The sequence below is a fragment of the Lineus longissimus genome, chromosome 9 (genome assembly GCF_910592395.1).
Source record: "Lineus longissimus chromosome 9, tnLinLong1.2, whole genome shotgun sequence".
NCBI lineage: Eukaryota > Metazoa > Nemertea > Pilidiophora > Heteronemertea > Lineidae > Lineus > Lineus longissimus.
The window spans coordinates 156,571-564,812 of NC_088316.1; the positions used below are offsets into that span (position 1 = coordinate 156,571).

At 42.4% G+C, this 408,242-nt stretch overlaps 30 protein-coding genes and 1 long non-coding RNA gene across 69 annotated transcripts; 16 read left to right on the plus strand and 15 right to left on the minus strand.

The window, feature by feature from the left end:
- Window positions 1–14,297: 14,297 nt before the first annotated feature.
- On the plus strand, window positions 14,298–38,735 carry LOC135493189 (cyclic nucleotide-binding domain-containing protein 2-like). Of its 3 annotated transcripts, none has more exons than XM_064780249.1 (11): window positions 14,298–15,657; window positions 23,336–23,453; window positions 32,582–32,779; window positions 33,142–33,308; window positions 33,802–33,964; window positions 34,999–35,228; window positions 35,483–35,625; window positions 35,939–36,120; window positions 36,507–36,599; window positions 37,192–37,335; window positions 37,725–38,735. In XM_064780249.1, exons 1-11 carry the CDS (start codon window positions 14,837–14,839, stop codon window positions 37,857–37,859), a joined length of 2,394 nt encoding a protein of 797 aa, XP_064636319.1. In that variant the 5' UTR covers window positions 14,298–14,836; the 3' UTR covers window positions 37,860–38,735. The 3 variants fall into 3 exon arrangements, with proteins under 3 accessions (XP_064636319.1, XP_064636321.1, XP_064636320.1); XM_064780251.1 differs by lacking the exon at window positions 14,298–15,657 and adding an exon at window positions 22,384–22,968; XM_064780250.1 differs by lacking the exons at window positions 14,298–15,657; window positions 23,336–23,453 and adding an exon at window positions 28,134–29,549.
- Window positions 38,736–42,386: 3,651 nt separating this feature from the next.
- LOC135493932 (exosome complex component RRP45-like) lies at window positions 42,387–47,081 on the minus strand. Of its 3 annotated transcripts, XM_064781605.1 has the most exons (12): window positions 46,857–47,081; window positions 46,293–46,387; window positions 45,869–46,091; window positions 45,371–45,508; window positions 45,151–45,233; window positions 44,764–44,896; window positions 44,451–44,539; window positions 44,052–44,289; window positions 43,770–43,899; window positions 42,863–42,941; window positions 42,549–42,568; window positions 42,387–42,496 (listed from the first exon to the last, which is right to left on the minus strand). In XM_064781605.1, the coding sequence occupies exons 1-12, from the start codon at window positions 46,920–46,922 to the stop codon at window positions 42,486–42,488; spliced, it is 1,305 nt and encodes a 434-aa protein (XP_064637675.1). In that variant the 5' UTR covers window positions 46,923–47,081; the 3' UTR covers window positions 42,387–42,485. The 3 variants fall into 3 exon arrangements, with proteins under 3 accessions (XP_064637675.1, XP_064637672.1, XP_064637673.1); XM_064781602.1 differs by having other exon boundaries at window positions 42,387–42,568; window positions 46,857–47,072; XM_064781603.1 differs by lacking the exon at window positions 46,857–47,081 and adding an exon at window positions 46,565–46,611 and having other exon boundaries at window positions 42,387–42,568.
- Window positions 47,082–47,911: 830 nt separating this feature from the next.
- On the plus strand, window positions 47,912–107,252 carry LOC135493930 (probable phospholipid-transporting ATPase IA). Of its 12 annotated transcripts, none has more exons than XR_010448323.1 (30): window positions 54,781–54,936; window positions 55,255–55,390; window positions 64,195–65,348; window positions 75,225–75,448; window positions 75,829–75,927; window positions 76,582–76,742; window positions 77,139–77,336; window positions 77,555–77,723; window positions 79,143–79,251; window positions 81,565–81,770; window positions 81,910–82,177; window positions 82,630–82,832; window positions 83,173–83,397; window positions 83,667–83,805; window positions 84,541–84,605; window positions 84,879–84,968; window positions 85,557–85,639; window positions 86,540–86,723; window positions 87,189–87,374; window positions 87,573–87,774; window positions 88,396–88,457; window positions 88,898–88,954; window positions 89,556–89,663; window positions 90,192–90,280; window positions 90,976–91,077; window positions 94,389–94,437; window positions 98,177–98,262; window positions 98,821–98,853; window positions 102,661–102,704; window positions 103,946–103,971. XR_010448323.1 is itself a non-coding variant. In XM_064781593.1 (30 exons), the coding sequence occupies exons 3-30, from the start codon at window positions 65,213–65,215 to the stop codon at window positions 103,997–103,999; spliced, it is 3,612 nt and encodes a 1,203-aa protein (XP_064637663.1). In that variant the 5' UTR covers window positions 54,781–54,936; window positions 55,255–55,390; window positions 64,195–65,212; the 3' UTR covers window positions 104,000–107,252. The 12 variants fall into 12 exon arrangements, 11 of the variants coding, with proteins under 11 accessions (XP_064637668.1, XP_064637663.1, XP_064637661.1 ...); XM_064781593.1 differs by lacking the exon at window positions 94,389–94,437 and adding an exon at window positions 91,554–91,583 and having other exon boundaries at window positions 103,946–107,252; XM_064781591.1 differs by lacking the exons at window positions 94,389–94,437; window positions 98,821–98,853 and adding exons at window positions 91,554–91,583; window positions 99,455–99,517 and having other exon boundaries at window positions 103,946–107,252.
- Window positions 107,253–109,936: 2,684 nt separating this feature from the next.
- On the minus strand, window positions 109,937–129,440 carry LOC135493992 (tetraspanin-18-like). Of its 7 annotated transcripts, none has more exons than XM_064781714.1 (9): window positions 129,310–129,440; window positions 122,752–122,849; window positions 122,091–122,294; window positions 121,399–121,578; window positions 120,832–120,916; window positions 119,654–119,820; window positions 119,294–119,377; window positions 116,808–116,873; window positions 109,937–113,246 (listed from the first exon to the last, which is right to left on the minus strand). In XM_064781714.1, exons 2-8 carry the CDS (start codon window positions 122,815–122,817, stop codon window positions 116,811–116,813), a joined length of 849 nt encoding a protein of 282 aa, XP_064637784.1. In that variant the 5' UTR covers window positions 122,818–122,849; window positions 129,310–129,440; the 3' UTR covers window positions 109,937–113,246; window positions 116,808–116,810. The 7 variants fall into 7 exon arrangements, with proteins under 7 accessions (XP_064637784.1, XP_064637778.1, XP_064637779.1 ...); XM_064781708.1 differs by lacking the exon at window positions 116,808–116,873 and adding an exon at window positions 117,792–117,881; XM_064781709.1 differs by lacking the exons at window positions 116,808–116,873; window positions 129,310–129,440 and adding exons at window positions 117,792–117,881; window positions 128,222–128,386.
- A 731-nt stretch (window positions 129,441–130,171) lies between these two features.
- Window positions 130,172–136,804, plus strand: LOC135493994 (tetraspanin-18B-like). Its single transcript, XM_064781716.1, has 9 exons — window positions 130,172–130,253; window positions 131,412–131,504; window positions 131,657–131,860; window positions 132,007–132,186; window positions 132,478–132,562; window positions 133,072–133,232; window positions 133,586–133,669; window positions 135,022–135,095; window positions 136,032–136,804. Exons 2-9 carry the CDS (start codon window positions 131,439–131,441, stop codon window positions 136,042–136,044), a joined length of 867 nt encoding a protein of 288 aa, XP_064637786.1. The 5' UTR covers window positions 130,172–130,253; window positions 131,412–131,438; the 3' UTR covers window positions 136,045–136,804.
- Window positions 136,805–137,456: 652 nt separating this feature from the next.
- Window positions 137,457–142,497, minus strand: LOC135493374 (G2/mitotic-specific cyclin-A-like). The gene is made up of 8 exons (XM_064780686.1): window positions 142,136–142,497; window positions 141,351–141,618; window positions 141,004–141,137; window positions 140,562–140,785; window positions 140,248–140,452; window positions 139,923–140,036; window positions 139,533–139,666; window positions 137,457–139,309 (listed from the first exon to the last, which is right to left on the minus strand). Exons 1-8 carry the CDS (start codon window positions 142,340–142,342, stop codon window positions 139,252–139,254), a joined length of 1,344 nt encoding a protein of 447 aa, XP_064636756.1. The 5' UTR covers window positions 142,343–142,497; the 3' UTR covers window positions 137,457–139,251.
- A 2,462-nt stretch (window positions 142,498–144,959) lies between these two features.
- On the minus strand, window positions 144,960–169,453 carry LOC135493856 (DNA repair protein RAD50-like). Of its 2 annotated transcripts, XM_064781476.1 has the most exons (32): window positions 169,363–169,453; window positions 168,386–168,519; window positions 168,042–168,125; window positions 167,641–167,850; window positions 167,044–167,223; window positions 166,615–166,773; window positions 166,291–166,506; window positions 165,881–166,052; window positions 165,491–165,690; window positions 165,087–165,188; window positions 164,840–164,952; window positions 164,546–164,644; window positions 163,785–163,871; window positions 163,242–163,334; window positions 162,919–163,044; window positions 162,612–162,747; window positions 162,245–162,358; window positions 161,920–162,015; window positions 161,590–161,737; window positions 159,861–159,918; window positions 159,414–159,645; window positions 155,818–155,898; window positions 155,383–155,441; window positions 154,911–155,058; window positions 154,314–154,487; window positions 152,873–152,995; window positions 152,443–152,495; window positions 151,340–151,425; window positions 151,041–151,180; window positions 146,962–147,095; window positions 146,601–146,729; window positions 144,960–145,335 (listed from the first exon to the last, which is right to left on the minus strand). In XM_064781476.1, exons 2-32 carry the CDS (start codon window positions 168,509–168,511, stop codon window positions 145,287–145,289), a joined length of 3,927 nt encoding a protein of 1,308 aa, XP_064637546.1. In that variant the 5' UTR covers window positions 168,512–168,519; window positions 169,363–169,453; the 3' UTR covers window positions 144,960–145,286. The 2 variants fall into 2 exon arrangements, with proteins under 2 accessions (XP_064637546.1, XP_064637547.1); XM_064781477.1 differs by lacking the exons at window positions 168,386–168,519; window positions 169,363–169,453 and having other exon boundaries at window positions 167,641–167,864; window positions 168,042–168,078.
- A 1,687-nt stretch (window positions 169,454–171,140) lies between these two features.
- On the plus strand, window positions 171,141–176,434 carry LOC135493695 (sialin-like). Of its 3 annotated transcripts, none has more exons than XM_064781219.1 (10): window positions 171,141–171,288; window positions 172,184–172,389; window positions 172,990–173,223; window positions 173,425–173,608; window positions 173,745–174,040; window positions 174,298–174,450; window positions 174,647–174,779; window positions 175,382–175,537; window positions 175,625–175,710; window positions 175,888–176,434. In XM_064781219.1, the coding sequence occupies exons 1-10, from the start codon at window positions 171,177–171,179 to the stop codon at window positions 176,086–176,088; spliced, it is 1,761 nt and encodes a 586-aa protein (XP_064637289.1). In that variant the 5' UTR covers window positions 171,141–171,176; the 3' UTR covers window positions 176,089–176,434. The 3 variants fall into 3 exon arrangements, with proteins under 3 accessions (XP_064637289.1, XP_064637290.1, XP_064637291.1); XM_064781220.1 differs by having other exon boundaries at window positions 173,913–174,040; XM_064781221.1 differs by having other exon boundaries at window positions 173,425–173,489; window positions 173,962–174,040.
- Window positions 176,435–179,080: 2,646 nt separating this feature from the next.
- Window positions 179,081–185,860, minus strand: LOC135493256 (mitochondrial disaggregase-like). Of its 2 annotated transcripts, XM_064780396.1 has the most exons (11): window positions 185,507–185,860; window positions 185,201–185,252; window positions 184,683–184,769; window positions 184,367–184,470; window positions 183,748–183,876; window positions 183,174–183,386; window positions 182,599–182,945; window positions 181,489–181,645; window positions 181,022–181,215; window positions 180,518–180,622; window positions 179,081–180,377 (listed from the first exon to the last, which is right to left on the minus strand). In XM_064780396.1, the coding sequence occupies exons 2-11, from the start codon at window positions 185,239–185,241 to the stop codon at window positions 180,126–180,128; spliced, it is 1,629 nt and encodes a 542-aa protein (XP_064636466.1). In that variant the 5' UTR covers window positions 185,242–185,252; window positions 185,507–185,860; the 3' UTR covers window positions 179,081–180,125. The 2 variants fall into 2 exon arrangements, with proteins under 2 accessions (XP_064636466.1, XP_064636467.1); XM_064780397.1 differs by lacking the exons at window positions 185,201–185,252; window positions 185,507–185,860 and adding an exon at window positions 185,084–185,190.
- A 1,121-nt stretch (window positions 185,861–186,981) lies between these two features.
- LOC135493255 (exocyst complex component 1-like) lies at window positions 186,982–198,425 on the plus strand. 2 transcript variants are annotated; one of them, XM_064780395.1, is made up of 21 exons: window positions 186,982–187,066; window positions 187,843–187,976; window positions 188,202–188,332; window positions 188,435–188,594; window positions 188,729–188,925; window positions 189,303–189,428; window positions 189,580–189,681; window positions 190,043–190,175; window positions 190,676–190,785; window positions 191,129–191,278; window positions 191,626–191,731; window positions 192,127–192,380; window positions 192,809–192,885; window positions 193,485–193,589; window positions 193,906–194,032; window positions 194,464–194,547; window positions 194,763–194,916; window positions 195,192–195,212; window positions 195,422–195,546; window positions 196,005–196,199; window positions 197,494–198,425. In XM_064780395.1, the coding sequence occupies exons 2-21, from the start codon at window positions 187,853–187,855 to the stop codon at window positions 197,644–197,646; spliced, it is 2,634 nt and encodes an 877-aa protein (XP_064636465.1). In that variant the 5' UTR covers window positions 186,982–187,066; window positions 187,843–187,852; the 3' UTR covers window positions 197,647–198,425. The 2 variants fall into 2 exon arrangements, with proteins under 2 accessions (XP_064636465.1, XP_064636464.1); XM_064780394.1 differs by lacking the exon at window positions 186,982–187,066 and adding an exon at window positions 187,067–187,134.
- A 686-nt stretch (window positions 198,426–199,111) lies between these two features.
- Window positions 199,112–224,425, minus strand: LOC135493939 (ATP-binding cassette sub-family C member 4-like). Of its 3 annotated transcripts, none has more exons than XM_064781617.1 (26): window positions 224,306–224,425; window positions 222,404–222,626; window positions 215,112–215,222; window positions 214,355–214,472; window positions 213,732–213,944; window positions 212,960–213,049; window positions 212,536–212,705; window positions 211,031–211,406; window positions 210,674–210,787; window positions 210,258–210,353; window positions 209,677–209,963; window positions 209,085–209,268; window positions 208,693–208,890; window positions 207,419–207,451; window positions 206,623–206,766; window positions 206,299–206,336; window positions 205,342–205,583; window positions 203,668–203,747; window positions 203,180–203,330; window positions 202,664–202,894; window positions 202,201–202,301; window positions 201,770–201,961; window positions 201,235–201,480; window positions 200,939–201,111; window positions 200,282–200,387; window positions 199,112–199,937 (listed from the first exon to the last, which is right to left on the minus strand). In XM_064781617.1, the coding sequence occupies exons 2-26, from the start codon at window positions 222,469–222,471 to the stop codon at window positions 199,641–199,643; spliced, it is 4,059 nt and encodes a 1,352-aa protein (XP_064637687.1). In that variant the 5' UTR covers window positions 222,472–222,626; window positions 224,306–224,425; the 3' UTR covers window positions 199,112–199,640. The 3 variants fall into 3 exon arrangements, with proteins under 3 accessions (XP_064637687.1, XP_064637686.1, XP_064637688.1); XM_064781616.1 differs by lacking the exon at window positions 207,419–207,451 and adding an exon at window positions 208,223–208,255; XM_064781618.1 differs by lacking the exon at window positions 207,419–207,451.
- A 1,285-nt stretch (window positions 224,426–225,710) lies between these two features.
- LOC135493601 (uncharacterized) lies at window positions 225,711–232,537 on the plus strand. The gene is made up of 4 exons (XR_010448265.1): window positions 225,711–225,759; window positions 225,866–225,945; window positions 229,704–231,706; window positions 232,015–232,537. It is a non-coding gene; the product is annotated as an uncharacterized LOC135493601 (long non-coding RNA).
- Window positions 232,538–239,586: 7,049 nt separating this feature from the next.
- LOC135493377 (uncharacterized) lies at window positions 239,587–244,651 on the plus strand. Its single transcript, XM_064780690.1, has 5 exons — window positions 239,587–240,074; window positions 240,526–240,605; window positions 242,451–242,612; window positions 242,836–242,946; window positions 243,159–244,651. The coding sequence occupies exons 1-5, from the start codon at window positions 239,800–239,802 to the stop codon at window positions 243,350–243,352; spliced, it is 822 nt and encodes a 273-aa protein (XP_064636760.1). The 5' UTR covers window positions 239,587–239,799; the 3' UTR covers window positions 243,353–244,651.
- A 3,103-nt stretch (window positions 244,652–247,754) lies between these two features.
- LOC135493355 (ATP-dependent DNA helicase DDX11-like) lies at window positions 247,755–260,187 on the minus strand. The gene is made up of 21 exons (XM_064780657.1): window positions 260,075–260,187; window positions 259,743–259,866; window positions 259,371–259,435; window positions 259,129–259,212; window positions 258,510–258,719; window positions 258,204–258,311; window positions 257,902–257,989; window positions 257,548–257,651; window positions 257,054–257,302; window positions 256,504–256,630; window positions 256,222–256,266; window positions 255,870–255,976; window positions 255,351–255,516; window positions 254,974–255,090; window positions 254,573–254,758; window positions 254,198–254,301; window positions 249,651–249,869; window positions 249,184–249,290; window positions 248,794–248,878; window positions 248,367–248,600; window positions 247,755–248,181 (listed from the first exon to the last, which is right to left on the minus strand). The coding sequence occupies exons 1-21, from the start codon at window positions 260,138–260,140 to the stop codon at window positions 248,161–248,163; spliced, it is 2,616 nt and encodes an 871-aa protein (XP_064636727.1). The 5' UTR covers window positions 260,141–260,187; the 3' UTR covers window positions 247,755–248,160.
- Window positions 260,188–261,746: 1,559 nt separating this feature from the next.
- On the plus strand, window positions 261,747–264,301 carry LOC135493272 (glyoxylate reductase/hydroxypyruvate reductase-like). Its single transcript, XM_064780425.1, has 4 exons — window positions 261,747–262,083; window positions 262,342–262,512; window positions 262,745–262,852; window positions 263,265–264,301. Exons 1-4 carry the CDS (start codon window positions 261,768–261,770, stop codon window positions 263,747–263,749), a joined length of 1,080 nt encoding a protein of 359 aa, XP_064636495.1. The 5' UTR covers window positions 261,747–261,767; the 3' UTR covers window positions 263,750–264,301.
- Window positions 264,302–264,771: 470 nt separating this feature from the next.
- LOC135493271 (ribonucleoside-diphosphate reductase large subunit-like) lies at window positions 264,772–272,560 on the minus strand. The gene is made up of 16 exons (XM_064780423.1): window positions 272,451–272,560; window positions 271,715–271,803; window positions 271,300–271,477; window positions 270,918–271,018; window positions 270,572–270,671; window positions 270,241–270,317; window positions 269,943–270,028; window positions 269,623–269,764; window positions 269,303–269,386; window positions 268,811–269,052; window positions 268,324–268,525; window positions 267,709–268,083; window positions 267,282–267,358; window positions 267,010–267,145; window positions 266,364–266,648; window positions 264,772–265,968 (listed from the first exon to the last, which is right to left on the minus strand). Exons 1-16 carry the CDS (start codon window positions 272,467–272,469, stop codon window positions 265,786–265,788), a joined length of 2,376 nt encoding a protein of 791 aa, XP_064636493.1. The 5' UTR covers window positions 272,470–272,560; the 3' UTR covers window positions 264,772–265,785.
- A 114-nt stretch (window positions 272,561–272,674) lies between these two features.
- Window positions 272,675–274,384, plus strand: LOC135493681 (anaphase-promoting complex subunit 10-like). Its single transcript, XM_064781189.1, has 4 exons — window positions 272,675–272,856; window positions 272,992–273,116; window positions 273,333–273,495; window positions 273,893–274,384. The coding sequence occupies exons 2-4, from the start codon at window positions 273,002–273,004 to the stop codon at window positions 274,170–274,172; spliced, it is 558 nt and encodes a 185-aa protein (XP_064637259.1). The 5' UTR covers window positions 272,675–272,856; window positions 272,992–273,001; the 3' UTR covers window positions 274,173–274,384.
- Window positions 274,385–276,624: 2,240 nt separating this feature from the next.
- On the minus strand, window positions 276,625–278,503 carry LOC135493531 (large ribosomal subunit protein eL31-like). Its single transcript, XM_064780929.1, has 4 exons — window positions 278,448–278,503; window positions 277,615–277,712; window positions 276,980–277,221; window positions 276,625–276,707 (listed from the first exon to the last, which is right to left on the minus strand). The coding sequence occupies exons 2-4, from the start codon at window positions 277,710–277,712 to the stop codon at window positions 276,676–276,678; spliced, it is 372 nt and encodes a 123-aa protein (XP_064636999.1). The 5' UTR covers window positions 278,448–278,503; the 3' UTR covers window positions 276,625–276,675.
- An 83-nt stretch (window positions 278,504–278,586) lies between these two features.
- Window positions 278,587–289,735, plus strand: LOC135493735 (uncharacterized). Of its 3 annotated transcripts, none has more exons than XM_064781277.1 (7): window positions 278,587–278,681; window positions 279,101–279,222; window positions 279,356–279,511; window positions 279,758–279,964; window positions 280,283–280,426; window positions 288,080–288,279; window positions 288,556–289,735. In XM_064781277.1, the coding sequence occupies exons 2-7, from the start codon at window positions 279,147–279,149 to the stop codon at window positions 288,616–288,618; spliced, it is 846 nt and encodes a 281-aa protein (XP_064637347.1). In that variant the 5' UTR covers window positions 278,587–278,681; window positions 279,101–279,146; the 3' UTR covers window positions 288,619–289,735. The 3 variants fall into 3 exon arrangements, with proteins under 3 accessions (XP_064637347.1, XP_064637345.1, XP_064637346.1); XM_064781275.1 differs by having other exon boundaries at window positions 278,589–278,782; window positions 288,556–289,734; XM_064781276.1 differs by having other exon boundaries at window positions 278,594–278,673; window positions 288,556–289,734.
- A 9-nt stretch (window positions 289,736–289,744) lies between these two features.
- LOC135493734 (proton channel OtopLc-like) lies at window positions 289,745–308,877 on the minus strand. Its single transcript, XM_064781273.1, has 9 exons — window positions 308,433–308,877; window positions 305,650–305,864; window positions 299,011–299,161; window positions 294,036–294,150; window positions 293,591–293,816; window positions 293,189–293,349; window positions 292,700–292,940; window positions 292,312–292,413; window positions 289,745–292,131 (listed from the first exon to the last, which is right to left on the minus strand). The coding sequence occupies exons 1-9, from the start codon at window positions 308,810–308,812 to the stop codon at window positions 291,350–291,352; spliced, it is 2,373 nt and encodes a 790-aa protein (XP_064637343.1). The 5' UTR covers window positions 308,813–308,877; the 3' UTR covers window positions 289,745–291,349.
- Window positions 308,878–309,829: 952 nt separating this feature from the next.
- LOC135493552 (aminoacyl tRNA synthase complex-interacting multifunctional protein 1-like) lies at window positions 309,830–312,965 on the minus strand. Of its 2 annotated transcripts, none has more exons than XM_064780956.1 (7): window positions 312,867–312,965; window positions 312,105–312,222; window positions 311,644–311,757; window positions 311,391–311,546; window positions 310,826–311,022; window positions 310,412–310,580; window positions 309,830–310,067 (listed from the first exon to the last, which is right to left on the minus strand). In XM_064780956.1, exons 2-7 carry the CDS (start codon window positions 312,211–312,213, stop codon window positions 309,901–309,903), a joined length of 912 nt encoding a protein of 303 aa, XP_064637026.1. In that variant the 5' UTR covers window positions 312,214–312,222; window positions 312,867–312,965; the 3' UTR covers window positions 309,830–309,900. The 2 variants fall into 2 exon arrangements, with proteins under 2 accessions (XP_064637026.1, XP_064637025.1); XM_064780955.1 differs by having other exon boundaries at window positions 312,884–312,962.
- Window positions 312,966–313,929: 964 nt separating this feature from the next.
- On the plus strand, window positions 313,930–320,567 carry LOC135493923 (uncharacterized). 2 transcript variants are annotated; one of them, XM_064781587.1, is made up of 11 exons: window positions 313,930–314,084; window positions 314,803–314,885; window positions 314,967–315,032; window positions 315,662–316,205; window positions 316,347–316,464; window positions 317,319–317,433; window positions 317,723–317,926; window positions 318,196–318,298; window positions 318,577–318,751; window positions 319,095–319,228; window positions 319,363–320,567. In XM_064781587.1, exons 1-10 carry the CDS (start codon window positions 314,012–314,014, stop codon window positions 319,225–319,227), a joined length of 1,614 nt encoding a protein of 537 aa, XP_064637657.1. In that variant the 5' UTR covers window positions 313,930–314,011; the 3' UTR covers window position 319,228; window positions 319,363–320,567. The 2 variants fall into 2 exon arrangements, with proteins under 2 accessions (XP_064637657.1, XP_064637656.1); XM_064781586.1 differs by lacking the exon at window positions 314,967–315,032 and having other exon boundaries at window positions 314,803–314,957.
- Window positions 320,568–321,326: 759 nt separating this feature from the next.
- On the minus strand, window positions 321,327–344,345 carry LOC135494145 (mucin-5AC-like). Of its 2 annotated transcripts, none has more exons than XM_064781954.1 (3): window positions 344,213–344,345; window positions 333,940–334,025; window positions 321,327–333,144 (listed from the first exon to the last, which is right to left on the minus strand). In XM_064781954.1, exons 2-3 carry the CDS (start codon window positions 333,995–333,997, stop codon window positions 324,569–324,571), a joined length of 8,634 nt encoding a protein of 2,877 aa, XP_064638024.1. In that variant the 5' UTR covers window positions 333,998–334,025; window positions 344,213–344,345; the 3' UTR covers window positions 321,327–324,568. The 2 variants fall into 2 exon arrangements, with proteins under 2 accessions (XP_064638024.1, XP_064638023.1); XM_064781953.1 differs by lacking the exon at window positions 344,213–344,345 and adding an exon at window positions 339,112–339,588.
- A 1,405-nt stretch (window positions 344,346–345,750) lies between these two features.
- LOC135493729 (uncharacterized) lies at window positions 345,751–348,402 on the plus strand. 2 transcript variants are annotated; one of them, XM_064781262.1, is made up of 4 exons: window positions 345,751–345,893; window positions 346,394–346,481; window positions 346,953–347,135; window positions 347,556–348,402. In XM_064781262.1, exons 2-4 carry the CDS (start codon window positions 346,457–346,459, stop codon window positions 347,693–347,695), a joined length of 348 nt encoding a protein of 115 aa, XP_064637332.1. In that variant the 5' UTR covers window positions 345,751–345,893; window positions 346,394–346,456; the 3' UTR covers window positions 347,696–348,402. The 2 variants fall into 2 exon arrangements, with proteins under 2 accessions (XP_064637332.1, XP_064637333.1); XM_064781263.1 differs by having other exon boundaries at window positions 346,415–346,481.
- A 1,136-nt stretch (window positions 348,403–349,538) lies between these two features.
- LOC135493952 (histone H1A, sperm-like) lies at window positions 349,539–350,343 on the plus strand. The gene has a single exon (XM_064781639.1). The coding sequence runs from the start codon at window positions 349,539–349,541 to the stop codon at window positions 350,094–350,096; it is 558 nt and encodes a 185-aa protein (XP_064637709.1). The 3' UTR covers window positions 350,097–350,343.
- A 1,958-nt stretch (window positions 350,344–352,301) lies between these two features.
- On the minus strand, window positions 352,302–357,684 carry LOC135493535 (thyrotropin-releasing hormone receptor-like). 2 transcript variants are annotated; one of them, XM_064780934.1, is made up of 2 exons: window positions 356,381–357,684; window positions 352,302–355,082 (listed from the first exon to the last, which is right to left on the minus strand). In XM_064780934.1, the coding sequence occupies exons 1-2, from the start codon at window positions 357,197–357,199 to the stop codon at window positions 354,795–354,797; spliced, it is 1,107 nt and encodes a 368-aa protein (XP_064637004.1). In that variant the 5' UTR covers window positions 357,200–357,684; the 3' UTR covers window positions 352,302–354,794. The 2 variants fall into 2 exon arrangements, with proteins under 2 accessions (XP_064637004.1, XP_064637005.1); XM_064780935.1 differs by having other exon boundaries at window positions 356,387–357,678.
- Window positions 357,685–359,574: 1,890 nt separating this feature from the next.
- On the minus strand, window positions 359,575–360,250 carry LOC135493890 (histone H1A, sperm-like). Its single transcript, XM_064781532.1, has one exon. The coding sequence runs from the start codon at window positions 360,234–360,236 to the stop codon at window positions 359,706–359,708; it is 531 nt and encodes a 176-aa protein (XP_064637602.1). The 5' UTR covers window positions 360,237–360,250; the 3' UTR covers window positions 359,575–359,705.
- Window positions 360,251–364,757: 4,507 nt separating this feature from the next.
- Window positions 364,758–379,890, plus strand: LOC135493228 (START domain-containing protein 10-like). Its single transcript, XM_064780351.1, has 6 exons — window positions 364,758–365,032; window positions 372,116–372,263; window positions 373,105–373,217; window positions 374,204–374,333; window positions 374,603–374,655; window positions 374,952–379,890. The coding sequence occupies exons 1-6, from the start codon at window positions 364,817–364,819 to the stop codon at window positions 375,180–375,182; spliced, it is 891 nt and encodes a 296-aa protein (XP_064636421.1). The 5' UTR covers window positions 364,758–364,816; the 3' UTR covers window positions 375,183–379,890.
- A 1,659-nt stretch (window positions 379,891–381,549) lies between these two features.
- On the plus strand, window positions 381,550–384,790 carry LOC135493537 (folate receptor gamma-like). Its single transcript, XM_064780937.1, has 5 exons — window positions 381,550–381,570; window positions 381,973–382,150; window positions 382,569–382,760; window positions 383,066–383,201; window positions 383,519–384,790. Exons 2-5 carry the CDS (start codon window positions 381,974–381,976, stop codon window positions 383,815–383,817), a joined length of 804 nt encoding a protein of 267 aa, XP_064637007.1. The 5' UTR covers window positions 381,550–381,570; window position 381,973; the 3' UTR covers window positions 383,818–384,790.
- A 656-nt stretch (window positions 384,791–385,446) lies between these two features.
- On the minus strand, window positions 385,447–387,822 carry LOC135493207 (NADH dehydrogenase [ubiquinone] 1 alpha subcomplex subunit 2-like). Its single transcript, XM_064780293.1, has 3 exons — window positions 387,572–387,822; window positions 386,048–386,154; window positions 385,447–385,882 (listed from the first exon to the last, which is right to left on the minus strand). The coding sequence occupies exons 1-3, from the start codon at window positions 387,658–387,660 to the stop codon at window positions 385,794–385,796; spliced, it is 285 nt and encodes a 94-aa protein (XP_064636363.1). The 5' UTR covers window positions 387,661–387,822; the 3' UTR covers window positions 385,447–385,793.
- A 376-nt stretch (window positions 387,823–388,198) lies between these two features.
- On the plus strand, window positions 388,199–407,035 carry LOC135493205 (serine/threonine-protein kinase Nek1-like). Of its 4 annotated transcripts, none has more exons than XM_064780289.1 (31): window positions 388,199–388,376; window positions 388,672–388,981; window positions 389,379–389,475; window positions 390,936–391,117; window positions 391,408–391,617; window positions 391,959–392,083; window positions 392,430–392,505; window positions 392,795–392,882; window positions 393,270–393,484; window positions 394,134–394,196; window positions 394,366–394,413; window positions 394,862–394,936; window positions 395,173–395,247; window positions 395,497–395,626; window positions 395,989–396,254; window positions 396,524–396,622; window positions 396,867–397,010; window positions 397,392–397,444; window positions 397,705–397,788; window positions 398,116–398,199; window positions 398,728–398,861; window positions 399,230–399,460; window positions 399,602–399,700; window positions 400,167–401,021; window positions 402,246–402,459; window positions 402,669–402,738; window positions 402,993–403,213; window positions 403,432–403,652; window positions 403,940–404,076; window positions 404,419–404,548; window positions 404,831–407,035. In XM_064780289.1, exons 2-31 carry the CDS (start codon window positions 388,865–388,867, stop codon window positions 404,839–404,841), a joined length of 4,554 nt encoding a protein of 1,517 aa, XP_064636359.1. In that variant the 5' UTR covers window positions 388,199–388,376; window positions 388,672–388,864; the 3' UTR covers window positions 404,842–407,035. The 4 variants fall into 4 exon arrangements, with proteins under 4 accessions (XP_064636359.1, XP_064636360.1, XP_064636361.1 ...); XM_064780290.1 differs by having other exon boundaries at window positions 388,844–388,981; XM_064780291.1 differs by lacking the exon at window positions 394,862–394,936.
- Window positions 407,036–408,242: the final 1,207 nt, after the last annotated feature.

Here is a 408,242-nt window from a genome sequence, read left to right on the forward strand (position 1 = left end):
AAAGAATGTTGGATTTGTGTTTGGCGGTAATACTCATTTACCATGGTCTATATTAAGCACATTTTATCCTCCAGGAAATGTTTCTGAGTGACAAACTGTGATGTTAACTTACATTTGCTTTGATGAGAGTTAGGACAGCCTCGTCTGCGTGGCGAATAAAGAACTTCCGGTTGATTTGTAGCACTTCGCAGCCAGAACTCACCTGAAAGAACAGATTTCATATTTCATATTTTCTCTTATCATTGATCGTTCAAGTTTCGGATGATCGATGGTGACAATGACACGCCAACGTTTCTAGGCCTCGTTCTGTGCCGATCTCGGGATGGCGCAGGGGGTCACCAGAAGTGGGCCACTCCGGAGATGGTTTTAATCGGGGGCAGGTATTTTGAGGCTACAAAGTTTATACGATTGGAATCTTGTCACACTTCAATCTCCAAGCCTCGCAATTGGTGACGGTTGCTTAGTGTTACTTGCACCATGTACTAGTGTATTTTTATTCAGCAGCAAATGCTAGGTAGCCTCTTGTTGGGAGATTGGTCTCACTTACCAAACTAGCACTGGGCCCTTGTTCTTCATCCTCCAGACATGCTCGAAGACCCTGAAGCGAAAAGAAAACTTCGGTAGAAAATAGAGTCAAACTGATCGAGAGAAGATGTTCATCAACACCAATCACCAGGCAACGCTTCTCAACGGAAGGTTTACTTGCACTCACTGCTGCAAAACAGTCAAACGACGAGGCTTGGGGGCGTCATCCGAGGTTTGCTGGTGAGAAACACAATTCTTGACATCCTATTACTTACAAACACACTGCCAGCATGCAAAGTCTCGATCTGTAAGAATGGCGGCACTGCGACCTTCTCTCCCCTGCCCGAGTCTGGTGTCGACTTCCAACGTTGTTTAGACCAATGTTCGTCGTCAACGTTCAAGTCCAAGTTCAGCCGTAACTGTTTCGCATTCGAGTCACGCCTCCCAATGGTGCCGTCGTTTTTCAATATGCTTGGCCTCCGGGAAAGCCGTCGCCTTGTCTCTGGTCCAATTGGGGATCTATCGGTTTCTTCACCGTCGGTTTGAGGCTGGATCGTTGTTTCTGATGTCTGTTCTTTGTCCGCCGTTAGAGGATGTATCGGTGTTGTTAGTTTTTCATCTGTAAGAGGGTGTGTCGCTGTTACCGTCGTTGTTTCGAAGCCCTCCTCTGCGATGTCCTCCTCCTCCTCGATTGTGATGTCTGGTACGTTTTTGTTGGGCGTCTTCTTGCTTGAGTCCGCCGACTTCGTATCACTGAAGCGGGCACTGGAGACAGGCTCGGCCGCGAATGTCGGGATGGTTGGAGTAGAAAGGGTGGAAAACACCGAGGGAAGGGTCACGGAGCGGCTGACAAAGGTCGGTGTATTTGCGCCTGCCCTTGGTGAGGGCGTGAGCGCGTAAGCATCCCTTCTATAACGAGAGATCTCTGGAATGATAGGTTTATTTGAGGATTGGTAAGACCGTTGATGCATGTGGTGGACACGGAAGCATGTGGGTCTACGGTATGCATGTCATGATGTAAATATAGCACTGAGCCACTATGAAACTACCAAGGTTAGCACGGCAGGGTAAATCAGCAGTTAGACGTTTTGTGAAATTGTTCGTTCTTTGAAACGTAACTGAAACTCTACTTAATGGTCTTCATGTGACTACTATGCACAGTTAGCTAGAGGACTTAACTTAGCTGATCAGCGATGATTTGTTCCTCATACTATAAACGTGAATAGCTTCGATGTACTGTGAGATATGGGCGACCCCTATCAGTAACTTAATCTCTGTCCACACTCTCTCCCTTTATATCACTTACGTGTTTTTTGATCTGATACAAATTTGAGCATGAGCTTCTGTTTATGATAAGGACTTTCTGCCTCGAATTCATCCTGCAGGCGCTTCCGCCGGCCTTTGATGTCGATCATTATATTGTTCATGTGCTTCAAGACCCTGGCTTCACCCTGAAAATGATAACAACCAATGGCGTTTTTATTGCTGAGTTGAAAGGGTTGACACTTTAATTTCACTCAGTGCCAACAAAATCGAGAAATCCACCTTTTGTTAGACAAGCATCAATATGATAATACAGTGGGACCGAGGTTGAATGGTCGCATTACCGGGCTGGTCGCGTTAGTGAAGCTGAAAATCCGGGGACAAAATGCATGATTAAGTTTTAGCTCAAGAACCTACCGATTTGATGATGTATATCCACTCTATATCATTACTGTTCCTCACCATAAGCTGACCGAACCTGAAACACGCCAGAGAAACAGTCTATACAAGTCCTACTCATCCTAAATCTGCATATCACGAGCACAGAGAAACAGTCTATACAAGTCCTACTCATCCTGAATCTGCATATCACGAGCACAGAGAAACAGTATATACAAGTCCTACTCATTCTAAATCTGCATATCACGAGCACAGAGAAACAGTCTATACAAGTCCTACTCATTCTAAATCTGCATATCACGAGCACAGAGAAACAGTCTATACAAGTCCTACTCATCCTAAATCTGCATATCACGAGCACAGAGAAACAGTCTATACAAGTCCTACTCATCCTAAATCTGCATATCACGAGCACAGAGAAACAGTCTATACAAGTCCTATTCATCCTGAATCTGCATATCACGAGCACAGAGAAACAGTCTATACAAGTCCTACTCATCCTAAATCTGCATATCACGAGCACAGAGAAACAGTCTATACAAGTCCTACTCATCCTGAATCTGCATATCACGAGCACAGAGAAACAGTCTATACAAGTCCTACTCATCCTGAATCTGCATATCACGAGCACGGAGAAACAGTCTATACAAGTCCTACTCATCCTGAATCTGCATATCACGAGCACAGAGAAACAGTCTATACAAGTCCTACTCATCCTGAATCTGCATATCACGAGCACAGAGAAACAGTCTATACAAGTCCTACTCATCCTGAATCTGCATATCACGAGCACGGAGAAACAGTCTATACAAGTCCTACTCATCCTGAATTTGCATATCCCGAGCACAGAGAAACAGTCTATACAAGTCCTACTCATCCTGAATCTGCATATCACGAGCACAGAGAAACAGTCTATACAAGTCCTACTCATCCTGAATCTGCATATCACGAGCACGGAGAAACAGTCTATACAAGTCCTACTCATCCTGAATTTGCATATCCCGAGCACAGAGAAACAGTCTATACAAGTCCTACTCATCCTGAATCTGCATATCACGAGCACAGAGAAACAGTCTATACAAGTCCTACTCATCCTGAATCTGCATATCACGAGCACGGAGAAACAGTCCATACAAGTCCTACTCATCCTGAATCTGCATATCACGAGCACAGAGAAACAGTCTATACAAGTCCTACTCATCCTGAATCTGCATATCACGAGCACGGAGAAACAGTCTATACAAGTCCTACTCATCCTGAATCTGCATATCACGAGCACAGAGAAACAGTTTATACAAGTCCTATTCATCCTGAATCACAGAGAAACAGTCTATACAAGTCATATTCATCCTGAATCTGAAAATCACGAGCACAGAGAAACAGTCTATACAAGTCCTACTCAACTTGGCGTGAAGCCTCCTGCTGATTGAACAGATAAAAGACACGCCAAGTTTGTGAATTCTATGATATAATGCTGATTTAAGTGAAACTTGTTGCTCTTCAAATGGTACTGTGAACTAAAAACTCAGTATATTTTTTTTCTACTCACTTGTATTTTAAAACACTCCACGTCCCGGGATTATCCACCAGGCGCTGCATCGGAAAGTGCCGGAAAATCAGGTTATTCCTGGGAAAAAAGGCGATTGAGAGACAAAGAAGTTGATGATTTAAGTATATTAAGCCAAGAGCTTGGTATCAACTAGAAATCATAAAGTTAGCTCTAACGCTATTGGGTTGTTACGTATGACAAAGGTATGACGGAACTCATGACCCATGAGGAAACGCACGCTCTCATCTAGCTCTCTTACTTGAGGGAGTGGACAGACCACGGATTGAACCTACGACTAAGAGGGGACAGGCACTGATGTTAATTTCAAAAATCTTGCCATGGCGCCGCTAGAACGTCATATATGAATCTATGTGACAAAGAGTTTCGTCTTTTCTATCACTTGAGCAGGTGGTGAATAGACCTGGATCGAACCTACACCGCGTATAGATGACAAGGATTGATAGACGTTCATATTCCCATCAGCCGTATTCAAACTGAAACTCCGAGAGCCTCTGAGTACATTTCTGACCAAGAATAATAAGGAAAACGATTAAACTGCTATTTCATAGTAATAAGCGCGTGTCACATTTACCTGCAGGTGTCTAACTGGGCCGGGTTGTTGCTGTCTACCGACATGTTAAAGATTTCTTGATAGTCCTGGAAATAGGCAACAATCTTATGCACGTACATTACTTACAGAGATTTGCTTCAAACTTCAAACCGCTCTTTATCCGTTAGTTTCCATCAAACTCACCTGAAATGGCCACGTGTAGGGCAATATCTGTCCTCCATGGATTCAACAGAAAGGTTTGTGAATTAGGTTGGGGAACAAAGGTAAAGCATTTTGAGACGGCTGCACAGTATAAAGCGCTATATGTTAGAAATTACGTAATTCTTTAAGTTTAAAATATTGAAATGAAATAGGAAGTCTGTAGACTTACAAATCTGTGTATGTAGATGAGATCAACCATTGTTGTTGTGACGACCGTGGTTCTTCTCGTACATCCACAAATCAGATCATACTCCTGAAACAATACAATCAAAGGAAAACTGTAAAAAAGGATTACGTGGAAAGTCACATCTTATTTCCTTGTTTTTCAGGTCGATCACTGGGAAGACAGATTGGGTGAACCGAGTACAAATCGTCCAAGGCACTTGTCAGTTATTGTCCGAAAACGAAATCCACGATGGCTGCCGTCACGGCCATGTTGAATACGTGACGGCGCTGAATATCGTAAGTAGCCTTTCTCCCACCACTGCAATGATACTTGTCGTTAGTTTATGAATACATTTCAGGTCTAATATTAATATGTCCATCTGGCTGAGGTGGTCTTTGTTTTGTTTGTACATGTTGTCACCAGACGTTATTTCATCAATAATGTTAGTGCCATCTTGAAAATGATTACACCTCAAACTCAAGAATGTCGCTTACCCCAAACCGTTCTCCCATGTTAATCTCGCGCGGTTTCTTCTTCTCTGGATCATGTTCAGCCACTGAAAATACCAGCAAACTGTCAATCAAAACCATATTAAAGTAATGAAACGGAGCAGCATGTTGTCAATCAAATGCCAATTAAATTACTACGAATTATGACTTCCCTTGGGAAATTCAACAACGACATGTTATTTTGTTGTTCCAATTCTTCTACATTTGATTGAAATATTGGGTGGGTACGTTGGAGGGTGTGCACAGTAGTCTCGAGCAAGATGTTGATGGGTGGGTACGTTGGAGGGTGTGCACAGTAGTCTCGAGCAAGATGTTGATGGGTGGGTACGTTGGAGGGTGTGCACAGTAGTCTCGAGCAAGATGTTGATGGGTGGGTACGTTGGAGGGTGTGCACAGTAGTCTCGAGCAAGATGTTGATAATCGAGCTTTAACTCATGAAGTGATGACCTATCAACAGTCTAACAGGCACATACAGTATATTGGACCACCATCAATGTGTAGGTCGAAACAGAAATTAAGGGCATTTTGTAACCAACAGACGTTCTACTGAACCTCAATGGGTGGGTACGTAGTATATTGGATTCCAAATAGAGGGTCAGTTGGACCACATTGGCTGGGTCCATTGGACCACCAATTGAGGGTATCTTGATCACCTTGGGGTTAGAACAGTTGTTCATGTCCATGAGTTTTCAAATGTTGTTGCTGTAGTTATGGAAATTCAGGTTATTGAAAATCATCATAGAACTTACACTGCCCTGTGAGCACTATGTACAGTCCGTCAGCAGGCAGCCCCTTCCTCAATATAACCCTATTCGGGGTGTACCTATCATAGAACGCGAGTTGGCAAATCCTCTTTTGTGTGTCAAGGCTGTAGGATTTGAAGGATTCTGACACAAGCTTCAGGCATTTTATCACCTGCAAAACACGTGGAAACGGTTTAGGCACCGAAAGTCAATTCGCCGTGTTCATCATATGAAGAATATAGAATGAAGGTTGGCTCAAATCCTAAGCTTGGTGGCTTTTTACTCATGCGACATTACAAAGGAAGATGCACGAACGCTTGGTTCCACTATTGATCAAGATTGGTTACTTCTAACTCACAACACTTGGTTCTTTTGTTCAGTTTGAATATAAGGAAGAAACACTGAGGACAGATGCTCCATCACTGACTGTGCCTTTTTCTATATATCAGCCCCAAGAAATGAATTCGAACTTTTAATCAGACAATCATGTTATTTGGAAAACCACCATCTGGTCACGTGGTATTTGTCCCATAGCAGAGAATTGCCAAATCGAAACCTAAAAATGATGAGACATCCTTTCACTGGTAACAGCTATCGCCCCAATGAAAGATGGTCTCGGGAATCGTCGTGCCCATTCATTTTTAGTCGAAACCATGGGGTCTTGTCAAAATATCCAACATGGCGTTATATCTGTTACAATGCGTTTAAAGAATTCCGCCCCGAATGCACGAACGTTTTTGGACCGAACAAGCTGAATGGCCCAGATAGGCTATGAATCGTTTCTCAGCACGCGAAACATGAAACAAGACGAGAAATGTCAATCAGAAGAAAGCGTCTATGATTGACCGATCCAATCGCAAAGCGTACAAATGTGGGTACAGAGTGAACTTACAGACGAGGAAATACAGATAATGAAGAAAGAAGGCTGTTTATTGGGTAAGTAGATTTCTTATTCATAGTCATTATTTTATCGAGACATCAATCAACGTACAATATAAATGCGAAATGAGATTTTCATTTTGTTATGTTTGACCGGAAAAGGCACTTATCACAGCAATAAGAGATGTATAATGTTCACCACGTGCATTGAGGGGGCCATCTTGAAATCCAATATGGCTGATAATTTACATCATTCATCGAGCATTTGATTGGCCACTCTTTATAACTAACAATGAACGTTGACCAGTTGACGTGATGAGTTTGGTTACCAAATGTTATGAATTGATTTGAAATTGATTGACATATACAATCAAAGGATTGAGGAATCCATACTGGCCTAGTAACGTGTACAATCAAAGAATGTGAAGGTAATCCGAACTCATGATAAATGTGTCCTTATTTGTGTAAAGAAACCGATGGTCATCTATCAAGACCAGTTGACGTATTTGATTAACCAAGATTGGACGCTGATTGGAAATTATTTTTTAGTCAATTCTGATAATTAATCGGTGAACGGCTTGCTTTATCAAGGCATCTGAAAGTAGTTGGCAAATGAAGTTGATTCAGCTTCTGTCGAGTGACGGATGTGGCTAATCACGATTGCCAGGCGACAGTCAAATGTGGTTGATGCAAGGATCCGTTTTCATAACCAATGAATTCGGAAGGTGGGGACCTTTAGAAAAATCGCTCTTTTGGCAGAGGTTGGCTGATTGCGGTAGTATGTTGAATCCGTTTGAATTGGTTGCTTAGTCAACGGAGTATCTGAATAAATCAAGGTTGTATTGATGTTTGGATTTAGTCTGAAGGAATATTCGCCATTTTTCTCAGTTGAATTCAGTCTGAAGGAATGATTGCCAATTTGTGTTATAAACTGATTTGAAGTGGACATATACGTGTCATTAAACGTGGAGCCTATGTTTCAATATTGTCACAGATTTACTAGGATTATACAAAGCTAATCTGAGGATTATAAGAACTTTTTGCAGGACTCGGGAATGATAGGTTATTAGACACGCGTAATGCCTTAACCTCAAATCGATCATGCAGGTCAACAATTCATCACGTTTTAGGTCAGAACTATGGGATTTTTATGGCACACCCTGCACAGTAGAGTAGACTCTGGCTGTAAGAGTATGAAGTTAATCCGTCTATGGATTATCCCAATCAAAATCAGCTGGAAAACTTTTTATCCCCAAATGATTTCCCTAAAGAAACGGATTAGGCCATTGACGTGCATAATTGCGAGACATGTAAAAAATGATATACTTTCCTTTATCAAAGTGTATCTAGCTGTTTTTCAATGTTCACGAAGGTAGGCCTATAACTCAATACAAGGGGAAGTTTAATAGTTTGCTTCTAAACTTCTTCTTAGTAAATGAAAATGAAATGTAATACTCTAACCTCGTTAATTTCCTCATGACACCTCGTCCCCGGCGGTTTTGACATAATTGTTTTGACTTCCTCAGAAACCATTCCCTGAAAAGGCAGCAGTATTTACTTCCGGTATCTCGATGATGTTTCTGGGATATATAGTTGGCCAATAAATGGACAACTTGGGCGTTCAATGTGGGTGGTAGTGAGGATGACACCCATGTTCGTCGCAATGAGTCACCACATGTAGAATTACACTAAAGCTGATCTCTATGAATAAATTCCGCAAGTGTTGCGTGGCTGTTGGCTCTTTGGTTGAGCCATGGGCCAGCTTGAAGCCATCTCTTTATGAAAAACCAACGCACCTCATTCCAAACATGTCACAGTTGTAGGCTTTCATATCACTCCGTCCAATCCATGTTTACTATTTCAGCTTTCTACCTCGACATGATGATTGAGTGACGTCAAATGGCCGAGGTGGCAGTGTACCGTCTCACAACCGTCGACATTACAAAGTAAGTCATTTTTAAACTACATTGAATCTCCGAAAAACGGTAAAGCGAAAGATTTTATTTTGTTGCGGAAACTACAGGGTGTACTCGGTAAACGAAACTCAAATGTTTGGAGGTCTGGATTCGATAAATAGAAATCTGTTGGCGGTAAATAAGTACCGTAGGTTTTCAATTTTCGAAACATTCGTTAACTAAATTGAATAAAAACATTAGAATGTTCGTTATATCAATCTATAATGACTTACTCCACTGCTATGCCCCCGACGAAATTCGTTCGCATCAAATGTGAGTTGTACGATCTTCTTGAGCTTTTCATCGGGAAAGAATGTGACGAATGGCCTGGGCCTTCCCTTCGACTGCGACACCTGGCCGGGGTCTATCGACAGGAGACTGTCAACCAAAGAGTACCACTTCTCCTGCATCACGCTGTATGCCAGTAACCTTGGAAGGGCAAACACTGTTTAGTATATTTGCCGTGATTGGTAGGGACTTGCCTTAATCAGGAGGGTCGTCTCAAAGTTAGTGAAGCCTGGCAAGACATTTAGACGATATGTCAAGGTTTGAGCCCCCTTAGGCTCTTGCTCTGGTCAGGGTCTGTAGAGAGGAGACTGTCTACCAAAGGGGACCACTTCTCCTGCATCACAAACGATTTTTCTCAATGGAAGGACAAGGACAATTTTTGGAAGTAGTAAACATGATTTCCCAACGCACGTGCCTCACATCTTTCGATACTTGTCATCGTTAAAAGAGGATAACGTGATGTTGCTATTAGAGTTCAATGGGCGTTCAGTCCATATCAATAACTGGGTGGTCTTATCTAGAGTGTCACTCAAAAGATGATGATAAAGTGTGACTTACTCTCTGCAGACGTTACAGACTTTAATGATCACAAAGACAGCGCGGGCTGCTCGCCGGAAGCGGACCAGAGGCTGAATAGATAAGAGGTGATTTAACAGCTAGCCGCATGGACCTTAATTCTCGCTTGGATTGTGAAGGCAGCTCCAGTGATCACATGAACCCCGAAGCTTACTCTGTATATGAGGTGATCTTCAATACAGTGGAACCCCGGTAACACGACCACTCATGGGACCGAGGTTGAATGGTCGCGTTACCAGGGTGGTCGCGTTAGCGAAGTTGAAAATCCGTGGACAAAATGCATGAGTAGGTTTTCCCGCCAAAATTGTTGAACTTATTCATAAGTTCAAAATTCTGAAAAAAATTTCAAAGCCGACATTTTTGGGCCTGATGATGTTTCTTCATTTTGAGCAGAAAAAAAGTGAAAAAAATAATTTGGTCTAAAGAATTTTTTTCATCTTTCTGGGTTGAATTTTTCATAAGTTCATAATTCTGAAAAATTTTCAAAGCAAAAGTTGTTTGTGACTGATGATGCTACTTCATTTTGAGCAGAAAGAAAAGTGAAAAAATTAGTTGGACTTGAAAAATATTTTTATCTGCAGCATGACAAATTTTCCGCAACCAATTTCTTAACAGAAATCATGGCAGCATTCGTCTTTTCAGTTCTCATCATGGTCTGGGTACTGGGGTGGTCGTCTTACCGGGGGCCATGTAATGGTAATTAGAGACCATTGGGTACCGGTGATTGTTTGTCGTCGTAGCGGGGTGGTCGCCGACCGGGGTTCCACTGTACGTGATAACAATCCGATCCTTTTGAACTACCGAGCTGGTAACTGGTATGAGGTATATACTGAAAAGGTGCACGCCTATATACAGCTGACAAAGTAAAGACATCTGCCTGAATCTCATTGCTTGGCAGTCGCTTCGACGGTCTAAGCGAGATTCAGTGGGCCAGGAATATCTCCGCGAAACGCTTCTCGTTTCTAATTAAAGAAGATTACTTCATCAACAATGAAACGGATTAACTTCATGATACCCTCACCTTGACTTGACTTTGCTTCCACTTCGACTCCTGCACGTCCTTCACCAAATGCTTCATCTTCTGAAGGTCAACCTGGATATTGATACTTTCCCTCGCCTCTTTTGTAACAGCAGTCATTGCCACCTTTTTCAACACATGTTTCTTGGTTGCTTTCGTCGATTGCCGCCTCCGTGCCTTGCTCTTATCTAGCAGCCCGCTGACAGCATCATCGGCTTGTGCGCGCGAGCAATGATACTCGCATCTCGCGCCCATTTTCAAGGCGCCACGGTTCAGACGGTCCAACTCCAACGCGTCCTTGACCATCGTCTGGAACTTGATCTTCTGCGAGCGCAGTTTCATATTTTGAAAGAATTCGTTGGCATTTGCTCTCACTCTCATTAGTTCATAGACGTCCTCAGGCATCATGGATCGCCGGACCCGCGGCCGGTGACCGCTAAGCATGTCGATATTCTTCCTGTCGTTCTCGCTAAGCAATGCTGCGGCCATCTTAAAAAGTTCGTGTTCGTGAAATAAAAGTATTACGACAGGTGACTATAGGTTATCCTCAAAGTTGCATCCACGTCAGATGTGGCAGTTTCAATACTGGCCATCTAATAGTTACTAGTCGCCGCCAAAGAAAAACGGGATTCTGCCCGTCTTGGAGAAGGTCCGGAATACTTTAGTAGTTAGTAGTGTTCGATACAAGATATCTTATAACTACATGTAAGTCCAACACGAACTCCGAAATAGCCAAACACACGAATTCATCCAACACTTAACTTGATAACATGAAACTTTTGAACCATAAGTTGAATAATATTCCTCCGTATTATAATGATTCTGTCCTTCCAGTATTCTTTATATGTTAACAATGAGAGTGAGGAAATATATGCTCGATCTCAATATTAAAGTTGATGAAATCGCAATCAGAACTATTAACGGCTACTCCAGTTGGTCTGATTTGTCCCTTCGTCAACACGAACTCAACTACAGAGCCTAAGAATCTACCCCTCTGTCCCTCTGGTTGTTCTAACGGTGCATGCTTCGTGTTATGTAATAGGCCTAGCCAGCTTTAAGCGATTAGGGAGCAATCCTTCATGGACTAGGCCTGAATTGGCTGTTGTCGTTAAACCTGTCAATAGTTTACATACATTGAATAATGTAAAATAAATGCCTGAAGTAACTTGCTATGGTGAATTTGGTAATTAAAATTAGGCCCATTCGTTTGCGACTGCCAAGGAGTTTGATCTCAAAACTAATCTGAGTTAGGCTATTTTCCTATGTAAATTTACAACGACTGTTTCACAATGGCTTAGGGAGCTTGGGTATGCCATGGGTCAACATATTTCTTTTCGACAAACACATTAATTTTAAGGCGGTATTTGTTCGATTAAATGAAATTAATGTTGACGGCAAAGCCCGGTTGTTCATACGCGATATCGCTCATGTATAACTATGTCATTTTGGTTGTCGTATTCGCCGTTAATGTGGGAAATACCTGCTGGTAGTCTATTATATCTGAGGACGTTTGAAACGAGGCTATAACTGGTCGTTCAAAACATGGCGGACGGGCGTTAGGGGCTTTATGTATGCATGTCAACTTTAAAGCAGAACTGGTCGTCATAAACACCTGAGTGCTAGTCGTTCCTACTCAGTAAACAGAACTTGGCCCCGATTGGCAGTAGTGTTGAAGGAAACCTCTAATCAAATCTGGGTGCTTGCCTCAAGAAACTCGAGACAGAAACTTACACATGTATAACGTACAAACATGATGCAAGTATAAGCATCCACCGCAGTTTAACTTTAATGGAAACCGAAGGGATCACTCAATGATTGTTCACCATTCAATATGTCAGGTTTCCTTTGAAGAGAAAGTAAAGCTTTATTGTTGATGTTAGACTTCAAGTATATTGAGCTTGTCGTTATCGGGTCAGAAGATCAGAACACTTGTAACTGTCAATGATAAGTTAAATCTTCATTAAAGCTTCGTTCCCAACACTGAGAAACAGCCCCCAATGATATCTGATCCAACTAAAATAATGCCACTAGATGTTAAAAGTAAGAATAGTCTATTTCTAGAGGCGAAATATTTCATTTTCTCAGCTGTAGTCACCGTTCCCAGACACAACATTATTCCATCAAGCGTCTAATCATGCTTGTCGTATTCACAGTTCATCAAGTAAATGGGAAGGGGTAACGGGTGATTGCATAAGCTGTCACCCCTTCTATTTACCTCAACAACACCAAAGGTAGTTAACGCGATTAGTTTTGCATGAGCAAAAACGTGAACAAAAGAAAAATTGAGCTTTGAATAGGCACCGTGGTGTACGTAATGACTTCATAAAACACACACATTACCAATTGATGTTGTTAACCTCTCGACAGTTTTACAAATTCATCCCAACGGTCAAGATAGACCAGGCTGCACGAAACATTTGAACCTCAACTGACGTTACAAATCCGAAAGTGCTACCGGCCTGGTTTGCTTTAAGGGTTCTATTCACCTAAATCACAGACTTTCACTCTCAGCCCCCCACCGCGCCTGGGGCTTCTCCCTATCGATCCAGCGCCATCGGGCCGACAAAACAACTTGTCAACATTCTTACAATCACTCACGTCAATCTCAAATCACTTCTGTCAAGACCGATAAACCAACACATATCTCCACAGACACGCTGGAGTGACTTTCAATGCTTCCCCACCAAGACAGTCTGCTCCATTTTATCGCTACTAAAATGACTCGTAGCGGTCTATTTATCTTACGTGCTTTTAAAGAAAAAGTAGCACTTTCTCGTTTTTGCTGAGTTGGTGGGGCTACCAACGCATCAGTGCGGCTATTCAGCTATATCCTTCAGGAACCTCTGTCTGTTTTTAACAGTTTAGAAATGCCAAATTCGCCCTTTTGCGATGTGATGTCCCCTGAATTCGAATCCCAGCTCACCCACGGAGTATACCATAACCACCTCACATGTTGTATGTGTTAATCAGCCCTCAACAGTTCTTCGTGGTTATCATTTGAAACACGAAGTGAAGTTTTTTTACATTTACTGTAAATTAGCGCTCATAATATAGGCCCTTGGAGCTCCAAAATGAAAGAAAGCGTTTGTAGTGGTGGCATCATTCCTCCTAGCCCGGACTAGAGGGAAATTCCCTTTAGCTCAGTCGGTAGAGTGATGGCCTTATATGCGAGAGGCCCCGGGTTCAATCCCCGGTTGGACCTTGATGTTTTTCCTCTGTTACACGTTAATGAAATTAAGATATTTTCTTTCAACCAAACTGATTGATCGCATTAATGGTAAACTTTGACTGATGTTATTTCATTTTACTGCGAGTTCCATTAACCATTATAACATCTCATGCCTCAGGCCATTCTCCAAACAGACATACTGCGAGGAGTATGTCTTCAGATGTACGGCGAATAGATTCATAGTGCCTGTTGCAGATGTAGTTTCCATTTTTGTTTGTGCGTCGTCAAAACGTAAACAAAGCAACCAATTCCCTCTGCGCCATCGACGCAAACTATCTTTAAAAGTGACCAAGCCATGTTATTCTAGCCGTGTCCCGTTTATCCCCTGAGGAACCACACGGTTTTATGTGTAACTATTTGACAAGGCAAACAAAAGTACCTTAACATGGATGATTGGCTGATGTCTTCAGTAACTGTGTAAATCATACACGCCGATATGCATTGAGAATATCATAAGCAGTGGCGTTTTTTCAATGTGAACTTGAGAAAGTGAATTCGGTTTCTATTTCTGCGATCTTATTCAAATAAAGGAATTTAGTTTGGCAATTACAAGGATTCACAATTTGGGAAGTTCAAGGATGTGAAAGTTTTAGATCATCGTATTAGGATACGGATGTTTAAAACATCAGAACTTATTTCAATGGAGTCGGATGTGGTTACTCTAAACGGAAAATACTTGTCTCTTGTTAAAACATGTTGATCTGAGATAATTGATAAGTTTGAATGTTTCCAAGGTCAGTTCAGGTTAGATATTCATCAACGGGGTTAGGGTAGAGGACTTGAAGGGAACTCAACGTATGTTACGGATAAGGTATTTCTAAACCTTGGCCACATTCTAAACCTGTATTGACGTAATTGGGATCTGACTATTTACAACGTTACTAATGTTGACTTTTAAAGTAATGGTCTAATTAAATGTGATTTCATGACAGTTTAACTGTAAGGTGCCGCATTGCTCGTCAAGCATGGCCACAACGAGTGAAGGAATAGACCTGTCGCCCCTACCGGAAGAAGGGTCCGACTTGTCATCCATATCCAGTGATGATGATTTTGGCCCCGGTGGCCTGACACCTATAGAAGAAGAAGGCACAGAGACTCCAAAGGAATATTTCCATGCGTTCGGCATCAACGATTTGAAAGCTGATACTTCGGGACAGCAAAGGAGAGTCGTGTCTCCTTTTCCGACGTATGAGGACCCTCCTGCAGAGGGGATCGACTTGGGCAGCCGTGAACCATCCACATATGTTGTGATCAGTAGACCCAGTTCTCCGCTCCCGAACGGTGTTCCTCAGGAGAGAGACTGGAGCACCCCAGCAGGCAGAGATTCTGACCCGGAGAGGACTCACAATGACAATATGATTTATCTAGACAATGGGCTTGCTCATGATACTGGTGGAACTGTAAATATCAAAACGGACCGTCCACATGCCAAAGACACTGTGTCAGTGAACGACAGTAAGAGTAGCCAAACAAGCAAGTTGGTTGAGCTCGGTGAGTCTGGGTCCACCGCAGCTCAAGCCGTGCCTTCCTCGGGACCCATCCACTTGGAGCTACGGACCCCGGATGACTCGACCCGGCTCGGGACCCCGGGCCCGGAGAGTTTCAGGAGCGCTTCAGGAGCAAGTGAAGATACTGAAAGGGTCCGGAACCCAATGATCATGGCCAACATTGGCGTGATGAATTTGGATGAGGACGTGGTGATTAATTTGAGTAATACTCTCACGTTGCCGGGATTGAAGCAAGGACCACACTTCATGGTCGGCTCTGGCCGTCCCACATCAACGGAGTAAGTATACGATCAGTCTTCGAGCCTACCCTCATCTTAAAGGGCAGTCTGTGCAACCTTTGATAGCACCTTATGGGGTGTTGTTAGTCTCGCACTCCAAGTTCAGCTTTGGTTCCCCCGCGGTTCAGCACATGGAAAGTATATCTAAAATGCTTCCATAGCTTCCACTCGATGTGTACTATACGCTGACTGCAGAGTCGCTTTCGGTTGTACACTCGGGGTGTGGGTCTGCAGATCACGAGCAATCCAGAGTGTTCTGCGTCGGCTTAACTCAGAAAGGTTTATTTGACCCGTCAGCTTTTAACTTGAGAAGCGTTGCATATGGATGGTCCATTAGTTTCAGTCGGTCGAAGATTTACTCAGTTTTATAAAATTTTCCAGGCAAGACCTGATCTTATCGCCAAAGATTGCTTTATTGTGCCAATTATTCCATTTGCACTCACCAATCATACGAGACGACTGTTTTGAGCCGTTATGACCATGTACATCGTATAAATATGACCAGCGTTACCTTAAAAGAGGTAATAGAGTGGTTTCACGAGACGTCATCACCTGCAATGGGTAGCTGAAGGCCAGCCCAAATGACCATGGTGGCATTTGATTGTTCTGCCCTCCAACATGATAGATTCCAAACAAAGAATGTAACAATTATCTTATAAATCTTGTTCGCACACAATACGATGTTAGCTAAGAATCTTATAGAAATCTTTATTCTACCTTGCTCTGTCTACTTTCTTATCTCGCCGTGTCTGGAAGATAGGAGAGCCATTTAGACTTTACACATCGCAAGTAAATCTTGCGTCAAATATTCACCATGCAACTTTCAAATGCAAGTTGAATCCTAATCATCTGTACCTCCCTCTGATCTAAACTAGAAAGTTGTACATGTCATGGTGGAATGAATAGCCCCGTAGGCCTTAACATCTGTACCTCCCTCTGATCTAAACTAGAAAGTTGTACATGTCGTGGTGGAATGAATAGCCCCGTAGGCCTCACATCTGTACCTCCCTCTGATCTAAACCAGAAAGTTGTACATGTCATGGTGGAATGAATAGCCCCGTAGGCCTTAACATCTGTACCTCCCTCTGATCTAAACTAGAAAGTTGTACATGTCATGGTGGAATGAATAGCCCCGTAGGCCTTAACATCTGTACCTCCCTCTGATCTAAACCACAAAGTTGTACATGTCATGGTGGAATGAATAGCCCCGTAGGCCTTAACATCTGTACCTCCCTCTGATCTAAACCAGAAAGTTGTACATGTCATGGTGGAATGAATAGCCCCGTAGGCCTTAACATCTGTACCTCCCTCTGATCTAAACCAGAAAGTTGTACATGTCATGGTGGAATGAATAGCCCCGTAGGCCTTAACATCTGTACCTCCCTCTGATCTAAACTAGAAAGTTGTACATGTCATGGTGGAATGAATAGCCCCGTAGGCCTTAACATCTGTACCTCCCTCTGATCTAAACTAGAAAGTTGTACATGTCATGGTGGAATGAATAGCCCCGTAGGCCTTTTAACATCTGTACCTCCCTCTGATCTAAACCAGAAAGTTGTACATGTCGTGGTGGAATGAATAGCCTCGTAGGCCTTAACATCTGTACCTCCATCTGATCTAAACCAGAAAGTTGTACATGTCATGGTGGAATGAATAGCCCCGTAGGCCTTAACATCTGTACCTCCCTCTGATCTAAACCAGAAAGTTGTACATGTCATGGTGGAATGAATAGCCCCGTAGGCCTTAACATCTGTACCTCCATCTGATCTAAACCAGAAAGTTGTACATGTCATGGTGGAATGAATAGCCCCGTAGGCCTTAACATCTGTACCTCCCTCTGATCTAAACCAGAAAGTTGTACATGTCATGGTGGAATGAATAGCCCCGTAGGCCTTAACATCTGTACCTCCCTCTGATCTAAACCAGAAAGTTGTACATGTAATGGTGGAATGAATAGCCCCGTAGGCCTTAACATCTGTACCTCCCTCTGATCTAAACCAGAAAGTTGTACATGTCATGGTGGAATGAATAGCCCCGTAGCCTTAACATCTGTACCTCCCTCTGATCTAAACCAGAAAGTTGTACATGTCATGGTGGAATGAATAGCCCCGTAGGCCTTAACATCTGTACCTCCCTCTGATCTAAACTAGAAAGTTGTACATGTCATGGTGGAATGAATAGCCCCGTAGGCCTTAACATCTGTACCTCCCTCTGATCTAAACCAGAAAGTTGTACATGTCATGGTGGAATGAATAGCCCCGTAGGCCTTTTAACATCTGTACCTCCATCTGATCTAAACCAGAAAGTTGTACATGTCATGGTGGAATGAATAGCCCCGTAGCCTTAACATCTGTACCTCCCTCTGATCTAAACTAGAAAGTTGTACATGTCATGGTGGAATGAATAGCCCCGTAGCCTTAACATCTGTACCTCCCTCTGATCTAAACCACAAAGTTGTACATGTCATGGTGGAATGAATAGCCCCGTAGGCCTTAACATCGGTACCTCCCTCTGATCTAAACCAGAAAGTTGTACATGTCATGGTGGAATGAATAGCCCCGTAGGCCTTTTAACATCTGTACCTCCCTCTGATCTAAACCAGAAAGTTGTACATGTCGTGGTGGAATGAATAGCCCCGTAGGCCTTAACATCTGTACCTCCCTCTGATCTAAACCACAAAGTTGTACATGTCATGGTGGAATGAATAGCCCCGTAGCCTTAACATCTGTACCTCCCTCTGATCTAAACCAGAAAGTTGTACATGTCATGGTGGAATGAATAGCCCCGTAGGCCTTAACATCTGTACCTCCCTCTGATCTAAACTAGAAAGTTGTACATGTCATGGTGGAATGAATAGCCCCGTAGGCCTTAACATCTGTACCTCCCTCTGATCTAAACTAGAAAGTTGTACATGTCATGGTGGAATGAATAGCCCCGTAGCCTTAACATCTGTACCTCCCTCTGATCTAAACCACAAAGTTGTACATGTCATGGTGGAATGAATAGGCCCGTAGGCCTTAACATCGGTACCTCCCTCTGATCTAAACCAGAAAGTTGTACATGTCATGGTGGAATGAATAGCCCCGTAGGCCTTTTAACATCTGTACCTCCCTCTGATCTAAACCAGAAAGTTGTACATGTCGTGGTGGAATGAATAGCCCCGTAGGCCTTAACATCTGTACCTCCCTCTGATCTAAACCACAAAGTTGTACATGTCATGGTGGAATGAATAGCCCCGTAGCCTTAACATCTGTACCTCCCTCTGATCTAAACCAGAAAGTTGTACATGTCATGGTGGAATGAATAGCCCCGTAGGCCTTAACATCTGTACCTCCCTCTGATCTAAACTAGAAAGTTGTACATGTCATGGTGGAATGAATAGCCCCGTAGGCCTTAACATCTGTACCTCCATCTGATCTAAACCAGAAAGTTGTACATGTCATGGTGGAATGAATAGCCCCGTAGGCCTTTTAACATCTGTACCTCCCTCTGATCTAAACCAGAAAGTTGTACATGTCATGGTGGAATGAATAGCCCCGTAGGCCTTAACATCTGTACCTCCCTCTGATCTAAACCAGAAAGTTGTACATGTCATGGTGGAATGAATAGCCCCGTAGCCTTAACATCTGTACCTCCCTCTGATCTAAACCAGAAAGTTGTACATGTCGTGGTAGAATGAATAGCCCCGTAGGCCTTAACATCTGTACCTCCCTCTGATCTAAACCAGAAAGTTGTACATGTCATGGTGGAATGAATAGCCCCGTAGGCCTTAACATCTGTACCTCCCTCTGATCTAAACTAGAAAGTTGTACATGTCATGGTGGAATGAATAGCCCCGTAGGCCTTAACATCTGTACCTCCCTCTGATCTAAACGAGAAAGTTGTACATGTCATGGTGGAATGAATAGCCCCGTAGGCCTTAACATCTGTACCTCCCTCTGATCTAAACTAGAAAGTTGTACATGTCATGGTGGAATGAATAGCCCCGTAGGCCTTAACATCTGTACCTCCCTCTGATCTAAACCAGAAAGTTGTACATGTCATGGTGGAATGAATAGCCCCGTAGGCCTTAACATCTGTGATACCATAGTGTGATTGCATGTACAACGAAAACAATCGGAATAAAGAATTACACAATCATTTTATTTATTTACCCTGCCACAGTACAATGCCATGCCGAACACATTTGATCGAATGATTACAACCCTATCAAACCGCTGACATACAATCATTAAAAGAAATCCTATTGTACATGTACAATGTGCGTGCGCAATGTATATCCAAAATCCATGACCTGGTTAGTAAAGCTTTTCATTTGATCAAAAGAACTCATGTATTCATTCACCTACACATACTCAATTTTATAGTAATTTCCCCACGCAAACTTCTTACAGCTTGCGAATAATCGATGAAGGCACCTTTCTGGCCAAATATCGAGAGCAATTCTGCTGAGCTCTTTGATATTTCTAATCAGACGCCTACTGTAAACCTTAATTGGTTAATCAATCTATCGGCACCTATGATTGATCAAAGTAGCGACGACTGACATCTCTCATAAGCCTGCATGTTTCATGTGTTTGAGTTTTGTATCATATATCATGAAATGAAAAGGAAATCTTGATGCATGTTATTTACAGACTGCTACTTACACAGCACTTCCCCAACATAGATTTATGTCTGCAAAACACAGATTTTATTATGGGCGCCCAACGTAAATATTACCAAATAATAGATTTTATGATGGGTGGGGGTCAAACATACCATTCACGTTGGGCACATGTAAATTATGTTGGGTAGCTCCAACATGAATTCTATGCTGGGTAATCTCAACATCAATTTGACAATCTTTTTTTCTTCAAAAAGTGATGAAAACCTAACAAAAATGTGTTTTGGGAAAACAAATTTTTGAAAATTTTTTTTGGGGATTATTTTGGAAAAAAATCATTTCTAAAATTCTTCGGAAAAAGCCGCCAACCAGTGTGTCATTCCTACTCGTAGTTTGCCCAGAATTCAATAGCAGGCAGCACAAACATACAAAGTGCTGTTAAAGAAATATTCTGGGCTAAATATACACCATGGTGTTACGATTGGTCGGGATCCTCAGCATACCACCAGGACAGGCGACCAGTGTAGCCATGGCCGACGAGATTCCCTGTTCGATAATTCACGACTTTTTTGATGTAAACCTCGTGCTCAGCCGAACATGGTTTCTCTTTTAATCCGTCTCCATAATAACCGTATCTCTGTTGTAATTTACACGAACGTTACAGTAACATACATCTGATTGCATACAGCATTATTAATTTCCGTGCGCTCGGCTATTTGTGGCGGCTTCTGCCGGAAGTTAAATCATTAGAGTGTGTTTGGATCATCAATTAAGTCAGCCATGTTTTCCATGTAATGGGGCTCGTGAAAGTAAAAACATACAAGAACCACTCAGCGAGAAGGAGCGGAAAGAAAAAACCATAAAACAGTTATTTATGCGTTATTGCGAAATATATCCAATACATTTGATGCACTGTTCATACAATGCATTCACAAGATATTTATGTTACGTCGTCGATGACCTTTGGGCGTAACGGAGTTTGATGGTGATGCGCATGCAATTACTGATACCATTGTGACGAACATGTTTCACTGTTGGCAATGGTGTTGTATGAGTCGTTAGGATTATCCACCTGTTCTTGGACGACTGCAACCTCCATAGCCTTCACGCTGGAACACTGAAAAGGAATGTCGGGATTTGAGGATGATATGAAATGAAGGGGAAAAAAGCGCAGATGACATCAAGATTTAGTGTGTGCGCCGCCATTAGAGGACCACGATGGTGCGCCGCCATTAGAGGACCACGATGGTGCGCCGCCATTAGAGGACCACGATGGTGCGCCTGAAGAGGATCACGATGAGAGCAGAAACCGATGAAGAAGGGGACCTCCCGACCTCAATCACCCATTGACAAGGCTTCGATATCTCGACGTATCCGAACTCTGGACTCACTGGTGCAGGGTGTACCTTCATGGGTGCTTGATGAGTCAAGACCCGGGCTTTCCTTGAGTGTCGGATATCAAAAGCCGTCAAGTAAATAAAACAGTTTGAGGTGTCTAATTCTGCCCCGAAGGAAGAACATAAACATTCGTGTCTGTTTCTGAAGAAAAAAAAGTGAATTTTTGTGGTGACTAGTTACAGAGATAAGGATTCAAAACATTGCCAATAATTGACTTATCAGATAAAGTGACATTATTCGTGGATTATTTTAACAGGATTACTCGCGTGTGCTTAATCAGGACAAATAGAACTTCAATTGGATTTGTGCGATAATTTAATCCCATATACGATGTTTGTTTAAGTAAGGCATTGGGTAAATAACCCGAAAGGAAAAAGCAAAAAATCCTAATCTTGTGTCATTTAAATCAATGTACCGTTGACATATCGAGTAAGACATTGGATTGGGATTCCTTCCTTTCATTGTTACTTATTTCGGGATCAAGGGAATTCAATGGAGGAGATGGACGGTGTATCTTTCGATGGATCACCTGTTGGTTTCAATCACTTTCGCAAATATCCAAACTAGTTTCGATCTCCCAAAAATCTGTTATCAGAAAGGAAGTTTCGATAACCAACCAACGGAGTATGGACTATTGGTCGATTGGTGATTGTGCGCCGTGCATCTTTTTGCCTGCAGTAGATTGAGATTCTACCAACGTGTTACTGTCACCAGCGCAAAGTTACAGCTTTAACATTCAGGAAGTTGTCAAAAAGTCAGCTGGCCATCCGAGATAGACTGAGATTGAGACGTGACCACATTTTTGTCCCTCTTGTGACTGGTCAAAACCATTTTTCTGCCTGCTCTTTGTGGGAGTTTTCTATTCGGTTGATTATTAGTATCACTGTCACAAAAATGGTTGACGTGGGCCGTTCAACCCAAACTCGTCTAACCGCCCGGCGCCTGCCACGCCAGTCAACCAAGGGAAGACTGATGGAGGACACGCCTCAAACTTTGTCAGGGGGTCGTCGGGCGAGTGCGACTGTCTCCGAGTGCCCCACATTACGCAGACGATCCTTCGGGGGATCGGCAAACGAGGGGACTGAACAGACACAGTCGTATGATGAGATACATTTCAAACAATTCGTCCGCAAAGCTGCGCATGATAGAACTGGTCAGCCAATGGAGTTACAAAGGAAAGTTGCGGGGCATAAAGTACCCCTTCTGACTCGGAAATCGTCTTTTTTACTGCAAAGAAGGCAATCTTTTATGGGCCTGGTGAATCGACAGGTCTCGAAGTGGGCTATTCTGCGGAGTGTTGCAGTTAGGTTAGTACGGTGTCCCTTGATTCGCTGTCTTGGAGCGATTGTGTTCCGTCCAAACAGAAACACCGAACATGATTTGGTTTAATCACACAGTTGTCGGTTTCAAATTAAAATGTCTCGGACTGATGCCATTACTCTACCCGAGATAACCTGCATATGTCATCCTTCAATTTAAAAGTTCTGCGGAAGATTTCTGACACGATTTCTGGATAATCCAATGCCGTCGAAGGAATTGACCATATATTATCAATGTGATGCCCTTGGAACAGGAGAAGGTATAATTCAAATAAGGTGTCAGTTGTGGCAGGTGTTTATTGAAATGATCCCAGTCAAATGTTTGCCTAATATTTCTATATTTTGTTGCTTTCAGATCCAAACGCCGAGACGACGTACGTCTCCCTCGTCTAAAGAAGCAGCGCTTTGGTGCTTTCGACGGCCGTGATGGAAGACCAGGGTACGAGTCACCCTTCAAGAACAGGAGTATGCAGGTAAGGTGACCATAACGTCCTATTTTCCTTTCCTCGCGAAGATATAGATGGTCCCGTTTGTACCATACACTGGTAACCAACGATTCAGGCTGAAGGTTTAGAAATTTCGCCATATGGGCCTACTACATAAGCAGTTGTTTGTCAAAGTGTAAATAATGAGGTACAGTGGAACCCCGGTAACACGATCACTCATGGGACCGAGGTTGAATGGTCACGTTACCGAGGTGGTCGCGTTAGTGAAGTTGAAAATCACGGGACAAAATTCATGATTAGGTTTTCCCGCCAAAATTGTTCAGAAGTCAAAAAAAAATTGGATTGACGATGTTTCTTCATTTTGAGAAGAAAAAAAAAATATTTGGACTTGAAAAAATTTTTCATCTGCAGCATGATAAATTTGCCGCAATCAATTTCTTAACAGAAATCATGGCGGTATAAAACCCCTCCATCCGAAGCACTGTTAGTGACGTACAATGTACATGAGATGTATATAGGCCAACTGGCAAAAAACTGAAATGTGGAGGGTATAGTCGAACATTGTATCCGTCTTGCAATCTTTGACGCACCCTGTAACCTGCGGCAAATCTAGATTATCTCTCTCTGATCAGTTTCTTATTGTTTCCTATAACAAAGTCTACTTATGTTGTATCGGTCATCATGATTAATATATCCAGTGTTTGCCTGCAACATTGATCAACACGCGAAGTCATCGTCGCTTTAAATGCGATCATCAGATTGCAGCTGAATATTTAATTTGTCAAGAATATGATAGCTGGGCACACCATCCGCCAGCACCACAGCATGCCATTGATTGACCTCATCGCTCACACAACAGTTGATCAACTCGGAATGATAGCCTACCTATTTTCTATTTGGGAGTTTACCATATCAAATAAATTCTTTGAAGTCCTATGAAGGGCTTGCTCGTAGCAAAAACGAACCTGGTTTGGGAATTTCCCGGGGAATTTATCAAGTTTTGCCAATCAAAACGGCCGATCCTTGACTGAAGACATCTATCTGAGTGATGAAGACTTTAGTAGTCGTTCTGGTGACAATGTTCAAAGTGGTGATTAAGGGCGATTATACAGCTTAACAAGGAGTACGCTAACTTGTGTAGCTAAGATTTCCATCCAGAAATCTTAAAGATAATCATACCTGCTTGGAAGGCTTTGGTTATTGTGTACCTTTCAAGGCGGCCCGCACAGTTTCGGCAGGACAGCTTATAGGCCTACAGTCAATGTACATGAGTTTCACGATGCAATTTCCAGGGACGTTGCCAAGCTTTGGATTGTCAAAACTTCACTTGATCTTGCGCATTGATAGCACTGCCCGAATTCTTTACTCCATAAAATGTTCAGCGAGTTCCATTAAGCCGATCTTGCCAATTTAGGATCCCAAAGCTTCTAGAAATGGCTTGCAAAAATATGTTTTCCAATGGAGGACGGCGCATGCTTGACGTTTTGACACCACAATGCGTAGCGCTGTACTGTTGAAATCTAACGTCGTACTCGACGTTACGTGTGAAGGTCATGGTGCGGAGTTTGGCCTCGAGTGTGGACATGAGAAGAGGCCATCCTGGAAAATGTCGGCCATCTAATGCCCGTAACCGAGAACAATCTCCCAACAGGGAAAAACTCGAGGCAACCCCTGTCGACACCCGCCGGAATCATATGCATCCGAAGCACGACAGACAGATACAATCACTATGGAGCTCAAGAAAGATCAAAAAGATTCGCAACACACTCAACATGCTCCCGGTGAGTCGGGCATACCACACTGGGGAGGAGCCGGGGACTCACAGACAGACTCAGATGAGTTTCGTGAAAGCTGCACGCCTCAGCGCTCCTCTGGCACACTTCAAGGACGTCGTGGATACCAAATATCGCGTTAGAACAGCACCACCAGGGAGATCCTCACTGCGGCGAATCCTGCAAGAGTCCCAGGAGGAGCCTGAGTATGCGCAGAAACCAGTTCTTAGTCTTCCGGTGAAGAAGGCGTGGAAGGCTTCAGTAGATGAAGAAGAGGCGGCGAGGAAACCGAGCAGCTCATGCTTGGTGAGGACGTGTGCAGATCTGTTGCGGGAGACTCATGTCTGCAGCCCGAACAAAGGTAGGATTCCCAAGGATGAGGTAAGAACAGTTCGACGTCGTTTGGAGATTTCGAGAAAACATTTCGTGGCAAGAGGGAGAAAGAGTTGCCAGATACGCCCTTCCGTTGCGATGTGATGTCGTATCATCGCTTTCCGAAATTTCGTGTCCAAACGAAATGAAATGGAAGCCATATTAAAGCTAGGCTAAGGGCGCCGTCTATAAAACACACTGCTTATTGGCGATGGTGGCCATTTTTTGTACCGAACGACCATTTTTCTTGATATCTTGAAAAAAGTACCCCCAGATAACCATCTGCGGCATAGCGACGCTTAACAAAGTGTCTATCATATATTTATTCATCTCGGGTATCAATGGAGCCAATCTGAGACCTCCAACAGTCATAACACATTAATAGGTCCAACTGAACCTTATCAAAAACTAGCCATTCATTGTGGTTTTGTTGGTGGATATCATGGTCCCATGCTTGACTTGGGACTCGATCTGATATTTAAATACTGCAAATGAGACTAATAAGCACTAAAGTCTCTTATATAGTGCATTAAAGGCCGGGTCCGTTCGCTAGGTTTGTTTGCATTTGTGCCGCTGAACTTATAACATGGATGTAGTGCAATGGATGCACAAGCCAAGGCAAACTTGTAAATGTATCGTTTGTCTTTAAATTTACACAACCTCATTTTCGAAATTGATATATATCAGCACTTCTTTACAATAATAGCCTAATTAAAAAATCAAATTTTTAACGAATGGAAAAAGACATTTTGATTTCCTCTCCCACAGAGGAAGGCATAAAGGACATTGAAACGCCTCACAAAGTGATCTGAATCGAATCTTCTATCGCAATCTCATTTGGTATGGTCTTTTCTATGGAACGCAAGGCGCTTTGAATTGATTACAGTGTATAAATACGATCAGATATTACATTTATATAGTTGAAAAACTTCTTAATGGCGACAAGAGTTCCTTTGTGTATCTCATGTAGCTATTTTAAGTAAAAGAGCACCGTCCCTTTCATTGCCTGGCGCATCATGTTCATGACCGCATTGGTCGCGCATGAGCGCAGCGAATACTTGATCCGCTCTCACCCCCACCAAAGACGGTAGGCCTATGAGATATCTTGGTGTGAAAGAAAATAATTATGTTATCCTGGGCCCAATTGCTCAATCGGCGTTTAAGACAAACGCCAGCATTATTGGCGTAACCACGCGTTATCTCAGTCTCTAAATTTGAAATTGAGCAAGAAATAACAATATGATCGATCATCAAGAAACGGAGGCCGACATATTTTTATTCATCCTGCTGTCAGAAATTGGTATATACCAGTTAACGTTTTTGTATCGTTGTTCTTTTGAAATATTGATTAAGTTCATTACCACTCATGCATTCATGCCTGCACTAGCGCACTAACAATACTAAAAGTCGTGTTGAATTGATAAATAAGCATTATCAAAGCGGAGTGGGGGTGGACCTGCCAGACGGCACGGCGTCAATCTTGTTCCCATCATAAGTAAAACGTCTGTTCATTCAGATGAATGCACTTCCCTCTCTGATAGTGTGTGTCAATACCCGGAGGTAGTTTGGAGGTTTATTTGTGAATCTTCAAGCTTGATTAGACTACAAAATGTATCTACTCGTATACAAATCAGGCCTACTTCAGTTTGGATAATATCATGATAGCACTCGGCGAACAAGGTCGAGAGTGGCGACTGGTGGCCTCTTCTTTGATTCATTGGACCGGATTGTGGAAGCTGTGTACATCGTCAGGGTCTGGAGGATAGTGTCATCATCATCATCATCATCATCATCATCATCACCATAACCTCGGAGGAGTAATCCTGTTGACTGCAATGAAATATCAGCGTGAAGTCCAGAGATAGATGTAAACATTTGGTAAAGTTTCTGCCCCTAAACGTCATTCTTGTCCGATAGATTTGGAGATATACTATCACGACTGAGCAAAGAGGAGATTTCATTCACTCCGAGGCTGCAAAGTGAAAAGGACCAATCAGAGTTGTTGAGGCTGAGAAAGGTCATTGAACGGCATATATGTAGTTACTAGCGTACTTTCTTGCACGGAGCAAATATAGTTTGTCCTCTCACTGGATTTTGTGGATGACGGGTGTGCGAGGTTCCCGTGGAGTCGTAATTCATATTCAAAGACTAGATTCGTGAAAACCCGTGCACCTAGGACATTTTTTTCTGCAGGAACTGTGCACGTTGCCAGCAGTTTTTTCGACAAGGGAAATTCTGTTCAATTGCATGACAGACTCTGGGCGAGTCGCATCAAACCATTTTTTAACAACTTTTGAATTGTTCTGACTGTACTAATGACTTTGTTCACAGAGTACAATCGTTAAATCAGTTTTAATGATGTACTTCAAGTGCGCTTCACAGATCAAAGTATTTTACCCTATCGGATAATCTTTAATACCGACCAATTCCTCAGAAGATACCATTTTTATAGCAAGCTTTCAACTTGTGGCGTGACTGAAGGTCGTCTCCGACATGGTGTCGCTGTCTTATCACAAGCTCGGCATTGCCAGAATTCGCGCGTTGCGGATCGCAGGCCAACTATATAACATGTGGTCTTGATGCTGCGAAAAACTGATTGAACATGCGTTCGACTTGAAAGGTGTTTAGGATGTATCGGATGTGTGCCATGTAATTGCAAATCGAACACTTGATGATCAGGAATAAACTCACAAATGTGTCATTTCCGGAAGTTATCAACACAGCGTATTGCTTTCTCTCCGAGTAAATACATTTGATGAAAGGGTCCGGATATAGCAAGCGCAATGAGATTTCTATCATTAAAAAAAAATTCAGATGGAAAGACGTCTCCTTTGATGAATTGGACACCAACCTAGTCACCAGTTGACAAGCAAAAACAAGAACATTTACAAGTTTTTGGTTCAGTTGAGTTTGGAGCCTCTATTGTGTGACACAAGCGCCACACGATACAGTGAATATTTCTATCCGGCACTGAGGAAAGCAAGTACGTTTCTGAGGAACAGTAATTACCAATGCGCCAATCAGAGAATTCTTCTTCTTCGTTTCTGAGGGACTACGATAACGAATGGACCTATCACTGGAAACTAATGTAAGAACGTTCGTATAATTAAAAGAAAGCAGCGTAACTGAACTGAAGATGGCAGCTGCATTCAAACCGATAAACAACATCAGCGGACGTCCAGTGACAGTCCATGGAGATCGTTTGATCGGGCGTCCAGTCCCTGCAGTCGCCAGGACAACCAGGAAGGAAGAACTGCTGGTACACGAGCCAGGCCAAACCAGACATCATGAGCAAGACCACCATCACAGAGATAATTATATCCATAAAGTTGGAACGGAGCGGTACATGGTGTTCGCGAGGACCAATGTACGGGGGTCACAGCCCGTGTCAACGCCGCTCATCAGCAGCAGAGGAGCTAAGGGGCCAACCAAGCGCCCGCACACCATTACCGGCCGCGGCCGCAACAGGGCTATGAGGTATAGGTTTTTGAAGTACCTCCTGGAAAATGAAGGTGAACAGGATGATTTGGAGTTTGAGCTAGAGGCGATAAAGGAAGGAGAGGTAAGCGCACGGCCCGGGTCCATCACGGGGTCCATCAGTAGAGCAGGTCGCAGGTTCACCCAAGGCCGGCTTTCCTCCCGGGTAATGACTACGGCCCGCGCTGAATCCCGGGCAGACTCTATGGCTGACTCGCAGGACACTGATGGAGCCAAAGAGCAGACCATGGGGAAAAGGACCAGGCGAAAAGGCCTGTGGAAGAAACTAAGCGTAAACAGTCTTAAGCAGTTAGAGAAATCGCCCGATGAGCTGCCAAGTGATCGGAGTATCTCTGCCTCTTCTGAGGGCAGAGGAGGCTTCAGTTCTTTAATCAGTCGGATACGCAAGAAAAGCAGGATAAGAAAAGGCCAGGCGGAGACCCCTGACCTTGACCTCTTAGCGGAGATGGCCGCCATTGACGCAATGCATCCCGGGGAAACGGTAGGTGTCTCTCGGCTCATGGTTGCAGGTTGTTTTCATAAACACGATTATCTCCACGTTACTTGTAGAGTCACCCGGCACTGTTCGGCATGAATAATTGCCACAATCTCGGTGTGCAATTATAGTGCACCCAACTGCGCCTGACAAAGATTACACGCAAATCATCATTTTGCCAGTGTATCACCAAAAACCATAACTTGAATGAAAGAATAAAAAGGCTTTTGGTATGACACATTACTTGACGAAATATTGTAGCGTGAAAGCACTGCATTTTTAAATACGCTGTCTGCTTTAGGGTTTCTGTTGAGGAATCGTCCGTCCCGGGTCGTTCGGAGGTATAGCAATGTTTGCTCTACATCCGTGTTCTTAGGATGAGCGCCCATGTGCGTGCGACGATAATAACTCAAGAAAGTGTTTGCTCATGTTTGTGGAAGGGATGTGTCCTAGCGTTAGGCCTATTCATAGGGAACTAAATTTGCAATACGCCATCCGCTACACGAAAGGTGTTATGGCAACAATGTGATTATTAACCGCCAGTGAATATATTAGCAATTCATTAAATGAGAAATTTTTATATCATAACCCCAAGAAAAAATAATAAAGCAGGCTTTAATTGAGATTGCCCGCGCTAAATTATTGCATAATGCGAAGAATAATCATACGTGCATGGTATTGGCAGCTCAGTTTCATTGGTCGTACGCATCTAACAGTTAGAAGAAACAACATCGATAAGATGAACATGTTTCTATCCTACGGTTATTTTGAAGTGTTTTCACCGGACTGCTTTGGCAACAATATTTGCCATGTGTTTTATGTATTTCATAAGCTGCCAACAGTCTCAAATGGATTTTGTTGCCTTTACTCCCTGACATACACAACGTGGGTTATTCCAGCCGCTACAGCAAACTGAAGTAGTTAGTGTCAAAGGAAGTTATGAAAACTGGATGCTTTTGGACGATATCGTAATGTGGAGTTGCAAGATTGTGACAATGGATACCACGCCAAGAAGTAACATCGGATGTGGGTGTTTGGTAACAATCGTCAGCCTCACGAATAGCTACCATCGACGAAGTACGAACCGTATAAATGCATCTTATCGACTGATTTCTTTCGCCGTTTCCTTCTAAATCTAGGAATTAACAACAATAGCTACAGAACGAGTAGAGTGATAGGATTACACATCCAGTGTTTATCAAAGTGATTATTTTTCTTCGAAATAAACTGCATACAAGCGAATGTGACAATTTATTTAATTCAATTTCGTTAACCCTACTTTCAGCCTTTTTTACCATTTCCACCAAACCAGTGATATTTAGCCTGCACTTGAAGATCGTCTGAAAGATAAGCCTGTACTATCGCAAAAATGGACACGAGATTAAATTTATCAAAATCAGATAAACTATTCGAAGAAATTGTCAATCTTGCAATATAGCCTATAGTTCAGAACCTGAGTTTTAAATTGTACTGTGAGATATAACCCTTTAACGGTCAAAGAGTTTCAAAGAAAGAAATAATGTTACTCAGTTGAGGTACTCAGTATAATGCTAACTCGTCGAATGGCCAAACACCTTATAATAGAAGGCAGTGAATAAACTTTCAAGAAGATTCATATCTATTCAATTCAAAATGATTGATGTAAGTGAATCGTCATTCAGCCATAGCAGTTATTAAGCATAACGGTTTGTTAACAATAGGCCTAGTTGGATGTTAAGAATGCTATGGTCATTCACTTGTCATACTTACAACACAAGCACAGGGTTGTTGCTCGAGTTGGTCTCAACGGACTTGTCGATATGTTGATATCGCCAGCCTACTGTAGTACGTGCATGGTTGATTCACGACAATTTCAAATTAGGATTAATTTCAAACAATACGGATTTGGATTACAATTACTTTGATCTTTAAAAATTCAGTCAACAGGATCAAACTTCTTTGTGCATTGGTGTCGACAACTTGGATCCTTGAAATTCCGACCCACCAATTATAGGATAGCAACAAGACTATCGTAGAAATTGTCTCCACGTTACCAGATTTGGGACAAGAACGTCGTGTAGCAGAAGGATTGACACTCGCCACTGGCTTGTCGCCGATTACAGAGGAATTGATGTTGAAACACGAGAAACTGTGAATAAGGATGACGATGATAATCAGACTTTAGACAACACATTTTTAATTACTGTAACAGAACCTTCCTCAGTTATCACATTTCAACCTGACCAAGATCCGTGGCATCGCTCATTTCAGCTTTGCTATTCGCGTTAAGTTTTCCTAAGTTGTCTTACTATCCTGCGTAATGGGTGAAGACTGAAAACACTGTAAACCTGCCATACACTGATATCAGAGATCAAACGAAAATCATGGGCGATTCACAAATAAGTGTGGGTCGGTCCACTTTGAATGACCGCCTAAGGACGTTCCAAAACTTTGACTTTGGTACGGCGGAGGGGATCACCCGGCCGGCCGAGATGTTGATTCGGCCAGCGCGGCAAAAAAGGCATAGCAAAGCTCGTCCATACAGACTCCCGCCACTTATGCTAACTAAGACCAAAAGCAGACGACTCATTGGATATGAACACTTGACCGTGGTAATTGCTTTTTCTGCTTCTCAAATGTATTGTTTGTATTGCTACGGTGATGGTTTCATGTTAAACCTAAGTCTGCTAGCTTTTCCGCTGCGGGAATACTACACCCGGCCCGAGGGGGTTTCGTTTAAAAATTACCCGCTGGTACAGTTGGTGTCTCTTTATGACACACTGCTTCCCACAAACCGGGAGAGCTACAAAATACCTACAGGGGCCGAGCTTAGTTTTCCGCGGCGGGGTGAGCAATTAAATTCTCGACAGAAAACTGGCGTATTTTTGATAGGGCGGCGATTCGTTAGACGGAAAACTTTGGATCATTCTATTCCAGTCGGTCCAGATCTTCAATCATCAGCAGGATCACCTTTTGCCAATATGATTCGAAAACCCTCTTTGACCACATTCTCTATACTTTCCCCTATTTATCCTGCTGTTACCAATCTAATTTTCCAGCCTATGGCGAGATTCCGGCGGGCAGCCCGCCTGGTCCAGCTCATCCTCACGGCAATCACCTCCACGCGGCGGGAGAACATTAGACGGGAGGCGAAGCTCATGTCCTTCTATCAACTCCAGGATGAACTTGGCACGACTAAAGGCAGATACGGCGACGGATTGGATTTTGATCCGAACTATTACAAGGCTTGCCGACAGGTGGGGCTATATGATTTGTAATGGGGATATGTAAAAAGGGTATATGTCAACAAAGATGGCTCTACTCTGGTTGAGGTTAAAGCTGTAGAATCCGTTCAATGTGAAACTTTCAGGGCAACTCTCTGCTATACACACTGTGGAGGAGGCATTTTGGTAGGGGAAAGTTAGAGTCCGATTAAAAATCAACTGAAAGACAAGTTCTGATGAACTTTGGCCGCACAACCTGCCTTGGATCGAACCCGGGCCACATGTGTGGTAAATGTTTCCTGTTGCGCCACCATTCAGTGGAGATTGATGAGTGTTCGGTCTAATAATATGTTAGTATGTCATATTGCTAGCAATTCGAATGTTTGCTTTTGCAGATTCAAATCAGTGACCAAGCCAAGCAGATCCTGATGATGGATCCAAAGGACCGGGTCGATGAGCAGCGACACATCGCCCTCGTCTCTCTCAATCAGGCGGTGGACGCGTTTGGGGAGTTCCCCATCAAGATGCAACAGTCCCTCGTCCGGAGGGGCTGGTATGAACAGTAAGTCATAACACAGTCATGATGTAGACCTATTAGCGACTACAGTGGAACCCCGGTCGGCCACCACAATGTTGGCTTTGAAAATTTTTCCGAATTTTGGAACTTATGAAAAAGTTCAAAAAATTTTGCCGGGAAAACTAAATCATGCATTTTGTCCTCGGATTTTCAACTTCACTAATGCGACCACAACGGTAACGCGACCATTTTGTCCTTGGTCCCATGAGTGGTCTTGATACCGGGGTTCCACTTTCGTTATCTAACTGTACACAGCGATACATTGCCCAGGTCTCAGGCGGTGGACGCATTCGTGGAGTCCTCATCAAGATGTCACCCAGTTAAGTTATCGCCAGTGTTCGTGACAAAACTTGTTTTAAACAACCAGGCCCATGATTTTAGTCGTCGTTGGTGGTGCGCTAAGATCACTGAAACCATGTCTTCCCCTTGGAAAATCCCCATCAAGGAACATGAAACCAACTGATTGCTTCTGTTCCAGTTTCGAGGCTAAGCGAGTGATCATCCGGCAAGGTCATTTCGCGGAGAACTTCTACTTCATCCTGTCGGGGACGGCAGTCGTCACCATCCTCTCCACCAACAAGAAGACGGGGGAGACATCTCATAATACCGTGGCGTTCTTGAAGAAAGGGAACAGCTTTGGGGTAAGTCATTGCGGAATTTAGAGAAGGGGACATCCCATCTTGCCACGAATCATTCCCGAAGATCTTTATGTTTCAAGCCGATGCTCTCATCATGGTACAGCAGGAAACATGTTAACCGAAACGAGACTCGCAGAGAAGCTCGAACCATCAGGATTGTAATCGTTTGCAGCCATTTTATTCATTTTCTCCCACGGAGTGATGAGATAGAAAGACAGTGGTCCACAAATATAAATCTAAGAGAGTTGAAATGAGTAGTTGTCTTGCAGGCCTGCTCGATTTCAGCTGCCTCAGAGTCAGAGTTATGTCTTGTGGAAAATACATGTACATATGTGTTGTTCTTGTACTGGTGCAGGTAAACCTCGTCCGTTCTTTATGTCATCTATGTACATATGTGTTGTTCTTGTACTGGTGCAGGTAAACCTCGTCCATTCTTTATGTCATCTATGTACATATGTGTTGTTCTTGTACTGGTGCAGGTAAACCTCGTCCATTCTTTATGTCATCTATGTACATATGTGTTGTTCTTGTACTGGTGCAGGTAAACCTCGTCCATTCTTTATGTCATCTATGTACATATGTGTTGTTCTTGTACTGGTGCAGGTAAACCTCGTCCATTCTTTATGTCATCTATGTACATATGTGTTGTTCTTGTACTGGTGCAGGTAAACCTCGTCCATTCTTTATGTCATCTATGTACATATGTGTTGTTCTTGTACTGGTGAAGGTAAACCTCGTCCGTTCTTTATGTCATCTATGTACATATGTGTTGTTCTTGTACTGGTGCAGGTAAACCTCGTCCGTTCTTTATGTCATCTATGTACATATGTGTTGTTCTTGTACTGGTGCAGGTAAACCTCGTCCGTTCTTTATGTCATCTATGTACATATGTGTTGTTCTTGTACTGGTGCAGGTAAACCTCGTCCGTTCTTTATGTCATCTATGTACATATGTGTTGTTCTTGTACTGGTGCAGGTAAACCTCGTCCATTCTTTATGTCATCTTAATTATTCCTCCCAATTACTCGCTCTTTCCAGGAGCTAGCTCTGATGTATGGAGGTACAAGAAATGCCACTGTGACGTGCAAGGATGACGTGGAGTTGCTGGCAGTGGGCCGGGATGACTTCGTGGACATATTCATGCATGTTGACAAAGATGTGGAGCCAGATCACATCCAGTTCCTAAGACTGATCGACATCTTTGACGGTTGGCCGATAGGGACCTTACCGTACGCTGATCCCAAAACCTGTCTCTTCACATACTTCAGGTAAGCTTCTTTTACAAAAATCGTAGAAAATGTATGAAATTTATCAGAATATCATGGGAATTATGACACATAACCAGCACGATCAGAAAGTATTCGCTGAGAGCGTTCCAACGAATGATCATGTCAATCAGTACTAACTCTGCTTGGATTTTGGTGATTTCTGTGTCATGCATTTCGTAACAGACGACTCAACCACACACCCGTATATGGGTACAAAATCATCGGACTATATGATGAAGACGATCTCTTTTCAGGCGAGGTGTTATAATGTGTCGTGACAGCATTAACAATGAATGGATATACGTGGTGAAGACAGGGTCGTGTCGGGTGCTAAAGGCGTTACAGCCCGTCAAGGCAGATATGCAGACCATACCTTTAGAGCTCAGAGGCAGTACAAGTATGTGACAACAGTTGAATAGCTTCTATAAAACAGACCACCAGCATTGCTGGATGAGGACGTATGTCCCGATGATTAAATAGAAGGGAATGTATATGGAGAAGGAGGTACCCGAATTCAAATCATCTCTGGCCGGGGCAATTTGGCCATATTGGGGATGAGAGTCGAGTCAGCGAATTATAGTTTTTTTCTCAAATGGCAGAAATCGGCTGTTTGGCCTCGACACTATAGTAAGCAGCCATGCAGGGCTACAGAATAGCTGTTGAAATTTTGTACCGGGAAAAGCAATTGATTTGTTTTCTTCGCCTTCCAGGCTCACTAGCTACGCCAACAAACTCGCCGAGGAAGAGTGAAACTCAGGAGAAACAACTGTTCAGCAGTAATCGCTATCTGCCTCCGTTAAAGGCAATAGACTATGAAGCGGCACGGGAATCTCGGTTACAACATCAAGCAAAAATAGAAAAGCTGTATGAAGAGCGACATAAAACTCAACAGGTAAGAGCAGAAAAAAGCTTGCTATCTCTTGTTTCTCCTGAAGTGCGGTGATCTCTTAAGAGTGGACCATTTTAAACGGTAGACAAGAAATATAGCATTTTCACTGAACATTCCTTGCAGTGTCGGCCCAATACGCTACTTTCATTGAACGTACTCACAACACCCATATCCATGAACATTCCTGGCATGGAAATCCATCCCCTTCCTATGCCAACTTACCGGCAGTAAATGTCCATCCTAAAGACTCCTATGGATATACGCACAACGACGCCATGCCCCTTCCAGACTGGTAACAGCATTTGAACAGCAGAGTGGAAATAGGTTTCATGTGGTTGGGTCTTTCGTGATCTCCTGTATCTTGTACGTTGCCACATTTTATTTTTCAGCGACGTGTCCAGTTCGAAAAGGCGAAAGTCAAGCCATTGCCGAATGCCAAAGTATACGTTCAGATACAGAAGCTAGGGCCAAAGGAGACCTTTGTAAGAAATTAGTCAGAGCACATTCATTGCCATGTCATATTTACAATTATCTAGGTAAAGATCAGGACAGATGGCCCGAGCGCCACCGTGGATAGAGAACCTACCATTGGAGAATTGATTCCGAATTGGGGAGAGGCTTTTACGTGACCCGGGGATAGTGACCAACTGCCGGTGATCAGTAGGGGAAATATCCGTAGCATAAGGCAGGCATAGTATGGAGTGTTCAATATGACCGATTGGATAAAGCCTATATAAAGATGCCCAGCGGTTTATGAAAATCTGGCCAGCGTAACACCAGTAACCATTAATGAGGAGTGTACGTTTCTGATTCCTTTACTAGATGAAACATTGGTAGCTTTCCATGTAACGTAATAACCACTGATGTCTGACGGTGGTGCAACAATCACCTCCATGCCCTCCCCTTCCCCTCAAGTCATGAATCTCCCGTGTATCATCAGCGTACATTGGTAGCTTTCCATGTAACGGAATAACCACTGATGTCTGACGGTGGTGCAACAAGCACCTCCGTGCCCTCCCCTTCCCCTCAAGTCATGAATCTCCCGTGTATCATCAGCGTACTTTGGTGTTCCAGGGTCTGACCTCGATAGCTTTCCAGATGATGGAGGAACCCCTCAGCCTCATCTTGGTGTCTGACGGCGCCGAGTGCGTGCTTATCAACAAGAAGTTCTTCTTACAACACTTGTCGGAAGGTCATCATAAATACCTCAGAACATCGGTAGGTTACAACTATAATAGCATTCACTACTTTGTTGAAGCAAGATTGGGCAATGTCGTAGGTGAATACGCCCTTGGGCTTTGTTCACTTCTGATGACTGCTCCTGAAATTGGCTTCCTGATTGGTCAACAAACGCCGGTGTAGAAGTAGAGGATAGTGGTGAAACGCGTGATTAGAGATTGCAAATGGTTGAGGTGTTTGGGAAGTTCCTCTCAGTTTCGACGTCAGACTTATGAGATGTTTCGACTCGCACTCAGACTTGAAACTCACCTGACAGGACGTGAGAATGTTGGGGTAGATTACCCTTCACTTGTTCATTTTCAATGTCACGTAAAGTGAACACTCTGTAAACCCGGCCCAAATTTACTAAAAAGTATATTTTTTCTCAGGTACAACCGTACCCGACGGAGGATCACCTCCAGCAGAAGCTACAAGACCAAGTGAATTGGGAGGCTTACAAAGCCGTCACATTCCAAAATGAGATTGTTTACAAGAAGAAGTTACACGACACGTTAGAGTTGTGATCCCAGGGTTGATAGAAAATGCTGTTGTTCCAGGGATTATAGGAAGAGTTGTCATTCTGGGGATCGAAGAAATTCCCTGGTCGTCTTCTGTATTCGAGGTGTCGTACTGTTCAAGACAGCTACATTTCTCTTGACCAATCTCCCGACGATCCTTTCTTCAGTGATGCTTTCTAGTGGCGTGTGGTCTGGTGAATTTAAAACCTGGGATATCAAAGCCTACATAGAGAGTATGAACAAGGTAGCAAGTGACTTCAATTCGTCGTTTTGGACAAACTGTCACTGATCTTGTCCCCAAGGTTTGTCATCACAACGCCCTCTATGCAATGTGCTTAATCCTTGTGCTGGTCAAGAATGTAGCCTGGAGTCGGGATGTCGGGCAGCACGAAAACGTTGAGAGCTTCAATCACGCTTCACCCACATCGCCGAACGCTTCACAGAGCGAGGACATTCACTCCAAGCTTCACTCTGCTGTTGCTTTGATTGGCGTACATTATGGTAGTATCAAAGCCTTCGAACATCATGCCTAAGAGACGTGTGGCGTAACGGAAGCTGCTACAGATGATGCCTGCGTCAGGGATGACCCTACATGCATCAAAAGTATAAAAAGGGTAAAATACCTTCATGATAAGGCTTCCCTGCTGCGGCCATAACCTAAACGGGGGTCAAGAAGGCATTGGTGTACGCCCACAAGGCACGGTATTGATACATTAGTAAGCTGTTTTGGTTATATGTCAAAACACTATTTGTTAAATTGTTGATTTTATTTTGGATCAGATCTTCTGTTCTCGGTTAATCAATTGTTTAGTTATGTAAACGTTCAGTTTATGTCTAAAAAGTAATTTAAGCAATTTGTACTGTCATTTCTGTGATATCAAATTACCAATATTTGCATTATCGGTTTTGTTCCTCATTTACCTTGCTAAAGGCAAATACCTCTGCAAAACATTCCCAAGGTAATGGGTGTTCTCCCGGCGTAGAAGTTTGAAATGTTCTCGGACACCATGTCCGGGGAACAAACATCCGTATTATGCGCTCCTCTAAGACTGTAATTGACACTCTTCGCCTCTATGGAACCATATGCCATATTCCGACAGAATACAATAGGAGTGGACATCTTTTTCCGGGGGAACATTTTCAACTTCTACACTGGCTTTTTGTGGTGAGACCAAGTCCACATGTGACATGAACAGACTGCTGTTCCAAAGCCTGGGCACATAGCTGTTAGAGGTCGCGTCGAAAGTCTAGGTATTCATCTCTTGCAGCAAGGTTGTGCTCGTGAGACAACCCATCACCTATGTTATGGTTCGATAGAATATTTTAACAGCACAAACTCGCACAAAGACGAAATTTAAAACTGCGTTGTAAGGAACGAACTCGGCGCCTCTAGTGTCAAGATAGCCAGGTATGAATACGTTTGCCTAACGTAGCCATTGGAGAAATGGCGAGGGAATCAGTACCATATATAAGAGATGTGTATTGAATGTCGGTCAAGATAAACCACAGTGGCTGGGGTATGACCCGTTGCGTGCGTACGTATCACTTTAGGGTGGTTCTGCTGTGGGGGCTGGTTTGGGGTTCCACCTTCGTCGTCCGGCACCTTCTTTAAAACACAATCCGATGGTAAAAGAACCGTAAAATTCTTCAGAAATAACTGTTGCTAAGTGACAGCCACATCGAATAGGCTTGTTACTCTATGACTCCTATGCAGGCCATTTTTTCATCCTGGTCGTCCTTCCTCGATGGACTGCGGTTAATAGCGTGGATAATATCAGTGTGTCGTGGTCCGACGTTGGTTACCAGGAACAATCTCACATACCGGTCATGACTGTACTCTTCTCTCAACTGGTTGTGAGTAGTAGGCGAACTCCTGCCCAAAATATGAATGTGTCTTGGTCCGATGTTGGGTAAAGGATTGACCATCATTACCATACACTGGTCGTGACTGCTCTTTTGTCACCGCTGGTTGTGCAAGTGACTGCAGGCTTACTACCATTTCAAATGCGTGTGTGTCTTGGTCCAATGTTGGGTGCAAGGATCACTCTATCGGTCTTCATTGTACTCTTGTCTCAACTGGTTCTGACGTTCTGACTGTAGACCAACTCCCGCCTCAAATACAAGTGTGGCTTGGTCCGATGCGAGGCGCAAGGACCGACCAAAATAACAATAATAAGTATATCGGTCGTGACTGTACTCTTATCTCAACTGATTGTGACAGTAGGCATACTATTGCATGTCTTAAATATGAATGTGTCTTGGTCCATTGTACAATTCCAGCATGCTGAGAAACAGACCATGAGAATACGCGCAGGAATACTAATGATGATCCTTTTGACACTGGCTAGGGACACCAACAGAGGGAGGTCACATTGTGTGCAAAAGCCCTTCTGAATGCAATCAAGACAGCAAGTCAACCCTTGCAAGCAGAACTCCGAGACAGAGAGGACGAGTCGATACCACAGCCACTCTTAACAGTGAACTCATGGGTATGTGAGGCACGCAGAAGGATCGAGATTGAGAACATCAGATGGGATGAGTGGTGCACCCCATGCAAACTGGCTCACATCTATCGAGGGGCAGGATTGCCAGGATTCTATGAGAGGGCACCAGCCATCATGATTGTAGCAGATGGACCAATCAGAAAATGAGATCACTGTCTGGGATTGGACAGTCTAGAAAGACGGCACAATCATAACTCACACAACGTAGTGAGTGTAATGGTTACGTATGTATATAAAGTGTAAACAAAATTCATATATCCATCATGTCCATCGAATCTGAAAAAAATTGTGCAGCCCCATGACAATTCTGGTTCCGGTACAGTTTGTCGCATTCCATACGGGCCGCGCTGGCCGATCCTGCTTTCACGACGCACCGCAACCACAGTTACCATGATTCCCATTGTTTCTTTCCTCCCAATGTACTGACTAAAACCTGTCACTTTCAGAGAACGGGGGAGGGGGTTTGGGGGACTCATCCCCCAATGTACTGGCTATATATGTCAGAAGGACGGGGGTTTGGGGGCTCCCCCATGTCAAACAGTTGTGTGAGTTCACTAGAGATTGCTCTTTACATATTATTTGAATGGTCAGCTGGCAGTCACGGAAGGTTGTCCATATACCGGGGTGAAGGAGAGGTGTTACAGGATGGTGAAGATTGTACTAGCCACCAGTCAACAAGACCACGCGCAGAGGTTCGTCAGCAGACTGAAGCACTTGAGACGAGGATTACGAACGCCTGGCTACTCTTTATAGCCCTTCACCCTTTTCAAATATAACTGCGTATTATGATCGACTACATCCTAATGCCAGTTCTGACTTTCCTTAAGTCATAACCTGTAGTGACTGTAGGCCTACCCGGTCCCTGTCTCAAATATGAGTTTGTCTCGGTCTGTTGTTGGGTACAATGATCGACTTCCATCAAAATACCAGTCCTGACTACTCTTGTCTCAACTGGTTGTGACCGTAGACCAAAGGCAGTCCCAAATATGAGTGTGCCAAGGGTCCTGACGTTGTCCCACGTACTGTACTCGAGACTGTCTAAACCATCAGGCTGTACCTGTCTTCAAGAGCACAGTGAGATAGAATCTATATCAAAGGCAGAACAGTCCTGATAGGGATGAGACATGTGACAGCCGGCTGGCGGAACGAGACATTGGGTGATATGAATAAAGACTAGTAAATGCTTTTATCTAAAACTCCATGTACATTTACACTAGGCCTTTCTGTACAAAAATGAAGTATAAGCATTTGCTAGTCTTTATTCATATCACCCAATATTCCCTTGGTGTTCAGCCTTATTGATTTGTATCCCATCTCTACTCTTACTTTGGTAGGAATCCCTCCCCGAGTAAACGTACTGATGGGATACAGCACCATCTCTTTAGGAGAAGACATGTCTCAGATGGTCCAATGGCACATTCTTGAGCAAGACAATATTCCCATGGCATTCAACCTTATTGAGGTGTATCCCATTGTTTTGTGGTTATAATTGTAGTCTTGTCTTCACTGGTTGTGACTGTAGCCTATTCCTCTCTCAAACAAGAGAGTGCCAAGGGTCCTCACTGTAGGTCACGCCTGTCTCATATGCGAGTTTGTCTTGGCCCAATGTTTACTGCATCACCATATCTGTCATGACTGTGCTCTTCTCTCAACTAGTAGTACCTGTAGGCCTACTCCCGTCTCAAATACGAGTATGTCCTGGCCTTTGTTTGGTGGAAGGAACATCCTGGTAGTGCCTGAACTCTCGTAATGCAAGACAAGCCTATTGTTACAGATGTGACTGTCGTAACAATCATCTGTCTTGGTCTCCCATTCAATGATTGCAAGTGACATGTCACAATTAATCATGATAGTTATGGGTCTTTACGACAGTTTAATGCGTGTTACTGTTAGAAGTCACTACCAGGTAGACAGAGTTGTCTCTTGGAGGCCTGCTGTGTGAGTAAATATGACAATTTACTGGTTTATTTCCCATGCGACACTTGTGTTTGAATTTCCTTCAAAAAGATAACACAAAAACAGATTGAAATTTGAAAGTAGATAAGTTTTATTTACATGAATTAGACAATATCAAAGACCGTGGATAACAGATCCAAGTTTGGCAAGCTTTCGCAACCTAACAGTTGTTCTATCGTCTCTCATCTCTTTCGATTCCTCCTCTTTTTACCTTTACTCGAACCTGTAATCTCAACATCCGCACACTTCACCACACTGAAAACAGTACAAGATAACGTCAATACATTTGGTTTACCATTTCATGCGACACTACCCCACAGATGGCAGCTGTGGCACTTCATATTACAGGCTAAGCCGGGGGGGGGGGGGGGGCAAATTGATGGTCTTCAGGTGACGGCACTGTTCAGGGCCTGGTTGGTGTTTGATTCAGTGATACATATATTCTTTGTATAAGTGTGAATCATTTCGATCTATTTTGAAACAGGAGAGGCCCCTATCTGGCCCTGCTGTTTACTCCCTTTAAGATAGAAATGGTGTTCTTATGGCTACCTTTTGATGGTCTCCACTTGATCTTGTTGTGTCAACACTACTACCTCCTCCTCCTCACTCCCGCTATCCAACGTTATCACTGAAATCAGAAACACACCACAGTTTTATTCAGGTAGTGGCTAACAACTCTGTAACGGGGGCGTTGTCACCCATGTATGCAGGGCTCATGAGGTTGGTGTTGTCACCCATGTATCCAGTGCTCATGAGGTTGGTGTTGTCACCCATGTATCCAGTGCTCATGAGGTTGGTGTTGTCACCCATGTATCCAGTGCTCATGAGGTTGGTGTTGTCACCCATGTATCTCATGTATGCAGGGCTCATGAGGTTGGTGTTGTCACCCATGTATCCAGTGCTCATGAGGTTGGCGTTGTCACCCATGTATCCAGGGCTCATGAGGTTGGTGTTGTCACCCATGTATCCAGTGCTCATGAGGTTGGCGTTGTCACCCATGTATCCAGTGCTCATGAGGTTGGCGTTGTCACCCATGTATCCAGGGCTCATGAGGTTGGTGTTGTCACCCATGTATCTCATGTATGCAGGGCTCATGAGGTTGGTGTTGTCACCCATGTATCCAGGGCTCATGAGGTTGGCGTTGTCACCCATGTATGCAGGGCTCATGAGATTGGTTTGTTTATATCAGGGAAAAACACCAAATGAGGTGAAGCAACCACACTGACACTAATCCCGCCTCGCCAGATCCAATGCACCATTGTCATATTCTGGCTGAGTGAGCTAGCTCTGTTAGCTTGTATCATCTGACGGCATAGGACGCTACTTTGTCATCAGCTGTTGGTGCTGCCTTATAATCGCATGGGTCTTGACAAGGTACACACCCGACTGTGCCATCAACGGCGATTTAGGCTCACCAAATTAAAGTGGTTTACAGTATTTGTAAACAATATCTCACCTTCTTTGTTTCCTTTGACCGATGTTTTCCCACCTTTTTTCACTTGAATGACCTGAACCTCTTCCATCTCATCATCACTGATCACCCACGTTGATGGACCACCAGCGCCGATCGAGGCAGTACCAGGTCCCTGCAATAACACGTGCACAGTACTATACACCTTTATTGACAAATTCGACATCGGTGTCCAGCACTTGGCAAAGAATGTTGGTTGTCATAACAATCAACAAGTTTCAATACCGCATATGATTCTGAAGCTAAAAATATGGAAGATTTTCTCACGATTATTTTCACTTGAGACTTCTCCTCGCCTTCTTCATCTTCTTCCTCCATGCCCTCGGCACCAGCAGCCATCTCTTCCTCCAGCTCAGCTTCACCAGCAGCCATCTCTTCCTCCAGCTCAGCTTCAGCTAATGCCTCCTTCAACATCTTTTCTGCTATCCGGTCCTCGCCACGATAATTGGCTGTGATCTTCTCTGTCTTTTCCGAGATGGCAAACCCACATTTCTCACCGGCCGCCCTGGAAGACAGAGTAACAGACAAATGAACGCCATGGATCCACACTGAACTTCTCTATTTGGTAGGATATTCCACTGAAATCCATTTTGGTTAAAGTCTTATTTTATCTGGAGTAGTAGGCCTACATTTAACTGAACTCATGGGTAATCATGCATAACTTACCTCGCCTTGGCATCATTCTCTAAGGCATTCTGAATCAACTTGGTCAGTTCAGTGACTTTGACAACAGCAATATTGGAACAGCGTAATACCTGGAAAGAAATGTTCAATATCAGTTCTTGTATAAAATGGGTGGAATGAACTTGTAAGTTTCATCAAAAAAGCGAAATTCAGTAAATTCAGTGCCTTACATGTATATATCGCTTGTGCCAGCACCACTAGGTGGGTGATTTTCAATCTCCTAGACAAGACGCTGTCTGATGTATATGATCATGACAATACTAGAAGTCAGCAGGATGTGTGTGTTATGTTTTACCTGGTCTTTGAGTAATAACATATCTCCCGTCATCTGGAGAGTGCAGATTTCTCGATGTTTGTTCATCCCGATCACCATCTTGCCTTCCATGCAGTGCTCCTCCCGGTCAGTCGGATCAACAAGAAGGAATTTACTGAAAAGACACAGAAGAGACAAACAATGACTGCGTTGTGAGCGGCGATAGACAAAGTTCTGGAAGTTCACATACTTCTGGGCCTATTGATCAACTACAAAATCTGCCCCCCAGCAGTCGGTAGATGTCAGGTTCCCAAGAATGATAGTTCGTGTATCAAATGGTACATGGATTTAAAGCGAAGGTGAATAGGGGAAATGGGCAGATCTTATGGATACCAGCTGATTCAGCCAAACTGTTTTATAACAACTTACCCATGATCATAGAAAGCAAAGGATGTACATATGGGCATGTGATGGACGCTAAGGGATACAGGGTCTTTCTCGGACTTTGGATGCTGGAAGAGAGGACAGCAGGTCAAACATTTGGGTGAGACAATTGAGCTCCTTCGGAGCTATTTCGAGAGATCTCCTGTAAATTTCACATTTCTTTTTCGCTTTCAAAACGTTCCATTAAAAGAGTAAAGCAACTTACAATAGTGACATCTTCTCCCGACACTGTGACATCCGGCCGACGAAAATGGGCCAATGCTGCGATGCCAGCAATACTGGCACAATCAATCAGATTACCTTCATGGTTGAGGACATGGATATCAAGCCGGATCTGCCACACCTAAAGGAAAGAATCAAGTCATTTTCTGTCCTTGAAAACATGACTTCAGGTGTGCAACCATAACGTCTTAGAATCAAAGGAAATCCACCCAAAGCAACTAATCAAAGCACGGAGGACCACCAGGATACAGTTGGTGCTACTACTTGTGTTTAAAAACATCATTCTCACTATATACCACTGTTCTCTTGGGGATGTAGATTCTTCATCAATTTACTGCAATACATTATTACTCTGAACACACTTTTCTGTCTCTCAACCAATGCAGCAATATAACCAATATGTTTTGCACCCTTTGGAGGCAGAACAATGTACTCCTGAACTATCATGATCAGTGAGCTCCAATTTTGTTTTGGTGCGCACCTTTTTTCTTGCCACTATGCACAAAGACTCCATATCAATACATCTTGATTCTTTGAGACATCTTTCCAGTAATCGATTCATCTCGACGCCCTGATCAGACAACCTGCCAACCTCGAAGCCAGGAGAGGCCATTGGTGACAGTTCCACATTGACGTAGAGAATGCCATCAGTAGGGCGGGTCAGCTTTGGCTCAACAACTTCACAGGAAACTTGCGCAAGAACTCTGAGAAAAGAAAAGAAACTATTAGATTCAAAATGATATCTTTTTTAGATGGTTTTGTCTTTTTTTGTTTCTTGACTTGAGGGCCAAACGAAACCATGTCAATTATTGATCAATAAACAGTATTTTGATGATCTGCAGTAACAATTCAAAGACCTCAGAGTAAAATAGACCTTCGCACTCATCAAGTTTTGCAGAAATTACCTGGTTTTCCCCAGCTGCACCTGACAACATCCTCTTTCAACGCCAAATGATACTTTTGTTGTTCTGTAGTCGAATGCCTGCCTTCCATCTAGTCTCTGGAATAACGAATGTGCAGATGTCATTAAAATGATAATTGGATGGAAGCGTAAAGCAAGAAAATATGCCAAAGTCAGCGCAAAGGGCCTGGATAGGTCTCGCTTGCCAGGGGCATTAAAAATTGTCAAAAGAAAAATCATAGTACAAAAAGCTGAAGGCGAGGCCTTAACCTTTACCTTAGGCTTCAATTGGCCCTCCTCCATACCGCGCCATACCATCCATCGGCATAGGCCTACTGATACTGTTACTAGTATTTGTGCTGTAATCAGCGCTCAAAGTATAAGATATTCAACATAATCTCCACGTTGTTCTCAATCTGACCACATTTGATATGATAAGTGATCTGTGCGAATGAACCAGACAACGATGGACTTAGTACTGCATTTTTCGGGGCCACCCTGTACATGACCTAAATGTACAGGCAATGTACACAAACTTGTACAGGGAAATTCTGCTTAATTTTTATACCTTTCTTTCTGCGATTGCACCCAGGATAAACTCCCGCTCACATGTTGACAATGGTGTCTCCCTCATGACTGATGTAGCCGCCGTTCAAAGAGCTTCTTTGAAATAAAATCTACCGAATAGGAGATAAGATATCAGCAGATCAAATCGAAAATCAGCAACACATGTGAGATTCTACCACCATATTGTTATTTTCTGACACTAAACAATCTGCGCAACGCCAGTATTTATTCTCGCGAGAGGCGAGGTCTCACTAGCCAGTGGTGATCAGGTGAACATTGGTCGCCCCTAAAAAAAGTTCTTCAATCTCAGGCGATTACCATTGATACAGATAAGCCTATCATATCGCTATTGCTGCATGTTCAAATGTCGGTGTCCTGGGTATTTTGTGAAGAGGTAGCTCTGACGATTATTTGAGGAAAATATCAGCTTCTTCTGTGCACGTCCGCAGTGACCAGGCCTCGCATGCTATTTATAGCTCAATCGGATGTTGACATGAACTGGTTCCTGTCAGAGTGCACATGTTCTCAAGGTGAGACTTCGCGGTCAAAATGCTCAAACTCTATTTTGGTATCAAAATTTAAAATTGTTATTATTTGGCTTTCTCAAGGTGATAAGTAGAAGTTTATAAAAATATTATTTCACCATCCATGTTAATTGTCAAGTTATAAGGCGGCAAGGTGAAATTTTCAAAATTTTCATCGATGTACAGGGTGTCTCATGTATTGTGCTGCCCCCATGTTCTCAGGACTGAATTACTTGATAACAATGAAAGCTAGCCAGATGTATTCTATAAGCGACAAGCTATTCAGAAATGTATAGGTTTATGTGTGAGAGTGATATACTGCAAGGTCGACAGCCACTTGAACAGGGGTATGCATGAAATGACGTCGCGCCATTTGTGGAGCCAGGTAGGCCCGGCCATTGCACTGGCTAGTGAGACCAGAGGTGCTGTACATTGAAGTCTCGCGGATTTTCAGTATAAACATTAGCAAGACATGACTTGATGCAATGACGTAGCCGGGGATTTCTTAGTGGGGGTATTCCCGCCGTTTTAAAGGTCTACGCTCAGTATACATATGCTCAGGGCCTAGCAATCAGGTTGGCAATGGAGAGTTTATCTACATAATTTGAACCATCTGATCATGTTGAAGCAGGACTACACAGATCTGGGGAAGAAGCAGGGTGAGTAAACTGACTTAGGCTATCACTGCACATTGAGTTATCTTTTGGAATCTTTACTTTTGTGTGAAACCATGCAGAGTAGGCCTAGGGTAGGCCACCTTAGGCTTTTCGAAGAAGGACAGCACAAAATAATTAACAGCTAAACTAAACAATAGGGCCCTGGCCTCAATCAGCAATCCCTGCATCACGAACCCAGCCATCATCATCGTCACCGTTGTCATCATGACACTGTCCGTCATCGTCTTCATTGTCATCAGATATTAATGTCAGATGATAAAATTTGTTGTCAGCTGTGTGTAATTGTAGCATCAGGCACAGGACTAGCCTATATCATGTATAGATGGCCTGAGCCTAGCCGAGGTAAAAGTAAGGCTTGCTTATATATATTTCTGCTTGCAAGTTATGGCTATAAGTCTGTATGAATACATAATAACAAACCGACTTTCTTTAACTTCATGGTTGAGTTTGTTGGACTCGGAACATTGTATTGAAGCATATGTTGTTTGGTCAAAAAGTGGATTTGGTTGGACAGTTTTATTTTTTTATCATTCCATGGCCACACAAAAGTTATTAAAACAAGGGCTGTTTGGTGTTGGCTTTTTAACACAAGGTAACCATGGTCACCAAAAAAGTAAGACACATCATTTAAAAGGACACAGCAGCCAAGAGATGAGGCTTTAGGCCTACAGAGTGCAGGTTCCAAAACAAATTTCTCAAGTTTAACTTCTTGACAATGAAATAAGTGAATCCTAGTATTCCATGTTGCTGCTAAGTTGTCTGGCCTAAACATCTAATGCATTGCCTATTTCACAGCTGTTCAATGAGCACTTTAGAAACCTAGAAATATTAACGGTTTAAAATAAAAACTATGCTTGACTTGACTTTCCAGTTTCACCACTTGAACAGATGGGCTTAATGATCAATTTTGGCCTTAGTTTTTCATGGAAAGGGGACCAAATTGATGAAAGGAACGAGTTAACAATCCCCGTTCACGGCCCAAAAAAGGTCATCAATTAACAAAAGAAGCACGACTGTTCAATGAATTTATCGTTGAATGCGACCAGACTACGTCATTTCCAATTTTAACCTGATATAAAGAAGCAAATATTGCAATGTAATCCGATGATTGTTGAACACATAAAGATTAGGAGGCAGATACCCACCTTGCAGCATTATTCTGTATGTAAGTCTACTTTATTTAGTTGCCAGAAGAACTGCACACCCTGCTTCCATGAATGTTCAGCTTGCACTGAGTTCAGGGTACAAAATGTGACAGGTAGTGGTTATTAACTACTTAGACCCAGTCTTCCTTTCAGGGTTCATTATGTCATTGTCTTCTGTTGCCCCAAACAGTAGTGTCACTGGCCAAGCTGGGTCATGGTGGGATTTTCCATAATTAAGAAATAAGTGATCTTTGTTATCAAGATTGGATCAGATTGATTTGTACTTTGTATACAATGAACATACTACATAACATAAGAGAACACTTCATGCATACTAACGTTGACTAAGTATAGTATGTTCTACCAGAAGGGGCATTGGTGTAGGGGGATTTTTCATTGTTTTCAATCTGACAGGACTTCATGACCATCAGAGGCTGTTTTGCCCTGACCTAAAAACCCACCAAATTAGAAATGTATAGGGTTTGGTTTCTGGTGTGAACTTCAATAGTCGGGTACACACTCTCAAATGACAGACCATCTTTGAAATAATGGGGATAGGAACTAGGTGATGGCCAGCACTTCTATTAACTTCAACATCAATGAGCGGTGCTTTCCACAGTGAGGTTGATTGATGCAACATCCATGAATCTGGTGGCACATATCAAAAACCTTGTACATAAAAAAACTGGAATAAAGACATTTTTGTATTTTTTTCCTAATTTTAGCAATGCATGTACACGAAGAGTCAAAAGCAATCGAAAACGCTGATGTTACTAACTATTGCATTTGAACGAGCGAAGTCACTTAGTTATCGATCTTCATACGAATCATTATTTTACTTCATCGAATGTTGTCAAGTTCTCTGCCGAGTATGTTCATGTTCTTGAACACATGTGGTGGCAATTTCATCGAAATTGGGAGTGCCCGGGCAAATAACAGAGCCACCCAACGCAACTCAACAACAAGAGCAAATAACAGAGCCACCCAACGCAACTCAACAACAAGAGCAAATAACAGAGCCACCCAACGCAACTCAACAACAAGAGCAAATAACAGAGCCACCCAACGCAACTCAACAACAAGAGCAAATAACAGAGCCACCCAACGCAACTCAACAACAAGAGCAAATAACAGAGCCACCCAACGCAACTCAACAACAAGAGCAAATAATAGAGCCACCCAACGCAACTCAACAACAAGAGCAAATAACAGAGCCACCCAACGCAACTCAACAACAAGAGCAAATAACAGAGCCACCCAACGCAACTCAACAACAAGAGCAAATAACAGAGCCACCCAATGCAACTCAACAACAAGAGCAAATAACAGAGCCACCCAATGCAACTCAACAACAAGAGCAAATAACAGAGCCACGCAACTCAACAACAAGAGCAAATAACAGAGCCACCCAACGCAACTCAACAACAAGAGCAAATAACAGAGCCACCCAATGCAACTCAACAACAAGAGCAAATAACAGAGCCACCCAATGCAACTCAACAGCAAGAGCAAATAACAGAGCCACGCAACTCAACAACAAGAGCAAATAACAGAGCCACCCAACGCAACTCAACAACAAGAGCAAATAACAGAGCCACCCAACGCAACTCAACAACAAGAGCAAATAACAGAGCCACCCAACACAACTCAACAACACAAGCAAATAACAGAGCCACCCAATGCAACTCAACAACAAGAGCAAATAACAGAGCCACCCAATGCAACTCAACAACAAGAGCAAATAACAGAGCCACCCAATGCAACTCAACACCAAGAGCAAATAACAGAGCCACCCAATGCAACTCAACAACAAAAACTGTTTTGTCATCAACTTGCTTGTTTGAGCTTGTTTAGGGGTGGGTGATAATATCACTTGGTTTTCTTTGCCCAGTACACAACCTGGCCATAACAACTATACTGGATTGGAGCTTGTTTGCCAAGAAGATCATTATTGTTCTATTTTGTAAAATGTAATCACCAAAAGTTGATGGCGAGAGAAGAATCCAGTGATAAATTTACAAATACATTGACACGCCATCTCCAAAGCGAGCCTTTGCTTTTTCAGGCCTGATGAGTACATGTCCATGCAGCAGGCATGCAACAACTGTAGAACATACTTCACCTATAAATCGTGTTGGTTGATTCAGCTGTGCTTTGTCAAGACTCCCGACTCCCCGCAGTCATCACCACAGCTGTGATATCATGACATGGTCTGATCAGGCAATCTCTAGTGATTTTCAATCTGTGAGGTTATATCATGATCTTCCCGTCCTCCCATATGTGTCTTATAGTGCACAACCACCAACTACCACCATGGTCCATGGCCATGGTTGTGTCTTATAGTGCATAACCACCAGCTACCACCATGGTCCATGGCCATGGTTGTGTCTTATAGTGCATAACCACCAACTACCACCATGGTCCATGACCACCAGCTACCACCATGGTCCATGGCCATGGTTGTGTCTTATAGTGCATAACCACCAGCTACCACCATGGTCCATGGCCATGGTTGTGTCTTATAGTGCATAACCACCAACTACCACCATGGTCCATGACCATGGTTGTGTCTTATAGTGCATAACCACCAGCTACCACCATGTTCCATGGCCATGGTTGTGTCTTATAGTGCATAACCACCAACTACCACCATGGTCCATGACCACCAGCTACCACCATGGTCCATGGCCATGGTTGTGTCTTATAGTGCATAACCACCAGCTACCACCATGGTCCATGGCCATGGTTGTGTCTTATAGTGCATAACCACCAACTACCACCATGGTCCATGGCCATGGTTGTGTCTTATAGTGCATAACCACCAGCTACCACCATGTTCCATTACCACCAACTACCACCATGGTCATGGCCATGGTTGTGTCTTATAGTGCATAACCACCAGCTACCACCATGTTCCATTACCACCAACTACCACCATGGTCCATGGCCATGGTTGTGTCTTATAGTGCATAACCACCAGCTACCACCATGTTCCATTACCACCAACTACCATGGTCATGGCCATGGTTTTGTCTGCAATAAATGGGACGTTTGTCAACATTTGTGAAAACGGTTCAGTTTCATGTTGTGAAAGATCAGAACATTTCAGTTCTGATAAGTAGCACACTGTGGCAGCACTGTACTGTTCCAGTGTGGTTGATGTGAACCCCATGCGATATGAATGTTTCACTGCCAGTCCCCTAGATCTTGGCGGTATTACCTTATTGATATCTTGCGTCCCATTGCACGATGTTTCCAGATAAGCAATGATTGGTTATCCCAATGCGCCTCTGGGCAGGCAATTATTGACACAGCTGAGTATGTAATGAGTCCTGTCAGTGCTGTCTTGTAATAGCTTTATGTCATCATTGTTCCTGCAACAGAAATGTGAAAACAGATGACGACCGTCGGACTTAGGAGACAGGACTGACCAAAAAAAACATCATTGGACTTGGCAACAAAATACATGTAGCAACAGTGGGACCTCTCTAAAAGGAAACCCTTGGTGCTGAGAATTGCTAGGTATCCTTGACAGAGAGGTGTCCTGATTACAGAGGTCAAATTGAATATTGAAAATGACCAGGGACGAAAGTCAGTGTCCTATGGTGTCCTGTTGAGAGTGGTGTCCGCTGGGAAGATGCCAGTATGAATTGATTGCTATGCTAGTGAATGCTATCTCCCTACCCTGATATTGCACACATGCAGAGAAAGGTTGATTGATGAAGCACAAAGTCTGGAAGGAGATCAGTTATTTATTCAAATTCATCCATAAATCAATGTGTTTTGTTTGCAATTACTCTCCAAAGAGTGATATTGTAGACATTACAGGGTGTGTCGTGAAATGGTATCCAATAAATGGGTTGATGATCTGCGTATGAGATCTTGATGAAGTTAACTTGTACATACTATTCAAAGAGTGATATTGTAGACATTACAGGGTGTCTCGTGAAATGGTATCCAATAAATGGGTTGATGATCTGCGTATGAGATCTTGATGAAGTTAACTCATACATACTATTCAAAGAGTGATATTGTAGACATTACAGGGTGTCTCGTGAAATGGTATCCAATAAATGGGTTGATGATCTGCGTATGAGATCTTGATGAAGTTAACTTGTACATACTATTCAAAGAGTGATATTGTAGACATTACAGGGTGTGTCGTGAAATGGTATCCAATAAATGGGTTGATGATCTGCGTATGAGATCTTGATGAAGTTAACTCGTACATACTATTCAAAGAGTGATATTGTAGACATTACAGGGTGTCTCGTGAAATGGTATTCAATATGATTGCCTGATGATCAGTGGATGAGATCAGAATGACAATGTTTGCACTCACTATTCAAGGTTGAGATGTAGCAGACATTACAGAAAATATTTTTTCAAATGATAAATATTTTATAAGCATTTTGTGACAGGTTTCTTTTAAAGACAGAGGCAGAAAATTGAGCTGGTCATCGAGGGGTTGCCCAGTAATTGTGTTTCTGTACAACAGGTTAGAATCTTATTAGTTTATTTTAATAGTTAAATAAGAAATAAGATTTCATTTATTCAAATACTCTATGTGTTGTATTGTACACTACATTTATTGAAGAAAAAACATGATTATGAATAACCTGAATGATGACCTATAACCCCAGCAGTTAAACTCCTGAATTAATCTTCAGCCTTTTGGTCATAACTGCCAATTGTTCTTGTTCCATGGCATGTTTTGTATCACTAAATGATGGTCTCGGCTCTGAGGATGTAAATGGATATAATTTGGTGTCAAATGTACCACTGTTTCCATCGTGTTCATTTTACAATTCCTCATTGGCCGTTTTACATCATTAATGTGCGGCTGTACCAGTAGAACTTACGAGTTGGAGGAGAATCATTTGTACGTCCAACTTCACATAGAGTTCTGCATCGTTTATCAAGTGAGAGTGAATATGGATTGTTGACTGCTAACAACCAGTAGAACTTACGAGTTGGAGGAGAATCATTTGTACGTCCAACTTCACATAGAGTTCTGCATCGTTTATCAAGTGAGAGTGAATATGGATTGTTGACTGCTAACAACTAGTAGAACTTACAGGTTGGAGGAGAATCATTTGTACGTCCAACTTCACATAGAGTTCTGCATCGTTTATCAAGTGAGAGTGAATATGGATTGTTGACTGCTAACAACCAGTAGAACTTACGAGTTGGAGGAGAATCATTTGTACGTCCAACTTCACCTAGAGTTCTGCATTGTTTATCAAGTGAGAGTGAATATGGATTGTTGACTGCTAACAACTAGTAGAACTTACAGGTTGGAGGAGAATCATTTGTACGTCCAACTTCACATAGAGTTCTGCATTGTTTATCAAGTGAGAGTGAATATGGATTGTTGACTGCTAACAACTAGTAGAACTTACAGGTTGGAGGAGAATCATTTGTACGTCCAACTTCACATAGAGTTCTCGACCGTTTATCAAGTGAGAGTGAATATGGATTGTTGACTGCTAACAACTAGTAGAACTTACAGGTTGGAGGAGAATCATTTGTACGTCCAACTTCACATAGAGTTCTGCATCGTTTATCAAGTGAGAGTGAATATGGATTGTTGACTGCTAACAAATTTGCAACGTAACAAAAGTTTATTGTGATTTGTACGCACTGTGGCTGCTGTTGTCGTTTGTTAGACAAAACTGGCATTTCCAGCCAGGGCATTGCTGAGAAAACACTCCTGATTGTCTCTGCCTTGAAAGGTAATCGGATAACCAAGACGTGCCTGCTCTGTATTCATCAACATGAGATGATTGCTCTGATTCATTCATGGTGCGGAGTGTAGTAGAGCTGGCTGCTGTCTTGAGAGAAGCACCTGGCGTGTGTGGACTGTTACCTATCCCGCTGACAGTGCAATGAGTTGCTGGGTGATAGCTGCCCCTTCAGCACTTCACTGTGTTGATCGATGCCATTATTTTAGGGCATCCGTTCTTATCAAAACATCCAGGTGTTCAAATAGACCTATTCGTATATGCAATTCTAATGCTGTCTATTAGAAATAAGTATTGATTGATTTTCAGGACAGTGTGTGGTGTGATGGATTACGCCAGGTCGCTGGGCAAACGTTTTGATACTTATCGTGTTGTTCATTTGTGATATTGTCCGAGGATGGAAACCCCCTGTGACATTGGACTGTGATCATTTACCTACGATATTGTGAGTTTGCTAGCCTGGCCTGGATCTATGGAACAGAAGGCCTTTGGGAATATGGATGTGTTGAGTGCAGACAAACAGAATGTGTACCAGTAGGCCTACTCAACTCTGGCAACACTTAGGATTGGACTTGGAATGCAATCCTTTTCCCAATGATTTTTTCTCTTTAGAGATTCTTGTCTCTGTGGCTGGAGCATGTAACCACATTCGATGTTCTTGAACAAAATTGGAATTCTAAGTTCATTGGACTCTTTTCCCCCTCTTCTGCCTGTGGTGGCACATTTCCATGTCTGAGTCCCTGGTCTCATGATCTACCACACTCAAGTTGATGGTCAACTCTGCTCCATTCACCATACTTGTCTGGCAAACCATATTCTATGTACTTTGTATATACTTGAGGCTATAGCTACAGAACCTGACAGCAGCTTCTACATCACAGCTGGTCATGATGTCTCCATTGACCAGGTCCATGGAATATTGATGTGAGAGCCACTTCAGTGAAACAGTTTGCAAGCTTAGCCTGGTATTTCAGGTTCTCACTGGCAAGTCTGGCATTGAGGGGGTTAATTTTGTTCAAACCTGCACCTCGCCTTTGTTGTCTCCTTCACACGGCTGAAGCAACAGCGGGATCCGTCTTGACCATAATGGGGGGGCTGTTACACCAACACAGAAGTGTTATCTCCTTCACAGGGCTGAAGCAACAGCGGCATCCGTCTTGACCATAATGGGGGGCTGTTACACCAACACAGAAGTGTTATCTCCTTCACAGGGCTGAAGCAACAGGGGGGGATCCGTCTTGACCATAATGGGGGCTGTTACACCAACACAGAAGTGTTGTCTCCTTCACAGGGCTGAAGCAACAAGGGGGATCCGTCTTGACCATAATGGGGGCTGTTACACCAACACAGAAGTGTTGTCTCCTTCACAGGGCTGAAGCAACTGGGGTGATCCGTCTTGACCATAATGGGGGCTGTTACACCAACACAGAAGTGTTATCTCCTTCACAGGGCTGAAGCAACAGGGGTGATCCGTCTTGACCATAATGGGGGCTGTTACACCAACACAGAAGTGTTGTCTCCTTCACAAGGCTGAAGCAACAGGGGGGATCCGTCTTGACCATAATGGGGGCTGTTACACCAACACAGAAGTGTTGTCTCCTTCACAGGGCTGAAGCAACAGCGGGATCCGTCTTGACCATAATGGGGGCTGTTACACCAACACAGAAGTGTTGTCTCATTCACAGGGCTGAAGCAATGGGAAGAGAGGCAAACAATAGATTGATCAGTCGTTATAATGTGTTGGTTCTCATCAGTGGTACGCTCCATGATGAAAGCGTGATGATATTGGAAATATGGATTACCACTAATCTTTCATCTCATCACAATCGACCCATCCCTGCCTCATGTTTTCATGGGCTTGTGGCCATTCTTATTATAGTCTGCCATAATCATGTGTCGTTCCCTGTCCGTCTGTTATAAGGAAAACATGGCGATTATTTGAAATGTGGATTACCATGCGTCTTTCATCTTATGACAATGGCTTCTTCTGTGTGAAGCTTTTAGTTCTATCTCTATATCAACATGTCAACACAGGGCAGCATGGAGTCACTGTGGTCTAGTACGTGTAGGTCAGGTTAACATGTCAACACAGGGCAGCATGGAGTCACTGTGGTCTAGTACGTGTAGGTCAGGTTAACATGTCAACACAGGGCAGCATGGAGTCACTGTGGTCTAGAATGTGTAGGTCAGGTCAACACAGGGCAGCATGGAGTCACTGTGGTCTAGTACGTGTAGGTCAGGTTAAGCAGGTCAAAAGGTCTCTGGTTCTAACCCAATAGTGTAAAGTGAGTCTTTGGGCAGGTCACTTGCACCTTTGTCACGCACTTGGGTGCCGATGCCACTCCTGAAATTTGATATTGACTATCACGTGGAAGATGAGAAGGGGTTAAGCTTGGTTCTTGTCTGTTTACCATGTGCCATCATAACCTTTAAAACCACACTTGTTTTTAATATCTGATATCTTCAATAACAGAAAGCTATTCTTGGGGGACCTCTCCCATCCTGATCATATCATTTGGATGAGCAAATCATTTCGTAATTTTTGGTTGCCAAGGCGATTGATGTTTGCTATTTATAAAAATGTTTCCCTGATAATAACATGTTTATTGTATAAACTTGTGCAAAAGTATAACATATTATAGGGAGGTTATCATGGGGTGAAAATATATAAGCCAGACCAGTGGGACAATGAAATGGACATCACAAACCAATGTTATCTCAAAAATATGTTCTCTTTTAGAAGCGCACAGAATTATACCAGTCTTTCAGTATTCAATGATAAGAAGCAAGTCAGTTCACAAATGTTGTTGATGCGATGACTGCACTTGGCTTTCCTTATCATGCCAGCCACTTTCATCAGAATAACCAAATGTGTGTCACTCCTCAATCCAATTGCTGCCATTTCTTAGTTGTTATTTCTGATTTAAAACAAAACTAATGGTCCTCTTGGGGACGCTCATCTCTCGAACCCATATGTCCTCTGGGAAGACATGAAATTTGAAAGGTTTGGGTGAATGTCTTGTCGCCTTGGAGACAGAATCCGGTCTGGCTATCGAAGGTGGCAACTATCGGGCATGTGGTCATCTCAGACAGAGCACTCGTGAAAAATTGCCTTTCCTTTATTGGATCCAGTTAGGTTACAACCTCATGATTGGGATTTTTCTCACTTGGGTCTGCCAATGTCGTTTACTAATAGGGCATCAGCTTTTTGATCTCCAGAGAATGGGACATAAAAGCATGGTATAATGTAGGGGTGTATACGGTAAGGCCACACCAGGGATATAAAAGCATGGTATAAGGTAGGGGTGTATACGGTAAGGCCACACCAGGGATATAAAAGCATGGTATAAGGTAGGGGTGTATACGGTAAGGCCACACCAGGGATATAAAAGCATGGTATAAGGTAGGGGTGTATACGGTAAGGCCACACCAGGGATAAATCTCTGTGGAATTATTCTATTTGACAGTATAGTCCAGATATTACACTCTTCCCTTAGCTACCAATGAAGGCATTGCCTGCTTCACAAACAAATGAGCCAGCTCATGTTTTCATTAATAATTGAACATGGAAATCCCATTGCCGGGAGTGCTTTTGCACTTCTGTAGAAAGCGGAGGTTTTTTTAGTTTCACTTGTTAAAACAAGAGAGCAGTTGGTAGAAAAGGTGATCTTTTATTAAGCTTAAGTTAAAGGAAGACTCTCCTGGCAAATATGTTATCAAAAATTCTCGTGGAGGGTGGGTCAGGTTTTTTTTAGCATTTTGGGTTAAAAGTGTCAACAGTCTCTTTTTTCATCCGTTTTTTTTTTCTGCTCAAAATGAACCAACATCATCAGTCGCAAAACTTTTTGGACTTTGAAATTTTTTTAAAATTTTGACTTTTTTTTCTGTTAAACCTTACCCTAACCCTGAAAAAATTTCTAAGTCCAATTATTTTTTCACTTGTTTTTTTCTGCTCAAAATGAAAAAACAACATCAGCCCCAAAAAAATGTTGGCTGGGAAAATTGTTCAGAATTTTGAATTTATGAAAAAGTTCAACAATTTTGGCGGGAAAACCTAATCATGCATTTTGTCTCCAGATTTTCAACTTCACTAAAGTGACCAACCCGGTAAGGCGACCATTCAACTTCGGTCCCATGAGTGGCTGTGTTACGGGGGTTCCACTGTATATCTCTTCCTGTAATGTGGATGAAAAAATACAGGAAATACCATTTGCGTTTTATCATGAGTGCTGTTACTGTGAGTGTGAGTCATGAGCAATCATGAGATGGATATCATGATGTTATGGCCAGCCAGGTTTATAGGTGAACAATTCGGTCAGTTGGTGATTTGCTAAGACTGGATATGTGTACATGTATACATGAAAACTATAGTCCATCTCTTGTAAAAGTTGTAGTGTATTTCATTCTTTGAAGGGATTATTTCTCTGTTGATCTGGTGATGGATGGAGTCACCCACACCCACAATGCCTTTTCATGTTGCTTTGTAGTTGGTATCAGGCTTCAAACGTTCAAGGTAGTTCCTTCACCATTCCTTCATTCACCTCATGCTTTGATCATGATATAATCAGACTTTGATAACCATGTATCCTCACCAATCACTTGTTGCCACCCCACCCTGACGTCCCCCCTTTATAAGCGATGTTACACATACTGATGTATGATATAGACAACCCTGACGTCCCCCCTTTATAAGTGATGTTACACATACTGATGTATGATATAGACAACCCTGACGTCCCCCCTTTATAAGTGATGTTACACATACTGATGTATGATATAGACAACCCTGACGTCCCCCCTTTATAAGCGATGTTACACATCCTGATGTATGATATAGACAACCCTGATGTCCCCCCTTTATGAGCGATGTTACACATCCTGATGTATGATATAGACAACCCTGATGTCCCCCCTTTATGAGCGATGTTACACATCCTGATGTATGATATAGACAACCCTGACGTCCCCCCTTTATAAGTGATGTTACACATACTGATGTATGATATAGACAACCCTGACGTCCCCCCTTTATAAGTGATGTTACACATACTGATATATGATATAGACAACCCTGATGTCCCCCCTTTATGAGCGATGTTACACATCCTGATGTATGATATAGACAACCCTGACGTCCCCCCTTTATAAGTGATGTTACACATACTGATGTATGATATAGACAACCCTGACGTCCCCCCTTTATAAGTGATGTTACACATACTGATGTATGATATAGACAACCCTGACGTCCCCCCTTTATAAGTGATGTTACACATACTGATGTATGATATAGACAACCCTGACGTCCCCCCTTTATAAGTGATGTTACACATACTGATGTATGATATAGACAACCCTGACGTCCCCCCTTTATAAGTGATGTTACACATACTGATGTATGATATAGACAACCCTGACGTCCCCCCTTTATAAGTGATGTTACACATACTGATGTATGATATAGACAACCCTGACGTCCCCCCTTTATAAGTGATGTTACACATACTGATGTATGATATAGACAAAGATGATGATAATCAATGGAATATCTCCATCACATAATAGGGCGTATAATCGCATGAGGTTGTGTGGCTTTGCAACACTTTTGATTTCACGACATTCGGTGGCATTTAGACGTGTTAGTGGCTGTGGCGGGAGTGTGTGATGTGTGGTAGTGGCCAGGATGTGTTGTTGTGGGTGTGATGTGTGGTAGTGGCTAGGATGTGTTGTTGTGGGTGTGATGTGTGGTAGTGGCTAGGATGTGTTGTTGTGAGTGTGATGTGTGGTAGTGGCTGGGATGTGTTATTGTGGGTGTGATGTGTGGTAGTGGCTGGGATGTGTTGTTGTGATGTGTGGTAGTGGCTAGGATGTGTTGTTGTGGGTGTGATGTGTGGTAGTGGCTGGGATGTGTTGTTGTGGGTGTGATGTGTGGTAGTGGCTGGGATGTGTTGTTGTGGGTGTGATGTCTGGTAGTGGCTAGGATGTGTTGTTGTGGGTGTGATGTGTGGTAGTGGCTAGGATGTGTTGTTGTGGGTGTGATGTGTGGTAGTGGCTGGGATGTGTTGTTGTGGGTGTGATGTGTGGTAGTGGCTAGGATGTGTTGTTGTGGGTGTGATGTGTGGTAGTGGCTGGGATGTGTTGTTGTGGGTGTGATGTGTGGTAGTGGCTAGGATGTGTTGTTGTGGGTGTGATGTGTGGTAGTGGCTGGGATGTGTTGTTGTGGGTGTGATGTGTGGTAGTGGCTAGGATGTGTTGTTGTGGGTGTGATGTGTGGTAGTGGCTAGGATGTGTTGTTGTGGGTGTGATGTGTGGTAGTGGCTGGGATGTGTTGTTGTGGGTGTGATGTGTGGTAGTGGCTAGGATGTGTTGTTGTGGGTGTGATGTGTGGTAGTAACTGGGATGTGTTGTTGTGTGAGTCAGTTTACTGTATTGGGTGTAATAAGCTAAGGTATGGCATGGTATTCTAACAGTGGAAGGGCTCCTTTTACATGTGTAGTTGATAACCATCAAAGGGTAGATGCTGCTTGTTAAACTGTACAGATGACTTCGGTCATCACGTTGTAGTCAATTGAATTCTGTCTGGCCACATCTAATAGACAGAGCACCATGGCAGATTCTATCCCTGTGAGGTTTACTTTAGCATCAAAACCGAGTACAAACCCCTGGCTATAAACTGATAACAAATGGAATATAGAGATAAAGTTAATGTTTCTACTGGGCTGTGGAAGTAAATTCAATCAAGCTGCTCTGCTTCATGTAATGGGTTGAGACCGGACTGTGGTGTGAATAGCATGGCATATTGCATGCTATCATGGCCTGGCATCATGTTATAATCTCCATGGTCTGGAGATCTTAATCATGCATCTATGATTCAAGTGGAAGTGTGGTGGAATGGCATCTGGGGGTTTCTTGTGATTTGATAGCTGCCTGTTCTGCCTGTGAAACAGCAGAAACTGAATTCAACAAGGATTTTCTCATTTATGTGTCTGTCAGTCATGGAGTATTCTGGGTTTAACTTCCGCTGATTCCTGTCTTTGGCTGATAAGATATAGGGGCCTAATGGAGTTCCTTATCATTGATTGGTTAATAGTTGAGGACAGCAGTACCATGCAGTGGCTGGCCCTCCGGACCACACAATATTCTCCATATAGCTTTCCAGCTTCAGTTCTCAACTACATTCTTCACTAATAGGCTGAAACTGCAGATTCCTCTCCCAATAACCGAACTTATTGCCTCCAGTCCAATTACAATCGCCCTTCAGCCTTGACTGTACAGCTTGACAATAGAAGTTATTGCCACTAGCAAGTGCTTGAGCAGAAGTCACCCCAAACCTCAAATCCACTTCTGAGAAGTTGTTCCTTTTAGTGATTGTGTTCCATAGATCTGATGTTGTGTCTCAATTGATGTGTCCTCTGGTATGCATTCTCACTTCGAACAGATAAGATGAGGCTGCAGGAATATACAGCTCATCTTACTCCATAACAGCAGTGGCTTCCACGGATCATGGTTTCATTGATGGCGAGTAGTATATCACGAGAGTGATATTATGAAATTAGTTATGATGTATGACTTCATGTTCGGGTGTAATCATGCATGTATGTGGATATGTGATGGAGTATATCCGACTCCTACTGTAGGAAGAGCTGGTGCTATGCTCATCAGTGTAGCTTCTCGTGGAGTAGATCAGGCTTGCTGCTCTTCTGTAGGAAGAGTTTGATGTGTTCATCAGTGAGTTCCTCATGAGCAGTATTCAATCAGGGAGCCATCTCCACATCAATGCGATTCCGTTATCCTGTACGCAAGGTGGGGGGAGCCTGTGGATTATCCCAATATCAGTGTTGATGGATACATTCAAGAAGTGTGTCCGCTATCCTAAAACCCACTCATCGTTATTGTTGCATTTCAAATATTCAATTTGACTGCCTTGGCACTCGCATCTGCGTATCGTGTGATCGATTTAAGACAATGCAATGATGGAATGTTCTTTAAAAATGGAAGAATTAGAACAATGGGTGGCTGCTTGATTTAGAGAACTATTGAGTTGAACACCACTTTCTTTGGATGAGAACTTTGCATTTATCTAGCTTTATTGCAGCGCAGGTTTCTAAGACTTATTGCATAATCTCACAGTTAGCAAGTATGGATTAAAGAATCTCTACTTACAGTTAGTGATATCAAAATGATGTGGGGTGCTACCACACTAAAATCATTGAAATAAACAGGGTATGCACTTATGAATTGACTTCATTGCTGTTCAATGGAATGTACAAGTATTTGTCCCAACGAATCATTATGGCTATTCTAAACATAGTTCCCTAGAAATAATGGTTCCAATTATTCATTCGATGGGGAATGGTTAGAAAGGTTTCCGATGGTGAACGGCAGTGCTTCGATAATTTGGGGACGGTAATTGGAAGTTCATTCATGTCGGGCAAAACATTTTGATGGAGTTATTCAGACTTTTCTGGAGGCCCTGCTCAAATGGATGGTTAGTGTCTGTCAGGTACTTTCAGTTTATGACCCAGTGTTGCGATCTTCATCAGGATGCAAAAGTTAGTGATTGTAAGATCCATCCATCGGTTTATGGCCCAGTGCTCCAATCTTCATCATTCAGTAGTGTTCAATGCTAGAAATCGTGTTTGAGGATTATCAGTTTGGCATGAAGACCTCATAAGGAGGTTTGGGGATGTTTCAGTAAGGAGATTGAGAACAGTGATTTATCATGGATCCTCGTACGTATATGGATAAAAGTCTGTAGAAAGAGGACGGATTACATGTATAAGGATCCGTGATAACTCCCTGATCTCAGACTTGCTGGTGAGGACTTAAAAGCCTATTTTGATAATCTTGATGGTATGGACCTTGCCAGTTCATCTCCCTCTCTCACTCAAGTTTTGTCAACTGGGTAATATTTCAGGAGAAGTTCAGGCTGAGAATAGCTTCATTACCGTTCAGTGGTCTATTAAGATAAACAGGCTTGTACCCAGTTGATTTGATTTTCTGGATTTACCGATGCTCTTTCCACATTTATTCATTGAAATCACCAAGGGGCTATAATAACACAATGAATGGTTCAGTAATGTCTCCACGCTTTGAGCCCAGGATTGCTTTTGATGTCTTCAGTAATGGTTCTGGTTTCCTGTAGTGAGTAAAGCCAGCGATAGACATGCTATTTCTGTCAAACTCTGACTTAAACAGCAGGTCTGCGAGATGCAGAAGAGTGCGAACCAATGATGTCTTCTGTTCCAGTATATAGCGCATCGATGTGGTGTAAATTGGACTGGAAGATTACGGGTACTAACATGGTGAAAATGCCAGGCGTAGGACAAACTCTTACCAAAAAGTGGATTCAGATGCTTGATCAATTCATCGTCCTGAGAGAACAAAGAGGACTATTCCATATTCAAGATAAAATGGCAGCTGTGAAAAAGGAAATGACACAATCGGAGCAACTTTGAAAGTGTTAAATTCATCCATTGTGTTCACAATCTAACATTTAGCGACACACTCAGGAGCAGAGTATCTCTGAGGATTATCCGTTGATTCATCTGTGACAACCATACGTCCTCACAACACGAGTGCCTTACAGTTACTTTAACTGAGGAACTTGGTCATATCTGATATTTTCAACTGAAAGAGTTTTGCTATTTTCATCTGGAGGAGGTATTTTCAATTGGAGTATAGTGATGATGTTTTTATTCTGAAGGGAACGAGATTTTGTCAATGATATAGGAGTTTGTAGATTTTCAACTGAAAAACTTTGAATTTTTTCAACCATAGGAAAGAAGTTTATGTATTGTGAGGAATTTTGGAGATTTTTAGAACTTTACAGACAATCAATTTGAGCTAAGAATGATTTCAAGAATATTAGACAATTGTAAACAGTTTCTCCTTGAAGAAGCCTATCTTCATATGACTGATAAAAACTCTATTGTTGTCCATGATGACTGGCAAGTCCATCTATTTTCATTCCCGACCTCATATTTTCAGTAGTCTTGCCGAACTATTTTCAGATGCAGTCTTCATACTTGATACTTGAGTGGACAATACGGGATTTAGTACACATTGTTTGTTAAATCACTCCGTCCACACCAAATCTCGTTCGTCCATCTATAAATAGATGCTTGGTATCGCTGATGCTTCGAATGTAACAAATATCACAAAAGCTGGCCATGAACTTGGAGAAAGCTTCTAACATGATTTGAATACCTTCTATTGACATTAATCTTACAAATATCACACAACTGCCCGTTGCTAGATATTCAAAATGGCTGACAACCCAAAAAAGCAAGATGTTGAAAATGGGAACGCAGATGTCACAGAAAAAGATGGGATAGAAATGAATGTGCTGAGTAACGCGAATGGTACCAAGAGGGTCGGCGTGGATGATGTCGATAATATCAGTAAGTTCAAATGTGTTTTCATTTGTAAAAGCTTTTCAATTTATTTCGAGGTATTTTTCTTGTTCTTTTAGTGTTTATGTGTGCCCCTATGTTTGGGTGCCCATTGGGGCATCTTGACCACCAAGGTTTTCACATATTTGAACATTTCTGATGGGGAAATAAATGATGACCTGTGGTCTGCCTTTCTACGTTGTCTGTGTGTTTTGACCAAGAAGATTTTTGATTTTTTGAAGAATTTTTTAAAAATCATCCTGGAAAAATTAATTTCTCTAATTTTCCTAAAAAATATTTTTATTTTGTCAAAATGGAAAAAAATGGAAAAAATGTATTTTTGGCCAAAAAGGAAAATTTCAGATTTTTTGGGAAAAATTTTTGGAGAATTATTTTGGAAAAAAACAATTTCTCAAATTCTCATGAAAAACAAAAAAAAACTCCAAAAAAGGTTTTTGACATTTTTTGGAATCTTTTTTTCTGGCAATTTTTGAGAGAAAAAATTCCAAAATAGAATCTGTTGCTCCAACATGAATTTGATGTCGTTGCCTCCAACGTTAATTTTAAGTCGAGCCTCCAACAAAGACTTAATATTGGAGCTCCCCAGACACCAATAGCGAACAGGTGTCACACTCGAGAATACTATAACTAAATAGTGATGGCTCCTGCCCCATCTCTCTGACCAAGTTCAAGACGGAAAAATGAATTACTTGTGTTCATCTGCAAGCCTTAGCTGATTTCATACATATACTCATCTTACCATTATAAGTGCAATGCCCACCTTGAGCTTGTGAAAGGGCCTGTGATCCCGTAGCCTAGTGTGTCAAGATGACATACACCACTCTCCCACCACAGTTAACCATACATCCATTTAGTTCCTGGCAAATACCAATTAGGGTAAGTGGCCATATAAATCATATCGGTTGCTTAGCAGCACAAATATCCTTTGGCATAAATGAAATTGTCCTCATATCCGAGAACATACTATTGGCCATGATGTTGTTGACATATTGCCAATACCAGGACATACACCCCACTGGTGCCATCTCTTCTGTACTCTACTCATGAAAGTAGACAAAGTTTTTCTATGAACAACAAAATGTCATGTCTATAGTTGAGACAGGTACTACACTTATTTGAACACAGACACACCAACTTCAGTTGAGGAATCTTAACAAACCCGAATATCACCAAAGCTGTTAGCCTATCACCCTAGCTGTTAACGTTGGTGTCGGACTAGGAGAACGTGCAACTCAAGAGAAGTTCTCAATATGAATGGACCCAGTGGGATTTTCAAAGTTTGCAATTTGTGTATCATTGATTAGGCTTTCAGAGAATACAGCCGTCGCCATTCTATCTCAGTCCTGTGAGGCTCATGCTCGTAGATAAATCAACGCACCAGATCAAAATTTGAAGTCATGGGGACCTTCTTGCACCAGTGACATTTTTTACTCCCTGTGAAATATAAAGATCACCATTTTCATCCCCTCAACAGTCATGTTCTAAAAGGAATATATCCACCAAAAGTCAAATTTGATCACAAATTATCAGTAGGATGAATGCGAGTCATGCTATGGGACTCCCCCTGTGCTTGAATTACAAGTAGGCCTATACTTGATGCACTCAATAAAATCGTGTCATCATTGATATAATCTTCCTGGTGTGTCAGGATATATAATAAGAGACCAACATCGAACTATTTGCTTGTCTGGTGATTCGGTACGCCTGTTCTGATTTGGACCTGTCTGCTTTTGACAAGTTTGGGGGCCGTCATGGACAGGGAAGATGAACCCCTGCTTGATTCCGATTCAACTTGTGAGGAGGGTACAGAGGGGCTACAGATAACAGAGTCCATGCAGGAACATGGTAGGTTTATAGGAAATGTTCAGTTCCTGTTCACGTGCCTGGAAAACCTATGTCTGTTGACGAGGAAGTATCGAATCCCCATTCATTCTGCTTCATAGTGTTATTGCATAAATGTATCATTGGTTACCACACCCAAAGTTAAGATAGTCAAAGCCTGCCCGAGCAGTCGGACAACTTGTCTGGTCGGAACTTGTCCTAGCTTCTGTAGCGTGTAGCAACTAGGAGTATCACTTGCCCTGGATGGGATTCTTATCTATCATCGATTCCCTGGCTAGAGAGGAGCATTCACAGGTGAAGCGTTGCTGTTCCTTTTGAAAGTCAAACCTATGACCTCCTGATTATGAGCCCAGTACTCTCGCCAGTGTGGCACTAATCTGCCTCTCCAAAGTGAGGTGAATTAGCAAGTGGCAGATGTCAATAATAAAGAGGTCCCATCAGATATCATATTTTATTATTATTTCCCTCGAACCCTACGTTACATGCCGATAACGTTGGCAGTTCAACCTCCTCCACGACACCAGACCTGTTAGATTGCCTAAGTGCTGCCATCTACCTTTGTATTTCATATTCTGATTAACTTTCTGTGCAGAGCGTGTTTCAACAGACTATCATCAGATGGCATTGTAATGCAGTCTCCCGATCGGCCTTCTGTGCCGTATCACGAGTTATCTGCAAGTTAACAATGGGTCAAGTCAAATTTCAGTTGTTGTAAGTTGCTGTGATGGATACATGTATATTAATGTATGTTGTCTTTGTTGACACTCCCGCCACAAATATTCCACTTATTTCCAATGGCCATATGCTGTGTATTGATCCCACCAAACTCCAGTTGATTCATAAAAACATGTTCATAGATATTGATCAGAGATCATTCATGGAATGTGTCGCATTCATGAAATATCGACTCTGACACCTTTTCCCTAAATATTTTCCGTCCTCTTCAAGTTGAAACAGAAAAATCGAAATGAGAAATTTTGGACATTGGAGCATTCTAAAATGTGGAATGATGAGAACTGAAAAGATGAATGCTGCCATGATTTCGGTTAAGAAATTGTTTGTGGCAAATTTGTCATGTTTTTTTTTCTGCTCAAAATGAAAAAACATCATCGGCCCCAAACATTTTTTGACTTTGAAAATTTTTCAGAATTTTGAGCTAATGAAAAAACTCAACTCAGAAGGATGAAAAAATTTCTGAGTCCAAATATTTTTTTCACTTTTTTTTCTACTCAAAATGAAGAAACATCAGCCCCAAAAAACTTTTGACTTTGAAAATTTTTCAGAATTTTGGACTTATGAAAAAGTTCAACAATTTTGGTGGGAAAACCTAATCATGCATTTTGTCCCCTGATTTTCAACTTCACTAAAGTGACCACCCTGGTAACGCGACTATTCAACCTCGGTCCCATGAGTGGTCGTGTTACAGGGGTTACACTGTATTTTCAAAAACATGTTACGTTGATTAAAAATTTCTCGATGAGCACTTCTGATGGTTCTGATGGTCCAGATTTGGTCGTTTATAATTTAGAAAGGGTTAAGTGGTTGAGTGGTGTAATGCTATCACTTATCATTGCTTGAGTGTGCATTATGGGTAATGCTACATGCAAACAGTTTTGGATGCTTCAAATATCTGATCAATATCTTGCTGATATCTATGTCACATGACAACATACACCTAATCATGTGGATGCATATCACGTCGCTGATCGCTGTACTCTCACATGGTACACACTGTTTAAGCTAAGCCATAATATTTCCATGCACACGTCAGCTCAACAGACAAGCTGTCTGTACGTCTGTACGTCAGCTCAACAGACAAGCTGTCTGTACGCAACGTGACTAATATATCGCTTCAAAGATGGATAATTAATGCAGAGAATAGGAATTGTGCGATTCAAAACCGATGGCGATTAAAGAAGACGGAGAACACATCATAAAACATTCACAAATGGTCATTTCCTACATTCTGGGCTAAAGTGATTAATATTCATGAGTCAGGATTACGGGTCATAATAGATTAATAATTAATGGTGAGCTGGTATCGAGAGTGTATGGTACCGGCAGGTCTTGTGGATCTATAGCTGTAGTGTGTAGAGCAGCCACAAGTCAGGATAGTCATGGTGTGCTACAAACACACAATGGATTTTAGGATTTTCTAGATCTTCTGGTATTTTACCGCAAGGATTTAGTCGCTGATTTGAGACAAGATGGAGGAGCCTCCGCACCATCAGCCGGGCAATATTTTCAGTGTGTGGAGCAACCGAGTGACTCGGCGTGCCCGTCATCTTCTCGCTGGTGAGTTCCATTATGAAGTTGACTTCCCCACCAATATGTGTTTCCCGCATATAAAACACCCGCATGATTTACACCGTTATTACATGTTGTTATGATGCTTCACGTGCAGCAATGACAGCTGCATACACGGGATAACATTCTGGGCATTCATATTATGTTTCACCAGAAAGGTTGTCTAATGGGTGAGCCTTGACAGCTGTCAGTGTCAACAATGTACTGTGGTGGCTGATGTAGGCTAACAGTGGGTGTGTCCCCATGGTAGCATATGGTAGCATGCTTAGGAGAGAGACATTTCGGTGCTATTTCATCTTAAAAGAGCCATTGCAGAAATCCCTCTCATACGATCAGGCTAATATTTAGTTCTTGACAAATTTAAGCATTTAGGTTGGTTCATGTGCGTTTAAAACCAACCACCAGTTATAGAGATGTTGCTTACCACAATATGGTGGCTTGTTCTGTCTTCAGAGGAGACTGAGCAAGTCGAGGTTCAACACACTTCAGAATGTAGGTGTTTTCTCTTGGAGGTGTTTACAGATGCCGTGCAACAAGGTGGCTAGTTTCTGAGGGAAGGCTAGACTCAACTACAGAGGCAGTTTAAGCACAATAGGCTGCATAACTTCTACATTCATGCCTCAAGTCAGGCTTGTACTTTCTACACCTTTGGGGTATACACACTTTTTGACCAAAGTTCATGAAAATATCACCCCTTGACTGCTGGATTTTAAAGAAGGAGAATGCATTAGAAGACCACTTTGAATGTTGGTGGAAGCCAACAGCAGTCTTGTGACGTTTCAGTATCAGACCTCTACATACATTCTGAGAGTAACATGACTTGGTGTGCATGCTGAATGCATTGGCCAATCAATAAACACAGTGGAACTAAACGCTGCCAAATATTGGAGTCGCCGCAATTATTCACGCAGATTGGACGTCCAATGAATTTCTTCTGAATACAGCAAACAAAATGAGTCTAGCAAATGATTGAGTATGTCTCGCGACTGGTGCCCTGGTATGGGACGATATAGTCAGTGGGCGGGTAATGGTTTGTACTGATGGGACGCCACTCTCAGCTTTGGGAAGATTCAATAGAAGGAGGTGGCAATCAGGTCCTGGTTGCCTGCTTCTAAAACCCCTGAGCTGTTAGCCCATATCCCTGGGAGCTCTGGCCCAGCAAGTGGTCGTGTATTGGAGGCAAGGATGCTCCTCTTTTCTGTTCAGTTCTCAACGACCCACTCTGTTTGGAGCATGATTTCTCATGACTAGCTGCCACAATCATTGCTTGCAAAACAGGTGGAGTGGATTGAAGTTTTTAACCATTTGTTTTGTCAGATATCGGAATTACTAGCTCCTATTACAGACTGAAGGCTATTCAGTTGCCATAGAAACCATCTGTTTATTACTCAACATCAGGAAGCCATATTTTCAAGCTACCACATTATCTAGTGGTCTTTTTATTGTTTGAAAGCGTTGTTGACGATATTGCTTTCTTTTGGAATCGTCTGCTCATGAGAAAGCTTTTGATCATAACTTCCTGCTGTTGCCATTTTGTCATGATCATTTAAGAAAATCAACCTGTCTTGAAATTGTGTCAGAATAGGCATATCCTCGAGTTAAATGGTACCTTATTGACATTTGCTGATAGATCATCAGGAATGTTGGTGAGTGGCTCTCCTTGAAAAAATATGAACTATTATGTTATATATTGGCTTGTTATATTCTGCCATCATATAACCTATTAGCTAATGATCGGTGCAGCCTTCATTATGGGATGGTCGACTGTATTGCATTTGATGCCTTTAGTGTTAGTTATTGTGCAGAAGGCATCATTCTGCCATCGTTGGAATGATTTTGCTGGCTGACATTGTGGATTAAGAATAGCAGGCCCTGTCTCATGACTTGATTGTGCCTTCACCTCCTATTTTGCTCTTGTACATTTTTATAATATCATATCATCCTATTTTAGTTTTTTGCCCACAACAGAGTGTATTGCTGCTGTATCTATTCTTCTAGTTGTCGCCAGTTATGGCCCAGTGAGCCTTTAACTTCTTGAGATGACACCAATTTAGGTAACAAGTAGCTATCATCTATACTTGGATGGTGATGATGACAAGGATAGCTGTCAATGGATTAAGTCTATTCGGAGTATTTTCACTTAGGATAATCTCATTCAGAAATGTCTGCGGTACCTGGTAGACTGGATAGGTGCGATATTCTGTGGATTTAATCCTGGATATTGAGAGATCTTATTGTGGTCTTGGTATGTGTGGAGAATATGGCTGGCCTCAGATTACATGCATCGGGTAAGGATAACAATAGCATCATTTGAATCTCCTTATATGCAGAATAAATTATCTCTATTTTGGATTATGTATTTTACAGAGCATTCATTGTTAGAGGAAGATGGAGGTATTATATCAAAGTGTGTCAGTTTCAACTTTCACATTTCAGTTGTTCAGTTTTGTAGTTTGAAGACATTTGATAAAGATAATTGGAGTTGTTTCTTGAATTTCTGTGTGATACCGCAGAAAGCTGTATTCTGTGAGATTTCGTTTATTTTTGTTGATTTCATTGAGTTCATTGATTATCAGAAAGTTTATATTTCATTGTACACCAGGCATGTGAATATCACTGTTATACAATCATGTACTGGTCACTTTCAGTGTGGGTTTTTAGATTACTTTGGTTTTGTTGAATTCACAGAGTGAAAAGTGCAGCTGGTATAGTCAATGAAAAATCTTTTGGAATGTCCGCCTTGAATTCCTTATGGAATCTGATCTGTTGGATCTCAACCTGAGGGTGATGAGCATTTCTCAAAGCAATATACAATATGTCCAATTGTTATCACCTAAAGTTCAACTGTATCATTGTAACTAATGAACATGTGTCCTAATGCCTGACAGAGCGTAAATGTTGATAAAACTGCCTTTAGAGTCTGGGCAAGTGAGGCATTCAGTTTAGGAATCGCAAATATTGGCCTGAAAGTCATCTGGGCCCGCTTACTCAGTCAGCATCTGCAGTGATATTGGCCTGAAAGTCATCTGGGCCCACTTACTCAGTCAGCATCTGCAGTGATGTTGGCCTGAAAGTCATCTGGGCCCACTTACTCAGTCAGCATCTGCAGTGATGTTGGCTTTGGCTACTATTGAAAATGAAAAGACTTCGTTCAGCTAATGCTGGCACTTGTATCTAAGACTGATTGAGCAGCCTGGACCAGCTGTGTTGGTATCCAGTGATGAGCAAGAGACTGCTTTATCCTGGTAACATCTCTGCGAGGCTGTATTGAATATTGAATGGCCAATTTGTGGTTATTTGCGGGAGATATTTACCGCTGGGGAAAATGTCCTCATACATAAATGATCATTGGTAACACTGGTATGTGGAGGAAAGACTGTCATAAAGAATTTGTAGGGATGACATTCGAGCAATTCAATTTGTATGTTTTAAAAAGATTTGTGGCTTCCCAATCCTAACTATGTTGGTCAGTATGGGGAAAAAATCCTAACGTAATAATCTAACGGTATCAATCCTAACAGTAAAAATCCTGACAGTGAAAATCCGAATGGTAACAACCAAAATTTTAGCATTTTTTTAGCAAATTTCTTAAAAAAATTACTTTAACAAAATTCCTTTCATTTTTTCCAAAAAAAAATTTTCTTGAAAAAATCAGATTTAATGCAAACGTGAAAAAAAAGAATTAACTCCCTTTTTGACAAGGGATGGAGATCTTGTGGTCATTTGCCTCTGGGAGGAACACCAACAGATGAAAACTCCACTAGGCCTTCAAATCATTCACAGTATCACACACACTATAATTATACTCCGCTATCTCGTTAAAAGGGTTAATGATCTCCTGTTACACTGTAGTAGTAAATTGATGCCATAATAGTTACAGAGAAATCAATACAAGAGTATAGCCCACACATCACAACAAAAGCATTATACGCTGCTAGTGCATGCATCAGGGCAACCACGCCAGTGACTGATTTCAGCAACATCGCATGCCAGGCAATCAAAACATTGCTAATAATTAAGGTGCACAGTTCTGGTAGCACTGAGGTTAGCTTACATTGTTAGCTAGTGATCATTGACTTTCACATGCGTGTGGTGGTACAAAGGTCAATGGCATGAGCAGTGTAGATGTTAGCCTACTCAGCTGAACCATTGCTAGCTGCAGCTCATCCGGCCATAGCTTACACCAGATTCTGTAACATTAACCACCGAGGAAGATCACTCCCCCTGGACAAGATACTGGTTAAGGTTCCCAGGCAAGCCTTCAACACGCTTATACACCTGATTGGAGAGAAGAAGGAATTTAAGTGTCTTGCTCACAAACACGAGCAGTGGTGATCCTTCTAAGAGTTGAACCGTTGACCTCCTGATTATGAGCCCAGTGATCTTACAACTACTCCTCTGATATCCCTGGCAGCAGGTCACTGTCTTTTGACAGAACTGAGAATTGTTTGGCTTGACAAAAATAGATGTGTCATATCTACAACCAGCTGTTTAAACATTTCTATCCTAGATTTAAAAATCACTGCTATCAGCCATCCTTTGATATACATGAGAAGAAACAGTCATCTTGTATGCTACATATAGTTACCATGGTATCATATATAACACTGCATCAAAACTGAAAACTGCTGGATGATGTTGGGAATGCCGAAGTATTTGATTTTTTAAATTGGGCGGACCTAAAAGAGTTCTCAGCATGAACTGAGATACCAGTGCTTGCTTTCTGAACAGTATTGGGCTGTGTGTAAATCAACGTTGGAGGAAACTAGAAAGCTGCCATGTCCCGCCTGAAAATGGCCCTTTCAGGCGTGCAAGGATTCATGCTGGCTGAGAATCAAACTGGACGACACAGGTCCCCCAGGTGACAGGTGCTTAGATTGCCCACCAACTACTTTGTCTTGTCTGATGGTCCAATGAGGCAGACTGTTACCCATTGCCCGACTCTGCTATCTCTATTGTCTTCCATCACAGACGAGCAATCTGCTAGCAATCTAAAAAGAGTGCATCAGACAAACCTTTGAACAAAAAAAATGCTTATGGATTGGAATAGACGCTCTAAGCTCTCTGATTGAGTGGAAATAATGGCGAAGACCTCATCTGTACACAGTGCATCAGGTTACTATGGTTTCCAGACTTAGTCATTGAAGAGTATCGGCCTCGGTGCTAATGGTGTGATGAGGCTAATATTAGTAATCGAGTTATGATGCTAACTGTTGTGGGAGCAGGCTAGAGAAAAGTCCTGGCTAAACATGATAAGTGGTCAAAGCAGGTCTGACAGTTCTAATGGTGTGACGAGGCTAATTCATGCTAACCATTGTGAGGTAGCCACGACTTGCAGCAGCCATAGGAGGCCACAGGACCTCATAATGAGGTGGCTCACTGATTGAAAGCCGCTAATGGTATGAAAAGGCCATTGGCTGATCTACTTGTGATCTGATAATTTTGAAGTAGGCTACCTAGCGGCCAGCAGAGGAGGCCGTTGAACCTTGGAGCACTCAAAGAATGCTCATTGATCAGTGATGCTGTTGGTCTCCAATGGTTTGACATGGCTGATAGTATTAGTTTTGATGCTCGTCATTGTGAGACAGTCTATGGGAAGGCAGGGAAACATGGTTGTTGGGATGCTCAGACTACAAAGTGGGCTCTTGAGGTGGTCTCAAAGTAGTGGTCTTTAATTTTCAAATTCTCATATATCCGTCCTTGCTTTCGTTGCAGAGTTCACCCAGATGGAAAATGTCGACCAGACATCAGAAGAAACCGAGGGAGGACAATCAGTGAACCAGCGCGTGATTTACCTCAACCGCGCCCAGCGACACAAGTTCTGTAATAACAAGATTAGCACTGCCAAATATAGCTTCATCTCGTTCTTGCCGAAATTCCTGTTTGAGCAGTTCCGCCGATACGCCAACATATTCTTCTTATTCATTGCTTTACTTCAGGTGAGAATCTTGTATGGTGACTTTTAAGTGGATCTTTCCAGATGAGCACCTCTTGTGGTGGAGTGGCCAAACTTTGATGAACTATGGGGTCAGCATCTCCTGATTTCACCGCCATGACTGATGTGATGTTGGGAAACATCAAAAGTGGACTCCATAAGTCAACCATTTGGTCTCCCCATAACAGAACCCCACCACAGGAGGTGCTTATCAGGAAAGAAGCAATGTCTTCAACAATTCTTGTGCATGATCCCCAACAGCATGTATCATAGTGTCTGCTAAGACCCTTTCTGTGCTTCAAACTGCTGAACGAGTCTGATAACCTTCAGCCAGCTTTATCATGAGGACATAGTATATTACTCACTTATTTCTCTTTTTTCCAGCAAATTCCCAATGTCTCCCCGACGGGACGCTACACAACAGCTGTGCCACTTCTACTTATCTTACTCGTCTCTGCCATCAAGGAAATTATTGAAGATTTTGTAAGTACCATCAGCGACAGGGCGTCTTCTTTGCTCTACACTTGGTAGAGTTATTCTCCAGTATCACTTCTCCAATGTGACAGTTGTGGTTATCACACGAGTGACAACAGTAGTTTTGGTTATTAGTTATGGTTGAAGGCACTAGCCCGTTGTCCTGTGCATATGGAAGAGTTGCTAACATGGCACTTGTTTACAGAGATACGAGTCATATGGAAGAGTTCCCAACATGGCACTTGTTTACAGAGATACGAGTCATATGGAAGAGTTCCTAACATGGCACTTGTTTACAGAGATACGAGTCATATGGAAGAGTTCCTAACATGGCACTTGTTTACAGAGATACGAGTCATATGGAAGAGTTCCTAACATGGCACTTGTTTACAGAGATACGAGTCATATGGAAGAGTTCCTAACATGGCACTTGTTTACAGAGATACGAGTCATATGGAAGAGTTCCCAACATGGCACTTGTTTACAGAGATACGAGTCATATGGAAGAGTTCCTAACATGGCACTTGTTTACAGAGATACGAGTCATATGGAAGAGTTCCTAACATGGCACTTGTTTACAGAGATACGAGTCATATGGAAGAGTTCCTAACATGGCACCCTTTCTTCACACTGATCTGTATTGATATTCTTTCTCCCCATCAGAAAAGACACAAGGCAGACACTGGTGTGAATAAGACGGAGGTGCAAGTGATACGTGATGGGTCGTGGGAGCCACTCAGATGGCAGGACGTGTGTGTAGGTGATATTGTCAAGGTGGTCAGTGGACAGTTCTTCCCCGCAGATCTGCTGTTGATATCATCTAGGTGAGTTAGGCAGCCTGTTGATCAGAGCTGCCAGAGAAGAGATGGAGGTTTGAAATAGACATCAGTCGCCTCCTTGGCCCTTTCTGCACAGGTACTTCGTGTAATAGTGAGGCCTCTTCATAGAGTTGGTTTCCTTGTGCATTGCATTACAAATCCTCAAATGTGAGTTGTGAGGAGTTGGCTGGTCGCAGGATATGCCCAAAGAAATCTAGTTGAACTTCTCTCCAAGTTTCCTATGAATAATGGTATGGTCGAGAAACCAGCTGCTATAGGAAAAGGCAAAGTCTGTGGAGCTAATTAAACTTCTGGTGTCAAATACGACATCCATTTTGGGAAAATGGCATCCTAGTGAATGGGGATGACGCACAATTCTATCTAATCTCGTTCTGATTCCAGTGAACCTCAGGCCATGTGTTACATCGAGACAGCCAACCTCGACGGAGAAACGAATCTTAAAATCCGCCAGGGAATAAAAGATACGGCCGGGTTGCTGACCCATGAGGATCTAACGCAGCTCGGTGGCACGGTGGAATGTGAACTTCCTCATAGACATCTGTACGACTTTGTCGGCAACATCAGGCCGTCTGGCAGAATGTAGGTGTTACATTATCACTTCACTTTTGTTATGCTTCTAACTGATTGATGAATGATCACTGCTGACATGCATTTAGATGGCACCAATAACTTAATATAGATCCTATGAGGTGATGTCCTTTAGTCATAGATGGATCATCATCTGTCATATCTAAAGACTTGCTTTGTAGCAAGGTCTGTGGATCATTTCTGTAAATTTGGTATTTCATCATTTTCAGGGCATTCCCGGTTGGTCCAGATCAGTTATTACTACGAGGAGCAATGTTACGAAACACTGGCTGGGTGTTCGGGGTGGTCATCTACACAGGTCACGAGACGAAACTCATGTTGAACTCAACAGCTGCTCCACTAAAAAGATCAACAGTTGAAAAAGAGACTAATACACAGGTTGGTACAAGATGCAGTCAAAGATGGTGCCACCATAGGCATCAGTATTTGTCAAGAGATCAAGTTGAGTTCTAGGTCGGTCTGAGGTAGAAAAAGTGATGAATTCACAGGTTCATGGAGCATGTGTACACCACCATGATATTGGAGTTTTCCATCACAAAGACACCGACCGAGGCTGAATGAGTCCTGGGTTGGGACCGACTGCCTCCCAAAGCTAATGTTCTCTCCTTCTTTTCATCTTTGCCCAAAGTCGTCAGAAAACCTCAGTGATGAAATCCTGAACTCCTTGGCCACACCTTGTGTACACTCCATTCCTGACAGAGAGATCATGACCCTGGCAAGAGTTCCCCTTCTCTCTCTCCTCCTGACGTGTCCTCTCAGCTTACTTCCCCTTCTCTCTCTCCTCCTGACGTGTCCTCTCAGCTTACTTCCCCTTCTCCCTCTCCTCCTGACGTGTCCTCTCAGCTTACTTCCCCTTCTCTCTCTCCTCCTGACGTGTCCTCTCAGCTTACTTCCCCTTCTCTCTCTCCTCCTGACGTGTCCTCTCAGCTTACTTCCCCTTCTCTCTCTCCTCCTGACGTGTCCTCTCAGCTTACTTCCCCTTCTCCCTCTCCTCCTGACGTGTCCTCTCAGCTTACTTCCCCTTCTCCCTCTCCTCCTGACGTGTCCTCTCAGCTTACTTCCCCTTCTCCCTCTCCTCCTGACGTGTCCTCTCAGCTTACTTCCCCTTCTCCCTCTCCTCCTGACGTGTCCTCTCAGCTTACTTCCCCTTCTCCCTCTCCTCCTGACGTGTCCTCTCAGCTTACTTCCCCTTCTCCCTCTCCTCCTGACGTGTCCTCTCAGCTTACTTCCCCTTCTCCCTCTCCTCCTGACGTGTCCTCTCAGCTTACTTTCCCTTCTCTCTCTCCTCCTGACGTGTCCTCTCAGCTTACTTTCCCTTCTCTCTCTCCTCCTGACGTGTCCTCTCAGCTTACTTCCCCTTCTCTCTCTCCTCCTGACGTGTCCTCTCAGCTTACTTCCCCTTCTCTCTCTCCTCCTGACGTGTCCTCTCAGCTTACTTCCCCTTCTCTCTCTCCTCCTGACGTGTCCTCTCAGCTTACTTTCCCTTCTCTCTCTCCTCCTGACGTGTCCTCTCAGCTTACTTCCCCTTCTCTCTCTCCTCCTGACGTGTCCTCTCAGCTTACTTTCCCTTCTCTCTCTCCTCCTGACGTGTCCTCTCAGCTTACTTCCCCTTCTCCCTCTCCTCCTGACGTGTCCTCTCAGCTTACTTCCCCTTCTCTCTCTCCTCCTGACGTGTCCTCTCAGCTTACTTCCCCTTCTCTCTCTCCTCCTGACGTGTCCTCTCAGCTTACTTTCAGCACCGCCAGCTGTATTGTTATTTTGTGTAAGTGATGATATCAAATGATGATTTATTTGCAGATTCTGCTTCTCTTCATGATATTGATTATCCTGTCGTTGATCTGTACGGTGGCGAGTGAGGTGTGGACGAGTAAACGTTGGAAGACAGACTGGTACCTAGCCTTTGATGGTGAGTAGGCCAAACATGTCAAGCATTTCGGTTTTGGCTAAAATGTTAAACTGTCCTCACCCGTTCTTTCACTAGGTTTTCCACAGTGCACATGCTATCTAAGGCTTACTCTGTTAGTTCAAAAATTTGAAAATTCAACTAGAATTTGAAACTTTCAAATGATGTGAATACATACTGACTATAAGAGACTGGCGTATGCCTTGCCTTGTTTCAACCTATGCTCTGTTTTACAGTTGAGGGTGTTAAAGGTAATATGACTCGGAGGTAGTGGGTTCAATTTTCAAAGTTTGGTTTATCAGCTGACTGAATTTCAATTTGGAATGGCATCTGACTAAATTTCATAGTTATGTCTGTTATCTGACGATATTGAACCATTCCTTTTGGCATCTGCAAATTGGTCATTTCCGTTTGCCCATAGAGATAACAGTCTCATATCTCCACATAATCATCCTTCAGTGGCAGGTAGGACATTCTGTTATACCTCTTTATGTTCGACTTGTCTGTTTGTTTCTTCCATTCTTACTTGTGTCTTCCTTGAAGCCAATAAAGCTTGTGCAGTGACATCACTTGGACTGGCAGTCCACCACATCAACCATAGGTGTATCATGGTTGACTTGGCTGCACCCCCTGTCACCGTGATGACTTAGTGGGCCACCATGATTAGTGATGTCTATTCCTTGAAGCCAATAAAGCTTGTGCAGTGACATCACTTGGACTGGCAGTCCACCACATCAACCATAGGTATATCATGGTTGACTTGGCTGCACCCCCTGTCACCGTGATGACTTAGTGGGCCACCATGATTAGTGATGTCTATTTGACTATCAAGGTGGCTAGTCTGTAATGATGTCATGTACGCAAGCTCTTTATAAGATATCAACCCTGTTTAGAACAAAGAGTGAATCTCGTTGAAGAGTTGAGTTTCTAACTTGCCATGACACATCTTGGGTGCTGTTGACTTTTGCTTCACTGGTTGATGGGAAAGCTTTGAAATATACCCTTTTGAGAAGAATTTGTTCATTGAACATCTTCCATTCCAACCGACAGAAAACCACCGGCCTCGCCTATCAGGTATCTCGACTATGTTTCTTATGTGTGACAATGCATGTTCATGCACAAGAGCTGTGCATGATACATGCACAATCTGTTTTACATTGACCAACATATCGGCCAAAGTTGATTGACCACGAACTTGGTGTTGCACTTCAATACATGCCCCTTCTTCAGATTCTTGTCTTAGTTTATGGAGTCGCCCATAGATGGCTGCTTTCAGCATGAATGTGGTGGGAATTGAGCATGGTCTTGGAGTTATTAAAAGTAGACTATAGGCAGGAGCCAAGCAGGTCACACAAAGTCACCAATAGAGGTCTCTCCTATCTGGCAGCACACCGAACTATTCACATTTGTATGAGGAATCTATTAATCGCTGAATCCAACACAACACATGCCCATAACTGTGCATATACTAGTCACCAGTTTGCCCACCTAGCCCCTGCCTATAGTCCCCCTTTAACATTAAATCAACACTTTTATTCGATCCTTGTTTGGTTTCCAGGAACGAATATGTCTTGTTTGTTTGACTTGAGAAGTTTGTCTCTTGATTTCAAAACTTATGTTTGGTCTTCATGAGATGATATGACTGTCTTGTAGATGTTGGCTGAGAATGAATTCCCAAATGGTTTTTCTCTCATCTCCGTGCAAGTTTTATTCTAAATCATGATCTTGTTTAGGACATCATTCACTGGTCATGTTTACACCCTACGGTATGAAGTATGCTTTGAGAATGCCTTGATTTTTTTGGACATTCTGCTGTTGTCAAGGTCGGTCCTACAAGGAAAATGCACCAATGCATACTTTTGCAGATCAACACTAGCCATGCAGTGTGGAGATGTCGCTTGCTTGTGCTTCGCTTTACTCTAATGTTGGCCAGGAATTGTTTTGACTTTCAAGGTTATAAAACTATAAAAGTTCAAGTCTGTAGGTTTCTTGCAGAGTTACCTGACAGCGAGTACCGGCCAGAGCTTATCCCTGTTGCTGTAGCCCATACAGCTGCTGGTCTATGGCAGGTCCCCAGGCAAGCTTGGTACCCATTTATACTCCTGGGTGGAGAGCGGCAGTGTACGACTTTGTGCCTTGCTCAAGGACATGCAGATAAAATGGTGGTCGTCATTCTGAGAGCCAGACACTTTCAAGGTGACTGCAGGTGCCAAGCTGTGAATTGAGTTCAGGAGTCTCGTAGAAAGTTGGAGGCCATAATATAACAAGAGTCTGGGTTGCATCAATACACATACATTTTATATTTGGTCTTTTCAGAATTAGAACCGAGTAACTTCGGCTACAACCTCCTGACGTTCATCATTCTCTTCAACAACCTCATCCCCATCTCTCTGCAAGTCACACTCGAGGTTGTTAAATTCATCCAAGCAATCTTCATCAACTGGGACAGTGATATGTATGATGAGGTGTCAGATACGCCCGCGATGGCTCGCACGTCTAATCTCAACGAGGAGTTAGGACAGGTGAGTCTTTACATTTCAGTCGGAGTTTCCTGGTTTGGTACTCTTGCATCTGAAAGGAGAGTTAGAGAAAGGTAGAGAGGGCAGAAATATAATGTGTATGCCTCAAGGAGTACATCTTGTTATTCATACTTCCTTTCAGGTCAAGTATATATTTTCCGACAAGACGGGAACTCTGACAAGAAACGTAATGGAGTTCAGGAAGTGCAGTGTAGCTGGCACCGTCTATGGGAACAATGAGGAAAGCATTGCTGACTTCAACGATGACTCACTCATCGCCAGCATGATGGAGAAGAAACCAGGCGCGTACGCCATCCGGGACTTCTTGACATTGATGGCAATATGTCATACGGTTGTACCAGAGAAAACGCCCGACTCAGATGAGATTATTTATCAAGCTTCATCACCAGGTAATATACTTACTTACTCATCATCCTTTATCAGCAGGTAATATACTTACTTACTCATCATCCTTCATCAGCAAGTAATATACTTACTTACTCATCATCCTTCATCACCAGGTAATATACTTACTTACTCATCATCCTTCATCAGCAGGTAATATACTTACTTACTCATCATCCTTCATCACCAGGTAATATACTTACTTACTCATCATCCTTCATCACCAGGTAATATACTTACTTACTCATCGTCCTTCATCACCAGGTAATATACTTACTTACTCATCATCCTTCATCACCAGGTAATATACTTACTTACTCATCATCCTTCATCAGCAAGTAATGAGTCCAGATCTGCATTGAGGTTTAATCACCTTGGTGGATGAAAGTACTGATTCTGTTAAGGGACAAGAAGCTTGAGGTATGCTTCCTTTAACTTTAAAATCTTCATCTTTCAGATGAAGGCGCTCTCGTCAAGGCTGCAAAAAAACTTGGCTTTAACTTCACGACGCGGACGCCGGATAACGTGACGATAGAAGTGATGGGTAAGCCGGAGACGTACCAGATTCTCAACGTGTTGGAGTTCACGAGTACGAGGAAGAGAATGGGTGTTGTCGTGCGGGTTCCCGCGGGAAACATCAAGCTATTCATCAAGGGAGCTGTAAGTTGTTCATTATATAGCAGCCTGAGTCTGTCTCGCACCACTTGGCAGCAACTGTCCATTCCTCCACCCTGCTAAACACTGAATCAGGCAACCAGGAGTTCAAATTGTAGTATCATGCAGAAGTATTGTGTGAATTATCTCACTCAATATTGTGACTTGATTGGTGTGGCATTTTCCCTTCCAACCTAGAGACATATCTATCGTTGAGTTTCATGTATGGATATGCTACTCTTGTTTCCAGGACACTGTCATATACGACCGTCTCCATTTTCCCTTCCAACCTAGAGACATATCTATCCTTGAGTTTCATGCATGGATATGCTACTCTTGTTTCCAGGACACTGTCATATATGACCGTCTCGCAGACAAACAACAAGTAGAAGAGACCACGTTACAACACTTGGAAGAGTTTGCCACGTCTGGCTTGCGAACGCTTTGCCTGGCATGCGCCGAGATATCAGAGGAGTTCTATGATGATTGGAGACACACGTATTACAAGGCCAGCACCTCGTTACAGGAGCGGGAGAGAAAACTGGAGGAGGCTGCTGAGCTCATTGAGAGAGTACGTATAGTGACATGGGGTGACATCATTGTGGCAAGTTCATGTGGGGGGATTGTCCTGCAGCAGTGGTAGTCAGAGACACAGCCGTGATCAGTCCTTCATAGTTTGGCCACCTGGCCTTGTCTTGAGGAGGTTGTCTGTGGTTGTAGATGTCGGGCTGTAAATGATGCCTAGCCAACTGAATGACATCTGTGAAGAACCTAAGCAAACTGGTTAAGAAGCGTCATGGCTTATCAACTGTAACATATGTGACTTTGTTTATCATTCAGAATCTGACATTGCTCGGTGCGACAGCTATAGAAGACCAGCTCCAAGAGGGTGTACCAGAGAGTATAGCGAACCTAGCCAAGGCCGATATCAAAATATGGGTACTTACCGGAGATAAACAGGAAACAGCCATAAATATAGGTAGGATGACCTTAATCGTGTTAAGAAGGCGAGATAAACAGGAAACAGCCATAAATATAGGTAGGATGACCTTAATCGTGTTAAGAAGGTGAGATAAACAGGAAACAGCCATAAATATAGGTAGGATGACCTTAATCGTGTTAAGAAGGTGAGATAAACAGGAAACAGCCATAAATATAGGTAGGATGACCTTAATCGTGTTAAGAAGGTGAGATAAACAGGAAACAGCCATAAATATAGGTAGGATGACCTTAATCGTGTTAAGGAGGTGAGATAAACAGGAAACAGCCATAAATATAGGTAGGATGACCTTAATCGTGTTAAGAAGGTGAGATAAACAGGAAACAGCCATAAATATAGGTAGGATGACCTTAATCGTGTTAAGAAGGTGAGATAAACAGGAAACAGCCATAAATATAGGTAGGATGACCTTAATCGTGTTAAGAAGGTGAGATAACCAATCCACAGAAGAGATCACCTACCTCATGGTGGTAGAAAAAAAAAAATTCCAAGTCCAGAAATTTTTTTCAGTGGTTTTTTTTTGCTCAAAATGAACCAACATCATCAGTCCCAAAACTTTTTTGACTTTGAAAATTTTTCATAATTTTGAACTTATGAAAAAATTCAATTCAGAACAAAATTTTGAGTCCGAATACAGAACCTGCTTTAAAACTGGTAAAGCCAATTGCTATTTGCTTGAGTTTCTAGTTCACTTGTTTCTTTGTTGTTCTTCAGGTTATTCATGTAAACTAATCACTCAATCCATGCCATTGCTGACCATCAATGAAACAAGCTTAGACGTAAGTTAACTAATGGCTAATTAGTGATGGTGTCTATGTATGATGACTTGAACGGTATAACAATAAATGGAGAGGCCCTTTAAAAATGATCATTTCAGATTATACCTGGTATTCAGTACTTCTCACAGCTTCAAGCCTGTCACTCTTCAAATTAGTGTTGGTACAGAAGCCATTTTGGTAACCTTCGTCATACAACCTTGGGATATACTGAACCCTTTGGTGAAATATCTGGCAGATGAGTCGTCATGTCACTTATTGCCATGTCCATTTCAGAGTACCAGAGAAACCTTACGAAGTCGTGTCAACGAGTTTGGAGATCAGTTGAAGAAAGAAAACGAGGTTGCTCTCATTATAGACGGCCATGTGAGTATTAGTTGATGTAAATATTGAATTGAGAGTTGACTGTCGACTGGGGCATTAACAATATTTGGCCATTTACTGGAGACGCCATAGGAAAGGAAAGCAATGCTGTCACCGTCTCAGATCAGGACATCATCTAACCCTGGGATGAGACCTCAACATCAGAGATAACAGCTGCTGAAGCTAACAACCATCTCAGATCAGGACATCATCTTACCCAGGGATGAGACCTCAACATCAGAGATAACAGCTGCTGAAGCTAACAACCATCTCAGATCAGGACATCATCTAACCCCAGGATGAGACCTCAACATCAGAGATAACAGCTGCTGAAGCTAACAACCATCTCTGATCAGGACATCATCTAACCCCAGGATGAGACCTCAACATCAGAGATAACAGCTGCTGAAGCTAACAACCATCTCAGATCAGGACATCATCTTACCCAGGGATGAGACCTCAACATCAGAGATAACAGCTGCTGAAGCTAACATCAAACTTTTTACCATCCATCTTATCACTGCTCAACTTTGTCATTTCTGAGAGATTGTCTGTCATCAACGACTCGTCTGATTTTATTCTTTTTTCCAGACGTTGAAATATGCGCTAGCCTGCGACTGCCGCCATGATTTCTTAGATATAGCCCTCTCATGTAAGGCAGTCATCTGTTGTAGGTAAGCAAGATATAGCCCTCTCATGTAAGGCAGTCATCTGTTGTAGGTAAGCAAGATATAGCCCTCTCATGTAAGGCAGTCATCTGTTGTAGGTAAGCAAGATATAGCCCTCTCGTGTAAGGCAGTCATCTGTTGTAGGTAAGCAAGATATAGCCCTCTCGTGTAAGGCAGTCATCTGTTGTAGGTAAGCAAGATATAGCCCTCTCATGTAAGGCAGTCATCTGTTGTAGGTAAGCAAGATATAGCCCTCTCATGTAAGGCAGTCATCTGTTGTAGGTAAGCAAGATATAGCCCTCTCATGTAAGGCAGTCATCTGTTGTAGGTAAGCAAGATATAGCCCTCTCATGTAAGGCAGTCATCTGTTGTAGGTAAGCAAGATATAGCCCTCTCATGTAAGGCAGTCATCTGTTGTAGGTAAGCAAGATATAGCCCTCTCATGTAAGGCAGTCATCTGTTGTAGGTAAGCATAAAGTGAAGAAAAAGATTAGGAAGACCAGACTGTCAATGACCAGGTGGGACAGAACAACTGCCTAGCTTCATCACTGGACTATCATGTCAGTGGGTGTTTAAGGCTCAGTCCCACATCATCGGATGAAGGCATCCAGTATTTGTTCAGATGTATCATGATTCCTTTCTTTTCTAAGTGCCCCAGTACCTTATCTTTCTTGGACCAAGGCCACAGTGCGATCTCTCTCATTGTCAGTGCAAGGCCAAGCTAAAGAATGGCATGTGTGCCTGATGTACAGTCAAAGCTTCAATAACTCGGCCATAACAACTAGTTCAATACTGGACACTCAGATGTCAAGTGGCAGACAGCGTGTGTGAGAAGATTGAATCCTAATGAAATGAGTTATTCTCTTTGTAGGAAAGCTTCCTCACATCTTCTCATCTTTGTTGCAGAGTTTCTCCGTTACAAAAAGCTGAGTTAGTCGAACTGGTCAAAAGCAAAGTGAAGGCAATAACGCTAGCCATTGGTGATGGAGCGAATGATGTGGGTATGATCCAGGCAGCCCATGTGGGGGTTGGTATCAGTGGCATGGAGGGGCTGCAAGCTGCGTGTGCCTCAGACTATGCCATTGCACAGGTGAGCATGATTTACCTCGTGTGACTACAGAACGATGTCAATATTCAGCTCTTGCTATCACTACTTGATAGTTGAGGATTAACCTTCCCCCAGTATTTCTATCTTCCTCAAGGCTCATAGCCTGGTAACATTGGTCTGATACATGCCTTTACTTTACCTTTGACTGTTAGCAAGATACTTGACTTCAAGTACTTTGCTACTTTGGATTAAGACATTAACACGAGCGTGGTTCTTATTCCAACAATGTAGCCTGTGCCATGGTAAGCAGGACCTGCTCAAAGTTAGAACTATAGCTAGTGATGGATTAAGACATTAACACAAGTGTGGTTCTTATTCCAACTATGTAGCCTGTGCCATGGTAAGCAGGACCTGCTCGAAGTTAGAACTATAGCTAGTGATGGACCGCTCCTTTTGGGCCGAAGACAGCAACAACAAACTATAACTTATCTTTTTCGTCTCTTCCAGTTCCGTTTCCTGAACAAACTCCTTCTAGTCCATGGTGCCTGGAGCTATATCCGACTCTGCAAGCTAATCCTTTATTCGTTCTACAAGAACATTTGTCTGTACGTCATCGAGTTGTGGTTCGCCATTCAGAGTGGTTTCTCTGGACAGATTCTCTTTGAGAGATGGACGATAGGTTTATATAATGTGGTGAGTAGTAGTATAAACCGGTGGTTATCTGGGAAGAAGTCATTGCCCAGTTTGGTTCTCAACAGGCATGGCATGAGACAATCTTTCACAGAAGTAAATGCAGGAGAACTCTTTCATTAAATCAATTCGATTTAACAGCTTTGCTTCCATCTTCCGAAATGTTCAATCCACGTCAAATTTTCTAAATTCACTTTTCAGATTTTTACTGCTACGCCGCCATTAGCGATCGGTCTCTTTGATAGATATTGCAGCTCAGAGAGTCGATTACGATTCCCGGCGCTATACAAAGCATCGCAGAACGCTGAGTTATTCAACGTGCGTGTGTTCTGGATGTGGATTATAAACTCTATATACCATTCCATATTATTGTACTGGTTGACCATGTTAGCTCTCAGGCAGGGTAAGCAGAGTTTCATCTTTCATCGAGCTGTTCTGTGAAGATAAACAGCAAAAAATCAGGTGACTTGCATTAAGTCAGGCAGCGTTTATCACCGAACACATTGGAACATTCTAAAATGTGGAATGATGAGAACTGAAAAGACGAATGCTGCCATGATTTCTGTTAAGAAATTGATTGCGGAAAATTTGTCATGCTACAGATGAAAAAAAATTTCAAATCCAAATTTTTTTTTCAATTTTTTTTCTGCTCAAAATGAAGAAACATTATCAGCCCCAAAAAATTTTTGACTTTAAACATTTTTTAGGATTTTGATATAAGTTCAACAATTTTTGTGTGAAAACCTAATCAGGCATTTTCAACTTCACTAACGCGACCACCCCGGTAACACGACCATTCAACCTGGGGTTCCACCGTAAATTCTTCTGATATTCTGGTTTCTGAAAAATCCGACGTTGGCCGGTTGGCTGCTGATTTGTTGCGGTTACCTGGTTAAAAACTTGCATTGAGATGAGTTGAGCTCTGTAATAGCCATGGAAGATGTGCGAGATAAAACTGTCGTGATTGACTTGACTGTCCCTGTTACTGCTGTAAGAGGAATTACTATTTCATTTCTTATTTCAGATATTGCCTTTGAAAATGGTAAAGTTGGAAGCTACCTTTTCTTTGGAAACTTTGTTTACACAGTGAGTATACATCTGAGTGACTTTTGTGTGCATTTATGATGGAATTGGTTTTATGAGAGTACAGAATGTAGTAGAATCACTTTACTAAGAAAAGGTCGGAGCGTAGACATCCTGATGGCTTGATGGTAGCAAACTTGTTGTCTTTATGTGTTCTTTCTTCTTCTTTGTATTCACACCATGCACAGTCAGCCCTGTTCATCTGATATACTCGTCCTCTCCATTTCTTCATTGTATCCTAAAGTTTGTTAGCCCTATGTCATATTTGTAGCTCCTGTGGTTGTTCAATATCTGTAGTAGAATGTCTTGGGCAAACCACAGTGTACATGTATGCACAACACTATTGGTACCTGTTAGTAAATCTGCCATATCATAAACTCCACTAATAGATTCCTTCATCTAAAGTATCCATTCCTTTTAACTTTTGTAATAATCTGTTTCAGTACGTCATCATTACTGTGTGCCTGAAGGCAGGTCTCGAGACTAATGCGTGGACCTGGGTAAGTTGGAATAAAAACTTTGGTATGATTAGTCAGTGCAGCCATTCGAGGAAACTCAATGGACTCAGCCAGGATGTTTCTGATAACACGTCAGTCTTGACTTCCGTGATCAGCCAGGATGTTTCTGATAACACGTCAGTCTTGACTTCCGTGATCAGCCAGGATGTTTCTGATAACACGTCAGTCTTGACTTCCGGGATCAGCCAGGATGTTTCTGATAACACGTCAGTCGTGACTTCCGTGATCAGCCAGGATGTTTCTGATAACACGTCAGTCGTGACTTCCGTGATCAGCCAGGATGTTTCTGATAACACGTCAGTCGTGACTTCCGTGATCAGCCAGGATGTTTCTGATAACACGTCAGTCGTGACTTCCGTGATCAGCCAGGATGTTTCTGATAACACGTCAGTCGTGACTTTGAAATCAACAGAGCCTGACCCCATTACTTGATACTGCCACTACATCACAGATGGCGCTCATCAGGAGGGAGGTGAATTGCACCCCTACCACACAATATACACTGACACCTATAGGCCCATAGAAGAACCAGAACTTGGCAACCTGTTGTTACCTGACAGCTTATTGCGTTTCTTTCTTTCAGTTGTCTCACCTGGCGATCTGGGGCAGTATCATAAGTTGGTTCATCTTCCTAGCTATTTACAGTCATGTCTATCCCACGTTTGATCTGGGGCCAGAGATGTTGGGAATGGTGAGTAATGATAACCAGCTGGAAGAGTGATATGGCTCGTGATAACAAGCCACTTCCTCTATTACAACTACTACTACTCTGAGGTAGTTGACCTGAGGTTGTAAGGGCCGCAATGGCAGCTAGGAGTAGTGATCCGTGCCCAAGTGGATCAGTCTTCAGCCTTGTTGTGAGGCCGACCCATCCTTTGGCATTGTCCATCCTGCTGGATGAGGGGGAAAATCCAGTGAAAGGATAACCAGCTGGAAGAGTGAAAATACTTCAGACTCAATAACCAAGTCAAAACACCTCATATATATTCTGAGTTTGATCTAACTTCAGGGATGTTAGGCTTGGTAGGTAAGAGATATCCAGCTGGAAGAGTTGGAGAGATGGCTGGGACAAGTGATAACCAGCTGGAAGAGTCACATAGAATCAACAGCAGGATAGCCTGAGACCATCAAGAAGTAAAAGTAAATGCCTTCTCAACAAAAATAACAGTTTCTGGAACCATTCTGTCGAATATCAAATACATATCTTTTCTGTTTCCAGGACATGTACGTGTTCAACTGCCCTATTTTCTGGATGGCGTTGGTGTTGATACCGATCGCGTGTTTAGTACGAGACTTAGCTTGGAAAGTGTGAGTAGTTTTGGATTCAGCCGAGAAATCTGTCCAGACTCTGATATTCGCCATCCCATAATATTCATGGCTTGTTTTCTTTCATTGCATCTTTTCATCTCAGTGTGGCCGACTGTGAATCCTTACAGACCACGTAGACTTCAAAGAAGTTTTGAACTTATTGCTATGTTTTCAGAGTTATCCAATCCATCTCCCATGAAAATATATCTTGATCATTGTTTGGACGGCTTTCAGAGATGTTTTATTGTTAGATATCTGTAGACACCACTGCTTCAAGCATGCACACTCACGTTTAAGTCATCGTTTTCAATTTCATCAAATTCTGTGTTTAACTTCTTGAAGTATTTAACATAGAGCTTTGTTCCTTAAAAATATCATGTGATAGCCCGCGATATTGTTACATATTTCTAGCCTCTAAACTTCGTCAGTGAAGCCACTCGGATGTGGGAACCAAATATTTCATAATTAGATATGCTCCTGATAGCGTCACATAATTGGTTTCCAAGTTTAGTGCATTACTGTTTTGAAAAATGTAAGAATTTTTTATTTTCTCCCTTTTCTGTTGATTGTAAGAGACGTGCGTACTTGATTCTAGTTTGCTATATGAACACTAACATCTTCTCCTATTAGTATTTCCAGTTGGTTAGGAGCATAACTGTCTCAAGTCATTCAAGGGAATAACGTTCAATTTTCAGAGTTCGACGAACACTTTTCAAAACGCTGCGAGAGGAAGTTCAGGAACTCGAGATAAAAAACCAGGATCCTTCCAAGGTGGTATTACAGGCAACAAAAAAGAGGTGAGCAACTTTATATATTTTGTAGAAGTGACAAGTTAAGCATGACATGTGTTGGTTTTTCATACAAGAATAGCTTCCAGTAAGACTCTGACTTCCTCACACAGGATGGGACCTTTTCTATTTTTCATCAGATTTAAACATTTATCAAAATGGACTTGGAAGTGTATGAAATTGGGAAACACCTCATATGCCATGGCAACTTTCAGTAAAAGGTTGCACTGTGTGCCTGCCTATAATTCCCGTGCTTCCTTCGGTGAAATCAGGTTCAGTGTTGGTTACTGAGATATTGGTACTCAAGTGTAGTGTTGTGAAGTTGGTAGACCTAACTGCCTGGCTCTGCAGTCAAAGAAGTGATTCCGCTCTCCCCAGGCCCGATCCCTGTGAACTGCCTGACTCTGCAGTCAAAGAAGTGATTCCGCTCTCCCAAGCCCCGATCCCTGTGTACTTCTACCTATTTCAGTATTTCATTCCTTCAGATTAAGAGTTTTAGTATATCGTGCATCTTCGTAAGTAAAAGGCCCTCATAGCATTGACCGAGTCTGACCCCTGTCTAGCGAGTAAAAAGTTAACCCCCTCTCTACTAACTATCTGTGCATGTATAATGAGGGTACAATTACTAAACTGGTGTGTGGACTATTTCTAATATCCGATGGTAACCAGGTATTCTTGCCTAAAGTAAATCTTTTATCCTCAGATCGTCTTTGACAAGTAGCAGTGCTCTCTTTTCTCCCTGAGTATTGAAATCCTATTCCAATAAATCCTAATAGACAGGTCCGCATTCCCCGGATGAAACTTTGAGATCCCTTTTACAGGTACAATTTATTTCTAAGAAGGCGCATCACATCATTTGGCAAAAGGTATTCTATTCTTGGAGACGTAAATCTATTTTCAGACGGTGACACCTTACTCCTCTCTTGTCCCATCCTAAAATCTGTCCACCATGTCAAAATTCCTCACCAACAGAGCGAGTCAAATCTGCCTGTCGTAACTCGATACAATGCATGGACATCAAGCTGATAATCCTGACAGCCACCGCCTCCCATTGACAGTGTCAATCCTGACTGCCCCATCTGTCTCCAAATCCTACACGAATATGTCTGAGTCTTAGTATCACTTGTCCCTGCTGTAGGTCTATGATTGTCTAGAGCAGGTCACATGGCCACATCAAGGTTAGGTATGCCATCTTCACACAGTCCCCCCCCCCCTCCAGATTCGCTGATATCCAGCTAAACATTTTGCTTGGCGTGGGTTCTAGATTTTTCTCCATACACAATCTTCTATCATATGAATTGTCGTGTGTGTAGTGGAGTCTAACTAACGAATGCTAAACAATAATCCTCATTCCTTTCAGCAATATTTTCATGAACTTTTTGTGAAGTGTTTTTCAGATCGATCTGGCCAAAGGTACCTGGCTGACCTCATGTCTCCTAACTGTAATAGTGTGATGACAAATAGTAATGTTACACAGTCCTGGGCAGCCGGCATCATAGTTGATCAGCTTTAGTTGACACAGCTAAAGAGCTACTGTTTCTTCAGCATTAGGCCAAGCCAAAGGATAATCGAGTGTTGTGTCACACCACTATGTTTTGATGTGATCTGGTCACATTCCTGAGCTCAACCAAGTACCTCACCAAAACGATATGAAAAACACGTTATTATGGTATGTTTGGCCAAATGTTTCGAATGAGTCTCAAGTTGCATGCGGCGATGTGTATTCATGGCACCTTTAAAGGTGAAGTAGAAGGAGATAATGTGTGTCAGCACACTGCCAGCCCCATATTATCCCTGAACTCCTCCTTTAAGAATGCTGCCCTCTATTGTTGATTCCTTGCACTGATTATTTCAATGCGTCGTGTGCTCATGGTTATGTTTTCTCATTCGTCACCTGTGACCCCAGGGGAAAGTAAGTGTTGTCGACCTTGACCTTTCACCTCCAACTTTACGTCTTCAAATCTCATTCAATTCTATCATTTGTTATTTTTACGTCTTAAAATGACTTCAAAAATCTTAAAAAGCTGTGAATGTTGACCTTGTGATTACCAAAACAAAGATTATGAAACGTGGAGGGGACTCTCTGCCTGATATTGACCTGATCAGCAGGAGGAATTGGTGAGGAAACTCTCCGCGAAACATTCATACTGTCATCTGAAATTGTCAAGACAACTTCAGACTTGTATTGATTCACAGCTTTTTAGACCAAACTTTGTCATTTCTGGCTGCATCACATCAGCAGTGTTCAACAATCCCAAGAGCATGTATGTAATTCAGTATTGCGGCCTGAAACAATGAGGTTCTGTCACTTTGTGTTGAGACATTGGCAGTCTGAGAGCAAGAAGAAGGCGCTTTGAGGTTGTGAAGGTTAATAGATGTCTCTAGCTAGCAGTTGAAATTGGGAGTGGGGTAGAACATAGGATGTCAGATTCCGATAACCAGGAGATTAGGGGTTAGAAATCATTGCAAACGTAGAGTTCGAACACGGTGAATGGATAGGTGCAGTATGGCTTCACAGCTGCTTCTCATCACAACCCAGAAGGTTTGCCTGCTCTGGGAAGGCGCTGTGAGACGTACTGAGCTTGGAGGGGAGGGCCACATGACAGTGATGAAGGTTTGCCTGCTCTGGGAAGGCGCTGTGAGACGTACTGAGCTTGGAGGGGAGGGCCACATGACAGTGATGAAGGTTTGCCTGCTCTGGGAAGGAGCTGTGAGACGTACTGAGCTTGGAGGGGAGGGCCGTATGACAGTGATGAAGGTTTGCCTGCTCTGGGAAGGCGCTGTGAGACGTACTGAGCTTGGAGGGGAGGGCCACATGACAGTGATGAAGGTTTGCCTGCTCTGGGAAGGCGCTGTGAGATGTACTGAGCTTGGAGGGGAGGGCCACATGACAGTGATGAAGGTTTGCCTGCTCTGGGAAGGCGCTGTGAGATGTACTGAGCTTGGAGGGGAGGGCCACATGACAGTGATGAAGGTTTGCCTGCTCTGGGAAGGCGCTGTGAGACGTACTGAGCTTGGAGGGGAGGGCCACATGACAGTGATGAAGGTTTGCCTGCTCTGGGAAGGCGCTGTGAGATGTACTGAGCTTGGAGGGGAGGGCCACATGACAGTGATGAAGGTTTGCCTGCTCTGGGAAGGCGCTGTGAGACGTACTGAGCTTGGAGGGGAGAGCTGCATGACAGTGATGAAGAATTGTCTATCTCGGTTCGGTCAATACAGAATATGAGGGTGACCGGGTCAGGATGACCATGCATGGGCCTGACCTACTACATGCCAGGATTTACACCACAAAGTTCATTTCTTCTCATATCATACTTTAGATGCTGCATGTGTCCACCTTTTAAGATCACAACACATATATCATGTCCGGTAAGAAACACCGTTTGGAAACAGTAGTTGCTTTGCTTTGGAAGATAACTGTACATACATGTATCACCTTAATACCCATCTTATTCAGTCGTAGTTTGTCGGACAAGATTTGAGGAAGAGTACAGAATGTCAAAAGCAAAAACCTTGGAGACATGTTTGTAGAAATCCAATTTCCTGCAAATGTAACACCTTTCGTATCTGACATTCTTCATCATTGTCATGCATGGCATTATGGGAGCTGCAGTTGGTCGCCACTGCCGACTGATATCACCAGTTGGTCGCCACTGCCGACTGATATCACCAGTTGGTCGCCACTGCCGACTGATATCACCAGTTGGTCGCCACTGCCGACTGATATCACCAGTTGGTCGCCACTGCCGACTGATATCACCAGTTGGTTCCCACTGCCGACTGATATCACCAGTTGGTCGCCACTGCCGACTGATATCACCAGTTGGTCGCCACTGCTGACTGATATCACCAGTTGGTTGCCACTGCCGACTGATATCACCAGTTGGTTGCCACTGCTGACTGATATCACCAGTTGGTCGCCACTGCCGACTGATATCACCAGTTGGTTCCCACTGCCGACTGATATCACCAGTTGGTCGCCACTGCCGACTGATATCACCAGTTGGTCGCCACTGCCGACTGATATCACCAGTTGGTCGCCACTGCCGACTGATATCACCAGTTGGTCGAATGCATAACAATACTAACCGTAGTGCATAACCAATGTAGTTGGACGTAGAAACTAACAATGTAGTAACTAAACATCTAACTCGAGTACAGAATATTTTGTTGATTCTTTCAATCAAAGTGGAGAAGCAAAACATTTTGAAACGTGTCCTGGGGTAGAGGGAGCCAAGTAGGGTTTCCTTGGTTGGTGCCATAACCTGACCACAACTTGAAACGTGTCCTGGGGTAGAGGGAGCCAAGTAGGCTGTCCTTGGTTGGTGCCATAACCTGACCACATCTTGAAACGTGTCCTGGGGTAGAGGGAGCCAAGTAGGCTGTCCTTGGTTGGTGCCATAACCTGACCACATCTTGAAACGTGTCCTGGGGTAGAGGGAGCCAAGTAGGCTGTCCTTGGTTGGTGCCATAACCTGACCACATCTTGAAACGTGTCCTGGGGTAGAGGGAGCCAAGTAGGCTGTCCTTGGTTGGTGCCATAACCTGACCACATCTTGAAACGTGTCCTGGGGTAGAGGGAGCCAAGTAGGCTGTCCTTGGTTGGTGCCATAACCTGACCACATCTTGAAACGTGTCCTGGGGTAGAGGGAGCCAAGTAGGGTGTCCTTGGTTGGTGCCATAACCTGACCACAACTTGAAACGTGTCCTGGGGTAGAGGGAGCCACGTAGGGTGTCCTTGGTTGGTGCCATAACCTGACCACATCTTGAAACGTGTCCTGGGGTAGAGGGAGCCAAGTAGGGTGTCCTTGGTTGGTGCCATAACCTGATCACATCTTGAAACGTGTCCTGGGGTAGAGGGAGCCACGTAGGGTGTCCTTGGTTGGTGCCATAACCTGACCACATCTTGAAACGTGTCCTGGGGTAGAGGGAGCCAAGTAGGGTGTCCTTGGTTGGTGCCATAACCTGACCACATCTTGAAACGTGTCCTGGGGTAGAGGGAGCCAAGTAGGGTGTCCTTGGTTGGTGCCATAACCTGACCACATCTTGAAACGTGTCCTGGGGTAGAGGGAGCCAAGTAGGGTGTCCTTGTTGGTGCCATAACCTGACCACATCTTGAAACGTGTCCTGGGGTAGAGGGAGCCAAGTAGGCTGTCCTTGGTTGGTGCCATAACCTGACAACATCTTGAAACGTGTCCTGGGGTAGAGGGAGCCAAGTAGGGTGTCCTTGGTTGGTGTCATAACCTGACCACATCTTGAAACGTGTCCTGGGGTAGAGGGAGCCAAGTAGGCTGTCCTTGGTTGGTGCCATAACCTGACCACATCTTGAAACGTGTCCTGGGGTAGAGGGAGCCAAGTAGGGTGTCCTTGGTTGGTGCCATAACCTGACCACATCTTGAAACGTGTCCTGGGGTAGAGGGAGCCAAGTAGGGTGTCCTTGGTTGGTGCCATAACCTGACCACATCTTGAAACGTGTCCTGGGGTAGAGGGAGCCAAGTAGGGTGTCCTTGGTTGGTGCCATAACCTGACCACATCTTGAAACGTGTCCTGGGGTAGAGGGAGCCAAGTAGGCTGTCCTTGGTTGGTGCCATAACCTGACCACATCTTGAAACGTGTCCTGGGGTAGAGGGAGCCAAGTAGGGTGTCCTTGGTTGGTGCCATAACCTGACCACATCTTGAAACGTGTCCTGGGGTAGAGGGAGCCAAGTAGGCTGTCCTTGGTTGGTGCCATAACCTGACCACATCTTGAAACGTGTCCTGGGGTAGAGGGAGCCAAGTAGGGTGTCCTTGGTTGGTGCCATAACCTGACCACATCTTGAAACGTGTCCTGGGGTAGAGGGAGCCAAGTAGGCTGTCCTTGGTTGGTGCCATAACCTGACCACATCTTCTTGTCGGGGCTTGCACTGAGTTTATCGTCAGAGTTCAAATGTGTTTGCTCTGCTCTCTATATTAGTTTTACACACATTTTGACATATTCTTCACAAATACAGATATTTTTTTCACTTGTTTTTTTTCTGCTCAAAATGATGAAACATCATCCCCCAAAATTTTTGGGCTTTCAAAATTTTCAGTAGTTTGAACTTATGAAAAAATTCAACTCTGACGGATGAAAAAATTTCTAAGTCCAAATATTTTTTTCACTTCTTTTTTTCTGCTCAAAATGAAGAAACATCATCAGCCCCAAAAAAATGTTGACTTCGAAAATTGTTCAGAATTTTGAACTTATGAATAAGTTGAACAATTTTGGCAGGAAAACCTAATCATGCATTTTGTCCCCGGATTTTCAACTTCACTAACGCGACCACCCGGTAACGCGACCATTCAACCTCGGTCCCATGAGTGATCATGTTACCGGGGTTCCACTGTAATCTGCCATCTCCGTGTTTGAAGTGTTTCAAATCTCACTGTCACAAATTTTATTCTATGCTTGATTTTGTCCTTCACTCATCTTGGCTTGCTCTTGTCTTAATCTCTGTGTCTTATTAAAAATTCACTGAAAATGTATTCTGACTGCTGAAGATACAAAACAAATGGTATGACTCGATGCTCTGGGTGACGTTCATTCTCCGTTATTAGCCAAGGATGTTGTTCTGCCATATTGGGTGGTTAACACTTGACCACTAATAACAAACCAGTGCAATACGTCTGACAAAGCTGATTATAAGACCCACTTGGTACATCATGTCAGAAGACACTAATGTTTTGCTGGCCATGGCCAACATTTGTTGTCATGTGTACAATATCAATAGCATGAAGTAGTGTTGATCAAATTGCCATAAGCATGGACCATCGTGCACAAAATTAATCGAGGTCAGTTCATCAATGTGCTTTACAAAGCTCACTTGCAAGGTAAAGCACAGCAGTAGCCATCTGAATGATGACCACCGACAGCCCTAAGAGGAGGCTCCCTTTGCCCTGGCTGTGTTTTGTAAATAGGCTGGAATCGATCCAAAACGACTCCCTCTTGATGTGTTGGTCTTGATTTGATAACGACCAATGACACGGTATTTCCTTTCAGCAGAAAACGGAAGAAAGCAAAGATGGGATTAGTCCTTGCCAAACAACAACAACAACAACAAAATCTCTCATTGTTCATGTTTCGTTGCAGATTGACGGAGACTGCACGTCTGCTGAAGAATGTATTCAGCAGGTCGTCATCAAGACTTCCCCAGGGCCAAACGGAACAGCAACCTCGTAAGTTTATCTGTGGCGCCCCTTAGTGTGCAGTTGTATAACTAATGCAGGGCTCGATATCTTAAAGCCAGATTGTTACCGGTGGCAATCAGTTTTCAGAATCTAGAGCTGCCTACCCTCGGCTATTTGTCAATGTTGAAGTTGGAGTCAACACGACCACCCCGGTAACACAACCACTCAACCTCGGTCCGACACCACTGTTGGAGATTTCAACTTTAGGCAGTTGGACAAACAACATTTTGTTTGACAAGTATTGGCAAAACTGCTCCCCTACTATCAAGACTTGCTCAATACCCTGACAAAATGATACTGAAGTATGCGACAATTTCTACCAAACTCTAAATGTTGTGCATGCTCTTTTTTTTTAACTTATGCACGAAGAGTTCCTATAATTTGATGATCATCTACAATTGGTTGAACTAACTGTGATGTTGTTATGATTTTTATGGCATTTTGTTTCGATAAACACGCATGCTTTTGAGCAGGATTGTATATTTCATTTCTAATAAGTGACTCCTAGTCGTGCCATCTTGTAACTCTTTGGTGTTGAATTCACAGGGTGTGACAGAGGCAGATCTTATCCTCATGATGGTAACATTATCAAAGTTGCAAAAACTTTATTTTGCCCAATAAGAGAGGCTTGTAGCTGGTGGTTGGAGTTATATAGGGTATTCCTGAAAGATCGTCAAGTTGAATTGCTGAATTACATAAGTGGCTATCTTTTGGCATGACGTATCCTCAAACTTGGGAAATTTGAGATATTTTTTGGTGACACCCTTTGGTAAGAAGTAAAGTGCATGCACCTATCCTGAAAGTTCCTTTCTACGTCCAGTGGTTTAATGAGCAAGTGGTGCAGGCCCAGTCTGTAGGGGAGTCAGCTCAGAGTAGGCCCATGCTACAGTTTCTTTACATAGAACAGAACTCTAAAGGCCTTCAGCATTTCATCCCTTGATAATGCAATACTTAATGATACTTCTTGGGCAACATGGCGTAAAATAACAAATAGCTTGTGTTTGATACACGGCATTAAACCAATGTGGATATAAGCCTCAAGCCACCGCTGAACTGAGACAGACCTAAATATCACACTTGGAATAATCGCCCATATATCTCTAAAATGATTCCTTGTTTGTGGTTCGGGCTAGTACTAGTAGTTTTGTTTCATTTTCTGATTGCGATTTTTGCCTTTTAGTTTTAGTGCGATATCAGAACAAGTCTGACTGCAGTATCTCTGTGATCTATTCCCAAGAACATTGTAAGTTCTTTGAGCAATCTCCAATAGGTACAAAGAGGGGACCTGGTTAGATGCATGGAAAACAACATCGTTTGTGCTATCTGGACAGCTCAATGCTGTGATGACTTGATGTGTCAAGAGGGAGATAGGAAACAGCCTGTTTGTACACAGGCCGTGCGGTTTCAACTCTTGGCGTGGGATGATATTCAAACAAGGAATAGACACTGTACTGGACAGAAGTGACTTTTGCTACATTCTGCAATACAAGACTTGTCATTCTCGGGCAAGGCTGACCCACAGCCCCACACAGTGTGGAAATATTGGGTCTTAGGGACGATTAGACTTCTGGCTCAGAAAGAGTCTATTGTTGTGTCATGTAACAACACGACCTTGAGATATGACGTGACCTAACAAGGATGGCAAATCCTATATTACGTCTGATGAGCATTTCAAACATGAAATATGTTTCAGACTTGTTGACTTGTATGTGGCATGAGTAGAGGGATGTTACTTCTGACTACTACAGCTGGCCAGCTTAGGGTTAGATAGCAGGGAACATATAAGAAAGCATGAAAGCCTTGTGGCCTGTATTTGATGAGTAAAAGAGGAACATGAAGTTGCTGTATGACTGCATGCCCATCCTGGTAGACAGGGAACTAGTCAGCAATGTGTGCATTCCTCAAACTGGATCAGCTACCAGGTTTGCGAGACCTCTCCTCAAACCAGAGATTTCTGTGGCTGCGACCTGCAAGGTTGCCTTGACGACATGATGATTGATTGTGATTGAACAGTCGACGGCCACTTGTCAATCACATCATCATATTGGCATGGCTTGACCAGAGACATTGGCCTGTAATGCCTTGAAAGTAAGTATAAGGAAGAAGTCATAGTAGTGTTGCAGGTCACAGTGGTAGAAATATGTTTTTTACGCAATATTCTGTTTATGCTGAATGCTTTAGCTGGCATGATTGAGGCGCTGCACTTCCAGAAATTCAGGTTTTGTATCCGGCCATTCTGGTGAATGTTGGGTAATCATAACCAATCCTGCATCTAACCTCGTTCCCACAAGCAATAATCATCACCGCTACCTCCACTCAACTGAACACTTTTACTCCCCCACTGAAATCAAAATATCAAACTTACAAATTTCTAAGTTTTCTGAATACTACACGACATGCTTTGAATGTACTCATTTGCTTCAGTCAGTAATCCAAGTGTGTTCCTTATTATGGTGGCCTTGGGTTCGTCACTTAGCTTCAATTGTTGGTTTATTCCAAGTGTGCTAGGGTGTCTGCATCTGTTACCATGGTTACCCGCCTCGAACGACTCAATCTTAATACTTGAAACATTACGCATACTCCACCAATAACAGTGGTACACAACATCCATTACACAACATCCATTACACAACATCCATTACACAACATACATTACACAACATCCATTGCACAACATCCAGTACACATTGCATTATGCAGAACATTTCTCAACCTGTTCCTCTACGACTGCAACAATATCCCAAACTGATTTTTGTTACGCGAAGCCATATTTTTGCAGTGTACAAAGGTGTTTCACGGCAATTCTTTTCCATGAACATATATCACATGGAGGTGAAATGTAGCTTTGTTGGAGCACTGGCCAAAGAGAATCAGGAATCAGGCCTCAACATATAAACACATGACATTACACTATATAGAGTGGTTTCAGTTGTCAGGCATAACAAATCATTGTTCTGCCCTCCAACATGGCTGACCCTCAACACATGAGATACCTTTATACATCACGGCATATTTTGTTCGTCATTTCCTTATTCATAATTAATTTTGTTTTGCATTTGTTATTAATTTCATTGTTGTAGCAATTCAAAAACGTAAGTTGTTCCTTAGTGCCTGTAGGTGGTGCCACCTATGTATAGATTGATGGACCATTGTTACCTTTAACTTCTCAATTGTAAATTTAAGCTTTGCATGAAGAGCGTGCTACTCCTGTGCCTGTGGCCACATCTCCTGTACCTGTGGTCACATCTCCTGTGCCTGTGGCACATCTCCTGTGCCTGTGGCACATCTCCTGTGCCTGTGGTCACATCGAATCATGATGATCATTCAGTTTTAACCCTTTACCGGACATTGCCACTACTTCATATTTACATGAGATGGCATATGACATAAGACAACATTCCATGAGTATTAAAGGCAGCATGGTACAAGAGTGGTCCTACTCGTGTTTTCTTTCCATTTGGTTGGTGTTGGGTTAGGAATTTGGAGATTTTTTATGTTGATATTTGTTGGGTCGGAACGTTTTGGTTGAAATTGTTTTTTTATTTGGTGTTGATGATTACAACTTTTGAAGAGAATGTGTTTGGTTTTTTATTGACACAAACACACTTCCTGTTTGATTTCACCTATTTCCCGATGAGCACCGCCTCTTGCAGTGGCAATAGGCCCATTCATGCTAGTTTCAGAAAATTCCCCCTTGTAGTTTTTGATAGCATCACAATCCAAGGGATTGTCTCTTAAGCACCGAGCCACTTTGCCAACTTCTATTTTTGAGTACACTTCACAGTAAAACAACCTATGCTGGGACATGGAATGCTTCCCAAGCACTCTGCATGTATTTGTATAGAGAATGTGGCTGATTTATTGGCTTTTGTTGTGGATATTTGACCATGGGGGATTTCCTGTTTATTAGGATACCTTCAAATCATAAAATATAGCTTGAATGTTTATCATTGTCAGTCATCTTGGAGACCTTTGTTAGATTCTTGTCATTTTCATATCTGTTCATATATTGGTAGCTGACTGAGGTCACCAGATGAGGTCAGCTGGCCTCTCGGGTAGTCAGCTGATCTGAGGATCTCATTCTAAGTGACAGTTTCAGATGGGACCCTGTCACGCATTAGTACTGACCAAATCCATTTTGTATGAAATATATACTCTACCTTATCTCTCTGAGGTAAAGACCATCTTGCTCATGTGACCGCTCACATCTTATCACTTATCAAGTTGATCAATCATTTTGGACTAAAAACCAAAACTATTTATTAGTTTTGTCTTTGATTCAAGTTATAAAATCAGTTTGAGCTGCCGATGTTGGCAGACTGTTATTTTAAGTATGAAAACTGTGATTTTTGCAGACAATTCACATGATTTCTTGTCTCTTTTCAGACGGGTACGCTTTCTCTCAGGAGGAACATGGAGTTGTTAGTCAGGTACGTTGTAGCCAGAAACAAATAGAGGAGTGTTGTCGATTCCAAGCTGTGAGAGTGGGACAGAGCAGCACCAGACACTTCCATTGTATATTAGACAATGAACATTACATGTCTGTTGGAAATTTGGGTTTTATTTGGAATTTATCTGCCATCTGCCATCTTGGTAGAAGCAGATGATATCTGCCATCTGCCATCTTGGTAGAAGCAGACGTTCGCACGTACGTACACAGTGTAGACATTGTTGTGTTTTCTGGCTGGTAACTGAGATGGTGGATTCAATGAAGAGCAACCTGAATCGCAATAGGCCCTTTGCAAGATACGCCGGTACTACCTAGGATCGGGAAAACAAAACTTATAACAGTAGGTTTTTACTGTTAATGACGCAAGACAAGGCCTCTCAAGCCATTGTTTGGCGTCTTTTACCGTGAAGACCTCGTGTAAAGGTTTATTGAGCCTCTGTACGTTATGTTCTGGATACATGAATTGTTTTACAGATTTATATATTCTATGTTGTGGTAGATAGTTGATTTTCTGGAATATTCCGATCCACAGCTTTTCTGCCAGTGTTCTACTTCACGTTACGATCACTCCTAGTCCTATCATCTGTCTATGAATTTTATCCATTTCCAATAGTTTCACAATATCTTTTAACTTATCTTTTAGAATTGGTTTTAAAACTTTTCTGCCGCCCTGTTTGAATGTGTGATGTTTGGGTAATGTGTCATGTCACAGTACACCTTGCTACAGTAGTGCCACCATCCCTGTTGCTACCACACCACAAGTACACGCATGATAGACTGGCACGGATCAGGAGGGGGGTCCATCGGTCACCCTAATTCAAGAAGATTCTTTGAAATAGACCGTGGAGACTCTAATTACATAGATGCTCAAAAAGCATCTGTGTGCCTCCATATTTGAGAAAATTCTTTGAAATTGACCTTGAATTTTTAATGATTTTGGAGAGAAAAAATTGACCTGGGTGTGGCCATTTTTCTGAGGCACCCCCCCCCCACACACTTTCGTGCCAGCTCTGATGAGTGTGCTGAACTGCTTTCCAAGTTAGTAAACTGTATTGTCCAAGCCCAGCATCGTTGTGGACAAATTCAACGTAGGAATATGATAAGCAAATCAAACTATTTATATCTGAACTTGTCCAAGTAGTGATGGTATATCTTATCTCCACTCCAATGCCATCTATGAACGGCAGTGCAACATTAAATATGATGTTACTTTCATTGCAGGCACAAGTTATACGAGCCTATGATAGTACAAAAGCGAAACCAGAGGGCCTATAGGACTCTGGACATGATTGAGATGGTACCGAGCCAATATACACTAGAACTAGAAGAGACGTTTTGGCTAATGAACGACAACCGATGCTGACACACGATTAGACACAGTTTCAAACTTTTGGAAACCTATAAGCGGGAAATAAACAAATTCTTTAGCAGTTCTGGAATGTGTTATCTTTAAAAGTGAAATGAACAAATTCGCTAACTTGTGTAAAATTGGACTATTTTGGTGGAAAATGAGAAATGCTCTGACCAAGTTTTGATAAAGCTGAGTTTAGAGATTCTGTTTTGATTTGTGGTGTCAGCTTTGAGGCGTTGGGTACTGTTGAACATCATTCCACCTTGGAAGGAGATTTCATCATCATTAAATATCGAGGAAGAAGAGAACATGGTCGTTCTGGAGAATTTTTTTAAACTTTACTGATCTTCCAAAATATGGGAACTATAGCTTGGACAAATCACCTCCTCTGGGTTGATTTTTCTAAGATTATAGATATTGTAAAGTAAACAAAATACATATTCTATAAATATACTGCATTCTCCATTTTCCCGTCGTGGAGCTTTCGCATTCTAGTTTGTGCCATGTTTGTCCTGGTGTTTCAAGGTCAATTTTAGTCAAAGTCATTTGTAGTCAAGGTCATGTGATTTGACTTTTGGAGTTTGAATTTGAATGTAACCTAAACAGCTGTGAAATGATACACAGTCTAAAGAGATGAATTGGCCCTTGGAAGGAAGGAATAGAGAGGCCTTACATTGTGGTGACTATCTGAAAATGAAAAAATAGCGAAGACAAGTTACACAAACATTTCCGGTTTAAAGTATATGGATGTTTGTGCTGTTCATTTTGGTTCACCCTGTATTACTAAATAGTCTAAGTCACATGACTGTTACCAGTCAGATTTATACTGGTTTTATTGTCTCAAATCTAGAAACAAGTCACACAGCTGATGATCTAATTATGTTAATGATATGTGCATATGTAATGAGCATTTTCATGGATGTGCAATATGTGAGCATTTGATTGGAAGGAGTTCTCTGCAAAGCATTTTATCAACACATTGAGTCCAAAGAACAGAAGTCACCCTTTGGTCATTATCTATCAGTTCCAATGTGGGTTGACTCTATTGTGAATTATTCAAGATTACCATGCATTGTAGTTAAGCTGTTTTAACTTCCAAATTTGGCAAGTTCGTAAACAAATTAGAAAAATTACCCAAGTTTCTGAAAATACATGTACACATATGAAATTATTTAACGTATGATACAAAACTTTATTTTTCATATTGCTATAATATGTATATCTATGTACGATATGTGTATAACAAGTTCTGTCACCACCCCTACGACTTCAAGTGGACTCTTCCTCCTTGTAGATTCTGTTCTGAGATGGACAAGTCCATTTGAATAACTTGGGTGTGTCAAGTACTAGGGTGTTGTGTTTGATGGTCGCACCATATAGTGGAGTGTGGGCCTAATTTTTTTTCAAAGTTTTAAGATTGCTATGTTAAACTTTGTATTTGAAAACTCGGTTTCTGAAAACCATTACTAGAAAGCACTCAGATTACATGAACTTGTGCTAGAAAAGCCTAGTAGTAATGCATTATCGAGGACACTTAGGCCCTTTTAGCTTAAGGTCAATAAGTAGCCTAGTCGCGTGTAAAAAGTTCCTTCATCTTTAGGTCCTATCTGATGTCTAGGCCCCGACCATTTCACCACCAAATGTTCAGAACTGTAGAAAGAGGATTTATACTAGCTTTTGCTGGCAGGGAAAAATCTACTGTCCATACCATATCATATTGTATGATGATAAGAACTGCCTACTTAGAAATGTCTTGAAGCAGAGGTTGGTCCGTAGGTTTTCCTCTTGCCTGTGTGTAGTTTATTGAGTGTCAATAATGTAGATACCGGTAGCTTGTAAAAAGTACAACGTTCTTGTTTGTTTGTCTGCTGTCTTTGACGGTTGTTATGACGATCTTCATCTTTTCGTATTGTCCTGTTTTGGTTTTGGTTTTCGTTGACGTTGCGACCTCGGTCGTTATCAGTGGAATTTCATGGAAACTAACTCTCTAAATGAAATCAATTAATGTTGAAAGCAATGATAATCAGTTTAAATGTAGCTAAAAAAGTTCTCAAGCATCACTCATGAATTTCCTGCAACTTGACATTGCTTTGTCAACTGTGCCACCAGAATATACAGGTACTTTTGCAGCAAATAGAAACTTTGAAATAACAAAAAGTGTTTAACGTTGTAAATTTTTTGATAATAACTAATGACAAGGTGATGAATTTGTGGCACATTCCTTAGGGAGAAGACTTTGAAAGCAGCATGTCGTGTGCTATTTTATAACCTAGTTGAGCAGGTATCTCTTCAGAGACAAAGCCATGGGGACCATATGTTGGCCAGTCAGTTGATGCCAGGGAGTTATGTAACAGACTTGTTTGAATCAGAGGTAAGGGCACTCTAAAGTGCATCATGTACCAGTATGTATACATTCCCCAACCAACCTGGAGGTTATAATCTCAAGCAAAGCTGAATATGTCCAATCTTTCCTAATGTATGGTACCAAGCATAGCCCTATACTGTATTGAATTGAACATGTCCTGTTCTGTCACAGTAACACATGTAACAGATAGCCCTATACTGTATTGAATTGAACATGTCCTGTTCTGTCACAGTAACACATGTAACAGATAGCCCTATACTGTATTGAATTGAACATGTCCTGTTCTGTCACAGTAACACATGTAACAGATAGCCCTATACTGTATTGAATTGAACATGTCCTGTTCTGTCACAGTAACACATGTAACAGATAGCCCTATACTGTATTGAATTGAACATGTCCTGTTCTGTCACAGTAACACATGTAACAGATAGCCCTATACTGTATTGAATTGAACATGTCCTGTTCTGTCACAGTAACACATGTAACAGATGAACCAACAGGAGAACGATGGTGTAGGAAGGCTAGAGTTGAGTTTAAGACAGTTTAGCTTTAAAGAAATGCTCTTCCAATAGAGTGACAGGTCTTTCTAAGTATTTTACTGTGAATCAGAACGTTCCTCTCTTAGTTGTAGAGCTGTTACACAAACAGTGGCATGAGCCGACTTCTCCTGTGCTATACCAGTGCATGTCTCTCCATTATAGTGTATATTATGAATGTAATGTATTCAACTATAAACACCACTCTTGGTGGTGTGAAACGAAGAACAAATTAACTGTGAATGTGATGGATAATAAACTATGGAAATTCTACATCAGATATTTCTTATTGCTTTAGTCTGATTCTAGTAATAATAATGTATGGTGTACATTGGCACCAGAGAGAGCTCTGTCCCTAACAGTCACATAATGTATGGTGTACATTGGCACCAGAGAATAGCTCTGTCCCTAACAGTCACATAATGTATGGTGTACATTGGCACCGAGAGAGCTCTGTCCCTAACAGTCACATAATGTATGGTGTACATTGGCACCAGAGAATAGCTCTGTCCCTAACAGTCACATAATGTATGGTGTACATTGGCACCGAGAGAGCTCTGTCCCTAACAGTCACATAATGTATGGTGTACATTGGCACCAGAGACTAGCTCTGTCCCTAACAGTCACATAATGTATGGTGTACATTGGCACCGAGAGAGCTCTGTCCCTAACAGTCACATAATGTATGGTGTACATTGGCACCAGAGACTAGCTCTGTCCCTAACAGTCACATAATGTATGGTGTACATTGGCACCAGAGAGAGCTCTGTCCCTAACAGTCACATAATGTATGGTGTACATTGGCACCGAAAGAGCTCTGTCCCTAACAGTCACATAATGTATGGTGTACATTGGCACCAGAGAGAGCTCTGTCCCTAACAGTCACATAATGTATGGTGTACATTGCCACCAGAGACTAGCTCTGTCCCTAACAGTCACATAATGTATGGTGTACATTGGCACCAGAGAGAGCTCTGTCCCTAACAGTCACATAATGTATGGTGTACATTGGCACCAGAGAGAGCTCTGTCCCTAACAGTCACATAATGTATGGTGTACATTGGCACCAGAGACTAGCTCTGTCCCTAACAGTCACATAATGTATGGTGTACATTGGCACCAGAGACTAGCTCTGTCCCTAACAGTCACATAATGTATGGTGTACATTGGCACCAGAGACTAGCTCTGTCCCTAACAGTCACATAATGTATGGTGTACATTGGCACCAGAGAGAGCTCTGTCCCTAACAGTCACATAATGTATGGTGTACATTGGCACCAGAGACTAGCTCTGTCCCTAACAGTCACATAATGTATGGTGTACATTGGCACCAGAGACTAGCTCTGTCCCTAACAGTCACATAATGTATGGTGTACATTGGCACCAGAGAGAGCTCTGTCCCTAACAGTCACATAATGTATGGTGTACATTGCCACCAGAGACTAGCTCTGTCCCTAACAGTCACATAATGTATGGTGTACATTGGCACCAGAGAGAGCTCTGTCCCTAACAGTCACATAATGTATGGTGTACATTGGCACCAGAGAGAGCTCTGTCCCTAACAGTCACATAATGTATGGTGTACATTGGCACCAGAGACTAGCTCTGTCCCTAACAGTCACATAATGTATGGTGTACATTGGCACCAGAGAGAGCTCTGTCCCTAACAGTCACATAATGTATGGTGTACATTGGCACCAGAGAGAGCTCTGTCCCTAACAGTCACATAATGTATGGTGTACATTGGCACCAGAGACTAGCTCTGTCCCTAACAGTCACATAATGTATGGTGTACATTGGCACCAGAGAGAGCTCTGTCCCTAACAGTCACATAATGTATGGTGTACATTGGCACCAGAGACTAGCTCTGTCCCTAACAGTCACATAATGTATGGTGTACATTGGCACCAGAGAGAGCTCTGTCCCTAACAGTCACATAATGTATGGTGTACATTGGCACCAGAGAGAGCTCTGTCCCTAACAGTCACATAATGTATGGTGTACATTGGCACCAGAGAGAGCTCTGTCCCTAACAGTCACATAATGTATGGTGTACATTGGCACCAGAGACTAGTTCCGTCAGTCCCATCCCACAAAGAGAACAAGGACAATGTGAAGTAGTGCTCAGACAGTACTACACAACCAGAACCCCTGAGACAGCAATGACCCTATCATACAATCCTTGAAGGGTCTGATCTCGGTTACCTTAGTTGAATCTCAAGCAAGCTCAAGTCTTCTAAGATGACTGTGGTCCCAAGTAGAACTCAAAAGTACTTAAAGAGTTGTCGGGTAGATATTGGGTACAACCAGTCTCGTGAGAGCAGATAACCAGCTGGCAGAGGTTGTTTGTTCCATTGTCCGTCCTTGTGAGATGATTACCACGGTACAACCAAATCAGTTGTCTTATATCACCCATGTAGAACGCAAGTGTAATGTTGTCTTGTACAGCTAAAGGACCCTTTGAAGTTGTGACAATGTCTTCCCAACCTGACCAGATAACCAGCTGACAGAGGGTGGTTGTCCCATTGTCCGTCCTGTTGTCAGAAAAACTTGGCATTCTAAGGTTGTTGATCCCAAAACATCCAAGTCCCCGGGCCATTTCTTCACTTCAGTTTTACAGCGTAGGCCTTACCTCCAGCAAGAGGTAGTGCTTCTGAATAAAGATCCCCTCACGGCACAAGTTTTCACCAGTAACCCCCGGGTGAGATGCAGGACATTCACATCTCCTCAGGGTGTAAGGGGTAAATATCTGGAGTAAGCCTTGCTGTCTTCATTGGCAAACCATCACTAGCCCATAACCTGGGGGAAATCGGCCTCTCAACCGCAAGAGGCGCTCATCTTGATAGGGCAGAATAGGGCACACACGGGTCATGTCTAACATTCCACTCATTAAAGTTTTGGTGAAACAGCAAGATTTTGCACCAGAAGATACAAGGAAATTGACCAAAGACGTTGCATTTGTTTTTTGAATTTATTATGATGTTTTTGTGTACAAAAGTGCTGCAGACGTCTACAGATAAATCAATGCCCTGCCATGCTCTAACAGATTGATCGCCACATTCATATCTCATTGAGTGAACACCTTGCTATTTGTTTCCATTGGTACTTATTTCAAAGCGACTGAGGAAGGCTTTCTGGTGGGACCAAATCATGCTCATTTGGCAGAATGTTTTTAGTTCCTTGGTTACATTCAAAGATATGGAGTGACTGAGGTGTACAAGTCATTGAGGCAAGCATTCCTCATCGCTACTCATCGTCCAAATTTTGCCTTCTGACAGAACTCGTAAATAAGATAAATTTTTAAGTAAGCTTATAATTGGTTGTCGTTCAAAATATGAAGGAATCTTATCACTTCAAATAATACGATTTAAGGGTAACGTAGGCTTCTTTAGTATTCCTATATAATGTGAGACTGCTTCTTTCATCTATGAAAATAGACTCTCATAACAACTATTAAACTTGACCACTACCAACCATTTATGTTTTCAATCAAGAAATATATTTACAGAGTTAAAAAAAAGTAAAGCTTGCAAGTCAAAGCCATGAAATGTTTTTAAATGATATTAAATTCGCAAATTTTGAAGTTGGGCAAGAATAGTTTTTAGATCATAGGTGGTAAACTGTCCCAAAATTCCTGAGAAGCTAAGTCATTGATGGGTTTTGTCAGATACTTTGGGTTTTTAATTTCATATCAATATGGCTGTCAATATCCAAGATGGCCGACAATAACCAAGATGGCTGACATTAAGCTTTACCTTCCTGCTACAGGGTGTCCTGAAAAAACACTGCAGTTATTCATTTGTTGAATAATTGATACTGCTTCCAAAAATAACCAACAAGGAGTTTTCTAGACCAACAGTTGTTTGTAAACAACATCTTAGCAACATGGGTTTTTAAGAACACCCTGTATCTCTGCATAAGACACAACAACCGTTATACCTGTAAACACATGTATTAACACACTATTTTGAAATAAATCATATTAAAGAGCAACAGATTTTACACATACAGTGAATATACACAATGTACCTCTCTAATCCTTCACCTGGTAGGTAAAATGAAATATTGGTCATTTTATCAACGAAGGAAGATTAGAAGCTCCACTTTTTGGATGCTGAAAACTTGAAAATGACACATTCTACCCTGATACTAATTTCCTATGTTAAAAACCTTTTCCATTAAAAATCAACAACAGGTTGTTTGGTACCGAACAGCCCTCAGTGCTGTGGGGGCAGCACTGCATGGAAGGTTGCTTCCTGGTTTAAATCTCAAACATGGCTGCTTTCTAATTCTAATTCAAAGTTACAAATATAGAAAGAATGTCTAAGGACGACAAGTTTCGAAGATAACAAAGATGACAAGACCCAGCAGAGTTAGACAACAAGAAATAACTGGCATTTTCAAAAATATTGAATTTTGGACAAATTTCGAAATTTGACAGTGGATCTTCTAACAGACACCTGAGCAGTCCACTGAATAAGGACGGACAGGGTTTGGAGTGACCTCGTACCCAGAGTAATACCACCACATACCTTTATAGAATGTATACAGTACACTAGGTAGCCTGGGGTGAGGTATGTCTATAATAATGTAGGAGTAAGTAATCAGAGGTGGACATCAATAGATGATTATATAGTTTTCAAGGGTAGGAAAATAACCTGTGTATATATCGTAATAATAATTTGCTACCAAAAACCTATTTTCATAACATCAATTTATAATTTCTTTGAGATGACAAGACTAAAATTCAACGCGCACAATGGATACAACATGATGATATAGCTCAACAAACATTTTTTAACACCGGACCCAGGATTAATATCCATACATCAAAATAAAGTCCATTTCAGATCAGTTTGTCGGAATTACCACTGTACAGTTTCCTATACAAATGTTTGCATAGTTTGATCTAATTTAGAAACGGACTGCTCCTGTTCAACCTATCCGTCGTCAATGATGTACGCCGGGAACAACACAATATACTACCATGAATGATGCAAAGTAGGGCGTTACATCATTGTAGTCGAGGATGCTGTAGTCAACCAAATGACGTCAAGACGCAGTTAAGTTCACCAAAATGTGACTTCTATCTAAAATGGTAGGTGGGGTGAATCCCAACAAACTCCGTTGAAATCGACTTTTCATCAACAGTTTCATATTATAATTTCAGTATTTCCTCTTTACAAATGCAACCTTTATGAAGCAGGTTAATCTCACAGTGCTTGTCTAGCCGTAACATACAGGGTGTCTCATAAAAAAGGTAATCCAGCGAAATGGGTTAGTATTTTTTAACCATTCAATATACAGCTTTAGACATTGCAGCACAGTAAAGTAGAAGCTATGAGCTTTGTGTTGATGCCATTGTGACATCCATGCAGTCACGCATGACTCAACACCATTAAATGTCTTGAAAATAACAGGCAGAAATGAACTTGTTCCACCGTTGGGTAATTCTATGCAGTTGTTGTTACATATGGTTCATTGATTTAAGAGTGTTATGTCATAACTGGGAGGGGTAAGGTGCGTATGGTGGGCAAAGAATGGTCCTCCAGCATTTAGCCATTTAGCTGGGATTACTTTTTGTATCAGACACCCTATATATCTGATAATATTATGATTGATCTGTCATTCAAGTTGCAGTAGGTCGGACAAAAACTTCAGACAAGACATTTGACGAATTACAAAACCTAGCAATAAGTGTTCACATTTGATAGCATTTTGCTTCAAGTTGACCAACATGCTGAAGAGTAGCACATGTGCTCCTTTCACAGAAACAATCCTGGATTAGGCTAGGGAATGAGTGCAAAGAGCTTTGTGACAGTTCAGTAAACTTGGCCAACTTAGGGCAAAATGAAAAGTCGTCATTTTAGACATGATGGATGGATACTGAAATGTGTAAGATTAACCCACTATGGCAAAGGATCAATTCATTTGTCCAAACACGAGTAAAACCAAAAAAATTCTTCAAAATATGTCAAAAACTTTTTAATAGATAATGCCAGACAGAGCGAATGCTGCTGTTTCCCGCATAGCTTGAGCGGGTACAAATGAACGTTCAAATTCAAATATTGTATCTAACGTCTTTTGTTATAATCAAAAATATCTTCCCATTATCTCTAATCTTTGGAAACATATCTTTTATAATTCGAATATCTAATTAGCAGCAATTTACCAGTTATGCTCTCCTAGGCAGCTGGTCTGTGATTGGTCGATCTAATCCTCATCGATGTTGCGGCAGAGGCAGATGGAGAAGATCATAGCCAGAAGCTGGAATCAAAGATAGAAATGTGATAATGAGATATTTCAACATGATCTGAGACGAACTTCTGTAAAAGTATTTTACTTCACAAAAAAAACACTTACGTTCATAAAAGCTACAATTTAAAAAAAACAACTTTCAAGTGATTCGTTCACTGACTCATTTGAACGGCGTCTGCTTTGAAGATGGTGCTGATATCTTTCAGCAAAAAACACTGGACTAGTAACAGGTGCTGCCACCTAGTGTAGTCAAAACAAGGCAGTGGTTTCCACATAATGCGCCATTATTTCTCTTTGACAAACCGCTCAAACTGATAACTATAGATAAAGCACTACTGTGTAAATGCCACACCCAACCGCATGCCTGAATCAGTGGTTTTGTATCAGTGTACGGCATGCCTGAATCAGTGGTTTTGTATCAGTGTGGGGAGATTTTAAAACTGATGACATGATATAAAAACATTGTCCTTATCATGAGTTGTCATAACAAACAAATGAATTTATTCATTGCTGACAGTTGTGAATGACAATATTTACAATGACACCATTTTTTTTGCTACAGTCTTAGTTACCATGGTTACCATTGCATCCCACATACCCAACAGTAAGGCAGAATCCATTCGTTAAAAAATTTGGAATTCAACCCCAATTTGAAAATATCTAGTTGTATAGATACCAAATCAATATTAATTTCAAGAGTGCCGATGTAAAGAAAGATGTTCAAATACTATGAATACCAAGTTTCAGAGAATTTGCCTGCATAATCACTTCACTGCAGCATTGTACTGTCATGAACAGTGTACACCTTCAACCAAAGTTCAGACAAACTTCCTGGGAAATTAGACCTCATCACAGACATTTAGAACAGTGACTGATAGTGAGAGACAAGCACAAATAGCTTTGTTTATTGTTAGTGTGGGTAGCTACATGCAAACAGTGAGGAATCAATTGGCAAAAACAAATGTCATTATTTTCTAGAGATCAATCAATCATTATAGTTCATGAGGTTTTGTATTTGGTTTGCACAGTTAAAAAGCCCAAATGACAAACAGAACAAGAGAAAAGTATCATTAGGAATCAAACTACGAGACAGAATTGAAGAATCCATGTGCAGAGCGACTTGTGCAGAGGTGGTAGTGATCGGCGGTAAAAACTCAAATGCGCCCTGAAAACGAGGTTGTTAAGCAAGCAGGAATATATTTCATGAGCTGTTCCATAACCTCAAGTGAGCCTATACCATGTCACCTGTTGTGTTTGAATGTCTTGTGCTTAAACATGCACAGGCGGAATCTTCTTATTTGGACCATTCTCAATCTCTTTCTTGTAGGAGAGCCCCTACCACTGGATGCTCTGCTTATAGGAGAGCCCCTACCACTGGATGCTCTGCTTATAGGAGAGCCCCTACCACTGGATGCTCTGCTTATAGGAGAGCCCCTACCACTGGATGCTCTGCTTATAAACTAGGAGGCAAGAGGTCTTGCAAACTGATGTGGTCATTTCAACAAGGTCTCACTGAACCAACCAAAAAATATGTACTTCAAGATGGAATCACTCGTGTGTTGATGTGGTGTGGTCCGTCTTCATTCAACTGCTGATTCTTGTCTCCATGGATACAGGATGCATCGCCCGCCAATGATCCCAGGATATTAATGATGTTGACAGCAATATTGGCAGAGTGATCAACTGATGATGATCACTCAGCTGGTTTTACGGGCAGCATGTTTTTGTTTACATTGTGGTCACGTCTGCTCAAAATATGTGAGCAGTGGTGAAATGCTTGAAAAGGATCAGGCACAAGATAAGTGGGAGTGGTTCCCAGCAACATCTGACGTCTGCATAGGCCATGTAACCTTGCATCTTTCCATCCATTTCAGCCATGTTGGCCAATGAGCTATCAATCTGCCAGGACGTTCTTGAATCTTAAAGTACCTCAAGCATTGAGACTCTTGGCATGAAATACTGACATCCCACATCAAGGCACTTTGCTCAAATGATAGTCACTCGACTAGTTTCAAGAGGATATATTTTTTGAAACAGCCCTGGGTAATAATAACCCCATGTGGGTAGCGTTATATGACATCATAACATGACATGATCAGGTCGAGGTCCCTGCCAACTTTTATGCAGACATTTGGGGCTGGCAGTAGTAGGATCATGCCAGTAACAAAAGGTCTTGAATACATTTGAGTGGTCTTGGATGGTCTTGAGTATGACCGGCCAAAAAACTGTTAGAATGTCCATAACAAGCTGTGTTAACAGTGTGTTTGTGGGTATGACTGATAATCATGTGCCAATGACCGCTTGGTCTAGCATAGGAAGGTCATGCATCAAATAGCACCTACCAAGCCTATAATAGAAACACCTATTAGTGGAGAATTGGATGATCCTTTAAGAGGACAAAAAGATCAGAGGGCCTCAACTAACAAAAGCAAACCTCCATTGTATTCAAAGATGTCCAAAAATACCTCACAGAAAACCCACACAACCATAACATGCAAAGTGACTGTATAGCTTTGAGGTTTTTTTAAGCGCTATATATTTTCTGTCAATAGTTTGTTTTGGTAACACAGACAATTAAAGCAAGCATGGCAAAAGCTGGAATACACTGCTTGGTGTAACAGTGTTATAACTGGTCACATGCTGAACACTTGTAGTGTTTTGCACTGGAAAGCAGTGTTCACTTCTTGACACTGAATCAAAGTCAGACCAGCTCATGCCTCAAAACCAATGCTGGAACAGACGAATTTTTCTTATTCAACTGCCGAGGTTTGAACCTATATATATTATTTGATATTCCAAAATGTTAATGCAAAACTTGGTCAAATTCGAGTAGTACTATTAGGAACCTCCATGAAGTAGCTTGAGTTAGTAGCATGTGTAGGTGAACAGATGTTGGAGAGTGAGTCAAACCTGTCAAATTCAGACAATGGGGACGAGGTTGAAGAATCTAGGTCAATTTCATCGAATGCAACATTGTCCCCAATGTTTTGTTCATGTGTGGTGTTAGCGTGGATAGCGCAAGTTACATTGACATTAGGCCAAGAATCAGCTACACGTCACAGGGTGATACAAAAAACAACATTCTCTGAGCTTTAGCTATTGTTTAGGGTCATAAAGATAAACTTTCAAAAAAGGTCACAAAAATGACCTGGCCCCTTTCATATGATGGCCTTGAGATGTCAAATATGAGGGCAAACTTTCAAGAGACTGTATTTCAAGTGTTCCGATGACTACAAAAGTGGTTGGGTAACGTTGTGGCCACACAAAGGTTTTGTGCAACAACAAGTTTACACAACCATTTTTGGAAATGAAATACCTTGAACTGTATAACTCACGAAAACCAATTTCTGTTTTTTAAACTTCGACACATTGTAAAAGACATTTCCCATAGATCACATGGCACCAAGCAAGCATGTGTTTCAGCTCATCAGCAAACTTGGCAGCAGTCCAAGAACCAAACAGCTCAACAAGCCAAATGACTAATCAGCAGCTAATTCCCCCAAATGCGTGTTGACCAGACCGCTCAGAGAACACCGTTTCCCGTCTCAACCATATGAGAAAGGCAAACACCTTTTATTCATGGTATTTGGTCTTTATCGACCGACACAGACAGCACGAGAGAATCATGGCCACCATCTAGAAATGGAAAGGAAATGAAAAGTGGTATTTAAGTATTATGAACAACATGGGGGGGGGGGGCACCCACTCAACTGAAATCTAGGTTTCAATTTCGAATTGCATATTTGGTAATTGGGTATAAGGTCTTTGAATTAAAGTAAAGAGGCCTCTCTTTTGAGGTGATGAAAATTAACCCTCTGTGAAGTAGTACAGCCAACCAGAGGATGAGGTCTGATTGTTAGAATAGCTCATAACATCATGTTGACATGTTGTTTCATGTCCATCAATACACATGTAACAACATGTCAGCAGGATGTTATGTACTGTAAGTCACAGCAAATCCACTAGTAGGGGGGGGGGGATTTGAATTAAATCCAATAGTTTAAAATGCAGAAAAAGGTCCAACATATCCATCGCATTATTTTAAAGATTAGACCAATGCTATTAACTTGAAACCAAATCCATCACCAGTTCAGAAAGGGTTAAATGATTTGAAGAGATGGTGTCAGAACACTTCATATCAGATCCTCCTACTCGCCAATGCAATTGATTGAAATATTCCGTCAGTTTCGTGCTTACCACACCCCAAATCACACCACACCCCAAACCACCAGAAAACAGTTTTTATGACAGTTTTTTATGAAGCTTCAGCAAGTGTCCACCCTACTGGATCGTTATTTTCAAAATTACTGAAATTTCATTCCTTTCAGAAATTTTCACAAATCACAAAAACAAAATGGCACAAACATTTTTCAGTTGACAGTCGATGCGTCCACAAAATGATGAGATTGATAGACGCTAAACCAGACCAAAGATGAATTGAAATGTGGAGTAGGAGGAGACTGACTGCTCTTCAAAGAGGAAAAGGCAATCGGTTACATATTCATTAGGAAGTTGGTTATGAATATTCATAAGGTCACATGACCCATTAATAACCTGTTTGGGGATTTAATGTTGCTGATACTGAGATTTGTCTGGTCCTCCCACAGCTCGGCAAAGTATGCAGGAGAAAAGCATCGCAAGAAACTAAAAACAAAATTTGGATAAATTCAGTACAAATAACAAACAAATGTTCAAGATGGGAAAATGAATAAAGAACAAAATAAATCATTAACTGAACACTGCAGACGCTATTTTTCAACTATTTCACTGGGATGGATTGTATTTTTGGCAGACGCACATTTTTTGGTCTGATGATGTCATGAAGCAATGCATGCAGATGGTGGACAAAATGCTTTGCTCGATTCCATCAGAGCGTTTAACGTTAATAACACGCACAAGAATGCTCTGGAGCTTTGAAAATTATCAAATTTGCCTGGAATTTGGGCAACACCCCCACATGAAACCGGTCCTTTCACACCGTTATTTCGATATCGTAAATATTTCACATTTAGGGCACCTTGAACAAAGAAGACAAATATTTTACGAGGCTATATTCAAACTATAAGGTTTACGGTCGATAGAGCATGCAGAATCATGCTGTCTTGTAAAAATACAGCCCAGGCCATTCTAATATCAAACTGACAACTCCTCAGCTTACAATAACAGGATTCAAACTGATAATAGATCACTCCAGGGAAAAAGAATTTGTATGACGCCGTCATGTCTGAAGAGCACAGCATGGAGCTGACACCATTCTGACTCCAGTCTGACAAGTCACTGGAGAATACTATAACCTGTCTAGCGCTGACTGTCACTAGGGTAGCGCTGACTGTCACTAGGGTAGCGCTGACTGTCACTAGGGTAGCGCCGACTGTCACTAGGGTAGCATTGACTGTCACTAGGGTAGCGCTGACTGTCACTAGGGTAGCGCTGACTGTCACTAGGGTAGCGCTGACTGTCACTAGGGTAGCGCTGACTGTCACTAGGGTAGCGCTGACTGTCACTAGGGTGATGTGACATCTATTTTGTCCGAGTTTCATCATTTTGATGCAAACCCTCGTGAAAATCAGCGCCTCTTATTGTGATGCCAATACCCTACTCTAAACACATGTCATCTGGAGCTCATTTTTGACCAAAATGTCAGTTGGAACCCTGTCATCCTAAGGTGGTGCCATGGATATCATAGCAACAAAAACAAAATCCAATCATTCCAAAATGCACAAGATCCAAACAACAAGATGAAAAAAATATATAAAATAGAACTGGAATTTGCAATCAGGAACTTGCAGCCGATCGAATACCTCGAGGACGATGCAAGCATTTGGACTTCTTGCTAGCTCTGGGACCGTTGAACGACACAGTCGTCATATTTCATTCAGCTTGCTTCTGACATGCAGGATATCCTACCCTTCATTGTTTTAATATGACGTTTTTGACACACAAAGATCAACTGCTGAGAAAAAGTTCAAATGCACACGTAGCCTCAATATGGATGAGAGCTGCACATTCATCACCAAGGTCAATTTTAAAATGAATATCGCATTGTGACAACTTACCATGACGACCAGGATGGCGATGGCGATGGCACCCAGGATGATGGCATTTGACATGACATTACTGTACGTGACGTCATAGCAACCCTGAAGGAAAACATTAGGGGGTCAGTAAGCGGTTCGAGTACAAGTTCAGCAGCATAGGTCATACGTAGGTCAACATTAAAAAGATCACTCCTTGATCTTTGTCCTTGAGTAAGACACTTTACCCTACTTCCTTTTCTGCCAGTTTGTTAAACTCGGCATGCGGTTAAGCTTCCACCAAAATGTACAAACCTTTTCAGAGGACTCATGTGCACTTATTGGTCAACAGATTGATCTCTTCACCCAAGCCATTGGCAGGCTGAATATGTCTCTACTTACGCTGCCATACATGTCTGGGTTCTCCTTCAAGCCCGCTGTTCCAGGTGGGGAGACTGGTGGCGAGTTGGCTACCGGAGTTGTCCCCTGGCACTTGGCTTGATCAGTGAAGACGTTCTTCTCCTTCTTACAGCATGAAGCTGGTACCATCACACGACTCGCGTTGTTTGCTGAAACATGCAGCGAGAGATATTTATCAAATACGCCAGATTTAAAGACGCAAATGTTCAGGCATTTTATTTTCCAACAATACCTTTGATTGGCAAGAAAAGACAGAAAAGTATTTTTATTGTTTGGGAGCTAATTTCGAATTGCGTGATTAAGCAAAAGTGGTCAACAGAAATTGTGTCGAAATGTTTGTAAATCTCCAAAATAAACACCAACCGTCTGTAAGCTGAACTCTTCCCAGGTTAACTGAGTAAACTTAAACACCAACCCTCAGTAAGCTGAACTCTTCCCAGGTTAACTGAGTAAACTTAAACACCAACCCTCTGTAAGCTGAACTCTTCCCAGGTTAACTGAGTAAACTTAAACACCAACCCTCAGTAAGCTGAACTCTTCCCAGGTTAACTGAGTAAACTTAAACACCAACCCTCTGTAAGCTGAACTCTTCCCAGGTTAACCGAGTAAACTTAAACACCAACCCTCAGTAAGCTGAACTCTTCCCAGGTTAACTGAGTAAACTTAAACACCAACCCTCAGTAAGCTGAACTCTTCCCAGGTTAACTGAGTAAACTTAAACACCAACCCTCTGTAAGCTGAACTCTTCCCAGGTTAACTGAGTAAACTTAAACACCAACCGTCTGTAAGCTGAACTCTTCCCAGGTTAACTGAGTAAACTTAAACACCAACCCTCTGTAAGCTGAACTCTTCCCAGGTTAACTGAGTAAACTTAAACACCAACCCTCAGTAAGCTGAACTCTTCCCAGGTTAACTGAGTAAACTTAAACACCAACCCTCAGTAAGCTGAACTCTTCCCAGGTTAACTGAGTAAACTTAAACACCAACCCTCTGTAAGCTGAACTCTTCCCAGGTTAACCGAGTAAACTTAAACACCAACCCTCAGTAAGCTGAACTCTTCCCAGGTTAACCGAGTAAACTTAAACACCAACCCTCAGTAAGCTGAACTCTTCCCAGGTTAACTGAGTAAACTAAACGGAGAAAACCGCACTGTGACTTACGTTGTCCCGCGTACCATGAGCTGTTCTGGTACAAGTACCATGAGGTCATTGATGTGAAGTTCCCACTCACACCACAGCATTTGAACTGAAAGAGGAAGCGAGATAATCTATATTGTTCAGGGTTCCACCACGAGGGGCGCCTCAGCATGGTCAGGGGACAATTCGCACCCAGACAATTCAGAATGGCGCTCAGTCTAAAAGTGCACGGACATGCTTCAAAAGGAAATACATTGGCCACTCCCCCAGAAAGGCAGGGCAACAGTGCCACCCCCCCCCCCCCCTATATCTCTTCAGCTCAAGCTAGGATCTGTGGTCACCACCAACCCTTACATCTAGTCCACACAAAGTTCTCATTACCCAGCGCACTTGTTCCTTTAACTTAACTACATTTTAACCCAAGTCAATGTGCATCTGTAGTTTGTTAAAGGATCAAACACAACATGTCAGAAAGTCACAAAAACGGCAAGCTTGGTGCATCATGAAGTACCAACAGCGATGTTGCAATATAATAGATTCAAGTATTCCATAACAGCCCTTGACATTCAAGTCATACAGATCATGACTTACAAGTTCCTGTGCCGAGTCCCATGCCTGAGTAATAGCTGTGTCGTCAGTTTTTCCGTATTTGTCTGCAAGAGATGACTCCATCTCAGACTTGAGGACGCTGGTCACTGTGTCCCTGAAGACGAAGGCGAGGATGGCTCCGACCAATAGGATGATGAAGATCAGTAACATCAAGGCAAAGAACTGGAAACAACAACAAGAATATTAGTCACTTGTTTCAATCATAGGTGGCACACATAACACAGCTCGTGCTATTCACGGGTTTGGGGCTAGGACCAAGAACATGCTAACTACTTGACCTCATGCATCGTTTGGGGCTAGGACCAAGAACATGCTAACTACTTGACCTCATGCATCGTTTGGGGCTAGGACCAAGAACATGCTAACTACTTGACCTCATGCATCGTTTGGGGCTAGGACCAAGAACATGCTAACTACTTGACCTCATGCATCGTTTGGGGCTAGGACCAAGAACATGCTAACTACTTGACCTCATGCATCGTTTGGGGCTAGGACCAAGAACATGCTAACTACTTGACCTCATGCATCGTTTGGGGCTAGGACCAAGAACATGCTAACTACTTGACCTCATGCATCGTTTGGGGCTAGGACCAAGAACATGCTAACTACTTGACCTCATGCATCGTTTGGGGGTCCAATTGAAGGTTACATTCACAACTTAACAAGATATTTACCGTTCCCAGCATGCACTTGCTCTCCTTAATGGCGCCACAGCAGCCGAGGAATCCGATGATCAGGATGATGGCGCCACACACGATTAAAATATATGCGGCCGACGAGTAGAGGGTACTTCCAAGGAATGCGGTTAATATGGCAGTCGCGCCAGTCGTGTCCACGGCAACCCAAATTCCAACGCCCAAAAGTGCAGCTCCCCCAATCTGAAAAAGAAATGAGTGAAATGTTAGGAGAGCAATAAAACAAATAATGACAAGAGCAACGCCCGCCGGATATATCTCCCCTCCCAACGGTTGAAAAGAATATTGGCCATTTTTTGGCAGATTTGCGATGTTCTCATGACAAACCTATCACACATTTTAAATTTACGTGCAGGAAATTTGATATACCAAATTACAATATACAAATTGTGATACAGAAATGAGTTCAAAGTTAAGAATTTCTAACTTGATATGGATTGGAACTGTTTTGACAACGTTAAACGTTTTTATCATAAAAGTGAACTGTTTGCCCAAATGTTCTGAAATCTTGCCGATATGTGGCGGTATGACTCATAATCAGAATGATCAGCTCCAAGTTGTTGGATGTTACACATCTCCCTTGACAACGAACCTCTTCCATTGTAGGAACAGTTTGTGAAAAGAATTTCTTTATACTTACAAAGATGAGGAAGTTGAACAAGAACATAGCATATTTGATAAACTTCGCACAACCCTCGACGCCCATTTTGGATTTTTCTCTCTTCTATTTACTCAAATCTAAAAGGAGAAAGACAAGAATGGTTTTAGAACAATAATGCAAGAAGCACTTTAGTCCTTGGACAAAACACCTCACCAATCAGATACATGTAACGGTTCTTGATTTTTTTCATTCGAGCAGCTCACATCATATACATTCTGCCAAACGCAATGAGCTTGCTTGTTATAGCGCTGGAAGTGAAAGGCATAGAAAGCTAAAAACATTTCCAACTTGATTTAATGTTGGCGGAAAACAGGTGATTTCAACATACCAACAGCTGGCACTATTAGCACATAATTATTCACCATGGTCTCGAGTCTCAATGTTCAGGGGCCGCATAGTGGCTGAGGTATTATTAACCTGAATGTATCCTGCAATGCAACTTGTTTGCATGATAGGCAATAGTCATGCAACATGTGGCTTTATCTCCATTGAAACACCTATTCCCAAGTTGAAAGGAAATTTCTGCAGTTCAAACACAAATAAACGAAGTAAAATGCAGCATGGATATATTTATTCTTGGTATACAAAGTCTCATGCATGACGTCATGGGTAGAAACGTTCATCACCTTCTCCAATACAATGATTTCAGAACCTACTTTTCATCTCAAAACAACCAACTCTTTTCTGCCCTTGGCCACAACCAATAAGACCCTGGAATGCTGGGGCTTGGTGAAGCAATGATGGCCGCATTAGAGTGAATACCATCTAAATGTTCCCCTCACAAGTACTACATTTCCCTCCAACAGTAATGAATGTCCCAGATTGTAATGACCAAGAATGGGTTATCTCACTCTCAGGCCGTGTGTCCATTCCCGGACTTTCTAATATGGGCTAAAACTAACAGGTATCGACTGAATATCAATAAACCTGTCGTGTATTTGCTCGAGGTGACATTCCGTTGCACAATCTGAATAATATATGAAGGAACCGACTAATAATAAGACAGGTGGTTGACCTCCCGCCCTCTGGTGATTGTTTTACTGGCCTGCACTATTTGTGGACTTATTACCATAGGTCTACACCAGACGCCCCATCTAGGCACATGTATTGATCAAGGAACATTAATCACTTGGGTGTATTCATTTAACACTAACATGACTTACAAAAGCTGAATAACATTTAGCAGCTTTAATTTCTTGACTATATAAACCTAAACCTTCAGTCACCGATCTCACTCGGTCAGTCACCGATCTCACTCGGTCAGTCACCGATCTCACTCGGTCAGTCACCGATCTCACTCGGTCAGTCACCGATCTCACTCGGTCAGTCACCGATCTCACTCGGTCAGTCACCGATCTCACTCGGTCAGTCACCGATCTCACTCGGTCAGTCACCGATCTCACTCGGTCAGTCACCGATCTCACTCGGTCAGTCACCGATCTCACTCGGTCAACTTTCACATCATTGTAGATATGCCAAAGGAACAGCGCAGTGATGTTAGAGACATGACAGATACAACATGTACAAGGTCTCACGGAGAACTCAGCTCCCTGCCAAATATAGGAGTCGGCATGACAGACCAGAGCAACTTCACGCTTTCAGGTAACGATGTTACATTACGTTAATGATGATGCATACAATGACTGCATGGAAGTGGAGCTGGTTAATGATTTTCCAGACGAGCCATGCATTTGGTGCGTGACCAGCACTCATGATTTGCACACCCTAAATGGGTTATCTCCACACAGAAGTCTCCCATTACTTTGAAATGAATGTCTCCCTTCTAATTCTTGAGAGAGACATAAAGTCTCCATATTCATGAAAAAGTCTCCTGTTTTTTTAAGGTAGGCGATTCAACTTCTCCCTCTCAGCAAATCCTGGGACAGTCCCTACAGAATGTTTCTCCCCCTAGGGTTGGTTATAGGTACCACCATGATTTTGGCTACTAGTTCAATGCCCATTTAAAACCTGGGAGGCTGAACTCTGAAAAACAAACACCCGACTCCCACCCTTGAAAGTGCCATTATCCGTGTTTTGAAAGAGATTTAATTGCTTTTGGATTTCAAGTTCTAGCCAAAATGGTGGTACCTATAACCAACCCTTAAATCACTACCAGACATGCCAGATGTATTTATGACATTGAATGTACATGTATGAGGAGAAGAGTCTCACCAATAACACAGGAGCGTATTCCACAGGTCGGCAACTAACACACTGGCACAGGTGGGAGTGGAAACCAGGCCGGCTCACACGTAACAAACATTACCATTTCAAGTATTACTAATTTAGCACAACTTTGACAGCATATGTCTGAAGTAAATGCCCACTTAGTTTTTGGAAACTGCTCAGTAGTGTGTGACTGAGAAAACGAAGTGAGGCCATGTGGTCTGCCACACTTTTCATCAGACATCCATACAAGCTTGAAGATTTCTACAAGTTCTTGAATGGTACCAAACATGAGAAATGCTGTCCCAAATAAAAGACTTTAACCTTGTTTCAACCCTCATGTTTGGCAGCAGTTATTGGTACCATTGTGTTAGTAAGGCTGCCCTCTATCGACTGAAATCAAAAGCACTGCCATATGTGGTAATAAAGACCTGAAAGTACATACATGTAGGTTTTCTTTGGTCACAGACTGCCTATTACAGTTCCATCACGTCTATTCCATGATTACACCATCCTCACAACAAGTGGGATTGGTCTAATTTGGTGAAAAAAACAGCACAGCCAGGTACTGACCTACATGTAATTCAGCATTCTGAATATACATGTTCAGGATTCCAATATGCTGATCAATCACATTTCCATAATGTTCATCCAAAGACTTGCACCAAACGGACCCATTTACACCAAACACAAACAAAAAATATTGTTTTCTGTAAAAACATTTTACTGCAGCTGAAGGCTATCTCAACAAATTATGCAAAATGTATGGATTATGCAAAATGTATGGATTTTGAAAAGCTGCATCTAAAACAAACATCTGTGTGGAATGGTAAAGGATGTGTATGTACACCAATAGAGCCATAGCCATCGTGAAATAGGTATCTGAAGTGGTGAAACAAGTGTGTAGACTGTAAAGCATTAGAAATCACTTGTACCTCCTTCACATCATGACGTTGTTGCTATGTTAGCCGACCAGGTAATGAGTGTGATCCATCAAGACGCAATTAAAACCACAGTACATCTCTCAGTGCACAACCAACGCACCATCCTTCCAAGCAAAGCTGACATTGACTTATAGGGTTTGTGTAGCGCTAATGGCTTTCCTGGTTGCTATGGTGACATCATTGTCGACCACGTCCTAGGTGTGCAGATCACCTCACACTATCAAAAGTGACAGTTCATGATACAACTTGTGTAACTCTTTTGGGGTGATACTGACATGTATAGCCGCAGGTGCTGAGCAGCCAAGGCTTGATATGCTCCGCTGCACATCGAGACCATGTGCAACCTCCAAAAAAGGCCCAGAATTCTAGCCCTAAGCCTACTGCTCAGCTCCTACAATAAAAGGGCTTCAGCAAACAAGCAATTTTACAAATTGCAACCTGACTGTGTTGATAAAGAGAAGGAATAAAAGTTATCACGAAATAACAAGTCTTTCTTCATTTGTTCAAAAAGACGGCACAATATTCTAAGTTTCAACATTCTTTGTAAGTGTCTACAACATACCCTCTTCAGACAAACCCAAAAGTACTTTTTATAAATGAATCCAGAACGTTTTGAAAAGGTATTTACATGAGAAAGGGAATTCATTCACTCTTTGGTTAGTGTGAAGTTTTTCTGTTTCTCAATAGGATGTGAAATGTTTGCTCAAGATGATAACCACAGGATTTCCACTCATGCAATGCTTTTCAGTTTGTCAATGGTTTGTAGTTCATTGATTAACTGTCAGATATGAAGCTGGGTTCTCAAACAAATCAAACTTTCAACAAGGCTTATTCAGACACACCCCTGGATGTAGTGGACTGTCTTGACAGCAAGCATCCACTGATGGCCTCTCGGTATTCACCGGAATGGAAGCGACGGTCTGCAAGCCGTCATCCAAGGTTGCTTCCACATGGCATGGGAGGAGCATGTGACTGACCCAGGGGTCTCCCCGACTGGGGCCGCACAGGTTCCCATCTTTCAGCTTCCCAAAGCCAATGCATGCCCCCTCTCCCATGACGATCTAAAATAAAAATGTCAACACCATACATCAAATAAACCAAGTATCACTCGAAAAAGCCAAGATTTGTCACACATCGATGGTATTCAGGCTGATCAAATATACCCACAAATGTCATGTTTTTCATTTATCATCTAGTTAGTTTGACCTGGACCTGGCCGGGATAACTATCAATGATCATGCCCACCCATTCACGAAACTAGAGCAGAATGATTTCTGAAAAGAGATGATTTCATAGGGAAATATTGCCACCGCTTCGGAGCCAACAAGAGAGGAGAGATCACAATATGTTTTTTGCATCCATGTTCTATTCTATTGAATTGCAAATTCACCATTATAAGTACATGAAGTAACCATGGTTATGAGGTAGGAGTTGAGGTATTGGTGATGAATAGCTAATGAGACAATTTTGAAAATAGCACACGATGCAGCTCAACAAGAAAACAGTATGCCAAAGGCATTGTAAAGCAATGAAAGAGATACTATTTTTAGTACGAGTATTGGGTGTATTGTAGTTATTGAAAGGATATCTAAAAACCAGACGCGTCCACGGACTAGATAGAGGATACTAGTACCGCGTGTGAAACATGCTCTGAACTGAAAATGTGGGTGTGGGCGTTTAGCCCATCAAAGAGAACATGCCCACCCTTCTTATATGTTCCTTCCTCAAAAAACCTAATTTTTTTTACATCACATTTCAAAGTACATTTGTAGGCCTCAATCAAGGTTTTATTTTCATATAAAATAAACATTAACAACATGAACATACCACAGGCCTAGACTTTCCGCCTACATTCCACATTTCAAAGGGATTCAATAATCTGACATAACAGTTTCACAACACTATGATTCACCCAGGTGTATATCTTTAGCCAAATACTAAAAGCCCAGCTAAATATGTCATGTGTGAACACAAGCATTGCAATACCGGGCGCTAATACATGTACTAAACAAGTGCCAAATAAAAGATATCTCCACCATACCAAATAGCTTGCAAATACAACTCATTTAAAGGAAGCCAAACTCCAAGATCAAAAATAATGACTTGAACACATCAATCACCCCAAATTGCACTCACACCCTTTAAATATTCTTTCCCAACTCAAATTGCAAAATGGGAAAAACTGAAACCGTTCAACTCACCACACCTTCTAGTGCTATGCAAACTGTACAGTCCCACGCCTAATAAATTCCCACCAACTCTACCATCTACACAACCATCTACACAACCATCTACACAACCATCTACACAACCATCTACACAACCCCTGTTGATCTTACCAAACTTGAACTATTCAACCAGGCAATCTCTCCTCAATGAATGTGCTAAAATTATTCTGGAGGCCGTTAGTCGTCTGTTGTATTATAATTTCTATCATCCAACAAGTGATTCTCCCGCAACACTTGAATTAGACCACAACGAGAAGAACACTATTTCAACAGAATTCATTGATCAATAAGAGCCATCTATGGGAGAGTGACATCATTAAAGTGTCCATCCTAATGACAGTGAAAATATTTCTTTGGTTGTTCGTCTGCAACCTGCAATGATAATTGCTGTTATGTGCAGCAAAAGATCGCTAGTCTGCGGGTAAAACCAGTTTACGTTGATGACAGGTTGTGACAATCACTGATTACTGACGCAGGCACCTCAGGTTACCATGACAACAGGACAAGTTTTGTCTCACATGCGATCATGTCAGTCATCATGGTCACCATTTAAATTGTTAATGTGGGGTGCTTAACTTCCTCAATCAGAATTTAAGATTTGTGGCCTTGCACGCCTGTTTATTGCTTGGTTTTACCGGCTCAGCGGCTGACCACCTTTACGAATGTGGTCTATTTTCATTATTTTTGGTTTAGGCCAACTTATCGGGCAGGCATTGATTGAGGGATAACCCCCCGCCCCATGCCGTATGGACTGCAAAGTTCACAGCCAAAAAAAGGTCATTCGACATTACATTGGTTGACTATAGTATTAGAAGCGCCATTGTTCAATGGACTTGCAGGCCTAGTTGAATGCGATCACAAACTACGTCTTTTCCAATCAGGGATTGTAAGTTTTAACCCAAACTGTAGCTACCAACTCACATGCTCATGCTAACCCCGACCCCCACCCACATGGACCACACCTACAACACAGTATAAAAAAATGTACAAGTGCATCACAATACATTGTATACCTGTAGCCTATCGTACATCATCAATGAACGAAAACTTTGCTTCAACCTCAAGGAAAAACAGCAATAAAAACCATGAAAAGAGAGATCAAATACGTTTGCGTACAGCCCAAACTTACCACAACAAACTCTATCGCCAACTTGCAGCTGAAAAAAAGTTAGTTACGACTAAAAGTGGTGTTTACTCACATAAATTGTTCCCTAAAATTTTGAACGGGTAGTCCAAAGATAAAGCACTACAAAGCACAGTGCATGCAGGGCGCGGTTTGCTTTGGTGATTGCGTAACATCACCGACCAATCAAAATTGACCTCTTATCCGGAAAACCTCATTCGCTCAACTAGTGCCATCTGGGGAATTAGTGTAGAACTATCCGTATTCGTCGTTTTGTCTCTTGTCACAACCACACTCCACAGACAGTGAAAACGAGATGTTTGATGATAATAGAGTCATCCAGCACCATCTATCAGGTCATAATCTTTCAGACAAGAGTAAGAGTTAAGATTCTCTTTTTGTCTATCAGTAATAACTGGTATCCTCTTCAGTTTTATGTTGTGTCATCTCATCTCATATGGGCATGTGTTTCCATATGTGCTATGCACCTGCCCATGTCAAATTAATTGTGATCTACCACTACCAGAGGTATTACGCCCTCAATAACCTCCGCATACTGGTTGGTGTAAGGAATTCTGAGGCGGTCTTGTGAGTCGAAAACATGAGGGTCAAGATGGCCAATGTCATGTGGACGGGGATCGTGGTAATGGAGAGAGGTGATCCATCGGCTTTTCCAACAGAAACTCCTCAATGGTGGATTAAGAACATTCTGAGCATCAAACAGATGACCTCCTGATTATAAATCTGACATTGCAACGATCCACTAGGTCCAAGAAGCTGTAACACAAAGCTGTTAACATCTCATCAGGGCCCTGGTGAGGTTTATTCAATTTTATTTCCATTACAGATAATCATTTGCACCAACGGACCAGACAATTACACTCAAATACATAATGGGTTACGTAGGGCCCTTAATTTAATTGACAGCTGTCCAACGTAAAAGGGCCTAATCCTTGCAAACCTGCGCTTTGGCTTTCAGTGGAGGAAGGACAGTCGACATACGTTTCGGGACAGTACAGCGTGAGTACCAAGATTAGCAAGCATTTACTTTCATTTGCAAGATTGGGAGTCATTTTTGAGCAAAAGATATTGGAGCCAATTCCTTACCTGATTGTTGTGGATACTTTTTTTGATATTAATATTTGTGTATCATTTATCCATGCTGGATTGTGAGTACATAACTTATAGGCGTGGCATTTGAGGACACTTCTTTCTGTTTTTGGTTCCTGGTGTCTTGACTGAACTCTCAGGCATGTCAGGAATGATCCATGGCTCTGGTCTCTGATAGCATCCACTTGTTTGAACCTCTGTCTCTGATAATGCAATATCCTGTCTTTCATTTGAATCTCCTGATTGTGGTGCTTCTCATATAAAGTAAACATGTCTCTGTGTTGTGCTATGTTGGTTCTGATGCCTTAAATTGTGATCCTGTGAAAGTTTCCCCTCCAAATCTTCTCATATTGTCAGTCTGTCGGACAAACACTTTGGCTGACTTTCTTTTTTGTTCAGTTTTTTGACAAACTAAGTAGTTTGCTGACTTGCAAAAGTAAAGAAGAACACTTCAAGAGGTTCTATAAATACCTTATCCCTGGATCAGTATAACCCTGAAGTTTTGTACATAACATTATTGCAAGTTGGTATTGAAGCTATAAAGGGCAAGTACAGGTCAAAAATGTAGAAAAATAACAAAATTGAAGAACATAATGACTAATGTAAAGATTATTTACTAACTATTGTGAACAGAAATATTCATTTTTAAGTTTTTAAGTTTCTTTGCACTTTTACTGTGTTGCAATTTTGCAATTTTTCATTGTTTGATTGTAATTTCCATCCAGCCCAAATATGTCTTATGAGGACAAAGTCACAACCAGATTGGTTGGCTAAAACCACTTCAGTAGGCCTATTCTGAGAATTGTGGATGTTAATGGGTTAATATATGACAATGGGATAATAAGGTGTGAGAAGATGGTGCATGTTTGGTGGACATGATTCTATACAACCATCCAAGGGTTTTCTTGTCTTTCTAATGGGTCATTTTCTGCCTCAGTGAGCCAGTAGGGGCTTCCTTCACTGCTTGTGTCTTTCAATCTAGGACAGTAATCTGCACGCTAGTCTTTGCATACAGCATAGAGCTATTGACTTGTACTTTTATGATAACTTTGATATTTGTCTTTGCAGATATAAAAGACTTATCTAAACAGAGCAATGGCAGTTGGTTGTTGTGCGAACTTCGTGAAGTACACACTGTTTGTGTTCAACTTGCTCATATTTGTGAGTATAATGATGTCGCTTTGTCTCTGGTTTCCTCCTACCTTGCTCGAAAAATTTATTCTTCAATTCTGTTCGATCACACAAAACTTGAAAGGTGCTTCAGGTGAACTCATGAAATTAGTCATGACCTTCACAGTCATCTTTAATTCCAGATCGGTGGAGTAGCCCTGCTTGCTGCTGGAGTCTGGGTTGCCGTTGACACTAGTGGTGCCACTGCCACCCTTGCCTCCTTCCTCGGTTCTTCATCCTACGCGACTGCCGCTTACGTCCTGATCGTGTGTGGTGCTGTCATCCTCATCCTTGGCTTCCTGGGATGCTGTGGAGCGATTAGGGAGAGTCGATGCTTGCTGGGAACTGTAAGTAGATTGCGTTTGTGTTAGGAAAACGCCATCTCTGTTTTCATGGTATCTTGGATGAAAGTGTCCATGATATGTTTTAAGTCAATGCAGTGTGATTACTATACCCTTTACAATAAAGTGATGGCTTCTTCCTGTTGTTCCAGTTCTTTGCTCTCGTCCTCCTCATCTTCCTTGTCCTCCTGGTCGGTGCCATCCTGGCCTTCGTCTTCAAGGACACCGTCACCTCATTCCTCAAAACATCCATGGAACAATCTCTCAAGGAAAAATATGGTGTCGCTGGGGAACAGGGAAGCACAGATGCATGGAATGCTGCTCAGGAAAATGCAAGTATCGCATCGCCTGCTATTTTGAGAAAATGTGAAAAAATATTTTTTGAGAAAGTAGGAATGAGTATATAAATAATCCAAAATGTCATGGTACCGGCCATCAAAACTTGATGATCAAAACCTTTCCAACAAATGGTCACGTTGGTAGGTTTTGATAATGAGACTGCTTATGACTACCACTAGGTTTGTTTTCTTGTTTCCCACTTGGACCTGTGAGCTACCCGGGAGATCAAGCACCAAGCTAAAGAAAGTATCATGCAAATATTCAACTCAATTACTTTTTTTCAGTTCCAATGTTGTGGTCTTGCTGGCGACTATAAATCAGGTGAATCCTGGTTGATGTGGAAGGACAGCACATGGGGAAAGATGCAAGGTATGTTGTTCATGATCTCCACAAATATGTCAAATAACTCAATGAATGTCAAATAACTCAGGCATCCAGTTAACCATCAATGAGGTAGTAGATTTTTGAAACATCTCTGCAGATGGCACAACGAGGTGTGTTCCTTTTCAAGACTTCCTCATGAGCCTGGAAAAGGTTCACAATGCCAGCAGCCCCTCGTGGATTTAATGAGCAACTACCTCATTGAAGTGAGTGAAAGGATCCTCCTTCTCCAAATAGGTGCCCTTCCTTTTACTCGCTCAGTTCTTGACTTGAATTGTTGAGTTTGCATGTAATAGGATGGGACCCCCCCCCCTTCCTCCTGACACCTGATTGCTAAGAATTATAACAGGGTTTTATTTCATTGAGATATTGCACCAGGAAACTGGAACCTAATTGGTCTTATTTTGTGGCCGCAGCCTGTCGAAATCCAACAGTATCATATTGATATGATTTTGCTCCATAAGTAATGGAACTAATAAGTTTTTCTTCCATTTCAGTTGCCAACAGTACAGGAGTCATGGTACCAGCCTCCTGCTGTATGAAGAGCAACACCACCACGTATACAGATGAGATGAAGTGCCAGGGGAAGACCGTTGTTGCCGGAGCGCCACCTACTGCCAACCCACCAACTGCTGACAACCCAGACATGTACACCCAGGTAAACTATATATGAATGTGAATCAAAGCAGAATAGGGGTGAGGGTGCTGGGCTTATCATCAGATGGTCATGGGTTCATCTCTCAAACTCACAAACATCTCATCTTGGTCTTCATGAGAGGACACCTAACCTTACATTACTTTCTCCTCTTAATGAGATGCAAAAACAGGCTCCTTGTACCCGTAACTAGCCTTTTATTTATGGGGGGAGGGCAAACCCCCTTTTGTCCTCCATCAGTCTGAGTGTCAACCAGAATCTCCTGGAAAAACTTGTTTCTGGTGACCCTGGAGGGATATTTGAATTTCTCTAATCTCAGATTTTCAAAACTACAGTAATCTCTTTCTGTTTTTCAGGGCTGCTACGATCGAGTTGGGGATATCATCTCAGGCAACAGTGTCCTTCTTGGTATCATCGCAATTATGATTCTAATAGTTTTGGTTAGTATGATATTTGAATATTTCCAGTATACACCCTTTGTAGGCCTATGGCAACCAGTCAGTTTGCCCTGTTCGTTAGCATTCAATATTGAGTTGAGAGCCGAGCTTTTAACTAGGGTGTAATGTTAGCTGTATAAACAATATTGGACGATTTGTAATGTAAGATAGCAGAAAGACCCAAGAGGAAGGTGGAGACTCTGGAGAACACCGACACACTCGTTGCCTTCTCTGTCACAGCCTGGGTATATCGGGAATCGAACCCGGGCACTCCGAGGTGATAAACGCTGATGTCTCCACTGACCATACCATGTGAAGCATGTCTCCACTGACCATACCATGTGAAGCATGTCTCCACTGACCATACCATGTGAAGCATGTCTCCACTGACCATACCATGTGAAGCATGTCTCCACTGACCATACCATGTGAAGCATGTCTCCACTGACCATACCATGTGAAGCATGTCTCCACTGACCATACCATGTGAAGCGTGTCTCCACTGACCATACCATGTGAAGCATGTCTCCACTGACCATACCATGTGAAGCATGTCTCCACTGACCATACCATGTGAAGCATGTCTCCACTGACCATACCATGTGAAGCGTGTCTCCACTGACCATACCATGTGAAGCGTGTCTCCACTGACCATACCATGTGAAGCGTGTCTCCACTGACCATACCATGTGAAGCATGTCTCCACTGACCATACCATGTGAAGCATGTCTCCACTGACCATACCATGTGAAGCATGTCTCCACTGACCATACCATGTGAAGCATGTCTCCACTGACCATACCATGTGAAGCGTGTCTCCACTGACCATACCATGTGAAGCATGTCTCCACTGACCATACCATGTGAAGCATGTCTCCACTGACCATACCATGTGAAGCATGTCTCCACTGACCATACCATGTGAAGCATGTCTCCACTGACCATACCATGTGAAGCGTGTCTCCACTGACCATACCATGTGAAGCATGTCTCCACTGACCATACCATGTGAAGCATGTCTCCACTGACCATACCATGTGAAGCATGTCTCCACTGACCATACCATGTGAAGCATGTCTCCACTGACCATACCATGTGAAGCATTGGCATATGATATCAAACGACTCCTCACAAGGCTATGCGGACATGGATAAATTACTGAGATGCATAATGAATAATGAATATAGAAAAAACAGGATAACAGAGCAGGTAACAGATTGTAACTGCAAGGTTGGAGGTGACCAAAACAGCTGTACAACAGTTTCGAACGACAAAGTAACATCCAGAGAGTGACATGTTCTATCATCTGACTGAATGTCTGTCATTCTGTTAATACATTATCCTACTATCTTCAGCTGATGGCCATGATTTTCTCCATGTGGCTGTGTCGCAGGGTCACATACGCCACCTATACCCAGACAAGTACAACGTAAGTATGAAGCATGCTGATGAAAACAGCGATATTAACGCCTGTGAAATCCGTACTAAGAACCCCTCTGATTTCGAACCAAACATGGAAGAAATACTTCTTGTAGTTCCCCAACAATGTGTACAAAATATTAACAAATGGACTACAATTTGAGTTTGGTCAACATAAAGAAAGCTTGTCAAAATCAGAATTGTGTCTCTTGCATAACATTACAAGACCCTTACCCACTCAAGGTGCCCTGTATGCCTATATTTATGTATGGTAAAAGGGGCCACCTCTTCTAAAACTAGTGCAGGGGTTGATCAGCCCACGTACAACTCCCTACATGAACTGTTTGGGAAGGTCTAATGCCTAATTAAACAAGAATGCCTGTTGTTGACAGTCCAAACTTGTTTAGAATTTATAACATGGTCAAATGATCTGTAAAGGGCCTATTGTTCTCAGGGCCTACTGTCTTACAAGACTTCTGGCCTGGATCACCCCTTGTTCATTGGCCAGTGCCTTATATGACTTTTGTTTTAATCTAAAACTAGAAGGCACTCCTCTCCTTTCCAAAATGCCATTCATCGATTCTCGATTCTCTTTGGGACAAATGAGTGACTGATTAACCTATTCATGTGAAATAGTTGTAGGCCCTTTACCACTTTGGCCTTGTACTCTCCTTCGAGTTAACATATTCTGGGGTGATCTGCCCTGGACTTGTGCCATGTTTGTTGAAAACCCTGGATATGCAGGTCTGAACCTAAAGTGAAATAGAAATACAAGCCAGGAAGGAAAAGATGTCTTGTGACATCTTGTGCCCTAAGATAGAACTCAGTGTCCTAATTTGAATGTTCTGGTCGAGAAAGAGGTGTTTTAATTTCCTAAACTCATGGTCAATTTCAAATATAATTTCTCCATACAAAAAGAATAAGAACATTCCTCTCTCCATTACAGAAGAAGTGCCTAAGCCCCCACTGCCCACCACTACTTGACACTGACCCAAAGGAAAACATGTATCATACTTTGAACATTTGGAAAGGAAAACAAATCAATGTCAGAACTGCAAATAACTTTTGCTCAAGTAAAAACCAGCACCTGCCTCTAAAGCATAAGATAATGGATTTGGATACTGTGTGAGATTGTGAATTGCACTTTCACTGATATGTAGCTGAATCTTGGATGGATGTCACAGTACAGAACATCTATTTTGGTATCTGTCTTCATAAGTGTGGCAGTGAACTGTGGCCAATTTGAATGATCTGCCATGATTACTGTAAGTACAGTCAGGAGCCACCATGACCTTCAAATTGAAGTGCCATTTGGTTTTTGACTGAGACAAACACATCAATGCAGGATGATTCGTCCCTGTCTTACAAACCTTAGATTTTTAGATTGTGATTGAGAAGGCAGACAGCTGATAATGGGACTAATATTGTGGTCTTTGTGCAATATGAATGTAAAATATCACGAGGCACTTTGCACATCTAACATGGTAGCAATAGACATCATTAGTTTGTTCTGGGATGACGACTTCAATACAATGTCACCTGTCTCGACCAAAGTGTATTGACATCGTGCATTAGCAGAATAAAATAGAGAGTAGCATTAGAGATTGTTAGTTTAGATGTTAGTTTTAATGCCGATGGGCACCAGCTGTCTTTTGGTCGATGAGACTGTAATGGATGTATATTTTTGCACTTTTGAAATAAATTAACGTTCTCTCGTAATTGATAGTCTTCAAGTCATTCCTACTCTTCCCAGCGTTTATTTTTATACATCAGTAATAAGGAGGAGAAACTGAGCGGGGAGTGATTTCATGCTTTAGTTCGTCTCTTGCACGCCAGAGTTAGATTCACAGCCCCTCGACTAACAGTGCGCTAAAGGAGGTCCCGACCACCTATAGTGAAACGGCTTACCGGCGTGTCTGTGACGTCATTGGCAACAAAATTCAATTCGGTCTTCATAACAACGCCGGTGGCTACCAGAGTTTCGATTCGGGGAAAGTGCCTATTGTCATTTGGCCTATACCTCCGATAGGCATTGATAACCCTATAGGAGTTACGATTCGGTCGGCCCAGGTGTCTGATGATGGTGTCCATAATTATAATATTCGAAACCACCAAGGCCCCTCTGCCTCAAAGGAGGTGCCAATGTCAGATCTGTGGTATAATACTTTTCACTTGGTTGTCAACATCTGCGTCTGATGGATCACAAAGGAAGAATATCCTTCCATCTGTGTGTGACAAAGTCACTCTTGGGAGCCTGAGCCATGCATTTTATAACTTGATTTGGAATTGGAATGTTCAGACAGCAGCTGAAGCACACATGTCGAACCGTTCAAGGAAAAAGCACAAAATTGAGAAAGAAGTGATTTTACAATATTCACAGGTTTATTACACATTCTGCTCAGGCATAAAAACATTAAGATGGGGATTAAAACTGCACGCAAATCAAAGAAAGCAGTAAAAGGACATGCAAAACTGAAAATTAGCATGTTGGATTCATATCAGTGGCTACTGAAACATTCTCAACTGATAAAATAAAAGCAATGTCGTGACAGTTCTGATCTGTTTTTATGACTTCCAATGAGAGACTTGCATGCAAATTAAAAGGCAACAGGCTGTTTGCTAAAAGCAAGATTGCATCGATTTTTTAAGATTACCATTTTTTTCTTCCCCAGATGCTCACATTGTGTTCATTGATTACATGATCAAGACAAGTGAGCCAGTGCAGTTCAGGATACATATCTATTTACACAAGACAGGCATATAGATTCACAATTAGTTCATGACTGGCAGGTCCACTACCAGACCAATTTCCAAGGTGAAAAATGTGGGCAAAATCAGACTGAAAACCAGGACAACCAACAGAGTTTATAGGGAGAGGCAAGGTGGCCATGAAAGATGTGACAGCATAGTGGAAGGAAACGAGGAGAAAGCTGTTATCAGTAACATTTGCAGTGGTGTAGAATGTGTGGGCCACACTAAACCATTAACAACCAACATACAGAGACCCTGGAACTTTGATTCACTAAAGACATTGTAACAAGGAGAACCCAAACAAATTGGAACCAGCACAGTTAACACTGTCAAGTTCATTGCAGTAAAATCAAGAAGTCACATGGGACTGATTTTATACCAAGCGCAATTTTCACAGGCACTGGACTTTGGCCATTGGTTTATCTCGTTAAGTTGTCGGAAAAAACAATGCCGGTGAAAATTGCTTAGTACGATGAAAAACGGTCACACAGACTACAGAACACTACGACTTTACTCTTGGGGCAAACGGCAGCTTTGACAGGAATGTCCATTGAAAACCAACTTGATTGTACTGCAATGAACTTGGCCAAAATTCAGTTTGCTGTGTCAACTGCATCGGCAGTATGTTAACAATGTGTAGAATCTTGGGCAGTTGGACTACGATCAACAAAAAGCTATATACAAAACATAGGGATTTGAAATTAAATTACGTCTACAATCCATATGCCGATAATATTAGAAACAAATATTTACAAAAATAGTCATTTTGAATTCTGCCTCTCGCAAGGAGACTTTAGTATCTACACAAAAAGAAGCGAGACAGAAAATCGTGACGGGTATAAAGGGCAGCCACAAGTAACAGGTTTACAATCACACCATAATAGAATAAGATAAAGCAAGCCACAGGCTCATAGACATGATTGCAACCTTGAGAATTGCACGATTGATTTTGAAATTGATGCAGACTGCCGCAACGACTTTGCAACTCGTAGGGTAAAGACCTAAAATATGTCAAATATGGCATCGCATCTTCGGCATATTGTCTGGAGTAAAAGACTGATCTGCGCACGACATGACGGTAAAAAGCATCGCCAAATGCAGGAACCACTGTGTGTCATTTTAAAAGTCAGCTGAACAGACGATGACAGACACAACAAGTGGTGTATAAAAGTGCTAAAAAGTCCTTATGCCATTAAATACAGGTCAGACACCAAAACGTGCCTGCGAGTCCAACATGAAACTTGCAACAACAAAACAGTCAACTATTCCAATGTTTCCTCATTTCACATATCGTTGATTCGATCCAGATTTATTTCCTCGATGAAATACACATGATCTGGCCTCCTTGGCAGGACGGAAGTGATTCTACAACCAATTTGAGACTACGTCATAACAATTTGACGGAGTAGATGAGCTCATTGCATCATCACAGGTAACTGTGTGGGTGGGGTGAGGGAGGAAACATTGTGGAATCTGAAAAAAGACGACGTATTTTATAATGATAATGAGGAGTGATTTGGGAAGTTGTCTGCACAACTGGCCTCATGTTGCTGTCATAACTGTCACTCCAAACAATGTGGACCAGACCAACACTCCAACTTTGAATGAGAAGCGACTCCCTACGACTTGGGCATTTTGCCCGAGAACTCAACAAAAATTTCACCCAGTGTGGTGGCCGAGCAGAGAGTCTACTTACTTGCTAGACTTGTACTTTTCGCGGATGGCCTGCTGGGGGTTGGAAGCTGATGCCTTGTAAGTCTTGAGTAAATCTTGTAGACATGGCTCAACTTCATGGTATTGGTACTTCGTGGCATGTTCCAATTCTGACGTCTGCAAATCAAAGAGTCAACTTAGTTCACACAGGCAGTGCTGGTAAGGACATGCGTTTCAATATCGTGAATGGCCGACACTGCCGATAATGGCTTGGAAAGGTTTGACCAATTCACTTTTAATCGATGCGCTTTGTCCCAATTTGGCAAAACGAGTGGTTCTCAAATAGCTCTAACTTTGTTGAACTGCCACATTCTCCATGCAAATCTCCAGAAATGTTCTATGACTAGTAAAAGTTACTTAGTTTCAACCTTACCCAGAATTCAGAATTGACGGTCAAGTTAGCGAGGCATGTAGCGGCCGCACTTATTACACTAGGATTATACTTGAGATACGTCTCTGTATCGACCAACGTCAGCTCAGCAAGGTACTGCAAATCAAAGAGGCAATTTAGGATTCAGGTCAAGACTGAGAAAATCTGTAACACTCTTTTCTTTGTGGCCTTTGTAGCAGGTTACAGGATCAATGGACTCAAAAAAGTTCAGCCAAATCCACATCAGGTCGTCGCTTAAGTTTTGCTTAGAAAAGTGGAAATTAAAACTGGGACTTATCAAGCGACAAACATTATATTAAAATCTTACCATTGCTAAACTCGACATCTCCTCATCAGCACCAATTCTCTTCAAATACCAATCACAGAAACAGTTGATCGTTGGCACGGCAACGTCAAAAGATAGCACCTTCAAAATCAAATGTTCCATGCGCAGCACCTGTTTCTTTGTATAAGTGTCGTCGGTGATGTAAACAAACTCACCAACCTCTGGCGGGTAGATCTCTTCATATTTACTGCAATAGAAACAAACTGGTCTTTTACCCATGCATGGCGTGCCACGTATTCGGCCAATAGACTCGTCGAACTGACAAATATATCGCTTATTTACGGTGGAATACTTACGCTGCTAAGAACATACTGGCAGCACCAACCAACTGCAGTTTACCACGAAGAACAGACATTGAGGAGAGGAAGCGGTCAATGTAGTTGATGGACAAACATAGCGTCTCTCGGTGAAGCTTGTATTCCTCGGCGACCTCCACTAACCAGTCGATCAGGATGCTTCTCATACTGTTGGTGATGTCAGGCTGTTTCTTCATGTAGTTGGCTCTTGGTCGATGTCGCGTCTGAAATTCAGGGCAACAAAAATCAGTTTTGTGAAGACAGTTTTGCAAGTTTAAAAAAAGTACATAGACAATCTTATGCTGAATTTGGGACCTAGAAAGAAGAAGAAAGACCTGAGAGATAAGAGCCTCTGGGTCAAAAACAAATTGTCCCAATATCTTGGTCATTCTTTACAGTGCTCCTCGTTATTCACAAGCAGGGGACGAAATGTTGGAAATACCTCTGCTTCTCTCAGATATTCATAGATGTCGTCTGTGTATTCGGGCACACACGTTATTATGTCTTTCCTTGTTTCATCTGCTGTTCGCTCGCTCATAGATTCATCCGAGGATAAGTCGAGAACCATGGGCGATTCTGAAAGAAAGAGTCCTTGTTAGGCAATCAGTTTGTTTGAGAATTCTAGTACGACAGTAAAAGATGATGTCACAGCATTCAACATTTTTTGTTAAGTGATTATCCATTTCTATTCAGTCTCTTGTCCCTTTACTTTTGAGTGTTTTTAGCTTTCGACTCATCAAGATTTTATTTAGAAGTTGACAAATGTCAAGATGAATTCGAGTAACAAACCTGCAGTTTCGCTTGGTTTTGAAGCAGCACATGGGAAGGCAGAAGACAATGGCACGCGTGGTAGGCCTAACTTGGTCACATCTGGTCGAAGCTCTAGTTGGTGTTCAGCTGGTTTGATGATCTGTGCTGATTTAGCTGGTTCATTGTCGATATGGATGGAGAAAGGTTGTGACGTTGGGATGCAGAACCCGCCAGTTTTGTTTGATTTTCCCGCAAATGCATTTTCATCGTTGCCGCTGGCAAATGGGTCTATCGTGTTTCTTGGGGCCTGAAAAATGATATTGAAAGATTATTTATGATTGAGCACAATTGAAAAGTTATTCTCTTATCATGATATAAATATCAGGCAGCTACTGAGCTAGGGCAAGACATCAAAATCATGTTTCACTTTCTCGATTAAGTGTTTACTCTGTGACCTTTATCTCCAGGAATTCCTTGGGTGTGGTAGGCTTACATTTTGTTGTCAAGGTAACAAAATCAGCTGATGGAATGCTGTGGATGGAATGATGGTAATGAACTTCAAAGACCAAGTCTCGCTTCCTTTTGAACTCAACTGGCTGCCATTCTGGCGCTTCGGCTAAAAAATGGTGGAAATGCGCCAAAATCAATCCAAGCTGTAGCCAGTGAAGACGATATTAAGGTGAAGAAAAGGCATCACATCACATGCATATGGTCTCCCAAAATAAGAGGAGGCTTGCAAAAAAGGGCAAGGCGCAAAACATGGCGACCTTCAGTTCAGGAAAAAATTCTGTAACCGCGCTTGCGGCTTGGTCTTCTAAACTCACCTGGCCTTTCGCGGCTCGAAACGGCTGCACCCTCGTTTGGTTCGTAATGGTTCCAAGAGCTGCTCGTTTACTTGCATTTGGAACATTAGCTCGGTTCAAAGCTGCATCATCGCGCTTTGTTTTCCTCATTGCATGTCGGTTTTCGCCGTTCAAGTCCTCGAGAACGGCCGTGTTGCCAAAATTCGAACTCCCAAATTGGAAACTCATTTTCGTCTAATAACTCGCTCAAAATGGAATTCCGTGCAAATATAAAACGTCTCGATATAGGTTATATGCTTATAAAGCACACTGTGTTAGAGCATTTGTGCAAAAATTTGTAAAATTCGAGATAATGTGGAATAAAACGGAGTGACTCTTCTCCGTCAAAAACACAGTGGAATGAATCGAGAGAATGGGAAACGTTAAATTCCCCGCGACCCATTGAATCGACCAATCAGCGCCTCGGACGTGTACCACGTGACACGCAAACAGCAACACACGCCTCGCACTGGCAGTGGGTCAGAGGTCACCAGGTGGTCGGCTCACAGCTGATTGCAGTGGTTTACGGGGGCATTTGTCGGCAATTATGTCATATTTTGACATAAGTACGCATTTGATTTTGACTTTTATAGTATTCTTTAATAGAGTTTGAAGTTTTCAAAACGTCTAAATACATTGATGAGATTGTGCTTGTAATTTCCATTCATGTTTTTCAAGCTGAAAGTTGAAACCTTCTGAAAACCACCGCGCGGCAAAAATACCTTTGTCAGCTTGTACGTGACTGGTTGAGATGGGCCAAATATCAAAGCGGGAAGACCACAAAGTTGTCAAACTGTCATATTTGTGTTTCTAGGGATATGTTGAACAACTTTAAAACTTTTTCTTTGAAGAAAATTACAATTGTACATCTTACATTCGTCATTGTATTTGTAATGTCAGATTGTGTTTGGTAGGCATAATCCTTTATTTATCTGACTAGAATATAATAAAGATGGTAACAAAGTCTCAATGGTCTAACCCTGTACATTTTCTTCAAAATCAGGCCTGCCTGTTTCATCAGCTGTCAACGACCACACTCTGGACACATTGGACCGGCCTCGTTCCTCACCCTAACCATAAAGAGACCCAATTTGGAAGAGGCAATGGACTACCCAGGTCAACCAACGAAAGGGTGACAAAATGTATTTCTTCTAAATGAACCCCCTCGGTAACCCCTTGCAGACGACTGGAGCCAACATGACTGACACCCTTGCCATCCAGACAATTTTACAATCTGGTCTTCCACAGCTTGGTATATGTTGGTCATTGTCTCTCTACATTGTCCAGTAACTTGATTCTCCGGTCAGAGTAACCAGACTTGAAGGGTCAACCAAGTCTATAAAGAGAAAAAAGGAATTTCTTACGCAATGCAAATGCTTTGTGCAGAATACACATCACGAAAAGGTCTGTTTCCAACCCAAGAGGGTATTGTAGAGCTCATTCCATATAATAGATTTTTTGCATTGTTGATAGCAGAGGTCATTATAAAGTGGATTATGTCAATAATCCATTTGGGTCATTAGGTACTGTTAATTAACAGTGAAAGGTATTTGCTCAGTTGGCCTAAGTGGGGAGATCCCACCAAGACATTGGTGTGCCCTTTCACTTGGTTATAAGAAAAGCTAAATTTCTTTCACACTTTCTCCACAGAATTTCTAAACTGATGATTACGTTGAGCTACATCATTCAGTAAACATAATAATTTCCATAATTTTAGTTTACTTTGCAATGTTAGTAGCAATGAAGTAATCAGTTTCTGAGTGGTGTGTTTTTTTGTCACCAAGCAAGCTTTAATTGAACCACGGACCATGATTTGACTGAAATCACATCTTGTCACAATACCATAAACAAGGACCTTTAATATCAAAACACTTCATTCCAATCAAAGTGTCCTCCAAGCTGTCATTGCCTCAAGCCAATGTGAGCTAAGAATGTCTCTTCTGCAGTCTTTAGATGGCACTGGCAATCTTATATTTCTTGAGGAAATAAAACTCACTAGCATGGACAGCGGTTTTGTGATTGAGTTGGTTATAGCTTTGACATAGGCCCAAAGGAACACCTATAGCATTACATGTCATGCGAGTTCTATGTCCCGTGGTTTTAGAAGATAGGCATCATATCTCAAAGGCATCCTTGCAGTTGATAATACGAAGTAAATACTGGTCATTTTATTCAGTGCAAAATGCAAATGTTGACCTTATTTGACACATTTTTATCTCTTCCTTTGATTGCAGTAGATAAGGCCAAGTTGTAGTAATTGTCTCAGCCCTGTCCACCTGCATGTCTTTATTGTTGACACACACACATGGACCTATTCTATGAACACAATACTAGTGTTCTGGATGGGTAGACTTTTTATCAGTTTATACCAGAAAATTCCATGCGAACAACACCTCGTGTAGCCCTTGTTTGTTCCATGTCATCAGAAAGTGCTGTTGGTCAGAGGTTCCAACTGGTGAACATGGTACTCGGAGAGTAAGAAGGACAGGTCAGAATAATATTAAGCAGAAATTTGACCTCTTCATGTGACTGTCTCCACATGAGATGCGACTGTCTCCACATGAGATGCGACTGTCTCCACATGAGATGCGACTGTCTCCACATGAGATGCGACTGTCTCCACATGAGATGCGACTGTCTCCACATGAGATATAACAGTCTACACATGAGATGTGACTGTCTCCACATGAGATGTGACTGTCTCCACATGAGATGTGACTGTCTCCACATGAGATGTGACTGTCTCCACATAAGATAAGAGAAGCCACCAACAGAGGAAACAAGACTGGATTCATAACTACAACATTTCATTTATTTTCATAAGCAGAACACAGTGGTATAAAGCACCTCAGAACAGGCCATTGAGAAAAAGCAGACTTGCAAAAAGGCAAATTAAAATTTTTTCATTTCAATTTCAAAGCCCAGAGAAAGGCAAATTATAGCCCCATGGGATTAAAGGGGTTAACAGTATACCCAAATGCTTCTGTGTGGATACACACACAAAAAGTACTTTCATTAGCAGCAATTGAAGCAATTAGAGTCGTTTGTTTTTTGGACATAAGACTCTTCAGCCATATACATGTAGTACCATTGCCAGATAATTCTGTGAGGATTGTGTCCTTGGGAAAGTTGTTTATGTTCTTAGGCCATTCACTGGTGTTCTGGTGATCATGGAATGTCCCCTGAAAAACATGAGAAAACTCAATATTAACCAAGAAAGAATGGAAATATTGGAGAAAAAAAGAGTTTTTCATGCAGATTTTGGATGAAAGGTTCTGCCCCCCAGAGAGCCTTTTGCCCACACCAGAACAAAGAGCAGAATACCAAGGTTATTACAACCAAAATGGGGTCTTTTTTGTTAGGTTCTTTGAAACAAATTTGCTGGACCTTGAGGGGCATTAGCCCTACCCTGACCACCCTGACTGAGGAAATGGGGCAGAACAACACAGTGCCAAGGGACCCAGGGTGCCACTGATTTGTTCTTGTAAACAATGAGTTAATAATCACCCCCAATCATGAACCACATACTGTTAAGAGTAGGTGTGAGTAGTTGTCGGCCCACAGAATTCCTAACCTTGGCATGGAAAAAGCCAGGCCCTTGATGACAATATGGTGTTCAGGCCAAATATTCAGATTGTAATTTCTGATAAACACTATAAGAAGAATTATAAAGGAATTCCTCTGGGATGACCAATTTTTTACTCCCAAGTATTTTGAATTTTCACCATCATAACGCGTTATAATCACTATCATCATCTGAAGTCAGGAGCTTTATTCATTTATTGTGTGGCCTTGAGGACAAAACACAGAGGCGTCCACAGTGAACCCCTGTCTACAGCAGCTTGTCCAGAGGTCTCACTGCCCATATAAACAAACAATTGCTTCCCCACACCTGAGTGACCCTGCTCATTAGGCCAGGCTAAATCATTGGTATCAATACTGGGATTATTTAGATCAATAATTGATGCAGTATTTAACAACATGACTGGGTGTATTATTTGGTTGTGAACTGCAATGTCAACATACAGAAACTGGTTAATGAATACAGATGTAGAGTAGTAGATGGGAGAATTCAGGGGACATAATGGTGTAATTGTTATGATGAAGGAAGCCATTTGTAACATTTCAGGGGTTTTCCAGTTATTTTGGTTTGGTACACAGATTGCCAAGCGGTGCTATCTGGTGCTAGTTTATAGTACTAAAACATGATATTGTTTGAATGAGGAATAACAACATTCAAATGGGTATGGATGGAAATGTCCAAGCACATGTGAAGGCAATATTTAACTGTCGTTCTAGGTGTTAAATGGAAACCGTTGGCAGCAGTTTTGCATTGCATAATTGCTACACTAGATAACCACCCATCTGATCTATAGAAATTTTTAAAAAAAACACTGTAAAATTAGGCGGTTTCCAGAAGTGACTGAAAGTGAAAATGATCACTTACTGAACATCGCGGCCGATCTTGAAGAAATATTCTACATAATCTGAACCTCCTAAAAGTTCCACAAAGTCTTCGTCGTGGGTGATCACAACCAATTGGAAGTTTCTATGCCCTGCTCGACTCTTGATTATTCTGCAAAATGAGAATGGAGAGATTATTGAAACGTTGAAATTTCTTTCTCAAAAATTCAGAGAATTTTTTCTTCTTCAAAAATGAATTTTTTCTTTATTTCTTGTTCTTTCATGAAATTTTTCCAAAATATTTTCCCAAATAATTTTTTTTAAATTTCAAAATTTTTCCAAAAATATTTAAAAAACCTTTTTTGGTCAAAAACACATTTTCTACATGAAAGGTTGTTACTTACTCTGTTAAAGCATATGCCAAACTGCAAATGTTTTCTCGGTCCAAGTTTGTGGTGGGTTCATCAAGAGCAAGGATGCCGCACTTAAGACAGAACGTCTCAGCCAGTGCAAGTCTAATAATCAAACAAGCAAGCACCTGTAAAAAGTGGGAAATAATTAGTTTGACTATTTAGTGCTTGTTGCTTCACCCGCTGCATAATGTCCAAGTGATATGCTGATAACGTGTAATATACCCAATGCAATCCTGAAATTTTCAACAAAAAGCTTTTCATACAGCACCATGCCAAATCAGTGTGGATGAGAACAATACTCACTGATTGCTCACTTCTGCCCACTAGTTACAAGGTCTGTCAAGTGAGGGAGCTGTGCTTGAAGCAATGTGCTTCAGCGTGTTAAGGTTACCGAATAGAGACATTTCATTAAAGGTGACAGTCTCTAGAAGCTAAAGTGTTATCAGAAATCAAGAAATACCCAAGCTTCAAGTGATCCTATCCCTATAACTATGAACCTTTTTGGAATATTTGCATGATGGGAAAAGGACACTTTGACTGAGAGGTAAGTTACCGACAATATTTTTTGCAATCATATTCATACGATGAGTGGAAAAAACCTGGCAGTCATGATGAAACTTGAAACAGCATTACTCGGCCACTGCTTAGCCTGGGGCACCTCGGCAGATAATGTTATTTATAACGTATAAACGAGAACATGATAAAGTGGTTTGTACATCAGTGATTAGAGAATCCAGCATTACAACCATCGGGACGAGGAGCAGGCAAAGTATCGTCGTCAAAGTCCCTACAGGAACAAGGCAGAGCCTTTTGAGTGAGCCACGCTAGACGAATCCTCATTAAGTTTACAGTCAGCTTGAATAGACAGAAGCAGGAAGACTTGTCTGTCGGCATTAACCATTTCAGTGACAGGTCATTTTACGGGAGGGGCTTGCTGAAAGGGTGCTCTAAAGCAGATCAAGCAATTCATCAAGAGACGGAGCACTCGACGAGGTTCTATGTCACAACGTCATTCAGATTTACCATACTACGCATCAATAATAGACCTACACTCTATCAGATGCTGGTCTAACTTCCCATGTAAGTTTTTTGACCTTGCCTTCTCATTCTTGTTTCAAATTTCTTCAAATTTGTAAAGGCGCCAGACATGAAGAGTTTGGCTTCTGAAGTCTCTCAGTCAACCACGACTGGAAGTGACAAGGAGAAGCCACTAGCGGGTGCAATAATATCTGAGCGCGAGCTCATCAATCACTTCTGGAATATCAATAAAATAATTCTTCAATATCCATGTGTGATTTTGATGTTTCTGGGCATCGTTTTCAATATGCTCACAATTCTTGTACTTGTCATTGGAAAAGTTGGAAAAGTGTCAACAAGAATATTACTAATAAACCTGGCCTTAATGGACACTGGAACCCTCCTGATGGAGCCGTTACGGTTATCGTTTTCTTACTTGGGGTGGGTCAGACCAAATAGCCTGAGAAATGGAAGTGACATTGCCTGTTCCATACACCACTTTTGCGCTCAGTTTTTCCTGCATTTCGCTCATTGGAATGTCATGCTTATTACCATAGAAAGGTGGGTTTGTGTCTCCTACCCTTTAAAGGCGAGGTTTATCTGTACAAAAGAGTGGACAACCATCGGCCTTCTTATCGTAGGGGCAGTTCTATTTGGAATCAACGCGCATCATTTCTATGGTTACCGTCGTTATGCTTACTATTGGGGCGCGAATGGAAATGTTGGTTATCAGTGTGCATATACAAATATAAAAAGTTACGAAACATTTATTACTGAAATAGCCAGTCATCTCAACATGGTTCTGTCAGTCGGGATTCCATTTCTTGGCATAACGGCATGCAACACTTCAATTTTGTACCACGTGGTCAAAAGTCGAAATAAGAGCCGTGATCTGAAGGCATCAGATCGTCCTGCGACTGGCATCAACAGCATGACCATCATGTTGGTTACCCTGAGTCTCACCTTCATTGTGTTACTAGGCCCACATGTCGTGTTTGGGATTGTTCTCACTGAAATCGGAAGAAGCCTCAGTCACGTTTCCTATCACCGGCTGAATGCCTATGTTGGGGCGATAACCTTCATTTTAAATGTCATCAATCACGGAAGCAATTTCATCCTCTACTGCATCGCAGGACGCCAATTCAGACAAGCATTTTCACAAATGTTCAAATGTCAGAAGAGAAGGGTAACTTAACAAGAAAACATATGAAATAAACACTCGGGCAGCAGGGAGCATTTCCCATCCCAGTCCAATAATGTATTTTTCTAATATCTAAGAGTTGAAACAGAATTGAGAAATGTCACAACACTTTCAGACTCCTGACCGAGAGGTTGTTGGTTAGAATTTGTTTCGAGGCACTTCGTTCAGACGTCAAGAGTTCAAAGGTTAAACGAGCGCTTAGAAACTGCTCCTAAACAGGAAGACTCTGCGATGACAAAGTGCTTTGAGCGAGGATCTGTCAACGAAGGTGCACTATACGAGAATTGAACTTGACATATTTTTTTTCAACTTCATTGAATGTTTCCCGGTGAATCGATCAGTTGAGTTTTGGAATGACTAGCATATACCCATGGAGCGGGCAAAGTTGAAATGTAATATACATTAGTTAAATGGGCACGATGATTGAACTACATTAAATTTCTAACGTTACTGAAGTTTTATTAAAGGTTAAACACGAAATGAACTGCATTTAGGGACTTATTGCTGCTATCTACATGCAACCCCCAAAAGATTGATTGGAGTACGCTATTTTACACAATGCATTGAGACCAGTGACAGCAGGTCCTGTTCCAAATAAGGCCCTCACATATTAGGCATATCACCTACCCACTCCCGTACCCAATGCCACTGTCGGACCAAAGCCAGGTGCATGGAGAGATGCAGAACGCAATTCAAACTGACAACATCAGTCAGTAAAGAATAAATCAAAGAGCAAGCGCTGGCCACTGTACATATTTTGTCCATCCTGGCATAACTGTTTATTGATACCCTGACTGCATGTTCCGGTAGGCCACTTCTGCAGAATTTGCCTTATCACTCAGGTCAGTGTTTCTCGAATAGAACTAAAATAGAATAGGCTAATCATTAATCTCCCTGCTAATACCCTGCACCATGGACCAGGTTGTATAGCACTACATACGTGCTGGAAGCTAATACTGATGTGGCAGGGAGAATATGCGTGAAGTTTGTGTATGCTTTTGAGAATGAGCGGAGCTCTCCAGTCGACGTGCTCTCTGAAAAGTTGTTATTTATTCTAAAACAACGAAGATATTCGACGTATGACACCCTCAGTGACACTCTTACGTATGATCCAGACCTACGAAGCCAAAGGTTGCAAGAATTCGACGCATTTCCAAGGCCCAATTTTGAAACAAAAATTATCTCCTAAATAGCGGCCACAACGCGCATTATAGTATAGATTGTAGCCTGACAGGCCTCCACTAACAAGGATTCTATGACGGCTGACAGGCCTCCGCTAACAAGGATTCTATGACGGCTGACAGGCCTCCACTAACAAGGATTCTATGACGGCTGACAGGCCTCCACTAACAAGGATTCTATGACGGCTGACAGGCCTCCGCTAACAAGGATTCTATGACGGCTGACAGGCCTCCGCTAACAAGGATTCTATGACGGCTGACAGGCCTCCGCTAACAAGGATTCTATGACGGCTGACAGGCCTCCACTAACAAGGATTCTATGACGGCTGACAGGCCTCCACTAACAAGGATTCTATGATGGCTGACAGGCCTCCGCTAACAAGGATTCTATGACGGCTGACAGGCCTCCGCTAACCAGGATTCTATGACGGCTGACAGGCCTCCGCTAACAAGGATTCTATGACGGCTGACAGACCTCCGCTAACAAAATTCTATGACGGCTGACAGGCCTCCGCTAACAAGGATTCTATGACGGCTGAATAAAGGTTGAGAGAACTATCCCAGCTTGCTTCGGCAGATCAGATAGATTTGTCACCTGCGATCATTATCTCTTGTTTGCAAGGCACTTAATGTCAACACCAGCACCAAAAGGGTTAAAAAGAGGGAATTACCTTTTGTCCCGCACTGCAGCGCCCCCTCATGTCCATGACTGTATCCATCTTCACCATGACAACTCGGTAATGATATGTCCGTCTACCTTTGCTAAGGCCAGCCTCATCTTCATCAGAACGTATCTCTATCGTGTCGATATCTGGAATCGATTGAAAACATCGTCTCAATTTGTGCAGTCTGCTAATCATATGTTAGCTGTCACCGAATTCCACAAACAGTCAGGAACACTGCCCCCCCCCCCCAGGGTCAAACCCCTACTGCAATACAATGGGATCAACATTATTTCATGTTTCCTTACCATTCCCTCTGTACGTGTTCCTCCAGATTTCTTTGATGATCTTGTTAATCTCCTCCATCTTATTCTTATGGTAACGCATCACAGCCCTGCAAGGATAACCAGACGTCATGCTCAGTAGATAGAGAGTCTTGGAGAAGGAATGAGAGGCCCATACGTCATGCTCAGTTGATAGAGAGTCTTGGAGAAGGAATGAGAGGCCCATACGTCATGCTCAGTTGATAGAGAGTCTTGGAGAAGGAATGAGAGGCCCATACGTCATGCTCAGTAGATAGAGAGTCTTGGAGAAGGAATGAGAGGCCCATACGTCATGCTCAGTTGATAGAGAGTCTTGGAGAAGGAATGAGAGGCCCATACGTCATGCTCAGTTGATAGAGAGTCTTGGAGAAGGAATGAGAGGCCCATACGTCATGCTCAGTAGATAGAGAGTCTTGGAGAAGGAATGAGAGGCCCATACGTCATGCTCAGTTGATAGAGAGTCTTGGAGAAGGAATGAGAGGCCCATACGTCATGCTCAGTTGATAGAGAGTCTTGGAGAAGGAATGAGAGGCCCATACGTCATGCTCAGTAGATAGAGAGTCTTGGAGAAGGAATGAGAGGCACATACGTCATGCTCAGTAGATAGAGAGTCTTGGAGAAGGAATGAGAGGCCCATACGTCATGCTCAGTTGATAGAGAGTCTTGGAGAAGGAATGAGAGGCCCATACGTCATGCTCAGTAGATAGAGAGTCTTGGAGAAGGAATGAGAGGCCCATACGTCATGCTCAGTTGATAGAGAGTCTTGGAGAAGGAATGAGAGGCCCATACGTCATGCTCAGTTGATAGAGAGTCTTGGAGAAGGAATGAGAGGCCCAAGGGCCTGGCGCTCAGCTGAAATACATGAACACAACATGGAAAGCACTGGTACCTGGTAGGTCTCTTTCAACCTATATTTTGTTGACTTGTCAACAGCGTCTAGTAGAAGGAAAACACCACCATAAAACCTGGGCAGTAAATGCCAGTAGAAGTCCACTGAACTCAGAAGGTCCAGCCCTTTTGATGTGTTTACAATTTGGGGCCTCAACCAACATTGATACACCCCAGTTGATCGTAAGAGAAGTGCTTACTTATCGAGAGCCTTGTAGTACTTGTCTAAATCCTTCATTGCTAGTTCTGTTGTCTGGAATGATGAAGGAATGTATGAAATGCATGGAGCTTTTACTTTGAAGCAGCCCAAACACAAGGATACAAAGACATTTTTGTCCTGGTGCAAGGCAAGGTTAGTTTCAGTTCCTTGTTCAAAGATGAAAGGCTGACAGATTTGGTTGTTTAATATCCCTCTACTCATGAGATGAACCTTGTTTGTGGTCAAACATCTCAGAACATCTCAAGAACTGCCAACCACAGAGACTTGGCAGAATGCCTGAAGCAGCCTGCAAACGACTCATTCAGAGGACCCATATCATTGCTAAGAGGGCTGTACATATGTGACATCCCTGAGTCAACCCCATCAAAGTCTTCAATGTTCGTCATCAATCAAGACCTTGTCTCACCTACCTTCAATGCGATCATTTTATCCCTGTATTTGACTTCAGCATCCTTATAATCCGTATTCAGCTCGCGAGTGATTCTCTTGATGTCATCCTTCAAGCTCCGTTGTCTCTCGACTACAGTGTGTTTCTGAAAACAGAGAAGTTTGTATTGAAATAAGAATGAGATGATTTGAGTACCTCATCACAAGGGAGGGGCGGGGACAACAACACCCTCTTAGACATGTACAGAACAGAGGTGAGCACCATCCATTGTCCAGGGAAAGGCTGCCAACTCTATGACACCGAGAGACTGGCCACATGGTGGAACAGTGCAGCTCTGGGATCAAGGAAGGAACACACATGGTGGAACAGTGCAGCTCTGGGATCAAGGAAGGAACACACATGGTGGAACAGTGCAGCTCTGGGATCAAGGAAGGAACACACATGGTGGAACAGTGCAGCTCTGGGATCAAGGAAGGAACACACATGGTGGAACAGTACAGCTCTGGGATCAAGGAAGGAACACACATGGTGGAACAGCGCAGCTCTGGGATCAAGGAAGGAACACACATGGTGGAACAGCGCAGCTCTGGGATCAAGGAAGGAACACACATGGTGGAACAGTACAGCTCTGGGATCAAGGAAGGAACACACATGGTGGAACAGTGCAGCTCTGGGATCAAGGAAGGAACACACATGGTGGAACAGTGCAGCTCTGGGATCAAGGAAGGAACACACATGGTGGAACAGTGCAGCTCTGGGATCAAGGAAGGAACACACATGGTGGAACAGTGCAGCTCTGGGATCAAGGAAGGAACACACATGGTGGAACAGTGCAGCTCTGGGATCAAGGAAGGAACACACATGGTGGAACAGTGCAGCTCTGGGATCAAGGAAGGAACACACATGGTGGAACAGTACAGCTCTGGGATCAAGGAAGGAACACACATGGTGGAACAGTACAGCTCTGGGATCAAGGAAGGAACACACATGGTGGAACAGTACAGCTCTGGGATCAAGGAAGGAACACACATGGTGGAACAGTGCAGCTCTGGGATCAAGGAAGGAACACACATGGTGGAACAGTGCAGCTCTGGGATCAAGGAAGGAACACACATGGTGGAACAGTGCAGCTCTGGGATCAAGGGAAGAACACACATGGTGGAACAGTGCAGCTCTGGGATCAAGGAAGGAACACACATGGTGGAACAGTACAGCTCTGGGATCAAGGAAGGAACACACATGGTGGAACAGTGCAGCTCTGGGATCAAGGAAGGAACACACATGGTGGAACAGTACAGCTCTGGGATCAAGGAAGGAACACACATGGTGGAACAGTGCAGCTCTGGGATCAAGGAAGGAACAAGAGACAACATAGCCCCAGTTCTGTAGTGTAGCCATAAAGATATTGAATGCTAAGAATAGTAGCTTATTGGAAAATCAGCAAGAGGCGCTGAGGAAGTTACCTCTGCGTTTAAGTCATCCTGCTCCTCCATCAGTTGTCGTCTTTGCCGCTCTAAGTTACTGACGTCAAAGTCACCAATCTTCTTCCCAAGATGATCTATTCTCTTATTGACTTCCTTGATTTCCTCTTCCTTTTCTCTCATCTCGAGGTTGTCGGAGAGTTCCCGCTCTTTAACCTACACCCAAATGGACATGGATATTGATGAAATCCTTTTAGCGACAAATGGACTTGATCAGTCTATCATAACATCAAGTTCAGATTACTGCATCAGAGACTGCAGAAACTCCCACTGTCACAAAACAACGACAGACCATATCACAGGAATACTTTAAACGCTTGATAGTTGTCTACTCAGGCACCAAGGAATTGATATCAACACTCTCCTCCTTGTCTACAAGGGCAAGGATGGTTTTGCTCTGAGCTACTTCAGCAATATTCTTATCTGTTGCTGTACGACCCCAGGCGATCCCCGAGGTCACATGACCTTGGTTGCTTCATGTACTCAGGTATCGTCTGCAGTCCTACGATGGCTGGAGCTCTGCTGGTTTGGCTGCACACGAAATAACTGTGGAGAATGTGGGAGCATTAAAACCTCTACCTGTTGATTGACGAGTTCCTCCTTTAACTGGTTGAGGTTGTCTGAGTACCGGCTCTGCTCTCTCCTCATATCATCCATCATAGCATCCAGCTCCTTCATCTGTTCCTGGCATTGGGCGAGTGCTGTGTCTCGACCCTCATTCATATACCTGCAGAGACAGCATCATAAGGATCAACATCAGATTTCTGCTTCTCCTGCAGCAGGTGTATCCAGCTGATGTCGGAATGAAATGAATTATAAAGGCCATGTAGATCAACACCGCCTTCAACCATATTACATGGATAGACTGTCACGACAACGACAGAACAAATGTTGTATTGTAAGCTGGAGCTGAACTCCAAATGATCAAAGCAACACTTATGACAACACCATGTTTGTATGTAGGCAATGACCTAGGTGACACCACATGATGTCTCGCTTCTCTTAATGAGTCAATCACACAATCGTACAGAGTCTAATGACATGGTCTTACTTGGTGATTTCCCGATGGATCTGCCGCACCTCATTGCCATGTTCCTTCATTCGTGACATCTGAAATAAACAAAATAACAGGATGGAGATAATCTCATCCTTAGCAAAAGCAATGGCACAGGACTTTGTTGTTGATGTCATAAAAGCTTACATAATCCAGCTTACTTATGGTGTATCGGTGTTTTCACTTCTAAAGCATCAGTAAACTGACTATGAAGAGCTAGGAGATGATCTAAACACCTATTGCATCAAGAGATTACCGGTACTCATCAAGTCCTCCCATATTCAACCAATTGTTGATCAAGGGACACTACCTGAGCCAATGAAGGTGTTCAACAAGTCCCTTTCTTCTCCTAGAGGAACCCCACAAGGAACATTGAATCTACATCTTCCTCAGCTCTGTGGAGGTCAAAGTGCCCTGATGAAGTGTACTTACATCTGCCTTGGTCTCATCTATCTTGGTATCTTTCTTGCTGACGATGTCCTCACGCTCCTTCCTCAACTGCAAGATCTTATCCTGGAATATGCGACGGAAAATGTTAGTCTGGTGCCACATAGGCTGGGCACAGACTACTGACTGGTGCCACATAGGCTGGGCACAGACTACTGACTGGTGCCACATAGGCTGGGCACAGACTACTGACTGGTGCCACATAGGCTGGCAACAGACTACTGACTGGTGCCACATAGGCTGGCAACAGACTACTGACTGGTGCCACATAGGCTGGCAACAGACTACTGACTGGTGCCACATAGGCTGGCAACAGACTACTGACTGGTGCCACATAGGCTGGCAACAGACTACTGACTGGTGGCACATAGGCTGGCCACAGACTACTGACTGGTGCCACATAGGCTGGGCACAGACTACTGACTGGTGCCACATAGGCTGGCCACAGACTACAGACATGTGCCACATAGGCTGGCCTCAGACTACTGACTGGTGCCACAGAGGCTGGGCACAGACTACTGACTGGTGCCACATAGGCTGGGCACAGACTACTGACTGGTGCCACATAGGCTGGGCACAGACTACCGACTGGTGCCACATAGGCTGGGCACAGACTACCGACTGGTGCCACATAGGCTGGGCACAGACTACTGACTGGTGCCACATAGGCTGGCCACAGACTACTGACTGGTGCCACATAGGCTGGGCACAGACTACTGACTGGTGCCACATAGGCTGGGGACAGACTACTGACTGGTGCCACATAGGCTGGGCACAGACTACTGACTGGTGCCACATAGGCTGGGCACAGACTACTGACTGGTGCCACATAGGGGCACAGACTACTGACTGGTGCCACATAGGCTGGGCACAGACTACTGACTGGTGCCACATAGGCTGGCCACAGACTACTGACCATGTCTTAGCCTATAATGTGCGAGGCCTTGTTTTATTCAGCATGTTTTCACCAGTTTCCTACGTCCTTTAGGTGAACAATACGTCAACAGTATTTAAATCAATTTTGTTTATTTAGTGGATAATTGGGTTACAGCAGCAAGGGTTACCAAACATGATCTATGAATAAATTAATCAATATCTTTACATTGTTTATGATAAAAACGAATAATGCTATAAACATGCATGTTATAACTTATTCAATAACATTAATTATTAATTATATCCCTAGTAAAAATGTAGGGTAGGAAGGGGCTAGTTATCTTGGCATTTAATCACCTCAATGTTTGTATGTAACTCAGTGATGGTAAAGGATACAGCATTTCATTTGCCTCATGTATGTTTAATAGCTGGGAGGTGTGTTATTAGGGACCTCTTTCTCGTATAGAGATACACCAACAGATGTACTGTTAGCTGAGGGTTGTGGGGGCTGTTTTCAGAGGACCAAGGAAAGTGAGTGACCAATACAGGTAAGTCTATTTTTGAATAATATGATGAAACCATGAACCATATCCTAACATTAAACAACTATAACTGCTTGGGTTGGTGCTTGGGTTGGTGCTTGGGTTGGTGCTTGGGTTGGTGCACAGAATTGGGAAGCAGTCAAAATCACATTTAACTATTTAGTTATAGGCGTTTCAAAATAGAAATTGATACCTCCAGGCCTCTCAATTGATACACAGTAAAAATCCTAACGGTAAAAATCTCAACAGTAAAAATCCAAATGCAAAATTTACCATTTTTTAGCTCCACCCTCACAGTTTTGGTGAGAAGATCAAAAGCTCCTGAGTTCAGTATTCAACCTTTAATCCTTTTTCAGGTTATACGATATGCTGTAAGTTCTTACTGATTTCTTTTCAGGTCATCCCAACTCTGATCAGACTGACAACGCCCACACAAGTGTCATGGCTGTATTCTGGAGGGATTTCACACGCTGTAACCTACTAGCAATGCTCCTTATTACTGTCCTGTTATTAAACCTGGTCATGATGTGGACATCAAGTCAATTTGACGTCAGACGATTCTTCAGGCGAATTCCGATTCGGAAAAGAGGAGTTTCGGGTCAAGCTACTCAACCAATCAATTCAAGATTTCATAATCAACTTTTGTTTCGTAATACTGTAATTACAGATCGTGTGTCCGGATCTGTGAACACTAGTGTTACAGCATATGTGAACACTAACATTTTAGAAAATAAGAACACGAGTGTTACTGGCCACTTGAGTTTTTCAAAACATGAGAACACTAGTGTTACAAACATTCCTGATAATTTGAAGTTGGAACAAAAGGATATCGCACTGTATTCTAAATATTTAACAAACAGGGATAAGGTTCTTACAAAAGTGAAAGGAGATTTCGAATTTGTGAATTTCATCGAACGACAGAAAAGACTGAGTTTGTTGTCATTGGATACTGTGAGCAATGCAACACAAATGACGCTGAAGTCTGAGTCTTGCTCGTTACAAGATTTAGTGTATCCTACCGCAAGAGACGTCCCCCCAAACCAGGCGGTACCAAAGATCGTCCATCTGACGTGGAAATCAACAGAATTGCCAGGAATTGCATTGAAGTGGATCACGAAATGGAAAGTGACCAACCCAGACTGGGATATATGGTTCTGGACCGACCAAGCTGCAGAAAACTTCATGCGGAAATATTTCCCAAGTTTCAAGGTTTTCTTTGAATATAAAGTAGGAATACAACGAGCTGATGCAATGCGGTATTTCATTTTGTACAAATATGGCGGTCTCTACGCTGACCTTGACATTGAGCCCCTTGTGACGTTGAACCCTCTGATTGCGCGATACACATGCGCACTTAGTCAGGAACCAGACGAACACGCCAAACTCCTCCGGCCACGAAAAGCAAACAAATTCAAATTCCTTGCGTGCAACGCACTCATGTTCTGTACACCAAACCATCCTTATTTCAAATTTGTGATAGATAACTTGGAACGCAACTCTAAACTATCCGGCACCATGTATAAAACTGGCCCGACAATGTTATCAAATATGCATATGGAATACACCGAGAAATTCACCAAAGATTTGTGCCGGAATACGTCACACCGGATCGGAATTGCACCAGCAGAGTTTTTTATTCCGCAATACGATCACCTCTGGACTGATGAGATTAAGAAAATGTGTCGCGAGGGCAAGGCTCTCGTCAATCGGCCCAGAAGGAAAAAGGCCTGGGTGAGTTTAAAAGAAGGGCAGCAGAAGGTTTGTCGGGCCCTTGTGGCGAGGGGTTTCAGAAATGATGTCCGAAATGTATCGTTCACGACACATCACTGGTTTCACACTTGGACTAACAAAGGAATAGAGACTTATTTCAAACAAGGACTGAGCTTCAACTCAACAGATATTCATAAGGTATTGCCGGGAGCCAGGGTCATAACGTAATCATATGGTATTCACTACGCACATATTTTTTTAATTTTGACTCAGGCATATAGGGTAAAACTTCTCTCGGACTGAAGGTGACAACTTGGCCTTAACCCGAATTAGTGCTGAAGGTCTCAGATGTTGAAATGATTCATGCTGCTCATGAATTTGCATCATGATTTCTTCCATTTTTTGCAATTGTTAACATTTTAAAACATTTCTCAAAATCTCCAAATGACTGACCTCAAGCGGTTGTATCTGTTCCCGTGCTTCCTCAATCTCCCGCTCGTACTGCTGGTTTGAACTGATCAGCTCCGCCTTTGTCTCTTTCAACTTGATACATTTCTGTAAATCATTTTCTATCTGGAGTTTCTCAGCCATGAAGCTGTTCACCTCGGATTTAAGGGTCTGGATCAGCTCCGTCTGCCGGCTGATTTTGTCGCGCTTCTGGTCAAGATTGTTGTTCACGGTATTGCTAAGCAAGGAGGGAACATTTTGGATTATGCTAGACACTTAACAGCAATTGGCATGGTCATCTTAGAGGAAGCAAAGAAATGGTATCAATTAAGTCTATTGGCCAAGTGACTCTGTCTCATGCTGCATATCTTCTGTCTGAAATGGCAAATAATTCCTATTATAATATTATCAAATAAATGTATTTATCAAAAATTCTGCGTACTACCAACTTACAGCTTCAAGGAGACCTCTTCTTTCTCATTTGCCACTTGCTGCATTGTGCGGTCATTGTCTGAAAAAAGATGGCAGTTATCAGAATTTCGATTCCAAAACTGTTACCAAAGGAAAGAGACTCTGCTGATGTCTCCACTGCACCACTCAGACAGCCAAAGGAAAGAGACTCTGCTGATGTCTCCACTGCACCACTCAGACAGCCAAAGGAAAGAGACTTTGCTGATGTCTCCACTGCACCACTCAGACAGCCAAAGGAAAGAGACTTTGCTGATGTCTCCACTGCACCACTCAGACAGCCAAAGGAAAGAGACTTTGCTGATGTCTCCACTGCACCACTCAGACAGCCAAAGGAAAGAGACTTTGCTGATGTCTCCACTGCACCACTCGGACAGCCAAAGGAAAGAGACTTTGCTGATGTCTCCACTGCACCACTCGGACAGCCAAAGGAAAGAGACTTTGCAGATGTCTCCACTGCACCACTCGGACAGCCAAAGGAAAGAGACTCTGCTGATGTCTCCACTGCACCACTCAGAGAGCCAAAGGAAAGAGACTCTGCTGATGTCTCCACTGCACCACTCAGACAGCCAAAGGAAAGAGACTTTGCTGATGTCTCCACTGCACCACTCAGACAGCCAAAGGAAAGAAACTTTGCTGATGTCTCCACTGCACCACTCAGACAGCCAAAGGAGAGAGACTTTGCTGATGTCTCCACTGCACCACTCAGAGAGCCAAAGGAAAGAGACTTTGCTGATGTCTCCACTGCACCACTCAGAGAGCCAAAGGAAAGAGACTTTGCTGATGTCTCCACTGCACCACTCAGACAGCCAAAGGAAAGAGACTTTGCTGATGTCTCCACTGCACCACTCAGACAGCCAAAGGAAAGAGACTTTGCTGATGTCTCCACTGCACCACTCAGAGAGCCAAAGGAAAGAGACTTTGCTGATGTCTCCACTGCACCACTCAGACAGCCAAAGGAAAGAGACTTTGCTGATGTCTCCACTGCACCACTCAGACAGCCAAAGGAAAGAGACTTTGCTGATGTCTCCACTGCACCACTCAGACAGCCAAAGGAAAGAGACTTTGCTGATGTCTCCACTGCATCACTCAGACAGCCAAAGGAAAGAGACTTTGCTGATGTCTCCACTGCACCACTCAGAGAGCCAAAGGAAAGAGACTTTGCTGATGTATCCACTGCACCACTCAGACAGCCAAAGGAAAGAGACTTTGCTGATGTCTCCACTGCATCACTCAGACAGCCAAAGGAAAGAGACTTTGCTGATGTCTCCACTGCACCACTCAGAGAGCCAAAGGAAAGAGACTTTGCTGATGTCTCCACTGCACCACTCAGAGAGCCAAAGGAAAGAGACTTTGCTGATGTCTCCACTGCACCACTCAGAGAGCCAAAGGAAAGAGACTTTGCTGATGTCTCCACTGCACCACTCAGACAGCCAAAGGAAAGAGACTTTGCTGATGTCTCCACTGCATCACTCAGACAGCCAAAGGAAAGAGACTTTGCTGATGTCTCCACTGCACCACTCAGAGAGCCCAGTAAAGGAGTTCTTGGCATGTTCACCAGGCATTCAAAAGCTGTTGGTCACATTTACCCAAAATCAATAACCTTCATCTTCAAGACATTCTTTCACCCAGAGTCCTGGTTTAGTGGTGTAGAACAGAAAAGATTGACAGGTGGTGAGAAACTTGGGCGTTTTGAACCCCTGCCTGTACTCACCCTCTCCTGAGAGTTTCGTCGACTGCTGAGCAATCTTGCGGTCCAAGTCGCGTAACTCGCCCTGAAATCTATCCATGGTCACAACATCAGGTTGTAACTCCTTTGCCATGGATTCATCATCTTGTTTCAGCTGGATGAAGTCGTCCATCTGTGAAATGAACACAATGTGAATGTCAGGAAGGTGACAAAGCTCAATGGGTCCGGGATCTGTTTGTCATGTTCCATGATGGTATTCTTATCAAGTTTGCCCGAGTCAACGGCAGGTTAAAACTGTTTCCAAGTTTGAACCTAAACGAGATGATAAGAGCATCTTTTTCTGGCGAGTCTTACCTCAGATGTGTCCTTCTTCAGCTTGTCGATCTCAGAACCAAGTTTCTTCAATGAATTCTTCAAATCTGGGATCTCCTTCTTACTCAATCTGTCCATCTGAATAAGAGATCAAAAGGTCGTTTGAAAACTGGGAAGAGAGCTCATAACCTCTTGATGACAAGGTCGTCTCTTAATCATTGTGGCTCAACTGTATTGACAGCCCATTGACAGATTGAGAGATCACAGTTCAAGCCTGCTGATCCATTGCCCCAGCCACCAAGCAGCTCAACAGAGTGATATTAAACAGCATGGGAATAAATCATTAAATCCTGTGACGTCTGCTCACCACTTCCAAGACCGGTTTCATCTGGATCATTTTCTCGTATTTCATGGTTGTGTCTCGTAACTCTTGCTCCTTCTTCTCGAGTTCACGTGGAGCCAATCTCAGACGGCCTTGAAGCTGAATGGAAGACAAATATGGCTGTCAAAAAGCTACTTTTTCTTCTCTTTTTGCAAATGTGTTTCTGGGGTCCAAACGCATTTGGGTTTTCATGTACGGAAATTTACATCAGCAGCCCAACGCTGTGTAATACTTTACTTTGCAGACTGGACATAAGATTGCTGTCTACCTAACTTAACTTTGATGTTGGAGACATTGATGGAAGATGAACATCACCAACGCCACAGTTGAGACATAGGAGTGACTGACCTACCGAATGAACCAACTCTTCCACCTCTGCATGCTCATCAAACCCTCTCTGACAAAGCGGGCACGTCGGGTCATCCTTCTGCAGCTGCTTCACATACTTGTCAAAGAAATGTTTGGCTCCTTGAACAGAGCCCTTGTCACTGCAATAGAATTAAAGGATCTTACAGCTCCCTCCTACCAGGATTACTGTTTGGATATCTCATCCACGGGGATGCGCAGGAGCAAACTACACTGGGTAGAAGCATTGTTGAATCGTTGAAAAACTGCTTAAACCAAATAATGACCGTCTGCCCCTGAATATTTCAACTTACTCCTGTATTTTCTTGAGTCTGTCTTGCAATCCTGCAACACCTTCATCGAAGTCCTGGCTCCCACACATCTCAAACATACTTTCCTCATGTTCCTTCAAGTCTTGCTCCTTTTTAGTCAGCTCCTCTCTGGAAGAAAGACCATGCGAATAACTCTAGCTGAGGAAAACAACAACATTCATCATGCTATCTTGTTCAAAAGCAAAAGCACTCCCTGTCAATTCAGATGCCTGTTTTGCTGTTATACTGCCTTAAAATCATAGCATTCGTTTTGATTAGAAATCAAAATGGATGCAGATATTTAGGAATCTGAAAAAGGTGCTCACTTGTATATCTTATACTGGCCCTCTTTACGTGATATTTGCTGCCGATCTTGTTGAAGCTTCGAGTTCTCCTTGTGGATCTCCTGATTCAACTTCCTTAAATAAAACAATGAACATGTCAATTTCTATTGACTGCCCCTCGTCTTTGGCCAACATATGAGTCATTTAGGCCCGTGCCCGTGCGAGAGGGTTGCCAGCGAAGGAGACACTCGGTCAGAAAAGCCGCGGCAAGATCAGTACATGGCCTGGAGTAAAAATGGTAGTGACAGTACAATACCAGCCGAGAAGAAGGCAGAAGATAACTTTCGGATACAGTGAAACTCTTTGGGAGTATCCCAGGCTCAGAGAAGAAATCTTCCTGCTGGTATCTACCCTTTGTCACAGTCAGTTATAAGTTTTGCACCTTATTTGGAAAGGACTAAGTATGGACATTTGACCTGTCAATTTTTCTTCTACCAGGTTCATCAGAGGATACTAGCTACAGACATTTACCAAATTCAAGATAAAGTTCAAAATGAATGACTTCTTCAAAGAAAAAGTGCTTACTGTATATAGTCTTCAAGTGTCCTGCGCACATTTGTCGATGGTACATGTCCAAACAAATGCTGGAATGTATCTTCATGGCGTCCTTTACTGAAGGTCAAATGTGTTCATCATTAGATGTGGTATATAGTGAGAAACAGACTGAACAAAAGTCAATAGCCAGCTTATAGGAGCGAAGCTTCCAAAGACTGATTGTCTGTGGGTAAACTGGTAATGGACTGATTGTCTGTGGGTAACCTGGTAATGGACTGATTGTCTGTGGGTAAACTGGTAATGGACTAATTGTCTGTGGGTAACCTGGTAATGGACTGATTGTCTGTGGGTAACCTGGTAATGGACTGATTGTCTGTGGGTAAACTGGTAATGGACTGATTGTCTGTGGGTAAACTGGTAATGGACTGATTGTCTGTGGGTAACCTGGTAATGGACTGATTGTCTGTGGGTAACCTGGTAATGGACTAATTGTCTGTGGGTAACCTGGTAATGGACTGATTGTCTGTGGGTAACCTGGTAATGGACTGATTGTCTGTGGGTAACCTGGTAATGGACTGATTGTCTGTGGGTAAACTGGTAAAGGACTGATTGTCTGTGGGTAAACTGGTAATGGCTGGGGTCGATATTTATCACAAGATGCAATGATGAGTGATTCTTGTTGCAGGTACCGCAATGACCTTGCAAAGAAGCCATTTTGTTGCGATAATTGCCGATCGCAGTAATAATAGTCGCCTGTCTGCAGGGTGTTTAGGTTTCAGAAATGAACTTGCATTTTTCTAATTTGATCCTCTTTGGATCCTTTCTCCTTCTTCAACATGTCCAGCTCTGTACGCAGGGTTGACTCCAGGTGCATACGGCTCATCTCAGAACTGCAAGGCAAATGGATAATCAGGAATGGAAAACTTCTCTATGGCAAAGTTAGTGTTGGTCTTAAAGTGTATTCAAATGACTCTTCTGGAGTGGAAAAGGTACTGCAATCATTTAAGTTTACTTTGCCAATATTGTTTTGAGTTGAATTCATACTGACGAAAGCAAGGTTGATGTCTCGGTAACAACAAACTTACTCTATTTCTTTTGCTTGCCTATCAAGCGTGACCCTCTCCTTCTGTAGCTGGCTGACCTCCGTCTTCAACACATCAATATCAACAGCTCTCTCAGCAGCAGTGAGGTCATGTTCCTGGCGATTGAGACAACATATTAATCTCATGGATTTACTGTGACAATCAAGCTGCACATTATTACAGTTCTTCAAAGATTTGTTGTGTTTACTTTTCCGTGGTCAGCACTAAAATCCTAACTAAAGCCACCCACCGTCCTGGATAAGTCCCGATTGAGAGAATCCAGTTTCCCAGCAGACGCATCAACACGATTTAACTCCTGCGTCAGCGATTTGACCTCGGCCTTATTCTTTTTCTGGAATGGAAAATCACGACAAGATCAACTCAACTTGAAACTGATTTGCGATGAACATATCTTGTCTGTTTTCCCTAGCTTTAAGAAGATCATCAAAAAGTAAGTCTGAGATAAGTTTTAACTGAAATAAGCTTGGGCAAACCCTGCTTTTTGGAGAACATTTTATTCACCCTCACAGCCTCAGTCTGTACAAGACCAGTACTTACCACCATATCCACCCTCAAAGCCTCAGTCTGTACAAGACCAGTACATAACACCATATTCACCCTCACAGCCTCAGTCTGTACAAGACCAGTACTTACCACCATATCCACCCTCATAGCTTCAGTCTGTACAAACTTGGTTTTCGTTTCACGGACGGAATCGATGCGACTTTGAACCTCGGCCTCCTTTTCTTCATACAGATCACGCAGTCTCTTCGCCTCCCTGAGACTCTCGTCAATTCGTCCTTTCAAAAGCTCCATGAACTTTGGCACGTGTTGGTCACTGACATCCGTAAAACCTGTAAGATTTGAGATGACTTTGAAGTTAATAGTTTTGCTGCTGACTAATCTTTCTCCTTGTACAACGACAAGGAAACTCGATTTCACATCTCATTCAAAGGTCAGGACAAAGCTGGTGTGTTGCTCAAGGACATGGAGACAAAACAATGGCATTAATCTTGATGAGAGTCGAACCCATGACTGCCTCACCTTCGAATTCATACTCCTGTGCATACTTGTTGATGGTCGCATTTCTCCGCTGACAGTTATCACCCTGAACCTTTGCCTCATGCTGCAGCTTGCCTTGCTCTGTCAAGAGCTGCGACCTCCTCTGATTGTGTTTGGACAGGTCGTGGCTGAAACCATCCAGCTTTGATTCAATCTGTATAAAGACAAAAAAACATTTAAAATGGTTACCAAGTTGTTTATAGCTTACTCACTTTTCTGCTGGACTTTGATTGACCCAATGTGATAATTCCAACAAGCACAACCAATAGATTAAGGTTGGCAAACCTCATTAAACAACGTAAGCTTGGTATCGTGCCATCGATCTGGTGCAACCCAAGCAACAGTGGTGCCACCATGGCCATATATCAAACTATAACACCAGCTCACCATACCTTTCTAAGCTGGCCTTGGCGCTCCTTAATCTTCTTCTTAAATTCCTGCAGCTCCTCTTTCAACTCATCCAAAGAACCGTCAAATTCCACCGTAATTTTCTCACGGAACATTGCCGTTGTGCGCTCCATTTCCTTCTTCTCACTGCTGAGTTTTTCAATTTGAGTTTTCAACTTGTGAATGTTGGCAGCATTCTTGTTAATCTCGTCTAACTTGCCCTGGAATGGATGAATAATGCTTATTGTTTGAAAAGTTTCATGTAAATGAAGGGAGGTTAGGACATGATTCGATACAATGAAATGCTGATTGAAATGTTGATGCCTAACCTCAACTGGTGCTAGTCTGTTCTTAATCTCCTGCAGTGAGTGATTGGCGGCTTGGAAGCGGGACTCCGCATCGTCAAGGTCGCGTTTCAACGTGGCTTCCTTCTCTTTATTCGCCTTCAAGTATTTGATCTCAGCCTGGAACTCACGAATGTTTCCGCCCTGAAAACAACAACAACATCTTAGAGATTCCAATGGCAAAATAATAGATCCGTTTGGAGCATTTCAAATCTGAACTATCCAGTTTAGGGGACAACATTTTGCGACTGACTGCTCACTTAGGTGTAGTTTGCTCAAGAACTAGTCATGAGTACACAGGGGACATGTGAACTATCACACTTTGAATACATTAAGGTCACTACATGATAAACAAAGCAGAGCAATGAATGGATCAACTGAGCCTTTATAGGACAAAACAGTCAAGTTTTGTACCTCTTCTTTCTTGATCTTGATAATATTCTCAAGAGCCTTGACGTATCTTGTCGATGCAAAGATGTCATCAAATCGCTGCTTGACAGCTTTCCCTTCGAGTAGCGGCCAGTTAGATTCCTCCTGGTGGCAAAATATCACGTTTTCAAGAACTGCCTTTGATACGCCAAGAGCTGCAACCATCTGAAAAGAAACAAAGCCTCTATGATTCACGGTAACCCAGGACACAGATATGACATGATGAGTTACGGATACTTAGTGATGTGACCATTACTTAGATAGGTCTTGGTTCGTGAGCAAAACGGTATTGTATTATTTGTATCAGGAACTGTTTTGGGGAAATCTTTAAAAAGGTTAAGGGAAGCGTGGAGAGGTCGTGGGTTCGATACCCGACTGAGCCGCCACTTAGAAACTTCCTACTGGTCACGTTCAATTGAGCGCTTAGTAGCTACTTGCTGAAACCCCGGATTGATTTCAGCGGAGAGTGGGATAATAAATGGTCCCAAAAAGCGCAGCAATGGAAATGCACTACGGTATATAAAGAATCCAACATTATTATTACAATTGAGGCATGTGACGCCAATTTTGGTTCCTTCTCACCTCGCGATTCATATCACCACAACGTGATGTCAGTGTCTTCATCTGCCCATCATCTCCCCGCCGAGCCAGTGAACTGTCCAACGTTTTCATCTTAAGGCGATTATTAGCCTCCTGGGTGACCATAAGTGACCGAACAACCATACACTTGTTGCCAGTGACATCACGGAAGATCAGGCGTGTTTGACCTTTGACCTCTCTTTCTGCAGCCATCTGAAGTGATAGAGCTTTTAGACGATTGTAAGGCATTGCGGTCGCACAAATATTACACTGTACAAATTCTCATGTATGTGACCTTGAGCAATTCTCTTTACTTAATCTTTTCCCTCTTGAAATAGCGACTGACTTAGAGCAACTGATCAGCAGTCTGCCATGCCAATCTAATTGTTTTGAAATGTGCCTACCTTAGGATCATGAACAAAAGTGCCTCCTTTTGAGCCAGGTGGCATTTCTCCTGTTGTCAGGTACTTCAGGCATTCAATGATCGTCTGAAAGCATAAGATAGGAATCATAAGATGAACAAAGATAATGAAGGAGGGAAATCAAGATGTGAGATACTGCTTCATTGTGGCACACGAGTCCAACAAAAGATATTGGTGATTTTGAGCTTGTCTACTGCCTTCAAAATTTGAACTGTAGACTTGGTTTCCAGCTTCTACAAAGCAAGTTATCCAAGCAGAGGTTTTCCTGGAGAAACCATCTCTCAGCCAGGGAGTGTATCAGCCAAGTCCCTTCTGGTTTAACTTACTGTTTTCCCAGTTCCATTTGGGCCCAGAATAAGCGTCAGAGGTGTATAGAACTGCATCGCCTGTTTATCATTTGGCCCAAAGCTGCGGATCCCCTGGATTTCCAAGGCATCTATCTTGGCTGTCATGTTAAAATCTGCCAAATCTCAGATCAGAAAGTCAAAGAAACAAACAAAGAATAATAGGCTAGCATTTCAAAATGTCTCACTTGCTCCAACTTGATACTGATATCGAGCAAGCCAGACAAACATCTCCCATAATACAATGCAAACCATGTTTGACAAACATGGGGAGCACATCACATCACAACTACAGTAGGCCTACTCGTGACAAATTTGAGAACACGCATGCTACACTGGAGCATCCAACCAGGCAACGGCAACAAAATGCTGACTGTGTTTTACAAGTTTAAGAGCAGGTTTCACGTCGTCAACATGGTCGAATGCTGTCCACGTCTCTGGTCCTGTATCATGTTGACTTGGAATCTATGATCACCATTGCATTGACGATGGTTAACGTGCGCTTGGAGAATCAGAATGGGATGGCACGGCCAACAAAAACGACACAACCTTGTACATCGAAAACGGGCTCCAGTTAACGATTTCTCAGCATAGGGATGATGCTCATTGCATAAACCCTCTTCAAATCCCGTGTTTTCTGGAACACCCTGTGATGACTGATGTCTGATATGGTAACCTCTGATATGACAATTGACATGAAGAGAGTCGGTGCCAGTGCACGAGAAAGTAGTCGAATGAACCATCGACGTATATTGGCTGAGACAATCGGATATTTACGCCATAAAAGAAAGCTTCTTTGAAGTATTTTTTTCTTTAATCGTCTTAAGTTTTAAGCGGCGTTTTTAGACGAACGGGAAAGTGAAAATGAAGGGGAAAAAGACATTATATTGTCGACTTGATTGAAATCTAATTGTATAAATCACATTCAGATGAACCGTTTACATCTTTTCTATTATTACCAAATGAACTTTTTGATTGACAGAAGTCACTTCAAGGGGAAAAATAACTTTTTATCGCTGCAGGAGTGTCATAATTGTGTTTAAGGTCTCGTTAGGGAGTTTTTCCCAAATGTCATGATGTACGCGATGATGACGTGCCCATTAACAGGACGTAACATCTATTTTAAATAAAAATGCGTTTCCAACGTGATTGCATGAGGATAACCCATTTGTGTCGTATATCACTGGAAACGCCCGATTCCCCCTGATTCTGCAGGATGTAAAATCGGGCATTTTATTTCTTTAAATAAATCATAAGCGTCGCATTTGCTCCTAGCTCTGTTCACCATTGGCAATAAATTGCCAATTGGGCCGGACAATCATGGAAAACCCCAAATATTTTAAATGTCTTCCTGAATAATTCTACAGTGACCATTCTCCCGTGAAAGACAGTTGCTTACGCTACACAAATATCAAAAAAAAATCGAGTGTCAACCATTGAACTTTTAAGATACTTAGGAGGCAACTCAAAGAACTAGAAACAATATTGTATATTGTGGTCCCTTAAAGCATCTCAGAAGGACTTATTGGAGGGGGGGGTTAAAATGCTCCAGCGTGATGCCTGAGCAGAAACCCCCCTACAAGCAGCTTTAGAGCAACTTCGGGGACCAGGGTTAGGCCTGGAAGTATAGCCCAGTGTAAAGAGTGGCAGAACCTTAAGATCAGCAACCCAATGACGAGCAGCTGTTTCGGGAAAATATGACCCAAATCCCTTCGAGCAGTGAGACACCACTTCTGGGAACGAGTGTATTGATGTGAGATTGTTGTCAGGATATATTTTTAAAAAGTTGTAAATTTCCCATGGTTTACATTTTGGACATTTTGATATTTTCTTGTAATGATACCACTTCTATGGTATGATATTTAGAAGTATATCAGAGAAGATGTCATAGTAGATATATCAAAGAAATTTCTCATGTATCTAGATTTGAAAAGTTACATTGTCTTAATAAATTAAATGATTCTTTTGATGTGATATTCCTGATATTTGTGCTTTAAACCTGGCCTGGTTGTGCCATTTTCTCGTGCATATAAGATGCTGATGAGTTCAAGCTGTTATTGACACAACTTCAAAGGGTCCTTTAGCTGTACAAGACAACATTACACTGGTGATACAAGACAACTGATTTGGTTGTACCGTGGTAATCATCTCACAAGGACGGACAATGGAACAACCAACCTCTGCCAGCTGGTTATCTGATCTCACGAGACTGGTTGTACCCAATATCTACCTGAAAACTATTTAAGTACAACTTGAGTACTACTTGGGACCACAGTCATCTTAGAAGACTGGTGAATCCTCCCAAAGTCCTTTCTCTCATGCAGAACGTGCCACCAAAAAGACATCAATATATATATAAAAATCAATCAATCTGTCTACAGTGTAATTTTGGAAAGAAGCCCTCAAAGCCCTGTCTTTCACGGGAGAATGGTTACTGTAAGATTTATTCAGGAAGAAATGCATAATATTTTGGGTTTTCCGTGATTGTCCGGCCCAATTGGCAATATTGCCATTTGGGATGGTGAACAGAGCTAGGAGCAAATGCAACGCTTATGATTTATTTAAAGAAATAAAATGCCCGATTTAACAACCTGCAGAATCAGGGAATCGGGCGTTTCCAGTGATATACGACACACATGGGTTGTCCTCATGGAATCACATTTGAAACGCATTTTAATATAGATGTTACGTCCTGTTAATGGGGCACGTCATCATCGCGTACATTTGGGAAAAACTCACAAACGAGACCTAAACTGTGTCACATGATCTCAAAATGGCAGCTGACGATACAGACGAAAATTTACTGGATTCTCAATCAAAGATGTCAAAATCCAAGCTTCCAGAAGGAAAAACACAAGATACATTGTCACACCTGAAGCCAAGTGGTGATAGATTATAATATGTTGTTGAGACAATACATTTTGTGTTAAATAAAGGCATTTTAATGTCGATTTGGTAACATCGCATGAGTGTCGGAGTGTGATCAATATAGGCCTAGGCTAACATACTCATTAGGCCTAATACAATACGGGGTGTCTCAAAATCTGATCAGGATGTGCCTTCTCAAAATGGGTTGTATATGGCTAGGTTTGCAGTTGGATTCCACCAATTGCCTGTAGGAAGTACTCCCTTTTAGATTATATTGCTGCATTGGCTCATGTGAACATGTTAGTCAAGATAGGGTCAGTCCTGGATTTCCCTCCTCAGTCCTCCTCAATTGAGTTGTGGTCCCTCTCAGACCCTCAAGGAGATCACCCTGGAGTCCAAGTCTAAAGAAGGAGTTGATTGTCTCCAGATGATAGGACATATGCCCAAATGGTGCCGTCTAACCCACAGTCACATTAGAGACAGAGCCACCTCGTGTCTACACAAGATGGATCACCGTTTCTAAAGTCGGGATGTTCCCGATTGAATACACCACTCACAATGAAGGAGATTGTCCTTATGCATTTTGAGACAGTGTTGAATCACTAGAAAGCCCTCTCATTTAGAGGTAACTGTCCCAAGATGATGATTAGATAAAGACAGATGTCTCAAGGTTGTGTTTACATTTAGGGTGATAAGTCTGGAGGAGATTGTCCCCTTGTCTTTATTGTAATGATTTGTCAATGGATGCCGGCTTGGCTGTCCATTGGAAGGATGCCTGCTTGATAGAGACTGGCCTGACCTCAGCTCTATCAGCTATCGGAACTGGAGGAGCTGGTATTCAAGTAGCCTACCAATTCAAACTATCATTTGTTAGCCATCCCAATTAATATCTACAAAATATTCTTCTGCCAGGTTTTGGCTGTCGTCATGTCATTGTATTGATGAGCATGTTGGCTCAGGTCAACCAGTATGCATTGCGAGTGAACCTAAGTGTTGCCCTTGTTGCTATGGTAAACCAAACAGCCGTCAGATCTCCAAACAAGAATTCATCCCAAGAATGCTTGGTGAATTCAAGCAATCATACAGCTGGGTCAAATTCATCTGCCGATATTTCAAAGGTGAGTGAAGAATTATAGAAATCTAACACATGACATGATTGATGTCCAGTAAGGAAAGGCCTGAAGGAAAGATCTTACCCCACATCTTGGGTGTAGTAGGTTGTGAAAACAGGCTTGAATGATGAAAAAATATCTGTCAGAAATGATAAATTGAGATGCATTGAAACCTGGCCAGAGACAGAGTCGCATACTCCCCCATTTAAAAACGCACTATGAAATGCTTATGACACACACGCCTGCCAGTCCTGATGATGGTGGATTGTGATTGTGACTTGGTGAATGGTTCCATCAGGTTAGAGTGAACTGCAGAAGAACAAGGAACATGATGAGGTGGTTGTGACTTGGTGAATGGTTCCATCAGGTAAGAGTGAACTGCAGAAGAACAAGGAACATGATGAGGTGGTTGTGACTTGGTGAATGGTTCCATCAGGTAAGAGTGAACTGCAGAAGAACAAGGAACATGATGAGGTGGTTGTGACTTTGTCCCTGAACTGTCTCGAGCAACCTTTTAAGTATTTCCCAGAGGTGTGACAAAGTTATATGTCAGAACAGGCGAAATGAAGTTGGTTTGACGCCTCATAATTTCATATTCTATTCCAGGACGGCGAGTTCAGTTGGGACGCAGAGACACAGGGCATCATCCTGGGAGCATTCTTCTATGGTTATTGTGTCACTCAAATACTCGGTGGTTGGCTGGCCGATCGATTCGGTGCTAAACACGTAATAGGCTCAGGACTTCTCATCACTGCGGTGCTCACCTTATTAACTCCAACAGCAGCTAGAATAGATAAGAATCTGTTGATTGCTGTGAGAGTGGCAGAAGGCTGTGCTGAGGTAGGTGATGACAGTTTTTGGCTGAGTCATTTCTTCCCCTTGTTGTTTGTGTAAATGACCTCGACTCAGTTTTAGCATAAAGAGCCTCACTAGTCCGTGAAGAAATTAATGCTAAATGGAAATTAGAATGCGACTAATTGGGCAAGTGTGTGGTATTTTCCATTCATCGAACCAAACAAATTCAACAGTATTACATTTCAGGGCTTGGCCTACCCAGCAGTTTTTTCCATCCTTGGAAAATGGCTGCCACCTTTAGAAGTCTCCAAGTATGCTAGTTTTGTCTCGGCTGGAAGCAATTTAGGGAGTGTGATTGCGATGGCTGCATCTGGTGCTTTGTGTCAGTCAAACTTCCTTGGAGGCTGGCCGTCGGTATTTTATTTGTTTGGTGAGTTTTCTGGGGCTTATTTTGATCATCTTCGCCTTCAATTATGATATTGAGACAAGAGTTGTGCTGATTACTGAGGTCGATTTAAAAGGTATTAAAAGGTAAAGAACCAACTTTGGATCAAAGTGGTTTTCAGGTGGTTTAGCTTGTGTGTGGTACATCTTTTGGCTTGTTTCAGGTGGTTTAGCTTGTGTGTGGTACATCTTTTGGCTTGTTTCAGGTGGTTTAGCTTGTGTGTGGTACATCTTTTGGCTTGTTTCAGGTGGTTTAGCTTGTGTGTGGTACATCTTTTGGCTTGTTTCAGGTGGTTTAGCTTGTGTGTGGTACATCTTTTGGCTGTTTCTTGTATTCAGTGAACCCAACACCCATCCCAGGATCTCTATTGAAGAGAAGACCTTCATCAATACAGCTTTACTCAGGACAGGGAAGGAGGTAGGTTTTAATGTGGTATGGCAAATTTGTAATTCAATTGGAAAATTTCAAATTGTATGAATACGTACTTAATATACGTTACAACATTGCTCTCATATCGACAGATATACACACACTATAAATACCAAGTTTCAGTAGATTTGCATGCATGACAGCTGCAATATGGCAATAGATGTAACTGTGTTTCTATTTTCCTGAGCCACCAGTAATTAAGCACAGCATATGCCTTTAAGTTCTATTTCTTATACCATTTTCAGACGAGGCGCTCATTACCATGGAAGGCTGTCATCAGAAGCATGCCCGTGTGGGCACTGATCGTGGGAACTTCCTTCGCCTACTTCCAGTTTTATACCTTATTCACTAGTTTACCAACATATTTTGAAGAAATTCTTCTATTTGATATCAATGAGGTGAGATATGCTTACAGGGATGCGCAGGCCGTGCTTTAATTGCTCCGAGTCAGTCGTTTTTAAAGACTAAAGTAGCCCTTTCATATGTTATTGGTGTTGCATGATCTGAGCACAGAGTAATTCACTTGGCAGAAAAACACCTAAGTGATTCTTGTTATTGTTTTGTCATTTACCAGCTAGTGGATTCTCCTTTCAGAATGGCTACCTCTCAGCACTGCCCTCTGTTGTATCTGGGATTGTTTCACTCTTTGCTGGCTATACGGCAGATCTTCTCCGGGAGCACCATGTCTTATCCACGGTGGCAGTCAGAAGAATTTACTCAGCAATCGGTAAGTTTGATTGAATGGCATTCAGTAGTAATCAAGGTTGATCTTGTTAGTGGCTTTGTCCAGCCCAGAGACGTTAGAGTGGCTGCTGTGAGCCAGGCTATGAGCTTCCTCTTGATACTCCAGTGTCTATGACCCTAAGGAAAAAGGTGTCTCAATTTTACCATGGTAAACTGACAGCCCTTCACCATGGTGAATTGTGACGGTGAAATATTTCACCATGGTAAACTCTGATTTCACCATGGTGAATGCTAAATTCACCATGGTGAAATGAAATTATCATGGTGAAATGAATTCACCATGGTGAATTCAGATGTTACCATGATGAATCTGAGATCTTTTCGGTAAGGGATATAGAGTAATAGCTGTCAGTTTGAAGGATTTTCCAGCAAGACTCAACTAGATCAAGCTGCACTGGCCAGCCATATGAGGTAGTTGCCCTGGCATACACACCAGATACAATGTCCAGCTTACTCTACCATGACAATGGACGCAACTCGGGACTTGAACCTGAGACCTGCCATTTCTTAGGCCAATGCGGTCATCTGGTCATCACAGCTCTCTCTGTTAGGCTTCTCAATAGTTGTAATCTGCTTCTGTTGCAGGTATGCTTGTCCCAAGTGGTTTTCTCCTCGCAGTGGGTTACGCTGGCTGCTACTCTACTGCTGCTGTTGTCCTCATGACAGCATCATATGCATTCGGTGGCTTCACAAACGGAGGCAGAGAAGTGAATGTCTTGGATTTTGCTCCGTATTTTGCAGGTTAGTATTGCTTATTCCAAATCAGATGGGCGTCAATAGCTGATGTTGGTATCTTTGTCATCATGCTCCTACTTCTCCTCATTTTAGGCTCCATCTATGGTATTATGAACACAGTCTCCACCATCCCTGGGTTCATCGGGCCGTACTTGGTTGGTTATTTTACAGAGGAAAAGGTGAGTGTTCACAGAAGCAGTGGCTTTCCATTTCTCTCGTCTGTCTTGTTTGTAATTAGGAGCCTGATGTATTGTCACTTATCACAGCAATGGGATACAGAAGGCGAGGCCAGTCTGTGATAGAGCAAAACTAATGAATGTTCTGTCCCTTAAACGCTTCTCTTTTTCCTCTTCCAGCAAACCATCGGTCAGTGGATGAAAGTTTTCTACATTGAAGTAGCGATCACCGTAGTTGGATGTCTCTTCTATGTGATATTTGCCAGCGGTGAGCGACAAACCTGGGATATCGGACAAGACAAGATCAAAACAAGTGACGAGACACGTGGCTTGTTACAAAAAGATGATTTGGAGCCGATTGTGAATTCAGTCAATGCTTAGATGGCTCTTGTAAGTTCCTGATGTGTTCCAGATATCAGAATATCTGGCCAGCCTGGACTTGTCTATGAAGAGTACGGGATGTTTATTGATTCTGACCGGGTATTTAATTTGTGTTGTGATTATTAAGTGATATTCATACTGCATAACATTTCATGGGACCTTTTTTATAAGAGGAAAAAGATAGATGATATATACAATGTATTTTACATGCATGTAAGTAAGTCGGAGCAAAGACAATTGCAGTGTCTTCCTGTCCACCTCGTGTCTTCCTGTCTACCTCGTGTCTTCCTGTCTACCTCGTGTCTTCCTGTCCACCTCGTGTCTTCCTGTCCACCTCGTGTCTTCCTGTCTACCTCGTGTCTTCCTGTCCACCTCGTGTCTTCCTGTCTACCTCGTGTCTTCCTGTCCACCTCGTGTCTTCCTGTCTACCTCGTGTCTTCCTGTCTACTTCGTGTCCGCGACACCTTGCCATAGTTTTTATTGGCTCGCCGTAGGGGAGTCTATACAATACCGCAGTGTCCGTCGTCCGTCGTCGTCTGTCGTCGTCCGTCGTCGTCGTCGTATCCTGTTTAAAAAACAGTGGCACGTTTCTTAACCGCTAAGCCTATGAACTTGTAACTTTGTACACAGGACTCCCTTGGTCAGATGACCTGTGACACTAAATTTCGGTCCGATCTGATTCTTAATTTGGCCACCAGGGGGCCGAATGTAGATATCTAAAAAGTGTGATATCTCGCTTATTAATGACTTGTTTGGAATGAAATTTTTGTGGTAGGTACTCATAGCAAGGATACATCATATATCGTACAGGTTTTTAATTTGACCTACTTTTCAAGGTCACAGAGGTCAAATGGCGTAAATTGGCTGTTTCAGTGTAACTATGGCACGTTTCTTAACCACTAAAGCTATGAACTTGAAACTTAGTACATATAACCCCCTATATCACATAGCCTCTGGTGCTGAATTTCAGTTTGATCTGATCCTCGACTTTGCCACCAGGGGGCCAAAAGTGGAAATCTAAAAAGTGTGATATCTCGCTTATAAGTGACTTGTTTTCGATAAAGTTTTTGTGGTAGGTACTCTTAGGAAGAATACATCACATGTCTTACGAGTTTTCAATTTGACGTACTTTTCAAGGTCACAGAGGTCAGATGGTGTAAATTGGCCGTTAGAGTGTAAACTATGGCACGTTTCTTATCCACTAAAGCTATGAACTTGAAACTTGGTACATATAACCCCCTATATCACATAGCCTCTGGTGCTGAATTTCAGTTCGATCTGATTCTCAACTTTGCCACCAGGGGGCCAAAAGTGTGATATCTCGCTTATAAGTGACTTGTTTTCGATAACATTTTTATGGTAGGTACTCTTAGGAAGAATACATCACATGTCTTACGAGTTTTCAATTTGACCTACTTTTCAAGGTCACAGACGTCAGATGGCGTAAATTGGCCGTTAGAGTGTAAACTATGGCACGTTTCTTAACCAGTAAAGCTATGAACTTGAAACTTGGTGCATATAACCCCCTACATCAGATAACCTTTGATGCCGAATTTTGGCCTGATCTGATTCTTTATTCGGCCACCAGGGGGCCATAATGGAAAAAGGAAGAAGTGCAATATCTTGCTCATTTGAGTGAATTGTTTTCGATAAAATTTTTATGGCAGGGACTTCTAGCAAGGATACACCACATGTCCTACGATTTTTGGATTTGACCTCCTTTTCTAGGTCACAGAGGTCAAATGGCATAAATTGGCCATTAGAGTGTAACTATGGCACGTTTCTTAACTGCTGAAGCTATGAACTTGAAAGTTGGTACATGTAACCCCCTACATCAGATAATCTCTGACACCGAATTTTGGCCTGATCTGATTCTTGATTTGGCCACCAGGGGGTCAAAACTGAAAAAGTAGGACGTGCAATATCTCGCTTATTAATGACTTTTTTTCGATGAATTTTTTATTGCAGGGACTCATAGCAATCACACGATATTGATCTTGTTGATGTCATAGACAATTATTGGTTGGATCATAAACTTATATATACTGCCCTGTCTTATTACTTGACATCAATACACATCTAAAAAAAGTCTTCATGCCTGATTGTGTTCACCATATTCACCTCTAAATTAAGCATGATCCTGCCTACTAAAAGATGTATACGGTGAGCACAATGGCCCCTGGCCGTTTCATTGAAAACTTTATTCAATATCATACATATGTATTTTATATTTTGCATGACTGTGATGTTAATGATGAATTATAAGAATATTATATGCATTTATATATTCGTTGTTTTTGGTTCTTGGACATTCAGACCTACAGGCATGACCTACCCAAGGTATTCAGGCTACTCCATGTAGGCGACTTGAGATACAATGTGGGTTACTTGGGCCTGTCATCAAGAGCCTAGTGAAATAGATGTTCTGCCAGGCATATGGTCCTGTCCTAATGTTGATGAGACATTGGGTGATATGAATAAAGACTAGCAAATGCTTTTACTCCGGTTTTGTACAGGAAGGCCTAGTGTAAATGTACCTGGAGATTTAGATAAAAGCATTTGCTAGTCTTTATTCATATCACCCAATGTCACAGGCAGCCCTATTGGATAGAACTTTGTCACAACCAGTCTTTGCAAATAGACCATTCTCACAACCTATCTTAGCGAATGGACCATTGTCACAACCAGTCCTAGCTAAGGGGCCATAGTTGCAGCCAATCCTAGCTGTTGGATATTGTCACAGCCTTCTTGGCTGGCTATCTGAATACATATCTAACAAGTCATTCAGCTTCTCATTCAGATGTGTTGTCTTCTTCAAGCTCCATTGTCTCCGCCAAGCCAGGTTTTGTCAATCCTCACAAATGTTTATGGAAAGAGGACAATGTTACCATATCCAGAGACAATGAACTTTCCATGAGACATTGACCTACAGCCAACCATCAGGTCGAGTTTATCTTACAAATCTATCGAAAAACATATGAACAAGTGTAAATAAAAAATACATCTTTTATTCAAAAATCCCTCACTAAGTACATTTACACATAAATGACATTTACCAGTAAAATCATAGCTCTATTTGTTTTATACCCAAAGAGAGAAGACTAGAAAAATTCATGCACCAAACAAAATTATTACAAAATGCATTGATATTACTCTTCAGCACTATTTTACAACACAATCGGACAATCACCAAGGATAGTAACAAAATCTGTTAAGAGACAAAGCTAAGAACAGACGGACATTAGCCTCCTGTAGTCGGAACAACATTCAGTATTACAGTCAGACACAGAGCTGAAACAGAAGCTGGCAGTTAACATAACTGACTAGAGATGCTGACTTCTTCCACGATACAATACTTCCATCTCTGTTACAAGGGGATTGTCATTATACATTATCTGCTCCCCATGATTCCTCCTTCTTCTATACTTTTTGTATGAAAATAAGGATGCTTTCATAAGAGAGTTCGACCTACTGTTCCAAATACTCCACCTACACAGAATGCTTCAACCCATTCTGCCATCCTTTCCAAGCTCCTACTGACTATGGAAAAAATAACCACAGCAATTTCACTAACAACGTTGATCAAATCTCACAACAAACAAATGATAGACAAAATGAATATGGCACAGTATCATGATATCTATAAGATATGCAGGAGGGTCAGAACAGACTTATTATAGATTGTCCGATGCCTCACCATTCACAACAGTATCATCATTTCAGCAGAGCAATTTCAAAATTTCAAAATTAATACATGCTTTGAGTGCCAAAACTCTAATGGCCAGACTAAACAGGGTTGTTGGAGTTGTGTCATGATGATGACATCCAATGGCTGCCACACACACATGGACACCTAGCCAGCAAAAGTGATCATTTTCTGGAGCGGTTGTGTACAAAATGAATTTCTAAATGGATTAAGGCTGCGGTCCAGTATGTGAAGATTGATTTGGGGAGATGTAATGAAACTCCAAGAGATACTTTAGAAATGACAATGAGGTGAAAATATTCCTATACCAAAACTATAATAGCTATTTGCCCTAACTGAACTCATTGAAAATATTTGAAGCATTGTTCAATGGTAAATCCTCATACTCATCCCTCCCTGCTTCTCCTTTCTTGACAATCTGTAACTTGAGCGACGGAGGCTGGTTGTTCTTATGTAACTGTTTCTCTTTAGAGGGCGCTATCTCATCGTTGGGATTCTCGACGGCAATGCGTAATCCACAGCCCTTGTTGATGAGCTGTCTCTCATGTGCCGTGGCTAGCTGGGTCACCACGCGTCGTTCAACCTGTAGGAGGGGACAAAGTATAGAACAGAGCATCTGCCAACATCATTTTCAAAAACTCCTTAATGTCGAGTCTCAACAGCAATTCTTCTTGTTTAGTATTTGTTCTCTTGAATATCTTTGTAGCATTCATAAGCACTTACCTCATGTTTGATAGATCTAGCACCATAATGAACATTATAACCTTCAGCCAGTACATCAATGACCTGCCGGTCCCATACGAGCTCGATGCTATTGCGTTCCTTGGCCTGAAAGAGTAAGACAGGATATCATGAATGAATGAGGTAGTGTGACCATTTGTAAGGACTGTCACCTGTCTATAGAAGTCAAGCATGCAGGAGTCAGCCACTTGTCTAGGAATTTGCCACAAGCATCACTGTTGGCTTGCTTCCTTGTTTTACAAAGCATATTCAGTAGAGCATGTACAGCAGAAGTGGAAGCCTTGCCTGCCATTTCAATGATGATAGTATGAAATACAATGAGCAATGTTTGAAAGCACTTGAAATCATAGTCCCTGGCTGAGACTGATTTCAGTTGAGTCTCTGACTGGTTTATCAATCCAAAATTTGATAGAAGTTTTCTTGCTATGAATCATCGGGCAATGAATTTGAAGCCAGGTATGCCAACCAGGCCAATAACAAACTCACCCTCTTTGCCCAGAACTCCAACTCTTTGACGACAAGCTTCGATAATTCAGCTCTTGAAAACGGCAGAAAATACACAATTTCATTGATTCTTCCCAGGAACTCATCGCGACGGAAATGACGCTTCAGGATTGGACGGACTATCTCATCCTTGAACTTCCTTGAGATGGTGATCCTCTCGGCTATTTCGTTACCATCTGAAAGGCAGAATCGCTAACAGTCTTCCATATTTCAAAACAATGGCATGAGGTCACAGATCCGTGTTAAATACAGAAATCTGAAGTCAAAATGTCTTTGAATATTGTCATGTACTTTAAATGATATACATTACCAAATTTCCATCTTGGTGTCAACAGCCAAACAGCCATTCGTTGGTCAGAATGATAAGCTCTTTTTGTGTTGTATTTTCTTTGCATTACAGAAGAGCTGACTTTACCAGTACACTTTACAGCTTATTCAGTCTAGCTTACCAGATATCTCATTGGACCTCTCGACAGTGAGAAGTGTTGTCTCCTCTCTCAAGTCGAGGGCATGCTGAGCAATCTCCTCACTCGCAAGGTTAGACGTCATGATGAAGATGGCATCTTTACACTCGATGGTCTTGCCTTTCCCATCCGTAAGTCGACCCTAAAGAAAGAGTGAAGCTGTGGTCAATTATTAGGTTTTTACTCAGAAGGACAGCTGTCTGGCTATACACACACTCGGTTACAATTAGTCACATGCCCCACAAAAGGTTTTAAATCAATACACTCGCACATCACACACCGTGACTTTAGCCAGACCAACCTGACCAGGCCACTCACACATCAGACATCCCGGCTCTAGTGAGACCAACCTGACCAGGCCACTCACACATCAGACATCCCGGCTCTAGTGAGACCAACCTGACCAGGCCACTCACACATCAGACATCCCGGCTCTAGTGAGACCAACCTGACCAGGCCACTCACACATCAGACATCCCGGCTCTAGTGAGACCAACCTGACCAGGCCACTCACACATCAGACATCCCGGCTCTAGTGAGACCAACCTGACCAGGCCACTCACACATCAGACATCCCGGCTCTAGTGAGACCAACCTGACCAGGCCACTCACACATCAGACATCCCGGCTCTAGTGAGACCAACCTGACCAGGCCACTCACACATCAGACACCCCGGCTCTAGTGAGACCAACCTGACCAGGCCACTCACACATCAGACATCCCGGCTCTAGTGAGGCCAACCTGACAGGCCACTCGCACATCAGACACCCCAGCTCTAGTGAGACCAACCTGACCAGGCCACTCACACATCAGACACCCCGGCTTAGAGAGACCAACCTGACCAGGCCACTCGCACATCAGACATCCCGGCTCTAGTGAGACCAACCTGACCAGGCCACTCACACATCAGACACCCCGGCTCTAGTGAGACCAACCTAACCAGGCCACTCACACATCAGACATCCCGGCTCTAGTGAGACCAACCTGACCAGTGTCAGCTGTCCTCCCTTCTGAAGGTCGGCAAAACCAGGGCTGATCCAATAAAGTTGGCAATGCACTTTACCAGAATAAATTAGATTCTAACCTAGACTCACCTCATCAAATAACTGTAACATAGTAGTCAAGACGTCCGGATGTGCCTTGTCGACTTCATCAAAGAGAACCACCGCATTTGGACATGCCCTTAGCTTCTTGGTCAGCTGTCCACCCTCCTCGTGGCCCACGTAACCAGGAGGTGATCCGATGAACTTGGCCACTTCATGCTTCTCCTGATACTCGGACATGTCCAATCTAATGAAGCCCTTCTTTTCCTTTTCAGCCTTATGGAGGTATTTGGCAACCTGCTTGGCGAGCTCTGTTTTGCCTATGCCAGAGGAGCCGAGGAAGAGAAACACCAGTGGGTGGTCTTCATCATACCAACCATTCTCCTTTCTTCTGATTGCTGGAAGACAAATGTTTGAACCTTTAACATGAGGCAATTGTCTTAGCTTTAGCTTTATGATCCACAATAAAGGGATATCATTTTACTCCTCAATATCAATGCTGGGTTTATACCTAGAACCTCGTTGTAAGCAGTAGGCATTTGAGTCAACCACTGGTCATAGTTCCTAAGACGCAAAAACTTTCTTTCATCATCCCCTGATTTGAGCTGCTAGATCTACCGACTCACCTGATGCAACCGTGGCAATCGCAGCCTCTTGTCCAATAAGATGTTCCTTAATCCTCTGCTCCAGTGGGAATTTGCACCTCTCCTCAGCCTCTCTCTCCTGTTTTTGGGTGATGTACTTGGATTCATTCTCAACGAGGAGATTCTTAATGCGATCATCCTTGGCGTAAGATGCTGGTCGGTGCCCGTTGTAATTTTCAGCTGTCGGATCTGCCCCTGAAGAATAAGGGCTGTGTGTCAAACTCGGTCTCAGATGACTTGAGGTTTTTAGATTCTTCTATGGTGGTAAATGCTTGGTTGTGATAAAGATCAGTATGAATTGTCCCTTCTATTGTACAGCAAGTCTATGCTTTGACTGATTCATATTCAAAAGCACTAACACTCGTGACAGGGCTAAAAGTGAATTGATGCTACAGCTGCCACGGAAGTCGGTGCCCTCCAAAATGGCATTCGTGCCCTCTCATTTCCCAGTACCTAAGGCTAAAATGGCTCTGAAGTGGCCCTGAAACATCTTTAAATTCAAGGCCTGGATTGAGTAATCAGTTGAAACGTTGACTGAAGGCAATCTTTGCCTTACCATAGTCCAAGAGTAACTTGACAATCTCACAGTTATCAGCCAGGACGGCATAATGTAATGCAGTACACCCTTTGAAAGAGGCACGATTGCTGAGAAGATCACTGAACTCATCTTCTCTTGTGATCATCACTGAAATATGAAGTGTAGATTGTAACAGATAAGCAGGGGGAAGTCTTTCTTCACAATGTTTCGGACAGTCTGCACTGTGAACTGTGTCTGAATGATCCACAGTCACAAGAACATAAGTGTTATGTAACATATACAAGTGTTTACAAAGAAGGGATTAGTAATTGAAAAACAAACAGACACAGGTGAACCGGAGAGCAAAGTCAGCAAAAGCCAATTGGAGCTCATTTGAAGTTATTATCATCGATTACTTTTTAACAGAAACACATCTCCTTCTGAGGCATTTTAAGTCAGATCAACCATGGAAACACCAAACTGTCTTGGACATACCAAGCAATGCTGTTAGGGGTCGATGAAACTGAATCAGGGAATCAGTTACAGCATAATTTATGCTACACCGGAACAGTGTCCATTGTTCTTTTTGACCAGAGCTACTTTTAATTCCATTCAACTCATACTGTACCATTATAACTAAGTCCTGTCATCCTCTTACCTTGCAAAGAATTCAGCCTATTTTCTCTGGCGATTTGATAAACATTGCTGAAGTCATCACCAAGATTTGGGTCAGCACCATTTTCCAAAAGAACTTTTATACACCTAAAAATGAAATTGAGTAAAATCATCCTTTATTGGTAAAACTGTCACTAAATATATTGGACTCTTGAGTGAAAATGTAAACGTGGGCTTATCGCGTCTATCTAGGACCAGTCAAACTAACTGTAGCACCAGCCAATGTGCCCTACTGGTAACACTGCTGAAAGCCTTCAAATCAATCTCTGATAACTCAGACTTCTGTGCAGATAACTTACTCATAATTCCTATTGATGACAGCAACATGGAGGGCTGTCCAACCCAGCTGGTGTCTCTGATTCACATCCACACCAAGTTTTATTAACCTGCAAGTCGAATATAAAAAAATTGATAGAAAAGTATAACAAAAAGAATCTCCAAAATATAGCTAATAAAAGTAGCCAATGACCCAGAATTTGTTTGTTTTGTATGTAGATACCCGAGAAAGATGCTTGGTTTAGGTAAGGTTGGTTTAGCATTATGCTGAGATATTGTAAGCACACTTGTAGCAGATGTTCTGATGACGTGAGTTCATGTTCCAGTTCATTCACTTCAAAAGGCATGTCAATCGAAACTCCAGAATTATTGCAATACCAAACTTTCTATCCAAAGCTCCATAGTCCAAATTTAGTATGCATACTTTGAGTGACACATGGCTGCACAGTATGGGATCAGGCGGCACTGCGTACAGTTCCTTAAAGCATAGATACTTTTAAATAGACCTCCATGGCTGCACAGTGAGTGACAATTTCCTCACCTCTTGATATTGTCTGGATTATTGAACTTTGCGTCTCTCATCAAATGGTCATCTGTAAAAAAATAGTAAAATAAGATACGCCACACGCGTAGTACCAAATCTTTTTAGATCCGAGACGAGAGGAGTTCACTCACAATCAACCCAGGGATTGTTTTAGCAAAGGGACGTTTCGACTGGATAGCAAACTATAGTGCAGAGACACATCACTCATCAGGGGTCAGGCATGTCATGAATGTAAACTCACAGCCTCAAAATCAATCATTGAATCAACTTTGGTGTGTACTGTATGGCCCCTATGATCCTTACTGTTTGCATTTCCTGCAGCACAGAGTGCCACCGTTCCAATACCAGCAATTCCGACAGATATTCCAGCACCAACAAGCTTTGTGTGTCTGAATCTTATGCAACATCTTCTGCCATTTTGCAAAGCATTGATATAGCAATGGTTTTCCGACAGGCGCAAGCCAGCAATCCAATTAGGGAATGATCGTTGGTTTGTAGCAGAACCATTGATATTGTGGGTATAATGGTTATATTTTCTTAGTGGAAAACTTTTATTTTTACATGTTAAATTTGGTTTCGAGAATGGGGATCTTATCAATATCTTGCAAAACGATGATTTTGTGGAGCAAAATTTTGAAAAAGTTCCAAAAGCCGCCATTGTTCATAATGGTATAAACAAGGTCTCGTTAGGGAGTTTTTCCCAAATGTACGCGATGATGACGTGCCCCATTAACAGGACGTAACATTTATTTTAAAATGCGTTTCCAAAGTGAATGCATGAAGACAACCCATTTGTGTCGTATATCACTGGAAACGCCCGATTCCCTTGATTCTGCAGGATGTTAAATCGGGCATTTTATTTCTTTAAATAAATCATTAGCGTCGCATTTGCTCCTAGCTCTGTTCACCATCGGCAATAAATTGCCAATTGGGCCAGACAATCACGAAAAACCCCAAATATTATACATTTCTTCCTGAATAATTCTTACAGAGACCATTCTCCCATGAAAGACAGTTGCTTACGCTATACAAAAATCAAAAAAAATCGAGGGTCAACCATTGAACTTTTAGATATGTTGAATTTTGCACAAATCAGCGAAAAACGCACCAACTGGCACTGGACGGCATTTCAACACGGGGCCGACGCACATCCCAAGTTCAGTGTACACATACGTCGGCAACAACAGTATAAATGCGTAGTTTCTTGTTAGTCGCCTATTGAGTTGCGCTCTAGGTTTCAGAAACTCCAAAAAAACATGTCTTTGCCAAAACAACTGCTGAATCAACGCTGACATACTGTAAGGACCGAGAAATCAGTGATTTTAGGAACTACGGTTACTACTGAACAACTGAATGATATTGTCATTGTCATTCAAATAAAAGTAGTTTTCGTGAAAGAATATTATTTGGACTAGTTAGAAATATCACAGTTTCAACAAATTCTTTGAAAATTAGTCCATATTTGGACACTAGACCTCGCATTTTCCCGTCCGCAAAGTCAAAGGCCACTTCGAAAACCTTCAAAAAAGGGGCAAAAAAGCATGTCCACTCATTGATCAAAATCACCCATCAAAATAATTTTTTTTCTTTTTTCTTTCGTTGACCCATTAAAAAGATTATAATGCATAATACACTGTAATTTCTTTTAAATATAATGAAAGACAAAGAAATGCTAGCCCACCAAACTTAGAGGGCCGCTGTCCACACTTTCGTCCACACTTTCGTCCACAGTTTACACCTACCCCGGATACCAGTTGATTGGAAAATAGGTGGCAGTCAAGTATTTCCGCTCTATAACAATGACGAAGTTTCTCTAAGTTTTCCTCATTTATTCCAAGTTTGACTGTATTATATTGCTCAAAGGTTCGTCCAGATATGGCAGACATGATGCATGGATGGAGAGCAAGTTATACCGTAGATTTATGCTCATAGTTGGTAGTTTCATTGATTCTTGAGCGAAAAAAAGTCCACTGAAAAATGCCAAATGTCAAATCTTCTCTGGGGACTCTGTTCTCACAAAAGACAACAGTTCAGATTTTTGTCTCCCAATTTGTGATTGAGATGTTTGTATTTCAGATTATTTAGCTTGCAAGATGACACTCTCGTTTGTCACTGTGAAACTTATCTAAAGTTTGTTGATAGGCCTTTGACATGGAGTCTGTTGACTTAGAACAGTATGCCGGCCCCGCGCGCTGGTACGTGGTAGGGCGTGGCGAAGTCAGCGTCTGGCCGGCAATGCCAATGGCAAGTGGGTGGTCACACACCCTTGCATACAAGGCATTTCAATTTCAATACACTTTCAAACCTCTGATATGTCTGGTGAAAACAGCACCCATCCCTTCAGATACACTGTACTGTATTATAATGGTGGTAGGCGTTGGAATCCAACCCACTAATCAGGCTGGTATTACGCCCTACAGTTACATTGTATCTCGTGTCTCCATTTCATGTGATATGATTATGAAATTCAAGGATTTGCGAACTAAAAGCTTCAGTACATGTAATTTGGGAACATTTCTGAACGTACTTCCAAACATCAGAAATCAGCCAATGGCAGGTCATTATCTTTGAGAGTCATTCGGGCAGAAATGGATGAATTAATAAACAATGATGATTGATATGAATTCTTATATTTGCAGTGATGTAAACATGACGAATGTGAAGCACACCCTGCAGAAGGAGATATTTCTCCCAACTGATGAGCGGCTGCTGAATGTTGTGAATGTCACCAAACCTGGCAAGAAGAAAAAGGCCAGCTTATTATGTATTGCGGGTAGGTAGGCCTACATTCTTCTAATGAAGTGCGATCCATTCCTCAACATTTTAATTTCAATTTTTTATAGATATCATAGATGATAAAAGGGCAAACTTCAGACCGAAATTAATGAAGAAAAAGTTCTTCTTCTAAAATACTCTCCGGCCACGACAAGTTAAGTTGCCTTGTGGAGGAAGAATAAACAAGTTTACACATGGTTTGCCTTTCTTCCCATATTCACAGTGACAACAGAGAGACCCGTCGTCACATCCATTTACCAGGTCAAGAAGTCCGACCGTGGCGACACCTATAAGAAGAAATTGAGTTGGTTCTTGAAGGATTTGAAGCAAGTCGATGGAAAAGACTCGGCTAAGGTAAGTTCACTGAAACAAATTGATTTTTTTTCGCAATCTTGATCCCAACATCCCAAAAAAGGCAATTCCCCACAATAACAATCTTTGATATCACTTCTTTAGGAAATTGCAGAATTCGACCTCCACTTTGAGAAGGTTTACAAATGGGTGGCAAGCAACCTCTCAGAGAAAGATGCTTTCATCGCCTGCCTATGGAAGTTATCACAGAGACATCTTTCAGAAAAGCCAGAGTTTGTCAACATTCCAATTCATTTACTCGAAGGTAAGTGGTCATCTATCTTTGACTTTCCATTTGTGGTAGATGTCCTGATCTAACAAATATGGAAGCTTTTTACCCATTGGTTCCTGAGAGGGGTTATCCATTTGAAACTTGGAAGCATTTATTTTGAATTTCAGAAATAGCCCCAGTGTCTGAGCTCGGGCGTCCGATCCACCAGGGTGATGATATCTCTGTGAATAGCGAGGACTACCAAGCCCTCTCTACCAAGGAGGAGGCTGACTTGGAGAGTCTCATGTCCCAGTGTGAATTTGCCATTAGCAATGCTGAGGCATTCTCGGAACAGTTGTCAAAGGATCTATCTTCGCTGGATGGGGTAAGAAATATCAATGAGCTTTGACTTTGAATACTGATCAATTTTGCTGATTTTGTGACCTGACAAGTTGGCTCCGGTTCGGGTCTAACTGAGATTTATATTTCCAGATTAACTGGTCTGGATTTTTAGAAGTCGAAATAAAATATTGAGTTGAGAGGTGAACTAGGACATTACAAGCTTTACAAGTAATATTTGGTGATGTGATGTAAGTAGGAGAAAGCTGGCAACCTCAGAGAAAATGTGCGTTGTCAAAAGAGAGTTCACCTCTCCATCACATGAGTGTACCGAGACCAAACAGGAATCGAACCCAAGACTTTAGAGGTGACAGGCACTGATGTCTCCATGTGTTGTGAAAATGCTTCTTTTTCCATCTGCAGGCAAATATCCATTCGATCATGGCGTCGGAAGGACAGGTGCTGAACCTGATGAGGCTCCTAGAAAACGGCATTCGCGAGGCATCTGTCATTGAAAATAAGCTGGAGTCTTATGACCAGCTGCTTCAGGTATGCTGTCATCTCCTCACCTGTTTGGATGACCTCATTCTTATCGTCATAGCAACTCTTGCTCTAAAAACAAACCTCAGTATCTCTTGACCTTCTGCTTCAGGAGTTGGCTTGGTGATTACGTGATGTATTGTTGACTTTTCTGCTTCAGGGTGTGAAGGACAGTATGGAGATCATGAAAGACAAGGATGCCCTCATTCACATCCAGAATAAAAATCACCAACGTCTGCTGGAAGAACTTGACAGTTTAGTGGTGAGTAGACGTGAGAATGGAGGACGGTGCTATGATGGCAGATTATGAAATATAGGAAGGCAATAAAGATGGGTCTTCACTGATACAACACCCAGTATCACTTGTGATACGACACTTTAGACAGGGGTGAGATTTATCTTGATGCCACTGTCAAAGCCAGGAATGAACTTCCTCAAGTCTCGGATGATTGATAAGTCAAAGAGTCGTCTAGTAACACCTGGTGTCACTTTTGTTGGCGATGTTTGTTGGTGATGCACATGATAAACTTTATTTCTAAGTTGCCTTTTTTCTTTTGAAAATGTGTTGTCTGTGTGAGAGAAAATTGATGAGGGATCACCATATTTCTTCTCTCTGTCCTCAGTGTCAGTTGGATCTTGAGCACTGCCATGTGAAGGCCCTCCTTGACGGTGATCTCACAAACCCCAATGGCATCTATGAGTGCACCGCCGCGGCTGAGGCACTGCAGACGTGTATGGCAGCAAATATTCACCCAGGTAAGGTTGAGAGAGTAGTGGCATCGTGACAGGCTCATAATCAGGAGGTTGTTGGTTCAACTCTCACAAGACTTTCCTTGTCTTTTCGAGCGAGACACGTAAGCTACTTCTAGTCACGTAGCTCTGGCCTGATGTGATACTTTGACTCCAGCTGTATCCCAGTAAAACATCTTGCAAGGATTATCAGCAAGTCATATTGAGTGTTGAGACTGTTTGTCAGTCTCCAAAGAGTCTGACCCTTCCTGTTTTTAACTTTCGATTGAAAGCAGATTTTTGGTCAGCGCATGAATTGATGGTGTATCAAGAGAGGGGTATGACATCAGTTGTGCTGGGACATCAGACCTTGATGCTGTGACCTTCGCACTAAAATCACTCAGAAACTTCCATATGTGCAAAGCTTTTGAACAAAAGAGGATTTCTGGTTGATACAATGGATCCGTTATGAAACTCCCCAACCTTCTGCGTTTTAAAACATAAGATGACAATCTTCTCTGTTTCAGCCTTGGTCAAGATGTCGGCCGTACAAGAACAACAAAAACTCTTCAACAAACTGAAGAGTACCTTTGTCCGCAATCTCTCTCATCATCTCAACTGTCTCTTCATACAACAGGTATCTCAAAGGCTCACGCTCTTCACTCAGAATGTGAAACTAAATTTAAGATTTAAGTAAATATGGAACAAAATGGTGTCTTCCGTAGTTTGCAAGAAATATCTATTTTGAAAGTCAACAAAGTTAATAGTGGACAGGAAATGTTGTGATTGTATCAGAAGTTTCTAAATATGACTGCTAAACGATATTTGCTCATTGTATGCATTACACAGTATTGAGGCCATGTTGCCTTGGAGATGCAACAGTGTGTGCATTACCATGTACATCTCTGTGTACATCTTTGTGTCGCCTTTACCAAGGGAACCAGGTTGGTGGATGGATATGTTTTATTGTTGTGTTTCAGGGTAATGAGATGGGTGAGACTTTGAATCGCTGTGCTTCCGAGTTGCGTCTGCCCCAGCATCATACGAGTCATCGCGATCTCACGCCGTATGCTGAGGTGATGTTGTGGTTGAAGAATGCTGACCCCTCCAGCTTCTCAAAGCTGGCAAAGGTAGGCACCTCTTGCTCACCATTCCATCCTTAGCTAAAGTGTTTGTCACTGCAGTGCACCGAGTGTGGATTCAGCCTGGCTCACTTTTGGTAGAGGCTTAATCCACACGCCCTCAATCACCATGTGCCGTATTTACAACACAGCAAAGTGCTCATTTTTGCCTACTTGAACACACGCTGTTGCCAGGGTCCTTGCATTAAATCAAGACCATTGGGTGGAGCTCCAGACCTTTGGCAGAAGTGCCTCAGGTTTGATCGTTGAGCTCCACCTTCCTGGTTTTGTACAGCGACCCACCAGTATGGGGTCAATTGTTTCACTTCATGCCATCTCTTTGTTTACTCTGACAGGTCTACACTGAAAATCTCAGTCGCATCTACGACCGGGAGGTGAAGGAGTTTGTTGAGGCAGCACGCCAGAGACTCATGGCATCTAAAGGCGAGAAGAAATCATTTGGTAAGTTAGGGAATTTAGGAAAACTCAACTTATCACAATACTAAGGTCACTGTGTTTTTGTACAGCACAAATACACCATTTTGCAGAGCTATTTTATTCCACAACTTTAGATCAAAATTATTCAGTCTTGATTTGTTGTAAAAAGATTTACTGGCAACATTGTGGTGGCCTCCTTATTTTCTTAATCATCCGAGCGCAATGGCAAGCCTGGTCTGCTTGTGGCTTTGTCCTTCCATGTTCCATAACGGGCATGAGCAGTTCCTTAAGACCACTGACACAGAGTGCCTCTATGGAGACTGAGGATTACGACAGTCGTTGTAAAGTGTCTTGAGACAGTGGTCAGTTGCGAGTGCTGTTTAAAAGCCATCATTTTGGATATGATGATTGTATTGCAGGACCTCGACTGACCGGCTCCTCGTCTAGCCTGAACAAGAGCAGTGACAACCGCGGCAGATCTGCCTCCATACAGCTCGGTGATTCAGATTCTTATCACGGCTCTGACGTTGACCTATCAAACCGCACAAAATTTGACCAAGTGTTCGACAAAGTTCTCAGCGAGTTGGAACCAGTGTGTCTGGCAGAGCAGGATTTCTGTGTCAAGTTTTTCCACTTGACGAGCGGAGAAGTGATGGACGTCACAGATATACTGGTTCGTTCAGTTTGGTTTTTTGGGATGGAAGTCATCTGGCAAGATTTCTAAGAATGCAAAATTTCTTCACAGGACTTGTTACAAAACATTCATGCCCATTCACCGGCGGTAAACATCAGTCCTAAACTCTCCTCCTTCTCCATTAAGGATGGATGATCTGTAAAACGCCACCAGATGAGCATGCCTGGCACTTGGCTTTATGCAAATTGCTTGTTAGGAGGATTTGAAATTCAGTTCCAAGATTATATCAGCCAGCTCTGTAGTTGCCGTCATTCCTAAATCTTTTTCTACTTTGCCTGCGTATCCTGGTGGGATAGACAACTTGGTATAAGCAGACACTCACAAAGACAGGAGATTTCTTGAAACAAGATGATGCTGCCATTTGATGAACTTGTTGTTGATGACTTGTTTATTTATTACCAATCCAGGATACGAGTGCAGGAAGTGGGTCGAGCTATGGCGATGAGGAGGATGCACAAGCCACCCGGAGGAAACATCAGAGCCAGTAAGTCTGCATTCAGAATCGGCTGAGGTTAGTCCTCTGCCGTGGTCAGCTTCTTCTTCTGCGTTCAGAAGTTTTAAGATGCCCGCTAGACAGTTAGTCCATTTTCAGTAACAAAGTCAGTCGTCCTAGAGAGCCCGAGAGCTTGTGGTCAGGGTGGTGTCCTTCTGCCAATATTCCTCTATATTCTTCGTAAGGCTGAGGTGATTCTCTTACCATGGTGAGGCTGGTTGTGGGGCTCTTCAAGCTAGGGAGCTATGTCATCTAGAATGGCAGGATCCATGAACTCCTGGAGTTTGAACCAAGCCTTATGGATGCATATCACACCCACTGGTACAGGCTAGATAAAACTTCATCTGGTAAAAATCCATCTGCCTTCAACGATACTGAACCAATGCACCATCAAAGCTCTCTAAGTGGAGGGTCATTTTGACTCTTCAATGTTCACAACAACAACATTTTGCCGGCTTTTTGTGATTCATGAGCATTTCTAAAAAAAATGTTCATGATTGTTAGTTTAGCGAATTACCAAGTTTCTGGTTTTTTCATCAAATGAAGAAAAAAACTTTTTCACGTCTAATCGCTTCCTTTCTCGCCACCAGGAGGCAAATGAACGAAGAGATCCGACGCATGATGGGCCAACTTTTCCCATGTTTAGAAACGGAACTGACGAGTTTCATTTCCTTTGGACACAAACAAGATGCTTTGTGAGTGTTTACTTCATTTGAAATCATATGATGTTTTTAATGTCGGGAGTTTGGAGCCTAATCTGAAACCATTGGGTCAGCCGTACCTTGGCATTGGTAATAATAGTTTTTCTGCCAAAACTCAACGCTAGTGGTTAGTTGATACGATTTTATGAATCAAAGAGAGTTTGCAGTAAGTGTTCTGTTGTAGCATATCCCTGCGATGAGGCGAAACATCACCAAAAACTTGTCATAAAGCATAATCAACGAGCATTTGATATGAGTGAATTCTGTAAGATTGCTGTCGACTGTTGATTGTTTGACTGGTTGGTTTCAGTAACTCCCTCTATATGCTGGTCAGGATGAGTCAACACGTGGTCAACGCGCAGGATACCGGCTCATTCCTTAGTATGACGTTTGCCAGCTGTCTTGTTCAGGTCAAGAGGAACTTCGATCGCTTTGTGGTGAGTTTGAATCCATCCATCACCTTGACAAGATTAACGTTGTCACATGTGTGTCAGGGTGTCTTGGTCACATGGCCTCATGACATCACCAGGTCTGTTGCCGTCAGTCATTATCATGACATCATGACATAAAAAACTGGGTCATAGCTCATGAATGAGATTTCCATCAAAGCGTGGCCAGTGAATAATGTTCCCATCAAAACATGTCCTTCTTATGAATTGAAGCGGTGATTATTGAAGTGTCAGAGCTTCCTTCTAAGGCCATCGCTGCTAAAAAATACATCACAAATCTGCCGCTGTCCGGCAAAACTGATGTCCATTTGTTGTGCTCTGTACGTTTAGTGCATGGTTAAAGATCATGCCGAGTTGAGCTAAAACCATCACAGCGCCATATCAAGTGGTCTTTACTAATGAACTCTTTCATTTTACAGCAACTTCAGATCCAGTCCGTTCTAGATTTCAAAATTTCTAAAAAGACAAGATGTGGTATTCTCCAATTTGTGAAGCACTTTGAGGTGAGTCATCTCACAAAAGCTCTTCATCAAGAGGAATAAACTTGCTCTGCCTTGGTAGCTCAAAAAGTAGACAACATAATTCCCGTTGTTCTCTAATCAAAAAATATCTTTTGTTATTTTGATTTTTGTGAATCGAGGTTGATTTGGAAAATGCCTGCAGAAATTCTGCAGTTTCCAGTATCACTCACTTCCTTCATTATTTCTACTTGTTACAGGACTTTGCCACCCAAGCTGAGAATATCTTCCAAGGCTCCGACCGGCGGGCCAACCTGGAAAAGGCCTATACGAGACTGGTGAGGACCATCTTTGAGCATATCACGAGGATATCGGCCGAACCACAGAAATCTCCTCAGGAAGTAGTCATGATGGGCAAGTATAAATTTGGAGTGATATCTCTTGCCTTTCTGATTCTGGTCGAGAACTCAAGTTTTTAATATTTCGTGTCCATGCAAATGTGTTGTCAACCAGATAACTTAGATAAACAAGAGTCTTTAACGAGCAAACAGGAACTGTGAACCGTGTTACGTCCACAAGGAGTAGAAGTTGGTGAATTTGCTCATTTTCAATTGGCGAGAGACTTAATATTGCATTTGCTGCCACAGTTTGATGGTTAATGGCTTACCTTCACTTATTTTGGTTTTCAGAGAACTTCCATAGGATGTATGGTAAGTGTGTTTGTAAAATTTGCGTGACTTACACTTTGGGGCTAGTATTAATGGCAATGATCTCAGGATAGACACAGCACATTTATTTGAAAGAAAGACACAAGATCTGTTGAAAGAGATTAAAATCTTCACTGTTCCACTCTCGATTTGACCACATTACAATAAACCGTTGAGAGTAATTGTTTTGTAACTGTGGCCATGTGTTTCAGCGGTGCTCTCCCAACTGAAGATCAGCTGTCTTGACCAGGAGAGAAAGGAGGCCAAACAAAAGTATGTCGACAACCAACAGGCCTACGTCACTGCGTATCTTGGCAGGCCTATGGAGAAACTCAATGTGAGTGATCTGACTTAGATTGTTGGATACAAAGCTTAAGGTTGTGTGATTCATGGGATAATATCAAAGTTGAGTGCTGTGACACCAGGTGGTGTCCATGAAGCAGCTCAAATCAAGACCTTATGCCCACCTTAGGCTTTTTGGAGGTTGTTCAAAACTCACCATTTTTAGAAGCGTGTTATGACAGATTTTCTCTTGTGTCATGATTTGCCCAGCATAATTTGAACAAATAATTGAACCTGTCATATTACCTGTGGTACAGGACGTCATGTGACACTGTCATGTCACATGATGTTGGCGAGATCTCTTGTCAAGTGTCAAGTAAGAAATGTTTCTGTGATTGTGATGGATATTGTCTTAAAAATGAAAATCTGACTTCTATCAGGCAAGCCTATTGAAGAAGATTATGGTTAGAAACCTCATTCCAGGTGTATGATTTGTGACTGTTGTTATTTCAGACGTTCTTTGAAGGTGTGGAAGCCCGTGTCGCCCAAGGGGTGAAGAGAGAGGAGGTTAGCTATCAGCTGGCGTTCAGTAAGACCGAGGTGAGGAAGGTCATCAAGGAATACCCCGGGAAAGAGGTGAAGAAAGGCTTGGAACATCTCAAGAAGAAAGTGGAGAAACATCTCTGTGATGAGGAGAATCTATTCCAGGTAAACATAAGTCTCTGTTTCAAGTTGACCGAGTGAAATAACAACAACAATAATAATCAATGGCGACTTCTCTCGTGTAATACATGTATAGCAAGCATCCCATTGGCCACTGTGGATTATATGACACTAACCCTCTCTCAACACAGACAATAGCCTTTTCATACCAATATCTTACGATCATACAATTAACTTTTAGCTTTGGGCTGTACTAATCCCTTCTTTGTGTGACGACACAACACCTGTATAAACTAATGTGTTCTTGGGACCATGTCTGTTGAAGGAGATTCAGCTAGTGTGTTCTTGGGACCATGTCTGTTGAGGGAGATTCAGCTAGTGTGTTCTTGGGACCATGTCTGTTGAGGGAGATTCAGCTAGTGTGTTCTTGGGACCATGTCTGTTGAGGGAGATTCAGCTAGTGTGTTCTTGGGACCATGTCTGTTGAGGGAGATTCAGCTAGTATGTTCTTGGGACCATGTCTGTTGAGGGAGATTCAGCTAGTGTGTTCTTGGGACCATGTCTGTTGAGGGAGATTCAGCTAGTATGTTCTTGGGACCATGTCTGTTGAGGGAGATTCAGCTAGTATGTTCTTGGGACCATGTCTGTTGAGGGAGATTCAGCTAGTATGTTCTTGGGACCATGTCTGTTGAGGGAGATTCAGCTAGTGTGTTCTTGGGACCATGTCTGTTGAAGGAGATTCAGCCAGTATGTTCTTGGGACCATGTCTGTTGAGGGAGATTCAGCTAGTGTGTTCTTGGGACCATGTCTGTTGAGGGAGATTCAGCTAGTGTGTTCTTGGGACCATGTCTGTTGAGGGAGATTCAGCTAGTATGTTCTTGGGACCATGTCTGTTGAGGGAGATTCAGCTAGTATGTTCTTGGGACCATGTCTGTTGAAGGAGATTCAGCTAGTGTGTTCTTGGGACCATGTCTGTTGAGGGAGATTCAGCTAGTATGTTCTTGGGACCATGTCTGTTGAGGGAGATTCAACAGTATTTCTCACTTACTTCAGCTGACATTGCTACAATGTATGTCAACTGTGCCACCACTGTTTTTCAAAGGGCTGGCATAAGGTTCAGTTAACATTTACAATCCCCGATGGACTTAGTTTAATCACATTCAACTATAAATCCATTGAATATTACTCTTCGTCAGTCAACCGATGATCTTTGGGCCGAGAACGGGGACTGTGAACTCGTTCCTAAGGTCCTTCAATAAGACAATTCCTTATATGAAAATATATTGACAAACTCCAATTTTAATGTCTAATTAATAATATGTTATGATTTGATTTCCAGGTCGTGTGGCATTCGATGCAGGATGAATTCATCAAACAATACAAATACTTCGAGCAGCTGATCAACCAGTGCTACCCAGGATCCAACATGACGCTGGAATTCAAGATCGATGACCTACTTAATTACTTCTCGGAGATCGCTCAATCGCATTGATTCTTACGGATAAAAGACAATCCCAATCTCAGCCACATCCAGGACTTTTGTCAACAACTAGAGCCAGGTTTGAATGTCTTGGGTGAAAAGACGTGGCATGAACAGATATCGACAGTGAAATGGAATTCTTTCAAAACAGGCTCTGGTTGGCGAAGATTTCAGATCGGTGCAGATTGTTGTAGAATCGATTTACGGTGTTCGATAGAAGGACAAAATAATCATATCAGATCAACTCAATATATCTGGGCAATTGCTCAGTTGCAACAGACATTAGAGGATCATTGTTGTCATTGAATTTGTATCTTTGAGGTTTTACATGGAGTAGGACATTCCTTGGGAATTGTCCCATGATTGTGGCAAGTCATGCTTATGCTGCTTAATGGTCATGACATGTCCAATCATGACTTGATGGTCGCCCTATTTGTGCATATGTCTCATATTTGAATCCTTTCTTTGGTGCTATATTGTAAATTTGTATAGCAATCTTATTGTTTAGCAGAATGTAGTTAAACTTCAGTAGTTTGTGGAAGATGTTTAAAATGACAGTTTGGCTAGCTTCATGTCATAAAGATGGTCACAGCTCTGTAGATAGACAAGTTCACGTCACTTCAACAGCTTGTCAGAAGTTTCCATGTATCAGTCCTCCAAGTGGTAAATGTATATTAATGAACAGACTTGTAATGTAATCTTGTTTTTGGACTTAGAGGCTATATTCTCTGTTAACACGAGATGGCACCGTGTATGTGGAAATCTTCTATGCGAACATATAGAGAAAATTAAAGCTCCACATGTAAAAGAATCTTGTATGAGCTGTTTGTTTGTTATGGTCAATATTGTCCTTGTGATCAGGGACATTTTAAATGGTGATGGAGAGCAAGAGCTGTCTTGATTGTCCTGGTGGTGAAGTGCTACCAATACTGGTTGTGACTACTCTCTTGTCTCCGCTGGTTGTGACTGAAGGCCTATTCCCATCATGAATAGGAGTGTGTCTAGGTCTGATATTGGTAACAAGAAACATCACGCTTTCCTGTATGAGACTGTACTCTTGTCTTAACTGGCTGTGAATGTAGACCAACGTCCACTCGAATAAGTGTGCCAATGATCCTGACGTTCCAAATACTGAACTCGAGACGAGCTACTTGGTGAACATGCACAACCGGAACACGAGACAACTATCACCCTGTCTGACCATTCCACAAGTATCAGATCTCATTTGTCTGTTTCCTGTCATCTGGCCACGCCCGCAGCCAACAACGTTTTAGCCATTTGGATCTCGCAATAGCTACATATTGTCTTTATACTGTGTTGATGTGTTCAAGCTGGTTGCAGTATGTCTGTTACGGTTCAAATCGCCTTTGTAAACAGACTTCATCATGTTGACACAGTATCTCCACACAACCAAGTCACATCTTCATGGTGAGACAAAGAGCCAAGTATACTTGCCTATTCACATCAGAAGTGTTTTTATTGTTAGTATGACACTTTTTCCCAGAAGTATAAAATGATAGCCATTACATACATTCGCTATGCACAATCAAATCAAACACATATAACATATAACATATAACATACTGTAAAATATCAATAACTTGAAATAAAACAAATATCAAGATGTGGTCACCATACATTTACAGTACAGTTTGTCTAATTCAAGGGTGACAACACAATTAAATAACTTTTCTTTGGAAACGTATCATGCATTTACAAAACATATCCTTTAGTGGCAATAGGAGCAGATTTTACCATTTTGACATCCAGAAAACATTTCAGGGGGTCAGAAACAAGTGATTTCGACCCACTTTTGGGCACAGTCACCATTAAACGGTGTTTTATAAGAGTAACTGAGAGGCCAGCCCATGTCAAGTTCTCCTGTTGACAACGTTGTACACTCACACCTCTCATTCATTCCATTTCAGGATAGAAAACACTTAAATAATCACAGAAAAACACATCAGCTCAGTGAAATGTTTCCTAAAATAACGTCTTGACACCACTCATATATTACTCGGCGTCAAATTACTGAGCACACTCGTCAAACGCGACGTTTGAAACGCAGGTAAGAAGTTCCTCGAAGGTCTTGAAAATGCTTTGTCGCTTTCTGGATGCAACGTCCGTTCGTCCATTGGCGGTGGAACGTAGGGTTTGTTTTCAAACTTATATTGAGCCATTTCTCGTAATAATATGGCGTCTTTCGCACTTAGTTCTGAGAACATTTGCTTGAATATTCCCAACGGGTTCTGCAGCAGAATATGTGGAGGGTCGTATTCCAGCACTCGGCCATTGTCCATGATCTGGAAAGGAGAGATGTGACTTATTTCATACCTAAAATGTGATCTGGACAATAGGACTGTTATGGTTCTAATGGTTAGAAATGTAAGTAAGACAGTTCTGCTATTTTCTGATATTATGGTCGAGACAAATGAGGCAGGCATTATGCATCTTGAAACTTAAGGTTAACACAAAGATTAGAACTCACTGGATGATGTTGCCAAGTTTCGCCACAGAAATTGGCCAAAACTTTCCAATTTGTTTCTGGTTGTGACTTAAGCCTTTCTTGCTATTCTTCAGGTTGTGACTATGTCTCTAGTTGATATGACTGTCTTGTGATTGCTTGCCCCACATATGGCTAACTTACCAGCACTCTGTCAAAGTCAACGACACTCTGTATTCGATGTGTTATAACTATCACTGTACATTGTTCAAATCTGCTCCGCAGGATGGACTGGATGGCGCTGTTAGCTCTGAAAATGAAATGGTCCAGGACCATGTGCTCACCTCGGGTAATGTAATGCATGTCATTTACAGTCGATATGGGGAGAACAGTTTCTGGCTAGTTTTGATTCCATTGAATGATATTATTCTTCTCGGCTCAATGGCACCAAAGAAAATTACTGGTACCCTCTAAGTATAGCATTTTGGTTATAAAGTTGACTGAATTTCAGGGTTATTGAAGAGTGTACATGTCACATGGAAATTGGTTGACATCTGTTCAACAGTTTAGAAGTAAGTACGACTTTGTTGGATTTCCAAGATGGCAGCCTGGTAGTCAGGCACAGCAAGTCATTTTTCTGCCCTCCAACATGGCTGACCGAGAAAACACACCTTTGAGGAGCACATGATATGATTCTAGAGAATACTGAATGTATATTCTCATGACACAGCCCATTTGGGAGATATGTCTTCTGCAGAGAAACTAGTGTTTGTTTGAGGACTGTTCGCACATGAGGCCAATTGAAGTTGTCATCCAGTGCCAATGTTTCAGAAGTGAACAGGTTCACCTGAGAGAACCTACCTAGCATCATAGCATGTCTGTATCTCCTCCAGGACTAGCACCGTGGTCCCCTTCAGCAGCGCGCGGGCCAGACATAACAGCTGTATCTGGGCTGAGCTGAATATGGGCTTATCTGTGGAAACTATTGTGTGAAGTTTATTTGGAAGACATTCAACTTTTGTTTTCATCTGGACCTGAAAGAAAAAGAACTTGATGCAATTTGAAATACAAGTCCGTTGTTGTAATATGGTCACCTCTCTAATAAGAACAATACCGGTACTAAGGACATCCTAATAAAGATAGTCTACAGTACTTACATCCTCTAAAACCTTCCACAGCATCACATCCGTCAGTTTACTCAACGGGTCCAGATTCTGTCGCAGGCTGCCAGAGATGAGTTTGGGGTCATCTGGGATGACACAGATCCTCTCTCGTAGGTCAGACAGCGCCACCTCTCGGAGATTGACAGCATCGATCCATATTGACCCCTTGTACGGCACAAGATGGAGGAGGGAGGAGATGAGAGCGTGCGGGTCGGCACCCTTCCGTCGCAGGACACCAACCTGGAGAAAGAGAATTGACAGAGTCAGTTCAACTCGTTATGTGAGGTGAATCAAATTGGGACTATTTCAATTGCTTTATCAGTTACCCACCCAAAATCACCATGAAGAGTATCACACACCTTTTGTGCGGTCATGACAGAACCCCTGCAATGAAATCAGACTAGATCACGGTGACAGACAAGGCTTAAAATAGAGGAACTAGTGAGTACACCAATATCCACAGTGGCTTCATGGAGTGCCGATGATGAGCCTTGGACGGCCTATTTCCAAAATGGGACATCTTACCAACCTTTTCATAAGCTCGGAAACAACACCAGAAGTTTCTCAACACCTTTGGACTTTTCTCTTTGTACTGTAGAGTTGTCCCCTCATATGTGATGATACCATATGGTGGCCAGTTTTGTGCGAGGTCGAGTGTTGTCCGTATTGGACCCTCGGCTTCGAGGTTCTTGTGGTGAAGAAGACGACTCACTGAGGTCATCTGGAGAAGATAAGGAAAAGGTTTTTTGAGAAAAAGTCAACAAATGTATAATCTACCAAAAACTTTTACATCTGAATGTAACTGGAGACAATGTCCATATTTTAAATTCTGGAGACAATGTCACAACCTGTTAACTGCGCTTGAGACAACTTACAACCACTTTTAATCCACAAACATTGGTTACAAAATGTGGAGAAGAATCGTTTCCCCGAAATCGATTCCTGACTGATTCCTCTTACCATGTGTGCCAACTGTGAGGATTGTCTCGTGGAGAGGTGGCACAACCAGTGAAGACGCACGCCGTACACCAAGGCCAGGCCTACAAGACTGCCACGCAAATCTGTGAATAGAACAGGTGATATACCTACTATAAGACAAAGAAGAGGAAAGTATTCACATAACACTGTAACAATGACCAGGTGATTGCAATACTGGAAACCAAACGTCATCCTACCAGGGGATGAGATGTCTGTCTTCTATCATGAGCTCCATCCAGCTCATGACCAGGCTCAACACTGCTCGACTCCCAGCTCTGGGGCCAACGGGCAAACCACTAGGCCATAAAGGAAATCCTCCATGGCCAGCAGGTTAACTATGCCACATAACTAGGGGTAAAGTACAAGTTTGAAATATCTACTTTCACAGTTTAGTGCTGGTATTATGTTTCCCAATGCCATAATAGAGTAAGAAGAAACAACATACCGCTCGCAGCGACAACAGAAATGAATGCCAGCATGGTGACCAGGATGATGAGGATGCAATCAAGTCTGACGGCCAGCCACTGATTGGCCTCAATCATCAGGTAGCTTGTTGCCGTCAGGTGGTCTTGTTTGTGATCAAAATGGCGGAGGTAACGCTCTTGTGAATCGAGCGATCTGATTGGACGGATGCCGTGCATTGTGTTGGAGACATGGGTGTACGCTTGTTCTTTAGCTGAAAAAATCCTTCACTTTTAGTTGGTTTGATATGGAGACAAAGTCACAACTTGTGTAACTTCACCACAGACAACATCACAACCAGAGACAACATCACAACCAGAGACAACATCACAACCACGATCGTCTGTCCACTGAAATGTTATGGGATATCTGGCCCTGCTACATATCTACTGCACTCAAAGGTTTAGATTGTTACTGTGGCCAGCTTCATGAACACGGGACAACTTCTGCTTGGTGATTAATCTGCTAGGTGTAATATTATTGCCCCTTTAACACTCACCATGACTCTCCAGTTGCCTGAGGTCACACGCGGCGGCAAGGTAATAGTAGCGTAAGAAGATGTAGATGATGGTCTGTGGGATGAGGAGGAGGAACATCCAGGGGTTGCAGCCACCGATCAGGACGACCGTACACAGACCGGAGAAGAAAAACTGAAAATAGAAAAGATACTCCATGATGGTGGGGTCATTTCAGCGCATGTCCTCGACTCTCCTACCCACACTACACATATCTACATGAGAGTCAACTGCTGTGGGCATCACCACACTGTCAATTTCTGTGCGATTCTGGGGGGAGGGGGGATTCCAGAGTCTCCTGCCTCCAACATTTTCAATTCATCTCTTTCAGATCTGCGCCTCACTCTAGTATGACTGAGAAAGACAGCATCCCAATCCTCTTTCAACTGAGAAGTGTCCCCTAACTTTCCATGAGTGGGGTTCGGGCCTTGGGATAGGGGCTAGGGGCTTGGAGGTTGGGGGGTAGACTCACCTGAAGAGTATCAAACATTTGAACGAGCATGGCATCATCGATGATAAACATATCGGTGGAAAACATCTTTGTCAGCTGACCTGAAAGACAGAAAGTTATCATTATTGCACGCGATGCCTCCCAACGAAGCCAACCTTTGCGGCAAAGAAGGCCCAACACCAACGCGAGAAGCTCCAACTTCTGAATCGGGTGTGTAGGATGGTTTGTCCCCGAGCCTGAGGGTCTTGGTCACAGGTTGTGGGCTGAATCGGGTGTGTAGGATGGTTTGTCCCCAAGCCTGAGGGTCTTGGTCACAGGTTGTGGGCTGAATCGGGTGTGTAGGATGATTTGTCCCCGAGCCTGAGGGTCTTGGTCACAGGTTGTGGGCTGAATCGGGTGTGTAGGATGGTTTGTCCCCAAGCCTGAGGGTCTTGGTCACAGGTTGTGGGCTGAATCGGGTGTGTAGGATGGTTTGTCCCCGAGCCTGAGGGTCTTGGTCACAGGTTGTGGGCTGAATCGGGTGTGTAGGATGGTTTGTCCCCAAGTCTGAGGGTCTTGGTCACAGGTTGTGGGCTGAATCGGGTGTGTAGGATGGTTTGTCCCCAAGCCTGAGGGTCTTGGTCACAGGTTGTGGGCTGAATCGGGTGTGTAGGATGGTTTGTCCCCAAGCCTGAGGGTCTTGGTCACAGGTTGTGGGCTGAATCGGGTGTGTAGGATGGTTTGTCCCCAAGCCTGAGGGTCTTGGTCACAGGTTGTGGGCTGAATCGGGTGTGTAGGATGGTTTGTCCCCAAGCCTGAGGGTCTTGGTCACAGGTTGTGGGCTGAATCGGGTGTGTAGGATGGTTTGTCCCCAAGCCTGAGGGTCTTGGTCACAGGTTGTGGGCTGAATCGGGTGTGTAGGATGGTTTGTCCCCAAGCCTGAGGGTCTTGGTCACAGGTTGTGGGCTGAATCGGGTGTGTAGGATGGTTTGTCCCCAAGCCTGAGGGTTTTGGTTACAGGTTGTGGGCTGAATCGGGTGTGTAGGATGGTTTGTCCCCAAGCCTGAGGGTCTTGGTTACAGGTTGTGGGCTGAATCGGGTGTGTAGGATGGTTTGTCCCCAAGCCTGAAGGTCTTGGTCACAGGTTGTGGGCTGAATCGGGTGTGTAGGATGGTTTGTCCCCAAGTCTGAGGGTCTTGGTCACAGGTTGTGGGCTGAATCGGGTGTGTAGGATGGTTTGTCCCCAAGCCTGAGGGTCTTGGTCACAGGTTGTGGGCTGAATCGGGTGTGTAGGATGGTTTGTCCCCAAGCCTGAGGGTCTTGGTCACAGGTTGTGGGCTGAATCGGGTGTGTAGGATGGTTTGTCCCCAAGCCTGAGGGTCTTGGTCACAGGTTGTGGGCTGAATCGGGTGTGTAGGATGGTTTGTCCCCAAGCCTGAGGGTCTTGGTCACAGGTTGTGGGCTGAATCGGGTGTGTAGGATGGTTTGTCCCCAAGTCTGAGGGTCTTGGTCACAGGTTGTGGGTTATTGCACAGACATTAGAACAGCTCATCACAGAACCATGAAAGCATGTGTTGAGACTAAGGGCTGGTACTGCAGTCATCATTAACAGCAAGCAGTGACTACAGAAACAAAAGGATCTGTTATACCGAGTCAACTCATAAATGTACCGGCAGTGATAGACGCTGGGATTGTCGCCCAAGTTTTTCAACTCACTTTCATTGGCCTGGACATACTGAAGCGGCGCTGACATCACGGCATTAACCACGCGCCGATGAAGAATACGTGCAATCTTTCCCATGAGGCCATAGTAGGTGACGGAGCGGCACAGCACCAGGATTAAAAGGCTGAGTCCAACGCCAAGGAGGATGAGAACTCCATTCATTTCAGAACGATTGAGAGAAATAGGATCGCTCACGGTGGCATTTGGCTGGTTGAGCTGTTCATTCTGGATCACCCTGTAATAAAGGTTGAGGAAAACATTGTGGATCGAGTAAGTCAGCCCAAAGTCCTCAGAAAGTCTTTTTGTCATCAAGGTCTAAAATCCATCAACTAGAGGTATTGGTGAGTGTCTCATCAAACAACCCTGGGTTAGAGGTTTGTTTTCTCCCACAACCTCGGTATCTCAGCTTCAGGCGGCATTTTAGTTCTGTATCACTGTATACGGTAAGAAAACAATACCAATCCATTTTGGTATCAATTACTTAAACACATTGTTAAACTGATGGGCGCAATTATAAATCATTTAGAAAAACACCTTGTTAATCAATGTACAATAATTCTGTTCACTGGAAGATATGATGAGCCCTGCTGAGGAGCCATCATTTGAATAAATTCAAGTGCTTTCATCTCCACATTACCTGAACCTCTTCAGGAGCTTTAGAACTTCAGCGGCATTGATTGCGGACAATAATGAAATATGCAGCGGACACACACAGACACAATAGAATAGAACACTTCACATTGAAAATTTAACAGCTTTTTTCAGGTTGGCGCCTGAAATGAACTTCAAGTCTGGTATCTTGACAGCTCTTGATAATATGCAACACACTTGATCCCAATCGTGACGTAAAATATCATGAAATTTTGAATATTCTGTTTTTAAAGGCCCTTCTGACAAATAACTGTGGTTCTAACGCCAAATATAGAAATGGAAGTGGAAATAAGACTCACCAATATGCCAGCCACCAGTCGAACATTACATAAGAAACCTGCAATGAGAATCAGGGGACAGTGACAAAAACTCAATGAGGGTAGTAAAACTCAACTAATATGTTAAGATGTTCTGATCACTGTGGTAGTGTCAATCATCTTTGCTGAAGAGAGAATTGTGTAACCAAGATCCTGTATGAAAATATGGGATCAGGCGGCACTGTGTACAGTTCCTTAAAGCATAGATACTTTTAAATAGACCTCCATCCAACTCAGGTCATTGTAGTGATGACAGGCAAACGGGTAGGAAAACATTCTAAGAACGTTGAGAAAGATCCAACTTGCCTGAGTTAGAAACAAAAGTAATCCTAACAACACGATGCCACACACGCCCCATCCAAGGTTGAAATAGCGCAGATACGTCCTCCAGGTCACCTCCATTAGCCCACTGTCTCTACTCCTGGGGACAAGTTTCTCTCCATCCTCAAACTGCAAAAAAGAATTATGGTAAGGGAAAGTGACTTAAGTTCATGCATCATGTCTCTGTGACACCAAGACCAGGATGCAACCAACTCCCATTTTACAGTTTTAACAAGATTGTGGGCCCGGCTGTCTGAAGCAAGTCAGGTCATCAACTCAGTGATGTCTAATGCTGCCTTACTGTTGTTGATTAATCTTTGTGCCATGCTATTGATATTATGAAAGAGACACACAGCGTGCAGGAAAGACAAGTCAGTTGCCACAACCCAAACCAGGGAATACCCGGCTACACTCAAAGCCATGCAGAAGACTCGTACAGGCAACGTACAGAACACTGATATTCTGTTACAGGAACAAGGACACAACACCCAGAAAGCATGCAGTCTAATTCAGTCCACCAAAAACTCAAAACCAAAATGGCAAATATAGGGCATTATCTTTCAAACCACACCTCGCAAATCAAACATAGAGAGTGAATACAGTGCACGGCTTAAATCAAGTTTATTAGTGAAAGGGTATCACATGATGCAAGTTCCCAACAGACGTCAAGCGCTAAAGGTCAAGGCCAAAAGGCCAAAAGGTCAAGGTTGTCAAGCAATGATGCAGCAAAATAGAACAATCCAAGATGTGGCACACAGTCAAAAGAGGGCGTTATATTTACCACCGACAACTCGTAGAAGTAGCGTTCCCACATCTGATGAAGAGTAGTACATTTCGTTACCATGGTGACCAGGCAGTACAAACATATGTAAATGGACGGATGTGAACAATTGAAATTGTGGCTTGAAAATGGATTGTGTAATATAGGTTATGTAATGATGTCACAGCACCAACCTCACTATGATTCTTTCTGGGGTTCTTGTCCTAACAGACTTCTGACAAGAAAGAATAAGTCTAAACCAACTTAAATCTTTCTTGGCCTCAGTGAGTTACCCAACAGAGAATGGCTGTACGCACTGTGATACAAACCACTCATTTAAGGGGACATCACAGAGTCTAATATCAATTATTCATCGGTGAAAATCTTGTGATGAAAGTCAAGGTTCAAATCCATTGAGACAGAAATTCTGTATGTATCAAATGTACAGGATAATTTTGTAGCCAATATGGAGGCCCGTGACACTGAAGGTCAGTGTGACGTAAACGTGACCGGTGTAAACCAGTCTTTATGTTAGTATTGTAGCATTTAGTCTGCTGTTGTGAGCTACAAGTGACAAACCCTTTCTGAAACCTGAGATAACACCGAAATGGACCCGCTAATCTAAATGTGGTCAAGTTGGGCTAACGGATGTCCAGGAATGACATGATTCCACTGTATTTAATTCAGATAAGCTAGAGACTGTGAATGAAGTTAAAATTGCCACAACCCATTTTAAGCCTTGTCGATGTTCGGTAAAACAAAAAACAGGGGACGAAAATTACAAAAAACGAAGAGACAACGACTTAGCTATTCTACACGGCTCACCAACTGTGCCCAGACAGGGACCTTGTCTTTAACCTAGACACAACAAAACATGCCAGATTTAGACATACCATCCCGAGACAGGACAATTACATGAGGTACACTGGGTTGACATTCCAACATTCTGCCTCCCCATAATGCCAAACAGACAAGAACATAACGTATTGAGTCCATTTATCCATAATGTGACCACTGCCGCTCATGACTTGTTTGTTAAGTGCATCTTGAAACTATAAAGTTCTCTATCCTTAACTAATACCAACAGAGATTCTCCCTCTGAAAGTGAAGGTTCCCCCAACTGACCCCAGTTCCTCAGCCTATATTGTATATGACATGCAAAATTGCCACAATTATCATTAATCATACTTAATCCTCAGCTCTGACACGTAAACCATAGCACAGTGTCCTTCCTACAGCCACGTGAAGTTCAGTGGATAACATTAGATTCATCTGGAAGTAAACAAATACCTAACCTCTAATTCGATTTCCACTTCGTCAATATCTGTCGTATGTAACTTCTTCAGTTTCTCAAGTTCCCCGATGACTTTCTCAGGAAGGTCGCCGTTTGCAATCTTCTTCGATATAAGTCCACGACAGTCACGCAAACTCTCATAACCATTTCCATCTGCCTTCAGATATTTATCATATTCAATAACAGATGTAACTCTGCCCTGAAATATGGAATATTTTGGGTTTAGAGTAGGCGGAGGTCAGCTGTTTACAGTTTTGACCCTACAATTTAAAGCAAATTGCTAAATCTAGGCCATCATGGCACGGATGGTAGAAAGCTAACAGTACTGTCAGGATCCAAAGTAACGACCCGGCTGATCATAATGGTCATCATCAGCTGACAGTAGGAACTTACCCCTTCAATTTCAATAACCTGTGTAGCTGCCTTATGCTGATGCGCATTGTTCGATATGAGGATGATGGTTTTATCGCGCAGGAGACCGTGGAGACACCTGGTGAGGATTCTGTTAGTTATACTGATCTCCATCAAACTGAATGGGTCGTCTAACAAGAAGATGTCTGCGTCATTATAAATTGCCCTGAAAATGGATACGAATATTATATACCCAGCCTTAGAGCCAGACTCGAGTTCATATATATACCCCTGTTTCCCAACGTGGTTGGATCCATGTTAATGTGTTGACTGTTGGTTTACCATAATGGGATAGTTAATGGGTTAACTGTTGAAGGAAAACCTAATCATGCATTTTGTCCCCGGATTTTCAACTTCACTAACGCGATCACCCCGGTAACACGACCACTCAACCTTGGTCCCATGAGTGGTCGTGTTACCGGGGTTCAACTGTTATTCATTTTACAGGTTTTGCTAATGGAAATATAATCAACACCAGATTATGTACTTGTGCCACCTGTTGGTGACTTGTCACAACCAGTCACGGACTACATCATGGTCAACCCTTAATGGCTGAAATAGAGTTCCCGCTCACCTAGCGAGGGCAAGTCGCACCCTGATGCCATCATCAGGTGTTATATCCTGGTCCCTGATCTCCGATAAATCCCCCGCCGAGTAGCGCTCAATGTCATGGACGAGTTCACACGCATCTATAATCCGCCGATATCTGTCACTGTCGAAATCGGCACTGAAGAGCACATTGTCACGTATCGAGCCAGCGAATATCCACGAATGTTTACTGATGTATCCCAGCTTGCCTTTCACCTGGATGCTGCCCGATGCTGTCTGGAGCTCACCCAGGATGGAGGAGAGAATGGAAGACTGAAAGGCAAAATGACTATCTGAGAAGGAATAACGTTTTTAAAAGTTTGCTGCGGAGTGATTTCGGGATGTAATGATGAGAAAAGATAGCTGCACAAAGAGTGTGGAAGACATACATAACTGTTACTATCACCCTCAGGATGTAGCCAACACTTCTTAAAACATGGAGAAAATCGGTTGGTAATACATCTGTCAGTTTCGAGTTGAACTAAAGCCAAATACAGATAATCGTTGAGGACATAGCTTTGCGTCAATAGTGATTAAAGAGTTCAAATGTTAATCTCAGCCCCTCACCTTTCCTGAACCTCTTGGACCCGTAATACAAACAAACTGTCCCCTCTTGATCTCCAAGTTGATATCGTCTAATACTGTCTTGGTACGATATGTATTCTGAAAGAAACGTATCACAGAGAAAAACTGCAGTATTGCCCTGACTTCCCAAGATATACATCGGGACTTCCCTTAATTAGTACACACCAATGTCAGAATGACACCCAAGGCCTTAACGCTGTGAGTCGGTAAGGGTTAATATCATCATCTAGTGAATGCACAATGAGTGTGTCGTAGTTGACTCAACTGATCATCTTTAGGTGGCAGGGAGGGAAGATCTCCATCGTGGAGTAGATCATACAGAAATTCAATTGGCCAAAACTCAGATACACATACGACACACAGAATGAGTTATTGTGGTGAGGAGAGATTGAACTTACAATATTCCAATTGGCAGAGTAGTCATTAAACTTAATGACCGTATCTTTGGCTAATGAGGGCTCGTCTTGGAGATTGTCATGTTCTAATGTCTTCTCTTCTAAAGTGAGGAAATCCTTGAATGAAAAGTCGACGAGATTAGATATATTTATGAACGGGGAGAGTGGACTCCTGATTGAGAGGCTTAAATCGGTCAACTCCTGGCCTAGGGATGTCTTACTCAACTGGTTGTGGCCTCCCTGCTTACTTTGTGTAGCTGTTTCAAATGAATTATTTGGCATTTGCTCTCGTTAGCGAATATTGAATGCCATGGCGCCCAAGGTCACAATCAAGGCATGATGTGAAAACCGTTTACTAACCTGAATTTTCTTGATTGAATTCAAAAGTTGTGCTCCATCTGCTGCACACCACGGCAGAAACAAACTAAAGTTAGTGTGCAGTATCTCCACCAGGGCAAGCATGACGATCACCTGCTTGGCGCTGAAGCTATGCCCAATCATAACGTAAACAAGAATAACGAGAAAAACAGCAATTTTACTAAACGCGACATGAATGGCAGCCGTCAAGCCACGAAGTTGTGACGCTCTTTCGTTGTAACGAGTTTCGTTTCTTCTTGTGATGGCAATATGCGACGTGAACGGTCGTTCCCAACAGTTTATTTTTAGAAACTTCATGGTTGCGATAAGTTCTTCCATGATGGTCGCTCTTGTGCTACGATAGATCTTGGCTCGTCCGCTGAAAAAAGATGGAACTATATTATGATTCTGCACGGCGATTTTGAAAGTAATTGAATAATAACTTGAACAATGGTAGCTTATCAATCCATGTTCAATAGCCGACTCTCTCATCAAAACGTCAACATCGTGATTTATGGGGCAATAATTCTGCGTCGTTTTAGATACGGAAAAAATACATAAACCAAAATCCTATTCTACTGTAACTTTAAAGGCCGTGTGTATTTGTCCAATTTTGAAATTGAATTTGAAATATTGCTATTATATAAATAAACTGTGATCATGGTGATGAAGAAGGTTTAACAAGGTAGTGTGTATGTAGTGATATAGAAGCACCTTACATGCCAATTTTCATCACACTGGCACATCTAGTCAGGCGCTACAGCTATTGTTTTTTCCTATTGTAAGTGGGACACATAAAAACAATCTACACAGACCAACTGTACCTTTAAGTTGAGATACTTGGTATGGTCTTAAGATATTGGGTAAATCAGCCAAGGAAACATTCTAATCAAGTCCAGTAATTAGCAATTAATCATGACCAATGGAGTGGAATAGTAATTATCACAAAATCAATATGATAAACAGACCGACCACATGTTTTAGACCAGTTGTCAGTAGAATGCTGTTCTAAGATTTTTCATGTTCTTACAAGATATGCTAAGGTTACAGGATTTTTCTCCGACAGGGGTGTACCTCGTTTCTTCATTCCTAAGGAGTAGACTCTGGAGAGTTTACAATGCCACTATTGCTGGGCGCTAATTGGGTTTATAAGCTTTGTGACTCCATCTGCGGCCAGGGAGAGAAGCGTATCTCATGATGTCCACCTGGTGGTGTCTTTTGTATGACATTAGGTACCAGGTACTCGGCACCAGGTACTCGGCACCAGGTACTCGGCACCAGGTACTCGGCACAAGGTACTCGGCACCTTGGTTCTCATTCAAGAGAGGACGCAATGTAAAGTTAGATAATTTGCTCAAGGACACACACACAGAAAAGCCCCAATGTTGAACCTACCGAGAGTTGAAGAGTGTGTCCTCTGGTATCTTTTAGGTCAAATTTCAGAAGGTTTTCTCAAGTATGGTAGACTCACAGCACAGACCATTCCTCCCTTCATCACTTATACTCACCCCTGTTTAGCGAACTGGTGTCCCATGATGAGTTGAAATGGAATGAGAAGAGTAAGCACAGCGACCGCGACAAGACAGACCGGGCCGAACCCAACATATAACCATAGCAACGGCACAATCGCACAGGCCTCGGCGATTCCTATCCAGACATGCTGCACCATTAGAATACTCTGAAAAGAAATTGACAACGTTTCATTACATTTGCTTCTGTCCAAGTAGCAACTAATTGGCTCCCCTGTCTGAGGGGTCACATGGTCAAATTCAAAGAACTTTCTCAAATGGATGGATGGAGTGCCACCCCTGGTTCAGCACCTATATCTCCATGGACAGGGGTGTTATTCAATGAGTCAACTCATGCAGATCGGGAAGAACAAGATTTTGATAAACTTCCCAAAATTCACTGCTAAAGTCATCGAGAACTTACTGTTTCTAGTCGTTTCGCATCACTAGCGATAAGATTCAGCGGACTTTCAGCAACTTCGCCAAGAATATTGTTGTAGCTCAATTTCAGAATCTGTAACATAATATGTATAAAATGTATCAAAAAAAGTTTTGGGACTGATGATGTTGGTTCATTTTGAGCAGAAAAAAAACCAGTGAAATTTTTTTTTTTACTTTCAGTCAGTTCATAATTAATTGGCTGACAACCAATTCATGTTGGACACAAAACTCAATGGGGTTCCCCAAAATATCAAAATGTCAAAAACCAAATATTTCCGTCACTGTCCAGGAATCAAGAGGTTCTTCCACACAAAACTACTTTCACCGATCAATGAAAAAACAACGTGTGTAATTCATTGATTATTTCATAAATAATGGCTCTATTATGTGCTTTACTTTACAACCACGCACTAGAGAATGAAATTTTAATGGAATTGGGTTTCTCAATCACTTCAACAGAGTTTAATGGAATAGAGAATGTTTTGATTTAGAGTGCCATGAATAAAGTATGGTAGGTATAGTCAGCGTGGCACTGTGGTAACATCAGGCCCTCTCACCTCGGAGGTCCCGGGTTCGATTCCCTGTCAGTCCCAGTATACTCATGTGATAGAAAGGGTGTCTTTCTTCGACTGCGTAGGTTTCCTCCTACACTACAAATCGCCCAAATACTGTCTAAGAGCCAACAATGAATGAGCCAAGTTTTTAGTTCACCTGCTCTTGACTCGAGATTCTAAAAGCCATCATAGTGAACATACCTTACGATAAATGAGCCCCGTAACTGCGGACTGAATCTTCAGCCCCTGGTGGTAGAAATGGAACCGCGTATGACTGACTATCGACATGAAGAGATAAGCAAGTGATATCCCAAGCGCTAGGAGATAGATATCTAACTGTGTGTACGAACTCGACGCTTCAAATGACCAGATTAATTCTCCAATGAGCACCACGAGACCAATTTTCAATGATTCCTGAAAGTAATAAAATAAACTTGTTTCATATTTTCAAGGAAGAGGGTGCTTTTCAAAGAAATGAACAAAGAATATATAATACACCCAAAGTGACATCAAATGACCATCAGAATAAATCTATCAACAGAATTGTTGTTTTATTGTATCAAATTAACCCTTGCACTGCTACCAAATATCGTTATCCAGGGAAAGGCTTAATTAGTGGACTAGTGGATCCATCATGTGTTGTGTCCCTTCATAAGAAGCCTTAATTAGTGGACTGGTGGATCCATCATGTGTTGTGTCCCTTCATAAGAAGCCTTAATTAGTGGACTGGTGGATCCATCATGTGTTGTGTCCCTTCATAAGAAGCCTTAATTAGTGGACTGGTGGATCCATCATGTGTTGTGTCCCTTCATAAGAAGCCTTACCTCTAGAAAGAGTGTGATCCCACAACCAATGAGCTGTGACCCATAGCACCGTAGTAACGCCCTCAAGAGGCTGCTCTGACCTGACGTCCTCCACTGGTAAAGCTCCTTCTCCCATTCCCTGGAATAGATGATGAGACAAGGTAAGGAAATCATACACAAGCAAACTCACGTTGACCTTATCTTAGTCCAATGGATGAGTCACTTTTCTCCACTGGAACTTTGGCTGCACCTTCATGCTCATACAGAGTGTTCAACTGGAACTCCACTGGAACTTTGGCTGCACCTTCATGCTCATACAGAGTGCTCAACTGGAACTCCACTGGAACTTTGGCTGCACCTTCATGCTCATACAGAGTGTTCAACTGGAACTCCACTGGAACTCCACTGGAACTTTGGCTGCACCTTCATGCTCATACAGAGTGCTCAACTGGAACTCCACTGGAACTCCACTGGAACTTTGGCTGCACCTTCATGCTCATACAGAGTGCTCAACTGGAACTCCACTGGAACTCCACTGGAACTTTGGCTGCACCTTCATGCTCATACAGAGTGTTCAACTGGAACTCCACTGGAACATTCCTGGAAACACAACTTCTGGGGTATAACCTGACTCTCATACTTTGTGTCATCACTATTGGGATCCATGAGTCAATCTCAAAACCTTGTCATGGGGTAAGGGAGAACGTTATAAATAATCATCAAACTAGACCTCACAATAATTGAACCTCCCTCCCAAACTGCTCTCCCTCCCACCTACCTGGCCAGGTCATTGACCAGAATGATGGAGGAGTCCTCCGGGAGCACCTCATAAACGTCACGGTCTTCTAGATGTCGGTGGTAACCTTTGCTCAGAATCTCATTTGCCCACCTGAAAAGACAACAAAGAAAATGCTATATTGCCCAAGAAAAAGGCCTATCTTTGGTGAAAGAGCAATGTGTCCCCACTGTTGGTGGCAGAATCAGGAACAACTTAAGAGCAGAAGTCACACCCTCTAGTGGCAAATAATCAAATCAATACCTTGAACAAAACGTATCAACAATTAATAAATATTGATTACATCAATGACTTTATTGACAAGACGTTTTAATAAGATATGGCACCTCAAGACATCAACACCAGACGTAACTTTTCTGTGAGTAATATTAGAAAAGAGACCATTCATCAATCTGGCTGGACTGATTAATAATAAACATGCAGTGAAACCCCCGTAACACGACCACTCATGGGACGGAGGTTGAATGGTTGTGTTACTGGGGTGGCTAACTGATATAACCTACAGGTGTTGTATCACAATCATCAGGGATCAAGCTGATTATAATCAAAGTCCTTCCACAAAGGAAGTGACATTGATTTGAAAGCAAGTAACTTCTTAGTATAGTGGTTCATCGAGAATAACTGAGGCAGGCTTTTAGAGTGAGCCTGGATGTTTTGTGTTAAGACAAGAGGCCCAAGGGCCTGGCGCTCAGCTGACATATGTGGTGATGATGCAACCAGACTTGAATGGACTTCATGAGACTGGACGACCAGACTGAACCAATCCTGTTCAGTGAGATCAATATACAGATAATAGCAGCTGTCTGAAATGGTATGGAATGTCAATTCTTATAGGGCTATATGCTGTACAACTCAGTGCACTGCCTTCAAGCATTCAGTCCTCAGTGGAATCAAGAAACCCAGGTGCTCACATACAGGGCTACACTTGAGACCAGTTGAATGTATTGAGAGGCTAAGCCTCAAACCTACAACATTCTCATCACTAGTTGGGATGCTTTGATCCACCGTGCCACCTCACTTCCTAAGTCAGCTGAACTAAAGCTCTTCTGGTAACAAGAGGGTTAACATCGCAAACAGAACATGATAAATCAACACCCCAGTCGACTCCCTCAGACCTTCAGGGTGAAATTACGCTTAAATGCACATTTGAATTGGAGAAAACATCAATAATTAACAACATGTTCAACAAAGTGCCAGGGAAAAGCTCCCTCTATTGATTAGCTGTCCGAATCTGTTGACTTTACTCTGTCGAAAAACAAACCGTCATCCACCAAATAATATATAACTGACTGGCTCTACATAACACTTAAGCAAGGAAAGTAATTTGATTAGTGCAAGGTAAATCAGCCAATTTATTTCACAATGTCATGAAATTTCGAAGGAATTCAGCAGATGTTAAAACAAGTGTTTTCTCTGAATCAATCAAGGGATATAATGCATACAGTCAGTGATAAATATATTTTTTGCAACAAACACAAATCATGAATACTTGTACGCTTGCAAAGCTGAACAATACCAACCAACTGCTAGCGATCCCACCTCATCTATCAACATACACATTCGCTTATGACAGTAGCCTTGAAATACCTTAAAGCACCCTCTATATTGATTATCCAAAACCTTCTCACCACGTCCACCTCTTGTGCATTGTTCGTAAGCTGTTTAACTTATAAATATGAAATGATGAGACGTACCAATGCCACATTTAACCCCCAAATGGGGGGTTTGTTTACCGTTCTGCAGTAGGCTGTACACCAAACTCCTTTTTAAAGGCCAACAGCCTTTGTTAAACAATTTGAAAATACAATTCGAATTTGAAAATGTTCAATTGTGTAAATATGTACTCAGTATAAATGTCAACAAGTATGGATTGTCAACAATGCCATTCTGTAGACTGATACCTACTAATATTCTATGATATGAGCATGCCTGCATCGTCTCAACAAACCACACCCTAAATTGATCTGAAAACACTAGTCACATCGTATCGGAAGGGCAAAAAATGAATTGAATATTTTTAAGCAGAATTTTTGGTTTTAAATGAGCAATTTTTGGAGAGACAACTAATGCCTGGAGTTCGGTATCAATTCTTAAAACCATCTTCTCCCAGTCGATTGTTTGCAGATACATGTAAGTTACTTTCCCCTTAAAATATAATATATGCCTCAAGGGAAATACGTTAAGAAATCCTATCTAGTTCAAGTAAACATTGTTTTACAAACTTCCCTTGAGGACCCTCCAAGATATGCTCAAAGGTCAAGAAAAGTCTGAGAAAATGGAGGAATAGCAATTCTTGAGCCAAGTGAAGGATGCAGATATTGGCAAGAAAATAAGAAACTGTATAATGTAACGACCATTCTTCGTTGAGAACCTGGTGATATATTGTGGACGCAATTTAGCCGTTTCACGTAGGTCTACACATAATAATAGGCCTTTAGTACAGGTGCCCTTCGACTGGCTAATTAGCATCTACAAATAAATGGGTCTCTTGAGGGAGGCCGGGAAAGCCTGAACATTCGCCTCCAGACAAACAGTAGTGGTCAGTGACAGGATTCGGCCAAAACTCCTCATCTGGAACAGGATGAAGCATTTATTCCTACAGGATCTTGGGACAGGTACCCCCCTCCCCCTCATAAAGGGCACTAAGGCAAAGAGATCTGTTCTGAACATTTCTGAAAGTTGTCTCAGTTAAAAGAGGGTTAAGACAGTAAGCTATGTTCGATATGGATTTGAGAATGTACGCAGGGAATTGCACAGATCAAACAGGACGAGGAAAATCATTGACATGCAGCTGTCACTGTGAGCGATGCATTCACAGAATACGCAGGGAATGGCAAACTCATCATAACAGAGGCGACACACGTGCTTAGAAATAACTAGGCCTACTATATGGCAAGACAAAAAGTCGTAAAATAATGGGCAGATGATCGAGGGAGAGGCTTTTTGGTAGGAGGAAACCAGATACCTGGAAGAAATCAACACTGTCAGATTGAGTACGAATTCTCTGAAATTCTCAAGGATTCGCCATGGCTCAGATTCTCAGGTGCCTGGTTCGAACCTCACAGTCAGCGTGAGACTCTCAGGCCTCTTTCCCTAACTTGACTTACTCCAACACGGTCGGTGTATGAATGGGTACTGGTCGGAAATGCCCAGGTTGTAATGTCGAATGAGCAGATCTGAGTTCTACCAAGTGATTTCAGTATAGAGAGGAGTTTGAGTGTGAACTCAGGTGACAACCTCTACCATGTAGTTAAGTTGATATCAGATGATGTGACCCCAGGGATGTGTCAGTGCGAGCCACAGGCCTGTCCCTTTCCCCAGGACGATTGCGCTTTGCCAGGCATACAAGGACATCAGGGTTAAAAGGGTTAACCTCTGAAGATGTCTAAGAGGTCCACATTCTCTGCACGTCGACACCACATCCCCTTTACACTGTGTTCCTTCTTATAGTTGGTGAATAAGTAGTTGACACATCGGTTTAAACAGATCAATATATTATTGGTGAATGATTGGCTCAATGAAATGACGTCTGGTCCGTAAATATGCGCTGTATAGAAATGTTGATATCACATGCTGACAGGCATCACACGACATCTTATGGGAATGCAATGTCTTTTGTCGTGGCATCAACAAGCAGATACGATTTGAAGTCTGACTGGAGATTGAGCACCTGCACAACTTTCCAAGTTATTAGTTTTTACACAGAATAATGGCATGCTATTTCTTACTAGCTTCAATCAGCAAATGAGGAAAGTCAATATCGCGTGCACCAAAATTGGCGTCTATGCATAAATTACCCCAGAAGTATTTCCGCAGAGCAATTTCTTTTGCGAGGCAAGCATCAGAATATTTGGAAAATCTGAGATTTTGATTCAGAACCTGGGGGTGTGCAGTCGATCCCTTCCCCTGACCAATCACAGAAGGCTTTGAGAACTGGTCATCCATTGTATCACCTCTAATTACAGGTCCATCGACTACGAGTGAATGATCTAGATGAAATAGAATTAATCTGCCCTGTAGTTCATGATAGGCCATTGAAAGGCCTATAGAAGGGGAGTAGTTGGTTTGATTTAATTAGACCACCAGGCATGTTCAAATTGATATGGTAGCATTCCCTTTGATATTTGCAAAGATAGGAATTTTGAAATGAGAAACCCCAAGTGCCCAGGGGGACGTTTTGGTCAATTTGGTTTTTCGTATCTTGTGCATAGTTGGTAACGACCAATGGTTGGAATTGATACTAAACTGACTAGGAAGTACAGTGGCACCCTGGTAACACAACCACTCATGGGATCATTGAAATGTTTTCCAAAAATCGATGTTTTAGAATAACGTATTTTAGGCCCAGCTTATATTTTCAACAGCACAATTCAGTCACAATACTTAGTTTCACCACATAAGCCTTTCAGTCAAATGAATGTAGTAAAAAAATCATTGGCGAAAGTAATTGATACCCTGCTGATAGCCCTAGCGACACCCCTGCTGATAGCCCTAGAGACACCCCCGCTGATAGCCCTAGAGACACCCCCGCTGATAGCCCTAGAGACACCCCCGCTGATAGCCCTAGCGACACCCCCGCTGATAGCCCTAGCGACACCCCCGCTGATAGCCCTAGAGACACCCCCGCTGATAGCCCTAGAGACACCCCCGCTGATAGCCCTAGAGACCCCCCCACTGATAGCCCTAGAGACACCCCCGCTGATAGCCCTAGAGGCCCCCCCCACTGATAGCCCTAGAGACACCCCCGCTGATAGCCCTAGAGACACCCCCGCTGATAGCCCTAGCGACACCCCCGCTGATAGCCCTAGAGACACCCCCGCTGATAGCCCTAGAGACACCCCCGCTGATAGCCCTAGCGACACCCCCGCTGATAGCCCTAGCGACACCCCCGCTGATAGCCCTAGAGACACCCCCGCTGATAGCCCTAGAGACACCCCCGCTGATAGCCCTAGAGACCCCCCCACTGATAGCCCTAGAGACACCCCCGCTGATAGCCCTAGAGACCCCCCCACTGATAGCCCTAGAGACACCCCCGCTGATAGCCCTAGCGACACCCCCGCTGATAGCCCTAGCGACACCCCTGCTGATAGCCCTAGAGACACCCCTGCTGATAGCCCTAGAGACACCCCCGCTGATAGCCCTAGAGACACCCCCGCTGATAGCCCTAGAGACACCCCCGCTGATAGCCCTAGCGACACCCCCGCTGATAGCCCTAGAGACACCCCCGCTGATAGCCCTAGAGACACCCCCGCTGATAGCCCTAGAGACACCCCCGCTTATAGCCCTTGAGACACCCCCGCTGATAGCCCTAGAGACACCCCCCCCCCTGCTGATAGCCCTAGAGACACCCCTGCTGATAGCCCTAGAGACACCCCTGCTGATAGCCCTAGAGACACCCCTGCTTTACAAGACTAAACAGTCTGATATAGAAAGGTATTCTACATTTTCGAAGCCAATGAAAAATGTACTGGTAAAATATTTGAATGGGGGATAACTTCCCTTTAATTTCCTGTGATACTGCAATACTAGGCCTTATTGATTTCAGGATTGGTTTCTAAAATGTTTCAAGGTTCTAAATCCAGTAGGACAATATGCAGCTACGCATACAGGCGCATACATGAGTTGGCGGACAACAGCCCAACAGCAAATGCCACATTGGTACAAAACTAATATTTATCAACTAATATTTGAACACATTTTCATTTACATTTCATCTTGATATTTAATTACAATGAATTCTTCTTAAAGGCAGACTATGTGCAAGGTGGGCCAGATGAGGGTGCCTGAAATCAGAGACATGTGATTTGCATTAAGTCAGGCAGTGTTTATCACCGAACACATTGGAGCATTCTAAAATGTGGAATGATGAGAACTGAAAAGACGAATGCTGCCATGATTTCTGTTAAGAAATTGATTGCGGCAAATTTGTCATGCTGCAGATGAAAAAAATTTCGAAAAAAAGTCCAAATATTTTTTTCACTTGTTTTTTTTCTGCTCAAAATGAAGAAACACCTTCAGCTTAAAAAATTGTTTGGCTAAGAAAATTTTTCAGAATTATGAACTTATGAATAAGTATAACAATATCGGTGGGAAAATCTAATCAGGCATTTTGTCCCTGGATTTTCAACTTCACTACTACGACCACCCAGGTAACGCGACCATTCAACCTCGGTCCCATGAGTGGTCGTGATACCCGGGTTCTACTGTACTCAGCACTGTCCTTAGACTTTTATTGCTTATCGCACTTGCAGGATCATTTATTGCATAGCTGTTCATCAATACAAATCTCTGTGAATCTAAAGATCTGTTTGAGGCAAGTTGAGGCAACGTGATTTTCTGTATTTCTTTGCAATACCTAAATACTGGCGATGCAGGAAAAATACAACAGTATAAGACCCAAGACAAACAACAGGGAGCCGTGTGTCCCAAGCGGGGAGCAAGTTTAAACCTCAAAATCTAATCCTTAAATCCAGTTAAACAGTACCACCCATCGACTGTCCTTTAAACCCTTCGGGAATTATCCAGACTTAATAAATTGTGACAAATTCCTATGAGCTAAGTTGAAAATGTTCATAAACCCTTCGAAGTTTTGATAACTTTTGGTAGGCTACTGGATAGAGTGTTTGGAATGTTTGCATGAGAAATCTACATGTTTAGATAAGGAATTTGTTTTTAAAAACAAAACTGTCTATGGTTATGAAAATACAGAGTGATTATCAGGGTAGCAGTCGGATAACTTGTTGGTGAATTTAATCACTGAGAGGAAATGATTACTGAGGACAAGCTGACATGGCCTATCAAATGCTCTGAAACAACGTCTTGGAGTCAGTGTCTCTGTGATTAGAATAGATAGGCCGACTGTTTTACATGAAGATTTACACCACTGATATCGCTGAAGTCAGTTCATATCTTGAAACAAATACAAAATCTTTGAAAGTATTGGGAGGAGGGGCACTAAGACCCTGATCTGACAATATCCCAAGGTGAAACCACAATCAAAACCACACACTGAAAGTTAGAAAATATTGATCTAATTTTCTCATAAAATCAATGTGTTGAGCTGATGGAAACATCTGTCCCTGCCAGCGCGTACATTTCAACACAATGGCGGCCGAAAGATAATAAACCAGGCAAAGTAGAATAGGCCTTAGTGGCAAGCCTATGATACCGCCGGTATCACCATATACATTTTAACTCTTTAGTGATGGACCTCATCTTATTGTGATTTTTCATGCACTGTAGGAGGAAAGTAAAGAACACTTAAGAGGACTTACCATAATATAAGCTTTGAGAAGAATCCAGCACTGAGTTTTGGATTCGGTTTGGTCGACCATGGGTACATGATGTTGTCAAAGTAGGCCAAGCGCTATGCTTGAGTTATCCAATCAGAATAGAGCTGGTCCGAGTCCATGGTGGCAGGCTAAGATTAAGAACTGTTATCCGAATACGATGATCTGATGAAGCGTTTATCCAGATGTTCAAATGATAAGTAATTAGCTGAAAAGAGAACATACCATTCTGTTCAGCCATATTATTGCAAATTTCACATTTCTGTTTTGCCACTGTTTTGCCACTTTGCAGCTCCCAATGATGCTTGTTTCTGTCGCCAAGGATGAAATATTTTGTTGCTATTGACATTGGTTCTTGTTGCTAAGGATAGCTGTGGTTGCTAATGACATTGGTTCCTGATGTCAAGGATGATATATTTTGTTGCTATGACATTAGTACCTGTTGCTAAGGAAGATAGCTTTGGTTGCTTATGATATTAGTTCCTGTTGCTAAGGAAGATAGCTTTGATTGCTGATGATATTGGCTCTAGTTACTGGAGATGATAGTAGTGGTTGCTAATGACATTGGTTCCTGTTGCCAATGACGACGGTTTTGGAGGCTAAGTTCAGATGCTTTGCTGAAGGTGAAATATTTTATTTCAATTCTGCCAACTTCTGAAAAAAGTCACCAAATCTCAAAATATTATGGAAATTTTCTGGAGGGCAGCAAAGATTACAAGGTTGCTTTCTTGCTGATGGAATATACATGTACTCCGTCCGGGGTAATGAATTTGAATCTCTGCAACATATTTCTCAGAAACGCTAAACAACGCTAGGTGTGGACTAATAACACTAACAACACTTTGAAGTGGCGTTTTAGTTGAATGTCATATTACACATATTATATTCCTGCTGTCATACACACATCTATTTCAAATGGAATTTTGAAAAATCAATATTAGAATTGTTGCCTTATTTAGTCTACCTGTGAAGGAGTTTGGCCTACCATAGTTTAAAAGTTTCTCATGTTGTATAATATTCGCTGGTGCTCCTTTTTCCTTGTCACCTGTTTCTGCCAGAAATGTTATGCTCAGGGATTTGGTTAAGTGACTTTAATTGCCTTTATCAAGTGTAGGCTTATGTTATTTTATTTCAAACTGTTGCCAAGGTTACCCTTTATTGCTGCTTTGAGAAAAATGCTACAAAATTTCAAGTGTAAATGGGGGCAAGGGATACAATTATATACATGTACTTTAATCTCTGAGGTAATGAAGTCATGGGTCTCTACAAAACCATCAAGACAAAATAGGATAGGACACGTTTTCCAGGGGGTAATTAAAACTGTTACACTCCCCCAGTGTAAAAGTTTATGTCCTTGGATAGATTGTCCCAGGGACAGAGTTCTATTACACCATTTAATCTCGGAGGTATCAAAGGTCATGAATCCCTTTAGAAACGCCTTTATCTGTCACCATACAATAGGGAAGGACACTTTTTCCAAGGGATGCCCCAACCTAACATGATATGTCTCAACATTCCTCGATCCTGGTCCCGGCAATAATAGTGAGGTTTCGCAACCGCCCGGTTAGGCCCTTCGACGTTTATCTATTGTTCAGTAAACTCACACAATAGATGAACGTCGTCGTAGGGCCTAAACGGGTGGTTGCGAAACCTCACTATATCGTTGCTGTATATACTGTGTGAAAAGTTGCTTGCATAGGGCCTACACATGGAGACTGAGATGGCTACGACCCGAGCACACCCATCTATTTTGGCGCCATGAAGTTAGAGGACACTGCCCGCCACACCTTGAGCAATCACCACCTTCTCCTGAGATTCTAAGACGTTCCAAACGCTCTTACCAATCGCATATAGGCCTAGACGAGGATAAGGAAGAAGTACACTTACTAGAAGTTCTTGGCCTGCTACAATTCCTCCTCGAGTTTGCCCTCACCCAACCACAAGAGCACATGTCATGAAACTAATTAATATTCGAAACCCAACGCATGTGTCGTCTGCTCTGCGGATACATTGTGTTCCAAGCGTTACCTGTAATTGGCATGCGGAACTAAGGTAAAGGCATTGATAGTGTAAACACGTCCAGGAGCCCTCCCAACTTTCAAACTTTATTCTGAGGTGGGTCCATCAGCACCGATATATTGAATTCCACGTGCGCACAACCTCAGCTTTATAATCTTTCCTCGATGTTGATGGTCGGCGTACTGGGGGGACTAAATGCTGATCACTAATAACGATTACTGCAAGTGTTGTGAGATGGTTTTGGACATGTCTAGGAATTAACTCGACAGTTGCAATCAGTTTTGTGAGATCTTCGTTGCAGTCTGAAATCAGTGTGTATTCATAAGTTCTGTTTCAGAGCACAATGCACTGCTAGTGAACCGTGCTGAATATGTACCGGCTACCGCTCTCTCCATCATCACCGACGATATGTGCCGTACCCCTTTAACCATCCAGGCACCAGTGGTTTTCAATATCCTCCGCCTCTCGATATGACGAAGGACAGTATAAAAAGCCCGAAGCTCAGGATACCCTTTGACTGATTCTGATTGGAAAAGTCACCGTCCGACACTAATACTTCTTTGCCCCAATGTAGCCTCGAAAATACCAGCTGCCGATTCGAACAATCCTTGGTAGTACTCGAACGCCCGGAATCAGTATGTGCTGCAGTTTGAAAGTTTGGGTGCGAGATATGATACTGATGATAATGAAAATTTTGACATCTGTACATGGATGATCAGATAAAAAAATTAGGAAGAAGAAGAAAAAAAAGGTGAGAAGTGCGGCAGATTCACCGGGGGTCGAACCCGTGACCAGCCGGTCCACAGTCAAACACTCTCAGCGCTGAACCGTCAAGGCTTTCATGCGGTAAGACAGATTTTATTCGCCTCTTATATGCGATATGCAAAAGAGCGCGCCGCAATTGTGACAAGGTTTCAATCGCTCAGTGCGCAAACTTGAACTTGAATTTAAAAATGTTTGCCATGTGTGAATACTGCTGGCTATAAATTTCAACAATCATGTTACGTCACGTAGACTCGTTTAAAAATACCACAAAAGCCAAGTTTCCGCGAAGTTATGTCACTTGTTGTCGGACTCCTGTTCATCCGACCGTGACCTCAGTATTTGACCAATCAGCTTTATACCGTGAGCATTTTCGTGAATGGGTCAATGAATTTGATTGAAAATCACAATTTGAATAGATGAGTGGTTTGGTAACCTCTCTGACGTAACGTACTCAATACACTCTTGAATTTGGCTGTGCTCCTGGTATGACAGACCGGTTTTGGGAACACAAGCGTTCAGTTGTGTCTACGCCAAGTCGAAGCACTGGTTCAACATTGGTGAGTTCAGCCTGATTTCTCCACAACTTTTTCTCCCCAAATTTTGCGAATATTGTCTGATACAATGTACAATCTTATCTTATCTTTTCATTTTCATTTCTTGCAGACGCCAGACACGTTGTCCTGTCTAGCACACCCAATGCTGCCCAACCGGTTTATCACAAGATACGACGTGAACACCACGTGGTGAGTTATTTTTCTCTATCGAAACTTCCTTGATCGCACATACATGTATTCTTTTGGAACTTCTCATCTCTGCAGCAGTGGCGGATCCAGAAATTTGGGAAAGAAGCGGGGGGGGGGGCGCTGCCCCACCACTGAGAACTCATGATAGAGCCGAAGGTGCAATCCTGAAAATGAGGGGAGGGTTCTTGAGGAGAGATGCCCTAAATTATCAAAGAGGGATGACTCATGCGGGACCCATAAATCCGCCACTGCTGTTCTGAATATTTCCACACTCGGTTCAGCTGACCTTTGAAAGGACACTGTTAGCCCATATCGTATCTATGGTACTTTATCGTTCTGGCAGCAAGAAAATGAGATGAAGGGTCATGTCTGCCATGTTTTATGACGTCACACGCCACGTGCTTGGCGCAATGTGTCACGTGCTCATAACACATTCTTCATCTTCATCCTTATAATGATCGGGTTCCTTTCGGGACGTAATTGATTCTATCTCTGAACCAATCAGCCCTTGATACTGTGACATGTGATATGTTTGATGAGGACCTTGACCGGATCAGAAAGATAAGGCATACAATCGAAGTAGTTCAGAGACATTTACATGAAGACATGGCAGAAATTACCAATCGTCTCGGTGATCACTAAATCCTAGAGGCTAGAGGGAGGTAATCTATATCATAATACTATAAGGCGGCTCGCTAAAGTGCCATTTGGGGGTCGTGTTTCGTCTCGAAATTTTGCGCGTTTGCAGGTGATATGTTATCCTGATGCAACGTCATGTTTATTTTCGGAAATTTACTTCAGCGGAGCAGTAATGAGGGATTTTTAATCGGACACGGTCAATTCTCCTTATCACTCACGGAAGCCAAGCCATTGCTGTTTAGTTATGCAGGGGATTAATGAATCACCTGCACTCCCTGTGGGGTGACTAACACTACCTGTTGAACGGCTGGCTGTAGGGGGATGATTGGAACAGCCTGTACACGTGTTGACCTGCTGAACCAAGGTTAATGTTATTTTCAATCCACGATTGTAGGTCACCTGATCTTCGAGATTTCGCGGGAAAGAAATTGTAAACAAACGCATGTGTGCAGTTCAAATGTAAACAAAAATGTATTTTGATACTTTTGGTTGCTGGACTTGGGTTTTCCCGCAGTAAGGAGCTGGGGTCAAATTGATGGTCTATCGTATATTGGTACTGTATTAGCCAGAGCTAGCCCTTGATTATGAAGGGATTTTCAAAGGTATGTTTATGTGCTCACCACAGCTTTCAAAACTTGATGTATCTGAAGAGGCACTCTGAACTTGGCATGGCCTTATCAAGGAGCTGCTCACGGTGCTGAACTTCTAGCTTGCCTGTCGACTAAGCGCCTTGCCCGAGATCATGCTACATGTAGGAGGAGCACGCATTTTAAAGTTTTAGTAGTGATAGTGCAATTGGTCCGAGCCATTTGGAGGCCGACATGTGAAGGGCTATCTGGGTTCTCCGTCATCTCCGTATAAAAAGGGGCATATTGCTGACTAAGGAACGAGGTATATTCACATTGCCTCATCATCTCATTCGGACCAATTGATTTACTTTTATATGCACGCATACAGCACGCCACAGGGTCCGAGTCTGTGGACAAATGGTTGGTTTAATTTGTCTCTTCGATATTGCTCCTTTGATATTGCATTATATTTTCATTGCAATTCAATCTATTCAAGGTATAGCCCATTTGAACCTGCCTGCGCCACGGGTACAATGCTAGTTATAATATGATCTCCACCGCCCGACCCGATGACGTCATTACCGGAATTCCGGGTGGCAACTTCTAGCTCATCGATTACTTCAGAACTGAAGTTGCCGCCATTGTGATATAAATACTTGGGGTATTTCCCACCCGGAGTTCCGGTAATGACGTCATCGGGTCGGGCGGTGGTGATCATATTATAACAACCTCCCTCTAGCCTTTAGGATTTAGTGATCACCAATCGTCTCATTTCACCTCTGTGCTGCCAACTGTGCGACGATCGAGGATCAATCGGAGATCAGCATCCCAGAGCTTTGATAAACCCTGCCAGTTGTTCCCAGGCTTGTGTTATGAAATGGCCATGGTTTAGTGATAGGCCTACCCCCTCTTGTATTCAGTGGTATTAAAATGGACAACTGTGGCATGAGATATGGTGGTTTTTCCTACAAAAATTGGCTTCCAGTAGAACCGTGACTTCTCAGTCCAAACAGGAAAATTGAAATACATCATTGAACTGCAATAAACAGTGCACAAAAACTGGGTGTAACCTTAGGCCTACCTGAATTTCACAGGCCATGTCAAAAACTGCCTCGCACACTGGCGAAAATCGTTATTTGAGATAAGTGGCGGCGCATGGTGACAAGCAGAGATATTATCCTCCTGGTCAGGGAAATCCCACGCCCAGGTTGTCCCTTTAAAGCCGACATGCATGCATAAAAACCCTAACGGCCAAATTAGAAAAGACGGAAAGGATGAAGTGGCGAGTGTTCCGAGTTCGAACCCGCTCGAGGAATATTTTTTTATTTTTTTCTCTTGACCTGTCTCGTCAATGAACTTGTGTTTGTGCAGTCAAGTGAGACCTGTCGCTGGGTGTCTATCATGTTTCAAGTGCAGTTTGTCTTTTGGTGGTCGGGCGTTTGTGTTTTCTTTCTTTGTCGTTTGGGTTTTTATGCATGCATGTCAGCTTTAAGTATGTTTTCGCGTGGTCACGAAGATGATAAATGTGAATAATGACACCAATGCATTGGCCCTGCGGTCACGTGGTGGCTTTCAAAGATATCCTTGTGCCGTCGGTATGAAGCTGCTGACAGCCGCAGCAAACCAGCAGAAAACAAAAGACTTAGGTCTCTTTCGGGAGCAGTAATAATCTCGTCACCATTGAGTTTTACCTATAGCTCCTATACAAGTATAAAGATGGTGTGCGAAGATAAATTTCGGCCATTTTGTTACCATTTTAATATCTAACTGTATGCGCCTGCTTAATCGCCCGCCCGCGAGTTTTTTTGCCTGAACCTTTCGGGCAGTACAGTGTACATTTGTACACAGGTTCTCAGCCAATCAGAATCCGATAAATCTGTGTCGTCATCGGGGCGTCATCATGAAACTTAGAAGTCAGCTTGTATTGTGTTGTGCTTGTTAATCAAATTTGAAGCATACAGTATCAAAATATACTGGAGGAAGACCATATACACGAGGCAGTATCGAAAGACAAGTCTCAGTGCAGAGAAACATATTCCTACTGGAGGAAGACCATTCACATGAGACAAGTCTCATTGTACATTCATGCTCAATATGATATCTGAAGGACTATCCCTTGGATCTTGGAGATGGGCTATTGTTATTTTCCATTCTGTAGGTAAGTTGCAGGCAGCAGAAATAACTAAAATATCTAAAATCTAAATAAAAAGGGAAAAGAAACGCGTTATAAAAATAAAATATAAAAAGTAAAAAAGAAAAAGAAAAATGTTGTCCACAACCGGATTCGAACTCACGACTTTTGGATCGAACATCGTCTTCTGCCATTTCTGACGAGCGCTCTACCAACTGCTCTAAAGTTTCTAAGACTTCTGACGTCATGTATTTGTCGAAATCTGATTGGCTGAAAGTCCCTGTACAAATGTACACTATAGTGCCCAAAAGGTTCAGGAAAAACAAATTCGCTACCCGCCCTTTTCAGATAGACAGTTAGCCCATCTATCACTTCGATCTATCTACCGTAGCTGTCATGGCCAATACTTTTTCTTTCAGAAGCCCCGACGTCCTTTGAACTTTCAAGAATTGGTTGGGTTTGGTCAAGGGACTGGTATTGGATCTGATATATTATCATTGTTGTCACACCTTTTCGCTAAATATGAGGTCTTGAAAATGCTTGGTATTGCTCCTTGTGAGGTGTTACCCAACGTTAATGACGGCTGTCTGTATAAGTGGTACATACTTGACACCTATGGCGAAGGATGAGCCAGTTATTTTCGAGTTTGTACTTTGGGTGCATCTCGTTCCTCGGGTTGCATTGCGCCCGCGACCCCATAGGAGTTCCTGGTCTTGTCTCTTCGCCCCCAACCCCGATAAACTCCGTGTGCCGTGAACGAATGCTCATCAGGTCGACAGTTATTTGACGACGTAAATCCATCCATATTAACTGGCGCTGCGGCTGCGCTCAATAGACTCCGTTGGGGAGTCTGAGCCTGATAGGGTGTACCAGTCCAGCCGGTTATGTACGGTTGGTATGCTCTATGATATGGATCTCCAGCCACCTGTCAGCTAGGGGCAGACCCCAGTGTCTCAACCCTGGGTCTCAGAGGCGGTAACTTCTAGTCAGGCAGCGCGCTATGTCTGGTTAGGCGACATGGGTTACCAGGGCATCCACAGCCAAAATGGTTTGCACATGGAGGTCATCGCGACCGACTTGTGAGGGGGAAGAAGTGATGTCCATGGCGGTTTCAAATTGATCTGACGACCCCCGCGTCTTCTGGACAGGGAGGGGTTCATGTGGCCAAATCCTGTCAGCTAAATCCTATCGTTAGCATCGTTCGCGGTACATGGAAACCAAGGGCATGGAACCCTTTTTGTCTTGGTTTAATTTCTCTGAGGATTTCAATGATGATATATATATTTAGATCCACAGGTATAGTCGGTACATGTGGCGGCTCGCCACATTAACATTTTAAAAGTTTTTTTCGAGCATTGTTAAAAGTTATGAGAATAAATTTCTTCTTTGGACGTGTTCTTTTTTACCAGAATGACAATCAAAAAGTTTGTCACTGGAGAATTTCCCCATCCCCCACCCCAGCCCTAGAATAATATACAGACTAAATAGTATCTTTGGACTGTACTGGTAATATAGGTCAGTCACGAAAAATAAAATATATATTGGACTGTACTGGTAATATAGGTCAGTCACGAAGAATAGAATATGTATTGGACTGTACTGGTAATATAGGTCAGTCACGAAAAATGAAATATATATTGGACTGTACTGGTAATATAGGTCGGTCACGAAGAATAGAATGATATTGGACTGTACTGGTAATAGAGGTCAGTCAAAAAAAAGAAATATATATTGGACTGTACTGGTAATATAGGTCAGTCACGAAAATATTTGAAAGTCTGTGCCCCATTGTTGACGAATATAATATCGTGAGGACTTTATCAATAGTCACGGTCCCTGGCCCCTCCCACATAAAAATCATTAGCAAGGTCACTGCAGGCAATAGCTTCAGCATTGTTATTGTATAAACATGTCTTAAACATTATAAACGGCCCTATTTGTGGGGTTACATTGGGTTCTTGCTGGGAGTAATTGTTTCCATGTCCGATTCTGCGTTTTGTGGACTTGTAAATCAGTCCAGCAGTGACATTGCGTTTTGTGGACATGTAAGTCTGTCCCGCAGTACCAAGTTTCACCCCAGCAATTACCAATAAGACCTGCACGTGACCTTAAAGTAAATAGCTATGCAGATGTGGCCGAGACAAAACGCGATGTATGCATTGGAAGAAGGAAATCTGCGAAGAGTAGCTGGAACTGTCTGTCCAGCTCTCGTTTATGAAACAATGGGCGATTTGAAAGACGTCTCCTGAACAGATCGCCCATTGTTCACTGAAGCAGCATTCGAATTGTCTCCATTTTTTTCAGGTGGATTGCTCCATCTCGTGTGGTTTCGCTGTCCCGTCCCAAGAATCGAGCCAACGCAACCGAGGTCACTTCTGAGAGATAAATATTCAGGATGCCAGATTTGTGGAACACAATTGAGGTAAATGAGATAAAATTCTATAAGCTGGCTACAGTTGATGAAATGAGGCTTTAGGTCCGTCATCATGTGACTGATATTGGGACAAACCCGAGGCAGGTTGACCACCATTGCCTGACAATTCAATTTAATTGATTCATCTTATTAGTGCCAATGAGGCTGTCACAGACATAAACATGTGTATAGACATATTACTGATATGCCATAATAGATTTTTTTTAAAACGTCATGAAAAATGATCAAATACTTCAGTTTCTTAAATTGTTTATTTCAATGTTTCTTGGTATCTAAATCTTCCCTTTCTATTCCAGGCCAGCAGTCAAGAGCCATGATCAGGGAACAGCAGTTCCCAACGGAATTGACCATTTTCTTGTTGTAATTCATGCGGTTGGCTCAGAATGGGTTGACACTCACCTGTTTTCGACCCTGAAAATTAAACATCGAACATTGTTACTCTTTGTTAAAAGTGAACCTTGCAAAATATGTGCTTATTCCTGAAATCAATAGCACTTCATGTATGTACTCGCTGATCCAGAATATTGCTATTTCTTGTTCCGTTTTCAATGTGGCAATCCATTTACCGTATCTGAGCTATTTCACGGCACAAGAAGTGCAACATTACAACAATGGAGCTATTTCTTGATCACAGCAAAAATGTGTTTCTACATTGTTTTACTCAAATGATGCATGGATGAGCCTTATTGACATATTTGTTTTCAAGAGGAATTGGTTGTAGGTTTTCTTTCTTTTTTCTTAAGGCAGGCCTAATTTAACAGAAGGCCTATATTTTAGGTAGGATATTATTTATACTATAGGCCCATATCAGTTTTGAGATCAATTTCCTCTTGAAGACAATAAACGTAATCGAGTCTCTGCACCATTTTGATTGGGCGGTTTTGGGCTAAAATACCATACAAGAGAATGCTCCATTGGTGTTAACAGAATATGTCATTGTTTTGGTCAGCAATCAGTTCTTGCCACCTTGAAAGCGGTCACGGTTACTTACGACTCGTACATTGTTCAATTGTTATTATGCTATTGTCATTGTCATTGTCATTTGCCTTTGCCCCCCCCTTATCGACACTCACAGTGCACCACCCTCCATCCCATGCCCCGCATGCGCACTGACCCAACATCTGATCCGTCCCTTGACACGCTTGCTCAAGCGGTGTCAGCAGTATCAACGTTGTGTTATTGTATTCCAAGTTTTGCATTATTCATATGTATGTACTTGCCAAACAAATGTTGTCATATCATAACCTTCGTCTCTTGTCCTTCGGTCAATAAGTGTGCGGATCACTCCCAACAAGTTCGATTAACACACTACATTATCTTCACGTGCAACAATTTACGGTCAGCCTTTTCTGATTCCGCATGCCGGCCACTAATTCTAAGTTTTGTAGTACATATTATATACTTGCCCAATAAAAGTTGCCATATCATCAGGCTTTGTCTCTTGTCCTTCGGTCTCTCAGCGTAGGGGACACTCTCGAAAAGTTAGATTTATGCACTTACCAAACGACACCAAATGCACCTTCCTCACCAAAATACCTCGCGCCTGCGGACAGGGACGAAATACCCCAGAGTCTGTACCGTAACTTAATTTGCATCCCGTTTCAACCCCGAATGAGATAGCCAACATGTATGTGAGCAGTTGACGATCGAGAAGAAAAGACAGTTTTTCCAAGATTTGCGGAGACCAACGTCTATGTATGACGACCGTTCTGAATAGCTCTGTCTGGTTTCCTATATCTGTATAGTCATCATGGTATCAATGATTGAGCCGATTTACGAATATCGCGTAACTGAACTTAAGCAGGATTTCATGACACCACAGACCATCTTCCATACAGTTCGCTCGTGAGGGCTTGTGAAATCTGCCTAGATAGAAAATAACTGGCGCTCAAAGTGTGTATCTATGTGTCCCTGGAGTTCGATTTAGTCTCGTAAAGGGACGCGAATTATTCCAGGACATTCAAACTTGTGTTGTATCCTATCCTTACGATGTATGGTTATCCCTTCAGAGGTGCTAAAAGCCCTGTCTCTTTAGTATTGGATGAGGCATCCTGCAGACAGTCCGCTGTACGCTCTTGAGAGAGACACTGACACCCCATCTCTGCCCAGAGTAACCCGTGCTTAGAGTAACTGGTATACCGCAATCGTCACTTGAAGCCAAAGCATTTGCTGGTGTTTATTCATATCATCTCCTCAAACACTACTCGAGTACTTCTTGGGTGGTACCTGATACGAGACAACTAACTGAGCTATAACTAACCTGAAGTGCTATTTGATAAGGGCACATGAGCTGTGTCCCCAAGTTCGAAGGATGTGACACCTCGCAGTGTCCAATGCAGCTCCTTGAGAGAAAAAGACACTAATACATTCACAGGACTTTCAAACTGCTGGGAGCGTCCCTACAGAAGTATGGGCAGTCCGCTTCGGACAACCCTGTTCCTCCAGTGTTAGTCTTGGTGGTAACTGATTTGGCATTACCAGGTATGGGCAACTCGTCTTGCGAGGGTGCAGATCGTGTGTCCTTTGTACTTCGAAGGATGTGACATACGACAGAGTGTCCAAAATGCCCTGAACTAGCAGCCATGAGGGAGGAGTTCTAGCCATCTGGAGCACTTAGATCCAGGACCAGTTTTATGATGACTAGCACACACTTACAAAAGACGACAATATGTTGACTCAGTGACCCTCTCCTATTTGCTGTATCGAACTTGACTATTGACAGCTTCTGTTACCAATGGTACACGTGTACTGCAACAACCATACCACAACATGATGTCAACCAGACCTGTAGACAGGAGATGCTGGCACAACCAGACCTTGACAATCGGAGAGATTTGTGTGTGTCAAATTCACCAACTTAGGCCTATGTCCGTAAGTCACACACTCTCCGAAGACAGTCACAACCCTGGAGGAGACACTACAAATTGTATTTTGCTTCATCATTACATGACCGAAGACTGACCCACAGATTACCAGCTCAAAGTCAGCAAGTAGGATCTGATATATTGAACCAGTCAACACTCAATATAAGAACATGGTCGATCGAATTCTCCGTCTCATCCTAGAATCGTGCAATGTAGATCTGACACAACAGCTCGACCCTGCTACAGAGAAGACAGGTCTTCGATCTTTGAAAGATTCTTGTGTTTATTGGAAACTCTGTCTCCCAGCTTCCCGACATTATTTTGTAATAGCCTGACTATCATTGTGACCTGACCTACCTGAGGTTTGAGACACCTCGACGTGACCACAGAGAAGACAGTTCACATGCAGCCTTGCTGCCACAGAGACAATGTTGACACCTGGCCTGTCTGAGGGTGAGACACCTCGACGTGACCATAGACGACAGTTCACAGCCTTGCTGCCACGGAGACAATGTTGACACCTGGCCTAGGCTATATGAGGGTGAGACACCTCGACGTGACCATGGACGACAGTTCACAGCCTTGCTGCCACGGAGACAATGTTGACACCTGGCCTGTCTGAAAGTAGACATCCCGATCCAGGCGCCTGCCACGACCACGTGCCAACATAGTTTGAGTTTCCCGCTACTAAAACGTCTCTCTTTGGTGACCAGCCAATCAAATCGTCGTATCAACAACGGATACTAAAATACGCATGCGCCTATCAATTATTGACGTGTATCCGGTGTTGCTTAGTGCCTCGTAAACAATATGGAACGCTGTGTGTAGAAATCCATAACCAGTAACCTAAAACATGCAATAAAACCGTCAGGGGATTTCGTTTTCTCTTATCGTGGTTTAGATCTAGAAACGACATTTAGTGCTGTGCAGATATGGCTACTGGACATATTGTACCGGGGAGATACCCCATCAGTGACTTAAGGCGGGCCAAATCTGCTCACCCTCTAGGACTAAAAGATTTTGATGCACCCATGGACCATGGATGTTGACACCTGGCCTGTCTGAGGGTGAGACACCTCGACGTGACCATAGACGACAGTTCACAGCCTTGCTGCCACAGAGACAATGTTGACACCTGGCCTGTCTGAGGGTGAGACACCTCGACGTGACCATAGACGACAGTTCACAGCCTTGCTGCCACAGAGACAATGTTGACACCTGGCCTATCTGAGGGTGAGACACCTCGACGTGACCATAAACGACAGTTCACAGCCTTGCTGCCACAGAGACAATGTTGACACCTGGCCTGTCTGAGGGTGAGACACCTCGACGTGACCATAAACGACAGTTCACAGCCTTGCTGCCACAGAGACAATGTTGACACCTGGCCTATCTGAGGGTGAGACACCTCGACGTGACCATAAACGACAGTTCACAGCCTTGCTGCCACAGAGACAACGTTGACACCTGGCCTGTCTGAGGGTGAGACACCTCGACGTGACCATAGACGACAGTTCACAGCCTTGCTGCCACGGAGACAATGTTGACACCTGGCCTAGGCTATATGAGGGTGAGACACCTCGACGTGACCATGGACGACAGTTCACAGCCTTGCTGCCACGGAGACAATGTTGACACCTGGCCTAGGCTATCTGAGGGTGAGACACCTCGACGTGACCATAAACGGCAGTTCACAGCCTTGCTGCCACAGAGACAATGTTGACTCCTGGCCTATCTGAGGGTGAGACACCTCGACGTGACCATAAACGACAGTTTACAGCCTTGCTGCCACAGAGACAATGTTGACTCCTGGCCTATCTGAGGGTGAGACACCTCGACGTGACCATAGACGACAGTTCACAGCCTTGCTGCCACGGAGACAATGTTGACACCTGGCCTATCTGAGGGTGAGACACCTCGACATGACCACAGAGAAGACAGTTCACAGCCTTGCTGCCACAGAGACAATGTTGACTCCTGGCCTATCTGAGGGTGAGACACCTCGACGTGACCATAGACGACAGTTCACAGCCTTGCTGCCACGGAGACAATGTTGACTCCTGGCCTGTCTGAGGGTGAGACACCTCGACGTGACCATAAAGGACAGTTCACAGCCTTGCTGCCACGGAGACAATGTTGACTCCTGGCCTGTCTGAGGGTGAGACACCTCGACGTGACCATAGACGACAGTTCACAGCCTTGCTGCCACGGAGACAATGTTGACACCTGGCCTATCTGAGGGTGAGACACCTCGACGTGACCATAGACGACAGTTTACAGCCTTGCTGCCACGGAGACAATGTTGACACCTGGCCTATCTGAGGGTGAGACACCTCGACGTGACCATAAACGACAGTTCACAGCCTTGCTGCCACAGAGACAATGTTGACACCTGGCCTATCTGAGGGTGAGACACCTCGACGTGACCATAAACGACAGTTCACAGCCTTGCTGCCACAGAGACAATGTTGACACCTGGCCTGTCTGAGGGTGAGACACCTCGACGTGACCATAAACGACAGTTCACAGCCTTGCTGCCACAGAGACAATGTTGACACCTGGCCTGTCTGAGGGTGAGACACCTCGACGTGACCATAAACGGCAGTTCACAGCCTTGCTGCCACAGAGACAATGTTGACACCTGGCCTGTCTGAGGGTGAGACACCTCGACGTGACCATAGACGACAGTTCACAGCCTTGCTGCCACGGAGACAATGTTGACACCTGGCCTAGGCTATATGAGGGTGAGACACCTCGACGTGACCACAGACGACAGTTCACAGCCTTGCTGCCACGGAGACAATGTTGACACCTGGCCTAGGCTATCTGAGGGTGAGACACCTCGACGTGACCATAAACGGCAGTTCACAGCCTTGCTGCCACAGAGACAATGTTGACTCCTGGCCTATCTGAGGGTGAGACACCTCGACGTGACCATAAACGACAGTTTACAGCCTTGCTGCCACAGAGACAATGTTGACTCCTGGCCTATCTGAGGGTGAGACACCTCGACGTGACCACAGAGAAGACAGTTCACAGCCTTGCTGCCACAGAGACAATGTTGACTCCTGGCCTATCTGAGGGTGAGACACCTCGACGTGACCATAGACGACAGTTCACAGCCTTGCTGCCACGGAGACAATGTTGACTCCTGGCCTGTCTGAGGGTGAGACACCTCGACGTGACCATAGACGACAGTTCACAGCCTTGCTGCCACGGAGACAATGTTGACTCCTGGCCTGTCTGAGGGTGAGACACCTCGACGTGACCATAGACGACAGTTCACAGCCTTGCTGCCACGGAGACAATGTTGACTCCTGGCCTGTCTGAGGGTGAGACACCTCGACGTGACCATAGACGACAGTTCACAGCCTTGCTGCCACGGAGACAATGTTGACACCTGGCCTATCTGAGGGTGAGACACCTCGACGTGACCATAGACGACAGTTTACAGCCTTGCTGCCACGGAGACAATGTTGACTCCTGGCCTATCTGAGGGTGAGACACCTCGACGTGACCATAGACGACAGTTCACAGCCTTGCTGCCACAGAGACAATGTTGACTCCTGGCCTATCTGAGGGTGAGACACCTCGACGTGACCATAAACGACAGTTCACAGCCTTGCTGCCACAGAGACAATGTTGACTCCTGGCCTATCTGAGGGTGAGACACCTCGACGTGACCATAAACGACAGTTCACAGCATTGCTGCCACAGAGACAATGTTGACTCCTGGCCTATCTGAGGGTGAGACACCTCGACGTGACCATAAACGACAGTTCACAGCCTTGCTGCCACAGAGACAATGTTGACTCCTGGCCTATCTGAGGGTGAGACACCTCGACGTGACCATAAACGACAGTTCACAGCCTTGCTGCCACAGAGACAATGTTGACACCTGGCCTATCTGAGGGTGAGACACCTCGACGTGACCATAAACGACAGTTCACAGCCTTGCTGCCACAGAGACAATGTTGACACCTGGCCTGTCTGAGGGTGAGACACCTCGACGTGACCATAAACGACAGTTCACAGCCTTGCTGCCACAGAGACAATGTTGACACCTGGCCTGTCTGAGGGTGAGACACCTCGACGTGACCATAAACGACAGTTCACAGCCTTGCTGCCACAGAGACAATGTTGACACCTGGCCTATCTGAGGGTGAGACACCTCGACGTGACCATAAACGACAGTTCACAGCCTTGCTGCCACAGAGACAATGTTGACACCTGGCCTGTCTGAGGGTGAGACACCTCGACGTGACCATAAACGACAGTTCACAGCCTTGCTGCCACGGAGACAATGTCGACACCTGGCCTGTCTGAGGGTGAGACACCTCGACGTGACCATAGACGACAGTTCACAGCCTTGCTGCCACAGAGACAATGTTGACTCCTGGCCTATCTGAGGGTGAGACACCTCGACGTGACCATAAACGACAGTTCACAGCCTTGCTGCCACGGAGACAATGTTGACTCCTGGCCTATCTGAGGGTGAGACACCTCGACGTGACCATAAACGACAGTTCACAGCCTTGCTGCCACGGAGACAATGTTGACTCCTGGCCTGTCTGAGGGTGAGACACCTCGACGTGACCATAAACGACAGTTTACAGCCTTGCTGCCACAGAGACAATGTTGACACCTGGCCTGTCTGAGGGTGAGACACCTCGACGTGACCATAGACGACAGTTCACAGCCTTGCTGCCACAGAGACAATGTTGACACCTGGCCTGTCTGAGGGTGAGACACCTCGACGTGACCATAGACGACAGTTCACAGCCTTGCTGCCACAGAGACAATGTTGACACCTGGCCTGTCTGAGGGTGAGACACCTCGACGTGACCATAGACGACAGTTCACAGCCTTGCTGCCACGGAGACAATGTTGACACCTGGCCTGTCTGAAAGTAGACATCCCGATCCAGGCGCCTGCCACGACCACGTGCCAACATAGTTTGAGTTTCCCGCTACTAAAACGTCTCTCTTTGGTGACCAGCCAATCAAATCGTCGTATCAACAACGGATACTAAAATACGCATGCGCCTATCAATTATTGACGTGTATCCGGTGTTGCTTAGTGCCTCGTAAACAATATGGAACGCTGTGTGTAGAAATCCATAACCAGTAACCTAAAACATGCAATAAAACCGTCAGGGGATTTCGTTTTCTCTTATCGTGGTTTAGATCTAGAAACGACATTTAGTGCTGTGCAGATATGGCTACTGGACATATTGTACCGGGGAGATACCCCATCAGTGACTTAAGGCGGGCCAAATCTGCTCACCCTCTAGGACTAAAAGATTTTGATGCACCCATGGACCAAGGGACGCTGGCTCAGATCCGGCGACAGGCGAGGGACTTATGGTCAATGCCAGACAGGGAGAAGACAACCTATAATTTCTTTCACAATGAGGACCAGCTTCAAGGACATGCACCCCCGTTTTCCAGGCCTACATCCCCGACAAGGAAGAATAAACCTCATCCACCACTGTGAGTACACTATGGGTGCATTGGCCTATTGCGTGGCGAAGATTTCGCTACTAGGCCCGCTGTGATAGTATAACACTACAGGCCAGGCCACCTACTGGTCTGCTTTCATTTTTAGTCTTGTTTCTAGATCTGTGCTGTTTCGCATAAATGACCAAGGCATATAGGTTGTTCCTTGTCCTACATCTCCTTACAGACTTAAAGAAATCTATCAATGACATGTTAGTCCTGGTAGACAAATTTGGCAGCCCCTTTAATAGCTTAACTTGATGGTACCTTTAGCATAACTTGCTGAGGGGACTACTGGGTAAGTTCTAAAGGGACTACCAGGTAAGCTGCTGAGGGGACTACCAGTCAACCTGTACATGGCACCATATGGTCCATTTCTCTGGTTAAACTGGTAACAACATGTTGGTTGTGAAGTCTTCAATGTTGTTCCTCCTTCCTGCTTCAGAGTTTTCCTCTCATGCCGCCTCCACAATGTCCCTGGATATCACAACGCCGACACAACCATCGGGAAGGACACGTACAGAGGTAAGCTATCACCCTGCATAGTCTGTTTTAAAGGTGGACAAGGTTGAGATCTACCGGATCACCACTTGCTTTTACACACAGTAGAACCTCTCTATTATGGACACCCTTGAACTCACAAGTGCTGTCCTTAATAGAGAGGTGTCCACTAAGGGTGGTTACAGTAGTGATTCAGAGCTGAACCTGGGTGTAGAGTGATTACAAAGGAATAACCAGTAACCCCTCTTGGTCTTGAGGACTTGACCTCTCTGCCCTCTCTGTCACATGAAGATCAGGGACTTCAGAGGCAACTGACGCTGATTTCAAGTCTCATCACTGCGTGGCTGACGGCCAGAGACATTGATTTCTGACTTGGATTGATTATTGAATTCCTTCGTCCACCAAGTATGTATTACTGTTGCTAACTGACCATATTATTCAAACTGCCCCGGCTTGGTTTATGGATCAGCAAAAATCAATGTTGAGACTGCGGCAACAAACATTATTAGCTAGGATACAAGGGCAATATTATTTCAAATTACCATCAATAAGATTAAATGATTGTGACATGCCCAATTTTCTGGCCTGGTATTGCATGAGGAAATACCTCTATGCAGACATTTCTTCTGGTATGTTTAAGTTTGTGGTTTTATGTGGAGCACAACCAATAAGTACTAAGTTATGGGCTTTTTGCCATGTTCAAAATGATTATAAGCCCAGTGCTTTAATCAATACCATCATCATGATGTTCAGTTTCATCACCCAGACTTGGGCCTTTGCCACTGCCATACCTCTACTTTCAACATGCCACAGGGGTCAAGGAAACTATGAGGCCTGATAATATAATGTCGACACTGTACATTTGACATACAAGTATCCCATAATGAAAAGAACATACCTCGATTGTAAACAGTCGGTTTCTTGACAAGTTTGTTTTCTTTCTTTAATAGGTTTAGGCATTGTGTTTAGAAAAAATATTAAACCGCTATAGAAAGTTTAAGAATACCTGAGGATATTTTAATCCTATTTTTATCTAAACCGGTTAATCGTGAGATTGCAGTAAATACGCATTAAAATATCTTAAAGATTTAATAACCTTGTTAAAAAAAAGCCACAGCCAGAATGTTGACAACCAGTCAACCTGCTCATAGAGAGGTATCAAGATTGCTTGCTAAATTAAGCAGCTAGAGGTAATTTCTTTTCCACTGGTTTTTAAAAATGTTTGCCAGAGAGAAAAAAATAGAAAATTCCAAAGACTCTGTATGAGGTTTTTTCAAAGATATTTCTTATGGAGGGTACTAAGAGACCATCGATGAGTTCTCATGAATTATACTCCACAATTTTGCTTCCCTTTTATCACCCAGACATTGATAACGGTGAGTCTTGAGGTGTGTGACACTCCCACTATTTTCAAGGGTGCAGCTTCACTTTCATCACACATTGTTTAAAGTGTTGTCATCAACATCATTTATTTGAGATCACTGACCACACTTGACATGTTTGAAAATGTTGTATTAAATGTTTGGCAGCTTTGAAATTTGACTACAATTTCATTTAAAAAAACTCCATGGCTGTTTGGAATGCTTCCAGTAAGGAATTAAGCCCTAGCAGGCAATCCTTGGCTGACTATTAAGACTGATTGGCTGCATCAGAATTCCCATTCAAAGTACTGTTCGCTGAGCTTCCTGCTGTAGTACCTTGTATTTGTATTGTTTAAGACACCCTGAGACTTTTCTCAAAGCCATCTTCTCAAGATTACAAGTAAGACCTTTTTCATGATTAAACCGACATGTTAGAGTGAGTAGCCTTGAAAATTCAGAAGTTATCGGCATTTATCAGACCTGATTTCTTATTCTCGTTCTTTTCCAGTCGATGGGAGTGTCCCCGCCTATGAACAAGACAGACGGGACTCCTTGAGAAGGAAGTACGCCCCCCGCCCTCACACAGCTGCCATCATGCCTTTCAAGAGCGTCGATGATGAAGTCGAACCAGAAGATTCTGAAGGATGGCAAAAACTGGCTGGTGAAACTGGTGAGGGCAAATTCAAACATTTATTGCTATAAATTGATGTGATTTTGAGAATTGTCAGACTCTCTGTCAGACTTGCTTGTTCTGGAACGAGGGCCAACTCCTATCTCTTCACTGCCAAGTTTGTTCAAAAACGAAGAGGTACTTAGGCAATTTTTGGAAAATTGAAATCTTTTTAGAATAGGCAAATACTTCAACTTTGACAAAACTCACGATTTCATTGCAGATAAAATAGAATTCCTACGAACAGTAAACACTGAGCCAGGCATAAGACGGCCACCATCAAATACTCGACCACCAGCACTCAGGGGATACCTCAAGAAAGCAGGATATACAGGTAAGGCAAGAAATATGACACTGCAGCGGCAACACAAATAGTCTTCATTCATTCTTGGTTCTGCAGACCAATATTGAGAGGACCGATGTGACATCGGTTGACAAATGTAGAACAGAGTTCTCTCAAAACTTCAGAATTGAATTGACCACTTGCTTAAAAGAAGAGAAGTTCCTCATTAACCCTAATTGTTTGTATCTTAAAACCGTTTCCAGAGGCCAAAGAATGGATACGCTACCAAGAACCAGAAAATGCAGCAGCCCATCGTCTTACGCCAACACAGAGTCTCGATTTCGATCTACCAAAACGACGACCAATCTATCAACCGGTGACAAGGCGAGGTGACTACCTAGTACACCCATGCTGGCCGCCGACGCTCAAACATCACCGGTTGCCTTGCCTATGTTGAGGGGACCTCGAGACTGCGGGAATGAGGAGTTGGGCAACAACTGAGGACGCTGTTATGATTGTTTGCTCTATAGTCACCCATTGTGTGATAGGAGATGAGGGTCAATGAGAAAGACCTGCATGGCCTGATGTTATACTCTGACTTTGGATCAAGTTTAGATGTAGGCAGTGGTCCTCACAGTACCACTCGTTTGTTGAAAGTGTAATACTCAAAACTATCTGGGTCGACCTTAACTACATGCATATGGATGGAAAACAATCCCCTACCTGACTGGTATTAACTCAACACTCGGACAGTTCCCTGTTCCCATCTGATTTGGTAACATGTCTTTTGAAGGGGTCGAGACAGCAGTGGGATACATGATATAACATGAGCAATATTGGACTGTAGACGGTCACCAAACTGGTCCCGTACAATTTCGGTCGCCCTTTTGTCGGGGCGTTCTGTTGTTACGTGTCATTGTGTACATGTACCTCATATACCTATGCAAAATGCCTGGCCAAAGCTTTGTTGAGTCAGTTTCAAATATCCAGCCGGCCTCATTGTGTAGGTAGGGCCTAGCGTGTTGATACAAAGGCCTACACTCGCTGAACGATTTTGAAATAGCCACATGAAGGTGAAATGCACGCCTTGATAAAATGTTGCATATTTTATTGGTATGACCACTACTTGCCAATTAGATGCAGATAGATTGACTTCCAGAATGCCATAGATGACTACAACATTTCTTTACTTTGTCAGATTTTAGTTGAATCACTGAAGCTCAAGATTTTGGAGTTTTACTTTATTTATAAGATGTTGAATTTCTGTGCTTGACTGGAGTTGTTTATGAAGACTTGGACATCACACTGTGACTTCAAGTCTCAGTTCATTCAAGCTAATTCTTGTAGCTATCAAATCTAATAACATAGTTTCAAACAACTACAGTCAAATATGCCTAACGCGGTTTGGGGAACAACATTTTTGTTTGTTGTATCCAGTTTGGTTATAAACAATCAATAACAATGGGTTGCAGTTAATTAGGGATATACCAGAGTTAATATCGTAGGCTGAAATAACAAAATCCATTGTATTTGACTGTTCTGTATGAACATACAGATTTGGGGCCTTTTTGTGAACTATTAGTACATGTAGGCCCTAAATCAGTTCTGATGTCCTCCCAACATACCATGGAAACACACAATGGAAATACGCACTATGACGGTACATTGGCATTTCCTCAAGTATACATATCTTTGTACAATCATCATGTAATCATTTTATTTTGTATATCTTGTAAATATAAATGTAGCAAATAAAGAGAAACTAGTCAAGAATCCAGTCTTCCAACAATTTTTTCCTGTGAGTAAGTTAGGTAGTGAACATAAAAGCTCATCCACATGGCAAAGAAAGATTTGAAAGACTCTACCACCAGATCCAGCAGTCAAAGGTGTCGTCTAGCCACCAGACATGATGCTATCTTAATTCTGAGGACATCAGTGCCACAGGCTTACAGGGTGTCCCAATAATCTCCATTTCTCATAATCTGCCTGCTGCTAGGACCTGTAAGGTAGAGTTTACATGATAGAAGTCGTGTCATGGGTCACACCTCGGGAGTCACGTTACTGTTTGAACAATACAACACTTTGACACCCATGTTGACTTCACTACAGAAATAACTTGTCCTTGGTTCACATGCGACCCGGGCCAGTCATGAAATTAACTTAACTGCCACTGTGAGCCCTCAACCTGAAAGACAGACTTGAAAGCTTGCACAGCAACAGTCATGCATGTCAATTAAACTGCATTTCTGGCTTGTCATGTAATAAATGTGTTTTCACAGTCAGCTGTGTCAGAGGGCAGATCAATGATTTGTTGTGCCCGACTGAATCAAATACTTTCACGGTCCTTTATGCTTGCTTTCTTTTGTCTGTTCCTCCAATATGGTAGGTGATGACTTCTAGTAAAACTAATCTATAGTACGGCCAATTGACAAAGAAATGTCCCTTTCTACCTGATTCAGCCAGAAAAGTAGTAAGGCCCGTTCTGCATGTTACTTCCCGAGTCTTCTGGATTGACAAATGCATTCAGAAAACACCTGGTAAACTTCATGAAGAGAAAATGGGAACAACTTATTATAAAAACGAAAAGGATTTATTTCTCCCTAAACAACTATCACACTGTCATATTGATATTCAAATCATCCAAATAGACACGTCTGGATTACTACACTTCACCGTGGACAAACCAGTCACAAGCAGACACTGCTATTCAGACAAGGAGGAACAGTCCAATGGACACATTCTTCACAATTTAGGGTGGGCAAGTGCATATTTTGATGCTGCCAGTTCATCTATTATGATGGACTTCACCCAGTATGTATAGCACTGTACGCTTGTTATCGTTAGAGCCTAATACAGGCATACACTCCACTTACAACACATACTGTGCTCAATTCATAAAGGGTTATTATGAGCTTTCATTTTTATTAAGAATTTGAGATGTTCTCTGACCTGTTACTAACAAGTTCAACAAATTCTGCAAGAAATAGAATGAACTATTTCAAGGGAATATGCACACTATTATCCATACGTTTCAGACTTTTGAACAGTTGAAAGAAATGACTTGGGCAAGGTGACATAAATTGGTGCAGAGTCCTTAGCTCACGTGGGCCACGAAATCCTCCTAAGGTGTAAATATGTTTTTCTCAATAGTTCTTTCATATTTACACAACATATTCCATTATCTTTTAACATTCTTTATCGAGTTGGTTTCCACGGGAGAAATACTTCACTAAATTTTTTTGGTGCTGAAAAAGACAAAATACACCGTAAGATTTCAAAACATCAATATAATTGACTGATTAAAGTAAAGTTGTGATGTGTTGGGGTTTCATTAGCTTGGCCGGGGACTTCACCAAATAATATCATTGAAAAATCATCAAACTGAAAAAAACAGTTCAAAATGTCTCGGTAACCACAGGCCCACCTGTAATTCACAAGTCGTGTCCGAAACCTCCCTGCAACATCATTATTAGAGATCAGCATGAGTGTGATGCTCCATGTGGTGATGTGTGATGTTCCCCTCCTGGCTAGCTAAATCACACGCCTAACCTGTCCGCTTTACAGGTATTCTAGAGTTGAAACTAATACTATTGTGAATCATTCTACATAAAGAATCTTTAAGACTCTCCAAAACCGAAGGGTACGACCTGCAGAAATATCAATGCAGAGGCACCATCAGATAGTGAAAGAGCTTTATGGATAATAGATAATGTTCACTTACGAGGTTCATCAAAATCCTCTGGATGACGTGCAATATAATCATAAAGAATGATCTCCTTTTCCTTTATCTTCTGATCCCGGTATTTATCCATTTGTGTCCCGATTAAGTAACCAACTGCTCCATAGGCGGCGTATTTATGGACCCCTGAAGTTGAAAAAATTGTTTTACACACCAACATCGTTATCACTATCGCGCCAGTTACTAGGGTCTGTCACTCTGTGTCCCAACTTTGCAGCATGGACCTTTTCTAAGAAGTTTGTTTGGGCGCTGACCAATCATGTGTTTCACCTGGAACAAGGGGTCACAGTGGCTTAGGGCATCGCCTGAAATCGGACGTGTTCGAAGTGTGCACTGTGCGCATTTGATTTGTTATCATGGCTCTGGATGGTTAATAGTCTAAGTCTTCTTCGAAAAGGCCTAGTTTTCACTCTATATTTTCTTACCAACATATAAAGGGCGCTTAAACAACATGTTTGAGCAAAACTGGACACCCAGTCCACAAACTGTCATCCAAATATCGTACGGTACACTCATTTTGAGGTTGAAAACGGCAATAAATCAAGGCTTTCTTGCAGAAAGGACAAAATGACCGGAAGCCAAGGGCACAAGGTGAAGGTCGTTTCGGCATAGTCTCGCTCACTGACATTACTGACAAAATTGAGAGCAGTCCAATTTGCAGTACATATTTTCAAAACCATTTTTTGGTTGAGCAGGAGTATTTTAGAAATTGGAGCAATGTTTGTGATCTTGGGTAACTCACTTTACTTTTTAATTGGTAGGGCTTACACAATAATGAACGTACAATCTATTTCACTGTCAAATGATGAGTTTGAGAAGCTCTAGCTGGCCTGCCAATGGTTCACGTCACCAAGGAAACCTCCGTGATGTGAGATGTCACATGGTATAATCTTTATGTAAGCAGGTAGTTTTACTCCCTGATTTGAGGTGGAGGGAGACCGGAGCGGAACCATCTCACAGATTACATAGGCTTCCCACCTTGATGGTTTACTTTCCAACTTTCATGGACACATTAGTCATTGCCTCGGGTCCCACACCAAGGAAAGTTTCCTTGTGTAAGTGGGAAATACTCAAACCATAAACTCATTTTTCGTAGAAAACTTTATTAGAAATAGCACCAATATGGTAATCAATGGTAATTGTAGATGCCTATACAAAATAGCATAACAATTATAATGAACAAAGCAAAGGCAGCATTCTGCTTGTAACAAAACTATTGGCTTAAAGAAACAGACGCAGTGACGATACACAATCACCCCTGGTCAACAACAGAAATGACCATTCCCTGAACTTCTCCTCAACAAACTTGAAACAGTGTCTGACATGACTGAACAATCTTCTCAAATCCTTCCTTTACAGTGCCGGTCATCTTTTTTCTTCACAACCAACACAATTCACCTTCTAACACAAAGGAGAATAATGCCAGTCTTTGAGATTCAAAATCTTCCAACACACAGGCAGCAGATAATTTATCCTTCCACAAGATGTGACACCTGTTACGAGAGCCGGCCTTGCATGGCACAGAATCACTTCTTGTCTGTAAAGAACTGAAAAAGAAGAAAAGAAAGTATTACAGTTGGAGTTCATCAATCAAAATACTTGTAGGCCTACTGGTTGGTTCATGTAGTTGAAGAATGTTATCTTTCCTAAGAGTCCATTATGTACACCATTGAGTCATTCATCTGCCAAGGCTAGGACAGCTCCTGACTGATTTCGCAGTACATGTGTTTACCTTCGTGACAGCAGCAACAGCAGGACCAAACGTCTCCATCTTCTTCAAATGTTTCGAGATCCATTCCGGCAGTTTGTTGACAACGTTTCCACGGTGATAGCGCTGGTCGAGCAGAAGGATACAGGCGTAGTCATCGCGGTGGCGGATGGCACGCCCGATGGACTGATTCACGGCCTTCATGCAGAGGTTCTCGTAAAGCACTTGACCAGGGAGACGACCATCAGGTGACCGAGGCTGCAATATGAGAAATGATTATTAGGTCTCCTACTTCGCTCTTCCTTTTTCATGATTTATTTCTCATCATTTTAGTCTACAGTCTCTCTTGTGTGCATGAGCTCTCTTTGTATGCCACTAGGCAATACCATCGGGCACCAATTTGGCTATGGGACGTAACATCTAAGGGGAGGAGCTACAAGATATTCCATACCATATTAGCATTGAGATAATCCATCTTCTCCTTGAGCTCTGGTGATTTGATGTTCGGATACGGGAGGCCCACCATCACCACACATCTGCAGCACAAGAAGCATGATTACCATTACAAACTACTCATGATGGTTTCTTACCAGCATGGGACCTCGTGATCACCCTAGGCAGCAGGCAATGGCAGCAGGTGAAGGTGCAGATTGTCAAAGGATGAGACAATAAAAGGAAAGTAATATTTCCAATGTCACAACGCAGTTGCTTGCCAGACCACAGTACCCCTCAGATGGGTTTGCATACTGGAAATGGCAAACTATTTTCCATGTTGCGGAGGAGTTAACTAAGCATTTTGTATAATTATGTTGAGATAAGACCATATTTTGCATACACCTACCTTCCAAGATCGTCTGAAAAGTTGATCCCTTCACTCATTTTCCCGCCGACAACAGACAGCAGAAGACCACCTGTCAGCTGACCTGAACTACCGCCTGATTTACATTTCTGGAGGGAAAACATTCTTCAGTTATTTCCAAGCATATTTTGAGGGGGTTGTTTGAAGGACATTAGCACAACCTTGAAGACAGTTCGATTGGATGTAAATAACACCACAATCTGATCACTTCAACAAGGATCAAGTTGGGCATGATATGGGTTGTTTCAATACAAGGTGCAAAAGATGTCATCATGTTGACACAAGTTGTTATACGTCTGTGATTCGGAGTTTCATCAGTGGAAACCATGGTTAAATATCTTAATTGAGGACACGTTGATGAAACAGCTGTGTCCTTCTGAGAGTCAAACCCATGACATCCTGATTATGAGCAGGGTGCTCTAACCACTATGCCTCTCACGGAAGGCTACCTCAATGACGTTTGAATATTCCTTGAGAATCGCCTCCACCTGTCCTGCATTCTTCGGCTCACGGAAAACTTGCTTCCTCGTCTTTAGTCTTCCCAGCATGCCATTCTGTTCCCAGTGGGCGTAGACGCGACGCTCGTAGTCGTAGGACGGGAAGAACACCACAATGCCACCTGGGATGAGGTTGCACAGGTTGAACATAATGCGTCCCAGCTCATCAAGCTAAAATGATGGAAAATGTTAGATAAGTATAAGACAACATGTAAACCGTATCTTTGACAGCTCAGTTGCCAAGATTTAGTTCATCTTCAGAATGATAGATGGAACCACAATTGCTGCCAGTTGAGCAAACAGGAAAATGGGTCTCGAATCAATAAAACACCCCAGCAGGGCATTGTGCACTCAGCTCGGAGGGAGAGAGGTGATTCAACTCGCACACTGGATTGAATGCCTCAAGAATCGAGGAACATATGAATCAGAAAGCGGCAGGGGTTGCACAGGGTCACTTAAATGCTGTGCACTATGTTGGTTTTGAAAGGAAAGCCACAAAAGTTTCTTCAGCATCCGATCATAGGTACCATTGATGCATATCATTACCAATTATGGCCAATAAAACTTGACATAAAGTTTCATGTTTCAACCCCCCTCCACCACCACACCATATGGGTTCAGCTTGCCTTGCAACTAAAGGAACATCAAGACAAGTCAACCTCAGACGTCACATTGTGTCTAATGATAACATGGGTCAGGGTCTATCGTAGTTTCAAACCAACAATATTTTGATCGCTTCTGATCTGTGAGCAACCAGTTATAAGACTACCCAGGGTAAATGATCATTTACATCCAGCATGAGTTAGTCAACTACCAGGACCAAACTGTTGAGTTGATAGGTCACTGGTTCAACTCCTCCTGGGTGAACGTTATAAAATAACAGAACAACAACTCAGCAATCAAACGCAAGAGGCAGAAGGTCAAAGTTGGATAGTACAGCACTCTAGGCTCTCATTCTTGATGGCATTTTTAAGATCCACCCTGTACGAGTGAAGGAAAGTAAAATCCCCTTCATAATGATATTTTGATCAATCGGTGTTAGGCACTGGATGAAGAAGATTCAACTCTCAACCAATCACTGAATGCCTCAGGAATATGAAATCAACCCAAAATCTTTCCACATGTTTATTTCATGATTTCTTCACAACCTTTGGCCAGGATTTGATTTTGAGTTTTTGTGACTTTTTATCGCCAAGAGTCTGGTATTCACCTATAGTTAGTAAATTTTCATTTTGCGGGTTTATTTTGTGATGAAAAAGGGCCATCGAAAACACTATTGTGTTTTTACAGCAATATCAAACATAGCAAAGTTTTGTGGACTACCAACTCAAGCAAGGTAAGTAGCCCAAACTACGCGCCTTTTCGCATGTCGTTTGTGCTATTTAGTTTGGTGTCATGAGAGCTAAGCCTCTGGGATGATAACCCTCTGATGGATGAGGCTATGGACTGATTGCGGTATAATGGGGTGAGGCCCTTTCAGTGGCCTGTAAGTAGAACTGTAACAAGAAATCCAATTGCTGGTGTCGATAATCAGTCAAGTGACTTGCCCAAGGAAGCCTACAAATAGGCAAGCGAGCCAAACCAACAGCTTCACGGCCTGGGAGAGTAGAGATAATACTGACATAGAATGAACCTATTCATCATTGAATTGAAATTTGATTACTGACAGATCAATATTTGCAGAACTCCCATAAATGGGTCACTTCCTTGTCATAAACTCATCCATGCCAATGATCTGTGCTGGGGCAATGATCGTTGAAGAGTAAGCGTCTCCAGAGAGCCACGGCTCAAACAAATACGTTTAGGATTGTCCCAGTAATTGATCAGTGTCAATGATCTGGAGCCAGGGCAATGATCGGAGAAGACCGGTTATTCAACTCAGCTGGGGTGAATGCCTCTGAAGAGTGATGCTTCGAAAATTTAGAATCTATGAGCAGCTTGGTTCAAGAAAAAACGACACAGAATGCAAAGCTAATATGAATCGTGACATTTTCTATATCTAAAGCAAAAACTCCCACGTCTGACACAATTTGATTTCTTTCTAAAGAGACAGAGAATACAGTGTCCCAATGAGTGCAAGCCCAGCTGGGGCAGGGCTGATGCATTCATAGTCCTGGACTCCCAATTTATATCACCATGGTGTTGGGTCGATATTCCCTGGAGACTATTGTACAGAGGAGATGAAGTGCTTGAACTCAGGCTGCATTTGGGTCAATTGAGGTCAATAGTAAGAGTACCACAATGATAATCAGGAGGTTGTGGGTTTGACTCTCGAAATGACCACCGCTCTTCCATCTTCATGTCATTGAGCAAGGCACTTAATCCAACGTGCTTCTCTCCACCTTGGAGTGAATGGGTGCCTAGCTTGGACAGAGCAGCTTGATGAAGACCTGAGCAGTTCACAAAGGGAACAGCAATGGCTCACTCGGTAAATACAATAGCATTAAATGAACTGCAAAACAGGACACCAATCAGCACACCTGTGCCTTGAAAACAAAGCAATTATTGATTGACAAAGTGTTTTAATATTTCTTGCCAGAGCATGATAAATACCAATACCGGTACAATAAACATAACAACCTCTTTTAGAACTAGGACTCCATCAATCTGTTGTGTCATTGATCTGGAGCACAGAGCATTGATCGGTAGAAAGAGGTAACTCAACTTCCATTGGGGTGAATGCTCGTAGGAAGGAGGTTATCAGCTCGGGGGCTTGGGTGAATGACTTGCAAGAAAGGTGACTGACCTGAGCAAATGTAAACCATGACGACCTCATTTGGTGTGGGGGTGGGTGGAGATTGCTGGTTAGGTTATTGGGGTCATGACCTGTGACATTTGTTGGATAACACGAGAGGATCTGATAGGGTCATACTTGTCAGAGGTTCAGATATTCGATGGTATTGAAGATGGCGATAAATGTGTCACGCTGTTTGTTTAAGGTAAAAGGTTATTGGAGTTGATGACCTTGTGTGAGACTCATGGGGGGGGGTCGGACACCAACTAAGGTGGCATGATCGGATCAGCTTTTACAGCTTTTTGACAATTTTCAAAAATGGGATGTACAAGAGTTTTAGTTTTTGTACCAAGGAGCTATTTGAGCCAGCACTTATTATTGCACATAAAAACAGGATAAAAACCAGACGAAATAACTACCATAATTGGTGTTAAACCTCAACTAAAACAATACACACCACCAACTGGTGACTAATCTTAACCAAAACAGTACACACAATAGTCGGTGTTAAACCAAAACTGAAACAATACACACCATAACACATGGTGTTTAATTCAAACCAAAACAATACACCATAATTGTTGACCTTTTAAAGGCCAGGGACATGGGGGGTTAATATAAAAAATGGTGTTTAATCTAAATCAAAACAATACAAGTCATAATTGACATGCACTTGATCCTCCAATATGTTTTCAAAAAAAGCTAGGCAACCTTTTAGTATATTGATAGTAAAGATCAGGTTCTACTCTGTGAGAGGCTGCTGAACTCACCAGGGCAATGCACCCTGACCCAGATTGATGATCAATATAGAATAGACTGCTCCAGATCTGAAGGGAATGACTGATGAGTAAGGCAGGTGATACCATTGAAAAGGAGGGGTGTTGGGTAGGATGATCTCCGAAATGGAGGCAGAAATCGTTGCATGTTTGACATAAGGATGTTGCTAAAGTACATGGGAGAGGGGGCATATTGACTAGTCAGGGTGAAGAGGTATCAATAGTACGTTATGAGTGCTCCTGAACTGTACTTTAGGTTAACAACATACAAGGACATGTATTGTAAAGAAAGAACATTCAGGGTCGTTAGTTGACGTACGTGTTGGCCCATGGGGGGGAGGGGTAGTAGGCCCTCTGGAAGGGGGAGGGGCAGTAGGCGCTCTGCGAGGGGGAGGGGCAGTAGGCGCTCTGCGAGGGGGGCAGTAGGCCCTCTGGAAGGGGGAGGGGCAGTAGGCGCTCTGCGAGGGGGGCAGTAGGCCCTCTGGAAGGGGGAGGGGTAGTAGGCCCTCTGGAAGGGGGAGGGGCAGTAGGCGCTCTGCGAGGGGGAGGGGCAGACCACCTTTTATTTCCACCTAAAAGGGCACAAATCTGCATGAAAAACGCACGTTTTGGGGCGACATCTGGAAAGGCAGTCGACAGGTTTAGTTAACATTTCTGGACGTGTTTGGCTTCAGGATGTGTTATCTTGTTCTCAAACCTGGCCGGCTAAATCCCACCCGGAGTTGTCTCTTTAAAATTTGCCATCCATAAGACCTGTTGAAGCCCAAGAAGAATGAGGAAACCACTGAATGAAATGGCTAGGGGCCATTATCCTCACCTGTAAAGTGACCTAGTTGGAGTCAAAATGGTGTGCAATCTCTCTTATGCAATGAATCTAGTTGATTGTGACATCTCGTCATATGTTTGGTGGTTGAATAGGTTGAACATGGTCCACTGGGAACCGACAGAGCAAAGTTTGCAGGACATCGAGAAGGAACAAATATACTTACTGTTTTAGTTGTGTCTCTCGACTGATATGTGAAGTCCAAGGCGACACCGGTGGTGCCTTTAGCAAGAGCGATCGGAAGGAGATGGTCGGCAGGGATAACATGACCTGAAGGAGACAAGAAAAAGATGTCAGTTACACACACAGGACGGCACACCAGCATTGGCGATCACAGTGGCGCTCAGGACAATTGAACCTCACGTCTGGGCATCGCGTCAAGAACTGGCTATATACATGACATGTGATGGTTTATACTGCTCACTTTGCATGTAAGGATCGATGCTGCCTATTTGGTTTGTACAGGGACTGGTTATCAAAAAAGAAACAGACAGATGGACAACCCACATCAAAAGTTTATCCTGGCATATAAAATACCAACCACAAGAGTATTCTAGTATCCTTTCAGGTTTTGCACCAGCAGCGAAGAAAAGCTGCTCCTTGAACTCAGACACCGGTTGCATGGTGCCCCCAGCTACGATGACGGCCCTCGCTTCCTCGACGATACTCTGGAAGTGAACGACCGGGTTCAGCAGCAGGAACTTCAAGGAGGATCGACTCATTAAACCTGGAGAGAGGAAAAGGATAGTAATCAATCAAGCGATCATTCTGTGAATCAATCAATCTGTGATTCTCACACGCATTGATTGCTATGTAGCATTACGTAGTTTGTAAATTCTGGCGGCAGCGATTTCATTTTTCCGATCATATTCTGCCTCAAACCTTCATGTCAATTACCACCAAATTGGTGCCCAACCGAGGCAGAATCATTGTAGTCCTCACCTTGTTTATTGATGACTATCCTACCGTCTTTATCAGCGTTGGTCAGGGCCTCGAGGAATCCCTCAATGTGCATCAGAGGGGAGGACAGCGTGATGCCTTCTCTCTCCTCATTTGGAGCTGCAATGAGAATATGGCAGCTTTCAGGCCTAGAGTTTCACATATATTCACCGACATGCTTAGCGTCAAGTCCCTACCACAGACTCAGAAACCTGCAGCAGACCAAATCCTACAACACATTTTGCCCAAAGAAGTGCACAGAAGAAACTCTGACGTACTCTTAGCAGTCTTTCACAGACCAGCATGGTTGCATCAACAAGAATATTGAGATTTTGATTTCCTCATCCAAATAGGGCTGATAATGAATACAAGAAACCAACCTTTAAAAGGTAAGTTCTCATCACTCGGCCCGCTGGCTTTCGTATCCTTGGCTTGGCTGATTTCCTTGAGGAAGTTTGTCAGACCAGTCTTTGGTTTTTCCTCTTTCTGTTCAGGCTTCGTTTGGATGTTCACAGATGGATGGTACTTCTCAACAAAGCCGTGGAGCTGTAACATTTTTATAAAACATAATTAGGACAACTCCACCTATCATTTCAAAAAACACCCAAATGCAAAAATTACGCAAGTTCATGAATCAAAAGATGCCGACATCCGATTATGAACTCTCAAAATCAAACTTCATCTCACTGGCATGTTGTATCTCTGGATGAACAGTGGTCCCTAGTTCTCCTCAGTTCATTGGTGTGTTTGACATAGCCAAGTCTCTCCTGTATATGGTTGTGCAAACACATGAGACGACTAAAGTGGACTAAAATCATCAGAAAAGATTTGCAAAAGTTGGAGTGATATGGTCATCAGGCACTGTAGTGACAGGCATCAGAGCAGAAAGCAACGGCCACCTTCTTTGAGATTTTGCTCTTCCCGCAGTAGCTCATGATCTTGAAGAGGTTCAGATTATCAAGGCTCGTGTCAAACAGGAACGAGTTGATCGTCTGCAGCTTCGCCTCTGAAAATGGAAAGTTTCACAAAATGGAGACGTTTTGTAAGCTCCCGTTTCATATTCACGATCACAATTTGGCAACTTCATAATGTACCGCCTGGTGCGGAAGAGGACATGAGACTTCCAGGAAGGCTGACATTAGCTTTCAAACAAATGGTCATGTGAACAGGAACTATTGACTATTCAGAGGAATAAGCACAGCAAGTGGTCACAGATGTCGCCGTTAGTCAGAAATCCTTTGATAGCCTCACCAGGTTTCTCTATCTTTTGTTTCTCTGCCGACAGTCCAGGCCGACCTGAAATTAAGATGAGACTTGTTCTGTGTTCTTAATCAGTACAGTTATTGCAGTTCATTTGAGAGCTAGATTTTTCTAAACTTCCAAGGACACGATGTCATCTTGGGAGGGTCAGCATCATGATATGAACAATACAGCAATAAACTCCAGACACCTGGACTGGGTTAGACACAGGGAACAATTTCCAGCTACACCAAGAGCCTCCACAATGTGGTCGGCTGAAGACTAATGACTTACCGCCCAGTGCCTTGATCAAGTTGGACAATATAAACAATATCTGCTTGATGTACATGAGATTCTTAGCTTTCAGACGAGTTCTGTATCTCTCCATGTATTGGCTCAGTTGGGAGTGTGCACATGTCACCTATAAGGTAAACGAAAGCGAGACTAAATAAGTTGACATCTGGCATTGTTACACGAAGAAGAGATTTTGTACCAATCTGATTTTCTGAAAAGTTATTTTATCACAAGCAAGAGGATATTTATCTTTTGTCAGTACTACAGCTGATTGAGGTCACCTGATGAGATCAGCTGACCTTCACCTGATGAGATCAGCTGACCTTCACCTGATGAGATCAGCTGACCTTCACCTGATGAGATCAGCTGACCTTCACCCGATGAGATCAGCTGACCTTCACCCGATGAGATCAGCTGACCTTCACCCGATGAGATCAGCTGACCTTCACCCGATGAGATCAGCTGACCTTCAGGATTGCCAAATGACATCTAGCAGACTCTGAATAAGAATGCTGCGATTATCAACTGCTTAAATCGACTATATCCGTACCTGTGTTGCTGTGACCTCAATGCTATATACATTATTGATAGTCTCCACCAGATTATGTGCCTCGTCCACGATCACAATGTTATCCTTCAACTTGATCCCGCATGCCTCCCTGGTCGACTTGTGGAGCAGCGTGTTGTACGGTAGCGCCACCAATTGGGCATCTGGAATGGCGTACCTCGTACCGTAGTAAGGACACGCCTTGGTCTGTTTGCCTGCCGTCACTAACTGTTCGATATCACTCACTTCAACCTGGGGACAAATTATAATGAAAACCTTTAACTGTTTCCTCAAAGAACAAGAAGGGGTACCTGGAATTCAGAATTTCTTCGCAGAAAGATGCAGATTTAGTCAACAAGTTTTGCTATGAGTATCATTCACTTTACTCTTCCACGTACGCTCTTTGATGGTAGTGTGTCATGTGGCACTGCAGTTATCATATAACAAAGACATCATCAGCAAGAAATGACCAACTATTGACAGAACCCTTAACTTACCAAAACTTTATCTCTGAAATCGTAGAGGTTTTCTTGTTTATAATATGGACACTTTCCTCCCAGTTTCTTTCTTTTCCGCTTACCTCCATCCTCAATCTTTTTCTCTGAAAGAAAGAGTTAAAAGAGACAAAAGGTAACTTACATTAGTTGAAGATCAGGGTGGAGAAACAAGTGATGGTTCCATGGAGTATTGAACCCATGACCCTCTGGTTATGAGCTCAGCATGACCATCACCATTATTCCTATGATCTCTCAGACTTGTTATACTTGGCTACCCTCCTTATATTCAGGAAGGCACAAACCACAAGATGATTATGATGAACATTTATACTGTCTAACCTTTAGGACCCTCACCTGCTTTATTCTTTTGCATTTCCAAACAGCGATCATTAATCAGACTCAAGGCTTTCAACTTCTTCACGGCAGAGTTGACGCATAAATTCTGAAAAGAAACGAGTAAATTATTGCCGACACATTTCAATGTTTTGAAAGCACTTGGCAGGAGAGCACGTTATGATGGCTTAGCTGTCTGATTCATAATCAGAACATCAGGCACTACAACTCTTGTAACCTTATGCTCGCCATCTGCCACGTCCTTCGAATGAGACGTAAAACAAGACGAAGGACAAAAGAGTGTTCCACCAATCTCAACATACCTGCCTAGAGCCAAGGGTGACCACTCTGGTATCTGAGCCGAATGGACTCTTCTGAACTTCCCTGACAAACTGAGCCAGTTGTGAATGAGTTCTGCTGCAGAAATAAATCTGAAACAACAAATACAAATATAATATACATGTATTAATATCCAATACAGTAGTATTGTTTTCCCTATGACAGCATTGCCCGGTGTGATCCTGGCTGATGATGAAGACTCTAGCAAATAAAGCTGGCCACTAACGTAACCTGAGGGATTACGTTAGCCTGTGTTTCAATTCAGTGAGTAGTGAAGATTTCCACATTACCTTGGTACACTGTTCCTCATCTTCCTCCCCAGCATCCTCCTCATCATCACTGACGTCTGCTTTCTCCTCATCGCTATGGTATTCAGCAACAACCAAATGATCGTCCGTATCTTCACCAGAATTCAAGGCGTCAAACTCGTCTTCAGCGTGGCGGATCTCGTCCGGTGCATTCTTGAACAACTCGTCAAACTTTTCGTCAAGATCACTTTTCTATGGCGAGAGAGAAGAAGACATAATGTTGTGATCAGGTTTTGAGAGTGGTTTATGGGACAAGACCTATTTTCAAATAGAACACCAATTCAAGTAACATCTTAAGAAATAAATCGCTGCACAACAGCCAAATGGTTTGTGTCTGCTCACCGGGACTCAAGGCATTTAAACCAGTCTTAAGCATTGCAGATCTTATCTCAGGGCATTGAAGAATTTGAATATATTTCTATGGAAGACAGCAAGATATCAGTAAGGCAGCAGACGTCAAGACTCCAAGAACAACAAAGAGATTGAACTTGTTGACACACATTATCTGGCACTTTGATCAATGTGGCTGTTGAATGCAACTTATTTTAAAGCAGAGAAGATGGCCTAAGTGACCTTGCTCCTCATAAATGTCTCCTATTACCTTTTTCTTATACTTGATGGTCGGTCTCGCCTTTCGGAGATCTTTTAGTCTTGCCTCCTTCTTTAGCATCTTTTCATGTCTTTCCTATAAAGCAAATGAAAACAATCTTTCAAGTAAATATGGTGTTTTAGGAACATGTAAGTACTGAACTCTGCTACCTTGACAGTCACATGCAACAACAATTCACTTGGGCACCTCATACAGAATGAGTTGCAATGGAATTGAACCGTAGAACCATTTACCTTGATTGTTTTTGTTTCATCATCAAGTTTTTGCTTTGTGGTGAAGGCAGCAATCCAGTCTGGTTCTGAAAAACATAATAGTGATAATTCTGTGACAATCTGAAACTTTCACCCAAGAATCATAGCACTGATCCATATCATGAACTGTTCTGTAGAAGTTAGTTCCAACCCTCCCATAGTTGCCATTGAAACCCTTATCGTCCTAAGACAATCTATAAGCCTTTCTGAGGAGCGTCACAACCAAGATCATTGTGTCCCATATCCAGTCTCATCAAGACAGACCAGTTTGTCTCCAATCTCCTCATTTTGAATAAGGCAACTGCGCTGACATCTACTGGTCTCAGAAGAAACTAACAACCAAACATTTTGTACCTTCTTTCCTTGCCTTGTTTTTCTCCTCCTGCTCCTTCATCAAAGCTTCAACTTCCTGTCTTTGTTTCTGTTCAAAGTCCCTCAACCACGTCAAAGCACCACAGATTAGGCTCAGGGACTTGCCCTGCAAAGATGCAACATAATGTCATGAAACTTGCCTTGAAATAATCCACTCTTTTTCTCTTCACCCTAAAATAATCTCGAACTTTAAATCAATATCTTGCCTTGTCAATTTCCCATGCAATGAACAATAACTGTCCACATCTGTGCACCATATGGTCCAACACTTTAGCAACAGCTAAAAGATTGTCTCTCTGAAACATTTGACTTACTGTGCCAGTTGGACTTTCAAAGATGCCAATCTTGCCTCCATCAAGCGCTTGATAAAGTGCTTTCATGAAGCCCACTTGGATGTCGTACGGTTGGAACGGAAACGGGAATTCATCTGGAACGGAGTTACCTGAAAGAGATATTGAGATAAAAGTACATGGACTCAGCTTTCCAGGCAATCCTGGGAAGTGCAGGACACAGGAACTATCTTTGACCAAGCCCCAGGCCCTAGCTACTCTTACATGGATTCACACATTAACAGGGATCAACCTAGCATCCTCTATACTCCAAGTTGTTCCTCAAGTGACCACACAGCTGTTTTTACAAAACTTTCCATACTTCATCACAAGGTTGGGGCACCAGGCTCAAGTTGTCCCAATATGGTAAAAATTGTTGCAAATGCCATCAGAGTTCAGATCGGCCCATCATGTGGAAAGCTCTTGAAACCTTTGGCAACATTTTATACCTGTAGATTTATCTGTAGCAGACACATTATTGTTATCATCTCCAAGGACTCCCGCTTTGGTTGCTCCGTAGCTTGAGAAGTATTTGTCAATACCCATCTTCCGTGATCCAGATCCACCACCTGTCACATTGCCCTTGGATATGGAGCCTGAGGCAATATCACAAACTTTTGAAGCAGATTTCTGTGACCTCTTGGCGCACTGGTTTGAAGACACGGCGAGCTTTCCACAACCTGCATCTGAATTTTGTGTGCTGGTGGTAGACAAGATGTCGCCATTGCCAATAGAAGCAACTATTTTATCCAAGTCAATTGAACTAAAGAGTTCATCATCATCATCATCATCATCATCATCATCATGACTAGAGACTATGCAATCCATAATCCTAGTCGTGTCTTGTATTGATTTTATTGAATCTGTCCTTCTTGTAACATTTTCTTCCCAAGATGCCATCTGACCACCAGTTCGGCCAACACTATTTTGATCTGATGAGGAGGCAACCATTCCATCCAAATCAATAGCACCGAGAAAGTCATCATCATCATCATCATCAAAAACATCCATGGTCAATTCTGAAAAATAAAAATGATCTGCTGATTGGCCCCTTTTACTGCTGGGAAAGGATGTGATCTGCGTCTCTCGAGATCAGCTCATCATGCAACCTTAATGTTATGTGTGCGTGGATATCTTGAAAGAGGCAAATTAACTAACAATTAGCCTGAATAAAATTACCCTACACCTGAAAACAAACACAAAGTTTCACAACTTGATTCTTAAAATGGGCGTGGCACCTCTTCCAAAGTGCCACGCCCACTTTTCCAAAACTGACATTCGTGTACGAAACCTGTTGAAACGGGGCTAAATGACTGCTTGTATCAGACTTTTCATTGTTCCTAACGATTCTCAAGCTTACATCAAACAAAACTAACACTTTAGTTAGGTAATCAGTTCTTTCAATTTCTGTAAAATCAGTGTTTATAAGGATATTTTCATGAAAAATTTCTTGGATTTCCCGCATTGGTACTTTGGTTTTCAGCTTTCACGACATTTTAGTCAATCTTCAAACAAGCACTTTCTTGATTTTTAGTAAATTTCTTGGTTGCAAGGCGGCGCTCTCTAATTTTCGATTTAATGTTATTTCCATTCAATTTTGCAACCATCAGCGCCACTGCTGGTTGCTAAAAATAGCAGCTGTCCTTGGACTTCGTTCAGCAATTTCCTATCACCAAAAATGATGATCTTTTTAAAGGGATTGGGATTTGGCAGTTTTGCAAGGCAGACAGTATACACCTTGGAAAAATATCGGAATTTAAGAGATCTAAACCTTATCAAACGTGCCATGAGTGACAAAAAGCGTCCCGTGGTCTATGTGACCCGGATTGTGCCTCAAAAAGGTGTTGACCTACTTTCAGAAAAGTGTGAAGTGAGGCAGTGGAAAAGCAGTGACCCAGTTCCCAGGGAGGAGTTTCTAAAACAGGTTGCTGGGGTGGATGCCTTCTTCTGTTTGCTGACAGAGAAGATTGATGCTGAGGTTTTGGATGCGGCGGGTAAGATTATTGTGAAAATTGTTGACAGGGCGTACTAATGTCAACTTGAGAGTTCATCGGGAAAACCTGTCGCAACCAAAGGTCGACAGGAAACCTGCGGATCTCACAACCATTCAACAGCCAATATTTGTCCCAACCATTTGGTGGCCAAGACTTTGTCACCACCAACCTCGAATACTGAAGACATGTCACAACCAATAGGCTAAAAGTTACGTCTCCTCAACCATGGATAACACAAACAATTTCTTTCATCTCCAGGTCCCAATTTGAAGGCAATTGGTTCCATGGCTGTTGGGTTTGATCATGTTGACCTCGCAGAATGCAAGAAGAGGAATATTCCTGTTGGCTTCACTCCGAACGTCTTGACGGATGCAACTGCTGAGCTAACTGTGTCCATACTGTTAGCGGCTTCAAGAAGAATCGTTGAAGGTGAGGACATGAACATGAAATTCAGTTGAAGTTGCATTCTAGCTGTGTTAAAGGTTGTTGTTGAAGTCTTGGGATCACGGTCATATACCTAAACAACTGTGTTTTGACCTGGTGGTGGTCTGTATCCCAAAAAATGAGATAGGTTTGTATTGTAAACTTCTCTGTCTGAGGAAGGCTGCTTGAGTCGCATTGTCGAATTTATGATATTGTAAAGAAATTCCTCCTTTTTCAGGAGCTCATGAGGTCAAGTCTGGTGGGTGGGGGACATGGGATCCATGCTGGTTGTTAGGACAAGGGCTACACAACAGCACTGTTGGTCTTATTGGGACGGGTAGGATAGGTAAGTTGATTTCCACATGTGGAGGGGACGAGTATGTTGGAGTATGTTTTCACGGATTTCCATGTCTGATTCCTGATGGCATGTCGTTGAGTCGTTGTGACTAATCTGGTGGTGTACGGAGAACACCTGGTAAACAAAGATGTCTGTAGCAACACCAACCAAACTGTGGGAGGCAGGGGCTGAACTCACGGCTACGGCCCAAGATGCTCGTCACCCCTTAAATCAAAAGCAATGGAGTTGATGGCAACAGGAAGCGGTAAACCCGTTTTTTTTAAAACATACTTGAAGGGCCCCCGCAGAAATCACATAGCAGTTTCATACTGATATTTTCTTCGTTATGACCCCTGCATGTTCTAAATATCAGTTATAAATACTTGTAACTAACCATCATTATGCTGTCCATATGTTTTAGGTCAGGCAGTCATGAACCGACTTGTTCCATTCCGTCCAAGACGTTTCCTCTTTTCTGACAAATATGAGAGCGATGCTTGTCTCACCATCGGTGAATACGTCGAGATGGATACGTTACTCACAGAGGCTGACTTTGTCATAAGTTGTACGAACCTTACTCCGGAAACTACACGCATGTTCAATAAGAACACTTTTGCCAAAATGAAATCCAACGCGATTCTTGTCAACTCTAGTCGAGGTCCGGTTGTGGATATGATGGACTTATATGAAGCGCTCAAGTCTGGTCAGATTCGTGCTGCAGCACTGGATGTGACAGTACCAGAGCCATTGCCACCATCCCATCCCTTGCTCACGCTGAAAAATTTAGTTGTAGTTCCTCATATAGGGAGTGCTACTGAAGAGGCAAGGACGGACATGGCTACGTTGACGGCCAGGAACATCCTTGCTGTACTTGAAGGAAAAGAAATGCCAGCTCAGTTAACATAAGATTGACAGAGTTTGGGTTGGGATGTACTAACATGTAGAACAAATATCTTGGTTAGACTGGCAGCAAGCACTCTAGGCTGCAGGCCGGTGTTATTGGTGCTTTGGGTCGGAGAATAGTCAATGAGTATCACTATCGCTAGTTTTTTTAGGACGGTCCCAGACAAGGTGGTGATTGACAAAACTGCCCGATTTGCTGACAACTTGCAGGTGTGCCTTACTGGTGACCAATTGTAGTCATACACTGAGTGAGAACTTGATTAGAGAATGGTGCAGGTGTCATGGAAATAGTGATTGTTAAGATAAGTTATTGATGTGCTATTAACAGCACAATGGGTGATATGAATAAAGACCAGCAAATGCTTTTGTCCAGAAAGGCCTAGTATAAATGTACATGGAGTTTTAGATAAAAGCATTTACTGGTCTTTATTCATGTCACCCAATGTGCTGGGTTGTTAATGCTCAACTCTTGTTTATGCAATCAAGGTAAACATTCATAGAATAATGGAGGTAACCTTTGATGATGAAATAAATCACTTGTTTTCAAAATTAAAAGCATGGTCTTGTTTTCATCTGAGATTGGTGTCGTCTCGTCTTTCAAAGACATAGAGAACATTCATAATCTGCTAGAGATTCATTCTCATGCTCCCGAGTGGACCAACAGTTTCGTGATATCATTTGGAAGGGGTTTGTGATTTGATTCATCGATCAGTCTGCTGCATGAAAGCCCACCTCCACACAAGCAGTCTTATGCAGTGTACACCTCCCCAGGGCCTTGGTAAATGGACCAGTCTGGGGAAGGCAATGGGCATTAATGTCCTCGGTAAATCCAATGGCAGTCGGTTGAAGACTGCAAGTCTTTCAGTACATCTGTATGATGCATCTTTATTCTCACGGCTGTGACATACCCAACACAACTGGACCACGAGTCCATATTGAGACTCACCATATCAAGACAAAACCTGGACATGATTGAAACCGCATAAGCTTCAAAATACTCCCTAGAACAAAAGCAGACACTTCGATTAAATAATGTAAATGGTTTATTTTGACCAATACATGCAGTTCTATGAACAGTGAGCTGGGTTAAACATTTTTGGTGTAAACTCGTGCATATGAAACGGACTTTTCCTTTCATGACTTGCATGATATAAGTCACATTGTGTGATGATATCTGGATTCAGTACTTGACCCGTTTTGGTAAAAACAAAACCGGCAGTCCTTCTAACAAGTCACAACATATACAACCGTTACAATATATATATCAACACACAAGTATAAATGCACATTTACAGATCTGAAAACTTACAAGATCAGGTCTAAACTAATCACCAATAGGATGACTAATATTCCAAATACATTATTTTGGGTCTGTCCATCAGAGTTTCATCAGCTGAACTTAATTTTAACTGTCAAGTGTTTAGTGTTTTCTTCCACACAATTCACATTTGGTTCGACCCAGTTTTTATAAACAGCCAGGAGTTAAGTCAACATAAACAAAACTTCACATGGATGGACAATGTTGTACATTTCATGTACAGAACCATCCCCTCCCCTCCGTGGCACAAGTCCCAGTCCAAAACAATAAACCTCGCAATAAGCAAGGAGTCCTAAAAAGGACTTTTATAACACGTGCTCCAATCAGGAAATAATAACATACTCAACAACAGATAGGATTAGAGAATATACACATTCTCCAAGCATCCAACAAAAAGAACCTTGACACAAGGAGTCCTCAAAAGGACTTTTAACCCAAGGAGACTTTCAGCAGAACAAGTTGGATCAGGATAAGGAAATCAACAGAATAAATTAAACGCCCAAAGACAACAGTTTCGACAAAGTGAGAATCCTTTTCCACCTGTAAGTTCTGTAGTGCCACTTGGTGTTGATGAACTAACACCACAGAGGAGGAGGGATTTTGGTACCAAGAGTTGCATTTTTCAAACAATGTTACAAACTTGAACAGAAGACAATGAAGGGTTATGGTGGATCCACACCACAAGGTCATCTCACGACACACATCCGGCTACGAGGGCTGTCTATGCACTGCACATCGTACAAGCCTCGGGGTTCGCCCTTGAGCAGGCAAGTGCTTCCTCCTCGAGGGCAGCCCTCTCCTCCTTGGTCAACGCCTTGCCGGTGAGCTTCGTCTTATCAACAGTGAACTGGACGGCGTTGGCAGCGGGCTTCGTCCTCAAGTAGTACATGCCTGTCTTGAGCCCCTAGAAATGATAGAAAGAACATTATGTAGAAAACTATCTGAATCCAAGAAGCCCATTAACATGGAGCCTGATCTTTCATCGTCTTCAGCATCAGCACAAGGCTGTAGTGCACATCTTTGCAGTTTTTACATGTATCAGGTGCTGATTCTAGCCGACACTTAGATTTAACCTAGGTTTAACTTGACTGCAGGATTCATGAATGAGACATTCTGCTTTCTCCTTGGCAAAGAACTCAGGCATCAAGGATTTTACATCTCATTCACAGGATGGTGAAGACAGCAGTATTTGCGCCCAAAAGGACACACAGACCTTGGTGGCTTGGTGATGAGTGATAGCGCGACCGACCGGTGTTCTCACACAGTTCTTTTCTGGGATTCAAAATGTCATTCACGTACCTTCTTCCAACCGTAGAAGTGCATACTCGAGAGTTTGCCGTAATTAGGAGTGGCAATATGAATGTTCAACGACTGACTCTGGTCGATGTAAGCACCACGGTCTGCGGCCATGTCAATCACAACCTTCTGCGAGATCTCCCACACCGTCTTGTACAAGTTCTTGATGTCCTCCGGGATGCCCTCGATCTGCTGGATGGAGCCACCGTATGCCAAGATTTGGTTCTTCAGATCATCGGACCAGAGACCTAGGGCTGTGAGATCCTTGACGAGATGATGGTTCACCATCTGGTAAGTGGATGAGAATAATGTTACAGTATTTGCTACTTTGATTCTATTCATGTTGTTGTCCTTCTATTATAATTGAGATCCAAAACAAAAAGACAAGAAGAAAGGTGAAGTAGATCTCCACACACATGGCCAGTAGAGTCACAACTTGGAGCATTCTCCAACACCAGCTACGTCACATCGTACTTGAATCATTTGAAAAGCAGAGCAAAACTGGTGTTTTCTCAGAAACATCACAAGCCATCATATGCTTAGGTGAATCTTATCCACAGATTAGGATTAAGCATTGCAGGGTTAAAATCATCGGCTTGTAGTTTTTCATTTTCAAAAAGATTCGGACGGTTTTAACTTGTCTACGAACCTGGAATTCTCCTGCGAGCACCCTCCTTGTGTAGATGTTGCTGGTGAAGGCTTCGAAAGCCTCGTTGTTACCAAGGATCTGTGCGGTGGAGGCTGTTGGCATTGGGGCGATAAGGAGACTGTTCCGCACACCATACCTAGAAACAGAGAAGTAATTCAATTAAGGGCATGAATGGTTATATACCGTTGATCAAGTGGTCTTCTGAGGGATAACAACCACAACATATTCAGCTAGAATCAACGTCAACAGTCGAAGTATGATAAACGACTTACTTCTTGATATCTGCTCGAAGTCCATCCCAGTCATGTCTGTTCGTCTGCTTCACACCCCACATATCAAACTGCAAGATCTGGAAATAAGCAAATATTGAAAATGAACTTGTGCCATATGAGAAGAAAGGTATTTCACATATTCCTATAATCCTTGCAGGACTAATCCAAGTGGTTGTCAACCAGGCCTTTTGCTGCAAAGAGGGTGAGATGCGATGTAGCGGGTTCAAAGGTCACATGATTCCAACCACTCCAGCCCCTGGCCAATAGGTGACAGCAGGTACATATTCACCCATGTGGGATCTTTAACCTTCCCTGGCATAAGCAGCCAGATTCACAGAATAATGGGTTATAATTCTCAACCAAATGTCTGTGAGCCATAAAAACTAACTTCCTCAATTACTTTTTGTCTCAATCAACACCAACTCACCCCCTTGCTGACGGGAGAGCCCTCGTATGTCTCGTAAGGTCCCAACTTCTCGGCAAGCTCACAACTTGCTTTCAAAGCACCGTAATAGATGGTCTCGAAGATCTTCTTGTTCAAGTCGATAGCCTCAGGACTGTCGAATGGGTATCTCATCAGGATGAAGGCATCAGCAAGACCCTGCACACCGATACCAATCGGACGATGACGCATGTTAGATTTCTTTGCCTCGGGTACTGGGTAGAAATTGACGTCGATTATTTTGTTGAGATTCCTCGCGATGACTCCGGTTACATAAACAAGTTTTTGGAAATCGAACGTGCGGTCTTCTTTGTTTACAAACTTTGGCAGGGAGATGGAAGCAAGGTTACAGACGGCCACCTGAAGGGCAAGATGACGGTGTTAAATGAGATGATGATGAGCTTCAAAGATAGCCGAGATGTCCTAGCAAATCCTGACATTTCAGCTATGGTGGTGGACACTGCACGCCATTCCTCTACCAATGTGCAGTGGCCAAATTATATCAAGACAACAACCCATGTATGGGTTCTCACGTTCCAATCAGAGCACTTGATTTCGGGACGTGCCTTGTAAAACTTATGCACACAGAATAAGCCTTACCTCATCGGGACTGCTGTACTCCACAATCTCCGTGCATAGATTGCTGCATTTGATGGTTCCCAAGTTCTGCTGGTTGCTCTTCCTATTGCAGGCGTCTTTGTACAGCATGTATGGGGTACCAGTCTCAACCTGGGCATCAATGATGTGAGACCACAATGTCTGGGCCTTGATGGTCTTCCGACCTTTCCCTGCTTTCTCGTAACTGAAAATAGTCGCAAGTGCAACACGGTGTCAGGTATTGGACTGGTTCAAATCCTTCGACAAAAAGATATCTTGTGAGCAGGTACAACCGATAAGCAATTGTCTTGATGATGATCACAGGTCACCAATTCTTGTCACAGGCACCATGACCACCAGAAACGAGCGATTATCATTGAATCCCATTTTAAATCCCATTTCAATCTCTCCTGAGGCACTTTAGAGTAGAGTTTATAATCTTCCAGCTGTGCTTTTGAGGACCATATTTCATTTTTAGCTCAGTATTTACCTTGTGTAGAGTTTTTCAAACTCCTCCCCCCAACAATCCGCCATCCCTGGGCACTCAGCCGGACACATCAACGTCCAGTCGCCATTTTCCTCCACCCGCTTCATGAAGAGATCAGGGATCCAGAGCGCGTAGAACAAGTCTCTGGCACGGTTTTCCTCTTTACCGGTATTCTTGCGAGCGTCCAGGAAGGCGAAGATATCCGCATGCCAGGGCTCGAGGTAGATGGCAAAGGCGCCAGGGCGCTGAAATACAGATTCACGATTATATTTGGAAGCATATAACAGTGTCTTTACATACCTTGTTACTTAAACGGGGGAGTTCCCAGGTCTTACGCAACAGTAGGTCAAAGATGAAGTGACATTTCCTTCACTATCTACAAACACTGATGTTTGAAGCTCTGAGCGTAGAAGGTGTTGGAAGGTGAGAAGCTGTCCATCCCGTCTCCCCCTCTTTATGATTCTATATGTAAAAGCCAAGAGTGTCTTTACATACCTTGTTGCCTCCTTGGTCAACATAACGTGCTGTGTTATTATACACCCTCAACATTGGCAGGAGACCATTCGATGTGCCATTTGTCTAAAATGGATCAGAACAGAATTTCATTAGCGACTGGAGTCGGCATTCAAAGACCAACATGCAGTTTATTAGTACATGTAATTCCATAAATAGATACTTGATTGGCCTCATAAAGGGACTAGTATAGTCATCAAGTAGTTATCAGTTAATCAATTAATCATCGGCCAAAGCTAACAAGCAGATTTGGACAAAATCCCCCGACGGGTTGAATATTTCAGTTTGCTTTTTTGACCTACCCCAGCGATATAGCTCCCGAACGATCGAATACTGTGAACATTCAGGCCAATACCACCAGCACTCTTGGAAATAAGGGCGCACTGTTTGAGCGTGTCGTATATTCCCTCGATGCTGTCGCCACCTATAGTCAACAGGAAACAACTGAAAGAGAACGATAAAGAGCATAATGGCAAAGAGAGAAACTCACGACCTCCTGATTTTTTGTCCAGGGCTCAGAAGCATCTGATATCCTGAATAATCCTTCAGCAAATATGATGTACCGTTGAGTAGTGGATTGAATCTACAGTATTCAACTGCATGGAATATTCCATAAACTTACCTCGAAAGTTGTGGTCTTCTTGTCCCAGCATTGAACATTGTGGGTGAAGCATGGGTGAACCATTTTTCGGAGAGTAAATTGTATGTCTGAAGAACAGAAGACACTGATAATCAATCAACAAGAAAAATGAGATTACCTAACTTGTGCATCATTTGGTAAGCAACCAGTTGCAGAAATTATTGCAGTGAAAAAGGTTTCTGCGAAAAGTTAGATGTCCGAGTCAAAACTTACTGTATAATCATGAAAGAAATCGTCATTTCCCTTACACATCAACCATTCTATATTACCTATTACTTACCTCCACAGCTGCCTCTAAATCTTTCTTGTGAATTCCAACAGCCAGCCTCATCAACAGGTGCTGGGGACGCTCAGCAACTGAAATAACACAACATTTTGATGAGAAACTAATCAGCACTTGAGGGACAACTAGAAACCCAATGCATTGGAAGAGTCAAACTGGAAGTGGTTGAAACAACTCTCATTTACACACAACAGTCAATATCATTATCATCGTAGATATCCCAACTAGTGTCGGTTTCCAATTATTAGGATCTGTCCTTGATACCATGAGGGTCCCTCACATATCACAAGTTCCACTCATTGTGAAATCAAATCACACGTTATAATACCTTTTCCATCTATCTTCAGTAAGTAAGATCGCTCCATAGTTTTGAATCCAAAATATGTGTAGCCAAAATCACGATCGTAGACGATTTTGGAATTTAAAAACTGAAAAGAATATATGAATGGTCAAGAGTATTTTATAAAAAAACATTAAGTACAAGCTTGTTACATTAAACAATGCTGAAAGTTCATCTAATGTTATAGCATCTTCTGATAGCAACTGCCAACTCTAACGAATTTGCAGTTGTTAAATTCAATTAATTTTAGAACCGATTGGAACAACAAGTAATCAAATCAGCCAAACTAAAGTTATTTGACAACTTGAGCCTAGTTTCTTGTGTAGCAACTCACATCAGCATTGTCCATGATGATCTTATACACCTCGTCATCTATCATGGGCGAGTGTTGGTTGGTTTTGGGGTTCACCCATTTGTAGAGATCATCTATCACCTCTGCAAATAAAAGGAAAGAACAATTTTACGAATGGCACAGCACTTTTATCAATATTGTGATTGTGTGATGATTTATCATCAATCCCAAAGTCTTGATAATTCCAACCAACATTTTCAATGAGAAATCAAAAGTTTTCTCAAGGTATGCAAGAAGTTTTCCTAGTGTGCAACTTGCCGAATAGAAATCCTTCACAAAATTCTAGAGCAAGGTAGGTTGGCTCTTCCAAGGTAGGATAGTAGGCTGCCAAGGTAGGGTAAGACTAGTCTGTGTAGATACCTACCACTGAAGACTTTCTTGGTTTCTTTATGAAGGTTGCTGACAGCGATCCTGGCAGCAAGCGTCGCATAATCTGAATGTTTGACCGTCAATGTTGCCGCCGTCTCGGCTGCCAGGTTGTCTAGCTCTATCGTCGTGACGCCAGCATACAGGCCCTGGATCACCTTCATGGTCATTTCAGCCTGAAAGGTCAAATTCAAACTGAATATACTTCACAACTTAGATCCACACTTTACCAAGCTGTAGCACAATGTTACAACCACTAACAAATCTCATAATCTGAGTCTGAAGTATTTGAAAGTATCCTTGTAGACCTATAGTATAACTTCTCCAATTAACTATCTTTCTCTCACTCCCAGGGAGAAAGAGGCGTATTTAGGCATCATGTATAATGGATCGGGTATCTAACATGAACTTACTGTGTTGACGAAATTCTTGTCCAACCCATAACCAAGTTTGGTTATCCTGTAGTTGATCTTGTCAAAATGAACGTCTTCTTTTCGACCATCTGCAAGAGGAGAAGTAGGACTTACTGAGAGAGAGGAAATGGTCTGCACAGAAGACAAGTCACAACCTGGTCTGGAAATTCAATGTTGGTTTCTCTCCATTTCCTATGCCCTCGCTATCCCATCCTAGCATGGAGGATTGTGATGTATGTTAAAGCTGTCTGACCACTTTCTTTGCCATTCTTCCAAATATCAACAAGATGGCTGGCTGGCTGTTCTACTTCTAGTTCTAGAGTTATTGGCCTTGACTGAGTAAACAACTAACATTATAACAAGGCCAGACTTGAGCAAGGCGTCAATTTTTCATGGGCAAGTCAAAGGCCGAGAGGAAGGCCCGAAGCAAAGCACAACCAAAGGCTGGGTAGGCCAAGCATAATAGCATGATTAGATAACAAGGCACAGCATCACCATGGCATAGTCAATGGACCATGGTCTTATCTATATTAGGCTATCAACAAAGGTCCACTTCTCTTGCTTTCTTTTTCAAATCAAGGTCTTATTCAAGTTATTGTGTGTTGTTTTTAAAAAAAATATATTTTGTAGCCCCATCCTGTGCCTTCTCCATCCTTCTCTTTCATCATCTTCACAGGTTTGTGGTATTACTTACGCATAATATAGCAGATGACTTATTCAGCTTTATATATCTTACCTCTTTTGATGACATACATGGCGAATAGTGGGTAAATTTACGGAAAAATAATGGAGGAAAGGGGAATGAAAATCTGCAACTCTTGACCAAAACTGCGCCAACGATTTTCCCGCCAATGACGTATCTCAACACTGATTGGTCAATTACCGCAAATTAGTTCAATGTTTCCACACCGCGGCGGCAGGGTCTATTCTACAGACCAAAGACCCTGCCCACCGCGGCGCAGAATTTCAAGATGTCAGCCTCCATGAAAAAAAAACTGGCGCTTTCCAGATTGATTTCATGATTAAAACGTACCATCGGGGTAGAAACATCCGATCTATGTGATGAACGTGTCGAGCTGATCTCATAGCACGCCCGGAGTATACTTTCAGCTATCTAAATTGATCAAAACTATTGGGAATACGTAAGATTTGGTCCCAAATAGAAAATTATTTCAGGCCGATAGGCGGCGACACTGTCGCTGGTGGCCATTCTGCACCATTCATATTATGATATCAACCATCTACAACAGCCTCAGATTACTTATAATTTATTTCAGTGATAGTGAGATGGCCACCAAAATCTCTGGCAAACAAGATGCAGATCCTTTCAAAGGTGAACGTGAAGGAAAGCTGAGGGAAGTCGGCAAACAGGCTGTGTGGTCCCTGTCGTCATGTAAACCAGGTAAAGAATGTCTAATCATTTCTTACTTCAGTTATCCAGGGACTCTGGCAGACCAAGTAATTTGTAAAAGGGGGGTACTAGCCTAACCTCAGCCAGAGAGCAGCACTGAGCATCTTGGAAGTGGGTATTGATTAATTCAATCATGGTCTAAAAACATCTCATCTGTCACTTCACTTCTCCGACATAAATAATTTGCAAGAACTGTTCATTTTGTAGGGTTTGGTGTTGACCAGCTGAAAGATGAATCTTTGGACAGCTATTGGCAGTCGGATGGCCCACAACCACACCTAGTCAACATCCAGTTCAGAAAGAAGACCACCATCAGTGATATTTGCATCTATGCCGACTACAAGGCTGATGAGAGCTACACACCCAACAGGTAATGAATTAGATTCCAAAACTTATAAACGTTAAATGATATGACATTACTGTTTCTATTCTGTCCACGTCTGTGCCAGCTGCATCACACCAATTCTGGCTCTGGCCTGCAGTTTATAGTCGGGCATGCATGAAACATGGTCAGCCGACTTTAGACATACCTCGCTGAAACCCTTCAGGGAAATCAAAGAGCTGCAACATGCAATACCCACTTATCCTTCAACTGGTTCAAATACTACCAATATACTCCTTGATTGAGAAAAGCAACTTCCAGTTCCAGATGAAGTATCTTGCTCGAGGATGCATGAACCAGGAGTTGCATTCACAACATTCAGGCTATGAGCCTGGCATTGTCCTAACTGTTACTCTCCTGACATGTGCCAATTTCTGTCTTTCAGAATTTCAATCCGGGCTGGTAACCACTTTAACGACCTCGGAGAAATCGAACAAGTTGAGATGAGCGAACCTCTGGGCTGGGTCATGATTCCTTTGAAGGATATCAATGATAAGCCAATCAGGACATTCATGCTGCAGATTGCAGTCCTATCAAACCATCAGAATGGAAGGGACACCCATATGAGGCAGATCAAAGTTCATTCGCCAGTTCAGGACATTTCAGTGGCGAAAATGCCTAACTTTGTCACGACTGAATGTAGACAATACATGCACATACGATAGTGATAATTGACACTTAGGTTTCATCTTGATTAGGGCAAGTTGGAGGTCGTTCATGACAAGAATGATATCTGACACATTAGAATGGCTGTCATGCTTCCTGCTTCTGTGGCTCACCCTGGTTCGCTGGAGGGCCTTTAAACTGACTATATTTATATACTGCCAGAATTGTAATTTTTGAAAACTTTCATGAGTGTATTTACAATAAAAACTATTTTGTAGAAGGTCCATTTTATTAGTCATCTGTCCAAGCTATATTTCAGCAATCAACTAGAACTTGGTGGAATACTGATGTTTGGAGGATGAGTCTCAACCATGACATACTTGTATATGCACAACATCCCTCCATGTTCTTTCCGTCCGATATTCTGAAGACAAAGTCACAACCTCCTGATCAAACTCTGTGGTCTGAACTATCGTACACATTTACAAGACCCACTCTGCCTATGCGTTGAAACCTGAATGGTAGTGGGCTGTTGTCCACAGACAATTTTTTTGGCTGTTTTAATTCCACCAGATTAGCAAGTGTCTTGACTTCAATTTTTCTTTCACCAGCCCATGCCAGGGCACATAAAGGTTGCATCCACGTGGCGAGTTCCTTCTGATGGATGTCTCTCAGACAGGATTGAGTTCCCTGGCTAACAAACCAAATTGTGGGCGAAAATCTCAATGCTGATGGTATCACCTTCACATGTCACAATCGCTCACCATCTTTGGGGACAAGTGTCACAACCAGCCATAGCTCGTAGCAAAACGAAGAAGCTGATCAAGTTACTCTTCTTTCTGATCTTGACCTATTACAGCTGGTTCTACTCCGTCATTCACCTTCTCGCGCACTATAGTATACTGCACCAACTCGTGTGTGTGTCCTGTTTATCAGAGAAGGTTGCCCAATAAAAACGTTGACGCTTTCTCATCAGCATCGAATTGTGAATTTAGCGAAGGAAAAGTGGAAGCAACCATGGTACGTCAAGACTATCATCATTATAGGCGTCACAACCAATGTCTGGCCATCATGAAACTAGACAGCTCGACTCTGCATAGTACCGGCGAGACAAGATTATCACGAGTGTCACAACCAATGTCTGGCCGCCTTACACCTACAGTGGGCAAGTATCAGGGAAGATGTCACAACCAATGTCTGGCCGCCTTACACCTACAGTGGGCAAGTATCAGGGAAGATGTCACAACCAATGTCTTCAGCCACCATCAAGTTGGACTGCAATTGGCTCTGAGCCACGGTTTTCCGCCAGGACTGAGGAGACAAGTCACAACCATCTGATTACGAGGACGATATTTTCAACATATGCCAACCAAGGACATGGAAACTGGTGGTTAGGTGCATACATACTTCATGGACAGCCCCTTGTGGCAAGTTGTTGAAGGCAAGAGCCATGTTTGTTCCAAACATCTGAGAAACAGAATCACAGAACATATTCATCAATGAAGGATCAAACAACCAACAGAATTCACAACCACGAGGACAAGGAGCCAATGCACTTCAAAGGCAAACGACATGGATCCAGCAGGATGACAGTTCACGGTCGTATGAATGAAGACAAGCAAATGCTTTCACTGAAAACTTCATGGATATACACTACACCTTTCTGTACAAAAGTGAACTAAAAGCATTTTACCAGTCTTTATTCATGTCACCTCATGCCGAGGACGAACAACCAGGGGAACATTTCACACATGGGTACATCACAATCTCTCAGGACAAGAAGGCAACGAAGTGAAGTAGACTTTGAGAGGAATTTTATTTCCAAGTTAGCAATCCAGCAAGTGTGTTAGCACAAGAACCAGCTACTACTACAGTGATATTGTATTGCCCCTTGACAGAGGGACATTTGTAAATTGTTGGTGCATTTCACTTGCTAAATTCCTCTTTCCACACAAATTCATCAGATTGAATATTTGAAGTATGGGCCAAGAAGACCAACAGAAAAGACGTTTTAGAGGCATTCCCACAGTTTCATTTGCCTGTGTCAACAGTGGCCAGTAACCTGTTTATTCAATGTGATGCATCAGTGTGGTTGGATCTGGTTTGGCCACTCGAGAGAGCGTTTGCCGGGTCGCACCTCGGGGAGGTACCAGATCTCAACTGCAGACAGATGGGTGCCTAAGCTATCGTAGCCGCATTCCCCACCGTATCATACAGCCACAACCCATGTAAGGAGGCCAAGTGACAAGTCCTACGACTCAGGTACCTTTAGCATCTCAAAATAAAACTTCAAACATGAGAGTAAAGCACTTAAATTAACACGATTTATAGACTTCCAATAGCAAATATTTTCTCAAATCAAAACGTTCCAAATCATTAGACAATTCTTCCACAGAGCTGTGAACTTTTGCTACAGTTTTATCTTTGAGCTGCCAAGTGTACCTGATTCATAGAACAAACACAGCCCAAGGCTAGACACTAGGCCATTGTGAAAATTATCACAAAGACGACTTTTCCATTTTCACATTTTTTTATTGGAATTTACATTTTCTTCTGTACATCTTACTCGCTATCAACATTCACGGTCTGTGAACCTGAAAAGAGAAAAGAGAGCACCTCAAGACATCTTGCTGAGACAGTTTCCACAGCTGGTCAAGTTTCCCAGCCCGATACGGAGAATAAATCAACTGCCCATACACCACAAAATTCATTTGTCAGACAGATATTACAGGATTAAAGCTCAATTTCTGAATGTTCCAAATCCAATATTCTTCATACCGTACATGAGATTTGTCCAAGAAGGGAACATGTGGGATATTCACAAAGCTCCCTGAATTCTACTCAAGTTGGCCTGGACATCACTTACCCTTGAAGCCATTTGGCATCTCAACATATGTGACAAGTGTGTAGAGCTTATGTGGGGAGTCCTCGTCCTCATTCCTCTTGCGGGCAATACGTACACGTACCCGGTAGGGTACGTTCCTTACTCCCTGGGACCAGATGTGCTTGTTCAGCCTAGTGTCGATTCGCACATCGGGAGTTCCCATCATCTTCTCGGCAAATTTCTTGATCTCCTTGACAGCCCGTGGTGCCCTCCTCTTGAATCCACTGAAACAGAACAGAACACAACAATGCTAGCTTGGCGCTAATGAGTATCAAGCTTCATGCAGCGCATCACAGCTGCAAGAGTAAGAACTGAAGACCAGGTTTGGTCTTGACTTGACCGGACAGTACATCTACAATATACATTCCTGCTTGGAAACCACAGATGTAGGCGTAGATGGGAGCTCCTTTTTTTACAACACCATGAATCATGAAGTTGATGCAACAAATATATTTTTTGGCAACCCTGAACAGAGGACCGCCTGCAATACCTTATTCCAGTGATTTCCACACTTTCACTTGGGCAACTTCGCTTGCCCACCTGTGCTTGCATCTGCCCCTAATGATAGAGTTTCTGTTAGGTCGATAAAACTGATAACATGGAAAATCAAGACTTACACTCCGTGTATTCTCTTATGCATGTGGATGGTGTATTCTCTGGTGACCACCTCGGCAATAGCCGACTTCTTCTTATCGCCTTTCTTTGAACGAGCCATCTGCAATACCAGACATACCATATAAATGACAGTGTCATGAAGCTGTTCTTAGCCAGAGCCTGGCTGACAACACTTACAGGCTAGTTTCTCTTAATTTTGAGCCAAGGCCAGGCCAAACAGGAGTCAGGACAAAACATAAAATGATACAAACATTTTACCTGCGTGTGTACTATATAATTATAGTAGGCCTACTACACATATCATGATTGGCCATTTACAGCACGCACCACACCGGTCACCCACACTCGGACACTGCATTCCACCATTTACAGGAACTAGCACATCGCCACATCCACGACTATGATCATACACGATACATGCACTCGCCGCACTGGCCAGTTGGACCAACAACTTAACAAGGCTGCATTACCTATTAGGGCCTTTGCCCTGGCCCTAGTCCTTGTCATGGATTCAACCTTGACACAACCACACAACCATCATTTCATCCCCATCATGTCAGGACCGTGTATATTTTACCACTGTACATTTCCATGTACATCGTCATATTGTACATGCCCATGTCAGAACACATGTACATTTTGTGCAGAAAGTCCCATTGCGCATCCATGACAAAATCATTTATTTTGAAGCCACCAGGTAATATTCATTGATAAATTATCACTGTTAAGGCTTTTTAAGAGTCTTGGCATTCTGTACATGTGGGTTATATTTCTTTTTGAAAACTGATTATCGGCGATTTGACGGATTTAATTTACAAATTTCATCGAAACTGACCTCAAGCCGGAGTGAATGCTATAAAGGAAGTCGAAAGGGTATCCGGTCGTTTCGCTACCTGACGTTTTCGCCCCCAGTCGTTGCGCTCCAAATCGAAGTCGTTTCGCTCCCTGGGACTTTTTTGATCAGGTTCCTTCCGTTAGGCGGCGCAGGATATAATTTGCTGAGAAAAACTTCTTAAAAATTGTCATTTCATGATTAACAATTTAAATACAAATTACTGATGGTAACCAGGTGTTTATAAACCCTCGGACCCTCTTAGTAGAGACTTCAATATCTGCCGAATCATTTAAAACATATGAAAATGTCCTAGTTTGCTCGTTTGTCGTATTGCAGTAGGTTGACATTGGTTTACTTTCCACACTGTACATTTTTGATGGGAAAATTCCTACACCTCCATATTCACCAGTACCCTATTCAGTTGAGTTTAGTTCTGAATTCGAGAATTTCATGATTCATGACCAGTCAGTGATGAATGGATCCTATATTCTAGCATAAGAAACACAAGTCTCAATGGTCTTGGTCCTATCCTATCCTGGCTGTGATAATATTCAGCCACAAAGTTATCAGCTGATCAGTTTCTTCAAGAATTTGAAGAAAGGGAAACTCAACTTTGTTTTATATCAAGTTGTTCATGACTTCTTTCATTTCAGTTACCCCTTCTACAATAACAAATGTAACCTTCATCACGTCTCTTAAATGTCTCTCCTTTCCTTGGTGATGGAGTGGATGATTGTGCTGTTGTGTGGCTGTTTACAGTTCTATATCAGTGATGGTAAGTGTATGTGTATATAATGTGATATGGTATGCACCTCAGCTATGACCTGACTGGGGAACGAGATAATAAGATCTGTAATAATCTTTTAGATCCTGGATCTATATAATGCAAACTTTTTTTTCTCTTTCAGCTTGTGTGAACCGACAAGATGAAAACATGCCCTATGGTGGCGTGATTTCTGTTGAAAATTATCCGGAAGGAGTCACCAACTTGTTCCGCTGTAACTGGTATATCTATAGACAAGATGGGTATAAGAAGCTAGCAGTCACTCTGAAACATATTGAATGTGAGTACTTATACTGCAGGAGTTTATTTATAGAACTTTGATAGTGCTGAAGCGTCCTCCGGCCTTCTGGATAAGGTGTCTAGCTAAACACAATCCAAGGGTCATCTGTTTACCATGGTCGCTTCTTTGTCATTGACAATTTTGAGGCACTATATTGAAATGGCGAAAGGTGACTTGATTGAAGAGGTCCTCATTTTTATACACGTTTTCGATACTTGTTAATCCCAACACTATTTCTCTTTTCAGTTGTTGGTGAAAGTCGGTTGATCATCCACACAGCTAAGCCAAGTGAACATTCCACAGAGACGCTGGTGTTTGAGACCACAACGAACCAGATGGGAAATGAGACATTTGTGACAGATGCTCCGTACTTTTACTTTGAGATCAGAACAACTCGAGGCACTGTGACAGAATTTGCCGTTCAGTATTTGTCGTACAATGAACCAAACTCAGGTACATGTAATCTTCTGTATTGTTTGTTCTAATATGACAAAGCATATCTCTACACTGTCGGGCTAGCATCGTGGCCTATTTGTTCTGTTCTTTGTCTTGGTTGGAAGGTTTGAATCCAAAGTGAAACTGTTGTGTCTTTGGCATGCTAGTTCAATAGGTAAAGTCTGCTGATAATCACCTGAGATAGCTTTCTGATATGGTTGGAGCTTATGCTGAATTTGGTAGCAGTAATTGACCTGGAGCATCGCTTCTCCTGGGTGGATTGCTGGTCGAATTCAGACAATAGAAATAAGACAAAATACATTATTTTGTTCATAGGTGTGTGTCCCGTATCTTCCCAAAGTCATGTAAATAGTGACGACTTCCTATGCAACGATAACAAGTATTGTATAAATAAAGGCTTGAAATGCAACGGAGACCAGAACTGCCTGGATGATTCTGATGAAGGAAGCGTATGTAGAAGTAAGTCTATGCCATTTCTATTAGACACCAATTGGGCAGGTTGGGTTGCTGACTGGCTCTGGATCAGTCTTTGGCTGTTGGTTATTAGACTCTTAGACGATATAAAACATAACAGTTCTTCCGCTTTATTCAGGAATTCTTTGCTACAAAATTCGATCTCCGTCCTTCTTCTTCAGCGCGCCATTCGACCCCCGCGGACCAAGTCCGCACCAGCCGGATGTGAGCCGAAGACAGTCACATCCTACTGGGAAACTATTAACTCCTATCCATCCTCCCTTCCCCGTTAAAACCTTAACGGTAATCAAATCTATTAAACTTATGTACATGTGTATACTATTGATAATCAATGTCCCAACTGATAGAACCCCAAATTTAACCTATTGAGTACTGGACTCACAGTTGTTCAAAAACTATGCTTAAAAGGCTTATGCCGAGTTTAAAGTGAAATGACGTTTTGTTAACAAATACCAGCTGAACCCGGAATATTCATAAAATGACAGTCCATTATAATTTCCGGTAACGTATCCTGACTGACTTTACAGTAGGTTCAGCTTGACTAATGCAGATCAACTGTCTATAGAATATATCCAATAGTGAATCACTATTCCATCTATACTCTTTGAACATGCCAATTTTTTGTCCGTCTGTCCATCTGTTATGGAACACAGAATTCTCAACTTCCACAATTATGCACAAAGAATGAAACGGTTGAAACTCTGAATACTGTCATCCACAAAAAACTGTAACGTGTTGGTTGATATGGTTTAATGAAAAACAAGTAACCCCAAGCAATTTTGCTCCCAATTTTAATTATCAACCCATTTTGATTAAGTCTAAACAAACTGATTGTTAGCATTCAGAATTTCTGTTGTTTCATTAAGTTCACCATTGTCCGGATAGTGACTGATAAGCACTATTTCAAAAAGGTCTCTACACGTATCCAAGTGTCCATTTCACAAAAAGGATATCCATAATGATAAGTCTATTAAATGTCACTGTCCTCGAGCAAGGCACTTCTCGATGATGGTTAACATGGCTTGGGCACCATGCACCACGAACGATCTGCGACCAGCATGGCTTGGGCACCACGCACCAATAACGACAGCAAGCATGGACTGGGCACCATGCACCAATAAGCGACAGCAAGCATGGCCTGGGCACCACGCACCAATAAAACAACAGCAAGCGTGGCCTGGGCACCACGCACCAATAAAATGACAGCAAGCAAACATGTCAGCACTGCAGGGGGCACAACCTGACGATTGGCCTTATCATAGTCTTCTCGCCAACCTGGACTTTGACCACTCGACGATGACCATCTCTGCCGGTAAACACTTCTGTTACTCGTCCCATTGGCCAATCTCCTCTCACTGATCCAGGATCTGCCACCAGTACAACGTCTCCTACTTCTAAATCCTTCTTGACATCTCTCCACTTGTGGCGCTGACGCAACAGAGGGAGCCACTCCTTTAACCACCGGGACCAAAATTCCTTCAGTAGCTCCTGAACTCTCCTCCATCGTCGTCTTGGGTTGAAATCTGAGCTATCTATCTCTTCTGGGGCAAACTGTCCGCCGCACTGACCAAATAGAAAGTGGTTAGGTGTTATAGGGGGAGCATCCTTGGAATCTGCTGACTGGTAAGACAACGGCCTGGAATTGAGCAGGGCTTCAGCTCCAGTGAATGCAGTGCTCAGCTCTTCATCTGTGATGTCTGCTTTCTGAAGTACAGCATATATCGCCTTCTTTGCACTCTTCACCAGACTTTCATGAATTCCACCAAAGTGAGGTCCATGTGGCGGATTAAACCTCCATTTTATTCCTCGCGCCGCTCCATCTCTAGTTACTCTCACTTGGTCCAGCTGGGTGACCAATTCCATCAATTCTCGGTTAGCCCCAACGAAGTTCGTGCCATTATCTGAAGTAACTTCTACTGGGACGCCTCTACGGTGAGTAAATCTGTTGAAGGCATTCAGGAACGAGTTGGTATCTAAAGCATATGCCATCTCCAAGTGTACCGCCCTCGAGGCATGGCAAGTAAATAGGCACAGGTATCTCTTAGTTTGTACTCTCCCTCGTCCTTGCTTAGTAAGAAACGGTCCAGCATAGTCGACTGAAGAAACTGAGAAGGCTCTCATTGGTGGACTCACTCTTGTTCTTGGCAGGGGGGCCATCAATTGTGACGTTACTCTTGCCTTCTTACGTTCACAGGCTGCGCACTTAGCCTCCCAATCCCGGATCTCCTCTCGACCTCTAATAATCCAATACTTGGCTGACATCTCTGACAAGATCTTGTTTGTCCCAGCTACATGATTCTCTCTTTCATGGTAGAATCTCACCAGTAACTGGGTCACGTGGTGTTTTCTCGGTAGTATTATCGGGCACTTGGCTTCATAGGACAGATTATCAGCATAAGCTAGACGACTGTTGCTACGAAGTAAGAAGTCGGCATCGTATTTTGGCGTCAGGCCAGCTATTTGACTGGACTTGGGCAGCTCCCTTCCATGGCATAACGCGCTATACTCCTCTGCAAAGGCTTCTTTTTGGCACTGTCTAATCAAGAGTAACTCAGTCGCTTTTACTTCCTCAACTTCTAGTTCTCCTTGTTTCCTCTCAGTGGGGGCTGCCTGACAATTTCCGATAAACCGCTGCACCCATGCATGAACACGTGTCAATCTCTGCCAGCTGGAGAATCGGGAAGGGTCTAGTCTTGTATCTGCAAGGTTCATCACTTGTTTTAGACTGTTCTTTTCTTCCAAGCTGAGGTAACTGCTCTCATTTTTCATTTCATCCTGGACTTCATCTCCCTGTCCAACAACTCTCTCTGGCCACTCTGAAGAATCCCTCTGTAAAAACTCTGGGCCGTCCCACCATAGGCTGGACTCTGCTAGGTCTTTTGCTCTTACACCTCTTGAAGGCAGGTCTGCTGGGTTTTCTTTGGTTGGCACATATCTCCACTGTTGAGGGTCTGTATGTTGCTGTATCAGGCCTACTCGGTTGGCAACGAAAGGTTTCAGTTTTCTGCTAGGTCGCTTTATCCACCAGAGAACGTTTTGACTATCACTCCAAAACACCACCTCCTTGACATTGGTGGCCAATGCTGCTACAATGCTCAGACTGAGTTGAAGTCCTAGGACCGCCGCCATCATCTCTAGTCTCGGGATGCTCACTGAGGTTAACGGTGCAACCTTGGTCTTGGACGCTACAATCCTTGTGGCTACCATTCCACTGGCATAGGTGCTTCTTGCATACACCACAGTCCCATATGCATCTTTTGAGGCATCACCAAAGGTGTGAAGTTGGAAACTTGTCATCTCCTCAGCAAGTTGTAGGCATCTAGGGATCCTGGCTTGGGCCAACCCTGTGATTTCAACTATCCAATCCCAAGCTTTCTTTTCAATCTCCTCTGGCAATTCTTCATCCCATTCCACGCCACACATCCATACATCCTGCATGATGATTTTTCCTTGTATAACATATGGCGACATCAACCCAAGGGGATCAAAAATGGTTGCTATTCTTCGCAGTAGGCTCCTCTTCGTAAGCTTGAGATCAGCAGCAGGGGGTGTCAGCCGATAACAGAACGCGTCTTCTTCCGCCTTCCACAGCACTCCAAGGGCCTTTACTGATGGCAAATATCCCTCCTCCAAATTAATCTCTGAAGCTCTATCTTCATCTGGTATGATGGCTAAAACTTCGGGTGAGTTGGACAACCATTTTCTGGCATGCATCCCAGCTCCTTTCCACAATGCTGATAACTCTCTGTACAGCTTTTTTCCCTGTTCATCATCGTTCACTGAGTCAAGAGTGTCGTCCATGTAAGTTGACTTCAAAATTGCCTCTGCTGCTCTAGGGCACTGTGTCTGGTGGGCTCTTGCATGCTCTTGAGAAACCAACTGTGCCAAAAACGGTGAGCTGTTGATTCCAAAAACAAGTCGCTGGAACTCAAACGTCTCTGGATCTCTTGTCCTGTCTTCTAGGTCCCGCCACAGAAATCGGTGATACCTTTTATCTTCTTCTTCTAAGGATATCTGCAGGTACATCTCCGCTATGTCGCAAACAATAGCAACTGGGTACCTCCTAAAGCGCAGTAATACCTCGAACAGCTCGTTTTGGATCTTCGGTCCTGTATTTATATTGTCATTCAAACTGACTCCGTCAACTTTCGCCGAGGCATCGAAAACTATCCTTGTTTTTGTTGTGCTCTTGTCAGGACGGACCACAGGGAAGTGTGGTAGGTACCACTGGTGACTATTTCTCTCATCATCCTTGATCTTCTTAATGTAACCCTTTTCTTGGTATTGCTGAATGACTCGGGAGTAACTTTTTCCAAGCTCTGGATTTTTCTGCAGTTTGGTCTCTGTTGATATCAGCCGTTTCTCAGCCATCTCCCGGCTATCTGGCATTGCTGGGTGGTGGTTTCCCTTCCATGGTACGGCCACTTGATATCTGTCCTCTACTATCTTGACTGACGATCTGGCATTCTGCAGCACTTTCCGATCACTCTCATTCAAGGGGGTTTGTCCTTCATTCACTTTGCTGATGCTCTCTATCTCCCAAAATGCTCTCAGGTTATCATTGATTTCATGCAGCAATGGCGACTCCTTGGTGAAGAAGCTGTAAGCCATGTTGGTTGCCTCCCTCTTTTGGCCCGAGGGAGTCCCTACCGGACCGATACACGTCCATCCCAGTCTTGTCTCTCTCGCTGTTGGTTCACCAGGTCGACCAATGACGTCTCGAATGCTTTGATGTAGCTCACTGTAATCTGCACCTATCAGGAGATCCACTGAGGTTCTCTTACCAATCTTTGGAAACTGGATATCTTTCAAATGGCTATATTGATCCTGCTTCAAAGACCAATCTGTTGCTTTTAAATCACCCGTGACTTTATCCACTGTCTTTGCCCAAATCTTCATATCTACTCGTCGATTCAAACTTTCTATTCCCACTTCAACTGGCATGGTGGTGAATGTCTTCAGCTTTCCATTTAGGACGTTAACTGTGGTTTGTTCAATTTTCCCTTGCACTCCGAGTTCTGCAGCTAAGTTTGCATCTATGTAGGTCGATGTACTCGCATCATCTAGCAAGGCGTTAGTCTTTATTCTTTTTCCACCATGCTTTATTATGACTGGAACGGTTCTCAGCGCGATTTCACTCGAGTTCTTTGCAGCCAGTGTCACTGTTGCCATTGTGCTCTCATCTGAGTCTTGGTAGTTACCACTCCCTTCCATGGGTCGACGACTCTCAGCTCTCTTCGCTTTTCCATGCAGCAACCGGTGGTGTGTCTGTTTGCAGCCATCTATCTTGCATTGACGTGTCCTTGGGCACTTTTCTGCTCTGTGACCATTACCGCTAAGACATCTATAGCAAAGTTTCTTTTCTTTGGCTGTTTTCCACCGCAGGTCCACTGACATCGCCTTGAAGCTGTCACATTCCCATGCTCCATGCTCTGAACCGCATACATTGCATGATCTGGTGTATTTTCCCATGGCTCCGGAGTGTGACTGTGATTGACGGTCTGTGCTACTTTGTGACGTGACAAAGCTCCTATCTTTTCTTGGGTCTTTCTTGGGAAAATCCCTCACACCATTGATGGCTTCCATAGCGTTGACTTGAAACTCTGTTTCTTCATTTACAAATTCTCGAAGGGACATCACAGTTTTCTCTTTTGCTTTATCATAGGCCCATCTGTGGTAGCGTGCAAGGAGAAGCTCACTCAGTTTCCGCTGTATTGACAGAAACAAACTGCCACTGCCCAATTCAGATTCCTGGTGCGCATCCTTCAAATTAACTGTGATGACATCTAATAGTTCTGCCAATTTCTCTAAATCCTTTGCATTCCCATCACGGACTTGCTTGAACTTCTCTAACTCATCCAGTCTCAGGATAAGCTGCCTCCTCTGGCCTCCGTATTTTCTCTCCAGGCGATCCTTAGCAACTTCATATGCAGACGCTGAATACCCCAACCCATCAACAACTTTCAGAGCTTCACCAGTAAGGCATTCTCTAAGTCTCAACAGCTTGTACTCTGCAGTGATAGTGGTTTCATCGACGCAACTAGTGAAGGCAGCCTTCCATGCTGAGTAGTTTCTCTTATCACCACTAAACTTGGGGATAGTAACGCGGGTTAAATGCCTTGTAGGATCAAACTCAACGGCCTGAGAACTGGAACTTCCGGATGAGACTCTACGGGAACTGCTGGTCGTGACCGCTGCAGCAACTGGTCTTGAGCTTGGGCTGGTACTACTGCTGCTAGTAGTGGTAGTACCACGACTGGTGATAGTGTCACTGGTACCACTGGCAGTGGTAACACTAGGGGGCGGCCTTCTTGGACTGCTGGTTACTACTGGCGTTTCCTCAACACGCTTTTTCTTCGTTGATACATAAAACTCCTCGAGTTTCTTGCTTATGTCGTCATACTCTTGCGCAATCTTCTCCATCTCATCAGAGATTTTGTCGAAATCTTCAAGTTTTCCATTGTCTAAATACGCGTAGGTCAGCTTCGACATGGTTCTCATCGCCCTCTCTTGAGCATCATCAACCTTCTTGGCAGCTGCTTCTATTTGATTACGGGCATCTTCACTCAAGGATGTATCCCTATCGGTGTCTAGGCCTAACTCTTCCAACACATCGTCCAGCAACGACGCCAGTTTTCTTCTTGTCTTTGTAAAACCTGCTTTATCTACAGCTTTCTGTGCTTTCCATTCTCTCACCTCTTTCTCAGAACATTTCTCACGCTCATCATCATCATCAGCATGCAATCCATTGAGGTTATACTCATCCTGTTCACCGTCTTCTGTATGCGTGCCTTCGCTACGTACATCGTGTACATCGCCACGTGCATCGTGTACATCAACACGTGCAACTTGCATGTCTTGTTCTGATGGCGCGTCCTGCGAGCGGCCAGGGCGCGGGAGGTCGGCTCGATCTTTACTCATTTTTTCGGAACTCTATGCTTTAAAGTCTCTATACTATATTGATAACTACGCTCTGCTACCACTTGGTTATTAGACTCTTAGACGATATAAAACATAACAGTTCTTCCGCTTTATTCAGGAATTCTTTGCTACAAAATTCGATCTCCGTCCTTCTTCTTCAGCGCGCCATTCGACCCCCGCGGACCAAGTCCGCACCAGCCGGATGTGAGCCGAAGACAGTCACATCCTACTGGGAAACTATTAACTCCTATCCAGCTGTTTAGGAGAAGTCAGTTGCAAGCTACTCCCAATATTCACTATGATGGGGTCTTTTGCCTCACCTCTAATATGATAAGGCAGTTAATATAAAGTGACTTACCCGAGATCATATACAAGCTGCTAATACGAAATAACTTGTTTGTTACATGCTACATGTTACATGGTACATGTTACATGGTACATGTTACATGCTACATGTTACATGCTACATGTTACATGCTACATGTTACATGCTACATGTTACATGCTACATGTTACATGTAACATGCTACATGTGACATGCTACATGTGACATGTTGCATGCTACATGTTACATGCTACATGTTACATGTAACATGCTACATGTGACATGCTACATGTGACATGTTGCATGCTACATGTTGCATGCTACATGTGACAGTGCGAACAGTTAACACAGCCTTATTGGAAGATGTCACTGACGAGGTTTTTTTCTTTCAGATAATATAGCAGTGGTAATAGGTGTCATCTTAGGTATTATCATCGGTGCACTAGTGATATTATTAACCACTTATCTCCTAATACGATACCATCAACAGAAGCACCCAGATAGTTTCTTCCGTGATCCGTTTGGCTACGAGCCTCATCGTAACGAGCCTTCTGCCCATTTCTCAGCTGGGGCGGGAAATCAGAATGGCATAGTAAGTATGAAATCCATGCAGCAATGTACTTGGAAGTAGCCTGCATTAGGCCGTACTAGAAGCTGTTCTGACATACAGCCTAACAGCAAGAAGGTGGGCTTTGCTTGGAGTTAGAGGGAGCCTGAATTTTGCCCTATAAGGATCTGTTATGACACGCAGCTGTTGAAGAAGGTGGGCTGTACTTCTTAGGCCAAAGGAAGATTGGTAAGAAAGGCTTCTCCGGTAAGGTGTTCACCCTTTAAAATTATTTACAGTAATTACTTTACCATTCTTCAGGCTCGCCAGACAGATCCACCAGTCGTAGTTGTGGGGGAGATAAGTCCGACCATTCAAGTCTGATGTCAAAAACTATTGCGCAAGCACTACTTCAAGATACATTCCTCTCAGTGTTGTGGAGTAATGTGGGTCATGATTAGGATCACATACTGTGTCAATGCTATCAAGCTGGATGGCTGATTATACATGTAAGATAGGTCTTTTATACAGGCCCCCCTGAACCAGCTTAATAACATCATCATACTAGATGTGTCAATATATAATTCATGCATTTATGTACGATTTGAAGAAAGATATTTAGGATGTTTTATCATGAAGATTTTGAAGTTATAAGAGGTGTTTTGAATTGAGCACATTTATAAAGTGTGGTTACTCAGTCTGCAAGAGGTCTCTTGTCCCTTTAGTCTGTTTGAACTTGTTCTAACTTGGATGAAAATCGTGGCAAGGTTCAAGGGTATCTGCATTGTTATTTTGTGTTCTCTGGGCTGCTTACTTGAAAACATGTTTTTGTACACAAATGTTATTGATATGGTTATACTTGAAAGGGTTTAAGTGATATGTGTATGTGAAAATTGGTTTGCTAAGAAACTATTTATATTTTGATACATTTCGTTGAACAAGTGAACTACTTATTTTTTTGATGAGACAATGTCAAGTAATGACCGCTAGTTTGTGTGACATCTTAGATTTACTCAAATTGAAGTCTTACAAATTCTGCTCATTATTTGTTGTAATGTAAAGAATGATGTACAAATTGTCAATTCTTGTGTGTATATTTCATTATCATCAAATGCAGAGTGTCTCAAGACAATCCCAGGCCAACACTATTGAAGACTAGCGAGCTCCTGTTTACAGAATGAATCAAAGAATGTACTCAAACTGTTTGTTTACACTTCCTGTGAAAATGTGCCGTGTCGTCTGTAAATGTATGCGAGGGGTAGCATTGTTTTCCAGACAGTCCTTCTTTGAAAGGCATCTAAATGACTTGCCATGCTTGTTTATTTTGAACTGCTGGAGACAATTGTGATATATTCTCAAGTACAAACGGACCAGGACTCTCACCATCTTGTGAGAGCTGTGATGTTACATAGGATGTGGTTGTATCCAAGTTGTTATGGTGTAACTTGTATATTTTATATTATATATGGATTTGTGCAACTTTCCTTCTGTCCACGAAAATGACATTCCAAATAGAGAAAATAAATCATAAGTATTGGTTTTATAAACACTTAGTTGAGTTCTATTCTTTCCAATCACATCAATCTTGCCATACACTCATTGTGACCGTTCCTGTGTGGCTGCTTGTCATAGTGTTCCGTCGTCGTCTTATGCTCTGAGGAGACTTGGATTTAGTCTCTAACTGGTCCTGGTTGGAGCAATGAATAAAACCATGGCCATCAACCCAGTTGTTACCACTGCACAGAATCTAATCAAAGCTGCTTCTGAGGTGCTCCGTCTCGGGGAGGAAATCACTACAACATGTTTCCAACAATATACCAGTGTTTTCTCATTGTAATATACATGGTGTACAATGAAACAAGTGGTTTAAAAACCAACAAAAAACACACACAAAATACTCTAAAATAAACAATGTAAATGCAATACATGATTAATACAGGACATTGTGTGGACAAAACAATAACTCCTCCTATTCAATTTATCCCAAACTACTGATTGTTTACTCCACCAACCGTCTGCTACTGGGTCGACATGTCCCACAGGAGGTCCTGTGTCCACATATTGACATGTGATCATTTGATTGAAAGTTACCTGTTCGAATCCAAAAGGAATTCCACAAAAGTTTGTTAGTAGAATAAAAGTACCAGTGCTTGAAGACTTTTATCAAATCCACAGAGCCCAAGGGAGGTTAATAACTATAAAATGCTCAGTAATAAACTAAAAGACACTTCTCTTTCCAGGATAATAAACAAAACACAAAGCACAACTCCTTGACTTGAAGTTTTTAAGGGTAAAATCATTTTTCAATTGAATGTCAAAAGTTTAATGCTAGTCTACTGGCCTCTAATGCTAGCTAAAGAATATCTTTATGTCAAATTAAGTATTTGTCAAATACCAAGTGATTTTTTAACCTCTTGGGCCATATAATAGGCATATTTTTGTTCAAACATGTAAAAATCATCTCATCAAATGAGTTTTAAATTTAATCAAAATCTCAAGTACTCGAGAACCCCTGAGCCAATAGAGGGTTAAATCTTTATTCAATAAATATCAATAAAATGTTTTAAATCATTCTATAGTTCAATAAGTGATCTGAGTATATTAGTAATAAATATTATCATCTTCTAAAATGTAGAAAGCTCACTCTAAATTCATTCTATGAGATCATTAAAAAAGTCTTTGAACTTAGTGTGTTATTTTCAATGACTAAGTACACCACTTGTTTGGTGATTACTTTTAAAGACAAGAACATAATGAAGTTTAGGGTGACTCATGTTAACAGCTGATAGGCAAGAGATTAAGATCGGACCCCCCTAGTTTCTATAGTCCCCTTCAATAAAGTTTGGTCCACTTCAATTCTGACCTTAGCCCACAAAAAACATCAATGTACATTGCACAGGCCCGAAACAAGTTGATGTAATACTATTTACAGATATTACCTACTCTCTAGTATTATGCAAAATGACAAAGAGAAAGCTAAAGCCACAAAAATGTCTCGGATCAATGTGATGGATTAGGTACAAACTGGCAGTGGTTGTTTGTTTGTTGTAAAGTGAACAATAATTAATTGTTGAAATATGCGACCAATTTGTATCACAAACAGCACCGCCATCACTCACTGAGTTTTGATTTTATACGCAGCCTTCCAGACATTCGCTAAGCAAATCGTTGAATGAAACCGATACAAGATATTCAAAGGGATACAAATATGGCTGGCAATGCTCCATGGGAGCAGTCCATAAAATTGAGCTTGGACCGGGTTATAGTCCAATCGAAGTTTCTCAAAAGTGTTTGTGCCCCACATCGCTATGTTACAGATGAGTAAAAACGTTACAAACTCGCGGCCAGGTTTGTGATGTTCCTGAGTATTTCTGAACGACGCTCGCCGGAGACCGTTACAGATGAAGAGAGTCTGAAGTGTCGCCTCGATGAGGACGACAGCACCAGAGATGATGAGTAGTGTCCCGCCTGAAACGTTAGAATGATACCGGCCGGCCAGTAAGCTGGACAAACCGTAAACATAAACACCACTGGTCGAGATCAGTAGTAATGTTTCGTCGAGCGTATTATCGCGGTCCCCTAAGAACTTCATATTCCTCATCTTGATGAATGCAAAAATGGTTGCTAAACTCGTGAGCACGTAGAGCGTTATTTCCGTAGTGTACACGACAATAACTGCTGAGTCAACAAATTCTTTTTTCTGCACCAGAACGTGGAAAACGATCATCGTCACGATAGCACCAACGAGAATGAGTATCCCGCAGAAGAGTCCTCGGTTTGACCCATGACAGTCAACGCGTACTTGGTACTTCTTTTTCTGGCGTAATGTTTCTTCATCATAGGCGACGTCCTTTGTGAGAGGGTTACCAATGTTACGCCACATTATGTACAAAATACCTGAAAAAATGAAGTGGTCGAGATCAAACAACAACTTTCTGAAGAAAACATTTACCTGCAATTAGACAAAGGGTTGTCGATTTCTGGGAAATTTGAATATTTGCAAACCCATTTAAATCCACTAGACAGATTCCCGGCAGGCGTTGCATGTTGAGCAAACACAAGTTAATCTCATCTCACCTGTTGCGATAACGCTGTACATTATTGTCATGGGATAGAGGTAGGGGCTCGCATACTCCACTGTTTTACCCATCATATCTTTATGTTTACAAACAAACGAGTCTGAAAAGAAAGAAGACGATATCAAGGATGTAAACAATGTTTAAGCTGACGGGGATAGCACCAGTTCTGACCTGACCTGAGCCTGACCTGAACAAGTTAACTGGTTCAGGTAACCAGTTCAACCTGCAGGCAACCCTTAGGTCGCCTGCCTGACCTGAACCTGAAGTGTAGTGCATTTGCCAAGATAATTGGCAATGAACCTACTTAAAGAATTGAACACCTGTCTGGATAACAAGTGACTCCTTAACCAACAGACCACTCTGCCCCTCTCCAAATCATTTCTTACCAGTTCCATTAGGCGTGACCCCGCCATCATTCATCGTGGTTGTTGTACTCGACGTCTGTGTCTGTGTTTGAGACTTGCTGATGTTGAACGATGATCTGAATATATACTGAATGCCGCCAGTCTTGGCGATGATCTCTCGCAGTGTTTCCTTCACCGTTACACGTAACCAGACGCACAGGTTCGTCCCGATCATGTGCATCAGGCCGAATTTAGCGATGGTCTTGTATTTGTGAATGCACATCTGGAAAAGGAGAATTCAGGAAATGACAACTGAGAGAGATAGTCCCCAGCAGAAAAGCCCAGATCTCTTTTCGGGCAAAGCCCAAGTTTTACTGATGACAAGTCAAAAGAACTTTTAGCCGAGACAACGGAAGACTAAGCTTTAAGGGCAGGTGAGCTGAAGCTAGAGACACGAGACCTGAGTGTTTCAATGGTCAAAATACTCCTCAATACAGATGAAGAAGAATACTCCCGATGGCTCTGACTTACTTTTGAATTGAGAAATATGAAGTAGAGTTGTATGAATGTAAAGCCAAGATGGAGCATCGGACGTACGGCGGACAGGATGTTGTTACACGGTGACCACATCTCTGTCTCAAAGGTCTCACTGAATTCCAATCCATTGTGGATCATACTGCCAACACCAAAAGCTGCAAGATGAGAACGAGGTCAAGGTCAAATGTTTCTTGCACAATGCCAAGTCGGTTAAGATGACTATATGACATACATTTGATCACCCTAGATTGCTTGTGACATGACGGCCACACAGACAATGATTCTTTTAAGTAACATGAAAATGCAACATCTTAAAGTGTCCCACTTTGATTGGCATCTTTTGTACTTCGACTTGACTTATCCGGCTGGGTCAAGAAAAACTTGTATCATACTTACCCACAACCCCAAGCCTCAGATAGAAACTCCCCGTATGGTGATTCCCAACCACCATCCCAACTTTCCGATTGACCGGGCGATCATAGCCGCCCGTCAACCGGTCATTCTCGGTCGCTCTCTTGTGTTTGCGCTTCCTGTACGAGCGCGCTGTCTTGTTTTGTAGGAGATAGACGTAGACGTAGATGAGGAAGAGGATGGCGCCACTATACAGGAAGATGTAGAAGCCCTGGAGACGAGGTTTGAAAATGAATACATAAACGTTACAACTAGATCTGAAATATTCTGCAACTTATTCCAAGACTTTGATGCAGGCCAAGTATAACTAGTGAAGTGAATTGAAACAATCTAGCTGGATCTTCCACTGTTCTTTTTATGCTGACATTGCAAGGGACACACTCACAGCAGAGTTCTGTGACATGTTTTACAATCTATTGACATCACTTACCTCAAACAGATTATGCGGAACTGGTTCAGCAAATATTTCAGCAATAGGAAGGACCATCCCTAGGACGACAAGGCCAACAGCGTAGAGACTACTCAACACATTGAACAGGCTGTCGCTGGAACGAGAATGAAAAAGACGCAAAGATTTAGTACGTCGGGACGTGTCAGATCCTGAAGACATCAGAGTCACTACAGGATGTGGGGACAGCTAGGTTCCCCCTTTCCCTCTCATGTACAGACAAATTTGGTGGCCCACCCTACAGAACAAAGTGACATGTAGCCTTCAGAATACTGAATATTGAACCAGATGCCGCTCAAACTACATTTCCGAGACACACCGATATCATAGCAGTTCAGTACCAATGGCTACAACTAGATGTCAGCACTGGTAGCACCTGGCGATTCTGCTGCGAGATCTTTGGCTCTGTGAGTCAGCATGTCCGACCTGATAACCAGTCATATAGAATGTCTGCAAAGCAACATTCCTACACTCGTTTACAAGATTCAGTTCAGACATGCATTACCGCTTTCTAATTCCTTTCATGGCCAAACTCTTCATCTCGCCAGCCTCAAGAACATCAGACTGACCTCAAGAACAGCAAAAAGCACGCTAACCAAGGTATAAAAAAAGTCTCGCCAGATCACTTACAACACTCCAGAAGATGATACCAGGATTGCTGTCAACAACCCTGAGATAAGACGATATTTCTGCGATATTTCATCTTATCTTCACCTTTCCTGTATATTAGACATAAATTGCAACCTTTATATTTTCATCACTTTGTTTGCTGTGACGTGACTTTGCATCGACTGCAAACATGGCTTAACCCATCACAAACAACATATCTCACCAACCAAAGCATCTCATCTGCTTTCATTCCTATAATACTGTACACAACTGGCCCTGGGTTGCAAATAACAACAAGTCTCCCAGATGTAAACAGTTTACTTGGCTAATTTTCCAAGCAAGACCAGCAATCTGACCACCTGATTACACAGGTACTATAGAGATGAAAGCGGGATGAAAGGTTTCCACACCAAGAACATCATCAACTAAAAAGATTTGTAGACTCGACAAGGTGCATCTTACAGCAGGCTGGTGTGGCTTATCATATTCACCAGAACAGCGAAATGATGTCAACGGTTAACCAGAAGGATTTGTAAACTAGACAAGGACAGCAGATCCCAGACTGGTGTGGCCAATGCATCATGCACAGTGCAGTGCATTGCAGTCCATAGTAGTCCAAGGCAAAATCTTTATGTTCTCCAGGTAGGCCTACTAAGCATTTTACCTGGACCTTCAATATCTTATATCTCAAAGAGTAGGAACCACAATCTCCTATGATAGCACACTGAGTCGGCTTCTTAGACTGCGGCCATTTCAGGCAGCATGGACCATGATGATAAAGGTTCAACCACTTCAATCCCAGGCCATCAACAGGGCTCTCACAACTGATAGCATACTGAGCTGGCTTCTTAGACTGTGGCCATTTCAGGCAGCATGGACCATGATGATAAAGGTTCAACCACTTCAATCCCAGGCCATCAACAGGGCTCTCACAACTGATAGCAAACTGAGCTGGCTTCTTAGACTGCGGCCATTTCAGGCAGCATGGACCGTGATGATAAAGGTTCAACCACTTCAATCCCAGGCCATCAACAGGGCTCTCACAACTGATAGCATACTGAGCTGGCTTCTTAGACTGTGGCCATTTCAGGCAGCATGGACCATGATGATAAAGGTTCAACCACTTCAATCCCAGGCCATCAACAGGGCTCTCACAACTGATAGCAAACTGAGCTGGCTACTTAGACTGTGGCCATTTCAGCCAGCATGGACCATGATGATAAAGGTTCAACCACTTCAATCCCAGGCCATCAACAAGGCTCTCACAACTGATAGCAAACTGAGCTGGCTTCTTAGACTGTGGCCATTTCAGCCAGCATGGACCATGATGATAAAGGTTCAGCCACTTCAATCCCAGGCCATCAACAGGGCTCTCACAACTGATAGCAAACTGAGCTGGCTTCTTAGACTGTGGCCATTTCAGCCAGCATGGACCATGATGATAAAGGTTCAACCACTTCAATCCCAGGCCATCAACAGGGCTCTCACAACTGATAGCAAACTGAGCTGGCTTCTTAGACAGTGTGGCCATTTCAGCCAGCATGGACCATGATGATAAAGGTTCAGCCACTTCAATCCCAGGCCATCAACAGGGCTCTCACAACTGATAGCAAACTGAGCCGGCTACTTAGACTGCAGCTATTTGAGCTGGGATGGACTGAGAATGTATCAAGAGTAGGATCATGGTCTTCGTCTAGGAAGAGACGCTTTGCCTCTTTGACGTTTGATATCAGGGCTCGCAAAGAAACCTTATAAAGCTCCAAATGAATGGCCATGTCAATCGGTTTAGAGAACCTTCAAATGATCGGGAAGATTACTTCATCACTTTCCAATGGATGTCGCCATCAGTCCTCAAAATGAAAAGGTGAGCCAATCACTTATCTATTACAAGTGACACAGAAATTGTCTAAATCTAGAAACCATGGCTTAATCAATTATAACCTGATCCTCCCCAAACAGGATGGCATCCAGTGTTCATCCTGAGGGGTTAAAATGCCACAGCTCGTTAAAAAGATTTCTTAATTGCTGCAGGCAGTATGTTTTTAAAAACGTTCCCCCCACGTCTAAATTAGTCGATCAAGGTCTCGCAAATTGTAAAGATTTGACGCCCGCAACATTTTCCATGGTTACCTTATTGGAATCCATGATTCATACACGATAACGCTGAAGGCAAGTTGAGATATCATGGGCTGCGATGTATTGGCGTTAATGATCTATAGCGATGAATAACCACAGGGCTGAAGACAGTTCGTATGGTTGAGAAAGACACACGAAACTCTCAAGAGTTTGCTGAACTCCATGTACCAACAGGGTTGGCAGGTTTTCTGGAATCCATGTACCAACAGGGTTGGCAGGTTTTCTGGAATCCATGTACCAACAGGGTTGGCAGGTTTTCTGGAATCCATGTACCAACAGGGTTGGCAGGTTTCTGAAGTACCGTATTGACAATGGTTTAAAGCAAGTTTGCACTTTGCCTAACATATTGAAGAACGCTCTTAGGCATTGGTGACCCCTCTATAAAGAAACACTGTAATTATCACAAGTGCCCGACAGGCATTATTGCATGACACTACTCCTTGAAAAACAGATTCTGCGATCTTGGAGAGAAACGAAATGCACACAGATTGAAACTTTGCTGTCGCTGCTCTCACGAAAACTATTCAAATGAAATGATTGCTTAACTGTGAAATGTTATCTTTAGAAAAATGCTCATCAGAAAATCATCAATCGTAAACTACACGTTTAAATTGCATCGTTAGTGAAATGCAATCTTCTCAGAGTAAAATGTTTGTGATCCAACACATGATTGCCGTTGAAAGACGAGATGGATTTTTCAATAGTTTGATTTGTTTTCTGATGTTGCATGTTGGTTTAAAGGAATTGATACCGAACCGGATCATTAGAGAGAGAACTTCCACACTAAAGTACGTCATCACTGATATTTAGGGCATCATCTTGCTAAGTCACCTCGCGTACAATCTAGAGTACAAACCGCCACGCCACACTAACAACCAATTTTCTGTAATAGCACTGTCCTGTGGAGGGCTCTCTATCACGGTGCACTTGAGAAAATCTATACCCAGTTTCCTTTTTTGATGTGGACTGCTGGCCACTCGAAACATAGCATAGGTTATTAGGGCCGGTTGATACCTAATAGCCACGCTCAGCAAGTTAGACAAGGCTCACTTCACAGTTCACTGACCGATATAACACGTAATACCTCCAAGGTAAATGTGAGAAAAAAAGATGATCATAGGAACACTGTTTCTCAAAACGAACGCCGAGCTAACTTCTCATTCGCTGATACCTCCCACCAGCACCAGCAACAAGTCTTGTCGATTCCATGAACCAATTCTCATATCGAACGTCTACACTTGAATGATATGAAGCCGTCTGCTTTTTATGATTATACGGGAAGAAAGGTGAAGTGTGTGAAATGACTCAGTCTCTTCAATATCCAGGCCAATTTGTTGTAGAACGTAGTGATCTTTACCAAGTGTTTTCTCAGTCAAGTATGCAAAATCCCACATCGTCAAGCATTTGTATTGGAGACTGATCTTGGCTACGTGATCAGTATTCTAGGGTCCTGGCCATTCTGCCTCAGAAAATATTCTACCTTTATGTTATTCGAGTATATTAAAAGAGCAAAGTATACGCAACAATTGCGTAGAGACAGGAATATCTGATCATAGTATAGTGGAACGATCTTCGTGATAAAACATTGCTCAGGATGAATCTGAATTCTGGCCATTTTGTTTCAGAAGTTTTCTACCGCACCGTGTTTTTCAGGACATCCGATGTTCGACCAGAGTGAAGTATGCAAACACATGCAGAGTCAACATTCCATCAAGCATTCAGAGAATCCCATGGAACTTGTAAATCATCGACAACATTTGATCACCTCATGAGAGCTCGTGATGCTTTTTGCACTTATTCACATTCTGTTTGGCGGCACAAACATTATCGACAAGTGTTGTGAAGAGTGTGATAATGTGAAATCAAGAAGTACAATGCTCTGCTATTGGCCGTCAAGTCTCTCGAGTCATGCAAACTCCACCTGCTTCTAAAACACACATTCATTTTATGAAAGGTGATTGGAATGCAAGCAACATGTTAAGTGCTTTGTATACTGTAAAGCAGCATAGTGCTTGTCTTTACTTGGCATTTCAAACTCGGAATAAACAGCACATCAGAGAAGATGTCAGACAGCAAACGTGGGTTTGGATGTTCATGGTGCATTCAAGTGTGAATGCTGCACCTCAGCTTAGAGGTATGCTCTAAACAAGGGTTCTCAATCGTGACTGCATCACGTATCTTGCAATGACAACAAGTTTTTTCCACGACTCACCTAAAACTGATCCCCCTTGGTGACTTCTCATCTGCGTTTTTCAAAATAGAACAAGGTGTTGCTGGTGGTGTTTGTCCTCGGATGTTGTCCAAGTTCAAGAACGAAGGTGGCTTTGAACTGCGGCTGAGCGGTGGGCTGTCTGTGTTGATACCTGGAGTGATAGAAAGTATTGAGACATATTAGTGCTGTCATAGGCCAAACTCAGTTACTGGCCCTAGAAGGCACCATGCCAGAAAACTGTACTGATAGGCCGATGTGAGGTGGCCTTCATATCTGGCTGGGGGCCAGGTTGTACGTGTTGATACCGAGCAGACATATTACAGATGTCAAAAGCCAAAGTCAAAGTTTACTGGGCCCACAAAGCACCACGCTGAAACTGCAGTGTTCTACATGACAGTCTGGCAAGGGATGGGGGGGTCAGAGTTGATACAGAAAGTATGGAAGTTTGAGCCCTTGCTAAATACATTATTATTTCAGGTATCGCAACTGTTTCCCTGAACATGGAGTTCCTAAACAAATCCATGTTTCTGATGTTTTTAGATTCCAGTATGACTCAGACAGGTTGATGAGAGGAGCACATGTCGTGTCGGACAAACATCATAAACATGAAAATCTATCAGGTACCATACTGGTCAGAAGTAACATACTTAGTGGGTAAAGTAGTGGTGTAGTAGGCAGATGTGTAGGATGGAGACCAATACACTAGGGCGATCCCATCGAGAAGTCACATCCCCAACAGACTGGTGCTAGCTCTACAACAACCCCAGTCAGTCAACAGATCCTGCCAGTAACGTCTGCTCATGGTCATACCTTGTCAGGAGCAGACGTGTTCTTCTGCCACTCTCACGTTTTCGTTCCAAAGCCAATCTACATCATATCTTGCCCATTAGAAGATAGGAAACATGTTATTTGATCCCAGTGTTGTCCTCATGCATAAAACATCCATCGCTGCCAATAAAATGCTTGAGAAGTGTTGTAAAGCACCGTGTAAGTGATCATTACGATACTTGATGGGCTGATATGTCCACAGATGAAAAGTCCATAATTAGGAAGCTTTCATAATCAACAAGTCGGTCCACAAAGTAAACACTTCATCTTGTTGTCAAGTGATGATATAAAACCACTTTTCTTTATTCTTCCTCAAGATTAATCCAACCTATTGAAGAAGTGTCCATTTTATCAAGCAAGGGGGGGGCAGTGGGGGGGGGGGGGCAGTGTGGTGTGCAAATTAATACTTTCATTTCAGTATTCTCCTCCTCTTTGGAATTGTGTTCCCAGCAACATTCCTCTCAGTTTTCCTATCTATGTGTTACTGTCGTGAATATCACCATCCCTTCAGGAGGCCAAGGCAAAACCTATCACTGTGAGGCTTACAGCTACACCAGGGGTTTATGGTTGCTAATGGCAGCACAGAACGATACACACCATTAGTGCAGGGTTTCATTTCCTCGCAACAGATTGACATGAGATCATAAAGGAGAGATAATGGCCACAAAACATGACACCTACAGTTACTTTCTGTTGTGTTTGGTGTAAAACATGGGATAAGAGGCAATCCCACCACTCACAATTCAATGCATGTTCTATTCTCATTGATGCTAATTGCACCTCTCTAACTATACGTCTCAGGTCGGGTTTGAAGGTCACCCCCCCCACCCCAGCTATCTGAGTCAGTTCTCCAAAGAACCCATAAACACATTTCAAATTCAGCTATCTTATTATCATCGTCATCTTACACTTCTCATATGGGTGCAGAACATTGTTGAAAATACCAATGCCAACACTGATTAGTATAACACTACAATGTTTTCCTAGCGCAATTAAATGCTATCACTGAATGATCGATTTCAATTAATGAGATGGAACGAACATGCACAGAGGTGGGAGGGAAAGTAACCGAGGGAAAAGCTCGCTCAAGAGATTGAACATGCATGATGTATTGAGTCGTAACGAGTTCAGTTAACCCTTCAAGGTCATCCACGATCTTGAATCCATGAAAGCATGTGTGGGATTCTTTTTGTCAAACTTCAAGTAGCTCGTCATTCAAGGCAACAAGGATTCTGTTTCAAGCCTGGCTAAACGTCAAACCTTTTAGGTTTTCACTTCTGGCCCCCCGGTGGCCAAGTCAAGAAGCAGATCAGACCGACATTCATTGACAGAGGTCACCTGACCTGAGGGGTCCTGTGTTCATAGCCCTAGCGGTTAAGACATGTGCCACTGTTTCTGAAATAGGATACAGACAACGGATGACGACGACGACGACGGACGACGGACACAGCGGTGTAGTATAGACTCCCCTACAGTGAGCCAAAAGGGTTTACCAAGATGAGCAACTTTACAAAGACGATGCAGTTCCATCAAGGAAGCATATAGCAGCAGCAGATGTCTCACGGATGGCACATGCAACAAGCCGATATGGCCTCAAGCATCACTGGAAGGAGACTAATCGTAAAGTAGCTTGTCGAGGAACTATATCGGAGGAAATAATACCCGGGTTGAGAAAATACCCGACAGATTGTTGTTGTGGTTGTGATGGCGTGGATGATGGCGCGGATGTGCAAACAAGGGAAGAAGATATCTGATGCAGGTATTGATCTGAGAGGGAGTGATCTCTTTTGATGAGCTATGAGGATGATGGTCTGGATGTTGGGGAAGCAATATATACTCCAGGGGATGACGAGATGATACCCAAGTGGATAGCAAGACTTAGGGAAGAGAAATCAACTGAAAATGTCATTGGCCCAAGGTTTTTTCCATAAGCTGTCAAGCAATGTCTTGTCCATGTACTTGAGTGTCTCACTTGACTAATTGGGTTTGTCAACTGACCAAGTATCTAATGTCAACTGACCAATTATCTAATGTCAACTGACCAAGTATCTAATGTCAACTGACCAATTATCTAATGTCAACTGACCAATTATCTAATGTCAACTGACCAATTAGCTAATGTCAACTGACCAATTATCTAATGTCAACTGACCAATTGTCTAATGTCAACTGACCAATTATCTAATGTCAACTGACCAATTATCTAATGTCAACTGACCAATTATCTAATGTCAACTGACCAATTATCTAATGTCAACTGATCAATTATCTAATGTCAACTGATCAATTATCTAATGTCAACTGATCAATTATCTAATGTCAACTGATCAATTATCTAATGTCAACTGATCAATTATCTAATGTCAACTGACCAATTATCTAATGTCAACTGATCAATTTCCCCTTTCCCAAGAGAGCGTCGCTCTTTCAGGCGGTGACCTTGAAATCAGACGAAGGTCATCATGGTTGAAAGACACTGATATCCTCCATGGCACTTATTTGAAGGGTTTTATGATTAGATTGGACAATAATTGAGCAAACACTGATGAAGAACTTGTTAAGCTCCTAATTCCTATATAATTGCACGCACTCATTGGGAGCCGGTGATGACTAATCTGTGTTGAAGCAACAGATGAAGCCATCCTAACACGAGATAATGCGGTCGTCATCACGAAAGCTCCTTCTTCGCAAAAATATGATTCAGCATCAAACAAGTTTGCGACGCATTGATCTCAATAATGGTGAAGTGCTGGAACAAATCCAGATTTCTTCTTTTTACTTTGAGGTGCACATAAAAGTCTCATTTTTAAGGCACCTTGGTGAAACAGAGCACCTTAAAAGACAAGGCCTGTGAATGACATCTCATTACACCCAGAATGTGCTGGCCCAAGTGATGGTGGAAAATCAAATCATCTCGGCTCACTAGACATTCAACCAACTGTGTTGCTAATCAATATGGACTTCCCAGCGTTTGCCGATCACCCTTTTAGTCTTGTCCTCGTTGCTTCAAGTTGAGCGTGCCATCTTCAAGGCCATCTCAAGTAGCTTGCTACACACAGACGTCGTCAAGATAACGTATGCAGGCTTATCTTGGTGAGAGTGACATCTCATTTCTGTTAGTTCTATGTAAACTTGCTCACAATTTCTGTAAGTTCTATGTAAGCTTGCTCACAATTTCTGTAAGTTCTATGTAAGCTTGCTCACAATTTCTGTTAGTTCTATGTATGAGCTTGCTGGCACCATTTCCAAAATTGAAAAATAGATATTCATTTGTTAAGCTTGATGTTTCTGCGGTCTAGCAGCACTTACATGTATTCCCCTAAGCATTGATGCAGTTAACGCCACGCTCAGGTTACCCAGATTGGACTGGTGTGCAAGTCTTCTTCCCGCATGCTGTCTCTTTCTGAAGGTCACATCTATAATGCACAGTGATAAGCTAGACAAGCCTGCTGACATTCAGATGTGCAACCAATTCAATGATTACCAAACATAACAATATCACAAAGTAGCTTTGCAAGCAAAGTGATTCAGAATCCTGCTCCACTATATAATTTTTTCATTGTGGCTAAATGTTTCTGAGTGTGGCCTACTGGCAGAGCTACCGGTAAAGGCAGGTGCTGCTGCACCAAACATGAATAGTCAAGGCATCTCATCATTTTTCACTCTCCTTTTCCTTTTTACCAAAGTGATGAATGATGTGCAATTTCACCTTCAGGCAGATTTTTTTAAAGTCAGCATCCTTTTCTGTGAATACAAATGCAAATGGGACGTCAGAAAGTGCTGCAAGTCCGCTGAAAGGAAACCTGCTACCAGTTTGGATTTTTAAAGAGTGTTTTTTCAATGATTGATGGAACTGGTCCGCTTTACCTGACTGCTGCAGCCTAGGGCTGAGGGCAATTTCACCATCTTGGAGATGCTATAACATGGCTGGTTATCAAAATCAAGATGATTTGGAAAACGTAGTTTTTTGTCCATGGTCTGCGACTCACTTGTTTGTGGTTGCTATGCAGGCCAAATTAATTCTGGTGCATTCTATCGTCACAAAATTTTTCTATTACATCTCCTTTCAAAATAAACTCCCATCGTTATTTCATGATATTCCGAGGGTAGGCTGCAGAAAGAACTAAACATTGGGTGATTTTTCTAATATCAATTAATATTTCATGAAGAACTATCTGTTTTCTAAAGAGTAGAAAAGCCGACAAGTTTGTCATGCTTTCGAGACGGATGCCGGACTTGTTTTTATCCATTTAATAAATTGCTCGTGAGTTGAACAATTATTTCAAATATTGGCAACATGAAATTGAAGAAATTGCTTCTCCTGCATCACAATGACTCTATAGAAATGAACTAATTACAACTATGTATATATGTGTTAATTGGGTCTAATTGTAATGGGATCAATTTGAGAGAAAGGGTAATGTTATGTGTAACACCCAAACTCAATAGTGCAACTTCTAAAGTGCAGACAAGTAATTCTTCATCACAGAAACATACAACATTATTTGTGCAATGAGCAGTACAAAATGTAGCTTGCCTGTGGGAAAATGGGTCCAGAACATGTCATGTAGAGCCTCATAGCCTAGTGGTTAACACTGCTGGCTACCACGCAATAGGGCCCAGGTTCGATCCCGGGGAGAACCCAGGATTGTATTTCCGGATGAACCGGCATGGCTTTCAAGGAACTAAAATTCCTGGCTCTTCACAATACGTACATTAACGTATGAAATACTCGAGGGTCTGTCGGAGGAGACTAAAAGCCGTGGTCCCTTGTACCTGAGTGTCTATGCCAGGGCAAGTAAAAGATCCTACATAGGTGGACAGTAGCCTATAGTGGACTCCATACCTCCGGCAAAAATCCAATAGGGTTACGACGCCGGCAATGATATGATGATGAAATATATGAAATATATGAAATGATTGTAGTGATGAGTAGTTCTTCCCACACCTTGTCAGCTGCGATAAAAATCGCCTGCCAGTAGTGTGCCCAAGTTTCCCCATTTGTACCTTGTCATCCGTCTGAACTGTCAAACAAATACATGGACTTCTCACCATTCAAATAATGCTCTTTGCACAAAATACATGACAGACGTTTTTCTTTCAAATGTTACATGACTCATATTTCCTCCACCTCTCACTCGAGCTAAACCCCGACATGTTTTCAGTGGTTTGTCGAAGAGCCCTCAGATCAACACTTCATAACTAACCCATAATGACGGATGATCGCCATCAATGATATCACGAAGCGTTAGTTGTCCAATAATGAGACGTAGACCGCTGAAGATTTCAACAACCTGGAAAGTGTGGACATGGTTATTGTGGTTTTGAAGAGTTTTTGCCATCTAAACATAAGGGCTGTGACTGTGACGAGGGAACATAGACGAGCTAAAATGAAATGAAATAAACTGAAGCGAACACATCGGTTCCTCTATCATGTCTATTGCTACAGCGGAGATAAAGTGAACCTACACCCTTTATTGAACACAATAACAAGACCAGGGACCGCTTACGAAACCATCGGACAAAAGTGGGACAAACAAATAGGCCAAGCAGGGCTATGTTGTCTTACCTGAGCAAAGGTGTCGATTGTGTGCATGCGGGTAAAGTGGTGTGAAGGATGAATTAGTCCCGGAATCTATGACAGTGATCATCAAGTTGATTCCCATTTTTGATTTTCCAAATAAAAGTGATACCCTGGCTGAACCACATCAGCATGAGACAAAACGCTACTGAAAATGACTCCACTGAGAGCCAGCAATAGTCTTACTGACACTGACAATCAACCAAGAAACATAACTATGAATCTCATACCTGAATCTCCATTGACGCCATAGTTATCAATCTCAGTCACGGTGGTCTCAATCTTCCCCGTGGCACTGTTATGGCTGACGATGCTATTCCGTGCGGGATTCCGTGATGGGATGTTACCATTTGGTGGCAGGCTGTGGCTACTGCTCGATTGGTGGTTGGATTTTTGGTTCAAGTTTGTTTGGTCCTTTCGCTCCTTTGGTTTGCTGGGCACCCATCTGTAATTAGAAATACACAAAACAGAGTTGACAAATCAAACTCCTTGTCTTACCACTGATGCACTATGCTCCCGTTCTTGATCAACCTTGGTAACTGAACATTGTCACAGCTGTCAGCCAAATCAGAGCAAAGAATCTCTAGCCTTTTAAAATATCAATTACGTCAGAAATATATGAGCAGGTCTTGCCTACTTAGACAGGTTGATTCATATTAGATTCATATGTTACATACACATCCTGATGTTAAATCCCATCAAAGCGCTCTGACCCATTTGAAAGCTCCTCAATTATTCACGGGATCCATAATTTTGACAGTTTGCTTGGATATTATGTTACCCAGCTGCAATAATGTCATGAATGTTTTACTGGGGTTAGCTCTGGGGGAGATACTTGTATCTCACAGTCTGCATGGTCAACTGGTCATAACATGATGTTCTTGATCTCCCATCTAATTCTACATTCCCATTTCATGTATGTTTGGATCATATCTGCCCCATCTTTTTGTTTGGAGGATGAAACCTCCATCATTTTGATCATAGCAAATTGTCAAACATCTCCAGTGGCAGGCTGAACAATACGCCTCCTTCTACACACTACGTTCTCTGGTCCCTCCTTCAGAGATGGACAAGAGCTAAAGTAGTTTATCATCCAAGAAGTATTTGTAAGTCAGTGGTGCATGATGGTTGTGACCATCCATCATGCAATCGAGGTGAACTAATCATACGGCCCCTTGGTAAGTGGCCGCGAGAAGAAAGTATCCTCGCTTAAGACATTTTTATGCAGCGGCAATTTGTCCCTAGACAATCCTCCAAGCACAGAAGTCTCAACCATCCATCAGGCGAGTTGAGCTGACTGCTCTGGAGTAAAAAGTGGTCATTAGACATGAAGAAGGGATGGAGGATCCTATTCCTAGCCTCTATTGCCTCTCACCAACCACAGGGCAGTACAATTACTCAGCTCCATATTGCATGATGGATGATCAGGACAGCCATGCTTGGGGCATTTTGTCCTCTGATCAGATGCTTCCACTCAAGTCAAAGTGCTATTTATCTCACAGAGTTTGAGTTGCAAGATCCTTTCTTATGTCTGCTTCCCAAGGGTGAGTGTAATTAGTTCAGCTAGCTAGTGTGATGGATGGCTGAGACAGCAGATGCTCAGAGAACTGCCCAGACACAAATTGGCCACTATACATAGTTCATGTCCAGAAGTGGTCACTGACACAACGTCATGGGAGGGTTAATCTCAGTGCACGGATTGCCAAAGACTCGAACAGTCAAATCAAAAGACTGATGATGACCAAAGGGATAGTATATATCTCAACTCCACATGACCATTTGATATGACCAAACCTTTGATGATGTGGCTGATCCTTAGGGATAGGGAATGATGTAATCTCCTTTGAAGGGTAGAACTGAAGGGGCCCTCCGGTGTTGAAATATCACCCCAATTCATCGGGGAAGGAACTATGATGTAATCCCCTTTGAAGGGCCGATCTGAGGGGGGCCTTGAGAGGGCAAGAGGGTGATGAATTAGTCATCTGTGTCACTGGATCTCAAGATGGTTATCAGCCGCAGGCTTCTGATGAGAAATCAGATATCGCAATTAATCGGGCAAAGATGGGCATGTTCATGGAGACAGCAATAGTGGAATATCATTCATTGGCAGAAATAGAGAAGCTTGGGATAAAGCTGATGAGAAGTGATGCAAGACCGCCTGGAAATAACCAGTCACATGTTCTAATACTTCTTCTCTTGAGCGTTTGATGTTACTTCAAGCATGCATGGTAGGGGACAGAAATCCAACGGTGGTGTGATTGTCCCTCAATTCGTAATATAGTTCTATCAGATTTCAAACCCAAATAGTCAAATGGATCCAGCATATCTGGACACCTAGTGGTAGTAATGCCCACTGGCTGAGCCATCCAAGGAGCCAGATATGTTTTGATGGTTGAAATTTTGACAGAATTATGCTGTTGATCCGAAGTCAAATGCAAGCAAAAGTTTATTCCCCGTGTCACAGCAATGGCAATGGCATGAATGGGTTCATATTGATTTTCTTCCACCTGATAATTATAGTGATAAGAAGAACTTTTTATATACACCCTGTAATATAGTCCATCCATCTCCATCAAGCAGACAGTGACTGTAAGTGAGGCAAATAAGTCTAAAGATATTACAACGGCAGCTTTAGAGCCGCTTCAACACTGGTCTCTCATAAGGGGATTTCTTTTTCATACATTTCATTATTGAGAAGTGCAATGAATCATTTATATTAGAGAGAGATCTTAGGTTTCAACTGGCTGTGACCACAACTGCACTCTGTTGTGACATGCAGTGTCACTACTTACACTCCAACATCTATCTCCACAGTCCAACTGATAACATCACCGACATTTCAACTCATCATTCAACTGATTGTGATTGTGACATTACAAATGTACACTTAAACAGGTTTTTGATTGGTTGTGACATTTCAAGTGACACAGAAGCCAACTTTAAAGCTTGTTATGACAATAAATTACACAAACCATTGGTCAGATTCAGATGATCGAAATAAGAAAATTCTTACATTTGTGTTCCATCAGAACTCGAACTTGAGTCGCTGTCTTGAGCATTTCGCAATCTCCGTCCCTCCGAATCTGAACTGGAATCTAAGCTGTCTTCGTCATCTTCGTCCACTTCACTCAGCTCAGTACCACTCTGAGTTGTCATGCTGTTATCATCACCCTGACCTCGCACACCCCCACCCTCAGGGTCAGTATCTAGATCGCCAACTTCCAAATCCACACTTTGAGAATGGTCGAATGAATCTGAAAAACTGTCTTCGACATCGCCATGCCGGTCAGTATCAGAGAGGTCAGAGTGGTTACCCCCAAGATGGATTACCGAGCAGGGGCTTTCTGCCTCATCTGTGGATTCAGCACCAAGATTGTTATCCATATCAGCCATTTTGATGGGTATTTTGGGCAGTTTTTAGGGCGAAATTCGGGGAGATGAAAACAAAGACTGGCGGGTTGCAGTCGCCATTTTGGACAATGTTTTCATCACGTGACTCATCCTCAGCATCTTTTTCCAGATGACGCCACCGTACGGTGTCAGCGGCAGGATGCTGGCATCCTGAAAGTCACAACCATATAAATGACTCACTACCTGGTCTAAGTGGGATGTATTTCACACTCCGAGATTCTCACAAAAGAACAATAGTTTTCTATGTCAGAATTACTGAAGCCATCAATATCATGAAGAGAGAGACAGGTCATGTTGATGAGACAAGAGACAAAGTCACAACCACGTCTTGAAACTGAAGACACAACCTCCACAGCAGTCACATACCGCTGTAAATCAAAGATATCCTTCTACAAAATACCGGAGACATGATGCATCATCAACGCCATAAGACTAAAGCTAACAGTAATGCACCAGTTGAAGACACCAGTGACATAATGCTGGTCAATGGGCATGGTAGGAATTTGGTAACACTGAGGTTGTGATGGGAGGGGTGCAGCATTTCACCATCACTAAGGAATTTTCAAATCACAAATTTGAGTTTTTAAGAGAACCACTAGAAAGCAGAACAGTCGCCCAAGTATTACTTCAGGTAATGTCACAACCAGAGATGCTGTTATTGAGACAACTGTCTTCAAGATCAGACCTGGCTTCCAACAACTGGAGACACAATTTCCCACCACATATTGATGGGTCACAATCCTCCGTCTCCCAATCATAACTTATTTCAATGGCTCACAGGAAAACAGTCAGAAATCGAACACAGACAAAGTCACAACTACCAGATATTCAAATTTTCAGCCACTGTACTCTTTTGAGGACTGTGAAGCAGTTGGCAGAAGTTCAAACAAATTTTCATATTTTGTATCTGGTTACATAATGAGCATGTTACCTTGGTGACTGCTTGGTGACTTATCGATGTACAATGTTGTAAGCTGGACACAGAAATAACACAATCCATAGGGTTTATATCATAATATATTTCTCATTAATAATTTTGAAAGACAATTCCATTGAAAGTAGCACATTTCCTATTTTATCTGGACATTTTTTAGAGACGGCGCTACACATATTCCTTTCCCTGCGATGGTGAATGGTGCTCCCTTGTACGTCGCAACACTATTTTCATCGACCTTCAGGTCCGGGGCCACTTGTTCCCAGATCTTTTTCTTCGGGTTGAGCATTGCATCTGGTTCACCTTGAAAGAGACAGAAAGCAGGAATGAGTATCTTCAAGAATAGGTTAGCAGCCTATGCTCTCAGAGGATACTTAGGTTTTTATTCATAGTTTTTTGAAGAGCGGCAGAGCAGTGGAAGATTGCTGACTTGTGATCGGGAGGTCTTGGGTTCGAGGCTCCTCCAGTGCCACTTTCATCCAACCAACAATGGTGAAGTGCAGCACAGTATGCGAGACCCTTGGTTTTCTTCAGAAAGGTTTCCGGATGAGGCCTGTAACTTAATGCAAAGTGCTCCGAGACAGTTCTTCAAAGTTGTAAAGTATAAACGATATCAGGTATTTTGTTTGAACTTTATGACAACTCACCTGGGAAGCTCTCGAATGTCACTCTATCTCCAGGAACACAGCCCTCAGGCACATCTAAGATCTCCACCTTTTCTGGAGTACTAGCACACATGATCATACCCTCAGACATGATACCTCGCATCTTGGCTGGTTTTAGATTGCACATGAAAATAGCCTTTCTGTTTCGCATCTGAAAAAGCAGCAAGTCAGAAATCAAGTTTCATCCCTCCATAAATGATAAGTGGACTGTCCAATTCGCCAGACTCTAAGGGGAGCCTAAAAAATTTTAATGAAAACTAGAGAGACTTTTTGACCTTCATAATGTTTCGGAATGATATTTCTACCACCAGTTAGCAAAGAATGGCTCAATTATATCCTTCATTCTTGCTAAAACAGCCCACATTTGATATTTAGAGTAATAGGTTGAATAGGCACCTGTTCTATAGGTATATGTTTGACAAGACCACTAAGAATCGTCCTTGGTTTCTCTTCTCCGACATTGACTGTTTCCATGTAGAGCGTATCAGCATCTGGGTGCGGTTTCACGTCAATGATTTCCCCGACCTTCAGATTCAACCTTGAAACATCGATAGGTTTGTCGTCATCAGCACCAGCAGTTTTCTTGCCTCCATCTAAAATAATGAAAACTACAAATCATCACAGGCAGCCTATAATAGCCAGCTAAAATTCAACTTACACAAACCGATGATCTGCTTTATGAAGTAATGTGCCTTGCCTTGATGAAAACACACAACGGATCATCTTTTTGATTTATCAGTACTAAGCTGCAGAAAGTATTTGTAAGTACAGTGGAACTTTCCTCAATCAAGGATCGGACAGGATTTGTCTGTCCCAAAGGGGTCCCTAGTAGAGAGGTTCCACTGTCTACCATGCCTCTTATAGTTATTTCCATTCACCTCAGATTGGTTGTATAAAGACAAAGTCACAACCAGAAGGCAGGGATTACTTCAATGTTCTCAACCAATCACAGTTATTGTACCTTTCTGTGGCTTCGGTTCTTTTGTCTTCTTACTCGCCTTAGCCGAACTTCCATTGCTTTGCTCAAGGTTCTTCTTGTCCATAACAGGTGGAGTTTTGGTATACTGAGCGATGGGAGTGGCTGGTGATGATCCGGACGGCATTGGGATCTGTTTCTCTGAAAGAACAATTGAGACAGTGTAGGACAACTTGTCCCTCATGTCCCAATGAGAAGGGCAATGAACACCTACACCTTGATAGTAACTTTCACCCACCTCCATTTCTGTATTCCAGATTTGTAAGTCGCTGCTTCAAGCCTTCAACTTCATCGCGTAATTTCGAATTTTCAACTTTTATTTTCTCTTCTTCTTGGCGGCAAAGGTTTCTAGCTGAAAGATAATCAAAGAATGTTAAACAGAATATGTCCACAAAGTAAAAGGAAAATGTTCCAAAATTCAGCCGAATAGCAAAACAAAATTCTCCAAAATAGGCTAGGTGTAAAGCCATGTAATTGAAAGGTCTGATAAGATGAAGACAGTGAGTAACACTGGCACGTGGCGACCTGACAGGTTCAATGGAGAGGGATTCTTTGGTGAATCATTTATACATATAATTTCCATTCAATCCTAAATAGTTATTGGTCTGATGAGGGCAGAGTCACAACCAGATTAAGGGATAAGACCACTTCATGGAAATGGAATAACATCATCAGCATGAGATTCCTGTTTCTAATTACCATGAGACTTGCGGACATTCTCCAGCTGGCTTCTCAGCCTCACGATAATCTGATCTGCTTGGTCTGCTCGCAGTTTCAGTTTGTCCAGCACAGCATTGTCTGTAGACATGATCAACAACTGAAAGATAAAGAAATCTACCTGAACTCAGGAAGAGTGATTTCGGAACGAAGAGTTCAATCCCCGATCACGGCCCAAAAAAAGATAACCAATTGACGAAATAAGTGCCACTGTTCAATGGATTTGTAGTTGAATACGATCTAACTAGCATACGTCATTTCCAATAAAGGATTGTCAATTTTAAGCGTGATTTTGAGGATAGTACAAATATTGCAAATCTTTGGAACTAGATTTGGAGATGATTGGATAGGAACAGCAACAGCAGGGCATGGCGCCCAGGGCCAGGGGGACCAGCGCCTAGGCCCTAGCCTCCTTATTCATTAATACATTATTGAGTCCAACTGACAATAATACATCATCATCGATTTGTCCGAACTGCTGTGAATTGATTGAAGCAAAGCTGAAGACTTAATTGCCACTGAAGAAGGTCAATTCATTTACATGTATTTATTCATTTCACAGCTGAAGTAGGACAGGGAAAGGATAACTTTTTTTTCATTGACATAGGGGACACAGAAAATTTGCCAACTCAACCTTTTGGAAAAAGCCGGTCAACAAAATCAATTTCATTCGAGTCAACATAAATTTTTTAGAAAGATTTTACAATTTAGATACTCTATATTATATGATCTTAATATATTTACGAAAGAGCTTGATATACCTTCCGATGAAAACCTAAAAAATCAAGAAATTTCACTGAAAATTTGGAAAAATTTGTATACATGGCCCGATACAAGGTCGAGTTGTCCACGCGTGCGCATTGATTCGAATTCAAATTCAAATTCAAATCTTTTATTACCACTATGAAACGTCTAGGTCCGTCCCCTAGGGGAGGGTCCCCGTGAAGGAATAAATGATAGGTATGGGAATATATTGTGAGGATAAAGTGTATGAAAACAAGGGGATGTGAATGTCCCCTAGGGGACTTTGATGAAAATATTGTTGATCATAAAACATCTAGCCAAGATTCTAGGACTGGTCCCCTAGGGGGAGGGTTCCAGTGATGAAGGAATAAATGAAAGATATACATACATAACGATACTGCAATAGGCTTTTATTTAGCCTGTAGCAGGTTTTTTCTTCAATACTTTTGTTTGCGTGGGCATGGCGGGGTGTGTACGGAATTTGATGATTGATCTAGGTTCTGTGCTGTAGAGTTCGGATTTGTAATGAGTGTCAATCATATTTTTAAATTAGTTTAGCGAGTAGTGCCCGATTTAACATCCTGCAGAATCAGGGGAATCGGGCGTTTCCAGTGATATACGACACAAATGGGTTGTTCTCATGCATTCACTTTGGAAACGCATTTTAAAATAGATGTTACGTCCTGTTAATGGGGCACGTCATCATCGCGTACATTTGGGAAAAACTCCCTAACGAGACCTCCAGGACGGTTCACGATCTGCGATTGTTTTTCGCCCCCAGTGGGGGCGAAAAGGTCAGGAAGCGAAACGACCGGGTGAATGGGTGAAACTAAAATACAAACTGATGCTGATGCGGCACAGAATGATTTCCTGCCTCAGTACGAAATATAATAAAATAAAGCATTCTCTATTTGATAACGTCATTGCTATAATGTTTATTCTTTTTATTGCGGAAATTAATAGATTGATATCATATTCTAGGGTCAAATGTATGCAGAAATAGGAGCATCGACCTCGGTTATCCGCCTGTCATTCCGGATAAAATTTTAGGTGTACCCAGTCGTAAAATCCATGATGGCGGACGACGATATTTCGAAATAAAATATAATTTAGGTTCCGTTTATCTTCACGTTTATCGATCAGAGATGCCCAGGGAGACTGACTGTGGCTGCTGTGAAGCACAACGAGCATTCGTAGTCTGTTATGAGTGCGGGAAAGGTAGTGATCGATTATCTGCAAAGTGTTTTTTTGGAGCCAGTTTTCTCTCTGCATGCTCGGATGCATGATGGTGATGATGATTGATGGACTCCGGCCTAGGCCATGTAGGCCTACCCAACACCCAACACCCTACACGGCTACAGCATGACAGTGACAGTCTCTTCACTCTCTACTACTACAGAACAGAGTACAATGATTACACAGTACACACAGACAGTTGCCGTACATTTCATGATGAAACACAATGCACACCTGGTTAAGCATCCATGGCCGTGCACTATTATTTATACAGTTCACTGACTCAGACTGTCATTGTCATTGATAACGATGTCGATGGGCTTCTCTGAAGACACTCGGATTGATATTCAGGACAAGCCTGCACTGCAGCAAACAGAAGACTGCACGGACCTTGCGTCCACGGTTAATTTTTTTTCTTGTTCCTTGTAAACTGTCTATATTAGGCCTATACTATATTTAGCCCAATTAAGTGCGGATATATTTAGGTTTGTTTTGGCCGTAAATGGCCACTACTTCTGACTGGCTGGCGTGAGTCGTATGATGTCTACTAAACTGCACTGCCATTGGTAACAAAAAGTGTAATAACATTTTCCCTCAAGATGTATCAACTATGCGATAGTTTTAAAGTAGAAGGACGTTTTCTTCCATGATGATGATGTTCTTCTCTAATCTTATTCTATGTGTTATTTCATATCCACAGGAGGAAATAAGAAAAGTGTTCCGTTATGTAAAGACTGCAGTTCTTTCATCCACCGCGGTTTGTTGAGTGGACATCAGGTTTCCAGTATTGGTCACCATAATGACCGTCATCTCTACGACAGGGGCTCACCTGCACAAACTCAGGTGAAAACAGAGGTGAGTAGAAGTATTGGTCGCCATAATGACCGTCATCTCTACGACTCACCTGCACAAACTCAGGTGAAAACAGAGGTGAGTAGAAGTATTGGTCGCCATAATGACCGTCATCTCTACGACTCACCTGCACAAACTCAGGTGAAAACAGAGGTGAGTAGAAGTATTGGTCGCCATAATGACCGTCATCTCTACGACTCACCTGCACAAACTCAGGTGAAAACAGAGGTGAGTAGAAGTATTGGTCGCCATAATGACCGTCATCTCTACGACTCACCTGCACAAACTCAGGTGAAAACAGAGGTGAGTAGAAGTATTGGTCGCCATAATGACCGTCATCTCTACGACTCACCTGCACAAACTCAGGTGAAAACAGAGGTGAGTAGAAGTATTGGTCGCCATAATGACCGTTATCTCTACGACTCACCTGCACAAACTCAGGTGAAAACAGAGGTGAGTCGACTGGAGTATTTCCTGTCTTGCTACTATGCCTTGAAACAGTTGAGGTTGGCAAGTTTTAAATCTATGCTATTTGAGATTTGAAAATAAAAACTGCCTGGATACGTTAGTTTAAATGCTTATGTGGAAGTTGACCTTTGTTTTGGCTTTTTATGACACTGTTGTCAGTCTCTTCATCTGAAAGTCCTGTATAGTACGGCAGTGTGCATCTTTATCTGATGTTTTTGTGTATTCTGCTTTCGTTTTAGCCTGGTTTTTACGAGTCACATTCCTCAAAGGGAAACTCTGGCTTGAGCTACGCTGAGAGAAATGAATCAAGCACGCGGTCCAGCTCAAAATATGGTGACAGAAATGGGGCGCATTCAACAAGCCAAAATCGTTCAAATTCCAACTATACAACAACAGATCAAAACAAGTCACGTTCCACTTCTGGTTATGTGGACAGAACAGAGTCACACTCTGTGGCCCAAGCTGCTTCAAGTTCTACTTATAATCGTACTGAGTTATACCCAGAGCCTGGTCATCTAGATGATGCCATAACTCACCAAGAGTCTAACCTTGCCGCGAATGGCCTCAGTTTGAGCGATTATGGACAAACTACATCATATCCAGATAGTCGCATTCAGCGTGATTATGGTGACCGGAATTCTCTGGTTGGGTTCCCGTCAGACCGGGATGATAACGTGGTCACGTCCACTTACCCAACTCATCAGCCGATGCCGTCCCTCCCGAATCAGGAACGAGGGAGGCCTGGTGTTTACCCACTTTTGCCAAAGGTCAGATACATGGACGGTAAGTTGGCTTCTGGACTGCTGATTGAAAAATCAGAGAAAAATTATGGAAAATGAATTATTTAGAGCTGCTGTCTTGCTGAAACTCGTCTTGAAAATGTTGATATTGGATTACATAATAAACTTTGCTTTCATCTTGCAGATGAGATTTTCAAAGTTGAAGTGAACAGTAGTCTCCATCCTGATGGCACGTTCTGGGCTGCATTGGTCAGGACGGAGGCAGAGGAGGAAGAATTTAAGAGATTTGAAGACGATCTGGGGTAAGATTCTTTAGGGATTTGTTTTGGTGTCCTTTGTATAAGGCGACGGTCTCCCTCCTGTTCTGGTATTCAAGTATGCGGCTTGGAGGCCCCAGGTCTTTTCAGCTATATGATCCAGTGGAATGGGAAAGGATGCAGTGACTGCTGTAGCAGTACTGTTGATCAGCTGTAGTCCATGAGTTATCGTGGCAGCCAAGCCTTGGTTCACAGGACGCGATATAACATTCCTTAATAATCCCCTGTTGGGGCAAATCAGTGGAGCCAGTTGTCATCAACACCGTCTGGTAATGCTCTGGAATACACTCAGTGGGTTAGAGTGCTGAAATCAATTAGTGGAGCCAGTTGCCATCAACACCGTCTGGTAATGCTCTGGAATATAATCAATGAGTTAGAGTGCTGAAATCAATTAGTGGAGCCAGTTGCCATCAACACCGTCTGGTAATGCTCTGGAATATAATCAATGAGTTAGAGTGCTGAAATCAATTAGTGGAGCCAGTTGCCATCAACACCGTCTGGTAATGCTCTGGAATATAATCAATGAGTTAGAGTGCTGAAATCAATTAGTGGAGCCAGTTGTCATCAACACCGTCTGGTAATGCTCTGGAATATAATCAATGAGTTAGAGTGCTGAAATCAAAACTTAATTTCATTGATCGATTTAGAAATTGGTGCCAACTCTCTCATGTTGTTCAATTCGACAGATGCCGAGTACATATACTTGGCATATAACCTGTTTGCAGAAGTTCTGATAGTTCCAAAAAGTGATGTATGAGTTTATCAAATGCTCAACTATTTGAAAAAAGCCTACCCTAGAACTGGAATACTAAATCCTATTTCTCCTTTAAATTCCACAGGTACAGCGCCAGTTCAGCGTTGTCGTGTGATCGCCTTGAACAAGGTGCGGAGGTCTTGGCAAACGTCAAGAGCACGTGGTGCCGGGCTAAAATGGAATACGACATAGACAGTTTGGTAAGTTGCTGGCCTTCATGTTGATATTGATTATATTTATAATAGAATAATGATTTCTTTGAAAGTGTTCTATCCTGCTGGATGATACACATTCTGTTTTATTAGAACATTAACTTGTGATAACAATAGCGTTTACAATAAGGCCGTTCGTAGATGACATGACAAAGTAACTTTTTAAAAAATTCGCCAGGCCAGATGTGTTCAAAAGTCTATAATCTGGAGTCCTTCAATTATTGTCAAACAAAACTGAAGTCCTGCCAAAAATCTCTAATTATCGTATTCGTTTCAGAATTACAAAATCCGTCAGACAGACTATGGCAGTAGTGCTCGCGTCAACCAGAATCGATTAAAGAACTTACCCCTCAAGTTTTATACCGTTCCGTACCAAGCCCTCAGGTGCTGCATTGCGAGCAAAGAAGTGGAAACATTTGACAGGGACTCGCAGAGCTTATTCCACACCCTGACGGAACGAAGGAGCCTTGTCGCACAAGTGGTAGGTAGAACTGGAAAAAGTGTTGATGGTGATGTAAGGTGTTCGTTGACACTGAAACAGAGCCACAGTGATTCATCCCAGAATTGAACCCAGGACCTCCTAGTTACGAGTCAGGTGTCTAACAACTATCATACCACTTATCATCTGGAGCAAAACACTGAAGGCTCTCTCGTCTAAAGTTTCCAGATGTTTTCAATGTTGTGTTCCAATGCTGATCCGTCCCCAAAGATCTGTCCGGAGTATTTAGTTTTCACATTTTCTTCTTTCAGATTCAGTGTGATACGCAGAACAAAACTTTTTATGTGAAACTACTTCAAAACTTAGAGAATGGACTGGAGCAGATTAACATATCAGAAAGAGTTTTACAAAAAGGTAAGCCCTGTATGTCCCAGGACATGAGGGCTATTGTAACCAGTTGGGTCCACAGCAGATTTAGCCACCAGTGTTGCCCTACTGGCTTTAGCCACAGAAAAATTGGGTGAAATTGATAAAATTGATGTATCACACATTGCATGAAATGACATCTGTGACAAAAGGGAATAAGGCCCATATGCCCTGATATAACTATAGCTGATAATAATTTCTTCGTAATAAAAGTAGTATTGAAAGAAAAATGATGATGATGAAATTGAAAGTGCTCTTTTTTTCAGCTGCGATCAGCCTCGGTCACGCCCTGCCAGACACTAAGGCACTTGACCTCAGGGTGACCAAGTACTTCTCCTCAGAATCAAGTAAAGATGATGTTACGGAGGTGAAGCTGTCTGGAGATCCCCTTGACCCAGGCAACCGCAAGCGCTCGATGGTCATGATTAATCAAAGACAAAAGTAAGTTGAAGAAAACATTTGTGCTGCTCTGGCTTTATGATTATTGTAGAAGGTGGAAGCAGAAAATGGATAAGACTTTCCCCCGAGACATTTCGACTTTGTCTATGGCAAGGGATGTCTGGAGCCTAGCTTGGTAACCTCGTAAAAAGTTTCTCTTTCTAATGCTTTTCCTACTGAAACTAATGACAGAGTTGTATGAATGTTGTTATAACTTCAAACTTGATCATGTATTTCAGTGGCTCTGGTTGTACTCGCATGGTGACATGTCTCCTTCCTCTGATTCAAGAGTGGGGGATTTCCGAATGCGGCTTCTCGTTAACATGTCTCGTTCCTTTGATTGTAGAGTGTTGAGGGGAACTGTGATGCCAAAGACAGATGAACACGGCCAACCTCGTTGTTTCCACTGCAATCATTATGGACATTTTGCCAAATTCTGTCCGAGGAAAACGTGTCGAGGTTGGAAGAGAAAGAAATGAGGTAAGAGCAGTATTGCCTGAAACAAATATGGCTGCCCTGAATTCAACCTATGTCTCAGGAAGATATGTACAATTGTCCAGGTTTCCTTCTTCTGTTCCTCAATTTGACACTAGACTTTCCCCTCTTCTTTCCAGGGTGACCAAGACTGATAAATCGATGCTACAGGCTGCCAAGTGGTGCTAACAACCACATCACTGTTTTATCAAGTTTATGCCAAAACATGGTGGATTTCTGGACCAAGGATTGTACCGAGACGTGCGGTGAACTGACGTTAACTCCTTAAGTTGTGTTCCCAGTTTATAGCTGGGGAAAATGGTTGAGTTAATAGCCGTTGTTCCCCCTGAGCATGTTGACTTGACTTGAACTGTTTTCAATGATGATAACAGGGAAAGTCTCGGAAGTCTCATTTGACGAGCACTGCTGTTAAATACATGAAGCATGCAGTTAAGTCCAAAACAAACAACATCAGTTTCACTTGACAAAATGCAAAGAAGTTAGAAATTTCAAAAGGAAATGTTGGGAAGTTCAGGTACGGTATCTCCATATAAGTTTTGTTGTAAATTAGCACTTCTCATCTGCATTTGGCGTGATCAAAACACCTGCAATATGAAATTGCATTTGTTTGTTTTGGATTTGACTTTTTCATTAGTTTTCAAAGTTTTACCAGATACTGATGTGCTCATTTTCAACTTACAAGTTGAGCTCTGCGAATGTTTCCAGCTGTTGATTTGTCAAGAGATTGTTTATTGATTGTTCTCGACCGTGTTCATTGTAAACACGGTACTTCGTTTTAGGAAATGTTTGCAAAGTTGCAAATTTTAGCAAAAAGTAGAAGGTGCACGTAACGTTGTGAAGAAAAGTGACCATGATGAAAATGGAACAGCTGATTACTATAATGTGTACAAATCAGCTTGCTCTTGAGATACGTTTGTGAGCTTCCCATCAGATGGCATGACTGTCTCCCTGTCGCTGATCGGTTTCTCAATCCGTGTGTTCATAAACATTATTCAGTAATAGGTCACAAATTGTGCTATGTTAAATTGAAGTCCACAGGGTGATAGCACCGATTCATTCATCCCTTTTGTGGGATTGGCCTTAACTTGCTTACCTCAAGGAAAGGAAGGATGGGAGAGGGGAATTAACTTTTAGGTGGATTCTGAAGGTAGAGAAAATGCTTTTAAGAATTGGGACGCAACTTAAAACTGTATGTTAAGTCTTAATCAAATCATTGTGAGAAGCACTGTCCGTCAGAGTATGTTGTCGATTGCATTCCCTGGTAAGAGTTACTGTCAGTTGACGCAGGGCATTTGCAAGTTTTTAATAAAATAATTTTACGTTATTCTATTGTTTTGTGTTATTTATCCAGGCAGCCTCTTCATTGCGTTCATCAACTCCATTATATTGTTCTCCACCTTGATTCTTCTTGGAGTTTTGGGAGATCAGTGGCATAAAGTGGTTTGAAATGACGTGACGCTATTGTTGCGTTATTCCATAAAGCGACCACGTCTCTGCAACAGATGAATGAAACACTTAAAAAGAATGCAATGTGTCACCTTTGGCACTTTGCGGTTGTTTGAAGTCTCCTGCACCTTCAAGTCCAGTTGTTTTCACAACCGAGGACGGGAAAGCCCACAGCAACTGCTGACGTAACGCACAGAAAGGGATGCTGGGAGGCTGGCTTAATCTGTCAAACTGATCATTCCTTGCCAAATAATGAATATTTTGTCCAACAATTCACCAATCAATTTGGACCAACTGTCCTGATGTGGACCACTGTAAAACCAGTGAGGAGCCATCATTGAGGAGCCGGAAGTGCAGCACAGTCACATCTGTCTCCATCATACTGAAACTGAAAGTGGGAACAGTTCCTAACTGACTTTGCAGTAATCTTTCAAACCTTGGACAAATTACGAATACTTGGCACTGCTATCTACCAATCAATGTTGACGAACTGGCCTGATGTTGACTACTGTAAAACCAATGAGGAGCCATCATGACCGTTATTAGTGCAGCACAGTCACATATGTTATCATGTTAAAAGTGGGAACAGTTCCTAACTGGGACAATTAACAGAAGAGAGGTTTTACATGAATGATATTTTTATTTACAAAATGTAGCTTACGAAAGTTCTCGGACGAAACGATCACAGACTTTCAAACTGTTGACTCAGAATATCACACAACTTGGAGGGTTATCATTCACATACAGTGTACAAAAGGTCTGATGTGCTCATTTGCATATCAGAGTTCTACAAATGTTGACTCTTAATCCCACTTGGTGGACTGCGGCTCAATCAATGAAAATCTCAACATCAAACACCAAATGTTGTAACGCTTCCTAAAACATTTCATGCTGGAAAGTGTTTCAGGATTTGCTCAGTCTGTACAACATGCTCTCCACAATCACTCACACGGCCAAAATGCTTTTCAACAGAACATTCACTGAATGATTTTCGAATAGATAACGTGTTTTCATGTTACATTTTAAATGTTTTCAGACCACCTAGATCAGTAGATGATGGTGTGCTGCCAATACGACAATAGGTGGCGGGTTTTCTATTTCTTACTTCTAGAAATCCTGCATATATCAGACTTCAATAAACTGGATGCTCGCATATAACGGACTGGTCTCAAGCCCCAAGCTCATAGTCCAAGACTGTTGGTGATGTGTATAGCAATGTGTATTCTAAATCCCTTTCCTGTCTTCCCATCTGTTTTGTTGAATACAAACATCTTGTCCCTGAACCTAAAACTTTATAAGAGTGATGGTTTGGATAGTAAATTGTTACCTGTTGAAAATGTAAACGTTGGTGTCGACCTCCCACCCCTGCACCAATGCAAAAAGAGTAGCCCTGATCAGTTTGTGAACTTCATGACTTAGGAATGTGCTTCACTGGAAGACAGTTGTTGGGACGGAAAGCTTAAGAAAGCATCAACAGAGAATAGTTGATGGCTCAAAGAATAACCTGGATGGATTTTAATGTTTTTTCATAAAGTGATATAAAAATTAAGTGAGCTTTAAGTAATTACCAAAATGGTATGGTTAAAGGTAAAGGCTTTGTCATTAGAAAGGAGTGCAAAAGTGCAATCTCCCCATACCATGACTGGAATAGAATAAATGACAATTTTACCTGTCTTTTCAACAGGCATCTTCAGAATAGATTAGCACATGACAACGTAAAGTTTGTCTAGAGACATTGTGACTCTCAAGAGAGTAGCACCTGTTCTGTAAACCTGCACTAATGCTGTGTTTATATAGAGTTCATGTTGTTACTCTAAGGACAAACAAGTCTTTACCAAACAGCGGGCTACATACGACTCTCTCGGTGTCATGTCATGCTTTCAAGCCTTACTCATGTGACATGCTCATGGCAAGTGACGTGGTATGTGAACCATGACCGTGAGAATCCCCTGTAAACCCAGCTTAGGCATCCTATACAAAACTAGCCTGAGGCATCCCCTGATACGCTATGCAGGCTGTAATGTAACCGATATCAATTTCAAGTCCTCACAAACTCAATACCACCATTCAAAGTGTTGAAATAACTGAAAATATATGAAGTATAAATGCAAATCTTAATCAACTGTGTTGCTTGAGGCCAAGAAATTGAAATCTGTCTCCCCAACAAACGGGATGCCAACTTGTTTTGCAGTATAGGAATGGTACAGCAGTCTTAGTCACAATGCCTCCTGACTGACATATGTCATGTGTGCTTCCCCTTTTTCTCTCCTCCATTGATGAGTACATGTATATACATATTCATGACGATAATCCATAATTCTGATGCAATGGATTTCAGAAATTCAACATTTCTGCTAAAAAGACTGCATCTTCTTCACAGAAAAGCTTTTCAAACTCAAGTATATCACGATTTTACCTCAATCACTGAGCCGAATATACATGTAGTGAAATGCACATTATCTGCCCTATAAATACAGTGACCCACCCCTTGAAATTCACTTGCCCATTGTACATTCAGCTCAGTAATGACATGTCATTTAGATTACATTAAGAACAATAGTAAGCCTTATCATCTTAACAGTTGTACTCGCCCTTTAACAGCAGCAAGACCTAGTCTTCATTGCACCTCAAAAACAAGCAGACATTCATGTCGATTTCAACAAATGTACAAGTATTCAATTGATAATTTGTGTGAAGAGGCACTCAGAACGAGGCCACTACCACGCGACCAACTTTTGAAAATTGACCCAGATATAGAGATCTCCAGGGACCTTTATCAAAGCCATGTTGGCACGATGAAGCATCCGCTGACAAGTGATTTGAATTGGTGGGACCTGAAATTATGATTGCATGCAATATAATCACTTGTTTGCTTGGCTCGTCGCATGTGCTTAAAACCGGCGATCAATTTTAAATCCAGCAATCACTTGCAGCAGTTTAAATAAATCTCACTTGTTGCCAATAAAAATGTGTTTGGCGCTGTTGCGACTAAATAGGATACATGCAAAGCAGGTATTGGCTGCTTGAAGGCTTCATCATCTCCTAGCCCTGTTTACAGTCAATGCCCACCCTGTAAATGTTATGGTTGATTACAGTCATGGCTATTGATTGAAATGTATGAACACATTTGAGTGCACACTAAAAATACAAGTAATTGAAGAGTTTTGAAGAGTTTTGCTCCCACACTTGCACCAAAATCCAATTTTTAAGCATTTTGTGTTTTTCCTGCAAATGTGGGTTTGTGTCAGTTAGTACGATATACAATCTTGTCACAATTCACTGCCAAAATGCTACACATTTTGACAAAGAATTCATTTTTGATGAATTTTCCTACATTCTTTTTTATTTTTCTCCAAATGGCCGATTTGGATTGATAAATGTTGGCATCACCTCTTCAACTCAGTGTTAGCACACAGACGCTGCTAAGTACAACTCCTTGAGCAATACCCGGCGCCGCATTAACAATACTGATGCAGATAGATTTTCTGTATAGAGGGTGCTGCGGACATGCATCTTATAAAGAGTTTGTTGAAAAAGTATGTATTCCGATGCATCCCATCTTCTGATAGGAACACTATCACTTTATATTAGTCCAAGTTCGGCGGACACAGTATGGCTCATCCAGTCACCAGCCTTTCAGGTATATTTCAGATTTCTTGTGCCGTTTTATTTTTGTGACTTTGAGGTTTTTCACGAAGTCCGTGCAAATGAAACGCTGGCAAAAATTTAGTGGATTAAAGTATTCTAAAGGCCTGCTCTACGAACCCGTCACTGGCTTAAACTTGTTCCTAAGAAACTCGTGACATGCGAGTAGGAAAAATGGCCGGTAACGAGACTACTCGCTAAATAAGTTACACATCCCTAGAAAAAGGCTTTAGCTCAATAGTCTGCACTTGGAATATATGGTTGGTAAACATTGTCATATGTTGCACTTGTTGTGTTATCCTTTGACTTGCTGGAAGTAGGGGCCTCAAAGACAGGATTGTCATAGCCAGCTTGGGCTTTATCTGATTTAAGTAATGTCTCGCCCTCATGAGGCGTTGGACTCTTCCCATTTTGCGTCCCATTCTCCGCAACAGCGTTGTAATATCCAGAGGGTACAGACGCATCAATATAAGTGTATCGGTCGCTGACCGTTTCAACGCTGTCAACTACATTAACTGACTTGGCGCGAGGGATTCTTTCTAAGGTGAAATTATCAGGGAATAAAGTCCCGCCTTCAAAATCAAAAGAGTTCGCGCGTTTCCTGCGACAGGCTTTACAGCATAACACAATCCCTACTATGATCAAGATCCCGCATATTGAAGCGGCCACACTGATGACGACGATATCGACAGTCTGAAGACCCTGTGTTTGAGCTGCTATCTTGGTGCTCTTAGGTGTGATCGTGTTTGGAGTGGTGGTAATGGTCTGAACAGTTGCTGTAACTGCAGTGACCAGCAAGTCCTTTCCTCCTACGTTCACAGTCTTGTTCTGACTCGGAATGGCATTCGCTGCCTCAACAACGCTGGCCAATGTCTGATTCGTGTGCAGTTTGGAAGAGTCTATAGTGATTGAGACTTTTATTGAACCAGCAATAATGCTATCAATGTTGATACTAGCTTCTGGAACATCAAACAGTGCTGCTAATTGTTTCACTAGGTCCTTCTTGAATGCTTCATACTCCGTAGTATTTGTAGTTGGTACAATATCTGAGAAATTTCCTTTTAGTGTAAGTTCAACAGTTGCAACAGGCGCTTGAGTACTTCCTGGAGTTGTTGGACTGACTGTTGTTCCATTCATTACTGCATCTGTAGCGTTGCTTGGACTGGATGTCGGTCCAATAGCATCAGTGGTGTTGTCTGGTGCGGCGGTTGTTCCATCAGTCGCGTTGACTGGGCCCACCGTTGTTGAACCAATAGAATCAGTGGTGTTGTCTGGTCCCGTGGTTGTTCCATCAGTAGCGTTGACTGGGCCCACCGTTGTTGAACCAATAGCATCAGTGGTGTTGTCTGGTCTCGCGGTTGTTCCATCAGTAGCGTTGACTGGGGCAACCGATGTTGAACCAATAGCATCAGTGGTGTTGTCTGGTCCCGTGGTTGTTCCATCAGTAGCGTTGACTGGGCCCACCGTTGTTGAACCAATAGCATCAGTGGTGTTGTCTGGTCCCGTGGTTGTTCCATCAGTAGCGTTGACTGGGCCCACCGTTGTTGAACCAATAGCATCAGTGGTGTTGTCTGGGTCCGGGGTTGTTCCATCAGTAGCGTTGACTGGGCCCACCGTTGTTGAACCAATAGCATCAGTGGTGTTGTCTGGTCCCGCTGTTGTTGCAGCAGTTGCAATGGTAGTGTTATCTGGGCCCGCTGTCGTTGCACCCACATCCGTAGTGTTGTCTGGGCTTGCCGTTGTTGCACTCATTGTATCTGTAGTGTTGTCTGTTTCTGTTGTTGTCGCACTGGCTGTATTGGTGGTGTTATCTGAGCTGGCTGTAGTAACAGGCATCGCTGAAGTCATATCTGTCGATTGAAGGGAGACTGTGACTGCAGAAACTGACAAAGTTGTGTTTCCGACTGATATGGTTTTGTTTTGTCTGGGGAACTCTTCAACGTTGGCAACGATACTCTCCAACGTCTGAGTCGCATTCAACTTTGTGGAATCTATGGTGAAGATGATTTTGATCGAACCTTTCACAATTCTGTCAATGTTGATACTAGCTTCTGGAACACCAAACAGTGCTGCTAATTGTTTCACTAGGTCTTGCTTGAATGCTTCATACTCCGTAGTATTTGCAGTTGGTACAATATCTGAGAAATTTCCTTTTAGTGTAAGTTCAACAGTTGCAACAGGCGCTTGAGTACTTCCTGGAGTTGTTGGACTGACTGTTGTTCCATTCATTACTGCATCTGTAGCGTTGCTTGGACTGGATGTCGGTCCAATAGCATCAGTGGTGTTGTCTGGTCTCGCGGTTGTTCCATCAGTAGCGTTGACTGGGCCCACCGTTGTTGAACCAATAGCATCAGTGGTGTTGTCTGGTCCCATGGTTGTTGCAGCAGTTGCAATGGTAGTGTTATCTGGGCCCGCTGTCGTTGCACCCACATCCGTAGTGTTGTCTGGGCTTGCCGTTGTTGCACTCATTGTATCTGTAGTGTTGTCTGTTTCTGTTGTTGTCGGACTGGCTGTATTGGTGGTGTTATCTGAGCTGGCTGTAGTAACAGGCATCGCTGAAGTCATGTCTGTCGATTGAAGGGAGACTGTGACTGCAGAAACTGACAAAGTTGTGTTTCCGACTGATATGGTTTTGTTTTGTCTGGGGAACTCTTCAACGTTGGCAACGATACTCTCCAACGTCCGAGTCGCATTCAACTTTGTGGAATCTATGGTGAAGATGATTTTGATCGAACCTTTCACAATTCTGTCAATGTTGATACTAGCTTCTGGAACACCAAACAGTGCTGCTAATTGTTTCACTAGGTCTTGCTTGAATGCTTCATACTCCGTAGTATTTGCAGTTGGTACAATATCTGAGAAATTTCCTTTTAGTGTAAGTTCAACAGTTGCAACAGGCGCTTGAGTACTTCCTTGAGTTGTTGGACTGACTGTTGTTCCATTCATTACTGCATCTGTAGCGTTGCTTGGACTGGATGTCGGTCCAATAGCATCAGTGGTGTTGTCTGGTCTCGCGGTTGTTCCATCAGTAGCGTTGACTGGGCCCACCGTTGTTGAACCAATAGCATCAGTGGTGTTGTCTGGTCCCGTGGTTGTTCCATCAGTAGCGTTGACTGGGCCCACCGTTGTTGAACCAATAGCATCAGTGGTGTTGTCTGGTCCCATGGTTGTTGCAGCAGTTGCAATGGTAGTGTTATCTGGGCCCGCTGTCGTTGCACCCACATCCGTAGTGTTGTCTGGGCTTGCCGTTGTTGCACTCATTGTATCTGTAGTGTTGTCTGTTTCTGTTGTTGTCGGACTGGCTGTATTGGTGGTGTTATCTGAGCTGGCTGTAGTAACAGGCATCGCTGAAGTCATGTCTGTCGATTGAAGGGAGACTGTGACTGCAGAAACTGACAAAGTTGTGTTTCCGACTGATATGGTTTTGTTTTGTCTGGGGAACTCTTCAACGTTGGCAACGATACTCTCCAACGTCCGAGTCGCATTCAACTTTGTGGAATCTATGGTGAAGATGATTTTGATCGAACCTTTCACAATTCTGTCAATGTTGATACTAGCTTCTGGAACACCAAACAGTGCTGCTAATTGTTTCACTAGGTCTTGCTTGAATGCTTCATACTCCGTAGTATTTGCAGTTGGTACAATATCTGAGAAATTTCCTTTTAGTGTAAGTTCAACAGTTGCAACAGGCGCTTGAGTACTTCCTTGAGTTGTTGGACTGACTGTTGTTCCATTCATTACTGCATCTGTAGCGTTGCTTGGACTGGATGTCGGTCCAATAGCATCAGTGGTGTTGTCTGGTCTCGCGGTTGTTCCATCAGTAGCGTTGACTGGGCCCACCGTTGTTGAACCAATAGCATCAGTGGTGTTGTCTGGTCCCATGGTTGTTGCAGCAGTTGCAATGGTAGTGTTATCTGGGCCCGCTGTCGTTGCACCCACATCCGTAGTGTTGTCTGGGCTTGCCGTTGTTGCACTCATTGTATCTGTAGTGTTGTCTGTTTCTGTTGTTGTCGCACTGGCTGTATTGGTGGTGTTATCTGAGCTGGCTGTAGTAACAGGCATCGCTGAAGTCATGTCTGTCGATTGAAGGGAGACTGTGACTGCAGAAACTGACAAAGTTGTGTTTCCGACTGATATGGTTTTGTTTTGTCTGGGGAACTCTTCAACGTTGGCAACGATACTCTCCAACGTCTGAGTCGCATTCAACTTTGTGGAATCTATGGTGAAGATGATTTTGATCGAACCTTTCACAATTCTGTCAATGTTGATACTAGCTTCTGGAACACCAAACAGTGCTGCTAATTGTTTCACTAGGTCTTGCTTGAATGCTTCATACTCCGTAGTATTTGCAGTTGGTACAATATCTGAGAAATTTCCTTTTAGTGTAAGTTCAACAGTTGCAACAGGCGCTTGAGTACTTCCTGGAGTTGTTGGACTGACTGTTGTTCCATTCATTACTGCATCTGTAGCGTTGCTTGGACTGGATGTCGGTCCAATAGCATCAGTGGTGTTGTCTGGTCTCGCGGTTGTTCCATCAGTAGCGTTGACTGGGCCCACCGTTGTTGAACCAATAGCATCAGTGGTGTTGTCTGGTCCCATGGTTGTTTCAGCAGTTGCAATGGTAGTGTTATCTGGGCCCGCTGTCGTTGCACCCACATCCGTAGTGTTGTCTGGGCTTGCCGTTGTTGCACTCATTGTATCTGTAGTGTTGTCTGTTTCTGTTGTTGTCGGACTGGCTGTATTGGTGGTGTTATCTGAGCTGGCTGTAGTAACAGGCATCGCTGAAGTCATGTCTGTCGATTGAAGGGAGACTGTGACTGCAGAAACTGACAAAGTTGTGTTTCCGACTGATATGGTTTTGTTTTGTCTGGGGAACTCTTCAACGTTGGCAACGATACTCTCCAACGTCTGAGTCGCATTCAACTTTGTGGAATCTATGGTGAAGATGATTTTGATCGAACCTTTCACAATTCTGTCAATGTTGATACTAGCTTCTGGAACACCAAACAGTGCTGCTAATTGTTTCACTAGGTCTTGCTTGAATGCTTCATACTCCGTAGTATTTGCAGTTGGTACAATATCTGAGAAATTTCCTTTTAGTGTAAGTTCAACAGTTGCAACAGGCGCTTGAGTACTTCCTGGAGTTGTTGGACTGACTGTTGTTCCATTCATTACTGCATCTGTAGCGTTGCTTGGACTGGATGTCGGTCCAATAGCATCAGTGGTGTTGTCTGGTCTCGCGGTTGTTCCATCAGTAGCGTTGACTGGGCCCACCGTTGTTGAACCAATAGCATCAGTGGTGTTGTCTGGTCCCATGGTTGTTTCAGCAGTTGCAATGGTAGTGTTATCTGGGCCCGCTGTCGTTGCACCCACATCCGTAGTGTTGTCTGGGCTTGCCGTTGTTGCACTCATTGTATCTGTAGTGTTGTCTGTTTCTGTTGTTGTCGCACTGGCTGTATTGGTGGTGTTATCTGAGCTGGCTGTAGTAACAGGCATCGCTGAAGTCATGTCTGTCGATTGAAGGGAGACTGTGACTGCAGAAACTGACAAAGTTGTGTTTCCGACTGATATGGTTTTGTTTTGTCTGGGGAACTCTTCAACGTTGGCAACGATACTCTCCAACGTCCGAGTCGCATTCAACTTTGTGGAATCTATGGTGAAGATGATTTTGATCGAACCTTTCACAATTCTGTCAATGTTGATACTAGCTTCTGGAACACCAAACAGTGCTGCTAATTGTTTCACTAGGTCTTGCTTGAATGCTTCATACTCCGTAGTATTTGCAGTTGGTACAATATCTGAGAAATTTCCTTTTAGTGTAAGTTCAACAGTTGCAACAGGCGCTTGAGTACTTCCTTGAGTTGTTGGACTGACTGTTGTTCCATTCATTACTGCATCTGTAGCGTTGCTTGGACTGGATGTCGGTCCAATAGCATCAGTGGTGTTGTCTGGTCTCGCGGTTGTTCCATCAGTAGCGTTGACTGGGCCCACCGTTGTTGAACCAATAGCATCAGTGGTGTTGTCTGGTCCCATGGTTGTTGCAGCAGTTGCAATGGTAGTGTTATCTGGGCCCGCTGTCGTTGCACCCACATCCGTAGTGTTGTCTGGGCTTGCCGTTGTTGCACTCATTGTATCTGTAGTGTTGTCTGTTTCTGTTGTTGTCGCACTGGCTGTATTGGTGGTGTTATCTGAGCTGGCTGTAGTAACAGGCATCGCTGAAGTCATGTCTGTCGATTGAAGGGAGACTGTGACTGCAGAAACTGACAAAGTTGTGTTTCCGACTGATATGGTTTTGTTTTGTCTGGGGAACTCTTCAACGTTGGCAACGATACTCTCCAACGTCTGAGTCGCATTCAACTTTGTGGAATCTATGGTGAAGATGATTTTGATCGAACCTTTCACAATTCTGTCAATGTTGATACTAGCTTCTGGAACACCAAACAGTGCTGCTAATTGTTTCACTAGGTCATGCTTGAATGCTTCATACTCCGTAGTATTTGCAGTTGGTACAATATCTGAGAAATTTCCTTTTAGTGTAAGTTCAACAGTTGCAACAGGCGCTTGAGTACTTCCTTGAGTTGTTGGACTGACTGTTGTTCCATTCATTACTGCATCTGTAGCGTTGCTTGGACTGGATGTCGGTCCAATAGCATCAGTGGTGTTGTCTGGTCTCGCGGTTGTTCCATCAGTAGCGTTGACTGGGCCCACCGTTGTTGAACCAATAGCATCAGTGGTGTTGTCTGGTCCCATGGTTGTTGCAGCAGTTGCAATGGTAGTGTTATCTGGGCCCGCTGTCGTTGCACCCACATCCGTAGTGTTGTCTGGGCTTGCCGTTGTTGCACTCATTGTATCTGTAGTGTTGTCTGTTTCTGTTGTTGTCGGACTGGCTGTATTGGTGGTGTTATCTGAGCTGGCTGTAGTAACAGGCATCGCTGAAGTCATGTCTGTCGATTGAAGGGAGACTGTGACTGCAGAAACTGACAAAGTTGTGTTTCCGACTGATATGGTTTTGTTTTGTCTGGGGAACTCTTCAACGTTGGCAACGATACTCTCCAACGTCTGAGTCGCATTCAACTTTGTGGAATCTATGGTGAAGATGATTTTGATCGAACCTTTCACAATTCTGTCAATGTTGATACTAGCTTCTGGAACACCAAACAGTGCTGCTAATTGTTTCACTAGGTCTTGCTTGAATGCTTCATACTCCGTAGTATTTGCAGTTGGTACAATATCTGAGAAATTTCCTTTTAGTGTAAGTTCAACAGTTGCAACAGGCGCTTGAGTACTTCCTGGAGTTGTTGGACTGACTGTTGTTCCATTCATTACTGCATCTGTAGCGTTGCTTGGACTGGATGTCGGTCCAATAGCATCAGTGGTGTTGTCTGGTCTCGCGGTTGTTCCATCAGTAGCGTTGACTGGGCCCACCGTTGTTGAACCAATAGCATCAGTGGTGTTGTCTGGTCCCATGGTTGTTGCAGCAGTTGCAATGGTAGTGTTATCTGGGCCCGCTGTCGTTGCACCCACATCCGTAGTGTTGTCTGGGCTTGCCGTTGTTGCACTCATTGTATCTGTAGTGTTGTCTGTTTCTGTTGTTGTCGGACTGGCTGTATTGGTGGTGTTATCTGAGCTGGCTGTAGTAACAGGCATCGCTGAAGTCATGTCTGTCGATTGAAGGGAGACTGTGACTGCAGAAACTGACAAAGTTGTGTTTCCGACTGATATGGTTTTGTTTTGTCTGGGGAACTCTTCAACGTTGGCAACGATACTCTCCAACGTCTGAGTCGCATTCAACTTTGTGGAATCTATGGTGAAGATGATTTTGATCGAACCTTTCACAATTCTGTCAATGTTGATACTAGCTTCTGGAACACCAAACAGTGCTGCTAATTGTTTCACTAGGTCTTGCTTGAATGCTTCATACTCCGTAGTATTTGCAGTTGGTACAATATCTGAGAAATTTCCTTTTAGTGTAAGTTCAACAGTTGCAACAGGCGCTTGAGTACTTCCTGGAGTTGTTGGACTGACTGTTGTTCCATTCATTACTGCATCTGTAGCGTTGCTTGGACTGGATGTCGGTCCAATAGCATCAGTGGTGTTGTCTGGTCTCGCGGTTGTTCCATCAGTAGCGTTGACTGGGCCCACCGTTGTTGAACCAATAGCATCAGTGGTGTTGTCTGGTCCCATGGTTGTTGCAGCAGTTGCAATGGTAGTGTTATCTGGGCCCGCTGTCGTTGCACCCACATCCGTAGTGTTGTCTGGGCTTGCCGTTGTTGCACTCATTGTATCTGTAGTGTTGTCTGTTTCTGTTGTTGTCGCACTGGCTGTATTGGTGGTGTTATCTGAGCTGGCTGTAGTAACAGGCATCGCTGAAGTCATGTCTGTCGATTGAAGGGAGACTGTGACTGCAGAAACTGACAAAGTTGTGTTTCCGACTGATATGGTTTTGTTTTGTCTGGGGAACTCTTCAACGTTGGCAACGATACTCTCCAACGTCCGAGTCGCATTCAACTTTGTGGAATCTATGGTGAAGATGATTTTGATCGAACCTTTCACAATTCTGTCAATGTTGATACTAGCTTCTGGAACACCAAACAGTGCTGCTAATTGTTTCACTAGGTCTTGCTTGAATGCTTCATACTCCGTAGTATTTGCAGTTGGTACAATATCTGAGAAATTTCCTTTTAGTGTAAGTTCAACAGATGCCACAGGCGCTTGAGTACTTCCTGGAGTTGTTGGACTGACTGTTGTTCCATTCATTACTGCATCTGTAGCGTTGCTTGGACTGGTTGTTTTTGCTGTTGTTGTTGAACCTGGAAGCAGGGATGGAAATACGTTTGCATGGTGAACACAATCTGAATGCGTAACAGCCCTTCATTGGAACTTGGGAGCATCAGAATGCAGATGTCCTTCGAAATGTCATTCAGAGGTGAGAATTCTGACTTGGGAAGCCAGTGCAATGCACGTTCTAGTTGCACGGTGTCTGTTTTGACAGATTTTGTTCTTATGCATTTTCTGAGATTTTCTAAAAATAGCCCAAGCCCTGAATGGTTAAAGGAAATATCTAGGAGCGAGAACACAGTTACTGTTGGTATTGGCCAGTCACATGAGCAACACTTTCGGGTGAGCTAAGAAACTCTTAGAAAAAGGTTCATGTACTTCGGACATTTAAAGGGTTTTTCTGGCCAAAACAGTTATGCAGCCCTTAAGAGTTTTTCAGGAAAAGGAAAAAACCATAAGAGATTTTTGAGAAGCTCAAAATTATTCAGGGATTTGCTTATCCTCAAAAACCCTTGAGGGGGCTGCAATCTATTTTTGGCCCCAAAACCTGTTAAGTGGTTTGCAAAAGTTCAAAATCTTTTTTGGAGTGTGTTGGGTATGAAACATCTTTCAATGGCAAAATCAGTCGCTATCATGACTGTCGTAAACCAACAGAGACATTTCGATAACTGCTGAGAAAAATATCGTGAAAATTATACACATTATTTTTTGGGAAAATTTTTGTGAATCGCACAGTATCATTGGGCATTGATTGGCCGCCCACGAAATAGTGCTCTTGTCATGGTTTTCCCCCTCTAAACCGATTGTTTATCTTATCGTCTGCCTACCTAGTGCCGTGCTGGCCATGACCAGCATCACCACAAATGTGATTTGTTGCCACTTCATGATCGAACCTCGCCGGAACCTGGCCTATCTGAAACGATAATGGAGAGATGACGTTAGTGCTCGTGATATTGATAACACAAGAGGAAAACCCCATCTATAAAACTTCCTTGCTTGAACCAAGAATGCTTGCTGGAACCTGTCGTATCTGAAATGGCGATTGAGGGAGGTCCTTTAAAGCGGAGAATCATGATATCTAAACAGGAAAACTCCCCGCCTATTCTGTAATATTTTGTAGTTTTTTAACTCCCAGATAAGATTCGACAACACAGCAATGATTTTGAACCTGATGACTGGCTTTTTGTTAAGGTGTGGCCATTTTGGTTAGAATTTGAAATCCTGAAGCAATTAGAACTCGTTTAGAATGAGGTGAATGCCCATTTAAAACCTTGGATGCTATTCTCTGGAAAACAAAGAACAGACCCCACCCTTCAAATCGGCACTCACTTCGTTTTGAAAGAGTTAATTGCTTTAGGATTTCAAGTTAGTTCTAGCCAAAATGGGGGTGCCCTTGTTTCCCAGTTCAGGTCTCCACGAGTATAGGCGGTTTCATCCGTTCGTTTAAGCATGGAGGTATAAATAAGATTATTATTTATACCTCCATGGTTTAAGTTACCGTAATATTAGCTCATATACTTCAGAAGAGATACGACTTCGGAAAGGATCCACTCATTAAATCTACATGTATACATGTAGTTGGAAACCTCTCAAAAACTCTAACAAACGTTCGCCAAGAACGTGAGAGAAACACCGAACCCATGAATGAATGAAGGGCAGGGTTTACCGGTTGGAGCATGTGTGAACAGCTCGGGGGCGATTTAATACAACAACTACGCTAAAGTTAGTAAATCGGCATGCCGATGTTGAAGTTTGAAATGTCAAAGGATAGAATGTCCGGGGAACAAAGGATTCTATTATGTGCTACAACCGCTAAGCGATCAATGGCCATGGCCTCCTATAACCTGTCAGAATACAATTGCGCTGGACTCTTCTGGACTTTTCAACTTCTACACCGGCCAGGACATTGTCCGGACCAAGTTGGTCACACCATGGCTTCACCCATGATAACCGAAATGACCAATACTCCTTACCACTCCTTATATATATGACATCTCAGACAAATGTGAATTCATGTAGACAACATCAGAATGTATATTCAAGTAGTAGTGTCGTTGAAATATAGAATAGAAGGTTTAGATTGCTCAGTAATTGTCTCAAGCTTCCTTAGTACTATGGAAAGACTATGGTACTATTTAAAGAAAAGGCCAAAGTCTACACCAAGACCCCTTTTTAACGATGATGATGATAATCTTCTCAGTCGTCTTCTTCTTCAGCGTTCGGGTGGCTGGTTATGTACAACAAGTTAAGAGTATACCGCAAGTGTAACTAGAGGTAAGAAACGCGGGAGCTGAACCTTTGAACATCTATATATTTGGCGTATTGGACGTTCCTATTAGTAGTTACAGGGAAAGTACACCAAACAACACCTCCAGAGGTAATGATTACGAGCCGTATGATCAGTTGGTGAACTTTCCATGGTAAGAAGTCGTGACGTAACTAAAACATCGAAGTCCCCCGCCCCAAGAACTAAAGCTTACTTTTCACTTCAAGTAACTCAACACGGCATCATTTGTCAACTATTTCAAGCACCGAAATCGTGCATTTTACAATGATATTCCTGCCATCATCATCATTATCCGCTCTGAGCAAAGCCGCCATACCTGACATGGCGCATATTTCACTCAGACGCCAATGACCCGATGAACCCCAAGATATGCATCTCCAGTCACCCTCGGGGAGGAACTCGAACAGAACTCCAATGATTAAAATGATAGGCAGCTACTTTTGCATTCCTGCATCACGACTAGTTCACAGAGATAAAATGAGTTGGTCGAACTATGACCGTTACTGTTTTATAATGAACTCAGAATCTCTTCTCCCCCAATATATTAGCTCACATGAGGACACTGATGAGGTCTGGTCTCGATCTTTGGGTATATGATATAGGACACTAATTGATGTAGTTCTAGCTACCAGCACCATCCCGAAGTGTTTTTTAAAGATGACAGTCAATGCACTTGGCCATCAGAGATCATATCCTAAGAAACCTGTCGTTTTGAAAGTACATGTATTCACATGAAAGTGCCTATATAATTAGAACTAGGTTTCAAACACTCAAACAACGATTATTGTCCCCAGATCAGGTGTGCAAACTTCAGCTGCATGTTCAACATGAACAGGAAGATTTCTCCTACCTTTTGGATGAAAAATAATTCTATAATCCATACATTTCTCGTTCTCAAGGAAAAATTGATAATCCTTATGGTATTCCCTTTTCTTTCTTACTGTTCTGCTCACGTCTGCTTCTGATGCGCGCTTCCGTACATGTGCACATGCACACTGTACAGCCGACGAACGCGGGACAAACGAAGCGGACGACCAGAAATGCACGCAAAGCGATCGTGTGACCAGCCCTGGGTGGTATCATGGCTGTGACAATAGGTGCATTGTCCTTGAGCCCTCCCCCTCGCTACGAATAGACCCAGACACATCCTCTGGCGGTCATTAAAAGGTCGTCAAAGGTTGTGTTTCAATTTCAATGTCACTTTTTGATGAATTTGTTACAGGGGCCAAAGATGTGTGAAAGACAGATACAACGATTTTACCAACAGCGTTTAAGTTTTGCGTGAACGTGCTATGAATATCAATACAACATTTTAATGAAATTATTACACTACTGACCATATCATATGTATCATCTGATGAAATGTGATGAAATAGTACTGGCACCAGTGGTTTTCAATATACTCCGCCTGTCGTTAGGAGGTAGGAGTGAGCATCAAAACCTGAATCTCAGAAAAGTTCTTTTCACTATCGAGTTTCAATCTGAGGTAGATAGGCCAATCAATATACGCCCCTTTTGCACCAAGCAATAATCTAGAGTGCTGGCATTGCCAATTCTGATGGGCCAGTGGGGTAAGCGAGACGGATCAAGGCCTTCCATCTTCTCAGGTTGAGGTGTATTATAGATTAGTCAGACGACATATTAGGGTCGTTTACTAATATCTGTCCATGATATCTGTCGGGACAGAATCGTAACCCGTCGATGCTTCACCCCGGGGTGTTCTGTCTGTGTCCGTTTCCTGGTAAAAGCACTTTCCGAAATAACACATACTGGTTTGCTATCAGGCGTTGAGTTTATTTTATTTGTGTTAACTGGGACGAAATTTGTGTTGTCATTGGAACGAAATGTGCTTATGTAGACAAAAAGTAAATGTTAAGAGTCTTGATTGAACTCTGGAGCACGCTCTGAAAATGCTGATACCAAGAATGGTGTATCATCGACGAGGGAGGTATTATTTAGTTATAAAGATTGCCGATAAGACTAGAAGCTTTTACATCCGCCTCAGATCATATTGTAGCGTCAGGTGCAACTGAACCAAGGGCATTTCTGTTTAACGCCGGTTGAAAAACTTCGGCGCAATTCTAAACATATCCGTCTATATTGTTTTCAGCAGGAGTATGTACAAGTGACCCTGCTATCCGAGCGGGATGCTGGTGAAGGGCTACATCGTACTCTTGACCAAGCCTATGTGAAGTACTGTACAACACTCTCTAAACCGTCCTCCTCTGACGAATACTGGATATAATCGTGCGTCTTATGTTATTTGGGTGCATACATGGCACTGGCTATGATGGAATAATTCACCCTCATGCAGAGATGGCGATGGCCCGAAAACTCAGTGAAGTTACTAGACATTGCTAGAGTACAGAAGGAAATGAGAACCACTCTTCAAAACTACAGGTGGTTGTCCTTTTAAGCTTGATTTAATTCGTTAAGGATAGAATATCGTGGTCAGTAGCACCCTGCAGAAACAGGTCAGGCCGAGGTCATTGAAAGTCCTTGGACTCCGGCCTGGGATCGATTGATTTTGAACCTGACCCTTGGAACCTAAACCCGAAATATGCACTGCTCGCACAATTTCACAACAACATCATTTCTAGTACAATGTTATTTTGCCAGCTTTCATATATACTATTTTACGACACTTTATGGCCAATCAATGAAAAACTGCACTTTGGAGAAGCAACAAACCACTTTTGAATCACCAGCATGCAAAAACAGCCTGATCGCGATTACCGCACCGCTCTCATGAGAGTTGAAGTAGACTCATTGCCACTCCCCTGCATGGAGCTATTAGTGAGGTGGAGAACAGCGACTTATCAACGATCATTGTACGTATACGGATAAAACTCGGTAGAAAGAGTACGACTTCTCTGTACATTTTTATCCATATAATACCTATAAGTTAAGGACACATGATAAGTCCCTGATCTCAATCTCCCTTGAAACATGGCCCACCCTGAATACCAAGAAGAGAGACCTACCGTGGATGTTGTCCAGTAATCCCAGACCTTCGAAAGGACACGTATTCCAAAAGTGTATACATGCGAAATACTGACCCACTCTTCCAAGAACCTTGAGACCCTCCCAAATCTTACACTAAATCCGACTACCAATATTGATTTTTTACATTCAGGGAAGGCGTGGGTTTCGTGAAGAAGTGCACTGGCCTGTGGTATGCCAACAAAGCCTTTCAGTACAAGTTATTTGTGTAATATCAAAATAGAATGTGTCTCTTCAGCCATTCAAACCGGTTTAAAGTTAGGTAATTGCGTTCTTTCGGGAGATTTTTTCAAGGTAACATCTGTTGTCTGGTTTCATTACAATTACAGGGGATTGTTGTTGGTTGCGTAACCCTCCTAGAGATTTGTGAAATCGTGTCTCAGTGGATTGATTCACATTAATCTTTAAAAGTTCTTTTTATTTTCCTGATCATCAATAACTCCATTGTACTGGTCGCTCAAGTGAAATACCCTCTTTTGGACGAGAGAACAATGGCAATTAACTCAACCCGTTAATGTACTAGTTCGATTTCTGCAGCTGAAAATGGTAATTAAGTCAACCTATTCATATATCTGTTTTACTTTTTGCAGCTGAATCTGGTTGTTTGCGACCCAGTATTCTTGCCTCCCGAAGGACGAGAGACAGCTTAAGAGGGTCTGCGGTATTAAATGTTAACCGACAAAAGAATTGGGAATAAAGGAGAACTTACATGTAACAACTAATGCTTGATGGTTTTGACACGAAATCCAATGTCACTCGAATTATTGTTAAAAGTGTAGAAAGACCGCTAACATGACCTCGCCTCCACAACTGATACTCCAAATATGAGTTCGAAAGTTTAGATTATCACCAACCACTCAATGCACATCAGTTTTCCTTAATTCTTCTCACTCCTGAAAAATGTACCTAATGACTTGTCACCGTATCCAAACTAACTGACCACAACGATTACACTAAAGGAACTAGAAATAGAAATAAAACATCACCACATGCTGGCAAGACTTAGGAACAGCTCTGGTCATTGGAACACGAATATTATAACTGGAGCAAGGCGGGTTGGCAAACTAAACAGTCATCCTCACAAAATGATTCACGACTCTTGAAATACCAGCGAATTATCGTCACAAGCACGAGCCCCCGAACCGACCCGACAGAATCACCAAACAATGTCACTCTCAAGTATATAAGAATGATGTGTATTTGCGATCACCTCATTCTGTCCCGCACCGCGCCCAAAATGTGCACTCAATTGTCTGTGAATATCAAGGGTATTATCACGATAAACCAGTTCATACCAAAATGACGATAACACCTTCCGTGTTCGGAATCAATTCTCGACGTGTGTATGTTTGGAAGCAATGGCGTATATGTTCCGGTGTGGCGCTGGGACACAGGTTAACGAAGATCAAAACTCCAGCCCCAAAAATAATATCATTACTATTATTTCATGAGTGTTGTCAGTGGGGCTGGAGTTGACATCTTCGTGTCACTGCGTTACGTGTGCCTACGCAATTCAATCTCTCGCTACGAGAACGACTGACCCCCTGTAATGTGAAAAAACATATAGTTCGCCATCAATATCCGTGACATACTTTCAAAATTAATGACATTTACTTAACTTTACAACGGAAAGATTGTGTGAAGTAAAAATAATCAATACGTCTAATATGTTTAGGTCTTGATCATATTCACACCCTAGTTTTGACTTCATTCCGGTCACCTTTCTAGGATTTTATAAAGGGGGATTAGATATTGTGACTTGCGGTCACTTGGGTTGACTCTCGGCCCGCCCATGTGAACAAACTCCAGAGCATATACCAAGCAGCAGAGGGGCTACTCTGATTTCGTATCGACAGAATATAACCAATGAGCTGCTTATAAAACTAATGTAATCCTTGATATTTTCACGAACTATTTGGGACTGATGATGTTGGTTCATTTTGAGCAGAAAAAAAAATGTGAAAAAAATATTTGGACTTTCTAACCCTAATCTCTGATGATCCACGCCGCCTGGCCAAACCTCGTTTCTCTGGTATGGGCAGCCTAGAGGAATAATCATGACTTTTGGTCCGGACAAGAGGCGGTTCCTGTGTCATACCGCACCCGTGTCGATATCAAGACCATAATCGGCAATATCTGCCCAAATAAATGACAGGTGTTATTGATCGATTGTCAATGAGGAAAACCATTGATGCCAGCTAATTCTTTCATAAGTTTAACCTTTATCTTATTGTATTTTAATCGGCCGTGAATCCTAACACATTCTCAAGATATTCAATTCATACAAACTCATGTACTCTTGAACCATCCCAGTGACTCATGAGAAAGGAATTTGATTTTTCTGATCGATGTCGTTGATTGAAAGGGTGGCGTTGTCATTTTATTTGCCAAGATCACATTTCATGTTTGCGAATTTTCTGAATAATTTCGTGGAAAATTCTAATAATACGACGAACCCTTATGATGGTATGTCGAATTTGGGCTGCGCTGCACGCTCAGTCATGCATGTCACTATTATCAGTACAAATGAGCCATTGGGTATTCATGAACGTATAAACGCATACGTAAGCGTTTTACCAGAAAGGGACCTTCTGTGTTGCAGATTTGGCGATAGCCTGGCTTTCTGATGGCATATCGAAGTTTTCCGATGGGGATCCAGACCGGCGACTTTGGACCACAGTCGCTCTCTTATTTTTCTTACTCGCAGTTTCCATTTGAACCAAGAAATGGATATAATATATTTAATGTCTGTCGGTAAATATGTGGTAGGCTAGAGGCAACCCAACTCCATTACTCAAATAGGCCTACTCCCGATTGTTACATTGCCTGAACTGAAGCTCATTAGAGGGACTCTGTAGGCAGCAGCTAGGTAAGCAAGATAAAGTTACACGAAATCGCCAATAGGGGTCTCTCGCATCTCACAGTACGTCAAAACTATTTTGCTTGTACAAGGAATATATTTAGTGCTGAATCAAACATGACCCAGTGCCTTTACTGTGGATAATGTCCTTCCGAAAATGGCCAATTTTACCCACTACTACTCCAAAACGCTGGTCATTGTCTACATCCCATAAACACCGTAAAAACTGCGTTGTTGTATCATATTGACATTCTGTCCCTGGTTACATAGTGTCGCGTCATTGATATCGCAATGATTAATTAGTTGACTTTAATTATCTATAGGTGGAAGTTATCAGACGACGACCATAATACGCCCTCAGATAGCAAGACTGCATGTGGTCACTTCAAAGCTACAGTGTGGAAGGAAAACGCCATGGACCTGTTAGGTATCAAGCTCTCTGCCAACCAGCTGTCGTAAAGGAAATGAAAGTGAGGTGTTCCCTGCTCCATCAGTAAGCTAACCCTGTAGACAAAGTAAGCGAAGTGATAAATCTCGCTCATTCTAAGCATTGAAAGATAGGACAAACGATTCGCAATCACTTTGAACTAGATACTTGTCGTACAGGTATTGTATCACCCAGGAAGACATTTCGTGCGCTAATTTTTCTCTCATTGTTAATCAAATAATGAAATACGCCATACATGCACATGAAGATAACTGTTTTTTCACCATGCACAACGCTCAATCACATCAACTATTATAAACATGAACATGTCCGGTCGAGGGACAATCATCGGGATCACTACACCAATATGTCTATTCGCGGAAGTCTACATGATCTGTCATTCAGGTATGTAAATAGTCCAACAGCTCCAATAGCCTCAGGTTTATAGACTCGTGATGTGCTGACCTTTTGTTTTGTGTGCGCAGTTCCAAGCTTTTGTCTAAAGCTTCTCAAATCAACAGGAAAAAGGAGAGCATCTTCAATATTGTCAAGGCTTACGGTGCCTTTGCTACTTGGGTTTTCACTCCCTGAGTGGACCTCAGCGGAGTAAATTAATCCAGTGATGAGTCCACCTCCCCAAAACTGCTAAAGGACCGATAAAGAGTGCTTTTGTGAAAAACCGCGGCGGTTTGTAGTCGGAGTTCGCTATTTTTGCATTTTACATTTCGCCCTAAACGGCAAACTGCGGCTGTTTCCCCTGCTGTAAGGGAAACAGACCCTTATTGTTTGAAGATTCCACCAAAAATATATTTACCTTTATAAAACTCTGATCTTGTTGATTTGCTGCCGAATAATTCAAAATAGGAAAGCAGAGTGTGCTTTGTCTTTGGGGGCCACAATCACGGGGCCTGATCATACTGACGTAGGAGGTCCCCATTCACCGAATCATTTCTGGTCATGAAAGTGGACAAGTCTCATCAAGTCCAAGTTTTGTCCCGATATCAAGGATTCGCCTTGATAACTCAGCAATTTTTGACTGTCGTAAACCGAAATTAAACAAGTCGATCAATAACTATGAATTAAGAAAAATCACAACCTGACCGTTCAATTTGAATGTCTTGAATCGGTGAAGGTGCTTTGGATGTGCTGAAAATCTCATTCGCTTTCGTTAAGGTTTATAAAGCAATGGCCACTATGCGATGGACGGGCTAAATTTGTTTCAGAGGAAATAACAGTTCGCCATTCTGCGCGAAGTTTCTTTCAGAGTCGATGCATATCTCCATATATTGCCTGATGTCGGAGTGGTGCAGTGGAAACATCAGCGTCTGTCACCTCTGAGGTCCCGGGTTCGTTCCCGGTCGGTTCCGGTACGCTCGTGTGACAGAGGGCGACTCTCTGCGACAGCGGAGGTTACCTCCGGGGTCTCTGGTTTCCTCTTCTCACATTACAACCGCCTAATCATGCTATTAATGGCCTTGGTGACGCTCAGCTCTCAACTGAATTTATTTATATTGCCTGTCAGTTTTGATTACAAATGAACGAGAGTTGTGGGGCTGTTGACATCTCAATATCAAATTATTGATATATGAAATATAAGAAGTGTATGATACACATCATGGATGTCACTCTGCATTGATTAGTCTTTCCTTCCTCATTAAAGCTGCACTATACTTAACCTTCAAGGACCGATTGGGAAATGAAATACCATCCAATGGCCACAGAGCGAATCAGAGTGCCATAGCTTTTTATGATCTTGTTGGCTGCCTGTGGCCTTCTTGGTTTTCAAGATGGAGGCAAGATTTTGCAGGTGCATTAGCTAACTCAAGCAGTGTAACAGCTCCATGGATGCGCAATATGCCTTATAATCTTGTTACTATCACATCCGAGCGGTCTTTAATGGGATTGCTTTTGAGCAAGTTTCACTCGCAGTTTGTATGACAATAAGTCCAAATATTTTTTTCACTTTTTTTTTCGCTCCGCAAAATGAAGAAACGTCATCAGTCCCAAAAGTTTTTGGCTTGAAAATTTTCAGAATTTTGAACTTTTGGCGACTTTTGACGGAGCATCCCGCGGGCACATAAAAGCGGTTGAGTAAAATGAGTCGATATGATCCTTGTAGTTAACCTCTTCATCCTTACTATGTGCATCTAAAGATGACAGGTGTTTGAAGGAATAGATGAAATATAAGATTCAAGGTGTATATACATCATGCATGGAAAGCCACGAAGACGATATCCCTGTCGTCTGCAGAAAAACAACAGTGAGTCATCATTTGCTTAACAAATCATAATCCGAGAGACAAATACAAACCAGATCATACCAAAATATCTTTGTAGTGTCAGATAAACGAAAAAAAAGAACCATTGCTATTTATAGATATATATATCCCCCTATTACAAATGTGAACGGGATAGAGCCGAGTTCACCCTTAGAGATATTTTACTACAATTAATATAATAGTAGTCTGCGTGTTTGAATAATACAATGCATAGTCAGGGAATAAAAGAGTATCAAAAATCTCACCTTCTAATTTGTAATCCTCTTCGAAAAATCTAATAAATCCTAGGTGTTAATGACAAATTGGAAAAAAATGATGATTTGTGTGAGTTATTCCCGATGGTCGCCGTATCGTAAATGGTCCTCAGTGACCGCGAACCCGTATTGCCCTGCACGTCACGAATCGCAATCGGCGCAATAATAGGCATACCTGCGTTCATTTCCACGCAATACCATCTGATTACTATTTGATATCAGCTGGGACAGTTCTAAAGTCGACGCCGTGATTGGGCGTCCACGCAAGTCATGAGTAAACTTTGGAGGTCATAACTGTAAGATAGACTAGATTAGATTTTTCAGGGCGGCCGAGTACACAGAAATGTGACGTGGCTATCTGACATGCCCCTGGCATACAAGTCCGTGAATATATAAATATCGTCAAATACAATATGAATTTTGAGATTTTAGACATGTGATGGATATGTACGTCCTAAAGGCAGCTTGATGATGTATGTTTCTGTTTAGGCTATATATATGTCAGACGTATTTGGTTGTCCTCATGCATTATATCGCGACTAAAACACTGTGTCGACACAGGTAACCGGTTTATGCGCGTCTGTTTCACATCGGCCAAATTCACCAAACTATTTGCATCTTTAGAAATAATCAACACTAACATGTCACTCTAATTTCCTCAGTTTATTATCAAGTTGGTCTCCAAATACATTCTAACACATTTGGTTTACCAATTTTGAAGATGTAACTTATTAAGTTTAATTTGATAGTTTGATATCAATCTCAAATTTGAGATCCCAAATCAGAAGGCGTTTTGAGAAATTTAAGAATGTAATTTGACACCAACCTGATCATAAACCGAAGAAATTAAAGTGATTTGTTGACGTTGTTTGTTTTTAAAGATACAAGCAGTTTGGTCAATTCGTCTTTGCATTACCACGTTTTAAATGAAATCCATTCCAAATGAATAGCACTTATCTCTCGACCCGCGATGCGTTCCCGACGCTATGTGTACCCTATGGCAGTCGGAGCCTGTATTTTCTCCCTCCAAAGCAAAGAAAGGCAGACGTTTCTTCCTATCAATGAAATAAAGCCTGCTTGTAGCGCTCCGCCTTTATTTCAGAGACGTTTCTTCCTATACATGAAAGAAAACCTCTCGTTTCTTTCTCCAAAGCAAAGAAAGGCAGACGTTTCTTCCTATCAATGAAATAAAGCCTGCTTGTAGCGCTCCGCCTTTATTTCAGAGACGTTTCTTCCTATACATGAAAGAAAACCTCTCGTTTCTTCCTCCAAAGCAAAGCAAGGCAGACGTTTCTTCCTATCAATGAAATAAAGCCTGCTTGTAGCGCTCCGCCTTTATTTCAGAGACGTTTCTTCCTATACATGAAAGAAAACCTCTCGTTTCTTCCTCCAAAGCAAAGCAAGGCAGACGTTTCTTCCTATCAATGAAATAAAGCCTGCTTGTAGCGCTCCGCCTTTATTTCAGAGCCTTTGCTTCTAGTTCCAACTGTCGCACCACTATCATGATACGACATCTAGTGCATAAAGGTCACACCGACACATTTCAACACGATGGCCGCGTATACAAATATTTCCTTAGTAACCAAAATGTCATGATATATTGATGATTTTCCTACGAGGAGAGTGATTTGATGATGTTAAAGTTTCAAACGGAGGCATTGTTCGGAGAAATGTAAGTAAAAGTGTCAGGGAATGTTGTTTGATAGATCAGTCAGTGTAGTCCAGTGCGAATACAGCAGCAATCGTGGACATCAGTCTGCATATTATGTATTGATCAAGTTGGCCATGGCCTTGTATTGATATGGTATGTGTGTGATAGCTATGCATTGGTGCCAAGTCGTATACTCATAGCATGCATTGCAATTGATGTGTGTTAATTATGGTAGGTAACACTGAATGAAGTTGAATCTGCTGGCCCAGATTCTGATCTGATTCTTTAAATGAAAGTCTTCCTTCATATGCATGTTTAAACCATTTGAGCATATATTATTCATTGAGACACTTTTGGCTGGTCAATTCTAACATCGTTTTACAATGGCAACCTGCATTAAAACGGCCATCATCAAAAACCTCAGTCATTACTTTGACGCTAAAATATAGAACAACATTTTCCGAACAATTCTTCTTTTATTTGTATAGATAAAAACGCAATTAAAATGTCATCTTTTTCAGATTTGATGTAATCTGCTTCAGCGTCCATAGCCCGAGGTCATAGCCTTCGTGTTTGGAACAGCAATGGGTTGCTGTACATCTAGTCCCGGTAAGCTGTACAATATTTCCATTGCTAGCCTGCTGAGAGGGACAGTAGAAACGACCAGCAACATAAACATTACTCTTGGTTTACGTCACCAGCAACATAAACATTACTCTTGGTTTACGTCACCAGCAACATAAACATTACTCTTGATTCATATCCCGTGACGTTTCACCCGGAGTACATATCATCTGACGAGTTAACGCCCCATGACGTTTAAACCACAGGCCACATGAAGTTAACATCCGGGTTAACGTCCCACGATGTTTTACCTCAACGTGGACAGACACAAGCAGCCAGCTTTATTTATATTTTCAAAGGGAACAGCGAAAAGGAGAAGTCATTCGGTCACAAGTAGTTGTTCGAATTTTTATTCCATAACCTCTTTGATTACTTTGAAAATAGGAGGCGTTTGCATGTCATCATTTGTCACTGTGATTATTGAACATTTTCTTGCAACACCCATATTTATTTCAGCCACCGGCGGTGGTCAGCCAGCGTCGTCATATCCACGCCAGGCGTTCGTACCAGCCCAGCAGGGGGCGGGGACGAATCAGATGACGGGGTACCCGGCTGGTTACCCCGGAGGTTATCCTCAGGGCCCCGTGGTCGTGCAGCACGGAAACAATTCTGACCGAATGATGGAGGGTGTCGTCATGGGTAAGAATACCAAGGTGACATTTGTCCGAACGCAATGCGTTCTTACAAGAAAGCGAAGCCGACTTGAGTTCCACAATGACGAATGTGATATTCTAATATCTCATGGCCGAGTTGGTATGAATGATGTCACAATGGCAATGAATCCTCAAACTTGACGATGGTTCTGCTTGTTGTTTTTTTGCATTTGAGCGAGAGTTCTCAAACTTCTCAAACTGGTGATCGAAGATCGTGGCCTAAATTCTCGAAAAATTTAAAAGTTTAAAAAGTTTACAAAACTCGTTTTTCTGACAAAGCAGAATGGTTAGTCATGTGTTATAGCAAGACTCACGTGCCTTGACAAGAAATATGCACTACATATATCAGTGATGATGAGTTGACATGGAAAGTCTTTCTCGAACTAAACCAGAAGTTATTTTCCAGGGGCGGCGATGGGGTACGGAGCACATGCCATGATGCATGGCGGCGGGATGGGGATGGCGGGCGGAGTGGTCGGAGGCTATGCCATGGGAGCCATGATGCCATCGTGTGATGTCAGTGTAGGCCCCATTGACGTCCTTTGATGATGAACTAATCTGAGAAGTTAAACAATGAAAAAACATTTCGGCCTCGTCGGATAACTACACTCCTACACAGTGGTTAAAAGTATAGACATTTTGTACTGTTTTCTATATTGATGGGAGCTATAACTGCGTGGGACCACTGACCACCTCGTGAGTGTAGATCATAAAGATGCTGGGATTACACTCCAAAATTGGTATCAATGTTCTTTCCACGTCTTTCCACGATGTTGCACGATACCGGTCGATACTATTGTACGATGTTACTAGTGAGCCCTTATAATGATTTGTCGTGCTGCCATCTGTCAAAGTGGCCGCAGACAATTTCTCAGATAGCTCACACAATGTTGTTCAAGAGGTTTTCAAAAGGCACTACGTTTGGTGTGTACATTTCCACATGTATTTCCTGCTAGAAAAAACCGGTTATCAGGAAAAAAAGAAACAACCAAAAAACATGTTTTCCTGGAAACCGAAAGTGGTAGGTTCCAACTGCCACCATTGAATTCAAAATGTGATTGATTATACATTGTATATGTCTAATTATGTACATTACCGTGATTGACTAAATAGTGATGCACGAAGTGTATTGCAAAATGTAACGCTAGAAAAAAGTGAACAATGTACGGACATGTCATGAATAAATGTTTATACTCATACATTTTTATTTGAATACACTCCCTAACGAATAAACTGTATATGCTAGGAATGAATCCACTGTTATATCGTTTGTATTACAAGAAGATCTTGTTTTCATACACTTTTCTGAATGCATACTCTTGTTTGTTGACTGACGGGGGGGGGGCTAGATAGAAAAGACTTTAGGTAGTAGCTTTTTTACGAATTTCACACCAAGTAAAACTGCATGGGGTCTTAGACGGGCTTTGGTATTTATTACCTCGACGGCTGGCCTACGTATCATATGTACTCTACATATATATGTATATACACATTTCCAATAGTCACAGATGATCATATTTTCACGAAGAACGTTACATTTTCTGTCAAATTTATGAGAAGGTTGCTTTTTGAGAAATTTAGATCGGATTTCTGTCTCCGTCCTCCAAGTCGTTTGGAATCCACCATCTTGAATGACAATTACCTTGATCTATGATTACCTTTGTACAGTAAATGTTATCCTGCATAATCCCCATTGACACTAATTGAAATACTTTCGCCCAAAGGTATTGAGAAGGTGACAAACCTACCAATGAAGTATCCTACCGATATACATTCTGTTTGAAAAAGATGATTTTGTGAGAATTGCTTTCACAGCTACATGAACAAAAATATATTAAAAGATGGCATCTGGTAGACTCGCCGTGTGCTAGTCATCCAACTTTCACAGCTGCTGTGTCAAAAAGCACCAATGCACGAACTCCAGTGATGTATTGAACTTGAGGATAAACAAGTAAACTATGTACATGTTGATTGTGAAACATTTTGAGCGAGTGTCTTCTTCAAAAAATCCGATTTTTGTTAGACCATTTTTTGGATACCCTCCCAAATCTCCCAAGACAACCTCGATTAAAGTTGCGTAATTTGAATGAAATATGAAGTGACACATATCAATTCCATGTCGGAAGTTGGAGAAGGTCATTGGCTGTCATATTCTGTTGGCAGCAAAGTACTTTTCTGTGAAAATAGTTGAGATTTTGGCAGATATCACGACATAGAGAAGCACAAAATGAAAACTCTACAACCGCCATTTTGTGAACTCATTGTGAACTCGTTGCATGGGTTTCTTTTAGGTCGGCACTGCTTAGTGATATCTCGCAATTTCAGCACTTGAATTATTATTGCTCAAAGCTTTTCTTGAGACTAAGCAAGATTACGCCACAATACAGAAATGTCTGACGCCGTCGCTGCCCCTGCATCGCCGAAGAAGACCAAGGCTGCTGCCAAGCCGAAGGTCAAGAAGACCAAGGTTGCCGCCACTCACCCTCCAATCGCTGCTATGGTCAATGAAGCCATCAAGAACTTGAAGGACCGGAAGGGATCTTCTCTTGCCGCCATAAAGAAGTATATTAACGCAAACTACAAATGCGACGCCGCCAAGCTGGCTCCTTTCATTAGGAAGTACCTTAAGAAGGCTGTCGTTGATGGAACCCTTATCCAGACCAAAGGAGTTGGTGCCGCTGGGAGCTTCAAGCTGAAAGGCAAGGACGCAGAGGACAAGCCCAAGGCCGCCAAGAAAGCTGCACCAAAAGCCAAGAAGCCTGCCGCTGAGAAGAAGCCCAAGAAAGCCAAGGCGAAGGCCCCCGTCAAAGCAAAGAAACCCAAAGCTGCTAAAGCAAAGACCCCGAAGAAAGCAAAACCGGCCAAACCAATTAAAAAGGCCAAGAAATCTCCCGCCAAAGCCAAGAAAACCAAGAAGCCAGCAGCAAAGAAAGCTGCAAAGAAATAAACTGCAACTGCGGAACAAGTACAGCAAAGGCCCTTATCAGGGCCACCCCAAATATATCCAAAGAGACCTATGTTGCCAATTTTGCTTAGCTTGCCAATCGAAATCTATTTCCTGAAAAATTTAACCGTTTCATTCGAAAAACACTTCTTTCAGGGTTTCCAGCCAGCTTATGCGTTATATGTATCGTATCTTGTCTCGTTCGCACGTTGTTGCCTTGTGCAGGTAAAACACGTCTTCTACATCTTGTAAAGCCTTTCGTTACTTCACTGTAGCACGAGTCCATCCCTACAAAGGGTAGCAAAACCATGTTGATTTCTCTTTGTTTCATATCCATAAGAAAGGTTGCTGCCTCACTGCCTGGTTCTTCTTAGGAGGTTTCCATCTAATTTGTTCTTCAGTCCGAACGCTGTACAACTGAACGGTCTGTTTATGGTGCTCAGTTCCAGTCAAAACATACCATGTGCGCTCTGTGACCCGATCAATGATTTTGTGTTACAAAAATAGAATAACATTATCATGACAACGGGTCGGGTCATCATAAATCACCAATGGCAACAAATCGAGCTCGCGCCATTCAAATTAGGCCGGCATTAATCTTCATTTCCATATTCAAAACTCTCGACCAATAAAATCGCTGTATCATATCGAGGCGGCATGTGCAGCGCGAATCCCAAGGCGAATCCTGTTGTCATTTCAGGAGATGTTATCCGGGGAAGTTTGTCTGGAACTGATACTCATAGCCTTTGAGGGTCATACGTCTTCTGTCAAAGAGTAAACATGTGCAGGAACACAAGCAGTATGTAAATATTGCACTGAGGTTAACGAACTGGGATTACAATAATAGTCAAAGATTGATATGAAACTCAAAGAATCTCTGCTACTGGTTGGATATTGTATCTTCGTTCTAGCATGACAAAAAAACACACCACTAAAAAAATATTTGTTCAACGCAACGCGCAACTGGCTTCCAAAATCTATTACTACATGTGCATGATGTGTGGGATCGTATTACTAACTGTGGATCGCGATCGCGTACGCGTACGGTATCGCACAGTGCTTCGACACACGTCGTTGTAGACGTGGTTGAAGTATTCAAAAACGAGCATTTTTTATACGAGGATATTATTGCTGCCTCACTGGACCATGATAATATAAACGATGACAGTACTAATTGTTTAATAAAGTCTGGCTGTGATATATAAAATAACTTGTGAAATGTGTTTTTGATCGAGATAAAGCCAATAAATATTTTATATGTATTTATTTAAAAATCACTTTATTATGTAAGTACACTGTACATAGTAATATTAACATTGCACATCAGTTGTACATTGTACAAGAAATACAGGAAAAGCAATGGAGAGTTGATTTTAACACATCGATCAGTTTTCAAAATTACAATTAGTACACGAATTGCAGGTTAAATAGTATATTTCACTACACGCATTGTACAAAATGTAACCGAAATTGAACGAAACACACAAAATCAAGGAATGTCAAAGATCCCTTGTTATTATTTTGGAATACACTTACAGGCAAAGTACATCTGTTTATATATTATAAAGAGTATGATATAACGGAGCTTCGTATCTACCGGTAGAAAGAGAGAATAGGAAACTGGACAGCGTCATACTGTTGACTAGAACAAAGTTTTGTATATTATACTAGTATGTCTCCAATCTTTGTCTATTATGAGAAAGTAAATACATTTCTACATGAGTAGGCCTATTCTTCTAATTAAAATTGTTGGTATAAAGTACGTAGGCTACGAACATCAGAAAAACAGTTATCATTTACCACCAACACGTTAAGTCGTGTTAGATTACTATATTCTCCTTTTTCATGTTTTTTCCATCTTCAAGAGAGGTCAGTATGAAAGACGGAAGATGCAGCATCTCAGATAGGCCTGGATGATATGCACCAAGACAAAATACCAGCGTTGATGATTAATTTCGCAGTGAGACTACAATATGCAAACAATTACATAGTTTCTTATGAAATACAGCACTCAAATGGCAAAACAGTTAATGCAAGGATTTTGGCTAAATTATAAAGTCCTCACCAATTTCTTCTTAGCGATATACTGGCGATTTTGAAACAGTGGTGCAGATTTTGAGTATATAGGCATGTGTTAATTAACGTCTTGAACAGTAAATAAAAGTAACTTGGATTATTTTGACATGTAAATGCACATTTTTTTAACGGAAACAAAAAAATCAGTGGTTTGGGTTGCTGTTTGGGCAGAGTAGACACGAATGTGGGTATAAGGAGATTCGTCAATGAAATAACTTTTTGGCCACAATATACATTTTTTAACCAGCTGAGACTCTGTCCTAATGAGTGATATAACATATAACATGAAAAACAACTCGTATTTTACGACAATGCCCAAAATCGATCACATCACCATGGCGACCTATTTAGTCTGTCCAATGGGAGAGGCTGACCGTTACCTGAGGCTTGAAATAATGCCCACGTTCCTAATTTTTGTTTGATGCCACAGTTGATGTCAATGTTGTCAGCAGGTGAGAAGAGAGTGGAACCCAGAATTTGATAAAAAATTGGACATGAAATTACAGAATATATAAACGCCAAAATAGCACTACACGCAAAAAAACCAAAAATGGCTGAATGAATTGTCAAAATTTGGCTTCAATCGGTTTGTTCTTGGTCAGACTCTGTCCGATTCTGGCAAAGTAAGTATTTGTAGATACTTGAAGCTTGAAGTTTCAGATGAAATTTATAGATCATCTTGTTCAACAGTTGCATTTTCTTGCGGCTCAGGTTAATAGAAAAAACCTTGCCGTAGAGTAGTTATTTCGCACCCAAATTCGCTGAAACTTGGCATTCGTACTATCTCTAGACAGTCAGCACCACGGCATTGTTGGAATTTATATTTAGTACCTATTTACACAATTGGACATCTTTAAGATAAGTTTAATTCTCAAATTTTTAAACCAAAACGAGTAGGACTATAATTTGTTACGACATGGGGTTGCATCTTATTGGGCTGCATACACTTATCTTCTCACCTGTTAACATCACTGAAAAAACACCAACCATGCGCATCGTGAAAAAATGGAGGATGATATTCGCAAACAATCATTATAAAAAACGCTCATTCTACTATTCTAACAAGGCAAACTATAGAGTGTTTTCACTGTCAGCCATGTTTGAGGGCAGAACAATGATTTGTTGTGCTTGACTAAACAAATGCTGTCATGGTCATTTGGGCTTGCTTTCTTTTGTCTGTCCCTCCAGCATGGCAGGTGATGACGTCATGTGAAACCACTCTACAGACCATAAAACATGTTCTGATGTAAGGATGTTAGGGTTGAAACCCCAGATTACCGTTCCGAAAATTTCTCTCTCCGCTTATAAAGTAGGACACCCTTTCATACAATTCTTTTACACACACACTCGTGATGGGAATGACGTAAAAATACTATTACATGTATTATTTTCTAAGAAACTAACGCAATCTAAATTGTTCTAAATATCACAATTTTGAAATTAATTAGAATACAAGTCTCAGAACTTTTTTGCGGTTGAATGCTCGCGTTACCGGGGTGGTCGCGTTAGTGAAGTTGAAAATCCGGGGACAAAATGCATGATTAGGTTTTCCCTGCTAAAATTGTTGAACTTTTTCAGAAGTTCAAAATTCTCAAAAATTTTCAAAGCCGAAAATTTTTTGGGGCTGATGTTGTTTCTTCATTTTGAGCAGAAAAAAAAAACAAGTGAAAAAAATATTTGGATTTAGAGATTTGTTCATCTTTCAGAGTTGATTTTTGTCATCATGTTGAAAGAATTTTTGGGACTGATGATGTTTCTTCATTTTGAGGAGAAAAAAAAATAAGGGAAAAAAATATTTGGACTTAGAAATTTTTTCAGCAGGCCAGGCTTTTTACTCGAGGATATACAATGGGTAATACTAAAACACAGGCAGGGTATAATAACTTTAATTACCAATCGCATTACGTATTTACAATATTGTGCGGAATTCGGAAATTCCCCAGGAGGAGCTCAGCCGAACCTTCTGACTATTCTCTTCTGAACTATTTTACAATATAAAAGGGGAAGGTTTTCTGGGTTACTGACAAAACAACTTCCAAACCAAATCGCAACTTCAAAAAACAAATATATTTTTTCTCATAAATTTTCCTTCGGCAAAATATTGCGTCGTTATGATATGTGACAAAAATGACAATGTTAAAAGCATACATCTGTATAGAATTATGTACAAAGATTCGGAGCAACGAAACTCAAATTCTACTTCAAGAGTCTCCTATTCTCTGTCATTGAATGCTGGTTTACACCGGGTCTACACCCCGCGGGCGCAACAGATCTCTCTCTGGGAATCACAAGACATCACTTAAAGCCTCACACTATCGAAACGAGAAAAATCATATCATTAACGTATATGATCATTAAACCTGTGACTATTACAAGCTCTCTCCATATCATCTCATGATCATAATCTCGTATTTTTCCATTCACGTCCAGTCTTATTGCTCATGTCAAGACGATTGCTTATGACCGCCGAGTTAGCGAACAGAAACAGCAGCATACTGCTGATATAGTTATAGGCCAACCAGTCTTTATTCAGCAATGACACTTCTCAGTCGCAATGGGATTTGGTGGAATTCAATAGAGTGCGGTTTTAAAGATGATGTACGTCTTTCGTTTCCTTTTTGTACTTTAAAGCATGGTAGCATGAGCAGTTGCTTGCAACTCAAGGTGCAAATTGTCCTCTTGTCTGTTCCTACAGCAGACGACATTCTTGAAAGCCTTTCTGAATTGATAGGAGCAGGCGATGTAGACCAAGGGTTTGAGGGCGCTGGAGGTGTAGACCGCTTGGCGAGCGAACAGGAAGAACCACATGTTATAGAACTTGCTGGGCATGAGGAGGTTGTAGAGGATGAGGCACCGGTATGGCATCATCAGCAGCCCGAACAGGAGCGTGGCCATGGTCAGCATGACGAAAACCTGTAAAGGAAACAGAAGGTTAGAAATCTTTGTTTAGGTTAGCTCTAATTGGGACGAGAGATAACTGTGCATGGCCATGATTCGACTCAGGCAATCTAAACATGCTCTCCGACACCTGTAACCATCTCACTCCAGCAAGACCGAAGTCGCCACCTGTACGTTGCGATCATCTTGGAGGTTGCTTGCAGGCGGAAACCGTATCGTACCAGTTTGCTGGCTCTGGCCCAGGCGAGCTCAACATACAAGAGTAGAAAACAGGTCTCCTGGGGCCAGTTCCCGGGTATATCGAGGTCATGAAGTCAAGTGGCAAATTGCGATGCATTGGTCAAATTCTCTCATGTTTACTACGAGTTTGTGACCTTGATTCATCTTGCTACGGGGCAAAGTAAACGCAAACCAGGAAATAGTAAAGAAGATATGTCAAATTGGTGTCCTAATTGAATCTCCACTATGCCTTTTCTGAAGTTTTTTGGTTATGAGAGATTGATTGCGCCAAGGTCGAGTAGAGCGAGGCCTTGGCGAGTCGCCATGGTTCGAGTATTAAAAGCCTGTACTGACCAAGGCCTCACACACCCTGGGTAGGCTTTTCAAACTAAATCGGCAACAAGAGGATGGAGTCTTGCCTGCGGCTTCCAAATGCATCGTCAAGAGACCCTAGCATACTTGAGAAAATCTACGAGACGTTTCAACTGTTACAATAACAATCACCCATTGTGTCGTTTTACCCCACCTGATGCAGGTGTCAGATTGTCACATTTAAATAATGATTTCTTTGAAACGGTCATGAAACAGGCTCTGTACCCAGGGTTGTGAAGACCCTAGATCCCGTATCATTTTAAACGGAACATCTGCCAACATTTGATATGATTGATGGGGCCTACTGGGCTATTTATAAACCAAGGTCCCAGATTGCGCAAGTTAAAAACCGAAATATATGTGCCCTACTTCCCTACAAAGCTTTTTTCGTGTCAGATAAAAGAATCTTATGACATCCTACTAGATTGTTGTCAATCTGAATACATCCTGTAAGATGTGGTCAATCGGGAGACATCCTGCAACTTAATAGTGCAAGAAGTGGATAATCTGAAGACACCCTGTTAGATTTGGTCAATCTGAAGACATAACGCAAGATGTGGTCAATCTGAAGACATAATGCAAGATGAGGTCAATCTGAAGACATCTTGCAAGATGTGACCAACTTAAAGACACCCTGTAAGATGTGGCTAGTCTGAAGACCCTGTTTAGATGTAGTCAACTCATATCTTCATAAGGTATATCACGATTCTTATAAAACGTACACTTGCCTGCTTTCTGTAGTCCTCTTTCTGTCTATCGATGGCGACTCGACCCTGCGTCACCTTGAGGCCAATCATGGTATACATGGTCGCCGAAGCCACGACGGGCACTAGATAGAATAGGATAGTGTCAGTTACGTAATAACCTGCAAACGACTCCGCTGAAAGTTTAAAGGTACACTCCTCCACGAGGACATGATGTCCGTCAGATCCGAAATACGTCTCGGCGACAGTCTTTGTCAGAACCAGCCACGGGCTGCAGAATGTGATCACGACTAACCATATGGAAAGAATGGTAATGTTCGTGCGTTTGATGGTGAACGTTGAGGCGTCTGGCTTAGTTATGCTGCGGTAGCGCTCGAATGCGATGCAGAGAAGGGCAAGTCCGCCTACGTCTTCGGAGAGATACTGCATGAAGACTAGGACGGAGCAACCAGCACGACCGTAGACCCACTGGTTCAGGATGAGAAAGAGTTCAATGAGGTGGGGAAGGGCGGAGGTCAGGAGCACGGAAAGGTCTGCAACCGCGAGACAGAATATAAACCGGTATGTGGCACTTGCACCGTTCTGGACGAAGAGACTAGGGGACTTCCAGAGGGTTGCTATCACTCCGATGTTGCCGATGAACCCGATGAGAAAGACAAGTAATCCAAAGGAGAATCCGACAGCTTTGTACGAATGCGACCAGTACAGGGGCTCTGTGATGTTAAAAGGGATGATGATGTCGTCGTACATTGCTATCCGAGAGATATTCAAGTCCAGAACGAAGTCTGAACCCTCCCAGTTTTGGCTTGGATCCTGATAGCCATCTATTACCTCCATTTTGGATCAGCTGTTTTGCAGCGCTTGCATTCACAATGAGATTCCACGAACAAAGAGATTAATGCGGTCACGAAATGTCAACACGTATGCCCAGGTCTTCAGCGAAAATGATTTGACAGGATACGAAAATAATATGAGTTTATGTCACGTACAACCAGCAGAGGCACCAAGTCCTGCTTTCCTGCCCTATCGATGAAGAAAATGATCAGTTGGTCTGACGAGGTCAACGACGGTGCCCGAAATCATAAATCCAACAGTTTCTGTTAAATCCTCCTAAATGCACCAATGACTCCAGCACAAGCGTTCCGTACGAGATTCTGGTGTCCAAATGGCCAATTTTAGGTATCACAGTGTCAGGTTTTGTGTGTCCATCGCCAGATTTCCATTGGAAAATACCGTGCCGGTTTCGACATCAGCTGTAGCTCGATCACGCCACTGCACAAGGATTGCTATAAATCAGCTGGGCCATTAGCATATGTTGATCACGCCCATTAAAGGCAGAGCGACCTCAAGGTCGGGAAAGTTACTTGGAATTACAAACCGTATGCTTACTGTTTTGTATTTTATCAATCGAAAAGAAGGTTTGGATGCAGATTTCAGGAAAGTGGATGATTGGGAAGGAAATGATCAGATTTCGGTTAGAAAATGTGCCAGACTAGTCTAAAAAATCAGCCTCAAAAATATCTATATAACCTATATATCACAGGAATGACAAAGGTCTCCAAAATAAATCATAAGTTGTAAGAAATTGGAGATCAGACTCTCGACAGTTTCGCAAGTTCAAATCAAGTTAACTCATTTTTCATATTCTACTCAGCAAACGAACGACTGAAGTTGTTTACGTCGCGCAACCAAAAATCAATAATCGTCTGCTGACGATTGAATGGCGAGGTTACACTGATTTAGTCTACTGAACGAGCTCTATGGATGAGGTGATATTCGGATGAATTTTTCATTATGATATTCTATAAAAAAATTGCATTAAAAGTTCTGTTCTTCCTCAGTTTCTCCCTCGTTAGTCAAAGCTGTTTTTCCATCAATATTGTAGTGTTGTAAAAATAAGTTAGCCAATTATAAATGTCATGAGAATTAAGCCAGCATTAATTGCAACGAGACATGTCACGTGAGTGTATGCGACAATAGAATCTGAGGCAACGAAATGGGAATGGGAAAATTGCGCGTGAATTTAAGCAGGGAATAATGAATGCAACTAGTATAAGCAGCTTGGTTTCATCATGAAGATAACAAATGAAAACAATGTACCTTTAAGAGCGACCAGGACAGGTCAAAGGTCGTTTGAATCTCAGATTTCATTGGCTGCTGCTTAAATGTAATAATTTATGTGTGTCAATTAAAGCAGTCATTCTGCAGGTTTCTAAAAATAGCACCTTGCTAGGATGCAGATATACCACGCGGCAGACGACTTGCAAAGTGCTATTTTAAGCTCGGGCTATCAAAGATCGAGATGTGTCGGCAATGTTCGGGTTTGACTCGGTTTGAGGCCCAGGAACCACTGCATGGAAGTATTTAGTATACCGCAGTTATTCGATGCATGCGGTCTCAGATTATAATTCACTGCATCGAGTGATCTAAGACCACTAGTACCGTACAATGCGTCTTCTTCTTCCATCCAAATCACTTACATGTTTTGTTGGTAACCTGCGAGGCATCTGACCTGTTATGCAACGCATTTTGCTCATCGCCAGATTCTACTGAAATCGTGATCTCATCACATCCTTCTGGTTTTCATTTTGTCCACAAACGACCAATTTATGATGAATGTAATAATACCGCGGTTTTACAAATGACAATACGAATAGTAATGTGTATTTCATCACAAGAGTCTTGTTTGGCCTTTACCTAGCTGGGAGCATATTTGCCGGCAACAAAAATCAGAAGCAATAGAGACCAGTTGGATTGACCCAATTTTGTCTTGCAGAAAACATCAACAAAGCTGCCCCGAGCAAGATTCCAAGAAGAGACACAAGGGTACATGTTGCCTTTGCTATTTTGATCATTTACAGCTATTTTTGGTTGAACAGCTGATGGGCTATTTCGAGTAACAGGACACGCGAGGGTATGGTTCAGTTACACTTCATTGTAAGAGCGTGAGAATAGGAAACAGGTTTATGACAGCCTGTTAATTGGGTCAGCATCATGATTGTGTTCCTATTTGTCAGATCCAGCATCGCAAGCAATAACATTAGGGTGACCTTCAGAACAGACCCTTATTCTGTTATTCGGAATACCAGCAGCGAAGTTTCTCAAAGAAACTGTTTAAATCTTCATTCACCAACAAAGGTTTTAAAAGTATCTTCTTAACACCAACAAAAGGTAAAATAAATTGTTAATTTGCCAGAAATGCTTCTCTCCTACGAGGGAGACTTGAAAGCTGAGCAGTCTTCAAATTGTGTTTACAAGCCGACATTGGCAGGATAAGCCTCTTTTGTCATATTTGGGGTGGCCCTGATAAGGACCGTTTTTTTCTCAAGATGCCACCAACTGTCTACTTCTTGGCTTTCTTGGACTTGGCTGCTTTGGACTTTTTGGCGGGAGACTTCTTGGCTTTCTTTGGCTTGGCTGCTTTTGTTTTCTTGGCGGGAGATTTCTTGACCTTCTTTGGCTTGGCTGTTTTAGTTTTCTTGGCGGGAGATTTCTTGGGCTTGGCAACTTTCGGTTTCTTGGCTTTGACGGGCTTCTTGACTTTTGGTTTCTTTTGCTTTTCTTCCTTTTCCTTTGACGGGAGTCTGAAGCTTCCGGCGGCACCAGTTCCTTTGACCTGGACGAGTTGTCCATCTAAGACGGCCTTCTTAAGGTATTTCCTGATGAAGGGCGCCAGCTTGGCGGCTTCACACTTGTAGGTAACGTTAATGTATTTCTTTATGGCGGCAAGAGAAGAGCCCTTTCTCTCCTTCAAGCTCTTGATGGCAGCAACTACCATGACGGCGACTGGAGGATGGGTAGCTGCAACCTTTTGTTTCTTGGCTTTGGCAGCAGCCTTCTTTTTGGGTGAGGCAGCAGGAGCAGAGTCAGACATGTTTGTAAGTTCTCTTCGATATTCTCAGACACGAAGAAATCAACGAGAGAATTGATCTCATCAGCTGAATCTGCCGCGTATATCAACACCGTGTGCCGACGTAAACGAAAGCTTGCTATTATCAGGACACTGAAAAGCAAAATGGCGGGATGATATTTGACATTTTGTGTTTTCCGACTTGATATATCAGTTGATTTCTCAATAAAACTCAATGAAAGTTGCTACGACATGAATGGTGTTAGCAAGATAGGAAGATTGGCCTCATTTTGAGCCATGATCTCTTTCAGCAACTGTAAATCTCACGAAGAGATTACAAATTTACGATATCAATATATCGAAAATGTATGATGAACATTTATAAAGGCCCGTATAAAACGTTCGTTTCTGCGGCACATGGCAGTAATAACTTGATTGTGATCCGTGTGCATGATGCTCAATTTAGTTGTTGTTCGATTCCGAATAAAGAAAACGTGTGTCAATTCCTTGTTTATTTTCTGTTATTTATTTAATGAAGGCAACTAACACATTCTCACCACAAATCGCGGCCATCTTGGAGAGATGAAAATTATGTTGGACTCAAAATACGAATCAAATATTTCTAATATCACCGCTTTGAACACATTTTGGCTAGATCTGGTGACATACAGGGATTTGATATGTAATTGTTCGTGGTCTAAAGTTGATACAATATCACTCTCTCTCGAGACATAAGAGTTTTCAAAACAAAACAATCTAATGCATTTTCCGCTTTTTTCTTGATTGACTTATTTCGTCTCTAGCTATAGAATATAGACATCCGAACTATTACTTATTCCTTGCATGTTCAGCATCAGTCCTTTTAAAGTTTTCATCAATAATGAAATGCCATATCATTCTAAACTTTCTTGGCATTTTCTTGTGTGTAACCCGTGGAGGAATAACCAGAGAGGTCAACTGTAACCCTTTAACAGTTGAGGTCTTGTCAAATCCATCAACTAAGCATTTTTCAAGAAAGGTTTTCTCTTGCAAAATCTCATTTAAAATATACATAAAATTGAGATCATATGAGAAAACATTGCTGACTTAATATAACTGGCAAAAATCAGATCATTGTCGATACATCCCTATCGTAGGAAGTTACATTTACACTTGGCATTCTTGTCCGTCTTCATTTTGGAATACGGCCAGACAAGTCTGGCAAAATATGAATTTTTATTATTCGTAAGTTACTGATTTCCAACTAAAGAAAACTCTCCAGACTCAAATAATATCAAAATCAATTACAAGAGCAATAATCAAGGTTTTCTTAATGTCATACCAAGCAGATTGTATTTAAGGGAGCAGTTTTAGACCTTTAAAAAGTAAGGTATCCATTTCATCATGTTTTCTGCAATTAAGTGACAGTTATTCACAATCTGACTTCAAAGAAGAATTCGAAATGGAATCCCCGATTTCTCTTTATTTTGCTCAATGGATGAAGTTAATATGACTTTCTCCCCCCCCCCTCCAAATTACCAGATGACGGATTAACGCTTTCGACCCAGACCTGGGCAGACAACTTTAACAACCCACATTAACGGGTATTTGAAAAATATATGAAACTGTTTCTTCTGGCTTCTACTGCTAATCGTTTTCAGTTATCATTCTGTTCAGTTTTAATTCTAGAAAAGCTCCAACTGCTCATAGCTGAAGGGTCAAATATATATTCCTGAGTAAGCCCTAAGCCAAGCACTCGGGAACGATTGTGATGTACTCATTACCCCAGGGCAACTTTCCTAAGCAGTACAATGGAAAAATGTGTCTCATTTTCACATGGGGAATATCTGATCATTTTCAAAAGGGATTGCATGAAATCAGAACACCAGACCTGAAGAGACAGCAGATACTGCAACAACCATACCATAACCAGACCTGATAATACAGCATATGCTGGCACAACCAGACCTGATAGACAGGAAATGCTGGCACAACCAGACCTGACGAGATTGCAGATTGCCAGTTTGTCTTCAGGGCAGGCAATTCTAAGATTTGTCTCTGGCTCATGTAGAGACGAAGGCAATTTAATGAGACATCTGCTAGAAAACCAGCTGATGGATGTCGCCAGGGCAGTCAGACAGATGTCTCTACATGCTCTAGGTCAGTCAGAGCTAGACTGATATTTTCAGGGCAGAAAGAGGTGGAGGCTTCCAGGACCCATCCAATGGATTCTCCAGCCAAGTCAGTGACCAAGTTGGAACTGTACATCTCCATGCAGTGTTGGACTCTTTGTGAATTACTGAATCAACAAACCTTTCTCAAAGAAACGGAAGCAAATACTCTTTTGTAAAATGACCAAAGTTTATTTTCTCCATGACATATAAGGGCAGAGACCTGTATTCATCCACGACCGGAAGTGTAGTTGTGGTAAATACATGGCTGGGATGGACCAAAGTGGAATTAATTCTCAATCTGTGGTTGATTCTTAATCTACAGAGTCAGGCCATCACAGAAATATGCTTTTTGATAATATTTAAGAAAATGTGGTCTCACTGGTCAGTTTAGAACTTGTACTTTGACAGGGCCATATCAATGCGCCAGTGACGTTTTGATGGATATGGTGTACGGAAATCTTTTTTTCTCAGGCAATCGGTATTGGAATTTTTAAAAACTTTATTATGCTATTGGCAAAGGGTTCTTCTTGACACATATAAAATTTTGTGCAGATTGATTGGTCCAATGAGTACTTTTTTTACCAAAACCTATGCACAACAATGTACACGTAATGTACACATGTTTTAATAGAGGACTCTGGCCATAAGATTTGAATTGTAACACAATGGCTATTCAGGTATGAGGTGAATGTCATATACAAGTACGCTGACAGATAGGAATAAGGAACAATAAACAAGACATTAATGGGTGATATGAATAAAGACTAGCAAATGCTTTTATCTAAAACTCCATGTACATTTACACTGGGCCTTTCTGTACAAAACCGAAGTAAAAGCAATCGCTATACTTTATTCATATCACCCATTATATGGGTTTGGCAAGATTGCTGATAGAGTCCGATTGCTCAGACTCACTTCGTAAAGATCAAAGCCAAAATAAGAGTAATTTTGCGGTGTTAATGCCTCATATCAAGCAACCAATAAAACAATGTGGTTGTGATGATACCCAAGGTATGTTTGAGTGTTTGCAAACGGAAATGTTCAGTGAAACGCCAGAACAAATGATCCTCACAAAAGTTACAATAGGTTGTTGAGAAAACATCAGTGGTGTCAGCGTCGAATGAAACTCTCCTCAATAAACTCACAACAACGTGTACAAAATGTGTGAAGAAGTAAACAGCGTCTGCTGAGCCGGGACTATTAGTTATAGGTGGCAGCATAGACAATTACGTAGCTGAAACATAGCGAGGTCAACCCATGGGAGTAATGCCGTGCCCTAAAAGGTCCCGGCCATGTAAGTAGGTTGGAATAAAGAAAACTGTGATCCCTGAAAAGGGGGAAAATTTCCACCCTATGACGGGTAAGTTTTAATTTTAATAAATCGCGTAGTTCCATTCCCTTAGCTCAGATGGCAGCACCTGCCAGCTTGACAAGAAAAGATATCGGAGAACATTTCTGTTTTCCACCCCAACGGGCCTGTTTATTTTACCTTCGCTCTATATTGTTACCTGCAGAAATGACTTTCGATCAATGAGACAGTAGTGCATACCATACCATAACATGCTGTCACAACCAGACCTGATAGGCAGGAGATGCTGGCACAACCAGACGTGATGAGACTGCAGATGCTGCCACAACCAGACCTTGATCATGAAAATCGGAGAGATTTGTATGTGTTAAATTGACCTGCCATCCTCGCCCCTTTAAATTTCCCGCGTGTGAACTTTGAATCACGTGATCCGACACGTCAAAACGAACCCAAAACGTGGGTTGGTTCAAAACATGGCACACGAAGGTGGTATTGGCAAACGGAGATAGATATAAATTTACACAAGGCGTCCAGGTGCGTCTACTCTGCTACGCTGTAGGAAGTTTAAAGAGATAGAAATATCCTTTTGAACGTCGCCACTGCTTTTGGAGTGTAAAGCATGTCATCCGAGGCTAGCTGGAGCTTTTCTAGTTTGGGCAGAATATTATAAACTAAATAGAATATTGCAGTTTTCCATGAAGATAAGCATTAACGTTAATGAACCCATGTGCATGACATACCAGCATTGTATCGTCCGACGTAAAGTAAGAAGCCAGCTTTTACAAAGCCAGTGAGTGGGGGCGAACTTAATTGACAGGCAAGCTGGGGCCTTATTTTGCTCGAGCTTCCGCGTACATGTTCCGGAACAGATACGCCTTAATCTCTGAGTTATTGACGGCCACAGCCTCTATAGAACAATACACCATAATCTGTCAGAATTTTATAGAACCAGACACTTTTTCCAGGGGGCATTTCTACTTCTCCACTCTGCCCATTTTTCAACCTAGCTGCCAATACCCATGCCTTGCTTTGTACCAACCCCACACGCATGCGTACTGTGATATGACCGGTCACTTCCGGATTTTTAGTCGATGTGTACAAAATTGTTTCTGTAGTTTAGTGATTATTTTGCTCTTTTTAACATGTCTAAATCGTCTAAATCTTGTGATAAAAACTTTACTGGGCTGCTGATGCAGCCGGGAGAGGTGGTGGTGCCGGACGGTCCAATGTTTGACACTTTTAAAGAGATTTGTGTGAACTGTTCGGGAGAAAGTGGTTGGAAATTAGAATTCAATAAAAGCCCACCAACAAAAGTTTGGTCCAAGAAAAATGACTATTCAAGTTTCAAAGTTCTGAAGGTAGGGAAGTATTCAATCATGGATGGTTTGTTCATTCAGACAATGAGAAATGAGCTTTTGCTTCTCTTTATATGTTTGTTGTAGACCTATGTCTTTTAGTCTTGAATTCGTGTAGTGAATGTAGCCTTGTAGGCCTAGGGCTAGGCCTATACGTTAGTCGTTAGGGAATAATTGTATCTCCACGTTGTGAGTAACTGTAGAGTGTGCGTTTTATCGCTACCTTTTTTTAATGAGAATTAGGCCTAATGTCTTGATGGAAATAGCGATATAGCACAGAAGTGGCAATACAATATCGCGCAACTTGAAATGTTGCGAGACATTGTTACATCACCACGTCACATCATGGGAAGATTACGAGTGTGTACCGGTATATTGGCACTTTTGTTTTGAATGAGGAATTAGGCCAACATCGTCATGACGCATGGACGTAAATGGCGATACAACACATGACGTTGTGATACAATATCATGCATCATCACTTTCCTGTCATACCGGTAACGCGCGGTGTTGGAAGTGGAATCTCTTTGTGATAATTACACTTATACACATATTTTCAACTTACATACGAGAGTTGAAGGCCTTTTTCTGTCTCACCGGCAATGTGGGTACCGATTTCGGTGCATTGTTTACTTTAAATCATGTTATCGATGAGACATATCGGACTGTAATGTGACAGTTGGACCATCCGAGATGACAACCCTGCATTCTTAATGCATCTAGAGTTGGTTCCATTGAAGATCTACATTGACTTCAATGTGTACTCTATCATTCCTTCTGGCATGGCTGACATTATGTCTGACTCTGAGCCATTGTTTGTGAATGTTAGCCACCTGACGCAGCAGGATCGGATGATGAGTGGGAACGCCTCCTATTCTTGTATCCATCAAGTACATTTCAATTTCGGTCATGTCACTGTCAGTGCTCTTCTCATTCAGCATGTTATTTATTCGTGTTTATTGATTGAATGATTTTTAATAAAAGCCCACCGATCCTAAAGAACCTGAAAAGCTAGATGAGTGACAGTGCCCTGCGGAGGACTCATCTCTCTTCTCCTGAGATGTTCCCTGGTACTTTACAATATATGTCGTACTTTAAGCATGAGGTTGTTTTAAATGAATTGATTGAAGTCCTTTGAAACTGAAACTTCTGTTTACAAAACAGTTGTTGAATTTTTAAAACATCTGATACTACGAAGTGTATATGATCAGTACTACAATGTGTAGTACTATTGATAGTGATTCGGCCGAAAAATGTGAATGCCCACCCACTTAGCCCACTAAATCTTGCCAATTTGTGTTCATGCAGGTCAAAAACAAGACCACTCCTACAAATGTTTGCTTTGTCAATTCATTCAACTCTGACCACAGTCCGTTAATTCTTTTTGTAGCTCAAAAGCATACATTTAGTTGTTGTAGGCCTGATTTTTTTGTGATGTGTTGTTATTTGAACTGACAGTGTTTTGCCAAGCTGTTTCACACTGCTGTTATGACGACTCTGGTTCAAGCAAAGCGTCACTGTGTTCAGTCTTAGTCGGTCTGTTGTTGTCATGGTTGATTTCATATCTAACACACCTCTTCGTCAAAAGCTCAAAAGCTATGAAAGCCATTCTTTTGTGGTTTAAGAATTTTATATTTAAACTACATGTATATTAGAGTAACTTAGTAAGACCATGTTCACATGTGGGATCTTATTGCAATAATTGATCTACATTTTGTAAGATCAGTGTGTTCTACATGATTAACAATGACCTCAATGAACCCTTGTGCATGACATGTACCAGCATTGTTTTGTCCAGACACTCACTATGCAAACAGACCATGTAGTAAACTAATTAGCCAGATTTTTTCAATGCCAATGAAAGGGTGCGAACTTAATTGACTGACAAGGCCTCATTTGACTCACATGGTAAAACCTTTTCAGGCATGTTAATAAAATACTAAGCTTCATAATTGTCATATTCCAAATCATGCCAATGTTTCAGTTTGGCACAATTATTTTAACAGCATTCAATCAGCAGAGACTCAAACGTGCAAAAAACCTCTGCGTCCGACAGAGTTCGTAGATGATTGGATCATCAAACTACGCCACTTTATCATCTACCTCGAACGGGTGTTCATCGATTACCAAGTGTCCATTATTGATAACATTTAGCCGGGTGACAGCCGCGTTAAGATAATCATCGACGTGATCGTCTCCAGCGACGGTTGTGATGACAGCCATTGATCATCATTCGCTGAGACGTCGGCTGGCAGAGGGAAAGTTGTAAGCAGACATCTTGGGCTGGTCTGAAATCACAGTCACACCCTCTAATTTGATGGCGTCTTTCTTTTTTTGATATCAGTGACCAACTGTCATGGTGATGTGATAATCTTTTGATGGGGTCACATGCTTCATGAGTTGAACAGTATGAAGAGAAACCAAGCTGTTGTCATTTTTGAGAGGAAAGGCTGTGATAAATTGTACGCCTCCAAATATGCCAGCTTTTGGTTCTGGCAATTTTATTCCAACCTCTGCTGATTTCAGGAATATCAATATCATCATTGGCCAAGGTTTGTGTTTGAGATCAGAGTGAGTTAGGGATTCTGATGACTTGCTTTTCCTACATCAGTATCTGACATGTACTGTATCTGCAGGCATTGAGAGTGAGTTGTCAGTCACCTTAAGAAATAGACATGGAAGGTTCCGACATCATTGCCCTTGCTCTGTTCGTGTTAAAGTACTACTTGTATTGCGGGAGAGCTGATGAGTTGGAATAGTGTTCTGTCATCTGGAAATAAGTGGGTGGATGGGTGGGGAAAAAACTCAGCGATTATTGGAGAGTGAGATTGTTGGATTGCATTGTGTTGAGAGTGCAATAGGGTGGTGGATGAACAAAAGGTTCGCTAGGGCTTCCTGTGAAGGTATGTACATGTACATGTACGTGTATGGTATACATGTACGTGTAGTGAATGTTGGGCATACACGTGTGCGATTTCAGAGTGTTCAGCAGTCTGGAAGAAGTTAAAAAGCCATGGAAAAAGTGAGTGGGATGAAAGGCCAGAACATGACTTCTGCAACAGGCAGTCACAGTGTGTGACATCCTGTCTCTTTCATATTGTCTTTCCTATTGGCATCCGTCTTCACTTTGTAATTTCGTACCAGAAAAGGATCTTCTGACACAAAATATATTGCATTTAAAAAAAGGTGTAATCTTGCATGTCTGGGGACATGGTCGAGATTGAGGGTTCCTGAAACGTCGATAATTCAGTATCGCATTCGTGCCCCCTAGCATACTTTTGTAACTCCTTCTTTTGACTTGGGAAAATATAAAATATCAAAAAATGTATGCTTCTCAAACTCATTTAAAATGAGGACATAGTGACCTGGAATATGGTATGCAGGCTTGGCAGGTGAACAATATAATTTCACTAGGTCACAGAAATAAAAAAGTTATGTGTCCATAACTTATTTCACAGATCTAGTGCAGGAGCACCCATGAGAAATTTCACCTCATGTTTTGACAGACAGATATCTAGTCTGGCGGGGTATTTACATTTAAAAAAACCCATTGATTTTTGTTGAAGTTGGGTAAGAACCTCTTAATGGTAATTTTTAAGGAGCAATGTCAATATGTTTGTTTCCAGTTTGCCTCAAAGACTCTGGCAAGGGAACTTTGGTATACATGTGACACATTTTTAGAGTGGGAACCTGGTCCACATTTGTTTGTCGTGGTTGATGGTTTGAAATGTGGCATTGAAGGGATGTTGTTAAGATCCTGTATGCCCTGCTGTCTTCTGGCGCACCACCATGTCAACAAAAACTTTTAAATAGTACGTGTTTGTTCATTGACATGTTTATAACAATGGTTTCTCTTTTGTACCTAATGCTTTCATCTACAACGCATAATTACTATCGTCTGGTTGCACCCAGCGTATACATGCACGAGAATAGATTGTAATAATATCTGATGACTTATTAATGCAGTCGTTTAGCCTCCGATAACTCGGCATTAACCGGGCTTTTGCATGCGATCATATCAATAAGCTGGCACATTCACTGAATACACTGTTTGCATTCTAAAGAGGTATGCCATAGCGGACTGTCTTTGATGGGGGGAGGGTTGAACCCCTCTCCCCCCAGTGTAGGCTGGAGCACATCTGTGTTTTGTTCCAGGGTTCTCCACTATGCTCTTTATTTAGGCGCAGCAACTGCACAGAATCATTTTTCCCACTTTAGCACCCGCACAGATTTATGTGATAACTGGTTTCAATGGTCAATAAATCCCCTGCAGATTGACTGTGTTAGCCGTTATGCCAATGTATGCAGTTGGGACCAAAATAATTTTCCAAAAGGGTCAAACAAAAAATATGAATCGTGGCCAGTAACGATACTATAAGTGGTAAAATTTTATTACATCGCATAATTGGCCTACAGAAATATGTAGGTGTGCAAAATATGATGGAATCACAACTTCGCCAACCCCCCCCCCCCCATCTCTTGTCGTCAGCTGTTTCCAGTCATTAATGGCAATCCTCAGCATGCTTGTGAAAAATCAATCTGCCCTTTGAAAGTTTCTGGGAATAGTGTGTGGGTGTCTACTTGTGATGAGTACAGCTGTGTCATTGGGCATCAGTCAATGAGGTCGTTATGAAATGTTAATGTTACAATATGAGGAGTTTTACGATCAGTTTGACTTATACCATGTGTATTCAGTTCGCCTGTATCAATGTGTACACCTCACACCTCACTGATGTCTCTGTTCTGAATCAAGATCGGCAGGTTGAGTTGAAAAAAGTTGGCCCAAAACTTAGTCCTTTGGCTAAAGTTTAAACTCCACGTGATGAAAAAATGAGAAACAATCTTATACCTTGCCTCTGTGCCTTTAGTGCATAAGCACTAAATATTTTGAAAAAGGTGTTGGCCATGAGATTTCAAAGTGTCTTCTACAATTCCCATCCTAACCAGACCGTATCGTATTCTGACACAGGCCTTTATAGTCTGTGGGCTGTAGGCCTGTAGTCTGTGGGCTGTAGGCCTGAAGTCACAAAGGGCAAGGTTGTATCAGGTCAACATAACTGCTTTCTATTACTGTTGGAATTGATTTTATGCAAAAATGGGTGGATGAAATGATAGTCAAGTCTGTCGACATTGACTATGGGGCAAAAGATGTGGAGATAAAAATGAACAGTTAAAGCGGGTGAAATGCTCTTGATTTCAAACAAGTACATGCAGGTTATTAAAGGGGAACCCACTCTGACAGATCAGCAATTATTTCAAAGTTTCATGATATCCAGCTATGTACAGTTATGACAAGAGCATTGCCGAGAGTTGAACAAGGCCTTTAGAAACTAGATTTGGTCTATTCAGATTAGTATTTTGGCGGTGTTCCCCTGGGATACAAAGTAATCAATGAACTTGTCGACAAAAGCATCAGTAGAACCTCTCTTCTCGGGACACACTTTGGAATGAATTGCTGTCCTTTATAAAGAGGTGTCCTTATTAGAGAGGTCAAATTGAAGGAAAATAACCAAGTTTGGATGAAAATCAGTGTCCTCAGTGGAAAGAGTGTCCTGCGTTATAACGGAGGTGTCCGCTAAGAGAGGTTCTAATTCACAGTATAAAGGTCTTTGTTTGGCTTTTCCCAAGGCAAAGTTCTCTTGATACCAATAGTTGGGTCATCAAATTGTAAAGGCCTTGTACTAAATTGGGTCACAACACCAGGCCTGCTGTATCATAATGATAATGGTACAATGATAATTCCCTCAATTACATCTCATCGTGAACTTGGTGCGAATACGAAGCGTTTGTGATACGCTGTCGTTCACCATGGGTGCTCAAATGTGGCTCGGCGCTACATGGGTATTAATAATTCCTCAAGTTTTACCCAGACAGTCTAATTTGCAGACAATCCATCATTATTGTACCTGTATCGCAATGCCTGTATCGTAGTAACCGCAGTGGATTTAGCCAGCAGTATGGAGTCCACTGCGGGCTACATACTGTGTATGTGGATTCCGGCCTGACATAAACACTTAGGTACAAGGGACCACAGCTTTTAGTCTCATCCGAAGACATTCATTAATTTATCTCATATTGAATCTCACAAACTTTGTTGTGAAATGCCAGGAATTCTGGTTCCTTGAAAGCCATGTTGGTCATCCAGAATCAATATTTTGGGTTTCCCGGAGTCAAACACTGTCCCCTATGCAGTTATTTAGTTAAATTAGTAGGCCTGCAATATAAATGGTTGTTTACAAATTCCTCGTCAATCAGAAGATATGTTAGAAACACCTGTTACCTCAAGTAGCTCAGTAGAATTGATTATTACACAGCATTTGATTTGATATGTTGTCTGTGTACAGTTTGGGCGGCCTATGGAGTTTTATTTCATTCCACGCCAGATGTTTACAGAGTCTGATATAAGCCGCACTTACACCACCTGAAAATGGACCACCAATCTTGGTTCGGGAACCAATGCCGCACCATCGAAAATCCACCAAGCGCTTACACCAGCGCTGCAGCTAGTTATAAAATCCGGCTACAGATGGCGCGCAAACAATAAGCAGAACGCGGAAAGCCTTGGCAGAAAGCGCCATTTCGAAAGCGCCGCCTGGAGCCGAACCATCTAACTAGCTAATTGCCGAACCATTTGCGCGTACACCACGACAAAGCCGAGCTTTTAACAAGCCGGGCGAATTTGGACCATCAAGCTTGGTGGGACAAATTCGCTCGGCAATTTGTATCGGCAATGGATTGCCGAACCAATTTGTCGCGGCAATGTGGTGGTGTAAGTGCAATTGGTCCACCAATATTTCGTGGTGTAAGCGCAGCTATAGTTATAGTGATGGACCATAATGATGTATTGATTCAAATGAATTTTCAATCTGTTCTTATAAAATTCATATGGGATAGTTTCCCCTAAAAGGTGAATAACCTTTCCCCAAAGCTTTCCTTTCCTTTATTCCTTGGCTGGGTACGGGTTTTTGCTGGAGATAAGTGAGGTTGTATTCAGCCGTTGCAGTGTGAGTTGGGATTTCTGAACTGTAGGCTTTTTTATGCCAATCTTGATTCAAAATCTTACCATCATTTCGTGTCTCGTTGCAGGGCTTCACAGTATTCGAAGACGTGACACCAGGTCAGCTTTACGATGTTATCCATGATCCACGGTACAGACGACAATGGGATCCTCACATGATCGAGGGCAGGGAGATCTGTTTTATCAATCCATGCAATGATATAGGCTATTACTCAAGTAAGGAGTTCTTTACCCTCAGGCAATCAAGCGTAATGTTCACTTCTCCGACCCTGTAGACAAACCCTGACTGACACATTCATCCTCATTTGATGAAATACCAGCACAAAAGAAACAGCGTCCAATCATAACATCACTAGCATTTGATTTGAGGAATTTCAGTTGACAGTTAAATCTTGGATGCCGACTCAAAAGTGATGTATCTGTTTATTGACAACTAGATGAAAATATCTTCTTACTACTTGACCATTGAGTTGAGGACAACTTCTTTCTCAACATGACCAAGTTTTCCCTTTTAAGTCGATGAGTAAAACAGTGGCTCCCGTAATGAAAGAGAGTGACCCAAGGCCACATCATCAATGATACAGCGCTCCCAATTAGTGCTGCATGATTAGTCATAAAGACTCTCTCTCTCCTCAAGGCTTCAATTAACAAGAGAAATGACAAGACTCGAGTGGATGATTCAGTGTAGATGCAACATCTGGTGAATGATTGTTTTCATTCAGGATTCACTCGGTCTTCCCCACAAGTGAATTTGTCAGGGTGGCCCACCCTAACCGTGGCAAGTTACCACCGTCAGGGTGGCCCACCATAACCGTGGCAAGTTACCACCCTACCCTAACTTGGAAGAGCCACCCTTCCTTACTCAAGAATGATGTAAAGGGTTTCTGTAGAGCCACCCTTCATTAAATTACTGGCCACCCCACCTTGTCTCGGTAATACACACTGGCAAAACTGGCTACCACCCTATCTTGAGAAAACCCTGTGGCGAACTCTAGTCTCTGGTCATTGCATATTTCCTTGCTTCAAGTATTCATGTAGTGTGTATTCTATGTTGCAGTTAAATCTCCTGTGCCCGGCATGAAGAACAGAGACTTCGTCACTCAAAGGTCTTGGTTAGCTCAAGATCATCTAAATGAATATATCATCATGAACCATTCTGTCAATCACAAGGTAGGTATGACAGGCATGAGACACTCCGCATTTTTGAATGATCACTTTTTTTTTCCTTAGTTCTCTGTAGAACTTGAATTTTCAAAATCAGATGAAAAATATGAGAGTCTCATACAATCAAAATGTCAGTGTACAAACAATTCTAAACATGCTTTACAAGTATGGACCTATCTACCGTACTTGTTAAGACTTTCAGTGGAAAACGATTGGTTATTTTTCCATTGATTTTATGATTGCCACCAGTGCATGCATACTAAATTCCATATCATACTATTGTTATGTTTAGCACCCCGTTGGTCGCTTGTCATTTTATTCAAATCTCAGTCTGGGCCTATTGGTCACTGTTCATGTTCATGTCACCCCAAGCCATGAATGGTCTTAACTTACATTGTACATATTTTGCACATCAAATATTTTCAGATTAAATTGATCCCAGATTGTTTGCATAATTAAATGCACCCTGTGGCAATAAGCACAGATTTAATCCTTGGAGTTACATGTACATGTAAATTACACATACCAAGTCCTGTTACCTCATCAAAAACTTGTGACTTTTTCACCATCAGCAGGCCTATGGTTGCACACTTTAGCCAGCATATTAGAATGTTTTAACTCCTTCAAAACTGGCCTGAATCCAATTTCAGAAAATGTAAAAAAGTGCTTGATAAATGGGAAGGATGGTGTTGTAGTGATCAGGCTGGAGTGTTGTACACTGGGACAAGATGTCCTATAGACATCAATTTGACCTCTGCAATTAGGACACCTCTCAATAAAGGACACAATTGGTCAGTCCAAAGGGTGTCTTTAACAGAGAGGTTCTACTGAATATGAAAGTTATCATCATGTCATCAATTTCCAACTTTTTTTGGGACTTTTGTTGTTGGTGTACCACTCAGCTACTTGTTTTGGTAACACAGGCATTTAAGTTGGTCTCAGCGAGGCATATTTATCTGAGATGTTGATAAATTGTCCCTTATCTTCTTCAGTCGTGTCCACCTAAGAAAGAGTTCGTGCGAGGGAAGTCATTTTTGACCGGTTATTATATCACACCACATCAGAATAAGATGGGCAAGATGGGATGTGAATTCTACTATATTACTCAGTGCGATGTTGGAGGTGAGGCATAGTGGTGACTCCTGATCAAAAGCTCATGGATACAAATGCTACAAATTCCTGTTACGAGTTCAAAGGTTAAGTGAGCGCTTAGTAGCAGATGATCTTTGGGTGATGAAACACTTTGAGCAACGATCTGTCTTTCAATGGAAAAGCGCTATGTAAGGAATCTAACTTCAAACTTTCATGCCAGGAGAATTTCTACATCTATGTCTTAGGCATTAATTCCTTATGTTCTGACTTGACCTATATATTATGCTGTTTATTTTCAGGACAATTGCCAGCATGGATCGTAAACATGGCCACAGGAATCATGGCTCCAAGAGTAAGTCAAGTTCCACCTGTTCACCCCCAATGTTCTTTATTGACTTGTCTGATGCACTCTCTGGAGCAGTCCATACAAGGTCAACACCTAGATAGAATAAAGTTGATCCAAATAGATTGGTTGATACTGTCCAAAGGTTCTGTTATCTCAAGCAGAGTTTGAAAATCAACGTTTTTCAATAACCAGGTTTGACCAGAATTTGAACATTAGAATTCGTGATGACAGGTGATTTGCATTGATATGTCAAAATAAGTTAGCTTTACGATGATCTCAACCAGTGTTTTCTGTTTCTTCAGATGTTCAAGAAACTAAACAAGGTCGCAGCGGCATACCCGGCCTGGAAGAAGGAGAATGAACCCAATTGGATGCCATGGAGGGATCCGAGCCAGATCGAAAATGACCGGATCAATTACGATGATGTGGACGTCCAGGACCAATCAAGTGACACGTATGACTCACTCGACGAGACGAATTTAGCGGAAACGGATTGCGATTTGAATTCTCTTGAAATTTACAAGGATGATTAGGGAGAGTTTCTGGAGATCATATACAGGTATTCCAAGCTTGTTTTGATGGATGCCTCAATGTTGTGCCAATTGGCTGACTTTTGACACCAGCTGCACCGACCAATTTGTAAATGATCCACAACCCCTTTGTGGGTCTCTGTCTTCCAAGTGGCACTTGTAACCCGGGGATTGTTCCTTCATTTCATCCTTTGACTAACAGGGACTGGGGAATGTTTCAAGCAGAAAAATATACAAAGTTTTTATTGTCTCTCTGAAACCAACCACAAGAAAATAAGTTTCTGAAGGGTTTGCAGCAATACTGTCAATTCACAAATTTCCTTGTGTCTTTATTTCACATTTTCACCAAGGAATTGATAAATCTTATTATTTTGCTCTACTCTTGAGAAGAAGCACAAAATTTTTTAGAAATCTGAAAGTCACCGGGTGTTTCAGGAGTTCTCTCCTGAATGGGAGATCTTGCAACGGTACTCGTAGCTCAATATTATCATAGATTCATGTGAAAGTGTCAAACAGATTATGGTTTTTAGCGCCACCGTAATAATCTTGAGACAATCACTTCAAGGCTTGGCAAGTTTCACTCCTACTCGGTGTTTTCAACTAAGTGAAAATGGCCGAGCTTGGTGCTGATTGGTTTCAATAGAAAGCTTCTTGATGAGGTAAAGCACTTTGAGATGTATCAACAGTGTGAAAGCGCTTTGTAAGAACTTATATTTCATTCCATTTACACTGACCCAGTCGAGTGTTTCCCTGCAGTGTGGACGAAGACAAATTGATGGGATATTACCAAGGAACATGCACATTGAATAAGTTCTTTGGTTCTGGAAAACAGGTGAAGACACCACTGAATTGTTATAGAAGCCTTTTAGAAGCAAATGGTTTAGGGGAACACCTACTAGAGGAAAAAATCATTGTTTGTGATAAAATGTTTAAGCATGCGATTAGAAAACTAGGATATATTTATTGCGTATATTTATTTGTTAGTGAACGGTTTGTTTTAATTTCCATAGGTACAAGTGACATTGTATTGTATCATATGAATGTGCTAAACCTAGCACCCCTTCCTCAGAAAATGGACTATGCAGGGCTTGAGGGAAAAGCATTACCTTTTGCATGGTTTGTTCTTGAAAAAGGGGTCCCTGTGATGGTCAAGATTGATACCTCATTGAGATTTCGTGATGATTATCGTAAATGGCATTATACTTCTACAGGGTGGCTTGTAAAAAATGTTTTGTATGTTATTTTTCTTGGGGAATTTCTCGTACCACTCTTGTGAATGTACTGTAAACTGCTAAATAAACACTCGATCTATGATAGGATGCTTGAAAATGTATTTAAAATTGTGTATTTATTTACTTATGAAATGAACAGAATTTTATCATACAATAATGAATACCATTACCAAATGATTCAATGCTTCACTCAAGTAAGCAGTTGGCGAAGTTGGGCTGAAGTTTTTTTTCATTCTCAAAATTGCAAAAAAATATTTAGGGAAATTAATTATTAGCAGTTTTGGCAAGAATGGGAGAGTAATCTTTACGTTTAAATGAAGCCAGTGTGAATACTTCAGGAGCCCTGAGCTATTGGGGAGGCATCTTGTGTCAGTTTGATCTACTGAACACTGAATTCACTTTTTGATCCATACTAAGTACATGAATGCCCCCCCCCCAAAATGTTACTTGCGAGCAGTGACTGAGGTGGTTGCCTTTTTTGCATTCTGTATTTTCTGATGGTATTACATGGCCATAGGTCTTCTATGGTTCTCTGCATTGGATAAAGCAATAGACTATATCTCTTTTGAAACATGTATTTTGTGAAAACTTACAGGATGAAATGGACCATGAAATTTGCTGTCACTATTGACTGATATTTATTGTTATAGATGTGGCCACATATATTTTGTAGTTCACGGAGTACCTCACCATATTAGGACATGATGTGACGTCTTGTAATAAACAATGCTTATAGCTGTGCATAGCACTAGCTACCAGCCACTGTGCTACAAAGAATTCTCAAAATGTCATGCGCCACTTTTTGCAATACTGTGCCCGAGTCTGATTGACCTGATCTCCATATTACACCTTCTCCAAATCTATTTCTCATGTGTGTGTTTGATTGCTCCTATAAATTAATTTCTTTTGTTGTGATAACATTGAGTGTGATTTACGTTTTTTTGTGTCGCTTGTAAACTCCTCTTTTGTTGGATTACCTCTGTGTAAAATGTCTTGAATTCAAGCAGATGATGACATAACAGTACACCGAAAAAAGTCAACAAAACCAGCCAATGTATAAATGCTTGTTATCACTCTAATTGTCCGGGACATGATTCTAAAAGGGCTCTCATGTCCAGGGGACCTTTGAATATTCTGGCATCATTCATTTGAAAAAGAATGTGTCTCTTGTACTGAAATACCTCTCGCAGAAAAACTTCTTCCTGTATCTTTTGACCTCTTTGAGTGTTCTGCACTATGTTTGAAAAGCGGATTACATGCACTGGTAGTTGTGATACTCATGTGGCCACCAGGTGACACCAAATCATTTCTTTGTCGCGTGAACAAAACCTATTGCTGACGACTCTTGGACATTAAATGGCTGACAGTTGTGAGAATATGAAGCAACAATAATCTGTTATAGACAGAATTTGGTCGTGCGCCGGTCTGTGACTTTCTGGGTTACCTTAATAGAGAGGTTCTACTGTATCTGTATCAGACAACTGTAAAGTCAGCCAGGAACCATCGTGACTTTGAAGGTGGCAGCACGTGCTACTGAATGGAATGTGTCCTTACAGAAACGGCACTGTGCCTTGAAAGTTATGATGACCTTGAGTTTTCAGTAATTTGTTTATCTGCACTGTTTGAATTGCTTCTCATGTATTATGTGAATTGCGTTATTTCCTTTAGTTTGGATTCAACTCATGTTGGTTCTCTGTGCCTCCAATAGGGGGAGACGTAGTTATTGGATGCTGTTTTGATAACCACAGCACAAGATAGTGGTAAGTCTGTCACTGGTTTTAACCAAGAAGTGGATGTGATAAGCCTGTCGCAATGCCTCGGACCTTGCTCTGCTTGTTTGGTCAAAGTCCCTCCCCTTTGCATTGGTTATGCGGTAAGCCTGGGACCTCGCTTGGTCAAAGTCCCTCCCCTTCGCATGGGTTATGCCGGTAAGCCTGGGACCTCGCTTGGTCAAAGTCCCTCCCCTTCGCATGGGTTATGCCGGTAAGCCTGGGACCTCGCTTGGTCAAAGTCCCTCCCCTTCGCATGGGTTATGCCGGTAAGCCTGGGACCTCGCTTGGTCAAAGTCCCTCCCCTTCGCATGGGTTATACCGGTAAGCCTGGGACCTCGCTTGGTCAAAGTCCCTCCCCTTCGCATGGGTTATACCGGTAAGCCTGGGACCTCGCTTGTTCAAAGTCCCTCCCCTTCGCATGGGTTATACCGGTAAGCCTGGGACCTCGCTTGGTCAAAGTCCCTCCCCTTTGCATTGGTTATGCGGTAAGCCTGGGACCTCGCTTGGTCAAAGTCCCTCCCCTTCGCATGGGTTATACCGGTAAGCCTGGGACCTCGCTTGGTCAAAGTCCCTCCCCTTCGCATGGGTTATACCGGTAAGCCTGGGACCTCGCTTGGTCAAAGTCCCTCCCCTTCGCATGGGTTATGCCGGTAAGCCTGGGACCTCGCTTGGTCAAAGTCCCTCCCCTTCGCATGGGTTATGCCGGTAAGCCTGGGACCTCGCTTGGTCAAAGTCCCTCCCCATCGGATCGTATTAAGGAGCACCGGTAACCAACATGATTTCATTTTGTAGCCACCAGTAGATTTGACGTAGCTGCAATATAAACTTAATGACTGTACTTATAATTTCTCCATCTTTCTCCCCCTTTTATGGTTTGGAGTGTTGATCTGATGATCTACCAATACTGTGATGTTGTATTTAACCGGTCGTTCCTCCAGTAGGGCCTGGCGTAGACTTAGTCGTGCATTAGATCTGCACCTATAATGGGAGACTGGATAACGACAGCACCACAGTATTTAGCTCAACACATGAACATGATGAATTGACTTTGCCTAATACATATCTCTCTCTAACCGGCTGTTATTTGTGCTACATTGGTCATTTCTAATGGAATAAAGTGAAATTTCATTGCATTGAGTATGACTGTTTGAAAATGCTCTTATTCTAATGTGATGTTTCACATCACTTATTCTCATGTGATGTTTTGCCGATATTTTTTGAAACGGGTTGTGGACTGATGGATTCTTTTAGATGATACACTGCCATCAGAGTGTAAATCATTTGGATAGGGTATATTTCCTTGGTTGTTGTGTCAGAGTGTCGTATAGCCTTCTCTTCTGTCTGAGAAATTGGAACTTAGTGAAGGGTGTGAGTTTTTTTCATTTACTGTCTGTGTTATATTTCTGTTGGAAAACAATGTACTGAAAAAGTGTCTTGGATAGTTTTATAGTGTTCATATTGTTCTCTTGTTCTCTTGTACACTTGAAAACATTTGAGGAAACACTTTCAATATGTTGTGATTTGACAGAAACATATTATTTAATCTGAACCAATTACATGTACTGTTTGATATGAAAATGCGAGATATATCACACTGCTGTGAAATGCTGATCAAGCAGTTTGGTATACTCTTTCATTATCTACCAAAACTATGATTTTATTGAATGCTATCTTGCAAGGACTTTGCTAAAGTTATTGTGTAAACTAGTTTTTGTGTTTCTACTTATCTTTCGGCCGTGTGCCTCTGTCCACGAGATTCGTACTCTGAATGACCCAGAATGTGTTAAAGCGATCTTATCCCTGTATTCTGGTTGTGACTTTGTCCCTTTAAGACCATTTTGGGAGGAATAATAATGTTGGGCGTACCTCGGCCTTTTACTGAAGGAACTGGCGACATCATTTTCACAGTCCAGAAAAATATCCTTTCAAGGAATATTTGCATGGTGAGAAAAGAACGCTTTAAATCTTCTCTCCTCACTGAACCTGTGTTTACTTCCGACTCCTCTACACCACTCTCTATTGTACACTATAGAATATATATTTATACTATTAAATGAGTAAATACTGTGCATAAAACTTTGTAATTAAAGTATGAATCATTGTACAAATATTCTTTGTTTACTTTTATCTACTGGGTGACCCAGTCGCTTGCCCGGGGTCTCTTTCAGAATGTATGGTGAAATGTAGGAAAGCTCACCTCTGACTATAGAGGATTGAAGAAAACAATCCTTTGCTAAATCATTTGAGTTGCCTGTTGTTGATTATTTCATCTTTGAGGACAGGGCAACTGGGTTAAGACCCATCACCCATCTGTTTTACAACTGCGCAATTCCTGCATTATTTAAACCTTTAAAATAGATCCTGAAAAACCCTGTCTCTGCGTTACCCTTTCTCGATCCGTCTTGATCAGCAACTGCCACACTCATTGAAACTTAAGAAGTGAAGTTGTCCCTTCATTCTTTTGGAATTCAATTTGGGGTTAAAAGTCATTGTTTTCCCCTTCTGAGCAACTAACAAAGTTCATACAGCCAATCCCCATGCAATTGACGAAAAGCCATTAAAAATGGCACAACAGGACTTGTATCTCGTCCACGGATTGTCTTCGGCATAGTCCCGGCAATCGTGGAAATCTTTTACGTTGTTGTTGTTGTTGAATAATCGATCCATGTGGTTTCTGGTTTTCAGCGCTCTTATGACAGATTTCTATCATAATCAACGGTAATCTCATATTTACCCGCAACAAACACTTAGAGTAAGTGACATAGAGAAAAAAGAACATGCAAAAATGACAGAGTTTCCTCAATATTGGCGTGTAGGAGGTGATATTGTATCAATGTATGGCTTCAATTGAAAGACATTGTGACCCATTCGGCTCACCATATGATGGCATGCCACTTCTTGTCACTCTGTTCTGTTGTGCGAGGGCCTAATAGTTCACAAAGTGTGATTGACCGCTGTGCACTTCTTTTTGAGCATCTCAACTTTTTTTTGTGTAGCTAATATAAATTGTGTCCTGCAGTTCACCTGGAAGAAAGGGTCACACTCACAGTAGCTTATGGCACTGTCCAAACTTTCCTTAGGTCTTCTGTCAGTTCTGACGAGTTCTGAGTGTGCGCATTTGTTTTTTTGTGGCCCTGGTTGTCCTTGTCGAAAAGGCCTATTACCTCCATCAGTGGTCCACTCTGCTGACCATGGTTGTTGACCTGTCTAACCAGATGTGCTTTTATCACCTAGGGTTAGGAAAACAAACCGTCCATGTATCTTAGTATGACCTTACTGGTTCCTCCCTAAATACAGTTTGTGATTGGATATCTGTCAGCATACCAAGGCCCGGAGGGTAAGACAGTGGGCCTAGGCAAGATGCCCAGCCCCCGGATTTCCAACATTGTAAGGTTTTCAATGACCCTCTCAACATTGATATTCATTGTTACCTGCAGACTATCATAATTATGGTAATCCCAAGTTCAGTTTAAAGGTAGTTGGAGATGATTATGCAATGAGTCAAAGTCATGGATTACTTGGCTTGAAAATTATCATAATCAACGCTAGACTGTGATAATCAGCTTTTGAAAGTTATCCAACATGATAAGGCAACCAAGAGTAGAATCTTCTCATTCTGTACTCTTGCTGATCAACATAAAAGCAGGCAGTTATAGAAGCTTACAATGTGTGTAGTACACGTTCAGCTTTTTGCACTTTTCAAAGTCCATTGTTTCTTCCAATTCTCTTACTTATCCAAACTTTTACTTTCTAAAATCGCTGTTTTATTGAATTTTCTCTTCACTTCAGAATGAATCTCCAGAGTTTCTTCCCGATTGTGCTTCTGTGTCTGTTTTGGGAGACGCTTGAAGCTGCTGCTGGCAACAGACTGATCGACTTCTCAACCATGGATGATTTCCTTGATACGTGTATGGAGGCGAAATATCACAAGAACAAACCAACTGCAGAGCCTGGCTTGTATAAACAGGTAAATGATGTACTTCTTTCACGCCACTGTTGAACTCACTACATTGCCGAAGTGACCATAAGTGTCTGAGGTAATGCCAGTTGTGACCCTTTCCTTAGGCGTCAAAAGCACAAGTGTTAAAATCCGATGACCCCAGACAAATTCAGGTCTGCCGGAGCTTTGGTTGCAAAATGTCATTTGCAGGGTATCCAGGTGAGAATATGTCATAAAAGGCAATTGACTGTGATGTCTTTGCCAATTTCCAGCCCTGCAAAAGCAGTTTTGTTCCTGTTTGCTTAACTTCAAAGAGATCTGTGGGGTCTGTAGGTCACATAAAACTTTTCATATCCTTTCCAACATAGTAATCGAACCTAATTTACTGAAAAATGTGATGAAGTTTTAACTATCTATGTCAATATCAAAACGTTGCTTTTTGCAGTGCCACCCTTGGAAGAAAAGGGCTTGTTGTGAAGGCAACACGACAGATTCTCTCCATAATTCTGACCGGTGGTATAACTTCAACTGGGACCATTGTCCGGGACACACCATGTCCGGGAAGTGTCGCAGGCATTTCATCCAGGATCTGTGTTTCTATGAATGCTCACCCAATCTGGGACCTTGGCTTGTTCAGGTCAGTGGAATAGATCGTCAAGTAAATGTGATAATTAGGGAGTTGAGAAAAGCTTAGACTTAAGTTTACCATTGCAATCATTGTCTACTCATGGACTTGCTCTACATGTAGAAGTCATCTGATAGATTGTTGTGTGGTTCAACCAAGTAAGAATTTCAGTTACGAACAGTTCGACCGGATTCAATGAATTTGAGAGGAGTTGGATGAGCTGCTCTCCCAATGTTTGCCTGTCCAAACAGAGGCCCCTCTTCGACACATGCCTCTCTTGGTTAAATCTTCCAATAAGTACCTCAATTATATTACAGAGTAACCGAAAATTGTCAAATGAGCGAGCTGTTTATGTTCCCCTGTGCCGAAGTCAGTGCGACGCCTGGTGGTTAGACTGCAAGGATGAGTTCACTTGTCGAGATAACTGGGGCATGGGATTCGACTGGTCATCAGGTAAGAAGCAGCAGACCAAGTCAAAGTTAACTTGTCGTTATGAGAACGGATTTATTTTTACGTAACACAGCAGAACCTCTGTTAGCGGACACCTCTCCATTAAGGACAACCTCTCTATGAAGGACACTAATTTTGGACAAAAATTGGTTGTTCCCATTTAATGTGACCTCTCAAATCAGGTGTAGCTATCTCTTGCATCTGTGTAATCACTTCATAACCCTGGTAATCACTCTGTGGTGTCTTCGAGATCAATTTCCACAATCATGCTGTGATAGGTGGGGATGGACAGAAATTCTAATATGATGTACTCTTTTCAGGTGTCAATAAGTGTCCAGCTGGAAGCGTCTGCGAAACATTCGAAACCAAATTCAAGAACTCAACAAAATTCTGTGAGCAGATCTGGGACCATTCATGGAAAGTTGTGCCAGACAATTCGCCCTGTATGCAAATGTGGTTTGAGAGCGGTATTAATCCAAATGATGGAGTGGCAAGAAAAAGAGCCACTTACCTCGTCCAGAAAATTAACTCAGCAGTTGCCCATTTGTCAAGTTTTGTGGTGGGCCTTTCGTGTTTATTATGTTTGATGATTTCCCAGGGTGTCTCTAGGCTTTTATAACTAGACATTCACCTTTGTTCTGAGATGAGGCATCGTAAATCAGAGACCATTCAGTTGATATGAGGCGACATGAAAATCTTGTGTGGAGTCGTACACTCTATTCATGATTGTTAGGGGCCTCGTTGCGTAAAACATCTCATCAGGAACATTATTATGATTTTTGTGTTTTTATTTGACCGACAATTTAGTGTTGGTGTAAAATACTGGATTCTTTTTGTTGCACTGAACTTGGTGTATAAATCATTATATGGTTATCTTGTTCTGTTGTTATCAGCAAAAAGGGTGATAAAATGAATGAGTTCATTCTAGTTTTCCGGTGGTTGCATTTCGAGATGTAAATATTTTATATACTTTTGTTGTTGACATGGTTGATAAGATAAGACCATGTGACCTCTGGACTCAATCCCTGGTGTGTCTACTGCTTATTTCTGCGGTGTTTTTTTTCATGTATATCTTCAAATGTGCCAAGTGGCATTCAAAAATATCCAAGAAAAAATCTGTGAAGGATGTCTGTACATAGATGAAGGTGGTAAAGACACCTGGCTCACTCACGTCCCCACAGAAAGTACATGCTATCATTTTGTTCATTCCTTTCGGGCCCTGTAAAATGCTTGATCTCGGTCTGTTTGGATCAGATAGTTTCATGAAGCAGGTTTGTGTATATTTTTCTGATTTCAAGTTTTCAAAGTAGACTTGAGGTATAATCATATCATGGTAAAAGAAGACTTATTGTGCACCTGGATATTACTGTCATTTTTCAGTCTGAGGGATGCTTCACAAGTTCGGACTTGTGTGAATGTACTTGTAAGCCTACTCGATGGACGTCATTAAAATGGTGCAGTCAACCTGCTCAATACAAGAACAATCTGTGATCGTACTGAGAAGTCATCCTGCTATTTGTATGTAAATGTACATAATAACCAATCATGGATTTTATTCCTACATAAATGAGATTCCGATTGATTTTGATTGAGTTACTTGTTGTTATCCTTCATTTTTGTTGTTTGAAAGCATTGAGCTTCAGCTAGAACAATATGTGATATGAATAAAGACTAGCAAATGCTTTTATCTAAAACTCCATGTACATTTACACTAGGCCTTTCTGTTCAAAGTTGAAGTGAGAGTATTTGCTAGACTTTATTCATATCAACCAATGTATGAATGATATGATAAGGCGGTTGATGACGTGATGTAGGGAACACATATAAGTCATCAGTCCGGTCCATCAAAACATGCCAGGGAGGGTTGAACCAGGAACTGGCTTCCTCTGGCGACAGGATCACCCCACATATGGGATAACTTGTCACAAGTCTTTATGGATGTCTGTAGTCGATTCGTACAGAAGCTGTAGTTATCAGATCCTTCATCTTGTTTGGGACAGCTGGCTTCATAGGATTTGGGCAGTCATTGTTCCAAGTTCAGCCAAGGTGTCCATGAGATCAGTGGCCTAGTGGTCAAATGATCGCTGCTTCATAAATCTCTGTGTGCTTATCTTGGTTGCTATGAATGAGAACTTTATTCAGCAGAAGGTTTAACCTGCAATCCTCTGGGGGTCATGTGCAACACCACTAAATGTAACGACAATCGCCAAATGAATGCACGTAATCAACAAAACTAACAAAGAACCAATTTCTCATTAACCTATTTATTTACTGTCAAACAAGAAATGTGCTCGAAAACGTTCATCACTGAAGAAATTTGAGTCGATACTTCTACAAACATTCAGAGCCTTTGTACTGCCTTGCGTAGATCTCGATAACCATCTCCATTCTACTGAATTTTGCGATCTTGAAAGCACAACAAAAAAGGCTCCTTTCCCAAGGACATTGTTCTTGATTATTGGTCGATTTCACCAAGATGACCAAAGACTTCCGAGAGCACATTTGATGTCTCCACCTATCACACACATTTACAAAGCATTTTTCCCTTTCAATATCTACATGTTACAGTCGTCAATAGTCTAAGAAATGTCCGTATTAACTCTTTGCAGCCAATGCCTCCATTGTTTTCATGATTTCCTCTGCTTTTAGATTGGATAACGTAGTCGTCTTTTCAACACCAAAGTCTGAAAGAAAGATGGTTGGACAATATAAATCAATGAAGACTCCATTTTGATAAAAAGATCACATTAGAGGAGTTATTCAGTTATTCCTAAGAAGTCTCCTTCCATCACAATGTTCAGGGTACTGTCTTCTTATTTAAGTAACTGAGTTCCTTTATAACTCCTTACCATATCTAGCAGCCATCTTTGGTTCAACTCCACTGCATTCCCGGACGAGGATGGGGAAGGTAGGATTGGCTTTCTTCACATTCACATAATGACTCTCAATGAAGTCCCTGGAAAAAGGACAGGAAAAGGTAGTTGCAGAGATGTAACACTGTCTCATCTAGAGTTCTGGGTGTGACAAAGTCTCATCTCGGGATGTGACACCGTCTTGAGAACTGGATGTGACACCGACTGTCTTGATGTGACATGCATGTCTTGTCTAGAACTGGATGTGACATCGTCTCTTGGAGACTCCCAGCCTGTCGAATTTGACACTCTCTCAGCTTATATGGCCTTTGGGTGCTTGTAATAAAAGTGACTGACGCTAATTTTAGCGGTCTACCTAATGCGCGTCCGGAACAATTTGTGCGTCCGGAGCGCGTCCGGAAGAGAAAGTGCGCGTCCGGAACAATTTCCTATGTCAATATGAACCAAATGTTGCATTAGATGGCTTAAATAGCATTTTAATTCCATGTAGAGAAAATAAAATTGGAAAAAATCTCCTTGGTGACTTTGTATTTTACAATTTTCAGCGGAGTGATTTGGAGGTTACACAGCCATCAAATCCCAGACAAACTCATACCGACTTAGACGACCACAACAGAAGGCGCGTAAGGAAGTTGGGATATGAGTATGGCATTAGGGCAGAGACCTGTATTCATCCACGACCGGAAGTCACATAGAGCTTATCAAAATGTCAAGTTGTGGTAAATACATGGCTGGGATGGACCAAAGTGGAATTAATTCTCAATCTGTGGTTGATTCTTAATCTACAGAGTCAGGCCATCACAGAAATATGCTTTTTGATAATATATTTAAGAAAATGTGGTCTCACTGGTCAGTTTAGAACTTGTACTTTGACAGGGCCATATCAATGCGCCAGTGACGTTTTGATGGATATGGTGTACGGAAATCTTTTTTTCTCAGGCAATCGGTATTGGAATTTTTTAAAACTTTATTATGCTATTGGCAAAGGATTCTTCTTGACACGTATAAAATTTTGTGCAGATTGATTGGTCCAATGAGTACTTTTTTCACCAAAACCTATGCACAACAATGTACACGTAATGTACACATGTTTTAATAGAGGACTCTGGCCATTAGTAATTAACCACCTCGCTGAAAATTGTAAAATACAAAGTAACCAAAAAGATTTTTTGCAATTTTATTTTCTGTACATGGAATTAAAATGCTATTTAAGCCATCTAATGCAACAATAGGTTCATATTTATATAGGAAATTGTTCCGGACGCGCACTTTCTCTTCCGGACGCGCTCCGGACGCGCAAACAGAGTTCTGGACGCACATTAGGTGGACCCAATTTTAGTACACAACAACCATTGCGTGTTGAGATCGTATTTTGGAAGAAATGGTGTGCCATTGATTTTTCACCTCTAGATAAACTAGTCCAAAATGGGATATTCGTAGGATTTCTCAGTGGTGACCTGTATTTTGCATTATTCATCATAGTCTAAAGTTCAAGTTTACCTGACTCCCTTGCTGGTTGCAGACTTCTGACAGAGGTGAATTCGCAGTTCTTTGAGATGCTGACCGAAACGAATGACATTGGAAGCCATATTGTTGCAGTGAATTGCGGTTGTTTCGCTCCCTGACCTTTTGGCCCCCAGTCATTTCGCTCAAATTCTCCCTCGGACTTCTTGTTGTGGATAAAGAACGTTTTTGATACTCCTACGTCGTATACAATATATATCGAGAGGCGGGGATATATTGAAAACAACTGGTTCCAGGATGACTTTGATTTGGAACGAAACGAATGGGGCGAAGAGGTCAGGGAGCGAAACGAGCGGATACCGTTGCACGCAATGACCCAATCTCCCGGGCGCCGGGCCAAATGTCCAATTTACATGCACCCGCTGAAATTGTTACAGAGTCAGTAGGTTGAGTGAGACTTGGCAACAATAATCACTATCGACGACGCTTGGAGAATGGCAATGTTTATAAACTGCAGACCAATAATGAAAATTCTCAATAGCCAGTTTAGCCATCTTTTTCTTGCTTAAACTTTAAAACTGCCATTGATATATATTTATCAACATTTTATAACTATTCGATGTTATATTGCTGAAGACAATAGCTATAATTTTTGTTTACATTTTAGACTGTAGCCTAAATTCCTGAATGCCGAAAAAGTATGGCTGTCAAAAACAAAATGAAAGTTGCTAATTTCATGAATTTTGGACTAGGAAAATCGTGTTTTTTTGTGCCTAAGTGACTCCTGATTTAATAACTGAGTCACACAAAGTCATTGCTGATATACCAATAATTATATAGCGTAAGTAAATTTTCAAATTCTTTGCTAAAAGTTCATATAGTTGTCTTTGTTTAGATTGTTTACATGTTTGTTGGTGTGTTTATCACACTGGTGACTGTACAAAATGTATGCATCATCAAGTAGTAGTGTACAAAATTGGTGAATGCATAGTTGTGATGAATTGGCTGGTATGAGTCATACATATTCTTGACTAGGGCCAACCCCAAGAAGAATACGTGCTAGCTTGTCCTGATGGAGCATGTCTGTTTTTCCAAAAAAAGATACTTTTATTAGTTTTACATTTTCTGGACAGCAGGGGCTGAAGCCGAGTGAGAGAGAGAGTGTCTCGGTATGAGGCCAGTGTTGCCATGAGGGTTCCAATGACGATGGAGTGTTCAGGCCAGTTCTGTTAGTGTATAGACTGTAGTGCAGCCACAGATGTCAATCACTGTCAAGGCTCTGCGTGCAAATATTTTGTTAAATTTAAGGACTAAGTTGAGAGAGCCAAGATGGACCGGTACCAGAAGATAAAGAAGATAGGTGAAGGCTCTTTTGGGAAGGCATTTCTTGTAAAGTCTAAGAGAGATGGCCAGCAGTATGTCATCAAGGAAATCAACATTGTTAGGGTAGGTAAACACAGCCTTGCATTGGGACAAAAGTATGCCTGTAGTATAATGTCTAAGAACCCGCAAGATTCAGCCCTGATTACAAGAACAGAGCACTGGCTATATCTAGCTGTTTATTATACAGAATCGTTCTACAAAGCAAAGCCAAGAAACAAATCTTTTTAACCTTTTGATGAGAGACCATTCAAGTCGGAAAGCACAATTTTCAGGAGGACCTCCGATGTCCAGACTCCACCAGTTCAAATCATTTCAATAAGGCTTCATTGTTGTCCTGGGGAAACCATGTTCAGCATAATATTTCAATTCACTTATAATTATGATAAAAGATAATTTAATGCTGAAGGCATCACTGATGACCCAAAATCCATAATCTCATCTTTGCCATATTTTCTGACAGATGTCAAAGAAAGAGCGTGATGAAGCAAGGAAGGAGGTGGCGCTGCTTGCTCAGATGAAACATCCAAACATCGTGACGTACAGGGAATCATTCGAAGGTAAATGAATTCATTCCTGGCAGAAAGCTTGTTGATGAATAAGGAGCCAGAATGCAGCTATTGGCACCAACTAGAAGTGCAGTGATACACCAATAACTATATCTGTAAAGCTTGGTGGGGTTTGTAAAAAGTTAGATGGCTGTTTTTAGCTCACCTCTTAGCAGAGGTGAGCTTATCCCATACCGTGGCGTCCGTCGTCCGTCGTCGTCGTCGTCGTCGTCGTCGTCGTCGTCGTCGTCGTCGTCGTCGTCGTCGTCGTCGTCGTCGTCCGTCGTCCGTTAGCAGGGCACGTTTCGTAACTGTTAGAGCTATTGAGTTGAAACTTGGTACACATGTACCCTTATGTAATGACACCTTGGAGACCAAGTTTCGGTCCGATTTGTTTCATGGTTTGGCCACCAGGGGGCCAAACGTTAAAAGTGAAAATATGCAATATCTCCCTTAATAGTAGTCGGGAAATTTTGAAAAAAATATGGTAGGTACTTCTAGCAAAGGTGCATCATATATCCTCCGGGTTTTTGATTTGACCTCCTTTTCAAGGTCACAGAGGTCAAATGGTGTAAATTGGCCATTAGGATGTAACGATGGCACGTTTCTAAACTGCAATGACTATTGATACCAAATATGGTACACATTTACCCCTTAGTCAGGTGATCTCAGGGACCGAAGTTTGGTCCAATATGATTCACCACTTGACCACCAGGGGGCAAAATCCAAAAACCTTAAAAATGTGATTATTCCTTAACTTCTTGCCCGATTGCCACCAATTTGATATCATGGGTACATCTAACCACCATACAGTATATGTCACACAGGTTTTTAATTTGACCTTCTTGTCAAGGTCACAGAGATCAAATGGCGTAAATTCGCCGTCAGGCCGTAACTATGGCACGTTTCTTAACTGCAATGACTATTGATCACAAATTAAGTACACATGTACCCCTTGGTCAGGTGATCGCAGGTACCGAAGTTTGGTGCGATCTGATTTGCCGTTTGGCCTCCAGGGAGGGGGCCAAATCCTAAATTCTTCAAAATGCCATTATTTCTAGTAATGACTTGCCCAATTGGCACCAATTTTATATCATAGGTACATCTAATTCTAACAACCATTCAATGTGTCACCCGGGTCTTCTTTGATTTGACCTACTTTTCAAGGTCACATAGGTCGAATGTACTGTAAATTGGACATTTTGGGGAAATTGTAATTGCTTGGACCTACATCAAACCTAACACTACATGACACAATACCATGCTCTTTATCCATCTTTCCTCCACATGAGGTGAGCACAATGGCCCTGGCCATTTTTATTATACTAAAGCGCTTCGTCTCTAACCAGGGTCTGTACTACATGTACAGCACTTTAGATCAACTGTCACTATCATAGGTCTAACTTGCATGGCACTTTTTGATGAGTCAAAACATGCCCTCATATTTGACGATGTTGGCGTTTGTCTTTCAGAAACTGGTAGTTTATACATCTGTATGGACTTCTGTGAAGCCGGTGATCTTTATGGGAAAATCAACTCACAAAGGGGAATATTGTTTCATGAAGATCAGGTGCTCGATTTGTTTGTACAGATCTGTTTCGCAATCAAATACATTCATGACAGGAAAATCTTACACAGAGATATCAAATCACAGGTAAATATAAACAATGAAAAGAAAAGCAATGCCAGTCAAACAATACCTATATCCTTCGTTCTTGTAATTTGCAGTAGAATCTCTCCATGTGCTGTCCTGAAGAACATACATCTCTTCACAGTTGCATGCCATTACATATTGTTAGTTAAAGTCCGTTGGGCAATTGCCTGAGTTACTGAACGGCTCATCAGACAGGAGCGTATCCCGGTTTCTGAAGCCTTAAAGCAACTAGAAGTCATACTACTTATGTAGAACTTTGTTACAATGAACCTCCATGTTTCTTGTTTCAGAATATATTCTTGACCAAAAATGGTACAGTCAAACTAGGAGATTTCGGAATTGCCAAAGTTCTCAACAGCACGGTGGAACTTGCCCGCACTTGTATAGGAACGCCATACTATCTGTCACCAGAGATCTGTGAGAACCGGCCATATAACAACAAGAGTGATATATGGTCGTTAGGATGTGTCTTATATGAGATTACTACACTCAAACATGCCGTAAGTACAGACAGCAGTTTGTGTTCACCTTAACCCATCAACAAGTCGGTGTTCTTTCCTCCATCCTGATGGCCTGGGCAGGTGATTCAAGTAACTGGTCAGAAGTTCTGTCTTAGACATGCTGCAACCACTGGCATGGTTGTGACGTGTTCTAGTGATCTATTAAGAAATGGTTTGCCCTTACCAAGTACTGTTTAGTTCAAAGGCTTGGGTGCTGATTTACTGAATTTCTCTCCAAGGACAAGGTCAAGCTACACAAAACCTATAAAAAGTCTGCCTAAATTTTACAAAAGTGGTGTAAAAGGAATGTTTCTATCCTATATTTGTCAATTTTCTTTCAGTTTGAAGCGGGCAACATGAAGAATCTAGTGTTTAAGATTGTGCGAGGATCCTACCCACCGGTCTCAGCTAAATACAGCTATGAGCTAAGGAACGTGATTGCTGCTCTCTTCAAGAGAAACCCAAGGTAGGCAGTTCTCAGCTGGTGCTGTGAGTGAAGATGATGGTAGGTAGTTCTCAGCTGGTGCTGTGAGTGAAGATGATGGTAGGCAGTTCTCAGCTGGTGCTGTGAGTGAAGATGATGGTAGGCAGTTCTCAGCTGGTGCTGTGAGTGAAGATGATGGTAGGCAGTTCTCAGCTGGTGCTGTGAGTCAGGCCATTTTGGGCCATTTCAAAGTACCGATTGGCGCTTGCCGTGGCTTGGACCCATGTCTTCCTGAACACAAGCTGGATGCTGTTCCATTGTACCACCATGTTTCCCATATCCCGTGTTCCTATGGAGTCATTACAGCATATCTTTGTACTTGTTTCAGGGACCGTCCGTCCGTTAACAACTTGCTGAAGAAGAACTTTCTCGTCAAAAAAGTGGAGAAATTCATGGGGAATGAGGTCAGTTTAGAAATATGTCTTCCTCCTTGACTGTGCCCTGTTTGAAGTCAACAACCTGGCCAGAGGATCCAGATGGCCACACATAACTGTTGTGAAGGAAGACCGACATATGTAAAGGCAACAATCTGATTCAGTATCCACCAACCTAAGAAGTGAATGCCGTCATCAAATGCTAAAAAGAAGTTGATGTATTGTTGATGTCAGAGCTAAGGAAGGCCCAGTCTTGGCATCAACATATTTCTGTCCTAATTTTACAACTGGAAAATCTCTCAAATTCAAACTGTTTCAGGTTATTGCCAAAGAACTCGCACACACTGTGATGCATGGTCAGAAGATGGCGAAGGATGTACGGGCACTGCCTCCTGCACCCGCTCCAGGTTAGTAAGGTTGTTTTTTCAGATAAGATACAGATCTGACCCAAGTTGTATCATGAGAGCTTGTGACCATGATGTGGTCTTTCAATGTTGGACTGGCTCTGAAGTCAGATGGTTACTATCAAGTGCCATCTAGACCACGACATTGATGCTCTTCTCTAGTTTGAGTGATGGAGACTGCTCTAACAATCCACCGAGAAGGGCTGCATGTGAAGGACAGTCTCTGGCCAGTCTGGGTTCTTCTCTTAAATTCTAGCTCAAACACTTATCAAATTCAACTGTGTATAACTTAGTATAGTGTATTTACTTTGTATTTCAAAATCTTGGATCAAATTAAGGAAAATCCTACCATTTTCAAAATGGATACTTTTGAACTCTCTTTATTCCCAGTGTCAAGACCTGTGTCTGCACGGAGCGTGCAAGAAAGACGTCCGGAGAGTGCAAGACCAACACCTCGTTATGATCCTGCTGCTGTTTATGGTGCTCCGGTTCGAAAATCCAAGGACAATGCTGCACGGCGCTCCAATTCTAGAGATGCACCAAGGAAATCCTCTGATGTTGATAGGAAGAGGGCGGCCATTGCCGCTGTTGCTGCTTCTAATAATGTAAGTCCAAATATTTTTTTCTCTTTTTTTTCTGCTCAAAATGAAGAAACATCGTCAGCCCCCAAAAAATCTTGGCTTTGGAATTTTTCAGAATTTTGAGCTTATGAAAAAATTTCTGAGTCCAAATATTTTTTTTCACTCTGGGCGTGAACTTAAAGACATGGGAGGGAACTTAGGGACATGGGAGGGAACTTAGGGACATGGTAGGGAACTTAGGGACATGGTAGGGAACTTAGGGACATGGTAGGGAACTTAGGAACATGGGAGGGAACTTAGGGACATGGTAGGGAACTTAGGGACATGGGAGGGAACTCAGGAACATGGGAGGGAACTTAGGGACATGGTAGGGAACTTAGGGACATGGTAGGGAACTTAGGGACATGGTAGGGAACTTAGGGACATGGGAGGGAACTTAGGGACATGGTAGGGAACTTAGGGACATGGGAGGGAACTCAGGAACATGGGAGGGAACTTAGGGACATAGGAGGGAACTTAGGGACATGGTAGGGAACTTAGGGACATGGGAGGGAACTCAGGAACATGGGAGGGAACTTAGGGACATGGTAGGGAACTTAGGGACATGGGAGGGAACTTAGGGACATGGTAGGGAACAATTAGTAACACAAGGCTTTTTGTGATCGTATTTTAGGAAATTGCCAAGAAAAGAAAAGAATTACTGGAGAAGGAAAAGGCAAGGCGTCTACACCAAAAGGTATGGTTGGTTTTCAGGGAATTTTTAATTTCAATTCATTTTTGCAGTTTCAATTTTCATGGGAGGTGATGTCCTCCAGAAAGTATGTAAACTACTTATATAACATGAAGTCGTAAAGAGAATTTGTTTACTTTTATTGATGTTCTCATGTTAAACCTGTCTGTTTTAGGAGAATGAGTTTGCTGTGCAACATAAGGCCATCGTGGATAAACAAAAGGTAGGATATATGATCTTGGGTAAAAAATGGGCAATTACTTCAAAAAGGTGACAAGTGGGTTATGTATTGCTAAATACAAGGTTACCAACCTGGACCAATTTACTGTGACAAGAATGTCGCTTGTTGGGGTTAGAGTGTTGCATAGAGATTCCACTTGGGGTTAGGCTGCAGTCATCAATATGCTGGTCCAAGATGTAACGGGCTGTAATGTCATGATTACAGGGTAATATAACGAGTAGATTTTAAAATGGTGGCTAAAAAAGGTGTTGTATTATTAGGACCACATCATATCTATGGAGATTTGGGTTATGGCCAACAAGCACCAAACGATGCAGTACTTAAATGTAGCTTTGTTGAATGCTGTGAAAGACGTTGGTGGAGTTGTAGTCTCTCTCTTAGCTTCCTGTGTTCTCGCACTTCTGAGTGACGCAGCACTTTCTGTTGGTAGGTGGCACGCATCAATAAGGCGCGAGAGGAGGGTTGGAAAGGTCTCATGGAATCTCTCAGCTCAAATGAGGACACGGTAAATCACTGACCATTGTCAAGTGGGAGATTTTCATCTAGGTTTATGTTTGTATTCTGGGCTCAAATCCTGAAAAAAACCAATGGTTAATCTGGAATTAGTCTGTATCTTTCTTCAACAACTATTAGCTTAAACTGTTTTAAACCCCCTAAAAATAACAACATATTTCCAATATCCTGCATGATTTTTGTACTTGGTGAATGTCTTTTATCTAAAATGTAATAATTTCTCTTCAGAAAAGTTCAGGGGAAAGTCGTCCAAAGACACCGCAGCAGCCAGTCAAAAGAAACATTCCATCGCCAGCCTTCAGGGTGAGTTGAGTTACTTTGATACCCTTATTGTTCTAGTATTCATCCTGGCAGTGTCTAGGCTAAAGGCCTTGGGGGGGTCTATGGCTGAGATGCCTAAAGTATGAAAAATGAGTTAGGCACTTATGTTATTTGTGTGACGAAATGTAAGCTTAATACTCTAATATTGTCCTCAATACTAGATCATTTTGATTTCCCTTGTTTAATGTTCAACTGTTTTAAAGATTTGAATAATCTTTGTGAATGTTTCAGCCGCTGCCTGTTGGTGGCGCCCCTCAGAGAATGCCTGTAAACGACCGTGGGAAATATGACCACTACAATGAATTCTTGGACAAGTTGGCAGCAGAACGAGGAGATCGTCAGAGAGATGCGGCACCAAAGGGTAAACATCTGATGTTTTCGTTTGCTAGTTCTTGTATTGATGATGCAGAGGAGTCTTATTCCTGAGTCGATGAAGCTGGTAGTGCTATAGAGTTCAAAGGTGATGGAATTCTGGTAGATGTAGGGGAACCATTATCTGTTAGACTGGGTCAGTACTTTTCCCTCCTCATTACAGGTCTATGACTGAGACCTTAGGAAAAGACTAAGATCATCTTGTATACCAGAGTGCCGATGGTATGTTGTGGCATTCTTCATGTTGGGCTTAACCAGAAGATAAAAATGCTGAAACTTTTGAATGGTTCTTGCAGCTTGAAGAAAGGCTACAACGATGTCATTTGCACTACGCCATCTTCTCTTTGTCAGATTACATGAATGCTGGTGAAGGTCCCCAGATTGCTGCACGACAAGGTCATCACGATCAACAGTTAGGTGCCAAGGCAGCGGAGCAAGCCAGAGTGGTGGAGGAGTACATGAACCGTAAGAAGGAGGCGGCATATTACAAACAGAGAGGTCAGGCACAGGTGCGGGGTGTCCAGCGACGACCTGACAGTGCCAGGGGTGGAGCAGGTGATGCCAGGCCGGTGAAGAGAGAGTGGGCAGAGATAGATGCCAAGAATGAAGAGGAGAAGGTAACGTGAGAAAGAATTTCTAAACTGTTTCTGTAGCAAGGGCAAATGTGGATTGCTGATGGTTTTGATTCCTAGTAGTTTGTCTGCTGAGGCTGTTTAGCTTTCCCTTACACATTGAAGTGGTATATTTTACTTCCACTTCCATTGTAAACAAGCCCCAACAATAGGTGTGATGAAATCTAAGAACAGAAATGACAAAATGATGGGCCGAGTTTCCCAAACATGTCGTTACAGTATTTGGTTGATGATGTATCGTTTCATCTCTGCAGGAATATTTAGCAAGATTGAAGCAGATACGACTACAGAATTTCAACGAGAGAAGAAACATGAGGCAGGAGGGTGTGGCTAAACAAGGAGCTGGGGTCAAGGTGAGTGTTTGCTGGGAGGATGCATCAGGTTTGAACTTATTCTGATTCCAGAGCTCAAAGCAACCTCACGTTGACTTGCCAGTGAAGCATAGAGAGGAGGAGTACAGGGACTGAGCTTGTGTCGTGTTTGAAACATGATCAGTCACAAGATGAGGTAGAGAGATTGAACGGACATGGCATGGAGCTTCTCATCTCAAATGCTGGAATAGTGATGATGATAATAAGAGGGATGTTTGTCTTTCAGGGTGCATTGAATGCCGACGCAGAACAACGGAAGAAGAAGATTGAAGCCCTGAAAGCTCAGGCTGATGAGCGCGCAAACAAGTTAAAGGTTCAGCTTGAACAGAAGAGACGCGAAGCTTATGAGAAGGAGAAATATGCCAGAGAGGTAGGTCATGGTGCTTTATGGTTTGATTTGATGGTCTAGCAGAAACGACCTCAGGTATGGGTTCGGATCAGTGGTCAGTTTCTAATCTTATGCACTAATGATGTGCTTTGCTAGATTCACTTTACACAACGGAGGCAATAACACTGGGTAGTTCAATCTGTTCATTTGATTTTGAATTGAGGATGGGTAAACAGCCTGGATGACTGAATGTTTACACCACTACAAGATGTGTATGAGAAGAAGACTGGCTCACAATGAGTGATTTAGTGTATTTTGCATGCAAGATCCATTGTTAAACAACTTCATTTTCATACTCACTATGTGTATGAGTCTTCATAGTTTGCAATTGATATGAGCCAATCGTAATGTTCTTGTTTCCAGAGAGACCGAGGGTTTGAACAGAAACCACTGTTCCCAGTTGAACCACCCAGAAAGTAAGTAGATTGAATATCGTTTAAGAGTCTGTTACTTTGACCCCACCTTGTCAGTGATATGCATTCTGTGAGTCATTCATTCCCTTGAGAAGGTTTCAATGTTAATTACCAATTGAGATGTGCATGACCTGTACAATCTTTCGTTTAATGGCCAAGCAGACTGAAGAATGTCATGAATTTCCCGATTGACTTCAGACTGAACCTACACTTACCCAAATAATATTCTCCTTTTACATGTCTGTCTGTTCCTTGTCGTTCAGGGGTGAGGCAGCTCCAGCAATCTCCATCACACAGGCCATGTCAGCTATCGGTGCCAAGCCACAGGTTGAGAGCAGCAGTGAAAAGTAAGCACATGCAATTACCCAATAGGATTTGTTTCCAGTGCAATCACTCTCCATTGCACAAAAATGGCACTGCACCCGAAAAGCCTAAAGTGGCCGTGAACATTTGTGAGCATTTCACTTCAAGTGACTCGTTCTTGGACATGACTGGGAGAACAGACTGAGAAGTTTGAGATGAAGAAATAACGTTTTGTTCACCTGATGCATTTTCTGTTTGGTGAAATTGATGATTCATTAGGCATCACTGCCATTACTTGACTTCTGTTTTGAATGTTGTTATCGTTTTATTTTCTTGTTTATTTGAGCACTTTATTATTTGTTTTATTGAAGGGTTGAACCCGCTCCTGTTATTCCTATCACACAAGCTATGGCGGCTATCGGTGCGCGGAAAGAAGTCGAATCAAGTATTGAGAAGTAAGGCACTGATGATGATGATGATGATGATGATGATGATGATGATGACGATCTGCACATGTCTATGCCACTTTTTTGTTATGTTTCACTTTTAAAGAGCTTTATGCCATCTGTTTGAGAGCAAATTTGTCTTGATTTGGTACCAGCCAAAACAAGGGGGCTGTCAGCGAGGAAATATTAGTCCTTGTCACCTCTGAGGGTCTGTGTTCGGTTGCCAGTCAGACCAGGCACATCAACGTAACAGAGAGGGTGACTCTCTTCAACAGTGTAGTTCCCTTTAGGTGCCCCGGCTTCCTCAAAATCATCAAAATGCTGTCTAAAGAGCTACATGTAGAAATGAGCCAAATGAGCTCTCAGCCAGTGCTCTCGACTCAACAGTTCTTAAAAGAAGTGATGGGTGGTTATGGTTGATGAAATAATCCAGCATGGATTCCCTTCTGCAGCTGATTCCAACTTCCCAGAAGAGAGACTGTATATGTACTGCCACATAGGTAAGAAAGGCCTACACATGTGATATTCTGTTTGCAGATCACCACTCCAGAAGAAGAAAGATGCAATACTTCGCCGAGTCAATGAAAAACCTCGTCCCAAGTGGGGAAATAGGGACGAGGGTCTATTCCTTGCCAATATGGAATTAGAGGAGACGGCCTCAGGAATGGAAGGTAGAGTATATGCATTCTCTTGTTGTAATAATGTTTTCATTATCAGTGGGATTTTACTATACTGTGAACCTTGAACATTTGGGAGTGCTTTATGTTCAGACGTATCCTGTCAAAGGGAACTAAAAGTGCTTGAAAAGTTCAACTCTTATTGCCTTAATGAATGAACTCTGTACGCACATTCTCAATGTGTGACACTCTAAGATGAGTACTGCTTATGACAAAAAGCAAGATGTTTGATTGGGTGAAACTTGCCAGGATGCTGACTCTAGGATAATGAAAAGTTAATTGAAGTCAATGACGTTTTGATGCTTCATGTGAATAACCAAAGAAAACGAGATTGTAACGCTTCTAACATTTCTCCTCTCCAGCCACGAGTGTTCGTGATTCAGTCGTGTTAGGTGGCGACAGCAAACCCAAGGAGGAACGTAAAAGGTGGGGTGCACCGGAAGAACTTAAGAATAAGGAGGAGGTCGACCCGGATGTGTTACCAAGTGCACGGAGACAGTGGGGAGGCATGCATGAGAGTCTGATTAATAAACTGAGTGAGGCAGATATACAGGCGACAGTGACGTTAGTGAAGAAAGAGGAAGAAAGTCCAGGTGAGAGTTGAGTTAAGATCCCCTTTCTTTCACTCAGTGAAGGCCATCACTAAGGCTGTTAAAGACATGGCTCTTTTACTTTCTACTTGTTCAGACAACTGAGCTTTCTAACCATCTGTATACGATATCTTTTGGTTCCAGGTAAACCCCGAGTTGGTGAAACCATCGTGATAACCACCCAGCCCCCGACGCCAAAGGCTCATGGGACGATAACATTATCCAAAGATGACACCAAATCAAGTAAGAAGTTTCTTCTATTTCTGGTGTTGGCGTCTTGGAGAGGTTTCTCTCACTGGGTCAACTTTACTCTAAAATGATCTCTTTGATTCAGCAGCTGTGCTTATTGCAGGAGTTAGCAATGCAAACTTGTCTTCCTCTCGAATATGCCGTAACAAGAGAATCAATGTACTATTTGTTATTTTCCTTTATGTCCTGTGGAGTATGTTCAGTTGGTTCAGTGGATATGCAGGTGACCTGTCTGTTCATTCCACTTAACTGATGTATTATAGACATGTTTTTCTCAAGATGTACAATCCATCTCCTTTTCCCAAAGATTCCTTGCCAAAACTTCTGAGATAGGCATATCAATGGAAAATCTAAAACTTATTACTATATAAACCTTGCAAAAATTCATTTCTCGAGAATTTATGTCCTGTGTTGGTTATGGGTGGTTAGCTTTCAATTGTTAATTTTCTGTGATATTCAGAAGACGAAGAAATCAAAGACCCAGATGCATCCAAATTGGCTCCGGGAGATGGTGGCTTTATAAAAGGTGCTGGGGTTACAATAATAATCTCTGACCGGGAGGAAGGAGATCAACAGAGAAGACCTCTCCCGAGACCAAGAACCCCAAGCCCTCAACCAGAAGTGCCGCCTGTTATCTCGGACAGAGAGGAAGGTGATAAACCAAGAAGGCCTCAACCAAGACCAAGATCACGATCGCCGAGCCCACAACCAAGAGTGCTACCTGAGTTGAAACCAAGGAAAGAGAAGGTGTCTGGTTCAGATTCTGATGAAGAACCGAAGGCAGCGGTAAAAGGAAAACGGTCAAAGTCACAGCTAGCCTGCCTCAAGGCTAAGAGTGATAAGACATCAGAAGGTGATCTGGGTGATGTGTCATATGGCAGTGAACCGAAGCCTGAGGAAACAGATGACGTGAAACCAGATGTAGCTGTGACGGCAGATAGGTCTGTAAAACCTGTGATAGCCCCTGAGCCAGATATTGCTGTCAATGCTACTCTAACTTCACCCAGCAAGCCTGATGTTCCCACGAAGCCAGTGGTGCCTACTAAGCCTGGTGTGTCTGTGGTGCAAGATGTACCACCGGAGCCTGACATGGTCTCCGATGAACCTGGGAAGCCAAAGTTACCAGCCAAGCCTGTTATAGATGCTAGAACTGTCAATTTCAAAGTCAAGAAGGAATTGGAAGGTGAAGATGAAGATAGAGCAGAAGGAATCCCTGACACCGAAGATTCTAAAGCAGAACTTGTTGAGTCTGAAGATGCTGCACCCCCTGCTGGGAAAGATGAGAATGTCCTGCCAAGAGAGGTTTGGGACCTGGGTGAGTCCACCTGCCATCGCTTCCTGCTAACACTACTAACCTGTTACTTTTCCTGAATCAGCTAACCAGGATCTGCAGTCACTTTCCGCTAGTGGTGCTAACCTATTCGACCTGTTAGTCTTGACCAACATGCTTTTGCCTCTTCTTGTATCTTACATGTGTTTGGATTCCTTCTCCCTTGGTGATATTTTCAATCATGGTTATCCAGAGACGCCAGCCTTGTATTTCAGCAGCCGACCTCCCAATCTTAACCCTGCAACAAAAACAAATGGCGTGTTTCATAGGGAGTTCTATTGTGAGATGTGTCTTAACGTTTTCCCACATCCAACACTTAACATATCCGGTGATGTCAGCCTGATATTGCTTGTTTTAGTCTTGTGGTGTTGACTGTGAAGTATATTTGAACAGAGTTGATTGATTGCATGAGGCAGCAGTGGTCAGCCTGGAATAGGCCCAGTCTCGCAAATACAACACCACAATCATCGACCTTAAAACAGTCTGCTATTGATATCATCCTAACCAGGGGTAGACCCAGAGGGAAGACTCCCCGGCCCCCAATGGAGCTCGTTCCTTTGGGACTCATCAGACCAGGCTGCGACCGCATGTCCCTAGCCCCCATCAAGAATCTCGGATCCTCCCCTGCTAAACCTCAATGCCTTCCCTTCAACTAACATGAAACTGCATGTCCCTTTCTTTTGACTTTATTTGTATTTTAGAAGTGACTTCCTGTTATGTACCTTTGAACTAACCTTCTTCTCTAACTTGTTGTGTTTCATCTCACATTTCTAACAACTGATTGTTCATGTAAACACAAGTGGCATGTTCTGCAGAGGACTCCTATGATCCAGACCTGTTTGTCCGTCACCAACTGGAATCTTCATGCATCTTTGTCAACAACATGTTGACGACCTTGATCTAGTCAGCTTTCAGATCCTCATGTCCAATAGGTGGCCTTATCGGCTGGGAACTTGCTCTCGCTAGTTTCCTGGGCAACTAGATACTGTGAGCCTCGACATACTCACGACCATCTTGTTTCACTGTTTTGTAAAATCGCAACTTGGGTGGGAGTGGCAGGTTTTCAAGGATGCTGTTGCCTCATGCCATTCAATGAAGCTCATCAACTAGAACTTCTTATCATGAGTGCTTGAACACATTGAGATTTCAGAAGAGCAGTTTGATCGTCTTTGCCATTTGTAATGGCGAATCCTTTTCATCTCTTTTCAGAACAACCCTCCCCATCTCCAGAGAAACCGTCCAGCAAGTTAAAGGAGTCTTTGAAGAAGGAATCACCTGGTAAGGTTGATGTGAAAGGACCGACAGAGGTGAATGCATCACAGGGCGGGAAGCTGTTTGATAAGGTCGAGTTGGAGGAGGCAGACGATCAGAATGTTGATGATATGAAGGTGGAAGAGTTTGAGGAAGAAGAGACTAACCCAAGGTATGTATCAGCAGCATTTCCATCCCGTTTTGGCTGAAGGCAAAGACAAAGTGAATTCATAGCACGGTTGTCTCAGCTCAGCAGGTGACGTTCTACTTTGTATGTAGTATGGTATCATTGCCCTTGGTCTGTACGGGACTTGTGACAAATTGATACGAAATCAGCTTCCTCTTTTCTGATTTAAAAGACGCGATTCTGTTCTTTTGTAGCTATCAGAAGACCATCTCTGGAATGAAGCTGGGCCTAACCATTGGACATTTTGATCTTCAAAATAGCAAGGTAAGTTGATGAAAAAATCCATCATGACCTGATATCCTCTTGGATGGGATTCGTTGTCGACACTTGGCCTTGCCGATGCTCTCGCTACAAGAGACCTCTGTGTTGCATCTCAATCAAAGGCTGAAGTTTGTGTCATGCTCCAGTACAGGGCGATGAAACAATACTGATGTTTCCTTGAGTTGAACCCACGACCACCTGATTATGAGCACGCTACTCCAACCACTTTGCCACTGACCTCCCTTTATCTGTTTCAGATGTTGAGGACATGTTCGTTACCAGATTTATCCAAGTTGTTCAAGACAATAGAGGGCAGTCCTGATGATGTGGCTCATGTGCGTTATTCCCTGGATTTGCCGTCATCGCCAAAGAGTCAGGGGGACGAGGATGGGAACGAGGATGGGGACGAGGAAGAGGGGGACAAGGATAGGGAAGAGGAGGGATCTGATTCTGATTCCGATGTTGACAGTGATGAAGTGTATGTTACTGGGGTTTTGGCCTGTTTTAAGAAAAATCACTTGTTTAATGTCCTCTACTTTATCCCCTGTGTAGGATCTTTTTTTCTTTGCCTGGCAGAGATACTCAGGAGCTAGAGATCACGGCTTTAGGTTAATCACTAGGCTATGGGACCTGGCATTGATTGCGATGATAATATTGACCCCCATCCTTTATACCTCCATCTTTTTCTATCACCAGTGATGAAGACTTGGCAAACGTCATGGCAACCATGGAGAGTCTCCTCCTCGACAGACAGGACAGCCAGGTTGAGCATGACATTGAAGAGCTCAACGACCTGAAGGGCAGTGGGTCGGACTCGGGAAACGAAGCGGACAACGACCGAGATTCGGCAACAACGACCGGTGACAGCTCCATCATCAACACGATCGTCCCGGGGCAGGAGGAATGGTGCAACTCTGGTAGGTTGTATTCTTAACCTTTTCATCGCTACGTCCAGAACTTGACTGGACTGGTAACCAAACAAACCCAGTTTAAAAGAGCACCAGTGGAAGACGAGCGGTAGGATCAGGAGCAGGTTGCCTCTGTGACCATGCTGACTATGTTATAATTGCTGTCCACACAATACTGCACTCCTGACCAATTAGCACTAAAGTTACAACATGACACATTTGTGGCAAGAAGAATGCATGCTGCCTTTCTAAATGCATTACTGGTTCTACTTGTCCATATTTCATGTTTGTTCCAGATGATGACGATGATGACAATAACAGCGACCGAGAGCGTGAGGAAGAGGACATGTTTTGCCGGCTGGAGGCAGCGCGTGCCAAGCTTGAGTCCGAGTTGGGCTGTGATAGATTCTTAGATGTTTACAAGGCAGTACAGGTCAGTAAGAGGCTTCTTGTGCCTTTCTTGCGGGGCCAGCTCAAGAAAAGGTCATTTGAAGGAAAACTAAGCCAAAAAAGACTTGGCATGATACCCAGCTAATGCAACGTGGCATTATTGATGGACATAAGGAATGCCATGTAATCTGAACATATATGACTTGTGGACTGTGTGTCTATTGTGAACCAAATGATATCACTTCTCAACTGGTATTCATAGCCTGTATGTGTGACTCCCCAGTCTATATGCCACTCACTATGACTCTCAATAGGATACATTTTCTCATTGTGTCATCACCACCATTCGTAGAGTCATCTTGTAAAAGGTTCTATGTTTGTTCAGGCTGCCCATGAAGACGAGGATGAAACCATTGAAAATGGTGAGAAGATAGCGCTTAAGATTCTTGGTGACAAGGGTCATCTGTACAACAAGATCTTACAACTTGTCATGGCGGACGGAGCTTACATTGAAGGTAGGTGGCCTGCGGTCTCGAGCTCAATCAAGTGACTCAGATCAGCCACTCATGCCAGACATATCAGTTTGGAAATGTCACACTCTGACTCTGTTCCAACATCTCATTTCAAAAGTAAGGTTGCCTCCTTTTCTCCTGAAACTGAGATGGGTCATATCAAAGGATGTCCTGAAGAGCACCATGAAATAAGTGTAATGTTGGCAGTAACGTTCTTGAAACTCTGCAGTTTTTGATATCACACGATCGTAATATTTGCTGAGTGTATCTTCTTTGTACTTTCAGACAATGACTAACCACTGATGACCAGTCGGGGCATTCATGATCGAGTTTCCAAGAAGAGAATATCATAGAAACAGCAGCCTGATCACTCAGAATTAACGTCCATTTATATTTTACTTAATTCCTTCCAGTTTGTTATCGTCCATGGAATTCAGAATCAGAAATCTTATCTGCCTTTGTTAGATTATCAAAAGCTTGATGTTTGTAGCTGATGTTCTACTTTGATGCTGATCGATCAACTGGGCCTGGTCTAGTCCTGCAGTATTTTGGACTTGCAGGTCAAGGGGGTAATATTGTTAGCTCTAGGGCCTACCAACTTCCTTGAAGGGCCTAATCAGAAGTCACAATTGCATGATATCACTGCCTTGCACTGACGTATAGCATTTTGCAATGTCAGTTACTATATGTATAAACCCTTTATATTGAGGTCCTAATATCTTAGCAAAATGTACGACGGAGTGACTTGATAATTCACTGCTCTTCCCCCCAAAAGGTCATCAGCCTCAGTTTGAGTGACAGAATAACGTGCATTTCTATAGAGGAAACAAGTGGCAGTGAGTTGTCAGGCCTGTACAACTGTATCTTTGAGACATATCATTAACCGTCCATGTAACACACGCTTGTCTGTGATTATTTTTAGCATTATCACGTGCACTGAATGTTGAGTTTTATAGCTTGCAGAGATGACTGTCAGTGGATGATAGATCAAATGGGAAATATTCCAGTTGGATTTACATGTATGATTGTAGGGTTATCAGTTCCTACAAACTTGCTTTGGTATATGCATGTAGGTTGGGGAGGGGGGGGTCCGTTTTGCTTACAGGAAATAGGCCCGGGTTGGACAGGGTTCATGAATTTGTGTATGCTAGTACCCAAGTCGTGAATTTTGTGAACCAGCTGGGTTGCTTATAAAATGCTTTTGCTTATCCTACAATGCTGTGTTATTTCAGATGTGTAATTAGTAAAAGTTGCCAATGAGATTAATTAGAAGCCTCTTTGCTTTTGGTGTCTTGATTAAGCAACAGTTCCCATCGAGCCTGAGGAGGATCAACTGCACAACTGAATTGGTGACTTGTAAGATCTCACGAAGTGGCTCAACTAGTGAGATGACCGCTGATGAGTGGTTCCACCTAGAGTTATTCAAGCTGTATGTTTACAGTCAGAATAACACATCCTCTCATAGCAAGCCTTCGTATTGTTCCTTGAAAACACTCATCAATCAAAGCCATGCTGTAATTGGCCTGATTTGGTGAGATACCTTGGCCATAATCCAAAGGCTTGCTATGGGAGGATGAAATGACATGACTTTCCCAGAAAGGGTGGTCACCCAGAATCCATCCATTTCAATCAAAATGCTAAGAAGTCTGATGAAAACGTCCAAAGCAGTATTTTGTGCTACAGACCCAGAACTTCCTTTGACTGTGATTTTTGTTACTGACTTACTTTTGTTGTTATTATTGTGTCTGGTCAAAGGGTGAGATGTCCCGGACCATTTCTAGCAGTCTTGGTTGACCAGACTGGACAAGTATTGAAAACTTGTAACTTATAGAAGATTGTCACTTGCACTATTGCACAATGAGCATGACTATTATTCACATAGCACATTTATCCCACTCCCCTAAAGGCATGTGATCCAAGGGGGTCAACTAAACAGTAGGTCTGGTATCTGGGAAACAATGCCTTTTAACTTGGTTGTGTAGTGCTTCTTGACTTGTTGGCCATCTCACCAGTCGCTTGCGTAGTGGCAGCCATAAGCTTCCTCCAACTGACTCTTCCCTGGGCTTGCCAAGCCACTTGATGTGGTTCCAGCAATCCTAGAAGTGACTGGGTGTATTTGAGGTAGGACACTCGCTGGCACCTGGGCACCTCCTGTAGCCGTTGTTGGCTGGTACTAGCAAAGCTTGCTTGTTCATCATCTGGCATAGTCGTAGTATGTGCACCAGAAAAGTCAGTTGGTGCAGGTGCACAGGTGCTAGAGATTGGGGGATCGACCCTTGATGTGTAATTGTGTCTGGGCAGCAGATAGGTACCTCCTTTCCGCTGTCATCGCAGGCTTGCCTTGGTGCACAGAGACACTGCCATCCCTTGGGAGAGGACAACGGCCAACAAGTTGAGAACTTGCTGTTTCATTCCATAGTGGCTAGTACTTATTCCAGTTGAGATTCTTTATGTGAGAGATCAGGTTATTTCATTGTAATAAAAGAGTATGTGATAACGTTCCTTTCTTTAGTATTTACTTTGTAACCAGTTAGCAGAGTCGGATATCCTGGGAAATTGACGAGTTGGCCTGTCTGCACTGATCGTCATGCCTGCTGCTAAATGCTTAGTTCATGAAATCCGTTTGTGGAGTTGTAGACAGGTACCATAAAGCAAACTTGTTACCATAGGGAACAGACTTTGTGATACCAGAGGCCACCTTGAATATCAAATTTCAAGGAAATGTCCAAAAAATTTGGCTTCTACTGGTCAGTTCAACTGTTCCATTGTTTTTCAAATTTTCTTTTATCAACTTCATTATTCTTCATCTCTTGACTGCTGGTACTTGAGTCGGCAGTATTTCAACAAGTTTTCGCCCTCCCCAGGGTGTTTACTTATCGAGCTTGCTTTAACTCCGGTAGCTGGTTATGGGTTTTACTCCTCCTCCAGCTGGTTATCGCTTTCACGGCTCGCCTGCGTGGTTCCAAACTTTGACGATTGGCGGCGTGTTCCAAACGTTGTCATCAATCTTGACTAGAGGCGCTGATGTCGTTCCTCACAATTTTTTTAATTTCAGCACTCGGGCGAGTTTGACGTTGTCATGTCTTCAAATAGGAAAAGACGAAATGCATCCCAATTTGGCGGGTATTGAAGCGAGAGGACTGTACCCGCAAATATACAACGAGCGGTAAAGGTTTGCCGTTTTGGGCATAAAATGGCTCTAAAACCGCCACCATTATTACATAACCCCCACCACCGAATGATGAAACAAAATTTATGTTACCAACTATGACAGTCATGTACGGGTACATTGTATATGAATATCGTGACAGTTATATGTTATGTATATAACAGTTATAAGTTCGCCGCGGCCATGTGATCCTCTGAATGATGTTGATCAGGCTCACTTTGAAATTGACCTGTGGTGACAGCCCGCAGCTTTTTGCGAGGGACTCATTGTGAAGGATGAATAGTATCAGTGTTTGAATGTATCCAAATACACGCATGCATAAATCATGCTCTATTGGGCTTGCTTGCAGCGTTTTTCGGGACTCTTCGGTCAGTGTAGAGCTGAATGACTTCGGCCTTGGCAGAACCACTGAAGAGGGTCATCAAATGATCAAGTTATTCTTTCAATACGAACTTTCGTAAGTATCTTGTACATATTTTCGATTGCCGTTTTTGAAAATCAGATATCCTCCAAACGATTTGAGCGCAT

Coding starts and splice junctions, on each gene's coding strand:
- LOC135493189 (XM_064780249.1), top strand. CDS start 14,837: ATGGCCACAACGAGTGAAGGAATAGACCTGTCGCCCCTACCGGAAGAA. Junction 33,309..33,801: donor CGGAGGGGCTGGTATGAACA/GTAAGTCATAAC, acceptor CTTCTGTTCCAG/TTTCGAGGCTAAGCGAGTGA. Junction 35,626..35,938: donor AGAGCTCAGAGGCAGTACAA/GTATGTGACAAC, acceptor TTCGCCTTCCAG/GCTCACTAGCTACGCCAACA.
- LOC135493932 (XM_064781602.1), bottom strand. CDS start 46,922: ATGAGGGAGACACCATTGTCAACATGTGAGCGGGAGTTTATCCTGGGT. Junction 46,388..46,856: donor GTGCAATCGCAGAAAGAAAG/GTATAAAAATTA, acceptor TCGTTATTCCAG/AGACTAGATGGAAGGCAGGC. Junction 44,290..44,450: donor GAGAATGATGCCAAGGCGAG/GTAAGTTATGCA, acceptor TCTGTCTTCCAG/GGCGGCCGGTGAGAAATGTG.
- LOC135493930 (XM_064781591.1), top strand. CDS start 65,213: ATGGCTGACAACCCAAAAAAGCAAGATGTTGAAAATGGGAACGCAGAT. Junction 77,337..77,554: donor ATCAGGCCGTCTGGCAGAAT/GTAGGTGTTACA, acceptor CATCATTTTCAG/GGCATTCCCGGTTGGTCCAG. Junction 84,969..85,556: donor CTCTCATTATAGACGGCCAT/GTGAGTATTAGT, acceptor TCTTTTTTCCAG/ACGTTGAAATATGCGCTAGC.
- LOC135493992 (XM_064781708.1), bottom strand. CDS start 122,817: ATGGGCGTCGAGGGTTGTGCGAAGTTTATCAAATATGCTATGTTCTTG. Junction 119,378..119,653: donor ACCCAGACATGTATGGCAGC/GTAAGTAGAGAC, acceptor GTTTTCCTTCAG/GGTTGCTATGACGTCACGTA. Junction 117,882..119,293: donor TCGCCATCCTGGTCGTCATG/GTAAGTTGTCAC, acceptor TTTTGTTTTTAG/TTTCTTGCGATGCTTTTCTC.
- LOC135493994 (XM_064781716.1), top strand. CDS start 131,439: ATGGCAGTTGGTTGTTGTGCGAACTTCGTGAAGTACACACTGTTTGTG. Junction 132,563..133,071: donor CACATGGGGAAAGATGCAAG/GTATGTTGTTCA, acceptor CTTCCATTTCAG/TTGCCAACAGTACAGGAGTC. Junction 133,233..133,585: donor ACCCAGACATGTACACCCAG/GTAAACTATATA, acceptor TCTGTTTTTCAG/GGCTGCTACGATCGAGTTGG.
- LOC135493374 (XM_064780686.1), bottom strand. CDS start 142,342: ATGAGTTTCCAATTTGGGAGTTCGAATTTTGGCAACACGGCCGTTCTC. Junction 140,786..141,003: donor AATATCTGAGAGAAGCAGAG/GTATTTCCAACA, acceptor CCTGAATTTCAG/ACGCGACATCGACCAAGAGC. Junction 139,310..139,532: donor GAAAAGTACAAGTCTAGCAA/GTAAGTAGACTC, acceptor GTCTTTTTTCAG/ATTCCACAATGTTTCCTCCC.
- LOC135493856 (XM_064781476.1), bottom strand. CDS start 168,511: ATGACAGCCAAGATAGATGCCTTGGAAATCCAGGGGATCCGCAGCTTT. Junction 167,851..168,041: donor CTTTTGTTCATGATCCTAAG/GTAGGCACATTT, acceptor CTATCACTTCAG/ATGGCTGCAGAAAGAGAGGT. Junction 154,488..154,910: donor AGGAACTCGTCAATCAACAG/GTAGAGGTTTTA, acceptor ATTTGGGTGTAG/GTTAAAGAGCGGGAACTCTC.
- LOC135493695 (XM_064781219.1), top strand. CDS start 171,177: ATGGCAGCTGACGATACAGACGAAAATTTACTGGATTCTCAATCAAAG. Junction 174,451..174,646: donor TTCTATTTGATATCAATGAG/GTGAGATATGCT, acceptor TTCTCCTTTCAG/AATGGCTACCTCTCAGCACT. Junction 174,780..175,381: donor AAGAATTTACTCAGCAATCG/GTAAGTTTGATT, acceptor CTTCTGTTGCAG/GTATGCTTGTCCCAAGTGGT.
- LOC135493256 (XM_064780396.1), bottom strand. CDS start 185,241: ATGAGAGACGCAAAGTTCAATAATCCAGACAATATCAAGAG. Junction 180,623..181,021: donor TGGAGTTCTGGGCAAAGAGG/GTGAGTTTGTTA, acceptor TTACTCTTTCAG/GCCAAGGAACGCAATAGCAT. Junction 180,378..180,517: donor CTAGATCTATCAAACATGAG/GTAAGTGCTTAT, acceptor CCCCTCCTACAG/GTTGAACGACGCGTGGTGAC.
- LOC135493255 (XM_064780394.1), top strand. CDS start 187,079: ATGGCAGACATGATGCATGGATGGAGAGCAAGTTATACCGTAGATTTA. Junction 191,732..192,126: donor AGGCGAGAAGAAATCATTTG/GTAAGTTAGGGA, acceptor ATTGTATTGCAG/GACCTCGACTGACCGGCTCC. Junction 195,213..195,421: donor GAACTTCCATAGGATGTATG/GTAAGTGTGTTT, acceptor CATGTGTTTCAG/CGGTGCTCTCCCAACTGAAG.
- LOC135493939 (XM_064781617.1), bottom strand. CDS start 222,471: ATGTACCCATGGTCGACCAAACCGAATCCAAAACTCAGTGCTGGATTC. Junction 206,337..206,622: donor TACTTTTGTTTCTAACTCAG/GCAAGTTGGATC, acceptor TTCTCATTGCAG/GTTTCTTATGTAATGTTCGA. Junction 201,481..201,769: donor GTTTCCGAGCTTATGAAAAG/GTTGGTAAGATG, acceptor CTCTTTCTCCAG/GTTGGTGTCCTGCGACGGAA.
- LOC135493377 (XM_064780690.1), top strand. CDS start 239,800: ATGGCTACTGGACATATTGTACCGGGGAGATACCCCATCAGTGACTTA. Junction 242,613..242,835: donor AAAACTGGCTGGTGAAACTG/GTGAGGGCAAAT, acceptor ATTTCATTGCAG/ATAAAATAGAATTCCTACGA. Junction 242,947..243,158: donor CAAGAAAGCAGGATATACAG/GTAAGGCAAGAA, acceptor AACCGTTTCCAG/AGGCCAAAGAATGGATACGC.
- LOC135493355 (XM_064780657.1), bottom strand. CDS start 260,140: ATGAAAGCACTTTATCAAGCGCTTGATGGAGGCAAGATTGGCATCTTT. Junction 257,990..258,203: donor TCACCCTTGGCTCTAGGCAG/GTATGTTGAGAT, acceptor GTTTCTTTTCAG/AATTTATGCGTCAACTCTGC. Junction 257,303..257,547: donor ATTTCAGAGATAAAGTTTTG/GTAAGTTAAGGG, acceptor ATTTGTCCCCAG/GTTGAAGTGAGTGATATCGA.
- LOC135493272 (XM_064780425.1), top strand. CDS start 261,768: ATGATGATCTTTTTAAAGGGATTGGGATTTGGCAGTTTTGCAAGGCAG. Junction 262,084..262,341: donor TGAGGTTTTGGATGCGGCGG/GTAAGATTATTG, acceptor TTTCATCTCCAG/GTCCCAATTTGAAGGCAATT. Junction 262,853..263,264: donor TATTGGGACGGGTAGGATAG/GTAAGTTGATTT, acceptor CATATGTTTTAG/GTCAGGCAGTCATGAACCGA.
- LOC135493271 (XM_064780423.1), bottom strand. Junction 268,084..268,323: donor AGTACAGCAGTCCCGATGAG/GTAAGGCTTATT, acceptor CTTGCCCTTCAG/GTGGCCGTCTGTAACCTTGC. Junction 265,969..266,363: donor ACTTCTACGGTTGGAAGAAG/GTACGTGAATGA, acceptor TATCATTTCTAG/GGGCTCAAGACAGGCATGTA.
- LOC135493681 (XM_064781189.1), top strand. CDS start 273,002: ATGGCCACCAAAATCTCTGGCAAACAAGATGCAGATCCTTTCAAAGGT. Junction 273,117..273,332: donor CCTGTCGTCATGTAAACCAG/GTAAAGAATGTC, acceptor TTCATTTTGTAG/GGTTTGGTGTTGACCAGCTG. Junction 273,496..273,892: donor GAGAGCTACACACCCAACAG/GTAATGAATTAG, acceptor TCTGTCTTTCAG/AATTTCAATCCGGGCTGGTA.
- LOC135493531 (XM_064780929.1), bottom strand. CDS start 277,712: ATGGCTCGTTCAAAGAAAGGCGATAAGAAGAAGTCGGCTATTGCCGAG. Junction 277,222..277,614: donor CATAAGAGAATACACGGAGT/GTAAGTCTTGAT, acceptor GTTCTGTTTCAG/TGGATTCAAGAGGAGGGCAC. Junction 276,708..276,979: donor GATGCCAAATGGCTTCAAGG/GTAAGTGATGTC, acceptor TTCTCTTTTCAG/GTTCACAGACCGTGAATGTT.
- LOC135493735 (XM_064781277.1), top strand. CDS start 279,147: ATGTCTCTCCTTTCCTTGGTGATGGAGTGGATGATTGTGCTGTTGTGT. Junction 279,223..279,355: donor ACAGTTCTATATCAGTGATG/GTAAGTGTATGT, acceptor TTTCTCTTTCAG/CTTGTGTGAACCGACAAGAT. Junction 279,512..279,757: donor CACTCTGAAACATATTGAAT/GTGAGTACTTAT, acceptor TTCTCTTTTCAG/TTGTTGGTGAAAGTCGGTTG.
- LOC135493734 (XM_064781273.1), bottom strand. CDS start 308,812: ATGGCTGATATGGATAACAATCTTGGTGCTGAATCCACAGATGAGGCA. Junction 305,865..308,432: donor AGTTCTGATGGAACACAAAT/GTAAGAATTTTC, acceptor TTCTAATTACAG/ATGGGTGCCCAGCAAACCAA. Junction 299,162..305,649: donor TGGCGTCAATGGAGATTCAG/GTATGAGATTCA, acceptor CTATCACTCCAG/GTATCAACACAGACAGCCCA.
- LOC135493552 (XM_064780955.1), bottom strand. CDS start 312,946: ATGTATACAAATTTTTCCAAATTTTCAGTGAAATTTCTTGATTTTTTA. Junction 311,758..312,104: donor GAATGTCCGCAAGTCTCATG/GTAATTAGAAAC, acceptor ATTATCTTTCAG/CTAGAAACCTTTGCCGCCAA. Junction 311,023..311,390: donor AGAACCGAAGCCACAGAAAG/GTACAATAACTG, acceptor TCATTATTTTAG/ATGGAGGCAAGAAAACTGCT.
- LOC135493923 (XM_064781586.1), top strand. CDS start 314,012: ATGCCCAGGGAGACTGACTGTGGCTGCTGTGAAGCACAACGAGCATTC. Junction 318,299..318,576: donor AGAAAGAGTTTTACAAAAAG/GTAAGCCCTGTA, acceptor TCTTTTTTTCAG/CTGCGATCAGCCTCGGTCAC. Junction 318,752..319,094: donor ATGATTAATCAAAGACAAAA/GTAAGTTGAAGA, acceptor CTTTGATTGTAG/AGTGTTGAGGGGAACTGTGA.
- LOC135494145 (XM_064781954.1), bottom strand. CDS start 333,997: ATGAAGTGGCAACAAATCACATTTGTGGTGATGCTGGTCATGGCCAGC. Junction 333,145..333,939: donor CATGGCCAGCACGGCACTAG/GTAGGCAGACGA, acceptor CCCTGCTTCCAG/GTTCAACAACAACAGCAAAA.
- LOC135493729 (XM_064781262.1), top strand. CDS start 346,457: ATGGGTTGCTGTACATCTAGTCCCG. Junction 346,482..346,952: donor TTGCTGTACATCTAGTCCCG/GTAAGCTGTACA, acceptor TATTTATTTCAG/CCACCGGCGGTGGTCAGCCA. Junction 347,136..347,555: donor GATGGAGGGTGTCGTCATGG/GTAAGAATACCA, acceptor GTTATTTTCCAG/GGGCGGCGATGGGGTACGGA.
- LOC135493952 (XM_064781639.1), top strand. CDS start 349,539: ATGTCTGACGCCGTCGCTGCCCCTGCATCGCCGAAGAAGACCAAGGCT.
- LOC135493535 (XM_064780934.1), bottom strand. CDS start 357,199: ATGGAGGTAATAGATGGCTATCAGGATCCAAGCCAAAACTGGGAGGGT. Junction 355,083..356,380: donor ACTACAGAAAGCAGGCAAGT/GTACGTTTTATA, acceptor TTTCCTTTACAG/GTTTTCGTCATGCTGACCAT.
- LOC135493890 (XM_064781532.1), bottom strand. CDS start 360,236: ATGTCTGACTCTGCTCCTGCTGCCTCACCCAAAAAGAAGGCTGCTGCC.
- LOC135493228 (XM_064780351.1), top strand. CDS start 364,817: ATGTCTAAATCGTCTAAATCTTGTGATAAAAACTTTACTGGGCTGCTG. Junction 372,264..373,104: donor TGATATAGGCTATTACTCAA/GTAAGGAGTTCT, acceptor TCTATGTTGCAG/TTAAATCTCCTGTGCCCGGC. Junction 374,334..374,602: donor TACTCAGTGCGATGTTGGAG/GTGAGGCATAGT, acceptor GTTTATTTTCAG/GACAATTGCCAGCATGGATC.
- LOC135493537 (XM_064780937.1), top strand. CDS start 381,974: ATGAATCTCCAGAGTTTCTTCCCGATTGTGCTTCTGTGTCTGTTTTGG. Junction 382,151..382,568: donor AGCCTGGCTTGTATAAACAG/GTAAATGATGTA, acceptor TGCTTTTTGCAG/TGCCACCCTTGGAAGAAAAG. Junction 383,202..383,518: donor GGGATTCGACTGGTCATCAG/GTAAGAAGCAGC, acceptor TACTCTTTTCAG/GTGTCAATAAGTGTCCAGCT.
- LOC135493207 (XM_064780293.1), bottom strand. CDS start 387,660: ATGGCTTCCAATGTCATTCGTTTCGGTCAGCATCTCAAAGAACTGCGA. Junction 386,155..387,571: donor GCAACCAGCAAGGGAGTCAG/GTAAACTTGAAC, acceptor TCCTTTTTCCAG/GGACTTCATTGAGAGTCATT. Junction 385,883..386,047: donor AAAGATGGCTGCTAGATATG/GTAAGGAGTTAT, acceptor TCTTTCTTTCAG/ACTTTGGTGTTGAAAAGACG.
- LOC135493205 (XM_064780289.1), top strand. CDS start 388,865: ATGGACCGGTACCAGAAGATAAAGAAGATAGGTGAAGGCTCTTTTGGG. Junction 402,460..402,668: donor GAAGAAGAGACTAACCCAAG/GTATGTATCAGC, acceptor GTTCTTTTGTAG/CTATCAGAAGACCATCTCTG. Junction 404,077..404,418: donor ATGTTTACAAGGCAGTACAG/GTCAGTAAGAGG, acceptor ATGTTTGTTCAG/GCTGCCCATGAAGACGAGGA.